At 41.1% G+C, this 576,716-nt stretch overlaps 5 protein-coding genes, 9 non-coding genes and 1 pseudogene across 23 annotated transcripts in view; 6 read left to right on the top strand and 9 right to left on the bottom strand.

Annotated features, from left to right (window-relative positions):
* Nucleotides 1–35,721, bottom strand: part of LOC146390707 (diacylglycerol kinase delta) — a 92,463-nt gene extending 56,742 nt beyond the window's left edge. For both annotated transcript variants that reach the window (XM_084923686.1, XM_084923687.1), the window contains exons 1-3: nt 35,462–35,721; nt 34,080–34,447; nt 32,362–32,466 (exon numbers count right to left, since the gene is read on the bottom strand). In XM_084923686.1, coding sequence (XP_084779812.1) covers nt 32,362–32,466; nt 34,080–34,169 — 195 coding nt within the window. In that variant the 5' untranslated portion in view covers nt 34,170–34,447; nt 35,462–35,721. The remainder of the gene's footprint in view (nt 1–32,361; nt 32,467–34,079; nt 34,448–35,461) is intronic.
* A 37,940-nt stretch (nt 35,722–73,661) lies between these two features.
* Nucleotides 73,662–83,389, bottom strand: LOC146390706 (uncharacterized). The gene is made up of 2 exons (XM_084923684.1): nt 76,323–83,389; nt 73,662–74,853 (listed from the first exon to the last, which is right to left on the bottom strand). Exon 1 carries the CDS (start codon nt 78,195–78,197, stop codon nt 77,370–77,372), a length of 828 nt encoding a protein of 275 aa, XP_084779810.1. The 5' UTR covers nt 78,198–83,389; the 3' UTR covers nt 73,662–74,853; nt 76,323–77,369.
* A 34-nt stretch (nt 83,390–83,423) lies between these two features.
* Nucleotides 83,424–94,475, top strand: gpr185b (G protein-coupled receptor 185 b). 4 transcript variants are annotated; one of them, XM_084923681.1, is made up of 2 exons: nt 83,424–83,619; nt 85,059–94,475. In XM_084923681.1, the coding sequence occupies exon 2, from the start codon at nt 85,061–85,063 to the stop codon at nt 86,129–86,131; it is 1,071 nt and encodes a 356-aa protein (XP_084779807.1). In that variant the 5' UTR covers nt 83,424–83,619; nt 85,059–85,060; the 3' UTR covers nt 86,132–94,475. The 4 variants fall into 4 exon arrangements, with proteins under 4 accessions (XP_084779807.1, XP_084779808.1, XP_084779809.1 ...); XM_084923682.1 differs by lacking the exon at nt 83,424–83,619 and adding an exon at nt 83,647–83,754; XM_084923683.1 differs by lacking the exon at nt 83,424–83,619 and adding an exon at nt 83,836–84,086.
* A 6,626-nt stretch (nt 94,476–101,101) lies between these two features.
* LOC146390698 (actin-binding protein WASF3) lies at nt 101,102–156,823 on the bottom strand. Of its 3 annotated transcripts, XM_084923677.1 has the most exons (12): nt 156,533–156,823; nt 126,413–126,508; nt 126,098–126,242; nt 120,750–120,884; nt 114,462–114,615; nt 114,257–114,374; nt 110,607–110,675; nt 110,012–110,056; nt 108,230–108,363; nt 107,424–107,726; nt 106,907–107,319; nt 101,102–106,582 (listed from the first exon to the last, which is right to left on the bottom strand). In XM_084923677.1, exons 3-12 carry the CDS (start codon nt 126,228–126,230, stop codon nt 106,425–106,427), a joined length of 1,662 nt encoding a protein of 553 aa, XP_084779803.1. In that variant the 5' UTR covers nt 126,231–126,242; nt 126,413–126,508; nt 156,533–156,823; the 3' UTR covers nt 101,102–106,424. The 3 variants fall into 3 exon arrangements, with proteins under 3 accessions (XP_084779803.1, XP_084779802.1, XP_084779804.1); XM_084923676.1 differs by lacking the exon at nt 126,413–126,508; XM_084923678.1 differs by lacking the exons at nt 110,607–110,675; nt 126,413–126,508 and having other exon boundaries at nt 156,533–156,822.
* On the top strand, nt 139,638–139,710 carry trnak-cuu (transfer RNA lysine (anticodon CUU)). Its single transcript has one exon. It is a non-coding gene; the product is annotated as a tRNA-Lys (tRNA).
* trnak-cuu (transfer RNA lysine (anticodon CUU)) lies at nt 140,978–141,050 on the top strand. The gene has a single exon. It is a non-coding gene; the product is annotated as a tRNA-Lys (tRNA).
* Nucleotides 142,318–142,390, top strand: trnak-cuu (transfer RNA lysine (anticodon CUU)). The gene has a single exon. It is a non-coding gene; the product is annotated as a tRNA-Lys (tRNA).
* On the top strand, nt 142,779–142,851 carry trnak-cuu (transfer RNA lysine (anticodon CUU)). The gene has a single exon. It is a non-coding gene; the product is annotated as a tRNA-Lys (tRNA).
* trnak-cuu (transfer RNA lysine (anticodon CUU)) lies at nt 152,916–152,988 on the top strand. The gene has a single exon. It is a non-coding gene; the product is annotated as a tRNA-Lys (tRNA).
* On the bottom strand, nt 153,412–153,484 carry trnak-cuu (transfer RNA lysine (anticodon CUU)). The gene has a single exon. It is a non-coding gene; the product is annotated as a tRNA-Lys (tRNA).
* An 8,039-nt stretch (nt 156,824–164,862) lies between the features above and the next one.
* On the bottom strand, nt 164,863–371,731 carry htr2cl1 (5-hydroxytryptamine (serotonin) receptor 2C, G protein-coupled-like 1). Of its 4 annotated transcripts, none has more exons than XM_084923672.1 (10): nt 371,216–371,731; nt 315,536–315,632; nt 273,542–273,664; nt 222,144–222,319; nt 211,994–213,023; nt 194,803–195,003; nt 175,474–175,637; nt 175,218–175,371; nt 172,443–172,675; nt 164,863–171,493 (listed from the first exon to the last, which is right to left on the bottom strand). In XM_084923672.1, the coding sequence occupies exons 5-10, from the start codon at nt 212,415–212,417 to the stop codon at nt 170,909–170,911; spliced, it is 1,761 nt and encodes a 586-aa protein (XP_084779798.1). In that variant the 5' UTR covers nt 212,418–213,023; nt 222,144–222,319; nt 273,542–273,664; nt 315,536–315,632; nt 371,216–371,731; the 3' UTR covers nt 164,863–170,908. The 4 variants fall into 4 exon arrangements, with proteins under 4 accessions (XP_084779798.1, XP_084779799.1, XP_084779800.1 ...); XM_084923673.1 differs by having other exon boundaries at nt 222,155–222,319; XM_084923674.1 differs by having other exon boundaries at nt 222,144–222,315.
* trnak-cuu (transfer RNA lysine (anticodon CUU)) lies at nt 185,493–185,565 on the bottom strand. The gene has a single exon. It is a non-coding gene; the product is annotated as a tRNA-Lys (tRNA).
* On the bottom strand, nt 196,604–196,676 carry trnat-cgu (transfer RNA threonine (anticodon CGU)). Its single transcript has one exon. It is a non-coding gene; the product is annotated as a tRNA-Thr (tRNA).
* Nucleotides 371,732–391,930: 20,199 nt separating the features above from the next.
* On the bottom strand, nt 391,931–392,003 carry trnak-cuu (transfer RNA lysine (anticodon CUU)). The gene has a single exon. It is a non-coding gene; the product is annotated as a tRNA-Lys (tRNA).
* Nucleotides 392,004–543,148: 151,145 nt separating this feature from the next.
* LOC146390693 (uncharacterized) lies at nt 543,149–565,450 on the bottom strand (annotated as a pseudogene).
* Between the last annotated feature and the right edge of the window lie 11,266 nt (nt 565,451–576,716).

The raw sequence follows: 576,716 nt of genomic DNA, 5'->3' as shown, positions 1-576,716 counted from the left end.
AGGTACAAGTGTTGCTGTTTGCCGAGATTCAAACACTAAACCACCAGTTCAGGATTCAGACTAGGGAGCTAAATTTGAATACAGCTGAATAACTTACAACTACCATAACTTGGCTCAAACTTCACTTTCAGCTGTGGTTACTAGATTGGAGTAGCTGTAGGGGACATAACTGTAATCATCCCTTTCATGCATAATAGCTGAAATTTTCAATACAGCTGAAATATTATGATCTCAGATCTCAGCTATGTTTCATGACGTGTAAATCCCTCTGGTAACGAGCAGCAGTGGACAGCTGAAGTCAAACCACAAAAGTAACCAGTGCATTGCCATCCTGTGTGTAACTTAACGCCCTTTGGCCATGTTATAGATAGCCGTCCACTACAAAGTGCACACTGGAGGTCAGAAGGTCACTTTGTGGGAACTTGGGATTTTTTTCCCCACCAACTGATTTGTCTAGTTCAGTGATTACCAAAGTGTGGGCCCCCTGGTGGCCTGTGAAGGTACTGCAGGCAGGCCACAGTAATAAGTTAGTACAGTTACGTAGTAATATAAGTTTATGTATTCATACAAAAAGTGAACTGAAACTGGTAATTGTGTCTGTGTCCCAGTGGCAGGTTTTTCACACATTGCCCTTAACACTTTGCATATGACTGGGTAGCATTAGCAATTTATAGCTAACAGCCTTTTAAGAACATGCATTACTTTCTCTTTCCCTAGAGTGAAGATTTACGATTGGGTGGGCCCTGTGGGATTTTCTGGTTTTTAAAGTGACTTTGGGAATGACTGAATTAGAGCATTTGCTGGAGGTTTCGGGTGCAATAAAAGTTTTAGCTGGCCAGCAAATAAAAGAGGTAGAGCTGCACTCAGAATTAGCTTACCGTGTACAATGCTAATGTACACATGCTAAGTAAAGTATTTTAGCTGGCTAGCATCTGATACACATGAAGATGATGGCTTGGGTTTAAAATAATCACCTGGAAGCTTAGAAAATAGAACATTGTCAGAAAGTTTTTTTAGGGTACTGCTACTAATAATCTAAAACATTTTTTAGACAGTAATATGTTCAAAGCTATCAATCAACGCTCTTCACTTTTTTCACCTTTCTAGTTCATATAATATGACGGTCTTCAGAAACAGTAAAATTTCCACTGACAAAGAGAAGTTGATCAAATCTCCAGAGAGTTGTCACACCCTGACCACAGCGCTCAAAATGCCGATAGTGCCACTGGTCTTCTAGGTTAAGCCGTTTAGACCACCAGAGTGTGCAGGATGGAGCATCACGTCAAAGCCATCACCATGAAAAAAAAGAAAAAAAAAAGCTGATTATGTGGTCTAGACATGCAGAGGTCTGCTCCATCCATCACAATACAAAACCTGCCAAAACGAGGCGTGGAGGAGAGGAGCAGGGAACAAGGTCACCTCAGTTCCTGCGGTTTAATTCTCCCTTTATGAGGCAAGCAGTCGATCACCTCTTAAATCTGACACAAGCTCATAGTACACATCCAATTTACCGACACTGCACTGATGAAGATGTATCAGTGTCCTGATTTTAACAAGTTAGAATAAAACTGTAAAGGTCATGACGCCTTTTCCTTCTTTATGTGGCAAAGTTATGTGGCAAGGTGCAAACGGATGAAAAATGAAACAGGATGGTGCCGCAAGAAGGGACATTAACTTTCATAAAGTAGTCTGTTTGTCTGATTGTAACTTTAAACAGACTAGCTGGATAATTGCCATATCATTACACTGAAAAAAACAGAGAGTGAGAGTAAAAGTGAAAACTTAGTAAATACTATGAGAAGAGAGGCCAATTCTCATGTGCATACTATACCTTTTTTTTTTTTAAAGCAGAACAAAGTGCAAAACACCTCCTGACCTACAATGTGAGCTTTGTAGTGGACACCCGAGTCACTGGTTACAAAGGACACCTTGTGAGTAATGGTAAGACACGGTTAGCATTGGACCTGGTATGACCACTGGTTGCTCTCATTGCTCAACTTCATACTAACAAAAGCTGCATCTGTGCATGAATGACAGAGAGACAGGTGTAACAGTGAAGCCGCAGGGAGCAGGGGGAGTGAAGGTATGTGTGTTTAAATACCTGAGGTCAACCATCTGAAGCAACGGACAGCAGCAGAGAGGGGAGGCAGAGAGTGCAGGCAGGGTGAAGACGGATAGCAGCAAGAGTGCAAAGAAGGTTTACAAGATGGTAGTGAGACCTGCTGTGATGTGTGGGCTGTAGATAGTGGCACTGACAAAAAGACAGGAGGCTGAAGATGTTGGGACTGACCAGAAGGGACAGGATTAGAAATGAGTACAACAGAGGGACAGCTCAGGGTTAAAGACAAAGTTAGAGAGGTTGGTTTGGACGATGGGGTGATACAGAGGCCAGGTGAAAGGATAAGACGAGGCTGGATCACATGATGTTCCCTGAAACTAAAGCTGACATCTTATCCCAGCTATTATTTATATAGCTCCAAATCACAACAGTCACCTCAAGGTGCTTTATACTGTCAGGTAAAGACCCTACAGTAATACAGAGAAAAACCCAACAATCACCCCCTATGGGAAAGCACTTGGCGACAGCAGGAAGGAAAAACTCCCTTTTAACAGGAAGTTGAAGGCTCTGCCTCCAGTTCTACTTTTAAATACTCTAGGAACAACAAGCAAGCTCGCAGTCTGAAAGTGAAGTGCTCTACTGGGATGATACGGTGATGTGAGGTATTTAAGATCAGATGGAAGGATTTTAAATTAGATTCTGGATTTAACAGGGAGCCAATAAAGAGAAGCCAGTATGGGAGAAATCTGCTCTCTCTCTCTAGTCCCTGTCAGGACTCTTGCTGCAGCATTTTGGATCAACTGGCTTTTCAGGGACTTTTAGGACATCCTGATAATAATGAATTACAGTAGTCCAGCCTGGAAGTAATAAATGCATGAACTAGTTTTTCAGCATCACTCTGAGACAGGATATTAATCTAATTTTAGAGATGTTGCGCAAATGGAAGAAAGCAGTCTTACATATTTGTTTAATATGTGCATTGAAGGACATGTCTTGGTCAAAAATGACTCCAAGGTTCCTCACAGCGTTACTGGAGGCCAAGGTAATGTCATCCAGAGTAAGAATCTGGTTAGATACCATATTTCTAAGATTTTCAGGGCCGAGCACAATAACCTCAGCTTTATCTGAATTTAGAAGCAGAAAATTAGAGGTCATCCAGGTCTTTATGTCTTTAAGACATTCCTGCAATTTAACTACTATCTGGCTTAATCTCTCAAACATCCATGCGTCCATCCAGTTATCAGGTTTCAGCTGTCCATCACGTGGTCCTCTCTTTACCAAACCCCAGAGTAAAACAGCAAAAATGTCAAAGTAAAAGGAAGCAGCATAAGACATTTACATGTATGTGGTTTCACCATGAAATCCAAGCAGGCAGAAACATTACTCAACAAAGCCCTTCGATCAGGTTGGCAAACTGACTGCACAAAGTGTCGAAACACCGAACTGGTGAGGACAAGCTGCACGTGAGGGATTTACACAAGCAGAGCAGCTGCTATTGCAAAACACACACACACGTTCATGTGAAAGTGCGCCGCTTCAAGAGGACTTCTCTCCCCTCACCTATCTGTCATGCTAATGAAACTGAACTCCACCTACACCACCCAACCCCCTCATTTTCTTTTCTTTTTTTTTATTCCACTACAGCACCAGCTCACCTTTGCCCCCTCTTCCCTCCATCACCTCCATCACGTTGAGGCTCGCTGTTTACATAAAATGTGAAGTTAAAATAGCCTCGGTCTGCATGCGCGAGACGATAAATCCACACACTGATGGAAGCACATGGCCTGTGTGTTTTGACAGTCTTCCAACACGCTGACGCTGTATTTGTTTAACAAATTGACCTCCTAAATATAGACTACGTTTCCCAGAGGAGGCTCTAAAAATGGAGACGGGCCCTTATGTGTATGTGTGTGTGTGTGTCCCTGCTTTTATTATATCTATTTGAGAGCACGGCTTGCGGCTACGACAGAAATTCCTCTGGCTTTCAAGTAAAATCAATACCAGCGCCTGTGGTCTTTTGTCGGACACTTGGAAGTAAGAAAAGAGCCACTCCTCGCTCCTCGAGTGTGTGATTATGAAACCCAAACACGGTGCCGGATACACCCTTATTGACGCTACTGTTTTCTTTATCTCTCTCTGCTTAAGCTTGCTCAGGTGGGTTCTCGGCCCTGGTAGTGGAGGTGCAAAAAGCCAAGGATTACAGTATGCTTTAATACGTAGGCGGGTTCTGGCTCTATGCGTTTAGGCGGGTGGGCGGCTGCTGCACACAACAGCAATGATTTCGCCTTTTCACAGTGGCATCGTGCAATTGGAAACACGTTGTGTAACCAGAGAGGGAAGTGATGCTCGCTCTACGTAACATATGCAAAAACAGTCGATGCTGTGAGACAATTTCTTTTTACTGCATTCAAATGTAGCATGATCAAACTACTGTGCGTTTCTGAGGTCCTCCCTATCTGGGCTGAAAATCCCTTTGTTTGGCTTCGGCTGCCTCACGTGGACGTTTGAATGATGTGGGTGGAGTTTGATGCTGAGGCGCTTACATAAAGAACTGTTTTTCAGTAAAGGAACATGATACGACTTTACTACTAGCTTTTTTGGGGGCAAGCAAAAGTGACTCAAACTCACTTGCACATGTGCACTAAATCACATATGCAAGTCTCAGCTTAAAAAGTGAGGTCAGAATTCATTTGGACTTCAGTGTCCTCCTCTGAGAGTCTTTAGGAAAAGCACTGCCAGATTTGGCTAAAAACACATTTTGGGGCAACACAGCACTTTGCCTCAGACTGCAGGCTTGTTTGTGGTCCCGAGGGTGTTTAAAAGTAGAATGGGAGACAGCACCGTCATCTTTCAGGCCTCACTACTATGGAACCAGCTCCCAGTTTGGATTCAGCGAACGAACACCATCTCTACTTTTAAGTTTAGAGTTATCCGGTGACCCTGAACTCTCCCTTCGTTATGCTGAAATAGGTCTCTGCGGACTTCCCATGATGCATTGTTTCTTCTTTGTTCATATTTTGACACCACTACTGCTGTCTTCTCTTTCTCCTCACCTCACCAGTCAGGGCAGATAGCCCTGAGCCTGGCTCTGCCGGAGGTTTCTTCCCGTTAAAAGGGAGTTTTTCTTTCCCACCGTTGCCAAATGCTTGCTCACAGGCGGTCGTGTGATTGGTGGGATTTCTTTCTGATATTCTTGGGTCTTTTCTTTGCAATTTCAAGTGCCTTGATGTGACTGTTAACCTGATTTGGTGTTATATAAATACAAATGAGCTGAAGTGAAAATTTAATTGCACTCTGGCTCCAGTTGCCTAGGTGACTCTCACTCTACTGTATTTAGTGCCAATGATCAGCAAAAGTAAAAAATCAGCAGAAGTAGCAAACTACACTAGCACTGTCATACAAAAAGCCTTAAAAGATGCTTTAAAAGGCCTCCATTTTTACTTGTATATGGCAAATGGTATATGGACTGGTTCTTCTATAGCGCTTTTCTACTCTTTTCCTACTCTGCTGGAGGACTCAAAGCAGTTTTTCATGCCTCATTTATTCTGTTACACAAATTCATACAAGCACTTTATTCTACACCCAATTGCTTTCTATCTAACCTTCACACACATTCATACTCCAATGAACACATCAGAGAGTAACTTGGGGTTCAGTGTGAATATACTGCAAGCTAGGAATCTTAGCATTTCAGACTAAAACGGCCAGGTGAACAAAGGTGAGTGAAGAGGAAACCCTCAGTGCATCATGGGAAGCCCCTAGCAGTCTAGCATAACTAAGGGAGGATTCAGGGTCACCTGATCCAGCCCCAATTATGTTTTTTATAAAAAAGGATCAGATGACAGAAGTCTTCAGCACCCCATCATTTACATGATATATGATATGCCACAATCCTGACATTGGATGAGTTCTTTATCATAACTTAGGTATTTTGTAATTTTGTTGTATTCTTAATGTCTGTTGTCCATGTTTGTTTTGAAAATGTGCATATGAGAATGTTCAATTAAATTTTTAGTTCAGTTCTATTAATATAGTATCAAATCACAGCAACAGTTGCCTGAAGGTGCTTTATACCATAACGTAAAGACCCTACAATAATACAGAGAAAACAGAGAAAACCCCAACAATCATATGACCCCCTATGATCAGACACTTTGGCGACAGTGGGAAAGAAAAACTCCCTTTTAACAAGAAGAAACCTCTAGTAGAACCAGGCTCAGGGAGGGGGCGACCATCTGTTGCAACAGGCTGGGGGTGAGAGGAAGGAGCCAGAACAAAGACACGATACATGACTCATTCACTGCAGATCGAATCTGTATACAGGTACAAGTAAGTAAACGGAAGCAAAGGAGAAAGGGTCAAGGTGGTCAAAGTCCAGAGCACAGTATTTACTTTTGTTCCTCCAGCACCAGAAACATCTGACCAGTAAGCTGACTCAACATTCTCACGTGGTTTGTAGTGACACATTTTGGTCTCCCTGTAATTTTCTCTGTGTGAAAAGAAACCAAGTGAAGGGAAAAATGTCAGAGTTTGTCTGAAAGCAGTCTATATTTGACTCATCTTATGAATTTTAAGCTGTATGAACAGTCGTTTGACCAAAGTTACACAACAAACTTATCAACTAGTTTAACACCTTAAAGAAGACATCTGCAGCCTTTGTCGTCCTCTGAACTTTAACTTTGTGTCTCTAAAGGCAGATTCAAACAACCTTTCCTTCTTATTTAATGTTTTTTGTTGTTATCAGATGTTTTTACACTTAGACGTGTTACTCATGTTCATTTCAACACGGCGGTCTGGTGAGACGTCTTGCTTTAACATCGCCCTGCAAGAAAGCTTAAAATAGCAACACAAACATTCAAGTATGAGACGTTTATCGTGTCGAAAATATATTGTGTAGCGAAAGTTTCGGAAAATCAAGCCACGCTGGCTAAACGTTGGTGTGACACAAGAAGAAGAAGAGCTGTGCTCGACCCTATTAGAAGAAAGGAAGAAAACAAAAGTCAAAGAAAAGACTTTCCTTTCTTTGATACATGCACTGAACTTTGCTTCTTTGCGGTAAAAACAAGGTCTCTTCCCCTCTCTCGCCCGCACGACAGGTGGGGGTGGGAGCGCGCGTGGGCGTTCGTGCGACGCTGTGCTTAAAGTGTGTATCCCTGCGTGTTCGTGTGACGAGCGCCAGATTGCCGCGCAACATGGCTGTACGCTCGGACTGACAGACCTCTGCAAAAATGAAAATAAGGACGCCTGCAAAAGGGATTAAAAAAAGCATTTTTTAAAAGCAAGAAAGTGAAGAAAAGAAAAGAAGAGTCAGGAAGAGCAAATGAAAGAAGAAAGAAAAACAAAGAACGGAAATGAAAGGAGAGAAAAAAAAGTAACAACAGGCAAAAAAAGGAACACAACAAAGAAAAAGGACAGAAGCAGAAAAAAAAGAAAAAGAAATAAAAGAAAAACAGGAACTTGATGCATAAACAAAGAGAGAGAGAATGGTTGGGGATTTACCAAATACAGTAAAGAGCCTGATTCTAGAATAAGCTCGGTTTCTCAAACATAGACACAGGATGACAAAAATAGACTTTCAGCAAAGAGTTTGATGAGTGGTTGGTGGTGGTGCAGAAAGCATGACAAACGTGTGTGTGTGTGTGTGTGTGTGTGTGTGTGTGTGTGTGTGTGTGGCTTTTCACAGAAGCAGGAGCCCCAGCGCTCCATCTGTGTCTCAGATTCCTGCTTCTATTCGTCAGACTGAAGGGAATCCTGCGCTTCAGCCACAACAACACGCTGCTGATCTTATCATGTGCACACGTTTACTCATTCATCTGCAGACATGTTGCACAGACATGCATGAAATACAAAAAAAGTGCTACTGTAAGTCGTAACCGGTTACGCCTTTAGTCTCAGATGTCTTTTTTTACTGTGAACAAGATAATGCCATGTTTTTAATGTGTTTCAGGCCTTATAGTCTCAGCCTGCAGGCTAACTAAAGGTTATTGTTGAGGTAGAATTCCTGTTAAAAGGAAGTTTTTCCTTCCCGCTGTCGCCAAGTGCTTGCTCATAGGGGGTGGATTGATTTTTGGGGTTTTCTCTGTATTATTGTAGGGTCTTTACGTTATGGTATAAAGCACCTTCAGGCAACTGTTGCTGTGCTATAAATAAAATTGAATATAATTGAATATTCACAAACTTGGGGTCCATGCCAGGTGGTGACAACACCCTCGTCAGCTTTTAACAGCCGAGGGGTAAAAACGTGAACCAACAAATGCCTTACTTTATTGTGAAAGGACCCACACGTGTTCATGGGAAACGTGGTTTTAAAGCTGAGCAGTAACAAATCCACTGCCCAGTTTATTTAATTTACGGGACAGTGATAAACTCCCTCCTAAAACCATGACACAGTGGCGTTAATGCACCCTTCCCATATTGTTTGTTCTGCTGCTATTTATATACACGGTATGAGGATGTGGGGTAAATCATGCTGACATTTACATGTATGCGCATTCATTTGCATACGCACTTCCACGGCAGACATATTCAGGAAGCCACACGCAGGCTGGATTCCCAGGCCGCAATCTTTCTGTGCCTTCACCTGCAGATTTACAACACTGAGGTGTGTGCGGTGCATGCACATGCAGGGGTTATGTGGGACACTGCTTTGTTTCGGTGTTAAAGATGAAATTCCAGGAGACGGTCCTGCCTGACAATCTATTTTTAGCCTTACACACACACACACACAAACACAGACCTACTTTAAATACAAAAGGAGTCTGGAGTAAGCAGACACACACCATAACACCCAGTAAACACACCTATTCACACACCCATTCCTCGGCACTTCCTCTATTCTCCTTTCCATCACCCCTTCTCGCTCTTCTTTTACTCTCTTTATTTGTCCTCTCCATTGTTAACGGCGATATTTAATCAGGTCTTTGTGTTTTAGAAGCTCCCATGACCCTGATGTGTTTTTTATTTCCTGGTACAACTCTCGGTGCATGTCAACACAGTGTCTTGAATACATGTATGTCCTCACATACATGAGGCCAAATCGCATTAGCTACACTCAAAATCTTGAGACGAGTCAAGAGAAAAAGGAAAAGATGGAGAGAAACTTGGGGTATATTTGTCTTTCTGATAACTTGCCAGTACCTCTAACTCTAATATGATTCAGTGTCTGGCTCAGCCTCAAGCTTGATGACTAAGGGAAGACACTGAGATCCAAAAAGGCCGAGTCAGAGAACAAGACAGAGATGGAAATGGAGTGAAATTGGCGACTTCGGCTGGGTAAGCGCTCCTTCCTAATATGATTATACCTCGTCTTGTCCTCATCTTTTTGTGCCAGTGATGTCCTTGGGAGGAAATTTCATTCCAAACCTGGAAAGCCTCTGTGGCCAACTAAGCTAAGTGTCCGGTCAAAAATAAAAAATAACACTGCCTGCTAAGGTTAAAAGGACACTTAAATAAAAAGAAAATCACATATATGTAGGCATCAGCAATTAGAGTAAATGCAACAGGGTCAATCAATGAAATGAAGCTTTTAAAAGCCAGACTAAAGCGAGGTTTGTGTGATAAAATCTGCCAGCGTCATCAGCTTGAGTCGCAAAGGGGGGCTGGATCCACGCAGCAGTGTTCCATCTCCACTAATTGAGATGCTGTTGATTTGCTGGATGTCCTTAAATTAAATTAAGGTGTGCCGGACAGACGCCAGCTGGAAGTTGGGAAGCTATGTAAACAAAAAACCCAAAGTCTTCATGAGGGGAGCGTGACTCATCAGTAATGACAAAATAAAAGCTTTATTTTTTATTTACTTTAAGTCACTTATTAAGCAAGAACGTCTCGTTTGTTTTTGGTTTTTAACTGTGGTTTGACACAATTAGATCCTGAGATATTGGCCCTGACAGCTTATTTGGTCATAACACACACATTTTCCCCTCATAGTCAGCAGCAGGGGCCCGACCACCAAAAAAGACCCTAACTGTCTATGTCTATGAGTGTAAACACAAATACTTCATTACGAACACGGGTCTTTGCACAGAAAGTACCAACGCACTGGCCGCCTTCCTTCAGCCGTGTCCTGCAAGCCTCCAACTGGAAAAATTGGAGGTTACCTTATATGAGGAGAAAGTCAGTGGGATGAATATTCTAGCCTGTGTGCGCTCAACATAAATGGAGAAAAGGAGGCAAGCTCCTTTGAGAGACTGACTGGGTTTTATTTATACCCTCACGATTTCACCCAGCGCTGAACCCTTGTAAAGGTCTTGGGTCTTTTTCTGCATGTGTTAACTCATGCAGTCAAATTAGCAAGAGTGAAAATAATATTTGTATTCAAACTAACATGCTTAAGAGAGGCATGTGTGAAAAGCTGCTCAGTGTTTGCACAGGAAATGCTTGGGTCAACTCCTTATTTAGTGCTCACATTAAGAAACTACAAACTGCAAAGCAGTTAGGGTTGTGCAAGCAGACTCAATGAAAAATACCATCATTATTTGCAAGAAAATGCTGAAATTCACCTTGTGTTGCCAAAAAGCATTTCAAGACTTCATGCCTTCCCTTTGGTTTTGTAATCCATTGTGACCATGAAATAGCAGTTTAGCACAGTTGACCAATGTTTTTAGGAGATTACAACTATATGGTGGACATTTCGGCTTCAGTTGCACAGTGTGGAAGCTTTTTTCTGCCAGTGAAAAACAAATAAAAGAAGTGCCATCCATAAGTCAGTAGTGACCAGAGGTTTCCAGGGGATCACCAACTGGTCTCTAGGACTGTTTGACTTGTTTGGCCCAGCCTTTGGGGTTGTCTTTACATTCACTGTCACCCAAAGACTTACGCTATCACCTGTTAGCTTTACGTTTACAGCATTCTGGCCACCGTGGGGGTAACTATCCTTAAAGCTTAAAACCTTACTTTTGATTGTTATTTACTATTTTTCAAAGGTTTAAACCGACTTTTTAATCCCGTAAAGTTGGGTATTTTAACAAGGAAGTCTTTGGAGACTGACTTGATTCTGGAGTCAGCCTTAAGTATAGTTCAAACATTTAAAAAACGTACGCTGCTTGCATTTTGCTGGCACGTCGCTATGACACTTGGGATGTTTTTTCTTTTTACTTTAATTAACCATGAAGTGATACTCTTCATGCCTTCAATGCCACACGTGAATTTGAACCCACGACGCTCTCTCCGTATGAAATCAGCGGTAACCACTGAGCTACCGTGCTGCACAAACGCTACCACAGGCGCAGCTCAGTCCCAGCGACTTGAAACCGAAAGCACAAATGAACGCTCCAGCAGGAAGCTCGCTCGGGTTTACTGCTCGTAAACAATCTTTTTCCCATTGAACTGGTATTTTTTAGCCAAAACACAACTTATAAGGCTAACCCTCAACTTTGTGTTATGACTGTCATCATTATCAGCAGTATAGCTTATATGCAGTGCATTTCTATCATAACCGTGCAAAAATTCTCACACATGCTTTTGTTTAGTCGTCTAACTCATATCACTTTTAAACCAATTTCTCTACTTTAGTCCATGTGAGTCACTCATATGGACTAAAATACTGCAGCGATGTATAAACTGAGGCGAGAGAGCCAAGGTGAGAAGCAAGAAAAGACAAAAAGAAGATGAGGGGAATTTACGACCAACAACCAAAGCAGAAATAGAAAATAAATGAATTTCATTGTCTTTTTCCTCCATTCCATAAACAATTTAAAACAGAAGCATCCAATCATATCAATCAATTTATCTATCTACTACATCTATGTCAGTCTATCATGTTGCGCCTGTGTCTCACTTTTTACCTTTCTTTCATAATGAAAACAGTCTTCCTCTGTTACGAACATCACACACACACACACACACACACACACACACACACACACACACACACACACACACACACACACACACAGCTGTGTAAAAATAAGATGTGCTGTTTTTAGAAGGGAAGCCACATCCTTCCAGTACAGTCACACTGACTGCCAGTGTACTCTACTTCTACGTCGCTCTCATTCTCGATTTTACTCATCGTTTCCAGGAAGATGCGCTAATATCTAAGGACAGTTTTTTTGTTTTTTGTTTTTTTGCAATCGAAGCCCTTCTGTGACCTACAGGTTTTGACTCATTTAATCTCTAATATTCTGATCTCTTTCCCTGCCGTTATCACTATAATTTGCTGTACATCTGCAGCGCACAAAATCTGATGTGGTGTAGCAGGATGTCGATTTAGGTTGTAATGTAAGGTGTGAGCCAGATAATCAAAGTATTTGCATACAGTTGCATGCCACGTATAAGCTCAAAGTCCTCATTTGGCCACACTTTCTTCTCTTCGGCCCTGAATGTGGATTTTAATTAGGCAGTATAAAATGCACTCAATACACTCGAGATCAACCTCGCAGACTTGTTATTACTATTACAGTGGAACCCCGACTTACGAAATTAATTCGTTCCCAAGGGTCTTTCGTAAGTCGAAGCACCCATTGCGCCTTTTGAGTGAACGATAGGCTATAGGCTAATTGCTAACTGCAACAACAATATGTCGTTCAAGTGGAACAGCGAAGCGCAAGTACGAAAGCCAAGGGGTTGTCACATGATTCGGAAGGCATTGTGGGCATTGTGGGCTCAGCCAATCAGAGCCAGCGGATTTCGTTACGCGGGCATTTTGCCGTAACACGGGCAGAAATATTGCCATTAAGTGCCTTCGTAACTTGAATTTTTTGTTAAATGGGGTATTTGTAAGTCGGTGTTCCACTGTACATTTAAGTAATTCTACTCTTTCAAAATGAATATTCATAGTACACAAATAGTAATTACAGCTAAAAGACTAAACTGGCCACGCATGCTTACATGTTATCAGTAACATCTCAAGTTTCTGAGTAATTCAGATCCATAGGATTACACATATTACTGTCACCGTCTAAATAATCCACAGGGAACACAGAGGGGAGCCCTCTTGCGCAACACATTGCAGGAAGTGAACCACACACCTACACAGGTTTGTGACACACTAAAAGGTGTCTTCTTACATCAAACGACTTCTCTTCAGCCCTCACACACTGAGAAACTATGAATCTCCCGAGAGGGATCCGCTGAATGAAACAGCGAGTCGTACGCATCGACAAAGATGACAAAAGCAGTGCAACCAACAAACCAACATCCAAACAACAAAGAAGACGGTAGAAGGCGAGCTGCCACACAGCAAGTGCATTTTGTGATTTACGTCAGTTTTTGCTCCAAAAAGGCCATCCCACACAATCACTAATGACATCACCCGTACCTCAGCAGTCACAGAAAGTATACTCAGGGCTTCATGGATACACCGCCAACTGTTGCTTTGGCATGCTCCGGACAGAGCCTAACAAATGTGTATTTCTAAAAAACATAACTGTATTCGTGTAAACCTATATGTACACACACTATTGGTAAAAAATACCTGTATATGTGTGTGCATATACAGGTATTTTTTATTTTAAAAATTGCATATACGATACTCTTCCTAATCTTTATAAAATAATACGTATACGTTATTTATAAAAATACGTATACGGGTGTTTATAAAAATGTATGTACAGGGCCTCACCTTACTATCTCAATAAAACAAACTAAATGGATAATAGTTGGTGATTCCCGGTTTGTTTTCTTACAGTTTTTGGGATGCCTTTTGTCTATGGACAAAGACCTCAGTGACACATGCTGTCTGCAGCTGCTTCTTGCTACTTCACAAAGTGTAACCTTAAGGTATTGCCGATAATTAGGTGTCATCTGACTGCACCAATAGAGAAAGGTATTTTAAACACAGCTGTTTCAACTGTCCACCTTCAAAGATGGAGCAAAAGGGCAAATATGGAAGGAGAAAGCAACACAACACTCACTACAAGCGTTCACACAAAACACAACTATCACTGCTGCCATCTTTAAAACATACCAAACTACTTCATAGAGAAGGGTTAATAACTACCTGGTTTGTAGCTACTGAACTTTCCAGTATGCTGAAGAGGCCTGTTCTTTCAAGACAGATGAGGAAATAATGATATAAAGCACTAAAAACGAGTTGCATACCCAGGGTGCTTAGTGTACTAGGCTCTATGACGGATTTTACATTAAAAACCATGACAGTGTAATATTTTTTAAACCTAAAAAAAGCAGTTTTATGAGCATGCATTTAGTTTGTGCAGCTGACAGGCTGTCAGAGGAGGACAAATTAATGATCGCGACACTGTAATAATGAAAGATGTACTGCAACACAGCAGGTAAGCAGCAGCATTAGTAAGAATAATAATTGTAATTACTGTAATTGTAGGAAATGTACTAGTGAATATGATGAATAGAGCTGGCTCTCCCTTTCTCTTTGTCACTCTCTCACACACACACACACACACACACTTTATTTCAAGTGTCATTAGCAGATGTGTTTTTGTGCTGCTGACTCAGTTTCTTTCTCTTCATGTGGTACTTAAAGTCAAGGCTGATAACAGTGCATGGGCTCACAGGCAATTCAACACATGCATGTACACACAAAATATTGCAATGCAAGGTGGAGTCAAAAAGAATAAATGGAATTACTAAATATATGTGATCTCTCAGGACAGCAGTATTGCAAAAGCACTATATGTGTGTGTGTGTGTGTGTGTGTGTGTGTGTGTGTGTGTGTGTGTGTGTGTGTGAACGATGTGGTGGCTGTCTCTTACTTCCTGTTAAAGGGGTTTTAAGAGAGAGAGCGAGGCCGACAAAAACCCAGAGAGAGAGTGAGTCTATTTTTGGCCCCTGTGAGACAAAAAAGAAAAAAAAGATGAAGAGATAGCAGCAGGGTTAAATAAAACCGAGAGGCGCGCTGAGGCGTGAAAGCAAAACAGGAAAAATGAAACACAAAAGTTAAGCAAACAGAAAGAGGGAAACGGGGAAATAAGATAGAGAGAGAAGTGTAAAACTGCCCTAATGCACACTGTCTGCTTTTAAAGGCCAACACCCTGATAGGACGAGGTGTATGCATCAGAGGAAGTGCTTTGGCCTCCACGTCCTCTTAACAGAAACAGCCTGCACTCACTGAACAGCACGATCTGGCATCTAACTAGTGGCACAATTTTTTTAATGTATTGTTTTGTTTTTTTCCTTCTGCAATCAACTTTCCCACACTTGCACAAAACCCATATACAATATACGAGACCTGAGACATGAAGCTACATCTTTACTTCTCTTTTAAGCCGTTAGCTTTCCAGTTAGCTTTCCAGGCTAACGCAACACTTTTTTCTACTCTACGGGGTACTGTGCTTCTAATAACAGCTGCACATTCATCATTTGCAGCGTCATAAAAAAACTGAAATTAAGCAACAACTGAAAATAACTAAACCACAATAAAAAAAAAATAAAAAAAACAAAACAACAACAATCCCACAATGCAATCAGCTAATAAAGCTCCAATTTTCTAACTTTCAGGCCTTTTCTCATTCAAGGCTGCAGCAGTCTGCCGGGTTTCCGCCGAAATTAAACGCCAAATTTAAAGCAAATTCACTCAATAATAGCTACGGAAGCTGCAAATTACTGTGCACTTCCATCTCTTACTGTTACATTATTATTAGGATCTGGGTATAAAGTGCTGCTGCTGGTGCAGAAGAAGAAGCGGTTACAGAAATGATAACATGGAAAACAGGATGGAAAGCTGATTTCTGATTTATTCATGTGATTTAAATAATGTTACAGTTAGCACACTGCTTCATACTGCTTGGAAAATCTATCAGCGAAGGAAAATGTAGGCGAGCACAAACGGCAGTGGGTATCTAAGCCTTAAGTTTCACGGGCATCTTCATTTATTTGTCAGTTCTCTTCCATTGCACCAACTTCCCCTTTCAGCCAAGCATTAATACGGTTTCTGCAATATTTGGACCTTGTCCCAATTTACTTTTTCATGCACTGAAACGCCAAGTGTACCACCCTGCAACCTCACTTTAGAGTTCCACAGCCAATCGCCACATCACTTTTTCATGTCATGTTTCTTACCAAATTTGTAAGTGACATGTTTTAGTGAGATGTATAATTCTAATCAGAAGTGTGTATTCTGTCCAGTGAAAGGGAGGACGTGTCAGCATAGCAAGGCAGCTTAAAAAGACCTGGTAAGCATTACATTTTCTAACCAATCTAACCATGTGATTTCTATATAACATCATCAGTTTCAATAAATGTGTCAATGAAATGATAATAATGATAAATCATAAGTGATGCAACAGTAGTAATAAGGATTATGAATAGTAACATAATATTTCACTCCGACAAAACCTAACCAAGCAACACATTTAAAATGATACAAATCTGTGACATGTATGACTTGAACCTCATCCTGAAGCATGAGCAGTGAGATCACTCGATGTATGAATGACCCCTCCAAACTCCAAACGCAGACGTTTTTTGCCTTTTGAAACTACAAAATATTGGGTTTTTAGTTCGATGGTTGAGCAGGTGACCTGTGTCACAAGGCACGGGCTTGCAGCGGCCTTGCTTTGCTGCCTCGTTGCACCTCGATTTCTTCGCGGCACTATGCAAAAAATACTGCCAGCCGCCACTGCTACCACTCAGCCTCCTGGTAGATACGCCTATCGTATCAGTTTCAGTCGCCTTGTTCTCAGGTTATTGTTATCAAGATTTTCAGAAAACTTGACTGAGATTCAAACTCATCTGAGATCTTTAGTAGATACACCTATGGTATCAATATCAGAATTGTACGCTGCCTAATTCTTGAGTTCGCAAACTTGGGTGTCTATGCTGTCGGCCCGAGCGGCAGGGTGACAACAATACCTAATTGGCCTTTTACAGCAAAGCGATAAAATGGAAAAACAAAAACCCGAAACAAAAAGACTACTTCTGTTCATACACATGAACACAAATCAATACTTATGCAAGCAGAGTCAGGAAAAGTTGTGCTCAAGGACATGAAAATAAAGACCGTGCCTATTTCACGAACTACCGTAAGACTTGCTTTTATTCACTTTGCACATATTCCAACAGCGCGTCATCGTAGTGAGAGGCCAGGTGCTAGGCTGGCCCTGCTGCTGTCCACAGCTGTCAACTGCTAAAACCAGCTGACAAGTGACACCACGCAATACTGGGCAGCTGAAATCCTCCATCGAGCAAGAATAGCAAAGCACTTGTGAAGTCGAACAACTGGTCTCGGCAGTCCTTAAATGCAAAAAAGTGCTGTGATGCTCCTTTTTCAGCTTTAAAAACGAGGAAATGACAAATGACACTTCTCAGCTGCAACAGCTCATATGCTGTTTTATAGAATTCGAATGACTTGCAAATTATTTCATGTTTATTTACACTTTTTTGTAAATGTAGTTGTAAAATGTTGAAAACGCTGCACGTAGCGCCTTTACCTGCAGGTGTTACGAGGGAAAAAAACAGACACATTTGCAGATGTTATCAGAAACCTGTGAGGAAAGTCAACTCAAACTGCGCAGCTTCAGCGAACGGAACCAGTTGAGGGTATATTATCCATCTCCTGCTGGCAGAGAGAGATATCGCTTCAGAGGCACGAGACAAACACGCCGAAACTCGTGCCTTGTGCTGTCAGTCTCCGGTAACGAGCAGAGGAACACGAGCGGTAAATGCCCATGGACGCAACACCTTTCACTGATTGATAACGCACCGTTAGCACATTAGCACACAACTGCACACCTGCCGAGACTGAAACGCCCGTCAGTGATAGCACAAACACACACACACTTCTGCTAATGACCGAGAGCACACATGAGCACACACACAAGATATTGTTCTCTCCTCATCATTAGCACATTTCCATGAGTGAGCGTCAACATGGTAGACACAGCTGCTGCAGATAACTCATCAACTTTGTCTCACAGCACACACACTTTCTTTAATGGCCTGCTGCCTGTGGAAGACAGATGACGGTTCAGGCTTGGTAGATGCATAGGAAAGGGAATGATGGGGCAAAATGGAGACGAGGGGAGGGGAAATGAAATCAAGAGAAAGGAAAGAGTGAGGAGAGAGATCAATACGGGGATGCCGGGACGAGGAAATGCACCTGAAGTCAACCTGGTTTTACTGATCTAAATCTTTTTTGATGTTTGTGCTCAGCTCGGATTGTTGTGAGAGAAATGCTGCAGCTTTTGAGGTGAGGGCGGGAAGTGAGCATTTGACAGACACATTAAGCTCAAAAAATGATGTTAAAACGTGAAGAAAACAAAAAAAATGAAAGACACGAAAACCTGCAGTGAAACATGAGAGATGTGAGGAGGAAACCTCTGTGCACAGACACGTTCTGCAGGAGCGAAGCCAAAGATGGCAACCACAATAAACATGTAATCACGAAGAAAATAACCACAAGTAGTGCTATATCAAGACTATAAAAATAGAATCAAAGCTCAACAGTGGTTTTTTTTCTAATGCGCGCTTTACTCAGGCACAATAGATTGATTGATATAGATAGAGAATTTCTGCTGAATCAAAACAATCCCAACTGCTTTCACATTGCTTCAGCCACACTACATAATCTACATTCAAAGGACTCTTTAGACCTTTAGAGCTCTGAGAGAAGAGGAAAATTAGCTTTACCTGTCAAGTTAGCTCAACAACAGAAGGAATAAGGGCTCTCAAAAGCCCGCCGTTGTTTTTACCCAAAAGCCCCAAACTTTTCTAGACATTAACGCCTCTGCATCGCCTAGAATGAAAATGTCGCACACTCAGGTCAGACATTAAAAGCTGTTTACCCTCCCAGTTCTGAATGCAACCATCTGAGAATGCATGGCTTACAAACTTACTACAGTATGTAATTGTTCCATTCACTCAGCATTTGCTAACTCTGTAGGATTCCCAGCTAGTCACATTGTGATACTGTTACGGACCAATTCCAAAAGGTTCTTTCTGTTGATTCTGTTGATCTGGATGTAGCGTTTTCAGTGGGAGAAACGTTTCGTCACTCATCCAAGTGACTTCTTCATTCTCTTCATTGCTGACTGCAGGTTTCCCCAATCTTATAAACAGTACATTTGCATAATGACTGAAACCAGCCCACTGAATGAACAATGGGCTGTGAGACCAGTTTCTTGACCACTAATATGCAAACTGTTATGACCATTGATCAACAACCACTGTTCAAAGCCCAGGCCATTTACCATTTACCATAGAGAGCCCTCCCAGCCCATTGTTCATTAAGTGGGCTAGGTTCAGTTATTGTGAAAATGTACAATAAGTCTGGGGAAACCTGCAGTCAGCTGAGACTGAAAAAGTCACTTGGATGAGTGACGAAATGTTTCTCCCACTGAAAACGCTACGTCCAGATCAACAGAATCAACTTTTGGGATTTACTTACCTGGATGATTGAGCATGCATTAAGACCTTACGGACCAATATAACCAGACATCAGTGATGTTACTCATCCAGTTTGCAGTTCATCGAAATCCACGGGATTCTTCCTTTAAAACCTTTAGCACAGTTTGGGTTAAGACCTTTCCCATGATCAGCTTGTTTAAGTGTTAAATGTTTTGAGTTAATTCAGTAGGAGGAGTAGCGATTCTTGTGACCAATGGACATGTTGCCACAATGCTAGCTAATCAAAATGAATGTGGCTTACTTACTATGTTAATATATTACTAGGGATGTTTGGTTAAGTCGCAGAAAATGTCTACAATGGATAGTAAAAAAAAACAGGAACTTTTCTGACATTTAACTCTTTATCTATTGTCAGGCAGTGTCTATTTAGTTACTTTAGTGTTGTATGAATGGATGTGAGGGAAGTCTTTATCAGCAGGAGAAACTGTAAAACTTGTGAAAACACAGGTAAAAGTCCAAAATGTATGCCCTCCTTCCCATTTTCCAAAGCTGTCTATTGGGACAGGAGTCTACTGGAGTCTCTTCCTGGGCCGATTGTGGTCTCTGGGCCTTATGATTGACACCCCTGTTACACTGACTCAACCAAATTCTGTTTGTAGGGTTGTTTGATGAATCCAGACTACACCCAATCCATCCAGCCTGGACCAAGCACGGAATTTACAAGTGTACTACACACAGACCTGACATGAGCTGACTCTGATTCCTCTGCAGTATTTTAATGTTTTTTAAAGGCATCTTTCACCAGTTCAATCACAAATGATACAAAAAAAGTCACATTACAATGACCGGTAATTCTCAGCTACAAAACACGAACACGTATGTTGTATATTCTGGACTGCCAGATAGCCACTACTCTGAACGTGAGCAGGACCTGAACGTAAACGATTGAAAAGAAGCTTGAAAAACTATGAGGGGTTTCACAAAACAGATGAAGGACGAGCGGATGAAAGGAAAGGAAGGAATAGCGGGATGATGAAGGACAGGTCGGAGAAGAGAAAGAAGGGAGCGTTTAGAGATCAATGTAGGATAAATGAAGAGCAATGAAAGACTGAATTTAAGAATGACCACAAAAGACATGTGGTGAAAAGAGGACATAAATAAAAGATTGGAAGTAAAGGGAGCAATAAGAAGGAAGTTACGTTCTTATAAAAAAATAATCCGGGGGGGCTACAAGGCTGTTTCCTTCAGTAGATTTCACTCATTTCTGTAGTATGTGATCTTATTTTAGCTAAGTTCACAAAAACAATCATTTGAATGTTCTTCATCATAATAAATCAAAAATATCACACCTCATAGAGTTTCGCTACAACAATATGATTTGTGAACTTTCCTGTTATTCAAAAATGACTTAACAAGTCTTGCTTTTCCTCCTGAACCCACAAACAAAGCTTGTTTCTTCACACCTCTTTAAATGATTTCCTGCTTTCTTTAAATGCAGCCCAGAGTTTTCTAGCACTTTCTTCTTTCTTTGACTGTAAAGAGTCCCCCTGTCGAACGGCCTGGCGTTTCGGGGAAACATGAGGTCAAATCAATAGAAACTGAGTTTGACGGCTCCAATTAACCAACACCGGTGAAGTCGGGGAGACAGAATGACTCCGAATTAGGCCCTGAGACTGTGTGCGTGTGTGTTCATGCATGTATGATAAACAGCTTATGTAGAGTAATTTCATCAGAGCAGATCAATAATACACATTGGTGCCCTTTGTGGATCCTGGGAGTTAGCCACTTTATCATACATTACCTATAAATTACAGGGAGTAATATTTTAAAGTGCTCTGCTGAACGCTGCAACTGCAAATCATGAAAGAAGCTTTTAAGGGGAAAAAAATGTTTATTCACTGTTCAAACTACTTTTAAAATGTCACCATTAATACTCTGAAAGGCGATACACAACCACTTGCTTTGTGTGTCGTTGCTTCGTACTTGAACGCAGGAACAGTAAAAGTACCACCAAGAAATATTTTAACCATCAATCTTTTCATTGATTTTCAAATGTATATGATGATAGCGAGCATCAAAAGAAGCTTAACATTTATTAACTCAAAACTAAATTAATGTCTTACAGGCAACCAATCAGGAGTCTGGCTGAAAGAGCATTGTTCATCATTTGATGACAGATACTGATGTTTAGTCAGAGTCATTGTGAGGAATCAAACATCTGAGAAACAACCGCACATAATTAAACACGTGAACTCTTATCATGTGCAGAAACGTCAATTTATCTGCCCTAGTTCACAAAGCTTTACAGTAAAGGAAATGTCACTGTGGCACTACTGAGGTTTCTCACGTGACGTCAAGCGCACATTATTCAAAGTTGTTTGCCATATTGGATAGGTACTGTAAAAAAACAAAGTGTAATCCCTGGATAGCTGAGAGTTTGTAATAAAGCCCTTTGATTCCATTGAAAGTACGATCAGAGCAATATGTTGGCAACCAAAGAAATCGCAAGGAGTTTTTTTGCCAACTGGTTGGGGAATGGATTTTTTTCTCTAGTGAGGGGTTTTGGCAGGGTGTCACTGACCGGTATGTAGATCTGCCTGACTTGAACTTTAGCAGTCACTTTGTAGCAGAAGATACTGTTTTTCCCCCTCACAACTGGTGGTTGCCAGATGGTTGCAGACCAGTCTCTAGGTCTATATGATTGGGGTCACAATAATAGTCATACATCTAAAATGGCAAACAAGTTAACATTGCGTGGTTAGTGGTCGTGTGTTTGTAAAACGTCAATAGGCCATGACTGGGCACAAAATAGTGTAGTTATAGACCTACTACAGCACATTCTTTGATTTGGGTGTACTTGTTGAGTCCCGGTCTCAGTCACACAAGGCTAGAGAGCAGTTATGACCTCTCAATCGCCAACTGACCAGTTAATTAGTCTGTGCTTTCCTGTCTTTGATAAGCGTTGCGTTCTACCAGCGTGACGGTAAAGAAGAGGGTCAAGGTACTAATCTCAGGTTTACTTGTGTGAAATTATTTTTAACCTGAATTGTTTTATCAAGTCATAACTTATTTAGTTACATTTATAATATTAATACCCAGTAATAGAGTTTCTACAAAATTGTATTTCTCCTTCTACAAATTTAGCATCCTTAGTACATTCTTACTACAGCTGGGCACATACTGAGGCCACTTCCTTTTAAGTTTGTCATGCTTTTTTATCATCAACCTCTTCGTGCATAAATGTAGGTTAAATCTTTTGGGATTAACACTTTTTGTTGTTTTTTCTTAATGTGTGTGAATTTTAACTTGTCGTTTGTTGATAAATAAATCATGGTTTTACTTTAATTAATGTTCACGGGATTATAATACGAAGTAAGCACAATATACTTAAAATATCTTTTTGTTCAGGATTACATAAACCTAAAAAGAGTCAGTCGTGCTGAGCTGCCTATCAGCTTGGTAAGTCAAACAAAGTTCTGGCTATGAGGGCTTTCAGCTGGTACCAAATAACCAACTGCAAATATGAAAAATCCCTAAACAAATGTGAACAAACAAATATATAATCCAGGCTAAAAGGCACACATTTGCTAGAGCCAAACCAATCACTATCACTGTTCTACATAGAAAGTTCTGCACTCTCTCACAATATAAGGCCCTTCTGTTCTTTATCTTGCTGCTGTATAATCCAACAATGTTGTTGTGGGATCAATGATGTAACGTACCTACCTAATTGCTCCATCATTAAGGCCCAGGCAGATCTGACTGTATTTCTCGATGTTTATTCCAAGAAATGAATACATTGCTTAGATGTTTCATTACAGTTAAAAGACAGTTTTAGCTGGCTTGGCTGTGTGCACAAGAAACATTTCCAACTAGTAAATAGGCTTTGCTAATCCTACATAATATGAATAAGTGGTCTAAAAGGAGTTATTCCTCTGTTTCAGGACTGTGTCACTGCTTTCAACAAATAACGTTCACGGGGTATAGATGCTTTCTGGAAACTAAAGACAAGAGAAAAGTAACGGCATTCTCCAAGTGAATCGATCCTTTTTTTCCTCAGTCTTTTACCTCACTGAAACCTTCCAGAACTTAAATCGGGATTTAAATTGGCAGCTAGCAGGGGACAAGCACGTAACGTGTATCAATAAAGCTTTAAAGGAGGAGAAGAAAACCTGAAAGCCGGGTTAAGAAGCTGAATATACAAAAACGAGCTGATCAAATGTCCTAAATGTTGAGGTAGATGATGCAACGACTAGGGCATATAACGATATATATCGGATGACGATATAAAAACGTCTATCGTTTCATTTTACGCTATCGTTTGTTTCGTGGTGTCGCAAAATAAACTGTTTACGGCAATATTTTTTCATCGTTTTGATGGTCACTGTAGTGGCTAAATTAATTTCTTAAAGTTCTCTCTTTCTCTTATATTTAATATAACCACACTATGGACGGACAAGCGCCTGTGTTTATACGCTGTGGTTAGCAACAACGACGGTAACAGCATCGCGTGTCCGCTTGTTTATGTTCCACATAAACCTTTCACAATAAAGCTCAAGATCCTGTTGAGACTTTTTAAAATAAACTGAATCTCGTGAAAGAGCAGATTATTTACGGATGAGAATTAAAAAAGAGCCGCCAGGTGCTAAAAAATAAACCTTAGACTCAAACGTTAGAACAGGCTTTTCCCCGCAGCACGCCGTGTAATAAATACTCACAAAGAAAACGGCGGCCTTTACAACTTATGTCTAAAAATGTATCGTTTCATGCATCGGTTAAAACACTCGACTCCAGCTACATGCTGCAAACACTTCCCGCAAGACGAGCTGCCCGAGATTCACAGAATTTACAGAAAATGTTACATTTTTGTGATTTATACCGTTATCGGACGATAGAATTCTTACATTGGGATATGAGATTTTGGTCATATCACACAGCCCTAGCAACGACCACGTGTTTTTTTAAGCCTTAAGGATACAAACAATGTGTTTTGAGCAATCTTTGTACCAGTGACTGAATAACACATTTTAAATAGTCAAGCCGCCTCCTCACCAGTCCTGCCAACCTGTTGTAATGGTAAATATGGATATTAGAGCCTGCTGTTCGCTGTGTGGATTTCTTATATAACCGACTCTGGATGTGTTTCCACTCTGCCTCCACCTCTCTCCCTCTTACACGTGCTAATTCTCTCCCCTTTGTCCATCTTCATCTCTCTCTCCTCTCTCGTCTTTTTCCATCTCTCCCTCTCCCGTGTTGAACCGAACACTTCTGCATCTGTATCGCATCAAGCCGAGGGCACAAATCAAAGCACAGCACACAGACACACAACACCGGCCGTCCCACACGCTCGTGCACTCTCCTAAAGCCATGTCTGTCACCCCCCCCTCTCCATCCATCCGCACACATCTATAACTCGTCCTCATCTCCATTGCAGTGAACACCCACACAGATTTCTGCACTGGGAGTGAGATGCAGATAAAAAAGAACAAATATAGTGGGTTTGATTCCAGCAAAGCATCGTGCAGGAAATCCACAGGAATAGGAGCGAGGGGGGGAAAAAAGAAGAAGTGTTACCTGTTAATCACCACTCTAAAAGCCAGAAATACGACTGGTTACATAATCTGAAGTGGCGCTGCTGCTATTTTAGAAGGAAAGGGTTTTGGTTAAGAAGTTACCAATTTTAGAAATTCTAGAAAATATTTGGATGTTAGGAAAGGGACAGGATGTGACATGGAGGGGAAGTCACAGCAAGAAATTACAAAAGAATAGAGAACAGACAAATGAGAAAGAAGAGGAAGTTAGAGAGGAGACAAAGGTGAAAACCTAATGACGGGACTGGCCTTTTCTTTGCACGTTTATGAGTGTGTGTGCCTGTGTCTACTTTCATAACATAACATAACAGTTGGCAGCCTACTCAAAACCTAAGTGGTAGTGCTACATACACACAAACACACAATTCACAGAAGCCTTTCTGCTTCATTCTCTTCCTGTGTCTCCTTTATCCTCCACACAGTAAATGTGAGTACTGCAAAGAGGAGGAGGAGGAAGAAGAGGAGGTGGAGGAGAATAGGATAGGGAAAATAAAAAGAGGAGAGTAAAGAAAGAGTGCGAAACCTTACGTAATTGAGCCTGGAGGTAGAGAAGGACAAAAAAAGAAGGAAAGACAAAAAGAAAGTAAGAAAATCAGAGATCGCTCGCAGAACGCAGACACATTGAGTTACAAACACAACTTTTGCAACAACATGTGACACAAAGACAGCTGACAGCGCAAAACTTAAAAGCCACCACATCCAGCAGTGTTTGTTTCTCACAATTTAACATCAGATGATAATTTCCCTCAAGAGAACTGCTCCCTGTTCCAAAGATGCTGCTGCCTGACCATCCTGGGGTGAATTCGAAAACCAGAAAACCATTATGCAGCGGCGCGAGAACCCAATCACATTGCAGTTATACCAATGGAAACAGGCAAATCAAAGTAAATCTGTGGTGGTAAACAGTTCATTTGTGGCTCTACTCACTAGCATAACATCTTAATAGTGCCAGGTTTTGAGTAAAGGGAGGCCAGACAGAGAAAGGTTGGGGGGAAAGAAACAAGTTAGTTAGCTAGCAAGCTTTTCAGTATCTGACTTTTTCCCATTGCCTCTCAAAGACAGGCACATCTGTCAAGGTTGTCACACCATAGTGCGTAGAAAAGATGGGCATGCCTTCCAGGTATAAAAAGCTATCATGAAAGTGCTTGTAACTTAAATTTCTTTGAATAATATTGTTATGTCCATCCATTTTCTGCTGCTTATCCAGGTTCAGGTCGCAGGGACACCAGTCTGAAAAAAAAAGCTCAACCCTGCATCTAATCTGGGGCGACAACGAGGCATTCACAAGACAGTCGAGAGACTATCCAGCGAGTCGTTGGTCTCCCAGTAGGAATACCTCACCTAAGAGGCACCTCAACTGAAACCTTTTGATGTGGAGATGCTTCGGTGCTTAGTGCATCAGGTGGCCATCAAAGGTGGAGGCCCTGGTGTTCTCACCCCCGGCTTCAAGAACTGGCTATAATTCTTGACCTCTGTAAAAATTTTGCTGATGACTTCAATTGGCCGTTTCGGATAACATTGAATAAAGTTAAGTTCACATAATTATTAGAGCCAGAAAGGAGGATTATCCAGGATATGTGTCCAATGCCCTCAGTTTCACAGTCCAATCTACCAATCAACTATTGAACTGCTTTTTAGGGTTTTTATACTTTCTTTTTGAAAAATATCTCCATTCAAATGAAAGTGAAAAAAATTGCTGTCCCATGCTGTCAAGAGCATGCCAAAGAAGCGAGTGGTGAAATAACCCTAACCATGTAGATGTCACAATGCTGGAACACCGCAAACGCTAACAAAATGAAAGTGGATATATGAATTCTCTTGTATAGCTTTTCCTTTCTTTTTGTTTCACTTTTTTTAAGCAAAAATGCCACATTTTGCAACTGGTTTTCAAGACACAACACGCTGAACAATCCTTAGCATCTAACGTTGATTTAGTTTTTTCAAGATCTCAAGTGAGCCATCGGCCTGCAGCTAGGCCGATAAACATGTAACCACTGTTTCAACAGCTTGCCAAGATAATCAACAATGCTCAACAAATAGCTGCCCTCTGTGGAGAGAAGTGAAGATGTCTTATTGAGATAAGGTTGCAGAAATGCCTGCATGCACAGTGTACTGCAGCTGAAATAAAATGCAAACAGTTCCTGCAGTCATCGTATACTCATATAGCACAGGGTCTAAATGTCAGCAATTTAGACTGAAAAAAGCTTTTAAGATGTTAATTGATGGTAATTATTTGCCTTGAAATAGATAAATTACTACACGAAGCACGTTAAAAATGTGTCTTTTTTCATTATCAGATGCAGTATTGATGACCTATACTGAACTGTTACCGTATGCTTAGTTGCGCATCATTTATGTGGTTCTAATTTATGCTACTTACTGGCTGAAATATGTGAAGCTGCAGTATGTTCTCTGAATTGTCTATCTGACACAAAAAGTTAATAGACTTCCACTTTATATTTACTAAATACAGAAGCAAAATTATGGAGAAATAAAGAGCAGAGTCAAACAGTATGACCCTGGCAGCTTGTATTGGCCCTAACCGTCGTAGTAATCAGTTCTAAATAAAGTTCAGAGTTTCTTCAGAGTCTGTTTCTATTTTAGTCAGGTAGTTGGTTAGAAAAATTAAACCTCACTAAATTTAGAAACCGTCATCTTTACTCTAAAGAGCTGTGTGAACAGAAATGCTGTCACAGCTGTGCTGAAACTTCACGTCCCAACAGCTGGCTTTTATCTGTTACTGGTGGATATTAAGCACCGTAGAAACGAGGGAAACAAGCTATTTAGAGGTTGAAGATTTTGGTTTTGTTTGAAGGGTATTTGAGCATGTCATTATACTGATATGAATGTACCATTTACCAATAATGATAACAATATCAGACATGAGAACTAAAGGCTGAGAAACACAGGAAATGGAGAACAGGACATGAGATATAACAACCGCTCAAATGGGGACATTGTGGTTTATGAAGTACACCCATCTTTGCGCCCAGGGTATAACTTTAATACCGAAAGAAAAGAAAAAACCCGCACACATACAAAAGGGTTTGTCTTTTTTCAGAGAGCATTGGGTTTAGTTTCTGAAAAGCCTGCATAAACAAGCCAGTCCAAGACAAAAACTGAAGTCAATTCACAAATAGTAGCACAAACAGCAGAATTACCACCTTGTCAACTAGTCAAGTTGCCTTTCACCATCTGTGGAGACTTCAACCTTTGGATATAAAATGTCTTTGTTGTTTCACATTATGTCATGATTAGCATATCACCAGAAACAATACTTGCGGTACCATTCAATATCAAAATTCCAAGAATTTGTTTGCTACTTTAAGTGCCGATACACCAGTATTTCTTGAAATCAGGTGGGTAGCATACAGGTACAAGTATTTTAGGCTATCCTTACATACTTAAGAACTAGGAAGCCCTAAATATCTGGTATTGTGACAGGTCTAATTTGAATTTGTCAAGTTAGCTAATTTTATGTGTTTATTTTCTCCAGACGCTGCACTGATCTTGACCTGTGAACATGAAGTCAATAAAAGTTGATTCTGACTTCATGAACATGGGCCAGATTTCAGGTCACTGTGTTCATGAACCTTGACCGGCATTTTAACCGCTGTACCCAACTAAAAAAAGCTCTTGCATCATGTAGCTGCAACAGGCTGAGGGGACTTGGGTCGCCTTAGTTATCATTGGTCTTTCAAGTCACCATAAAGAGCACAAAGGAAACAACTTCGTTAGAAGAGAAACACACAACAAGGACTTCTAATTTTACTCTAACTAATGAACATAGAGGGACAATCTAATGAACATTTACCTAATTTATGTTCACTTTTTGAGCTCGTCTGCAGGTCTACTATAACATAAGTCATTGCCATGCAGAGTCATAAATATCAAGGTTTGACCTACATAAATGTATATATATTTGGCACCCACCAAGGAAATTTTACCCGGAGCCACAGGAAATGTATTTTTTAAACTTGTTTTGTTAACTGTGCTATTATTATTTCCCACATAACACTGTCAAACGGTCAGAAATAGTATGAAAATGCACAGTTAACTAGGCAAAGTTAACCGCCAAAGGCCTGTGTGGAGCCTTGAATATGTAGGTTTAGTTTGAAAATCTCATGAGTTAACTGCCAGCATATCCCCTGCTGATCGTACAGTGCATCTAAAGCTGGTCTTTAAACCCAAACATATTTAATTAACACCACAGTCTCCACAGTAAAATGGAAATGACCCGCCCTTTGTTTCTGAGAGCTACTACAACATCTGTATGATTATTTAGCGAATCACCGCCGAGGAACTGAATTAACCTAATGGTGTCAGGAAGTCATGTCACAGTTGATGAGAATTAGCACCTCCTTAACAAGTGTGCCGACAGACCGCAGCTCTAACAAGGAAGGTAATAGGCAGGGGACAAACTGAAGCAAGTCAAATAAAGCAGACAAGGAAGCACTGATGTAGTGATGGCGTTCAGCTATAACACACGCAAAAGCCATAAAAAATAGAGGAAGAAAGAGACGTTTTGGCAAATAACAAATTCAGCCAAAATCACCCAACACACACCTGCATGCACTCAGAGAAATGAAGGGACACACAAGCTCATTAATCCTCTCAACCTATTGTTGTCACTGAAGCATAATCCCGAAGTCGATGACTAGCTTAATCTACAGCAAGTCATGTGACTCTAGTTACACAAACTCTAATCATCTCACACTTGCACACAAACAACCAGCAGCCGAACCAGCAGCAATTTTTGTTTCATCCAATGAGAAACGATCTACACATCTTTAAAGCCACATTTTAGGGCACATTTTAGCTGTTATTTTCAATATCACAGCAATTAAATGTGACGTTTTAGGATTCTGTCATACCAGGCTGGAGAGCACATATCATTGGAGGAAAAATGTGCACTGCCCCCATCGGTTGGCAAGTGCTTGCTGGCTGGCACTGAATAGAATCACTCAAAAAGACATTGCTGCAGCAAAGATGTCCTTATGATTGGTGTGGTCGCCTGTACTTTACATGGAAAACACTGAGTTAACCTCGCACACTCCACATTTACTCTTCAAGCTGAACTGAAATGGTAAAAAGTGCGATTCAAACCATAAAAGGAGACCAGTCACATTCAAAGCAAAAGTCACACCTTTTGAAACATGTTCGTTGCAGCAGTAGAGCAGTTTTTACTTTGAAGGCAAACAGTCTCCATTTCTTTTTTCATCATTTCACTAGCCGTCGGTAAGAAGTTGCTGAGTGTTTACGCGCAACCCTGCGCTTTCCATGGGCGACGTTGGCAATTTTCACCTAGCCAGCAGCCTGTAACCACTCACCACCTGGTCAGGGAATACATATTTTTCCCTAGTAACCTTTGGTTGTGTCTTTCAGGAAACAAATGTAAAATGTTTTTCATAAGTTTATTTATGTAATAAACTCCAAATTTTTCTCACTATATGTCTATATAAACATATATATGTCTGTATGTACCCTCGTTCCTCCTTAGCTAGCATATACCAGTCACGTATACGGCAGTTTTTAACATCTATGTTTTTTTCCCTAAATTTATTACAAATATCAATTGTTTAAATTTTTCTGTATGCATTTGTTTCATGTGCCACATTCCATGCGCGGCATCCAAATACGTAACGTTCACAAAATCTTTTGTTTGACTTACCACTAAACACAGAATGAAAATTTTTAAAATGTGCTGCAGGTTTTTGCTAGTATAGAATATGTATGCAGATAGGTTTATGATTTAAGAATGGATGCTCTGGTGAGAAGTAATTCAAGAATTTAAAAATTTGGAATAATTCTTAGGTCGTTTTCTCTCTAAAAAAAAATACCTATACGTAACTGACACAACAAGTAATTTAATTTTCTTTTTTCATTGCTTTTAAGCTTTTGTCTTGTGTTTTATAGGTTATACACCCTTCAGTACGATTTAACCGTACCTTGTACTTTCAATTGTTTAATTTATTTATTTTTTATCCAATCATCTAAACTGGATGATGCATGTGAAAAAACAGGAAAATATTTTGCAGATTAACAGACTTTTTTGCTTTTATTTCAGTATATTTTCATTTTAGTTTTTCTTGTTTCTGTTTCGTTTTTATTAGTTTTAATGTTAGTTTTAATCTTTTTAATTATTATTGTATGGAGGGCATATGTCAGAGACAGGACTATTCCTCCATTATACCTCTTTATTTTTTAGTTCAGTTCTTTTCCAAATAAGTTTTAATTTTTTTTCAAAACTCTACTTATTATTTTTATTTTGGTTATCTAGGTTCTAGTCTTGCTGATAACGCTAAACAAAACACACACACACATATATGTTAGTATATATAAGTGTCGAGTGAGATCAGCCAATCAATACTAGACTGTTATCCAATCCTATTGTCTGTAACAGAAACAAATGAGGCATTATGGGATGCCATTCCCATGACAACAGGGATAGCAGGTATCCTGTGTCTTCTATTGATCTGAGTGTGTTTTACAGCTGCAGGTCAATACAGGTAATGGATAATGATTTACACACACGCACGCACACACTCATACAGAATAATAATTTGCACATTAATCACTCTGTTGATAATGATGCATTTCTCTTTATTGCTATTAGCTCATCAATAACTAACGACACACACTTCTGTGTATGTGTTTAAATGCCAGTAACAGGATACTATCAAGCCATCAATATCTTACTGTAAGAGTGAGTCCAGAGGCCAATAACATCTACCAGAAGTCCAGTAAGAAAGGGAGCTCTTACTCCTGTCATTGATTTGAACACTGCTCATGAGCACAGTGGCGGTAAGAGAGGAAAATGACGCAGGCAGGAAACAGACCAGGCGTTAGAAGGAAGTTAGCTGACCTCAGAGGAGAGGTCGGATGAGAGGTCTGATTTAACGGTTGATAAAGTTGCGACAGAGACAGTCACACAGAGAAAAGGCTGCTAAAGATGCAAGGTAGCGGTTAACGTCCCTTCACATACATTTGATTATCATATGCGAGGCCTCCGAGAAAGGCAAGGGTCCTTCAGACCCACATGCACATGTCCACATTTCAGTGATAAGTCTAAACTTTGTGCAGGTTCTTCAATAAGTAAGCAGCTCAAATGTTTAATCAGGGTTACCAACATGGCCCTGATCGGAAATTCCATGATTTTTCCATGAATGTTCTCTAACTGAAGAGCGCCTGCCTGAATCCAAAAATATTACCGCACTCTGGTTTGCTAATGATGCTTTTTACCTCAGAGGAGTCAGGTCGAGAATGGATAAAGTTCAGAAAAGCTCTTAAAAGCACTGCAACGTGTCGAGAAAGTTTAAAAAAAAAAAAGCAGCTGAATCCATCATCTATGATACAGATTCACTAATATTACCTCATTTCTTTCTGTGTCAAAAACAAGCTCTTCTACCTGCTATAATCCCACCTACACACACATACACCATTTCCTCCTACCTTGGCCCTTATCTGTCCCGAGGTCGAAACTTTGCGGATCAGCTTGTGTGACGTCTCTTCTTGTTCTCCATCGCTGTCTGATGACTCTTCACCTGCTTCACCGGGCTGCAAGAAGGGGAGATAAAATCACCGAAAATGAATGTGAGATCAGGAGCCGTAAAATGTCCTCATTTCAAACCATAGTGGAAGCGTTCAGCCACTGATTCAGCAGTTTGGCTGATGGGCTTTTTACTCAGAGCAACATTTTATGGTAAACTTACGTAAAATCCCACCGTCACCTGCACAGAAAAAGTAAAGTAAAAATGGACCGATAGTACAAATAAAAACTCAGGTAGCTCTTACAGCTCTTTAAAAAAAATAAAGCAATATTAATTTTACAGGAGTTAAAAAAACTTCAAAAAAATGCTGCTCCAACGATTCAGGTTTTTTTTTTTTAGCATGAATATTTTCAAAATAAAAGACACTAACTGTAAAAGACGTACCCACGTACCTAGATTATATAAGTGCACTTTAGGCACTCGCTGATCTGTATATTTGCATATACAACAGAAAATGTCAGCATAGGCACGAGATTTTTTGGGTACCGGAAGGTTTCTGGTTTGTAGCCTGAGTGCTACTGACCAATCACATTTGAGCAGGATGTAGCTGCAGGCGAGTAAGCTGCCTGTGGTGAACAAAAGAGGTTCTGCATTCACTGAAACGCAACGTAAAAAAAAACAAAGATGATTGAGCTTTACGTGTACACACCATCATGGAGCGAGTAGTTTTAACTTCTTAAACAAAGCCACCACCCCCAAAAAAACAAGAACGTCGCCTCCTCCTCCACAGTGGGAAATCTGAGCCTGCTGCAAAGCTTTTCCGCGGGTCAAGAAGTCAGGGATTTCAAATTCAGTACATGTTGCTGATACTCTATAAATGTGTGGGAAAAATGATAAAGTGAGGAGGTCGGGGCGGATGGATGTAGTCTTTTTCTTTCAGCTGCTCCATTTAGGGTCTTCTCTGTCACACTAACCCTACGTGTGTTCTCCTTCACTACATCCTCTGAGATCTTCCTCTTTTCCTCCTGCCTGAAAGCTCCATCTTCAGCACCCTTTGTCCACTATATTCCCTATCCGTCCCCTGCACATGTCCCTCTGATGTATTCATTTCTAATCCTGTCTTTGGTCATCAAAAACACAGTTTAACGACTACATTTTCTTACTTTGTGTTCCCATTCACACATTTCCTGAATCTTTCTCAGAGTTTATCCACAATGATCCCTGCAGAGTGGACATCTCCCCGTGGCTCCTTCCTTCCAGGGTAACTTTGTCACATATAGTGAAGGTTTATACTCGCTGCTCAAAGGGGCTGTTAATAATTCCTGTATTTAAAGGCTGCTCCATGCAGATGAGGTATCTCGTTTAAAAGCACGTGTCTTCTTTCACCTGCAGGTCGAGATTAGTCAAGGCTTTTGTTATCTCGACACGACCCGAGGTAAAAGACTCTCGCTAAGGGATTGTATTACTTATAATTTGGGTCGTGTAAGTTGACTAGTCCCATTGTTAAAAGTGTAGAGTTGTTGTTTTTTTGTATTTTTACCCCTTCTGAAAGGGAAAGGAAAAGAAAGTGGAAGCAAAACCTGTTGAGGAGCCCCACCTATACTTTCACAATCTCTCTCTCTTTCTCTTTTTTCTTCCAATTTTAGCTTTAAGTGTGAAGATGAAGTGGACTGTACTCACAATATGAGTCCTTTCAGAGTCTTGCGGTGATCCCAGCGACTCCCCAGCCCCCGCCACGTACAGGACGTTGGGGTTCAGTTTGGACGCCATCACGAATTTACAGCGAAAGGAGAGGAGAAGGAGTAGGAGGGCGAGGATAACAAAGAAGAAACAGAGACACGGGTGTGAAGGGGGTGAGAGAGATGGGTGAAAAGTTGCAGAAGATGTGGAGGGGTGGGGGGATGAGAGAGGAGAGGAGGAAGGGAAGAAGGGTGGAGTTTGGCAGGTGAAAGCCGGGCTGAGAAGAGAGATGATGAGGAATGGGACAGCAGCGGCAGCAGCAGGATCTGGGACGCCACGCTCCTGCCGAACTCTATCCAGGGCCAACTCTGGAAAAGACGGAGAGATGAATTATTGATCAACAGAGAAAAGCTCGGGTTTTTTTGGCAGGGGGAGGTTGTCTCTCTCTTTTTTGCTGGAAGTTCCCAACATGTATAAACAAAGTGTGGCTTTCACAGCTGATTAATTTGCCTTCCTCCTTCCATGGCAGGCTTTCAGCTGACAGAGCTACAGACACAATGCACACGGCGCTTCTGTTTCTCGGTTCCTCTTTGGGTCTTCCTGTCTCCGAGCGTTAAACACTTTGAGGTTTACGGTGTTTTGGGTTTTTTTTTAGGGCCCTTTTAGGCAAGTCACACAAAGTCAAACAATTATAATAATACATACAGCGATGATTGGGAGGTGGAGACAGAAACATGCTTCATCACCAGCCTCTGCATATCTCACACACAACGTGTTTTGGCATGCAGCAGTGCCGGGAACACACACCTTTACAGTCAATATATATATATATGTGTGTGTGTGTGTGTGTGTGCGTTTCCTTGATTACGACTTGGACACATTATTCAAAAACCTGTCTGCGCATCTTTCACCTCTCTGCCGCCCCCGGTGACACCAAGAAACTTGCACACATAAGCGCTCAAAAACACACTTCAGCACAAACGCTGAAGAATGTGTGTTTGTGTGTGCGGGCTTTTCCTTTTGAAAAAGCCGATCAAACTGCGCTGCTGTGGCTCACATGTTTCAGAGAGCCGTACACGCAGACGGATGCACGCACAGCGGGCTTGCTGGAGCCGAGCGCAGACCATCCATCAGCCGTGTCTGTCCTCGCTGTTTACCGCGGGAGCTGTCGGCGGACACGCGACACAAAAACAGCCCGGTCCGTGTACAAGGACCGCGTGCATATCTATCAGCTGGGCTCAGCCTCAGCTCAAAACGTCCATCAGCGACCTGCGGCCACCACCACCTCCTGCTTTGCACACACACAAAAACACACACACACACACATATATATAACCCCCTCCTGCGCCCTCCTGTTTTTATAAAATGTTTTTATTATTCACCTTCGCTGCTTGATTTCTCCTTTCTCCTCCAGCGGAGCTTGATCAGGTGCGCTGTTTCTGTCCCGCTCCGGTTGCCCTGTCTGGGTGGCTCGCCAGCCGGCGTCGGGGTGCTGCTGCGCGGGCGGGCGGCCGGCGGTCAGCAGCGGCAGGAGGAGCAGCAGGAGGAGGAGGTGGTGGTGGAGAAGGAGGAGGAGGAGGAGCAGCGGCGGCGTGCGGGTCTCTCCGGTGGTGCTCGCCTTGCAGAGAGAGCGGTCATACGCATAGCGTCGGAGCGGATCTGAATCAGGTAGCAAGAGGAGGAAGGGGAGGGAGGGAGCAGGGGGTGAGAGAGAGCGAGCGAGCGAGAGATTTAAAAGCGGCCGTGTTGAGACGCTTCAAATCGCCGTATCGGGGTTAAACTGGGAGCAAATAACGTGCACAAACACACACGCATGCGCCTGCAAGCAGGAAAAACAGACCTGCTGAACATAAGCAGAGCTACGTTAATTAACACACACGCGCACCACAGTGGACCTTTGAATGAGGGGGAAGAAATAGTTTAATCAAAATCGTCCTGAGGTAAAGAAAAAACAAACACGCAATGAGCTTTTACTGATTGCGCATTAGCGCTTAACAATAAGTGTGTAATTACAGCGCTGCCAAGCGTTGATTTGAAAGGCAAAAATCGATTAAAATGCCAACAATCCTTTGTTGTTGTTACGTGCACACGGTATAAATGCCGTTTCTCAGACTGGGCTGACTTGGGCGCATGATGGACGTGGTTGGTTTGTGGACACCTGTATGCAGCTGGAAAGCACGAAGACAGCAGACGGCTTGATGCATGCTCAATCATCCAGGTAAGGAAATCATAGAAAGTTCATTCTCTTCATTCATTTCTTCATTTTCAGTGGAAGAAACGTTTTGCCACTCATCTAAGTGACTTCTTCAAACAGTAGAAGTCACATGGTGACCTTTAGTCACTTGGTTACTGAAGAAGTCCTCTTAAGAAGTTCAAGTGACTTCTTCACAACCAGTGTTGGGACTAACGCGTTATTAAGTAACACGTTACAGTAACTACGTTATTATTGTGGTAACGAGCACGGTAACTAGTTATTATGCCAAAATCAGGAACGCATTACTCGTTACTGGGATTTAGATAGGCTCGTTATTCGTTACTTCGTGTGGTGGCTATCGCGGAGCTTCCACAGATTCAGTAACATTAGCAAGTGGTGGAGGCCAGCAGGTGGATGAGAGAAAGGGGAGGCAAGAGGAGGAGAGACCCGAAGCGGCCGCCCGTCCGAGTGTCAGGTGAACTGAACTTCAGGTAAGACGTTATGACCTGCAGTCTATCTGGGTCAGATATGAACCAAGTTTAGTTGGAGTTTATTTTCGTTGTGCTGACTTTTTCATACTGCGTACTAGCTAGCATGACGGGGTTTCTATACAGCTGGGTGGTGCTATGTTACTGATGTTGAACTTTATTTTGTTCATACGGTTAATTATTAGAGTTGCCAACAGTTCCCTAAAAAACGGAATCGTCTGGTATTCAGAGAAATTATTACGCGTTTGGTATTGAGGTGAAAAGGAACAGTTTGTCCCGGACTTCAGCTACAATGAAAAAGACACAAAGCTGGAGTTATTCTGTGTCTTTGCTGCACAGCTGCCTCTTCTTCTCTCATTCTCTCCCCCTCCCTCTCCTGTTGCTACTTTAATCATGAAACTGATCAATGATCAGCTGATCGGCTCTCTTGTTTATTCATCGTCCACTTTGCGCCAGAAAGAGGAAACCACCGGATGTCGCATTAAACAACAGCAGCACGTTTGATCAGCTGTTGTTAGAATTTATTTAATATTACTTTCTAGTATCAGCTGATGTTGGCTGGAGCCACAGCTGTAAAGCTGCTGGTCATGATGTCGGTTTGTATATCTGGTGAGAGGGAAACATGAAGATGAAACCAGGAGATGTCCTTACTGAATCATCAGAGCTGTGATGGAGAAACAGGTTTACCTTTTAGGTGACATGAATGAGTTGAAGGGAAGTTATGAACTGTTTCTGAGAGACAAATAACACCAGGATCCTTTTCTATGTAGCTGACAGCTGGTAACTGTGCAGGGGCGGATCTAGCAAAGTGTTGCCAGGGGGCCAGGTAGGGCATTAACAGGGAAAGGGGGGCACAAAGAAATACTTTCTTATTCTCATTTAAAATGTCTAGCTTTTAATAAATAATTATCTGAGTCTTACAACAAACGATTGATAGATTGATACATATATACCATCAGAACAGTGTACATCACTGTCACAACAGTGTTTGTTTTCATTCAAAGGCTTTATGATTTTTGCTACAATGGTGGGCCGGTCTCTAGTCAAAATGCCTGGGCTGATTTTTTTTCCCAGTCCAGCCCTGTATGCAGCTCATCTGCAGTCTGGTGTTACCTACATATTCCTATTCGGAAGGCAGAATTTATGAGTTCTGAGTACAATCGAAAGCACCACGACTGCAGTTTTTGTGTTGGATGTAAAAAGCGCACATGACGCTGTAACGTAGGCTAGAATCATGGCGGCGGTGAACGACGGTCCAGGTGTGGGATTTCTCTCGTGGAAATATGCACATTATTTTTTCCTTTGGTAGGTGGCACAGTGCACTTGTGGCAAGTAAGCAAGCTAGAAGACTGGCACTCTTGCTGGGTATCCAGTTAGCAACACATTAACAAGAGAAGTCTGAGTAAAACCAAAGTTACTTTCCCTAGTAACTAGTTACTTTGAAAGTAACGAGTAACTTGAAGTAACTGAGCTACTTTTGATGGAAGTAACTAGTAATGTAACTAAGTTACTAATTTAAAGTAACTTACCCAACACTGTTCACAACACAAAACAGAACCACCTTAACTGCATCTTTGACACATGTAGGAGTAGGGATGGGTACCGGTATCCGGTGCCATCATGGCACCGGTTCTGACATAAACGGTAGTAACCAGACCGAAAAACAGCGCACATTTCGGTGCTTTTTTTCCCTGAGCTGTGATACACTTTGAATTCTAGCCAATCATTTTACGTTTCCGAGGATAGTAGGCGGGTCCAGGTACGTACGTTCTTTTAGAGCAGAGCTACAGATTAAAAATGCCCAAAGCGAAGTGGTCAAAAGTCTGGCTGTACTTCACAGCAAAATATGCAAACTCAGCAGCCTGCAACAAGTGCTTTAAGCTGATACTGTGATACTGTCAAAGGAGGTAACACCTCGAATCCGATGAAACACCTGGCGACGCTTAGCGTTTTTTTTAAAAGCCGAGAAATGCGCCGTATTTGATAGCTTGCTGCGAGACCTCACACCGTGCACATCTACTGCGGGTGGGTTGCCTGTTATCGGACCCGGAGTTAGCAACATCCCCCAAAAACACGAAGAGGAGAGTCCTGGCCCCTAGCCCTGCCAGTGTAGCAGAAATGATGACGGATGATGATGGCAGCAGCAGCCGTTCTTCTCTGCGTGAGTAGCTTAATGTTGTTCGTGTATAATTTACGTTGAGTAGGCTAACCACGTTATTACATTAATGCATGTAAGGTGAACTAGCAAACACAGTCGTAGTTACATGCGGCTGTCTTCTTGTTTGATGGCAGATACTCCCTTCACCCTGGCCAAAAAGGCTAAAATGACCAAAGAAAAAGTGGGAAACAGCTAAACATGAGAGGTTTTTGGACAAAGTTTGTGTTTTTTCCATTGATTAAGCACTGCTTCCAGCCAAGAGTGATACCATATATGCCCTATAGCTGCAGAAAAGGCTAACATTGTTATCTTTTTACAAAAAAAACAGCTGAACATGAAAGGTTTTAGGATCAATTTTGTGTTCTCCATTCTTTAGGCACCGGTTTGAGCACCGTTTAAGTACCGGCACCGTTTCAAAAGTACCGGTTTGGCACCGGTATCGGATAAAACCTAAACGATACCCATCCCTATGTAGGAGTAGTGTTTCTAACTGTGCAATTCCTCCAGATGTGTCAGCTCCTCACCCGCTTTCGGAGGCTTAGAAAATTCATCCAGTTGTATTCAGAACTCTTTAGGTCATTACTGAGATTTCATGACCTGAGGTGAGGGTCGGGACATAAAGCTACACCAGGAAAGTTCAGTACAGCATCTGCAATACTGCTGACGGTGCACCAATCCATCAGTCATATTCTCACTCCACCTTTCCATCACTTGTGAGTGAGACCTCAAGATACATGAAGTCCCTTGCTTGAGGCATGCTATTTCTACGTATTTCTACGTACAAAGTAGGAGCATTCCACCATGCTGAATCTCATCCTAGCTATTTCACACTCAGCTGCAAAGTGCTCCAGTGCACACTCTGAAGATGCCAACAGCAACACATCATTTGCAAAAAGCAGAAATGCTATTCTGAGTTCCCAAAGCAGAAATGCTCCTTATCCTGGCCATGCCTTGAGATCCTGTCCATGAAAATCAAGGACAGGATTGGGACACCATGCTCCTACAGTATAGCCGTCAGGTGCCCCAGGGACCTTTGTAAGGGCGTAAGTCTTCTCCAAATCTACAAAACATATATAGACTGGATAGTCAAACTCCTGTGATTCCACCAGCGGTCCTACAAGGGTAAAGATCTGGTTAACTGTTCCATGGCCAGGAAGGAATCCCTTTTGCTCCTCCTGAATCAAAGGTTCAACAGTCTTCCAGGGTCTCTTTTCCAGCACCTAAAATAAACTTTCCTTCGAAGGTTGTAATTGGAGCACACCCTGCAGTCCCCCTTTGTTAAAAGGGGAACCACCATACTGGTTTGCCTCTTTACAGGCACAGTCCCAGACCTGCATGCAACATTAAAGAGATATGTCAACCAAGACATACTCCAGAATGTCCAGAGTCCTTAGGATTTAAGGGAAAATCTCACCCAAACCACCAGGGAGCTTTCCAATAACCCAGCAACATCTACAAGTAATAATGTAACTGGTGACACTTCCACCAAGTCCTAAGGCTCTGCCTCCTTTACAGTGGAAATTTTGGCTGGATAGGATAGGAGTTCCTCAAAGGCCAGAAGTTCTCCTACCCAACCAATTACTGAATTGCCGCTCACCAAAACTTCTTTGAGGCCTGCCAAAAGTCCTCCTCCACAGCCTTCCTGAACGCTTCTGTAGCTGCCCCTTTGGCCTTCCAATACCTGTCTGCTGCTTTAGTAGACCCCGGCCCAACCGGTCCCATACATGAAAGGAGGCTTATGGAATTACACGAAAGCCCGGGTCGTATTTAGGACCACTGTCTAAATGGTGTACAAGTTTACAGATATAGATTTAGTCTTCCTCCTTTTTACCCTACAGGTAGCATTTACCAATTCACTCACATGCATACAGAGCCTTTGTTTTTCGTACTTTTAAGTGTCACACACATTCTTACAGACGCATTTTGCAATGGAGTTTGAGCTTTACCATCCAACCCAACGGCAATCGAAATGTAAACCGAGGGATGTGAGGACTGCACCACCTGCTCTAGCTCTGCCTGACCTACAGCCACTGAGTGCCTCTTATGTTTATACATTTAATTGCTTTTGTTGGCTGACAGGCTGGGGTATCAAGCATTTTTGGACAGAATGGAGCACTTGCCAATGCCTGAGAAATCAAAGTCAAACAGAGTCATCCGTGGATTGAATAAATACACCTTCCACAATTGGAGTTAGAGGCTTTAAATGTTGCTCGCAGACAGCAAACAATCTCACCTCGTGTTCCATTTATCAGCCGCTCTGGAGCTTTCAGTCCTTTTACATGATCTCCAGCTTTCATTTGTTTGTGGAAACCTGTGCACGGCTTGAAAAATGAACGCTCTCTCTGTATACATATACATATATATTTTAATTTTAAATCCAGAACAAGCCATGACAAATCCCGAGGGCTCATAAAGCATAAGAAAAAAAACAGTGATTATTCTTTTCTTGCTTTCCTATACTGCTTTGCCTTTCACGCTTCTTCAAGTGAAACCAACCGAGAAAGGGGATAAAACACAGTTGAACTCCTCACAACTCATGCTGCACTAAATCTATAACCATGAGCCAAAAAATAATAACAATAATAATAATGCTTTAGACGAATAATGACGCAATTGAGAGCCGGTCCAGTCAAATCTTTTGCTTTTAATGTGTTTGCTTTTCACAGGAAGGGGGGTGCAAACGGACTGGTTTAAAAATGTAGTGGCACAGCATTCCTCTCGCAGACAATAACGCATTTATTTCGCTCAAAGTGCTGCCCAGACATGCTCTCAAAAATTCGCCTCGCACTTAAGCGTCTGCGCTTCGGCTCTCTCAGATCTCCATCTGCTGACTGATTTGCGCTCAAATTTCAGCTCAGTCAATAAGGAGAGCCCACACCTAATGGAGAGCTGGAGCGCCATTTGAGAGATAGTGAGACAGAGAGATCTGCATTAATAAGGTAGAGAGTCAGAGCGAGCGACACGTGCACACTAACACAGATACAAGGAGAGTGACAGGGAGACGTACACACACACTGGCAACACTCAGTGCAATAGTAATTTGTTTACAGTTGATTAAATATTCATGCTGAATTAGCGGTGAGCCTGCCAACAGTCACTTCATTTACGCCCCGTGTGTGTGTGTGTGTGTGTGTGTGCCCTTCTCAGCCTCAGCCTTCCTCCACCTGTAAATGTGTTTTTTTCTTGTTGTTGTTGTTTGTTGGCTTGAGAAAAAAAAGACAAGACACAAGCACAGGCATGCACTCACACCTGATGAACTCCCCTGACGATCAGGTGATGGCCTTATTGTATTCGACACTTTCCTCCGGTTGCCCTTGACAACAGTGAGAAAGAAGGAAGGGCGAAAGGATGGAGATGAGGGAGGGAGGAAGATGACGAGGGCGTAAAAGAAATAAAACACATGATCGGTGTCAGCTGAGAGTATGGGACTTGTTTTTATAGTATTTCCATGAGGAATTGTTCTGGAGCTGGGGTTACAGATAAACACTTCACTGTGGGACATATGCGGTGAGTATTTTATCGATCGATTAGTAGCATTGAGCCTGTAGGAAGCCTGAGACAGAGGTGTTTTATCTGTTCCTCTGGCATGGCCAAAAAAATCAAGGTGACGGAGCCCTGCAGATATGGCATGAGCTGCCTGAGGTAATCAGATCAGCAGAGTCAGTGATCTCTTTTAAATCTCTCCTTAACACATACTTTAATTGGACAGCCTTTCCAGATTCATTTCTTTTTTAATTGATCTGTTTAAATGTTATCAGTAACAGTAGGAGGGAGGACCTTTATAGTGTGCAGTAAAAACCCAAGAATATTGCAGAAAGAACCCCAATGATCACACAGTCCCCAGAAAGAAAGCACTTGGCAACTGTGGGGAAGAAGAAAACCTTTTAAACATGGCTCAGAAAATTGGGAAGCACATCTATTCTGTTTCAAAGAATAAAAGCTGTTTTCTTTTTCTCTTCTTTTGTCCAGAAAATTGTTTCAAATTCAGATATATCCAGTTTCCAGTGTGTTGAAGATTTGGCCACTAATTTACATTTCTACAGTTTATGGCTCTGTTCTAAGACCACCATCCCAAGGCTTTGATGTACAAAAATGGAAAGGTGAACAGTGGGAATACACTGCGCCTGGTGGCTTCCCAATTTAACTGTGATGCAGCCACTGGAGCTGACTGCACCCACCCAAGACAATTCCCGCAATTCCGGTGTTGCAGAAGCATCCGATCACTTATAGTAGCACTGCGTTCTATTATTTCTACTAGAGCCATGTTAAACTGAACAGAGCAGATAAGAAGGGCAGACAGTCGGGTACAAGAACGGCATAGGGAACTATGAATTTTCAAAATAAAAGTGCTCAGCCAGACTAAACATTTAGCTTCTGAGATGATCCCTGAGTGATATGAAGGCATGGGAAGCTTTATGGAACAAGACTGCATCAACGATGCGGCGTCAAAGACATGCATTAATTGTATTCCCATGCTAAGGCAGCAGATCTGCAGTAATAACCCTGTACAGAACAGAGAAGACACCAATACCAATAGACCTAACAAACATGGAACTAGGTTGAAGGTGGGTTGCAAAGGTGCTTGCAAGAGAGAGACCTATGCACAGGGTAAAGCTGTTTACGTTGCATACCCTATATATGCTGCTGTGATCACTTCGAGACCACCTTCGAAATGAGGACATCCAACAGAGATACGATAACCAAACGAGGAGCAAGTTTGACAGGCGTAAACGACCCAACCAATGGAGAATCCCACAAACGGCACCGAAGAAAACATGGCTAAAACAGGTTGAAGATGACATCAGAGATCGCTGAATAAATCTCGACGAGGCCAGGACAATCACCAACGATCGCCATGCATGGAATTGACTTGTAAAGGAAATTCGACAACCACTGGCACCCACAGCAGCGTATAGGCTTAGGAGCCCATCCAGGCCTAATGCCAGCTACGGATCAAAGAAAAGAAGAAGACACCTGAAGCCACACAGCTATCAAGCTGGTTACCCCCATGAACCAACACTTTTAAATAGTAGGAGTGATCTTAATTATCTTAACGTCATACACTGCACACACAGATACGACACACAATTCTTGTTTATGTATTTGACTTATATACTTAAATATCTTATATACAGCATGCAGTATGTGCTGATTGGACCAGACCATGTGCAGCTCTCTAAGCGGGTATTAACTAATTTATCTCCAATGTTATATATTTTCTTTGACTTATGTATTGCCTATTTGCTTAGTGCTGTGTTGAGTATTACTAGTTGGTTAAATTTTTGGTTGTTTGATTTGTTTCTATTTTTGTTTCCCTTATGGATAAACCGCGTCTGATTAGCCAGAATTTAAGTCCGCTCTGTCCACTTTAGATCAGTTTTATTCTGTTGAGCAGGTAATTCTGTTCATTTCACCTCTGTGTTGTTACTTAATTTTGTATATTTTTGCAGTTTTGGGCAAATAAAACCAGTTTTTCTCAAAAGAACCAACGTGTCTTTATGTTATGTGTAATCACCTCGGTCTCTCAAAGGTGCCATCCTGAGGCACCAGATGATGTGGGCTGGCATCGAGATCAGCTATTATTAGATGATGTACTGGGACTGCAGGCGGAGTTTAACTCCATGGCCTGCGTGAACTAACACTGTGCTCAAATTCTGTTTGAAAAACAACCCTAAAAATCCACTGAAACGTTTTTTCACAGTCACCTGTGTAACGAGAGAAACCCGGTGATCTGCTATGAGCAAACACTTGGCAGCAGTAGGGGAATAGAAAAAAAATAAAACATGGCTCAGGCAGGCTCAAAGAGGGCCGCCATCTGCCTCCACCATTTGGGGTGAGCACAGAGGGGAAAGCAGAGCAGAAAAACAAAAAGGTGGTGGATTGTGTTGTTTGTGTTACGTTTAGGAAAATTTAAACCTTTTTTATTTTATCATTTGATTGTGCTAATTAAAAGTGAGATAAATCTGGTGTTTGGTGTGCTTCTTTTACCGATCAGACAAAAGAAGCTACAGTTCTTTGGAAAAGCAGGAGGAGGAAGGAGAGATGAGGAAGAGCCAAGGCCCTGGCGCCTTCGCTCGATCTGTCACACACAAACTCTTTCTCTCTCTCACACACACACCTCCTTCAAGGTCTCCCGGGGAGCTGCTTACAGGTTGTCAAATTTCCTCTCGTCCTCATCCGAGTGGCGCGCAGCGTGAGCAGCAATCAGAGGCGAGCAATAAAAGAAACTGATAACAGAGAGATAATTAACAGCTCCGTGTTACGTATCAAACTGAAGGGCAAATTAGCGCACAATCATTATCATCATGCAGCAGACTGTCGCACTTCCTGTACTAATCTTTCACAAAGCCAGTTATACCCTCACACCCTGTATTTATCTCTTTAATAATGTGCAGCTAACACATTGCAGGAACTGCTCTAGCTTTGTATTCTCATGCTTATTCTCATGCTTATTACTGCTGCTGTTTGCAGAGAAAATACACATTATTTAGTATTCTGGAGAAAGCAGTGGTGCTACTGTTTCTCTGTGGTCACTATGCTCGTGTTTTGGGCCTTTGAGTTGCATGTAAAGCACACATAAATGCTCTTTCTAGATGATTGAACTATTAGTTCCTTTTGAAGCATTTTTATAGAATTATCCAGTCTATAATATGTCTTGTTGTGCAGTTACTTGTAGTAACAGACCATTCAGGAAGTCTCTGCTGTAGGTGAGTGAAATGCTAGTGCTAACAGTGCTAGCAGGTAACAGTGCTACAAACTGCAGTTTGTAGTGTTTGGCTTTGTTTTGGTTGGATGCTCCTTAACTATCCAAATATATTATTTTACCTACCCATGTACAATCAAATTCAAAAATTGGTTGTAAATACACTCCTTTACATTGTTGCCAAGAGCTGAATAGCTTTATTTTTGGTTAAATCTACTATTTCATATTTAACACTCTATAATAGAAACAGAAGGGTCAAACATAAACAGGGAAGCCTGTCTGATGGCACACACACACATTCAGTGACACACATCTCAGATGGGAAATGCCATAATCCCAGTCCTAATCCTACTGTCATTCATGTTGTCACCACCTACAACTAAACCCACACACACAGCGCAAGGAACGGTTACATCAGATCTTAAAATAAGCCGGCCCACAAATATCGAATATGAGTCACATAAGAGAGTTCACGGAGGGAAGTTAATGACTTCTGTGGAAAAAAAACGTTTCCTTACTCAGCCATTAAACGTGTCTTTTAACGGTTATATTTGAAATCAGCAGTTATTATTTTTGTTTGATTTCAAAGCAGTAACTGCAGACCTATCTGACTAAATTACAAGATACTGAAACAAGATTTAAGGTTTTGTTAACAAGCTTTCTTTCTATCAGAGAAAATATTACATGTTATACCATAAAGTCACATTCAGGCAAGAATATTTTCAAAATAAAATATATTTCTTATCGAGCTTATCTGTTGTGGCAGTTTTGATTAAAAAAACTGCTTTCTGCTTTCAAACCATGTCTACTTTTACTATTTACATACAACTAATAACAAACCACATATTCAGGCTGATCGTGGTAACATGCTAAAACTGCACAGGCAAACTGTATCTGCTTTATACCTTCCAAATAATTGAGATTTTAAAAACCCTTAAAGCCTTCCTAAGTGCTTTGCAATTGATCTCCTGATTAACTTTAGGACAACAGAGGTTAAAAACTTGGCAAAGAACCAATATGCTTTTAAAAGGTCATTAATGGGTGAGGGCAACATTATTTGAATTGATCTGGAATCGACCCCGGGCTTATTGCGTTGGGTAATTAGAGACATTCAGGGGAATTGAGCAGCAGCTATTCCAGTTATTCCTTCACTAATCCTGGATCAAGCCCTCAGTACTGCATCTTAAATTGTTTGGAGCCAACATGATGCAGTTCCTGAAGCTCACTTAGTGTGTGCACCCTCCTGCCTTGTCAATGTATGCGGCATGCGCTACTATGCTGCCACCTAGTGATTTGTTCTATTAAAAGAAATGAACCTGGGGTGTGCAGGAACAGACTCAGCATGCAGAGGAAATTCAAGAAAAAGAAAAAAAGGATAGGAAATGAAAAAAAAAAAAAAAACAAGAAGAAGAGGAGGCTGACTTGTTATTGGAAGCTCGATAAGCGGTGGTGAAGTCTAACGATAGGCTCTTTGAGGGCATTAATTATTAAGTGTGGTCTACGATTTCTCCTTTGATCTGTGGGAAGGGGTAATCACGGTTAAGGCTAATGAGGCGTGTGATGAGACGAGGGGAGGTGAAGAGCAGCAGAACAGAAAGAAAAGAAGATGGGGATGGGAGACAGGCCGCTCATAACATCGGGAAATGGCAAGACGAGGATTAAAGGTGAAGATGGCGAGGAAAAAAGGAGGACATTTCATTATTCCTCACCACAATGTCTGTCTGTGATAAGGTTTAGAGTGGCTTGCTGAATCATTATTTTGCTTATCGGAAAATTCAAATACAATCTTCTCAGTGTCCCGTACCTCCAGAGTAAATATGTTGAGCATAAAATAAAAAATAAGATTTCTTGTATTTAAATGCTTTGATTTAAAGGCTTCATTGAACAGAGTTTAACAAATCTGAAAAAGTGTCATTACATATAATCTGAACAGAGTAGGGTTGCATGATTATGAAATGTTGGGCTGATACAATACAGTCTTTGAAACAGCAGATTTGCAGAATACCAATACCGATATTTTTTTCCATAACGGTTTATTTTTGCTGTTAGTTATTTTTTCCTTTCTGTCATAATAATACTTCAAATCATCTTTGAGCACAACTTTCATGTGATACGACACGCACCCCCAACATCGGAGAGCGTCATTTAATAGACTGGTATCAGTCAACAAGGCTGATACTTCGAGCGATATTTTGGTTATTTCTTATTAGTCACATTACAAAAAGTGAGTGACTATAATCAGCCCTGATTAGTTATGAAATTCGTTTAAATAGATTATTACATTGTCATGGATAATGTGATTAGCGTTTGATCAGTGCTGAATATGTTCCTCTTTAAACTGAAGTAAGTGTCTTTTATCAGTCTGACAGTTTTGTTATTGTGACTTAAACTATATGTGTTTGTTTTTACTTGTGATATGGATCAGAGTTGTTTTTTATATATATTTTAAATCCCTTTTCTTCATATTAAAAGTGAAAATATTTTGATTAAATTCTGCAAGTTTTCTATGTGTATTTCTTTTTTAAAAAAGAAGAAAATTTTGTGTTTGCTTCCATCTTTTCAAATATGAGGAGCAACAAACTATTACACTTTGACTACTTTTTGTTTTCCAGTGGATTAACTACATTACCAAAACATTTTCTGTAAGAAACAGCCTACATTTCATTTTCCAATCCTTTGTAATGGTATTGTGATTTTGATATATAGTTTTTAATTAGGCTGTGATATTATAGGAGACAGAGTTGAAGTCATTTAAGTGAATAGTCTAAGGAGCCAGTTGCGCTTCTTTTTCTTTTTGGGCTTTTCCTCTGACATGTTTTCATTTTGGGCCTCTGGATTTTGTTGTTTGGTAACGCTGGCCTCTTCTTTTTCTTGCTGATTCTTCTGGAGTGTCTTTTAGTCCATCTTTTTACAGCCACTGGTAGGATTTCTGGATGGCAGCCACTTCCTCTATGTGCTGGTGGTACATACTGGGCAGGAGCCTGTCCTGCCATGATGGCTCCTCCCCTTGCTCCTCTTTCTTGGGTTTCTCCTGCCTGAGGTATTCACTGAGCATGCTGTCGGTTGTGGACATCTTCCTGATGTACTCGTGGATGTTCATTGTCCTATCCTCGACCGTGGTTCTGACACTCACCTAGTTTCCTAGTGAAACCCACCATGCATGGTCGGGAACTTCCTTGTCTTCATGTCAGTGGCTTTCACCTCCTCCTTTGGCCAGCTTATTATCCCAGCAGGGTATCTGATCACGGGGAGGGCAGAGGTGTTGATAGCCCAGATACTGTTCGTACCATTCAGCTGAATCCTCAGGACTTGCCTGACCTTCTGCAGGTTGTAATCAATCCAGGTGAACAGATTGGTCAGCGTAGTCTTGCAGTCTCAGGTGATTGCTTCGTCTACCAGTAGCTGGTGTTTTGCTTCTCTGGTATTCCTGCCAACTCCTTTCTGTGCCCCACTCATGTATTGAGGCATACGCCTGTTCATCTTAGCCACCATGATGCCTGACATGAGCTTCCATGCGGTACTGAGGCAAGTTATAGGCCGGTTGGATGGAACCAGTTCCTTCTCGGGATCCTTGTGGATCAGGACTGTCCGGATTTCAGTTAACCACTCTGGTTGTCTCTCTCATCAACTAGCAGCTGGTTCATTTGTGCTGCCAGACACTCCTGGAGTGCTGTCACCTTCTTCAGCCAGTAGGTGTGTCGGGGGCCTTGTACTGTCCAACTCTTCATACTGTAGACCTGTTTTTGGACGTCTGCCACAGTGGTTGTTACTGGACCCAGGTCAGGGAGGTTGCTGTGGTCTGTTCTTAGATCCACTAGCCACTGAGCATTGCCGTTATGGGTTGCGTCCTTCTGGCATTCAGCAGATAGGGGAACCCTAAAATTGGTTGTAGTGGCTCAGTGTGGGGAAAAGATCACATCAAAAACACACATTAATTTCTATTGAGAGCTCTACTAGCTTTTCTTAGTGTACAACCTATTTACAAAAAAGTGTACAGGCTACTATTTGTGAATGTACACAACTGAATTTAAAAAGACTTAAGCAGTTGTTTGGCTGATTTCCATCCTCTACACTGGTAGTATACTGTTTATGCTGTCTTTCTTTCTTTCTTTCTTCTAGATTTAAGGGGGTAAAAACTTTTTTCACACCACTGTGTGTACAGTATGAAGAAAATCAAACTCCAGAGTGTCTTAGGAGCCTATGAAAAAAATCAAAAATACATAAAATGGTACCTTTGTGCTCTAAAACAGTCCAATTTAATTTAATTTAGTGAGTCTGTGGAGATTGACTCACTTTGGGAGCCACTGGAGAAACTGCAGTTTTTGGCTTTACTGTTCCATCCCTGGAGTTTGAAGCTGGGGTTTACTACTGCTGCTTCCATCTCAAAATGTACTTTTATTACTAATCTGTGAGGAATAGAACAATTGGATATTCAGACATTTTGGAAAATAAACTTCTTCATATTCTTGCATAGAGTTAAATAGCTTTATGCGAGGCTGCTGTGCACATAGGATACAAACCCTCTGTAAGTCTGTTATGTGTCAGTTGAAAAAAACAAGAACGTATGAGTCACACATAAAACCTTGAGTGGCACACATCTCTGTGGCTGTCACGGTGGTTTCCTGAGATTAACATAAAGACTTGAAAAATCTGCATCAAGTAGGGATTAAGAGCCACCACCTCCTTAACCCAGCTCTGTATAAAAACAGAGAGATAAACCGCTGACAGGACTCCATTCAAAGGTGACAAGCCACCCCAGCATCCTCACAGCCTAATAACCGAGTCTGTGTAAAAAAGGCAAACACAGTAATCAATCATTTTACAGATGGTTATCTGCTGGTTGCCTGGTGCTAAGCAGTCACCAGGCAACCTCCTGAGATCTCATGTTGACCCCAAAAAATAGTTTGGCACGTGAGCGTCTGTTAAAAACTGCAAAGTCTCATTTTTCCTTTCTATTTTTGTTTAGAAGAAAAAAGATAACTTTCTCCCCAAATATCAACATTATCACCCTGAGAGATGACAGATTATATTTGTTTAAGAATACAATAATATTCTTGTTTTGTTTTGCATTCTTTGCTTCACTCCCACTCATCCATACACTGCTTTTTTGTGCTTTTTATGCACATTTTAATTACTGTGCATACTCTCAACAGATGCACTGTGGGCAATTTGGGGTTCAGTATCTTTTCCAACAACGCTTTGTCATGTGGAGAGGACCGAGCCTGCAGAGAAGGACCAACAATGCAATGTCAACACTCCTCCAATGATTCAAGGGTGTTTCTCCCATCTCTTCTTTAGATTTTTAATTGTCATTTATTGACCATTATAAATGCAGACACGAGACATCAGTATCAGCCAAAGTATCCATATCGCTAAAATATTGTAAGACTAATTAAAAATGCTAATTTAAAAACTTGTTTGGTGATGTCTGCAATAATATTGGCATATGAAGAAAGCTGTAATAGCTCATTACTGAATTCTGAAAATCTGCAGATGGAAAAGTAATCTAACTTCTAGTCCATTTAAAGTTTTATCATCTCGCATGTACACTACGTTTGCGTATACATGTACAGTAAAAGCTCCTGAATAGCTGTCGAATGGGTGCGTGGTCAGTTTCTGAATGCTATTTCTGCTCTCAGCTGGGGTCTCCTACAGGTGTTAGACCCACTGACACAGTTAAATCAAACGGCAGAGACATTTAATGAACGATACCTGATGGCAAAAAAAGAAACACGGCATGTGGAGGCAGAGGGAGAAAGGTTGTTAAAGCAAGAACAATGGAGAAAAAGAGGCAGAGGATAACTAAACATAAAGAAACAAATGCAGGAAAGAAACTGAGCGAGAGGTACAGTACACAGAGACAAAGAAAAAAAAATTGAGTGCATCCCCCCCTCCGTGATCTATTGAAGCTATAAATACCACTGTGGGATACATAGATCAGGAACATTTGAGTCATCTGCCATTTGAAGGCTGGTCTAATGCACCCGACCTGCTTTGAACACCCATGCTGAGCCACAAGTGCAGACTGCACGTCAAACTTTAATGGCTCTGGCAGAAAATTACAGGTGAACACGAGGACTGGAAATTAGGTGAGTGCATCGTGAGTCTCGTCAATAACGCAAGCAGCAGGGGGAAAAAAAACAAGAGGGGAAAGATGAACATAACCCATCCACTGACAGACAGACAGAGAGACACAAGTGGAAAAACAAAGAGGCCATTGTGTGTTTGACTGGGCCTGCTCTTCACCATATTGGTTTCCATGAGAACACAAGACTGAGAGAGCAAACAGGTGGTAACCTGAAAGAGCAGAGCAACACATCCTGTTGGCTTCTACAACCAGGAATCTTACGCGTCACACAAACACAGAGCTGCTAATGAAGCAACATGCTGAGACAGGCTTACGAACGGATGAGGGCCAAAGGTAGCCAGCAGAATAACTAGTCTGAGTACTGCTGAATAAAATAAGTAGAAAAACCTTCATATTTCAGCTATATTTGTGCTTTTAGCCCAATAAGAAACAACACAAGAAAACAAAGGAAAACAGTGAGTTTTTCTTAGGGTTTAACATTCCTACTACCAACTTGGGGTCCATGTATGTTAAATATGTTAGTAGGACTAACGTCGCCAAATAATAATAATAATGGATTGCATTTATACAGCACTTTTTCGAGACCCTCAAAGCGCTTTATAATTCCACTATTCATTCACTCTCACATTCACACACTGGTGGAGGCAAGCTACAGCTGCCCTGGGGCAGACTGACAGAGGTGAGGCTGCCATATCGCACCATTGGCCCCTCTGGCCATCACCAGTAGGTGAAGTGTCTTGCCCAAGGACAAAACGACCGAGACTGTCCAAGCCGGGGCTCGAACCGGCAACCTTCTGATTACAAGACGAACTGCTAACTCTTGAGCCACGATCTCCCCTTAATAATAAATAAATATAAATCAGTGTATCAATAAATAATCTTGTGCTTGGTTAGAGGTGTTGAAGTGATTTCAGTCGGAATAATGTAACAAAAGAAGTTTGATGTCCACATTTCACTGGTTGTAGATTCATGTTAACATGCTGCAGGAGGCAATGCACCAACCAATGTAACAAGTGTAACTAATATGGTAAGAAATGCACTAATCAGCTGTGTTTGGCCCAAAGAATAAAAGCAATACATTTTGGTGAGAAGCTGAATGAAACCACAAAACTTTATTTATGACTGTGATGCTAGTGAGTGAACTACTCATACTTGTACCAGAGGCATCAAGATAAGCATGCAGGTGTTAACCTCAAAGCGCAGTTTACTAAACCTCAGGCAACAAATTAATTTACCAAGAGACACAACAAATAATGGAGGTGAATCATCAGCACTAGCAGCAGCAGAGGAGCTGCCAGTCCTGTTGTAAAAAGCATTAATAGCAACAACTGTACTAATCCCATGGAAATTTCACAACCAAAAACAGGAGCAGCAACGCGCTCGTGCACTAAATTAAAATATAATTTTGCTGTCACAGTACTGCAAAGATTTCTCACTGTCATTACGAATCCAGCACAGCTACACTGTGTTGCAAAAAATGACATTAATCCCTCTATATCTTTGAATCAAAGCGATCTTGCGCATGCTTCAAAATATACCCATTATTGTCTCACAGAACAAATCACAATATGTGAAACACAACAAAAGTCCAAGGAGCAAGAACAAAGAAAAAAGTATTGACCAAATCATCAGTCTGTTTGAGCACCAACATGTTTACATAGATTACCTCATAGGATTGTGTAAATGTGATAGAGTCACTTTACAGGCTGACATTTACTTAAAACTCCAATCAATCTGATGTGTCAGTGGTTAAGAAATCATTTCCTGGACAACAAGAGCTCAGGAATTAGCACAGAACTGCAGGGAAACACGAAACTATCATTGACAGAGCTCAGTCTATGTCAGGCTCGTGGAAACTTAATCGATGAAGCTGTACATAATCTGAATTGCACCAAATGTCAAACTAAGAAGAGTTTGCCTTGAGTAAATGTTGTTGAGTTCAGCTTCCCTCCTTACTCCCATCAGGGGAATACGCCGAAGCTAAATGGAGACTGAACAACACCCACCCCACCTCCACACCACAGAGCTGCTGGGACTGGAGTATCACATACAAGAGCACTTGACTTAAGCTTTTTATAATGCTAGGACTCAAATTAAGGACTGTGCCACTAATCACTGAGTTGCTCGGGATAAGGCCTTTGAGAATTTTAAAAGCACAATGAGTAAAGAGCATAAAAGTTAAGGGGCAATTCGACATATTATTACATGTCAAAGTCTGTTAAATGTATCTTTAGAATGTCTGCTGAATAAAATTTGCACATGTTTTGTGTTTCCAGTGGAAATCTGGTCAACAGCTTCCTTCTCTGCATCCTACTTGAGGATAAGAGCTCCTGTAGAGGTTCCATTAGAATACTTTTACGTTTTCTGTGCTACACACAAGAGTTAAAGTGGGCTTGAACGATGTAGGAAAGGTAGAATAATGGCTAAAACTGTGGAATGAGTTCATTTTTCATGTGTTACTGCCTGGAGGTGCTCAATAATAAGAAAGTAATGTCATCCCACAGTCTCACTTACAGCCTCAATCTATCTTTCTCCTCCCAATTCTTGTAATTTGTTCATAGTACAGGTGTCAGTTTTGGATGACCCCTCTTTTTTTTCCTTTTTTTTTTTCTCCTGTCCCGTTTGGTTCTTTTGCCATCAGAATTATTGTCTAAAGGCAAAGAAAGATGCCCAACGGATTTACTTTACCAAATGGACCATCCCGGCCTTGCCGTAATGGTCTATTTGATTCACCTTTGCTTTTATTGTTTATTTTATTTTCACTTGCTACACACGGGACAGACTTGACTGGGGGAAAGAAAAGGGAGAAAGAAAGAGGGAAAGAAAAACAGTGGGGAAGAGGAACAGTGATAAAGGGCAAAAAACAAAAACCAACAAAACAAACAAACAAAAATACATATATCAATCACCTGGATCACCTGTTGAGAAAGAAAAAAGAGAAAACAAGCAAAAAAAGAGCGCAATATAATAAACAACATCATCGTGATGATATATGGGAATATAACAGTAAATACTAAATATTGAATATTATTGTGCAGCACGTAGGATCGACAGCGCACAGTGTGCTTTGAGGTAGGAGCCAAAAAGGGTGTAGTTTGTGTGTGTGAGCACCCGTGTGTACACCTGTGAGCATGAGCGCGCTTGTATTTAAAAGGTTCCTTCAATTAATGATCTGCTAGAGGGTGTGGGGAGCCACAGCCCCGTCCTCCAGGGCATGAAGCAGGTATGGAGGAGATCCAGGCTACAGACATCCAGAGGGGCAAGAGCACAAGAGACCAAGGAAGACCAACAGAGGGGCAGCCGCGCCACTATCCCAGAAAGAGCTGGGGAGAGCCCCAGATGAGGGGTCACTCAGCAGGCGCGGAGCAGGAGCCAGGGGGGGTTGCAGTGACGTGCCCGTGAGCTTCGCCGGCAGCCAGCTGTGCCAGAGTGACCGAGCCCCAGGCCGAGAGGCCGAGGGCACCCCATCCCTGCAGGGGCCCGAGCGAGCCCCAGGCTCCAGGCCCTGACAAGCAGCCACCAGGAGTGAGCCGGTGTGTACCTGGACGCCCAACCCCGGACACAAAGAACCACCAATGCACCGATGTCTGAGGGCGTCTGCCACTGGCAGGGGGAGTGGTGGGGGGAGATAGGCCTCCATACCTTGGAGGGCCTGAGATGTCCCCAGAGAGGTGGTGTCTGATACCCAACCTGACATATAGACACAGACAAACAGGCACACACAGATACAAACATCCATTCCCACCCTCATGCTCTCATATGCAATTACTCAACACTCACCCAACGTAGAGACAGACATAAAATAAACACTGTACACATAATCACACTCCCCAAGCGTACTCTAAGCCCCAGGTCTAGGTACCCTTGCCCCTGGAGGGGGAAATTGCACCTAGACCCAGGTGGTGTTACCGTTTTCCCTGGGGTGGAGAGAAGCAGACCATCCTGACTCCGCAGCAGCAGGGAGGCCCCACATTCCAGACTCCGATCGGACGGCCAACTTCTCCTCCCTGCCCCCCCGCCCCAACAGGCAGCAGAGAACGGGGGGGGGGTGTGAAGACTCCAAACCTCCCTTCGCCCGCTCATATGTAGTGTTGATGCATGTGTGTTCTAAGGTGCATTTAAAACCCAGGAGGGCATGGAGCTACACCCGACCCCACCACAGAGAAAGCTGCACCCACCCCGTCATCCACTCATCTTCCAGACTACACAAGACAATAGACACCCAGGCTGAGTTCTTCCTCCACCTCTCCTATATCTCCCCCACCTGCAGAGTGAGTTCCTGGAGAGAGGAGACCTCCTGCAAGACGTAACAGCCTCCCCCACCAGTTGAAGAGCCCCCCAGGTGGCTTGATGCACTGGCGGCACCACCGCGCCAAGGCTGAGCCCCCACAACCCCAGCGACACACCAACCAGGAACGAAGCCCCCAAGGCCCAGCCAGGGCCCCAGCAACCTGTTAGGTTACATTAGAGACAGCAGACATCAGTTTAAGCTGATTCACTCACCAAATTCTACCTTTTATTCCAGCTTAAAACTGTCTAGGTGTTTGAAATAAGCTGTGATAGTTTATGTAACATCTGCTTTTATCTTGTTGAATTGAGCTGGGTGAATCTACAAAGAATGATAGCACATATCAACCGATAACTTTGTCCGTACACAAAAAAGCAAACCCACTGGAGTTTACAACACCCCGTAAAAAAAAAAAAAAATGCATTTAAGTATTAAGTCTAAGTGGGTCTCTGTGCATCTCCACCTTATCTTAGGCTTCCCCAGCCTGTCAAATGGGTATACTGTAAATGGTTCAAAGCGGAAATTATTTAAAGTATAGAAAGGAATCTTGTGATTCCCAGGTTCATACTTGCAGCATGTTTAAACTGAACCATTCTATTTACCAGGGTGTCCGACTAGAACTGGACCATTTTTGACACAAGAGAAAGAAAATAGTACTGACAGTTCAAATTAAGAGCAATGAAAGTATTTCATATGCATTTTGTACATGTGCATGTGTTGGGAATATTTGATTTAAACTTTTCTGTGAAGTTTCTGAAACAGCAAAGAGATTTTTTGAGTCTTTCTATAGTTTTTAGGGAACAAAATGGGGAATTATCTGTTTTATTTCAGTCTGTGCACAAAGGACCTTAGTGGAATAAAAGCATGCCAAGCCTTTTCTCGTGATGTTAGCAATGTTAATGGTGAAACAATATTTGCACTCTGTCAATTAAGACAGTAAGTCAGACAAAAGAAATCAGACAAAAAGAAAAAGAAGCATCTCTTATAAAACACAAACAACCGAGATGATTGTTGCATTTAAAAATATGAACCACATTCATACATTCATCAATAAAAAAATAAAATCAACCGAACAAAATTTCAAAATGTAATATTATTAAAGTCGTCGGCATTTAAAAAGCTGCGTGCTGCAAGAGGCACTTTGAAGAATGAGGCTCTTCAAAGTGAGCGACGCAGCAGTAGGTATGGCTGATGCATCTGCGTTATGTAACCTTAACAGCGGGGAGATTGCATGTGCATGTAAGTATGTGAGCCCACATGTCACACATGAATCAAGGCAGAGAGAAATTTCGTAATTAAATTATGGGGAAAAGGTACCCGTCTACTGCATCACAGCTGGAACAGCTGGCCCATTACACATGAAATAACTGCCTTCTTACTGTATGTGCGTGTGCATGACTGACACAGACCATCAACGCTGTGTGAGATCACACCTTCCTACACACATGCTAGCACAGTGAAACAAATTTAAAGTGATGCTTAACATTCCAAATAATTTGCTGCACCTGCTATTACAAATTAAAACACACCATATTTGCCTTTATTTGACAGCTGACTGTATACACTTGACATCGTAATTAACCACTTTAACTATTTGGTCATTAAGCACCCCTTCACAAATGTAATGCTGATTAATTTTTGAGAGTGGCACTAAAAGCTATGTTACACAAATACAAAATAAAACATAACCAAGGGTTTATAAACCCGGCAGCATGCCTGTTGAAAATGCTAACTGAAGTAATGAAGTGAAGTCATCAGCTGCAGGAAGACAGCAGAGGAGGTATCAGACACTACACCACATGCAAGTGTCTCTTAAATCTTTTTATACCACATAATATAGTACTGTGCAAAAGTCTTAAAGTCTCGAGCCACCCTTCATTTCTTTATATTTTGCTTCAGGACTAGTTAGATAGATAGATAGATAGATAGATAGATAGATAGATAGATAGATAGATAGATAGATAGTAGGGGTGCAACGATACTCGTATCGATATTGAACCGTTCGATACAGTGCTTTCGGTTCGGTACGCATATGTATCGAACAATACAACATTTTTTATTTATTTTATCAACTTTTCTTCTGACGATGCTGTCTGTGTTGAGAGCTCAGTGGATCTGTGTTCGACTACTCCGCCTAGGCTGCGCTGTCGAATGCAGATTCACTGAGCGCAGCACAAGCTAGCAAGACAGAAGCTAAGCTCGTTGCAACATGGCAACTGCCTCAACGCTCCCCGAAATTGAACCTCCCCCACCCTCATTCAGATGTGGCCTTTGGAACTATTTTGGTTTTCATGTGAAGTATGACCCTGAAGGTAAGCGCCTCATGGACAAAAGTAAAACAGTATGTCGGATGTGCCACGCAATGCTCAATTACATTGGTGGGAACTAGTGTGTTAGCGCAGTTAGCTCGTTAACGTGTTGACACCGTCCAGCCCCACGCACGGGCGATCCGCGGTAGCTCGTTAATGGAGATTTGCCGTGTTGTGGCGTTAACGTCATTTCACATTAACGCTGACAGCACTAGTGGGAACAAAATGAATATGACTGCACATTTATGCCGACATCATCCTAGTGCAAAGACAAGTGGAAGCAGCCAAAACAACAAGCATGCATGCTACAAACTTTACCTGAGTCATTTAGACAGCCGTTAGCACATGATTCTCCTTATGGGACCTGATATGTTTAATATGCTGCTGAGAATATAGCCCAGAAGAAGCGTATAGTATAGCTTTTATTTTGGAAAGAGCCATTTCTCTGTAATAAACCCTCTTTTCCAAAGATGAGTGATTTCTCCATCAGATAGATTTATTTATTTTATCCCTTTGTTGTTTCAGCAACATTAAATTTAAAAACTGTACTTTTGAGTTAAAATATATATTTATAATTTTAATAAACGACAAATTAAAAAAGCATGAACATTTTTTTGTATCAAAAAAATATCGAACCGTGACACCAAAGTATCGAACCGAACCGTGAATTTTGTGTATAGTTGCACCCCTAATAGATAGATAGATAGATAGCTTTGAGGTCAGGCTGAGGGGAGGAGGGTAAACAGTTCATGAGCTAAGTGTGAGGGGTCTGTCATGATGTTCAATGCCCTATTTCTGCATCTGTTAATATAAATGTCCTCTAATGATGAGAAGCTGCTGTAAATGATCTGTTGGCAAATGTTACCACATGTTTTCGACCTCAAAGCAGTTGCTGTACCACACAATTACAGCAGATGTTGTAGTGTAGTTATACTTTATCAAACTGGTCTTGAGCAATAGTTCTCTAGGTGTTTTGAAGGTCTCTCAAAGTCTTTGTTTGGATATGGGCTGGTTTTTCATTCAATATCAGTCCAGTTCTTGTACCTGACCATTTTCATTGGTATGCTTTTTTGTTTGTTCAGCTATTTAACATTAGCCCATGAATCATTCAAGCATAAAAATGGCTCCCAACGCCTTTGAGTCTAGGCATAACAAACAACTTCAGAGAACCAATTTAAAATTCTATCTTTTGGCACTTTATAACTAGTGGCCTGTCCCAAAAAAGACGTCACCCCCCACCCCCTTTCTTTAGTTGAATCTATGAAAAAAAAAATGCCAAAGATAACACAGTTTGACATAAAATAGTATTTTTGCACCAACAAGGTGATTCCCAAACTCACATTAGGTGAAAAGTTGGCATATCCTAGTACAGTGTACAGTGCATCCTTAAAGAAATTTGAGGAAACTGGACATATGGAGGACAAAAGGAGAAGTGAAGGAGAAGAAACTATCTATGGCAGATATCTGAAAGTCGTGTCTTAAAGCCAGGTCCTTAAGAAAAAATGAAGCAAAGACCTGACACAGGACCTCTGTGTTTGCCTTATATACTGCATTTCCATTTATATTTGCACATTTCAATAAATCCCTCCTATTTTCCATGTGTATGCTGTGGTTGTCTGTTTTTCCATTTCTATATCTTTGAATATCACATGCTGGTAGTTTTGATTATTTTATCTCTGTCAAAATGACTTGATCCAGGGGGAGAAAATAAATTACAATTTGTTGTGTATATGAGAACACAGCATGTCTGTAGGATACTGAGCTTCAAAAAGTCTTCATACGACTGTGTGAACGATCGTAGCGGAGGTAGTGAAGGTGGATGAGTTTAAATACTTGGCCTCAACCATCCAAAGCAACGGAGAGTAAAAAGAGAGAGAACAAGAGACTGCAGGCAGGGTGGGGTTATCATTAATCTCTGGCTCTCTTTCACAGTATGTCTTTTGTCCTGACTTCTTCCCCTCACCCCAACCAGTCACAGCACATGGTTGTCCCTCCCTGAGCCTGGTTTTGAGGGAGTTTTCTTCCTGTCAAATGGGAATTTTTCCTTTCCACTGTTGCCAAGTGCTTGATGATAAGGGGTCTTTTGACTGTTGGGGTTTTATACCTTACAGTATAAAGTGTGTTGAGGCAACTGTTGTTGTGATAAAACTGAACTGAACAGAGATGAGTGTCAAGGGTGATTAATGACGGCAGCAAGAGTGAAAGGGAAGGTTTACAAGATGGTATGATCTATGGATCAGAGTTGAAGATGTTAACTTTCATTGAGGGTAACCAGGATGGACAGGACTAGAAATGAGTACATCAGAGGGATAACTTAGGTTGAACACTTTTAGACAGACTAAGAGAGACAAAACTGAGATGATTTGGACATGTACAGAGGGGGAATAGTGGATATATTGGAGAAAGGATGTTGAATATGGAGCCACCGGGCAGGAGGAACAGAGGAAGACCTCAGAGAAGAGTCATGGATGTAGTGAATGCAGAGGGTTGGTGTGACAGAGGAGGATGCCAGGAATAGGGTTGGACGGGGCAAAGAAGCCAAAAGAAGACTGTGTGTTGACCATCCATCCACACCGACCTCCTCAATTTATTACATTTCCCACCTGACTTTGTACTACAGGCAAAAATAATCCTTTTAGCTCCTGGTAAATGTAAAACATACTGTTTTGGGCATTTGTTGAACTTACTAATGCCACTGTCACCCCAGAACAACAGAAGGGTGATGACTCTGCTTATTTGCTATGACATAATAATAGAATTTAGCTTTTCTCTGTTGATACTTTGTGAGGACTTTTTTTCTTTACATTTCTTAAATTTGCTTTTTTTACTCTGCTGAAATGCCTCATGCAGCATAACAGCAAGTATGTGAGCTTTGGAAATGCATGTCTTTATGCATAGAAGCTACTTAGTCTTATTATGCAAGAAAAATGATTAATAACAAGGCAAGAGAAAGATTGTATCTTAAGAAATTATAGCTTTGGTGATCACCGGATGCAGGCCAAAGATGAAGAGTTACAATTATGTGTAAAATAAAGTTTCACAAGACTCTGCAGTCCCTTACTGTTTCCACAGGAAGCAGCCAGGTGCTGACAATCAAATACACTTGATTAAGTCATCATCATTAACCGATCATAACCTCTATAAAAGCAGAAGTTTTGGCAGTTTGCACATCTGGAGGATTCAGATGTGTTTTAACATAACGCCACAATCTTCCCAGGAGTGAACGTCCCAACAAACTCATCCCAAGGTTGGACCGTGGAATGGTAAGAGAAACTGCAAAAAACCCAAGAGCTACAACTCACACTCTAAAGGCCTCAGTTAGCATGTTAAAGGTTAAATGTTCATGACAGTGCAATCAGAAAAAGACTAAAAATAAATAAATAAGAGTTGTTTGGAAAGGTTACCATGAGAAAGCTTCATCTCTCTGTTAAAGAAAGAAAGAACCAGCGAGAAGACGTTAAGAGAGCAGTGCATAAACAAATGCTTGCAAACCTCTATGAACTGAAGCAGTGCTGTAAAGAAGAGTGGGCCAAAATTCCTCCACAACAATGTGAGAGACTGATAAAGTCATACAAAAAACGATTACTTCATACTGTTGCTGCTAAAGGTGATTCTACATGCTCTACGTGCATGTTTCTGCACACACTGACGCGAAAAATGTTCCTTTTCACATCAGTGTGTGCAGAGCTGCTAATAATACAAACAAATGCTGAGGAAATTAACTGCTTCAATTATCTATTTTGATAGTGTGTAGTGGATAAACCAGTAATCTCACTTTAAGATAAACTAAACAGTAAAGTGGATAATGGATGGGTGGATGGTGAAGAGTTTTCATATCTTCATTTGAATTATTGCTAAAGTAATAATTTCTTACCGCAGCATCACTGACAGGAGCTCGTTTAAGCCACAACAAAGAGTCCAAGTGACACGTTTATGGCCACTGACATGCAGCTTTGGTTCACCACACGCACCCGCACTGCCCTTTTCAATCAGCGTCAAAGCTGTTCATTCTATGAATAAGAAGAGTGAGCTATTTTCATCTGACGCCCCAGTGCGGCTCTCAAGTCACCCATGTTAACAGTAATTTGGACCGACAGGTGCGTGGTTGTGTGTATGCGTGCGTGTGTCAGATAGCCTTGGTGTGGCACAGTGGGGTCCTAACCTCCAGCTGCTCACTGTGACAACAGCCTGTCCGACCGCATCACCCTTTCACATTCACACACCGACACACGCACACGTTCTCCGCCTCCGTTTTCTTCCATCTTTAAAAAGCTGCCACTCTAGCTTTTGTAATTCAAAGGTGGGTCCATATTTGATGCCAGCCGCGCCAAAAACAAACAAACAAACAAAGAAAAAACTGAAGAGTGTGATGAAAATCTCCTTTTAGCTAGCTAGGTAGCATGCTAACAAACTAGCATACCTGCTAACAGAAAAGTAGGTCTTTAGCTTTTCTATGGATTACTTTCATTGCTTTAACAACCTGATTAGTGGGTTTAAGTAAAGATAAGCAGCTGTTGCGGTCTACTCACCACAAGTTGGTAAACATAGCGGAGCATTCAGTGCAGAGATGTCAAACTCATCTTACATGCAGCACTGAAGCATCTGAGCCCTGAGACCTCAAAATATGAGAAGGGAAAAAAGATAAATGAAAGAAATCTGTCAACACAGCTCTTTTAGCTTAAACACCAAGAAATAAAAATGTAAAACTACAGAAAGTTCTGGTAGTTCATTTCCCTGAATGTGCTATAATTATAAAACAGAAAGTTTCTGTTCATTGATGGGAAATGTTCTGTTTTTTTTACTGTCCCAAAAAAACACAATTGAGTTTTCTTAGATTAAATGTAGTTATTGTCCCTGTGTATGGATAGATCATTTTTCAATACCGAACAGATGTTTGCAGCAGCCTGAACACTGAATTAAGTATTTATAGTAGGTGTTAAATTAGCGGTAACTACATCAATGGTAGATCTTTTCCGCAGGAAAACGATGTTCGTGCTACGTAATCCCTCCCTAGTCAGAGTGTGCAGACAGATAAAAAGCCCTGATGTCTTCCTGATTAGAAAGGTATACTAACGCTAATGAATCTCTCTCTGTTTGAGTTGCACAGAGATAGTTGAAATGAGGGCAAATCAGTGCTAAATGTAGTGAAAACAACCTCTTCACAATGACCCAACACAGTGCATATAGGTTATACATCGAACGTAAGAGGCCTACCTGTTCTCTACTGTATAACACCACAGTTACTATCTACCTAAACAGAAGCCTTGAAGTACGAAGACATTTCCAAAAGCACAACATTTCATTTTATGAGAAGATTAAAGACAACATGTCCTTCTGTTGTATGGACAGAGGACAAAGCCCTGCCTACAGGTAGCCATCTCACCTGATTTTCCCAGTCAGGCTACAGCAGAACACTTTGTGTGCTGTTTGTAAGCACTGAGACAGTCTCCACTTTTATTTATAAGTTATTTTATTGACTTTATGGAGTTTGCAGAAAGGTATGATTGCATTCCTCTCTCATTCTTTATTTATCTCTCTTTATGGTCTCCCCCTGTTGTGATTTTTATTCTTTTCAGTCCATCTTTCTTGTAATTTTCCCCGGATCCCTTCGCTCCTGAGAGCAATATCGGTAGCAATAACTGTTTTGTCTATCTTCACTTTTCCCCCTCTGCCAGCGTTATACAGTTCTCTCTCTCTCTCTCTCTCTCTCTCACACACACACACACACACACACACACTGAGGTCCTTGGCTGCCTCTTGACTTGCAACAAAACACCACTGTAGCACTCTGCGGGAAACTCCTTCAGCCACATCACTCACAGCAGGGGCCACACACACATTCAGTCCTGCCAGTCGCCTTAACACGAATTGACTGGAATAGTAGGACCTATGGGCAAAAAGACACAACTGTGTCTACGTGTGTCGTCCATGTACGTATACAGTACGCCACTGGGCCTGGCGTGAGTTCCTGTTACCGCTCGCTGACCACTTTCTGACTTCACGCTCTTAAACGTCATAAAAAAATTAGACACTCTGGTGCTGGTTACTTAGATATTGAGTCCATTTGTTTTTTACAACATGCATTTTCCATTCAACCAAGAGTTGCAGGCGATACTGAAGTGATTGATGTTTATATTTTTTTTCTTCATTCTCTAGCCTGTTAAATAAATCTTAAATTTAAATGTGATTTAGTCTCATTCATCCTTCCCCTGAGCTGCGCTGTGACATTTTACATCAAGAGAAATTGCAGTAAAGAATAAGCAGTTGTCATTCTGTGATTGCTTAAAAAGATTACAGGGTGAACTGAAAAAAGCAAACCTACTTTTACAAGTTGCTATTTAATGTAATCGTTAATCAGTTACTTAATTTCTTTACTTTTCTTAAGAAAGCTGTGAAAGCTGAATATGGTTGAGTTTTAATTGTATGTAGGACAAAACAGGCCCTTTGAACACAGCCTGTGGGGCTTTAAGAATGACTGATAGTCAAAATGCACTATTAGGAGTAAAGACTGAGCTATAAAATTAAAATATTATCTTTGTTTTTCCAGAGAAGAAATGATTTTTATTCCCCCCTTTCACAAGCTCTGCAAGCAAAAGATTGAAGATCTGGTCTGAGCTTATATTTAATCATGTAGTGCACTCTGTCTGCTCTAGATCACATGAAATTTAAGGGAAAACAAAATATGAGATTAAAAAAAAGGCATACCAAATAGAATTTTTTATTCACTCACCAGCCACAATATATTATTTAAATATTTAATTAACCAACCTGTCATGATCCAGACGACCTGCTGAAGTTCAAACTGAGTACAGAATGGAGGAAGAAGTGTGATTTAAGTAACTTTGAATGTGGTTGTGGATTTCACACAGGCTGCTCTGAGTATTTTAGAAACTGCTGATTGGATTTTCCGACACAAACATCTCTAGAGTTTACAGAGCATGTTCAAGATCGCAAGAAGAGAAATATCCCGTGAGCAGCAGTTCTCTGGGAGAAAATGCTGTGTTGATGCTTTGAGCTGGTAAGAAGGCTATGGTAGCCTAAATAACCACTCGTTATAATCAAGGTGTGCAGAAGAGCATCTCTGAATGCACAGCAGCAGAAGACCACACTAGGTGCCAGCCGAGCATAAATGACACTAAAGCATGGATCCATCATGCATCCTACATTTTCGGCTCCTACTGAGCATCATTTTAACTCCACAACCTGCCTGAGTGTTGTTGCTGACTGTGTCCATCCCTTTATGACCACAGCGTACCCCCTTCTGATGGCTGTTTCCAGCAGGACAACAAACCATGTTGATAAGCTCAGATCATCTCAAGCTGGTTTCCTGATCATGACAGTGATTTTTTGTACTCAAATGGCCTCCACACAGGCACCAGATCTCAGTCCAACAGAGCACAGCACGGATGTGCAGCCAACATGAGCCAACATGAGACGACAGCATGTGTGATGCTGTCGTCTCAATATGGACCAAAATCTCTGAGAAATGTTTCCAGCACCTTGTTGAATACATGCCTCAAACCATTAAGACCTCTCTGAAGGAAACAGAGCGTCCAGCTAACAATAAGAAATGTATCTAAAAATTATTATTTTGTCACAATAGAAGTATAAAAATAAGAAAAAAAAGGAAATAAAGTTGGATTGATTGACTGAAGGCAACATGTGTCCAGAGGTGAGAGGCCATCTGGTGACTACATGGTCTGGGCAACAGCTATTAAAGCAGAGCAGCAGCTGGTCACCATGACCTGGACTCCATCCAGAGGACCCCAGCCAGAAACTGGAGGGTAGTCGCTAAAACACACAGGTCTGAGTCCAGCTGCTGTGACTGATAAATGATACAGATACGGTTGGGGAAAACCCCGAGGCAGGAAAAGAGGACATGTTGCACTTTATGGACAGATGGGCATAAGAGAGGAATGGAGTGCAACAGCCAAAATATGAGCGCATGACAGACTGTTACAGCTGTGATGGGCCCTGTGAATAAATGAATGGGATTTAGATGTGAGCTAAATCTGCAGAGTATATTTTTAAAAAAGCCTCAAACTTAGGATTTGTGGACGTTTTGCTCATACTGGTGTCACAGTAGCTAAAGGTTACATTTGTAATCAGCAATTGAGTGATACTGTCTCAAGGGTGAGTCACTGACGACTTTCCAGATTTTATAAAGTCGTCTGAATTCATGATTTGGATTGTTTTTTTTTTAAAGATTAATTTACTTACATGTACATTTACTTAGAAGCTACTATGGAAGCCCGTACAAAAAAAACAGTATTAATAATTTTGACTTATTAACTTGAAATTTTGACAAAAATAACTCGAAATTTTGACTTATTAACTCAAAATTTTGAGAAAAGAAAATGTGAAATTTCGAGATATGGATACTTTTTTTTTGTGGCGGAATTCGCACTCAAAACCGGATTGTGAGCTATCAATGTATAGCAACAAATTGGCACTTTCGAGAGTACATTTGCTGATAGTAACGCCATGTGATTCAGCTAATAACAGAAGGATTTCATCATTTGTGAAGCCACGCTAAAAATACTCAGGTATTTGTGCATTCATGACTGGCTGTAATACTGTACAGGGAGTGCAGAATTATTAGGCAAGTTGTATTTTTGAGGAATAATTTTATTATTGAACAACAACCATGTTCTCAATGAACCCACAAAACTCATTAATATCAAAGCTGAATGTTTTTGGAAGTAGTTTTTAGTTTGTTTTTAGTTTTAGCTATTTTAGGGGGATATCTGTGTGTGCAGGTGACTATTACTGTGCATAATTATTAGGCAACTTAACAAAAAACAAATATATACCCATTTCAATTATTTATTTTTACCAGTGAAACCAATATAACATCTCCACATTCACAAATATACATTTCTGACATTCAAAAACAAAACAAAAACAAATCAGCGACCAATATAGCCACCTTTCTTTGCAAGGACACTCAAAAGCCTGCCATCCATGGATTCTGTCAGTGTTTTGATCTGTTCACCATCAACATTGCGTGCAGCAGCAACCACAGCCTCCCAGACACTGTTCAGAGAGGTGTACTGTTTTCCCTCCTTGTAAATCTCACATTTGATGATGGACCACAGGTTCTCAATGGGGTTCAGATCAGGTGAACAAGGAGGCCATGTCATTAGTTTTTCTTCTTTCATACCCTTTCTTGCCAGCCACGCTGTGGAGTACTTGGACGCGTGTGATGGAGCATTGTCCTGCATGTAAATCATGTTTTTCTTGAAGGATGCAGACTTCTTCCTGTACCACTGCTTGAAGAAGGTGTCTTCCAGAAACTGGCAGTAGGACTGGGAGTTGAGCTTGACTCCATCCTCAACCCGAAAAGGCCCCACAAGCTCATCTTTGATGATACCAGCCCAAACCAGTACTCCACCTCCACCTTGCTGGCGTCTGAGTCGGACTGGAGCTCTCTGCCCTTTACCAATCCAGCCACGGGCCCATCCATCTGGCCCATCAAGACTCACTCTCATTTCATCAGTCCATAAAACCTTAGAAAAATCAGTCTTGAGATATTTCTTGGCCCAGTCTTGACGTTTCAGCTTGTGTGTCTTGTTCAGTGGTGGTCGTCTTTCAGCCTTTCTTACCTTGGCCATGTCTCTGAGTATTGCACACCTTGTGCTTTTGGGCACTCCAGTGATGTTGCAGCTCTGAAATATGGCCAAACTGGTGGCAAGTGGCATCTTGGCAGCTGCACGCTTGACTTTTCTCAGTTCATGGGCAGTTATTTTGCGCCTTGGTTTTTCCACACGCTTCTTGCGACCCTGTTGACTATTTTGAATGAAACGCTTGATTGTTCGATGATCACGCTTCAGAAGCTTTGCAATTTTGAGACTGCTGCATCCCTCTGCAAGATATCTCACTATTTTTGACTTTTCTGAGCCTGTCAAGTCCTTCTTTTGACCCATTTTGCCAAAGGAAAGGACGTTGCCTAATAATTATGCACACCTGATATAGGGTGTTGATGTCATTAGACCACACCCCTTCTCATTACAGAGATGCACATCACCTAATATGCTTAATTGGTAGTAGGCTTTCGAGCCTATACAGCTTGGAGTAAGACAACATGCATGAAGAGGATGATGTGGACAAAATACTCATTTGCCTAATAATTCTGCACTCCCTGTATTAGCTAAGCTAAACATTTCAACTAATTTCTAATAAATGAAATTTTCATAATTTAGAATTATCATCTCAAAGTTTCCACTTGATAACTTGAAATTTTCTCAATTTTGACTTTTTATTTTTTCAGAAATTAGAGTTCGTAAGTTAATATACCTACCTTGAAACCCAAAGTCAGTAACATAGGTAGTAAGGTAAGGCTGACAATTCAAGCAAAGGGCAGACAAAACCCAAGTCCAAAATCCAGCCCGAAAGCGGAACACAGAGAATTCTGGGAACTGAGATGGAGGTGCAAAGACAACAAGCTGCATAACCACACACACACATACACACACTGAAGCGACTGATTTATTATAGTCATAGAGAACTGGTAGATACATTTTAAATTCTGAAAAAAAGTCAAAATTCTGATTAATGTTTGAATTCTGAGAAAAAGATAAATCTGAATTTTGAAATTAATGCTCAGAAAAACGGAAAAATAAATCAAAGTTTAGTGTTACTGAACTGAGAGAGATTGTGAGATTAAGATCTGAATTCTAAGAAAAGAATCTGAAAAAAGTTTTCAGTTTGTCAGAATTCTGAGAGAAAAAGATAAGTCTGACTTCTGAGAAAATAAAATATTAAAAAATGTCTACATTTTAAGATCAAAGTCTAATTTCTGAGAAAAAATATCTAGATTCTGAGATATGTCCAAATTTTTTTTAGATTAAAGCCTGAATCCTGAGAAAAAACTCAGAATTCTAAAATAAATCTAAATTCTGAGATCAAAGGCTAAATGCCAAAAGAAACTTATGAGAAAAAAGTTCTGATTTTGATACAAGTCTGAATTTAGAGAAAAGTCGTAAAAATTCTCCCAAACTCATGGTCCATTTTTTCCTGTGTCCCGAAATCTTCCATGGCGGGCACAAGGATGGAAAAAGAACAGAAAAAGAAAACAGCAGCAGAAACACAAGACCCACAGGGGAAATAAAAATGAAATAAAGTCTAAACTCGCACAGGTACAGAAATTGGGGAATAAAAAAATAATAACTAGAAACATTTGGCTGTTTGTTTTGACTAAATACGACTTTACGAGCTCCACAGAAAGGTAATGAAGGAGATTATCTTAAAATGTTTTTAGAGCACAGTCATTCCAACTCATTATGATATCACAGCAGTATACCCACTCACTTCAAGCTTCACTCGGACTGTGAAGAGGGGCATTTACATTCCCATCAACCAAAAGCTCTCTGTAGTCCATCAATTTGCTCTCTTGTGCTCTTTCAGCCTCCCTCGCCCTCTTGACCTTTCACTGAGACCTTTAATCAAAGCAGAGTTATGGCTCCCTGGAGCTATTGCTAACTACCGAATCACACAGCCTCGGTGCAGCAGGGATTTGGTAGGCCTGAAAAGTCAGTGTCCTCCTCTTAATCCTACAGCAGCGTGCTGAATAATGTATGTTTTTTCCTGCTTGGGAAAGAAACTAGCGTGCCACTGGTGATTCAGCGTGTGATTCAATCTGAAAAAAAAAAAGCTCCCTGAGACTTCCATAGTTCAAGAGAAACAAGGGGAAAATCATCGCGGCCTGTGAATGGTGTAGGAACTCCTCAGTGCGACAAGATCGGCGTTGAGATGAGTCATTGCTTCAGCTCATCAGATCTGGGTCAGTGCAGATCAGAAAGTTTTACAGTGACAGCTAGATTTCTATGAATTTAACCAGTTCCATGAAATATTTGTACCATTCTGAACAGGATCCAATCACAGGTGGTTGGTCTTGCCTGCTCATTTTTTTTGTGCTTTTTATGTAAAACAACACTGATAACTTCTGTTTTAGCTCAGACACACAGCTAGCAGTAGCTTCAACTCCTGGATCAGCCCATGAAATTCTCCTTCCTGCTGCCTTATTGTGAAAACTGGATGAACTGAGAATCCCAGTTTCTTCCTTTCCTTCTTCACAAAGATAAGTCTAGGTTTTTTTTAATCACTTTAATTAATTAAAATGTTTTTTTCACTTATATTTTCAGTTTAACTGCACGGTGGTTAGCACTGTTGCCTCACAGCAAGAAGGTGCTGAGTTCAATTCCACCATCAGGTCTTTCTGTGTGGAGTTTGCGTGGGTTGTCTCCGGGTACAGCTTCCTCCCACAGTCCAAAGACATCAAGTTAGTGAGGTTAGGTTAATTGGTAACTCTAAATTGCCCATAGGTGTGAATGGTTGTCTGCCGCGATGTGTTAGCCCTGCGTCAGACTGGTGAGCTGTCCAGGGTTTACCCTGCCTCTCACCCTAAGACAGCTGTGATAGGCTCCAGCCCCCTGGCGACCCTGGGATGGATGGAAAGTTTTAGTTTGGTTTCATTAACCTTGGGAGGATCTCTGTATTTTCTACCTTTGCTTGACTATTTTTCTTTTTGTTTTGCACCTGCTCTCTTCCACAGCATGTCTTTGTCCAAGCCTCTCCACTCACACATCCTTAGAGCTCCTTCTTTATGCTTCACAGTGGGAACCATATGTTCAGATATCATCCATGAACCCTCTCTTACACAGATTTGTACTCACCAGATCAAACTCAGAACTTCCACTGGTCTAGATGTCCATCTCCCGAGCACATCTATCAGCAGGGATTTCTTTATCAAGCCCGATTCATGCAGCCTCCTCTGAACAGATGAGATGAGGCTGTGATTCGACCTCTGTGAAGGGCTGATGCTGGCTCCAAGCTGAGCTGCTGTTAATTGGTGATTTCTGAAGCTTTAATAAACTTCTCCTCTGCCTCGTTTCATCACAGCATTTGATGGTTTCTGCTACTGCACTGTTCCTGAAATTTTCCCCATTGACTTTCATTTCCTAAATTAACGATGAGATGCTGGTTCATTGTGGCGACTGGCCGTTAGTGCCGCAATGTGGATTACTACAGATATGTGGGTGCCACCGCTACGTCAGCACAGCACATCTGATGTTCCCAAAAGCACTGCGAAGGAAAGGAAGACTAAAGACATGTTATTAGGTGATTTTTTTTTCTTTTTTAAGCATCACGCTCGAGGGAAACCCAGCGGCTGTTTTGTGAAGGGATGTGTAGGTGTGTGTGAAAGTGAGGGGACAGAGAGAGAAGGGAGGGGAGTGAATGGGTGGGAGTAGTATTAGTCATCCACTCTCACTGCTGAGATGTTCCCAGCCTGTGCGTGCACGGGGATTTAACCCAGCAAAAACCGGTGCATCCTGGTCTTTAACAGCCCCACCGAGTCCACAGTTTAGGGTTTTTGTACTTTTAAGGATTCAGTTTATATCTTCCCAGTATGTGTGAGACCTAAGCATAACCAGGCACCACTGCCCTAAATATCAAGACGTTACACAACTCAGTCTCCTCAATGTGAATCGCTTGTCCTCTGGTGACTTTCAGCCCAGACTACACGAGGTAGAGGAGGAGGAGGAGAAGAACATAGCCTCATGTTGGAAATGCATCAGTGATGTAATACAGTTTGACTTTGGTGTGCTTTGTCATCACAGAAGCAGAAGCGAGAAAAGTGTGAGTGCTGCAGAAATGGAGTCGATCAAGACAAACACACACACACACACACTGAGGGAAGGAGAAAGTGAAACAGACACACCAGCTTTGTGCTACAAAGCATACCAAAACAGCGAGATGAAGTAACGGCTCACAGTTACCCATGGTGCTTTGCCGGAAAGATGAATGAAGTCGGACATGGAGAGGGCATCAATGAAAGCACACGTGCACACGCGCGTTTCATCTGTATTCTGATCATGCGGCGTGATTCATACATAACGATGTGCACAGCACAGAGAAGGGAAGCGACACGCTTTAACTGAAGGCAGCACGAGTGTGTGTGTGCGTTGTTGTGCATCAAGAGAAATCACAAGCTTGTTTGCTATTTTATTCATGTGGCTCACATTGAATGAGGGGATAAATGAGGAGACAGCAGAAGAGAGGAGCAGGGAATAAAAAGACGAGGAGACAAAGAGGAGGGAAAGGTTGTCGGAGTGCTTGTGGACCGGCTCGGGAGTTTCCTGCACTTAAGGTGCGATGATCCAATTGAGCTCAAAGTGAGTCTGGAGAAAATATGAGCTCTGTCCTTGTTTATTTATTTATTTATTTATTACGCCTGGAAGGAGGTGGTTTGCATCACGCATCCATATTCAGACTCATGGAGGGGGTTACCATTACCACACCAATTACGGCATTAAGTGGTTAACAGTAGGCGGTCCGAGAGTTGTTGAGGCATATTAATATTTAAAAGTTCAAATATAACATCACGACACAACCTTGCCTTCCATCTTTCAATAATGGCTGTAATGTTTCTAAGAAATGTCTAAAACGGACACATCTGGTCTGTGATACATCAGTAATATCAGCCCAGTTTAATAGCGTGAAGATTTTGTAATTACAGATGTAAATGTAAGTAGGGCTCTGACTATTTCAATTCAATATTATTTACACAGCGCCAAATCGCAACACCAATCACCTTTATATTGCGAAGTCAAGACCCTACAATAATACAGAGAAAACCACAACACTCAGACGACCCCCCTTCGAGCAAGCACTAGGCGACAGTGGTAAGGAAAAACTCCTTTTTAACAGGAAGAGCCAGCAGAGCCAGGCTCATGGAAGGGCAAATGCCACGTAATTCTTTAAAGGGGCAATTTGTGAGTTTCTTTTATCATCAGGACAACGTTCTTTCTAATGGCCAACAAGGGGGCGGGGAGCTCATGTTTGGGAAGTCTGGCTGTATAGAAGCCACAGGGAAAGTTTTCTGACAAATCTGAGTGCTTGGTCTTTAGATCCAAGTCCTTTTTGAATACAATTTGAAGTAGATTTTGCGTAAATTATTGTCATTATTGCAGTCAGAGAGGTGGGTAAACCTGAGTATAGTCGCTGAGCATGAATGCCAACCTGGGGTTCGACTTGATAGCAGGACCTACAGTCTATGTTCATTAAACGAAACCTTTGTCCAAAAACCTCTTGTGTTTAACTGTTTTCCACTTTTTCTTTGGTCATTTTAGCCTTTTTTGCCAGGGTGAAGGGAGTATCTGCCATCAAACAAGAAGACAGCCACATGTAACTACGACGGTGTTTGCTAGTTCACCTTAAATGCATTAATTTAATAACGTGGTGAGCCTGCTCAGCGTAAATTACACACGAACAACATTAAGCTACTCACGCAGAGAAGAACGGTTGCTGCTGCCATCATCATCCTCATCATTTCTACTACACTGTGTCCCGAATTCTAAATATTGAGGATAAGAACAAACCAACACTGGCCCAGAAGAGTGCAGTCAAACAATGATTTTATTGAACACACGCGTGGGAAGATGTACACTGCAACACATCAGCATAGATCTTCGCCCAAAAATACACTTCAGACTGCTTTTAATACATCAGGGTTCCGCCCCTTCATGCATTAACAAGAATATGACATGCATCAGTTACAGTAAATGGTCAATTAAAAAGCTAAACACAGACAGAAGTTCCTCTTTCTATCACATTCTTCCATACATGGCAATTTGTTTCACCCTCCAGATGGTCCCTGTGTGACTCTTCTTCTGTCACCTGTTACTAGGCAAACTCAAATGCAGTTAGAAGCTAAATGACTTCCAGGCCTTTGGCCTGGCCTATCTTTAAGATCATTTGAGTTTGTAAGCGTGTATGCCTTTTTAACCTTCTGCTGCTCCAAGTCACTTACACCATGGATCGTTGGGACATCGCGCCAAACGAAGCTTAAGACCTTTGAATAGACTGAGCATCAACTCTTCATGAGCAATGTGTGTATAAAATGATTATAGCCGCACCTTTAATAAAAGTTTTAATCTAATACCGGTAGCTTTTAATGAACGTTTTAATGCAATGATAATGATGAAAGCTATATGTAGCAGTAAAATATTTTCTTTATTCCCACATTCCCTCTCTTGACCTTCTGACAGGAAGGTCACCATACTTTGGGTTGTGACACTCCTCGGCCCATTCGGCCGCCTCCAACTCTACCAGTGGCATCATGACCACCGGACCCATCGGTCCGGAGTCCACGGCCCTCGTTATTACCTTCTCCAGCAGTCCTCTGGCACAAGGAATGAGACAACACCCGCAGGTGACCAAGATCCCTAAAAAAGCGGCAATAGAAAGCATTGCAGACAAAACAAACCCCTTCCATTGTCCAAACACGGATGTCATCCAGCTCTCCAGCGGGTTGTCAATTCCTGAGTGTTCATGCATGGTTTTAGACAAAGTTTTCAGCCCCTCCAGAGCTCGGGTTACTGAGCCATCTCGAGCAGTGTTGTTGGGGATGAAGGTACAACACATGTCTCCAAACATGGCACACACGCCCCCTTTCTCCGCCAACAACATGTCAAAGGCCATTCGATTTTGCACTCCCATCAACGAGGTTGGACCCATCTGCTCCGCGAACCCCTCCATGGCGTCTCTGGTTAGGTTAGAGAGTCTCAGCACATTATAATGGACATCGTTTATGCGATCAACATTCTTATTTGGAGTTATCCATATGAATATACTTTCAAATCCTGAAGCTACTTGGTCCACCAGTTTATACTCATTTGGAACTCCCCTGGGCACTCCTATTAAGTCAATCCAGGTAGGTGAGTTCATTCTACGGTCATAAGCATGTGTCCCCTGTGTCCCTCTCTTTGCCAAAATGTGTCTCTTACGTCTGGCCGCCAAAGTGCGTGTGTTGCATTGTGGTATGGCTTTTACTTTGTTCCCGATTAGCATGAGTGGAGCTCCTAATCGCACCATGGCACACGTCCCCACACTTCCCACAGGAACACGAACCAAAAGGGTGTTACGTCCACAGTAATAATATAGCCCACTTTTCGCCCATGTTCCAATTACGGTGTTTGCATCACTTACATTGTTTGTGGTTCTCCCCGTGAGTGTGACAGAGCACCAGCTTGGGTCAATTTCTCCCAACTTGTACTTTACTGTGTCCGTTGTTGAGAATTTAAAACATGTATAGTTGTCTTGTTTTGGCATGAATGGTCCTACTTTAGTCTGCTTGTGGATTGGGGGGGAATAAACTAAACAAGAGAGTGCAGTTGCCAGTACTCACAGCCTCTCTAGTCAGCCGCAACATGCAGTCATAGCCCCACTTGTCCTCTGGATACAGTGGTGCGGGCTCCGTGAACAAACGTGGTCTAGCTGAAGCACAGGCAATACAATCAGAGACATGTTGTTCTTTAGCATTTTGAGCCACCCAGTCCAGCCAGAAGTTACTGTCACTGAAGCCGGTGGCACGCTCAATTAGGTCCTGAGGCTTCAACCTAGTGTAATCCACCGTCAGGACTTTTCTCCCTTTTGGTTCTTGCTCCTCTGGTCCTACAGTTGACGACCCGTTCCCCAATTGCCCTGTTGTGTTTGTGACAGAGTTTCCTATGACCGGCTTAGGTTTGGGACTGACCAAGTTTACTCTAATTACCCCGAATGGATCAGTTCCCGACACGTCCACCCCAATTACCAAATAAAACACGCCTCCCGGGCTATTAGATTTGGCAGCGTGCTCCACGGCCCTAGGGAAAGTGTGACAGGATTCTGTGAGGCAAAAAAATCCCTCTGAATTGCTATTCCCTTCAGGTTTTCGGGTACCTGTGGTTGCCAGCCCGCTCCTGTCCAACTCACCACGCTATTCCAGAAACACCACTGCCCAGCCGTGTATGTCCCCACTGAACGACGAATCCCTGGACTGGAATGAGGGCTCCCTCCCCTGGTGCATATCATGGGGTGGCTACAAACCCACACATCATATCCCCTCCAGCTGCTATTTGTCCCTTTACAGTTAATGACCTCACACAAGTCGAACGTGAATGAGCTTGTGGACCCTTTAACGTAGTCCAGTTCCTTATATGTGCTTATATGTGCTGAGGCACCTATCCCATTTACCTGACACCTCGCGCTTTGATCTTTTTGACGGCCCCGTATCGGTAATCGGTCTCTCAGACGGTGCTGGGCTGGACTGGACTCCGTGTTCGGACAAGTCCCGTGGGGTGCTCTGCAAGAGATAAACAAGAAAACACACGGCCATGGTCAATATTATTGCATACAGCAAACATGTGGTTATAAGGAACATTTTAATAAGTTTCTTTTCATTGCGTATCTCTGATTCGTGTGATGGCATTGTGTTGTGTGAATTTCTTTTGTACTTTAGCGTAAAATTTCTCTCCCTTTGGAGTTCTCAATTTGTTACCACTCCTTTCTGCTGTTCGGGTGGTTTTCTGCGGTGCTCCTCTTCTTTCTTCGGCCTTCCAGGTAGACTGCTGGTCGGCCCGTTGCACAGGTGAGAGGGTTTATTATGCCTCTGTTTTGTTAACACCTGTGTTAGGTGGAGACGAGCTTTTCTCCACCAAGCTCTCGTCCGCCACAGCACACTGCGATCAGTGGTACCAGGTGTCGCCCCTTCCTTTCAGTTGAACTGCTGTTGTTGTTCGGGCAGTCACCTCGTATGGACCCGTCCACCTGGGCTCTTTCCACTTTCGTTTAATGACCTTCAGCCACACTGCTTTCGCGTCTGGGACCGCCCTGTCCACAGCGTGTACTCCAGAGGCCACCTGTTGTGTGAAACTAGAAACAAGAGTTTTTAAATTCATTCCAATATTCTGCATGAGACCTGTTACTTTTGGTGCTTTGTTCCACCGGGACCGCTGTCCAGGGCGCCGGAAACTGCCTTCCCGTCAGCAGCTCATAAGGCGTGAAACCTGTGGATTGGTTAACAGAACATCTTATGGTCATTAGAGCAATTGGCAGGGCTGCAACCCAATTCAACCCTGTCTGTGCACAGATTTTACCCAATTTGTTTTTCAAATTTAGATTCATTCTCTCTACTTTCCCTTGAGACTGAGGATGATACACTGTCCCAAACCTATGCTGCACTCCCAACATCCTCTCCACCTCCGCCAGGTCTTGGTTCTTAAAGTGGGTCCCATTGTCTGATCAAATGCGTTTGGGAAACCCAGGCCTGGGGATGTAATGGTTGATTAAACACTTAATCACACTTTTAGCATCCTCCCTCTTGGTAGCCCATGCTTCTGGCCAGCCGGTCAGAGCATCTACACACACCAACAAATACCTGACTCCCCCAGGGCCCATGTCAATCATGTCTGTAAAGTCAATGACAATCTCCTCTCCTGGTCTCTCTGGAATGAGAAACTTACCTGCTTCCGGCTTTATCACTGGCTTTGGATTGTGGGCCCCGCAAATCAGGCACGTCCTGGCTTTCTCCTTTATCATGTCTCTCAAATACGGGGGCCACCAATGACACAGATTCCTCTCCATCTGAGCCACTCCCACATGGCCGAGCTCGTGCGCCTCTGTTATCTTTTGTTTCGCCATCTTGGCTGTCAGGACAGGTCGCCCATCTGGTCCTCTCCATAGGCCTCCCTCTTTCCAGGCTCCTCGGTTCTGCCACACCCCCTTTTCCTCCGGGGATGCCTCCTCTTGAGCCTGTCTGGCTTCCTCCAGCACATTGGTGCTTGATTCCTCTTCAGCAGTTACCTGCACCATTTGCCTTCGTGCTTTGTAACCTGCTGCTTCCTTGGCGGCTTCGTCTGCTTTCTGATTTCCTTTGGCCACCATGTTCGTTGTTTGTGAGTGTCCCTTGCATTTTATGATACTCACCTCGTCCGGGTCGTCCAGGGCCTTTTCAAGTTCCTCCATTTCTTTCTTGTGGCAAATGGGCGCATTTCCTGTCGTTCTGAACCCCGCTCTTTTCCATTGAGCGAGCTCCACGTGGGCTGCTCCAAATGCGTAGGCTGAATCCATGTAGATGTTCACTCTCTTATCCTTAGCCAGTCTCAGGGCTCGACTCAATGCTATTACTTCTGCTCTCTGTGCTGACTGTTGCCCTTCAAGTCTCCTGGCCTTTTTGACCTCAAATTCAGTTCCTTGTCGGCGGACTATGGCGTAGCCTGCTTTCAGTCCTTCTTCGTCTTGATGGCAGCATCCATCTGTGAAGCGCCTTGAGGCGACTTTTGTTGTGATTTGGCGCTATATAAATAAAATTGAATTGAATTGAATTGAATTGAACCAGTCCTCAGCTCCAGGGATGGGCTCTGCCTTCAGAGCTTCTCTGATCTTTTCTTCAGCTTCCGCTCTTTTGACGCAGTCGTGTGGTTCTCCTGACCCCATTAAATCTGCCATATTGATTCCTTCGTGTGTAAATGTCAGATTTGTTGCATCTAGAACTTTACTCAATCTCTGTTGTGTCAGTGGTGTCATGGTGAATGCTTGTGAGTTCACGTATGCCACTACACTATCTGTGGTCAGTACTTTTAATGGGTGTTCTCTCACTATGTGTGCTGTTTTGTGTATTATTTTTTCGACCCCAGCTGCATGTTGTGTACATGTGGGATGTCTTGTTTCTGTTGGATTCAGTCTTATACTGACATACATGAGTACATCTCTCCCACCCCCTTTTTTCTGAAACAACACACTGTTTACGATTCCGTGTATTTCAGAAACATCTAAGTAGAATGGTTTGTCATAATTAGGTGTGGCCAGGTCAGTGGCTCTCGACAAGTCTTGTTTTAGTGAAATGAACGTGGTTTCTGTGGCGGACGTCCAAGGCAATTCAGCCTTAAGGTTTTGAATGCCCACTTTCTTTATCAGGTCCCTTAAAGGGGCAGTTTTGCCCGCGTAGTGCTGTAACCCGTCAACCCGAGAAAAGAAAGGAGTTCCTTCACAGTTCTCGGTTTGGGGTGTGTCAGAATTTGGTCTCTGTGTGTGTTCATCAGGCCCACTGATTTGTGTGCGATTACGCGGCCCAGAAATGTTACTTCTGGTCGGACCAACTGCAGTTTTTCTTTACTTACTTTGAAGCCACATTCTGCCAATCTGTTCAGCACTACAAGCGATGCTGCCGTACAGGGTTAGTACTTTCCTGTCCCGTGCTTTTTCCACCGGCAAAATTGGTGTGTTCCAAAAAGATTGTGAGGGCTCAAGCACTCCTACTTTCAATAGCCCTTCAATGGTTTCTGCAATCCCTTCCTCTGCTTCAGGTTTGTGTCTGTTAATTGGTGCCTCCGACTTGAGCTGGAACAGCACAGGTGAACAGGTAGCTAGGCCCACGTCCGTGGGTCCTGCAGACCACAGTGTGACAGGCAGCTTTGAAAGTTCAGCAACTGCGTCAGGGTGATCAGTTGTCTCTCTGCCATGTGTTCTCGATATTTCTTGGTGTTCTAGTATCACTGCGTCGTTTGACAGACAGGTGATACAATATGTTTTACAGGTTGGTGCGTACCAGACGTTTGGAATTTGGGTGGCTTGCCACCAAGCACTGTCCAATGCCCCCCTGACCATTGATTCCATTTCCTACCTTGTACGCTCGATAGACTGGTTCATGTTTTGGGCCCACTATCAGGGGCATAGACAATTTTGGGTGATCTGGGCTGTCCTTGAAGTTCACTTCCTTCCTTTTGGTCCCCTGCATTTTGGACTCTCCTTTGTTCTGGAATACTGACTGCCGTTGTCTTGGCCCATGTGGCTTCTTCCCTTTCCTTGGATCTCTAGTCACTGACTTACCTGAGCGCAAAGGCATTGTGTCTGAGTCAGCTCCAGGTCCTGCCTCAGCGCCTTCAGCATTCTCTGTCCCTTCATCTGATGAAGTCTCGTTGCCTTGGTCCTCTTCCTCCAGATCTTCCTCTAGTACTCTCTGCTCCACTGCTATTACTCTTTGCATGATTTCTGCCAGAGCGTCTTGGTCGGCGTACATTTCCCCATACACTTGTCCTTCCCACCGTTCCTTCTTTAAGCTAGTTGCCTTGGATTACTTATGTTCCTTTGGGGTCGGTAGGTCGATAAACTCTGTCCTTCTGACCTCGTCAGCCGGTGATGTCATAGGTCAAAGGGGTGAGTGGAGTCTCATGGTGTGACACCTCACGCCTCACACCTGAGTCTGAACAATGGCGGCTCTCAGATTGAGCTCGTTCTTGTTCCCCCTCCGTGAACTCAGGGACCTGGGGAGGTGAGGTTGGGCCTTCAGCGATGGCAGTGTGGGGGCTGCGGAACCTGACGGCAGCGTGGGGGCTGCGGAACCTGACGGCAGCGATGTGGATGCTGCAGGCGGCGATGCTGCAGGCGGCGATGCTGAGGCTGGACGGGTTCCTCGGGCCCCCCAGCAGACGAGGCATGAGGCTGGACGGGCTCCTCGGGCCCCCCAGCTGAAGCGGCATGAGGCTGGACGGGCTCCTCGGGCCCCCCAGCAGACGAGGCATGAGGCTGGACGGGCGACTCGGGCCCTCCAGCTGACGACACTTGAGGCTGGACGGGCGACTCGGGCCCTCCAGCTGACAAGACTTGAGGCTGGCTGGGTTCTCTTGAACCCCCAGCTGACGAGACTTGAGGCTGGCTGGGTTCACCTGAACCCCCAGCTAACGTGGCTTGAGACTGGACGGGCTCCTCGGGCCCTCCAGTGGAGACAGTCACTGAAGCAGCAGGTACGGAGACCTCTGGCAGTGTGGACACTGGCTGGGGCTGAGCAGCACAGTGGCTTGATTCAGGCAGCAATAGTGGGATTCAGTGTTCCCCAATACACTCAGCAGAGGACGGAGGCGGACGGGTGAACTCACTTGAACTCTCAGGGGGTGCTGAGAGCTGAGACTGTTCTGGAGTTCTCCGGTGGAGCTGCTGGCGCTGGCGTCTTGACCTCTAGGGGTCTAACTGTGTTACAGACCCAATGTTAGACTGTGGTGAAAGTGTGGATGGGAGAACATGGTCAGGAAAAACTGTTTCAGTGAGGTTTACAGCTTCCCCTGAATGGACCAGTGCAGGTGAAAAAGAGTCCCAAACATTTCCATTCTATAAATTCATAATGCCAGGCTCAGTAACTCCAGGCTTGGCAACAACAGAGTGGAAACAGTCATTAACACAGAGCGTGGGCTCAGGAAAGACAGTCTTTGAAGCAATAGCCATAGATGAAACAGAAAAACCACTATTATCGTCAGTGGAAACACAAAAAATAGCCCCAGAATAAATAGTCCTTGTATCTGACAAAGCAGAAACAGTGTCCCTCTCACTCACCACTGCCGGTTGCTTACATGTCCAGACATCCGGCTGTGGGGTGCCACGCCGACGGCGTGAACGTCGCTGTTTTCTCGGAGACGGCTCCGACGGGCCGGGTAATTCCTCGTCCGGCGGTTCGGACGGCACGTCCTCCGTTGAAGCGAGCAGGCGAGCGGTAGCGGCCAGGGGGAGAAGGTGAAGCTCGTGGAGAACAAAATTCTGAGTCCAATAGCCAGGGATAACCGGAAATAAGCTGTTGTAGCCTGGCTTCCACAATGTAAAGAAACGCTTCTCCCTCATGCTCTAACCACAGGTTGATTAATTTTGAAGCAGAGTCGATAACGGCCTCCTGAAGCTCCCTGGGTGGGCTGAATGCCGCTGGATCCATATCTGGCTGGTCTGTACTGTCACGGCGAGTGAGATGAGTCGTGTGGAAGTAATAAAGGAGGATCCAAATGCAGGCACTTGTAAAGGTGAGAAGGTGGTTTATTAAACACAAAATAAAAATGGACAAATGGCAAACGGAGGAAGGACTAAACTATACTGGGAACAAACTAACTACTGGACACAAACCTCAACAAGAATGAGAGCGAGCAGAGGCAGACGACGGTTGACAGCAGGGAAAACACACGAGTGAGACATGGTGGATACACAGACGGACCAGCAACTACAATGACAGAAGACATGACTTAAATACACACAGAGAAACACAGGAAGATTACATACAGGTGGTGGACACAGCTGGGAGTAATTAACGAGACGAGACAAGGGAGGTAAACTGAACACACTCACATGAGACGCAGACCTTCACAATAAAACAGGAAACAAGAAAACACTGCACAAAGACGCAGACACGACACTGAGACAGACTAGACACTGAACTAAACCTGCAATAAACATGAGAACACAAAACCTACGAACAAGAATAACTGAAACATAGATTTATAATCATCATCATCATCATAAGAAAATAATCCAAAATGCAAAAACACACCAAAACATAACAACTCAAAATACTGGGTCAAACTGACCCAGAACCGTGACAATGACATCTCAGTAAAAAAAAGCACCGAAATAAAGCACCAAAATGTGCGCTGCTTTTCGGTCTGGTTACTACCGTTTATGTCAGAACCGGTGCCATAATGGCACTGGATACCGGTACCCATCCCTACTTAGAGGTGGGTGGATCAATCCAGATATCAATAGTATGGATCGATGCTAGCGCGATAGGATTGATACTTCATTTTATCCTGAAGGTTCAATATGTAGCCTGCTGGGCTAAAAACCCAGTTTAAAACTATATGCTTTATTATAGATTACTAAGTGCTAATAAACTAATTACTGTGGAAAGTAACACTCATAAATCTTGACACACGGATCAACACTACACAAGCTACCCTTGTAAGTTGAACGTATCAGTATCGGTATTGGTATCAGTAATATAGTTACTTGGTATTGCACAGCACCAACAGCCAGTTTGACTGGTTATGCTGCAGACCACACATACACACATGCAGGTACTTTTTGCACATGCACTTTCAGCTATTTATTTTCATATTGTAGCTGTTTGTTTATTTCTATCAGCACACCTGGTGACGCAGAACCTAAAGTGGGAGGCAGCAAAGTCTCCCACTGTCCTTTTGAGCGGGTTATCAGTCACTGTGTGATGCACAGTGTTGCTCAGTCACCCCTCCAAGTCCAGGACAGATAATACCAACTCTGAGGCACAGGTAGTTACACGCTCACCCCGCTGTTTAACAACAACAATATTAATAAAGATAGAGTAATGGCGATAAGGAGCTCTGAAACCTGACCTACATACAAACACATAAACTCAGTGAAGGTGACGATGTGTTAATCCACTCTCCCTCTCTCCGTGATTCACACACAGACCATGATGACGGTGACTGGAGGAGCGGAGACTTCTGACGTCAGACGAGGAGAATGACAAGCGCGTCCAATGAGGGGCCGAGGATGTGCAGCGCGAGGACGGAGCAGCCGACAGAAGGCTAATAACCATGCCAACGGAGGAATATAGCGCGCGCCGCTGACTGGGGGAGAAGCGCGCGCGAGAGACAGGGGGAAACCCCGAAAGAAGAAAATACTGAAAACACGTTCACGGGAAGTGGAGAATAAAGGAGGACGGAGAGAGATACGAGAAGCAGAAGAAGAAGACACGGAGCTGGTAAATGTGTGTGTGTTTGTGTGTGTGTGGCGTGGTCTTCATCCATCCCACTTTCTCTCTCCCTCCCTCTCGCTCTCTCGCTCTCGCGCGCTGGCTCAGGGACTGCACTGCTGCAGCTGAATGAAACCGATGAAGGTATTTAAGCTTTTGTTCTGTCTTTGCTGCACACAGCCTGCCCTCAGTGCTGGAGGCTCGGCAGGGGCGTAAAAACAAAAAACAAAACAAACAAACAAAAAAGGCTCGTGAGTGCTGTGTGCTGGGCTCTGGGGCGCACGAGCTCCCCGTTACCGCAGGGATGTGAGACCCCCCTCCTCCTCCCCCTCTCAGCTGCGGGGCTTTTGATGCTGGTGGTGGGACGGTGGTGACCTTCCCTCGACGTTTCCAGTCATTGACGGTGTGTGCGCGTGCGTGTGGGCGTGCGAGAGGAGGACTGAAGAGGACTGAAGAATAGAGGAGGGGGAGGAGGGGTGAGTGGGGGCGTTGAGGTGGGAGGTGCGAGAGGAGGGGGGACAGATTTTTTTTTTTTTTATGAATGGAGCTCCACATCTCTCTTTGGCGCACGCGGCTGCGAGTGTGTGTGTGTCGCTGTGCGTGCGTGCGCGCGCGCGCGCGCTGGCTGCTCTGCTGCTGGGCTAAAATTAGCGTCAGCAGCCGCAAATATGTGGATCAGAATCCGAATTAAGCAGCTTCTAAATGAAAACTGTGGGCGCACGCGCCCGTGTCTGGGCTCGCGCTCACACACGCTACCGGTGAATAGGACGGCAGCCGTGCCCCAGGACGTCATGCACCATTTTTAGAGACGCTCTAAAAATAGACAGAGTCGGTGATGATTTTGGTTGTCCGGACTCTGGCAGGTAGGAGCAAGCCAGACTCTCGTTATTGTTATTACTGTTGTTGTTGACAGTGTTGTTTATTTGGTGTATGTGTTGGTTTGCTTGAAGCCAAAATGGCAGGAAGAGTACTGCCAGTTATGGAAGACTTGTCCTTGTGTGTGTATGTGTGTGTGTGTTCACACCTGCTGATAATTACCTGTCAGCATGGTGCACGAGCTGCTGATGACGTGCATGCTGGAGGGTAAAAGTGCGCAGTCGTTTTCACGAGTTTCTGAATGGATGAAAAAAAAATGATTTTCTTATTTGGTCTCTTTTGTGAAACGGGATGGCTGAGCACACGTCCCTGCTCCTCCTCCACCTCCTCCTTGCTTTTCTCGTTTGTTTTGCCCTCCTCTCCCCGTCTCACGTCCTCTTCCACTCTTTTTGCTTTCCTCTCGTCCTCACTTCCACTTTCTTCTGAAAACTTCTTCCATCGTGTTTTTAACTCATCTCTCTGCTTCCATCTTTCTGCTATGTCACATTCCTGCACACAAACGCCTGCACCTCTGCTCCACCTCTTTCCTGACTCACCTCTTCCTTTCTTCCCTCCCTCCTTCCTCTCTCCAGCTATGATTCTCTCCCTGGCCGCGGCGGCAGCCATGAGTAGCGGTGGCGGTAGCAGCCTCAACTCCTCCTCTCCCCTCGACCCCTTCGACTCCTCCACCTCGTGGAGCCTGGTTGAGGACCCCGCCAACTCTTCGTCAGAACCTGTAGTGCAAACTGTGACCCCTGACCTCCGGCCAGCAACCACCGCCGTCGCTCTTCAGGAAGTCAGCCCGTGGGACATTGCGCTTTGCGTGACAGGGACTCTCATTTCCTGCGAGAACGCCCTGGTGATCGCTGTGCTGTTCTACACGCCGACGCTCCGCGCTCCCATGTTCATCTTGATTGGATCGCTGGCAGTGGCGGATCTCCTGGCCGGCCTGGGCCTCATCTTGAACTTTGTCTTCACCTATCTGATCGACAGCTCGGTGGAGTTCGTGACATTGCTGTCCGTTGGACTGCTGATCTCGGCCTTCTCAGCATCTGTCTTCAACATCCTCGCCATCACGGTCGACCGGTACCTCTCGCTCTACAACGCCCTGACCTACCACACTGAACGGACGGTCACCTTCACCTACGTCATGGTGGTCTTTATCTGGGTGTCGTGCCTCACGCTCGGCCTGTTGCCGGCACTGGGCTGGAACTGTCTGAGAGACGAGAGCACGTGCAGCATCTGCCGACCGGTCACTAAAAACAACGCCGTGGCGCTCGCCGTCACTTTCTTATTGGTCTTTGCCCTCATGATGCAGCTCTACCTTCAAATCTGCAAAATCGCCTTCCGCCATGCGCAGCAGATCGCGGTGCAGCACCAGTTTGTGGCCATCTCCACCACCAAAGGTGTCTCCACACTGTCGGCCATCCTGTGTGCCTTCGGGGCGTGCTGGCTGCCGTTCGCCATGTACTCCATTGTGGCTGACTCCAGCTACCCCGTAATATACACCTACGCCACGGTCCTCCCAGCCACCTGCTGCTCTGTAATCAACCCCATCATCTATGCGTTCCGAAACCCAGACATCCAGAAGTCGCTATGGATGGCCTGCTGTGGGTGCGTCCCCTCCAACCTCTCCTTAAGACCCAGGACCTCCAGTGATGTGTAGCAGGGACGGTTGGTGTCTCCTTAGTGTGATGCTTGAGGTCGAGTCAGGGTTGGAGGAACAAAAGGTGGCGAGGAGGAAAGAGGAAAGAGATTTCCTCTGCTTCTCATATCGGGGCAGGCTGATGGCGAACACTCAGCTGGCCGCTGTAGATGTGGCACTGGCAGATGATGGAGAAGAGGACGATGCATAGTCAAAAAAAACAAAAAAAAGAAAAACGATATGAAAGTTTGTAGCCTTGAGAAAACCAAAATCATGGATGGAGATGGTGTGGAAACCAACTGCAAACACCTGTTTAAGGTATCCTCATCATGGCTGTGGGAGCTGAGGCAGGCTGTGGGGGAAGTGACTTTTCCACTGGCCTCTGTTAGGGCACGAAAAGTGAGTCCTGCTTCTCAAGAGTAGCATATATGTGAAGCTGAGATTTAGGAAGAAATTTGCTAAATCTCTGCATGTCCTGAGGCTGGGCAGCACTGCATGGTTATGCAATCAGAAGGAGTGAAACAGTCTTAAAATACTTGTTTGTGTTTTAACTGATGTGTTTGAAATTAAGTGGCGTGTGGATAAAAATACAATGAGCTAAATATACACAAGGAACGACCTTGAAAATTCACAATGAGCTACCTTCTCCTGGTAAAAAAAAACGAGAATATTTCCTCCCTGGAAACATTTTGAGCAATGTTTCCTTCAGCTGATGCAGTTTAAGTAGCTGAGTCTTGCCCATTAAGCCTTTTCCCAATGCCAGAAGCACAGCCTTTATTATTTGTTTTTCCCATTTCGATGCAAGTTTCAGGAAAGAGTGAAAAAAAGCTAATCACACAACATCCCTCCTCAAACATTCAAATCCGAAATGAAATCTAATGTACCAGTCTCTGAATGCATAAACAAGCCCGGCTAGTTTGAAGAATCTAGAGAGGGATTTCCATATTTAGACTGGCATGTGTTGTCCTTGGTGCGTTGAAATGAAATCTGCTCCGCAACGGAGAAAAATGGGTTTCTCAGCCTGCCGCTGTGCCGTGACTGTGAAGCAGAGAGAGCTGAATTCAGCACCAAGGACAGCGTCACTGCAGAGCGCTGCTACCCTGGGAATGCTCTCTGCTGCGGGGAGGGAGAGCGCCGGAAAGTAGGCTACGCTGTTCTTTACACCCTCTTTATGGGGAAATGTGAGACGGGCCTTAAAGGAGCATTTCAGCATGATTGGCGTTTCTTTCACCCTTTTGTCCACCCCTGGATGGATAAAGGTATTTAAAAATTTGTGTTTGCTAAAACTCTTCTGTTATGTGATTGCTTCAGTTTCAAAAAGACATGCAGAACAACATTAATAGTGCTAGTTAATCATTGTGGCACAAGAGAGCACAAAAGACATTTATGATCAGTATCAATAGCTAACATCTGCAAACCTTATGTCTCGGTTTGGATACTTCCATACACTTTGCATTTTACGCTATGTCCTTACTTGCATAGTGTTTTAACTTAAAAGTGGTAATGTTATTTCAAACTGACCACAGCAAGCTGTATACTTTCCAGAAATGATGACTGGACATTGATCGGAGCCTGACTGATCTATCAGTGGGATGATATAATCAGCTTTTTGGTATTGTTGTTTAAAACGGCTGATAAATTAAAATTTAACAAAGATTTGATGGGAGAAACTCCAACTTCAAACTTGTTATAAGTGTTGAAGATTTGTCCACCAGAGGGCACTCTGCAAGTAACCTGTTGCCGACACGTGTTTGGAACACCACAAATACGACAATCAACTGATTCAGACAGAGACAGGCAGAGCGTAAACGGGTAAATAAATAACTACATATAACAAATGTTAAAAAAGTCTGTTTAGATTTCATGTGTCTGACAGAAATTTGTTTTTGAAATATATATTTTCAGATTTTTAAATGACCAAATATTGGCATCAGTATCACTGTCAGTGTATAACAGTGATTATCCCACTAGCTGCTGCAATCTGTGAACATTTACTACTCCCTTAGCAGCTGACCGCACATATGACAAGATTCCTTTGCAATAAAGAAATTGATTTAACTCTCATAAACAAGTAAAGCAAACCAAAGTTGGTCTCGTGAATGCTATTTAGCTGGCTAGCTAGCATTGGGAGCTAACATCGTTGCTTGGAATGTATTTCCTTTCTGTTGTATTGCTGTCTGAAATGTTTTGGCCATTTCTTCTACCATGTAGCAAAAGCAGCAATTATTTGGGGTGGAAAGTGTAAATAACACTACACCACATCAAAGCGTACTAAAGATTTGCTGCTCGTTCTTTAGCTGGCCTGTCATTGTTGTATTAATGTATTGATTTTTTCTGAGGGGTCCTGTTCTTTTATTACGCGGCAAAAATGGCGACTATTTTGAAGAAGAAGGGTAAAGAACGCCACACCACATGTACTGCAAGTGCATAATAAATGTTTGCTGCTAGCTATTTAGCTGACCAGCCAGAATTGGCCTGACATAGTTTCTTACAATGTATCAGCTTTCTGCTGTTTAAGAAATTTCTGATGATCTATCATCCTAAGCTGTATACACACTGCAAGTGTCCGCATCGACGTGGTGAACACACACCATAGAAAGCGAAGAAAATTTAGCAACTATGGGCGAAACAGCTGCAAGCAATGTAAAGTGGATGAGATCTGAGATAATCTTTTTTAAAGCCCAGAAGGGACTACCAATGTGAACTAATAAGAACACAGGACACATATGACCTGTTAGTAAATGAGTTAGAGGGTTAGCTAGGCAACCGCAGCCTGGAACACCTACAAGCTGTCAGCTTCAAAGCGATGTGCGTCAAGCGAATTGTTTTCAAAGTGCACGTAGCATTACTCAGTTTTTTGACCCTCTCTGAGTTCTGTTTGAACTTACTTTTATGCTTGAAATACAAAGTATGGAAGTATCTGAGACACAGCTATGGTAAAAGTTCAGCACTGTTTAAGACCAGCATATTATAAGCCTAATTTGACCCTTGCCAGGCCAGTTTTTAATTATTTTTTAGATAAAAGCTACAATCGTTATTTTAGCCAAAGTGTCTTTTTAGCATGCTCTTGTTGTTTGATGTTTCAACACATAAAAAACTATCAAAAAACTTTAAAACTGGATTAAACATCCAGAAACATGGCTAAATTACTTCTCTGATGGAAACTCTGTCTGTAATGCACAATCATGAATGTATTTAAATATCGGCCTCGATATCAATCTTAAAATATTTCCAGGGGTCAGTCAATCAAAACAGAAGCTTTAAAAAATTACTCCAGTCATGCTCAAATGATCCAAAAAAATCCACTCGGGGTCCTGCCATGCCACCATGACCCCGTCCTCTCTGTCCCCGTGTTTGCGATCAGCAGAAATTCCCGTCGTCACCAGGAAAGGTGAGAGCAGCTGATATTTTTCTGAGGCGAACAGGACCTCTGTGTTTTTCTGCAATCTCCATAAAGCTGTTTTGGCCATGTGGCTCTAAAGTTAGACGGCACTCTGGCTCCACAGCCCAATTGATTTTACATTAGCCGAGCTGAGCACAATCCATATCGAAAAGGTCGTTTTTCATCGGGGGCAGCTTTGGTCGGCTACGCTACGTTTTAAGTCATACTTGCTATTCTTGCACCTCTGAAAATAAATTAAGAATGGATGTGTTTTGTATTATTGCTAAATATTTGTAATGCTTACACTTAAACACTCATAGATGTATGTCATAGATTCAGGGGAAATGGCAAAAGTCTATATATTAAGAAGGAAACAAAGCACCATATGGCGAAAAATTCTCTGGCTTCCATTTTAATTTCCCTATGTGCAGCCTGTCAGCAGTAGCTGGGTACCTTCTGCAGACATGCACACAGTCTCGCCCCGCCTTGAAGAAGCAGTGCAGCTCCGCCGCGGGCCACCTCTGAAGGCTCGGCAGGTTAATGAGAAGCAAGAGAGGTGAGGTGACGTGGCGTGAAATAGAAACGCCAGGCGAGACGCGCTTTAACGCAACCTCAGGTCACGTCCACCATGCACCCAATCAGGATGAAGTTATTTCCCCACTGAAAGGGCATCATGCACCGTAAATCCAGCTAATGATAATAATATCTGAGCAGTAATGGTACAGGGAGCTGGCCTAATGTACAGAGAATGCTGTGAGGATGAGTTGGAGAAGGGATTTATTGCCAACCTCAATCTGTATTTAAATGATCTACGGAGATACTTTTCACTTTCGTGTTCCTCAGAGCAACCTCGGAGAGAGTTTCAATGACTAAGCTGCTGGCATGCTGCTCATATGCATGTGTGGGAGGTGTGCTGGCTTTGGGAAAATAGTTTATGGAAACTGGGCTGTAGTTTCGAACTGCAACTGTGTAACTACAGGGAGTCACTTCCAAATTCAACGCTTTCTACCAAATAAATCACAACATTATGGCGTGAAAGCAAAAAAACACACATGTACTCAATGAAACTCTGAAAATGGCGCACAGGAGAAGCAGGTATTTTCTTTTTCTATGATGTAAATTAAAGCTTAGAGTAGAAGTATTTTCTACTTTTCTTGGCAGGAAGCAACAATCAGTTGTTTTTGCAGCAGTTGTTAGCAGAACAACAGCCACACGAGTTTCTGTCAACGATTTCCTTTGGAAACGGCAGACTCTCTTGTGTCTTCTTTTGATTTCTATTTGTTTGGTTTTGGCCTTATTGGAACAACAACAACAAAAACTCCTTCGCAATAATGTCCAACTGTGTTTTGCTGTGTACAAAAAGCCACAAGCGAGAAATGGAGAGAGAAAGAGAAGCGGTTGGCTTTGGAAGATTTGCAGAATAACTCAAAGTAAATGTTTCAAGGCAACAAATGGCACATTGGGTTTTATTGGAAAGAAATATGATCCTGGCTGCCTGGTCAGGGTTTTCCAAAAAGCATGGAAAACCTAATGAGTAAATAAATGCTCAGTTTCTATTCTTAGCTCATCTACTGCAGACAGAAACCTCCAAAAATAAAATGCATCTGCAGCCATTTTACTAATTTGATAATTTAATTATAAAACCACCAGTTGAACAAGTTGCCGGTGCGACCTCTTCCCTTCCTCTCTCTTTTGCTCAATCACTGCATTGATGGAACTGCCTAATGGTAAACCACCTGCATCAATTATTAAGTGAAATATTTTCAATTACTCCGAGGCTGGAAGCATGATGTGGATGAAATTTGGCACTCGGTGAACCGCAGCAGTGCGCGAGGGAGGGTGAAACATATCCACACACAAGAGTTGAATGAATCTATTTCACACAGGAAACTGATGCGGATCCTTTTGGCACACAGTTCTCTTGTATGCACAATGATATGCGAGACTTGCCTAGTCACCTGTGTTTGGATATGCTAGATGGGACATGCAGAGCAGTCACAAATTAGGTGAGGATAATGTCACATCCGGTACGGTTTCTAACAGACGGCCAGTGTTGCCAGTGGTACAGTTTGGCCCTTTAATTGTAATAGTAAAAGAAGACCTGCACTAGCAGGGATGTGGCTTTTAAACTCATCTTCTTTCCTCTTAAAGGCTAATCAAACCTATTAGAGAATCATGAAGCAGAACTGGATTGAAGGGAAATAAATTTTGAGGCTTGTTTTAGATTCTGTAAGGCCACCTAAAAATTTCAACATTTGAAATTGTCTTGACTCCAGATACGGCATGGGAACACCAGCATTTACCATTCTAAACTGTTCAGCACTTATTTATGAGGAAGAAAACAGGAAAACATAAACAGTGTAAAAAAATGTATGTAGCCACGTGACATCACCTATTGGTTTATGAAGCCCTGTTATGAACTCTTGCCATTATAAAGAAACCTAGTAAAGGATTGGCTCATTGGCTGATGACACATGTTGAGGATTTCAACCAATGGACATATCCTGGATGACTCTCCTTTTTAACTATATAAGAATGACCAAAATTTACAAAATGGCATTCACGTTTTATTCACTATGACCTGAAGCTAGGAACTGAGACCATAAACTCATAAGAAGAGTGTTTGCAGAGGTCACAGGGAAACTGAGGCGAGGACCATTTTCCCAAAGACTCAAATACAGCTCAGCAATGACTTTCAGGAAGTGAAAATCCTATTCATATTCTCCATAGGGAATCTGACTATGAGCCATAATGTGGAAACAATCAAAAGTAGACTTAGTATAAGCTATGACATTCCTACAGTTTCCTAAATCCAAACAGCAACATATCTAAATGTGGATTTCAATGATACCATGGAAATTTTTAAATTAGCGAACGCCACATTACTTAGTCTACGTCCACATGCACATGGATATCTTTAAAAACAGGGATTTTTTCCAAGTCTGTTTCCAAAATTATCTCCGTACTCAAGTTCCATCAAGAGGATGAAGGATATCCATAACCCTAACCATATGGAAATGTTGGCAAGTCAGAAGCTCACAAACAATAACATAGAATAGAGAATAGAATAGAATAGAATAATCCTTTAATTGTCCCACAAGGGGAAATTTGGTTGTAACAGCAGCCAGAAAGACACATATACAACAAACAGGACACAGAACAGAAACATACACAGTTTTTCTTACATATTTACATTAAGGACAATGGTTACTATAAACAGAGTCCAGAAAGGAGATAATGGCTAAAGAGATAAAGATAAATATCTTTGATGCTCTGAAACAAAAGCTCAGTTTTTCTTGTCCACATGTAGCCGCAGAAACAAAGTTTCTGAAAGTCTTCACCCTGGCAGGAAAAAAAATCCTGTTTTAAAGCTTCGTGTTGTAGCCATCTTGGTTTAAAAGTAATGTACTAATATCCATGAATCTAGCATCCTGTTAGCTACCTTGCTAACTAGCTTGCTAGCTATTAATAGGCTAGTTACCTTCAACTACTTCCTTTGCCTTCACAAACTCTTTTTATTCAATTGAATTATATACAGTTTAAACAACAAAAAACTCATGGTGTAAACAGCCCATTAAAGATGAAGAAAACAGATGCTTAGAGAAATATTGTGACTAATTGGCATTAGCAGGTTGCCAGCTAGCGCTAGCATCTCAGTAAGTTACATATTAATCACATATTTTATGAAATAAAACCACATAAATTTTACTTTTTTGTGTGACGAAAGCCTAAAGATGTAATCTCTTTTTTTTAAAAAAATAACACAATTCTCAGTGTGTTTAAATATTTGGTGACCTTAAGTCTCCAATTGAAAAGCTGTGATTGAAATTTAAGGATTTCAGTTTTGCACTTTCACAGTACTATTTAGGGAGTTTTTGGGTGTCCAAAAAACTAAGGCAAAACTCACAATGTTCATTTCATCCAACTCTGCATAAAATCTTAAATATAAATATATATTTAATTGCTATATATAAATATAACAAGCCTGCTGAAATCCAAACACAGCGGCAACTAATCAGTTGCTGTGAATTCCAGATGTATTTTATAAACTGTCCCATCTGGCATGTCCATCAAGCGGTTGTTTTAACAATTAATAAGACTCATCTGTGAATATGCCACTACTCAGTCTACCATTCCTGGGACAGGAGTGGAGCGACCACTCACTGTGTGTTTGTGTATGTGTGTGTGTGTGTGTGGGTTTAACGTGTGTGCCCGGGATCATAGCCAATTGTAATGAACCATAGCAACTCTAACTGTAAACACAAACACGCAGAATGGTTTTTGTCAGCCGCTATACAGGACTTATAAATCAGTTTTTAAAAAGAAAAGAAATACCGTACAAGTGAGCGTGTAGAGCGCATGTGTGCGTGCGTGTGTTATTTTTCTTATGCAATGCTGTACAGAAATGTATATTTTTGTAATGTTCATCAGGGCATGAGTTACAAGACATGGTCGCTGCTGTGAGTCTGTTGTGAGCGTGTGTTTCTTCCTATTCTTCTGTGTTCTTCCTATAAACAAACGTCAAAAGTTTCTTTGGGGGGGAAAGTTGTGTGTCGGATATGCTTAAAAAAGTGCCATAATTTTTGACTTTCTAGTGTCTTATTTTTTGGTTTGTATATATCTTAAGTTAATCGGAGGGCAAAGACGCAAAGTCGTTAGAACCAGTAAATCTTTCCAACCTATATATACTTATTTTTTGCTCTAACTGCAGACAAACACAAGCCTCGATACAGATTGCAGTAAAGGGTTTTATCTGTTAAAAAAGAAAGGGGGGGGGGGACACTCGCACTGATCGACAGGGAGACGGAGAGTTCGTGAGCAGCAGTTTTACGTCACAGAGTCAGGGCTCCGGTGACGTCATATTGTCTGAGTCGTGTCTAAGGGAGCAGGTCGTTTCAAAGACACCCCCTCCTCTGTTTGAAAAAGCTTCACTTTTTTCCTCCTCCCCATCGCTTTCACTCGCCTGCCACTCCCCCCCCCCTTTAGAAAACACCCTTTTTTCCTCATTTCTTTCTATCAATCTTTTTTACTCCCCCTCCTCTTCTTTCCATTCAGCCCGTCTTTGCCATCCTCAACTCCTTCCTCCCACCTCCCTCTGTCTCTTTCTCTTGTCTAACATTTTGCTATCCGTGGCCTGCAGGAAGCTAGTCGGTCAGGCGCCGTCTAAAAATAGTCCCCACCGAAAGCAGATTAAATAGAAAAAGAGGAGTAGAAAAGAAAAAGGAGGGGTGGGAGTAAATAAGTCGAAATGAACCAGGGGGCAGAGGCAAACCTTCACCTTGCTGCGGTAGACAGAAAAACATTGCCGGTCTTTGTTTTCTTCGTTCTCGTGTGTCTATTTTTATATACAGTCTCCTTATCCATCCTTTAAAGCCTCTTTTATTTTCTTGTGAGCACAAGCATTTACATGAAGGTTCTGTTTATTTGTGGTTTTTTGAAAAAAGCAGGGTTTGGGGCGAGTGCCTACAGCAAATAAGCAGGACCAGCTCAACTGTCAGTCAGGCTTATAATGTGTCTCCTCTGTAACCTACAACCTGGCAGAGATTGTCAATCGATTTAAAAAAAAAACATTACAGAGCTAATTTTCTATCGGACCGAGTATGGCCTTCACGGACAGAAAAAGGTGTAGTTTTACGCATCGATGCTGTCGGTCCCGATGAGAAGCAGCACCGAGCGTGTTATTGGGTAACAATACTGTGATGTCAGAGAGCTAACATGATGTTCTTGAATCATTCTTCCTGGATTTCTATGATTTCTTACTGTGTTTCCTTTGATTTTTGCTCCTCTCGGGTTTGTGCGGCAACACGGTTGGCTCATGATTAAAAAGTACAAATGCACTTTATAAGATGGACATGTTACACATTGCACTTGTAAATGTCGAATGTAAAACCTTGAAGAGAAAGATTTATTTTTACTATTGTAAATAAATGAAAAGAGAAACAATGAAAAAAAAGACTGCAAAAATTAAAAGAAGAAAAAGTGGAGAATAATTTGCCAAATAAAATGAAAAGAATAAAAAAGGGGAAAAAAAATTCTGGAGTGGAGTAACGTCATTGCTTTGTAGGTTGTGTGACATTATCGGTGTGTGGGTGTCGTTTTCGAGTGTGTGTGGGGATTATGAGTGCGTATGAGTCAACATTGCAGGTCACTGTAGTGTAGAAGGAAAGCCTGGGAATAAAAAAGAAAAGATGGTGCTGAATTATTAAACCACTCCCTGCTTGCATAACAGCAGAGAAGGCGAGATATCCCGGCAGGGAGAAGAGGGATCGGGAAAGAAGAAGGGACAGATTCCAATAAAAGATGCAACACGCACACAAAAAACACGTTTGATATTCCCGGAGAAGAAAACAGGAAGCCCGGAGGGACAGGATGGTGGGAAAGGTGTGAGAAAGTGTATATGTATTTGTGTGGCAACCTAAAAACTAAAAGAAACACACACATTTGTGTGATCTACACGTCTTTAGGTTGGTGTATTCCCTGGAGACAACGATAGCCGTAGCGAGGGTGCTGCTGAAGGGTGGGGTCTTGATAAATAATTAACGGCGCTGCAGAACCGGTGACGCAGGTGAGCGTGTTTATCGTTTAACCTTTAATTAAGTTCTCGATAAACACGTTCACCTGCTAGCGTGTGGGTGACAGCGTGAGACTTTAAAAGGTGATGTTCAAACTCCTTGACTCACCTCTATGCGGTCTCCACATGGAGGCGAAGAGCTCCGCCGTGTGGCCAGAGGTGAGTACTGCGCAGTCAGGAGACTAGGGGAAAAGACGCAGCATCCACCCACCCACACACACACACACACACACACACACATACACACACGATGGGCTTCTTTTACGTCATTACAGCAGCTCTCTTGCAACAAGCACGAAGCAAAGCCCTTCTCCCCTTTTCCTTATCCTTACTGTCTCCTTCTCACTCTGTATGCACCCTTACACCCTCAGTGAGTCACAGCACTCTCTCCACCATCTGCTGCAGGATGCTGCAAATCACCTCGATGTATGTGCATGTGTTCGAGGGAGAAACGAGCGCACAGAAGGTGGTGATGTTCCCGCATCTGTCGTGTCTGACTCGACACGCACACACACCCTGAGCCTGATATGAAACTGATTAACATTCGAATGGAGCCTGTGACGATGACTTACTCCATGTGGCGAGGAGATGATTCACGAGTGGACTTGATGTAAAGCTGAAGGTTATTAAGTCACTGATCTGGCACGTATTAAAGTTTTCCAGGAACTGATGATTTTTTTTGGTAAATGGAGCATCTAATACACGTGACCCTGAAAAATGTGACATGATTTAATTCTTGCTGTTTGGCGCCACTGTGACATACAAAAACAGTCCCCTTCAGATGCACGGACAAGGGATTTGGTAAGTGTGAGAAGCCTTAATGCTACAAAAGCACGGCTATATACAACAGAGGACCTGTTATGTTTTCCTCTGTTTATTGTCATATTTATTCTGCTACATGCACATATTAAACATGACCAAAGTTTCAAATGATGAAATCAGCGTACAGTTATGGTCAGAAGTTTACATCCACCCTTCATGGGCATGACTGTCAGGGTAATTTTGGGCTTTTAATCATATCTTTGAACTGTTTGTTTTCCAGGGTGGGATGATTGGCCAGCACACATAGGCTTTAGAAAACAAGAATTAGGTGCACAAGTCTGAATTTATTTTTCTGAATTTCTCTAATCCACACATGGTCAAAAGCATACCATATACCAGTATTATTGACAGCAAAACAGCCCAGAGCGTGATGGTACCACCACCATGCTTGACAGTTGGTATAGTGATTTAGGTTGTAAAGCTTCACCTTTATTCCTTCAAACATACCTCTTGTCATTGTGGCACAAATCGTTCACAAGCTACTGCTATGTGAACACAGAAGGAAAGCTCGACTTCGCCTAGGTTTTACCATGTGCACTTCGGACTACTGTAACTCATCGACCATTTGAGCTAGAAAAAAAATTCACCTGGTTACTGAAAGAAGAGAAGCTGCGCTTTACAGGGATATTTGGTGTATTACGGTAGCACAAACGGTTTGCAAGCTACTGCTCTGGAAAAAGAAAAGCCAACTCCACTTAGGTGCGCTTCACACTAACGTAACTCCTCGACCATTTGGGCAAGAGAGACATTTCAAATGGTGACTAAAAGACAAGAAAACGAGCTTTACGAAACTTCGCGGTGCATCATTAGAAGGCACGAGCTGCGACGGTCCAATCACATGTAAAAATTGATGACTCATGGAGCAGAGTGACGGGTGTGGAGAAGTGGCAACGCCCCCAAAAGGCCTGGATATTTTTTAACTGTTGTTTCATTGTCACAACAATACAATAATGTAAAATGACTGCCAGATATTGAAAGCTGAGGGTATTCTGAAAAAAGGGGCAAAAGAATTCACTTATAATATGATTTTTGGCCCTTTTACAGACAAAATTACCAAATATGTCGAGGCAGCCTAAATGATACATAATAATAATGGATTGCATTTATGTAGCACTTTTCGACACCCTCAAAGCGCTTTACAATTCTACTCGCTGTTGGAGGCAAGCTACAGTTGTAGCCACAGCTGCCCTGGGGCAGACTGACAGAAGTGAGGCTGCCATATCGCGCCATTGGCTCCTCTGGCCATTATCAGTAGGTGGTAGGTGAAGTGTCTTGCCCAAGGACACAACAACCAAGAAAGACAGAGCTGGGGATCGAACCCGCAACCTTCCGGCTCACATTCACACCTACAGCCGCCTTAGAATAATGAGTTAACTTAACCACATGAATGTCTTTGGGCTGCGGGAGGAACCCACACCGGCACAGGGAGAACAGACAGACGGAAAGCCAATGTCCAGATGTTGTATTTGAACCTGTGGACGCTTTTGCTGTGAGATAATAGTGCTACACACTCTTCATCCACCTATAGTATAAAATTCATATTTGAGGTACAATTAGGTATGTAGTAGGGGTGCAACGATACACAAAATTCACGGTTCGGTTCGATACTTTGGTGTCACGGTTCGATATTTTTTCGATACAAAAAAAAGTTCATGCTTTTTTAATTTGTCATTTATTAAAATTATAAATATATATTTTAACTCAAAAGTACAGTTTTTAAATTTAATGTTGCTGAATAACAAAGGGATAAAATAAAATAAATCTATCTGATCGAGAAATCACTCATCTTTGGAAAAGAGAGTTTATTGCAGAGAAATGGCTCTTTCCAAAATAAAAGCTATACTATACGCTTCTTCTGGGCTATATTCTCAGCAGCATATTAAACATATCAGGTCCCCATAAGGAGAATCATGTGCTAACGGCTGTCTAAATGACTCGGGTAAAGTTTGTAGCATGCGTGCTTGTTGTTTTTGTCTGCTACCACTTGTCTTTGCACTAGGATGATGTCGGCGTAAATGTGCAGTCATATTCGTTGTGTTCCCACTAGTGCTGTCAGCGTTAATCTGAAATGACGTTAACGCCACAACACGGCAAATCTCCGTTAACGAGCTACCGCGGATCGCCCCGTGCGTGGGGCTGGATGGCGTCAACACGTTAACGAGCTACTGCGCTAACGCACTAGCTTCCACCAATGTAATTGAGCATTGCGTGGCACATCCAACGTACTGTTTTACTTTTGTCCATGACACGCTTACCTTCAGGGTCATACATCACATGAAGACTAAAATAGTTCCAAACGCCAGATCTGAATGAGGGTGGGGGAGGTTCAATTTCGGGTAGCGTTGAGACAGCTGCCATGTTGCAACGGGCTTAGCTTCTGTCTTCTGTTGTATGTGTGTGTGTGTTTCTGTGGTGAAATTCTGTATGGTTCCGACAACAGTTTTATGTTAATGTACAATCCTTAATATGGTTTATGTGTGTGTGTGTGTGTGTGTGTGTGGGGGGGGGGGTTAGGCACCAGAGGGATTGTTCGCCCAGGGCGCCAAACAGGCTGGGACCGCCACTGACTGACCTGTACTGTTACACTCTTTACCTTGTAGTCTTTTTGGGTCTCAGAGCAGCTCGACAAAAGCTGCTTGTCACTTGAAAACTGTATTTGGTCTCCTTATCCTCCCTTTAAAACTACAGAAATAATGCCAACAGTAGCTCACACAACTACTATGTACTGTTTTATGTGCCTCTATATCATTTAGAGAAGGTGATATTTTAATCAGTGGTGAATATTTATTTATCTCAGCGCAGGACGGACTCAAACAGCTGTCCTCTCTTAAATACAGTCTGTGCAAGTCATCCTGGGAACCGGTTCCATCAAGCACATTTTTTATTTATAGACCTTTGATTCCAAAATTAGATCCTGACTGAAATTAGGAGCAAAAACAAAGCAAAGAACAAAGCAAAAGGACTATCCATCACCAAGACATTTCTGTTTCTGAGCATGGGTCAGCTGTAGGTTTTTAGTCTGTAATAAAAGATATCTCTTCATCATTCCAGCATTTCTGCAGTGCTTGTTGTTTTTGCCACTGAACTGTCTCTCGCTCTCTTTTTTTTCTCTGTTTCCTTCACTGCTGTGTCACCATCTGTGCCCCAAAATGACTCCTCTGTCCAAAACAGCACCCATCGGTTCCTCCTCCACCCTGCCAATGGCCCAGAACGGCACGGCGCTGGGACCAAACGCGTCACCAGCAGTGGGCGTGTCACAGCGCTGAGAACATAAAGTGATGATGGCTGGATTTACGTCATTGCTGTGAAATGACAGATACTGCTGAGTAACACTTATCAGATTTGATTCTCTGTGAGAGAGGGGCTGGTAAGGTTTGCTTCTTTGTAACAAAATTTAAATGCACATAATTTGACCTGATGTTAAGGAGAAATGAATGCTCGTTACCAGAAAACATCAAATCATGTGTGTCACAGGATGTCAAACAACTATCAATGTATAAAAATCTCTCTATTATATCCTCCCGTTATAGAAGACTGAATGTGCCCAAATACAACTATTAATCATATTTTAAATTGATTAAAGTTAACTGATAATTTGAAAATAAGCAAATACCTAATCAGCCAATCTTATGGCGGCAACTCAGTACATTTAGGCATGTAGGCATGCTCATGGACAACCTGCTAAAATCTAACCTCAAAATGGGGAAGAAATGTAATTCTAGTGATTCGATCCCAACTGATATGCTGGGATTTTTCCACACAACCAACCATCAAAAGAGAAAATATCCAGTGGGTGGCAGTTTACTGTGTGAAAATGCATTGTTGATACCAAGAAGTCACATCCAGACTGCTTTGAGCTGATACCAAGAGGTAACGGTAACTCAAATAACCACTTGTTACAAACAAGGTATGCAGAAGATCATCTCTGAGTCTGTAGCAGAAAAAGACCACACCGACCACACAACTCAAGAGTCTCAATTTCTGCTGTGACATTCAGATGGCAGGCTCCATCCTGTCTCATATGAACAGTGATGTAATGCTGATGTTTTCTTAGCACGTTTTGCGGTGTTTTCACATGTGGCTGAGGGAAAAAAAACAAAGGTGGGCTACAAATGATGATCCATTAGTGTGTCTACGTTAACCACAAGGGACACAAGAAAAAACCCAGGACTGTGACTAATGCATAAAACCTAAAACAAAAGTACAGCATACACAGTTTTGTTCACCATTTATTAGCTATAGTTACATGCATACTTGCTTACAGTTGATTTTAGTGTGCAGTACACAGTTTCATTTAGTTTCATTGTCTAGGTTATATTACCCCAATTTTACTTTACAGGCTGCCTTACCAAAAGAAGTCTTTACAACATAGTTCGTTTTTCACATTTTCAACACATAACAAAGTTTTCTTAGAAGCCAGTAGCCATAGATACACAAGGTACGCTTGATATGCGAGGTCTCTGCTTTTGTTGCCAGGACCGGAAAAGCTGTCAGCACATCAAACAATACGGGAAGTAGCAAAATCGTCAAAGTCACAGCTTTACATTCTTAGAAGCTGCAGGGTCACCAGCTACTCCGGGCAAATTTCATGACTGAGTATACCTATGGCTCCAGCACAACAACACGACCATAGAATAAACAATCAGAACAATCAGACCACTTTTCTCTAGATTTTTGCATCCTCTGTTACGATACAACCTTCTTCCTTTTTTTTTTTTAAATTCTAGGTAAATATTGGCCAGGTCTGTTGCAAATCCACTCTCTATCTCTTCATATGTGCTTTTTTTTGCTTCAGTAATAATGTCTATAAACGCAGGCCTTGGCACAAATCCTTAAATCTTATTCTAAACATTCAGGGAGAAAACCAAGAACCTGTCCACTCATTGTCCGCTCTTTAGTCCAGTTGTGAATCTCCAGCAGAGTGCAGTTGTTGAGTTAATTGAGTTTATATACAAGAACAAAAAAATTAAAGCTACTTTTGAGCCCTGTCCCTTTTTCAGAATCATGTCGTTATTGGGAATAAACCTGCACAGGTAAAGGTGAAAGTACTGAGCAGTCTGAACAGTCTCAGATACAGACTTAGATTATTACAGCTGGAGATATGGAGGTCGAGATTAGGCCGAATGCTGCTGAACACTTTACATGTGCAAGAGTAATTAGACATTGAAGTTAGTGATTGTACAATTAAAGAAAACAGCTGTAATGTACAATTTAGACAAATGTGGAGTCCCACCAAGCACCACATGCCCACTGATGTCCTCCCCTCCTTTTTTCTAAGCTAAATATGGCCGGCTAGTCAAAACTGTCATATTTTCAGGCTACTACAGTATTGTGCAAAAGTCCTGATCCATCCCTCATCTTTTTGCATTTTGGAAGTAGGTGCAGAACCTTAGTTTCATGCAAAGATACATGTAAATACAGCATATAAGGAAAAAACTGAGTTTGTATAATTCTAACAGACTTAAAAGTCAATATTTGGTGTGACAACCTTTATTCTTCAGCACAGCCTGAACTCTTAGACAATATTTCTTGTCATTTCTTTTAGTAGGAGTCGTTCTCCAGGCTTCTTTAGGGACATTCAAAGCTCTTCTTTGGATGTTGGCTGTCTTTAGATGATCCCACACAAATTCAACAATACTGAGATCTGAGCTCTGAGAAGGCCAATTCATGACTGATAGCGTTTCATTGAGTGTGTTTTTCTATCCAGTTATGATTTTACTGCATTGGCAGTGTGTTTGGGGTCATTGTCATGTTAAAAATTAAGCTGCTGCCAATTTAATGATTTACCAACGGTACTTTTCTGTGTTCACAATTCACATTAATTTTGACACGATCTCCAAAACCACTGGCTGAGATGCAGCTCCAAACCGTAACACAGCCTCCACCGTGTTTTACAGATGTCTGCAGACTCTGACCTTATTACATCACTCCATCAGATGTCACTGATTTTCAGTCCAGTTCTTGTGTAATCTGGCATACCTCAGCCTTCCTGATAGCTACCCTTCCACTGAGACCATTTCTAATGAGGCTTCAGTGAACAGTAGACGGATCATCTGAAGGTTCAGATGCATCTGTCAGGTCTGTTTCAGGTCTTTGTTGGATTTTTTTCCTATTTCTGACTTTTAGACAAAAATACTATTTATCTGTCAATTTTTCTTAGATTCAGCAAGAAAAATTAAAACCATTAAAACTTTGCAACAGGCTGCTAGTTACAAAGTACCTAAAGATACAATTTAAAGTGAGTTATCTGTAAAGTTATCCTTGAATGAGTCATAGGTCAGTGTTAAGTCTCTGCTCAGGTACAAGGACTGAACTGAAAATGAGTGAAAAAGCAGCCAATGTCAAAGAAAATTCTAAAAGACCTTCACAAAGTCCGGAGAACTGTTACTCAAAATTTACAAGAAAGCCACGCTGCCTGGAAGCAAATATTAAAAAAATGAGGTGACTCAAGACTTTTGCACCATACAGCTTAATTCTAACCATGAATCCACGATTATGCACCTTGATTCATGAATCAGTTTCCTTCTTAACAGCCTGAAAAAACTATTTTCACCTTTAACTTTTCAAATCTAAAAGTTGTAGAGCAAACCTTTTAATGTAATCTTCCACATGTACACTTGTACTTTTTTTGGTTAGGTGGGACCGTTGAATATCAGAAACTGTTCAGAGTGCACGTTTTCCTCACATAGACAAATTAAAAACCGACTGAAACGCTGTTGGTTTAATATCTCTGCCGCAATGCTAGCACATGGAGTAGAACTCCACTTCCCACAATGCTTTGCAATTAAAGGTTGCAGCATTAAAAACAACAAAGAAATCAATCAACTGAAAAGAAAACTAAAACAAATATTAGAATTTGTCTTTGCAGGATAATGTTTAAAGGTCAATCTGGTAACAATAATAACAAAAAAATCATCCTTTACGTGGCTTCTGTGATATACCTGTTTTATCTGGTACCTTCATCCTGGCCTGGACAGTTAGAAAAGCCTAAAATAAATCAAAGTGAACAACTCACTGCAGCACGTTTGAAAAAAGAAAAAGCACATTATAAAAACACTACAGTCCAACCAGCTCATACCGAGGATTAGCCAAACCTATACCGAAAACAGAGAAGAGAGAATATACTGTAGATTACTGCCGCGAGCCTCTTACACTTATGTATTTATAGTTCAGGGGCTGCGTTCACAAAGCCTCCACAGACAGCAGTGCTGACCCAGGGTCGAGTGAAGGAGTGGACATGACCTTTGACCCTTGGGCTTTGTGAGAGCTGCTCCAGCTGTGGTTTAAGTGTGGAAGCGTTTATAATAAGACCAAGAGCACAGCACACAGTCACTGGCTGAAATGTCAGGCTTCACTTTATGAACGAATACAAAAAATACCAAAAACTAATTTAATGATAGTCACTGTTCAGACTGGGCAGATGGGGCTCAATTATTCAATGAGAGGGAAACTCGAACGAGGCTGCTGGCGCTTGTTTTCCCACACCAGCTTCATCCTGGGTGGGTGGAGTCTTTTATCACAGTTTCATCACACTATTCTAACGTTAGAAGGTATGAGTTTAGGAAATGCACTGACCCAACCCCTTTTTTGTTTTTGAGAGTTTGGCTTTCCAATCACTTTTGTACCCAAAACGTACCTGGAGAGCCAGCTTCCACATTTCTCTGTGTAGTTTCTGCCTGTAAGCTAACGCCAGCGTACTGCGAGCTCATAAACACACCTGTGACATAAAATATTATTATTATTATTATTATTATTATTTCGAATGCTGCTGATCGTGTGTTTGTTTGATATTCTGAATAGGACCTCTTTAAAAGAGCTGTATAATCATGTCTCAAATATATTAATGCATATTATCGGGCTTTAAGAATAAGATTATCTGCTCATCGGTGGCCCAACAACACTGGAACTGGTAAAGGTTTGTTTACATGTCCCAACTGTAGAAATATCACACCAGCATAATCTGTATATAAAAGATGGCCCCAGCTAATGGTCTGAAAAGTGAAGCCAACATGAAAGCTGGAGTCTTTCTTCAACCAGCAGGGGGAGACCTCATGTTGTACATTAATCGATGGGAAACCCCCTAATCTTTCTTCTTCTGTGACTTTACGTGTCGATGTTGCACGTTCTGCCTGTATCATTGTAACAGTCAGGAAGGCCTCACTAACTAACGGTAGGCCCAAAACTCATAGAGTGTACAGCACGTACGTCCAACAGCTAACTAGCACTTGTTTATGGCTGTGTAGCTTTGAAATGCTTTCTTAAAAATGTAATTTCATACGTCCTTTGTAACTTAAACCAACCCCATTAGTTTTTCCTTAGTACGCTAGTGGCTCAGTCACACTGGAGTAAAAACCTCAGAAGAAAAAAAAGGTGGTTACCTGGTAATTGCATTGAATTTTTTTTGCAATCACCAACAGACTTCAAGTAGATACAGCAACTAACTGGTCGTCCAGAGCTTCAAAATGCTGCACCGCCAACCTTCTGGGCTTTCACCTCGACTGCACAGGTCGTCTGGTGGGAGGCAATCGGTCTCCAAACAAACGCAGACTGACTCGAACACTTGACTCTCAGACTGACTGGCAAAGGTTTGCAAATCACTGTCCTCTAATTTCTAAACACAGAGGTGTCAGCACTGTCAGGATGTTGGACTCCATCTCAGTAAGTCTGTACCAGAGAGCACAACTCATCTATAACACGTCTCTACTCAGCTGGTTGCATACTAGTTATATTCCTATATAAAAGCAGGGTTGTTGAGTGCATGTGTCAATGTGACTGAAGCATAAACTAACGGTGCTCTCCAGACAAGCGTCTCTAGCTGTACGTCCCTCTACAGAGCACTTTCATCTCCCGTTAGCTACAGCTACATTAGCCACATCCTGTTAGCATGCATGACAGCTCACTACACAGAGATAATGCTCCTCCTGCTGTCTCACGCTGGTTCAGATGAGCCAAACTCTCAAAAGGTCAGTGTCTCCAAAGGAAGGTGTGCGTGTTTCATGAACAGGCATGACCCAGAAAGCTAGCGAGTTATCTGCTAATAAGCTATTTTTCTTTATTTTCCCTGATTATCCTTACTCGTTTCCATAAATCCTTTCTCAACATTTGGCAGAGGAGTTAAGATTGCACTATAATTAGTTTGTCTTGTGCTATATACCTTGTGTTTTGTAAACACGTCGCCCCCATACTCACCAGGGGCCCACCTGCACACAGAGCCTGTAATATTGCTAATAGAGCGTGTAGGGGAGGGGGAGCTGCTGAGTACTGAGTGTTGTTAAAGGTTAAAAATAAGCAGATGTGGGGCTGAAACAGTGTGTGTGGTTACTGTGCCATACACCCTGGGTGGCTGGACACAAAAACCTCTCTGGTTTAAGTTCACAAACAGGTGTGTGAGAAATGTATGACTGATATTCTTTTTTAATCAGACTTTTTTAGTTGATGATGAACATTAAAACTAACCAAACCCCTTAAGTTTCAACTTAGCGTCACATTTCTCCCCCTTTAACTCTCCCCACTTCATCTCTCTATTGTTTTTTCTTCTTTTAGTCGGACCACTCGTTCTCGTCGAGCTCGGAGTCGTCGTCGGACTCGCTGTACTCCACTGCGATACGACGCGACAGGATCGTGGCCACGTCGTTACCAACGGGCTCCCTCTTTGCCTCCTGCTCCCTCTGCTCCTGCACCTTCCTCAGCTGGATACCTGGAGGGGGCAGAGGAAGGGCGGAGTTAACAAAAAAAAGATCATTTCTATTAAGAAATTTAAGTAAATTCTTGGGGGGTTTTTTATAGTGTAAAACCTTTAAAACATTTAAAATTTCTTTATGTGTTTGTTTCACCAAAATCAAACTATTTTGGATGCAAAAGCATTTTTCAGTTATTCAAACTAATCCATCCTGGTAGTTTTTGTGAAATAAATTTGTTTGTAAGCAACCAAAATGAAACGTAGCTGTGTTAACTTCCCTGCTCTATGTGGGGGCTAATAATAAAGACCCTGTGCGTCCCTTCCTCATACAGACGCACTCACCTCTACGTATGGCCGCCAACAGGTCGGAGCGGGCGTCGCTCATGGGGATCATCCCCAGCATGGTGGACTTCCTCGTCGAGGGTGCCGCGTCCACAGCTGACTGACCGATAGCGGCGTGCGGGGGTGATGGGTGGGCCTGGTGGCCCGCGGGGGCTCCCGGAGGAGGAGGAGGAGGGGCGGCCGGGGGTGCGCCTGAAGGCGGGTGGGAGGGGGAGGGCACGTAGTTGGCTGGGGGAGGAGGAGGAGAGGGTGAGTAGGGACGGGAGAGGGCGGAAGAGGTCGGGGGGACAGCGGAGGTGGCGGAGGGCGGGGCGTTGGTGGAGTCGAAGGCGGTCTGGGCAGAAGGGATGGTTAGTGGGGGTGGGGGAGGGGCCGGCGGGATGTAGTACTCGGGGATGGTGGAGGGCTGCCCTCTGGTGATGGAAAGAAGTAAATTAAAGATTTTTAATGAGTAGAAACAAACTAAACGCGATCAAAGCCGTAAAACAGATCAAGCAATAACACGCAGAAAACAAACCCGTGTGCGGCGCGGTAGTCCTTAACTGACTGCTGCCTCGGCCCGTTGACTGTCGGATCTCCTCCGGCCTGGACGCCGTGTCCCGAGGGGGTTCGGCCCAGGGAGGCCACGTGCCGACCTGTTGCCGCAGCACCGCCCGCTCCCGGGGGCTGGTTGGCCGGCCTCAGGCCCCGATCCAGTGACTGCGTCTGGGCCGCGGCACTGAGGTGATCCCTGGTGTGGTGGTCGGCGGGGTGGGCAGTGCTGGAGGCCTGGGTGGAGGGGTGGTTGGGGCTGGCTGGGTAGGAGTCGGATGCCATTGATCTGTTGGAGAGTTGTAATTGAAAATTAGAGGGCAGGTAGGAAGGAGCAGTGAATCATGATAATAACAGAAATGTTAGATTTTCTATTCCTTGTATTATTTCCTGCTCTGCCACAGCAGTGACTTCAGTCCCTAATGAAAGTCAACCTCATCTTTTCCTCCAACCTGCTGTGACGCAATCCAGGTGCTCTGAACTACATTTGCCAGAAGAGGGCAGCACAGAGCTGTAAACGACACAGTAAGCTGGCACTTCTTAAATCTCTGTATTAAGCAGGTATGTGCTTAAATTATCTGACACTTATAGTGGCTGTGTAACAACACCAGCTTACTGTGTACTATTTATAGTATATGAATAGTATTTATAGGCTTTAAAGGATGAGAGAAACACTCATCCAATGCCCATCCTCAAAAACTGACTGTACACATAAACTAGAACAGGAAACAGGACCTCAGAGACAAACCTCACTTATAGCTAATGTATCTGTGTGTGCACACGTGTGTTTACCTGCTATCTGGGGACAGTGAGCCTTCAGAGGACATGCCGTGGTAAGGGGAGGGGGCGAGCCTGGCGTCTGGTCTGAACTCTTTGTCGTAGGCCAGGACGTTCCACTCCTGGCGTCGGTTACGAGCTTTACGCACCTTCAAGGTTAAACCGGGAGAAACGGACACGTTACACTGCAGTTACAGGTAAAATTATATATGTATATAATTATAGTAATGGTGTTTAGAAAGATTAAGCTGCTGTATTACATCATTCTCCTGCAATCCTTTCACAGTCACTACCTTTAGAGCGGAGCACTAGAACAGCTGTACCTGTATTGCACCCTACTAATAGAAAATAGATTTTTACTGTCTCTACTCCAGTAGCAGCATTTACTAGAGATGCCTTTTAAAATGATTAAGAGCTCTCCACACTAACAATGTGGTCTCTGCTCTTTTTATTCCACTTTTATTAATTATTTTACCAGCAAATTCACTTTTCTTTGGCTCTAAGCAGCTTTGTGATTTATTTTCTTCTTCATCAGTTCTTGATGTTACTGATGCAGTTAGGATGACTGTATAAGACCAGCTCAGATAATACATCTGCTAAAGTGCAGAATCAGTGTAAATGAAGGAGGAAGTTCAGATTACTCTTAGTAAGCCAGTAAATTTGAATTAAAGCGATTTTTCATGGGTGTCAACGATGGAAATCAAAGCTAAACTGAAAGAAACACAATATTCCCACAAACGTCGGGGAGCCCGGAGTCATTTGGGGTCTAAGATATGCAGACGCATGCAGGAGATAGGTAAGAAAAGACTGATGTTTAAGGACATTAACGTGCTTTGAAATGTGCAAGTGTTTACTCAGTTCCAAAAAAAGCACATAGAAAACCTGTCTCCAAACCAGCTGATTATTACAAACAGATTAAGCGTGATTGCTAACTTGACCCCTTTGATCTACAAACTGATAACAGACTTAGCGACTAGGTTCAGGCCTAAGTGGTAATAACCGGTAATCCCAATCACAGATAATGACACATGCTGTTCCTATATTGGTTAGCTGTATTGCTAGCCAGTCGAAAGCTTCACACGGCCTCTGCGGAATCGCCTTCCTCCCATCGTGCATCCAGGTGCCAGGTGTTCCCCAGGTAAGCACCCAGCCATCCGCGTGATGTAAAGGAACCAGGACTTCTTCTTCCATTGCTCCGTGGGCCAGTTTTGATACTCACCATTGCCATTGTTGGTGCTTTTGGCCGTGGACAGGGGTCCACCGTGTATTCTGACAGCTTTCTATCAGAACCAGCATTAAAGTTTTTCAGCAGTTTGAGCTACAGCAACTCGTCTGTTGGATCGGACCACACGGGCCAGCCTTCGCTCCCCAATCATCAGTGAGCCTTGGACGTTCATGACCCTCTCACTGACCACTGCAGACCAGGAACAACCCACAACATCTGCGGTTTGGAGATGCTCTGATCCAGTTGTCTACCATCACAACTTGGCCTTTGGTAAACTTACTCTAGTCCTTATGCTTGCCCATTTTTCCTGCTTCTTACTCATCAACTTTGAGGATAAACTGTTCATCTTCTCTCTAATATATCCCACCCACTAAGAGCTGCCACGATGGAGAGATAATCAGTGTTGTTCACTTCACCTGTCAAAACTATGATCTGCTTTATACTCTGTTAAAAACTGTTCATTAAATGGTTGTATAGAGGATTTAACTGCTTACTTTACTCTTGTTTCAGAGGAACGTTGATAACTCTAATTAAATGACCATTAATAATAAACTGAGTAAGTGATTACTGACCTTCTTCACTTCTCTGCTGGGGTCTTCAACCTGCCTCTGCTGCTCCTACGAGTGACACACAGACAGAGGAGCAGAGGGAAACTCAGCTGTTGGTTATTTATTTATTTACTGTGTAAAGGGAAATATAAAAAAGCTCAACCCCATCACCAGCTCCTTCACCACGGGGTAAATTCACACTGACCCAGCCCCCAACACACACACACACACACACACACACACACACAAACACACACAGTCTAAGCACCACCCAGTCACTATTCGGCAACACCAAAAACACCGGTACAGATGACAGAGCCAAAACTTGTGGGAGCACAGGACAGCAACCAAACCAAACACGGAGGGTTAGCAAGGCGGTGAGGTGTTAAGCTGAGGTGACATTAAACACACACGCAGACAAACAGGAGGGAGTGTGTGTGTGCGTGTGTGCTGGCATTTATTTAGTACTTTCATGTGTATCAGCGTGTCTCAATGGTGTTAGGACATGTCTGCTTTGATAGGTGAGTCTGTAATGTGTGCTAGTGGGATGTGTGGGGAGGAAGTGGGGGGGGGGGGGCAGAACGGGGGCAGGTTAGGTTAGGGGTCGGGGTTGTCTTACAGAGATGGACAGGGGGCTCCTGGGTTGGGCCTGTCTGGAGTGGGGCCTGTCAGGGTGGGCCGGACAGCCCTATGGAAACATGGGAGAAAGACAAGCTGGTGCGTTAGACTGAGCAGAGGAGGCGGAGGAGGAGGGGGTGGGGTTGGGGGGTGTCTTCAAAGGACAGGAAACTAAAGATAGAGAGAAACGAAGGAGGAGGTGCTGTGGGAGGAAAGGATAGAGGTGGAGGAGCCATCCTCCTGCAGTTCGCTCGGGCTCTCAGACCTGTTGAGTAACAGCTGAAGCTGCGTTGTTTCGGAGGTGGGTGGGTGGGGTGGGGGGGGGGGAGAGGAGGTTCTGCATGGTTTCCAGGTCGAAGGGAGGGAACAGAAAAATGTGAGCATCATTAAATTCAACAGAAATATTGACAGAACTGCAGCAAACACATGCAGCAGCAGCTGTTCAGCAGTTACAATCACCAACAAAGGAAGAGAGCGCCAAAGGAAGTGTGAAGGGGAATACCACCGAAGCTCAGCTCTGAAATATTCGTAGCTCAGTTCCTATTAGTTTGAATGGATTAATAAACAAGAGCAATGGTGGTGTGCTGGAGCTCCTTTCAGTGCTCCAGGTTATTGGTGTTCACGTAGACCAGCGCACAGACCTGCAAACTGAATGCACTACTACTAGGACGCAGTTCAGTTAAATCCAGCAGGAAGTGAGCGTACAGTAGTGTGCTAAAGACTTGAGTCACCTCTGGTTTCTTTACATTTTTGTTGAAAATGGGAAATATTCTTATTCTTCAGCAAAGTCAGAACTCTCTTAAGGAAGCGTTCTTGTAATTTCTTTAAGCAGTCTTCAGGAATAGTTCTGCAGGCTTCTTCAAGGACATTTAAAGCTTGTCTTTGGATGTTTCTGAATTTAGATGATCCCAAACTGCTTTAATAAAATTGATGTCCGGGGCCTGGGGAGGCCAATCCATGACTGATATTGTTCCACTGTGTGTTTTTCTATCCAATCAGATGTTTGCTGGATGGTATTGGACCTTATGGTACTTTTTTGCATTCATAATTCCATCGATTTTGACAAGATCTCCAAAAACACTGCAGCTCTAAACCACGAGAGAGCCTCCAGGATTTGAATCAAAACTTTCAAATTCAGATTCATCACTCCATCAGATCTGTTGTCACTGATTTTCGGTCCAGTTCTTGTGTAATCTGGCATACCTCAGCCCACACACAGCCACCCTTCCACTGAGACCATTTCTGATGAGGCTTCAGTGGATGAGTTGAAGGCCCAGATGCATCTCTCAGGGCCGTGTCAGGTCTTTGCTGGATTTTTTTCCTGTTTCTAAAAGACATGACTTTCAAGCTGTGTCCCAAAACGTAGGCTGCATCCTCCTGAGGCCACATTTGTAGACCGATTACGTCACAGCGACACGACGAAGGCTGTCCAAATTCGTAGACTCCTTCGAATCCAGCCGACAAATGCGTCCTCCTTTTCCCCGAATTTGAAGGATGGGCCGGGTGTCCTTCGTGGCCCACCATATCCCAGAATTCATAGCGCGGCTCAGCCAATTCCAGTTTCCAACAATGGCGGCCGCTACTAAGTTTTTAATATTACTCTTATTAATCTTTCTGGGTCACAAAATAAACTTTTAACATATTTTCATGTGAGAATGTAGCTGTGTAAACTTCAAATATCTGCTTAGTTCAAGATATCACATATTTGCAAAAGTGCTCCGACGTTTTCGGAGACGTCTGTTACCCACCCGCTCGATAGCTAACCGGGGGGTTCAATGGTCACTCGAGCCGGCGAGAACAGCGGACTCCCAGCTTCATCGCTTTCAGACCCCCGCAGTCTTTCAGTACTCAGGTTAAACATGATATATAAGTCACTCAGATAACTTAAAAATGTTATTGTTTAGCTTTTTCAGTGTTTTACTTGTTGGGGAGTAAATCGTTTTGGCTGAGATTAAAGTTATTAGATTAAATTAAATAAAACGTGATTAATCCCTCGGGTGGTTTTCACACAGCTGAATAAACGTCAAACAGAAAACTGATTAAACAGAAGTGTGAGATGGTCGTATCCTGTTATATTTTAGATAGCAAGGAGCAGACAGCTGAGTTTATTAAACTCCACCGACACAGCGGCGACGCAAATCTGAAGGCTAGACCGTCCCATTTCACAGCCTCGCACTTCCGGCCTTCTCGGTCTTCGAAGGACCCGGCCCACGTAGACCGCGAAGGCCGGGTCCTCCGAAGGATGCGGCCTAGGTTTTGGGACACAGCTTCAGATGCTGTTCATCTGCTATAGATATATAATTTTAGACTTGCCACTTCTTCTTCTTCTTTCCACTTGTCAAGTTTCCTCAAACTTTTTAAGGGACACACTGCACACAATATGAGAGGACGAGGTGAAACAGCTATTAGCCACGGTTTTGCTGATTAATGCTAAAACACTTTTTGAGTTAGGTGCCTTTTCTGGTAAATGGCCTGTATTTATATAGCGCTTTACTAGTCCCTAAGGACCCCAAAGCGCTTTACATGTCCAGTCATCCACCCATTCACACACTGGTGATGGCAAGCTACATTGTAGCCACAGCCACCCTGGGGCGCACTGACAGAGGCGAGGCTGCCGGACACTGGCGCCACCAGGCCCTCTGACCACCACCAGTAGGCAACGGGTGAAGTGTCTTGCCCAAGGACACAACGACCGAGACTGTCCAAGCCGGGGCTCGAACCGGCAACCTTCCGATTACAAGGCGAACTCCCAACTCTTGAGGCACGATCGCTGTTCTTGATCGATTCGTAGGTCAGGGTTCAGTGGTCTAACACAGCGGTCCCCAACCCCCGGGCCTCGGACCGGTACCGGTCCGTGAGTCGTTTGGTACCGGGCCGCGAGAGTTGAGGCTCAGGTGTGAAATGTATGGTTTTCAGGGTTTTTATCGGTTTTCAGCGTTATTTTGTTATCGTTTTTATCGTTTACTCTGTTTTCCTGGGTCTTTTCACGTGTGTTATGAATAAATCTTCTTTTTTTCTGTACCGGTACTAGTTTTATTTTGTTGTATTTATCCGCGACACCTTAAAGGCCGGTCCGTGAAAATATTGTCAGGCATAAACCGGTCCATGGCGCAAAAAAGGTTGGGGACCGCTGGTCTAACAAACAAAATCCTCTAAAAATTGTCAGGTTCCACAACTGGACTGAAAATGAGTGAAAAAGCAGACAATGTCCAAAGAAGAACTCTTAAAGACCTTCAGAAAGCCTGGAGGACTATTACTCAAGAGCACTTAAAGGTCTGGCTGCTTGGAAGAAAAATATAAAGCAATAAGTGGTGTCTCAAGAGTTTTACACTGTATGTAACTACAGCCAAATACGACGTTCGTATAAGTTGTATTCTCCCTCGATCACGTTGTTGTCTCTGGATAACCGGCCTGCTCAGCTGCTGCTGCATTGATAGCCGATTAAACAACCAAGCAAAGCTAAATGGAGAGTACAGTCAGAGAGAAATGAAACTGAAATAACAGCATAAAATGGCACCACCGGGCAGGAAAAAAAAAATTCGCAAAATAAAGCAGAAGATGAATTTCTTTAACCATTTCCAGACCCACGGTGACGTACACCCAAACATACAGCGCACGCTCACAAACACTCGTTCGACGCACACATCGTACCTTCTGCCGTCTCTTCTCTTTGCGCTTGTCCTCAGTGGCCTGCAGCATCTTTTCCTTCCACAGGTTGAAGAAGTAGGAGGGGTCGGTGTAAAACTTCAGGGCGTCCTTCTTGTCATCCCTGTGAGGAGGAGGAAGTGAAACTAAGAAAAAAAAACAGCGGAGCTTGGTAAATTATCAATACTGGCAGAGAGGCTAAAAGACTGACCTATAGGGGGTGAGAATATTAAGTGGTGGAGGTTTGTCGCAGCGGTGGTACATCTCCACCACAGGATTGGGCACAGAGGTCCTCGACACCACCTGCTGGTCCTGAATGGTACTGCTCTTAAAGGCCTTTCTCATGTTGATGTCCTGCAGAGAAACTGGAAACAGAGAAGGAGGACAGCATTAAATTATGATAAGCAAACAGAATGAAAAACAACAACACGGCGATTAAGCCGGCAGAGTCACAAACACTGGTGTTTGACATCATAATCCCCCAAAACAGCCGGTTTCAGCCACTAATTCCTTCATATGCATCACTCTCCTCTACCCTCGAATTTTTTTTTAAACGCATGAATCAAAGCCAGGATTTGTGGCATTAAGAGAAAAAGAGCCTAATCTCTTGTTAGGGCTCTTAGAAAAAAATTAGCACAAGTTTAGCAAATTTTTAATGCCAATTAATTCAAGCTTCAGTCTGATGGAGTGACCAAAGAAAACATCAACCTGGAAAATAAACTTTTTAAAATCTAGTTTAAGGACAATTACGGATAATCCGAGTGAAAAATAAAAACAGATAATCATCAGAAAATAATAATTTTCCTCTTTTTTTTTTAGCTTCCTACAGTGGAGTTAATCAATCTTGTGTCACTGCTCACAGATAAAATGCATCTAATCACTTCCCATTTATTATACCCACTACACCATTACATCACACGTCACATGCTCTGGGCTGAATGACAGCGTGCGTCTGCTAGAGTTCTTCATTAAATAAAGATTATCTGCTTTTTTATGAAGTCTAGACTCTATAAATATGCAAACATCTGCTGTTCTCAGTGCGTGTGCAGCTTCTGATTGGCCAATATGTTTTTCTACCAGCCACCAGGGGGCTCTGCTTATTCCAGGAGTCCTTTAAACACCGGACACGTGAGATTTGTGCGAATGTTTCATATTTTAAACCTTTAAAACCTGAATCATGAAACAACTGCTAGAAAATGATTTTTTTTAAATTACAATAGAATTTAAAAAATTTAAAAAGTAATTAAATATTAATTTGCATACACGAGTTTTAGTTTGTATCGTATTTGCTACATCCAGTATTTTCTTTTTCAATTTATTGCTTAAAAATGTTTTGTGCAATTTATTTATGTAAATTTCTATTTATGATTTATGATATGATAGCAAAATTCCCCTTTTTGTCAGTGTAAAGAAGTTTAACAACACATTTAAACCCTGAGATGTCTTAATACAAGATAAGACAAATTTCAACAACACGTCTCAGTTTTTCTACATGACAAATGTGTAAAATTACAGAAAGAGTATCTTTAATAGTGAAAAACAGGAACTTTGCCCATGTCCTCATTTTAGGTTTGGCAGCGTTTTTAGCAGGTAAAGGCGAATGGCTTAATCAAGAATTGAGCTGCGGTTTGGGGAAGGCCTCGATGGGGACTGGTGTCGGCTCCTGGGCTCATGTACTAATGAGAAGTGAAGAAGTGAAAGAACTGAAAAAAGGGGGAACTAGGGTGGGGCACGAAAACGAGAACACACAGCTTGTAGAACTGGGGGGGTCATATATAGACAAGACCCGGAAGAGGCGTGTTTGGAGGCGTGGTCCCGCTCCTGAAATTCACATAATTTATCTCCAATTACTTAACTAAATGGCTGTGGGGGAGGTCTTTGTCAGCAGGAAAAGCCGTAGAATTTATAAAAAGAACATTTCAAAGTTCCAAATTTTTTCCAAAACACATCAGCAGGCTGCTGGGACAACTCTGGCCATTCACACCGAATTTGGACAAATTTCCTTTATTTGTTTGACTAATTTATAACTCTGATAAGTGGAAGAGAATGGATGGATGAAGAATCTGTATTTTGTTTCTCTTGCCTTAAAACATATGCAGGAAATAAGACGTTAGCAACTAATCAAAGAAAATAATAATACTAATATTAATAATAATACTAGCCATCAGCCTCTTGGTAGATGCACATGTAGTATAAATGTGAAAATCCTAGCAGTTGACCTCTGATTGTGAGGTCAAGCTCGCCAGGATTTGAACTCGTCCCAGAATGTTAGCAAGTCGTCTCGTTCTTAAGTTACCGCAATCACAAACTTGGGTGTCCACCCGCCCAGCAGCCCAGCAGGGTTTCGCCAAAACCCCGACAGTATGCAAACTGTTGCACTTCACTTCACCTCATCGTTTCGACCTTTCCGTCGACAAATAAAACGGCACATGCTGCTCAAGCAGAAGCCATAAAACACTCAGAGCAGCTATTGATCCTCAATGGTAACTTTACACACGCAGCTCTGACCTTGTTGAGATTTATGGGTTTATCGGTCGTTGAAAAGCGGCGTGGTAAATGTAGGAAACTGCTGAGAGAGGCAGGAGATGAAATGCTACGAGGCAAAGACGTCTAATTAGAACACTTCATTATCAAGTAATTCCTGGAGTACATACTTATCAGCAGATGCTTCTCTAAACAGACACAGTTTGGATATGTGTGTATTTGTTTGCTACGATTCTGCAACCTATAGACGATCATTTTAGAAATAAAACGGATAAACGGATCAAATACACACACATCATGTGCATATCGACTGATACAGAACATACAGCTTAAACGGTGTTTGAACTCAAACGCATACATACGCATGCTAAATAATAGGACCACAGGGTCAGATTAGACTTGGAGCTTGTTGCATCAGCTTAACAAGCATCTCACACACACACACGCATGCAAACTGTGGCTGCACAACAACAGGAGGCTGCGCGGTGTGTTAAGTGTCAGAACGTGAAAGGGAGTGAGCGTCGGAGTAAAATCCGACATGTATGTGTGTCAATCCTGTGAGAGATTTATCACCGCTGCAGTGCTATCCAGGATCTAGCAGATGGCTAAACACACACACACACACACACACACAGACGATCAGGGCGTGATCAGTGTCCTATACGATCAGTTTAAACCACGTCAGTGTCACACACGCTCCTGTCATTAGCTCTGTGCACTGATGCGGCATGTCTGTGTTTGTATGGACACATTTTATTACTGAAAAATCTATGGTTAGCTTAAAAATCCGCCTGCAGACACCAAAGGGCGATTGACCGTTTGATCTGTGTGTGTGTGTGTGTGTGTGTGCAGTCAGAGCACACTCCTGTCTGTTTGATCATTCCTCCCTAAGCTTCCTTCCCTACGGCCAAATGAATAATCCACAAAACTCGCAGCTAATGCAACTTTCATTCAGACACATCTTCAAAGAGACCTCGCTCTCTCTGCTCTTCTTCTCCTTCTCTTCTTTCTCCTCTCCAGCCCTTTTTAACACTCACCTCTCTCTCTGCACATACACATGCATAAACTGTGTTAAACACCATTAATAACCACATTCATGTAATGCACACACTGATTAAGGAACTCTGCACTGACCTAACCTCTGAATTTAGAGTTATTTGGATTTATGTGAACAATTTATAATCACTTTACTGTCTGGAGGGACGTGCTGCTTCCTGTAGGCTCCATGCACGCTCTCTCCGTGCACGCTCTCTCTGTGCACGCTCTCTCCGTGCACGCTCTCTCTGTGCACGCTCTCTCCGTGCATCCTCACTGCACAGACAGAGCGTCTTAATTTAAAGAGAACCTGTTAGTTTCAGCTCCAGCCCTGTTAGAGCAGCTTTGCATGACTCTCTCTTCAAAATAATCCTTATTTATCTTATGCTTGATCCCTCTGCTGTCTGAAATAAGCCACATGTTCAGTTTCACTACTGCTTTCCTTCCTTCCTTTTTTATCCTTCCTGCTTTAATATTCTTTTCTTTCTTCCTCCCTCCCTTCTTTCCTTCCTTTCTTCCTGTGCGCTAGAAAGAAATAATATTCCTTCTGCCACTTCCTGTCCTTCATTTCTCTTCCTTCCTACCTCCCTTCCATCCTTTCTTGATGTACACTACAAAAAGTCATATTATTACCTATCCTTGTCAAATGTCCTTCCTTCTTGTGTTAGCCATTGTTCCTTCATCCCTTCCCTACTTTTACTTCCTTCTTCCTTCCTTCTTTTCTGTACCTTTTTCCTTTCTTGATGTACACGACAAAAAAGTCATAATATTACCTGTCCTTGCTTGCTCCCTCTGTCTTTCTGTCTTCCTTCCCTACCTTCCTTCCTTATTTCCTTCCATCCTTTATGTGTGCGATAGAAAAACAATCATATTGTCTCTTGTTCCTTCTTTCCTTGTTAACTGTTGTTCCTCCCTCCCTTTTTTCTTTGTTCCTCTCTTCCACCTTCATTTCATCCATCCATCATTCTTCTTCCTTCCCCCTTTTTTTTGTTTTCTTCCATCCTTCCTTATTTCCTACCTCCCTTCATTCCTTTTTGACCTTAGATCATCTTTCTTTGCTTTCTCTTTGCTTTCATTTCTTCCTCACTTCCTTCTCGCAATCCTTCTTTCCTTCCTCCTTCCATCTCTTCTCTCCTCCTTTCCTTTCTTCATGTACAGAAGAAAAAAGGGTGGTGCACAAAAGAAGCAATGATGAAGAGGAAGTGAGGAATCAGAACGGAGGTGGAAAAATGAGTAGTGGGACATGATGAGACAGAAAAGAAATTTGAGTGAATGTGTGGAAAAGGAAACGAAGGAAAGAAAGGAATGAGAAATGATTTGTGTGGAGGAGGAAGAGGTAAAAAGAGACAGAAAGAGACGAGAGAGAGAAGGTGGAAAAGTGTGGAGGAGGAGGAGGCGAGATAAGGGGAGGGAAGGATAAGACAGAAGACTGCTGAGCTTTTCCTTTTTATCCTCGTCTGTGCTGCTCTCTCTGACGCTGTCTGAGGCCGGCGTGCTGCAGAATGACTCGGCAGTATCAGCACAGACAGAGAGAGACGTAAAGAGCTACAGACGAAAAATATATATCCAGACAAACGGGAGGAAGAGGAGAACGAGCACAGGCGATGGAAAGAGGAAAAGGGAGGAGTAAGGTGGGGAAAGACTGAGGGGAGGAGGAAGAGAAACAAAGAAACAGGAAACTGGAACCAGAGGAGAGGAGAGGGCATTAGGGGAAGAACAGGAGTCTAGGATAGCAGGGAGACACGGTGGGGAAAGAAAACAAGGAAAACAGAAGAAAAGAAAGGGGGATGAGGGCTTCTCAGAGAGTGATGAGGAGGAGAGAACAGGAAAGGCAGGAAAAGGATAAAAAGGAGAGAAAATGGAGCCAAATCAAAAGGAACAGAGAGGCCGACATGAGAGGATGGAGGAAGAAAAGATGAGACAAAAAAGGTTAGAGGCACAGGAGGATAAATAAACGTCTGAGAGAGATCAAAGATTTTAAAAAAGAACATACACACAGAACTCCCCATGTGTGTGTGTGTGTGTGTGTGTGTGTGTGTGTGTGTGTGTGTGTGTGTGTGTGTGTGTGTTTGCTGTTTGCACAGTGTGAGTCAGGATCTTTATCTCCATCATTAAGCTTCAGTCTGTCTCTGAAGGTCAATTCTCTTAATGCAGTAATTGATAGGCCTACACACACACACACACACACACACACAGACACACACACACACACACACACACACACACACACACACACACACACACACACACACACACACACACACACATATTAGTCATAATAGCAGCTCAAATAAACACTTGTACACTCATAGAAATAGTCGGTGCTCTCTAACAACACAATTAATAATCCATAGTGCCGGACACACACACACACACACACACACACACACACACACACACACACACACACACACACACACACACACACACACACATAGGTTAAAAGCTTTGCAGAGATGTGTTTATCTCAGAGTGTTTACTCCAACACAAACGTGAGGCAGACAGACACAAAGAAAGCGAAACAGCTTGTTGACACGCACCAAGCAGATGGCCTTCTACCTTTGCGAGGACTCACAGACACCTCGCCGAGCCCGTTTATCCCGACCAACCCTGAGCCGAGGATTAACACGAGCTCCAAAAGTCGAGTCCTAACGGCTACTCTGAGGTGAGACTCAGCCACACCTTCACTCACTCACAGGACCTCAAACGCACACTCAAACACCCACAAAGACAACCAGGAGCCCACACAGGGCATAATATAAGAGCGTAGAGACCCCTCATCAATAAATCATCAGCACAGCCATTAAAATGCTGCACACACAAACACACACACACCCACGCTAGTCATAATAGCAGTTCACATAAACACTTGTACACTCATAGAAACAGTCAGTGCTCTCTAACAGCACAATTAATAATCTATAGTGCTGCAAACACACACACACAAAGAGGATAAAAACACACATCCTCACACACACACCTTCCTCCACAGTGGAGTCGAGCTGGGTGACTTTCACAGCCAGCTGGTCCACCCTCTCCTGCAGGCTGCTCATCCTCAGGTAGAAGCTGTTGGCTTCGTTAAACAGTTCCCCGAAAATGTCCTCAGCATGACGACCTGTACAGAGAGAGAGAAACACACAAACACACACACACAGTCAGATTCGCCACTTTAATATCTTTCATCCAGGGATATTTAACAGGCTACATTCACACTTCCATGTTGGCCAGCTGAACTCTGCCTCACACCGCAGGAATAAAACATGCAGCGAGAATTAAATCAGCTGGGAGAGTCAGACTGTCTGGAAAAGCAGAGCAAGCTGACACAATTAAAGATGTTCAGAGTTACTTCAGGTTTCCGTCCAAAAAGGACAAAAGAAAGTGTGATAACAGAAGGTCTACATGTATACAGTGGTCCCTCGCTATAACGCGGTTCACATTTCGCACCCTTGCTGTTTCACAGATTTTTTGGGGGTGCAATTTTGCTTTTTTGTGTTCTGCATCCTGATTGGTTGTAGACCACTGTCAATCAATCTCGTGCTGTGTCTCCTGTACAGTACAGAATGTGTTCAGCTGCCAACTTTACATAAATCTTCGATCGCTAGCAGTGTGACTCTGAAGTGCTGCACTGTATGTTTGAAAGTTTTCTCCCCAACAAACACAACAATGCTGACGCAACCATGGGTGCCTTATTTTTCTACAGAGGTTTGAACTTTGAGATTGTTTAAACAAGAGAGAAAAGTGTGAAAATGTTCATGCCTGTCTGAGAAAAGTGTATAAAGTGTGTACTAGAGATGGCACGATACCACTTTTTTATGTCCGATACCGATATCATAAATTTGGATATCGGCCGATACCGATATGAATCCGATATAGTGTTTTTTAATCAATAAAACTGTTTTTTTTAAATATCTTGCTGCATTTTGTATAAGTTCAAACTCAAGTTAAAAAACAAACAAACACTAAAGCTATTCTGTTATACCTGTATGCAAAAAACACACTGCACCCAAAATATTTCATAGTTCAGCAAAACTGATCAATCTAATAAACTTAAACCTACTCCATCCTCCCTATTCTGGTATTTTAAAGAATAAGCAACCTAACTAATAGGGTTGCAAACTCCCAACAAAAAAAAAAAAATAAGGAACCACCCCCCACCCTCCACCTCATGATGCTTAATCGATGTAATCAACTTTCATTTGATGCAGTGTGAAAAAAAATGCCCAGAAATAAATTATTTTTCAAGAATAATTAAATAGATTCAACATCTTTCTTCAACAGAACTGCAGACTGCACAGATGGTATCTTCCCAAAGGTAAAAGTACTATAGCTTACTAGGGTATATTAGACTTAACAGTTACTATATACAGTAATGGACTTCTATACATTTTACATCAGATTAAAACTTTGGGTGTAAGATTCGGATAATTATTTATTAAAAGCTCGACATTTTAAATGAGAATAAGAAAGAAAAGTATGTCTTTGTGCCCCCTTTTCCCTGTTAATGCCCTATCGGCCCCCCTGGCTAAACTTTGCTAGATCCGCCCCTGCACAGTGACCAGCCGTCAGATGCGTAGAAAAAGATCCTGGTGTAGAAAGTAATATTAAATAAATTCTAACAACAGATTATCAAGCTTAAACGTGCTGCTGTTGTTCAGCCGCTGGTTTCCTCTTTCTGGTGCGAAGTAAGCGAAAAACAAACAAGAGAGACGGACTCTCGACAGAAAAGCCGATCAGCTGATCATTGATCAGTTTCATGATTGAAGTAGCAGCAGGAGAGAGAGAGAGAGAGGCAGTCGCTCCATATATCGGTTGTTAAGCTTAACGCTGGAATGCTTTACAAACATTCAGAGATGAACTTACACACTTGCTTTACTTCTCTCTGGGATAACTTCATCAGAGATGAAATGCCGGTTTGGTAGCGAGGCTCCAAATGCTCAACCAGACCGCCGACAGGTCTCGCACGCCACAGCCGCTCTATCACGTGACACATACTGCTCCAACGTGCTACGGTTATAAGCCGAGTTATGCCATGTTGCAAGTTCTGTGAGGTGCTTTTTTGATATTTAATGGATCGATTACATTTTATATTTCTCTCCGATATCCGATCCAGTAATTTAGGTCAGTATCGGACCGATACCGATACGTAATATCGGCCCGGTCCATCTCTAGTGTGTAATGAGGGGTTTTATAGCTTTAAAACATCTATAATGATTGTAAAAAAATTTAGTTGGCTATTTTGCAGATTTCACATATCGCGGGTTATTTTTAGAATGTAACTCCAGCAATAAATGAGGGACCACTGTACATACGGTTTACAGTGTGCATGGACTCACCTGTGATCAGATATTCTCCACTTTGCTTTATTCTAACCGATTCATTTCTCTGCCTTACTGTAACACTGTAAGGTAGCTCTGTATGCATGAGTTGATTGGATTTCTACTTGGAGGAAGTGTTCAGAGAGCAGCGTGTTGTCCAAATGAGGCTCTATTATAGCATGCTAGGTAGCTGTAGCCAGCTGTCTGTCCTTTCCTGTGTAAAGACGAACTACAGAAAATAAATAAATAAATAATTAGATGATCCTAGTCTTCATTCAGTCCTGTTTATTTGTTAAGCCACTTATCACTGGCCTATGAATCATTCAAGTGCAAAAAGGCACCTAACTCAACACAACTCAACCAGTGTTGTGTCTACACATACCAGACAACTTAGCAAAAGGATCATTTTAAATTGTATCTCTGGGCACTTTGTTACTCGCAGCCCGTCCCAAAAACCTCATTTGTTCCCATTTCTTTAGCTGAATCTATGAAAAATGTGAAAGACAAGACAAGATGGTTCCCAAAGAGCTTTATAGGTGAAAACTTGGCAAACCTTGCTGTGCAGGGTGTTTTCATGGAAACTGGACAAAAGAAGGAAATGGACAGTATCTGAATGTCATGTCCTTAAGCCTGACACGGGCCTGAGAGACACATCTGGACCTTCACCTGATCCATCTACTGTTCTCTGAAGCCTCGTCAGAATTGTCTAAGTTGAAGGGTGGCTGTGAAGAAGGCGTTCATGAAATGTACGAGAAGAGAAATTCAGAGATGGAGGTTGCTCCCCTCCCTCCTCCCGGCGTCTGCCTCAGCAGGACCAGCCGCCTCCTGCTGTGCACCTGTCGGACTGAATATTTAAACAGGGCCTCTCTGTCTGAGAGCGTTTGTGCGTCTGTGACGACAGCGGCACAAATATTTAAATGCATTTACCAAGATGCAGAACTGCAGCCTTCCTCAATAACACTGTCACCTTCAAATTGAATCACATGCACACTCATTTCAGCGTCTCGCCACCTCGTTCGCTCTCTTCTCTTGTCCTGCGTCTCCATCTCTCGGCCCACGTCGTCACAGATGGAGCAGAGGCAGAGCGCTCGCTCATTTGCAGTGAGCTGTCGCTGAATATAATCTATCCTCTAACTGTTAATCGAATTTAAATAGCCTTTTTCCCCCTCACACTCAATTCATTTCCATTGAAGTATGCCTCGTCTGCTACAGAGCACATCAGCTATGAATGACTTCATTGCTTTCAAATGAAGAATGTGTTTAGCTGTTCAGGGTGAGAAATTCCAATAAAGAGAATACAGAGGACGCTAAACTGCGGGATACGACGCTTCAGAAGGAATTCTGAACACATGCTCACCTGTACGTTATTAGACCTGATAAAAAATACAAAAATCCCCTTGGATTCACCTTACTTTCACATCAATCCATCAATCACTATGGCAACTGTGCTCATCAGCAAACAACTGCTGACGCACAAACTAATCAGCATATGCACGCACAGCCTTATTCACACTCAACACATCTCAAGTGGTCTGCATTAAGGAGCATGGCTCTGAATTCATTTTAGGTGTGATTGCATGTAAATGCCTAGACATGCTGGGCTCTGATTGCTCACGAGTGTTAGAGACAGACATGTGACCTACTGTGATGGAGGGTAAACAACATAGGTCCTCTTCACTACAGTCACGAAAAAAACTCGTGAACTTTTTGTTAAAGGTGGTTCTAAGAGGTCCTGAATCGTGGGGTGCGCTTCATTTTTCACTGGCCTGTGAAAAACAATTTTTTAAATTATAATGTGCAACGTCTCACCACTAGATGTCAGTAAGTAAGTGAATAATCGTAGCTTTGGTGGCTTCTGTACAAACGACTGCGGTTGCCGTTCATCTGTAGTGAGTGTAGGCTTCCAGTTCGCTGTTTAGCTCAGCTGTCATTATGTGCAAAACTTTGTGAAATGAGCTGATGAGTTAGTGTGGTGAGTTGCTGAGGATATACTGAACTTCTCTGTTGGTCAGAGCTTCTATTTTTGCTGCTGTTAGCCGCTGTTAGCCGCTGTTAGCCGCTGTTAGCCGCTGTTAGCCAGCAGCTAAACTTTCTTTGAAGTGGATCTAATTTTGCTAAACTTTGACACTTATAAAATAAAAATGTAATCAAACCGTTTATCAGAGGAAATGTATGATTTTTAGGATGCTCAAACTTAGCATAGCATTAGCTGGTAGCTGCTGTTGTTTAGCATTGTTGTTGTCAGCTGTTTGGAGAGTGGAAGGATCATATGTCTAACCTGCTAACAATAAGTAATTGCTTCAATATTGGCAATAAATAAGCATGTTTATGCATATTTTTTGTGTTACAGCTATGACTTCAATTCAAGAGCTAAGGCTTGGAGTGAGGAGCAAGAAGAAGTTTTATCCAGATTCCAATGGTGATTTATATTTCCTTTATGTTTTCTTCTGCTTCTTTGTTTAAGCGGACCCCTTCATATAATAAAACATAGGTATGACCTTCATATGTTGAAGGTGCAGACATGATGCCTCCACAGCACAGTTCTCTTCTCCGCCTACATCTGTACTACATACTACATCTGTAGCCGTTCTCTAGCCACTTACACACAATGCGTTTCCATCTTAACCACTGTATTCAAGATATTTATGAGTACAACATTTTTTCTGTTAAATAACCTCAACAAAATGACTGACTGCAACTTTGAGTATTGACTATCTTCAGTAGGGCTGATTCAGTGAATGCTGGATAAACCAAGGCTACAGAACAGGGTTTACTGACCAACCCCAAAAAACTGCCTGGCTTGTGTTAGCAGTGCATTTTTCTTTAAAAGAGCAAACAATGTTATAAAATAGTTTTTTTAATAAAAAGCCCCCCCCCCCCCAAAAAAAGCCCCGAACCAAGCATCATATCAGATCATGCTAAAGACTCGTGCTAGCAGGTTAATGCTAAAATGTCGGAATGAAAATTACGTGAATGTTACAGGATGTTCTTGTGCTGAACTACAGTAACTTACTTAGACTGCCCAGCTGCTTGATGATGGCTGCCAGTGTAGTGTTGGTGACGCACTCCAGCTCACTAGTCACCCCATCTGGCAGCGCTCCACGGCACAAGTGCCGGGGCTCAATGTTCCTCTTCACCAACGGCATGCTGGTCTATACCTGAAGAAGACATTGAGACAAGGAGAGAGCGAGAGAGAGAGAAAGGTAAATTGTTATGCGATTTTCACTCGAAACGTTCATTCGATTTCTACTAATGTTTAAATACATTTAAATACATAACATCCTCGAAATGAGTTTACATCTCCAAAGCCACACAGCTAACAGCTCACCTGTAGTCTGCAGAATATCTTCTAACATCAGCCAATACGCTGTGGCTCTTTATTTAATCCCCCTTTGGGAAACACAGCTAACATCACAGCCACGTCCTGGCAGACAAGGAAGAAAGAAGGAAAGCTAAGGAAAAAAAATGGGTTGATGTTCAGCTGTGATTGCTGATGGAAACGGAGGTGTCATGTCTGCCGCGGGGCACAGTCACTCATCACGCTGCTTAATGTCAGTGCGGCTGGAATGAGCCAAGAGCCCAATGAGCCAGAAAGAAGTTTTTAAATGGTGCTAACGAGCAGCAACCGTGGTCAGAGAAGCCACGAGGGAAAGACGGAGTGACAGAAGGAGAGACGAGCTGAATATGAAAGAGGAGAGAACAGACAGGAAGTCAGGGCATGTCACGAAGAAAAGCTACATATACTGCAGACCCTGTCCTGTATAATGAAGAAAGCCAGACGTCTTTGTGTCGAGTGAAACGAGAAAAACCCAGATATATGGGAGTCAATGTAATTTAAAAAAATGTGTAAGTCTATTACAGTTAGTAACAGAAAGTAACAGTAACAGAATATGTCTGTGAAGGTTCTCAGTCATCCAGGTCATCGTAGTCAAAGGAGCTTGCAAAGAAAAGCGTCTGGATGACGCTTTTCTTTGCAAGCTCCTTTGACAACAGTAACAGAAAGTAACGCTATATCATCATATGAAAAGTTCTGTTTTTGCTTCACTATAGCACATAGTTATGATATAGCACTTAATGAAGAACTAAGTTATCACACAGTATGAACAACCTTAAAGCCTCTTAAGAATAAATTAATGCCAGGAAGGAACAGGAAGTAAGACAGCTGGCACAAATCAGACATAATGAGACGACGGAAGGCAAAGAGTTGGCAGTTCGTCTTGTAACCGGAAGGTTGTCGGTTCGAGCCCCTGCTGACAGTCTCAGTCGTTGTGTCCTTGGGCAAGACACTTCACCTGCCGCCTACTGGTGATGGCCAGAGGGGCCGATGGCGCGATATGGCAGCCTCGCTTCTGTCAGTTTGCCCCAGGGCAGCTGTGGCTACAACTGTAGCTTGCCTCCACCAGTGTGTGAATGTGAGAGTGAATGAATAGTGGAATTGTACAGCGCTTTGAGGGCCCCGAAAAGCGCTATATAAATGCAATCCATTATCATTATTATTATTAAAAATAGATACACCAACGTAGAACACGGACTATCAAAATAAGACAGGAAATACGTACGCACAGACACGGACTCAGAGACACGAGCTAACATTACCACATAACTGACATGGTAACAGAGGGAACATAGAGACAAGACACACTAGACAAGAGACCAGGACCATCAAAATAGAACAGGAAGCATACAACAGGTACAGAAACACGGACTTGATACTGAACAGAGGGAACGCAGAATACAGGGACATAAAAGACATGAGAGACGACTGACTGGGGAACAAGAGAATAAACACGAGGGCAGAACTAAGGCTACGTCCACACGTACACGGGTGTTTTCGAAAACTCCATTTTTGCTTTTAGGTGTGGGCGAGGAAAACGGAGATTTAGTCTCGCAACGTCAAAGGTGTGCACCGTTCTTGACGTCACGCTGTGCGCCACATTATTGTTTACATGAGATAAATTACTGCAGTGGCAGATAGAGATAAAATACTGTCTATCTGCAGTTTTTCCACGCTTACATACACATGCGCAGTTACTGTCCCTCTATTTAGAAAGACAGAGGCATCAGAGTGAACTTCGGACATGGCTTCTACATTAAATGCTGACGTCGGTCTTGAATAAATTTACTTTCTTAAATTAAATGTATGTATTTTGTATGCATTTTGTTCATTCCTAAGTTCTGAGTCTACACCAGCGGTCCCCAACCCCCGGGCCTTGGACCGGTACCGGTCCGTGAGTCGTTTGGTACCGGGCCGCGAGAGTTGAGGCTCAGGTGTGAAATGTATGTTTTTCAGGGTTTTTATCGGTTTTCAGCGTTAATTTGTTATCGTTTTTATTGTTAACTTGGTTTTCCTGGGTCTTTTCACGTGTGTTATGAATAAATCTTCTTTTTTTCGGTACCGGTACTAGTTTTATTTTGTTGTATTTATCCGCGACACCTTAAAGGCCGGTCCGTGAAAATATTGTCGGGCATAAACCGGTCTGTGGCGCAAAAAAGGTTGGGGACCGCTGGTCTACACCAACCAAAATACTGTCTTTAGTTAATAACATCTGAAATGATGAAGGCACTTGAAAAGTAACACAAAATTATCTGCCTTTCCAGAAAAACAAAAACTTTTCAGAAGTACTTAAAGTTTTGTGAGTGCACAAAACCCTGTGTACTCTTTCCCAGGATTGGCCAACATTTCGTTTTTAGCATTTACATGTGGAATGAGATATTTGTTCAAAACTGTACGTTTGGACGGGCTTTTCCAGTTTTCAAAAATACCCGCGTACATGTGGACGTAGCCTAAAACTGAGACCTAGAAATCACAAACCCAGAGGAACTGGAGAGCTACAATTACAAAACAGCAACCAAAACACCAGCAGTCATAAAGCAAGATTCATAATAATAATACAAAAATCAAAGCACTGGGTCACCGACCCAAGACCGTGACACCAATATCTGTTGTTCAACTGTGTTTTTTGATATAACTGTTCAGCTTTTGCACACCTTTAGACTGTACTGATAATTTGTAAACAGATTATGCAACTTTGGAAAAGAATAGCGGATGTTTAACATGAAAATGGGACGTGTCAGTCATTTACTTGAACATAAAAACAGACTGACAATCCAGAATAACCAACCGACCAACCGCACAAACACACAGAATGATTATTATGATCAGTCAAACAAAAAAAACCAACCAAGTGACCAGCCAACAAACAAGAAGAAAGAATAATCAACCAGACAACCAATCAAATAACCAACAAACAAACTAACCAAAGAGACCAACCAGACCAATCAACCAACTGCCCAGTCATTCAAACAAGAAGACAGATTAATCAACCAGCCAACCAACCAGAAAAGAGCCAACTGGCCCAACGAACCATAAGAGTCTTAAAATGAAATATAAAAAGTGAGTTAGGAGATTTGAAGTTCCTTCTCAAAGAGTATCACATTATTGACCAAATGGGATCCAACATGCTTTAACAGCGCAGTCTCATTTGGCCCAACACTTCCAAAGAGGCTGTCATGAGAGCGGTGAAGAAAGACAGAAAGAAAAGTTGGAAAATAAGTGTGACAGAGCTCCCGACAGAGTCAAACACGTGAGAGGAAGCTGCTTGGCTTTTCTCCATTTGCAGTGAACTCTCAATGTGGGACACGCTTGTTATTTTTGGGCCAGGGTTTTGTGTAAGTCTGTGTGTATTCATATGTGCGTATATGGCATCTGTGTATGGTGTGTATTTTCCCAAAGTGTGCACACCGGAGTGTGTGTCCGTACAGTATGTAGATGTGGGAGGAGTGTGTTTTCCCAGGTCAGCGCTCTGCTGTTATCGCGCTGCCTCCCACAGTTCTAATATATTCAACGACACAATCAACAGTACTAAGGCGAGACAATGGAGGTAAACAAAAACACTGGCAGAAAGTGTGAATCTGTGAGTCTGTGAGGCAAACTTAATCTTGATGACGGCGTACGTGATAATCCCACTTTGGTGCCTCAACCCTGAAATCGATTTCTACACTTATAAGACACTAAACGTGTATTTGTTCACATGCTCCTTAATTTGTTTGTCCTGCCTGAAACTCACATGCCAACTTTAATAAAAACTGACTGGTTTGTCCTCTTTATGTCTCTCACACACTCTCCCGCCCTTCCTCCTTCTAATAGCTTCTGACATTCAATTACACAAACCACCTCAGATTGTGCCGCCGGCTCGTCTTGAGAGTGCGAGCGAGCGTCCCTACCAGTGCGTGGGTGAGCCAGTATCGACCTCCCCCTCCTCCTTCTCCAGCTGTTGTAAATAATCTAACACTCTGGGTATTTAATAATACATATGCACTCCTCCTCATCCTCCTTTGCTGCCTCGGTAGCTGCTCTTCATCTCAGATTTGTCTCATCTGTCGGAGTCCTCCCTCCTCGACTTTTCCCCGCATTCCTGCCTGTTTTCTCGCTCTACATCTCCTCTCCATCTCATTAATAAATCATTAATGGTGAATATCTCTTCCTCTGACTCCCCAGTGTCCAACACCGAGTGAGTTTCCCCAATCTCTGCGTGTGCTTTTAAACTGGTAAGTGTGTGTTCGGTGCAGGATAAGACTGCAGTGAGGCTGAGTGTGCACGCGTGAGTGTGTGTGCAACATTTGAAGGTCTGCTAGCTTCAGATGTTGACACAGGTTGACATACATGAAATATGTGGCTCCTGTGTGTGTCTGATACACAGTCGCAGACACACACACACTGACTGTATTTGACCCAAAGGCCTCAACCCACAAATGACTTCAGGTCAGCTGTGGGGCAAAATACCATCAGTGTGGCGTGTTACACCATCAACAGAGAGAATAAACAAAAGATTTATTTACTGTACATGTATTAGTGAATATGTATCTATCTATATATATATGTGTGTGTGTACAATTACAAGTTTTCATGTGCCAACATACAGTCTTGCTCTTTCTGTTGAGGTTTGGCAGACATGTGACCACTACCCATGTGACTAACCACGTCAGGCTGATTTGCTGTTTTGGACTTGTTGTGTAGGGTCATTGTGTCGGAGGACCCGATCCTTGGGGTGGACCAATTTTTGGCGCAGCGTGTTTTGGGGTTTAAAAACCACAGAGACCCGGTGTTTAGAAAAAATGCGTCTCAACTGCTCCGATACTCCTGACACATACGGATCACTACAGGTTTTCGCTTGGGCAGCGGTTGACCTTCTCTCCTGGATCGGCTGGAGCTTTCTTTAGGCGCCTTTCCAGCTTTGACAAAAGTCCAGCTGGGATAACCACATTTACTCAGGGCCTTCTTGATGTGCTGTTCTTGTCAGGGTCCTGGGTCTGGGCGGCCCAGGATCCCTGGGCAGTCATGGACTGGTGACATTATATGTATTTTTGGTGTTGCTGCTGCTCTTTCTCCGTGCTTGTGTGTGTGTGTATGAACACTGGTTTGCAGGCGCCTTCGGGCCTGGTGGGTGTGGCCCTGCTGGGGGACTGGCCACACCCGAAGCCACGCACCTGCTGCTGATCAGGCCTCGTCGGGGGAGCTACTTAAGAGAGTCTTGGAGCTCCCACCGGCGCGGGATCATTGCTTGAGACTCCACGTTAGTCATCCAGTTTAGGTTTTGTCGTTAAGTGCATGCCTGCCATTGTTTAGTGTCCTGACAGCTGCCGCTATTGTTTCCCGCAGGAGGAGCGTGGAAGGCCTAAAGAGCAGCGAGCACCAGGAGTGCAGACACGGGAGCAGAGAGCACTAGGAGGACACGACACGGGAGTCTGGGGAAAACACGGGGATTTATTGTTGTTTTGTACCACACACTGTAAATAAACGCACTGTTCGCACACAGAGCACCGCGCCTGGGTCCTCCTTCCCTACACCCCCCACGGTCTGCCAGCCAGACCGTGACAGTTCTTCTGCCTCCCTGGCCGCTGTGTCTGTGGGGATGGTGTTCGCTCTGTGTTGTAGCATCCTAATGACACCCAGTTTATGCTCCAGTGGATGATGAGAGTCAAACCTTAAATACTGATCCATATGCGCAGGTTTACGGTACACGTCAGCTTTTAGATGTCCCTCATTACTGATGGAAATCGCTGGTTTGAGCACGGAGTCAAGGAGGCCATTTACGTGAAAAGGGAAAAACCATCTCTGAATCGAGGAGGGGGCCTTAGGGTACATCTTTCACCATCTTACAATGCTGTGATTGCAGCCATTCCCCAACTCTCTGTGAATGGTACTCATGGCCATTGATCAGTGGGCTTTGATCAGTGGTTGTTGATCGATGGTCATGAGAATTGGCATAATTAAGATTAAGGAACTGACCGCCCAGCCCATTGTTCCTTCAGTGGGCTGGTTTCAGTCATTATGCAAATGTACTGTTTATAAGATTGGGGAAACTTGCAGTCAGCTGAGACTGAAGAAGTCACTTGGATGAGTGACGAAACATTTCTCCCATAAAACGCTACGTCCAGATGAACAGAATCAAGTTTTTGGAGATACACTCATCAGTGTTTGTGTGGTGTTTTATTAAGTAAATACATTTTATTTGGCTGTGTTAACTTCCTTTGAAGACATGTGTTACATAAATAAAATTCCCATTGCCATCTGGGAACTACTGCTCATAAGGGAAAAATCATTATTCCCTGAGTAGTAACAAGTGGTCGCTGCAGGCTGAAGCCAGGTGAAGGGAAAACGACTGCCAAAGGAGTACAGACTGGTCGGTAACCCCTGACAACCAGCTGTCACTGGGGAAAATGTGTATTCCCCAACTGATTGTGCAAACCTGCTTTGGTTGCGAGCATATTGCTGTCGTAGTCTAAATGTGACGCACTTGTCTACAAACACTGCAGCTTCTCTCTGAGCTGCAGTGAAACTATGAAAAGTGCAAAACAAACCAGAAACAGAAGGTTCACCTTCAAAGCTGTGCAGCAGGGCTGCAGCCAACATGTTTCTGCATGCAGCTCTTACATTGAAGGTGACACTTCTCCGTTTCAGGTTTTCAACTTTTGCTAGTGGTCAGCTAGTAGTTAGTCAGCATTTGCAACCAACCACAACCGCTGCCAACCAGTTGGGAAATACAGATGCTTCCCTAGAAACAAACAGTTGAATAGGCCATCAGATGGCCATAGGGAGGCCATCTGTGGAACAGTCTTCCTCAACCCATTAGAGAATGCTCTACACTCAATTTGTTTAAGGCAAAGGTTAAAAACTGGTTATGGACAAATCAAGTGTGTGATCATGTATGAGTTGTATAGTTTTAATGTTTTATTTGGGAACAGAATGGTGTGTATGTGTAAGTTTGGTGATGGAGTTTTTATTATGAATGAATGATGAATTTTTATGAATTATTATGTCTATTTTTTATGCTTAAGGACAACAGATGGAAATTAGCCCTTGGCTATAATCTGGTATGTTTACATTCATGTAATTTTTTTTTACATTTATGTTCATTAACATGCACTGTCCTAAATAAAATAAATAAAAATAACTGCCCTTTACACTGCTGTAACTGTTGCTAAAGTAAAGACAGTTTAGCGGTTCGGGATGGGGCAACTATCCAGAAGTTCAGGAGATGAGCGATGACAAAGCCTGTGCTTTCAAAGGTCAAAGCTAATTAGCTTATATCACATGACAAAACTGCTCCATCTGTAGGTCAACATTATTGGGCAGTAACGACAAGGCAGCAGTATCCTGAAATTGTTACATGACCTCAACCCATTTTCTGAAAAGTTTAGATGACCCATCATCGATAACATGGGCTGCTTTAAAGGGGCTGATGGGATTTGTCTTTGTGTAATGAAAAGGTCACACTAGTTTACCAGCAACCACACTGACCCAAAAACCACAACGACACAACAGAAACAACCGCGGCACAGAAGTCCTCTGCCAGGGCGTTTCAGTCCTACGAAGATGCGTTCAGGCACGACTGCGAGTTTGGATTAAATGACTTTAAACATCTCAAGAGTTTCTGGGACTGTAGGGCACAGAGGGAAAGAGAAAATTAGCATGACAAGAAGGAGGAAGAAGAAAAGGAAGAGGAGGAAAAAAGTATGTCGGTGAGCCATGGGAGTGTTGCCACGGCAACGTGGCGAGGACTCCGCTCTGCTGTTGAAAAGTGGAACTTGGCACGACTCCCAAAATAGTAGGAAAGAGAAAGAAGGGGACAGGACGAGACGGAGAAAGAGGGGAAAATAGAGGACGGGAGAGAGAGGAAGACGGTTAGAGTTAGAGGAGAAACTCTGACATGACAGACTCTACAAGGATTTACTCCACTCTGACGCTGGTGCCGATACAGCGCAGGAGGATTTGTGACAGGATGAAAGATGTCTGAGGACTCTGCGGAGACGAGCTGGGGTCGTGTGAATCACCCCACACTAGGCTGCTGCCTTTTGGTGCCTTAAAAGAAAGGAGTCCTAGGACGTCCTCTGAACTCATTTCCTCACTTCATGGCACTTCTACTACTAGCCAAAACAGCTCAAACTGTAGGAAAGTCAAGTATGAAATTACTTGACAGAGATCTTGAGATAAAAAAAGCTAACAGCTATTTGCCATGATTCTTGCTATGATCACCGGGTTAGAGAAGAAGACACAGCTAAATATGAAGCTGCAGCCTGGACAGGAAAACTGGAAACCACATCCACCCATGAGCTCATTCAAAGCTCATTTCATACAAAATTAGTGGCACATAAACAGACTTTCTAGTTTTACCAGGACTGACAGATATGTGATTTTCATGCCTCTTGTGTCATTAAACGCATCACTTTAAAGGTCTTCCGAAACAGCAAATCGGCAGCATTTATCAGGATCTATCCTAGTTCAACCTGAGCCTTTCAAGGAGGAATACTCAAAAGCATCAGTGCACACACAACAGTGACGTTCAGAAAGTCAAAATCCTGCTTTTCATTAGGAAACAAACTGTTGTAACCATCTAATGTGCAGAGCTACAAGACTGTGAAACGATGCTCCTGTAGGAACCACGAGTCCACCCTGCTCTACCCACAATCCTAAACTGAAACAGCAACACGGCCAATTGGTGGAATTCGCTGTTACCATGGAAACTTCTGTTTAAACCTGCAAACGTCCTGTTGTTTAGTGAGTCAAAGCATCAAAAAGCTTGTGAGGAGTGATTGTACTCTACCATACTGGCAACCACACACACACAAACTCCAAAACACATTCAAATTTCTTATTTTGTAACATTATTATGAACCGTATAATCACTACAGTGATGAAAATGAAGGTTCACTGTGGAATCAGGATTTATGGGATGAGCAGCCCCTTCACTGTTAAGATTAATCATCTACAGTTTTGCACAGTCGCTGTTTTTTTCTCCTTTATTTTTATTTTTTTTAACTCTTAACATCAGGACTATTAGAAAAGGGAAAAACAGATTAAAATTAATTAAATAAATGCATTTAAAAAGTTGCCAATTTCTGGTTAAAAAGCCTTGTTATTCATCCACAACTTTTCTAGCACTATAAAGCACTGAAATCCCTTCATGCTACAAGCCCCAGTCCCTCACTGGCACAGCGGTCCTTACTGTATACATGCAGCGCTTTTAACCTTTGCACTGGGGGAATTGTCTGTTCAGTATCTCGCACAAAGACACAATGATGAACCACCGAGCTGCCGAGCCAAGACTGTCCCGAAGCGTCAGGCCAATGTTAAGACATTAAAAGCCGAGCTGCTGAGCTGCACACAAGTAAAGATCCCAGATGTGATGTTTGCATTACAGGATCTGCTTTCCGACCAACCGGGCTCTTTGGACACCCACTGCAGGTCCACTGACACGTCTCCCTTCTCTGTATCTCCAACACCTCCTCATCCTCCTCATGTTTAGATGGCTGTGGGCTTACTTATAGCTATCCTCAGATAAGACTTTATCCTTCTGATCCAAAGCTGAGTGGAGCCCGTTTGCAAGGAGGAGCAGAGACCCCCCCTCCTCCTAGTTTGTGTGTTGCACCCAAACATCTCCCCAGGAGGTAAACCAATTTTTGTTTAGCCTCTGCACAGAAATGAAACGACAATTTGTTTTTACTCTAAAATGATTTGCATATTTAATTTGGAAGCTGCAGCAGTTTCATTTTGATTTAAACTGACAGACGGGCAGATAAAGAGGAGATGGTATTAATTACTGTCCTCAACCAAACTCATCATTCCTGCAGGCAGTCAGTCAGCTAATGCTATTACTGCTCCGTCTGCTCAGCCAGGCGCACACACACAGACACACACTTGTCCTGCTGTGCTACACCCCGCCTGGTCTGCCTCAGTCAGTTCTGAGAAGGGTTAGCAACCTGTCTCCACCCCCTTTGCCCTCCCTCCACTACTGCGCTCCACAGGAGCCACCTGTATAAGCACAGCTAATTAGCTTTGTGCAGTAACTAATGGAAACGACCAGCACTGATTCGATCTAATGATATAATTAGAACACTTACTGGGCTAAGTTAAGAGTCCCATTTGCGCGACAGCTAGCTGGTTCTGCATAATGTCACCATGTGCATGCATGTGACTTTAAAGAACGTCAGCCACGCAGTCACGTCTATGATTAGCAGACTAATGCAGTGGGAAATTTATAAGCATGTGGGGTCCTTTCCTTGATGCACTTCAAAATTTATAAGAATCTTTCAGCAAACTCTCTTATGTCAGGCGTGGAAATACAGTGTGCAGGTCTAGGGCAGTGACCTGGGTGGGAATGAATGGGATCATTTTGCAGGGATTATGTTATTTTTGTTAAATATTATACGTATGTTTATATTAATCTTTTTTTTCTCTATTTCACAGCCTTAAATGTACAGGCTAATTACCCCGAATGTACAGATCATCTGTAATCCTTTTCTTCTCTTTTTCTTTATATGTATAAAAGAAACACTCTTAATAAAAATATATTGTTTAAAATCCCACTAATGCTGCAGAAAGCAAGCCCGCATGGAGAAAATGTAACAGAAAGAATTTATATAAATATGAAGCCAGAGCTGTTAAACAAAAATAATATTATCTGTCCTTAAATTTAAATTTCTTACAACTGAAGCCCAAGTAAATGTATAAATTTACAGAATATGTTCCGTTAGCTTAAAAGTACAAAAATTGTGTTTTGTTTTAAATGAACAGACAGTCAAAATATCATAAATTTCCATAGTAGACGGTGAAAAAACAGGAACATTCATTGTTTATTTACTTTGCTGTAGTATGAATGGCCATGAGGTAGGTAGAAAAGCTGTAAAACATCTGAACATGCCTAAAATTTATGCCCTCCTTTACATTTAGTGGGCCGTTTCTGGCCCCTAGGCCTTATATTTGACACCACTGGGTGTAGCATGAGAGTTAAATTGCTCTCTGTAAAAATCCATACTTAGGATCTACAGGGTGGGCCATTTATATGGATACACCGTAATAACATGGGAATGGTTGGTGATATTAAAGTCCTGTTTGTGGCACATTAGTATATGTGAGGGGGCAAACTCCTCAAGATGGGTGGTGACCATGGGGGCCATTTAGAAGTCGGCCATCTTGGATACAACTTTTATTTTTTCAATGGGAAGAGGGCCATGTGACACATCAAACTTATTGGTAATGTCACAAGAAAAACAATGGTGTGCTTGGTTTCAACGTAACTTTATTCTCAACCATTCCCATTTGATTACGGTGTATCCATATAAATGGCCCACCCTGTACAGTGAAACTACACTGAGATGAGCCCGCTCACAACACAAAGCAAATCAATAATATGCTGTTATGTTTTCTTGGATTACTCTCTATGAAAAAGTCTTGATCGTGAACTTAATGTCCACACTTAAGACTTGATTACTTGATAAGTGCTTATGAAAAGCTGCAGGCGAGTGGAGAGCAGCTTTTTGGAGCTGTTCAAAAAGTGCCTCATTCAAAGCCTGACAAGAAAAAAAGAGTTGTTATGTCATCGCCTCACAAGCGGATTAGTGTTTCATAGTGCATCCCTGTTCACGATGATGAAACAGAGAGGTTTTACAAACTGCCTCGATTATATCTGCATGGCTGCACGGTACAAACCTCAAAGTGATTCACAGAGCAAGAAAACAATAAGAAAATAGAATATGCCTTCAACATGCTACCACAAACATCTCTGTGTGAAATGAATCGCGACCTGTGTCCTTTTATCTGTTGTGTAAAACATGCAGGCTGGTCCGAACAAGCGGTGCAGCTCATGTGAGAATGAAGAGGTGAAGCTCGTGGCTGAGTGTTATGAGGGCGCGTGTTAATGTAAATGGATTAAACTCCGGGCTAACAGCGGATTGTGTGTGCGGTGAATTCAAGTGTAAATTGAGGGAATGATTTGCATAAGCTCATATTTGTTACTTTTAATACTAACTCGTTAGTCTGCAGTCTTAAAATGTGCTAATTTGCAAAGCACCACCCTGACTGTGAAACAGTATGAAGACATGATGTTGTTTTAGAAGTGACAGCTCGTATATTGAACTGTAAACATAAGCAGTCAAACATGAACATGATTTAATCTGAAGGTTTTAACTGGGTCTTGCTCCAAAGTATGCAGTGAAAGACAATCCAACCACTCCCCATGAAGGCCGATCAATACCCACTACTGACATATTTATCGAGGTCCTCCTGTGACTGAGTGCTACACTGATGAGGCTGGCTAAAGATGCCCCAAAAAGGCCAAATGATCATTTAACTGCCAGGATATTCTGACTCAAAACCTGTGAAGCTAGTCTTGCCACATGCTAGCTACCTTAGTAATGCCTCTCCTATTAAACCATGCTACGTATGACCTCACAGGTAAATGGGACTATAAAAACGACATCTAATTAAAAACACTTCAAAAGTTTGCTGACTTTGATCTGAAATGAGTTAGAGAGGCCTTTTCCCTGCAGGTTGTAGTGCAAAGTTTTACTGCAAAGTTTCACATCATTACGGCTTCATTAATGACTCAGTACCAAACTGATCAACATCTGCTCTTCATCCCGTGAGAGCAATAAAAAAAATCCAGAAACTGAATCTCTACAGCTTAAGCTAGTGAAATAACACATGTGGCCTATATGATCTCCAGCTCACTGTCAGGACATGTTAGGTATCTGTTCTCTGATAAAGTCCTGAAGTGGAATCCCTGGGATAACGCCACATTAGCAGAGACTGGAGATTTGCTGGAAACCCTATTGCCTTCAGAGCTCGGTTCATTCTTCATGGTGTAGATTGAACTAGGTGCTTGAAACGTTCCTCAGATATTTGGATCCATGTTGGTATGACAGCATCTCACAGTCGATGCAGATTTGTCAGCTCCACATCCATGAGGAGAATCTCCTGTTCCACCACATCCCAAAGGTGCTGTGTTAGACTGAGTTCTGGTGACTGTGGAGGCCACTTGAGTGTGGTGAACTCATTGTCATGGTCTAGAAACCAGTTTGAGATGATGTGAGCTTTGAGACATGGTGTGTTATCCTGCTGGAAGCAGCCATCAGAAGATGGTACACTGTGATCATAAATGGATGAACATGGTCAGCAACAATATCCAGGTAGGGGTTTAAACAATAGTTAATTTTAATTAAGTGGTACAGGGTGTGCGACGAAAATATCCCTCACACAGCCACTGTATGTAGAAGCCCGGCTAGCTCAGTCGGTAGAGCATGAGACTCTTAATCTCAGGGTCGTGGGTTCGAGCCCCACGTTGGGCGCTGCAGTTTTGGGTCAGAACTTAATATGACGTTGCTCTCAGGTAAGAGTCCAACACCCCACGTGGGTTGAGAGGTCAGTTTCTATCTAGTTGATCAAATCTTACAATGCTGTGATTGCAGCCATTCCCCAACTCTCTGTGAATGGTACTCATGGCCATTGATCAGTGGGTTTTAGTCAGTGGTTGTTGATCAATGGTCATGAGAATTTGCATAATTATGATTAAGGAACTGACCTCCCAGCCCATTGTTCCTTCAGTGGGCTGGTTTCAGTCATTATGCAAATTTACTGTTTATAACATTTGGGGAAACCTGCAGTCAGCTGAGACTGAAGAAGTCACTTGGATGAGTGACGAAAGGTTTCTCCCACTGAAAACGCTACGTCCAGATGAACAGAATCAATTTTTGGGATCTACTTACCTGGATGATTGAGCATGCATCAAGACACTATGAAGTCTGACTTATTGTAGAAGGTCTTACTCAGAAAGCAGTTCTTCCAGTTTGCAGAAGAGAAAGTTCCTTGGGAGGAATACTGATGAGAGGTGATTGTGGTTCAGGACTATCGACCTCCAGGAGCCTGAACTGTTAATACAAGGCAGCATAAATCCATATTTGCATGTTGTCTACACCAAATTCTGACCCTACCATCTGAATGTTGCAGCATAAAGCGAGACTCATCTAATTAGGAAAGGTTATTCCAATCTTCTGTCATGCAATTTTGATAAGCAAATGTGAAGTGTATCAGTTTCGTGCTTTTAGATGACAGGAGTGGCATCCAATGTGGTCTTCTGCTGCTGTAGCCCATCTGCTTCAAGGTTTGACACGGTGTGCCTTCAGAGCTGGGTTCATTCTTCATGGTGTAGATTGAACTAGGTGCTGGAAACATCCCTCAGAGATTTGGGTCCATTTGGACATGACAGCATCTCACAGTCGATGCAGATTTGTCAGCTCCACATCCATGAGGAGAATCTCCCGTTCCACCACATCCCAAAGGTGCTGTGTTAGACTGAGATCTGGTGACTGTGGAGGCCACTTGAGTGCGGTGAACTCATTGTCATGGTCTAGAAACCAGTTTGAGATGATGTGAGCTTTGAGACATGGTGTGTTATCCTGCTGGAAGCAGCCATCAGAAGATGGTACACTGTGATCATAAATGGATGAACATGGTCAGCAACAATATCCAGGTAGGGGTTTAAACAATAGTTAATTTTAATTAAGTGGTACAGGGTGTGCGACGAAAATATCCCTCACACAGCCACTGCATGTAGAAGCCCGGCTAGCTCAGTCGGTAGAGCATGAGACTCTTAATCTCAGGGTCGTGGGTTCGAGCCCCACGTTGGGCGCTGCAGTTTTGGGTCAGAACTTAATATGACGTTGCTCTCAGGTAAGAGTCCAACACCCCACGTGGGTTGAGAGGTCAGTTTCTATCTAGTTGATCAAATCTTACAATGCTGTGATTGCAGCCATTCCCCAACTCTCTGTGAATGGTACTCATGGCCATTGATCAGTGGGTTTTAGTCAGTGGTTGTTGATCAATGGTCATGAGAATTTGCATAATTATGATTAAGGAACTGACCTCCCAGCCCATTGTTCCTTCAGTGGGCTGGTTTCAGTCATTATGCAAATTTACTGTTTATAACATTTGGGGAAACCTGCAGTCAGCTGAGACTGAAGAAGTCACTTGGATGAGTGACGAAAGGTTTCTCCCACTGAAAACGCTACGTCCAGATGAACAGAATCAATTTTTGGGATCTACTTACCTGGATGATTGAGCATGCATCAAGACACTATGAAGTCTGACTTATTGTAGAAGGTCTTACTCAGAAAGCAGTTCTTCCAGTTTGCAGAAGAGAAAGTTCCTTGGGAGGAATACTGATGAGAGGTGATTGTGGTTCAGGACTATCGACCTCCAGGAGCCTGAACTGCTAATACAAGGCAGCATAAATCCATATTTGCATGTTGTCTACACCAAATTCTGACCCTACCATCTGAATGTTGCAGCATAAAGCGAGACTCATCTAATTAGGAAAGGTTATTCCAATCTTCTGTCATGCAATTTTGATAAGCAAATGTGAAGTGTATCAGTTTCGTGCTTTTACATGACAGGAGTGGCATCCAATGTGGTCTTCTGCTGCTGTAGCCCATCTGCTTCAAGGTTTGACACGGTGTGCCTTCAGAGCTGGGTTCATTCTTCATGGTGTAGATTGAACTAGTTGCTGGAAACATCCCTAAGAGATTTGGGTCCATTTGGACATGACAGCATCTCACAGTCGATGCAGATTTGTCAGCTCCACATCCATGAGGAGAATCTCCTGTTCCACCACATCCCAAAGGTGCTGTGTTAGACTGAGATCTGGTGACTGTGGAGGCCACTTGAGTGCAGTGAACTCATTGTCATGGTCAAGAAACCAGTTTGAGATGATGTGAGCTTTGTGACATGGTGTGTTATCCTGCTGGAAGCAGCCATCAGAAGATGGTACACTGTGGTCATAAAGGGATGATCATGGTCAGCAACAATATCCAGGTAGGGGTTTAAACAATAGTTAATTTTAATTAAGTGTTACAGGGTGTGCGACGAAAACATCCCTTGCACAACCTCAGACAGTATAAGCCCGGCTAGCTCAGTCGGTAGAGCATGAGACTCTTAATCTCAGGGTCGTGGGTTCGAGCCCCATGTTGGGTGATATAGTTTTAGGTCAGAAATTACGAGGTTGCTCTCAGGTAAGAGTCTAACAACCCACGTGTACTGTTAGGTGAGCTCCAATCTAGTTGATCAATGGCAATGATAATTTGCATATTAACGATCAAGGAACTCACAGTCCGTTGTTCATTCAGTGGGCTGGTTTCAATCATTATGCAAATGTACTGTTACTAAGATTGGGGAAACCTGCAGTCGAAAGACGAAAGGTTTCTCCCACTGAAAACGCTACGTCCAGATGAACAGAATCAACCTTTTGGGATCTACTTACCTGGATGATTGAGCATGCATCAAGACACTATGAAGTCTGACTTATTGTAGAAGGTCTTACACAGAAAGCAGTTCTTCCAGTTCCAGGGACATCCCAATACAAGCCCGGCTAGCTCAGTCGGTAGCGCATGAGACTCTTAATCTCAGGGTCGTGGGTTCGAGCCCCACGTTGGGCGCTACAGTTTTGGGTCAGAACTTAATATGACATTGCTCTCAGGTAAGAGTCCAACACCCCACGTGGGTTGAGAGGTCAGTTTCTATCTAGTTGATCAAATCTTACAATGCTGTGATTGCAGCCATTCCCCAACTCTCTGTGAATGGTACTCATGGCCATTGATCAGTGGGTTTTAGTCAGTGGTTGTTGATCAATGGTCATGGGAATTTGCATAATTATGATTAAGGAACTGACCTCCCAGCCCATTGTTCCTTCAGTGGGCTGGTTTCAGTCATTATGCAAATTCGATGAACTTATGAGCTTTCTCTCAGGTGAGATTATAACAACCACATGGACTGAGAGGTCAGTTGGCAATGCGGTCTTCCGCTACTGTAGCTCAACTGGTTCAAGGATGACATATGATGTGCGTTAATTCCTGTCAGCTTGCTGCAGTTTCTCAATTCTCCTCTGCATTCTTGCTTGAACAATAACTTTTCACCCACTGGATATTTTCTCCTTTTCAGACTATTCTCTGTAAACCCTCATGATGACTGTGTGAGAAATCCCAGCAGACTAGCAGTTTGTGAATTACTCAGACCGACAACCATCCCACACTCAAAGTCACTTAAATCACCTTTCCTCCTCACTCTGACGCTCAGTTTGACCTTGAGTAGGCTGTCCTGATCATATCTACATGCCTTAAAGCAGTGCCATGTGATACGGCTCATTATTCAATTTACCAAACAGGCGAATGGGTGTAGCTAATGAAGTGACCAGTGGCTGTAAGTGCCCAGATTTATTTCAAGATGGCTGCCAAGTGGCGAGAGAGCAAAACCTTGAACCTTGAATTCAGGGTTTAAGCACAAGTGACAGAAATTTAACAAAACTATTGCTTATTCACATTTAAAACAGTAAAGAGACTCATTATGTATAAAATCCATAGAGAAAGATATGTTGATGAACAATTTGTAAAACATGCCTTGAGTTCTTCTTATGGAGTTTGACCAACCAGAAATCTGAAATATTTCTGGAGCCACACGAAAACATCATAAACGACTATTTTTTCATGACTAAGATAATTTAACGTCTTTTTTCTGGATGAAGAAACAAGCAGCTCTTCAGAACCTTGTGGAGCCAAGAAGCAAACACTAATATCTGTGTAATGTTAACAGCTAGGCTTGTACAGCCAAGCCTGATTGACAGTCTGGGAGCGCACAGCTATGACAACAGCAAAGCGAGCCAACACAGTGAAACAGAGTTAATGTTTTATTCTGAGTCAGGATTACTCTGGTTTTTGCTCTGCAGGCCTGGGAAGCTCTCAGTTTGGTGGAACGCCAAATGTCAGCTAACAAAAGGCATCCGCGAGTACGAAGCAGAACAAAGCACTAAATAATAAAACATTTACAAAACTATGTATAAACAAAATGAGTGGGACGAGTGTTGTATGAAAATCACGTGTTAAAAGGCAGGCTCGCTGGGTTTGATGCAACGAAAAGAGCAGAAAAGTGTTTGTTTCTTATGTTGCATGAACCACACTGAATGTTAACAGCAGCGATGTCAGTTACAGCTTCATTTCTACCACCTCCAACCCCCAGCACGCTGACTCTTGCTTCCTTTCTCCTCCCCTCTTCCCTCATCCTTTAACTAACTGTATCCCTTACGCCCTCCCCCCCCGCTCAGACTCAGCTCTCTTTGATGTCTGCATTTGTTGATGCTCTTGGATGAGGAGCCATTCTGCAAAAACGATGGCAATTACAGCGGTAGCACACATGCACACCTTTTTTTTGCGCTAATCCTCACTAAAAACAAATAATGCAAAAGAGAGAAGAAGCAGAGACGGGCGATTTGACGCTCTCTTTTTACTTCCTCTCTTTTTTTGCCCCCTCCTTCTGTGAGAAGAACCAGCAGACTCTGTGGAGTTGTTGTCATGGTTTCTTGGGAAGCGTTTTCATTTTTTGGCGATCAGAGCAGGGCTGCGAGAGACAGAAGAGAGTTTACACCGAGGCGATCGAGTTCTGCGAGGGATCTCAGTCACTTCATTGTTTCCAGTGTCTGTGTGTGTGCCTACAGTACCTCTTAAGTGAGGCTGAATGCAGATGAGCTGTTATGAAACAGCTACTTTAAAGCAGGCTGAACAAAACACATCAGATAAGCACCAAGTGCACACACTCCTGACTGTCCAGCAGCATTTGCAATAACATTCAGAATCAGGGTTCTGGCTCCGTTTCCTAAATTCATCATCCTTTTTTGCTACATGGATCATTTAAACAAAGAGACCATTTATGGTCAAGTTGATGGTCTGGATTTGAAAGATAAAGCTTAATCAATCATAATATCCAGTCCTATTTATAACTGGTGAGCGGGCTGTGCACCTGGTTACTGCTCTCTCGCCCCTCTTCACAAACATGGCTGTGGAGGCCAACTGTGCAGTTTCTAAAGTGTGCAAATGCTCTGCCTTTTTACTCAGACTGTAGATAAAAGATAAATGTATCCAATGTGATGAACATATTTTAAAGCCTTAATCTTTACATTCTTCATGGACACATTTACATTCTTCAAGAGGGCAGAGCACGCAGTTGTCAGCTAACACTAGCTAGCCTGGTTAGGCCTCAGGAACACAGGCCTAGGGACTGGAGGTTGGCAGGGAGAAAATGTGTATTCCCTGAGCGGTTGGACAGTGGTTGCTGGCAGTTGCTAGGTTATTTAGATGCAACACCAAAAACCTCCCTGTGATTGCTTTGGTCACTGCCGCGGTTGTTTGCATGGAAGACGCCTCCTTGTCTGCAAGCACTCGCTAACTGCATGCCAAAATATGCAGACTGGGCAAGCTTTAGCTAATATTCACACACTGGTGTGTGCTCCTGTTCAGCAGTGTGTGAGTGTTACACAGAAAGCACTTAGGCAAGGAAAAAAGTGAATGGGAGAACGAGGCTTGTAGTACAAAGTGCTTTAAGTGCTCAAGCAGATGCAGTGCATTTACAGACCTTTTACCTACTGATTGGTGGTTACCACTAACAGGTCTCTAGGCGTGTGTGACTGCGTGACCGGGTCTTTAGTAATCAAATTCCACAGCGACCTCCAACCAATTGCCAACCAGTCTCTAGGCCTCAGTAACCTTGGGGAAAAGGGTGGTGCTTAACCGACACAACCCATACACCACAGCAGTAGAGCTGGGAATCACCATACATCCCACGATACGATATTATCACAATACTTAACGCACGATACGATATTATTGCAATTTTTTTAAAAATATTTTGCGATATTCAGATTCTGTACATAAAGGTAAACTTTATCAACATTCATTTTATCTAATAACAAAGTCTCACACTCAGTCTTTCTCTCATTTCAGTCAGTTTTATTGTTGACAAACTGAACGGTTTGTATTACAGTCTAGTCCAACTTAACTGAATGCAACCATCTGGTACAATTATAGCTATTCTGAACTATGCAATTTGTGAAAACTATGCAGCCCATTCAGCAACTGAAGAATTTGAAAGTAAATTAAAACAAAATATAATTTTACATTAAATAAAAAAGTTTTAAACTTAATTAAAATAAAACATGTCTTAAATTAAAATAAGTAAACTGTCATGTTTATTGCTGCCAAAAAAAAAGTTAAACACATTTGGACAGTGAAGGAATGTCAGGATTCTTGCTCAGAAAAAGGATCAACATGCTCTGAAGTCAGAGCATGTTCCAGTCCACAAAAACTTTTTTTGTAACAAAATATCGATTTCTGCTGTACCTGTATCGATACATTATTAGCAAACAAAATATCACGATACTACACAGTATCAAATTTTTCCCCCACCCCTACACAGCAGACACAGGTGTGGTGTATGAGGTAATGAACACTGCCTCAGTGTCTTGAGATTAGTGATCAGAAGAGGTTATAGAACCAAAAGCAAAAGCAAAACCAAAAGCAAGCACCTATGCTAAGTAGATTATAGGCACAAAGCTTGTTAGATAACAAAAAAGCTACCGAGCATCCTCGAGCTAAATCACACAGAAGTATGAAACAGAGAGAGGAGCGCTGCTTACACTACAGCTTTACTCATGCTCGCTGATCCCCAGCACAGCCGATCCCTGAAGTCCAGTTTGTATCTGGTGTGATTGCTGCACGTGGGTTGGGGTGTGGAGTCGGTAGCATTTGTACACGTTACAAATGTAGTGTGGTCACTAACCTTGCCCAAACACGGACCTCAAAAACGTTCTTAACCGCAGAATTTCTAAATAATAAATGTTTCTGTGCTCCGCCAGAGCGCTTCTTTAGAAACATGCGTGTGCATTAAAGACGAGGAGAGTGCGCGTGACAGGAAGGAGCTGAGATGCTGAAGCGAGGTGGAGCGTGCTTGGGCCTGCATCGGAGATGGGGAGGAGGAGGGGCCAACTGTGCTCGGGCACGGTGCGAGGTAACCAGGCCTAGTATGAATTAACTATAAATCATTGAAGCTCTCACAGCAAATGATTGGTGTTGGAGCTGGATAGCAGAACTAGGACACCGCTGCAATCGGTGACAGCTGAAGGTGAGACAGAGGAGGAGAAGTGAGGATGGAATCAGCAACACATGAGGGGGAAGAGCGCAATGACCACAGCTGTAACAGCTTTCCTCACGGAGTCCTGCAGGGACTGCTTTAAAACTCTGTGGGGTGCATTAAGGAACTACCTGATTAACCCCTCAATAAATATAGAGAACAGTTATTCCAAAGATATGGCCACAGAATAGCAGATGCCAGTCGCTTCAGACACACAATCATTTCCATCATGCCCTCTTTTATCCTCCACTAATGTGGTTAGTAAACAGGTCAGCCACAGAATGAATGCAGTGAGCGCAGTGTTTCTGAGCTGCATTCACTCCACCACTCTGTGTGTGTGTGTTGTGAAAACTCCCCTCGCACCCCTCTGCGACCCTCACAATTAAATGTGCCGACCTCAGCGCAATTGCAACAAGTCATCCAGCAGAACCGTGTGACCTGACACTGTCACACTTACAGCACACAGGCAAACTGGGCCTCCTGGTGCAGGGTTGGTGGGCGGTGAGCCCTGGATACTGGGACGAAGGCGAGGGGAGACAGGTCACATTAAAGCTGTGGATGTGATGCCTCACAGTGTCCCAGTTTCACTGCTCCCAGTTCAAAAATTGGGGAGGTGGAACGCGGCGAGCTCAGGCGAGAAAATCTGCTGGTTCCAGCTCTCTGACTCCTAAAGCTGAGGAGCTACATGCTAACAGTAGAAACATCAGAAAATCAGAATCTCTGAAAATGGTTTAATTTGTATCATTTTTGCTGCGCTGGACGTTTTTGTGCCTGATTATGTAATTTATTCAAGGAAAAATAAGGCCTGTGCAGACTTGCCTTTTTTTAGTTTTATCCATTTGTGTCACTTTAACTGTTGGATCTCATTTTGTGTTGTAAAAAAAAAGAAGGAATTTTTGTCCTTAAAAAGCACTTTTCAATTTTTCAATTCAATTCAGTTTTATTTATTTTTAAAGACAATAATACAATGTAAGTGAAAAAGATATACTTACTTCCTGACAGTGTTTGACCTCAGCACTGCGTTCCATCCTACTCAGCACTCATCATTTTTGAAAGACTCCTCATTTAAATAACTTTCTCCACCACAGCTGAAGCATATTTTGTGCTCATGACATTTTGGTAAAACTATATTTTCCCCCATTTCTGTTACTCTTCTCTTCTAAAAAATGAAATTGCTTTACAGTTACTAGGCCTAGTCTAAAAATCAATATCACGATTAAGTGTTTGGGGGGGGGTCGTCTCATTAAAGACAGCATATCTTGCCTTTTAAAATACTAACAGAATATTTTTAAATTAGCAGAACTGAAAGAAATCCCCTTTGTTTTGATACATTTCCAATTAACTACCCAACAGTTACAGTTATGTCATTACAAAGGCTCTTTAATTATCTGCACAATGGGTGGAGAGAAAAGAAAAAACCTTCAAACGTGGCTTTTCTTCCTGTGTACACGCACTGCTATCAGCTGATTTAAGTTAGCTGTGCAGGAAGGGAGGAGGAAAAGGGTGAAGTGGTGGGGTGGGTGATTTTGTCATTTTTAATGCATGAAAGCACAAGAGCATGACAGTAAACTGCATCGCGGACATATTTATAGCACTTCCACAACAACTTTGGCTGTTTGCAGGCATCCGTGCACGCAGACAGCATGCTAAAGCAAAGCTAGCGAAGACCTTAGAGGTGAGTGACCCTGGCCCAGCAGCCTGTCAGCACTGAACGGTCAGGCTCAGGGCTTCTATTTCACCACACCCCGTCGTTTTCTTCTACTGCAGAGCTGCAGTGTTACAGACGACGTGGAATTTATTAAAAACTGAAGGGTTCATCATTCTCATTATTGCACTGCACATATAACAAGTACTTCCACTGACAAACTGCTCTTTCCTTAACGATGTGTGACACGCTCACAGCTGAATGTTCTGCTCTAACGTGGCGATGAAGACGTTCATGCAAAAAAACCCGTCTAAGTTCAAAGTCAGAGCTGCAACACAGCAGACCATCCATCCCACACAGATTTGCTTTTTCTGGCCAAGTGAAATGCTGCTGCACAGCAGAGCACCGTCAGACTCACAGGAAGCGGGGAATTGAGTGAAATCCAAGCTGTCTGTCGAGCAGCAGTGTGCAAGTCTCAGCCCACAGAAAGCTTCACTTTACAACATTACATTTTCCACTTTTTGATTAACTCTGGCAGAAAACACCTCAGACACGCAGAGCTGCAGAACACGGGCCTCTTCTGTGGAGCTGAAAGGCGACACGTTGTCTCACGACATATTCGATGAAAAATGACTCGTATGGAATAACAGAAAACTCAATAATTGGAGGTTTTCACATTTACAGATGTAAGTAGTTAAGTAAGTGTGTTACTTGGTTTAGTAGATACAGAAAACAGTGATTTCATAAAGTATTGTAAAAAAGTAGGAAGAAAATACTTGAATTATAAGGTCAAGCACCCACCATGTCGCCATGGTAACTGCTCCCATCTTTTAAACAACAAGAGACAACAAATTTATTAAAGCAATGATGTCCTGTGATACAAGTACACGCTCACTGCTTTCATAGGAGATAAGGAGGTAAGATAATCAAATGCACTTGATTAACTGATCATCAGCAAATGTGAGCGCCGCTGTAGCACAAGTTTTGGTGGTTTGGAGCATTCAGGTGTGCGTTACCACAATAAACAATCTTACCAGGAGCGCACGTCCCAGCACATTCACCCAAAATTCAGACTGTGCAATATTCAGAGAAACTGCAAACAATCGAATTCAATTCAATTAGCTTTTATTTATATAGTATCAAAAGACAACAACAGTTAAAAGTAAAGGCCCTATAACAGAGAGAAACCCTCAATAATCAAACAACCCAAGGGCAACATCTCACACTCTAAAACTGGGTCATGCAACAGGACAACGATCCCAAACACACAGCAGATCTACAACAGAATGACTGAAAAAGAAAACATTTCAAGGTGTTGCAACGATCCAGACCACAACCTGTTTAAAACCTTCAGAGAGCCGTGCATAAATGAATGCAGTGGCTCTTCCCACTGAGAACAGAAGCACTCAGGTCCTGACGACCAGGTGAGAAAACAATATCACATTCTGCAGATTCTGAGGGAAAACACGGCCTGGAAACGCATCCAGCTGAGAGAGACAAAAAGTAAATATTTCCTGCCAACAATCTGAAATAATTTCCCCAAAGAACGGTGCACCAGAAGTAAGTTAATAATAAATGGACTCTGACAGTGCAGCCAGCAGGAGAAATCAAGTAAGAAACGGGGAATGTGAGGTTTGTAAACACAGAAAACAGCAGAAAGATATAAAGAACAGCATCTATAACATGCAATTCAACTAAAAAATTTACTTTCAACCACTTTAGGCTTGGTATATATTCGACATGCAGTCATTGATCCATCCATCTTCTTCTGCTTACTCAATTCCAGTTGGAGCCTATCCCGGCTATTATGGTGTGAGATGTGGGGTGCACCGAGGACCGGTCACACTCATATTCACCCTACTAGCGCCTACTTAACTAGACTCGACTCTGTTTTGATCATTTTCCATTACAACTGAGTACCACCTCAATGTGGGTAGGGTTGTTATAGCAACGCAGTCTAAAGCCCCTTTTCCATTAGTACCTACTCTTATTGGCTCGCCACCGATCGCCACGACTCGACTCGGATCAACTGGTTTTCCATTATAATCCAGTACTACCTAACGTGCGTGATCGCCATTGTAGCAATGTGTCCAAGCGTCCTGCGACGTAATTAATATGCAACACTAACGCTACAAAAAGTGGGCGTTGAGGCAAAAATATACCTGCTGCTCAGTCTGTGGCTTTTCATTAGACTCTGGGATCAGGGTGTTGGTTTTTGTAGCCATATTCCTCATTGCTGGGTTTCAACAATGGTGGTTTTAACTTTTATGAACGAGATGGTCTCATGACTCATCGAGTGACGCTACTTACCAGCTAATCAGTGGCATGCAGTCTGACGATGGCACGTTTTAGTAGCTGCTCGGATCGCTTGGAAACCCGAGCGAGCAGGCACTAAAAAAGTACCTGGTACCAGGTACTACGACCTAATGGAAAACACTGCTTTCTTTTAAGTTGCCAAGTGAATATTTAAAAAACATATCTGAGCAGAGCTCTGTTTATGTTTTAAGACAAAAATAAGACACTCATAAGAAGTAAATGGGGCACTGGCTCTAAGCGAATATGATACAACCACCTTTAAGTAAGAACAGAGCATGGAAAATTCACGACAGCCAGATCCTATTCAGCATGTCAGATGGTTATTCAAACACCGAAAAAGCCCAAGAGTCCACCTCTAAGCGGCCACATCACTCAGCGTGAGTGCACCCTGAAGAGCCTGCTGTGTATCTTCAGAAGTAATTCAAACCATTAACCACAACTGAACACGTGTTGGAGGGAAAATCCGAGGAAGGCAGAGATCTGTTGCAATAATACAATAAAATCCCCACTTCCTGTCACCTGGAAATGTTTAAAGCTGACCAGCTCTGGTTCAGAGGCAGAGAAACAGGCTGGAGGTTCAATACCAGAACAGGCCCCTCAGGGAGGAAAGAACAGCAAATGCATGTCTGGAAAATGAATAATGTGCCTTCTACCGGAGAAAAAAAGAGGATCCCCTGAATGGCTCACTCCTGAAATACAGATTTTGGTGAAAACACGGCACTTACTGATGGAATCCTAATCATCCTCTGAGGGAAACGTGGGAGACTGAGGGTTAAATCTCTCACAAAGACAGAAAAAAACTCACGCACAACTCATCTAAGATGGAAGGCTGTTTCCGGCTGGAAGCTACCCATTTATTTCTGCAGGGATGAAACTGAGAGTTCAAGCATCAACATCACTGAATCAGAGCTAATAAGCACTCATATGTGACTTTTAGACAACAACCTTCATTTGAATCTAGGGGGCCGTGAGGTCTCTAAACGACCAGAAACTCAGAGGAGTGAGGCACAAACAAAGGGTTGAAGCTATATTTGATCCTTGTTCTGAAAAGAACGCTCATAAACAGGCCTGGTGCTGAACATAAACACAGCCTTCACCGCAAAGCGTGGATAAAGGACGAGTCAAACTAACTTGTTTCTTTTATGAGATTAAAGGAAAGATGTGTTCCAGTAATTTTACTGTGTGTGTTATTCTGCTGGTCACATGCTGGAACACGGTCAGGAACAACACTCAGGAAGGCTGTGGTGTTTAAAGGATCCATGACACCACCATCATCCTGAACCACACAGGGCAGGATGGAGCCGTGCTTTCATGTTGTTTCATGCCAAATTCAGACTCTATCTTCCAAAAGCTGCAGTGGAAATCGAGACTCAGAGATTTTGGTAAATATTGACATGATTCAGGATTCATGACGAGAATCTCCTGTTCAGTCTCCCGCTTTATTGGATTGAGGTTTGGTGACCGTGGAGGCCATTTAAGTATAGTGAACCAGTCTGAGGTGATTTGAGCTCTGGGCCATGGTGTGTTATTCTGCTGGACAATATTCAAGTAGCCAGTGGTGTTTCGAAAACTCGTCCAGAGGTGCAAGCCCGGCTAGCTCAGTCGGTAGAGCATGAGACTCTTAATCTCAGGGTCGTGGGTTCGAGCCCCACGTTGGGCGTTAGTGTTTTAGGACTTTACGGTCTAGTACAGATAATTGCTATAAAGTCTGCCTAATTGTGAAAGCTGTTAGTCAGAATGTATTATAATCCACAGTTAATCCAGTGTGCAGATTACAAGCTGGTGGTTTAGTGGTAAATGACTGATGCTTGATAGGAGCTCTTGCAATGACTTCTTACCACTAGCCTCACTCACACACAGAAGCTTTATTAACCAAAAGTTCACATTCAGAGGATTCATTGACTCTCAAAAATTTATCACATGCAGACTACAGAATCTGAGGATTCAAGCAAAAACCTTCACAATTAGGAGACAACCTCCACTCCTGAATCCACACCAAGATTCAATATGTTGCCCAAAGAAGCTTGTTTTTCAGCAGCTGACATGACAGTAAACTGATGTAAGTTCTGTCTTAAAAGCAAATCGCCCAACGTGGGGCTCGAACCCACGACCCTGAGATTAAGAGTCTCATGCTCTACCGACTGAGCTAGCCGGGTTTACACAACCTTAACTTCTTTCATTTCCAGGGGTATAACATACCATAAAGGCAGGTCATCATCTTGACCACATCGACATGAATAAATGCATCAATTTACTGCCAGGTGGCTGATTAGATATTTGAATCACTGCAGGAATTTTAATTCATTACTCAAGAGAAGAAAATGCTAGTCTGGCTCAGTTCCCATGTAAAAAAAAGAAAGAAAACAAAGGTTCTAACACACCAAAGTTCTAAGAATGACAAAAAAATTAGTGGATCTACAAACAAATAAATAGTACAAAACACTGTGTAAGGATGGGCGGATGGATTTTTGCTAGATAAGCTCAACAAGTCTTAATGGATGTTGCTAAGTAATAGGCTAATAAGTAATAGCACCATAATGCATTAAGTAAAAACACTTAGGAAATAACTTCCTCAAAACAGGCCTTAGTTTAGTGCCTGTACACATTAATAATGTATTTTCACAAGTGTTATCTAATTGGCTGTAGTCAGGGCATCAGTAAGTGTAAGTGGACTAAAAATACCTTTGGGGGAAAGGGGGGATTATGCATGTAAAAAGCCCTTGAAAACCAGAAAACTAGCCTTTGTGCCCACAGCAGAGCGCATGCCTTTGTCATCCAGCACAGCATTGCCCCTCCTTTGTCTTTGCTTCAAGCCCTGAAGTAACTCTGTGTACGAATGTGTTTATGTGTGTACAGTTAGGCATCTGTGTGTGTGTGTTGTGCTGTGAGTCCCCTGTTGGAGCGTTTATGCTTATTTAGTGCTCACCGCTCTTCGCCCTTATTCCTCGATGATTCGCTTATGTAAGAAATCAGCGCAAGCCTCTCTGAGCACCGTCTCCAATGAATACAGCAGCTACACAAACGCAGATAAAAGAAGGCTATTATCTAATCACTGTTCACCCAGGCTGGAGTCTAGACTTGAAAGGATTCACAGAACTGGACTGAGTACATTAGTTCATAACAGAGCACTTATTTTCAGTGGCCAAATCTTGAAGTCATTCCACTTCCTGGATTGCTTACACTGGTAGAGGCCTCACTTTAAGATCCTATCCAATCCATGCAGATAAAGCTGTTATTCTGATTGGCTGCTTAATGTAAACAGAAGGTTTGTACTAGAGGTGGGTGGGGCTTCTGTGCTCAGCACTCACTACTCACTGACATCATATAGAGTTATTGGTAAAAAAAAAAAAAAAAAGAAATCTGAAACCAAGTGTTTAGAGAGGTCTAAAGCTACTGTCATCATCTGAGGATTGAACCACCAACCCTTGTCAGAGAGAAAACAACATCATCTATGCCCTGAACGATAAGGCCTTCCACTTGATGCATCAGGACTCGGTGTTACGCCAAAGGAAACGTCTCCTCTGCAAAGTGGTAGGAGTGTGGCCTATTCTACCTTCTGAGTAACAGATTGCACATAAGCCAGACTTTATAGTAATTACTTGTAGTTTGCTGAGCCCCTTTTCCATTAGTACTTACTCAGATCGCCACGGTTTTAAGGGTTTTCCATTAGGTCATAGTGCTTTGTACTAGGTACTAAATACTGCCTGCTCGCCCGGGCTTCCAAGCAATCCGAGCAGGTCATGCATGCCACCGATTGGCTGGTAAGTGGCATCACTCAATGAGTGATTAGAGCATCTCATTCACAAAAAATCAAAACATCCATTTCTGAAACCCGGCAATGAGGAAAATGGCTACAAAAACACGATGTGGTAGATACGTGAAAAGCCACAGACCGAGCAGCAGGTATATTGTTGCCTCGACGTCCACATTTGTTGAAGCGTTCATGACTCATACCAATTATGTCACAGGACGCTGGGCTATGTTGGTTTGACAACAACCATTACTTGATTGTAATGGTAAACCAGTTGAGTAAGTCCAAGGAGGTATAAATGGAAAAGGGGCATTAAACTGTAAACAATCCATAATAGGTTCTGTCTTAAAAGTGCAGCGCCCAACGTGGGACTCAAACCTACGACCCTGAGTTTAAGAGTCTCATGCTCTACCGACTGAGCTAGCCAGGCTTACAAAAGATTAACCACTTTTGCCTGTTGGGAACATATAGATACAAATAAACAACAGATTAAATTTTACTGAATAAATAATAAAGATTTGGATGACAACCAGACAAGTGTCTAATTCCTTTGCCCCACCCAATTTTTCGGACCATTATCCCCTGCCTCGTGCTTAAATAAAACATGGTAGAGAGCCAATAATGTGCACAAATCCCTCCAGGTGGCTGAGTTGGCTGGATTCACATTGCAGCAGGCCTCCATACAGGGAATATGAAATGAATTAATTAATTAAATTAAACACAGAAGCAACAGGAGCATCCTCGGGAGCAGAAGCAGCAAGAGAGGAGCCACAATAATAAAAACTTACTCATCTGGAATTTTTCTGATCTGACTGAGGCCTGTTTCACGGTTAAAGACATGAAAGCACAGCTTAATGGCCAATTTAATTCAGTATGGACGTATTAAAATATCTGCAGGAATTCCAAAATCAGGTACGCAGAGACACAGAAAAACGGGGGGGAGACACGTTGTTGTAGCATTATGTAGAGACAAAGTGGATCCTCTGCACACGCTAATCCCCCCCACACCCTGCACACCTCCTGCATAAGCCCCACTGCTCTTTTTTTCTAGCAGCCACAAGCTAGTTTGCAGCCAAATCCCACAACACATTCTCCCAACTGCTGACATTTTGTTGCAGCCAGTGAGAGAGAGAGAGAGAGAGGGGAGGAGAGGCACCTGACCAACCGCACTGGGAGAGAGATGGAGGGGGGGAAGCGACGATCACGATTGCAGGAGGGAGAAAATGGTGCGAAACCCGGCCGTCCTAAAGAAGCATGCAGCTCTTTCCTCTCGATTATCAAAGGGCTTCGTGTTTTCTGCGCGTGCAGCCCCGCGATGCAACAACAACAACAACAACAAATGCGCCCTCCCTTTCCCTTTCCCCCGTGTACCAGCTCCCAAGGGGAGCGGGCATGTGTCCACACCATCGCTGTCAAACGCAAAAACGATTTTTAGACCCCCCCCCCCTCTTACCTGGCTTCGGGCTCTCCCGTCACCTTCTCCTCTCCGCTTCTCCTCTCTCGGTTATTTAAACGCTGCTCACCGTTTCTCCTTCTCACCCTGCCCCGCATTTCATTTCGGAACGACCGTGTTGGAGGCTCGGGCCGGAGGGAGGATGGATGGTTGGATGGAGAAGAGGCGGAGCGGGCAGAGGAGCGGAAGCCTTTGAAGTGGAGAAATCTGGGTCCCTGCTCGCGTGGACCGGATTTATGTCGTTTCCAAGGCAGCGTCCGTCTAACCCGATGACCGCCAAGCTGCAATCTGACTCACAGAGAAACCACTTCCGATTTGTCCTTCAAAATAAAAGTCTACTCTTTTTTTTAGGTTTCTTACACACAAGTAGGTAAAACGTATTCACACGTTTCAAAGATACAAATCACAAAGTGCTTAACAATAATATAAAGTAATAATTCTTCTGAATCTGAAATACTAAAGAAACAAAAAAACATTTACAGTGCAGGTGTATCAAAATACATCCTCTTTACTGCATGAGTCTGTAACCATCTGTATCCTTTTACTGTCCATTACCAGCTTTTCCATACATCCACTCTCTTCTGCCTATCCCAGCTATCATAGGGCGAGAGCTGGGGTACACCCTGGACAGGTCGCCAGTCTGTCGCAGGGCTAACACATACAGACAGACAACCATTCGCATTCACATTCACACTTATGGGCAATTTAGAATAACCAATTAACCTAACCCCCCTAACTGCCACAAGATAAATAATATCAGCAGGGTGCCATTTCAAGGTAGTAACATTGTGAACAAACAAACAACAACAAAAAAAAAAAAAACAAGAAAAAGGGAAAAAAAAGGCAATTTTTCCATGATTTTATCATTTCATCTGTAACTATCAGAACAAGAGCACTCACACAGTATAACTCTCTCCACAGGGTAAGAGCTATAATAAAACTGGATTTATTACGTTTTTATTACAATATGACGACATCAGCCTCCTTTTATATTTCCAAATAAATGTGGCCGTGACCTCTGATCTATGATGGATTACATACTAAAATGGTGTATTTTTCTGTGTTTAACTATCAGATTGGAGAAGAGTTGGCTGTAAAACTTAACCAAAGTAACCCAAAGCCTAGTATGTTATTGTGACGTTTGAAGACAAAGAAAATTGTGGGTAATATAAATTTTTTTGTGGTTTTCACATTTGATGTGGCCCTGACTCAAGCTACTATTGGTTTCTACTATATCACAAAATTTGAACATGATAAACAAACTAACAGGTCATTACACACTCCTTCCTTTCTTAGGGAGAAATATCAGCACTGGGTCACAGCTACGATTCAGTGACATTTCATGGTAGTAACAACATTAAAAAGAAGTATGATTTTTCATGTTTTTATCATTTCAGCCATTAAAAAATAGACTGGTCAAGCACAGGATATTGTGCTATAACAATTTTGTCCAAATTTTCCACATATGCTACAGGCCAGGTAACTCTACATTCTGAATGTGCAGTCTCCTTCAGATTTACATTTTATACGAGCTAAAATGTCCATGACTTTACTCTGTAAATGTATTTTTAAGAGGGTGTTAAAAAACAAGAATTATAAAACAAATGACACGACTATTTCAAAGCATGAATTTCATTTCATGGCTTTTAGATAAAAAAGGAATTTTAATGAAATTTGCTGTGAAATAATTAGTGAAATCTGGGAAAATTACAGGGGAGGAGGGACATGAAACGAAAGCCTATAAAAAATCAATGGGAATAGGCAAGTCTGATGGCTAGGGCCCAGTTATTTTAATGTTGTATTTTCTATTTTGTTTAAGTTGTTTTATTAGTTTGGCTTTTTATGTTTATTTGAAGTTTTTATTTTGTTTTTTAAATTAAGTTTCATTTCAGAGTGGATTGTCTTGTTACAGTTTTAGTTTTAGTTAACTATAATAATCCTGCCATTTTTTGCCAGCTGAGCTAGAAACATAAACTACATCTCATCATGTCCGTTAGTTTATCTGTTTTATTATTTACTCCCCACCTCCACCCCAGCCTCCTCTTCTGTGCGGACTATGATGCTCACAGAAGGATAGCAGCAAGAGTTAAACGTTTACAAGATGGTAGTGAGAGCAGCTAAACGCTGGTCTGCATAAATATATTTACCTACATTTTTTCAATCTTTTTAAGACCTTTATGCTGAAAGCTGAGGCCCTTTAACAGCTGCCGTTTCTCGCTGCTACCTTCCGCTAGCTTGACGCAGCTGTCAACTCAGAGGGCTGCAGCAGATTGGCGAAAGAGCGCGTGCGCTGTCCGAAGCGTTCCGACGATTGCCGGCGGCGGCCGAGGACCACCACCCACACTCCGCGTAGCAGAACGGGGATGAGCAGACAGAGCCGCTGCAGGCCTCCGGGAATACGACACTTACATTTAAATACACGTCGATCGGAGGCTCGTTTCTCTTTAATTAAGGAAGCACAACTAGAAAGTATAATCTCTCTCTATAATCTCTATTAAGTATAATCTCTCTCTCTCTCTCTCTCTCTCTCTCTCTCTCTCTCTATATATATATATATATATATATATATTACACATTGTTGTAATTACACAAAATGGAACCCCCAAACTGTTCTTGGTATACCTAACGTTTAGGACTTTAAGCCTGTAGTTATCTTCATTATTGGTAAGGGCCCCTCCTCATCCTTTTCGTCTTCTTTGGTGCAACCCTATAAATTTGGGGTACCTCTTCGGCCTCTCCCCTTTTCTACAGTTCCCCTGTGGGAGAGGTCGGTGTCATTTATTTTCCAACACTAATTATATCTTTATCCACCTGATGTTACTGATTGTGTGTTCTTGCTCCAGACTGCTGACCACAGGAGGAAAAAATGACTCACATGTGAACAGCATGTGGTGTGAAGGGACAGGCTTGAAACAGCAATTTAACTAACACCAACCATCCACCTACTGAACTGAAAAGGAAACTGTATCAGCTGTTGGCCCGGTCAGTACAACAGGATGGCAATCTCTGTAAAAGGATGCCAATCATGGTATATGGCTTTGCAGTCCACCTCACGGAGGTGTTGGAGATGCCTTTCATCGGGCCACCAGGTATGCTGTCTGAGCCAGCATTACTCCCGGAGCCACTTTACAGCTCCACCTGTCTGTCAACAAGCTGTAAAATCACCCTGGATAAGAAGCAGCTTATCCAGTCCTCATAAATAACCTTATACACTGCTGCTGTGCCCCCTTTCGCCCTCAAAGTGGCGCTGTTGCTTCATATGTCACCTCCGTCTCTGTCCTGGGTGCTGACTTCTGTGTCGCTGTCCGTGGTGCTGATTTGCCACCCAGAAAGGAGCTCAGTAAATAGCAAATAAATACATAAACAAACATGATTAATCCTGTAAACTTACCCACATGTAATTATGTGTTTATGTAGCTGTCCACTTATTTACAGCTGTACTGTCGCGGGTATTTGGCTCCGTTATGCTTCCCTGCAGTGCCATTATGTTTAATGGCCTATATTAGCATAACCAGGACTTCTGAGGGATGTGTAGGGGATGACTTATTGCATGCAGTATGCTTCACATGTTCTGGCCTGATAAACAAGAAGGAAACCTGGATCTGGCAAAGTGAGATTTACTCAGAACAGGTGAAACAGAGGACAACGGGAGTGATGTCACGTGGTGGCTCGTTCTCATTACCTGTTGTACTTGTGGAGATTCATGACATGCATTGTAGTTGTTCATTACCACTCTGATCACATTGTTTGGGTTGCTCTGCTGCCATCTTGTGACTGAGAATCAAATGATAAACCCTGTGAAGCTACAGACTGTGGGGAGGACGCCACTGGCTGGGAGCAGAACAACTCTAGGTGGGAGGGAGGTGAAGGGAAAAGATGAAGTGAAGATAAGGAGACTGCTGATTGATTGTGATGATTGTAATAACCTGTATTAAGCTTGGATCCCTTCTTATTGTTACTGCTAATGAAAATTGTGGTATGAGATGCGTGACTTGTTTTTCAGCCTCTGAAATGAAAAAGAGTGAAAGAAAAAGTTTCAGAAGGGACATACAGATCTACTTATTTTTTAAGCTTGTGCAGGCTTCTTTTCCAATAACCTGAGCACAAGCCAGTGAGAAGTGATGATGAAGATTGAGAGAGGAGTGGGTTTCTTAGGAGGTTTGCTGGTGGGAAGAAATGTGTTTCCTATGCTACACTCACAGGAGGAAAAATAGAGAATAACCATTATTTTGAGTGTGTGCAATCAACTTGTTGCCATTGAAGTGGTTGCCTCAAAGATGAGGACCAGGTATGTGACCACTCATAGCTACCATCTTCAAAGCAAAAGTCAGTCTACTCTCAACTTGCAGCTGAATGAGGTCAGGTTGGCCCTTGCATGCAATCTGTTTTTGATAATATGTTAAATAACTGGGAATAACTGCAAGCCTGTTGTGGTACACCTAAAGAGAAATTCATATTAACTACTCACATTCAGAGTCCAGCCAGATTCATACATCAGAGGTGCGATGATTGATCCATGTATCGATGGTATCATTACCAAAGAGCGATCAAAGTATTGGATCAATAGGGTGAAAGGATCAATACTTTGTTTTTATCCTCTAAGTTCAGTGTGTCGCCCACTGAAATGAGCCCACATTATTAATCTTTGGCTCGCTTCCACAGCATGTCTTTATCCTTTTTTTCTTCTCTCACCCCTAACTGGTCACAGCAGATGGCCCCGCCCCTCCCTGAGCCTGGTTCTGCCAGCGGTTTCTTCCTGTTCAAAGGGAGTTTTTCCTTCCCACTGTTGCGCATACATTGTTGGTGTTTTCTCTGCTATCTTTGTATTATTGTACCGTCTTTACCTTACAATATAAATAATATAATATAAACCCCTTGAGGCAACTTGTTGTGATTACGTGCTATATAAATAAAACTGAATTGCTTTAAATAGTGCTGTCAGTGTATCGCCCTGTGCGTGGGGCCGGACGGTGCTAACACGTTAACGAGCTAACCACGCTAACGCATTGACACCGTGCTGCCCCATACACGGGGCGAACCGCGTTAACTCGCTAATGGAGATTTGCAGCGTTAATGCGGTTATGGCGTTAAAGTCATTTTAACGAGATTAACGCTGACGGCACTACCTTTAAATTAATTGTTGGGGGGGGACAGAAACGCATACCTCAAACATGCAATATGAAAAATCTCTGAACCGTTTTGTGTTGACTGTCACGTCTATTTTATTTATAGTCTATAGCATATTTAAACCAAAGAAGTGGACCCAAAGTGCTTAGGGGACAGGCACATTCATATTCCAGGTTCCCAAAACAGCCCAGTTTTATAATAAACGAAAAGTTGAAAGATATGTTTTTGTCATGTGTAAGGAAGAGGACTCCCTTACTACATTTATTTATATTATATTATCTGTATAGCACTATAGAGCACACCTTTTCACTTTATTAAAAGCACCTTATCAAGCACTTTATTTAGCATTGCACTTTAAGCATGGATTTGCACACAAGTTTAAATATTTATTGACTATTTATTGGGAATTTTAAAATCAGTTGGTAGCCTTATTTCAGATCCTGCACAGCTGCTCCTCATCAAGGAATGTGGTGGTTGTCTGTCAGGAGAGAAGAAGGGTGATTGAGATTGTGATTAAGGTTTACCAGCAAGGAAAACTAATGCAAATGTGTGTGTGAAATCTAGGGATAAAAGTGGTGCAAATAAGTGTTTGTAAGATAATGATTACTCACCTTTCTTGCCTGTGTCCTCTTCAAGGTGTTTGGGCAAATGCGTCCCCGGGGGTCCAGACACCATTTAAAGGTTCCGGGAGAGACCATTGGTAAAGAGAGTGTGGTGAATCTTTTTGTGCTTGGGTTTTTGGGTTTTATAATATTGGGTTTGGTGTAAAATTAAAGTGTGAAATATTTATTAATATGAAAATGTGAAATGTATTTATGTATTTATTTATTCTAATTGATATATTGTATACTGTGGTGGAAAGTTGGGATCTAAGAATTTACCTGAGAGTGGAAGAATGGTTTAGTCTGTGACAGCTGAACATATTTAAGGCTGCCGGTTGTCGTTAGGGGGGATTTGTGCTGTGAAGAAGCTCGATGAGTTAATTGTTGTAAGGAGAGCTGTATAGCAAATAAATACTTTTTGTTCCCCTACACTTGCCTTGGTCCATCTCACTGTGTTTCCAGCCGCTAAGGGCCGCCTTGTTACATCGTGTTAGCTAATTGTAGTGGAAAGCAAAAATCACAGTGATTTAGTGTTCATCTCATAAATAACGACACCCTGCTCACCCCTACATAAGCTTTTATAGGTTAAAAATATTGGTGTTGGTTTTGCCAGTACTGATACTGTATTCACTTGGAACTGGATCGATATCAAAATTTGCTGTATCAACACACCACTAACTCATAGATTAGAAACAGAAATTCAGAAATTACAACGTGAAGGCAATCTGTCTGCATTTAAAAATTACACAGCAGCTATTAGAAAACCTTTAACAATCTATCTGAGACTGATTGCAGTCAGGACTGCAATAGTTTGGACACAGGTTGCCTCCTAACAAGCAATCTATGCAGTTGCCCTAGTGGCCCGCTACAGTCAGACAAGACATAAAATAATGTATTTGGCCACAATGATAAGAGGGATGTGTGGAGGAGTAAAGGTGAGGCTCTCAAACCTGAGAACACTGTAACAAATGTCAAGCATGGTGGTGGTAGCATCACAATCTGGGCTGTTTTGCTGCCAGTGATGCTGGTACATTGTGCAAAGTGGATGGAATAATGAAGAAGGACTCTGTCCAAATTGTTCAGTTTCACCTCCAATCACCAGCTGGATGATTGGAACTTGGACACAGTTAGGGGTTCCATGAGGAAAATGTTCCCAAACACACATCATAATTAGCTTTGGAATAGATAAAGCAGGCTAACATTAAGCTTCTGGAAAGGTCTTTCCAAAGCCCGATGAAAATTTGTGAAAACTATAAAACTGCTCAGACCTAAATAAATAGGTCTATTTAAATGAACTCTACCAATTTTACCAAACAGAGTGGTCACATATCCAGTCAGAATTATTTTCCGAGACTTGTTGATGGATACCAAAAACAACCCAGTCAGGGTGCAACGTAAGGGACATTTAACCAAATATTAGTGAGGATGTATGTATATATTTGAGCCTGTGTTGATTAGAGAAAACCCAAAATAAATTCAAACTTGTGCACCTAATTCTCATTTTAAAAAAATCATTAAAGATGCTGTACAGACATCCCAACCGGAAAAAAGAACAGTTAACAGAACAGCTCAAAATTAGCATGATATTCATGAGTGTACTGTATGCTGGCGTGGTAACAGTGTGGACCCTTGTGTAAGTAACACTGGACCTTTATGCACCAACTATCAAAAGATTGGGAACCTTTTCAGTTGACTGTTAATTAATATGGTCATATTTTCACTATAGAGTCGAGCACGAGAGGCATGAAGTCGCGCTCACAGCACTGTCATCCATCACCAAACAGCTTTAAGCCTCTTTAAAATTGAATGAAGTGTGTTTTGTAAGAAATCTCAATTGAAGTTTAGGTAATTACTGAGTATTTGATTAGCAGTATTAATACCAACCCTGCACGGATCAGGAAACTTGCCCACAATCATATTTTACCATAGATGCACAAGATCAAGCAGTAACGCTATACTCAGGCCAGCACGAGTATAATACTCATGTTGGGTTTTACTACGTGGCTCGCTGCATGGAGCATGAAACTAAAACACAGCCAAGAGTTTAATTATCTCCAGGTTCAGCTCTGTTCATGAAGCACTTTGGATAAAAGCCTCCACTGATTGGCAGAGGTTTGCAGTAGAATGAGCATAATGGTAGAGCAGAGTGAGGTGTCAGAACAGGGGGTTGGGCCCTGTACTGTTATTATCAAATTCCCCACATTACACTGCTAGGTGTTAATCATCAGAGAGGAGGGATGATTGTGGTTTGATGACAGAAAAAGAAAGAAATGGAAATTCATCTCAGCCACCACTTTCAAAGTAGTGTTATTGTTTGTTTTTTAAGCTTTTCTTGTCACTATTGTTCCACAGTGTGTTTGTCTTGTCAATTCAGTTTTATTTAAATAGCACCAAGTCACAAGAACAGCTGCCTTAAGGCGCTTTATATTGTTAGATAAAGAGCCTACAATAATAGAGAGAGAAACTCCAACAACCAAACAATCAGAAGTTCAAAAGAGAACTTTCAGCTAGTTATAGCCCATCAGTAAAGCACCAAAAACAAGCTGCTTTCCATTAAGATGGATTCAAATGTGGCTAAATGTACAAATAACACAATTGTCCTCACATTAGAATAATATTTTAATAAATAAATAGCAGCATCACACAGAAAAAAAACATCATGTGGATGGTGACATAAATTGTAAAAACTCATAAAAATGTGTCATAGACAAACATTCACAATTAAAATGGTATAAAAAAACCAAAAAAAAAAAAAAAAAAAAAAAAAACATCCACTACATAACACAAAAAAGTTCAACGCATAAAAAGTTCAAACCCACGAGCGCCGGATAATACAAGAACGAGACAAACCAGGTTTCTGTGTCGATGCAAACCAGCATCAAAGGGGGTGTTTAAATTCGGGGCTCGAGAACGAATGTCGTCTGCAATGAAGTTGGATTTAGAGTTGCTGGGTTTGTCAGACTCTTGAACATCCTGGCTACTTTCTGAGCCGTTTAGTGACAGAGTTGCATGTTTGGGAAGATCAACCAGAGTACCTTTCAAAAAGCTCTGCTGAAAAGTCTGATTAGCATTTTTTCAAATGCATTTTTATCTGAAAACTGTAACATGTTGCGAGCTCCTGGGGTTCTCTTACACTCTTTGACATCCTTCCAAATGATCCGGAAATGGCAGGAATTATTTTGTGTTTAATTGCAGCAATTTATTGCTATTTCCGTGAGATAGAAAAGTAAAGATTATGACATTCTGGGAAATATGTGCATTTGACTTTGTTGCTGTTTTTTATGATTTTATATACACAATACGATGTGCTCATATGAGCTGGTGTTTCAAAAGTCTTGTCCAGCGTTATGTTTGGACTGAAATATTGAGAACTGACGTAAAAGCGCAGAGGATCTTTTGCTACATGCTTACATCACACCAGAAAACTGTCAGGATGATATTTTCTGGGCCAAAGGGAGTCCGAACAGAATCAGGATAATATTAAATAATCAAGGCTTGCTAAGGTTGGCTTTAGTGTTTTTTCTTCTCCTTCATGATGAACAGGGTACACTGCCAAACAGAATAGATCTTCTGTTCTGTATAAGTTGCTGGAAAATAGAAAAATGTTATTTTCTAACCTTTTAACAGCCACTAAATCTGGTGATGTTAGAGAGTAGGGTTAGGGATATGTTAAAGTCAAAGTTTTTCTATAGAATTTCTGCCTATTTGGAAGAAATGCAAACACTAATACCTGCAATGCCAAATGAATTTATTAATTGTGTGTATATTGCAACCATAATCCCACCCTGGGGGGAGACCAGGAAGATGTTAAAAGGTTAAGCTCTTGAGTATACTCCACTGTGGACACCTGATGACTGAATAGTCTTTCCTGTCATACCTCTTTAGAGTCTGATTGAAGTCTGCCACCTGAGGCGCTTACATAGTTGGCATGCAATTTCTCCTCGGATAAGTCAGAACTGTTACAAAAAGCATGCAAGCACAGGGACATCCACATGGACCCTTGCACTCACTGTTTGATGATGAAATTACTTGCAGACATGCAAAGTATAATCCCGGCTTATGTGCCAGGTGTTATTCAAATATACTATTTAATCATAATGCGTTATAAAATATGCACTTGAAGCAAAATGAAGTCTGGCATAGTGCATCATTTTATACCAAAAGGAGGAGATTCTGATGTAATCCTCATAAAAAAATCATAAAAATTACGAAATGAACCCCCATTAGCACTAGCATGTCAGACCTGTCTTCAAGTGCTAGCATGGCGTAACTAATATTTGCTAGCTAGTTAACTTAACCAAGGTGCTACTGAAATTTCAAAACTACAATTCACAGTTTGTGGCCACAAAAGAAGTTCTTATAATACTTCTACTTGTTGTTTTTTTTTTAAAATAAATAATAAATGACAGCTTATGTATTATTCAGATGTGTTGCTAAGGCTCGCAGGTTCACTCTACTTCCAGTGTTTATGCTAGCCTAGGCTAACGGTGTCCTGGCTTTGCTAATGATCGTCTAATTAAAGCAAACAAACACATTTCTCATAATGTCAGAACATTCCTTGAGTCTCTGTATAGACACATAATTCCTTGAAAATGTAAAATGATTCATACCAGGTAAGAAAATGTGTCAGCTAACACAAGATACAGTGCATTGTCATCCCTTTCTGAGTTTCTATATACTGCTGTAGCATTTCTGGGATTTTTCCTTTAATCTTTAACATAAACCCAAAAAGCTCCCGGAGAGGGAATAATATTTCTCTCTTTCTATGTACTGAAAAGAAAGTCTGTCAGAAAACGGCTTCAGCTATGTCTATACACACCAGGCCTGGATCGAATTTCACTGAAATCTTTTCCGAGTGATTGCTTTCAGCTGTCCGGACAGGACTGGCACCTGCAGGGACGTTCCCGGTTCAGTCCACTGTGCTGGACACAATCAATAAAACCCAGAAAAGCTTCTGAATCAATCTCAGACAGCAATTTGAGCCAAGCTCGGTACACACACAGGTACACGAGAAACATAGAGCTATTACATTGTGACATAGTGAGTTGGCTGGCCTGGCTGCGGCTCCTTTCAACCACGTTCAGAGTCCTCTCTTCTCCTTTTATTTTTTTCCTGTTTTTCCCCTTGTTTACATGTTATTGTGATAATTGGGAAGTCAATGAGGATAAAATGCCCAAATGCTGTTTGGATGGTGCGTTTTGTTGATTGCCCTGTGTTTGCTCGTTATTTCTTTCCTGTACTTCACAAGAAAGCAAAAACCTAGCTGAGGCAGAGAGGACCTTTTGAACAACACTTTAAACATGCATGATATTCGTGGGTCAAACCTCATTGTTGGCTTGCCAACATTAGCTCATGTAGATCTCTCCTTGTGGAGACAAAAGTGGTGCCAATGCCCACTGGGTAAGTCTGTAGCATACAAATAGTGGATAAATTATACAGAGGCGCATAGAATTAGAACAAAGGGAACTATTATGGTTCATTCTAATTGTATGCAGAGGTGGCTGCAGACCTCAGGCTCTAGGTTCGATTGATCACATTGCAGGCTTTGACCTTTTACTCTTTGATTTTGAAGGGCGTAGGGGAGATTATGGGTAATAAACATTCAAGTGTTTGTAAGTTCTTAGTGTTTTTATATGCTTGAGGCGATTATTAAGAACATCAAATATTGATTTCTAGAGAAACTGCCATCTACTATACAAAAGTAGTCATTAAGTGTGAGCCAGTCAGAGATATTATGTTTTAGAAAGTATTAGTTTAGAAAAAAGAGGCAGACTGAACAAAGACTGGTCAATAAAGTGGAAACAGTGGATGGAAAGAGATTTTCCAATAATGCAAAGTATTCATCTTTCATTTTAAGGGTCTTTTTTCTACTAAATAGCCATCTTTCTAGTATTGTTTTCTTTTATGGAGAAGGAAGGGCTGTGATTTTGTTTTACTTTGAAAAACTCCAGTAAATTTAGCCCAACTTTTAATTTAAGGTTAAATCTTCTTTATACATTCATATCTGATCTTCTAAGAGGCGAATTTCTTGATGAAAAACATGAACTTGACCTTCAAACTCCACACAGTATTATATCTTTTGTAAGGCGGAGTGTTGCAGATAGTTAGTCTTTGCTGTTTTAATACAAGTTTTCCATCCAGCATTTTGGGTATTTTACTTTGAAAATCTCCTCTAAATCCACAGGACACATTGGATCAATAAAAAGAAGCAGGTTTGTAAAGCTAGCAGTGTGCTATATTACCTGTCTGCATCTTTGACTGCGTCTTTGACTTAAGATTATATAGTCTACATTAGGGGTGTTGTCCAGAATCGTCCCAGCAAATGGATCCCATCTTTAATACGAAGTTTTGCAAGCTGCCATGAGAGCGACTGGACGAACTGCTGATTATTTCTTCCTGACAAAGATGTTATTAATGGTCTGTCACACCAAACCAAGTTTGTAAAACCAGTGAGCTGTGTCTTTTGTTTGATTTATGACCCTGGGATTTCTTTGCAGTGACGGTCGAGACATATTTTTGAAGATCTAGTTCCTTTTTTAGGCCATCTCAGGCTGTTCTTTATCGATTTTGTAAATGGATCGTTCGTTAAATGTGAATGCCTTGACAGTAAAAACTAAAAGCTGACGTATTTCTAGCAGGAATTAGAATCGGGCCGATTAGAACTACCTCATGATGTCCTCTGTTATCTCGGATAAATTTGTGAATTTGTTCATGAGAAAATCAAACTGCAGGTATTTCATCCAGAGTGGATGAAGCATGCCGTCTTGTCAGATGTCAATAAAAATGTGGGAGGAGGGAAAGTGGGAGTGAGAGAGGTGGAGTCAGAGTGACAGGGCTCTGAGGGTTGGGGACTTTGTCTCTTAGGGTATCGACTTTCTGTCCGTCTCGCGGATGAAATCTAAAGCTACTTGGTCTTAACTGTGAGTTACTGTGAAGCTGTAGCAGATCAGAGAGTCTGACTCAGTGCAGGGTTGAAACACTGCCGAGCAAACCATCATTGGAGCTTTAGTTTCAGTGTAATTCTTCGATTATTACTAAAATTTGTTGATTTATACGCAAACAAAGCCATTAGTGTTCTTTAATTTCTTCCTTTTTTGGCTTTCACTCTACCCTTCAAGCAGGTTTTAGCCTGCAGAATGACTGAAACGGGACTAAATTAATAACTGTCCTTGAATACAAATCCCTCATTCTTTTCTTTTTTAAAGTAGATGACACAGAGGTTCTTTTCAATTCAAGGATGTGTCCTTCACAGATGCCCAGAATATCAAATTGCGAAGATTTGTGCTTGTAGATGATATGAAAATCCTGATGCGTAACCTGATAATATGATATGCATGCTCATTAGTTTGGGACATAGTCAAGATTAAAGTCACATATAAGTTGTGGCAAATCAATCAAAAATCAAACCTGCTTTGACTCAAACTTTTCATTTATTTGCATGAGGCTACGTTACACTGTAGTCTTGTTTTAATGGGTGAATGCAAAAGATATACATTTCCCCGTTTGGCTTGTATAAAGAAAAGAGTGGGAATGAGTAATGAGTGTAAACATGAAAAGAGTTCAAGTTAACATAAAAAAATTACATATAATGCTTTCCTTTTAGACTGTTTTACTTTTATTTAAGATTTCATTGGTTGCTTTGAGTTAAAAACCTGTGGAAGTAGTGAATTTAGCATTTTGCAAAGTGTTTCTGTTGGTCAACAGAAGCCAGAGCCTGTCAGCTGTGTTAAGCCAAAGGCCTGCACCTTGTTTCTTAGCTCTTGTATCCCCCTTGTTCAGTCCAATAAAGGAGAAGGGGGGAGGGTAAGAGGCGACCTCTCTGAGTCATGTGACCACTAGATGGCACTGTGAGTCCACCAGAGACCAGCGGTAGTACATTCCTTCATGTTGGTCCCCTCAGACACGCTTCAACTGCAGTTTCCTTCAGAGAAACATCCCCCTCCTGTCGGCTGAATAGTTTCATTAAACATGCTGGAGAGGTTCATTCAGATGGCTCTCAGGACTGCTGTTGTTGTCAAGCTCGACCGGCACAAAAATATATTTGGTTTAGTTTGCTTGGTGTGGAGGGAATCCACGTGGACCCGAGCTCAGACTGCATTTTGACTCTGTGTGAAGGCTTGAAGGCGTAGTTTGACCCCAGTGGCCTCCCGGTTGGTGCTTGACTCGTTAACCTGCGTCTGTGGGACTCCGTGAAGGGCCACTTGACTTAATGCTAGGTTGACGAGAGCTGGCTCTCCACCGACCTCTTCACTTCATCCCTTTCAGTGGATCTCAGCTGGTATTGTCAACGCCATGAGGAGCCCCCACATCTTGCCACTGATGAGTGCTTAGATGTATAGGTAAAGGCCTGGTGGATGCCTTTGTTTTCTATTAATGTTATGAAAGCCAACATTTACAAAACGAGCACACTGGAAATATTGGTTTTCATTCTACCTTTCCAACCCGAAATATTAACTCTTCCGGTTTCTTTCCACATTGATGGACGTAGTACGGAGAAAAAGGCTTGTCAGCAGAGACTAGTCCTTTTCCCAGTAAGAGTCCTCACTACAGTTGAAACCAGTAGAAAAGCTGTCGTGTCCAAGCACCAGCCCCGCTTGGAACAGCATCTGCAGGTTGCAGAAGACTAAAATTGACCGGATGCACACAGTCACACGCTGCTTGTGTGTTCTCTCGGGGCAGGGCTGTAGCTGATGAGTGACAGCTCCGGCTCCAGCTCCGGCTCCAGCTCTGTTTCCGGCTCTGTTTCTGAAAGCATGCAAATGTTCTGGCACTCCGAAATGCTCTGCGATGTTATTCCGAATTGCGTCCCATCGTCCGTCGTGTCCTCCGGGTCCACTGCGAGCCTCCCGTTATCCCCCCTACCGCCATTGCGACAGTTACTGTTGCGGTCCACACCTGCCTTCCCGTGACCGCCCATAAGAAGAGGAGTCACAGCGTGTGAAGGGCATGGTGGCGGGACGAGGAGGGTTTTGCAACCCTGGCCGGCTGCGTTGGCCCCGACTTTGTACTGGCACCTGATGTAGCTGGAGAACGCTCTCCTGTAGGTCTTATTGAAGAGGGTGTAGACCAGAGGGTTGACTCCAGAGGAGATGTAACCCACCCAGACGAAGACGTTGAGGAGGTCATGGAGCAGTGACTCGTTGCAGGAGTTGCTGCACAAGACGAAGGTGACGTTGGTGATAAAGAAGGGACACCACATGACGAGGAAGAGGAAAAAGACGATTCCTAGAACCTAGAAGAAGAGAGAGGGGGAAAAGGAAGAGGAGGAAAAAAAGAATAAGAAGAAGATGGTGAGTAGAAAATTTGCCAGTTTGAATTCCTTCCAACCGAAACGTTCTTTTTCTTTCAATATCCCAGCGATTGCACCACTTCTAGTAGGATTTAAACTTATTTTACAGATATAAGAGGGCTTTGGTTTTCATCCAGAGTTAACCTGAATTTTCAGAGGCCAGTGCCAAGCCCGAGTCACACATTCAGCGACTCCAAGTCTTTTTACTCAAAGTGTCTGGCACAGAAACACGCCATTCAGAGGAGAAATGATGATGATGCACTAAACGAGACATTAAATAGTTTTCAGACTTTGGATGCAAATCAGAAAAGGCTACAGTATGCTATAACAACTGTATAAGGCAACCTTATGGCAAACACATCCAATTTGCTGTGTACACTGACCCCTAGTGGTCAAACAGTGGCGCACTTTTAAGTATTTACTTCTAGTCTAAGTAGTACTGAGCACTATTTGAACGTTTTTGACTACACCGCTGATGGTGTACGCCTGAGGATTATTACTCAGGAATCACTTTTTTAACCTAATGGTAACTTTATTTAATTTTAACACAGCACAACCAAAGTAAGAGTTAAAAAGCCTTTTGTTTGAAAGCTTTAGAGGTTTTTCCACCAAAGCAAATTGAAATTATTGGGGTGTGGATTTTGCTATTCTTGGGATCATTGTCCTGTTGCATGACACAAAACACCTGCTTTTGTAGAGCTTGATCTCAGACTCGCAGACTCTACAGACTTCAGTTGTTGTTCATCTCAGGTTGTGTTTAAGACCAAATATATTTTTTTTAATGTCCTGATTTGTAAACCATTACAACTTTAAGAGGGTGTACTTATTTTGATCATGACTGCACATTTATCATTTACCCCCTGATTACACCTACTAATCTTTTTATTCTCACCTTCGAGGCCCGTCTCTCATTTTTTATGGCCTGCATCATCCCCCGGCGACCGTGACTTGACGCATCGCTCCGGCCCGGTCCAGCTGCCGGCGAGCTGAGCTGGGACGCCACCTCAGAGCTGGGAATGATGCTGATGCTATCTGAGGTGGAGGCGCTGAGCAGAATGCTGGGCTCTGTGCCCTTCAGGCAGCTCAAGGTGTTTCGTCTGCTTTGAGGAGGCGGGACCTTCAACTCTGAGCAAGGGGCAAAAAAACAACCATTTAAATTTCAAACTTTTGCCTTTAAAATATTTTAGTGGAAAGCTGAATGGCTGGACTTGCACATGTTATCATTATGTGTCAACCAGAAAACTGCTGCCTGTACAGCCAGCCAATGAAAGAATGTCAAGTTTTCTATTAGCACAGCAGCTGATATTTTGTAGGGTAGAGGCGAGATGAAAAGTTAAGGCACGAGCTGAATGTTTCATTTTCAATTTTCTGTGTCTGGGATTGTAGAGAGGATAAGATGGAAAATGGGCAGAGACTGCAGTATCATGCAATTTTATCTGAACTGGAGAAGCCAAGGCTTGGCCTGGAATGGGAAACGTCCGAGTGGCGCCCAAACTGATCAGATCAGATAGTTGCTGTTTTCTCAGCAGCACAACAACATCTCAGGAAACAGCTGACGAAGTGTGCTTTCTGTTTTGCCTTACCCACTGTAAGTGCTCGGAGCTGGAGAAACTTTTTTGCAAAGCTTTGTCCTTCTGTTACACGTGGTTTACGATGACAATACAAACTCTTAGGTATCGAGAAATCCCTCTGGGAATCCTGTAATTATGCGCTTCAAGAACATACAGTAATTATAGAAGCACTTGCCTTGTAGAGAGGTGTAGACCAAGCTCATTATTTCTAGTATCATAAACCTGAAAAACATCTGTTATGGGTTTTCTCATGCATAACTAAACTTAGAGAGCAGATGCATTTAATAAGGGAATACCTGATATCAAAAGTTGAAAGATAAGCAGACTTGTTACATCAGGTACACCGTGTAGGTTTAGGTCTACCCTTCCTTCGGGATAGGTTGATCTTTTGCCTTCAGCCTGGATGGCCTGCAGGCTTCTAAAGACGTGAAATGGATTGAAGATGCCAGAACTGTGATCTGAAGCTATTTCCAAGAGCTGCTTCATTACATAAGAGAGAAGGGGCTCTTTGTATCCACTCTTGTGGCCAGACCAAAGTCGTTCAACCTGTTTGAGCGCTTAGCTCACATATTTGTGTGAAAACAGCCAACGTTCACATAAGTGATAAAAAAGGATACAGCTGCACAGTTAATTGAATATCAATCATGTTTTGGACTTTCCATAATTAAATGAGCAACAATGAAATTGCTTAAACCGAAAGCAAATTGTGCGCTCCCTAAACATTCATGTGTCAATCATTGCTGTTCCCTACACTGTGCAATGTGAGGCATCCAGAGTGGAGTCAGCTGATGCCGCCAAACTACGCCTGTCCATCTCCCGCTCCCCGTCACTCGTGAACAAGCCCACGGCAAAACTCGTCAGCAGCAACTCATCCCTGACCCAGAGTGTACCCTCCTCACTATTCTCATTCCTGCCGCTTCACATTCAGCTAAAAAATACTCCAGTGTCACCTGGAGGCCACTGCCTGACGAAGCCAACAGAACCACATCATCCACAAAAAGCAGAGACGAGATCCTGAGGTCACTGAAGTGGGACCCTTCTGCTACTTCTGTTCATAACAAATGTAAACAGACTCAATTAGGGGATCAATCAATACAATCAGAAGTAACAGGCAGATCTATAGATTTTTGTAAAGTAGGGTGATAGACCCATTGCCTTTACTGTACACCGATGAGTCATGCTCACCCACCTGAGCCAGAAAATGTCCTGACAACTCTCTGATAGAGCGGCGTCCAGGACAGAGTACCACAAAATAGGGAAACAATGGCCATCCTAATTTTGAAAAAATAAAAATATCCCAAACATGATTCTAGTTTCTAGGCCATGATTTGACAAACAGGGTAAAAACTTGTTGTACAGTCAGAAGAGTTTATTCTTTTAGCTGCTGCTTTACTTGTGATGGATCCACATGCTTGATTTACATTTGATTAGCTTCTGAGCCTCAGAAGATGGATTTCAAACTTTCCCATATCAGGTGAAAGACATGGAGCTACTCAAAGTGGAGAGTTTTCTAATGTGTCTTAACACAGGGATATGTTGAAAGAGCACAAGCACACGTAGCTTAAGTGCTTACAGAGGAACCTCCAGTATCATAATTTTACCTTATGTCAATTAGAAATTGATTATCTGCATTTGTACAGTCTTGTCATACCAATAATGAAAGTGTTGAAGGCCCTGAAGCTAAAGACCAAGTCGAATAAGAAACCTAGGGTGTGTGCAATGAAGCATACTGTTGGTGCTGAGCAGCTGTAGAGGCCTTCTTCATTATTAAAACACAAATTGAAATATGCCATGCTTAGGCGGTATGACTCAAACATCTCAAGAGTGGCAAAATAAAAATCCATCAATTTGTTTTGTGCTTCTTCTTGGTTTAATTGCTGGAGGGTTTAATACTTATAGAGTGATAGAGGGATACCAGCATAAAATACATGAAAAAAAAAATCACTAACAATAATTATGTGTCTGTGGTTGTGTGTTATTTGCTAATACTTATACTCAAGAATAAATTCATGTATTTACCATAAATTCATTGGTTAAGTTAGTGGGAGATTTTCCTGCTGACATACAGGTGCAGTAAAGTCCTGGTAGGTGTTTACCTTGTGAGTCTGGAGGAGCAATTGTATTGATCTGAGGAAGGTGGAAGGTGCTGGGTGGAGGCTGCAATGTATTTCCCATTGCTGGTGTGTGCAAAGGCTGCTGGGAAGAAGTCTTTGCCTCATACAGGAAGACTGTGGCCTGCCTCTGAAGCACCTGAAGGGGAGGGGACATAGATGAAGGCAGTAAAGTAAAGACATTACAACAGATGCATGTTGCAAAGAAGAGCAATCGCACAAACACGAAAAAAAGCCCTACCTGTATGGTGAGGCAGTATGTCACCACCATGATTACAAGCGGGATGAAAAAGGCCACAAAGGAGCCAATCAGCACGAAGCGCTCCTCGTTGAGGACACAGCTGCCGTTGACGAAGACCTTGTCCTTGTTGTGCAGGCCAATCACTGGAATGGGCATTGACACGCCTACAGAAAGAAAGAACGAGGGTAGCAGGAGAAAAGTCTGAACATCTTTCATTTGTAAAATTTTGTCGGAACATTTTGGTGCATGCCCCTCCCTCATTTCCTAGGTTATTAAAAGGAAAGGCTGCATGGCCATGTGATCTGTAGCCTCTGTTCTTAGCTGACAGAAGTGGCATCCTGTGTGGTCTTCTGTAGCTGTAGCTCATCTGCTTCAAAGCTCAAGATGCTCTTCTGCAGACCTTGGTTGTGACAAATTGTTATTAAACTTGCTGTTGCCAGTCTCTTGCCATTCTCCTTTGGCATCAACAATGCATCTTCACTACTGCTGCTGACTGGATGTTTTCTCCACAAACCCTAAAGATGATTGTGGTTCTGCCTTGGGTTCAGATAGTTTTCCTTCTCTACTCTAGGTTCTGTGTGGTCTTCTCAGGTCTTCTGTGAGCACAGAAGCACCACCTATTTCGCCAAACATTTTGACTGTGAGGCACTGCCCATCAGAAGAAAGACGGCTTGAAGGAAGAGGAGCTAAAACAACTTGTTTTGGACAGAGGATGTCCAAAAAAGCTACTCTGCTGCAGTCCAGTAATATAAATGTGGAGCTGGATGACCATTAAAATGTTATTAAGAGTGTTAGAAGAGTGAATGGGAACAAAATATGAACAATAAGAGCAATTTTTAGGATTTGTCTTTGTAGTGTTGTTATAAAAGATGAATAGATCAAAAGATAATGAAAGATCAAAAGATGAATACCAATGAGTTAGAATGTAAATTGAAACAGTGGTATGCTGGGGAACTGCTGGACGTGACATTCAAGCAAATGTTAGTTTGACATGAACCTAATATACACTCCAAAAGCACCAGGCAGGAATGGCATCGCCCAGCAGGATAATATACAGTGTGACGTTGCAAAAAACTACAGAGGAAGAGCTCAAGGAAGATAACAAAGAGCCACATTTTTTCACTCCAAACTCCCCAGATGCCAATCTGACCAAACATACTTGGAATGCAATGACATGAGCCTGGTTAGCAGAAGCTCCGCCCTGCAACAGAACCCAGAGTATTCACTGCAAACCCCATGATGCCAGACACCACAGAAAATCCCCAGAGGTCCTACATCCACGCCCCAGCAGGTGTCAGAGACATTTGGAGGCACAAAGCTGAATCTACTGATTGGAATCTCATGCAGGTTGTATTAATGTTCTGGTTCTGTATACACCATTTTTCACTCCATGCATCGAGTAACTAAAGCTGTATCTAATGATGTTTTTAAGGTAATGATTAATTAAACCTGAAACAACACCACTTTCCACTCAGTTTTAGCATTCAGTTACTTTAAATGCTCAGAGCCGGAGTCATTACCTGGAAACACAGAGGGTCATTTTCAGAGTAATAATCATAAATCATGGCTAGAAAATGCAACATTATCTCCTCACGAGTAACTGAAAACACATTTGGTGGTTTGTACCCCCGGTCCGTGAACACGCTCCTTTTATGATAATGAAAGTAAATAACTATAAGGTGCTGTAGAATAACACATTAAATATATTAAATGTGAGCTGGATCTGTAGAAATCTATCAGTGTGTAATGGATGTTTATAGTGGTGCTTTGGTGCTGTTAGAGGATACTGCTGATAAAAGCCTGAGGTGAGAGGCATCCTTTGAGACAGAGCTGATTTTCTGACCTATGATAATAACACTGACTAATGTGCCGTTTCTGATTTCAAAGAGCGCTTGTGTTAAAAGTGTCTGCTGCCCTGGGCTCTGTTTCAGAACGGAGATACAGAGGGGAGAAGCAGCTCCGTGTTTTAAAGCTCTACAGGCAACAGCACTGTTTTACAGACTGGTCGCACATCTCAGTCCCCTTTTAGCTGTGTAATGCCAGAAGTGTGGGCAGGCGTAAGTGCAAGATCTATCGCTTTCTCTCGGACTGCTGGCGACCGGGCCAACATCAAAATGCAATTTGGAGTCATAGCGGCTCCCCTAATGCAATCGTTGCAATCGACTGCACACACGCTGCCTAGAAGGATGAATTTGTCCGCATTAAAAGTACATTTTACTTTTGTGAATGTCCAAATAACTTATGAATGTAAATAGAGTTGAGTAAAGAGGCTGTCCAGCAGTCTTGGTCGAGTCACGATTCACTCCCACCATCGCACACAGTGTGTAGACCAATGGCTCCCAGCTTTTTGCTTATAATGTCCTTCAGGTTGACTCAATGATGAACTTTATTAACACCACCTCTCACAATCAAATATCTTTATTTGAACTTCTTTTAAACTCGATCTGCACTACTTTCAGTTATGGTTAGAAAAATGTTTCCAGTATTTCCACCTAACTATGGGCTTACTATTTTAGAAATCTATCCACAAATTGATTCTACGACTCTGTTTAATAGCTGTTGGTTATGTTTAGCCGTCCCAGTTTGTCGTTACGATTAGCTAACAACTCTATTTGTTATTCATGCTGTTAGATAAGGATTTAAATTGAATATCTTACCTTTTAATTATTAATTATTTCAACTTTAAACCAACACATCCCACTGCAAGCTGTAGTGTTAGCTAGCTACTAATATTTGACTTTTTTTTTTCATAATTTCAGCTAGCGTTACCAATGTTTGATCCAGTATGGTTAGCTAGTCTACAATCAAAGATTGAAGGCCCTGGGTGCTGGTTTAGGTCAGTTGGACGAGCAGGTGACCATACGCTGCATGTACGGTGTACATTTTAGGACATCGTCAGGTCTCAAGAAAAAAGTTGTCAGGTATCAGACAAAAAATTGTCAGGTCTCAGTTCTCAAAAAAAAAGTTGTCAGGTATCAGACAAAAAAATGTCAGGTCTCAGTTCTCAAGAAAAAAGTTGTCAGGTATCAGACAAAAAATTGTCAGGTCTCAGTTCTCAAAAAAAAAAGTTGTCAGGTATCAGACAAAAAATTGTCAGGTCTCAGTTCTCAAAAAAAAAAGTTGTCAGGTATCAGACAAAAAATTGTCAGGTCTCAGTTCTCAAAAAAAAAAGTTGTCAGGTATCAGACAAAAAATTGTCAGGTCTCAGTTCTCAAAAAAAAAAGTTGTCAGGTATCAGACAAAAAATTGTCAGGTCTCAGTTCTCAAAAAAAAAGTTGTCAGGTATCAGACAAAAAAATGTCAGGTCTCAGTTCTCAAAAAAAAAGTTGTCAGGTATCAGACAAAAAAATGTCAGGTTTCAGTTCTCAAGAAAAAAGTTGTCAGGTATCAGACAAAAAAATGTCAGGTCTCAGTTCTCAAGAAAAAAAGTTGTCAGGTATCAGACAAAAAAATGTCAGGTCTCAGTTCTCAAAAAAAAAAGTTGTCAGGTATCAGACAAAAAAATGTCAGGTCTCAGTTCTCAAAAAAAAAGTTGTCAGGTATCAGAACACAAGGTACCAGAGAGAAAATCTTCCTGCAGGTGGCGGTGTTGTCATGTCCCACCCGAATTGATTTCCAAATACGTCATCAACGTGTGACAGTGGGAGAGCGTAAGGTCATTGACCTCACCGGAGTTTTACCGAGGTTCAGGCTCCTAACGACACAAGGTAAGTTTAACTTTTGTTCATATTTTTGCAACAGTTGTGTTATATTAAGTTGCGGTTTTGTTGTGAAAGTTACATATCAGAGAAGGAAAGCTAGTTTTGTACGAAACCAAATCAGTACTATTTTTGTCTGGCTAATTCATTCTAGCTAGCGACAGTGGTGAAATGTGATTTTTTTGTTTTTTATTCGGAGATGTTTCTGTTTTATTAGGAGACTGTCTCACCCCAACATCGTCAGACTCATGGCAGTTGCCCGCACTGAGTCCTGCTTTTTGTTGGCAGCTGAATACATTCATGGCGCAACCCTGCAGCAAGTGCTTCACACAGACAGCTGCTACTCTAATAGTCTGTGTTGTTGAAGGATTCAGCACTTCTTATGTTTTTTTTAATCCATTTTTAGACAGCGATGAGATCGGCTACACACTCCACAGAAGCCCAGAGTTACTGTTAATATCAAAAATATAATGCTGTCCTTTGAGATTTTAACATTTAAGACTGTGAGTTTAATGGATCTAAAACTGTTTAAATCTCTTCAGCCTGGTAACATGGAAACTTTAAAAACAGCAGCAGAAGGTTTCAGTAGTGTAGTATAATTTGTTCTTTTTATTTAATAATAATCCATATTATGTATAACAGCTACATTCACCCTGGAGAGAAACTAGTGAGGGAGAACCAAGCTCAGGACCAAGCTGGGTTTCCTGGGTCCAGAGGTTTGGAGAAACTTCTTCCCTTTCTTTCATCACAGCTGTCCTGTGCCAGAAGTTCTGTTGACCCACTGAAAGAGGCATCATTTAAGAAACACCAGGAACACTGAAGCTCATCGCATTGATCAAGCAGGACTCATGATCTTCACCAGCAGCTCCCTCACAGGGAAATCTTCAGCACTCCTCCGTAGGCCCGCCCCAGAAGATGGATAAACCCAGCATTTCATGAACACTGTGATGGAGACCTTTGGTTTGTGTAATGTTATAAATACTCGGATACTCCCCAGAGGCTCCGGACTTTTACATAAAGATATTATATTCAGTCCTGTAGAAAGTTATATATTTAAAAAGATATGATCCTCTCTGGTTACTCTGGTATGAATAACTCTGAATCACTTTATGGTAAATAACACACTATCTGCAAAAAACTGTGACCTTTGACCTTCATCAGGTTTTATTTAATTGTGTTAGAGAAACTCAAACGTGCTCTTTATGCAGCTGAGTACATCAAGTGTTTAAAACGGAAGCTGTGCAGGTCTGAGATACAAACTGAGGTCCTGTTAATGCTGATATATAGTGACACAGTTACATGGGTGATTAATCCTTTTGTTTTTTTGTCTTTAACTTTATCAATAAAGCTGCAGCTTTCACTACAGCACATGTGGTACTTTAACCTTTGTACTGTTTTCATCAGTTCATTTTGCAGTTAACATGTGAACATGTTGGATGATCTGTCTGCTGTCACTGGGTGGTGCTGAGGTCTGAATCTGAGGGCAGCTCCTGTAATCACAAAGAGAACAGAACCATCAAACTCAAATATAAATTTTATCCCTCAAAATTGAAATAAAGCTGATTCTTCTGTCCTCACACACTCAGGATCTGAAGTTCTTCTCTTACATTTTTTTCAGTATTACAGTACACTACAGTACTTTAATCCATAGTTCCTGATTAATGAGGAGCTACAAGGTACAAGCTTTTTTTTTTTTTTTTAAAGTTATTGTCTTTACAGATGTGGCAAGAGACTGAAAACATGCTGTTGTTTGCACATATTTAATATTCAGCTCTCCACAGGAGCTGAAGCAGGATGCAGCCTGTTGCTTTTACAGTATAATACTTGTAATAAAAGTACAGTAACAGTAATTAGTGACTGAGTAGCCCGGAGCGTTTCTCTTGATTTCTTTAGTCGGTGTAAATTCATTCACCTGCACAGATTAGCTAAACGAACCCTGACAGCCGAGTCCTCATCTTAGCTAGCTAGGTCTCAGGACCGAGCTAAGGACGGTAGTTACGGATTAGCTGACAAACACGTTTAACTTACCGAAAAAGTGCAGCAGGGCCTCGGGTCCTTCTGTCGGGTAGTCCAGTTTACTGAAGAACACCTCAGGCTGTCAGGTTAAAACACTCGGTCGTGTTTTCGTAGCGTAAACGCTGGCCCTCCTCTCAGAGCCTACGTTCTATCTGCTATTCCCGAACAGAGATACGCAAGTTTCTCCGTGACTGCAGCTGCCAGTCAAAGCTGTTATGATGACGTTTCACCCCAATTTAACATCACCGCGGTAGGAATTAGAATCAAACTTATGGGAGAGGAGACCCCTTGAACATCAATCAGCGTGATGAGAACTATTGATAACAAAAGAAAGAATCTTTGGAAAAAAATTATCTGAGGAGAATAAATTTATTTTAGTCTGACCCCAGTCCCATCCGCTAACATGGAGGAGGCGGAGTTTATGACGTATATACTGCAGCCAGACACCAGGGGGCGATAGAGACGTTTTGGCTTCATTTTTGGGGAGCTGTCGTGTCGTCCATCTTTTATACAGTCATTGGGTGGGACATGACAACACCGCCACCTGCAGGAAGATTTTTTCTCTGTCTGGTACCTTGTGTTCTGATACCTGACAACTTTTTTTTTTGAGAACTGAGACCTGACATTTTTTTGTCTGATACCTGACAACTTTTTTTTTGAGAACTGAGACCTGACATTTTTTTGTCTGATACCTGACAACTTTTTTTTTTGAGAACTGAGACCTGACAATTTTTTGTCTGATACCTGACAACTTTTTTTTTGAGAACTGAGACCTGACAATTTTTTGTCTGATACCTGACAACTTTTTTCTTGAGAACTGAGACCTGACATTTTTTTGTCTGATACCTGACAACTTTTTTTTTTGAGAACTGAGACCTGACAATTTTTTGTCTGATACCTGACAACTTTTTTCTTGAGAACTGAGACCTGACATTTTTTTGTCTGATACCTGACAACTTTTTTTTTTGAGAACTGAGACCTGACATTTTTTTGTCTGATACCTGACAACTTTTTTCTTGAGAACTGAGACCTGACATTTTTTTGTCTGATACCTGACAACTTTTTTTTTTGAGAACTGAGACCTGACAATTTTTTGTCTGATACCTGACAACTTTTTTTTTGAGAACTGAGACCTGACATTTTTTTGTCTGATACCTGACAACTTTTTTTTTTGAGAACTGAGACCTGACAATTTTTTGTCTGATACCTGACAACTTTTTTTTTTGAGAACTGAGACCTGACATTTTTTTGTCTGATACCTGACAACTTTTTTCTTGAGACCTGACGATGTCCTAAAATGTACACCGTATGCATGGCTGCGAGCGGCTTGCCCGGGTTTGAGTCCGACCCATTGCTCCATGTCTCCCCCTCTGCTTTCTTGTTAGCCTTCACTGTATCTGTCTAATAAAGCCAGTAAACGGCTGAAAAAAAAATATATAAAAATTGCAGGCCCTCTCTCCTTCATATCTCCATACCTATGGCATTTAAACAACTGTTCTTGCACTTTTCATTCTTTTCCTGATTCACTCATCACTTCATTCATGAGCTTCTCAAATTACTCCTTCCACTTTTTAGATAGACTCTCTTTACTTATTAGTCCAGTTTCACCTCGGGCCTTAGGCACCCCTAACCTGCAGTACATATTTTCAAGCTTGATCCCTCTGCCAGGCCAGTTCTTCCACAAAATTCAGTTTCACATAGATCTCAGTAAAAAAGGACAATTCCCATACCGGGAGCTGAACCCAGGCCACCTGGGTAAAATGGGACATGACAAAGGAAAATAAAATTTCAAAACAAATGGGAGAAAATGAACAGCTGGCTACATCTGCAGAGCCCTGTTCTTTTGGAGATTTCCTTGAGATCAAAGGAACAACTTCACTAAGAGTTTATTAAAGGGGACACTGAGTTGTTATAGATGCTAAAACCATCCATAAAGTTCTCTATAAGAGACGAGCCTGGAACTGTGGGATTAGACTTTTTGCACCAAGTTCAAGTTCAAGTTCAAATTTTATTCGCCATATGCAGTGGCAGGTTGCCCTGCAGTGGAATGAACCCGCCTCCCGACCTTACACACACAACACAGACATCACATGGGGATACAAGTCAGAGAACGGTTGCATTACAGAAAAACCACTGAAATGTACACTACAAAGCGAAAGTACAAGAGGAAAAAAAGAGACCTCTACTCATGCTGGGCTGGAGGACAGCATGAGAACAGGAAACAAAAAAACTCCTCTGCACAGAAAGCACATAAATGTCCACAGTACAACATTATAGAGCACGTGACCAGCAACGGGGTTGTGTAGGGGATGAGGAGTAATCCCAGGCAACACAGCAGCCATCCTGCCACTGCGCCGACTCTCCAGCGCGGGCCCAGACCCACCTGGTGTTCCCCAGGAGGATACAAGCATCAAAGGCGTTGGAAGGGGAGGGGGGATGAGTGAGTGCGTATCAGTGTAAGTGTATGTGTGTGCGTGTCCATAGTTCAGCTGAGACAGTGTCCTTCGCCCTGCTAGGCTAAGTAAACAGTCTACCAGCCAACCCAGGTGGCCTTGCATGGAGTGGGAAGAACAGTCTAAACACAGTCGTTTAGAGTTTTGTTCAGCTCCAGCCTTGAGCCCACAGCTGGCACCGAAGGGATAGCCGCATTATGATGGTGATTTTTCTTTTGTGCGAACAACTCATGAGAATTTCAAAGCTGTTCTGTAACACTCCGACACCGACACTGGTCTCTCAATCTCCCGTTGGAGAGCCGTGAGCTTCTCCATGATGTTATCAAACTTACGCTCCGTGATGTTGTCGTTATTGTGCTCAAAGAGCCGATTCTGAGACCTCACGACCGCAGTGAGCTGCTCCACGATGTGATCCAACTTTAGCTCAGAGGTGTTATTCTGAGGGAACTTCTCCATGATGTAATCCAATTTGCAGGTCTTATTCTGAGTATTCACGGCAGCCGTAAGCTTCTCCAAGATCTTAACCACGCTGCACTCAGTGAGCCCATTCTGAGAAGTCGCGCCTCGTCCCATCGTTTCAATCCCAGCGGGAAGCCTTGGGGGGGTTTGAACAGCTGGTTCCGCTTTCTTAATTCTCCGATAAGCCAGGGCCAAGCCAGCTCCGATCAGCAAGAACCCTGTTATCATGGTTCCGAATAGGTAGATATCTTCAGCGTCCTCGATCGACAGTCCCACCAGGCACACGATCCTCCATTTCTGCCACCCATCCACCGCGTATCTGGCAGGGAAAGTCCCTCCAGGGCACTCAGGCTCAGGAGAGCCCAGACTTCTCGTTGAGAAAAGGGTGTCAATAGCATTCAGAGACCAGTTGATCAACTCCATAATTCTCTTTTAGGTTTAGAGAACAGACTGTGAGAGAGTGTTCCAGGGAAAAGTAATACAAAAATACACGAGACTAGACAAGGACATAAGAGGCTAAGCAGGGAAGATAAGGGGAAGGAGGAGAGGAGAAAAAGTGCGACTGCCTTTGCTGAGAGCCAAACGACCCTGCAGTGATTGTTTTAAACTAACAATCATAAATAAAATACTCACTACGTTGGACAGCTGAAATATAACCTTTAGTATTTTGTTTTCAGTTTGCTAACAGATGCTCTTAGTCTTATAGAGATGTCTGCAGAGCATGGCGATAAACTTCAGACCAAGAGAGTAAATGTAAGTTTTAAAATGCATCACGCAAGGAGAATAAACAATTGCCTCCATCTGGTGTTTTTCTCATTTAGAGCGAGCAATCAGGTGAATCCAAATAAAAGCTGTGATTCACCTCATTAATTCATTTCACCTTAAAACCATGTGGATCCCGAGGTAGAGCTATATAAAAACATATGTGTTTTTTTTTCTTATTATCCTTCATTAAACTTGCTTTTATTTCAACCTTTCTCTGTGCTTGCTCTGCCAGCTCAAGTTCATTTTTGTCATGTCAATCATGACAGCAAGAGCCAACCTTCTGAAGAATCATATTAGCAAAAATGTCCACGTGAGGACAGCATCAGAAGGTCATAAAGACATGATTTGCATTTGCACCAATATTTATTTTCCATCGAGGAAAGAGCATCTGACTCAGTTACAGATGAAAAAGAAAGCTTTCACAGGACTCCGTGCAGTCCTATAGAAAATCAAGCACACCTTTACACCTTCCAGATGATGATGTGCATCTGACTGTAAGCATGTGTGAGAACCTCTATGAAGCAGAAGTTTTGGCAGTTCACATGTCTGGAATAACAAGGTCATAACAAAATCAGCTGAATCCAGGACTTCAGAGAGTTTCTTGATAACTTCTGTCTTAAAATAGCTCCGCCCAACGTGGGGCTCGAACCCACGACCCTGAGATTAAGAGTCTCATGCTCTGCCGACTGAGCTAGGCGGGCTCGCACACCTAGCGAAACTGCACTGGTAATGTTCCCTTTAATTTTTCATGTGTCTGAGCGAACACACAAACTCCCTGAGCGGTCCCTTGGACCACTGTGAGCAACAGCAGACGTGTGCACTGTGGTCACGCCAGCATCGAATCCATCCAAGTTACATGGTTTATTAAAATAATCAAATGACAGCATTTACATTTATGTTAGACTACTTTTAATTAACTGCTTTAGCCCACTTACAATGAAAATTTAAAAAAAAATCTTCATGACCTGTGTAGTATGTTAACACTATTGGAAGTAAAAATAACTTGAACTCCAACTTTGAAAACACAACTTTCTTTCTTTCTTTTTTTTTTTTTTTTTTTTTTTTTATAAAGCTCTGACTTGTATTATGAGTCTGTGGTCTGGGAGAGAGTCCTGTAACTCTGTCTGCAAAATACAGTAAATAATGACCAATGTTAGTTACTTCTTCAAAAAAGTAACTGAGTTTTGCAGACAACAAAGTTTTTGGAGCTGTTTACCTAAAAATGCAGCCAAGGCATTTTTTAAACAAACATTTCAAACTATTTACAGAACAATCAGGTGTTCTGCATCAAATTTGATGCCACACAAATTATTTGTGCCACTCCAAAAATAATTTCTGTCCACTATGAGATAAAGGAGAACAACAGCCTGATACCTGCAGGCCTGACAGCAGGAGATGTATCACTCCTGTAACACCTGTAACATTCAGCAGTCACCTCATTGTTCTGACACACACAACAAAACTATTGACTACACTACACACTAACTACACAAGATTTGCGCTAAACGTCGCAAATCTCTTACATCTCAAAGCACCGCCGTCACTCCTAACCCCCCCGCCGTCCCCACCCTTCTTAAACAACTAAATGCCAGAAAGATGAACAAATCTCACAAAATTCACTGAATTCAGTCTGATGATCGCTGGGGTCAGTGTTTCAATGTAGCCATCAAATATTTGGGCCAAGACTCAGAGTCCCATTTAGTGGTCACTAAGCCGTCACCAGAATATGACTGCATTTCATTAAATGTATTCCATCTTTTGGTCATCACTCAGACTGCAACTAGCTGCTTTAACATGATGGGTCAGCACATTTTAGACTACAAAAAGAGAACATAGAGCTCCCAGTACCCAAAATGTTGTCCTTATGCTCCAGATGACATCAGTTTATAGAAATTAGCCTCAAACCTTTGAGCAGTACAAGTGCATCTAAATATGTAACAGCTGTCAGTTCGGACCAAAACAGACTGAGGTCATTCATGCAAACCGCCTGCTCTGCATTTTTAATTTGTCACCAATGAGAAAACGGTTGTGTTCACACAGATACTTGAGAGGACACACATTAGCTCTAATGGACAGCGGGAAAAAAGCCAGAAGATACACAAATGCTAGATAGTAAAAAGTCAACAAGAAGCAGAAAACATCTTCTGTTTGGGTGTTTCTTTGTTAATCCTTTAGCATTGATCCCTGTAAGCCCTCTCAGACCTCAATCACAGCTGAACATTGTGGTGCAGAACCTCTTGAGGGGTCAAGGAAATGCCAGCAGGAAAAGAGCAATTTCTTCTGATTTAAAGCCGGATGCGAATGAGTGCAGAGCAAGAAAGGACAGAAAAGTAAAAACCTACCTGCTATCTGGAGGCATCAATCAACTCAGTCTGTCAATGTAGCTCTCAGGAAGTAATCCCTGTCAGCAAAACAACTTTTTAACTGATGGAAAAATGTATTACGTAGGAAACTATTAAAAGACTCATAAATACTATTTTCCCTTTTAAGATGGATCACTCAATCATCTTTGGTTAGGAGTAGATTGTTTTCCACATAAAAGGGCATAAAAGAATAAAGAAAGTGAAAAGAGGCATTATATAAAACTTTAATGATGTTTGATCTCTTTTCTTCAACTCGGGCAAAGAAATACATCTTTTTTTTTGTATCAGTGTGTGATAAGATGAAAAAACTGCAGATAACTAAGTTGAGTCCTGGAATCGATACAGCTTGTGTTTTACCTTTTGGGACTTTTTGACCGAGCCACTGTGAGCACATAGCTTGGCACACTTTTCGGCCTTAAGCACTTACAAACCAACTTATTTGTCAACACGAGGCTAGCTGTTGATAGTCTCAACAGCTTTAACCTTTAATAAAATGTTTCATCATTAGGACACGACCGAACATTTAATCGCATCCAACCAAAAGATAACAAACCTTTGCCCTTCATTAGACGCTTTTTGATTCACTTGTTTCTTAGTGAAACACGTATTAAATCCCCACACGGGAAACCTGATAGCCTGTGGATTTTGATCTGTGACACTGTGACTTTAAATGCAGCAACAATCGATGCCCAGGTGGAGTTTATGCACGCATGCAATGACTTTGCATAGCTGCTTTGGGGGTCAGAGGACGTACACTAGCGGTACGCACTTTCACACTTGCATGTGTGTGTCAAGACTTGAAGCCCTCGTGGGTGTTAAAGGGCTCAGAACAACATCAACAGGAGCCGGAGGTCAGACAGAGCGAGGGAGGGTTGATGGAAAAGTTTTAAAAGTCATTTGATCCCTCATCGCTTTCCTCACAGGGAGGTGACACGCCCCCTGAGCCACGGTCGCCCCGTCGCCCCGTGGCTCAGGGGGTTGGGAAGCGTATCTGTAACCGGAAGGTCGCTGGTTCGATCCCTGGGCTCTCTGTCCTGGTCGTTGTGTCCTTGGGAAAGACACTTTACCCTACCGCCTACTGGTGATGGCCAGAGGGGCCGATGGCGTGATATGGCAGCCTCGCTTCTGTCAGTCTGCCCCAGGGCAGCTGTGGCTACAACCGTAGCTTGCCTCCACCAGTGAGTGAATGAATAGTGGCATTGTAAAGCGCTTTGGGTGCCTTGAAAAGCGCTATATAAATCCAATCCATTATTATTATTATTATTATATATAAACACACACACAAATATGCATGCTTGATAAACTAAATTCTTCAAGGCATTAAGTGCCTGAAATTGATGCTCTAACAAAGACTGCTGCCAGGTCCATAAGTTCTTGCCTCTTTGCACGACCAATCAAAACAGTCAATGTGTGACTGAAGTGCAGACTTTCAGCTTTAATTCAAAGTGTTACACAAAAGTACTACATCGAGACTTAAAGCCATTGGTGTTCATGAAAGCAGCAACATAGCCAGATGAGGCACAATTCATTCTAAACTCTCAATATGAGGTCCAAAGAGATGAGAAAGACGGAAACTATACAAGAGGCCAAATCAAAAGTCTTTTTCATTCTTACAAAGAAGAAACTCACCGACCAGGTCAGCCACACGAAAAGGCCTAAAAGACCACAGAAGCCAACTAATCTGCCACACTGGTTGCTTTGCATGCAAGACGGTGACATCCCTCTCAGCTGTGGCATTTATACCACTGCTGAGAGCGCAGGTACCAGAGACTAGTCTGCAACCTCCTGGCAAAGAACGATCTCTTAAGAAAAGTGAGACTGATAGTGAGCCTTTCCTGTTGGAAATCCATTGCTAAAGTTTCAGTCACGCAAGCTGAAAGACTGGAAAGTAATCCTCCTTTCCCCCCCACCCTAAGCTGCTTTTGCAAGCAGCTCTTCTTTACTTTGAAGGCAAACCATTTCCATTTCTATCCAAACCACGGGCAACCGCAGCAAGCTGACAGTAACCAAAGCAATCTAGCTTGAGACATATTTTCCTTGCTGATAGGGACTCACTGACTGGTTTCTACACCTGTGCGACTGACACCTTGTGCCTGAATTATGCTTCAGCTGCAAATCTACTCCTTAACCTACAATGTAACTGCAGAATCTCAATCAGGCCTTAGCCAGTGCGTTTAAAGTTGAGAGTTGGGAGCGAGGCATGTCTTTTATATTGCCTAAACCTGTTTCGTCATGACGCAGATGGCAAAGGATGTTTTGTGCATCATTTCGAGATGCCAGTGATTTTTACAAAATGTCAGTATTTGACTCCCAGTAGGGAGACAGTGGGTTGAGAAGAAAGTGTGGTGGGAAGCTCTTGCTTGTGTAGCCCAGATGAAAAAATCATATTTACTCTCTTTATTTTAACTGTCCACATCAACAAGCGTCATAATTCCTATGACCATTGAATGCACCTCTCAGTTCACCCCACGTGAGGGCACCCAGCTCAGCGACCAATCAGAGCCTACCCAGGCCGCATTGACCCTGTCAGCCAGGAAGTGAGGTGAAGGTGCATGATGCTCCCGGGTTTTTTCTCATCTCAGCAAGAGGAGTGGAGGCATCTGCTACTCAAACCGAGAAATCCACGGACAAAAGAGAGGAAAAACTCAGAATTGAGAGGAAGGAAAGCCAGCCTACTTACCTGCTGGAAGTCCGGAGTCGAGTGGCTGGATGAAGGAGAGAAGCAACGTCGGTAAGACGAGTGTTATTCCGACGGAAAAAACTTGTAGAGACTTACCGTCGTGATCACGCTAATGCTAGCTCGGTGTCTCACAGGCTAACCACTCACCTTTCATCCGGAGAGCTGCTGCAATTCTGACACCAGTGTGTGTTGGGCTTTTGTGAAACAGCAACGGTGAGCAACATGTTCTTAGCCGCTCTAAAGCTAATTTTTGTCAGTTCACTGTGAGTTTAAAGTAATCTAGAGGGTAATTTTTAGTGCATTTCTCTCTCACGAATAGGCCTATAGTGTGGAGAAACTAAGCACACTGCTTTAATGCCTCTGAACTGAACTCACATGTATATTTTGTTGCTTATTTGCACATAGTTCTGAATTTGTTATGGTGTATTGTATTTTGAATGTCAATGGTTACTTACCATAAGTATTGTTTAATTAATGTTTACATGAATAGAGAAATATTTGAGCAACTTAGATGTTTAGTTCTCATATTTGATATACTTGAAAATTGAATGTTGTACAACAGAACTGTGAGGTTTGATAAGATTTAAGATGTTGATGCAATGAATATGAGGTTGATGCAATATTTTGATTTTGTATTTTAACCTTAAACGATGCATCTGAAACAGACTGATTAGAATGTACATTTTATGACCTGGATTATAGGTCAGGTTTTTTGGAGAGGACAGAAAAGTCCAAGGACCAGGACGATATTCCGGTTGTGATAGATGGCGAGCCAACCACTTTGAGGACGATCTACCCCAAAGAAGATACACACCACACACTCATACATTCCAGTTACACTCACAAGGACCTTTGAAGTTGGCTATCGCCAGCTTAACTCTAAATTCTTAAAGGGCCCCAACGAATACTTTTATTTTGTTTGAGTGTGCACACTATTTATTTTATTTTAAACTTTATCTGTACAAATTGGACAAATACCTGTTATACCTTGTAACAATACAAGAGTGGCTACTCAAAAGTTAACATTGTGTCCAGGTCATTATTGCTGCTCAATACTTTGGCTCCATATGAATTTGGTGTCTTCTGATTCTGGCCAGGGTCTTATTACGAGCCCAAGTAATTATTGTGCTGTAATTCACCTTTATACCTTAAAGTTGGTTACACTTGCGACAGCATGAGAAGATTTAAACACCCTTGGCTGAGCTGTAATGTTACCCAGCTGCAGGTGCAGTTCAGCAGAGAGGAAACAGCTTTTAAATGAAACCGGGTTGTGATTTCTTAAAGAGAAATTGTTGCTGAGATGCATTTTTCCTGATTCAAAATTTGGCAAGTGAATCATATCTACACCTATTTATGAACATTATAAAAGCAAGAGGAAAAAATATGTCGAATTGTTTTTTGGGGGTGTACTGTCCCTTTAAAATAACAACGAAAAATAAAATAAAAAGCATAAGACTATATGAGATGACTGCTTTTACTCCAGCAAAGCCACAATTCCCTCTAAAATCCTTGTGGTAAAACATTAAAAGTCATCTTTTAGGCATCCACATATGAATGTTGATTTTCAGTGTGTATATATATATGAAGTGTCAATAACTCCACGGCATATCTTCTGGCTACCTTTAACAATTACATTTCAAGATGACAAAATTAATTTATTTGCATATTTTCGTCCTAGCTTCTAACAAAATCGAATAAGAAAAGTGCTGCGATCACCTTTGGGGAGTAAAAAGTCTGTGATGCAAATCACTTCCAACTGTAACAACACACAGCCAGACGCTTTGAGCGTCAACAAACTGAGAGGGTTCCCACTGCTTCATAAAGTCAGGAGGGGCACTGATAGGACCTTTGGAGACACTGCGAGGGGGATTCTGAAAAGTCATTAAATTTAACAACAGTCATCAGTCTGGAAACTCTCCATGTGTACCTGTAGGGGTCGGCTAAATTAACAGGGGTGTAGGGCTGCCACGATTAGTCGACTAGTCACGATTACGTCGACTATCAAAATCGTCGATGACTAATTTAATAGTCGACGCGTCGTTTGAAGCTTTGTATGATCCCAAAAGTCGTAGGAATTAGTAGGATTTAAGAGTGTAATAACGGACTGAAACAGAAGATGGCAGCACTGCATGTACAAGGATGCCAGCTGCTGTTAAACCCCGAAGAAGAAGAAGCTGTGTCCCAGAATTCATAGCGCGGCCCAGCTCAGTTTCCAACAATGGCGGCAGCTAGCTAGTTTTAATATTACTCTTATTATTCTTTCTGGGTCACAAAATAAACGTTTAACGTGTTTTCAGGCGAGAATGTAGCTGTGTAAACCTCAAATATCTGCTCAGTTTATCAAGACACCACATATTTTCAAAAGCGCTCCGACGTTTTCAGAGATGTCTGTTACCCACTAGCTCGATAGCTAGCCAGGGACAAGGCTCACCAGAGCCCGTGAGAACACCGGACTCCTGGCAAATCGTTTTCAAACCCACTGCTGTCTTTTGCTACTCAGGTTAAACATGATATATAAGTCACTTAGATAACTAAAAATGTTATTGTTTGGCTTTTTTCAGTATTTTATTTGTTCCTGAGTAAATCGGCTGAGTTTATTAAACTCCACCGAAACAATCTGCACATTTAATTAAAATTTAATAAACTACCATCTTGTGTTTATTTTTAGTTAGCACATACCTTAAACACTTACAGCTGTAAGCTAATGATAGTTATATAAGAGCAGATGCTGCTTGTGCAATAAGCTGTACGTTTTACGTCCAATGGATGATGATCTGATTAGTCGACTAATCGCAAAAATAATCGGTGACTAGTCGACTATCAAAATAATCGTTTGTGGCAGCCCTACAGGGGTGTAATACAAAAATCCAGTCTTGCAGTTGACCACAAAACAACACAAAGGTATAATGTATTTTCTTCATTGTGCTCATTTATAGATGTGTGAGGATGAAAGGCCAGTTCACTGAATTAAAGTAAAAAAGAGAAACAACCCCAGCGCAAAAGCAGAACGTGTTCAGAGACTAATTAACTCACAGATAATATCCAGAAAGGTTTAGATCAGGGGTCCCCAATCCCAGTCCACGAGGGCCGGTGTCCCTGCAGGTTTTAGATCTCACCCTGGGTCAACATACCTGAATCACAGGATTAGTTCATTACCAGGCCTCTGGAGAACTTCAAAACATGTTGAGGAGGTAATTTATCCATTTAAATCAGCTGTGATGGATCAAGGGCACATCTAAAACCTGCAGGGACACCGGCCCTCGTGGACTGGGATTGGGGACCCCTGGTTTAGATCATGGAATCTAAACCAGGAGCTGTAACTGATGACTTGTCTGTGTTCTCAGTGCGTCAACAAAGATTTTTAGACTTTTCAGCCATTATCACCGTGCACACTTACGGATTTATTCACACATTTACAAATCTGATTGCACACGCTCACACAGACAAATTGTTTTGCTACAGTAACAGCCTCATATACTTCATGTTTTTCTTGATTAACAACACCAATCAACATGGTGGGATGAGTCAAAGATGTTGGTCTGTAAGCGCTTTGTCACGAGTTGTCAACAAAGTCATGAAACTCTGGCCGTCCCTTTTGGCGGCACATTTAAATAACAGTTCATTCAAATAAAAGATTTGCTCTGTCCTGTTTATATAGTTTAGCCTGAAAAAAAAAGGCTGTATGGTAGAAGACTTGGTACATAGATGTCCAGTCCTTCAGAAGTCTTTGGCAAAACCACTTGCTGTCCTAGCCTCTGTAAACAGTTTGCTGCTCAGTTTATGTGCTGAGCCACAAATTTTCGGTCATAGGAAGTAAAAAATATAAGTGTATTTTGTAAATCCGAGTTGGAGACTATGTTTCAAAAAGGAAGTGGTGCGCTCACTGAACAATGACTTGTGGTTTACATCAGCGGTCCCCAACCTTTTTTGCGCCACGGACCGGTTTATGCCCGACAATATTTTCACGGACCGGCCTTTAAGGTGTCGCGGATAAATACAACAAAATAAAACTAGTACCGGTACTGAAAAAAAAGAAGATTTATTCATAACACACGTGAAAAGACCCAGGAAAACCGAGTTAACGATAAAAATGATAACAAAATAACGCTGAAAACCGATAAAAACCCTGAAAACCATACATTTCACACCTGAGCCTCAACTCTCGCGGCCCGGTACCAAACGACTCACGGACCGGTACCGGTCCGAGGCCCGGGGGTTGGGGACCGCTGGTTTACATGACATTAACCAGTGAGCAAGCCGTTTCACTCTTGTCCTCATCACTTCCATTTTTTTTAAAACCAAGATGGTGACGGTGAAAACAACAGTGTCGAGGCTTCAAAACATGGCTTCACAAACTGTACGGTTACATTGTAACCTTGGTTCTCTGAGTGAGAGACTATCTCTCCACTCTGTACATATGGAGTATGTAGCGGAGTGGAGAGATAGTCTCAATATGAAAGAGAATAATAGATGATGTCATGGTAGTTACGTGTATCTTTTACACTAATTTGCTAAACCAGTAGCTGTCTGCTAACCAGCTGTCTGTTAGCCAGCTATTCATTAAATCTGACCACTTCTGTGATGTTGGTGCCTTTTGGAGCAGTCTTAATGTGATAATTTGGCAAATAATATGGTTTTCTGCACGGGTAATTTAACTAACAGTCCATCCTAAAGCCTGTGCAGCAGTTTTGTTGGCTGAAATTGGAGTATTTGTGATATTCATGTTGTCAAGTGGCCTCCACCTCTTGACACCATGAATATAAACAGCACAATTATGTATAATTACACCATCACTTAAACTTCTAACTAACTGAAATATTTTTAATTAGGAATCTAACAGTGCCTGTGGAAAAGGAGCCAAATCTACGTTTATGTATTAACATGCAAATGCTGACCTATAGATATGGTCCACACTGCAGCGATCTTCATCATGGCTTTGGTTCTAGAGTTGAAGCGGCTATGCTCTATAGGGTTGCGGATGGCGACGTATCGGTCGAGGGAGATGGCGCAGAGGTGCATGATGGAGGCAGTGGAGAACAGCACGTCCAGGTAGATCCAGATCGGACACAGAGCGCTGGGGAGGGGCCAGGCGTAGTCTGGAAAAATTGAGAGAGAACATGAAAGATTACCGTGCTGCCAGGTGATGTAAATAATAATAAGCTGCCTGTTGTTTTTTCATGGGCAGCGGTTGCTGCTCTTGACTTTAAAAGCAGTAATTCATTTTTTTCAATCGATTCTAGGAGTCTGGCTGAGTGAATGGCATCAGGGTTAGCAGACTTTGAGGGCTTAAGATGCAGCATGGAGAGGCTAACTAAATGTTAATTAATTAGAGTACATCAAAGGGAGAATGCAAATTACATGCAGCTCCAAGTTTCTGTGAAAAATCAGATAAATGTGATAGTTTGATTACAGCATTTCTCTGGTTTATTGTAAAAATTATGATTAGGCTTAGGCGGAGTTATTTAGATGTCTAATTTAATGGCTGGGAATTAGATTTTAAGAGTAGATGATCAGTTTGCATATCAATGAACCCACTATGAATATAAGGTTTAGTTTAGATAGTGTTTTATGTCCCATAGCTACCATCTGTACAGGGCGATTACACCAAAATTATGTGTGAAAATCAGTATTTGTATAAGTATGTGCTTTTGTGATGCAGGTGTAGTTGTTGTTGTAGCCTGAGGTTTATTGCATCTTGCATCCTTAAAAAATGAATCCAACAAAGAGGAATAAGGGATTAGCCCCGATTCTAAAGAGAATAACTGATTTAATAAAAAGTTGAACTTGTCAATAACAAATTATAATGACAATATTTCAAACAAACAAGGATGAAAAAAAGATTTAAAAAAAAGACAATACTGGAGAGAACATGTGATTATGTAAATAGCAATGAGATTCAATCATTTTAGCTTTAAATAGTTGATGAACCACATTAAAATCTGATGCGAGGGTGCCAAAGACTTAATCCTAAACTGACCAAATTCTTACAAATTTCAAAATGCCCCAGTTACACTTTGGGTTGTGCATGTTTGAAAACATTCACTACAATCTTGTAAATCATGCCCACTGACCTTAACCTAAGTGCTGATTGGCTCACAGAGCTGCTAGCATGACTGCTACTAAATTGTTTTTCATAATGGCTCCTTGTATCATTATACTTGTATTTTGCCACTACTTAGCAAAATGTATTGCCGCAGACTGAAAACAACAAGGCTTTGCAGAAGCCAAGAACTAGCTGCAGTCTTTGAGTTTTGTATTCCCACTCTAAGCATTCGTGCTAAAGACCACTCTGAATACAAATGCATTTTGTACAAACCATTATGATGAGGCACCTCAAAACATTTGAATGGAAGACTTTGCTAAAAACATTCAGGACACAAATGCCGCAAATTATTCAGATACATGAAAGATTTATTTCATGTATTTATTAACAGGAAAAATCAAAGTTGTTAAATAAATTCTCAGACTATGAAGAATGTTCAATTTTTCCTCATAGTCAAGGTTAGCTACAGGGATTTGAAAGACAGCAGGCTCGTACTTACTGGGTTAGTATGAATCAGGGCTGCTAACAAGATACAGTTAACTGATCATTAGCAACTGTGAACCCCCTCAAGCAGTTTTTTCCAGCATATTTGTTAGATGTATGTAGTAGGCCAATCTTAATAGAACTTACCACAAAGTCAGAAGAAACAGCTACACCTGACGTGGGGCTTGAACCCACAACCCTGAGATTACGAGTCTCATGCTCTACCACCTGAGCTAGCCATGCCTACATCAGAAAGCCTACCAGTGTCATTCGGGATGCTAAATGTTAAAGTTCATGAACCATTAAAAAAAGACTGAACAACCTGGGTTATACAACTGTACAAAAAAGTATTCTAGAGTCAAATGGTAGGTCACCTGTGTGACAGCTAAAGCTTGGCTGAAGCTGGGCCATGCAACAGGACAATGGTCCAAAGCAAAGCAACAAAAAGAAAAGAATCAAGATGTTGCAATGGTCTAGTCCAGATATCATCCTGATTGAAATGCTGTGGCAGGACCTTAAGAGAGCTGTGCACAAATGAATGCCCGCAAACCTCAATGAACTCAAGCAAAGCTGTAAAGAAGAGCGGGCAAGAATTCCTGACTGATAATAAAGTCACCTCACAACGAAACTAATTCAGTTTATTGCTTCTAAAAGTGGCTCTACTGAATTATGGGGTGCACTTCATTTTTCCCATGAGCACATAGAGAACTGTATAAGAACAAACGAAATTGATTTGCTCGTCTCTCGCCAACCTAACTGGGGTGTCGACCAACAGCCCAATAGAGTTACTGTGCTGGGCGTGAAACAAGACATTAAAAGTCAAACAAAGATAAAAGAAAAGCATTCCTGACCACAGTGGGCTCAATTTACCTCCCAGCAGGAAACAGAAGCTAGCATCCGATGCACAGTTTGTGAAACTAAAATCAGATCAGCCTTCTTTTTTTTCTTTTTTCTTTTTCAGTGATGCTGTACGATCCCAGAGGGTGAATTCCTCTTTTATCTCTCCCTGCGCTTGGAGATCAAAGGTCAAATCTAGTACCAGTGTGATACCCTGTAGAGCTGCTAGCTAGTCAGTCTCGCCTCGCTGATTTGTTGGGTGAGCAGTTTGGGGTCGTTGGGAATAAAATCGCTCTCTGCCATCTCAGCATTGGGCCCATGTACACCCCCTGGGATAACAATACAGCAGCTACAAACACACGCGAGGGAGTCAGCAGAGACCAGCAGATGCATAATTACAATCAGCAGGTCACACACTGCTTAAACCGGGCTTAAATAATTAGCTTGATTGGCAGGCTGGCTGCTGAGTGGGTTAAAATGATATTCTGGCACTCTTTAACTCACTTGAAAGAAAGATACTATTTATTTAAAGAAACGAAACGAGTAAAACCAAACATCAACTACAATTATGCTAATTGCTCGAGGCACGAATGCTCCATTACCGTACTCAGTGTCACAGCTTGCATCCTTCTTGTCTCCTCCGTCTTTTTCAATTGCTTTGGCTCATATGTATTTTCCGTCACTTTCCTTTCAAATATCTTTCTAACTGAAATCCGTGCCATTGCTTCCACATTTCAAGGGACTATAGTGCATCACAAATCATCCAGTAAAGGCAATCTTTGATTCTGAGTGATATGTTTCACTTGAAAAGCTGTTCTGTTAAGGATAAATAAAAGTGAGCAACACTGATGCTGTGTCATCCTCCTAAAGAGGGCATATACCGCAAAAACTGCCTCTCTGTGCCCGCGGCTATTTATATGAACCGAGGACAAGACCTGGGGCCAAACCCGCGAGCGTGTAATCTGGCTGCTTAATTTCATCTCTGATTTGTAGGACGAGCAGCACGTATGTGATGCATGTGGAATGAATCACACGCTTGTTTGTGTGCATGCTGAGTGGGAGGCAGCTTGCATAATGTTTCAGAGGTCAAACGCTTTTTGGGGGGCAGTGCATGACACACACAAACACACAAGGTGTTACTCAGCTGGCTACCGGGTGAGTTAGACTTTCTTCTAAATAGACCGAGTGAAAATAACTGAGTGTTGCAGTCAACTGTACAAAATAGCTGATAATTAAACAGCACTTTTGAATCATCCCACATTTTGTCAGGCTTTGCATAATATGGAAAGGTTATGATGTATGAACAGGTCAGATGGTAGTCAAGAAGGGCGCTTGTGGTGAGAATTTGTGTTGTATTTCTGCTCACTTTAGTTTGATGTAACACTGATTTCCAAAAATTAAAAAAAAAAAAAGCATCAGCTAGTTTGATCATGGGACGTGTGATGTCCATGAACACGTTTGACCAAATGCTGAACTCCAGAACTGAAAAAAAAAGAAGTCAATAGCTGCAGTCCCTCCAGTGGCCACTTGAGGCTGACTGAACAAGCAAATTTCTACAGACTACAATTTTAAAATGTCCATTTTTGCACCAGGAAAAAAAAAGGGCATGTTTACAGTTTGTTACATGAATTAATTCGTTTTTCTAAAAGAAAATCTCCTGGTTTTCAAACTCATGGCCTTCAGCTAACATTTTATAACCTTCTGAGACACTTGTACCTGCAGACAGGGGGAGCTAAGGATTGCTCTGTCTGAGCAACAGCTTCCACAGCAAGTCAGATTTTACAGCAATTACATGCTTTTTTAGCATCTTAACTAAATTCTCCATGTTTACCTGACTGTATCCCTTGATAAGCATGGAGCTTTGCTAATTTGCTCTGGCAGATTTTAATGCCAGATGCCTTTCCTGGCGTTAGACACAAACCCAAGGGGAATTTGTGTCTCTGGCTGGAACTGAATCAGCAAACTATCACTTACCAAACAAATGTGTTAACCACTATATGTCTGAATTTGTCCTAAAACCAATGAGCACTGAGCACAGGGCTAGAGGACTAGCACAGAGGATGTCAGGCCCTCAGGTTACCCTCATGATTCTGATTGCTTGGTCACACCAACCATCCTGTTCGCCCTTGCGCAAAGCAGCAGATACTGTTCTACCTGTCCAACCTCTGTAGGGTCCAGGTATCATGTCGCTACCTGAGCCAAATGCAAAACTACTGAAAAAAAAATAAGAAAAGATGAGGATGGAAGGATTTCAGTGGTCTCCACCTGTAAAACCATTCCTGTTTTGGGGGTTGTCTCATTGTCGTCCCTCTAGTTAATATCATTAATACAACAGCAGCTGAAACTCATTGACAACCTCCTATGTTACTTAACTGACCAGATCAATATCTCAGAAGTTTAACTTACTTGGTGGTATACTTGGAATAACAATGCTCTCTATATTTTTTTGAGCAGTGCACATTCATACAGTATGACACACATCTTTATAAAAACATAAGGCTCCTGGTCCCTTGCTCAAGACTTTATTCCAGCATATTGTGATTTAAAACAGCTATGCCAAACATGTAGCTCTAACCCACAACCCTGAGATTAAGAGTCTCCTGCTCTGCCGACTGAACTAGCTGGGCATGCTCCTTGAAAGCTTTTTGTGACATCACCTGAACCACTTTATCAGATTTCATGCACTAGAACTCTTGGAAACTCACTGACATTTACCTTTCACTTCACACGTGTGCACACAGTCTATGCACTCAGCTCACCTCAGTATGTGCTTCACATAACATTTACACACCATGTTGGAAAAATGGGCTTGCCGCCATCAGCTTGAGGCTGGCTCAAAAACCAGAAAAAAACCATGTTAACAGTTGGGTACAATGGACAGTTTTGGTCTCTATAGCTACTTTTTTTCTTCAAGACAAATTTAAGAGTTTATCGAACCCATTAATTTGTATTGTGTTATGGCTTAAGGTTGTGTGTTATAAAGTGTATATCCACTTAATAACCTTTGTCTTGGAGTGTTGTCTACTGATGGTAACTGAATCCTTGCTCCATCCAAACATCCCCGATCCCTAGTGGAATTACTGGGCCGGACATTACATCGCCAGCACCACAACAAAGACTCCGGTAGGGGAAGTGGTGGTGGGCTCTGTGCTTATGTGCTTCAGGATCAGTTCCAGATCAGTAGAATAATAGACAGTCACTACTCACTAGACTTAGAGGCCATGTCCACTTAGTGCAGGCCCACTTTATCTACTTCATGTGCTAACGGTAGCCAAGGTTACCATCGTTTACATCCTCCTCGATGCTAACGTTAGCTCAGTACTCAACGGCTTCCAACTTATCATAAGGGGGCTCTCAACAGCAGAGAGAGCACCCTGAGGGCGCCCATATTGTTGCTGGGGACTTTAATAAGGCATGTTTGAAATTTGTACTCCCCAAATTCAACCACCATGTTATTCCTACCAGGGCAGATAGGACACTGGACCATGTGGACAGTAACATCACTCAACATCATTGCCTACATTCCCCTCCAAGCACCCGGGTCATTAAAACATGGCCAAATGATGCTCTCCTCCAGCTACAGGACTGTTTTGATCTGACAGACTGGTCCATCTTTGAACAGCAGGACCTGGAGACCGTCACTCAGTCTATGTAGTGCTGTGTAAAGAATGTGACTGTGACCAAAACCATCTGGATTTTTCCTAACTGAAAACCTTGTATGATGAGTGAAGTACAGACTTTGATCAGAACTCGTAACTCAGCCTTCAGGTTGAGGGACAGTTCCCTGTACAGCACTGCCAGAGCCAACCTGAGGAGGGGCATCAAACAGGCCAAGGAGGCCTACAGGAGGAGGATAGAGGGCTTCCTCAAGGACAACAACCTCCGCCAGGTGTGGAGAGGCATCCAAGCCCTCATCGACTAAAAAAGGCCCGAGCCTGTATGTCTGTATATGACATATGATAGATGATAATAGGCCTTCTCCGTCTGTGTACATTGGCCCTCTTTCCAGTTTCTTAAAGCACAGACTTTGATGTATTGAGTTAATTCACTGTTGGGGAAAAATCCGTTTTTTAAAACATGTCTTCTTCAGGAATCTGTTTCCAGTTTGTGAGCAGAGAAAATAGCCTTCTTTGATTGAGTTGACCTTGCATGTCATGCACTTTTTTGGCTGTGTTTTCCTGTCTGTGTAATCTCTTCCTGCCTTAATTTAGTCCATGAGATATCATTTCCTTTCTCTTGCCTTTGTTCCATCTCATTTTCATCCTTACCTAACCATTCTGCCCTCCCCCACATCAATAATTCATAGTTTTGGGTATTTATTTTATATTTGGCCATAAGACTTGAAATGAGATACCTTCAGTTTCCTCGCTTCATGTATTATTAGTGTTTTATTATCATGTCTACTGTATGTTTTATCACTGAGCAAACAGAGACCTGAGGAAGGGAAGAAGCCAAATGAATCTGAATTACATTCAGTTGAGATGGCACCATATCTCCCTCCCGTCATAAGGTCTCAATGTGGAGGAAGGGAAAACATGGACAAATTGCTGAAAAGCAGAATGGAAATTAGATCGCGTCTGCAAAACAGAACAAATTATCCTGAAAAACAGAACCATAAGTCTTACCCAGAAGAAGACTGTGTTCTTGCTGTTGCTTTTTTAAACTGCCCTACCAAGAAAAAAAGCATCAGATGTTTCAGTGCTCTGACCCTAAAATAAGTTAAAATATTTTCACGTTCCTCCCCTCTACTCACTTAATCAATTACTGGTGCAGCTGAAAAAGTTAACTACACAGCAACAAAGTTTGCATACAGGAGAGACTTCAGCGGTGTATGAAAGATGGATGCCCCCAACATGATGAGCAAAGTCCTGTTGTGAAGTGTTGAGTTGTCCTTCTTTGTTGCCGCTGCCTTTGTGTTTTGACAGAAACAGAAGGTAACGAGACAGGTTTGGAACTGGCGTGCAGTATCTCTCAGTGTCTCACACTGAAACTAGCAACTGACACCAAAAGAATCACCAAGAAAGCATTTATTAAGGGAAACCAAGCAAGCTGAAGGGCTGGGACTGTGTTTGGGTTTGGAGGAATGAATATGCACAATGCAGGTCCGGCTAGCTCAGACGGTAGAGCATGAGACTCTTAATCTCAGGGTTGTAAGTTCGAGCCCCACGTTAGGTGTTAGCATTTTAGGACTTTACAGTCTAGTATAAATAATTAACATAAAGTCTGTCTAATTGTGGAGACTGTTACTGAGAAGGTATAATAATCCCCAGTTCCTCCAGTGTGCAGATTACAAGCTGGTGGCTTAGTGGTAAATGACTGGTACTTGATAGGAGCTCTTGCAATGACTTCTTGCCACTAGCCTCACTCACACACAGAAGCTTTATTAACCAAAAATTTACATTCAGAGGATTCATTGACTGTCAAGAATTTATCAAGATGCAGACTACAGAATCTGAGGATTCAACAAAAAACCTTCACAATTAGGAGACAACCTCCACTCCTGAATCCACACTGAGATTCAATATGTTGCCCAAAGAAGCTTGTTTTTCAGCAGCTGACATGACAGTAAACTGATGTAAGTTCTGTCTTAAAAGAAAAACACTCAACATGGTGCTCGAACCCATGACCCTGAGATTAAGAGTCTCATGCTCTACCGACTGAGCTAGCCAGGCTTACACAAGCTAAGCTACTTTCATTTCCAGGGGTATAACATACCATATAAGCAGGTCATCATCTTTACCACATCTACATGAATAAATGCATCAATTTACTGCCAGGTGGCTGATTAGATATTTGAATCACTGCAGGAATTTTAATTCATTAGTCAAGAGAAGACTCCCGAGAATTTATCAACATGCAGACTACAGAATGTGAGGATTCAACCAAAAACCTTCACAATTAGGAGACAACCTCCACTCCTGAATCCAAACCAAGATTCAGTATGATACCCAAAGAATCTTGTTTTTCAGCACCTTACATGAGAGTAAACTCGCATAAGTTCTGTCTTAAAAGAGAATCGCCCCACGTGAGGCTTGAACCCACGAGCCTGAGCTTAAGCGTCTCATGCTCTACTGACTGGGATTTCTGCTTGATGTGTGCAAATTGTTTATCTTGTGTGGAATAAGTGAGCTACCATGGCTCCAGACCTTTAAGAATCTGTGGGCAAGGTACTCATTAGCTACAGTATTATTATTGATAATTTGCTATTATTAATCTCTGGTTGTCTTCCTCAGTGTATCTTTGTCCTGCCTTCCTCCTGTCAACCCAGCCGGTCATGGTAGACGTCCCTGCCTCTCTGACCCTGGTTTTTCTGGAGGCTTCTTCCTGTTAAAAGGGAGTTTTTCCTTCCCACTGTCGCCAAAGTGCTTGCTCACATGGAGTCATATGATTGTTGAGGTTTTCTCTGTTTTCTCTGTATTATTGTAGGGTCTTTAACTTACAATGCTTATACTGATATTGAACACTGTGTTCTCCCCCCCGATGCACCTGTGTATGAATATTAGCTTGTGCTTAGGCACAGAAAAGAGGCAACAGCTGTGTCCCAAAACGTCGGCTGCATCCTCCGGAGGCCGCATTTGAAGGCTGATTACGTCACAGCCAGGTGACGAAGGCTGTCCCAATTCGTCGACTCCTTCAAATGCGGCCGACAAATGCGTCCTTCATTTCCCCGAATTTGAAGGATGGGTCGGGTGTGTCCTTCGTGGCCTACCATATCCCAGAATTCATAGCGCGGCCCAGCCAAATATCAGCTGCCAACAATGGCGGCCGCTACTAAGTTTTAAAATTACTCTTATTAATCTTTCTGGGCCACAAAATAAACTTATAACATATTTTCAGGCGAGAAAGTAGCTGTGTAAATTACAAATATCTGCTTGGTTTATCAAGACATCGCATATTTGCAAAAGTGTGCCGATGTTTTCGGAGACGTCTGTTACCCACCAGCTCGATAGCAAGCCGGGGGGTTCAATGGTCACTCCAGCCGGCGAGAGCAGCGGACTCCCAGCTTCATCGTTTTCAGACCCCCGCTCTTTTGCTACTCAGGTTAAACATGATATAAGTCACTCGGATAACTTAAAAATGTAATTGTTTGCCTTCTTTCGGTGTTTTATTTGTTCCGGAGTAAATTGGTTTGGCTGAGATCAAAGTTATTAGATTATTATATTAAATAAAACTTTATTAATCCATCGCGTGGGTTCCTCCTTGGTTTTCACACAGCTGAATAAACATCAAACAGAAAACTGATTAAACAGAAGTGTGAGACGGTCGAGAATTTACATCAGTTTCCTGTTATATTTTAGATAGCAAGGAGCAGACGGCCGAGTTTATTAAACTCCACCGACACAGCGGTGACGCAAATCTGAAGGCTAGACTGTCCCATTTCACAGCCTCGCACTTCCGGCCTTCTTGGTCTTTGAAGGACCCGGCCCACGCAGACCACGAAGGCCGGGTCCTCCGAAGGATGCAGCCGATGTTTTGGGACACAGCTAACGTGTGAACCGGTAGTTGAGGCTTGTAGTAAGAAAGCAGTGTAGAGTGTGGAGTAGAAAAGAACTATGTAAGCTCTAGTACACTCTGCTAACGGCAATACATGATTCATGAAGACCTTTATCCACCATTTACACCCAACAGAAGACACAACAAGTATGTGTCTTTGTCTAACTGGAGCCCAGATGCCAACAGTTGGCGTTAGCTGGGCTTTAGAGATTTATCAGAGATGCACGATTTGATTATGATAATTAAACTCATAATTCCTGTCCAAGAACATTTATCTAATCATTTTATATTACATGACAAATTGCCTGCCGGTATTTGTGTGCGTGTATCCTTGTTATTTTAAAAAGCGTATGCTCCATCAATTTCATTTAATCATCTGGCAATTCCAATTAAAGAAATGCAAACACATATTCTCTAAAAGCTGTGTGTGTGTGTGTAAATGTCATGTAGGCCTATGCATTAGAAAGAGAGAGGATAAAAAAACATTGTTAAATTACCATTCCCTTCATCTTTTATCATGATTGTCATCATCATTCTCATTAGCATCATCATTATTATGATAGCTGGAATAATTTATTGTCAGTTGAAATGGTGTGAGAACATTCAGTGACGTGCGAGTGTGTGTGTGTGTGTGTGTCTGGTCAATCACTCAGCCAGCTGTGAGGATCAATGCAGTCAAGTACCAGTCTGATGGATAACACTGCACGTAAAGATCCAGACTCCACTCAAGTGTGTGTGCGAGCACTGGGTGTGTTTGCAGGGACTTGTGTTCTTCTGTGTATATAAATGACAGAGAGACAAACAGCCAATCTGTCTCAGTGTGTTTGTGCATCTGAAAGAGCGAAAGGAAAGGACAGACTTGTCAGTGTTTTGTTTCAGTGTGTGTCTGTGTGAAACATTGATTACCACAGTGAGCAATCAGCGGTGGCTCGAACTAACAGACAGGCACAGAGCGGGCCAGCGAGTGTGTCCGTTGGCCACGCGTGGCCCATTAAGCAGCAATCAACCTTCCCCGTCCTGCTTAGCATTCCAGCAGGATGCCTGCCTGCCACAAAGCCAACGCATGACTGTAGTGAATGTGGTCAGGTTTGGCAGGGGAAACAAAAGGCCTGCAGGGCAAAATAAAAGAGTTAGACCGAAGCATGAATATCCACACAGTATGTGCAGAATCACATCTGCATTTTATAGGCTGGGAAGCAAGAATTGATACATTTAAGGTGAATTAAAGTTGGCCTCCAGCATTATTAGTATTTTATTGAACTGCCGTAAATGTAGCGGACATAAAAGAAAGATTTAGAAACAGGCAGGTTAGAGGCTGATATATCTTTATCTCCAGTGTGAGCATGACTTCAGAAACAAAGAACCAGGAAAACAGTGGCAAAGCTTAAAACCACTTCATCTGTTCTGCTGATATCCGTCCACTTATACCAGCTCTTTTGCCGGTATAACCCTTCTTCTTCTACTCACATTATGGGTCAACAGAGTGGATTATATGCCTCCATCTCACAGTATCCCTAGCATCCTCCTCTGTCACACCAACAATCTTCATGTCTTCACTGCATCCATGAATCTTCCCTGAGCTATTCCTCTTTTCCTTCCTCTTCCTCTTTGAGTGTCTCTACATACAAGTGGATAAGAGTGTAATACTTCTTATGTCTTCCTGGAGAAAACTGGTTTTGCCTTCTTCTTCTTCTATAGCTGCGCTGATGTAGAGATTTTGTTGTTTAGGAGAACACTGAATTGAGTATGGCGCATAAATGACGGGGGTATAAATGATTTTGACGCCAGGATATAACCAGGGTGGTGATTGTAAAGAAGGAAAAAAGCTTTTGGACAGTACTACTGCGTTATTAGTTAACGCAAGATACATGGAGGGGTTAATGTATAAAAGCCTTTATTGTATTTGTTTATATACAGGGAGTGCAGAATTATTAGGCAAATGAGTATTTTGTCCACATCATCCTCTGCATGCATGTTGTCTTACTCCAAGCTGTATAGGCTCGAAAGCCTACTACCAATTAAGCATATTAGGTGATGTGCATCTCTGTAATGAGAAGGGGTGTGGTCTAATGACATCAACACCCTATATCAGGTGTGCATAATTATTAGGCAACGTCCTTTCCTTTGGCAAAATGGGTCAAAAGAAGGACTTGACAGGCTCAGAAAAGTCAAAAATAGTGAGATATCTTGCAGAGGGATGCAGCAGTCTCAAAGTTGCAAAGCTTCTGAAGCGTGATCATCGAACAATCAAGCGTTTCATTCAAAATAGTTAACAGGGTCACAAGAAGCGTGTGGAAAAACCAAGGCGCAAAATAACTGCCCATGAACTGAGAAAAGTCAAGCGTGCAGCTGCCAACATGCCACTTGTCACCAGTTTGGCCATATTTCAGAGCTGCAACATCACTGGAGTGCCCAAAAGCACAAGGTGTGCAATACTCAGAGACATGGCCAAGGTAAGAAAGGCTGAAAGACGACCACCACTGAACAAGACACACAAGCTGAAACGTCAAGACTGGGCCAAGAAATATCTCAAGACTGATTTTTCTAAGGTTTTATGGACTGATGAAATGAGAGTGAGTCTTGATGGGCCAGATGGATGGGCCCGTGGCTGGATTGGTAAAGGGCAGAGAGCTCCAGTCCGACTCAGACGCCAGCAAGGTGGAGGTGGAGTACTGGTTTGGGCTGGTATCATCAAAGATGAGCTTGTGGGGCCTTTTCGGGTTGAGGATGGAGTCAAGCTCAACTCCCAGTCCTACTGCCAGTTTCTGGAAGACACGTTCTTCAAGCAGTGGTACAGGAAGAAGTCTGCATCCTTCAAGAAAAACATGATTTTCATGCAGGACAATGCTCCATCACACGCGTCCAAGTACTCCACAGCGTGGCTGGCAAGAAAGGGTATAAAAGAAGAAAAACTAATGACATGGCCTCCTTGTTCACCTGATCTGAACCCCATTGAGAACCTGTGGTCCATCATCAAATGTGAGATTTACAAGGAGGGAAAACAGTACACCTCTCTGAACAGTGTCTGGGAGGCTGTGGTCGCTGCTGCACGCAATGTTGATGGTGAACAGATCAAAACACTGACAGAATCCATGGATGGCAGGCTTTTGAGTGTCCTTGCAAAGAAAGGTGGCTATATTGGTCGCTGATTTGTTTTTGTTTTGTTTTTGAATGTCAGAAATGTATATTTGTGAATGTGGAGATGTTATATTGGTTTCACTGGTAAAAATAAATCATTGAATGGGTATATATTTGTTTTTTGTTAAGTTGCCTAATAATTATGCACAGTAATAGTCACCTGCACACACAGATATCCCCCTAAAATAGCTAAAACTAAAAACAAACTAAAAACTACTTCCAAAAACATTCAGCTTTGATATTAATGAGATTTTTGGGTTCATTGAGAACATGGTTGTTGTTCAATAATAAAATTATTCCTCAAAAATACAACTTGCCTAATAATTCTGCACTCCCTGTATGGGGGATGGAAGAAATATGGCAAAACATTCTTCTCTAAATAATGTTTAGACAATAGATTGATTAATTTTGGTTTATATTTGAGATAGAAACAAAGAATACATCTTTCTCATTCTCCGATATGCCTTTTGCCTTATTATAACTCATACAGATGAATCCCACCTCATGAAGATGACCTCAATAAACTGTCTTTCACTGATCTCCTGTTTTCTCCTTTGCCTTCTCTTTCCTCGTGTTTGTGCTTTTCCTGCCCTGTCTGCTGGTATCTCTGCCTCCAGAGCTGCATGTTTCTAATCTGAAGCCACCGGCATCACTAACCTGCTGAGTGTCTATCGCTGTATTGTTTGTTGCCTCTCTTCCTCACTCTTCTTTTCTGTCTCCAATCTCACCCTTACCACAACCGTTTGAGACAGATGGCCATCATCCTTGAGCCTGCTTCTGTTGAAGTTTTCTCTTTGTTAAAGGAGAAGAGGTTCCACACAACCTCACTAACCCACACACCTACAAAGCCCCTTCTATTCTTTTCTTTTTTCCCCCACCTTTTATTTTTTAAAACAGGTCTTAAAGTCTTTCACGACTCCTGTCAGAACTCCTGGTTCATGTTCATGGTCCTTGATTCACAACTGATTAAAGCCGTGCATCTGCAGCTGTGGGATGTGAAAATGCAACAAAAGCTGAGATTTTGACATTGTGTCGAGGTATGATTAACTTTCCAAGAAAAATAAAGAAAGCTATTCATCATCATGTTTTCTGAGGTAATTTGATTATTAAATCAGCTGAACTAAGGCGTATAAAATTCTTAAACTTAAAATTTGATCAAACTCTATGCAACTACTATGGTGTAATTAAATTCATGTGACTTATCCTTTGGCTTTTGACTTGTTAGTTCTGCTGCTTGAAGCACTGCTCACGCAAGATGATGAAACTGATGTTGACTGCTTAAGTTTACTTTTTCCTTTTATCCAATTAGTTTGCATACTTCATCAAATTTCACAGTGAAAACCTCAAGTTTTCAAGTCCTAATCAATAATAAATGATTAATTTCATGGTAAGCTTTTGCAGAAAGGGCTGCGCTGCTGTCATCACTGTTAAAAACATTGTATATTCTTCTATTCTACTAAGCTCTTAAAGCCCGTGTTACACATGCCTGGAGAATGGTTGTATTTCCTCCTAGCGTGTTGTGGAAGCACTAACCAACTACTGGTGGCGAAACTTGTGTGACACAAACCAGAAATGAAGAGCATTTGCCTTCAAGGCAAGTTGTGCCTTACTGCTGCAACCAACACCTTTCAAAAAGTGCAACGTTTACTTTGAACGTAAAAGTTCTCCATTTACATTTAGCCTCAAATCTTCACAAATCCACTTTGACTTGGAGACCAGAGCATTCTGCTATTGACCGAAGCAGTTTCCAATGCAGCACTGCATACCTCTTTGAGACCAATTTAATATTAGCCAGCAAACTCCAGCAACCACTTGCCAATTTGTCGTGGAATACAAATCTTTCCATAGCGACTGGATGGCTGCAACCATTTGCAACCAGTCTGGGAATATTAATTTTTCCATGAGTTTGCAGACCAGTCTCTAGGCTTCTGTGACTGAGGACTAACATCCACCAGAATCCCCACTGAATGAGGGTTAGGATTAGTTTGCGTTTTGCTAAAGAAGCCTAGTTTTGGAAACTAGAAGATCTGATCAAATTTCTATAATTCCACACAAAGGGCAAATCCTGCCTTAATCGTTGCCAGCAACATGGTAGCTGTAAAGAGGTCAAAGTAGCCACACTATGGGTTTCATTAATTTCTGTCATATATTCTGTCACAGTGGCATTTTCAAAACATGGCCACAGTTTCAAATAATGAGGTCAGAGTATATATTCAAGCAATCTCCATGAACCAAAAGCTCAAGTCCTCTATGCACTTGGTTTCACTACAACTATTGTCTCTACTTAATTGGGGGCATGTAGCACAGAAGCCCCACCCACATGCTTTAAAAATATTCAAATTGTGAGGGGCAGCCAATCAGAACAAAGTTGTCTTAAAAGGAGATGGAAGGGAGCTCAAACACACTGCTTTAGAGTGAATGAACTGCAGAAAAGCTAAATGATAAAAAAATATTATTTTAAAACGTATCGCAAAGACACTCCAGTGCAGTCGAATAATAAAAACATGGGTCTAGAAACAATGAGCATTATAGCTACCCTTTAAAAAGGTATATCGTGCACAGCATCCCTGAAAATATACCTTCATAAAATGTCCTCACGTTTCTCAGATTACTGAACAGATTAATCAAAAATCTTTAAAATATGGCTTCATATGATTGGAAGTATGATATTAGCCAAAAAACATAGATACATTTATCATAAAGCGCTGAGAGTTCTTGGAAGCCGGTGATGTGAGCACTGAGAAAGAATGCTGTCACTGAAACCTGTAAAGGTCACCATCTGTTTATCTACATCTCTGAAACAGATTTTCTCACTATCAGCTCTGTGATCATCTCTGTGATGGTGACATTTACAGGTATGAAGTAGGAAATGTACCTCCCTCCTGAGGCGTTCACGTCGAGAGCTAGCTGAAACATTAGAAGAAGACAGTCTATCTTTAATCGAATGTTTTCACACGTGCTTGGGGAAGAAACGCTGCGCACATCCTATTATGCTAATGTGGGCGTTCATGCAGAATCCTGGCATGGACACTGGAAGCAAGAACAGCAGTAAAAAGCTGGTATGAAATTGCAATTATTAAGCTGGCATCCTCCGGCTTTTGATCCACTTGCAAAATAACAGTGTGCGCCGTCTCAGAGAAGTAATAATCATTTCAATAACTGCACGGAAAAATGTTTTTTAATGATGGCAGGCGCATGTCAGTGTGCTGACAACAGCTGGCAAGTGGGTGGATATTTGAGATCAGGTGCAGATTGTCTAAAGATTGAGATTTATAGGGATGAATCTGGCTTTTTATTATTAAAGGAGGGGCTGTAAAGAAGTGAATACATAATTACAAGCACTTAAGGAAAGTGGATCATCTGTTTTGCTATTCTTTCAAAGTCGGTACGAGTAATTTACAAGTTCCTTTTGACTGTACTGAGCTTACTGAGAATGTAGGAGTAATGTAGTTTCTCAGTTTGCAGCAATTTCTCCACCTTCTCTTTGATTTTTCAGCCTGAAGCTACAAAACTAGAAAAGCGTCATTTAAATGTTTAAGTGGTCAGTTTATCTTCACTGCAAACACTAATTTACTAAGTTATCCTAAATGATATCAGCTTGTCTGATCACAGGTTGCACTATGTCCATGAACACATCCGATCAAGTGCTGAGATCACGGCACACAAAGATGATGACTGACTCTTGAATCATTCTTAAATGGCTAAAACAGAAAAAGAAAAGAAAAATGGAAAAAAAAAATCAAAGATACAGAAAGTAAAATGACGACTTGTTTTGGGTGCTGTCAGTGTTAATCTCATTAAAATGCCGTTAACGCCATAACCGCATTAACGTGGCAAATCTCCATTAACTCGCTAACGGAGATTTGACGCGTTAATGCGGTTATGGCGTTAACGGCATTTTAACGAGATTAACGCTGACAGCACTAATATATATACTTTCATATAAACCAAACCAACTCATCCAATTGTTCACTGATGTTTTAAAGTTGCTTAAGACTATAAATATGCTACTGTCAGCAGAGATGAGTTGTGAATTTTATTTGTATATAAGTGTTTCATGCTGATGTCATTTATGGGTATTGTTGACTTACCATAGAGGATGTTGATAAGAGAGATCGGCATAACCAGGATCCCTACGAGCATGTCCGCTACAGCCAGTGACCTCAGAAAGAAGTTGGTGGCATTCTGGAGCTTCTTTTCCAGCGACACTGCGAGGATGACCAGAATGTTTCCGCCGATCGTCAGCGCAATGATGACGAGTATGAGCAGCGCTGGCCAGTTCTTCTCTTTGATAACCGCCCTGCTCACAGACTCCTGGGTTGTTAAATTATCCAGACCTAAACTCATGCCGGAAGCACCACCACCTCCGCTGCTGCTTCCAAGTCCTATTCCCCATGGGAGGGTTTGATTGAGATCTAAGGGGTTGTTGCTTGGCCAAGCCATTCGACCCCCGACCTCCAAGGAGGATGTGGTTGTCCCGAACCCGCCAAGAAGAGCCCTTGCTGGGCCACCCATTTCAAAGAGAGATTACTGGAGATTGGACAATCTGCTTCAGAAGCATACAGAAGAAGAAGCTGCACTCAAAATTAAGGGACACTTCTCTGAAGGATATCACCTAAGAGTTGATCAGATGGGATGGGAAGAAAGCAGGAAAGGGAGAAATCTGGGGGATTGTGAATGACAGGGAAGCTGGGGCAGGGGGATAGGAAAGAAGCAGCTACAAGGGCTCTTGGTTTTATTATTGTGTTTTAATAAATCTTGCTAGCTCCAAACAGCCTCAAATTGTTCTGTTAGGCTTGTATCTCCCATTACTGGCCAACAAATCATTGCCAGGGAGTTCTCAAGGTATATGCTGAGCAAAACTGTCCCGAGTTGCTTTTTGGTGTTCAGCCACATCTACATCCAAGTGGAAGTGAGACTTTAAGAGTTTTTAATTTAGAGCTGGAAATTGGATGACTCATATCCATGGCTGCCGGCCACCATCGTCCTGTGTCCACCCAATCGCTGTAGTCTGTTTGCCACAGGGTGTCAGTCGGTTTCAGTATCTGCATTCAGCTTTGAACCTTGCTGTTGTGAACGGACATATCTGAGGTGTTTATCCGAGATGATGGTAAGGGCGAACTGCGGAAAGAAGCAATGGAAGAAAAAAAAAAGAATCAGATCATCTAATTTGAACTTCCTGCATGCACAAGTTGTTTTCACCCAGTCATTCATGATTTGAAAATAAATCAAACCTCTCTCTCTTACATTCCTTCTGGTCTGTCTTGATATATTCTTGATATATCCCCCCTTTCCGATTACTTTCCTTCCATCCATCTACTCCATTCACCCACTCCTCTCCCTCAGTCTTACTCAATAAATTTCCATTTTTTCCTTCTGTAAATCTTTCGAGCTTTCATCCATTTCTTCTTCCCTCTTCAGCCATCCATCAACGCACTCATCTTCTTCTGTCCTGCATTTTCTCCGCTTCCTTCGCCCTCCAAGTGATTCTCCACCAGACTAATTTAGACTTTGTCTGCACTCCTCAAAAAAAGTTCTGAAAAGAGCGTTAAAAACACTGTACTCATTCAAAAATATACTAACGATAAAAATCAAACAGATGCTTTGATGTTTACTCCTTCACATCACAGCATGTGTGTGTGTGTGTATGTATGCTGAAGTGATGGCTCTCCTCTCTATTTACCCTTACCAGTCAGGCAGCTTAGTGATTTAGCACCTCATAAATGTCTTCAAGGAGAGGTGGAGGAGTCAAAGTTTATGTGTGTTTGATAGTCAGCGCGCACATACAGTGAGTCTTTGCCTGTGAAGAGCACAAACGACCAAAAACCATTGAGACGTGTTCCCGTTTGCATGGGATGTTTAAGAATGAAATGCGAATAAGTGTGTGTGTGTTTACTTTTGTGCGTTTTTCTTTCTACGTTCCCATGTGTCCACTTGTGAGTGTGTATTTTGAGATGAAAAGCGAGCACATCTTCAGACGCAACCAAGCCTCCAGCTGAGATATTTTAGAGGGCGGCGAGTCTATGATAATATCAGGAAGGATAGAGTATGTCTGTCCATATTTTACTGAATGCTATATACACAATAATAAAAACTGTGCTTCTTTTTTCCCCCCACTGTGTGGGTCTGTTAACATTTGTATTGTTTAATGTGTGTAAGTGTATTCATTTGTCTCTGCTTTGCACTTATTTGTGTAAATTGCTCTGAATGCAGATGAACCGTCTAGGTGCGATTGGGTGCAAACACAATAATTCATTCAGATTACTGTTGTGTGTGTGTCTGGGTGTGTGTGTTCCAACTTGTGTTGTTTATAAAAACAACCCATCCTCGTACATAAATGACAATTTGGCTGATAGTGACCAGCACCTGTTTTCACACCTTGGCTCATGTGATTAGGCAGATGATCAATAGAGGGTCAGCAACCCTCTTATGGACACTCCCAATAGGGCTTAAATAGGGATCTCCACCTCTTAGAACTCAAGAAGCTTCTTGGATGAGAGGTGAAACGTCTTCAAGAAACTTAAAGATTATAATGACCTGGATGACTGAGAACCTTCAAAAACCCCTGAACTGAGTCTAAAGTAGATACCTACCAGTTTACCTTGAACCACACCCTCCCCAACTGGTCTTTTATCATATTGAATGCAGTAATTGGACCTTAATGTTTTTTTTGTTTTGTTTTGCTTTCGCTTATTATACTTAAACACTTCTTTTCTCATTTTCCACTAAAAATGGCACAGGACAGCACATTCTTATTCCCAGGGTGGCTGGAAATAGGAATGTGACCCATTTGGTCATTCTATAACAACCTGTCTAACCCGACCAGTTGGTATCATTATCATTTTTCAGCTTGTTGGGTTAGTGTTGGGCAGATGGGCCGATCAGTGGGCAAGTAATGTACTAACCAAAATAAGGCTTTGTGAGGGATGCACTGTTGTCTGAAAAAAGCATGTATTTACTACCAGGCCACATGCCAATCAGTAGTATCCTGTGCTCACTTAGTCGCTACAGTTGCCCGCCTAAAAGTTGAGAAATGGTTATCTCAGGTCCCGCCCATTTTACATTTTACATTGTCAGGGGTTATTTGCAAGTAGTGCAGTCGCTTGAAGTTGATTTTCTGTGGTGTGTGGTTGCCAGGTCGCTGCCAATTGATTCCACTGTGGACGCAGCTTTAGGCATTAAAATCTGCTGGGTTAGGTTTAAAAAATAAACGCAACAGTTGCCATGGCTTATAAAACACTTCTTTCTGGTTGCCATGGTGACACTTGCTTTTTCTACAGAACATACGTGCTTTTGGGACAAATCATATTTCCCACTGAATTGCATGACTTACAAATTTGTGCTCACTGACAAAAGTGTAGTTCTTTCATTTTTTTTGGTGACTATTTCACAAACTCCTGAGACTGAGATGGGCTGAAGTCACCTCTTTGAAAGTGACACAAATAATTTCTCTATGGGAAACATGCACTTGCTATTTCACAGGTGTTTGGATGCTGCAAAGAACTAAAACAGGAACAGGAACATGTCTCACTCTTTTTAGGTGTGGTTGCCTTTCATCATACCAGAGCATGACTGCCTGTGAGGTTCAGTTAGGTTTTGCTGTGCTTCATCCAAATACCAGTATTACTGAGGACCCTCTAAACATTTGGAGTGAGCTATAGAGCCTAAAGCGTTGGCACAGTGCTCACTACAGTCCAGCTGCACCAGTTCGTGCTCTTTTTGTTTAAATACATTCCTCCCTCAAGTTTGTGCTCTTTAAGGAAACTTTCTGCATGCAAGTGCAATAAGGACAGCTGCAAAGATCTCCATACCTTTAAGTCTCTAAATTGACATTCTACCTCTTTAATAAGGGATTGCTTTTTTTTAGCCCTAAATGAGGGCTTAGTGCTGGGACATACGGTTAGGTCTCAGTCACAAAGACCTAGAGACCCACTGGTTTGCAGTTCCCTGTGCAGCCAGCAGTCACTAGACTGTTTGGTAAGTGGTTGCTGGCAGTCAGTAGATGAAATTGATAACAAAGAGGTATTTAGTCTTGCACCAAAAACCTCCTTGGCTTGTCTGCAAACTCTTGCCGACTGCTGAGCAGTAGCGAAACTGTGAAGCGTGAAACCGGAAACAGCCCGCAACCTTCAGCAATTATTTGGGGAAAACAATTTTTTGGTAGCAACTGGAGGTTGCAATGGTGTTGCTGACTGGTCTCTAGGTCTATGTGACTAAAGTCTGAGAAAATCTGCCCCAAAGCGTTGGGTTTGTTGCGTTTCCAAAGAGAAACTTTATCACAAATTTTAATACTGGTGGGACAGTGAGGCATCGATGCCCAAGAACACCTCGTAACACTCATAATGGCAGTATTTGATGTCCTGGGGTTATAACACATTAGAAAGGAGCACTCTTTCCTCTCTCTCTTACACACACACTTTTTTATAATGGGACTGAATAAAGAAGAAAAAAGAAAGAAAAGCACACAGTTCGTGAGTCCATTTTCTTTGTGGTGTATTTGGGGTCATTTTGGAACATACTCTACTTTCACATGCCTTTGAGCAATTTAAATTATTTAACACGGCTATTTTCAGAGCTTGGGCACAGGTAGCTTTCACACCAGATACCATATCCACTCTTCCAACATGGCTAGGGCTCAGTATGCTGACATGCGGTAACCACACAGCTCAGGCAATCTAGACTTTTGAGGGTCAAACATGCTCTACCACAGTGCACATCATCTGTCATTTATCCCTGTCATGTAAATGAGTTTATCTCATTTATTCATTTTTGGTAAACTGAATGAGTTTCCAGTATAACAAAACTCTGACACATAATGTCTCACAAAACCACAAAGTGGAATCATTGCATTTTTGCTACAGCAGATGTTCGTGTTGGCTCTCAGTCATCCGGGTCACGGTCGACTGGACCTCTTAGAACTGAAGAAGCCTCTTGGATGGGAAGTGAAACATCTTCAAGAAATTGAAAGAAGTCCAGTCGCTTCCTTGGAGATACTCCAAACTGTTACTTCAATATTTTGTTTTGTTTAGAGATGTACTACATGCTACACTTATGTAGCTAACATATTAACTAAATATGTCGAAATGCTAGCTATCAAATGGCAAGGTGTAATTAAGTGTATAAACATTGCATTTCGTTTTTCAGGCGGTTGATGAAATGCAACAACATCATAATATGACATAATTCAGCTTTTGTGGATATGAATTAAAGGTTGTTGTGTGCTGTTGTGATATTAAAACGATGCAAGGCTTTTATACGGAGCATAAATTAGGTGCCATTTAGCCCATTGGTAAGTGGGTGCTAGGCAACATAATGACTTTGCTCAACTCCTGATTTACTTCCATGGTTTTGTGATCACAGCTAAGCTAATGAAACAACCAAAGTTAGGTTTAGGATTTTGAGTTTAGAAAATGAAAAACAGTTGTTTGAAGCATAAGAATGAAGGATGTTATCTGTTTTCTGGGGAGGATAGATTTTATATATGATACCAATATTAATGACTGCCTCTCCCATCAGACCAAATCATAATGTAATCTCACCACCATTCAGCTCCTGGTAGGGCGTTAGCCTGGACTATGGGGCCATATTTTATAGATTTGAAGAGCAAGACCAGGAAGACCACATTATAGAGGAGGCTTCTACGATTTATTGATTATTTCTCAGGACAACATAAAGCCAATGAAACTTCTGAGCTTGTCTTTTCTTGACTAAACCAAACAAATAAAGGTAAACAGCATCGTAATAACGTGCGCTTTAAAATTCTACCCTTGGAAAATGAAAAAGGCAACACAGAAAAACCAACGCAAAGAACTTTAAATCGAGTCGAGGGAAGAATTATACGTATGATTACGGATTGTGTGTGAGTGCGTTTGTCACCAGCGCGCTGCTTTGTGTGTAACGGACAAGCTGCTTCCTATCGCCTCCTCTATCAGCATAGTTCACAGGAAACTAAACAGCACTGCAGGCAAGCCATTTAACTGGCCTGACAAAGCAGCAATATGTCACAGAGAGAGGGAGTGAGAGAGGGAGAAGACGACGAAGAGAGGGGAGGAGGAAGAGGAGAGGAGGAGGGAAGTTGGACAAAGCAGTGATTGGGGAGATAAAGGAAAAGTGATTGAAAGGAGAGGAAAGAGATAAAAGAGATGAGAAAGCGAGGGAGGAGAGACGCGCACGAAACCATGAGTCACGCTGAATGAAGCCAATTTCTCAACTCCACACGACAGTAACTTGTTATTCTACCAGTGATTATCTTTTTATCTGGAAACTCGAGTGAAAGCACATAGTTCATTAGTTTCAAACCAAAGATGAGATGCGGGTCTCAGCTAACCAATCACATCACATGTAGATTAGGCTTATATCTGGTGTTGTGACTGCAGAATGCATTCCGGCCCACATCCTGGAGAGAGTTACGCAGACACGGCTGGGGACTCGCAGAGTCGTGGCACAGACGCCGCCGCGGTCGCTGGCGCTTTCCACCGTGGGGAAAACAAAACTGCCGCTGCACTTCTGTTTGTTTAAGCCATTTCTGCTCTGCGAGATAAAACAGCAGAGGGGGGGAAAGCAAAATGGGATGGGGGGATTTTCTTCTTATTAGTGTGCCCTACAAAGCAAACACTTACTGCCTTTTTTGTTTGGTTTAAGGCTTAACATTTAAGCGTTTATGTTTCCCTAACAATAAACAGTGTCAGCTATGTGTTTACCAGCTATATGCCGGTCAATGCCAACTTCTGTGGCAACATTTTGTATTGGGGCAGCAGGTGGTTCGTCTTCCCTCTTTTCTCCGCTCACAGGTCTACTTTTATTTGCTTTGCAGGATAAAAATAAGAGTAGAGAATAGTTCCTGGTGCCTTTAAAGTACATCGGATTATTTTGGTGCTGTTGTGAAGTAATTGTAACCAAGGCTATTGTTCCTCCTACTTCCTGGCTACCTTAATCCTTGGAGGGTTAAGTTGCCAGCAATGAGAAGTACCCTGACCTTCTTTTTAATAACTGGAAGACTCAAAATGGTCTCAAAATATGCTGACACACACAGCCTTCCCATATGAAAAACTTGCATCAAATCTTATGTCTGTTTTCACTCTTGTATGCTTTTCATACAAGTTTCACACAAGACAGATACAAACTTTATAAGATTTATATATATCTTTTCCATATGGGTTATGTATGGTGGACTTTTACTGTAATGGATGCTATCTTGTGTTTTGAATGTGGAAAGAAAACCTCAGGAACAAGCCTCATTTCTCCAGACTAATAAATGTAATAAATGAGAGACAGCACTGAAATAACTTTTTTTGGAAAAACTCCAGGATAAAACTGTGCCAATTTTAAAAAATGATCTCAGTTTAGCGTTATGTGAGCTGTAGCCTTGGCAGCATAAAACTGTAATCCAGAAAAATGGAGTCTAGGATTGGAGGGATGTTTGAATGCACTTTGCAGAAGATTCTAATTCGATTTTTTTACATGTTCTTTTTCTTTTTAAATTACGGATTTACTTTGCTAAAATTAGAAGTTCAAAAATAGATAAAAAATACCAGATGGCAGATTAAGTGAACCCCCCCCCCCAACATCTGCTGTCTGGATGTTTGTGAGGAACCTTGGAGTCATTTTTAAGCAGAGCTTTTCCATTAACCTGCACGTTATACATAACTGAGACTGCCTGTTTTAATCAGCACAGAAATTATTATAACCTGTAAGTACTTATTACTGTTTTAAAAATTTCCTGAAAAGCTTTCGGATGATCCAAAACGTGACAGGAAGAACACTGAAAACTGCCACCTTGTTAAATCCAGAACTGAAATGAAAAATCGTATTCCTCACATTCAATGTCCTGCATGATCAGGCCCCATCGCAACTTCAACATGTCACATAACCCCAACAGAACACTCAGCCTTGTGTGTTCTGTTGGGGTTTGCTTGAGTTTCTAAAAGCTGGATGGGAGGCAAAGCCTTCAGCTTTCAGGCCCCTCTACTGTTGAATCAGCTCCCAGTCTGGATTTGTGAGACAGACCTGTCTTTTAAGATTAGGTTTAAACTTTTGTTAAAGCTTATAATTCAGGCTTTAGTTATGCTGCTATAATCTCAGGATGCTGAGAGCTTCCCATGATTAACTGAGCATTTTGTTCTCACTTCTTTTCTCTCGCCATGGATTTATAAGTTTCAAGTTTATTCATTTATATAGCACTTTTAAAAACAACAGTTGTTGACCAAAGTACTGTACAATAACACAGTCAAAGCAGAAGACATACCAAATAAAATGGAATATAGATTAAGAAAAAATAGAATCATGGAAAGAACAATAGAAACAGACTCATCTTGATTTAAAAGCCAGAAAGTAAAAGTGGGTCTTTAGACGGGTTTTGAAAGTCTCCAGTGTTGGCAAATGCCCGGTCTCCTCTGTGTTTTAACCTCGACCTTGGGACAACCAAAAGCATTTGATATGTAGGGGCGAGACGAGATGAGATGAAGGCATGGATCTCTGAAGCCACTACTGTATGACTTGATGCGTCAAGCTAAAGCAGAGATGAGTCACCTCAGTTCTTCAGACTGAAGAATTCGCTTGGATAAGTGACGAAACATTTCTACCACTAAAACATTACATCCAGATTAACAGCATCAACTTTTTGGGACTGCTGTATGGCATTCGATTTTATCCTTACTGTCCCAGCTTGTGTTTCACCCTTAGTCTCTGTAGTGGAATTACGTTGTTGCCCCTCCCTGAGCCTTCCTATCAATAAAAGGGAGTTCTTCCTTCCCACCATTGCCAAGTGTGACTCATAGGAAACTGATTGTTGATTGTTGTGGTTCAATGTGTCGTGATCTGCAGGGAATGCAGATCATGTGTTGTAAACTGGAGCCAAAAGCAAAAGGTTGATGATAAAGTACAAAATAAAGACAAGGAAAGAATACAAGAGGAAACGGAAAAGCCAGTTGCAAAACTGAAACCGAAACTGGAAAAAAAATTGGGGAAAATGAACACCTGAGAACATGAGGGAAAGGTGACTGAGACACAAGTGGAGACGCAGCAGAACTGCATTAAACCAAAGAAGCAAAACAAACTACAATGCACACGAGATGAGAGATCACCAAAATAAAACAGGAAGCATGACCGCTGAGATTGAGCTAAACAAACACGAATGCACGATGGACCACATACAGGGGACGCTAGGAAGAACATACAGACCAAGACTAAGATGAACACGGGAGGGGACTAACTAAGAGCTAGAAACATGAATAACTAAACAATTAAACACTGAAAATACTAAACTACAAGAGATGTAACAGGAGTTCTCGAATAATACATGAAAAGGAAACTTAACAACCTAAAGATATTTAAACAGAACCTGAAAAATCAAACACCAAAAAACTTTATTTGAAGTTGTAGAGTCTGATGGTGTGTCCTGACACTGCACAAATAAAAGTGAATGAACAGTTAAAGAATTGCTTTTGCACGAGTGTCCCAGGACAACAGGAAGCAGCACTCATCTGCCATGTTGTTTTTAGAACCAGAGGAAACCTGTGAATGGGTCCACAGCTTTCCACAGGTGGTTCTGTGAATGCAGACTCTACACAGGGATTTACTGAAGCTTGAACCCAGGAACATCTTGCTTTAAACGGTACTAATCACTGAGCCACCGTGTGTGAAATTACAGTGCAAACAACTATGCCTTAGTTGCTACTGAGAAAACCTCCCAATGCTTTAGCACAGTTGAGCTTCATCTGGCAGACGTTACTGTTCTTAGAGTGGATCATAAACCATCACAGTTTGGGACCTGCACAACATTAGATCAGATTCTGTGGTTTTTAATGGCTTTTTGTATTTTGCCTACATTCCTGCTCAAAACAAATTGCCGTTCCGCCTTCATTAAACATTTTATGTGCACTTCAAGTGCAGACGTTTTTTTTTTTGCTTCCCGGAACGAGCATGACTGTGTGTTAGGTCACTCTTGTGCTGTAGGAACACATCTTCTTCATCCACAAATTTAAAGTCAGATCAACAAAACTGGGAGAGTTTTCGCCACAAAAGCACAGAAGCGCTGCATCGCAACTACGACTTTAAAGCGGGTTTATTGAGAAATATTGAGCAGTCTGAGCTGTGCAGGTGGAGGTGTGTGTGGTTTTTCAGTGTGGTAAGGGTACAGAGGAAGAAAAATAAGAAAGAAATGAAGCTGCAGAAACAATGGGGAGAAAAGAGAGAATGTAAAGACAGAGAGCAAGAGCAGCATCGGTAAATCCGGTCACTTACTTCTACCTCACCTCCCAATCGATGTGCTTGACCTTTTCTGTTCTCTCGGTTATCAGCAGTGGCGAGTCTCTCCGTCGTCGCCTCTCTCTTTGGCTCTCCCTCCTGCTGTACCAAAACCTCTGTCATCTGTCACTCCACACCTCCGGAGCGAGGGATCAGCAGCATCATCCATCTGCCTGCAGTGAAAGAGGGAGGAAAAGGGCAAAAAAAAGGAAGAGAAAAACGAGATATTGACTTTTTGATGCTCATTTGTAAAACATTTCAGTTCAAAACAGAGGTAAAAGTGAGTGAAAACACAAAACCACACTAACTCCCACACACACCCACACTCCAGCAGCAACACCACAACTGAATGTACCATTAATCTTCGGTTCTTTCATCCAGCACAAGCACAGTGGCACTGAATAAAGACTTCTATTATTTTTAGGAGCTAGAAACATTAGAAAAGCAGGAAAAGGCACTTAGCTAAATATGTTTTGTTTAGTATTTTATGTGGAATAAATTGCAAACATGGTACAGAGCATCAATTTTAACTGTGTGAAATAAGATAAATCCTATTTAGGGCTCTCTGTTTGCCTGTGTTACTAATGTTGCTGTTCAGTACGTGAGGATATTAAACAAACTCATCTTATGTCGTTAGCCTCATACGACTCACATTGATCTATGACTGGTGGGCCGGACCAGGGGAACTCCCCTTTCTGTCAGTAAAAGAAGTTTGTCTACACATTTAATCCCTGAGATATCTTAGTATAAGAAAAATAAGCGCAGGTTCAACAGTACATTTTAGTTTTTCTACATATTAAAGAAATACTGCTGTAGTAAATGAAGAAACTGCTGATTGCTCATTGGCCAAATGGTCCTAGAATTATAAAACTGAAAATCTCTGTTCTGTTATTTGTTTTTTGTTGACCCACTGTAAAAAAAAAAATAATAGAAATTTTGATAATCAGAGGTAAAACTAAACCTTTTGCTATCTGAAAATCTTCTTAAAATATATTTAAAAGTTTGGAGTCTTTGCCAGGACAGTTATGGCCCTCAGGCCTTATGTTTGACACCAAAAATGCAATCAATACAATTCAGTTTTATTTACATGGTGCCAACGCAAAACAGTGTTTATAGGACATTATATTCCTTATACATGTTCAGTGGTATTTTCTGATTCATGTCACTCGTCACGTATCTTTAAAAAATATGTTTGTTGTTATGAATATTTTCAGGAAAAAATTGTTTAATGTGAAACACACGGGGCCCACAAGTTGAAGTTGAAAAAGTATGTGTTCAAGAACTTTTTATCATAGATTTCTTTTCTTTATTGATTTATTTTCTTACTACCTTTTCTAGACGGCAAAAAAAAAAAAAAATATTTATGAGTTTTTAGAGTTGGAACAAGTTTTCTTCTTAGGGTTTCTGAGGTCAGCCTTAGAGATAAGTCGAGGCTCTCAGTCAGTCAGAAGGGGTCCTCTGCACAATCAGGCATGACTGGGACACCAAGTGGGTGCCTCCTAGGTTAGGTGTTTCCAGCATTTTGTACTGGGAGGAGGCCCCAAGGTAGACCCAGGGCGCACTGGAGAGGTTAGATGTCTCGACAGGCTCGGGAATGCCCTGGTTCTCCCCCCGGAAGAGATGGACGAGGTGGGTGGTAGGTCCGGGTGTCTCTGCTTAAACTGCTGCCCCCATGATCCGAACCCAGATAAGTAACGCAAATTAAATGGATGGATAAAGCTGCAATTTTTAACCAACCACCCACAGTATAAAGCACATTGAGGAGACTGTGGTTGTGATTCAGCGCCATATAGATAAACTGAATTAAACTGAACACGTTAAGAAGACAATAACTCACACTTAGTAGAGTTTTTCAAAGCTGGATGGGAAAAAGTGACAAAAATCCAACAATTTCTCAAACTAAGTTAGGAGAAATTCAGATATGGTACTTTGTTATTTCTTGATGAAATTTTGGTTGATCATTTGGTTAAAACTGCCACCTAAGCCTCACTGAAACACAGTGAAATAAGTGATGACTTCAAGGTGTTCAAATCACATTACTACCAATCAGCACCCAGGCCTGTGTACAAGCAGGTCCCACATGTGTAACAGTGACGCTATTTGATGCAGCTCTGACATAAAAATCAAATGTCGTGCTCCATGTGGCATGCGTTGGATGGATATGGATTGTGTTTAAATGTCACACGGGTCATTTCCATCAGCGTGGTCACTAAGCCATGAGGCCACATAATGGACTGGACAGATGGAGCAACGTTACAACAATAAGACAGACTGGCTGGAGTCAGTCTGCCAGGTGGGTTAAATAACAGAAAGAGACGCCGAAAGAGTTAGAAGACATTGCATTGAAAAGCTACCCTGAAAGAAGATGACTGTGCGTGGTGTTGCAGTTTAAGGAATATAAAGCCAATACATTATCTTGAAACGGGAGGTTCTGCATTGCTCGATTTCTCTTGACGAAGCACCTGGATTAGTGTGTTTTCTGTCAGTAAAGAAGAGCGGAGAGGATAAGCTAAATATCGTACTTGGCAGACAAATTAATGGCACACTCAACACTCCAAACAGAAATCCTGACACTCTGCAATAATTAAACATTTAAAGAGGATCCAAAAGGCAGTTATCTCACAGCAAGCCAAGCTTATATAAAAGCCTATCCTTCACAGCTCAAAGTGTTACAGAAGGGAGGGACAAGAATGGGGGAAAAAAGTCATAATTAAGTCTGTAATATAATCCTGAAACACCAAAATCCCACAGAAATTTTTTTTTCTTACAGGTCTATTTCCTTTGACTCCATTATACCATATGTACATGTGCTTATAGCCTTGGGAGTCTTTTTTTAAAGCAAATACATTCAAATATATGCGGGAAGAGGAAACCAACACGCTCGAGGCATGAGAACCGAAGTGGCACGAGTGACATTTGGGATGAATTCACAGAGAGCGCCTACTAACCACAGCAACAGCTGGTAAAAGTGACACACAGACATCAACAGATGCCATTTTGGCAGAGCTGAACAAAACAGACTGGAAACGTGAAGGATCCAAAGCCAGCTTCATGATGGAGCTCCTCTGATGTTTGGGAAAAGGGAAGCATAGCGACCTCTAAGAAAAGTACTGACAAAACTGCTCATCCTCTCTATAATGCCTGATTTATGCTTCTATGCCGTAACCTTCAACGCCTTTCAGTCGTTGACGTGAAACATAGCTCTGCTTCTCGGGAGGTGCACCTCAGGTTACTTGGAAGGTTATGGCATAGAGTTAAAAGGGGTTTCCAGTTACATCGTAGGTCATGACGTAGATTTCCTGCTGAAGCGTAATTCACCCATAAGGCTGCTTCACCACAGCAGACCAATACAGCTTGCATGGAGAAGCTAATTTTCCACTCTGAGAAAAACTTGTTGGTTCAGTTCACGTCTCATAGAGAGAATGCACAAGTGAGTGGAAGGACGGCGCACTTAGGAGACTCTCCTATAGACGTCTATTTGACTTTAATGCCTTGCTTTCATTCAGTAATTACTATGTACAACATAGTAAAAGTGCAGGATTGTATCTTCACCACTAGTCTTGAGCTGCTTGTAGATTTACCTTCATTCAATTCAAAGAAGCTTGTGTAACAGTGTTAGGGTAATACAGAGGGTAGTTTGAGAGATAGATCGATAAAACTCAGAAACGACATGAAATTCTCAGGTGGAGGTAGCAACGAAGTGCAATGATGTTGTGAAACCTGGCATGCCCTGATGAATGTATTCACATTATGGTGGTGAAAGTGCAATGATTCATATTTCACGTAGCTGTAATTTCAGATGTTCCCACAGTAAGTTGTGCAGCAGCTGAGTTTAATGAAAAAATCTGGAGAGAGGTCAGAAGAGCGCAACAGAAGGGAACGAGCAGTAAAGGGAAAGTGCTGAACCCTCTTCAAATCAGATCCTCTCATTGATGGGACTTTGTAGGTGGTAATCACTCCCATTGAGATCACCAGCGGGAGACCTGCTGTACCTACTAGCAGGCGATTAATTACCCAATTCTAATCAGTGATAAACAGACTATAACCCAGATTACATGGAAGGCCTCCAACATTTGTGTGCATGCAAAAGCTCTGAATGACTTTTGGCATAGTTAGGTGCAGTTCAGACAGTTTAACGGTGTTTACAGTGCATACCTTCTTAGAAGATAATGGTCGAGTTGCTATGTTCTTTGTGCAGATTTTTGCTGCTTTTTCAACATGAAGCAACAGGCAATGTTTTTTATATAGTGCTAAATCCCAACAGGAAATGCCTCAAGGTGTTTTATATTATAAGGTAAAGACCCTACAATAACAATCATAATATAATCTGCTCTGGAGTAACCAATCTCTTACTTTTAGCTTTTCAGAAATTATTTTTTGAGCTAACCTTCATCCCCTCTTACTGGTGTTCTCTTGGCAGCATTCCTTTTCTTGTGCAGTTGTATAAGTAATATACTACTATTATTAGCTCAAAGCTAAGCACGCTGGAAAACATTTGGTTGGTTTACATGCAGAGCCGATGATGACTCCTTCTGATTCTTGAATGAAGCTGGATGCAACCACTATTCTGCGTTCTCCAGCATACTTTGCTGTTCTAACATGCTTCCATGGCTGCAGCTCCCTAGCTGCCAGCCACACATACCCACAACTACAACATGACAGTCTTAACCCGGCGAGGCATGATCGCGGATGCCCTGCAGGTGCGTTCACCTACCCTGCAGTGGCACCATGCCTTGCCACAATCTCCAGTGATACATAATACTGGAAGAGTAATTCCGTTTTTTCCTCCTAAAATGAGGTGTACAAAACAAGTAACGATTAGTGCTGTTAGCGTTAATCTCATTAAAATGACGTTAACACCATAACCGCATTAATACGGCAAATCTCCGTTAGCGAATTAACGTGGCTCGACCCGTGCGAGGGGCTGCAACGCTTTAACGAGCTAACCGTGCAGCCCTCACAGGGGTCAAGCCGCGTTAACTTGCTAACGGAGGTTTGCCGCGTTAATGTGGTTATGGCGTTAACGTCATTTTAATGAGATTAACGCTGACAGCACTAGTAACAATGTCTTTATATTTGCAGGTATGGAAATACAAAATAGTAAATAGATTGACCTTGATCCACAGGGTTGAAGAGAAAGTAGGAAAGTTGGCCAATAGTCTCCATTATGTGTGTGTTTAGCCTGTAGCAGTGAAGCTAACTATTAGCAGCTAAAGCTAATTCACTAGTCCATTTGGAGACCTTGTGGCACTGTGGTGATTTTATACACAAACCTATCTGTAATCACAGTGAATTGAGATTTGGACTCACAGTATCTTTGGTTGATGTTGATTTCATTTATGCTACTGTAAGAAGTATGTGTTGTTTAGCATTAGACATCTAACCTCTCTAGCATTTGAAACCTCGCATGCCGAGCTAGTCTCAAGACAAAAGTATACCAAATGATGTCCTATGTCTTTATACTTACAGATCATATTGTAAAGGCAGACTCATAAAGCCACACTGGTTAGAAATCCATTGATCCATTGACCACCCGGTGTGTCAATGGATCAACATCTTGCGCATAATGGTGAGAAGGTGAAGACAGCATCTTGTATAATGGTGATCCCAGGGGTCACCATTATACATAAGATGTCGATCTCTTTGGAGTTTTGACCTACGCAGGATGCATTCAGATTGTGAAGGGGTGGGAGTCGCATAACTGAAAGCTGTCAGTTATGTGACAGAACAGTTCACATCCCATCGGGATCTTCGTTTAACCCCTGGGGATTATAATCTTTGGGTATTCCCATTGCTGAACTATCAGCTCCAAAATAAAGTGTAATATTATGCATTGCTGCATAAGCCTGTTAGTTGGCACAGGATTACTACTGACGACAACAGCTGTTCAATGAGTTAATAACAGAGGCCGAAGGCTGAAAGAGTCAAAAACAGAAAAATGTATTCTCTGCTGCTAATGACTGAAAGGCCATTAACAAAGAGTTGCGCTGCTAATGTAAAACCACATAATCCTTCCATCTGTGTGTCTGTGTGTCAGAGAGAGAGAAGGGATAGGGGGAGAGGGGATTTCTGAATGGGTGTGGGCAGATGCGTCAAAAGCATTGCTTTGCAGTGTGTAAAACCAGGCAGACAGATAACACACTGCAGCTCACTCCGACAAACAACATAGAGCAGAACAAAGCGCTCCTTAAATCGGTCGAGACTTTACGATTATACGCGGCAAACATACTCAGCTGTGTGAAAAAAGCCAGAGAAGAAAAGAAAGCCCAGCATTTGGACACTACAGAGAAAAGAGAAAGCTGCAGAGTGCAAAAATCCAGATTCAAAGCATAGGGAAGACAGATAATAGAAAGAAAAAACCAACGGGACGGTACCAGCGGCTCACTATGACAAAGTGTTAATGCCAACTTATTTTAAAAGAGAAGGAGATGAAGGAGAGGAAGGAGGAAATAAGTGAGGAATGAAACAGAGAGGAAAGAGGAGCTTCCTCACACTTTGGTTCTTTTAATAAACTCATGAAATGCACCTGAAACAGTTTCATGGCATAATCTTTATTAGCAAATGGAGTTTTCATTATACTTGCCATAAAACTCGTAAATTCCTCTGCCCTGCACGCTTCTTTTTCTCTTTTTTCGGTCCAACCTTTCGACCCGGCAACTAAGTTGAGTCCAGAGTGTTTTCCCTTGCAGTGTTTCCAAGCTTGAGACCGACCTTCGACCCTTTTAGTTTTTAGATGAAGACTCCTCGAGGTGCTCGGTAAAAATGGATGTCTGAACAGCAGCACTCGCCTGCTGAAGAACAGCCTGTAATATGATCAAACTCTTGAGGACAGCTAGCACAGTTATACCTTACTTCTTTGCTTGCAGGGCAGCTGATGTGTTCATAACAAACTGAAAATGTCCATATTACCAAATGAGCCATCTTTTACCCTACACTGTGGGCGGATTTCCATCTGCCGTCCCCGTTCAGTTATGAGAACAGCAAGTTGAAGCCTTCGTGTTATTTTTTATTACATTTAAAACACAAATCATAGAGGAGATCAATGAAGAGAAGAAGTTAACCTACACGTGGATTTGACTGTTAAAATACAACCAATGCACACAGTCAATACCCCGTACAGCATCAACAAGCTCTTCCAAGTTTGTGTGCTTTATCCTTCTGACCAGATGGAGCTGTCTGCACCATCTCGTCAACGTCCTTCTGCTTATCACCACACCACACACTCTATCTACTAAACTTAAACCGATTCTGAAGTATGACTTCACTAACTTACCTACACAAGGCATTTTATAGAGGGCCTTAATTTAAGTGCTTAATAAATAACATATTTATTTTCTTAATGTGCCCCTAATACAAATAAAAGTGCAACTTGAGGCTCAATATCTGGTCCCAGAACACTTTGGTATCCAGACTGGAGGAGCCGGGATCCAAAACCACTGATTAATGGACATCCCACAAAAGCTCCCAGGCCTCAGCTGCCCCCTGAAAAAGCTCTAAAAGTTATACGCTCATTGTAGAATTTATTTTGTGCTTTGAGGGGGAACAGAAAGACAAATGTGGCACAGATGAAAGAAAATGAAGATGTGAATGAAGAAAAGGTAGGTTCAAATGGAAAAAGGAATCCGGGGTGGGGAAAATGAGCTGATAAGCAGGTTAAAGAACATATCACTATAGTATTTACTTCCCCATATTGGGCAGTGTCAGCACGAACTTGTGCACTGCATTTTATGAGGGCATACTTCAACTGAAGGAGGAGAGAGTGGGGGAAAGAACAGAATACAGAGCGAACAAATCAACGCCCCACTGAAAGAGATGAATTCAGATCAAAACAGAAGGAGGCAGAAGACTGATTACAACTGAACTTTAGAAATGTCAAGAAAGAAAATGCCATATTCATATCCACAAAAAGGTCAATAAATCAATGAAAAGACTTTCTAAATACTAGACACTTTCAATAATCTCTCTTATAAGGACTTAAGATCATGTGATGCATTACCTGCGGTAATCTAGGTGGTGACTGCAACAACATGTAAGAAATCAGGACAGAAAATACTGTAGCAGAACCTTTAGGCATCCACTTGCTTTGATCCATAGTTTAGTTGGACTTTAATTTTGATTGAATGTGTGATTTACGCATATATGTCTTCTTAATGGCAAAAAAAGCTCTGCCTGAAGTGAATATAAATGCTGTTTTTACCATTTGGAGGAAATTGGACCTCATGTTGCCTCACTGCTTTTCTAAAGTGAGACGTTATGACTAATAATGGGAATCCAGGTTAAAGCCCAGAGTCAGTTTCAAGCCTGCGTTGGTGGCAGATTTATATTCCCAAAGCATCTGATTAATAATAGAAATATTATATGTCATGTGAACACGAGCCAAATGCTTTATGATAGTAAAAAAACTTCTTGCAGTTGTGTGACAGATAATTTGCTTCCCCAGGAAAACCTGCTAACGCGGGTTAATGGTCAAAATGATGGGAGTGTCCTCCTGTAAAAAAGGAGGCGGTGAACGATGCTGGCAGCAAAGTATCTAACTGTTTCTTTAAAAATACTTTTTTAGTGTCTGTCTTCATCTCTCTCATCATGAGGAACTGCGTTCCGAAGACAGTCACCCACCACTCTGTTAGGTACACATTCAACTGCTCATTAATACAAACATCACGTGACAGCATTTAGGTGTGTAGTCGTGTTCAAGAAGACCTGCTGAAGTTCAAACTGAGCATCAGAATGAGGAAGAAAGGTGATTTAAGTGACACTGAATGTGGCATGGTTGTTGGTACCAATGGACTGGTTTGAATATTTTGCAAACTGCTGATGATCTGCTGGGATTTTCCCACACAACCAACCTTGAAACCTTGAAGCAGATCGGCCACAGCAGCAGAAGACCACACCAGAGTGGAGCATTGTTGTTGACCATCTCCATCCCTTTATGACCACAGTGTGACATCTTCTGATGACTACTTTCATAAGGATAACACACCATGTCTCAAAGCTCAAATAATCTCAAACTGGTTTTCTGAACATTACAGTAGGTTCACTGTACTCAAACGGCCTCTGCTTAGCATCACTTCTGCTATAAATGGAGCGAACTCAACCTCAGCACCCAGTGAACCGCTGGAGCGCCAAGACCAAAATCATAACTGACATATATCTGACAAAAAATAGGGGCTACAGATTTGGTAAAGATGAATTCTAGTATTTCTTTATTCTGTTGCTTAATAATAATTAGCAGATACTGTACTTGTATCTGTGTGTTTCATACATAAATTCTATAAATGGAGATTTGCCAGTTTAGCTTGTTAGCGTTAGCTGATAATTTTGCACCTAAAGCTATTATTGAAATACAAGGACTGAAGGATCCCAAAAACAAAAAAGGTACTTTAAAACCAGCCACGGATGCCACAGAGCCTGTACTGTGCGCACTCTCACCTTCACAGTTGCTGCCTGTGACTTTCTCTTTTCTTTGAGAATAAAGTTTCTTTTCATAATAAAACAGCTGATCTAGCCCTTCAGTATAACTCTGATTAAAAGTTATGACATTCCAGCAAAACAAAAGCCGTGTGGTTGTTTGAGCGCGTGCACGAAACTGCTTCAGCTCTAAGTCGACTCTTTAGTAAGTTTTTTGTTTGTCTTAGACTGTGTTTGTGTGTGATGCTGTCAAAAATTCCATTAAAGCGCAGTTGATGTGTCAACAGCAACGCCATAAAGCACAACAATTGGTGCTCTGGGTGAGCCTTGAAATAGAGGCAATCAAAAAAGAAATTTTACCCACTCAAATAGGTTTTAGAAATGGGCTTCCTCCTTGATTTATGTCCTGCTCAGCCAATGTTCCTCTTAACTACAGAGTCTTCAAGTAAAAAGAGACCTAGAGGTTGTCCTTAAGAGCATATTGGTCTTTCTGCTGACCCAAACGTTGGCTGGCTTGCTATATTTTTCTGGTAACTGGCTGCTTGAGGCATCAGATCTTCTCTAAGTTAAAATCTGTGGCTGGCTTTTTCTGGCTTATTCATATTACAAGCAGAAATTTTTGTCAAACTTATTGGATTTGTGTAATTGAAGTCTAGAATCGGTCAAAAGATTATAGAACTAAACATTACTAAATACTGGTAAAGTCTCAACTAACATGCATTCCTGCCTGTTGGTGCATCATTTGATAACTTAAATGATTAGTTTTACATTTTTTGTGCGATGTGAAAAGCTGGCAAAGAATTAAACAACTCCGCAGTAACATTCAGTGTTACAGCATTTTTTATTTTATGGCCAAAACTTAAATATTTTGATTCAACCTTACTACCTCAATCATCCACCTGTATGCCCACAATCTGCAGCCAGTGGGCATAATGCACCTAACCACTTCTTTCAGTGTCAAAAAAAATGAGCTGCATAAGGTTAAAATGGTCAATACTGTTTCTGCCGCCTGTTACAATACAGCTCATCTTTTCTGCAACGATATATATCATCAGTGAGTAACATATTTACAAAACTTGCATGAGTGGCTCCAGTGTTGCATACAAGTGACAAACTATGTAGACAGCGACTGCTTCTCTAGAAATAAAGGGGGTAAGTATGGTTGTGGCAAATGGCTATCCCTCCCCTTCCGCCTAAGCCTAATTCTGCTGGAGGTTTCTTCCTGTTAAATGGGAGTTTTTCCTTCCCCCTTTTGCCAAATCCTTACTCAGTGGGGGTTCATCTGATTTTTGGAGTTTTCCCTGTAATATTGTAGGCTCTTTATCTTACAATATAAAGCACCTTGAGGCGACTGCTGTTGTCATTTGGCTCTATATAAATCAAATTTAATTCAGTTGAATGGTGCTGATAATCAAATGCACTTGATTAACTGATCATCAGCTAGCGTGACCACATCTATAAAAGAAGAAGTTCTCACAATGTGTTTGGTTGAAGCATTCAGATGTGTTCATAAAATGTCAAATTCAACCCGAGGTCAGCCTGTGCAATGTTCAGACAAACTGCAACTGGGTCATTCAACAGGACAATGATTCCAAGCACAGCAGCAGATCAAAAACAGAATGGTTGAAAAAGAAAAGAATCAAAGTGCTGCACTGGTCCAGTCAAAGTCCAGACCTCAACCTGACTTAAATGCTGTGGTGGGACCTTAAGAGAGTTGTGTATAAACGAATCCCTGCACATATCAATGAACTGAAGCAACATTGTAAAGAAAAGTCGGCCAAAATTCCTCCACAACGATGTGACAGACTCATCGGGTCATACAGAAAACGACTACTTCAAGCAATTGCTGCTAAAGGTGGTTCTACTCACTCACAGGGTGTACCTGCTTTTAACAGGAGTGTATAAAGTCTTATATACACTTTCTTTTTCACATGGCTGCATTGTAAATTAATTCTTATTTTTGAGTGGCATTCGAAGACATCAAATAATTTCTATTAGGGCTTTGCACAACTGCAATTTGAACACGTTTTAAGTGGGAATGAAGACATAGTGTCTTTAAAAAACCTGTGTGGCATCTTCAAGCTTCCTACTTACATTAGTTTCAAACAAAGGTTTAATATTTTATTCATTCATTATTCACGCATTCATTTTTTGTAGTCATTTGTTTTATTTGCAGCTATTTATCAAACTCTGTGTTCAAAATAAAATACACTGACAGATCTATCAGTACATATCCAGTTCTGGGAAAGTAATAAAGGAAGCGTTCCCTGAGGGAACTATATAGTGAGAAACAGAAAATAAAAGATGCTGTTGGACAAGTTGATTTCACACCAGAAAGATCACGAGAAATGAGAGACTGAAAGAAACAATGAAGGTGTGAGACTGAAGGTAAAATACGATGTGTGTTTTGTGTGTCTGTGTGCTTGATATATCCAGTCAGTAAGTCTGTTATATTTGTACTGGGTGAATTGTGAACACTTTAGGGTATCTGATAGTTGACAAACAGAACCAGTAATGCTGGGGAAAAATACAAAAATCATGTTTTATTTTTCAGACCATAAGGCGCATTAAGGGAAACAAAACAGTCAGATAAGTCAAACTTTACTCAACTCATTCTTCTTGCTTCCTCCACTTCTGTACCATTGATTCACTAGTGTTGAATTCTCTCGCAGCTGCTCTATTCCCATGTTGTTGCAGTATATTAATGACTAACCTCGTATTGTGGATGGATTATCTCAGTTGTTCTCCTGACTGAAGTTTGGTCCATTTAAAGCACTGGGAACCTTCACGTTAACTTTTATCGAGTGGAAAAAACGTTAGCGCTCACCCTCCAGCTTTGCTGTGTTTATGTTATGCTAACATAGCTGTGTCGCTAGCGATCATGTAGCACATTATTATATACCTGCTAGTCCAACTTCATTAACCCTGAAAAAGTCACTGCTGTTTAGTTTTCTGTCTTCATTTATGTTGGAAGTGATAGCAGAGCTGTGCGTTTGAATTTTTTCAGAAACCTCTCTGTGAGAACATGCTATATCATGTTCAGGTGGAAACTAGTGAGCTAACTTCCTGCTAACTTGTAACTCCGTTAAATTTATAAATTTTGTTTTCATGGATGCCTGGATGCTAAACTTAATTGTTACACCTGGTAAAGCAGGAACACTTTTTAACCAACCACAGGTTGTCAGGGAAAAATTAGTATTCTCTGACTGGCTCTGACTGGTTTGCTGTCAGTCAAAATTGATTGTTAAACCGTAATCATACAAACCTACATACGCAGGTAAGTGGCCCTGTGGTCACTTTGAAAAAATGTGTAGTCTCTGACTGGCTGACAAGTAGCTGTTAAAGGCTGCTGGCTGTCGCCGAGCAAAATTGATTGCAAGGAAGGTGCAGTACAGAAAATCTTCTCGTCATGGTGTTGTCACTAGCAGATTGGTACAGTAATTTGTCATTTGCACGAATGATGCTAACCTGTCTGCTAACACTTGCCAGTGAAATGGGAGTGAAACTGAAGAGTGCGATGCGCACAGGACATGGAGACCATTCACCTTCAAAATAAAGGTTTCATCTCAGCTTTTAACATCTGCAAGGCACGTTGCAACCCAGCTCTACTCCAGTTTCTACCTTTTATGCTGCTTTTGACTCATTTGTCATATTTCTTATGCTTAATGTTTGTTCTGTTCTCTACTAACTTTCCATACATGCATGGAAAGGAAAGTCCTGATGTAGTACTTTCTACAAATTGCTGTGCAAAATCAAACAAACATAATGTGTGTGAGCAATGTAATAGTCAAACATTTGTTCCAGTGGTGCTCGTAAGTCTTATGGAGCATAGCTTTCCATCCTGGAATGTACTGAAAGTGCATCACTTTCCCGACAGGACTATGTATAGCACACCAGATGGTGACCACTTGCGTGAACACAGTGTAAACTGTATGAGTGTATTTTCATCAGGGCAACTGGACCGCTCAAACAGATGTCCCAGATGGGCTTCTAATGCCCGCACTGCACAGCTAGTTGCTTCTTAATGGCTCCTCTGTCAGCTCTTCTAACAATGGAGCTAGTTACCGACCTTTATAGTGTTTCTATTTTAAAACCATCTTTGAAGCTTGTGTTTTCTTTGTCCTCTGTATGCAATGTCATCCAGTTTGTTAAAATACGCTTTTGTAATTTTCCTGTTTCCTTCTTCCTTTGACTGTAGTTGTTATTGTTGATCAAAATGTGTTTGCGTCCCTGTGTGTGTGCGACCCTCTCCAACCTCTAAATCATCCGCTTACACTTTCAGTGTCAGAGGTGGTTTTGTCACAATAAGCCTTCCATTTACTGCAGAAATCCTCTTGGCCTTTACCTCCCTTCCCTCTTTTTCTTTTCAAACAACAGCAAGTGATGTTTTTTAATTATTTTCATGAAATCGCTGAGCTTTACTGTTTTGTACTCTGTAAAATATTGGCTTTTTCAGGAGTATCATTAGTTGAACACAGCCACTGAGTGTAAAAACGGGAGAAAGGGTGCCTTTTTTTCTTCTTTAGTTGTTTCCTGCAGTAGATTATGAGTGTTCTACTTTGTAAATGATGGCTCTGCTGCTTCTAATTTAATATCTATTGAGTGGTAGCTAAGAAAGGGGAATTTTAACGACTCTGAAAATAAAGTTTGGAATTTTTTGTCTGGATCAAATTACTTTTTCATAGCCTTATTGCACAGGGTGGGCCATTTATATGGATACACCGTAATAACATGGGAATGGTTGGTGATATTAAAGTCCTGTTTGTGGCAAATTAGTATATGTGAGGGGGCAAACTCCTCAAGATGGGTGGTGACCATGGTGGCCATTTAGAAGTCGGCCATCTTGGATACAACTTTTGTTTTTTCAATAGGAAGAGGGCCATGTGACACATCAAACTTATGGCTAATGTCACAAGAAAAACAATGGTGTGCTTGGTTTCAACGTAACATTATTCTTTCATGAGTTATTTACAAGTTTCTGACTTATAAAACTTATAAAATGTGTTCAATGTGCTGCCCATTGTGTTGGATTGTCAATGCAACCCTCTTCTCCCACTCTTCACACACTGATAGCAACACCGCAGGAGAAATGCCAGCACAGGCATCCAGTATCCATAGTTTCAGGCGCTGCACATCTCGTATCTTCACACCATAGACAATTGCCTTCAGATGACCCCAAAGATAAAAGTCTAAGGGGGTCAGATCGGGAGACCCTGGGAGCCATTCAACTGGCCCACAACGACCAATCCATTTTCCAGGAAACTGTTCATCTAGGAATGCTCGGACCTGGCACCCATAATGTGGTGGTGCACCATCTTGCTGGAAAAACTCAGGGAACGTGCCAGCTTCAGTGCATAAAGAGGGAAACATATCATCATGTAGCAATTTCAAATATTCAGTGGCCTTGAGGTTTCCATTGATGAAGAATGGACCCACTATCGTTGTACCCCATATACCACACCAAACCATCACTTTTGTTGTTCCAACAGTCTTGGAGGGATCCATCCAATGTGGGTTAGTGTCAGACCAATAGCGGTGGTTTTGTTTGTTAACTTCACCGTTCACATAAAAGTTTGCCTCATCACTGAACAAAATCTTCTGCGTGAACCGAGGGTCCTGTTCCAATTTTTGTTTTGCCCATTCTGCAAATTCTGTGTGCCGATCTGGGTCATCCTTGTTGAGATGCTGCAGTAGCTGGAGTTTGTAAGGGTGCCATTTGTGAGTAGCTAATTTCCGCCGTTTGACTAATGCCACTCTACAGTGATGTGCGGCGAGTGCTACGCTGTGTGCTCTTGCTGAATGAAGCTAGGACAGCCACTGATGTTTCTTCATTAGTGACAGTTTTCTGCGTCCACATTTTGGCAAATCCAACACTGAACCAGTTTCATGAAACTTAGCAAGCAGTTTGCTAACTGTAGCATGGGAGATGGGTGGTCTCGTAGGGTGTCTTGCATTGAAATCTGCTGCAATGACCCGGTTACTACGTTCACCAGATATCAAGACAATTTCGATCCGCTCCTCACGTGTTAACCTCTTCGACGTGTCAATGGCTGTGAACAAAGAGAAACTTGTAAATAACTCATGAAAGAATAAAGTTACGTTGAAACCAAGCACACCATTGTTTTTCTTGTGACATTAGCCATAAGTTTGATGTGTCACATGGCCCTCTTCCTATTGAAAAAACAAAAGTTGTATCCAAGATGGCTGACTTCTAAATGGCCACCATGGTCACCACCCATCTCGAGGAGTTTGTCCCCTCACATATACTAATGTGCCACAAACAGGACTTTAATATCACCAACCATTCCCATGTTATTACGGTGTATCCATATAAATGGCCCACCCTGTACACATTTGATCGCGCATGTTAGTTGTCAAGACCTCAGCTCTGCAGAACCAATACCGATCCAATTATATGAGCAATTCAGCTGTGATTAAAACTTGCAGGTGTCTGAAGCTGTCACAGAACGATGTGGAGAGAGTCAAATTAAATATTGAACATTTTTGTCTGAAAGCAATCCAAACTGAATTAAATTACACAGCGGCTGAGTTTTGACAACAGAGTATAAAATTAGGGGGGCGAAGCAATTATGTGACACCAAAACACAACACAGCCTTTGGGTTTTAATCCATACGCTACCTCATCTATCAGTTTATTTGTAACGCTGTATAATTCCATTGTTAACAAACGGTGAATTATTATTTAATTAAATGTACGTTTAGACTAATCTTTACTAATGGGTTATGAAGTTTGACAAATACCATTTCGTCCATCTATGAGCGCATTTTTCATGGCCAGCATAATGTTGAATGCGTAGCTTATGATGTTTGTTCCAAAAAACATGAAAGAAGGCAGAGGAGGTGGTAAAACACAAAACTGATAATGCAATCATTATTTTTACAGTTGCAATACAATACATAATATATAATTCATAAAGCAGTTGTTTCACATTACACAAAGTAATTAGAATATAATATAAATTATAGTATACACTCACCAGCCAATTTACATTAGGACAGGTGGGAATTAGGTACGCCTGTTTAACTAATCATCAACACAAATATCTAATCAGCCAGTCACACATGGCTGGAACTCAATGCAATCAGGTTTACAGACATGGCCAGGCAACCTGCTTAAGTTCAATCTGAGCATGAGAATGAGGAAGAAATGTGATTGGTTGTTGGTCCCAGATGGGCTGTAGTAAGTACTGTATGAATATGTAGTGTGTGAGTATTTCAGCCCAGCCCGTCCTGCTGATCTGCTGGGATTTCCCCACACAGCTTTCTCTAAGGTTTACAGGGAAGGAGAATGTCCTGACAACAAACTACCCAGTGAGTTCACTGAGGGAAGATGCCCTGTTGGTGCCAGAGGTCAGAGTGGAATGGGCAGACTGCTTTGAGTTGACAGGAAGGCAACAATAACTCAAATAATCAATGATTACAAACATGCGGAAGTCATTTCTGAATGCACAACACATTGAACCTAGAAGCAGATGGACTACAGCTGCAGAAGTGCACACCTGTGGGCTAAGGAAAGGAAACGTAAGTATTTGCTAAGCTTACATTAACTATTGGTTTACTGTTTATTATCAATAAGTAGATGCCTGTTGTGAAGCTGATAAATCTTCAGGCTTTATGTGATGTTCAAGTCTATGTTAAGCACAAGAGTTGCTACTCTATTAAACATAATCTAAAGAGACACAAGTGAATGGTATACACATTAAAATACAGTTATGCACTTCGTGCAGCTGAACACATAAAAATTGTTTTCACCTGCATTGTTCTCATCATCCAGTAGGACTCAACAGAAAACTCAGCTGACTGCTCGTGATACTTGCTCTTCGTGTTGGGTTAATGGCAAAAACAAAAATATTACAACACAAAAACATCTGGACGGGTAAGTTGATCCAAAATTAACACCTATTGCAGATGATGCACAAATTGCGGCTTTCACCACATCGACTTCGGCACAAGACTGGAGTAGAAGTCATTGAATGTCATTCAGGGTTAATGTCATCAAGTCATCAGCGAGCGAATGAAAGAAAACGTGTGTGTGTGTTTCAGTGTTTGAGCTTTTTGCCTTAAAGACTTTTATACGATGGTGATGATGACTGTGTGTGTGTGTGTCATGTGCACTATAATAAAAAAGGTGCAGAGAAAGCTTATCTGCTCAAGGTTAACAGCTCTTTCATGATAATTCTACTGTAAAGACCTGCCAAGCACAAAATGGATTTGATGTGTGTGTGTGTGTGTGTGTGTGTGTGTGTGTATCCGTGTGTGTGTGTGTAAAGATATGTTTAAATACTTGATTTATGTTTTTATTTGTAATGCCAACATTCATTACCTTTATGGTGCTTACACACACAGGAAGCTTTCATAGTGCAGCAATAAACAAATCAGAAAAATCAGGAAAATTACAACACACACACACACACACACACACACACACACACACACACACACACACACACACACACACACACACACAGCCTTTGGGTCACACAGTAAGAACATCAGCCACAGTAGCTGTTATTATATGTCGGCCTATAAGACGATCAGTTATCCTCGTCTATCCCACTAATCACTCCCTGAGGTATTAAGATGGATTACAGCTGTTTGTGCATTCGAGTGTGTGTCAGAGAGAGAGGAAGGAAGGCAGTAACATACACTGATCAGTGCATCTTTAAAACCAGTCCCAGTCAAATGAGATAGATCATCTCATTATAGTGGCACAAGCCAAAGAGTGGTACATGTTAGTGCACGAGTGAACAGTGAAAGTTGTCACGCCCCACCGTGACACGATTTGGGCGTTACGTTGTGTACAAGGTTGGAGCGTACTGGTCGTTCGTAGATTCAGGGATCATGGTGCGTTCCACATACATCGGGACTCGGATGTCAGATGTCGGGAGTGATGTCAGTCCCGAGTTAGCAGAAAAAGCGAGGAAAAATAGGATGTGTTTTGGTTCTTAGCAACTTAGCTATTCATGTGTCACTAGTAATACAGACTAACAGTGAGCTTATAAACACAGCTGCGGGACATTAATGGACAGACCCCGGCCCCTACTCTGTGTATGGCTTATTTAGTGAGGCACATATGCACAACAGTGGCAGTACTGATGGAAACTTTACAGTTTTACCACTGTTCATGGTCACCACCATCTTGGATTGTCAACTCGCACTTGCTAGTGCTTTTCAAGTCAGAAATCATTTGAGGGAGTGTTCCAGATTCAATTTCCGAACGGGAACTCAGTAATTTCAACTTCGGACTTCTTTAGCAATGCATTATTAGCACTGTTGACTTACAGCAAACCTGATTTGGAGAAGTGGAACCTTTGCTTATAAATTTGGGTTAAGTTGACATCTGTGAAACTTTCACATAGTTCCTCATGTATCATGAAGGTTGACTGATGTGGGATACAAACCTCAGTCAACATGTCCCTGTGCAGGTGCTCAGGTGTAAGTGATGCTTTTTTTTTTGCAGAACATCTATGTGCACAGATGGCTATTTTTCACATCTTGCTGAAGGATTATTAAGACTTGGGTTTTACAAAAAAGTGTGCATTTTTATAGCATTTTGGGAGGAAAACAATAATTTCTTGGCATATTAGAAAACACGTTCGTTCCTGCCAAGTGTTGATTTCCAGTACAAGGCAAATTCTGGGACTTTTATTTGCACACATAACCGCACAAAAAAATGAAAAAGTAAACAAAAAAACAGGAGAAGAGACCAAGCAGAAACAAGAAAATGTTGCTTTTATCAAAATGAGTGAAAACAATAATTAAATACCAGGACACATGTTTTAACTGAACACAAATGCATAAATGCTTGATGCGTTTGCGGTTGCTTCCTCAGTAGGAATGTTAGGCTGAGCTGCTCTGAACTTCCTTTTTAAATAAAGTTTTCTGAACAAACAGTTGTGCATATTGCTCAGGTTTCCTATATGAAAGGGAAGTGAAAGCCAGCAAGGGAGAAATAAAAAATAAATTGACAGGAAAAGAAATTGTATATGAGACAGAATAACACACAGAGAGGAGAGGCTGACATGACTAGTCTTTCCTCAAGAAAAGCTGTCAAGGTGCTCTTTGCCCTTGAGTAGGCAGCGACACACTCCTCCATCTCTCGCGCTGCCTCTTCCTCTCAGTCTATCCATCTCTCCCCATGCCTCCCAGTAAATTTTAAGTGGAGGAGAAAAACTGAAAAGCAGACATTTGAAGGAGGGAGGAAAGGGAGGGATGCATCCTCATCTCTCTGTTGCTCTAGATATTTATATCTCCACACCCCCACTCCTCTTTTTCGTTATCCTTTGATCCTTTGCCACTCCACTTTTACCTTATATAGAGCGTGCTGAAGGAGAACAAAGGCGCTCCTCGGCTCTTTAAAGCTTAAACCCAGATCACATTTTGAAGCACGTTTGCTTACTTCTCGTTGTCGTACTCTTACACATTTACTACACGAGTGTAGCCATAAAAGGGACGTGCTTTGCCAATTTCCATGCCACATCTTGTCCTTCAGGAGGTGAATTTTTTCACATAAACATTTGTAAGCTTTACAGAGAATAGCTTGAAAGTGAAAATACCCACCCAGTAGCAGTTATAGCAGAGGAGACTGGGCAGACTGCTTCGAGCGGAGAGGAAAGCAAAAGTTAACTTAAATGACCAACTGTTGCAATCAAAATATTTAAGAAGAAGAACCTACAACACATCGTCCTCGTTTGGTCCTCTGAGGCTGTAGCAGCAGAACACCAGGTGGCACTGCTGTTCCTAAAAAAAACAGGAAACTGAGGCAACTATTTCCATGTGTTAGGGTACCTGGGTCGTTGACCCAGTGGTTTCAGTTTTGTACCTTTTTATTGGTGTTCTTATCTTAGTTTGTTTTTGTGAAGGTTTTAGTTTTGGTTTTGCATTTCTAATTTTTCCCCAGTTCTTCTTGATGTTTGATTATGTAGTTCTCAGGTTTGGGTTTCCATACTCCCTCTATTCTGTGTCTGTGTCTGCCCTGTTCCCACGTCTCTGTTACAGTGCCTGCTTGTGAGTCTGTGTCTATAAGTTCAGTCTGTTTCCTGTTTTATTTTGAAGGTCCATGTCTTATGTTAATGTATCTGGTTTTGCTTCCCCTGTTTCGTTAGGCCTGATTTGCCCCAGCTGTGTTTCCCTCCTGTTACTCATTCCCTGATTGCTCCCTCTGTGTATTTAAGCCCTGTGTTTCTCTGTGTCCATGTTGCGATCTACTCTCTTCTTGCTGCGTGCGCTGTCTGCGTATGTTTATGTGCAAGTTTGTTACCTTTTGAGTTTAGCAATAAATCTGAGTTTGAGTTACTTTCCGCCTCCGAGTGTCTGCACATTGGGTCCTCCTACTACCACTCCTGCCTGCACACAGCCTTCACATGACACCATGGAGTCACCAAACTTGGATAATGGAAGATTGAAAAATTTTGACTACTCTGATGAGTACATGAGTTGAACCGGGGTTCTTTTGCTTATTAAGGAAAGTGTAAACCACTACACTATCACAGAAAAAGATGATAATTTAATCTTGGAGTTTGAGTTTTCCTGATATATGAAATCCATGAAAAAAGTAATGGAATAACAGATCACAGGTTTGGAACCACGAGGTTTGACGATTCCCTAAATTGAACAAACAGCAATAATCGCTGTTATAACTCTTAATATCTGTGCTTTGTTACTGCTGCTGCTGCAGTAAAAAGTTGTGCTACTAAGATTGACTTTTGACAAAACAAACACGGCCATCCGATTAGCTTCACATGTCAAAGTCTGTGCTGACCACCTGAGTTTTAATGATGCAAAGACCTAACACAATAACATGAAAGGAATATGCAATACAAAACCGCAAATCAATTTTAAGAAACAAGATATTGCTTTCATTCTTTAAACAAAATATAAAGGTGGTGGTATGGGTATCTTACTATGGTGATGATAGCCTATGTATGTAGGACATTCAGAACAATGACCTTTGTGTTCATTCTCTGTGTGCAGATCTTATGTACTCAGTACTCCAGTCCAACAAATCACCAATTTGTACTATGTTTGTATTGTTATTGACGATGATCGGCTTCAGCCAGTGTTGCACTGAATCACGTATGGTACATCACTGAGGCTTTTATCTGCAAGTGCGGAAGGACACGCTATTTTGTACAAGGACTTTCTGTTCTGGAGGAGGATTTGAAAGATTTACAACTGCACACAGGTACAGTATATCCAACCACATTGGTGTGGAGGTCAGGTCTCTGCTGATGGATGCTGACATTAATAGGTGAGGGGAATGGCAATACCTGAAAATGCTCACATTTAACCTCCATTCAGCCATAACACCATCACATACTTCTTTTGTCTCATTTTTTCCTGCTGAATTTTACCCATTTAGCTTCCTACCAAGTGCTTATAATGTTTTTCTTTGTCAATTCAATATTCTACTGCTATCATTATTTATTAATGTGGCATTTGTTACAATTATTCTTCTCAGTACGTGTATTTGTTTGCCTTTTTTACACTAGCTTCCTCAACACACATTGTCTCCTTTCCCTTCTTTCTTTTTCTGCATTTCTGCCTTTTTCCACTTTCGTTGTATTATTGTACTAAGTATGACTATGCAATGACAATAAAGAGTTATCTTATCTGTATGCCTCATTTCAGTTGCCACCTTTCTTTTGACCCCTTTAAGCATGGCATTAAGCCAACACAATTCCTGTACCTGCAAACATTTCTAATTTTGTAAAGAGTCTGGGTCAGCTTAACGTTTTGTATTCAGGTGTAACGTCATGAACCAGTTCTTACCTTTTCTGCACCACTGATGGTAAAAACGTGTCTAAGTAAACTAAACAGTTGAAGAAGTATAATAATGAAGTAATAAATGCAGCAAACTAGAAGCAACTATTGCTGTCAGCGTTAATCTCGTCAAATTGAATTGAAAATGACGTTAACGCCATAACCGCATTAACGCGGCAAACCTCCGTCAGCGTGGCTGCACCACGTCAACGCGTTAGCGCAGTTAGCTCCTAAATGTTTGAACCAAAACAAAAATGCATCATTCACTGTTTCCCTAGTCAAAAATCTCGATGTGATTGTATCCAAACCCATGCAATTTTTAAAGCCATAAGGAATAGCCTACGGAAGTTGCTTCTTTCTATGTAATGACTCCATGTGACTAGGAAAAATCGGTAGTTCAAGACTGACTTATAATGACCAGCTGATCACCCATAGCTTGAGTGTGCAACAACCTGAACATGCAGCACACCCCTTTTGATCACAAGGTGATTGCACAGCCATCAAACAAGGGTTGTTTGATTGCTTGATTGTAGGGTCTTTACCTTACAATATAAAGTGCCTTGAGGAGTCTGTTGTTGTGATTTGGTGCTATATAAATAAAACTGAATTCAATTGACTATTTCATAAACATGCTACAATGTACGTAAATCTAATTTTGCCCTACACCGGAATTCCGATACAGTGCCAGAGGACTTTAAGCCCGGAAGCTCCTGAAATGGCAAATGACTGCCTGTCAGTCTTCAGTTTAGTCCAGACTAAAATCTAAAATCTAATATAATAATTAAGCCAAGCGATGGATGACAGTGAATCCTAATGACTCAGGTGATTCCCGGAATTGTTCTCTTTTGGTTTGTAATGAACAAGTATTACCTCAGCTGCCACCAGAGGTCAATGAAAACCATGTTCCCCTCAGGATGACTTGTAATGGTACTGGTGGTCCCTTAAAAGGGAACACAACTCACTTTACATATCAAAGTCTTGGGGAGCATTACTGCTTAATGTGAACAGTTGTATAAATCCTTCTGTGGGTTCTAATCCAGTCTAATCCAATGTCAGTAGGGATAAAGACTGGGAAAAAAGAAAATTAAAAAGAAAAAGTTACCAGAAATCTGCAGCCTGATTCTCATCTATCCTTTAGGCTCGGAGCTTTATTAGATGACACTTGCTTAATGCAACCACACAGATGTCTGTGATTTCGAAATGGGAATGAAAGGTTGGTGGTTTTGGCTCCTTTAGTCCAAAGGCTCAAGTGTTCTTGGGGAAGATACTGGACCTCAAATTGCCTCTAACTGATGTGTGTGGTAGATAATGCATGTTGAGGTCAACAGCTTTTTCTTTTGTGGTCCTAAATTGATGCACCATGTTCAGTTCAGCGACATGCACCAAGAGTCAGAATGATCATAAATTCTTGGTTCGCTACTCTACTTTATACTCCACTCTTTTCAGTGTTTAATACGTTCAATACTAATTAGCAAATGTTAGAAGTACTAAACTCAGAGAGTGTACATGGTAAATAGTTCCTGCTAAACATCAATCTTTTAGAATTTTTATTAGCTATGTTAGCATCTGGGCATTAGCATTTACCTCAAAGCACCACTTTGCCTAATTACAGCCTTGCAGATGGCCGCCTCTTTTCTTGTGTTCCTGCATTCTGTCATCTCATCCTTTTTCCACAGTTTCTTCCTGTTGCATTCATGTGCCTCTCCTATTCTGCCCGTCTGATGCTATACTGGACTCTTTCCTCCATCTGGCTATACCACTTCTTGCTCCCTACAATTCATCAGCCCATCCCTCCCAGCACTCTTCTTCTTCTGTCTATCCATCACTCCTCCCTCCATCCCCTTATCTAATTGGTCTCCTGGAGGTCTTTAAGCAGTAAGACCCTCCAGTCTTCTCTCATTGCCCTTGACTGTAGACCTAAAGTCCTCTTGCAGCTTCGATCCGCACTAATAAGGAAAGATGACTAACACTGCCGATGGGCCTTTATATTTGAATGTTATTAAAGCTGATTAAATTGCTAATAGACAATTAATTCTGCCCCTCAAAGTTACATATTTAATCATTTTAAATGAAAATAATCACTTCATGCATTTAAAGAGCCTGGCTGTAACTCTGCACTTTTACATTCTTTATTATGCCGAAACTACGATTATTCAAATCTGTCTCCACCGAGACCTCCACTATTCGCCTGCAGCGGACTCTGTTCAAACACTGTAAAATACACCACACTACACAATAGACAACTGTAAATTGAAGTCATTCAACCATACCCAATTGAACCAGGAACCAGTTCTGAAGGAAAAAGACCAAATTGTCCAGGGTTGCATTGGGCTGATGTATGAGTCGGCATGTATTGCCTTCTACAGGGAAGAACTGTGATGGTAAAGGATTACATTATAAATTAAAAAAGCCTTGTCCACCAGCTCATGCAAATTAGCTCCAGCCTGCAAGTTGAGGGGATTAGTTCTTGAGAGGTTGTTATGTATAAGCTGAGTTTTCCACAAGGTGGAAATGATCAGCCATGGTTTGTACTGCTTATGTTCATCATGCCAAGACCTATGAGACTGCTAGTGGGCTTAACAACCCAAATTTCATCAAGATGTAGGGCTTTAAACCTGTCCAATATGCGTGTAAACACAGCCTGATTCATTCTGTTCAGTCAAGACAATGTGAAATAGACTATATAAGAAAGACAAGGGTTTACACACACAATGAAGAAAACTACACAGATACAGACAAACATAATTAAAGCAGTGGACACACATGCACACACAGGTGGAAATCGGGTCACATGCTGCAATCAGCAGTGATGGAAAGTCAGGGAGTAGAAAGGAGATGGCACAAAGAGGCAGAAATGAAAGACGGAAATGACTCAGATGGGGAAAAAAAGGGAGGAGAGCAGTAAACAATGTTATTTGGAGCCACCTGAAAGAGGCAAAGGAGCAGCAAGAAAATGTTTCCTTTTCAAAGATATTTGGTCTGCCTGTCGGTTTCTGCAATGCCAACATAAGCTATGTTTAATACAGTTATACATGGTATAGAAGAAATTTTATGTCAACAATTTTGATCCAAAACTCTGGCTTCCTTCTTCAAGTAAATTTTCTTTTCTTTTTGATGGAACAGCAATTTACTCTCTAGTATATTAGTTTAGGCAATACACAAGACCATCAGTGAAGTACTGACCACTCTGAAACTCTGAGTTTTGTACTTTAAACTGACATCTTCTCTTTTTTCACCATAACCAAACCATGTGAACATGCCTTAATGTTCCGATGGTTGAATCGGAGAAATAAATAATTGCTTGTTAAAGCCTTTCCAAGAGAGAGGGACTTGATAGAGATGCGCTTTACTTAATGCTTTGGCCTCCAGTGCTGTGTGCAAACAGGGAATTGCTGGCGAAAGACAAAGACAAGAGGAAAGGGGGGAAGGCATGTTAGGAGGCAGTGAGAGAGTAGGAAAGGCAGGAGGGTGGATATGATATGACAGAGAGAAGGAAGGTCTACATGGGATTATTGTTGGTTATGACCAGTGATTAGAAATGATTCCATCAGAGGAAGAGCTCAGATTGAGCAGTTTGGAGACAAAGTCAGAGAGGGAAGGCTTAGGGGGAATACCCTCCTCTGCACACGTCCAAAAACATCTAAGCCCTGGACAAATATGGAGCCGCCAGGCAGGAGGAAAAGAGGAAGACCACAGAGAAGGCTCATGGATGTAGCGAAGGAGGATGTGCAGAGAGACAGGGTGACATGGAGGCAGTAAAGAGAGAAGACATCAGCTATAGCATCCTGGCACCTACTAAGATTAGACAACATTTTCCAAATGATCCAATTAAATTGATCACTGATCAATTTTCCTTTGCTGTATTTTCACATTTTCACGCCCTTCATTGTCTCGCTCGCACTGGTTGCTTTGGCTCTCAGGCTTGCGGCGTCTCATCACTGTCTGCCTGCGTCTTGTCCGATTCAATTTAATTGACCTTCATCGGCATGCAACACAAAGAAGATGCAACCAACAAAGGGTGGCGTGGGCAACACAAATACTAATAGCAAATCCAAATTGGGACCAATCCGCCGATGCTTCTGCGTGTCTCTTAATTTACGGATAGAAGATGCAGACTGTGCAAACAGGAAAACATAAGGATGAAGGCTTAGATTTGGATTCACACGCCAGGGAACACAACAACACACAAGCGCACAGACGAGGGAAGGGGGTAATGCACCATGAAATGAAATACCCAGCAGGGTTTTGGTGAAGACCTTTTAATCACCTGAGGAAGTGTGTATATGTGTGTATTTACTGCTGGAACATCAGTGTGAGACAACATGCTTTCTCTGCTTTAGATAGGTGTGGCGTGGGTTTGACTGCTTACACTGCTCCCTCTATGTTTGTGAGATGCATTTAAGCTCTGCCAAGACCACAGTTGAGAAAAAAGGAATTTCAGGTTTACAAAAGCGCCTCCTTTTTCAAGTTTCTTTTATTTAGGGATATTCAGAAGGCTTAGTCCCTTATTCCCTATACAGGGGATAATTTGGGATTAAGAGAGCTCTGACTATTTATTATACTATAATGCAGGACAAGATGCAATGAGGCAAATAACAGGAAAACAGGGCAAAAAAGTCTTCCCTTATTACAGTTTTAATTCTAGTCAAAAGTCTCTGAAAAGATTAGTCTTGACATGTCATTTTTAAGGTATCCTGACTGTTTAAATGGTGAAAATGAGAATTAGATTGCTATTGAAAGAGGGGACAGCTCCTCAAATACACATGATCAATGTTGTCATCTTCACAAAAGATGGCAAATGGGGACAAAAAACAAGGGGGAGAAAGAAGAAGGAAAGGAGAGAGAGGGCGACAGTGATTAAAGGGTGGAGGTAAATCAATTATGGCAGTTTTTTTAATGTAGAGAAAAGCCACAGTGATCCATCAGCAGCAGGATGGCTGTGATGGATCACTGTGGCTTTTCTCTACATTATTCACTCTCAATATGACACAAAAACACACCAATAGTATTATTTGACTGGATACTGGGATCAAGATAATTGTCACAATATTGTCATGCCTAATAACTATTTATCTATTTTATTGTTTACTTGTTATTTTGTGGTTTTTTAAAACCGTAGCTTCTTATTGCTAACAAATGTTCACCTTTCAATCAATTTTTGTTTTAATTTATCAGGTTTTACATGCAAAAGATACTATGTTCCATGTAAAGATTGTGGGTTGGTGGTCCACACGTGCTACACAGAGCTTTGAAGACCACCATCTACATGGTGTAGCGGCATACTGTTGTTTGTATCGGCTTAATTCCTTAATACAGCGGTCCCCAATCCCCAGGCCATGGACGGGTACCGGTCCATGAGTCATTTGGTATCAGGCCGCGAGAGTTGGGGCTCGGGTGTGAAATTGATGGTTTTCAGGGTTTTTTTAGCATTATTTTTATATCATTTTTATCATTAACTCGGTTTCCCTGTTTTTTTTCCCCTGTGTATCTTCTTTTTTTTTGATACCAGTGCTGGGTTTATTTTGTTGTATTTATCTGCAGCGCCTTAAAGGCCGGTGCGTGAAAATATTGTCGGACATAAACCGGTCCATGGCGATAAAATGGTTAAGGACCGCTGCTTTAATAGACATGATGGAAGCATCAGAAGGCGATAGCTGTGACTGCAAAACAACTTCCAGTCCTACAGAAGTGTAGGGCAAAAACAGCTTTCTGATTTGAACTCTGCAAACGCTTTCCTGATGAGTATGTGGGCTCAGTCGTTCACTTCGTCTATTTCGTAACACATCTTGGTCATTCTAAGTTTTTGAAAGGAGAATTATCACTGTTGTGCTCGTTGGCTTGTGATTTGTGCTCGTCACGTTAGCAGCCAATGAGAAAACCCTTTTGCAGTCACAATTTTTGAAATGAACACAGCTGAAAACACTTTGCAACGCAGCCAATGTCCATATAAACACTCCGAAATTGTTCAAGACCACTTGAAAATTACCAGAAAGCCTGACTCCTTGGGAGCAAAATATAAAGAAACTCTATGAGAAACCATCGCTGTATATCCCAGTACCCCCATCTGAGGCCATCTAATAAATTGGTCTGTAAAGACCCTTAATTTGGATGTGCAGTGCTCTTAGTATGATTAATTGTAGAGTTTGATCATAATGAAATCAGCCTCTGCTGGGTAGCTTGTATTCACATAGAAATGTAAACTCTAAATGCTAAACAGTGTTCTATATCTGGGTTTCCCTCTAGGGAAGTACTGCTGTTGTATTTCAGGTTCTTTCATTCCACCTTAAACAGCCACTTTTGCTGTTTATTAGAGGCTGAAAACAAAGGAAGCACATTTGACCACAGGACATAAGCAAGCTGATCACATCTAACAGAATATGTATCAGTGACTCTCCCTCTCTCTCTCTCACACACACACACACACACACAGATAATTTGCAAGAGAGCGTGCACAGATAAAGTCCAGCAAACATTATTATAGAATGCAAACGATTCGGGCCGGCAAATATAAACAGCACAAACTGCTCTCTCAAACCCTCATGTGTACACACACACTCACACACACACACACACTAGAAGACAGAGCGACTAAGACACAGAGGAGATGGATGGGGTGATGGCCAGCATACTGTTCATATCACACGGAGCGCTCACATAGGGACAACTAAGTAATAAAAATGTTCATTACAGAGCAGTTTTCTGCAGCATCCATTAGCGCTGATGAGGGTCATCCTCTCTGTCAAACAACTGATGCATTCTCTCCCCTTTATCTGCCCTCATCTTTCTTTCTGTCCATCAACGCCTTCAATTCTTCTCAGGCTCATAACTTTAGCTGTTTGCTCAGACTGAATGAGCAAATAAGATGGAAGCATGGAAGCAAAAAGGAAGAGATGAATGAATCAGAGCTAAATCGTTTTTTTGCAAAAGTGAAGGCAAAATTGTTCAATTTATGTGAGACAGTTTAGTAAGATATGGCCCCCGTGGAGACATCTGAATAGTCTTTCAGTTATACAGGGGGGCACTGTACAATGACAGGGCCTGGTGGCGCCAGTGTCCGGCAGCCTCGCCTCTGTCAGTGCGCCCCAGGGTGGCTGTGGCTACAATGTAGCTTGCCATCACCAGTGTGTGAATGGGTGGATGACTGGATGTGTAAAGCGCTTTGGGGTCCTTTGGGACTAGTAAAGCTCTATACAAATACAGGCCATTTACCATTTACAATGGCGGGAAATTTTTTGTCCCATCCATCAATTTTTCAAATAATCCAACCACTAAAACATACATTTCCTGTGTTTAAGTTACGCCTCTGTCCCATGACAAAATGTAAATACACACACAAATATGAATTAGCTCTTGAGAAACCTCCAGAAATATAATTTTTTAATTTTCCCAACATCTTGATAATCAAATTGCTTGTCAAATAAAGGAATAACAATAAGCTATAAATGAAACTTGTTTTAATTTTGCTGATGCACATCTCTTATAATTGATAAAATTGTTTATTTTTAAAGAACAGTATTAATGTACCGTATTTTTCGGATTATAAGACACACCATTAAGTGAAACAAAGCAGTCAGATAAGTCAAACTTTACTCAACTCATTCTTCTTGCTTCCTCCACTTCCGTACCATTAATTCATTCATGTTGAATTCTGTTGTAGCTGCTCTGTTCCTATGTTGTTGCAGTATATTAATGACTAACCTCGTATTGTGGATCGATTATCTCAGTTGTTCTCCTAACTGAAGTTTGGTCCGTTTACAGCATCCTGCCATGCGATTGCATTCATCCCTAACCATCGGGAACCCTCACGTTAACTTTTATCGAGTGGAAAAAAGTTAGCGTTCATCCTCCAGCTTCACTGTTTATTATGCTAAGTTAGCATAACTATTTGTTAACATAGCTGTGTTGCTAGCGATCACGTAGCACAGCATTATATACCATCTAGTCCAACTTCAGTAACCCTGAAACGTCACTGCTGTTTAGTTTTCTGTCTTCATTTATGTTGGGAGTGATAGCAGAGCTCAGCTCTCAGTCAGAACATGGCATATGATGTTTAGGTGGAAACTAGCGAGCTAACTTCCGGCTAACTTGTAACTCCGTTAAATTTAATAAATTCTGTTTTCAACCAGAATTCATATATAAGGCGCACTGTTGATTTTTGAGAAAATTAAAGGATTTTAAGTGCGCTTTATAGTCCAAAAAATAGGGTATAAAATATAGTATAAAAATAGGGTACTAAAATTGTGTCCCTCAGCATACATGCACCCTGGTTACTGAAACCTGTTTATCCCGAAGAGGGAAAGGAAGAGCCAAAAGCACTAATACCATGGGCATGAGCCAGATTGGAAGTTCATTCAGGATATTTTAATTTCTCACCTCCTTCACTTTTGTGTCTGTGATATTGTATGTGCTCAAAACATCTACTATTAACTTGGATTAGCTGCTGTTTTATGAAAACGAAGTGAAATATTTAGTGGGATTCAATTTTACAATCTTTGGAGCTTATCCACACTCTTGTGTTTTCAGAAGAAATGAACGATGCCTCAAAGATCTGAAAAAAAAAAAAGATTCTGTTTTGGTTTCATTGCTCACTAACGTCTTGAACGTAGGCCTTTTATTTTGTAATAAGTGTAAAGAACATGCCATATAATTCATATATTTCTCTTCAGATGTTACACACAGTCAATCACACATAATATGGATTCAAGATAATGTAATTAGCACAAAGACTTCCACCTGACAGCTCTGCTTTTGTCAGATATTAAGTTGGGTGTGCTATATAAGTTGCGTTACAATGGCTGCACATCTGCAAGCCTCTTTGCAACCCACCTAAACCAATGTAACTGTTGGCATTAATGCCTGGTCTGTTCTGTGCTGGGGTGATAGATACATACAATAGATTTATGTTACTGCAGATGGAAACAATCTCTTGTGTCTATGGCGGTCATGTTAAGATAAATTTGTTTGGTTGTTAAAAACAAACTGTCCTCCTGTGACATGTTGGAGTTTCATTTGGCTTCTGCCAAATGAAGAGTGTAGCTGCCTGTATTATTCCCAGCACAAAAATGTCCACAGTGCATTCATTTGTGCTGCCAGATTGTAGCAAATGCCCACTGGACACATGAGCGTCTCAGCTGTGACTTAAGGCTGGGACATGCTTCAACCAAATGCAAATTGGCAAACACCTACGAGGGTCACCCAGAGACAGCTACACGGCTGTTTCTTTTGTGTAATTTGTTGTGTAATGCTCTACTTGCATAACTTTGACTGCTTTGTTCATCGTCATTTCAAACCTGCCACTCAAATATGATTCACACATTTCCATGCAGAATTTGGGGTTTAACCAGTAAAACAAGGCTCACTGTGAAATGGTTTTTGTCTTCTTGTTGCCTTTCCAGGAGCATAATTCCCCCCTTATTCCCCCCCTTATGACCAATCTGCAAAATCCAGATTGCAGCAGCTTTACAGCCTGGTATGGGGAAGTGCTGAAACAACGTATTTAGCTTTTCACATATCATTTCACACCATGGAGGGTGGCCTAACCCTCACCTATACCCAAACCATAGCATTTCCCTGTGTCATTCAATGCACAATATCTGCTGCACTGATTTTCAGTTTTTGGATTGTTCCTTTACCCTGGATCTATTTCTAACCCACGTATACGGATATGTGACTGACCAGCTGCAGAAGTGACAAGCTAACAGTAAACAGCTAATAGCAAACATGTATCTACAGTATTACATGAATCATGATTAAAACACACACTACCTTCCATCTTTTTCTCCCTCACCATGAGCCCTCAGCTTCTTTTAAGTGCAATCCTTGGCACGTTTTGGTTTCTGTTCATTTCTGCAGCTGTTCCCTCACAAACACTTCCATTGTGAGTGAGATTTTCAGTTTGTGTCCTATATTGTGTTTTATTCAGCATCTGTTGTCTTTTGTATGCTTTTGCAGCCATTTTCTGTTTGCTGGAGTTTTCTTAAGTTAAAATGCAACTTTGAACTCTCAGGGCCACCGTACATGAAATCCATTAAATGTTGACATATTTTGAAAATGTTGCACAGTTAATAGACATTCCATTGTAGAACACACATACAATTTTTAGACATCTTTAGATCTCTCACCTTCTCCCATTTGCTAGGTTCCTATTTGTCTTTGTCCTGGCATTTGTTTAAATTTATGTTATCTGCATGCCACAATTTGATGAACTAGGATGGTATCAGCTTTGCTTGAACCCTACACTCTACCTTTTCTCTCTCTCTTGTTTCATCTAAAGGGCACCAGGGCAGAAAAAGTGAGAAAGGCATGCGTGTAGTGGTGAGCGTGACGATACTGAAGCCTTCACCTTCAATTCACGTTCTTAGTACTGGTACACAGCACATGCCGCGTAGGTGGCATTTGATGAATCCACTGACGTCTGTAGTTTCATTGTGCTGAATCCTGTCACTGGTCACATTAACAAGGAGGGAGACTGAGAGCATAATGAGAAAAGGGATAGATGAAGACAGAGAAGGAGCAGAAAGCAAAGGCAAAATAACTTTGTGGCCAGACAACAGTGGCTGGCGATTACAGAATGAGCAGAATTACTGCCACTTGGCAATAAACTGGTTGCTTTGAAGACAGGGACCAAGGCCCACTCGCAGTCAGTTGCCATCTTCAAAGCGAGTCTGATGTGTCAGGAAGTCAATAAAATGGCCATAAGAGAAAATCAGTCTGCTATCAGTTTGTGACTGATTGGGGTCAAGTTGTCAGTTGGATGCAATTTGTTGCTGCAGGACAGCAATTTAACTGCATATATAGGAATACGACCAGAATACAGCCAGTTGAGATGAGTCCCAACTGCAAAGAGACATATCGCATATCTGTGTTTATAAATTAGGCAGCAAGTATAAGCAAACCTATCCCAGTCTGTGTGAGGGTGTTTTTACACCTATAGCTCACTCTCTCTCTATGTTTTTAAGCTTGCAGCTTTTCCACGTGATTTGGTTTCTTTTCTTGCAGAGAAAACTCCAACTGAACCAAAATGCTTCACTACAAACCATGTGAGAATATTCAGTCTGCTTGTTGGCCAGGCTACTTGCTAGCCCGTACAGACTTTTGCACATCTGTAGTACCCTGTTCCATCCCAGAATACAAAGCATACATGGCTAGAGGATGTTTTTAACATCAAAGCACACCTAGTAATTGGATTAAGGTCGGATTACGTTTACAGCATAATTGAATTGTTCTGGAGTTAATTTGAAAGGGCACAAATAGAGACCACCTTCTCTGAAGTTTCTCGGTCCACACCTGAGAGCGATTACTGTGTTCACATCTGCACAAGAGGGAAAACAAACCACAGTTTAATTTAAACGGACTAAACACTGCAGGTGTGAAAACACCCCAAGGATGACTGGAGTCTGTCCTTAGTGTTTGGAGACAGGCTGCCTCACAAAGGGCAACCTTTTGATCAAAACGGTTGAGAGTGTTGACTGGTCAACTTCTGGGCATCCACTATGTTGACACACTACTGGCAATTAGTGTATGACGGCAAAATCACCGGCTTTTTACATAGTCACGAGGAGGTGTGACTGAGCCATCAGAGAGGCTTTCTTTAGCATAGTAGTGCTCCAAAATTAAAATGCAATTACCCTAAATCATTCGTTCACCACTTTTGTGTAATATATTGCTTTTCCAGTATTTGTAATTTAGGTCTATCACATCTTACTTAGTTAGGGTTGACCTTCTTCCTGTTGCTGTTCTGATTTCCAATTTCTTTTCTGGTAAATAGATACCTGGAAAATATCTACAGATTTTGCCTGAAGGAAAACTTGAGGGAACAAAAGCAATTGTGGCATTTTACCCTTTAAACCAGGGGTTGGCAACTCCAGGGCTCAAGGGCCGATGTCCTGCAGGTTTTAGATGTATCTTTGATCTAACACAGCTGACTAAATTACCTCCTGAACATGTCTTGAAGTTCTCCAGAGGCCTGATAATGAACTAATCATTTGATTCAGGTGTGTTGACCCAGGGTGATGTCTAAAACCTGCAAAACACCGGCCCTTGAGGCCTGGAGTTGCCCACCCTCGCTAAAAATGCTGACGGGTTAGGGTTTAAAGGGTTATTGCATATTTGAAAAAATGCGGGACAAACATGTACTGCCAAGAGCTGCGTGACCACCTTGGATGTGCTGTGAGGGAAAAAGGAGGACAACTTTCCCAACTTAATAAGAGAAAAATATCAAGCCTGGAACTCATGTTTTCTCTGCCCATATGGTCTGTGAGCCGATTTAACTCCCCAGTTTTCTCACTAACAGTGCAAGCCCGACACTAACAATGTCATCATAACATGTGTGGAGATTTTTCCAGTCCGAGTACAGAGAAAGACCTCACAGTACCAATATAAACAGTCACCGAGTTTCTCTTTCTGAGCATGGGTGCAGTTTCTGTTTCTGCTCATGGTCCGGTTTGTGTGGATTTGAGAGGAGTACTATGTGATACAGGATTATGTAAAATTGACCTACGTTAGTAAGGGTGTGTGTAAAGCTCCTGACCCTAATCTGTAGGTTTACAACAGACTCTGTTATTACCTCTTCCTTCATTACTTTTTTGGCAATCTGTTGACAGGAACCTGCTGCACCACACACTTAGAGAGTCCCATAAAATTACTGGACTGCCCCGATCTGCATGAATTATTCTGAACATGAGTTATTTTAAAGGAATAATCCATTAGCAGGGATGATTAGGTGGCATGGAAATGACTGGATGGACTCCAGTTTTTTTCTTTTCTTTCTTTTTTTTTTTAAACAAGAACAATGCACCGTTGCCTCACAATTAGAAGATGGTGGGTTTAAATCCATCAGCCAACTGTGACCCTTCTGTGTGGAAGGTGTCTGCATGTGTTCTCCGGCTTTCTCCCACAATCCAAAAACATTGGCCACATGTGTGACTCTGTCTGTGTCTCTGTGTTAGCCCTGCAGCAGACTGACGGCCTGAGAGCGTACACCACCTCTCCCCCTATAAAAGCTGGTGCAAAAAATACATAAATCTTTGCGTCTCTGGCTGTAGGACAATTTTCCTGCTGTGAGGAATGAAATTTAAGTTTAAGGACTATAAGAAGAACAGGAATTAAAGTACTGGCTGTGATTTTTCAGGTCTATTTTTTGTTTTCAAAGTTGGTCTTTAACCTCCTAAGACCCGAACTCTTCCACGCATTTTTAATTTCTCTTTGATATTTGGGCATATTGGGGCCCAATGAATGTAAAAACAAAGAATTACCAGATTTTTTTTTTTTTTACCTCATTTTTGTTTTTAAGAAAAATAAGAGCCACAAATGAGGATATTCATTTAAAATTTTGATAGAACAGTAGCAGTATAATGTCCTTGTAAGTGGATATCAGGCCCATGTAGAGCAAAATTGAGTATTTTGGTCTAAATAACCCAAAATGTGACGTCCACATATGTGGACACCAGAACCTAGGAGGTTAAATATGAAATTCACTTTGTGTTTTTCTGGATTAATGCTTTGAGTGTTGCATGTTACCAGCACGTTGATGCACACCTTACTCAACATCCTCGGACTGCCTGACGTTAGCTTTGAACGTGTCCTTAAAGATTGTTTTGGCCCAAAGCACGGCGCTTCGTTTGTGATCTGAAAGAGTAGAGTTCTTTTGAAATCTGAACTTATGTATTCGCAGTGCACAAAATGCCTTTGATTCTCTTTTGTTTCCAAAATAACAATAGAAAAGTAGTCTAATTACTGGTTACTAAGCATTACCTCCTTATCCTCTTTAATGTCAGCAGAGCAAACAGGGTGACACAGGGAACTGAGGCTACAGTTCACACATGCTCACAAAAGTTTATCTTGATTTCTGCTGCAACATTCAGATGATAAAGTCAGAGTTTGGTTTAAACAATACCAAAGCAAAAATCCATCCAGGTTTGAATCAACACAGGCTGCTGGTGGTGTTGGTCAATGTTCCCTCTAATTTTTCATGTGACTGAGCGAACACACAAACTCCCTGAGCGATCCCTTGGACCACTGTGAGCAACAGCAGACGTGTGCACTGTGGTCACGCCAGCATCGAATCCATCCAAGTTACATGGTTTATTAAAATAATCAAATTACAGCTTTTACATTTGTGTTAGACTATTTTTAATTAACTGCTTTAGCCCACTTACAATGAAAAACAAAATCTTGTTCATGACTTGTGTAGTACGTTAACACTCTTGGAAGTAAAAATAACTTGCTCACAGGCGGAGAGCGCTTTCGAGGGTTTTCCTTATAAAACGCAGTTACCGTTTATTACCACAGTAAAGATAAACAACGATAGTATTTGGGAAGAAAACCAAACATTGCACATTTTTATCATAACTCTGGTTTTACGTGGCCTATCAACACAATTTAAAAACTCTCAGTCCAATAGATCCAATAGACAGAGGTGGAAAGTAACGAATTACATTTACTTGCGTTACTGTAATTGAGTAGTTTTTTTGTGTATTTGTACTTTTTAAAGTCATTTTTCAAGTCTGTAATTTTACTTTTACTTAAGTATATTTTTTAAAAAGTATTGTAGTTCGCTACGTTTTCAATCACACCCGTTACTTAGTAAATTAAAAATAAAAAAAAAACCCATTGCGCTTCGGAAATACTGCAGGGAATGATGGGTAGTAGAACAAATTGGCGCTAAGGTCACGTTAAAGATGGAGTCTGACATCGGTGTTACGGATCCAGTGAAAAAAGAAGCCCCGTCGAATTCTGCTGACCCTGAATTCAAAGAAACGGATGTGAACCCCTGGCCGTATTTAAGGGACCATTTCGGCTTCAAGTGCAAGAAAGGCAACAGCTTTATTATGCAGTGTAAGCTGTGTTTGCCCAGAGAGACCGAGTTATCAGCTTTTAAAAATTCCACATCAAACCTGCGCAAGCATGTAGAGGTAAGTTAAATACAACTCGTACCGTTATGGTAGCAAAAAGGCTGTGTTCAAATTAATCACATTAAGTTAAGACATCTGTGAAGAACACAGATAACGTTGGTTGGTACTAGCAACTTGCTGTAATCGGGCACGTTGTTGTCCACGCAACTTACATTTTTTTTTACTGGGTTGGTAAATTGCCAAAAGAAAATGTGTTTACCTACGTTTTTCCTGTTTGTTAATAATAATAATTTATTTAAAAAAATAGTTAAATTAAAGACAGAAGCGGCTACTTTCTTACTTAACCCACATATGTTCACACTGCAGGCAAAAGAATAACAGAGCGCTCACTTACCTTAGATTAGTCAAAGACAGCTGACTTCTGTTACTTGTTAATTAGCACTTGCAACCTCCCGTTAACTAGCCTGTTACTGTCCAATAAAAAAAAAAAAAACACGAGGTATATTGGTATAATTTACCAGCGGTAGCTATGTAATGCATTGATGTCTTATTAGGGACGTCAAAAAACTTTCTCTCAAACTTAACACTGGCCTGCCTGCCTCAGCTGCCTTCGAGCGTCTCTTTAGCTGTGCTGGACTACTGTTCACTGCAAAGTGAGCAAGGATGAACTCTACTAACTTTGAAAATCAACTGCTCCTCAAAATTAACAGGAAGTTCAGAGAGTAACACTCTAGGATGGATACAAAGGAACTTTAATCTAGAGGTACAGTAGGGCAGGGCCAAGTTTAAAAAATTAAAAAACATTTTTAAAGCAGCTGCCGTTCAGTTCAGTACTTGTTCTCTTATTTGACAGTTTAGAACACATTCTCATGTGAAAGAATGATATGGTTTTGTATTGAAAACACTGTGATACCTGACAGTTTGGTTGATTGGTTTGGTGACCATTATCCATTTTCATGTATAGACTTGCAGTTTAACTGCCACTGCACTTTAATTTGTAAAGTTTTTCTTTTCACTAAAAAAGAACTACTTTGAGATTTATATCCCACTGTCTTTTTTTGCACTACTCAGAAGCAGCTGTCCTCCTGCTGACAGAAAAGTAACTATGTAACTTTTACTCCGAGTACATTTTAAATGAGCTACTTTTTACTTTTACTTGAGTACATTTTTAGACAGGTAATTTTACTTGTACTTGAGTAAAATTTCAGCAAAGTAATAGTACTTTTACTTGAGTAAAATATTTTAGTACTCTTTCCACCTCTGCCAATAGAACATCTTTGGGATGTGGTAGAACTGGAAATTTGGGAGATGTGTAACACTGCAGCCAAATGTTTGACCAGAATCTCTGAGGAACCTGTGCCATGAAGAATTAAAAGATAGTCCAACTCTCCAAATCTAGTCCAAATCTATCACCAAAGCAAAGATTATTTTTTAAAGGTTGCTGCAAACTGTATAAAGGTGACATCATAAGAAATAATTCACTGCCAAGAGTTTCTCCTGATCACGGATTTGTAGAAACTTCATACAAACACAACTTAAAGGTTTTTTATGAATGCACGGCTCCTTTTTATGCTGCTGCTGCCCTCGCTACTTTGTCTGCACAGCAGATTAAGAGCTGAGCTTTTGTGTGGCTGTGCATTTCAGGCTTGTATTCCTGATTTATAGACAGGCTCAACAAACAAATTCTGTACAATCTGAGCACTTAGCAGATAATAAAGTTAACACAGCTGTCACTAAAACCTGCACTGTGCGGTGCTCAGAGGTTGCTGCGATGACTCTACAAGGCACTGTTTCTTCTTGCCTGCGTGCATGTGTTTGCTAGACAGCAACACATCCATGGGGAGAAAAGACATGTTGCCTTATACAGACATACAGGCAGTAATGTCAGAAGCAAAGTTTTCACAGGACTCTCTGCAGTCCTTTGAAATACTAAGTACATCCTTACTGCTTCTTTGGGAATTAAGAGTATAAGTAGCAGCCAGCCAATTTATCATCAAGAAGGGTGAGCACCTCGATAAAATCAGAAGTTTTGGCAGTTTTGTGCTGTGGAGCAGTCAGGTGTGAGTTAACACAATGCTACAGTTTTCACAGGAGTGAACTCGAAGGTCAGACTGAGCAATGCTCAGAGAAACTACACAAAACCCAAGAGCTACATCTCAGCCTGTGTGAGCCTCAGTTAGCACGTTAAATGTCAAAGTTCATGACATTAAAAGCTTCGTTCAGCTGCTCACACGTGGGGTCGCCACAGAGTGCTGTGAGACAGTATTTGCTCTTTTTCTTATTATTTGCATATTTATCACAGGAGCATGTTCTAGATCATGAATCAGATTTCAATATTAGACAAAGACAACCCAAGATAAAACAAAATGCAGTTCTCAAAAGGGATTTTGTTGATTTAAGGAAAAAAGATATCCAAACATAGCTGACCGATGTGAAAAACGATTCCACAGAGAAGAGGTCAAATTTATCTGATGGAGTGACTGACTGCAGTTCTTCTAGCCACGCGTGACTAGTAATTCCACAATTTTGGTGGAATTACTTCTACACAAAGTGTCTGGTAGGTTTGGATAACTAAAATATGGTTGCAAGTACCTTAAATAACCACAGTAGCTGGCTAACAGGCAGTAAAAATAATTTAATGATCTGATCTTCCATTTTATTATTAGATGAGCGATTATGGTGTGGAAGAACTTGGCTGGCCTGCACAGACTCCTGACCTCAACCCGACAGAATTTGGGATGAATTAGAGCAAAAACTGTGAGCCAGGCCTTCTCGTCCAATGTGCTTCTGGCAGAATGGTCAAAATTCCCATAAACTCACTCCTAACATTCATATGTGTGTGAAGGTAGACGAGTGAAGCCTTTACCTTTATATAAACACACATGCAGTAATAAAAAGACTACACATGAAATCCAGATGTTTAAAAGTTTCTGATGCCTACATTGCTAATTCAAAGGAAAAGCCTACCAAGTAAAAATAGAGAAAAAGAGATTGGATAAGATGGAGTCAGTTCATTTACGCCACATGTGAATCATTAAATAAACATCGGACTGAAGCTCTTTGATCAGCAGCCGTGCCGACTTTGTGCGTCCACGTTGCATCCAAAGTACTGTGCTGTGACTTTTTCATGCTATTCAGTACAGATGAGTCTGGTGTTAGTGTTGCCGAGGAGACTAATAAGAGACATGCCAGCAATGCAAACTACACAATACTCACAGATGAACAGCATCCAATTTTCCTTCACCAAGAAAAAAAAAGCACACACTCTTGAAAATTGGCTCCCATGTTGACTGAATTTGGTCGCAACAAGCAATGAAAGCATCACAGAGGATACAGCATATGCTGAAAGTTCATGTTTTCGCCACTTTTCACTTACATTCCCCCAACGCACACCGCAAGGGCTTCACGTTTATATTTAATGAGGGGCAGAGGGTGGATGGGCAGTAGCTTGACAGTCAACAGGGGAGACGCGTTCGATAATTTATGTTAACGACGCGGACACGGGGTGACCCTTCATCCCCCTCATGACGGGGACCATCTCTTTTCCTTTTTCTCCCTCTTCTCTACCGCTCCCGTTTGAATTTTTCAGAGACCTTGTCCTTTCGCATTATTGCGAAGACTCTAAGGTGAAGAAGAAAGCAGAGCGAGTGGGAGGACTAGAGTGCACAGCTTTGTGTGTAAATGCACAAAAACTGCGAGTGGGTGTCTGTGCGCCCACACGGTGTGTGTGTGTGTGTGTGTGTGTGTGTGTGTGTGTAGGCAACCCTCCAGAGACTTTTACTCAGCATTCTGACACAGCCCTTCTCTCTCATACAGGAACATTATTGGAAACGAAACAAAAAGGACACACTTAACACACTCTCTCTCCTCTCATGTGCACTCGCATCCTTCCTGACGCTTTCTTGATGTGGCAGCCTCCATTATAAAAACTACTTAAACCAAGTAGGGCTGACAAAACGCCCGGCAACCCCCCGCCTGGGGAGGAGCGGAAGAGAAGAAGGACTGAAGAGGAGGAGGAAAATTTTTTCGTCCATTTTAATTGCAAAGCTTGTTAGGCTTTTTTCCCCTCTGTCGTTAGTGCCTTATTAGCATGTCATTAAAAAGCCAGGCGCTGTTTGATAGACAGCCTGAAGGAGAGCAATTAGTTTGTGGGTATACGTGTGACTGTGGTACTGAGACAGACAGTACTTCATGTTTACTACGTTTTAAGATTAAGGCAAAAGTGAGTTGAAGGCTGTTTCTAACCTGATCTTCCAGCATCAAATCCAATGCATTGACTTATATGAATCTGCAGTTCTCAGTATTTGCCCACCGGTGAGGAATTTCACCCAAATGCAGGACGCTCACTTATATTTCTACAACTTGACACCGCTGTGGAGAATTAAGATAATGGACTTTTTTTCACCTAAAACATTTGCAGAATCTTGGCCGGCAGTCTTGGGGACATGCGTCTGCTATCGACATAAAAATTCAAGAGGGTGTGACGAGAGCTAATTTGGATTTGTGCACCCAGAGGGGGTGCGGTGATGGGTTGTCAACTGTGTTCCCCAAAGTTGAAAGGCCCATATACTCTGATTATCTTTCCTTTGGCAGCGTGTCAGGAGAGCTCGCTATGGCTTGGGAGTTGCTAATTAATAAGTGATTGCCCACTTAAAGAAAAACACTTGATTAGAGGGAGGAACACTTCCTAAACCAGACTCAGCAGCTGTTTTTGGTCTGCAGCCCTGTCAGGGCTGAGCTGACTAATGCCGCATTTCCCTCACTGAAATGATTCGTAATAAGAGCACTTCCTCTGCAGGTACATTTTGGATAGTTTTTCCTGGTATAGCAGCAAATAATTGCTGTTATACTTTCTTTACAAGGAATTCAGCCAAGAGGAAAAGGAACATATATTCAGACACTTAGAAGCTGCTTTAAGCATGCATATTAGTAACACATTGGCTCTTTACACTCACCAGTGGTTTTATTAGTTACGCTTTGCTGACTTAGCCTGTGGGGCAAGGGGTGTAGCAGATAGCTGATATGTGAGTATGGATCAGCAGTTTCTACAAATACTCAGACCTCCCGTCTGTCACCAACAACCACGACACATTCAAACCACTTAAATCGCCTTTCTTCCTCATCCTGATGCCTAATTTAATCCTCAGCAGGTTGTCTTGAATTTCTGCCATGTGATTGGTTGATTAGAGTAATAAGTAGGTGAAAAGTTAATGAAATGGCTGATTAATGTATTGGCTCTTTTAGAGGCATTGTTGTGCATGACCAATCGCTTCCTGTTAATAGGCTTATAATAAGTGGAAAATGACTCAAAAATTAGCTAATAGGAAAGCCTGACTGTTGAATATGACATATTTTCACAAGAATAGGACAACATAGCACAAGAAAATGTAAATACTATAAATGCTGACTCAGAGCAAAAAAACCAACAAAAAACCCCAATCAACACGCATGTGAAATGACGTCAAGTCCTGAAGGTATTTGCGTTACATTCGCCGGAAGAGACAGACTGAGTTCCAACAAAAGGCGAGCCTTTACTTCGGGCTGATATACGTGGAACATAAATGAAAGTAAAAACAAACTAGAGCCCAAAAAGACTGAGTAGGAAACTATGGCGATTGTGACTGCTATAACTATGAACTATGACAGTAACTATGATCTTTGAACTAAGGCTACGTCCACACGTACACGGGTATTTTTGAAAACGAAGATTTTCCATTTTTGTTTATAAAAAAAATCCCGTCCACACATAAAAGCCAAAAACGAAGGAAAACGCTGCTAGGAACATGCCAAAGCAGCAGGTGGCGCTATATTCTTATCTGTGTAGAAATGTTAGCCAATCAGAAGTCAATTGACCCTGTGCACGAGAAAATGCTAACTTCCTGGTTTGAGACCGGATGTGGGGTTGTGCATTTCCAGTAGCTTTACTTTGCGGTCAATCGCTACTGCGAAGATATACTCCAAAATCATGTCCAAAACTCGAAAACGGAAAGATCGCGTTAAGTTACAAAGAGCAGAAGGTGGGAACACTCACCGCTGTTGTGTCATAAAAAAAATCTAATGATCAATTTTGACGTTTGACGATTTTGACATCACTCAACACAAGCAGAACTGCATTACTGCAGCAGAAGACACATCGTCCACATTCAGAAGTATCTCTGTATAATGACTGGTCTTATGATTTAAACAGGCAAATGTTCAGCATTCAAACTACAGGTGAAGAATAGTCAAACCAGATGTTTCCCCCGTTATGTCGATATCAGCTAGTCAAGTACACACCTACACAGCATGTTAACAAACCGTGAAAAAAGCCACACAAAAAATGAATGATTGCTGGTAACGGTTTCTATACATTAGTATTTACGAAGGGTATGTTGTGACTTACCTTCAAAATTACAGCGGTCCCTCGCTATAACGCGGTTCACCTTTCACCTCGCTGTTTCGCAGATTGTTTAGTGCAAGTTTGCATGCTTTTTTTTTATGTCACATTGTGTCCTGCGTCCTGATCGCTGCAGACGATCTCCTCCGTGACGTCTCTCCTGTACAGTACAGAATCACTGCATCGATCGCTAGCAGTGTGACTCTGAAGTGCAGTACTGTATGTCCACGATGTCCACGAAACGTTTTGCACCATCAAAAAATAAAATTGGCTATTTGATTTCACCTATCGCTGGTTATTTTTAGAACATAACACCCGCGATAAACGAGGGACAGCTGAGAAATATAACATTTGAATCCCTTTTCTCTTTTGCTCTGAGGCGCGGGGGAAAATATCGACAAGTCAATGAACATCATTTACAGATATATTGGGTAAATGCCCAAGACATCTATAGAAATGTAAATCGCCGCTTGATTCATTCATTTGCTTAACTTGTTTTGGACCGTAAACCAGGCGCGAATAGGACACCGGAAACAAAGCTCCCCACAGGAGTTTCCGCACCGGAAGTAGCATATGCTAACGTGCACATAGTCAATAAGCCTGGGTGGGAAAGAGTAAACAAAGATGGCGCATAGAAGTAGAACTGAGTCGCATGTGTGGAGGGACAGTAACTGCGTGTGTATATGTAAGCATTTAAACACTGCAGAGAGTAAAATTAACAGTAACAGTATTTTGTCTACGTCCGCCATTGTAGAAATTCATTTCACTGAAACAATAACGTGGCGCACAGTGTGACGTCAAAAAAGGCGCACACCTTTGACGCTGCGTTTTCTCCGTTTACCTTGTCCACACATAAACGCAAAAACTGAGTTTTTGAAAATATCCACCCTGGCAGGAGTTTTTTAAAAATCTCCATTTTCAGTGACCGAAAACGCCGTTTACGTGTGGACGAAAGGCGCAAACGCATAGAAAAATCTGCGTTTTCAAAAATACCTGGGTACGTGTGAACGTAGCCTAAGACTTGACATGGGGAAAATAGCACAGACGATCTGACGAAGACTGAACGGAAACACACAGACACACAAGGGGTGATCATGGGAAGTGGAAACACATGAGGAAACAGCTGCAACAAAAAATCATAATGAGACCACAGGGGAAGTGTAAACTAAGCACATAGAACATGGAAACAAGACTTTCAAAATAAACAGGAAACATGACGGGATGCAGACAAGACACATACTTGACAACATGAACCACCCAGACATGAAACATGACAGCTTAAGACATGAGCCAACAAGAAAGACTTAACCACAGGGGGCGAAGACACAAATGGCTCTAACAAGCAAAGAACAAAAACTAAAACAATCTAGGAGCTAATATCTAAATGAACTTAACATAAACAATGAATGACAAAATACCAGGAAACTCAGATCCTAATAAATAATAGCAACAACCAGAACTTAACATATCTTCAATAACATAAGTCAACAATACAAACTGAACCCAAAATGCTGGATCACAGACCCAGCCCGTGACAAAGATGTCCTGGGGATTCATGTCCCCAGTGTACTGGGTACGGGGTAATCCAAAGGCCATAAACCTGTTGTAGCACTACAGTGACTGCATCCTCATCATGAATAGCTTACGGTGATAATTAAGGAGATTAGCTTGTCCTTTTGGCTGCGTTAGCACCACAGATAGTGTTGGACAGCCTGATTGCACAAGGCATAAATTTAAGAACTTGGGTTACTCAGAGTTTATTCCCAAAAGCCCTCAGATAGGACTGCTCATGCTCATGGTCTCAGCTTAAACACAGTGGCAGCTGCTACAAATACCAGTGTTGGGGTTTGAGACAGTCCCACTCCCACTGCAGCGTCAGCTTTCTGGGTGGAAAAAAAGCTTAATAATCACTATTAATGGAAGGGAAGAGTCAAAGTACTTTGTGATGCACTTTGTACCTCGGTTGGCCAAAAAGCCACCACAAACGTAAAGGAAGATACAGCAATTGCAATGTCAGAACTACCCTCAGCCAGAGTGTTGTGACCCAGTCATTAAAAATCAGTGCATCAGATGCTGCTCTAGAAGAAAGTAGGTACAATTTACAGAAAATGACTGTCTCAAGTGCTTTAAGCCTTAATTGAGCTGAGTGAGTGAGAAGTGAAGTGGCTCTGCACTAAGCGAGCGAATTGGCTTCTTGGTGATGAGCGTGATGCCGTCAAAGTGGCAGCATACGGGCAAAGCAGGCAAACATAGAGATGCAGCGCGGTGCAGGAAGGATTAGTAGAGCTTGAAAGGTCCTGCTCGTGCAAAAATAAAAGTTCCCAGTTCCCTGGCAACAACAGGAAAGTACAGTTTCCTGTCATTCACTACCAAGAACTGAACCTTCAGCAACCAAACCTCTGCAGAAGCAAACTCTCCATATGTGTAAGCTGACTTCAAAAGAGCATCCTAACTTTTATGAGTAAGGTTGTTTTTTTTCACTGGGCTTTTACTTTTCAGTTTTTTTCTCTTTCTTCCTACTTGGTCTTGACGTATCGTTTATTCTTCTGTTCTTATTGTTTTGACAGTCACCATATGTGAAGCTAGTAAGGATATAAAGCTGCCATGTTGCATGCAGATATATCTGGAAGAGACTGTCATGAGTAAATTAATGCACATCTACATTCATTCATTGTGATACAGCTCTGTGATTCAGATCAATGTTTTTCCTGTGCACGTTCTTCCTTCCACCAGCGACTTTCCCCACACAGGTATACATCATCGTCCTGCAGTATATTAACTCCAGCTCTTCCACCCACTCTCTGTCAAATTTTTCCATTAAGTGTAGCAGTAATAACAACTACTTTTTTCTCTGTGGTTTCCAAACTCTCTGCACTCCAGATTCCCGCGTGTGCCAGCCAGTCAGCTTTCTGCAAAGTCCTGCCAATCAGCTCCTCGCCTTTTTGAACCCGCCGGTCCGCTCTGCACCTGCTCCTTCAGCGTCTGCCACACATCTCCTCGAACACACACCGCTCACACTTTATTGGTTCTTTTCATCACTACATGTTGCTGTTTGAAGCCTGAGAATGTGATTAATTTAATGTAGAAAAACTAAAGGATTTTGTAAAAAAGCATTAAAACACAAAGTCAGTTAAACTTCTGAGATGTCAATCTGCCCGCTTAGGAAAGATAACCTGCGGCATATTCAGGTTGCAAAGTAGCATCCAGTGTCAAGAGTGTGGAGGAGACGCCATCCTAAGGCTCAGGATCTGCTGCTGTGTGTGAGGAGGAATAGGAGGCGCGCCCCGAGAGACGTGCAAAACGAGCACCAGCGGGTTACTCGTCAGGCACAGACTCCATGCGGTCCTGACGTCCATTAGTGGGACCTCTGCTCACATACCCAGCACCGTGTGGCATTCACCAACACAAAGGAGGACATGCCTCCCCACACCGTCGCTGACCCACTGCCAAACCCGTCATGCTGGATGATGTTGCAGGCGGCTTAACAATCGCCACGGTCTCTCCAGACTCTTTCACGTCTGTCACATGTGCTCAGCGTGAACCTGCTCTCATCTGTGAAGAGAGCCGAGCTCTGATGGCGGGCCTGCCACGTCTGGTGTTCTGTGGTGAAGGCATTTTGCAGAGCACAGCAGCCATGGAAGGAATTTGGCTTGAAAGGACAACTTAAATCTCCACATTTTGACTTTTTTCTTTTCAAAACAGTATTTCTACTCTTTTACTTTTTTTTTTTTTTTTTTACTCTCTAAATAGTGAGTCTAGTGTAATTTAAAATTTTCAAAATGAACAATAATATATGGTTTTTTCTCAATGTGGCTCTAATTCTCCTCCGTAGTGTTAGGAATAGGCGAATTCAAAAATATTTTTGACGCACGAAATATCTTCACAAATTTTATACGTTTGGTGTGTAGAGGCCTTAACTCAAGTTTAATTTGTAACAATCAAAAAGCTGCACGTCAAACTAAAAGGAAATTAACATTAAATGAAGTGAAAGTAGCTTAACTAGACAGAGGTGCACTCTTCCAGAGGTAATCTGTGTAAAAGCAGTGTGTAAGTCCCTTGGGGAAGTTCACCGACTCGCACACTTTTTTTATCAGATGGATTCACACTTCATTATGGCTGATCCCTGCAGCCACACACATACACACACATGTTGTCCCTGCAGCTACAGTGAAGAGGTCATTACACTCGGTAGCTCTACTGCATCAACAAAACAAATCGATTCTGGCTTTAGAATCAAAGACATTATGAAAGCACATGCGTCTTTATGTGTGTAACGGAGAAAAACGGGAGAAAGTGGGACATGAACACATGCGGAGATCCATCATGAGAAGTAATCTGACCTTCGTGCTCTTTTGGAGAAGGTGGAGTGAAGGAAGAGAAAGAGAAAGAGGGGAGCAGAGTGCCAGAGAGACTAATTAACTTGAGAGACACAGCCTTTTTCTCCTCCTCCTCAACAGAGAACATGCATGTGTTTAGTATATATGTGTATTTTGTACTGATATCAGGGCATAGTCATCACTGACAGATGGGCACATGACACAATGTCTCATCATCACATGAGGACTGCAGCATGAGAGGTAGTGAGGAAGGAAAACAGACACTCAGACTCTCTGACTTGTTCAACCACCAACTAAAAATACTATAAAATGTCAGGGTATGCATCTCTGACTTCTGTCTCTGTAAAAACCAGTTTTACGTGTCAGAAGAAGGTAGGTTTTTTGAGGAGGCTGGTCTCTCTAAGGTAGGAAGTGCTTTTTGGTTGGAATTGGAGCATCTTTTTTTTAAACCCCCAAATTTAAATATTACAGGAAAACCAGAAGTCCTTAAGTCAGGAGAATCAGAGTCAGGCATAATTCAACACAGTTTACATGCAATGCAAAGCTTGTTTAGTCTGCAGTGGCTTTATGGATCTGTGGTACTTGCACTTGATGCATAATTAAGGCAAACTAATAAAACTGAAAAGTGGTGGTAATATGTAGTCTCATTAACCCTTCAAAGCTACAAACATACATGCAATATTACTGAAAGTTATTGAAGTTACACTCATAAAGCCAGTTATTCTTTGCACGGAAATTCAATTCAGTTTTCATTTTCAGTTATATGGCGCCAAATCACAACAACAGTCACCTCAAAGCACTTTGTATTATAAGGTAAAGGTCCTGCAATAATAGAGAGGAAACCCTACAATCACACAACTCTCTGTGATCAGGATAAAAGACAAACTGTGGAAGAGAGCCAAAGATCAAAATCATGACAGTCAGTAGAATCCTAAGACTCCTAAAACAAACATTTCTTGAAATGTAACAGCAATATGTGTCGTGGATTCATGCTAACAAGAGCAAAACAAGCATTAGCTGACTGCGCAGCCACAATATAACATGACCAGGGTTTAATATTAAAGTGTACTGATTTATTGAAAAGTGCAAATATACATCTTAATACATCATATAAGGGAGAAACAGAGCTTTTACAATACAAGGAGCTTGAAAGTCAATATTTGGTATGACCACCTTTATCCTTCAACACAGTCTGAACTCTCTCAGGCAGCTTTCTTGTCATTTCTTTAAGTAGGAATAGTTCCCCAGGCTTCTTAAAGGACATTCAAAGCTCTTCTTTGGATGTTGGCTGCATTTAGATGATCCCACACTGCTTCAATAATGTTGAGGATCGAGATCTGGGAGGCCGATCCATGACTGATAGTGTTTCACTGTGTGATTTTCTGGCCATGTCTTTACTACACTGACAGTATGCTTGGGATCATTGTCATGCCGTAAAAATGAAATGATTCAATTTTTTAGGATGACATTGTGAATCAAAATCTGACTGTACTGTTTTCATAATTCCATTAATTTTAACACAATCTCAGACACAACTGACTGAACCTGAGCCTCAAACCATGACAGTGCCTGCACCGTATTTTACAGATGGCTGTGGACACTCACCGTTGCCCTCTCTCCTGACCTTCTCTACAGTATTGATGATGATTTGAATCAAATCTTTCACTCCATCAGACCTTTGGTGATGGATCACCTGAAAGAACTGGCGCTTATCGATCCCTATGTCAGGTCTGTGCAGGAATATTTCCCCCCTTTTAAAAAACATTTAAAGAAATGGGAACGTGTGCTTATTCAACAGGCTGCTAGTAACAAAGTGTTTAAAGATAGAACTGAAAAATTGTTCTTTTCTAAGTTTTTGTTATATGTAGACACACCACTGGTTAATCCCTGAGTCAACATTATTCCCAAGATGGTTAAGTACAAGGACTGGACTGAAAATGAGTGAAAATGAACCAAAAAAACTTTCAACAACCTTCAAAAAACTTGGAGAACTATTGCTCACTTTAAAAGTTACTAAAGTGGAAAGGGATCATCCGGCTTGTTACTAACACTTAGTTCAAAAAGCCAAGATACCTGATGGTAGGAGGTGGCATTAGTGCCTATGAAATTGGCATCTTGCACATCTGGAAAGGCTGCATCAGTCCTGAAAGCTATACACAGATTTTCAAACATCTGCTCCTATCCAGATGAAATCTACTTCCGGGAAGGCCTTCCATATCCAGAAGGCAATGCTAAACTGCATCTAATACAACAGCATTTGTTCCCTCATGAAAGAAAAATGTTAGAAAGACCCAGGACTGTTGACCAGTTAGAAAACTATTAGACAGGAGTGGAGGCAACATGCCTCCCAAAAGTCAAGCAACTGGTCCCCTCATGGCCAGGGAAGCACAAGTAAATAAATTCCTTTAGTTCATTGTATCATTAAAGAAACTTTGCACTGATTACAAAGCCATTCTACTACTCGTTATCTTAAACCAGGCCCTTGGTAACTAGGGGATTATGCCAGTAAGGGTCTCTCATGCCGTGGCATCAAAATGTGGGTGTGCTTTTTCCGAATGACAGACACCGAAATGTCACAGAGAAAGTGTAGTGCACACCCACTTATCAAATATCAGCAGACACCACTTTGCTAACTAGCACACACTCCAGCAGAAGAACAAACCACTGAGCTAATTAATGTGAAGTCGTCAAAGTTGGATGAAAGCTGCAACTTTCCCAAAGTGAAAGACAGCCTGAGAGCAACAGGGAGAGGGCGATTTGTGTGTGTGCGTTTGTGTGTGTGTGCAGTCCACTTAAATAGACTCTATCAGATGCAGCGGGAGACGAGAGGAGACAGAGGTGAAAAAGACGGAGGAAGCAAGGGGAAATCAGGCATCCGTAAGGGAGATAATTAGCAAAATATGAGCACATGTGAGGGGGACATGTGAGAGTATTTACTTATTGTATATCCATCTATGTTTGTGTGTGTTTCTTTGTAAGTGTGTGTAGATGCCCTCACGTGGGAGTTTTGCTGTTCAGGGACAGATGGTGCCACATAACACTGAATGTTGATGTTCTTTGTCTGAACCCAACACTAAACACGCCTACAGCATCTCTGAGCTCTGCACAGCTTTGACTGTATGATACTGGATTGTGAGAATAGTAGTGTTTACTTGCCCATGTGTGTCTATATGTGTTTGTGCATGTGTAAGTTCTTTACACTCTAGAGATTTTGGGCTGCTTCAGATGCAAGTTGACAGTCCCTTGACAAATGTGGCAAAACGGTGGTCCTAGATCCCACTGTGAGACGCATCCAAACGATGCATAGCCTGTGGCAAAATTCAGATTGTGTCAGGTTGTTTAAGACTGAGTTCTCACACCGCTACGGCCCACATCTACAAGCAAACCCTATAAAAATAACAAAAAATATGGGCATAATGCCATTTCTGAAAAACACACACACACAAACAAAGCTGTGAAATCTCGTATACTTCCTGTTTAGATCACAGCATAATGACTGACCAGCCAGTCGGCGCACAATCTGACGCACTAATATGACTGATTGAGACTGACTCTAAGTCTGCATTCCATACTTATGAATAACTGAACTGAATCCGGTCACGTTTTGTGTTCATATGTGTGTGTCGGTGATGTACTCACCCGTGCCGAATGCTGTTTTGATCTTCGCGTGGAACGGTCTCCCATGGGTGAACAGCCTCAGCGTGCTTTCATGTGTGCTTTGGAAACACTGAAGTGTCTAACATCTGACTTGTGCTTTTCAGTCTGGAAGAGAAACAAATGGTGGATAAATTTAGAATTTTAGAATCTAATTGGTGCCGAGTGAGTTAATGGCTCCGCATGATTTTTTAAAAACAATTTTCATTCATTCAATAATCCCAGATGGCATTCAGGCAAGAGTTGTCACAACGTCTTGCTGGAAACATTTTTTTTTCATATATACAAATAAATATAGCAAAATAATTGTGATTATCTAAAAAGGGATTCGTAGCTCATTACAGGTAGTCTTGTAGGCCAAGGTGACATGTCTGTATGGTGTGATTGATAATTCGATACAAAACATCTTACTTGGGGCCTGGATCCTTAAACCACTCTAATGTCTGTGAAGGTTCTCAGTCATCCAGGTCATCGTAGTCTAAGATCATCATAGTCTCTACACAGAAGAGCCACCTCAACGGGACAAGACTCGGCTGTCCATTTGCATCTAAAGGACAAAGGTCACTCCTTCAAGGATGCCAATGTTCACATTTGGGACGGAGAAGACAGATGGTTTGAAAGAGGAGTGAAAGAAGCCATCTATCTCCACTGTGAGCGACCATCTTTGAACAGAGGCGGTGGCTTACGACACCAACTGTCTGCCATCTATAATCCAGTTTTGAGTTCCCTTCCCGGACGCCTTAACGCCCACTCACATCCTGGGCCATCTGACCTCAGGAAATCACATGATAGGGTGGGGCTAGGTTTCACAATGAGCTCACCCGAAACCTTGGCTGGTTGTGACCCACACCCGTTTTCACACCTTGACTTGGGTGATTAGGTAGAGGATCATCAGGGGATCCATGTCCTTCTTGACGGGTTACTCCCACAGAGCTTAAATCTGGGACTCTCCACCATTTGACGCTAGAACTGAAGAAGCTTCTCGGATGAGAGGTGAAACGTCTTCAAGCAACTTAAAGAAGTCCAGACGCTTTTCTTTCCAAGCTCCTTAGACAACACACATTTTCACAAAGCTCAAATAATCTCAAACTGGTTTCCTGGACATTACAGTAAGTTCACTGTACTCAAACAGCCTCCGCACTCAGTAGATCTCTGTCCAATTGAGCACTTTTCTTTCGAAGCTCTTTAACTCACTTTAATGCACAAAAAACAGTTTATAACTTTTATGTAGCATGCTTGACCTGATTTTTTTGTTGATATTATGTCTCTCTCCATTAAAATGAAGCTTATATAAAATCAGAGACTGTTTGTTCCTTTGGAAGTGAGCAAAATTCATCAAGGGATTAAGTCACAATTTATGATGTACTGTGAGACGCGTGGCAGCAGAATATCTCTCACCACCTGTTTATTGAAGTGACTTCCATTTCCATGCTTGACTTTGGTTCATTTTCATGTGCTCTTTAGTTTAACATATGTTCCATATGGATCAATTTTCCAGGTCAGCAGGGTGAAGGTCTTCAGACTTTATATGTAGGAGCATTAGAGAGAGACCTCCATCATAATATGGTTTACTTTCTGTTGATTGGTCATTAGAGTGGATAATGGCTATGATAGTAACAAAAGGGCGGTAACTAGCCTCTCCATGGAAGTAATTAGAACTGATAATTGCTATTCAGTGGAACAGTAATATTCAAAGGGGCTGCTTCTTTATATGTACAGGTAATATTGACCATTTCAGAAGCCATTTACGGCCATCCATTCTTCTTCAGTACGATAAACACTCTCCACAGCCTGAGATAAACCATCACCGTAAACATGAGCGCTTCATTTGGCTTTGTCAGAGTACTGCTTTTACTGTTACTTCATTACCCTTGGACTTGATGCTTTCTTTTGTCTCTGCTTCGTATTTCACAGATCGCCTTCTACCGGCCATCTGACATATGAAAAAAGAAACAGGAAGGATAAAAAAAAAGATTTTTCTTCACCAGTGTTGGGGAGTAACGGAATATCTCCCGTTACGTATTTAAAATACAAAATATGACTAACTGTACAGTTACCATTTAAAAAGGTGATAATTAGAATACAGTTACTTTGTTGAAATAAATGGATTACACAGCGGTGTTTCCTGTTTCATATGTTAGGCTATCCCCTCCCTATCCCCTCTCTAATTTTGATAATTCCTAGCATTGCCGTAAACCCAAACAAAACACGTAATAAGGAGCTCTAATGTAAGTGTCCTGTTAATGTTGGTGGTGTCAGGTACACTATGGACCCAAAGCCAGTACAACAGAGCCAGCAGTGTGCGGGCAGGAATGCATTTCTTACTTGGAAAATTCGGACAACACTTCACATTTAAAGAAGAAAGGAATGGGCGAAATCTGACCGTGTGATGCAAACTCTGTTTGCCAGCAACCAAGCTGCTCTCAGCTTCAAAAGACTCCAACCTAAAGAAACATCAGGAGGTAGGTTCTTTCTAAAAGCTAACGCTAGCCCACTGCAACTACCTTGTTTTAGTTGCGGTAGCTACCTGGGTTATGTGCCACTTCAGTAATAGTAATAAATCACACAGCAATAGGATATCGAAGATACTGAAGGCTACTCGCCACCGAGCTAATATTGTTAGCTGCGTTTGTGATTTTAAAACGACATACGGATATATAAAGGAACTGTATTTACACATGACATAAATTTTATTATGAGTAATGTCAACCCTGCATTGAGTAGAGGCTGTAATCAGCTGACCTTTGCAATTGTTGTTGTGAGAGTCACTGCTCTTTGTGGGTTTAGCCAATTGAATTCAACAAGATAGAAGCAGAGGTTATTTGGCTGATTTCCAACCCCCTGGCACCACAATGCTTCTATAAAAAGGTAGAATTCAGTGACTCTAATCACTGTTATTGCTTTTAATATAAACTGATATCTGCTACCTGTGATATAATTTAATGTTTACAATGAAATGCACCAGTCCAACATAGTGCATTACCATACATGCACCATGAACACATTCCACAAATATGGACAAAAGAAATGTGTTGAGAAGTGGCCGTGGGATATTTTTTTCCTGTCTAAGAAAACTAAGAGTTTATAATAATGACCAATAACAACGCTCTATGGAACTTACACAAAAAAGGTATTTAGAAGTTGGTTAAAGACCTGGATCTAAAGTCACAGAAATAACATGCACATTATAACATACCATGTTTGTTTTTGCCTGAGCACTTAATTATGCTGGTATACTTCTACAAAGTACAGCTGAGCTCAGTTAAGGAACTGTCATTAGCTGTGGTATGTGGGCACAAGCCAAAGTATTTACATAATGGTTTGTACAATGCTACCACTGTACATCCATCCATCATCCTAACTACTTATAGGCTGAACCCTATTTCAGCTGTATTACAGTGAAAAAACACACTGAACAGTTCACCAGTCTGTCGCAGGGCGAAAAGGAAGACAGGCACCATTCTCACTCATGCTCATGCTGGGTTAATAAATGTGAACATGTCTTTGGACTGTGGCAGGAAGCCGGAGTACCTGAAAATAACCCATGTATGCACAGTGAGAACATGCAAAGTGCACAGAGGAAGACTCCAGCAATCCAGAAAGTCCAGGGAGGACAACACTATCCTCTCTATCAAGGTGTTATAGTCGTGCTTACTGAAAAGACAAGAATGTGACCCGTGTACCAAATTTTGAGCCAATCGATCCAAGGTGTTTTTTTAAGATCTTTAAAACGAAATCACAAATGTCAGTCTTGTGGCAGTAAGAGATCAGAGGATCATCAGAGTCAGTGGATTTCAATCCTTTCAGGGACTGCTGTGCAGCTTATTAAATACCACTCACCAAAGTCACCACAGATCCACCCCATTTGCATGTCTAATGCAAAAATATTAACTGCTTCAGAAACTTAATACAAAGAAATAAACCAACCAACCAACCCTAAGGCAGAGGTGCATTCATGTGTATCTCATGTAGCTGTGACATTTATTGATCCCTCGTCCCGCTTCACTCTTTCTTCTCTCGTTTTCTGTTTTCACAGTTAATTGTGACAGCGACTCGAAAATCGAACAACAGAACCCAGCCACGATCCTCCTTGTCAGCCACCTTGGACCTGCGCTATTAATGCGAGAAGCCACCATCACAAGCAGCCAATATAAGAAGCGCAAAGGTCAAAGCTGCGGTGGCGGCCAGTAGGGATGAAATATATTGCTCTGTCACTCTCTCATTTATGTGGAGTGCAGAAGCTCTCAGTATATATTTCCAAGTGAACCTTTAACTTCTGTGTGTCTGAGGAAATATAAACCCTACTTAACATTCAAACACTAACATGCCTAGGTACAAGCTGACTTTCCTTTCCAAAAGCATATGAAAAAAAAAGCACTACATGAACAATAAAGTTTGCTAGTTTGCTAATTAGATCCCCTGTTACCACCAGGGTTGGCAAGGCTGTGCTTTTTGGGATCGGAGCGTGCCTCCAACTACTCAAAAAGCTCAGCTGAAACCACAACAAGCAACACTTTTTGCTCTCTAGGCAACAAGAGCTTATCCTCAATCTTTAACAAAGCTGTTTCTGCTGTCAGAGTTGTTAAATAAGATCTCAAAAAAGCAACACTTAAGCTCTGATGTAACAACAGCAAGGGTAGAAAGCTCTCAGTCCGTTAATTATCTTGCTTGATTTAATTTTGTTTCTGGAAATGATGGAGATGTAATTAGCTTGAAGTATCAGCTAAACACAAGCCACAGCGGATTAGACAGTTAGCCCAAAGACACATCTGAACGCAGGCAAGCTTTCACCATGTAGTTGGAAACCCTAACTGAAATGACAAGGTTAACAATGGTGGTGTATTCACGGGTGTCGTCCTTGTACAGTAGCGTGTTTTGCTTTTTAGATTCTAAAGAGTTACTGACGCAAAAGTTTTTCAGTGCATTTGTCTTTGACCCTTTGTTGTTTTTCTTTAGTGGCGTATGAGGCACGACGTGCGCTATGCTAACCACGTAGTTCTTCATTTTAAATCACATACAACATCTGTGTGGGACATCTCTGCAAAGTAAATCCCAGGGACACAACTAGATGTGCTAAGGCCACACACTCTAAATTCTCTATCTGAAGCCATCGGTTGAGTGTAGAGTACACAGGAATTTTAATGGTTGCAAAGGTAATACAGTACTGTAAAAAAAAGTCTCGAGCCATCCATCAATTCTTTGTATTTTGCTAGAAAAATGGGAATAGGTACAGCGACTTTTTGGAACATGTGCAGACATACATGGAAAGGCAGTATATAAGGAAAAACAGAGGTTTTACAATTCTACAGTACCAAGCTTGAAAGTCAATATTTGGTATGACCATGTTTATCCTTCAACACGGCCTGAACTCTCTCAGGGAAGCTTTCTTGTAGTTTCTTTAAGTAGTCTTTAGGAATAGCTCTCCAGGCTTTTTGAAGGACATTCAAAACTCTTCTTTAAGATGATCCGACAACATCAATAATGTTGAGGTCAGGGCTCCGGGGAGGCCAATCCATGACTAGTAGTGCTCCAGTTTAGTTTTCCTGGTATGCTTTTGCTGCACTGGTGTGTGTTTGGGATCAATGTCATGCTTGAAAATGAATCTGATGCCAATCAGATGCTTTCAGATGACAAGGCTGACAAGATCTCCAACACCGAAGGCTGAAATAGAGGCCCAAACCATGACAGAGCCTCCATTGTGTTTTACAGATGGCTGTAGACACTCACTGTTGGATCTCTTTCTGGTCTCCTGTATATAAATGATATGGGAATCGGGAGATGGGTTGGAGGTGGGTTGCAGAGCAGCTTGCACATGTGCAAAAGCTCTGATCAGGCTACAGCAACTTAAATAACCTGCTCTATATATGCCAGCTGATGTGGGCTGGCACTGAGATCAAGTAATCTGCCCAGTATCTGGTTGACCTTGACTGCGTGATCTGCTGTGGCTATGACTGATGTCACCATATTAGTGATGACTTCATATTTTCTGACCTGACAGATCAGTTTAAACTTGCAAGTAGAACAACTTGGTCTTATGGAAAGCAGAGGGTAGCATTGCTGTTTTATTGTTTAAGTAACTGTTTTCAATAGTTTTTGTCATCCCTTTCCCTTCTAGTTTTTCCTCCTTTGTTTCATTTTTCCTCCATTCCCAGGCTGCCAAGTAAAACACAATCTTTGTTTTTCCAGCTCAGTTCTGCCAGTGCTGCCTTTTGTCCTTCGCATTTCTCATCCTGCTCCCTTTACTCCTCACCTAGCAGCAGCCTTCAACTACAATGGTAACATCAGCAATGCTGGAGTTACAGCAGATTTTTGTAGATATTAAACCATCCAAGCATCACAGGGGAATGTTTTTACATAATTACATCTCCCGGTAGCACCTCTGTGACAGCAGTGGCAATTTAATGAACGATATTGTCATGCTGTGCAGCGCGGAGCCACTTAAGTGTTAGTCATTCACCATAGGTGTAATAGAAATGTTCTTCTGACAAAGCCCTGGATACACACATTCCTCAGCTCACATTTATACAAACACAAAATATTGAAAGTGTTTGACACTGTAGACATGATGAAGGTTATCTTTTTGTTTGCATTTAATAAAAAAACAACAGGGAGAAAAGAATGAGAGAGGCAGACTGCTGTATTACAGGAGAGATAGTAAAACCGGAAGCCATAAAACTGAAATATGAAATGGGGAGAAAGAAAGAGGACGAGCACGAGAATGCAGGTTGGTAGATTTTGTGATGATTAGCTGCGGCATCAAATGGCGACGAAGATAGATTGTAGCCAAGAGCAGATAGGCTTGAGGAGATGGAGAGAGTGAGAGGGTGGAAAACAGATGGGACCAACACACAAACACACACACACACACACATGCAGGCTTTACTACCCACGTATAGGAAATAGCTTTTCACTAATCATATACTCCAAAGGGAAAGCTTTCTCACACAGCTACAGTGTAAAGTAAATAGATACTCCATATGCAGTGCCACAAACACACACACACAAACCATTCAATTAGCTTTCTGCTGATTGTAGCAGCTCTTCAAGTACAATCTCAAATAAAAGGACAGAACATGAACACACACATTAAAGGGGACTGTAATGCAAGCTCTATATGCATTAGCTGGCATTAGAGTTATCATAAAATATCTTGTTAAGAAACTCAAATCCTCAAATCTCAAAAACCAGAATGAATAACTTTAAAACAACAGACTAATTTGGAAACCTTGCATGTTGTAATTTACTTCAAATCAGAGGTTGTAGTAAACTCTCACCCAATCCATTGATCACGAACGCCATGAGCCATTTACACATTAAACACGATCGAAGCAGCTTTCAGGAGACGGCAACTAAGCCAAGCCACTCGAGTTTCACAATCACGTGAACAGAAGGCACTTTGATACATAGAAGGGGGCTTCATCAGCGACCGAGCTCGGCCTCACAGTTAACGACCTGCCACTTCTTGTGCCGATACGTAACAGAGGACTGGAAAGCTGCTTCTTTCTCATCTGATCCGAAAACAACCAATCTCTGATGAGATATCACGACTTGTCTGATTAAGATCCAGTTTGTCTTTATTGCCGCTGGGATACATAACACACACCATATGGACAAAAGTATTGGGCCACAGCTCCTAATCTTTCAGTTTGGACGAACAGGCCGTGGTAACATGATGCCACTGATGCAACAAGTGAATTTTTTAAGTTTCTTCCCTCAAGTTTCTTCCCCCTCCATATTCTGCAATCAACTGTAAGTGGTATCATTGCAAAGCAGAAGGATTTAGGAACCACAACAACTCAGCCACGAAATGGGAGATCACATAAGTGTGCATAAGATCGGGGTCGTTGAGAGAGTCCCTAAAAGTCGCCAGCACTCTGCTGACTCAGCTCCTGTAGGTGTAAAGTGTATGTCCTGGTCCCTCAATTCTCCCTGGCTGACGTCAACAGGTTTTATCTTCTCTTTTCGTCTCTTCTTCAGTTTCTAGATGTTTATTGTCTGTGCTCCTCCTGGGCGGGACTCATTCTAGGTTACCATCTTTGGCTTCACACACCTGTGGAAATCAACCACCTGTCTCTGATGATCAGCATCAGCCACCACTTCGCTGGATCATTGAACTACCTAGAAAGTGAAGCCCTGGCTCTGTTGCTTGTATTGTTGCTCGTGTGTTTCCCTGTGTGCAAACCTTCCCTGGATTCCTTCCCTGGATCGTGGTGAGCCTGCCTGAGTTTTCACAGAGTGTTTTTAGCTGAAGGGAGTTGGATGTTTTGGATGCCTGTTCCCTTGAACTCCCAGAGCCCCATTTCCCCATGCACTTTTGTATATAGCACATTGTTGGTGAACACTTCTTCCGAGTCCTGCTCTGGAGTTCACTCCAGTATTCTTGACAATTTAGTTTGCCCAGTACAATCCAATCCAATATTGTGTAGACCAGGGGTGGGCAACTCCAGGCCTCGAGGGCCGGTGTCCCTGCAGGTTTTAGATGTGTCCTTGAGCCAACACAGCTGATTTAAATGGCTGAATTAGCTCCTCAACGGCTGTGTCCCAATTCAGGGTCTGCACGCTTGAAGTACGCGCACTACGCGTACTACGTACGGTGCGTACTATAAGTACGAGAAGTGCGGAAGTGAGAGGCTTGTGAAATAGGACGGTATACGCTTCGTCGCGCTGTTCAGGTTGCCTAGCAACCATGATACTAACCGCGAGACACGTTTCATACAGCTTTGTTTGACAGAAATGAAGGAGAAAAATGTTTTGTTGGTCATTCATTTTTGTCATGACATCACTTTGATTAGTTGAGTATCTGAGGCTGAGACCACAGGACTGTAAAACATGATTGTTGGGCTTCAATTCTGTGCTGAACAGTCATTTAAGATTAGTTAGTAAATAACAATTAGTTAATGTTGTTCATGAGACTAAAGTCATCTCACTGTGGTAATGTAAATATAATATGGCCAATATTATAGTATTGTCAGATTATTATGATATATATATATATATATATAGATATACATATATATACACACATATACATACATCACTGACTTTCAGCTTGCTTGTTGTGTTTGTTGATATATGACTGACTTTAATTATTAAACATTCGCACATAAATAAGTGACGTCATATTCAGTACTTTTGACAGTTCACTCTTCGGCCGCTCCATCTTATTAGGGAAATTCCATATACATAAATGTAAATTTCAAAACTCAACCCCATCATTTAATTTGTTTTTGATTGAAATTGAATATTACTTAAACTCTCTTAAATTAACTTCCAATAAAGAAGGTTTATCATTGATTGAAATTCATTCAGAAATGTTTAACGAATGAGCTGTCACAACTTTCAAGTACAAAGTTGTTATGAAGTCTGTCACATTCCCCCCCTTTTTTTTCTTTTGTTCTTTTTTTTTTCCTTTATTTATTCATCCTTCTTATTTCATTGTACTGTATATTGTTACTCTTATTTGCCTTGTATGCCTACTGTGCAAACTGAACTGGAATGACTGACTGTTCGCTTTATAATTTCAATAAAGTTTGGAAAAAAAAAACCTCTTCGGCCGCTCCCTTCTGCCGTATTTTGCGGCAAAATTATCCACATCCACCGCCGCGCTATGAATTGTGGGATATATGGGACCACGAAGCGTGCACCGGACCACGCTTGATATTTGGGGAAATCGACGGCGCATTTGGAGTATGCATTTGGAGTACACTTCGAATTGGGACAGCCGTCGTCGCGTGGCGGTGACGTAACCGCACTTAAAATGCGTACTTCAAGCGTGCAGACCCTGAATTGGGACACAGCCAACATGTCCTGAAGTTCTCCAGAGGCCTGGTAATGAACTAATCATGTGATTCAGGTGTGTTGACCCAGGGTGAGATCTAAAACCTGCAGGACACCGGCCCTCGAGGCCTGGAATTGCCCACCCCTGGTGTAGACGTTACCATTAACCTCACTCATTGGTTGTTGTGCATATATGAATCATGACATCACTCCAAAAACACAACAGTATATTTCTCAATCTTTTAAAGTTGATCATATCATGATAAATATTTAGATAATAAACATCCTGTGCAACAAATGTTATTGTTTTTCCATCAGAAACAGTAAGCGTCCAACAAAAAACAACAAAAAGCAAGTCCCTGAGACAGACGGTCAGAGGAAACAGCATTTTCCCCCGTTCCTTTTTGCATATTCGTCATACTTCCACGTTTCTTTGACTTTTTCACATAGGGCTGGGTACATTTGGATATTATTATAGTATTAGAAATATTAATATCTAACATTCATCCAGGTTACACTATATTCAGCCTATTTATACCTATCATTCATGCCCAGTTGTAATTTGTTCTAATTGTATAGTTTCTTAAGACTGTAACTTGTGTTTTACTTACTTTCAAACTTCTCGTATTTATGTTCTCCTTCTGTATAAATATGCCAATTTATATATTGTCTATTTAAAAATGTTTATTTTTGTATGAAGAGCACAAAGTGAACCGGAGTCAAACTCCTTGTTTGTGTGAACAAACCTGGCCAAATAAAGATGATTCTGATTATTCTGTATATTTGCATGTAAATTAACTTATTTGTACAGGGCTCTGTCCACATTCCTCATCCTACCCTTACAATGTGACAATATGAGCCTGTGCTGTGAACCTCATTAGTGTGATGGCTTGTTAGCTAGGTGTGTTAGGGTATGTTATTGCCCTTCTTACTGTTTTAAATTGCTGAAATTTCCCTGGTTCATTTGATTTGTTGTGCTCTACTTGGTAATACATCTAGTAATAAATAAGCAATCTGGTAAACAGACCCCTTCGAGGCCAGTACAATTAGGAGACCCACAGTGCACAGTTACCTCTGTCACTACCAGTTATTATACATTTTTTACATTTTAATTATTAATTAACTGATTAAATAATTCAAATCAACTTAATTAAAATAACTTACATTCTATTATATGCTTTATTTCTTCTTCTTGTGCATTAATATGGTTATATACATAAAAAATGCATCACATTTACCATGAATTACGTTCTGTCTGTCACAAATTGTACATCTTGCACATCCATTAGATATGTTATATAATGTACATATACATGGAAAACACTTATCTTAGTACAAAAAGGTTTCTGTGTGATATTCCCTGCACACACTGCTCATTTTGATTTTGAACCATTCTTAAAGAGTTACATGGAACACAGGAAGTCAGCACAGATCGAAATTAGCATTTTTATAATCAAACAAACCTCTGTTACTGTTCCCTCAGGGCTCAGTATCATGCACAGTATAATACACAGTGACCCCGGTGTTGCTTATGGAGGCTGGAAACTCAACATCTACAAATTAAAGGAATATTTAATCAGTTGCGATCTGACTGTCAAATACTTGATTTGCAAATGTTTGAGGTGCATTTTTTGAGGGTTTAGCAATAATTAAAAGCTGCTACAGGAATCAAATGGTTGTCCACGGTCAGTGAAAAACATCTAAAAGCATCCATACATCTTAAATCACTTATGCAGCATCAGTCACTTCCCCAACATTTATCTGTACACTGATCAATAACATGCTTTGCCACTGTTTCTGCTCCACTCTGTCCTTTTGGAAAGCACTTACTCAATAGCATTGCAAAGGCAGTGTGAAGTACATGGCTGTGCCTGAATATGCGTACCCAGTTTGGATGTTATCTTCCTGTTGAATGGTCATATCACATGTTGGGCAGTCACCAGCAGTCACCCAGCTCTATCTTCTCACCAACTTAGCCCCACTGTGCGGCAACAGTGCTAACCACCGTGCCACCTTTACTTCAAAGTAAAGGCTGCAACTGGTTTCAGCAGTAAGACACGTTTACTTTGAGTCATTGCTAGTTATTGCAAACATGTGATTGCAGTTTTTTCTGTTTAGGGCGGTTACTTTCTGACATAGGTCCAGGTAGGTTTGGGTAGCTTTTATTCCTTTAATAAATAAAACCATCATTTAAAAACAGCATTGTGTTTACTCAACTATTAAAATCAGTTCGATGACCTGAAACATTTAAGTTGAGAAATACAAAAAAACTAAGAGATGGTCAAGCAGTGTAAATCCATTAGAATTTGAATTGGAATTGAGTTGGAAATCCCTATTCCCTAATAGTAATATTATTTCATCGTTATATGAATGTGCCATGAGATTCAAATAGCTTGGCAAAACCACCAAAACACAGCTAGTATAGAAACGTCCTCCAAAGAGCTACTTTTTACCTTTATATGTATTTTGAGTACATTTTCACATTTCTGGCTTTACCAGAGTAATTTTAATACAAGTGTCTGTACTGTAAGTGATGATTGTGTGTACTTTGTCCACCTCTGCAAATAAGAGCCGGTCACAGCCTCTGTAAAAACACTGTAGTCACTGCCTTCACATCATTCTCAGAGCTGAGAACACACAGCCTTAATATCAGGGTGTCTGCCTGATAAAATAAAGGTTATAGAAAAATCATTGGTTGTTTTTACTGTAGGCTAATTTTATCCATGTCATACACTTGCATGTGAATGTTTAGGATTTCACACAAACACACACAGATGCTTCTTTGTTGAGGGTTTGATAAGCATGCAGGAAAAGTAAGACAGACAGTCCACATCAGCGTATTATTTCTCCTCGTCTTTCTCATAGTCTTTCTTTTCTTTCTGTGTCTCTACCCTCAAACCATCTCTCCCTGCAAGTCCATTATTTCTCCATTAAAATGCAGGATGACCCGTGTAATTGTCTCCTATGACTGGATCCTAATGAAAAAACACATTGCATTAGTGACGAGACGTAGCGCGTGCTAGCCGCAGGGCCTTGACCAAAGCAGATAATATTTGCTGGGAGACCTGCCTGTTGCACGCTTTTAACCACCATCAGTGTGTGCGTGCGTGTACATTTTGTCTGTGCATGTGTGTCAGTCTGCGAAAGCCTTGACCAATGCAGATAATATTGTCTGAGATTCTCATTCTCCTCTTTTAACCTGGACGTCACTGTGTTTGTGTGCATGAGAGAAACCATCTTCACAGGCATGCATAAATATGAAATCCCCAGTGTGTGCGTGCTGGTGAAGAGTGTGCAGTCAAGCATGGTGCATATGTATGCGTATATGTGCATATACATCAGGCAGCAGAGAGCAGCAGGTAGAACTACTGGGTGTAAAAATAAATGGGTAGGAGGCATCAAGGGATGACTTAAAAATCTACATTTACATTGGCCCCACAGTCCTGCTCAGACTTTAGGATGCAGAGGAAAAGAGCATACGTGACGGGAATAGGCTCAACACTTTCCTCGCAGGTTTGTCACGATGATGTTGCATTAATATTACAGCAAGATGGAATTCTATATGCAGTTTTATGAATGCTTCATTCTTTCACCAAATGAGCTCCGGCAGACTCGAGAAATGTGTCAAAACGATCGGATGCATGCAGATTGTTAGTAACACACACACAAAAAGAGACACGCTTCATGTGTGGGGGCTTTTTTTTAGGCTATTGAGTTGGACTCTAATTGTCTGTGTGTGTGTGTGTGTGTGTGTGTGTGTGTGTTGGGGGTGGGGGGGGGGGGGGTGGTGGTGGTGGTGGGGGGGGGGTGTTAAAGGTTTAAGCACATATTACCATGATGAACATGCACAATGATCTCCTGGCTAGGCCTCTGCAACAAGGGCCTAGGTTTTTCAGAGCCGCCCATGCAGCATGTAATGGATATCTGGTTCAACTAACGACTAATGTAGGCATCAAATTGTTGCATACATTGATAAATGAAAGGATTTTATATTTTGAGTGTTCATTTTTAGGAGGACGACGGCACCCTCGTAGGTTTTTCCAGCTCTGCAGTGGTCAGTATCAAAAGTGGTCCAAGGAAGGAACCCTGGTAAACCAGTGACAGGGCCATGGTGGTGCGATCCAACAGCTACTGTAGCTCAGTTTGCTAAAAAAGTTCATGTTGGTTTTGATAGAAAGCTGCAAGAATACACAGAGCATCACAGTCTGTTGATTATGGGGCTGCACAGCCACAGACCAATCAGGATACCCATGCTGACCCCTGTCCATGGCCAAAAGCTCCAACAATGGCAATGGTGAGTATCAGAACTAGCTCAGAATAGAAGAAGGTGGCTTGACGATTCACGTTTTCTTTTACATCACGTGGATAGCTGTGTGTGTGTGCACCAGCATGCACTATAGAAAGGCAAGCTGGTAGGCAGTGTTTTGTTGAGAAGCCTTCCACGTGGATGTTACTTTGACACTACCACCTATCTATCTTGTGTTGCAGACCATGAAAAAACTTTCATGGAAACACTCCCTGATGGCTGTGGGGCTCTTTCAGCAGGATAATGTGCTCTGCCAGGGATAGTTTGAGGAACACATCAATGAGTTTAAGGGGCTGACTTGGCATCTAGATTCATTAGATCTCAATCCAATGGAGGATCACTGGGATGTGCTGGACAAACACCTGGAGTCCCCAACTTACACCACAGATGTGGAGACTGCCTTCACATCTGTGGTGCCAGATACCACATCACACCTTCAGGGGTCTAGTAGAGTCTGTATCTCAACAGGTCAGGGCTCCAAAAGGGGAGCAACCCAACATATGCAGGCGATCATAATGTTGCCTCTGATAGGTGTGTCTCCACTAATTAGCTAATTTACTTATGCATGCTGAGTTAAAGAGTAAAAGGAATGGAAGTGACAGAGATGGATATTACATAAAGGTTATGCAAGAGATAGAGACATTAATCTTGATGATAAGACTGAACTTAATGACTTGAGTGAGTTATTTGTTCATAAGTTCACTCAACTTGTGGGTTTTTCCTTTTTCTTTCACTACAGTGTTAATTTATTCATTTTTATCTTGGCCTCTCAACTTCATTTCCCTGCTTTGTTCTCTTAGGGGAGCAAAGGAATTCCCTCTTCTCGCCTTTGCTTCTTCAGCTACTGCTTCCAGCTTAAAGTTTTCTTTTATGGTTGCATAATTTATATATGTCTTTTACACTGCCCGTGTAAAATCCTCTCTAATCTTTGCTTTCTGACCTTTCTTTGGTCTGTCCTCATCACTGCTTTTAAAACAGTTTTTGGGTATTTCCCATCTCCACCTTTCTTCTACTCTTCTAACTTCCCGTATCTTTGTCTTCCATCCCTTAATCCCTTCATTATTTGTCCCTTTCTCTTACATTTGAAACCTCTAAATTATCAAGCTTCTTCTCCTCCTTATGTTTCCCATTTCTAATTTCTGGGACTCCATTTCTGTGCCATAAATCTCTTGCAGCCCTCAAATCTTGCTCTGCCCCCATCTCCCTGTGTTTGGTCTGTTCACTCTGTATCTTCCTGAAGGTCCCCATATTTCCATTCAGCTAAAAATTGCCTTGTCGCTTCTCTGCCGCATTCCCAGTCCTTTGTGTTTATTGTCACACCTTCCCCGTGTCTCCCTCTCTGCTTCCCAGAGCGAACAAACACACTCTGGGTTCATCTTTTGTGACCAACTGGAATGGATCAGACTCTAGTAATCACAAGAGCAAATAAAGCACACGAGACATTTGGTGCTTATTTCAAGAAAGGCATGAAATTTATTTTTTTAAATATATATGCTGACTCACCTCTCTTGCATCTTATCATCGAGGCACAGACTCAGCAATAATCTCATATCACAGTTTTATTTCAACGACTTCTCCCGCAGCCATATTTCTTCTCCTTTGCACTGTTCATCCTCAGAAAAATGAGGATGCGAAGGACCAAGCCCAGCACAGCCAAATAAAAACTGTTTTTGATTTTATATAATAAATCCAGGCAGAGCTCCACGTATCGGCTCTTTGCTTGACTTAACTGCACTTTGAGTAACTTTCCTTTCCTCTTCATTTAAAATATGGTCTGAATGACAAAGTTTAACAGGTCAAATTGTGTTTTATATGATTAATGGTAATTTAAAAAATCATTATACATATATTGATTTGATGGATCACAAGGTTTTGTTTGTATGTTATGGAAGAACTAAACACCCGTGCTCGTAAATGCCAGATTTTGAGGTTACAATTATAACTTGGACCCAACTGTTCACAGAAAATAAAACTAAAGCAACGTTAATCATTGAGCACTGCAGGAAGGTGGCAATCCATTTGTGTGGAGGGTCTGCTACATTAAGTGCTATTCTGAAACAAATAGTCTCAAGAGCAAGTGAGTTATATTAACCACCCTCTGTGAAGTTGCAGCACCTGTTGTGTCTGATATGGATGAAACTCCACACATTGCCAGAAATGAGTTTCACGAGGTTATTTCAGAATTGTTTTCAGTAACAGACCAAATGAAATGGCCTTTCTGTAAATTCTGTACAAGATCTTTCTACATGTTTTAAAGGTCTTCATAACCTTTTAATCTTTGTTGTTATAAATGCCAAAACTAAGGAACAAGAGAAGGAAAGAGGGGGCATTTTAGAATGAAACTGAAATGGAAAAGCTGCGTTTTCCAAAAAGTCTTGGACATGACCCTTATCCATCTATCTGTACTGTGCAAATGTCTCAAGCCAGCCCTCTTTTCTTTTTCTTTTTAAAGGGGCCAGACTTTGTTGTAATTTATAAAAGTGGTCTTGAGCAAGAGTTCTTGAGGCTTTCTGAAGGACATTGGCTGCTTGTTCACCCATTTTTAGTTCAGCCTTTATTTGACCATTTTAAGAGGAATGTTTTTGTCGTTAAGCTCCCGAACACTGACTGATGAATCATTCAGACTCGAAAATAGTCCAGGTTCATCCAATTTTTAGCCAAATCTACATACATCTGGACCTTCAATTGAGCCATCAACTGCTCACTGAAGCCTCATCAAAAATGGTCAGCGAGTGCTGTTTAAGATCTTTGAGCTCCATCAGATCTTGATCTACCATGCATTACCCCATCTGGAAAACATCTGATTGGCACCAGCTTCATTTTTCAGAATGACAATAATTCAATACTTTGCTGCACCTATATCCCATTAAGAGATGGCTCAAGACTTTTACATAGTGCTGTCATGTGATAGATCATCTATGTAGGTTCTTAGTCATCAAAGTCATGATAGTTTAAGTTTGTGAAGAAGTTTCACCTCTTATCCAAGAGGCTTCTTCATTTCTAAAGAAGAACAAAATGTCTTCACAAACTTAAAGAAGTCCAGCTCCCTGGTTTTTAAAGCTGTTAAGACGAGATGTAATAGATGCTGATTTTCAGAAAGTGACATCCTAAAGCTTGCCGCTGAATTTCAATCTCACAACTTATTTAAGAGAATCTTCAGAGCTGTAAGTGTTACACACTTGTGAGGGTTACAAGCATCACAGACTGGGAGGATACAGAGGTTTGGTTGGAATCGAGCCTAAAAGTCAAAATGCTGCTTGTGATCCTTCGGGAAACCACCAGGACAGAAAAGAGAAAAGGGGGCAGGTGAACTCAAACGCACAACGAGTGCAGGAGGAGAACAAAGGCCGAGAAGCTAGAAGAAGAAAGTTACTGTCCAAATGCTGACTGATTTATTTCAAAGGTGTAGATCAGTTTTCAAGCCAAGAATCTTAACCCTCTCAAGGCAGGCGTTGCAGATTTGCAACAGTTAAAAGCTAACAACCTGATTACCCCACATACATATTTTATGAGGGTTTTTTTTTTTAACTCAGAAGTACCACTGCAGGTATTCTTTCGTGCATTAGCAACAAAAACTTAATTTGAGCCTGAGAGGGTTAAACCGACGCGCCAAAAAAGTTCTGCAACTTCACCGGCAACATGCAACTTCATCTAAATTTGCTGGTACTGCTCTCAGTGCACTTCGAAACTCCAGGCTGTTTGGTCTCTGGAAAAGCAGATGGAGACAGGGGCACATGAAAGTGGGCTGGAGAAGCCTTGCATGCAGAGATTCAAACACAGCAGGATTACTGATGGTGGTGCACAAGGAGACGTCCTTGAGGGGATGGGCAGCCAACGGGGGCGGGCAGCGTGGGAGGGGTGTTGCTGAACTTTTCTGACAGCAACTCATAAGCAGACCAATTTCAGTCTCTCGAGCGCAGCCTTGAATTTAAAAAGCTGACCACAGAAACAAAAGGCGTATAACAGGAGGTCCGCTTGGTAGCTCGGAAGCTTTTGACATCACAGGAAGAAAATCGGTTGTAGCATGTTTACACTATTAAATTATCTTCACAGCGTGCAAAGTCGGTATCTACTTCTTTAAGACATGTAAACTTTGAATCATGTGGTGCGGGGTCGCGAGTGAGATTCACAGAAAAAAAAAAGGAAAAGAAGAGAAAGAAGCCAGAGTAAAGTTAATGAGAATCAAAGGAAAGCAGAAGACGGAGAAAAGATACTCAGTGTGAAGTTGAGAGAGACTAAGATGAAAGAACATATGCAGAGAGACCAAAAAGAATGAACAAATGAAGAAGGGTTTGATTACCATTTGGTAGATAACAGGAAGATCATAAAAAAGCAAAAATGACTGAAAATACGATCAAAGACACGAATCCTGCCGAAACACACACCGTTTCACAGCTCAGCCACCATGTGAACGTGCATGTGTGCATTTATTTATGTTTTTATTTATTTAGTTTTCATTAAGCTCCTCATCTGAGCCTCCCCGTGGCTTCACTCATGTTTGAAGAAGCCATCTGAGACTCGGAAAGTGCAGATTTACCGACAAGGCAAATTACACTGTCGCAATTTATCAGCGCTAAAATGCACTCAGCGTGTGTCCTCGTGTGCATACGTGCATTCATATGGAGATGCGGGGCTTTTCTTGCAACGGCATATGTCTGTGTGCATGTGTGCGCTCGCTGTGTGTGTGTGTTTTTTTTAGCCCTCCTCTGGGGAGACCCCACGCACCGTCTGTCTCCGACTGATTCGGTATTCACTGCCACAGAGAGACAGGAAAGACAGAGTGAAGAAGATGAGGAGGTGGAAGAAGGAGGGAGGGGGAAATAGAAAGACAGCAAGGGGATAGAGGGAAGGGAGAGAGCATATTTAAGAGGGAAAACAAAAGAGAAAAGGGGGTAGTTTGATGCTAAGAGGTTATAATTTTCATTCACGCTTCAACTGTCTAAATAGACATCTCCGCTCGGTTCAAACTGCCTTCTTAAACGCTGCTGTTTCACAGTCTGGGGTTAGATGTCACCTGCACTTTCAAAACGACTTTTTGCAAACATGTCTGCAGCCATTTTGTGAGAGCAGGTGCTGCAGACTTTCTGTTTTGTTTTCTGTGTCTTTTTTTCTCACTCTCTTTTCCCCAAATGGTGGATTTCATTTAAAAAAAAAACAAAAAAAAGAAGAAGGACGGAGCTATGGAGGAGGTGAGAGGGGCATAAGGAGACAGGGAGAGATGAGAGGAGGCAGAAGAGGAGGCTGAAAACAAGGGGGTGAGGTGAGGAAAAGAAAGAGAGGAAATCAAGGGTGGAGGAGGAGAGTGAAGGTGTTCTCCATCCTGTTTGAATTTCATTATGGTTTTCAAATTTAATGAAAGGCTAAGAGGTAGACAAGAGGGAGACAGGAGGTAAAGCAACCGAGATAGAAGTCATACATACTGATTACAGCTAATATGCAAACACACAGTGCTTGAAGCCAGCTGTAGTAAATGTCCACAGAGAGGTGAATGAAAAGAGCAAAGAAAGGAGGGCAACACACGTTAAAAGGTTCAGGTGTGACGCTCGCCGATGGCTTCTGCCAGACTCAGGCTTTACATTGTTTGTTGCTCATGTTTTCTCCCAAACAGCATCTCTGATTAATCTGCCCAGCACGGTCCTGTCGTAGAGTGTGAGTGAGGGATTGTACAGGGTGGGCCATTTATATGGATACACCGTAATAACATGGGAATGGTTGGTGATATTAAAGTCCTGTTTGTGGCACATTAGTATATGTGAGGGGGCAAACTCCTCAAGATGGGTGGTGACCATGGTGGCCATTTAGAAGTCGGCCATCTTGGATACAACTTTTGTTTTTTCAATGGGAAGAGGGCCATGTGACACATCAAACTTATTGGTAATGTCACAAGAAAAACAATGGTGTGCTTGGTTTCAACGTAACTTTATTCTTTCATGAGTTATTTACAAGTTTCTGACCACTTATAAAATGTGTTCAGTGTCAGACCAGTAGCGGTGGTTTTGTTTGTTAACTTCACCATTCACATAAAAGTTTGCCTCATCACTGAACAAAACCTTCTGCGTGAACTGAGGGTCCTGTTCCAATTTTTGTTTTGCCCATTCTGCAAATTCTGTGCGCCGATCTGGATCATCCTTGTTGAGATGCTGCAGTAGCTGGAGTTTGTAAGGGTGCCATTTGTGAGTAGCTAATATCCGCCGAAGGGATGTTCGACTAATGCCACTCTCCAGTGACATGCGGCGAGAGCTACGCTGTGGGCTCTTGATGAATGAAGCTAGGACAGCCACTGATGTTTCTTCATTAGTGACAGTTTTCTTGCATCGACATTTTGGCAAATCCAACACTGAACCAGTTTCATGAAACTTAGCAAGCAGTTTGCTGACTATAGCATGGGAGACGGGTGGTCTCGTAGGGTGTCTTGCATTGAAATCTGCTGCAATGACCCGGTTACTGCGTTCACCAGATATCAACACGATTTCGATCCGCTTCTCATGTGTTAACCTCTTCGACATGTCAATGGCTGTGAACAAAGAGAAACTTGTAAATAACTCATGAAAGAATAAAGTTACGTTGAAACCAAGCACACCATTGTTTTTCTTGTGACATTACCAAGAAGTTTGATGTGTCACATGGCCCTCTTCCTATTGAAAAAACAAAAGTTGTAGCCAAGATGGCCGACTTCTAAATGGCCACCATGGTCACCACCCATCTTGAGGAGTTTGCCCCCTCGCATATACTAATGTGCCACAAACAGGACTTTAATATCACCAACCATTCCCATGTTATTACGGTGTATCCATATAAATGGCCCACCCTGTACTTTAGAGACAGAGAAATAAAATGTCAGAGCAAAGGTTGAAATGGCAAAACATGACAAGCTTACGCTGCACTGCAAGATTGACCATATTTCTTCGTTTTAGTATCTGAGGAAAGGGCAAAGGAAAAATTGAAAATTATTATATAAGAGTGACAGTTGAGTTTTATATATTCAAGTCATTTAATTAAGTGAAAAAAAATCTGTTTCCCATTCATCCATCCATGGGGAGTGGCTATGGCTCGGGAGGCAGAGCAGGTCATTTACTAATAAGGAAGTTGGTGGCTCGATGCCGTCAATCCTTTATCTCTGATGCGTTCATCGGTGTATGAATTGCTAGAGGCAAGTTGTATAAAGTGCTTTGAGTACTTGTAACAACACCATGTAAGAACCAGTCTATTTACCTTCCACACCAATGGCCAGTTCAGAATCACAAGTTAACCAAACATGTCGTTGTACTGTTGGACAACATACAAACTCCAACTCAACAACGTGGGGTGGAGTGATGGAAATTGTCGTTAAATTGAGCAATTTCTGATCATGAAACTAGCTCAAGGTGTTTTGGTGCCTTTTGAGTTTCTTGTGCACTTCCCAGTTTGTCTAACATCGGCTTGTAGCATTAGGTGAGGAGTCCGGGCATTTCAGTGAAGGTGCATAAATACAGACTGCACAGAGATAACTGTTTTTTTTCGACACCTAACTATTAGTGGTTGACTGCAGCGCACCTCACTGGTGGTGATACATCAACAGTTGGTTGAACTTAGTAGTATAAATGTTTAGAATGAGAACAACATCATTCTAGCTGTCTGGATTTCTTCAACTGCACAAAATATTGTAATATCTTAAGATTAAATTCAGTTAATAAGTCCTTTACAGAATGAAAATTCTCCTAGGCATGTGTTTAATTTTGTTCAGGTTTAGCTTTCATGAGTTTAACAATATACTTTTAAAATATTGGACATTAAAAATGCCAGAGAGTCATAATAGTTTCTGCTTTGAACTGGTTTGGGTAGAGAGAAGAAAGGTCAGAGAAGGGATTAGTTATGCTAAGTTAACAAATCCAAGTAAAAGCAGCTTTGAGCTGAACCCCAAATTAATCTTAGTCTTTTTGTCTGAATCCAAATCAAAGCCAAAGAACACATAATCAGAGCAATTGAGAGAAATTTACTGTCAAAGAAAGAAAGGAAAATGAAAGTTTCTGTGCATATTTAGACACCTGTCTGTAGTCCGAACAGTCTCTGACTATGCTTTGAATCGGATTAGGATTAATTTACTCACCAGGTTCTATAGAGTCTTATCGATAGACCCTGGCCTCTTCCTTTCTCACAGCTTTTATTGTACCTCTCACTGCAATGTCTAACAAAAGGTTCAGGGGAGCCAAAGGTGAGGGGGAGGGTAGTGTTTTGGGCTGTTCAGTTCTTTCTTTGTGCTGTTCTGCTGGCTTGAACAAAAGGTCATAAAACAAACATAGCCAGGGTTAAGATTTAATTTCCCACTGGGCCCCTGCCATACACCGCAGAAGCTCACGGACTCTTCCGATTGTGGGGTTCAAACAACTGAGCCACCAGCTCCCATTTAGAGGATTATTACTATTAAGTAAAAACACAATTTGACAGCATCAGTCATCCAACGATTGGAAGAAATAAGTTTAGAAGTAAGGAAATGATGAACAGCTTTTGTTTCTTTGATCCGCTCCGAACTGCGATGAGTCAGATAACATTTGTTATGTGACAGAAACGGCAGGTAAAGGCAGAACTGCAGAATTACAACTACAGAAGTTTTCTCAGCAGAATTACAAAACTTAACCTGTTTCACCTTTCAAGTAATTCAGTAAAGAAACCAGTATGTAGCTGCAAGGTAAAGACTTTGAATTCTAGTTGCCATCATCTTCTAAGCTGATGTGCATGAATACAAAAATACTGTATGTCATGAAACCTTCGCTGATCACTGTGTTTAGCGGGTTCTTAACTTTGGACAAATGCTAACGGACTGGTGGCTCAGTGCATGGATGTGCTGACATAGATCATGTGCGCTGTAGAGACTCATGATAGTTTCAGCAGTGTGGTGGTGAGTGTACCTGTTCATAGAAAACATCAGTTTTCTTGTGTTACATCATTCATACATCATTTATGGATTTGATCAACTGGTCTCTGAATGCTATTGACACCCTTTAACGAGAAGTCTGGACTCGGGAGAACCCGAGTGCCCTGGAGGGACTTTCCCTGCTGGATACACGATGGACGGGTGGCAGAGGATCGTGTGCCTGGCGGGACTGTCGATCGAGGACGCTGAAGATATCTACCTATTCGGAACCATGATAACAGGGTTCTTGCTGATCGGAGCTGGCTTGGCCCTGGCTTATCGGAGAATTAAGAGAGCGGAACCGGCTGTTCAAACCCCCACAAGGCTGCCCGCTGGGATTGGAACGACAGGTGTGACTTCTCAGAAAGGGCTCACTGAAGGCAGCATGGTTAAGAGCTGGGAGGCGCTTACGACTGCAGTGAATGCTCAGAATAACACCTTTGAGCGTATGTATGTTGGATTACATCAGGAAAGAATCAACTCAGAACAACATCTCTGGGCGGAAGCTGGATTACATCTCGGATCAGTTGGCTGCGGTCGTGGGGTCTCAGAATCTGCTATGTGAGCAAAAGAGTGACAAGACCACAGAATCGACGGCTAATAACATCACGGAGAAACTCGCAGCTATTAACGGGAGATTGAGAGACCAGTGTCGGAGTGTTAAAAACAGCTTGAAATTCTCATGAGTTGTTTGCAAAAGAAAAATTACCATCATAATGCGGCTACCCCTTCGGCGCCAGCCGTGGGCTCAAGGCCGGAGCTGAACAAAAACTCCCTGATAACGACTGTGTTGAGTCTGTTCCTTCCCATTCCATGCAAGGCCACCTGGGTTGGCTGGAAGACTGTTTACTTAGCCTGGCGGGGCGAAGGACACTGTCTCAGCTGAACTATGGACACGCACACACATACATATACTGATACTGATAAGCACTCACTGACGCATCACCCTCCCTATCCAATGCCACCTCCAACGCTTACCTCCCCCATGATGTGGACATCGGGTCAGCTGGAGGCGCAGTCGAAAGATTGCAGCGGTCCCAGGTCAGATGTACACACTGGAACACTTTCCCATGTTGCTTGTCTGTGTTTATTGTGCTATGGTGTGTTGATACCTGTGCATTCCTGTATTATCCTTTTGTGTTGCACATTTCAATGTTTTTTTTCCTCGCTACCTAGCCTGACCTGTCTCCCCAATGTGATGTTTGTATTGTATGTACGGTCGGCAAGGTCTGTCATCTCGGTTGTGAGCAAAAGACCTGCAACTGACAAATAAAGGCAATCTCATCATCTCATCATCTCATCATAACATGAATTAGGTTGATTTTTTTTGGAGCAGCCTACTTTGACCTTAAGTAGGCCGGACCAATTGAAGGCTACGCCCACACTAATGTGTTTTCGTTTCCCCGAAGGAAAACGCAGCGTTTTGAAAATGCTCTCGAAAATGAATACATTTGAACAGGGTTCTTTCATGTCACAGTGTGGACAGCGAAAACGGAGACTTTTGAAAACGATGATGCATTTTAGTCATGTGGTGCAGTCATGTGACCGATTAAAGAAAGATAGCGGAGTGCATTATACAGCAGTTGTTTTGTTTGCTCTCAGTTTTGACAGCCCTATTAAAGATTAATTTCAGTCTGTACATGCTCCAGATAGCTTTTCTTCGAATTCTTTAATTCTCACTCCCTTTTGCAACTTTGTACTTTTGTGTTACTTGCAGCAACAACTCCACCTCATTGTTTTGGAGATTATGTATTGGAATTTCAGGAGCAGGACGACGCCTCCAAACACGCTCCTTCCGGCTGTCATCTATATAGGTTCCCTCTCTGATGATGATGATCTGCAAGCTGATCATTCTCGTTTACGTGCCCCACCCTCCCTCCTTGTTCTCAATTCTTTAACTTCTTCACTTCTATTTAGTACACGGGGATCTGCCATGCCCGGGAGCCGTCGCCAGTGCCCTTCAAGGCCTTCCCCAAACCGCAGCTCAATTCATGTCAAAGCATTCACTTTTACCTACTAAAACACTGTCAAACCTAAAATGAGAACATGGGCCCAGCTAGTGAAAGTCCATTTAAAAAACTCGGTGCTTTTCCTCGACATTTTTCCACGACTTTTCAAAGTGCCGGAAAGTAAATAAATGGCAGACAGAAATGAGGCAGTTCGAATCTTCTTGTGTTTCACGCATGCGCAGTACTGGGACCTAAGCATTTTCTGCCGTTTCAATGTGGACGCACAACTCTGTGAAAACGACTGAAAACGCTAGTGTGGATGCGGAGCGTTTTCAGATCTATCCGGGCGAGTGTGGACGTAGCCAAAATCTCCTTTCTGTCAGTCTAAAGAAGTTTAACTACACATTTAATCTCTCAGATATCTCAGTGTAGGGAAAAGAGTTTCAATTTCAACAGCCCATCTAAGTCTTTATACATGATAAAGAGATGCTGCTGTAATAAATGCAAGAAATCTGTCACTGCAATTCTTTGAGCTTATATTGTGAGAAATTGTGTAAAGTTACAGAGAAAGTTCTCGTAGCTCATTGCCCATACTGTCCTGAAATTATAAAACATTAAATTTATGTTAATTCAAGAAAACGTTTAACTATAGAGCCACTATTAAAGAAAATCATACAGTATACAGTGAAATAACAAGAACATTTATGTCATTTATTTGCTTATCTGTTATTTAGCATGATTTTTCAAAGCCATCAAGTGGACCAGGTTGGAGCCCTTGCAGGACTGATTTTGGCCCACGGGCCTTACGCTTGACACCAATGCTTTAAACCATATTTTTGAGGCAAAGTCAGAAAACATTTGAAACGCTTTTACTAAGACGCGACTGGTGATTCTATACATGAAATCACTGAAGTCATAACTTTAACAAATGCCTATTTGTTTAGATACTTTTCATAATATAGTCTTACTGAGATGGCCAAGGAGTTCCTAAAGAGTTACCGTGTTTGAAGAAGAAAGATTACCCCTGAGGATGGTGGTTAAACGCCTGTCACTATGAAGAGGGATAACAAATGATAATCCCAGCAACAGTGAAGCACACTTCTCCCCAGCCGAAGCCTACTGAAGCCTTAAAATAACACTCGTAATGTGAGGAACCCACATGAGGAACAAGCACTGACATAATGTGTGACATGTTTGGTTTATGGCACTAATGAAGTCTAATCGACGTCGGACTGGTGTGTAATGTAGTGTATCCTCCTCTGTGAAACACTGTCCACAGTCTGTTTAAAAGGTGACAGTGCCGTCCATTTACACAGCCAATAACTCATTCAGATGAGTTAAATGGAGCGTGGGCCTGGCCGGTCCAAGAGTATTTCCACAAACTGAGTCAGCCAACACATGAATAATTTGTATACATGTGTATGAATGTGCATCTTGTCTCTTCGGGACCCAAATGCATATTTGCATGCGCGTTTTTCTGCGTGCATATCTGTTTGAAGCGTACGTACAAGTCCACAGGCTGTGTATGTGTGGGCGAGAGATGTGTGTTATGGTGCGTTCGCCCTCCTTACACAAGGCCAAGTTTGGAGTTGCCCCAAGCTAAAATGACTGAGTGCGTCCCCAGTCTCAACACTTTCTTCTAGCTCGTTCTCCGTACTTAAACAAGCAATGTGAAAACGCACTTAAGAAAAGGAAAAAAACAAGAAAGAAAGAAGGAAAAATGGATGGAGTTCAAATCAGGCTGTGGCGCTTTCTATTCTTTGCGCGACTCGACAGTGAAAAAAATGGCAGGTGGATTAAATTTACATTTGCACAGAGAGAGAGAGAGAGATCAGCCTTTAGTCTCTCCAAAGAACACTTGCTGGATATCTTTGTGTAACTCACTGCAAAGTGAAACTCTGAAGCGTGCCCACTTCTGATGCATGCCAGAAAAAATGGGATCAACCATCTGCAAAAGCGAGACTCTACCCGCAGTTCTCTGACATCTGCCAATACATCAGCCCCCATGCAGAATACATTGCCTCGGTTAGATGCAAAATCAGCCCGGCTGCCTTGTTAGCTTTTCTTTTCTCTCTCTAGATGTGCTGCTTCAAAAACAGCTGCTTGCTACCTACTTATGCATCCCACATATCAATACTTCTAGCTTTTATCAGTCCTCTTATCATCAGTAGCTTCCATCCCACATACTGAAATTATTTTTCCTTTTACTGAGTTTTTTTATCCACTGATTCTAAATCCATCCTATCCAGATGGACTAAGACTTGTTATCCATATTATACCTGTTCCTTTCACTGTGAGGATGGGCTTTTTCTTCTCAGTGAACATGACATCATCCTACTGTGAACAACAAAATAAAACAAGCAACATCCACTACGTGTGTCAAGTGTCTCTTTCTCTGAGAGTTCTCGCCAGAATCTCCCAGCAGACAAAGCTTTTAGAGGGGCACCCGCTGTGGGATCCTGCTGCTTCTGTTGGAAAACCCCACTTAAATAATCTTATTTCTGAAGTAGTCTTCAGAAGTATTTCTCCAGGCTTCTTGAACGACATTCAAAGGTCTTCTATGGATGCTGGCTGCCTTTACATGATCCCACACTGCTTCAATAATGTTGAGGATTGGCTTGGGGAGGCCAATATATGACTGATGGTATTTTACTGTGTGTTTTCTATCCAGGTTTGCTTTTACTGCATTGGCAGTGTCTGGGATCATTATCATGCTGAAAAATTAATCTACTGACAATCAGACACTTTCAGACATTTTCCAAATCGTGCTCCATTGTTTTGAATTGCATAGAATGTTCAGGTACAAGGACTGGACCGATAATGAATGAAAAGTAGACAATGTCCAAAAAACTACTTTGAAAGAGCTTCAGAAAGCCCTGAAAACTACAGCTGAAAAACACTTTAAAAAATTGAGCATCAAAATAAATTTTGCACAGTACACTATGATCAAAAGGACTCATGAACTAGCGACCCAAAAAACAAATTTATACTGCATAATGAGCTGTTTGCTCTACTAATCTGTTAAATTTTCTAAAGGCAGTGGCTGATTTTCCTTTGAAAAGGAAAAAGAATTTACGATTTTAAGATAAAGCAGCTCATGTGCTGAGAAGTTTTTCTTTATGAGTTTCAGATTGAGAATCTATAGTGGATGATTCCAGAGGAGACAAATGGCTTCGAATGAAAAGTTAATCAAGAAGCTCTACCCATAATGGACGTAACAACAATGCAGAGTCTCTAGTTACACTTTATAATTAATCAATAATGACTAAATCATGTATTTGCATATTTGTTAGCAATGAATTTCTGCCCGCCTTCAGCACATTCTTCATCTGCACATCCTGCACATCAGCATCTGGCATATTTTGAGTAAAGAGCGCAAATGTCATGCAACAGCAGACTTTGACAGATGCCAACTGTTTGCATGCAGTATATAGCTACTGCAATGTTGATTGTGCTCCTGTATATAAGCAATAAGGTGCACTAAAGAAGAAGAGGGAGTCGCTCTATCTACCAAACACAGCCTCAACAAGAGTCCCAGATGTGCGACTGAGCACTGTCACATCAAACTATGTATGTGCTCCTTCTTTTTCCCCCCTCCCTTCAGTCACTTGAATCCTTCCAGGCATAATAATCTCCTATTCTCTTTCCCATTTCCTTTCACATACTCTGACAACATCATTGCAACCCATCAGAGACAAACAACTGTCTGGAACTGGCCACGGGTCCACACATATCTCTGTCGTCCCATTGCTATGCCTATTAGCCTCCAGCTAATTACCCCACCATGCTCACTGTGGGATTGGATATAGCCCCATACACTAAGCTAATAAGCATGTACCTGATTAAATGGGCAGCGTTGGCAGTGAGACCGAAGAGATTTGTAAAAATGGAAAAAAAACAAACAAACTGAGAATGAGGCGGTAAAACACCCTGCGTGGTAAAAGGTAGCAATTCCCATAATTGCGAGGGGACTCATTGTGCAGAACAGCATGCAGGGCTGGAAATCTCTTCGATGCGACATCAAGCCAAGCCTCACAGATTAGGTGACATCTTTTGGTGCCTGTAGCATTACTGTACCAACCTAATGGGAACAGGAACCAAATTGGTATAATGTGTGTGCATATGTGTGCGTTTTTGCTCCGCCTTCCTTTGTGTATCTTGTCATCTGTGTCGCACTAAACCAGGATCTTACACGAGTCATTATGCTGCTAGAGCGCCTGGGTACCACTGCAGTGCAGGAGTGCTGCAGTAGATAATAAGCGCAAGATAGCTTCAGGTTTTTTTTAAATTTTGATTGCACAGGGGAACGGACGTGTCACTGAGACCACCTGCTTGTAGAAAGGTTGCAGGTAGAGAGGAGCACAGTGTTGACCTACAGACAAAGTAAAATCTGCATGAATGACTGGGAAAATTAAGAACCTAATGTTCTGTGCATGGGGTACCTCTGTGTGTGAAGGTGTATAAAAATGTTCTTATACCTTCACAAATATGTGTTTGTTTGTGTGCATGTAAATACAGTATGAGTGGTAGGAATGTGTGGAAATCCTATTATATTCTTTGGCTGACCTCTCCTTGAAAGCCACACATTCTTGCAACAAATATTTGTGAGTTGTTTCCGTGCACCTCAGCCTCCACATTGCAGGCGCTGTGTGGTACATACAGAAATACACACAGCATGCACAATGAGGAGGCCTCAACACACCGTTTCATTGGTGGGCACTGGAGGCTAATCAATGAGTTGATGGACTAACAAATTAAACTGACCCTACCGGCCGCTGACAAGTAGAAGGCAGAAGTGTCTGTGACAAGGTGGGGCCGCGGTGCTTTATAATGCGGGATTTATTCAGGGATGTCAAGCAGATACTTTATGCTTTACATCTTTTGAAAGAGAACTTGTCAAATGAAAAGAGGAGTTTTCTCAATCACTTCTCTACGCAAGCCCCTGAGGTCAGTTTGCTTGTGGGAATTTTACATGTTTTATACTTCGAAAATGGAAAGGTGATGGGAGACAGAAAAGAGACAGGAAATGTCATGCAACAAACTTCACAAGCCAGACTCAAGACCTGGAGAGTCGTAGTTCACAGTCAGTGCATTAACTCTGACAACATAATAAAAACTATGTGGTACAGGTGATAAAGTTGTACGCATTCTGATGAAAAATGGCCCGTATAAAAAAATCTGTTGGTTGGATAAACCAGCACAAATGGGCTTCCTCCGAAGGGTGGCTGGCCTCTCCCTTAGAGGTAGGATGAGAAGTTTGGCCATCTAGGAGGGGCTCGGAGTGGAGCCGCTGCTCCTCCACATTGAAAGGAGCCAGTTGAGGTGGTTCGGGTATCTGACAAGGATGCCTCCTGGGTGAGGCGTTCAGGGCATGTCCCACTGGGAGGAGGCCGGGGCAGACACAGGACACGCTGGAGAGATTATATCTCTCAGCTGGCCTGGGAACACCTTGGTGTTCCCCCGGACAAGCTGGGGAGAGGGCGGTCTGAGCTTCTCTGCTTAGGCTGCCTTCCCCGCAACCCGGCCCCAGATACGCAGAAGAAGATGGATGGATGGTTGGATAAAAATATCTTGAGCAAAACAGTTCAAAACTATTTTTGGATCTACACTGTAAAAAAGGAAGGAATGTGAGCTCAACATGATTTGCCCGATTTTTGAGTTAGCTATGTTCTGCCTTGGTCTGGAGAACCAGCCCACATTTTGACAAAATATCACTGAGTGTAAATGACCTCATTAATATTTGGTAAAATGGTTCATGAGTGGTTATTATGCTGTTTCAGCTTGGACCTAGCTGATGCTTTTATTTTGAAAGTTATAGAGAGACAAGGTGCCGTGAATCTGGTGGCGTAAACCATACATTTAATTTTAAGTTACAAACGGTCCCTTAGCACGTGGTTGATGAGGGTACAAGGTTAGTATGGAAGTTTGTCATGTAAATGTGTACTTTGTTATTTCACGGATCATAAAGCTGCTGACCGCTAGTAAGTGTAAGTGTAAGTAAGTGTAAGTTTTCACCCACAAGAATGCCCACGTCACGCACCTCGGTAAATCTTTCATGTTTAGTTAGTGATGCAAAAGTTCACAAAATTAACTGTTGTATGCTACGTAAAGTCAAAACCAAGTGTAATATAATGTATTTTATTTCATGGTATCGAAAGGGTAAAAGGTTCATGGCAAAAGGTTAAAGGTAACACACTGATTGTGTCATGATCCTGGGTCCTTTTGACCCAGCGTTTTGTGTTTTCTCTTCTTGCGATTTTGGTTCTGTTCTTCCTCTGTTTAGTGTTTACTCTGTTCTGCCCGTGTGATCCTGTATCTAGTCCGCGTTTCTTAGTTTGTCCTTTCATGTGTAAGTTCCTGTTTTATTGTGAAGGTCTGCGTCTTATGTGAGTGTTTTCAGTTTACCTCCCTAGTCTCGTCACGTTAATCACTCCCAGCTGTGTTCCCCACCTGTGTGTAATCTCCCTGTGTTCTCTGAGTGTATTTTAGTTGTGTCTTCTGTCATAGTAGTTGCTGGTTCGTCTGTGTTGTTTCCCCTCGGTCTCCCTGCATCTCTCCATGTGTATTTCCCCGGACCTCCCTGCATCTTCGTTTCTGGTTTGTTTTGTTAGTTTTACCCAGTTTAGGTTCCAGTTTCATGTTCCCAGTGCCTTTGTTGTTTGTATTTCCTTCGTTAATAAATACTCACCTGCACCAGAGCTGCCGCGTCCTGGTCCTAAATAATTCCACACGGCTTGCCTCGGCAAACCGTGACAGATTGAGTTACTAATGGTCCTTTATTTTGCATGTGTTGTAGCTCTTACGGTGTGTTCACATACAACGCTGTTTAATAAAAGGATTGTGAACCATCAGTTTGAGAGACCATCATTTCAACCGGGGATGCTACAGTTAGACATTACAGAAATTTGGGGAAATTTCCACAGGAAGAAAATAACAGTAGAGTGGGAGAATTGGGGTGTATCTGCAAAAAATCTGTGAAGTTTTTTTTTTTTTTAACTTTTTTTTTATAATAAAGGCTTGTAAAGCAAGTCCAGTTTTGACTCACAAACTAAGTGCTCAGCCAGACTGAAAAAGAGGAAGTTAGTGTAGAGCTGTGCAAGCATATTATTAAATACAGGAAACCAGACAGAAAAAGAGGAACTAGTAACATATAAGGAGTTGTTTGTATTGAGGATGTGTGTGACGTGTAAAGTACCAAAATAACACCTATATGAGACACATTTTTAGCTTCTAATGTTAGAGGTTCTGCAACTGGCTTTGGGCTGTGCAGGGCTCTCTCTTCCGGAAGATGATTGAATAAAGAATTATAAATGTTTTGACCACTTCTGAGTCGGGTTTTCTCTGTTCTATCATGGGGATCAGAAAATAATTTCGTAACATTTTGTTGAAAACACTTGGAGCCTGTTCTAGACTGGGCACATGTTCTAGACTGGGAGTGTGAGGAACAAAAGAAATTTAGAAGTTGTGATATGAGAGGTAGAAAAATGTGCACATGTGTACACACGAAACAGTCTGATGCATATTGTAGCTGAATCTGCTTAAGAAATACTTCATCAGGATCTGAAATGGTTTTAATGAGACTGGATGACTCCTGAGAAAAGCCTTGTATATAATATTCTAGCATATACATGTTCTGTGCATGCCTAGAAGATTAAATCCACTGTGGAATTTTCTCCTGAGTAACTCACGTCTTTGGAAACCCTGAACTTTAAATTGTTTAATGAAGCCAACGGAGATAGCGCTTTCATCAGTCCTCTCTGCTAGTTTCACCTCTTATGATGCACAATGAGCCTACAAAAAGGGACAAGTGCAACACTGTACTTACTTTTTTAACAAGCCCTGTGACAGTACTTTCCTTTAATGAGCTTGTGGTGTTCCATGGTGAGAGCCCGAGCTCATTTGTGTCTCTCTTTATAAAAAAATGTTCAGTGTGACCATTGCTGTGCAGTGAGGAGCAAAACTGCCAAATGATGACCTCTTTATTCTGCCTCCTGTATATAACCGAACCAGTTTTTTTAGTACAGTACAGCAGTCCAGTACACCTTATGCACTCTATTTATCCAAGACGTCCTTTCACGACTGAGACTTGATGATACATCTTGATCTTGTTTTGAAGCCCCAAATATATAAATACTGTTATTATGTTATTGCCTTTTTCCTTCAGAACTGTCTTAATTCTTCATAGAATAACTTTAACAAGTTGTTTGAAACATTCCTCAGATTTTGGTCCATATTGACATGATAGTGTCACACAGTTGCTGCAGATTTGTTGGTACTACATCTGTGATGTGAATCTCCCATTCTACCACATCCCAAAGGTGCTCCATTGGATAGAGGACTGGCGACTGCACAGGACACAGTGTCCTCTTCATGTTCAAAAAAACAGTTTGAGATGATTTTATTGATGATTTCAAGTTTTTTCTCAGTAATACTCAGTTGATACTAAGGGGCTTGAAGTGCGCCAAGAAAATATCCCCCACACCATTACAGCACCACCAGCCTAAACCATTCAACCCAGTATCACGGCAAAACGTGTAACAGACATGCTGGTCCACCGAGCCATCTGTTGGTCAGAAAGTGACACATAACGGTCAATATACGTAACATTTAAGTTAAATAAGCAATGCGCCAATTTTGCTCATTATACAGGACGTCCCAGATAAAACGGGACAGTTGGCAACCCTATAGTGGACGAGCATGTGTATTACACACTTTGTCATGATAACAAGTTGAATGGTTTCATGTTGTTTAGTTCAAATTCTAAATGTCACAGCAGAAACTGAAATCTCATCAGACCACATAATGGTATTCACGTTTTACATTGTCCAATTTTGCAGAGTCTTTGTGAACTGTAGCCTCAGTTTCCCATTCCTCACTGACAGGAGATGCACCTGATGTGCTCTTCTGCTGCCTTGGAATCAGAGATGCTCTTCTGCATACCTTGGTTGTAATGAGTAGTTATTTGAGTTGCTGTTGCCTTCCTATATGCTCAAAGGAGTCTCTGGCCATTCTCCTCTGACCTGTGACATCAACAAGTCATTTTCACCCAGAGGACTGCCACGAACTGGATATTTTCTCTTACATCACCTTTCTTCCTCATTCTGATGCTCGGGTTTAGCAGCTTGTCTCGAACACGTCTAGATGTCTAAACTGACTTGCTGCCACGTGACTAGCTAATTAGATACTTGTGCTAACAAGCAGGCAAACAGGTGCAAGAAACAAAATGTATATATTAACAAACACAACTTGCTGCAGTTGCAACACTCATTCTTCACTAACAGCGAGTACAACTCTGACAGGAGGAGAGATAAATTTCCTCATGTTCTGAGCGGAGGATGAAAACTCTCAGACTAATTGGAAAGAATAGAAGTATAACACTCAGTTTGCAGAGACAGTCAAGGATGGTCTATCCTTGTTAAAAGTAAACTTTTAACAGTCAGTCTCGTTTTGTACCTGTATTCACAAAGAGATCCCTATAATTAAACCCAAAGCCATCATAGCAGTCTACGGTAATAAATAATACAACTGGATCAAGAAAATGATGCTGTGCAGGAGCCAGTTTGAACATCGCATTTTCCTCTATTTTTGACTCGTGTCAGTGTGTTATGTTAAACTCCACTGCAAATATATTGTCCCAGTAGTGCCTCTCCATGTTGTGGCATACTTTTCTGCTGTAAGAAAACCAACCCCTATATTTACTTTTTATGTGAAGACATTTGAAATCCACTCACAGCCACGATGGCACTTTGCACTTTGTCGTTTCAGGCCTGAAGCATCAACTCCAGTTATAGTAATCACAATAAGTTATTTCATCACATTCTGTTGCTTTCTGCAAGAATGAGTTTACAAAAGTTTTTTAAAAGAATATTGTGCCTCCTTTCTTTTGAAACAAACCAGCTGTGTCAGCTGAACAGGTAGGAAAAGCCCTTTTAACATCCTCCTTGTTAGAAACACAAAGGATATAAAGTGCTATATCAGCACATATTAGTATTGGCAAATCTATATTTTGGCTTCACCTTATAAAAGCAATCATAAACAAAGTGACAGTGAGTGTTTTATACAATATAAGTGACGCATTCCCCTTTGGGCCAAGCTGTAAACACTGTGAACTTCTGGCTCTTTATTGGTTGAGAGCCTAAGTGAACAGAAGCAGATACTCGGTGGGACTTTTGGAGTGAATTTATCTGGCTGACAGTTTTTTAATACTTTTCACGGGAATTATATTACCAGAGGGCAGCAATGTCAGTGTGCCCCAGGGTGGCTGTGGCTACAATGTAGCTTGCCATCACCAGTGTGTGAATGTGTGTGTGACTGGGTGGATGACTGGATGTGTAAAGCGCTTTGGGGTCCTTAGGGACTAGTAAAGCGCTATACAAATACAGGCCATTTACCATCGACTGCATATTCATACTAGTCTCTGTTTTCCGAGAAAATGACTTCTCACAAGTGCACACATTACTCTAAAGGATACTTTGACTGAAACTTGTGGTTGGCTGTACTCCATGTGCAGACATGATGAGGAAAAACGCGCTTGCTTGCGTCTGTTATTCAGGAGACACCAATAAGACGCATTACAGCTCCCTCCTCGTCTCATTAGTACGATCAGAGAGTCAATCTCATTCACGAACATGCTTTTCTCTGAACTCCATCTCACAGCCGCCCTTTGCCACCCCAGCTCATCCTTTCACCTGATGACTCAAGACTTCCCAGATGCCTTCCTGTAAAATGCACGGCGGAGGTTCTGCTCCAGACGCACATCATGTGGGCGACTCGGTCTGAGTCAGCGTCAGAAACGTATTTAGAAAAATTATTTTGCCTCCTGCAAAGAGTGAGGTTTTTTCTCTCTTCTGCTTGAAAAGTTACATCAGTTCAGTTTATTTACTTCAACTTCACAACAACTCTCACCTCAAGCTACTTTATTTATTTGTAGGTTAAGATGCTGCAACATCAAATAGGAAAATCCATTGACGAGCAAGCATTTCGTCTCGATGTCATGAAAAAGATGCTGAGCATTCCCGCAGATCATCATGTTATTAAACGGCCGCTACTATCAACAGATTAATGGCATCGATCTCAAAATTATGAGAGAATGCTTTATTTTTATTTTTTAAATTAGGAATACTAAATGCTGCTAACTGTTAACAATTAGAGCATCCATTCATCTGTCCATCTATACAAACAGTCCTCTTCCCACTATGCTGGTTGGAGACTATGGCATCACTAACATTACTGCATACAGTTACTACACAGTCACTCACAACTTTGGTGCATGAAGGCAGCGATAAAGTGGCAATATGACTGAGCCAGTCTGCGATTGGATTGTGGTTTTGATGGCCTTTTCTTTTGCACATGAACTTAAAAATCTCAAAGACTATTAAAAGCAAAAAGCCTGAAATGTTCATTTCAGTTCATTTCAATTCAGTTTTATTTATATAGCACTAAATCACAATAACAGTCATCTCAAGATGCTTATACCCAACAGTAATAGAGAGAAAACCCCAACAAAAATCAAAAACATCAATAACAATATACACATATTTAATATTATGGTACAGTTAGAGTACCATCTGAAAGCTCCAGACCCTTCTTCTATTTGGATTAGAGTATCTACTGATTTTTTTGCTTTTCTGGTAACACTTGTCCTACATTTTTTGATATATCTGTCTAAGTTACAGAACCTGTTCACTGTGATGGAGCAGGAAAAATTTTGGGCTTTGAGACATCGATGTTCAAACATTGCCTCAGAATGCAGTGTGTGAACTATATATGTTAAAACGTTACAGTATGAAATATTTATGTGAATCGGAGATGGTGAAGCTGGAAATGCTCTAAAAATTAGGATGGAATGACCTATATGTATATCTGCAAGTTCCTTTCTTAAGGCGCACAATATAGCGAGGCGACTGTTTAAATCAAGCGTGAAAGCTGATTTACAAACGCTTGCGACGCGCGTTTTACTGCACCAATATTTAATGTTGACAGAAGCATGTCTTATTTTATTGCGATTGACATTAAAATAAACTGACTGTGTTTGTGTTTGGACAACAAGATTTGCCCATCACTCATAAAATTAACCACGCCTATGAGCACTATTTGCGCTCACGTGCTATTTTGGTCCGTTTTGTAAATGTGGCCTTAAGAAGGCTAAAGTTGACACTGAGATCTGAGTGGATCTCAGTGTGGTGGGCATAGCCACGCTGCAGAGTTTAGCATTTTAAAGTGTTTTGCTAGCTGAATCCTGTCAGTTAGTAAAACTTCTCCAACAATAATGAGAACAAAACTAAAAGTTAATGCAGAGCCATTAATTATTTTTCACTCTTATGTGACACAGACTAATTCCCTCTACTTTACTGTCAGTGTGAGCAAGCCGGCAGTGATAGGTATTTATTTCTTTTGTAGTCCACCTCCACTGAACAGAAGCTCTCTGAATGGAAGTTGCTGTTATCCACTTGGTATCGATTGCCTTTAGGGGGGAAAAAAATCAAGGCAGCTTTAAAAAAAAATGGAAATAAAAGGGTCAGCATCAGTATCCCACCGCACAATATTAATGTTGTAACAAAGAGACACTTTTAACTGTGCCTTCTCTTCTTGGATTCGGGAGACAGAAACTATCTCTACTTTCAAGATTAGGCTTAAAACTTTCCTTTTTGCTAAAGCATATAGTTAGGGCTGGACCAGGTGACCCTGAATCCTCCCTTAGTTATGCTGCAATAGACGTAGGCTGCCGGGGGATTCCCAAGATGCATTGAGTTTTTCCTTTCCAGTCACCTTTCTCACTCACTATGTATTAATAGACCTCTCTGCATTGAATCATATCTGTTATTAACCTCTGTCTCTCTTCCACAGCATGTCTTTTATCCTGTCTTCCTTCTCTCACCCCAACCGGTCGCAGCAGATGGCCGCCCCTCCCTGAGCCTGGTTCTGCCGGAGGTTTCTTCCTGTTAAAAGGGAGTTTTTCCTTCCCACTGTCGCCAAAGTGCTTGCTCATAGGGGGTCATATGATTGTTGGGTTTTTCTCTGTATCTATGAAGCGCCTTGAGGCGACTTTTGTTGTGATTTGGCGCTATATAAATAAAATTGAATTGAATTGAATTGAATTTGCTTGTTTGTTCAGTTTGCCGTTTTTGGACTGCAGCGCTTGTGCTGAGAAATCTAATGCACTGAAATTGATTCTCATCCGCTGTCTCTGTTCTAGCACCACAAGAATATAATGTACATGCTGTTTTATCACTCAGACCTGTGAATCTTTTAATACAGGTTCAGTATCATCGCTCTAACCTTTAGTGGAGGAGGATGGATGATGAATCCAGCAGTGCAGAGAGAGCAGCACTGTGGGTGTTTCTGTCACTGATAGACTTTAATTATGCACCAGGAGCTGCTACAATAGGAGAAAACAGCATCCTTGATATAAAATAACTGTCATAATCATTCTTATACTTGTCTGTGCTTATAGAAACTTTAATACGGTCAAAACAAAGCTGACTGGATTCACGCTAATGCCACAAGGTTTAAGCTTTTATTAAAAAACAGAGTCCATATTTTGCCTCCTTTTCTTGTTTCACAGTATCCTATATCAGATTTAGGCAATGCTTTCATTAGAGCATTCACACATGAACAACTGTATAATTTATGTGTGTTTCGTGGTCACATTTACATGTGTGTACACGAGTTTACAGTCTATGTCTGGCATGTATATTGAGGAGGAAGTCTCTTTTAACAGGCCTGTATAATCAGGCCTCTGGGGCAACATTATCACATAAAAGCATACAAGCAGGTTTGAATATATGAATAAATAAGCAAACAAGATGCTGTGTGTGTGTGTGTTTCAGAGAAAGAAACACATTAAATAGACGTCATCTAAGAGAGGAAAACGGAAAGGAAACTGAAAGTGTCGCAGTGTGTGTGTGTGAAAGAGTTCTCCCACCTGACCTGCAGGGTCAGAAGGCTAATAGCAACACGGTAGTAAGCCGTGAGTGACTCATTCTCCACCTCTGGGCTTGAGTGGCATCCCTACAGTAATTTGCAATTATATTAAAAGCTGCGTCACGGCCCGGCAGGGGCGTTACTTGTCTCATTTGACGTGCTTTTCCAAATTCTGCTGAGAGAAACTGAGCCACTGTTGATTTTGCATGTTTCAGGTATCTTTTCACACTGCTTGTTTTTTTTTCTTTTCTATTTTTTTGGACCCTCTCTGATGGGTTTTTTGTCTGTTTTATCATTCACTGGCTGTGATCTGTAGACTTTTCAACTGCTGGGACCAGGTTTGTGAGCCACAACATGAAATGGAAGCTGACTAAAATACAAGATTGTTCAAATACATAATGCATGCCTTGAGTCAAACTCCAGGCCTAAGGTGTGCATCATCAGACCCAGCTGCATTAACTGCTCCCATTTCGAGTGACCCCAGGCCCACCTTTGTCCACACCTTCTCATCCATGGAAAATTCAGACTGCTTTCTTTCCTGGGGCATCAGACACTGTTTCATTAGAGCTGCTAGAGTCTCGCTTCTACCCACAAGGAGTCCTTTCTAGCCCGGGAGTGACACGCTGGTTTATTGTAAGAGTGAATTAGAATATGGATATGGATACCTTCAGCGTGAAGAGTTAATGCTGTCAGCAGCATATTTTACTCAAAAGTGGGCGATGCCTAAAGCTAACCACTTAGTTTTTTGTGTCGGATGTTATATCCCAACCTCTCCCAAGCTGTGCATCTTAGGTGACATAATGAAGTAGTATATGCATCACTTATACTCACTTCCTAATGCATCGCTAAGAAGACTATCCTCATGCACAGGAAATCCAAAAAAAATGTATGTACTAGTCAATACAGAAATTTACTTCAGTCTGGAGAGAATGTCTTCCTCCTCAAAAAACCCAAATGGATAAATTTGTTTCTCTCTGGTTCCCACTGATCAATTACATTACTTAGTGAGGGTGATCAGCTGTAGTCTCGTTTGCCTGTATGCCTTGCAGGTGGATGAACGTGTTCTCTGGGACTACTGGGGTCTGGCGGCTTCCTGGGGGATGGAAAACTGCGGTTGCCGTTTTGGAGGAACAGGGTCTCTGCCTCAGGTAGTGGCGGTGGGGACTGGGGTGGGTGCTGTCTAGGGCGCCGGCCCGGGGTGTGGGACTAGGGGTGCTTGTGGTAGTGGGTCCTGTTCCCCGGTCAGGAGGCTGGCCTCCTTTGAGTGGGTCTGGGGCCTGGGTTCCTGGTGCCCGGGGTCGCCTGAAACCCAGGCCGCATTCCTCCTTCCCCAGGGTAGGTCTGCACCCCTTTGGCTGGCTTGCGGTGTAGTGTGCATCAGTCAAAGCAGGGAAGTCTTGTCTGCGCCTTGGGGACTCATGCGTGCCCACAGGCCCATTGGGTGGGGTGTCCAGGTGAGAGACATCCGTTTCTGGGTGCAGTTTGTCCCAGACCCAGACCAGTGTGTCCATTTACTGTGTGTGTCTGTGCCCGTCTCACCTTGTCCTCTGGGGCTCCCAATCTTTGGTCATGGGTGCCCGATCTAGGACCTCCCTCCTTCTCCTGCTGGGACGTGTACACCTCAGGTCCTCAGTACTCTTGGGGGCTGCGGATGGCCCGGTTTTGCCAGATCTACCTCTGGCTCCTAGGGGCTGTTATTCAGGCATCACCCTCATTTAAGTATATTTTGTGACACATGCACTCACACTTGACACTCTCTCTCTCTTTCACACTCACACACACAGACCCCACAAGAAGGCTGTTGATTTATATACCTGTGCATTTTGTAGTTTTTGTGTTGCAAGTGCTGTTTGTTTGTTTTTCATTCCAGGTGCAGCAGTTGGCAATATGTTTTAAATTTCTATTTGTTCTCTATCCTTTTATTACCCCCCCCCCCACACACACACCTTTTCCCACCTGTCCTGCCTTAGACATTGTCTGTATACCACCATAATGTAATCACTGAAATAACACAAATAGAAATGAAGAAATAAACAGATAAACCCCGAACAAGAGGAGCCTGCAAAGAATTTGTAGAGCTGGTCCTGGAAAAGCAAAATGTATTTGGCACAACACTGTATTCAGATCATAATTCTGATTGCAAAAGCTGCCAGACAGGACAGGATAAAAAAAAAAACCCATAAATGAACAAAAAAAAAAAGAAGGAATGCTAGGATTTTCACCAGATTAGAAATGAGTACATCAGAGGTACTGCTCAGGTGGAACAGTTTGGAGCCAAAGTTAGAGAGGCTAATATGGTTTGGACATGTGTAGAGGACAGATAGTGGATATATTGGACAAAGGATTTTGAAGATAGAGAAGAGCAGCTGAAAGAAGAAGGGAAAAAAAAAGAAAAAGGAGCCTGGAACTAGGCTAGTCTTTGTCTGGTAAACGTATTGTAAAATGGTTGATTTGATCCTTTATCACAGAAAGAATTGGATGCTCACTCAACTGGAAGTATAAGAGACTTGAAGCTGAATCAAATATGTTGCCGGCACTGTCCAGTGTATATTTATAAAAAACAGAATGAACTCTAATTTTAACCTTTGTTTTCAATAAGTCCTTATGATCATTTCATTTTCTGCTACTGCCCAGTTGGCTGCAATATATGGTGACACTGGTGACAGAAAAAAACCATCAGACTAAATACACAGTGTGATCCAATACATGGATTAATGGAGCGTCACACATTCCCTTGATTTCACTTGGCTACGGCCGCAAACCTGATCAAATGCCTGTCAGAGGGGTTAATCCTGCAGGTTCACTCTTGAACGTACACACTCCAGTCCCACTGGGACATGCAAACACACAGACTGTACACTGAATTATTTCTAGTGGTTCCACTTGACTCTACACTTCTGTAGGGCCACGGCGCGATGCTACCAAACGTCTAGGCCTTGTGAGAAATAATGTTCATTAGAGACCTCTAAAGTGAGAAACGCTCAACGCACAATGCTGTTTGATTGTTTTTTTAAATACCACACACACACACACACACACACACACACACACACACACACACACACACACGTTCTGGCAGAGATCTGCCTGTCATCCAGGGACCTTTCAAGAACCTTGAAGTATATTTACTGCACCTCAGAGTTCGGCTCTTCAGAAGCGCCTGTCCTCGTTTTGACTTGCGTCAGGCGTCCTGGAAGTTGCTGATGTGTCCTTGACACTCTCTCTCTGCATCTGCGGAAGTCAGTTTGAAGAAAGGGGTGTCACTATTTGGTGCAAAAAGTAAAGCGACACACTGAAAGGGTAGAAAAAGCTGCATGCCTTTTGGGCTTCACTGACAACCAAATTTAACATGCTGGGTGTTGAGGAGACGTGCGTGTAGGTGTGTGCATTCGTTTTCTTGTGTAGGTGGACGTTGTGAGATGGAGCATTAAATATGTTCGTAGAGAAAACCTGTTTGCGTGTGAGCCTGAAGGCGTCCTCTGATGCGGGGAAAAGATCAAACACTTAAATTCTCTTTGTTGCACCTGCAGTCTTAAATTCTTTGGGGGTGCACATGTGCATTTAATTGATTTGGTTACCGGTGAAGAATACCAAATATGTCTTTCACACAGAAACACAAACACACGGGTATGAGGGTTTGTTCACTTTCAAAGTGACACTTTTAAAAAAGATGCCTATAATAAAAAATGCATAATTTTATATTTTAATGCAGTACTAAATAATCTAATGTTTATGCAGAATTGACACAAGTCACATAGCAAACCTCGTGGCCTATTATTATAGGATATACAGTTATGTGAAGGTTTTCACTGGACCCTTGTGAAAAACTTAACATACCCTTACAGTTTGCTGGACTGCAGCATTCATTGACACCACCTTATAGAGTGGATATTCACCACATCGTCAGACCTTTAAACACCAATGCCCAACGTGCGGCTCGAACTATCGGACTAAGAGTCTCATGCTGCGCTATCTAGGCTTGATGTATGGAAACTCGAATGACTTGAATCACCAAAGAGCTACATCTCAGACTCAACAGGCCTCGTGTATACATTACCAGGCATACCTTTCCAAAAAGGTTGCCAGTTGAAAGCATCTTTTCTTTAAAAAGAACATGGCACTACAGCTTAGGTGTGCAAACATACATCCTGAACAAGATTTCTGGAACAATGTGCACCTTGAAGCAACTGTTGCTTTGGCGCTACATTAATAAAATGGAATTTAACTGAACTGAATTGAATCAATGTGATTTGGACACCAGTAGAGATGTCTGGGGAAAACCAACACAGCATATCAGCACTAAACCCTCATACCAACTATCAAGCACGGTGGTGGACAATTGATCATCTATGTTTGTATTACAGCCACAGGACCTGGGTACCTTGTGGCCATTGTGTTGACCATGAACTCCTCTGTATACCAAAGTTTTCTCTTCAAACATGAAACCTTGTGTCTGACAGATAAAGCTTGGCTGAAACTTGGTCTTGCAAAAGGGCAATGATCCGAAGCCTAGCAGCAAATCTACATTACTGAAGTGTTTACTGGACCAGTCAAAGTGGAGACTTCAACGTGACTCTAAAGCTGTGTTGTGTTGCCTGCAAACCTCAATGAATGAAAGAAGAGTGGGCCAAAAGTCTTCCACAACCAAGTGAGAGACTGACTACTTTTCTTTTAATAACAGCTCTAATTAACAGTAGAATATGAAGCAATATTAAAAGAGTACTCCTAGTAATCATATTCCCATGACTCTCATATTCTCATACCTTTAATACATGTGCATTACCCTTTAAAGCATCTACAGCACACATGGAAAAAATGTGGTCCGAAGCATCTTAAAAAGGGCCCACAATCAATGTAGGAATGAATTGGACGAAAGGAAAACTTAGTTTGACTTTCAAGACAAATGCTATTTATTGTATCTTAGGAGGACTGTTTCAGACTGTTCATTATTAATGCCTTCATGTGTAAGACAAAGTGTTTGGTGTATAAATATTAGCCTAATCTTCTCTTCGTTCAGTCTGCAAAGCAGTGCTGTTTAATTTTAAGAGAAAAGAAAACAACATCTCTCATTTCACAGTTACAGAACAAATTTGATTTCCGTTCATTCACATTCATGAAACAGACCATTTGTTCAGACTTGTTACTGTGGATATCAATTTCTCCTTCATTCGCCGATGGGGAGAAATGTTGCATTTTGATGAATGTAAAACTGTTTTGGATCTGCAAATATGCAGTCAAGGTATCATTGACCTATGGATTGGTGCATATGGGGCAATTAGCAAGATACTGGATTTGCATGGATTGTTTTATGCAGAGCTTTTCACTTTTCACCTCACAGGACACCAAACTGACACAGAAAGTTCAACATTTCTTAATGGAAAGTTGAGCCTAAGCCTTTGTATTATAAATACGCACTTGGGCGTTATGCTCGCTGTATGTGTAAAGTTATGCTGATATACAATAAACTGTACACGTGTTCAGTGGGTAGAGGGTAACGTCTACAAATTAGAAGGTCGTCGTTCGAGTACCTGCAGCAGTCTGCATGTCAAAGTGTACTGAGTGTGTGAACCCCAAGCTGCCTCCAATATATCTACTGGAGTCTGAGTGTGCAAACGTTGAGTTAAACGTGCTTAGGCATAGAAAAAATGCACTGTTAGTGGGTGAATGAGGCTTGTAGTAAGAAAGCACTTTGAGTCCTCAAACAGAGTAGCAGAGCATTTTAAGGATCAGTCGGGATTTAAACTGAAGCACCTGTAGTTTCTAACTGTGAATGAGATTTTAAAGGCTCTTAAAGAGAATATATTCATTAAATGTGCTTCATGGGTTCAAACGTGCACCATGTTTGTAGTTAAAGTACACAATATTTTTATTCTTTAACTAAGAAAAGGAAAATTGAGCATTGTTAACAGCTGATTATTAAGAGAGATTTAGGAGGCAGGAGGTTAATTCACCAGTTTAACAGCTTACAGCTTCAGATTCACAGGTTGTCTATCTGTTTGACTCGATCCTCTTTATATGCCTGTTTAAGACATACAGCCAGCTTCATCGTGAAGACCCCGTCGACACTAAAGAGCTAAAGAACGATATCTTTAACGTTAGTTTTCTTCATCTTCCCTGGAGACTGTGGTTAACAGTAATGGCGAATCAAACGAGAACTCCAGATCAGATTTAATTAGTTGCCTGTCAACGCTGCAAAGGATCCCCACTCAACTTCAAAGTGGCACAGCTTACACTGAAAACCAGTGGACTTTCGAATATTGCTGGTAATGATTGGGGCGGGCGACGAATGAGTAATAGGAGGTTCTACGAAAAGGTACAGCTCAGAGCAGCTCATTAAAAAAAGTGGAAGAAATGAAGGTGAAGGTAGTTCATTTTAGTTTGGGCCTCCTTTTAAATCTGTGTAAACTGAACGTTGAAGGAAGCACACGTGAAACACTCTGTGTCTCTATGATACGTGTACGATAAGAAAGGCTGTTATTAAGTGTCACATCCCCTCATCCTGGAGAAATTTGGCAGACAGACTCTCTGCTGCCATATTTCCATTCACAGGCTGTCATCTGTCAGACTGAGCAAGTTTCTTTTCCCCGATGTTTTTTTTTCATACTGTCAGTTGATCTACCTTGTTTTCTACCTCTTTCAAACTAAAGTTCCCATCACATTCAATAAAACTGAAAGTAGAAGGATTATGTGTAATTTCAATCAGGTTACATGCAGATAAAGTGCAACAAAGACAAGCCACTGTCATGTAAGGGCAGTTTTACTCTTTGGGTTTGTTTAACATGCAGTATATTTTATAAACAACTTAAATATTTACTGACAAAGTGATATTTAAGAGGCTACGTATCCAACTAAAAAAAAATCAGGAAAAAACCTACAATGAGACAAAGAGGCGACAATTTCTGCTCCAGAGCTGCATGCTTTAGTAGTAATAGAAAAACAACACCATTTCTGTTAAATGCCTAAATTCGTAAAATTGGTTTTGGCCAATTTCTTTTCAACTAATTGTAAATATTTACTCATAGAAAAAAGACTCCTCGCTGGTTATATATGGCATATATAAGAGTGCACTGGATGCAGAGTAGCCAAAGTTTCCAATTAACAAAACAGGTTTGATAGCCACAAAGTAGCAGTTCACAACTTTTAGGTGAAAAAGCAACAGTGTATATATCGATAACCATTACGTTGAACTGTGTTTGTCTGCGTTTGTGTGTCTTTGTGGGCAGGGCTGTTACAGAGGAAATATTGGATTCCATTTACAGTAGCTGGTCTCAGTGGAAATGTACAAGCTAATGAAGCTCAATAAGCACTTTTACTGCTGCTTTCCTGCATGCTCTCTTGCTCTGTGTCTGCCTATGTCTCATTTTGTAGTTGTAGTAAATGGTTATAAAGGTTTTGGTTGACCATCAAACACTGTAACAGTGTGTTGCTGAAGTTTGCTCCCTTATGAATGGTCTTAATGATCAATAAAGACCACTAAACCAACCTGGAACATCAATGAAACTGCTGGAGAAATCGACCATTTTACTTGTACTTTTGCAGAAGTCATCGCATACCTGAAAAGCAGCCTCACAGAGATCTGCAGCCCAATGTGAAGCTTTTCGACATCCAAACGCAAAGGCACATAATGACAAAGCCAAATCAGTGATAGAAGAAAAAGAAAAAGCACAATATCTGAAATAAAAACTGTGCTACAACTATCTCCAATATGGCTACCAGTTACATCACCCAAAGGTCTGTTTTGTAATTGTAAAATGCATAACTGTTAAAATACACATTTACTAAAAAAAAATAATAAAGTCAAATAATGAAGCAGACAGGTTACAGGAGCAGAAGACCACACCACTTGCTACTTCTGTCAGGTAAGAACAGGAAACTGTGCAACGTGCACAGGCCCAAACACAGAAGATTAAAAAAACATTGCCTGGTCTGATGAGTCTTGATTTCTCTCTCAACATTCAGATTTTAGGGTCAGAATTTTGCATAAACAACATGTATCCATCCTGCTTTGTATAAATGGTTCAGGCTGTTGGTGGTGTTAAGATAAAGGATTGTTAGTCTACTCTATAGGAGCTCTCACAATGCTCTAACTACAAACCTCAGCGACGCAAATGCTTTAACCAAACTGGGGATTAAACCAAGAACCTTCTGATTAGGAGCCAACCTCCTCTAGTTTCTGAACTACAACCCCCACTCATCAGGAGTTAGGAAGGCTGGGACTAAGACTGTTAGGATCTTACCTGACTGTAAAATTCTATAACAGATAATGTCCCTAAAGGAGCAGGACCCAACATGGACTTATGTAGCACTTTATACAACATCATTCACTTTTTCTTATGTTTTCTATCTAACATTCACACTTTAATTGGTGTATCAGAGAGCAACTTGGGGTTCGTGTCTTGACCAAGGGATACATGCAAACTGGAGCAGCTGTAAGCACACTCTTACTGCTTCCAGGAGGGATTATATGGGTTAGTAGCAGTCAGGTGCTGCTAATGAAATGCACTTGATTAACTGATCATGAGCAAGGGTGAGCATCTCAATGTTTGTCCCGTCTCTCCCTACTCTCTTTTCTTTCCCCTCACTCCAACCGGTCACAGTGGATGGCTGGTTCTGCCAGAGGTTTCTTCCTGTTGAAAAGGAGTTTTTCCATTCCACAGTCACCAAATGCTTCTTCATAGAGGATTATGTGATTACAGGGAGTGCAGAATTATTAGGCAAATGAGTATTTTGTCCACATCATCCTCTTCATGCATGTTGTCTTACTCCAAGCTGTATAGGCTCGAAAGCCTACTACCAATTAAGCATATTAGGTGATGTGCATCTCTGTAATGAGAAGGGGTGTGGTCTAATGACATCAACACCCTATATCAGGTGTGCATAATTATTAGGCAACGTCCTTTCCTTTGGCAAAATGGGTCAAAAGAAGGACTTGACAGGCTCAGAAAAGTCAAAAATAGTGAGATATCTTGCAGAGGGATGCAGCAGTCTCAAAATTGCAAAGCTTCTGAAGCGTGATCATCGAACAATCAAGCGTTTCATTCAAAATAGTCAACAGGGTCGCAAGAAGCGTGTGGAAAAACCAAGGCGCAAAATAACTGCCCATGAACTGAGAAAAGTCAAGCGTGCAGCTGCCAAGATGCCACTTGCCACCAGTTTGGCCATATTTCAGAGCTGCAACATCACTGGAGTGCCCAAAAGCACAAGGTGTGCAATACTCAGAGACATGGCCAAGGTAAGAAAGGCTGAAAGACGACCACCACTGAACAAGACACACAAGCTGAAACGTCAAGACTGGGCCAAGAAATATCTCAAGACTGATTTTTCTAAGGTTTTATGGACTGATGAAATGAGAGTGTGTCTTGATGGGCCAGATGGATGGGCCCGTGGCTGGATTGGTAAAGGGCAGAGAGCTCCAGTCCGACTCAGACGCCAGCAAGGTGGAGGTGGAGTACTGGTTTGGGCTGGTATCATCAAAGATGAGCTTGTGGGGCCTTTTCGGGTTGAGGATGGAGTCAAGCTCAACTCCCAGTCCTACTGCCAGTTTCTGGAAGACAGCTTCTTCAAGCAGTGGTACAGGAAGAAGTCTGCATCCTTCAAGAAAAACATGATTTTCATGCAGGACAATGCTCCATCACACGCGTCCAAGTACTCCACAGCGTGGCTGGCAAGAAAGGGTATAAAAGAAGAAAAACTAATGACATGGCCTCCTTGTTCACCTGATCTGAACCCCATTGAGAACCTGTGGTCCATCAGCAAATGTGAGATTTACAAGGAGGGAAAACAGTACACCTCTCTGAACAGTGTCTGGGAGGATGTGGTTACTGCTGCACGCAATGTTGATGGTGAACAGATCAAAACACTGACAGAATCCATGGATGGCAGGCTTTTGAGTGTCCTTGCAAAGAAAGGTGGCTATATTGGTCGCTGATTTGTTTTTGTTTTGTTTTTGAATGTCAGAAATGTATATTTGTGAATGTGGAGATGTTATATTGGTTTCACTGGTAAAAATAAATAATTGAAATGGGTATATATTTGTTTTTTGTTAAGTTGCCTAATAATTATGCACAGTAATAGTCACCTGCACACACAGATATCCCCCTAAAATAGCTAAAACTAAAAACAAACTAAAAACTACTTCCAAAAACATTCAGCTTTGATATTAATGAGTTTTTTGGGTTCATTGAAAACATGGTTGTTGTTCAATAATAAAATTATTCCTCAAAAATACAACTTGCCTAATAATTCTGCACTCCCGTTATTGGGGTTTCTCTGTAATATTGTAGAGATTTTGCCTTACAATATAAAGCTTTTTTTAAATTGTTACTATATAACTGAATTGAACTAAATTAAACCTGTGATAATTACCTAACATGTGATTGTTTCCCAAAGGCTAACCAGTTTTGCACCCAATGCTGACCAAACAGAGTTTGCTATATTTCCTGCTGCTGATAGGACAAGTTATGAAACAATCAGTTTCAAAACTTTTTTTTTAAAATAAGGTGTTGTTCAAAATCTCTCCTCCCTCCACTTTTGTCATTCTTCTTGTCATCTCTCTTTGGTTTCTCTTCCTCCCTGCATACATGCATTCACTTCACACTCCTCCATCTCTGCATCCCCCTGCTGCCGCACTGTCCATCATTTATTACTTCATTGACTGCTGAATCTTTCTCCTCATTATTTCTATCCAAGCCCAGCCTTTTCTTCATTAATCTTCCTTCCCCCAGTGGCTGGTCAGCTCTGGTGAAGCTCAAGTATCTGTTATGGCTAGAATGAAAGATATGGGTGGTGCCTCACCTGGAGGGGAACAAGTGTTGCTTCAAACAGAAGAGCTGAGGGTAAAACACAGTAAATCTAAATCTAACAATCTCGAAATGTCTACTCAACAGTGTAGAAAATCAAGGCATTAAGCAAGCAAATGTTTGAACACAAGCCTGCGTTAAATATATTTTCACCCACCCATACTTCATGGCTGGGCGGGCTTCACCAGATCAGCATAAAAGTCACTCTTCTCACTGTCTGTAATCAATCATCATGACACAGTGAAGGCAGAAATCGATACAGAAGGCATTGAATGCATGAACACATACCTGCAAGCTGTTTTCAGTTGTTCACTGCTCTCTAAAGAAACAGTGCTGTGCAGCCCTTCCTCCCAAAAAATTATGTTCCCGAATAACTAAACACATTTTCAAGCATGTTCTTAAGCAAGTGGTGTTTAATTCTTGTTTGTGACACATCCTGGTAGAGGACAGCACTACCTAAAATGTTTTGCTGTCTGAGCCTAATCAATAAAATGCAAAGAAAATATTCCTACAGTTCCTCTGAATCATAACTCAGAATGCAGTTTAATGGAACTGGAATACAACCTTTAGTAGATGATGTTGACTTGTGGTTTGTACATGAAAAGTGTCTGTGCAGATACTCTGCAGAGCATGGGTGAGCCTTTGCTAGCTGCCCAGTCATATGCCATCCAGGCCCTAACAGGCACTACACCAGCTGTGTAAACTACTTGGCTCACAGTCAAGCAGAGATGGGAAGCGCTTCAGTGAAGTCAGCCGGTCAACTGTGATACAAGTATGCTCGATCCTTATCTTTTTTTTCTCGATTCTAAAGTAAAAAGAGTAAAAAAAGCCCACTCTGACCAGCTCACAACAAGCAATTCTGCCAGGAAAGATGATGCATATGATGGATCTTCAATCTCAGTACAAAGGGAATGAATGAAATGACAACTCATATATATATGTTTTTTATATATAAACCCACTGTGAGCATCAATTCTATTCGTGGAAAAAAATTAAAGGATGGATGGATTTATGGACAGATTGATAATATGATGTCTAACTTTCTTCATATGCAAATAATGTAATTTTACACTGACATTTACTTCTCTTAGGCCCCAGTCAAGCAGGTCTATACAGTAGCTGGCAACCCACTATATTCCCTGACCACTTGTGTGTGGGAGTTGCTGTGAAATAGAGCACTAAAGCCCCATTCATGCAGGCCCAGAAACGAATCAGAGACTGGTTGGAGAATGCACATTTTACTGGTCTTTAGGCTGTGTGACTGTGGACTTAGCTACTTCATCACATATTAATGGGTGCAATTTGCTAAAAGGCTACAAATATAAGGTTCAAACTGTTTACAAACCTAAAGCATCATGGGTAGATTAGTTACCAGACCTGGAGGCTCTAGTGGGCGGCTTTTCTGTTGGATGAAATTAAACACACTTTACGAAATCCAGGTGTGTTTTTATATATATACTTTATATTTTGATATTGCTAAAGTTCAGAATACCCCAGTATGTTTTGTTACGGTTGCGAAGCTTAGCAAAGAATACTGGTTATATATATTTAGAGCTGTGAGAGTTCTCTACCCATCATTAAGTGACCATGCAAACAGATTGTAAAATTTATTACAAACAAAAACCCAAAACTCTGTAAAGGCATCTGATCCAGGAAGGTCCAGAGACTCCAACATTTGATCAGGCAGAGTACTCTGACACAGGAACTAGAAAATGCAGGCACCTAAAGGCAGTCTGGTCAAAGCCTGCCTGTCTTACAGTTGTTGACAGGTTGACAGGATAACAATTACATAAGAAAAAGGCCGGCTGTCTGTATCGGGCAGTAAAACAGGGGAGTGTTTTTCAGACAAGTAAAATTGAACTGGCCAAAGTGGAACATGACAATGGGGAGTATCTGATCACACCTGATAAAGCTTCCCTCGTTGTAAACACTGACTTCTACTGTAGCAGTTATAATAAGCAAAAAGGTGCAATGCAATGGGTAGCAAAACCTTTATCTAACACGAAATGCAGTATAGGCATACAAGTAAACTCCATATAACCTGCTTTATAACACAAGCTTAATTATCAAGTCTGATCATTCCCAGTAGAGAGAATATTGATGAACACATACACATAACGCACGCATAAGTCCTCCTATGTCTTTATCATTCATCAGAGCAGAAAGAAGCAATTGCCACTGAAGTAGTCCTCCCTGAATTCATCCTGCACTGTCAACACTTTTTGTTGGAGATGCAGCTAAAGAGTCAAAGTAATTAAGAACCACCGCAGTGAAATGGGATCTGAGCTGCTGATTTACATTTGTTTATGCAGAAAACCTGCACAGGCAGACACAATACACCTTTACATCTCTGTGGGGGTTAGTGTCACTTCCTAAGAAAAACAGAACATCCATCATTAGCGTACACCTGCAAAAATATCTTTCTGTAAAAAAAAAACATGTCATTTTTGCTATATTTATGACTAACATGGCTAATGTAACATTTAGCATACCTACATTTGAGGTTTTTTGGAAATGTGCTCACCCTGAAATCCTTTGCCATTGCTCTGGCATCCTATGGCTAATGCTCCCAATATGTTGCTGCTTTTGGTTGCAGTAACAACTACACCTCATTGCCATGCTACTCATTCTCTTAGTTGTCCCCAAACATGGACGGAAAACACAATTTCTTTTAGTCTAGTGCCATGCTTAACGAATGTTCGGGAAACTGGCAGAGCCAAAGAGCCAAGCAGCAGCTGTTGAATTAGAAAGAGGGTAAGAGGCAGAGGGTGGCTACAATACTCCCTGAGGCTTAACTGTTGATGCAGCTGTATGTGAAACTGTGTGACGAGGTCGTCCTTGCTTCAGTAATTGAAGTTCACGAGGAACAATAAAGCTTTCTGTTTTGAGCATGAGCTTATTTTATAAAAATCAGCATCCTTTGAATGAAATATAATACATATGACCTTTCAAATACTTTATGTGGGACTCTTATAATGGAAGCTGTGCAGCACACGGTGGTCTAACAGGTACGACCCCATAAAGATGACAGAAAAGCTCTTCTTGTTGCGGGTGCTGTGGTATTGTTATCTTGAAAGAGTTTTGAACCAAGAGGTGCTTTGACAAAGTCTATATTTGATAAGTCTTGGACTACATTCATGCTAATGAATATTAATGGCTTAAATATGGGTAAGTACATCAGAGAAAAGCTTGGATTTTAAGTAGCTAAACACACAGAGTCGGAAAGTCTTGAGCAACCGCCGCATTTCTCATATTTTTAACCCTGGAGAACCCATGGGGTCAAATTTGACCCCATGGTTTCCCTAGAAAACCAATGGGGTCGGCTTTGACCCCATGGGTTCTCCAGGGTTAAAGGAAAAAGGGAAATGAGTGCAACAGCTTATGGAAATATGGAAATATAATACATAAGGCAAAGACAGAGTTTGTATAATTTTAACCAGCTATGACCACCTTTATTCTTCAACACTAAAGACAAAGTTTTCTTGCCATTTCTTTAAGTAGCAGCTCCAAACCATGACAGAGCCTCCTCCGTGTTTTACAGATGGCTGTGGACTCTCACTGTAGGGACTCTCTTCTGACCACCTCCATACATATTTATGACAATTTTACCAAATATTTTGGATTCATCACTCCATCAGATCTGTTGCCACTGATCTTCAGTCCAGTTCTTGTGTAGTTTGGCATACCTCAGCCTTTTCCCTCGGTTTTCTTTCCTTAAGAATGGCTTCTTGACAGCCACCCCTCCACTGAGACCATTTCTGACAAGGCTTCAGTCAACAGCAGATGGATCATCTGAAGGTCCACATGTATCCTGTGTCAGGTTCTTATGAATCTTTACCTCTTTCATGGGCAAGTCAGGGCATGACTTGTTCATCTGCTGTAAATATTTTGTTTTTTGCTTTTCTCCTCTGATTGTCCAGTTTCCTCAATTTTTGAAGGACACACTGAACACCACTGCAAGAGCATATTATCTTTGGCATGTTTTCTTTGTTCAACTAAAGAACTGGGAACCAATTATGTGCGTTTGTAATCGGCCATTAGTAAAGTCATGCCTAAAGATACAAATGGTTTTTTGTCTTGAGGTAATTGCCTTTTTAGGCTTGAATGATTTGTGAGTCAGGTGAAATTAACAAAACATTCCTGTGGTCAGGTTCAAGGACTGGACTGGAAATGAGTGAAAAAGCAGCCGAGGTCCAAAGAAAAGCTTTGAAAAGACTTCACAAAAAAGTCTGCCTTCTTGGAAGCAAAATAGAAAGAAATGTGTTATATTGAATATGTTGTTATGTAGAACAAATACAGTCCCACATCAAAATGTACACTTACCTTCTAAAGAAAACAGTCTTGGCAGTGAGTGATGGGGATAAATGGTAACTGACATGTGTAATGATTCCAGTAACTTTATCAGTTGATAAAGAACTGGTGATGTAGTTGAATGTTCAAGCAAAGGGAGTGCTTTTTGCCTTTGGGCGGATTGTTTCATCACGCTCACTGCTCCCATGGTAGAATTTCACTTAAGTGCACAACTCATCCAAGTTTCCTTTTGGGAAAGTTCAGTGTATGTCTGAAGACGCATGAGGTAATTCAAGTGTTGGCGTGTGTGGCACTACAGGGGTAAGGAAGTAGCTGACAAGAACAAAAATAAGTCTCATCACAAGTAAATGAGTAGATGTACAGTAGTAGCATACGAAGGACAAAAGAACCATATGTTAACAAACAAGAGCACAATGCTGTTTTCACACAGAACTGTGGGAATTGCCAAAACAACGAGGCCCCGACAGCGTATGAAGTTATCTTACATGAAGTACGCGACGAGAGTTAGTCTGTGCCAGATTCCCCATTTTAAACACTTTCCTCAACATGTGCCATCTGCTTAGTGCATGCAAATGGCAGGATGCATAAAGGCCACTCAATGTCTGTGAGTTCCTGGGAGATTGACTGCTATATTGAGTTGAGGGCAGCAGTGCATGTGTGACTTCAGCTGATGCTGAAACAAATTAGACGAAGGGATAACACACAGAATCAGTACATCCAATGCTGAAGTACGCTTCACACTTAAGAGGGAGCAGAGGGACCGACGAATGATTGAGACCTGTTAGTGTGGATTAAACTGAGGGTTGCACACGATTTGTTGCGTACTTGAGTGATAAGTGTATTTTGAACCATTGCAGCAGCTATGGCATAACACAAAAATGCATTAATTAATAAAAAAAAAATCCACATTCAGCACAAGGGATCGGAGAATACTAAGACTCCTACAAGTGCTTTGGATTGTTACCAGAATCTGGATTATGTTGTCTTTTTGTATCCAAACCCTGGTCACAAGGGAGGCAGAACTATAGTACCATTTCTACTTTAAACTGTTAGCATTAGCATATCAGATGTAAATTTCCTAAAGACACAGGTCCTGTTACAAATATTTAAGATAATATTCACTTGTACTCTTTAGAGCACGGGTGAGGAACTCCAGGCTCCTGCAGGTTTTACATATCACCCTGGGTCAACACACCTGAGTCATATGATTAGTTCATTACCAGGCCTCAAGAGAACTTCAAGACATGTTGAGGAGGTAATTTAGCCATTTAAATCAGCTGTGTTGGATCAAGGACACATCTAAAACCTGCAGGACACTGGCCCTTGAGGCCTGGAGTTCCCCCACCCCTCCTTTAGAAGATTTTAAGTCTTTATCAGCAGCAACAGAGCATTTAATTTGGTGGCAGTTTGTACTACTCAAGTTTCAGTGTGGCTCTAGAAAGGCTGGAGTGTGAATCCTTTCCCTGTCCCTGTGTGGGTTCTCTCACTTCCTCCCACAGTCCAAAAACATTTGGACAGTGGGCTCAAGAGATATTTGGACTGTGGTGACTCTAAACTGTTGTGTGTCTCTCTGTTTAATGATACAGTCACACTGTAAAAACCAGGTATGCAACCATTTGCGGTCAGTTGTCTTGAGTACAACTTTGGTGCATCAAGATGTAAATGAAACATGAATAATACAGAGTCAGTCTGCTTATAGTTCGAGATTGAATAGGGCCAACTTGGCATTTACTTTTGCTATACGTTGCAAATCTGTTTCCGCTTATAAACATGGAAACTTGTATTACACAGAAATTCACATTAACTACTGTTACCCTGACTGTTTTCATTATATTTAAGAGTTTTTTTCTGTGAACTCTCTTTGTATGACAATGTTATGTCTCTACTTTTGAAGATCTTTACGAGACCACTGGAAAGTCTCCTGACTGGTTCGACCCATGGGTTGGGCTGTCAGTGTGTTAGCTGCTAATTGGTCCTTATCTGGTCTAACATCTGGCCATTCTAAAAACTCTGGTTCCAGCAGCACTCCCCTGGCAGTAAGTGACAGTGGTTTTGTCCTCTCCAAACATCTGTGATAGTTCTGTGTGTTGTCTCTTGTGGGGAAAACCACAGGGTTTTTGTACATAGGTTTGTAAATAGATAAACACACTAATTTGTTATCACTTAAAGCACAAGGATGAACTGTGTTTTTCTTTTGTAGAGTTTTCTGCAGTTTATGCTTATTTACAGACTTAGGTTTAACATGTTTTTTGTTCGGTTCTGTTTGTTTTTCCTTTTGGGATCAGATAGGACAACTCACAGGTTTGAAACAGAAATTAACAGAGTCCTTCAAATTGTGATAGTAGTGATAATTGATGCAGGATAGCCCCTGAACTGCAAAATGACATTGGCACTGTAGTTGGCAAAGCTCCCTTGCTGTAGGAATATATAGGAACAGGAAGACTGAATTAGATTGCTTGTAACGCGTTGGCAATCTGCATTTATAAATCAGACAACAATTATTTGCAATCCTGCAAATCTGAGAGTGATTACAGTCATTTTTACTTGAACCTTGATTGGTTGTCAAGCGGTTGATTCCTACTAGGTGACTTGTGATTAGAGATGTATCGGTCCGATACTGATCCAAATTACTGGATCGGATATCGGAGAGAAATAAAAAATGTAATCCGATCCATTAAATATCAAAAAAGCACCTCACAAAACTTGCTACACGGCGTAACTCAGCTCATAACCGTAGCACGTTGCAGCAGTGTGCATCACGTGATAGAGCGGCTGTGTGTATTTGTAGCCTTGCTAGCAATCCAGCATTTCATCTCCGATGAAGTGATCCCAGAGAGAAGTAAAGCAAGTGTGTAAGTTCATCTCTGAATGTCTGTAAAGCATTCCCACGTTAAGCTTAACAACCGATATATGGAGCGACTGCCTCTCTCTCTCTCCTGCTGCTACTTCAATCGTGAAACTGCTTAATGATCAGCTGATCGGCTTTTCTGTCGAGAGTCCGTCTCTCTTCTTTGTTTTTGGCCCACTTCGGACCAGAAAGAGGAAACCAGCAGCTGAACAACAGCAGCACGTTTAAGCTTGATAAGCTGTTGTTAGAATTTATTTAATATTACTTTCTACACCAGGATCTTTTTCTATGTAGCTGACGGCTGGTAACTGTGCAGGGCCGGATCTAGCAAAGTTTAGCCAGGGGGGCCGATAGGGCATTAACAGGGAAAAGGGGGCACAAAGACATACTTTTCTTTCTTATTCTCATTTAAAATGTCGAGCTTTTAATAAATAATTATCTGACTCTTACACCCAAAGTTTTAATCTGATGTAAAATATATAGAAGTCCATTACTGTATATAGTAACTGTTAAGTCTAATATACCCTAGTAAGCTATAGTACTTTTTCCTTTGGGAAGGAACCATCTGTGAATTCTGCAATTCTGTTGAAGAAAGATGTTGAATCTATTTAATTATTCTTGAAAAATAATTTATTTCTGTGCATTTTTCCACACTGCATCAAATTAAATTTGATTACATCGATTAAGCATCATGAGGTGGAGGGTGGGGGGTGGTTCCCTATCTTTTTTTGCTGGGAGTTTGCAACCCTATTAGTTAGGTTGCTTAATATTTCTGCTAAGTACTCTTTAAAATACCAGAATAGGGAGGATGGAGCAGGTTTAAGTTTATTAGATTGATCAGTGTTGCTGAACTATGAAATATTTTGGGTGCAGTGTATTTTTTACATACAGGTATAACAGAATAGCTTTAGTGTTGTTATTTATTTAAACTTGAGTATAAACTTATACAAAATGCAGCAAGATATTAAAAAAACGTTTTATTGATTAAAAAACACACTATATCAGATTCATATCGGTATCGGTATCGGACATAAAAAAGTGGTATCGTGCCATCTCTACTTGTGATATCACCTTACAATCACAAGGGATTGCACACTCAGCCTTTGGATGACCAGCTAGTCAGTTTCTGCATTTTAGTGTGAACAAGAAAAAAACATTTTTCTCAAAGGTGTTTGTCATACAGTTTTTGATGTTAGACTGTGGTCTATGTTACTGCATGAGGGCTTTTGATGGGCAAAAAATGTCTACACAATTAAGGTGTTAAAAGTGTTTGCCCCACAACCTGATTTCCTATTTTTGTATGTTTGACTTAAATATTTCAGATCTTCAAACAAACGTACATGTTAGACAAAGATAACACAAGCGAACACAAAAATGCAGCTCCTAAAGGAAGGTGTTTATTATAGGGCTGTCAATGTTAACGTCTTAACACGGATTAATCAGTCATCACGATTAATGCGATTAACATTTTTAACGTATTTTACCCATCTGGAGCGCAGAATGACCCCTGAAATGTCTCTATCAACATATTTCAGGCAGTTTGTCCATTCTGCGCTCCAGATGGGTAAAATACGATAAAGATTGTAATCGCATTAATCATGATGACGCGTTAACATGTTAACGTTGACAGCCCTAGTTTATTATTAAGAGGAAAAAAATCCAAACTTACATGGCCCTGTGTGAAAAAGTGAACCCTAAACCTGATAACTGGTTGGGACACACTTAGCAGCAACAAGCGTTTGTGATAACTGGCAATGAGTGTTTTACAGACTGTGGAGGAAATGGAGGGTTTTCAAGCATGAACCACCTTTTTAAGGTCATGCCACAGCATCTCAATCGGATTTAAGTCATTCAGAGGTGGACTTATTGGTGGGTTTAGGATCATTGTCCTGCTCCAGAACCCAAGTGCACTTTAGCTTGAGGTCCCGAACAGATGGCCAGACATTCTCCTTCAGGATGTTTTGGTAGATCACAGAATTCATGGTTCATTTTACCACAGCAAGTCTTCCAGGACCTGAGGCAGCAAAATAGCCCGAGAGGACCACACTACTACCACCATATTGGTATGTTGGTATGATGTTCCTTTTCTGAAATGCTACTTTTAAGCCAGTCTAGGGTGTACCCTGCCTATACGACACAGATACAGCTGAGATTTACATTGTAAAATCATAGTATTATTATTGCTGCAGATTGTAGATAGTAGAGTATCCTAACCTCCCCAAAACAGCCCACATACCTGATTTTCTTCTGTAAATACAATGTAGGAAGGAAAGATTGGCCATTACTTTAAAGTAGGATTGTCGAAGTCCAGGCCTCGAGGGCCAGTGTCCTGCAGGTTTTACATATCACCCTGGGTCAACACACCTGAATCAAATGATTAGTTCATTACCAGGCCTCTGGAGAACTTCAAGACATGTTGAGGAGGCACTTTAGCCATTTAAATCAGCTGTGTTGGATCAAGGACACATCTAAAACCGGCAGGACACCGGGCCTCGAGGCCTAGTGTTCAACACCTGTGCTTTAAGGTAATCCAGAGGTTGTCACTAGTTAAAAATAGATATGTTATTATCGGTTTTCATTAATAGTGCCCACTGTTACTCCCTTGCTCTATAATATTTTGAAAGTAGTTTTAGTTACTGAAAATCAGGCCTTAATTAAAAAAAATTACATAACAAACAGGAAATTACGTTACATTAGAAGTCACAGGTTGTAATATTAAGTGTTACCTTTAATTTGATGCAAAGCCTTAAACCCTCAGCAGTGTACTTCCAACATGAGCTCAATCCTCTGCCACAGAATGAAAACCTAAAATTTGTCATTTTCCAAGCAGTTTGTGAAGCTACAGACCTTGAAAGAGGAAATGTTGTTTAGAAAACACAACTGTTTATTTAGTGGAATATGAGGCAGAAGTGACATTTTCTCAAAGTCTCCTTCCCCTCCTTGTGCCGTCACCTTTCCCTCATTGCCTCCTCTTCTTGCTCCACCTCCCAATTACTCAATTTGTTTCTCCGCCCGTCCATACCTTAATCACTCGTGCCATTCACGCACTCCCATATTCATTCACTTCTCGGTGAATCATACCTTCATTGTAATTCCTTCCTTGCGCTCATCCTTCATTTGCCGAGCTCGTCTTTGATCAGTCATTTCTCAGCCCATCTCTCGTTACTCACACCATTCATGAGGTTCACGCCACGTTCTCCCTCCCTCCCTCCCTCCATCTCTGCTCTCACTGACGCTCTATAATTTTGTTTTTCGATCACCAGCAGAATTAGAGTCACTTTGCCTGCTCAGAACAATAAAGGAATAGTGATTTGTCTGGGAGGCCTGATGACAAATACATGATGAAGCACACGATGTATTCACTCCAAGCCAACAAGGAAGGGACAGGCTGAAAACCAACTGCTTCTTTCAATTGCCTCATCATTTCCACCACCTCTCTTCTCTCACCTTTCGTCTCTACAAATCACCTTCATCCATCTCTCTACCTATCATGTCTTCCATCATTTTAATTCTTCATTGTTATTCCCTGTTTATGTTTCATTCATTTATTTGTATTACCTTTTATTTTTCTCCAAAGAGTATTGCTCACTTTTTTTTTGGAATGTCCCATTCAGGATTTCCATGTTTTTAAAACCACAATTCCATATTTGCTCAGCCACATTTCCATATATTTTAAAGTTAGGAAAATTCCTAATTTGGAACATAAAATAGAAATATATTTTAAGAATGAAGTTTGCTGTTAAGCTGGTGCAGACTTTGATTACATGCACATCACTGTCATGCAACATAAAAAGCAAATCTAAGCAGGTGAAGTTGAAGAGCAGGTGGGTGAAAACTAACAAAACTCCCCTGACATTTCAGAGAAACATCAAGTGCACCCACCTGACAGAGCGATAACTGAAGGAAGCATGTGTTAATTAAAATGCTTTGCCTTTTGTGTCTCAAATGTCAGTGGTGTTTGTGATACAACCTGCAAACACAGACTGACTTTAAGCTGACATATCTTGATATGGATCTGTTCTCTTATGAAGGACCATCACGATCTGTGGGTTTCTGCTTGTTTTTGAGAATTTTTAGTTTTCTTTTTCTTCATTGTTACTTTAGAGACTTAGTTTTCATTATTGTAGTAGACACAGTCTCATTCTCATTTGATGGTTATTATTCTTAGTTCAGTTTTAGTGACTATTTTGCTTTATGTTCATTTTTGTGTTTCTGTTTATTAGAGTAGCCTTTGTGTTTCTTGTATCTTGTTATGTAGTCTTAAACTTTGTTTAATTCTTTCCTATATTTTGTATCTTTAGTTATATTTAGTTCCACTTCCTCCTTTGTCATTACCTTAATCGCTTTCAGCTTTCTTCATTCCCAGCTGTTTCCTCTTGCCTTGATTACCCTCAGTGGGTCTCTGTGTGTATAGCCTCTCTTTCCTTTTGTCCGTTGTCAGAGGATCTGTTTGTCATCTCCGTTTTTTGTGTGTGCTACATGTTTCTGTCCCAGAGTTTGGATTTAGAAGTTAAGTGCCACTTTCGATTTTGCCACTTTTGTTCATAGACTTTCAATGTAATTCAGAGTTACAAATTAGAGTTAGCAGTGCTTCCCCAACTTACAATGTCCACCATTTCAGCTAAATAAGGCAGATACCAATATTTCTTCTGGGGGAAACAAACTACTATTCATTTTCTATTGAGCATATAGAATTACCCTTGCGCTCCACACCTGGTAGAAGGCAAAACAAAGTAGAATTATTCTAGTGAACCAAGTCAAAGACTTAAACGTCTGTTTATCATGTTAGCGCTTATGGGGGTTTTCACTCTCAGCTAATGCTAGCAACCTTATTTAGCAAGACATTACATTACAGAGACACACATATAGGTCCATGTACACATTACACCTACAGCCATTTTGATGACATCCCATTTTAAAATGTAGCTTAGATTCTTCTGGGCAGGTTTTCTAACAGGTTTTAGAGTTTGTGGGAATATCTGCACATTATTCCAGAAGAACATTTTAGAAATCGGACCCTGATGTTTGTTGAGGGAATGTGGCTCACAATCTAAGTCCTGGTTAATCCCAAAGGTATTTAATGTTGGTCTGGTCAGGTATCTGTGCAGGCCAGCAAAGTTCTTCCAAATCAAACCCATCTAACCATGTCTTTATGATCACTGCATTGTGCTTGTTGCATAGTTATGCCGGAAAAGAAAAGGAACTGTTGAAAACTAAAATTAACTAAAATGTCTGGGTAAGCTGAAGCATTCAGATTTTCCTTCACTGGAACCCCAGGCCAAAGTCTAGAAAAATAACCCCATAGCATTGTCCATTTTAGTGATTAAAAGGTGCAGTCCAATACTTTTAGTATTTGTCAGATCTCTTAATTACGTAATATAAAAATAAAATACATTTCACTTATCAAAACTAGATCAGAGATTTCTTAGATGCCTGTTTACTACACTAGTCACAAAGCAAGCCAAACTGTTTGCCCCATATTGAGTTAAAAACAGTACAAAATAAAAGCATGGTCAAGTCAGATGCAAGGTGACTGTTGCTGCTGCTTGTCTGCCATCAATTGGATAAGCAGTTAAGAACATGGATGGATGGAGCCAACGTGGACCCAAACATATTAAGATAGTTTCCAGTTTTACAGATCACAAGTCCAGCTGATAAATGGTGCTATGTGACACGTAGCCTGACCAACCTGTTCACCATGGTGATTTGATTGCTTCAAATGAAAGAGTTTCCTTTTAAATGAACTTCCATTTTGTCCTCTGCAATGTCACTGAAGTGCCCTTCAACAAAACACGGACCTCTTCATTATGTATTCTGGTGCTGCCCTGAAGCTCACACTGACTCATCCACCAAAAGAGATTTGTTTGCGTTGAAGGCAAATCTAAAAACCCAGGATCCAATTACCTTGTGAAAAATTGCTAATGAAGTTATCTGTCTGTACAGTGTAAAGGTGGGTGGTGACACAACAGATAACACTAATCCCCCAAAACAATCCAGAGAGCAGCAAAAGTGAAGGAAATGTGGATAGGAGGATTCACTTGTCCAGATAAGAGAATGGAAATTACACACATTGTTGAAATGATGTATGTGCTGCTCATCATGCATCAATACATGCCTGTTTTCAATTTTGTTTGACACATCTGGAAATGCAGATATAAACAACCCAGGAGGAACACGATCAAAGGTGTCCTTGTTCCAACTACGATTTTGTGTGTGTGTGTGTGTGTGTGTGTGTGTGAGAGAGAGAGCATTAGTGTGTAGGACAGCACATCCTGTCCTGGGGTGTTTTAAAGGCATCCTTGTACCAAAATTAAAGTTAGAGACAAACACCAAGGCTGACGAGTGATGCACAGTTCAGGTGTCGGTGAAACAGGCCAGCCACCAGCAATGAGACAACATCCACTATGACTCATTGATGAAAGGATTGTGGGGAAAAAACTGAAATTAAACAAAGAGGGTGACTTTGAAGTAAGCAGGACCTGTCAGAAGCTTTTACTCAAAGTAATTTATTATCACGACGTTTACTTTTATCATAATTTTATGCCATAATTTCTGACAGTATCAAAGCATATTCCTGCTGCAGCAAATATTTGAACCCAAGCAAGATCAAAGGAGAACAGGTGAAAGAGGGTAGGGGATTAAGTCATTACCAGAAATTATCCTCTGTGTTTGCATCTCAGGCTACAAGCACCGTATCACTTTTAAGGACAAGGCAGGCAATATTTTTTGCCAGAAAATCCCTTGAAAAGACTAAAAAAAGTTAGTCTCTTTTTTGTTATTGCTGCCGTGACTCTCACCATCAAGCTTATTTGTTCTTTTTTCTCCTAAAAGGAAGACGTAAATCTACCAGCTTATTAAGTGTTGGCTTATCAACCGTTTTGCTAATGTCGTTTCTGAATCCAAACCTCTGTGTGGCGAAATCCCAAATAATTTAAACCAAGCATCAACAAACAAGGGTCAAGGTCATTCCTGATTCTCTGACTTTTTCTAGTGTCTTCTTTCAGCCGTGGGAAGACACAAACAGACATACTTGACATACTCAAGTGTAGTACCTGAATGACAGCCTCCAGGGCTGAAAAATGTCCAATTTAAGCTGGTTCCAAAAGCAAGTCAATCCATTTATAGCGTTTAAAGCATGTTGTCAGCCTTGATGTTGTGGGGGTTGAATGTTAGGGTTGTGGCCACTTTGACAGGTGTCCTATATCCCAACATCCCTTTATTAGCAACTGCTAGAGCTTATTTCCAGTAAGCAGAATTGGCAACCTGGATCTTTTAACTGTGTTTGTGCTGCTGCCTTTTTAAATAATTTTTAATTTAGACTTGCTGTGTGGGAGAGAGTTTGTGCTGCAGTTTTGTATAACGACATTACAGGAATTTATTAAGCTTTTTTATTAGCAGGTATCTATGGAAGCTTTTTTCTGCTACTGCAAAACAAATTTTTGCCAAACAGAGGTAAGTTGAATTTTTAAGTTATCTCATATTTCTTTCTTTCAAAATTTCAGACTTCTTTGAAAACCCAAAACTTTAAGTGAGGTATCTCACTAGGTAGACTTACTGATTCAAACTTCTCAGAAAGTCAGCATTTTAAGTTAATAATCTGAAATTTCCAGATTTTAACCTTCAGGAAGTTTTGAAAAAACAAAAAACTGAAATTTTGATTTATGGATGGAAATTTTTTTCCCCACTGGCAAAACACAAGCTTTCATAGGTCTCATAGTTTATGAATGTAGCATGCTAACAAAGCTAGCTAGTTGTAGTTTTTGAATTAGCACTCATGTCATTCAGCTATAGTAACTTTTTGGCTTTAAAAACCAACATGGTATTGCTAAAACACTAATTATGAGCCTTCAAAATTCTAATAGAAAACATTAAAAAGCATCCAAAACGCAGGTGGTGCCATAGTGGCAACATCCTTCTTTCCCAGTTTAACCCAGTCAATCAGACTTCTGCATGTGCTGCTGAGTTTATATTAACCCACTGACAGATTAGTTTTGTGTAAAACTATTTGTGTCAGCTAAGCCTTTGAAACCTAACAAGTATTTAATTTATCATCTCTGTTTACATCCAAAGTTATCATGGCAGCATGGCACTTACTTCTACAAGCTAGCAAGCACACTATAGCCTCTAACGCTACTTAGCCTTGTAAATCGTATTCTTCATGGATGTCTGAGTCTATTCTTGATTATAGCCCATAGGAAAACAAAACTTTATTGTTTGTTTGCAACTGAACAACCATTTGACTACTATGTTAGATTTAATCCACATGAAGTCTTACAGGTGGATAATATTTAATACTATCTCCAGTTGCAAATTTGCTCATATAATAAATGTTTGCACACCAGGATAGCCTTACAGCACAGAAAACTATGTTGTAATGAACAAACATGCTAGCCAGTATCACAGTGTGGCTCATTGCATTGTTTTTTTTATAGTCATCAGAAAACAATGCTGCTCAGTCACACAGAAGAATTAATTATTTGAGGCTTTGTACAGACTAATATTTGCTAGTCGGATCATTGTCTCTTCGTGGAATGTATGAATGACTGTATGCTGTGTGATTGTTGATGACAGAGAAAGAAAGACTGCGTTGGCCACAAACCAAGACAGAGGTCATGTGGCACACTGATGACTCAATTCTTCCATATCCAACAATACACCAACATATTGTGTGTGTTTGGGTTAGTTTCATTGGCTCCAGTGAGAGAGTGGAGCAAACACATTCCTAAATCTCTCAGATTAGAGCGACAGAGTGGATTTGTCTGAGCTTATCAACAACAAAGCAGAGCAAATGGGAGTAAGTGTCTTCCACCTACAATGACGGACACACAACACACAAAAATCCACACGCAGAATATAGCAGAACTACTCTTTACTGTTCCGTTACAACTTCATCTTAAACTCCTGCTATGTCCTGTAGCTTCATGCATACAGTCTTTGGTGTATTGTAGGACCTATTGCTAAAAGATGCCCAGCTATATGTCACCTACGGGATGGCAGAAAGCGAAGCATAGATTGGGTTTTGAACTTTGATAAATGAGTAGTCGCGTAGCATGTTTCCTCAGCTGTGATACAAAGCATTGCGATACTGACAGCACTTTCACTGCCGATAAGCAAGCTTCACAGAATAGTTCAGTTGTATTATTTTATTTCCTGATTTCAGAAGGAAAATATAGCAGAATCCCCAGCAATGAAAGCCTTCTTGTTTGACAGTAATGTCCCACTGCATTGGCGTGGTCGGCTGAGGCTGCAGGCAGGAGGCTCAGGTTGCTTAAAGCAACACAATTGATTTGATGGTCAGAAAGAAATGGTGCAAATTCAGTACAGCCAAATGAATGCCAGACATGCTAGAATACAGAAATAGAAACAGCTCCTTGTAGTGCATCTCAGCCTCAAACTTATCCTGGTGGCTAACATTAAAATTGTAATGAAAGGCATTTAAATAATTAGTATTTTTTTTTTGCACATTACTCTGAGTAATTGTAATGGATTACAATTACATTCAGTTGTTTAGGCCTACTGTTACTTAGCATCGAATGTTTTCTCAGCTGCCTGGCAACCAATCTTGTGAAGCACATTTAAACTCCACCAGAAGAAGAAAATACATAAAAGTGAATTGTGGCCTAATAAGCTAAGGTGGCTTCTGCCATTGTGGACGATCTATTCTTTCAGTGGTCAGCACTGTCAGGATGGCTTGCTATTAGCTAATGCCACGAATGCAATTGAGCTTAACATTAAAAATGAAGGCAGATTCATCCCCCCCCCCGCTGTGAGTGAATCTACTAAAATGAACTTTGAAAATGTAATGTTTTAGGGATGTAGACGTGACCAGGTGTTTAAGTTGAACTGTAGTTCAAACTGAATATTATCAGCAGATTACTAATACTGGGGGAACACCCCCCCAAAACAAACAAACAAACAAAAAAACAGACCACCCAGGATGTTTGTAATGATAGAAAATGTGCGCACCTCAACCAGAGGCCTGTCACAGATATCAGGCTTCTTGGTGTTTAAATGTTAAAAGATCTTATTTATTTTTGTGTATCTGCTCTTTCTTTTGATACATGTATGCACCGATAGTACCTTCAAAGTAGCACTGGGGGGCTGGCATCTGCTCACACAGCCAGCCTGCTGAGATACCCACACGCATTGTACAGATACAACCCGCAGCTGAACCACATGGTCGTGTTTGGAAGGTGAATATAACGGACTAAGACATCACCTGCGTGTGTTGACATTGTTGGGTCTGCCTTGTGTGCGAGCTGACAGTAAGAAGAATTACACCAAAAAAGTCATGTGGTCATATTCACCTGTCTTCTGCCATTAGCTACACTGTTTGAGCCTCTGTGTGTGTGTGTGTGTGTGGTGAGGCGAAAGGAGAACCACGACTTTGAAAGCGGTGATCTCTCAAAGCTTCTTCTTTTTTTTTTTTTTTTTAAACTAATGTCCACAGACAGGAAGACAGATGCATCACTGTCACAAACACCCATGCACAAAATTCTCTGTGAACACCGCCCAAGGGCATTGTGGGAACTTGGCACTGTGGACAGGGATTCAGAAAGAGGAAGCAGACTGCTGAGGATGTGACTTTAACTCCTATTTAAACTCGCTGATCGACTGAGACAGCATTACTTAGTAAAGCAACGTTCTGTCCCCAAAGGGTCTGTCAATTCCTGGAATATTGTGGGAAGTTATTGAATTAACATCGATTGTGCCAAACACGATACCGTTCTACTTTTAAAGGTGAATAATTTCTGAGATATAAAAAAAGGACTGTTTGTTCCTCGGGTCTACTTCAAATTATAATTCAATTTGCTAGAATCTTTGAATTTATGCTGCTATCATCATCATGTAATTAATATAATAAAATAAGTAAGAGCAGATGTTTTCTTTTAATTAGCTGTAAAACAATTTCTTCCCTGCTACTGTTTTCTGGACATTTAAACAAATTTACATTTAGTCACTTCTCAGTATGCAATTATTTATTGGGGAGCAGATATTTATAGTTTTGGATTTTTTAACAGATATTTTAGATATTTTTTTTATATATTTGTAGTTATTTAGTTGACATAGTAATACTGATGTGCTTTACATAGAGTTTGTAGCTATTGCAAATATCCCTTGTTGGGCTCTTACATTCCAGTACACAAAAAAGATTTACTGTACAGTAAGATTTACATAAAATCACAATACACTATAAATAGAAAACTACAGTGATTACACATATAAGAAAAACGTTTCTCTCCAGAAAGAAATGCTGGAAATGTTACAGATGGTGATTCGGAAGTCTGGCTGTATGAATACGCTGACTTATTTTGGGTAATTATTGATTATTTATTAGAATAGTTTAGCATTGGTTCTGTACATTCAGCCACTCGTTTTGCGTAGTGGTATGTCAAAAAACTGAATAGAAAGGATCTGTTACTGATATTGTAGAAAAAATGACAGAGTCTTAGACACAATAAAATTTACTGTGAAATTAAACCAGGTGTTTTCAGTCCAGCTGAGTAATTTGGAAATGTATTATTTGCACTACATGTGGTAATGCCTTGGCATTATTCAGTTTCAGCAGCAGTGTAAGTTCAAGTTTTATTAAAAACACTCTGAACTTCCTTTGCTAATCATTGGTCACTTATCATAACTTCGTGCTGGGGAACAGAGGTGGGTCGAGTATCCAAAAATTGTACTCAAGTAAGAGTAGCATTACTTTAAAATATTATTACTCAAGTAAAAGTGAAAAGTAGTCGTCAAAAAAGTTACTCAAGTAAGAGTAAAAAAGTACATGGCGAAAAGACTACTCAAGTAGCGAGTAACTGTTTGAAATGTCCGATTTATTTTTTAAATAAATGTTATCAGACAAACAAAAATAAATAAATATACAAATTTTACCATTTTCAAAAGGAATATATGTAAAAACATCAACAAAATAAGGCACAACAATTCTAATTTCCAGAGTTCAGTTTTCACAACATAAAGCTTTTTTCACCAATATCTACAGTAAATAATATAAATATATAAACAGTGCAAACAATTTCCAGTGACAAGATATGCTGTAAACTTTATATTCATTTTTGCTCCAAATGGCACAGCAGCCTCAGAGAAAACATTAGAACGAGGCATCTTCAACATATGTACATACAAGGCAGCTCAGTTTACCATAAGTTGTATGGGTGTGCATCTATTTCTGCATATTTAGCAAAAATGTGCCATTTCTTCACTCAGTGAGGTGATGGTTAAGCTTCAGCAGCAGTTTGCTCTCAAGGTTCTTTCTGTGAAGCTGTAACTGTTTAGCAGTGAACAGGAGTCCTGCATGACTGAGAAGTCCTTCACAAGCTCCAGATGCAGGAAGAGCTGTATTGACTTTGATCGACAGCTTCTTGATGTGAGGAAAGCCATGCAATAGATCCACACCTCCAGTGAATGGACATGAAAGGTACCTCTCCAGCTCCCCTGCTTCTGGCTTTCCTGACCCCATGGATCCATCATCTTCGTCGAATAGGCCGCAGTTTGTGCTGGCCTCATCCAGCTCTGAGACTAATCAAACCTGTTTGAAATCCTGTCACCCCTCAATGCAGCCTCTCACACTGCGCACGCACAAACATAGAAATGAAAGAGAAAAGGTGGAGCAGCACGGCAGTGCAGCGTGTGATCTGGACACAAGAGATGGAGGCACAACTTGTAGGATGAGGCAAGCTCATCCGAGTACGTAAGCGTAGAGCTGCCACTGGGGCAAAAGAAAAATAGAGCTATATCACGTTATAACATGAAAAGTTTATTGTTCTAACAATATACTTTTCATGGTCGTGCAATATACCTTTCACGTTTGAACAATATAATATTTATATTGTACGAACGTGATAATTATGTATATTGTAATAACGTGATATATTGTTCAAACGTGAAAGGTATATTGTACTAACATGATAGTATATTGTTAGAAAAATATACTTTTCATGTTATAACGTGATATAGCTCTATTTTTCTTTTGCCCCGGTGGCAGCTCTACGCTTCCGTATCCGAGGCTTTTCAATGTGGCCTCACAAAATTATCACGACTACAACAACCATGAAAAGAGTTGGATGGACATTGTTGCTCAATCACAGCTGCCTGGTCAATGTTTTTCATTAGTAATTTAACAAAGTTGATGGTGTGTGTGTGTGAGTGAGTGAAAGACAGAGAGAGGGAGAGCGAGAGACAGATTTTGTATGATAAGCTTCATGTTATGAATGCACAGTTTGAGCACTCAGGTCGCATCAGAGCATCAAGCCGTATAGTGTGAGACCCTGCATCGTGGCCTATGAACTTCTAACCCCTGAGATTCAATTGTACAGTTTGAGCAGGAGCTGAATAACGTGACTGAAAAAAATCGCACAGTGTTTGCCCAGCTTAATGCAGACTGTTTAAACTAAACAAGCTGCTGTTTCACATATTAAACCCTGTCACCCGCAGTATTGTGTTAACTGTTTTAACAGTTAAAGCAGTAGAGACGAGCTGTTTGCATGTGCGTGGAACTCTAGCGTCATTAACCAGGCTAGCTGTTAGCTTATAGCTCACGCTAGCTAACCAGCGAGCAGTTAAAAGGACAGCTGAAGCTGCACAAAACACCCACAAACTTGTCTCACTACAACATAGCGCCGAAAATATGACTCGCAGCTCGAGCTCGACACAGCGTCTGTAACATAAGACTGACATCCAGCTAACCACAGCTAAAAAGATATTTAGAGAAAACTTACCCTTTCCTCAGGTTACACGAGTTGAGTTGTTTCACGCTGAAAAGTTGGAAGACATAGCTGTTCTTTTGTACTGCTTTTAAGCGAAACATTCTTTGTATGTGAGGAAAATGCTGTTCATCCTCTTCAGCTCTAGCGCAGACTCTGCCATGTTTTCATGTTTCTTCTTTCCGTGTGTCCGCTACTTTGAAACGCTTGGGCCGCTCTGCCCGCCAGAGTTTCAAACTGGTCATGTGACTGCATGGCCACATCTGATTGGTAAAAAAGTTACCGGAAACTCCACTGGCGGAATGTTATCTAATGTGTTAAACTAATTTTTTTTTTTTTTTAAAAAGTAACGAGTCGAATTTTGCAAATGTAGTGGAGTAAAAGTACCGTTTCCTCTTCATAAATGTAAATGTCAAGTAAAAGTAAAAAGTATCGTGCAAAAAAGGTACTTTAAAAGTACATTTATTTCAAAAACTTACTCAAGTAAATGTAACGGAGTAAATGTAACTCATTACTACCCACCTCTGCTGGGGAATGCCACAAAGCATGAACTTAGTGTTGGCTTTTGCCTCTCTGAGATAAATTTATCCTTGTGATTACATTTTGCTGGTGGAGTGCAAAATTTAATCTATGCAATCACATGGAAAACAGTTCTTGAACAAATAATCTCAGCCTTTTATGCAGCTTTTCATGTCTTGAAACCTGTTTTGGGGCAAAGGGAACTGTGCAAAAGCCTGACAAATCAATACCAATGTTATCTAAGTTAGTTTCTAATTCTGTATTTATTTCTGATACAGTAGATCTGGACTGAATGCACTAATATTTGTATTTAAAAAGAAAAAAGTATGACAAAGTATAAGCAATAGAGGGGAGCATTATAGAAGCATTCTAAGCTGGTAGCATTAGACTGCTGATGACTGGGTTGATTTGGACAAGTTAGATAGCTCAAAATATCAAGTATTTTTGTAAGAATGGCAAATAATCAATCAATCCAATTCTAAAGGAAGGAGGGATCTACTTTTTTTTATAGGTATACATCTGTAGGTGTTATAAGAAAGCTATTCTATCTACTGTGCATCACTGGGTTTTGTTGTTGATCTGTCAATTCCAGTTGAATTCATCCTGCTGCAGTTTAACAGTGCCTTACACTCCTCTGCAAATCCTACTGGCATGATAATGGCAATGCAAGAGTCTCTGGGTGTTACGTGAGCTTAACTGCTAATGGTATCCCGGATAAGCCCCCATTTATGCTATGATTCTGGTTCATAAGCTGCCAAAGAAAATAACTGCATCATGTAGAGCATAAAAAGTGCATCTTACATTTAGTAAGATGTGGTTGTCCTTCCAAGCCAAACCTTTAAATCCTCTGGCTGCTTACAGCCTTCTTTTCAGGTGTAAATAATTAACCATTATGGTCATGTAATACTCAAAGACTTAGACTGCCACTGCAAGGTGTAAGAGGAGGAGGAGTTGCATAAAGGCATGAGCCATCCAATTCTAAGAGCAATTAGCTGCCTTTGATAACAATACTAAAACTTTACATTTTATGCTTACGTTCATTCACTACAAAGTGTCACCGAAGGATCCTCATATGTTTAAATTAAGCTGTTATTTGTGTAGCTCCTTTAAATCCACATGTAACTGGCATAATGTAGCAAGACATAAGCAGAACTAGGATAAAAAGATTGAACCTGGCAGGACGAGAACAAAAGTTTCTGGGAAAAGACACACGAGTGTAAACAAGAAACTGACAAAGAGTAGATCAATTTCTTATCGCCTCCCCTTCGCCTCCTCATTCTCTTCCTCCTGAGCTGTCTGTGCCTGTGGGTGAGCTAAAGCACACAATCCCAGAGTGACAGCAATGAAAAGAGTGATTCAGCCGGCCGGCTTTCAACACCTGGTCTCTTATTCCTTCGAAGGCACTAGGTTAGGATTTAGAAACAAGAAGAGGGCAGAGGAAAGGCAAGAGAAGACCACTAAGGGCTCTATAGTGGGGGGAAAGGTACAGATAATAAGTGTAGAGAGAAAGGAAAGAACCTGGTTAGAAAGAGAAATGGAAAGCAACCAATGAGAGGTGCTATAAAAGAAAAACGTCAGTGACAGAAAAAGAGAAAAAAACAGGATGAGTAAAGACAATGTGGGATTTTTAAATTGCTGCTGCTGCTGAATCAGCAACAGAGGGACTGTCAGTGGAGTTATGTTGATTCCCATGATGAGTTGATGCCACCGCCTACAGAAATTCAAGCTGCGCTCTCAGACCGAGACACAATGCCTCTGCTTTTCAACTGATAGTTAATGTGAAGATGCAGAGTCTAAAGCCCACTTCATTACCAAACCCCAAGTTCTGCAAGTGGCTCCAACATAAGCTGCATACATTTCTTAAACGCGCCGCCTGCATGTTCATTTATTTAACCTCAAACATACCCGGTCCTCCATTAAATCAAGTTTATGAGAAGAGTGAATGGTGAATGGTAGGCAAATAGTCATACTAATGCACTTTATTAGATGTATGCAATTAAATAAAAAGGCTGTGTTTACGCAGGTAAATGGTTCCTAAAATCTTTATACATCCATTCTTTGGCCCATAATTCAGTGTAATGCATCATAATACTCTTACTACATTCATGAACTCACCTGAGATTGCCAAGTTCAAACTGGTTATAGCCCTCAGCAACCAACTGGCAAATGTTCACTGAGACACTGTTTTTTGTTTTGTTTTTTCAGTAAGAAAACTAGGGGGAAAAATAAAAATATATAAATGTTTTCTAACAGAGTAGCTCACATGGCACACTAGTTCAAACTGCAAAGGTGAAATCATTTTTTTAATAGACCTGTTCTTTAAAGACTACACGTTTCTAACAGGAATGGTTACCTAACTTGTGACAGGTGGGCATACGTGCTTTTAATGCAGTATCTGTATCCGTTTACTGTGTAAACAGATTACATTTGTTAACAGGTTTGCCATATCAACATTATGCAATGCACCATTAGGTCCACACATTTTTGAACAATGACCTTTGTTCTTAAATAGTTTGTCCCTGTACATCACCACAGTGGATTTAAATCAAACAATCAAAATGTGACTTTCAGCATTAATTCAAGGTTTTTAATAAAAACACTGCATTAACTTTTCAGACATTTTAGCCACTTTATAGTTCCCCATTTTAAGTGCTTTAAAAGTAATTGGACATGTTTAATATAAGGATTATGAGGATTTGAATGGTTTGTTAAAAATCCTTTGCAGAAAATGACTCCCTTTAGACTATAAACCATGGACATCACTAAATTCAGTCTTTCCTCCCTTGGGATGCTCTGCCAGGGCTTTATTGCAGCCACCTTCATTTGCTGCTTGTTTGTGGTTCTCTCTGCCTTCAGTGAACAGTGTGCTCTGTCGGTTTGAGGTCAGTTGTCTGACTTGGCCACTGAAGAACATCCCATTTCTTTGCCTTGAGAAACTCTAGGGTTACTTTTTCAATGTGTTGGCATTGTTATCCATTTACACCCTGTTTTGTTACACTGGTTGAAGCTGAGAAGAGACTGTAACCCTGTACATCACCCCGCTATTTCTGTCATCACGTTCCCATCATTCAGATACAAGTTAGTCTTGGTTTTATTCATCTTGGATTTTTTTTTACGCTGTGCAGGCTCATTTTGGCATAGTCTAATATGGACTTCTTGTTCTTGACTGTAGCCATGGTGTGCATGTTGTAAACTCTTTCTAGTTACGTCCATGAAGGCATTCCTATATTTTAGACTTGGACAATGAGATACCCACTGAGAGTGTTCTCAACTTGGTTCTGTCACCATCCACTTTATTTCCCTCCTGCAGTCTTTCAGCCCTATTCATTACTTTAAAGAATGAACCAGACTACTGATTATTGATAAAGTTTTTACTTTCTCTGATTATTTATTTATCTATTTATGTTTACATCTTAATTATGACCTCCTTTACTTGCATACTTCTGGATCTGGTGCTGCGAGTACATAAAAAAGATACCATATGTGCGTTCAGTCCTTGGAATCAATTCCAGATCTTTTATCTGCTTAATTTGTCATTGAATAACCTGGGAACTCATGCTGATCTTGGCCACTGTACATAGATCATGTCAAGGAAATATCTAAATCTGCGAAGCAATCAGCTGCCACAGCATTTAAAGAATGTTTCAATAAAGTATTTCGGATATATACTGTACATTTTAAGTATTACTGTATATAATGCATACAGAGGTATGAAGTTAAGTACAGGACACAACCTGAAGCTGACAATCTGAGCTACATATTTATTTACTGTTTACATTTATCAACAACCAATTTTTTTTCTTATTTTTTGCTTTGATGAAATTCATCTGCTCCAGCAAGCTGGTATTGAGGTCTCAGTTTGCTGTGGCAGATTCACTTGCTGTTAAGAGATGTTACTTTGAGAAGACCTTGAGTGATGTTTAGTTTCATCTGTCCTAATTCCCTCCTCATTTTCTGTTATTTATTTTCGATTTCTTTGATATTTTGCCCTTGGCAGTCTCTCGCAAGCATTCCCCTTTCTCTCACCATCTGTTGTTTTCTTTCTCTTTCTGTGATTGTCCTTGTGTCTTTGCAATTCCAAAAGATCGAATTTCACAACACTTTGATTCACAATGGAAAGCATTTACTTTGTGTTTGTGTTCTGGTCTTTATATTGCTACCGTTCTTTCCACTTATTACACCAATAACATCCATAAGACAGAAATGGTACACAAGAAAAGACAATGTTAAATATTTGATTTAACATTACTATGTTGTTACAGGCTCCACAACTTTGTGCATACTTCATTTTAATCCAGCCTGATTTGAAAATTTTCTAAACAGTAGCAGGCCACTTGACTGTGATATAGCATGTATGTCTCTACTGTTTTGGTGTTCGAGGAGCAAAGCTTTAGATACACAAATCAGAGGGTGGAGGAATCTCTGAGGAATCCAGTGCTATTTTTTCTTGGTTGGATTTTAGTAGATTTTACTTGGTGCATCCTTCAGACTTAAAAAATCCCCACAGTTTGCTTCTCTTCAGCATTATTCTGGTATTGATATGCTTTGGTTTCTCCTAAGGATTTTTAAGTGCCATTCATTGCAAACTTAAAAACCTTCAGTTTAACTCAAATTTCATGCAGGGAAAACTTGTCTATCCACAGAACAACACTTACCGCTGATGTTGCCTTCTCACTTTCACATTTCTACTTAGTTACGAGTGGTTAGCTGGAGCCTTAAGGAAATACCATATGTACTACAGGTCAACAATGGCTGTTGGTTCATTCACTTGAAACAGCCTCTGAAGGTTAGATCAAATCAGCCCAAGTGTCCGCCTGAGAATTCTTCAGTGAAAGGAATGAGAACAGCTTGTTCTTCTTTAAAGGGCATCAATATTCAATATCTGAATATTCAGAGGGTTTTAAGAGTGACACACTGGGTTTATGGCAATAGCCAGAAGGACTCACTTCCATCTTGTCACATATGAACACTTGTAAAGGACACTTTGGGGTCACATTTTAATTCGACAAATTTATTATTTACCCTCCCACAACTCCTCCAACCTTCGAAAGCTGACCTTGTTGTCTGTTGGTATCCAAAAATGGCCACTGCCAGAGTGTCAAGACACCACTGGCAATGTTTCTCTGTGATAAGAACACCCTAATGCAAGTAGGGATAAGAATTGAGAACCGGTTCCCAGTAGTTCAGTTTATTGGAATTGTTAGTCTGCCTGCCTATTGATCATGCTTATCGGTTCCCTTGGCACTTTCGCTACAATCAATGATTTCAATAGTAGGAAAATAGGAGGAAAATAATCCATAGCATGCTTTTAATTGCACAAAAGGATGAGAGCCCTGCATCCAGGACAGAAACAGCGACATTACGCTGCTTACACAACTTCGAGTCTTTGCAAATACCTGTATAGCCAGCAAGCTAATGCTTAGCTAACCAAGAACCAAGGGTGATGTTAACTGAGTGAGTGCTAACCCCAGCCCAGCAGCCAAACCCTGAACGTCAACATCTAACAAACTGGTAAGCAGTCAGCCTTGAAGCCTCCATTTCTACCTCTTCATATTTCTAAAGTAGAATCACTGTGACAATCAGTTCATCTCTGCTTTGTGTTCATACTTAAATACTAGGATTGCATATGTGTTTCTTCATTAGAATAGGGCTTGTGTTTGTGTGTGGGGCTGTAGCCATTAGGTTTATATTGTTAACTGGTAATGAGACAGTGCATTTTAGGATATTTTACAGAGAAGTACGAAAGTATTACCTTATGGATTACTTTAACCCTTTCACGCATTGTGGTCACTTCAGTGGACAGCTATTCAAAGGTTGTTTTCTTGTAGTTTTGTCAATGTTGATGGTATACTTGCACATAAACCACTACATTGGACACTGATGTGTCACTCCATACCTTGCCTCCCACTGTTTTTTTAATGGTACTACAGATGTATGACATGCTTCATTGTAATTATTATTATTTAACCCTGTCATGCAAGAATTATGACAACCTCAATCAGGATTTTTTTTCTATTCATCTTTTCATGCCTAAAGATGAATAAAAATAGTTAAGAAAAAAATCCTGATTGAGGTTGTCAAAAAAAAAAGACCTGGTATGACTTTGAGCACACAGCATGCAGTCAATTTGCATGAATGTCATATCTTTGATTTGCTGGCTAGTAATATTGGTGACTGTCAAAGCAGAGCCAATGAGAACCCATTGAAGAATCAATAAGGAATATAATTGGTAAGTGATATTGATAATGGAATCTGAATCGCTAAATTCCGATCAATTCCCATCCCTAAATAGTAAGCAATTAAATCTAATGTTTTGTACAATTGTCTAAACATTGCAAAGAATTGCTTAATTTATTAAACCTTGAAATCACACCAAATCAGTAATATTTGACTTGACTTAGACACACACGTACAGAGACACACAAACAAACACACAAATGAAGAAGGAATCATCAGGATGTAATGGTTCGGAAAAAGCAGTGAGTAATTCAGCACATTAATAACAATGACACTTATTTAATCAGGATTTAAACAATTTGTTACCCAAGATAATTTATTTCACTAACATACTGCATCACAAACAGAACAGGACATTTATTACTACTCTGTTACTACTACTGGTGGTATACTGTATGTATACTGCTCTTTGTGAGAATGTGTGTGTGCTGTTTATGAGCTTCAGAAGTACAAAATGTGTGGAAAACTACAAAAGTATCCCTAATGCCTAGCAGTTGATTAATATTTCCAGACTGTGGACTTCTATGAATAATTAATGAAGCAAAAGTGTTAAAAGGAAACTGAATTTTATGTTTTCATTTGAAGCTTGGAATCCTTGCCAGAAGCCTAACTCAGACGGTGGTAAGAGGATGTCCCTTTTGTCTTCACGCTTCACAAACAAAAGGGCATAAACCTGTGTAGCAGATTGCCAAAGATCTAAAGCAAGAGCTGAAATCTTCCTAAGCCCTTCCAGATACTGTCTGAGCATTTGCTTTGGTCTGGTTGGGACCCAGATATAACGGGGATTTGACTTTAGGGAATTTTAGCCATGTCTGCTGTGCAAGAAACACTTAATCAACAGGGGAAAGAAAAGCAAGCAAGTTAAACCCCTTAATCCAGCATTCAAACTGAACAACATTATTTTTAGCCTATCAATGCAGGGACACTTGCCTACTTATATTACATCAACATCACTTAGATCTGCTGGAAGGCAGGCCCACAGGTTGCTGTTGCAGTTGTTTTTTAATCCAGAAAATATTAGTAAAGAAATCTTTGACACAAGAATGAATTAGCTGTCTTTCAATCTTTCATCACCTGAATTAAACCATGAGGAAAATTATAATCTGCCTTCCTCCCACAATCCAAAGACATACCGTTAGTACAGTGTTTCCCAACCTTTTGGAGCCATGGCACACCACCCAAAAAAAAATGTGCCAAAAAGCATATTGATAACTGACCATGATAAGCGGAACAGAACTGATGGATTGATGGAAAACTATGATGACACCAAATATGTCTGTCAGATTCAATTTAGGAGGTTATTGTGTGTCAGTCAGTATAAAGTAAAGATAGGGTGGCAAAAAGGACTGGGCGACATATCGAGTTTTTAAATATATCGATATATTTTTATACGAGATATGAGATGTGACAATATCGTTTATATCGATATAGTCTATGTTATGTTATAATTATACTTGTGGAGCCGCAAGTTTGCCTCTCTTTCGTGCACTTTTGTCTCTACGCAACGTTACTCCGCCTCGCCTCTCTCCTTCACTCTACACAACTCGCCCTCCCCCATCGCTTCACCTGCAGGCAACGACAAGATGGACATTGCAGCTATCAAAGAGGAGCTGGTCGGTAAAACGAAAACATTTGGAGATTACTTTTTTTACTTTTATTTTAGTGCTATCAGCGTGATGTTAACATCATAACTGCATTAACGGGGCAAATCTCTGTTAACGAGTTACCACGGATCGCCCCGTGCATGGGGCTGACGGCGTTAACGAGTTAACCGCACTAACGAGCTAACCGCGATAACGTGCTGACGCCTAAAATCCTTTCATTTTCTCAAAAATCTGGTGTATCTTATGTATGAATTCTGGTTGTGCTTACTGACCGCAAACCGATTTTATGTGGTACACAGCGCTCAGAAACCTTTCAAAAAATGTTTTGGTACGACTTTGGTAAGCTAGGGAGCTGAACGGCTTGATGGATTGTCAGAGCATTATGGCTACCGAGGAGCCTCGTGGAGTAATATGTACTGTGCTTCAACGTAATATTACCGTACTGTGTGTGTATAAGGACCACAAATGTTACCTGTTAAGAAACGTGGTTACAAAGAGGTTTTCAAACTCCAGGCTGTCAGTCACACAGTAGAACTTGGGAATAGAGCAGCTCCAAAACCTGTCTGTCTTTGTTATTATGCTCAGTGTCTTTTATTTTACATTTCAACTGCACAATTGTGAGCTTTTTGTTATGCACAAAAACAACATTGTTTTATTTTACTTATGCAGCATTATTATTTACTAAATGCTGATAATTTATTTCTGAGTAATCTTTTTTCTTGTACATCTACACTGTATGTTAATAAAAGTGCCTGTGTGACATCTGGGACACAATTTTGTCTAAGACCTCTCTTTGTGTTCTTACTTTATGGCTTTAAAAAATCTCGAGATATATATCGTATATCACCATCCAGCTAAAGAATATCGAGATATGAATTTTGGGTCATATCACCCAGTCCTAGTGGCAACCTCCTTGTGACTAGAAAAACAAATGATCGCATTGATATTCAGCAACCGATTGCAATTAGTTGCAGTGTCCAACTAGTCACCAATCAACCTCTGAGTAACCGCTTTGGACCACAAGACAATTGCACAGGTCATCTGGTGGAAGGCAATCTGTCTCTAGACAATCACGGTCTAAGCTGGACCAACTGCAGTCACTCTCACTCTCAGACAGGTTGGCAAAGGGTTGCAAAAAACTGACACAAACAAATAACACAAACAAACTGTCCACATGTAGTCAGTGTGAGCCCATGGAAGCAATTCGTCTATGACGCATTACTTTGTAAGAGGGTACTAGACTCAGCTGGTTGCCAACTGGTTATAGTCTGGTTATACTCCTATATAACAACACAGTCACCAAGCCCCAATGTAATTTTGCAGTTAAATTGCCGTGATGAAGCAACTATGAGTCACTATTTATGGAGGAATTTCTGTTTCAGATGTATAAGGCTCTACCTGGACTCTGATTGTAAGTACTCAACAGGAATTTATAGAGAGTATGCAGACAGCAACAGATCACAAACAGATTGCATGCAACTGTCAACTTGACCTGTTTAAATGGTGAAGTGACATCAGACTGAAGTTTCTTGATCCCCTCAAGGTCACTTTGAAAAGAGCAACTGACTGTGAAAGGGCGCCGTCTTCAAAGCAACCATTTCAAAGACAACAAGATCTCAAGTTAAGTTAAGTTTGCACTGTTGTGGCATTGATGGGTTTCAGATTTGGAGCAGCTATTGGTGAAAGCAGCTCGAGTAGCGCACTTTGTACAACATCTGCTGAATGGATGTACAAAAGGGTATAAGCTGAGCTGTCAGCACTGAGATCATCTGACCAGCTGTGACTGCAGCTTAGCTTCATGGCCTGCCCGATTTTAAAACGTGGGGTTTAAAGTGGAGACAAATGACCTAAATCAGCCACAGTCACGCTGAGATTTGTGCCATGAAAACAAATACCACGTAAAGAGTTTTCTGTCATCTGCCAATCACCAGAATGTCAAAAGTCACAATGGTCTTTGTGCTGTAGCTAATTTAACATCATCAACACGTTTTTTTTTCTCCTATGTCTTCTTGTCCAAAAGATCAGGTATGGTTGAAATCTGCAATACAGCAAGGATGTAACACGGTTCTTTGGTCCTTGGTTGGTAATGTTTAGCTTCTCTTGGTTTCTCTTTTTTAACACTGCTGCAGGAAAGAAAAAAGAAAAAAAAAACACAAACAATGTTTCCTTCATTATTGTTTTTCTGCTACGCACATTCAGCTGCCACAAGAAAATTAATGAAAAAGCTAATTACGCTCTACTGTGCAGCGAGGCCATGACCATTAAATCTATGAGTTTGAGCGTGTGTGTGTCAGTGACATCATCAAAGGTTAAGTATCTGTGATTAATGGACTCACCTAAGCTGGCTTAATGAAGCTTTAATATTACAGTTTAATGTTCCTAGAGACAGTGTTTCAAGCTGTCCACCCGATGACTTTGAGTAGCGAATAAAGTCCCTCTATCCCTCGCACACTTAGAGGCATCCTTGGCACACTGAGCTAGACGCACTTTAATGAGTGCGCGGATGAAAGAATGAAAAATAAACAGCAGAGCAGAGGGGTGAGGAGATGTGAAGTTGATAAACTGACAAGTGAGAGAGTATTTTAGCAAGTAAACTGTGCTTAGCAGCATGTATGGTAGTTGAAGTGTATATGTGTGTGTGTCAAACTGTCAGACAGCAGTGGAACAAACAAATCCCCAAAGCACATCACCTTCAAGTGAAGACTAACCAGTGTGTGTGTGTGTGGGGGGGGGGAACTGTATCAGACACAGTCACACTGCAGGACTGTTCCTTAAAGTTTCAGAGAGAAAAGAGGTGGGGGGAATACAAAGCAGGTGGAAAAAATGAAAGGTAGGGGGAAGGAAGGAAAAGTGGCACAGGGAGAGGCAGTGAAGGAAGAAAAGTCAGAAGAAGAAATAATAAGAAAGGGAAGATAAGAAGATTAAGTGTGTATGAAAGAAGGACAATAGCACAGATAAAGAGTGAAAAGAAAGGACAGTTTTAAGAGAAGAAACGAGACAGGAGGATGGGTAAAGCCACGGTTTGTATGACAGACAAAGCCAAGGAGTGAAAAACCCAGGGGAGTGTGAGAGGAACAAAGCAGGAACAAAAAGACAGGAGGCGAATGAAGGAGAGGAGCAACAAACAGATTAGAAACACTAGGAAGTGGGGAGGGAGGAAAATGAGGTAAGCTTGTAAGTATAGAAGGAGGTAAAATAAGACAAGGAGGCAAACAAGAGACTAGACTGACCATGAAGAAAAAAGATGAAGGGAGTAAAAAGGATCAGAGACAGAAGAAAGGCGGGAGGATAAAGACAGAACGACATGACAGGGGAGGCTGAGAAGCATGCAGCCCAGGGTGTGTGCTGTAGGGAAGGAATTCGCTTCGATAAAAGGGAAGGAACGGATGGAGGAGAGTGAGGAGAGATCCAAACAAAATGATGGCTCAAAGCAAAGAAAAAAGCATAATTTAGAAAAAAAACAGCAGGAATAAAATCACAATATAAGGAGGAAAAGACTAATGGAAAGTGGAAGCAAACAAAATAGAAGAAATGAGGGAGACGTGGAAGTTAAGGCGAGAAGGGAAGTCCAAATATGAGGTAACAAGTAAGGATTGAGATGGATGGGCTACAATATGATGACAGAATTAAAAAAAAACAAACAAACTATTCAGACCCCTTCATGCAGATTTCTTTTTAAAATTGAAGAAATCAGCTTTGCATCAATCAATAATCAAAAAATTCCCAACAAACTGACAAAATGTGTTCCGATTTTTTTTAAACTGCATGTTTAAATTTAGAATAGTCTTTAAACCCTTTGCTTTGGCTTTAACTACCCTTGAGATGTGTCTAGAACTCTACTGGACGTGATGAACTCAATGTATTGGATGCAGTTTAGAGGGTTTCACTCCTGTGTATATATATATATACATATATATATATGTATATATATATGTCCTCTATTCCACGCTACACAGCAGGGAGGAAAAAGCTATGAAATCCAAGCAACTCTCTGTAGACCGCTGTGATTAAATTGTGGAGTGCCATAGATCAGGGCTCAGACCTATGTCTGGAGCTCTGAGCATTTCCAGCAGCACAGCGGTCTCATAGCCATTAAATGGAAAAAGTTTGGAACCACCAGGACTCTTGCAAGATTTGTCTCTCCAGCCAAATTGAGTAACCAGTCCTCCCACCGGGAAGTCTAACAAGGCTACATTGGTTCTCTGCGGCCATCAGCACTCTCAGTCGATCTTTCTTGGGGCTACACATGGATCCTACTTGAAGTTTCCCAAACATCATTTTAAGAACGTTGATGGCACAAGAAAAAAACAAAAATATCTTTGGTCTTACGAGACAGCAATATTTGCCCAAGGTCCACAACAACACAAACTGTTCATCATCCGCTTAGAACCTTTCATAACGCTGAAAGGTGGGGGTGGCAGATTCAAACTACAGGGGATTTTTAACAGCAGGGACAATGGGAGTTCAATTTAAGCACAACAATGAAGTCAGTAATGCCCATCCATTTTCTCAGCCCTGGGTTTTATCCAGATTAGGGTACCTGTTGTCATGGAGCATCACAGGTTTAACAAAGACCACACATGTGCAGCTATTTTAGATTGACCATAAACAATATGGACCATAAACACAATCACAAACTAGGCCACCCATGCATTACACCTACAGCCTGCTCAGCTGTGGAAACCCATACCATGAAATTCTTGTCTTGATGTTAATGTCAGAGGAGGTTTGGAGCTCTGTGGCTCTGACTGACTATGTGTTTCCTAAACGCTTCCACTTTGTGGTAATACCACTTCCAGTTGATGGCGGAATATAGGAGGGAATAATTTTATGAACTGACTTGTTGCACTGGCAGCATCCAGCATGTTTGAATCAGTGAGATCTTTAGAATGATGCATTTTCTCATAAATGTTTGTAAAGGCAGATGGCTGGGTTGTTGTTTTTACACACCTGTTGCAATGGGACTGAAAACACATGGATTCAATGATTAAGAGACTGCATGGATCTTTGTATCTTTGGACTTCATGAAAAAAGAAATAAAATGAAAGACAAAAATCAAGGAATGAAGAAGGGAGAAAGGAGAGGAATACAAAGGGCAGAGCGGACAAAAAGACTCAGTGCTGATGGAGCAAGAGGAAGAGAATGAACAATAGCGATGATGAACAAAGGTGAAACTGAAGAAGAGTAAAGGACGATTGCAAGAGAGAGGCAGAGGAATTATGGGAAAATACAAGACGAGAGAGAAAGACAAACCGCCTGCGGGGAGGCTTTCATAGCTGAAAGAATTTTTTCAGCACTCAAATGAACACATAAATAAATAAATAAATAAACAAAAATCTCAGTTTTACATGATTGTTTCCCAGAGCCTGGAGATGCTCCCACCACACAGGCTCTGTCTCTCTTTTATGTCGATCACATCAAAACAAACTGTAATCAGAGAGGGACGTATATATGGGGGACAAAAAAAGGTAGAGGGCGAGGACGTGATTGACATTTTTCTAACATGCCAACATTTGATTTCCTTATTTAATTGAATTCCTGCAGCAGGCTTATGGTCTCTGTGTGTGCTCACTCATTTATATTTTAAGCTCCTCCACCACTTGGCAAATGACATCAGGGAGTTTTATGTAGTCTCAGTGCTGCTTAGCCATGGCGCACACATATGCAAAGACACAAACGCCCACTGACAGGTGTGAAGCTAATTCTTTCCCCTGATGGAAACTTTGCAGGTACCTGTGGGACATACTTGGAATATGGCATGTGGCGAGGGGTAAAAAGTGTGTGTGTGTGTGTGTGTGTGTGTGTGTGTGTGGTACTGCTTTCAGCAATCCAAAACTCAAAAGTTAACAGCAAGAATATCATTTACATGTTCGTTTGACTGCATGTGCACAGGTGCATGAATGCTTCTGTCGTGGCTGCCTTATTAAATGACAATCTTGCAACTTTGCTTCAAGTGTGTGTTCGTGTGCTAATGCGTACAGGTGCGATGTGCGCTGATTTTTTTTTTTTTTACAGCTGCACTCGCTCGCGCTGTCTGATAACTTGGAGAGTGCCGATTAACGAACGTCCGAGGGGAGCATGTTTTTAGTCACGACCACTGTACTGTACAGATAAGCACGAGCCACTTGGGTTTTATACAGCTGTATGACTACAGCAGCGACGTGTCATACACTGTACCTTTCTGAAGGTACGGTCTGTTCTCAAGCAAACGTCCTTGATACCTGGAGACACAACACTGTCGTGACAACAGGGAGAGACTCTTTCCAATACCATTTATTTCTGATTTCTGTGACGTTTTATTTACAGCAACAGTCACTCAAAATTCCTATCTCTCCTTGAATTTCTCAGTGAAAAGTGATGACTGCTACTTTTCTTTGTCAAGCTGACCTTACTGAATGAAATGAAATGGTCCATATGATCTTATTCTGTCTCCAACCTCTTAACCTTTCAGATATACCGACTTGTGTTTTTCAGACAATGCTCTGCATGTATGCTTTGACTATGGAGGATCTCTATAACTATCTCCTTAAGTCTAATTAAGGCTTACAATATTTGTCAAGAAGCATGCAGATCACTGTCATGCTGTCTGTACTTTTATTTGTCTCCTGTACAATCAGTTTACGTCAGATTTTCACAAACCTCCACATTCATTCAGATACATGATTTTAAATAACTCCCTGCAGGCATCGCAACATGGCACGTGAGTAAAGAACTTGCTTCGAGAAAGACTTTGATTCAGCTCGCTTTGTTATGAAAAGCCAAACCAAGACAACAACATTTGAAGAACATAAGGAAAATAAATAAATGGGACAACTGTGCAAAGTTCAACATACAGGTACATCAGATTATCAATAGAATTCAGAGTCATAGCTCATGTAGCGCCTATCTAAGCAGTAATAGGGTAAGAGGTGGGGTACACCACTGTGTACTCTCCCCAGTCAAGTGCAGCATTAACATAGAGAAACAAACAACCATTCATGCTCACGTTCACTCCTTGTTGCTGTGTCGTTATCTTACAAAGTTATCACGCAAATAAATGAGGCACAGATACAAATAACCGATAGTAAATTACAAACTTGAATCCAAGAATAACTCGCGTCTGTCAATTTATATTCTGTGGGTGTTATACAAAGTACAAGGAGGTTTTGTTGTTTGTACCAGTGTTTTTAATTTCATACAGTCACTGAAACCACAGCATTTGGTTTAACAAATCATTGCAAGGGCGGTTAAAATGTGCATGTTTACTGAATGTAACCATGCAACCTTTAGGCATCAAGCCTGGCTAGCTCAGTCGGTAGAGCATGAGACGCTTAATCTCAGGGTTGTGGGTTCAACCCCCAGGATTTAGAACAGAACTGTACAGTTTTTCAACAAGCTTGAAAAAAGCAACTCCCTGCTACCTGCTCAGCCAGGGTCCCAAGTGAGCTGAGCAAGTACTAAAATGTGAGTTTGTCAAAGAAATTTGGGTGTAGTGATGGATGCAGACCTAAAGTTAGAAAAACACATTAAGACAATAACAAAATCAGCTTACTATCACCTCAAGAATGTTTCAAGGATAAAAGATCTGATGTGTCAACAGGACCTGGAGAAACTAGTCCATGCATTCATCTTTAGTAGGCTTGATTATTAACAGCATCTTTACAGGTCTACCTAAAAAATCAGTCAGACAACTACAGCTCATTCAGAACTCTGCTGCTCGAGTCCTCACTAAGACCAAAAAAGTGGACCACATCAGTCCAGCTCTGAGGGCTTTACACTGGCTGCCTGTCCGTCAGAGGATAGACTTTAAAGTTCTGATGCTGGTCTATAAAGCTCTGAATGGTTTAGGACCAAAATACATCAGTGACCTCCTGACCCAGTATGAACCTTCCAGATCCCTCAGGTCATCTGGATCCGGTTTTTTATCAGTTCCCAGAGTCAGAACCAGACATGGAGAAGCTGCATTCAGCTTTTATGCTCCATATATCTGGAACAAACTCCCAGAAAGCCTCAGATCAGCTGAAACACTCAGTTTATTTAAATCCAGGTTGAAGACTCACCTGTTCTCAGCTACATTTGAATAAAACACCAAATCCACACTTTTAAGCTTAAATTTCAAAACTTACATTTTAACTACTGATTTTATCTACTGTTTTTTTCTAATCAATTTTAAATCATGCTTTTTATTTGTTTTTGTTTTTTAATGTCTCTGTAAAGCACTTTGAATCACCTCGTTGTTGAATTGTGCTATATGAATGAACTTGCCTTGCCTTCGTCAGACTCCATGCTACCAATTGGCTGGTCAGGGGCTTTGCTTGATGAGTCATGAGTGTCTGATTCACCAAAACTGCCACTTTTGAAATGCAGCAATGAGAGAAATGGCTACAAAATGTCAATTGTCAATTCTAGTCAAGTTCATGGAACGAAAAATACTCCAAGTAATTCACGAGGGGTAAAGAAACAATGAAATTATAAGTTCAGCAACAGAAACGATGCGAAGCCCAGCTGGCTAGCAGAACTTGATTGTTTGCACGTCAATCGATAAATGGCCTGTGACCTGACGGTGTGCTTCCCCAGGTGATCAGTCCAGATCAGATTAGCTACATGCAAACATACTATGACCCGAGGTTCTGAAATCACCTGAGGAATGCCGAAAAACGGATGTAGACGACAACTTCACGCTTTTCCGACCATCATAAAAAAACACACTGCCTGCTAGACCTCATGAGAAAGGGGTTAATCAGCTGAACACTCCTACTGCAACAAATCAGAGTGATTGATTAGAATGATCCACTTTGACTGAGGCATTCAGTCACAGTGGAGAACTTACTTACAATGCAAATTAAACTGCTGGTAATTACTACAAAGTCTGGCAAGCTTAAGAAGTTTCTCAAAAGGCAAAGCAATCCACAAAGTAGAACTTTGGGGGGCTTCACATGATGAAATGTTTTGATTCAACATGGAACGCCAAGTTTCCACTGATCCATCAGGTTTGATAGAAACAGAAATGTATGAATTTATGGGTGAATAAGACTTGTATTAGGAAGCACTTTGAGTGCTCAACTTGAGTAGAAAATGTCATATCTATTTCACAAGCCATCAAGTCTAGCTAGCTCAGTTAGCAGACTCTTAACCTCAGGGTCAAGGATTCAAGTCCCATGCTGGATGCAGCTGATTTAGGACAGAACTGAACTCTTAAGGGAGTTTACAGTGAGAAAAACCAAGTCTCACCACAGCTATGACCTAAGTGTTAAGTGGCGGGCTACTGTTTGGCACTAGATGCCAACAGCTTTAATAAAATGGCTGTTTGACAGCTTGGGAAAGAGGACGGGTGTGAACATGAAGAAAGTATACAGCTGACTCTCACCCATCTCCATCTACTTTTCACCTGCTTCCCATGTCAATCTTACTCTCTCACCTGTCCCTCTTGATTCCACACACTCTCTTTCCCCCAGCTCTCGTTGTCTGTTTTAACTCCCTCTCCCTGTGCACATCCCTCTAGAGTGACAGTCCCAGAGTGGACAGCTGGAAGGAGATCAAACAGCAAGGAAATTGTAAAATAACTCTGCAGTCAGAGTGGTGCATATGAATGAGAACAGATAGCAGTGGCCACGGCACGTACCAAGTGAAATCTACAAGGAGCCAGATGGGATGTAATTCTCACTTTACCTCGCACTTACATATGATTTCAAAGGATGCTACAGGGAGCAGAAGCAACACAGCTTGATACGACAGTATCACCTAGGATTTGGTACATCTGAGCATACTGGCGAGCTCATCCGAATGAGTTGACACTCTCTCTCTCTCTCTCTCTCTCTATATATATATATATATATATATATATATATATATATATATATATATAAATAAATAAATGTTCAGACTGCAACATTCATTAAAAATTACCACACATTATAACCAAGGTATGCATAAGAGCATCTCTGAATGCACAGCAGCAGAAGATCACAGCAGGTGTCACAACTGTAAGCTACAAACAGTTGAAGCTAGTTTATACATGCTAACCAAAGTTGGACAACAGAAGATTGGAAAAACATTGCCTTATCTGATGAGTCTTGAATCTGATGCATTCAAATAGTGGGCTCAAAATTTGGTGTAAACAACTCGAAAGCGTGGATCCATCCTGCCTTGTATCAACATATAAAGCCGGTGATTTAAATGACTTTGAATGTGGCATGAATTTTGGTGCCACGTGATCTGGTCAGAAAATTTTAGAAACTGCTAATTTGCTGGGATTTTCCCACACAAACATCTCTAGGGTTTATGGAGAATGGCTAAAATAGAGGAAATAACTCAAATAACCACTCGTATGAAGAAGATCATCTCAGAATACACTGCACGTCAAATCTTGAAGCAGAAGTGCTACAGCAGCGTAGCACAAAACGAAGTGTGACTCCTGTCTGGTATGATGAGTCTCAATTTGTGCTGCAACAATCAGATGGTAGGGTCAAAGTTAGGCACAAACACTATGAAAGGATAGATCCATCCTATGAGGATGCAGCACCTTTGGGATGTAACTGAACGGGAAATTCACACCATGGAAGTGAAGTCGACACACGCACTACTGAAGGTAAAAAGTGGTCCAACCCAGAATTACCAAGATGTACCTAATAAAGTGATGCTTTAATGTAAATGTAAACATATTTAAGGACATTATTCTAGTAAGGCTGGAAAATATTGAGGGATGCTACAGAAGTATCTGTTTTGGCCTTAAAGTTGGATGACACATGTTTTTGCAGTGTATTGGTGTGAGGTCTATACATGTTGCTTAAAAAAAATCAACCTGAAGAGCGGCTTCCGTTTAATTATATCCAAATCATTATTTTAATTTAGTTTTCATTTTCCTTGAGGTACTGTTCTTTTTCCCTGGTCTTTTCACATTGTTCAAACCTTTACATTGCTCTGAGAACATTCAATTTATTTCTCATCAGTCTTATATTTTCTTTTTTATTGAACTGCTTTCACTGTGGCATTATACCCGAGGACAAAAAAAAGTTTAAAATGCCCAGCAAAGGCTTTAAGCAGAATCCAAAATGAACCAATCTTGTTTACAGAATCATTTCAGATAATTGAGTTATTCCTCCAGCTGAGGGTACTAGCGTGAAGCTTTATTTTCAGTTTGTCTTTGAACTGAATGTTGAATGTGCCTGCAGTTTGACACTCTGGAGCTTGTGGCAAGAGAATTATTCAAATCAGCATCAGCGTTCTGTGGGTGTTACAAAAAATGGGAATTTGGTTTAAAAAAAGAATTTGTGATCGGCTTTTACTTTGTATTGGCCATTTGAAATTGGATTTGGATGTGTGTGTTTTTCTCCATCCTATGAAATCTAACCACTTACAGTAGTGGATCCAAAATCTGATCATATGAATTACAGAAGATCTTTCAGTTTTCTCACTATGTAAATGTCTGTCATAGCACAGCATTGTCCAAAGTGTGTTTTCTCATCATGTGATACATGTACAAACTGACTGAAACCCACTGTGTAACAGACAGTTTCAGCTGCATACTAACTGTTGTCTCACCATAGTACTTCTGTATAAGTGCTACAAAAAACTGTTGTGGCTGAGGATACTCTTTCATCATATTCACTTTAATATGCGAGTCAGATAATACAAAGAAACCTTAAATGATGTTAAATAAGTGGCCACACATCTTTACAGATAACAACGCCATTGGGATTTTCACAACCATACATTGAGGTTGGCAACTGGAATTAGAGCGGATTATTTCTGCCCCTGGTGACCTGGTGAATTTAACTACCAGACTGAGAGGCAGTTCTATTTAATTTGATCCACACAGCAAAGGACAGAAAAGGTCAAAAACCACGAAAGGCCAGCATCTTGTTTGCCTTCTCTGATTTGTTCTTTTTTTTCTCTTTAGTTTAGTTTTTTCCTTTTTTTATGTTTTCAAATCCTCTAAGCTCACTGCAAAATGTTTACTTGTCTCTCAGAGATAAACCTCTATACACAAGACATATGAAGCCTCTCAAGGTCTCTGTGATAAAAGTAACCCAAGACTGTATAGTTGGCTCTGTATTCCTGTCTCCTCACCTTTAACCTCCTAGGACCTGGCGTACACATATGTGGACATCACATTTTGGGTTATTTAGACCAAAATACTGAATTTTGCTCTACAAGGGCCTGATATCCACTTACGAGGACATTATACTGCTACTGTTCTATCAAAATTTTAAACGAATATCCTCATATTTGGCTCTTATTTTTCCTAAAAACAAAAATAAGGTTAAAAAAAAAATCTGGTAATTCTTTGTTTTTACATTCATCGGGCCCCAATATGACCAAATATCAAAGAGAAATTAAAAATGCATGCTGTGGAAGAGTTCAGGTCTTAGGAGGTTAAAGCTGTAATATGCTATATTTTTTTAGGTTTGCAAAAAATACAAGTAAAAATAATAATCAAGTTACATGTAAGTTTACTTACATGTTTAAACCTACTAAACCTATTAATTAAACCTATTTCAAGGCTAATGCAATGATGTGAAATATGTTTTTTTCCAGCCCATTCCTCTATGGTCTAATGTAAGGTTGTTTAAGACGGGACCCTGACTCCAGGTAAAAAAAATAAAATGGCGGGAAAACAGGATTGATTGATTTTAAACCTTTTCTAATTACGCTTACTCACCATTTTAGACATTTGTCTTTTTAAAAGAAACCCCACGATTTCGTATTTCATGACATTTCCTAAAACGGATTCTTTAATCATGTCGTGAATTTGGGGGTGCATGGGATGAAAAGGAAAACAAAAATATGTCCATTTATAGGTAGAACTTTTAAGTCATTTTGAATCCACAGATATGAATGTAAAACACTGCGCTCAATGGTTTTTCCACACCAGGTTGCCTAGTAACATCTATTGAAGTAAGATATTTTGAAGACTGCTCTATCATGAGGCAGGACTAGCTTGATGGGGGATTTTAGTTAGATAAAAGCTGAACAATTATTTTCGGGCACAATAGGGTTGGAGACACATGGAGAATCCGGCACACTGCTGGCTGTGCAGAGCAGCGGGGTAACCCTGGCTTAACCAAGAGAAATCCACAGTGTGGGGAACTAATCTGAGCAAATAATGGGTGAAGTCCCAGGCACAGAAGCTTAATCGGACAGGTTTCAGGTCTGAGGAGCAGAGCTGACAAGGTCAAGGGTTGCAGAAAAGAGAGAAAGAGAAAAAGAAAGCGGTCTGGTAGAAGAGCAGGCAGATGTGCACAAGATGGCAAACTTTCACTGTTGCACAATAAGTCATTCATTACATTGTCTTTCTTTTTTTTGTTGTAGCAACTTGTGAGGCCAGTTTAAAAATTTGGCCCATGAGCTGTTGAATACAAGCGGTTACTGACAAAACCAATGTAACTTATATGCGATATACTTTAACGTCGGTAATAAAATAATTTGTGAAACTTATAAAACCCCTAAAACTAAACCTGAAACACTTATTTTCTTAGATCTTACCTTTAATTGCAAAATTCAAGAATGACTTCTTCGCTGTTGTTGTTGCAGGATGAGTCGCACTGGTGATTTGGATCTTAAAGTGTTAAAGCTATACAATCCAGTAACACATGACAGTGTCCAAATACTTTAAGATCTGTAAAACAATTACTGTGTAAAGAAACAGGCTTCCAACATATAAATGTATTTCATTGTTTCTCCAGTGAAATCCATTAAAGCCTTTCTCTGGAATAATGTTTGGTGATTTAACCAGACTGAAACAGTGTCCTTTGTCATATCTTCAGCCATGTAAATCCTTAATTATTGCGCTATCCATCCATAATTAAATCTCCCCTCTATTTAAGTCCCCGTTGATGCAATAAAGACACAGAACTAAATCCTCATTTGGATTTTTTGATACTACTTCAAACCTTTTTAAATATTAACTTCATACACCTTTTTTGTTTCAACTCCATATCCTAACCGCACAAGTAATTGGTTTCAGTATGAAGCACTGCAGGCAGTTTTGATGTCCAGAAAAAAGACTATCATTCAGTGATCAATATTTAAAGATCAAAAGATGATTGCAGCTCATAAAAATGTATTTTTCTTACAGTTAAGAGCCTCTTTTTAAAAAGTCTGTATTAGAACTGCTTTCACAGCTGGCAATCACTCCTTTTTACTGACTCACAAAAGCATGCCACTAATTCAGAATGTCTTGCAAAAAAACAGAGGAAAAAAGACATTTTGATAGCTACATTTTCAGTTTTTAAGTTGTTTAAAATAAATCTGATATAATTTGACCTTTTTTAAGCAACCACAGCAGGCCTATAATTAAAGGAACACTTTTCAATCAGAGTATAGCATCAAGTCACCTAAACTTCTGGGATATTGACCTGGGCCGCTAATTAGTTTCAGCTGCTTTGATGTTAATGAAATTAACAACAGGTGCAGTAGATGGGCAAGATTGAGACAACCCCCACAATGCGAATTGTTTTACAGGTGGAGGCCACTGGCATTCTCTGCCTCCTCATCTTTTCTGGATTTTTTACTAGTTTTGCATCTGAATAGGGTAGAGATCAGCAATCTGCGGACCCTACAGAGATTGCACAGGTAATCCAACTCCTCCAGGATGGCACATCCAGATGTGCCATTGCCAGAAGGTTTGCAGTGTCTCTCAGCAGTCTCACGAACATGGACAAAAGACAGACAGTTATTGTAGGAGAGCTGGACAGGACCATAGACGGTCCTTAACCCATCAGCAGGACTGGTATCTTCTCCTTTGTGCAAGGCAGAACAGGATTAGCACCGGCGGAGCACTACAAAACCTTTAGTGGATCCTGTGCTCAATGATTGGCACTTAGGAATCTGATTGGTGTTTGCCATAGAACACCAGAATTGGCAATCACTGCAATTGTGTCTGAGCTTGCGACCATGCGTAAATCCACGGAGGAGACCTAAAGCTAAATGAAACATATTTGTATGGGAACTGCGCAAGAGTGCTGTTCTGCAATCAGGATTCAAATCCACAAGATTGATTCTGTCCCTCATGCAGTAACATGAAGCAACCTAGTCCAGCCTCAGCTAGCTGTGGATCTAAAAATACAGGTAACTGGAGGAAACCACAAAGCAACTGTGGTCAAATTCTAAAGCCTCGATAGAAAAACTAATGTTTAAGTCACCAACAAGCATTAGTCAGAACCTTGCAATGCATTATACGTCCAACTAATTCTCTGATATATTTTCTCTGATATAAATTCCAAATGATAACAGGGTAGAAGAAAAATAGTGCTCTTCTTTTTCTTTTTCCTTTCAGGGTTCATCTGCCTCCATCTCACCCTCTCACTTGCATCCTCACACCAACCCTCTGCATGTCCTCCTTCACTACATCCATGAATCTTTTCTGTGGCCTTTACTTTTTCCACCTGCCTGGCAGCTCCACATTCAACAGTAGTCTATTACAAATAATGATGGGAATCGAGTTCCAGGTGAGACCTGTGTCCAGTTCATCTGAATCATATGCCTCCAAGCGTATCAGTCCCTTTCATCAACGCTGGCATGTTTTTCTGACAAAACACTGACTCAAACTAATAACAGTGGACTTTTTGGACAGCTGAGACACACTTTTTCTCATTCTTGTTCTCAGATTGTTCTGCTTTCTTTCTACACTGTGATATGATTAAGAGAGACGTGTCCTGGAAGGCCTGTGAAGGTCTACTTTTGTCCACAGAGAAAACAGATAAAGAATCAAAAATACAAATGATGAAGTGGGCCTACAAAAAAAAAGTCAAATACAATGTTGGTATCAATAAAGGATTATCCAAAAATGCAAATACCTGCACACACCTCAGACCCATGTAGTAAAACAGGACTGTCCACAGTCTGACTTTGTGTAATTTGGAACTAGACTGACTTGCATTCTAGGTGAGGCCTCGACTATCCAGAACCCTCTGAATCCATCCTTTAATGCATTATCTACTGCTTAACAAATTCTGGGAGGTGGTTTCTCTGTCCAGCCTGTTCTTCCTGGGGAATACCAAGATGCCCCTTCTCCAGAAAGTTAGCTAGGAGATGTGATCTTTGCAGCATTTGTCTACCTTTAGGGACTTTTCTTGGTTGGACGTGGCCATAACACCTTTCCCACGATCTATCCAGGAGACTTTCGACCCAGATAGATGAAGCTCTTCTCTGGATACCTCTCCAAAATTGTTGTGGCAAACTTATAATGCTATTGTACCATGTTCTAAACAATACGTGGCGCAAATCATATTCTTTTTTATTACCTAACACATCTGTATGGACAGACAATAGTATATATGATCTTTTGTTATGGCAGTCCTGATGCTGAAACCAGTGGTCATGCAGAAGCCAGTGTCCAGACAGTTACAGTTAGGGCTTTAGCTGAAGGAAAAGCACAACACAAATTTGTATTTGTGGACATGAAAAATGTAAATATGTTGTTGAAATGAAGAAAATTTACATTCACTGACACCAATCAACAGATTAGAAGTCGTGACTTCATCACAAATTGCCACGAGAAGTTAACAAAGGCAGCTTGAGATAGAAGGCCTAACGCCGCCTGTCTCTCGACAGGGATTTTAATGCTGCTGAATGCTGTGAAAAGCATTTTTGAAGCTTTGAGAAGCTCAGCTATTTAATCTTAAAGGGTTTTTACCTTAACCCTGACAAAACAATACTAAGTCAATGTCCGAAAGTCAAAGTGTTCCTCGGGGATACAACAGCAGAAAACCTGCAGGGAGCTGCAGAAAGATAATTGTATGCAGCACACAGACAATGGATGATTTGCTGCGGTTTGTCCATACACGTCTGCAGAGATGAACCCCCCCCACGAGTCCACCACACAATCAAATTCCATTTCATTCCATTCCCAAATCTATTTTCCAGCACTCTGATCTCCTCCTCTACAGTTACTGCTCTTTTCTATCACCCAGTCATTCAGAGGAGGTCTTTTCCTGCAGATTTTTTTCTGAATTTATTAATCCAATGAAAGGCGTGTGTGTGTGTGGGGGGGGGGGGGGTAGGTGTGGCATTTTCAAAAGGGAATATCCTGAGGCAGAACAAAGTAAGTCTGAGTGTGCGATACAGAGAGCGATATTCATGGATTCATGCCTGTGGCTGGTCTGACGTGCCCAGTCCCTCGGCTAATGAGCCATTTTGAGTCCAACTGTATTTCTAACCATCAGTCAATCACCGTCTCCACTCCGACAAGCTCAGTGTGAAAAACGAAAAGAGACAGAGATGGCATATCCACTTCTGGTGGCAGGCACGGCAGAAACAGGAAATGAATGAAATCGTGTGCTACGCAGTCCTACCTCAGAAAAAAGAAAAGAAAAGAAAAAACCTTGAAAAATTAGTTTTTTGGCAGGTGGGGGTGTTGAAAGTCAATTACTGAGCATCGGAGTATGTTTGTCGATAAATTGAAACTGCAGTATTTAATCACCAGTGCGAATCAAACCCTCACTTTTAACACTGGGAGAGCCACACTAAAGCAGCCAAATGAAGCAAGCCTTAGGAATTATGGCACTGCAGAGGAAGAGAGGGAGAGAGAGAAACAGACACAAACATGCAGACCAAGAGAGGACCAACCCTTTGCCAATATCGCCTTCCATTTTCATGCCAGTAGAGCCAGCAGGTGCTTGAGCATTCAGGGTATGAGAAATGACTTTGAAACTGAATAAATATCTGTCTCTGTCGTGAGCCCTGTTAAATACGAGTATCCTGATGAGTTCATTTTATAGCCACAATTCTTCTGTGCTGACACATGTCAGAGTTTCACACCCCATCAGCGGAACACCAACCCATTTTGGGCTCCCAAAATTATTTGCACGCAAGCCACATCATCATCAGCAGCAGCCAGGCGCTTCCACCACATACTGCGTGTTTAACGACACTTGTGGCTCCTTCTCTCTAGGTGGGGGAGGGGGGGGGGGGGGGTAGAGCTGAAGGAATTATGTTGTTGAAAGGCGAGTGTAAAAAAAAGAAAAACAGGTCCCAAAATGTCCCAAAGCGCACTAATCCTCCCTGGAGACAGGTGGATTAAAGGACGTTCAATGAATAAACACGTGCGCACGCGCCACACTGTGTGTGTATGTGTGTGTGCGCGCACGGGTGCTGGATTATTTCATTCCCAGTTTGGTGCAGGTATTTGCTGCTGAGCGGAGCAGGGACGTACACGCGGACGGCCACACCCTCTCTGACTGAGAGCCAGCGGCGCGCGAGGACAGACCTGAGCACACCCTTTTTGAATGTCATCTTTCCGTCCCCATGCAAAGGAAAGGAAAACAAAAACAAAACAAAACAAAAAACGTAAGCAACAGAAACCCACTTTGTTTCAACGAAAAAAAATAAAATAAAAACTTGACATAATGTTCCAGTAACTAACTCGGAAATATCAGAAATAGTAATAGTATAGTCCAGTTTAGATTACATTTTGTAACCGTGACGTTTTTATTTTCTCTTTATATAAAACAATGCGACGCGTCAACACAGCAGTAACTCGGCTCCATTCATCTGCAAAGTTTCCTCATTTGTTCACGTTTTTTTCTTTATTATGTGCGAACAACGATGCTACTCTGCGGTTGTGACCTCCGTGAGGGCCGGGTACTCTAACTGAGATTAAAATGACTTTGAAAAGTTGACTCATAACGCCTTCAGCATGCCGTCTTTACTACGTCCTCCAACTTTCTCCGTCTATTCCTCTTCAAATACCTCCAGCAGCGCAGATGACCTCTGCTGTTGGTGTCAAGGATGCAAGGGCGCGCTTGAACATCCCCTTCAGCGCATTTAGGTAATTAAAAATAAGAAAAAAAAGTGTACTCACCAGTGAAGACTGTTTGTTGTTCTGCCTCCCTGCAGTTTGAGCTCTATGTCTAATTATAGCTGGGCAACGTCCTCCTTATATTCTTATTGCTGGCTACAGTACGTCCATGTCCTCTCTCTCTCGGGGTTTACGACTCAGTCTCCGTTTCTGTTTTATCTTCTGAGTGGGGGCACGCAAATCCTCCAGCCCGGGATGTGCGTCTGCCTCCTGGGCAGGGTTTTGTCAGTTTGTCCCGGAGACAAAAGCAGCAGCAGTAGCAGCACAGGAGGTGGACCGGGGCGGACGCACCGGACGCGTTCTCCTTTCCATTGTGCGCGCACCGAGACGCGTCCTGCAGCCACGCACGAGGGGAAAGTGACAATCAATCCTGGCTCAAGTTCAAGGCAAAGACAGGGTTTAATAACTGTAGTGGAGGATGCTGGGAGGTAAGTCTCTTTCAAGGAAAGTTTAAACACTGAAGAGCCAAGCGTTGAGGAGGATGAGAGAGGCGGCAATAAACTGGCAACTGACTGAAGCTGAAGGGAGGGAGGGACAAAGAGAGAGAGAGAGAGGGAAAGAGCACTGCAGACTCGGATTTGCTTCAGCGACCACGAGTTGATTACTGGTCCCGCACATTTTCATACCTCTACCGTCACTAGAGACGAGTTCATGCTAATTTTGAAGTCTTGTCACGGTGTGTGAATTCCGTGAAGCTGCACAACGAGTGTTTTATATTTCTATGTTTATTTGTGCTGTTTAGTTGTGCTAGCACATGATGCAGAGAGACAAATCAACTTACTTATATATAAAAATAGAATATGGTTTAATTCATCCTATTTTTACTTGGAAAATTTTTTTTTCTTTCCTTGTGAGCCAGGTTTTGTCACCATTTGAGGTGGCGGCCTATTAAGTAAAGCATTGATTCTTGCAGAAAAAATATTCTTCAACTCAATAAACATGAAGCAAAGATTTTAAGTAAAATGCAATTGAATGTATAAATAAAAATAAAATGTTTATTTATTCAGTTATTTAACCAGTAAGGAAAACATGCTTGGTATAAAGTGATTATACACCAATCATCCATCCATCCATCCATCCATCTTCTTTCACGTATCTGGGGCCAGGTTGTGAGGGCAGCAGCCCAAGCAGAGAAGGCCAACCCTCTCCCCAACCACCTCCTCCAGCTTATCTGGGGGAAGACCAAGGTGCTCCCAGACAAGCCGAAAGATATAATCCCTTCAGCGTGTTCTGGATCTGCCCCGGGGCCTCCTCCCGGTGGGACATGCCCAGAACACCTTGCCCAGGTGGGTCCAGGAGGGTCCAAACCACCTCAGCTAGCTCCTTTCGATGTGGAGGAGCAGCGGCTCTACTCTGAGCCCCTCCCGGATGGCTGAACGTCTCACCCTATCTCTAAGGGAGAGGCCAGCCACCGTTCGGAGAAAGTTAATTTTCACCACTTGTGTCTGCGATCTAATTCTTTCGGTCACTACCCACAGCTCATGACCATAGGTGAGGGTGGGTACATAGATCGACCGGTGAATTGAAAGCTTTGCTTTTACACTCGGATCTCTCTCTTTACCATGACGGACCAGTGCAGCTGATATGATATGCTGGGTGGTGCATTCTGACCAAACCTCATCTCCAGTTTGATCTCCTCTGTTCAGATCCAGTTCTGCTGTCATGGTCCTTTCAGAGAGAAGAGCCCTTCTCATTGTTCAGCTTAACATATCTTATGATATTTCCTAATGCAGCAGCTCAAGCCCAGCTTGCTCAGTCGGTAGAGCATGAGACTCTTAATGTCAGGGTCGTGGGTTCAAGCCCCACGTTGGGTGTGGCTGCTTTAAGACAGGACTTGTCAGGTAAAAGCATGATTGTTTGACCTCTACCTGGATTGTTCTAAGCATCACATCTGACAGCCTTGAAATGCTTGAAAACATCTTTCATCCAGTGTAGTTGTGTACTTGAGGTAGGAGGACATGGAGTGATGCTGCTAGCACCCAAACATGAATCAGCTAAGTCTAGTCAAATACTCAATTTATTACTAAGACCTGGCTTATACATTTGGGTTTTGTTTTGTTTTTTCAGTTCAGCTCTGGTAAACCATTAGACAGGAGGACGAAGCCGTTTCCTGGACAGCTGTACACAGACGGGGTGGAGAGCTGCTGATTTCATCTGGGGGTATAGTCAGGTTGAGAAAGTCATGGAGGAGGAACTTCTGATAGCACAGACTGACATGAATTAATCTGGCAACTTTCTCGATATTCTGATATTCTCGATATTTCCTGGAGGGACTTGATACGTTTAGACACTTTTTCTGAGAACTCTGAAGTTCAACATTTGGAAAGATCCATTTGGAAACAGGAGATTGTTGAAAAGTTTTGCATGTCATCCTTATACATGATCCTCTGCCTCAGCCACCACCTTTACGACTTGCCTAGTCCTCCCACCTGGTCAGTTCTGCCAGTTAGCTAGCACCACTACAGCTATTAGTCAATATGATTGCTGGCAGCAAGTTAAACTTCTAGCATTGCTTTGCCTGACACTTGGCCAACAGAGGAGCAGTTTAGGTAGAAAAACTGTCCTTGAATTGTCTGATAACCTGATTGGCCTCTCGGCCACCTTAGAGTCAGCTGTGTAGGTCAATCCTCGGACTGCCAGCGATCTTCTGTCTTCTGGTTCATGGCAGGTTTCTTGAAGCTCTGGTCTCCAGGATTTTGATCACCCCACAACCTGCACTTAACTGAACAATTCAGCTCACCCAGCTTTCCCCAAAGAGGATCCAGCCTCACTACATCCCACTGGCCAGTAGACATATTCCACATTCAACGGCTGCCCTGCCTTTAGGCCATCTACCTGAAGTCTCTGTTTCTCCTGCTCACAAACCACAAAACCATCCACTGGATCTGTGCATGTGCTCACCAGCCCTTGGGCTGTCTGCCTAAGATCTTTGGCTCTTCTCTCAGTTGACCAGTTATCAGACCTGCCTTGCAGCATTTTCCTTCTTTCAATGCCCAGATTTTCTTTGCCTGCTACTATTATGGTGTTTGCCTGCCCTGACTGCTTGTAATCTTGTACTCCTCCACCTGCCTTGCAGCATTTAATCTCTGTACAACATGACTGTAGGTCTAATCAGCCAAAATAACTAAAAACTCCTGTGTGGTTGTGCAGATTCACAAACAGATTATGGAAAAGTGAATACTATTCAAAAAGATAAGAGATTTTCAGATGCATACTAACATAGGTGCCCGTATACACACAGGCTTATACTACAGCTACCCATTTCTTTAGTGGAGATTACACTGAGATTAATTTCCTGTAGATTTACATAACAGTTTTTCAAATCTTACCATTATTGTTACTTTTACAGCTCAATCTGTGTTACAGACAGAGCTGAAACTAAATGTAGTTCAGTCTGCTACATACAAACCATTGATTCACATGTCTCAGGAAATTTCTCCTTAAGGATTTTTTTCATTTTTTCAATGTGTAAACAAATTTAGGCCCCGAAAACACACAATAAGCTGTAGCACTGTAAATCAGAACAGGAATTAACCTCCCATGTCTATAGCTTTAAAATTAATTAACCTTTACCAATGAACTTAAATATTTATTAAACATAGAAACTTTAATTTAATGTCAGAATGACAAAGCACTGTATTAAATTCAGCAAAAATTGCATGCATACTTTGTCAGATAATGCAGAGCAGATATTTCTATGTCTTACAGTAAAGAAGTGAAGCAGCAGGACAGCTTGATCTTTATTCCTCTTCCATACTGTGTTATGCATCATGCTACACTTGTTTCTTGTCAGAGGATAAGGGCTGCCTGCCTCTTTTCACATATTGTTTATTTCTATATGCTATACAGATCACACAAAGCCCACAAAACCTCCATGACAACTAATGTAGTGGTCAGCACCATCATGACCTGCACCGGAGGAAAAAGAAGACAAATGGATGTGTGGGATAACGGCAGTCAACCACAACATAAACTGCCACAAAGTATTTATATTTATGTTTATTCATTTGGTAGATATAGATGTTCACTCAGTACAACATGCATTTATATTATAAGCAAAATGCATGTTGGTATTTTTGTTATTTAGATAAGGCTGGTCTGTGATGTTTCACTGTGTGACACCGATGACATAATAACCATCATAGAGGAAAATTACCTGAGAATTTACATTTTTTTAAAAATTCATTTATTTCAGTTTTTTTTATACAGTATCAAATCACAACTTCAGTCGCCTCAATGTGCTTTATATTGTAAGGTAAAGACTCTACAATAATAGATACAATCAAACTACCACCTATGACCGGCAGGCACTTAGCAACAGCATAAAATGAAGCCAATATACAGTTGTGTACATAGACCTCCTTACACAGAGAGTAGAAAGTGCATGGATAAATAGTTTTACCTAGTAAGAGAATCAGGCCATATGCATTCACTGGACACTTCCACCCTAATAGTATCAGGCTGGACCTGTTTTGCTTTCACAGTTGCTTTAATTCTCAATGGCACCGATTCAACAAGGTGCTGGAAACACAGATTTTGGTCCATATTGACATGACAGCATCACACAGTTACTGCAGATATGTCAGCTTCACGCCCATGATGAGAATCACCTGTTCCAACTCATCACAAAGGTGCTCTATTGGACAGGGTGACGGTGGAGGCCAGTTTGAGATGATTTGAGCTTTGTGACACTGTGTGTTACCCTGCTGGGATCAGCCAGTAGAAGATGGTACACTGCGTTTATAAAGAGATGGACATGATCAGTAACAATACTCAAAACGGTGGTGTTGTTTAAATGAGGCTCAGTTCGTTCTAAGGGGTTCAATGTGGCTTCACCATTACACCCCCACCATCCTGAACTGTTGACAAGGCAGAATGGTTCCATGCTTTCATGTTGTCTATGCCAAATTTTGACCCTGCCATCTAAATGTTGCAGCAGAAATGAAGAGTCATCACACCATATTTTGGTGAGGTCCTGTGAACTGTAGCCCGAGTTCCTGACAGAAGTGGCACTTAGTGCGGTGCAGAGCTGCTGTTTTTTGCATCAAGGTTTGACATGTCATGCATTCAGAGATGCTCTTCACCATACTTTGGTGCTAAGTGGTAATTTGAGTTATTTTCTTTTTTTTTTAAAAAAACATTCCCTGTAAACGATGGATGTTTTGTAAAATCCCAGCAGATCAGCAGTTTGGGAAAAACTCAGACCAGCTCACCTGGCACCATCATTCATGCCACATTCACTTAAGCCACTTAAATCACATTTCTTCATCACTCTGATGCTCAGTGTGAACTTCATCGGGCCTTCTTGACCAGAATTAATACAGTGATTTGCTTTCATATGACTGGCTGATTAGATATTTGCATTATCAAACAGGTGAACAGATGTATCTTAAAAAGTAGGTAATGGGTTCATATTACAATTTTTACTACTATAAACTATACCAATGAACAAAACCATAAAGAAAATTATAAAAAAACAACAACTAAAGAGCAGCAAAGGTTCATTTTATATGACTACTGAACATCTCCATTTTGAACTAATAAAATAATAAAGTCTGTCATCAATTTCAGAGGTCAGTTAATCAGCACAATGGTTTGCAGGATCACATTAGACAAAACTAGAAGAGACTCAACTTTCAATTTCTCAGAAATTCTCAATAATTGCACAGAGTTCAAAACTCCAACAGAACTTCTTGGCTCATATATTTTACTGACTCCAGTTAAATAAACACTGTTTTAGTTTCGAATCACTGCTTGCTGAGAAGTCGCAGTTTTATTTATTTAACCTCAGTGAGCGCAGCCAGAACACATGTTTTCCAAGCACAAGTTGGCAAAAAAATATTGTTTTCTATTTATGAGTATGGACTTCATCAAAAGTATATCTGGCCATCGAGCTCGCGTTTGTAGCAAGATGGCTCAGCTTCACAGATTTTCCCCGTCCTTGTATTTTCCTTATCTGTCTGTGTCAGGCTTACACTGCTAAACCATAAAATTTACACTTCTCTCGCTTTTTACATTAAGGTTTAAGTAAGCCAGAAAACATTTCGGGCTTAACAGCAGCTCTGCCCTCAAGAAATGTTTGCATATCTAAAACTGTAATCTGCACTGCTTTAACTTCCCTCGAATAAATAGGTTTATTGATAACGTTGCCTGCGGTGTAGCTGGTTTCATTTTCACCAGGCTGGGATGAGATTGAATTCAATATTTATTTGTGTGGCATCACAACTGATGCAGATAGAATGAGTGGTATCAGAGTCCTCCAAATAAGTTATTTCTGTGTACTCCAAGTATTTCAAATACTAATAAGCACTTTATTACTCCTCAACATCAGGTTCCCCATTTTGCTTTGGTTAAAAATGTTGGATGTTGACTTTCAGACATATGAAACAGAATCATATCCATGTTTAAATCATCACTTTAATGTTGCAGTGATGACTGGTTGGATGTCTGATCGATCAGATTTACCTCCAACAGAAGTATTGCCATTTTAAGCCTCCTTCTCATTTTAAAGCTTGAAGTCATTTCATAATCCTGAACGCACCCTGGGCAGCCCTATCCCTCCATGTCTGTTTTGACATTCTGCTTTTACATGACAGGAGGTTGCTAGTGGTAACTGTATTTCTGCTGCTGAAGCTTTTACACTTTTACACTCTAGCACCCAATTACGCTATTTTACAGCTTCCCCCAAAATTACGTCTACCTGAGGCTGAAAAATACCACTGAAGTGTAATTTAGATTATGTGATAGATAAAGCTCCTCTTATAGGCTAGAGTAATGAAATTATTCAAAGGTTAAATGCTCCTAAAGCTCCATATAGTCCTGGATTGATATGGAATAATTTGGGATGTGTGGTTGTTTTTAAAAGATGAAGCAATCGTATGGACAATGAAAGATACAAAAATAGGGTAATAAGTAGTAATAAATGGATAATAAAGATACAACCTCAACCACAATTCCAGCAGACCGGTCTAGCTGATGGCTCAAGTGAAACCGTTCTGCACATCTAATTAGGAAATCTACAGGACGTTTAGCTGCAGCTTGCCATGCATCTGCAAACTGCTTTGCAGATCCACCGCCATTCCAGCTCATCCTTTTCATTCTTTGTCTGATTTAATCAGTGTCACATGTTTTGTTGCTGATGTCTGGTCCATGTAGGCAAAGGGAAGTGCTCATGGAAGATGCTGGAATGTTTGAGAGCCATGTAAAGTATTGTTGGTAATGCATGAACTTGGGGTTCAGAGTCTTGCTTAAAGCCAGTAAAACACATGGACAGAAGAAGTTGGGGATCAAACCATCAGCTCCAGTCAGAGTCGACTCTGACCTTTTTATTGGGAGTCCCGGATGTTTTCCAAATTCTATAGACTTGAATTTCGAAAAGTTATAATTCAAGTTAAATAAACGTAAATTTGCTAAAAAAAATAAAATTGTGTGACTCATAATTGCAATAGTTTACATATAGGCACACTTGAACTGTATGGCTCAGCACTGCAAAGAAAGAATTTGATGATTAAATGATGAGTAGCTGCTTATATCCACAGGTTCAGCACAAAGCTGCTTCCGAAAGCCTGGCTATGGATATCATCTATGTTCGTCTTCCACACAGTGAATTACAGAGTCACAGAGGGGAAGCAGATATTATGAGTGATTGACCTGGCCTTCAGCTGATTTTAATTGTGGGAAGGGTATTGTAGGGGTCATGACTTTCATCAGTGGACTTCCAAAATACTCAGAAGTAACATCATCAGGTTTTGAAACATTAAACACCAGCACATGTCACAACTCGTGGTTTTCACAATATAGCTTTTCTTCTTTTCTGGTGAATATACCAGCATGTCGCTACAGTGGACTAGAGAGAACAACACTGGAAGGCACTAAAGCACATGAGAAACCACAGCTGCATCCATTTTTGGAATAAGCTTCTCTTAACCCAGAACCACACATGGATATAAATTCCAAACTTTAGGCAAGTCTCCAACTCTACATCTGCGATTCTGGTTACTGTGCAGACACACCTTATGAGATTTTCTGTCCTTTCATTCATCATTCTATTGATTTAAATAATCGAAGCTGATGTAGTTCATCCAAGAAGCATCCTTCAGAGAATCACAATATATACAGTTTTCAAACCATTCCTTATTTTAAAAGAAGAGCTTGCAGTAGGCAACCTGATTCTTCTTCTATGACACCTTATTAGGAGCTTATCCATAGGCAGAGCGGAGTACATAGGGGCAAAGTAGATGGAAAAAGAAGTTCAGCTACAGACAGAGGTTGGTAGACACACAGAGGGAGGTATGTCTGACAGCCTGGTGTGAGTCATTTTTGAACCTGTAGGGTTCAAACACAAAGCCTGCTACCACATATATTACTCCACCTACTGCGACAACACCATGTGGTCTTTTCTCAGAACCTGGCAGAATCAAGTCATCTCGTCTTTGCCTTATAAAAGTCAGCCCACCTCTCTTTTCTTCAGGATGAATGACAGATTCAGTTTTTTTGTTTGCTCAAGCTTTTATGATTATCTATCTGTGCATACAGTGTAAGCAGCTCTACAGACTGATTTGAAAGACACATATTTTGTCTCTCACTTACATATTAGTTTTTTTAATGGCATTCATTTGTTTACATTCTTTTTCTATCACTTTATTCATGTTCTCTGACTGAGTCCTTGGTTTCTGTTTCTCAGGAAAGCAATGATTGCAACTGTTTCACCTTAACCTTGAAGGCTGAGGATTAGCCACAGTACTTGTTCATGAGACCTGTAATAAGCCTTAATTTGACTCCATTATACTGCTTTTTTTTCTCTAAGTATACAGCAGATGTCTTTAGGAAAAGAGAAATGGCCGCATCTAGCTAGGGGCAGACAACCTCAAGGCCAGAGTCAGTTTTCAAATTTTATTCTTTTCATGGGACTAGGAATCTTTAAAGTTACTGGGCTTCTGAATGATGAGGGATAGCACAGTTATCATAATGTTAAGAATTTTATTTTAGCACCCTTTTTCTAGTTAGCTGTTAGAAAGCTAATACTAGCTGAGTGTTAGCAAGCTGCCAAAGCTAGCTTACGCACTCATAGCTTGCTAAATAATTGTCATTTCAATATAACACAAGCAACATACTGATTGTTTTGGCTCGAATAGCCTAAGTTAACATTTGAACATGTTATTTCGGTAAGAAAATGACAGAATGGCAGGACAATAAAGGTATATTAAGTGTATGTGTCCTATAGCTGCCAGTGTCTCATGGTTTTTGTGTCCCATAATGAGCCTTTTTTAAAAAAGTACATTGTATGGGGGGGGGGGGGGGGGGGAGTATTGGTCTGGACCTCTTAATCTTTGAATTCAGGTGTTTTCAGTCCCACTGCCACAAGTGCCTTCTTGTAAAATTCAGTTTGTGAAATTTGGTAGTATTATTGCAAAATGGTAGCATTTAGGAGCATCAGCAACACAGGCACACACTGAAAATGTCGCTAACACTCTGCTGATAAAAGCTCCTCTGGTATTAACATCAGTACACTTACAGGAGCTGCTCAGTCATGGATTTCCATGACTGAGCAGCTCCAGTAAGTGTAATGTGCTTCTGGCCCTCAGTTTGTTACTGGCGGACAGAGCTGATAAGCAAAATATTTTACAGAATACAAAGTCGGTGGAGGAATGTATTGTTCTCCACTTTGGTGTGCGTTTAAACAATTCATAAAGAAATTGATGCTGCACTTTTACTATAACACACTGCCAATAGCAAAACCTTGTTATAAGCCCAGAGGTATAAGTGAACTTAAAAAAATGCACAAGTACAAACTACAAGCACCTACAAACTACAATATTTTTGAAAAACGGAAGCAAAAAGTGTCGAAACAAAGGTCAGCATCGAAGTGATCTAAGGAAAAATGATCACCAAAGACTCGATAAGAGCAAATGAAGCACAAAAGACTTTCTCATCCAGTGACAAAAAGGTTATATAAACACCATTCACCTTTGGGTTGCTGTAGAGTTCTTGCCTCTTGTTGATGATGAAAATAATGCACGTTTCTTGTCGTAAGCATCATTTGTTCTGCTTGTTTACATCAGGATTTATGTCCTTTGCTGCCCTGTGACCAGCCTGTCACATTAAAAGCACTTTCTTTTAAGCATTAGTAACAGCAGTAGTTGTAAAAGCTCGGTGTAAGTAAATATGAATTAATAAGAGATGGAGAATGAAAGCTATAAAGCCGGAGGTTTGTATCTAGCTAATGCAAGAGCTGAAGCTGCTTTTGTTGCTGTGGATAAAGGAAACATTTGAGATGAAATGAAAGAATGGCTCAATCTCCACAATTTGGAACCATGTTTTTTACCCCATTAATAAAAAGATTTCCAAAAAATTATTTCATGGCCCAGTGCATAATGAACCTGCTTAGGATAAGTGCTTTAAATGTGGCACTAGAGAGCGTTTCTGGTTTTGAAAACAGAAAGGAAAAGTGAATAGTGGAAACAGCAATCGGGATTTGTTCTGCTCTTTCCAAATATTGCCAGTTGCTCTGTCTGTATCTTCAACCCAACACAGCAATGCATCACATGGTTTATCTGTGCTTTGTTCAAATTCTACTTGCACCTTTGGATTAATCCACGATGGAAAGCAAACACTTGGCATTGGCTATTGTATCAAAACTAAATTAAAAATCTTGCTTAGCTGGAGAACATGCATGCCCTATGACGACCTGATAAGGATAAGTGAAAGAGAATGGATGCACTGAATAATGCTACTTTAAGTGTTTGAGGGAGATGCTGTACGTGTTCTCATCTTATCTGCTTTGCCACAAATGGTTCTTTAAAACTTTCCTCGGGTTTGACAGCTAAAGGCTCCACACTAGAGCTGGTGGATTAGATTCAAATGTCTGATTATTCACTCTGAATTGTTCTTAGACACTACGATGGGTCATCCTACTAATTAGGTTGCTTTTGAAGGTAGCAAGGTGATGTGCATCCAACTGAATTGAGGTGAATTGCAAATGTGAAAAAGGTTGATTACATTTGCAAACAGCATATTCTATTAATATTAATTACAAGGCAGTGCATGCATGATGTTATGACTGGGAGCTGAGCCCCCTTAAAAGTTTGAACCTAGGATCACCCCTGCTCTATCTGCAGTACTTGCAACAAATCCTCCACTGGCAGCAGAGCACTATTTTACCGTGGCATGCAAAGAATTTATCAGCCTTCTTAATGCTTAATTCTTAATTTCTCCCATCTTTCATGTCTGAGAAGAGCTGGCAGCACTTCATTAGAGAATATCTGATGCAACATCAAACATCAGTGAATTCTTATTCACTCTCAGCAAGGTTGACTTGATTTAATAAAAAGGATCTCGAACACTGGCAGCCAAGTAACAACGTAAAGTATCTCTAAATCCTATATAAAAATTTAGAGGTGGAACCGTGTGAATTGAAATTCTGGTTTAACGCACTGAAAAATGACTGTTGGTATTTTAACATTAAAAAGAATGTTTAAAGTTTACGTTGTATGAAATTACAGCTTCAAGGTATCTGAATGTTCATTGTCTTTTCAATCAAATTTGCTTTTCTCACTGTGTCAGGCACAGATTAATCCTCTTAACATTTCAAGAAGCATCCAAAAAAAAAGTTGGCTAGAAGGAAGGCGATGCCTCCCACAGCAACAAAAGGTACATCAGCTGGAAATCTGAAAGGTCACGGAGTGCAGAAGTTTGCATTCAGCACAATAAAACTCTTTCTTATCACTGTGACCCCAGCTTTGGAGAAATGTAAAAATAAATCCACGAAAGCTATGTTTTGAAAAGTGTTAACTGTTTTTTTTAATATAATGCATAAATGACTTAAAAAGGAAAAAAACACTGCTGCACTGGTCTAAACGCTTTTGGAAATATGAGGCAACTGCAAACATATTTTTCATCTTGACAAACGTTCGCCCGAGTACACATATGTGATTAAACTCACTGGATGGGTGATGGCACCAAATGAAACGGCAAAAGCAAAGTGGCTTTGGGATTGGTGCTGGAGTGTGCTTTGGGGAAAAATTGTCTCAGAGAACAACCAGCCCTTTGCGCACCATCAAACATGGCACAGGTGCACAGGAGATGAAACCGCACAGGTCAGCGGAGGCTGAGAGAGGCTCCGTCATGCATCGCTTGTCTAATTGACAAAACAAACCTCCTGATGCGCATGTTTGACTTTGGCGGAGTATGAGCTCAGACTGTCGCCATCACTCATCCTCTGTGACCTTACAGCAGGCTCACGTAAGGGTCTGTGTCCTTTTAACAAGAGCTAAAATAACTCTGTGTGACCGCAGGAGAGTCAGGATTAAAAATTAAAGAGACTCACAGATGCCACATCATATGGCAGTATTAAAACATCACCCTCATCACACAGACTTCACCTCCTGCCTCTGTTTTTCCTCTGTTTTTCTCTCTGTTGTGACAGGGCTCTATGATCATGTATAGGCACACGAGGCTACTTTTGATGTTGCTGAGTGAAATCTGTCATTTAAAAACTACAAGTTAGCCTCATGAATCCACCACACAGCATAAAGGTAAATCACTGCATTAAAAAAAAAGTTGATGTCGTTACTTAAGAATATAAAAGAATGACTATGCTACATTTAATAAAATGGTCCCCATGAATCATTCTTGAGCTCATAGCCTTGGATATCTGCAGATTCTGTCTTTCAGTCTGTTCAGGCTATTAAAATCAGTCTGAAATATCTCAACAGCTCCTGCCGGTTCATTTAAGGCACAGTCTAACTAGACAAAGAGTATTTTATAATATGAGACGCAGAATGCTGATAATAATTCGTGTGTTTTCTATTCATTCAGCCCACATTCTGCAATGCCATGCTGTATAAAATGCTGTTGACCAGATCTCCAAGCTCCCCATACCCCACAGGACCCACTGCAGTCACACAGGACACACCCACCCTAAAAACCCAAATATGAAAGAGTTGGGACACTGTGAAAAACTGTAAAAGAATCTCATAAATGCACATTTTATTCACAGCGGAACACAGAAAGCACATCAAATATTTAAGCAGCATATGTGCTGTTTAAATATTTGATTTCAAAAATGTGGAGAAAGGGTTATTTTGCCACTGTGTAGCATGACCTCTCCTTTTAACAACAGTCTGCAAACATCTGGGAACTGAAGAGAACAGCTGCTGGATTTTTCAGAGAGGAAAGTTGTCCCATTCTGGTCTGTTGTAGGATTCCAGCTGCTCATCAGTCCTGGGTCTTCTTGGTCATATTTTGTTGATTCATGATGCTCTAGATCAGGGGTGGGCAATTCCAGGCCTCGAGGGCCGGTGTCCTGCAGGTTTTAGATCTCACCCTGGGTCAACACACCTGAATCAAATGATTAGTTCATTACCAGGCCTCTGGAGAACTATAAGACATGTTGGCTGTATCCCAATTCAGGGTCTGCAGCCTTAAAGGCCACATTTTAAGGCCGATTACGTCACAGCGACGCGACGAAGGCTGTCCCAATTCGAAGGCTGCTCGAAATGCGGCCCTCAAATGCGTCCTTCATTTCCCTGAATTTTAAGGATGTGGCGGTGTAGACTTCGTGGCCCAACATATCCCAGAATGCATAGCGCGGTGTTGGGTGTGGATAATTTTGCCGAAAAAAAACGGCGGATGAGGGGCGCCCGAAGAGTAAACTTTAAATAAGTACTGAATATTATGTCACTTATTTATGTGCAAATGTTTAATAACGAAGAACATTAAAACATTACTGTTGGCCACATGTCGGCAAAGTTATGTGACATTAGTGACGTTTGTACTAACTTGGTTTTAAAGCCTTTACTTTAAAATATACGCCGTTCAATAGCTGAGCTTAATCTTACAGAGAATGACCAAAGCTCATGTAGGAACAAACAAACAAATGAACAAAAGATTTTCTCCTTCATGTCTGTCAAACAAAGCTGTATGAAACGTTTCCAGCTGTTAGTATCATGGTTGCTAGGCAACCTTGGCAGCGCAACGGAGGCTAGACCGTCCCATTTCACAAGCCTCGCACTTCCGGCCTTAGCGGTCTTTGAGTACGCGGCCCTTGTGGACCGTTAAGGCTGCGTACTTTAAGGCTGCAGACCCTGAATTGGGATACAGCCGTTGAGGAGGTCATTTAGCCGTTTGAATCAGCTGTGTTGGACACATCTAAAACCTGCAGGACACCGGCCCTCGAGGCCTGGAGTTGCCCACCCCTGCTCTAGATGTTACTAACAGAAGTGTTTATTGCCTGGACTCTTCTACTATGAAACCTTGTTGTTGTAAACTACAGTATGCAGTTTAGCATTGACTTGTCTTACTTGAAAATAGCTTTGTCTGAATAGAAGCTTATTCGCTCTAACCCTGTAGATACCTTTCAGCATTGATTGTGACCTTCCAGATGTGTAAGATCCTAATTCTATAGCCACTAATGCACCCACTTACTGTACCATCAGAGATTGAGTTTTTTGAACGGAGACAGTCAACCATTCACATCATCAGGTAACTTAAGCAGACTAATTGCATGTCTTTGGACGTTGTTGGATGGTAAGACGGTATGATGGCTCAGTTAAAAGAGAAATCTGGCTTTGAAAACAGAAAAGAGAGACAGGTGGAAATGAAACTCACAGCAAAGTCAGCATGAAAGAACCTGCTTGACTGTCCTAGTGTTAGCTAGCTTACTTCATTTCTAACAGGAAATAATGTGTTTGTGTTATTTTAGGCAGACCCTTGGTATACTAAATCAGCGATCCCCAACCTTTTTTGCACCGCAGACGATATTTTATTTGACCGGCCTTTAAGGTGTCATAGATAAATACAACAAAATAAAATGACACAGCCAAGACAAAAACTGTAGTATTTTGTAAATATAATAATAAACGTGAATTCACTGTGTAATTGTGTAACTTTATTAGCAGCGTCCTCCTTAAATGCACCAACAGCATTGAGAGTAACATCCTCCTCTCTGCCCCTTAATGCTCTCTGGTCGCTATAGTAACGTGTAAATGTTTCTTTCAAAATAAGACACATAACTACAACACGGGAAAAGACCCAAGTTAATGATAAAAATCCCGAGAACCATAAATTTCACATCCGAGCCTCAACTCCCATGGCCCGGTAACAAACGACTCACGGTTGGTACCGCTGTACTATATCACTTACCTGCCGACATGCTGCCAGGCCACACAGGTCACGCCTCTGGCTCAGGGTCAGCTGGAGTCTTTCAGTGTGGAGTTTGAATGTTCTCCATGTGTTTACGTGGATTCTCTCCGGGTGCTTCCTCCCCCAGTCCAAAGACGTGCAGTTAGTGGTTTTAGGTTAACTATTCTAAATTCCCCTTCGATGGGAATGGTTGCCCGTCTCTCTGTGCTAGCCCTGTGACAGACTGGCGACCTGTCCACGATGTACCCCACCTCTCGCCCTTTGCAATTATTTATCTGAAATTGTTCCACATTTACTAGACAATGTTTTTGCAGACCAGAATGAACCTAATTAGTTTCAAGTTTACTTTCTAGCATTTTGTTGACTCTGTCACAACATTTTTGGAGACGTCCACATATGTGGACTAGAAACACCAGTTGCATAAACAGCAAACCAGCACCATATATAGCACAACATCAGGTGATAAGGGATGAACGAATCTATCTATGTTAATGGTGAAATGAAGAGAAACTGTTTTTTTTTTTTTTAATGAAATGTCATCTTGTTTTCTCTTTACCTCTCATCTTCATGTCACTTCTTTGTGCAGGGCTTTTAATGAGCACCCAACTTTTCTTTTCCTCAGAATAAAGGCCAAATGTTTGTTGTTTGTGAGATCTTGAAAGCTGAACTTACTTCTAAACAAAGTCTCTCATTATTGCCTGGATGGCTGCATCTTCTCAGACAGTTCATAACCTCTCCCATTAGCCACTTCGTACGGTGTCTTGTTCTCCCCCCTTTCTGTCTACAGCTAAAGAAACCGATGAGATGAGATGAGAAGAGAATGTGTGACTCAGCTGCTATTGAGTCATAGACACCACAGACGACAGCAGACTTTGAAAACAAAGGAAAACAAAGAAATTTCAGCACACCTATCCAACAATGAGATTCACGTTTTCATATCAGCTGTGGATGAAAACTGGACTTTCATCTTCAGTGATTTTTTTCTCCTTTTAATTCCAAAATGAATCTAATTTATCCCGAAGAAACAGCTGGGAGTATATTGCTGCAGAAATTAAACAGATATGCCCACTGGCTATATCATTCTGTCATCCCCGGAGCTAGTCAGCAGCACTGGCCTGCTGATATATTAGTCTGATAAAGAGCTTTAATTAAAAATCAGATTCTGGCGCATCACTGTTGGCTGCATGATTAATCTGAGGTCATTTATTTTGATAGCTGATCAATATTTTGAATGAGTCTCCTCCTGATTTTATGATCAAACTATGAAATTAATTTCATGGCACTTTTGCACATGAAGTATGGTTAACCAAAGTAAAAAATAGACAAGGTTATGTTTTACTTCTGCTCCATGTTGAAAGTGATATATTAAAGATAAACCAGGACGTTCAAGTCATAAGGACTGGAACATCACCAGTGCTTAGTGTCAGTTTCATGGGTGTGGGGCAATCCTATAAAAGATCAGGTATAACTAGGGTTGCAAAATTATGGCCAAATTGATGGTCCAATTATTTTGATCAATATTGTGATGACGATTCATTCATTTTAGTGGCAAAGACGTTTTTGATTGCAATTTCAAAATAATAATCTGAGTACCACATCACTCTGTTAGAGCACTTCGCTCTCACACTGCAGGCCTACTTGTTGTTCTAGCGTATTTAAAAGTAGAAGGGGAGGCAGAGCCTTCAGTTTTCAGGCTCGTCTTCTGTGAAACCAGCTCCCAGTTTGGATTCAGGAGACAGACACCCATTCTAGTTTTAAGATTGGACTTCAAACTTTCCGTTTTGATAAAGGTTATAGTTAGGGCTGGATCAGGGGACCCTGAATCCTCCCTCAGTTATGCCGTGAAAGGCCTAAGCTGCTGGGGATTCCCACTCACCATTTTTCACTCACTATGTCTTTATAAACCTTTCTGAATTGAATTATTAGTTATTATTAATCTCTGGCTCTCTTCCACAGCATGTCTTCTTCTGCCCCCCCCCCAAAAAAAACAAAAAAACTGGTTGCAGCAGATGGCCGCCCCTCCCTGAGCCTGCCAGAGGTGTCTTCCCGTTAAAAGGAAATCTTTTCTTCCTGGTGTTGGTAAGTTCTTGATAATATGGGATCATCTGATTGTTGTGGTTTTCTCGTATTATTGTCTTTACCTTACAATATAAATGGTCTTGAGGTGACTGTTGTTGTGATTTGATGCTATATAAATAAAACTGAACTGAAATTGAATTGAATTGAGCTAAATTCAGTGCGGCTATTAGAAGAAAAAAAACAGTGATTCGAAAAATGATCAACAATGATCTCATAACAACAAAAAAGGAATTAAAAAGTTTCAGTTTTTCATCAAAATTTTACTAAGATTACAAATTGGATTGTTATTTATTTGGCAAAAGCCAAACTGAGTTCATGTTTTGGGGGATTTTTTGTAAAACTGTAAATCTGACAATTAGGGGATAACAAGAATAATATTTCTCAAGCTCAAACGCTCAAGCGATCATATTGTAAATACTATTATATTTCTTTTTATTTACTGTGCTAATTGCCTTCTTTTTACTTTATATTTTATACTTTTACTATGTTTACTATGGTTATTATGTTACTATGCTGCTTCTTGTTTTATTGCTGCTGGCCTCTGTGAGCTACCAAACAAATTTCGTTGTATAACTACAATGACAATAAAGTTCTTTATCTCTTTCGATTGAAGAACTTTCACCACCATTCTGGTTGATTAACCAGCATAAAAAAAACATTTTGTTAATTACCAAAACTGTTAATGTGTGGCATAACCCATTGGGAGGTGGTTTAATAAATTCATTTAGCACTCTAATTAAAAAAAAAACCTGTTTTAATAACATGTTTTTCTGGCTTAAATGCACCTTATAGAAGTTAAATGTAGTGCTTCCATTGTAACTGCAGTATAGATGTAAATACACACCTAACACATATGCATATGATTTATTCTTGGTTAACTTAACTTGATCTAAAACCAAAGTACTTCCAAACAGTTGATGAAGAGACAAGCTCTTCACCTTAATGTATTTGTTGTATATCTGCAAGCAAGATGCAGAGAATAGAAGGCACTGATTTACAAAGTACTCAATTTGCTTTGGGAAATTTGGTTTGAGGAACATGGGAAAAAAATTTCTTCCACCCTCAAAAACATTTTTGAGTAAAATGCAACTGAACTATATAAAATCAAAGGTTAATATATTCAAATAATTAACTATTAAGGGAAATGTGCTTGGTGTAAACTGAACGTCTACCAATCAAGTAGATCTCATTTGACCATTTGACATTGTGCTTTATGTGATAAAGCGACATGAAAAAAAATCACATGTAATTAAATTAGGTAAAGTCGGGAATTTGGGCAGAAGGTGTTTTTTTGTGTTTTGTTTTTTTTCACTGCGGAAGAAAAATAAATTAATGCAATTCCAGCACCTTGATTCAACAGTCTAAAGGTCATGGCTAAATCACACACAGCTGTGAGTTCAGGACGGTTAGAAAGTAATGTGGACCAACACCTAACGAATAACACAGTGTGCCTGAAATTCTTTTGGAGTTCAAGGCCACGATTTCTGGAAAATGTGAGCATCGGAGAAAAAGGTCTCAAGAGAGGCTCAAGGAAAACTGTGAGTGTTGACTCTGGCAGACTCTCAGAGCCACCATATACAATGAAGGTATTTTTTAAAAAAGCACAGGGGTGTCTGAACTGTGCTGTTTCCACAAAGAATTGAACATTAAACAAACTCTCTTGGTTCTGTTAGTGCCCTTCTTTACTTTATGGCTAAAGTCTGATGTTCTAGTTTTGAACTTTTCCATGGCCAACACTTTGGAAAAAGTGGGTAATTTTTTCTTCTTCTTCTGGAAATCAATGGCTCAAAGAGATCAATGAAGCAGCAGTCTTTGCACATTTAAACCCACACCTACCCATAGTCAGTCTTACACAACAAGCAGGTTTCGCTGTTTATAACGAGGACCATTTTTTTCCCAAAATCAGCTTGTGAATAACTGTTCATCCAGTATTGTTTTGATGTCTGTAAAGAAGCCCAGCATAGCATGCCCAGTTCACTGATTTTGCCAGCAGTCAGAGCGAGTTTTATCAAATGCAGATTTTCAGAAAGGATAGATCCAAAGAGATGGGCTTATTTTCAAAGTTAGAAGAGCTGTTTGATTTTCCATGGGTCCATCAATTTGCACAGCAGTCTTCGGAGCAGTGAAACGGGCTGTCCATGCATCGCTGCACTTTCACATGCATTTGTGTAGGACATGTACAGTGTTCGAAGTTAAGAGAGGAATTCCGACTGGCTGCCATGCTGGTTAAATCTATTGTAACCAGCAGATTTGATTAGAAAGGCCACAGTTTTGAGATTATAATCGCCAAAGGCCACAGTGGAAAAAACATGTGGTTTCTCTGGAAATATGAGGTTAAGAAACCACGTGTCTTCAGACTGTTGTTTCTTTCTTCTTTTTTTAAATCCAATCTGCTGCTCTATGTTTATCCATAGAGAATAGCGCAGGATTTTTCCCTCCTGGAACTCTACAGAGCCCAATACTGGAAAAATCAGTTTTAAACATGACAGGGAATAATATATAGACAGGCACACGCACAAACGCAAACACCAAAGATCAAGTCCATGAAAGCACAGAGCAAATAAAGGTGGCAACTGAGTGGCAGTCCACTTTTCTCTGGAGGTTTTACTGGGTTTTTTTTTATCTGAAAACAACCAGAGCTATAAGTAAGCTAACTATAGGCAATTTTTATTTATATATTTGAAAGTTGCTTCTCACTAACTAGATGTACAGCCTGAGAATGCATCTAATAAAAACGTTACAGATTCTCTATCTCTGTCTGCACATAGGATTTTATCATAAAGTACCATGAACGTAGCCCAGAGGGCAGGGCAAGGGCCAGCTTCAGACCCACATCTACTGCTTCATATTACTGAGTGTGACCCTCAATCACCTGATCCATGGTTGTTGTTCTCAGAAACTGCTGAATGACTGGGCTTTTCTCTAAGATTTAAAGAGGATGGTCTAAAAAAGAGAAAATATCCAGGGAGTAGCAGTTCTCTTGGTTAGAATGCCTTGATAATTATAGAGGTCAAAGGGTGATTGCCAGAATAACTCAAATGACCATTTGTTAGAACCGATGTATGCAGATGAGCTTTCCTCAACACACAACATGTCAAATCTTGAAGCAGATGGGCTCCAGCAGCAGAAGACCAAACCGGGTGCCACTCCCGAAGAACAGGAAACTGAGGCTCCCCAAAATGGGACAATAGAAGATTGTAAAAACTTTTCCGGGTCTGATAAGTTTAAATTTCAACTGCAATTTCTGTGTTAGATTGTAGGATCAGAATTTGGCATGAACGCTTGGTTCAATCCTGCCTTATATCAACAATTCAGGTTGTTGTTGGTGTAATGGTAAAGGTCTGGTACTCTATAGGAGCACATAAATTTCTGTCTTAATACAAGCCTCATTCACACATAAGCTTTTTTAATCTAACATGCACATTTAAATGTTAGAGGGACAATGGGGGTCAGGAACTAGTATGTTAACATGCAGATTGTGCCTGCCATTCTACAATATACCCAACGTGGGACTCAAACCCACGACCCTGAGATTAAGAGTCTCATGCTCTACCAGCTGAGTTAGCTGGGTGCCACAAAGAAACAGTAGTGTGAGCAACAATTCCATGGCGCATTTTGGGCCTCTTAAATGTGAGTTTTAGCTAAACTGCACAGCCTACCTTAACATTGTCACTGACCACGTCTATCCCTCTGTGATCACGGCGTACCATCTTCTTGTGGCTGCTTCCAGCAGGATAACACACCATGTCACAAAACTCAACTCAAACTGGTTTCTTGAACATGACAGCGAGTTCACTGTACTCAGGTGGCCACCACAGAGGCAGGAGAGCACCTATAGGATGTGGTGAAATGGGAGAGTCACATCATGCATGTGGAGCCGACAAAGCAGAAACTGTGTAATGCTGTTATGTCAACATGAACCGAAATCTGAGCAGTTCTGAATGCAAAAGGTGGGTCCGAATCCGGTGCTGTCAAAATTTAATTGTGTCTAGTCAGTGTTGGTCTCTCAGTCAGTGTACACCTTCCATGACATACAGTAGAAAAAATAATTCAACACGACAATGTGTGAAGTCTCATAACTACATGCTAACTGCAATTTGCTTGACCACTCTATTACAATATATCACTGTTACTATTTTGAATGCAGAAAAGCCTAACTTGAATTCATGGGGCGTTTTAGCAACTTTAAGCAAATTGTTTTGTTATTGTTATTTTCAGATTCAGCAGACAATTCTGCACAGCAAACACAAGCTTATCACCAAACATCAAAGTTAACAAATTACTGCTGAACAGAATGCAGCATAATTGGTTAAAAAGCCAAATTTCTTCTCAGGAGTAAATGGATACAAAAGAAAAAGAGGAGTAAGTACTGAATTTGTCATGTGGACAGAAGCACAGCTCAGGGGACTGCTACATGCTAAAAGTTGTTTGCTTATTTAGCTCATATGAACGGATGACTCTCAGATTTGTCGCAAGTGGCCAAATTTGCACTATGTGTAAGTCTCCTTAAATCAGACACGTCAAACCACAAAACACCCTATTTTGATCGTAAGTGGGTCAGACCAGAGAAACTCCTCTTTCTGTCAATGTAAAAAAGTTTTACCACACGTGGGTTTAAATTGTAAGAAACAAATATGTAAGTTAACATAAAACGTTCTGTTAGATCTTTGCACAGACTGTCCTGTAATTATATAATGGAAAATGTCCTCCTGTTTTTTTGTGGTGAGCCCACTGTAAAAATAGTTAATTTCTACAGTAGATGTAGTGAAAAAATAGGAACTTTCTGTCATGTAATTTTTCATCAGTTACAACTCTATTACTTTTACTGCAGTGTTGTATGACTAGCTATTGGGGAGGTAGAAAATAGTAAAAGTCTAAAATTGATATCTTCCTTTACAACTTCCAAAACCATCCAGTGGACATGATTGGAGTTTTTGGTATATTCTGGCTCCCGGGTCTTATGTTTGACACCACTGTCTTAAATTACATGTGCACACCTACATTTTAATCTTTGCCATTTGCTCTGAAGCATTAGTTCTTACTGTTCACAGACACACACTACACAAACGTATTAGGAATCTGTTTTAATTTAATCTGGTGACATTTACATAATACACAAATTCTCTTGTAACTCACCTGAATGTAAAAAAATGAAAACGCACACTCCGATGCTTATCCCATGGAAAGACAAGAAATGTACCCAGATTAGGGATGCAGATGTGTCCAACTTGAGTGTGACAGTGAAAGCAGTGACATTCACACATACACAGTCCTACATGGAAAGTGTGAAAAGGCTGATTAATAGCTTAATAGGATTTTATACCAGCGCTGTGAGCCGGGTAACAGGTTTCACTGTATCACAGAGAAATATGATAATAATGTGAAGATGGAGCGGATGAGGCCAGATATAAATTCATACCCCTGAAATGACGACTAAATTCTGCCACGCAAGACCATTATGAATGATGTACAGCGGCATGTGTGGAAAAAGGTTTTTATGTATCACAAGTAACTTATGTGCCTGTGGACTGCTGACGAACTTTATTACACCTGAGTGATTCTAGTCTGGCTTATAAACCTCAGCATTAGTCAAAGGTGAGCAGTCTTTCAAAGAACTTTTCACACATTTATCACTTCCCCCTGTAGATTGACCTCGACATTTAATCAGCAATTTGAGAAACATGGAAGAACTCTGCTGAGGATTAACTGTGGTAATTTGATCAGTATCAGTTTCTGGAAAGGAATGACATTTTCTAAGTGACAGCAGAGCAAGCAGCTGTAAAACACAGAGCTCTCAGGTGTAATACCCCATCAAATGCTTCTTCTGAAGTCGGTCGAGACTTAATATTCAAGTTAAGCCTGAAATATGACAAAAAATAATTCTTCCTTCCGTTAAATTAGCTGGAAACCAAGATTTGTTCTATAATGTAGATATTAAAGTCTATGAGTTCAAAAAGACTTGGGGAGCTTTAACATAGAAACATCTATGTGAGCAAATTTAAAGATAACAAATAATCTATCTAAAGAATTATAACCAAGGTAACCCAAACAAAAACAACTCATCTCCCTACCTAACAAACAGAAAAACACCAGGGGAAAATATGCTACCAACACGGCCACATATAGCTGTAAGCAAGTGCAGCTGGTTGGAATGAGAGGAAGATGGATGAAGCCTCTTGCCAAGAGAATCCGTCATCCTGGCTACTTATGTAGCAAGTTGTTATCAACCTGCAGCAAATCATCTGCAATCATGGTGCAAGTTGATGTAGCATTCATACGGAGGGCACAATATGCAGCACTCGGAACATGAAAACCAAAGAAAAAGGCACTATTTTACCCTTCGATATTGGTCGCCGCAACATGCTAGACCAGTCACTTCTTTTTATGCCCGCAGCTAAGAAGCAGCTGCAGTATTATCCTGAACCATAGGTGTCACCACTCAGACCATACCGCTACATTAGCACCGATACAGGAGAGAAAAATGGGAAGCAAAAATCTTTTTCTTTGTCTCAAGTTATCAAACTGCTGCAACTGTATCGCTCTGAGCTTCTGTGCTGATAAAGAAAAACCCCAACACAATCACACACTCATATCTTCAACCCGCCTGTCAATGCACCACGTTAAAAAAACTGACTGGCCGAAGCGACCCAAAAACAGTGATGCATACCAACAGTTGTGGCGTAATTTTTGGTGGGAACACCTGTGACTTCAACTACTTACTAAGAAATTCAGACAGGAATCCCTGCACTGATATTTTGAAGTGCAGTTTCTATTCTTCTGACCTTAAACAACTTTTCAGTGGATAAAGCACTTATTGTATGTTTCTATAGACCCTTCTTCTTGAGAGTATGAGTTATGCATGCTGGAGAATATGTGAATGCTCATCTTTATCTTGAAGGTTTGATGAGTGGCAATATCTGGTGACTTGGCCCAGAATGAATTGTAGGCTTTTCTATTTTATCTAAAGTTAAATAACAACGTCTGAACCATTAGGTGGACAACAGTCTTTCGCAAACAGCTGGTCATTCGTCCAATAGAAGGAGACCGGCTCAATTTTTCTGTGTGAATTTTTTGCACAGTTTTGGAGCTTGAGGGCTTTTAGTACATGTGCTCTGGTCTGACTCATTTGATGAGTTTGTAACCTTGTGGCTTTTCCCCTGTGGTTTGGTTTCTTTTCAGTCAAAGAGCGAACCAAAATCCGTCACTACAAACTGTGTGAGGACTTTCAGACCAATTATCGACTAGATGTAATTGTCTTCATCTGGGCAACATTTCACAGTGTGTGTGCTCTGCATGTGTATGGTACTCTGCTGGATCCCCGAATGCAAAACACAGCTTGGTCTGTGATTGTGTTTAGCTCAAACTAGCAGTGTACACCTGGTAGTTCGGTTGGCTCAAGGTTTGACCACCTCCCCTAAAGGGTCTTGGCGTGGTTGTTTTGCTCTGTTCATATCTGCCCCCCAGCACTGATTACAGAAGGTAAAGCAGAATGAAGCACAAGTCATGAACTGGAAAAACAGGTAGAATAATCTGTCAGGGGGTGATATTAAGAGAGGTAAAGTGAGGACTGCAGAGCAATGGAAACCTAAAGACAAAAGAGAATCTGGCAGTAGTGTAACCTGAACATCAACAAAACAATTTGCTAATTTTTCTCTATTCATTAACCTAAATAAATTGCTCAATACATTTCTAAGCATTAAATAACAAAAAAGCCACGTGTAATACAACTCATTTATGCAAATAATTATTTATTTGCATATATCTCGGCATGTTGCACAGGCTGCCCACTTTAAGGAAACACCTTGTTGCTGTAAAGATAATATTTTAATCCTGGCAAACTGTGTTATCTGTGGTATTTTTCATAGATTTAACTAAATAAATGGGATTAAATCTGCAAAGTTGTCTGTCATGTGCAGACACAACACTGATTCATCCCCTGACTTACTGTAGGTGCCTTTCTTATACTTGAAATATTCATGAGTCAGTGTTAAAACAAACAAACAAAACCATTCTTCTGGAAATGGAATGGTCAGGTACAAGTCTGGAAAATGGATAATGAAAAGGCAGCCAATGTCCAAAAAAAAGACACTGTAAATCCTTCAGAAAAGATTAAGGGAGTGACCACACACAGTAACTCTTCCTGTGGCTGGCTAGGGTCCACAACTGGGTTTCACTATCCCAAGTAACACTTCCTGTCTTTGATCATGCTGATTTAATTTAGGCCAGCTCTGACACTTTTTTTGGTTCAGTGGCGGTGGAGGGCAGTGACAGGACAACAAATGAAATATGGCTCTGAACCAGTGCTTAATAATACCACTTCTCTCCCCCTTCACTGGCCTGCATGGAACTTTGGCTACTGTCACAGCATGGGATGCTGTTTGAATTCTTAAATCAAAACCTCACAAAAAAAAAAAAAGATTTCACTCTTAGTTAGGCGTCCTTTTTAATTCTGCAGATGATCAATCGAGGCTGGTCAGGAAAAGCTCCAACTGTGGTTACAACAAAGGCAATTACTGAGAGCTGATTCAATATTGAAAAAGCATAAAAGTTGCTCCTTCCATAATTCTTCTTCTACACCACTGCAATCTGGAAATATAAAATATTTAGGTATTAATGTTTCTCCCAAGCTTGCAGATCTGACTAAATTAAACCATATCCCACTTTTAAAGAAAGTAGAAGGCGATATGACTAGATGGAAATGTCGACCCATATCACTCATGGAAAGGGTTGCCGCTATAAAAATGATGATCTTACCAAAAATAAATTATTTATTCTCAATGATCCCAATTAAACCACCACAAGATTGGTTCAGATCTCTAGATTCATATATGTCCAAATTCCTTTGGAAAGAGAAACCCCCACGTATCAGCTTGAAAACACTACAAAAGACCAAGGATAAAGGAGGACTAGATCTGCCTAACTTTCAGCACTACTTCTTTGCCAACAGGCTTCAATTTATCTCAGGATGGCTAAAACGTACTTTCTTAGATGAACCTTGGCTAGATGTTGAACAAGCACTTTGCAATAATCTAGAGATTTCAGATCTACCATTTATCAGCTCAAACATCAACGACATGAATGCTTCAAAAGCGTCAGCATCAGCTCTTCTCTGACAGCATGGTGGGAGTTTCTAAAATTGACGGAGTCTTCATTAATCCCATGCAAACGTATACCTATCTGGAACAACCCGGACATATTACAAAACAATAATATGATAAACTTTTCAGATTGGAGTGGTAAAGGAATCAAATACTTAGAACATATATTAGAAGGAACAGAATTTATTCCATTTGACAGACTAGTTACACAATATGGGATCAACAAGAAAAGATTTTAAGAATATCAACAAATTAAATCCATAGTAAAAAAGAAATTTAAACCCGGTGAAGTTGAACCACAAACACCACCAAGTGTGGTACAATTTCTTACTCTTAAAACCCCAAAATTACTTTCCAAAATATACAGAATGCTTTCTAAAACAGATGAATCAATATCACTTCCTATTTCAAAATGGGAAGCGGATTTATCAGTTAACTTAGACCAAAACTTCTGGTCTCAGATATGCTTAAAAACTTTTCATTTAATTAGAAATCCCAGTCTTCAATTAATTCAATACAAAATACTACATAGAGTGCACTATACAGGTCATCGGATGTTCAAGATGGGCTTTACGTCTTCCAACAACTGCTCACACTGTCAAACCAATTCACCGGACAATTATATCCACGCTCTTTGGTTCTGTCCACCAGTTCAGAAGTTTTGGCGCGAGATATGTGAAGACTTATCAAAGTGTCTGAAATGTAACATTCCAACTTCCCCTTTAGTGTGTTTGTTGGGCAGCTTAGATAATGTCACTACAGAAAATAATATAGCCCATATGGTTTTCACTGCCCTATGCATAGCCAAGAAAACAGTGCTCATGAACTGGAAAAATAAAAATAATCTTAATTCTAATTCTAGCCTCTGCCACCACATCAGATCAATTGCTCTGGGCTCCTTTGATCAGCTCCATCACCTAGTGGGGGTGGGGGGTCATAGTTTGGTCCCACCTTCGCTGTTGTGATTGGTGTAGGGGTAGGGACAAGTTTGGGGCATCGGGGGATTCCCCAGGAGGGTCTTCCTTGGCGGGCTCAATCCGGGGTTGCGGTCATGGCCTATTAAGGGCTCTGTTGGTTCTTAGGTGATGGTTTTCTCGTGGCTATGTGCAGCGGGGCTAGGGAAGGGTCTGTGCTGATGGACGTGGGTTACCGACCTGGTAGCCTGGCTGCCCCTGCGTGGGTTCTGGGGGTGCTCCATCTCCGGGCTGGGGCCCTGGCTGGGCCTTGGGGGCTTGGGTCCTGGTTGGTGTGTCGCCAGGGTTGTGGGCGGGTGGGTGTATGGGGGCTCAGCCCTGGCCCGGGGTGCCGCCGGTGCATTGAGCCACCTGAGGGGCTCTTCAAATGGTGGGGGAGGCTGTTACATATTTGCAGGAGGTCTCCTCTCTCCAGAAACTCACTGTGCAGGTGGGGGAGAAATATAGGAGAAGTGGAGGAAGATCTCAACCTGGGTGTCTATTGTCTTGTGTAGTCTGGGAGATGAGTGGATGATGGGGTGGGTGCAGTTTTCTCTGTGGTGAGGTCGGGTGGGCTGCCCCAGGCTATCTGGGGCCGGGCGACACTGCTGAACTGGGCCCCGGTCTGGATGGGCCTGGGCCCCCTTTCCCTGGCGGGTTGCAGAGTATGGGGTTGCCTACTGGGGTCAGCGGGGGAGCTGGCCCCAGGGAGGGGCCACTTGCCCCTCCCTTCCTTCCCTCCCCATCTAAAGCTGCCTCCCTCTTCCCACTCCACCACAATCACCCACACATGCAGGGCCTTGGGGTAAAGGTGTGTCACCAGGGTGCAGGGGAGGCATCCCCCCTCTGTCCCCTTCTGGCTGCCTGCGCCTCAATTTTATCCCACAACTTAGACATTCACATTACTCACACTCTCATAACACATACATTTAGGACGTTGGGGTGGGCACGCTACACGGCATCCAGAAGACCATCAGGGTGTACAACCTCACCTCTGGCGCCGTTGCCCACCTCTCAATTTTAAATACACGTATACATTGAGGGCTAGCAGGAGGGGCTATGCACTGACCTGCTGCTCTCTGGCAGGTCGGGGCTATGCACTGACCTGCTGCTCTCTGGCAGGTAGCTCCATGCCCTTCTGGGTTTTAAATGCACCTTAGAACACACATGGATCAACACTACATATGACCGGGCGGAGGGAGGTTTGGAGTCTTCACACATCCCCGTTCTCTGTTGCCTGTTGGGGCGGGGGGGCTGGGAGGAGGACTTGGCCGTCCGATTGGGGTCTGGAATGTGGGGCCTCCCTGCTGCTGCTTCTCTCCACCCCAGGGAAGAGGGTAACACTACCTGGGTCTGGGTGCAGTTTCCCCCTCTAGGGGCAAGGGTATCTAGACCTGGGGTATAGAGTACGCTTGGGGAGTGTGATTGTGTGTACAGTGTCTATTTATGTCTGTCTCCACATTGGGTGAGTGCTGAGTATTTGCATATGAGGGTGGGAATGGATGTTCGTATCTGTGTGTGCCTGTTTGTCTGTGTCTATATGTCAGGTTGGGTATCAGACGCCATCTTTCTAGGGATATCTCAGGCCCTCCAAGGTATGGAGGTCTATCTCCCCCCACCACTCCCCCTACCAGTGGCAGACGCCCTTAGACATCGGTGCACTGGTGGTTCTTGGTGTCCGGGGATGGGCGTTCAGGTATGCACTCCTGGTGGCTGCTTGTCAGAGTCTGGGGCTCGCTCGGGCCCCTTCGGGGGGTGGGGTGCCCTCGGCCCCTGGGCCTGGGGCTCGGTCACTCTGGCACAGCTGGCTGCCAGCGGAGCTCACAGGCACGTCACTGCACCCCCCCCCTGACTTCTGCTCCGCGGCTGCTGAGTGACCCCTCATCTGGGGCTCTCCTCAGCTCTTTCCGGGAGAGTAGCACGGTTGCCCCTCCATTGGTCTTCCTTGGTCTCTTGTGTTCTGGGGGCCTCTGGATGTCTGGAGCCTGGATTTCCTCCATATCTGCTTCATGCCCTGGAGGACGGGGCTATGGCTCCCCACACCGTCTAGCAGATCATTACATGAAGGAACCTTTTGAATACAAGCGCGCTCATGCTCACAGGTGTACACACACAAACTACACCCTTTTTTTGGCTCCTACCTCGAGGCACACTGTGCGCTGTCGATCTTAGTATTTACTGTTATATACACATAGATCATCGCGATGATGTTGTTTATTATATTGCTCTCTTTTTTTGGCTTGTTTTCTGTTTTTTCTTTCTCAACAGGTGATTGACATATGTATTTTTTGTCTGTTTTGTTTGTTTTTGTTTTTTGCCCTTTATCACTGTTCCTCTTCCCCGCTGTTTTTCTTTCCCTGCCTCTCTTTCTTTCTCCCTTTTCTTTACCCCAGTCATGTCTGTCCCGTGTGTAGCAAGTGAAAAAAAAAAAACACTATTTAAAAAAAGAAAAGAAAAGAAAAAGCATAAAAGTCAGGCATGAAAGTCATTTGCACGTTGTGAGTTTAAAATATCTGAAAAAAAGAAAAAGTACTCTAGTGCATATCAGAGAGGCTAAAAATTCATCAGAACCAGCTTTTAAGTGGCTGTCAGTACAAAATAACACAGTTTAGTTAAAGTGGAGTTTGAACCCCAGACCTTTAGGGTGGGAGACAACGAACTTGACAGTTCTCCGTTTTGCCTCATTCTACTTCCGCTCTACTAAAGTGGTCATTTTGCTCATGCCGTACTACAAATTCAGAAGAGGGCGTTACACTCCTAAAGGGGTGAAGAACCACACTCCTAATGGATTTATGGGAATTCCGAGCTGACACGAGTGTGATCTTTGGCATAAAAGGACAACTGGCAGTCGATGGCATTCCATCAGTTTATAGCTCACATCTGGCAAACCTCAAAAATATTGTTCTGGAAGCATCTGGAGCGGTTAATACGCCCCAGGAGAAATCATCAGTTGAGTGTCAATGGATTTAAACTTTTCCCGTTCCTAAAAAGGAAATGTTACATGTGACTAACATTTTATGGTTCCTGTAATACATATCTATTAAGTCATCAAAACACGTAACACACATATTCCACCCTCTGAGTAGTGTCATGCAATGCTGTCCTCATCCTCGTATTGTTGTGCACACTAATTTCCTGCCAAAACAATTCTGTCAGTGCTGTTAACGCAGCCCCGGTGCCATTTCTGTCAACCATATAATTTCTTTGCATTTGCACCTGTTTGTCATTTTAATGATTCCTGAGGGTGTTGTGTTTAATTAGTGAAATTGCGATGCTCCTCTTTGCATATAGATGCAGCTGCTTTTGCAGCTGCTTTGACCACATATCAAAGCAAATAGATGGCAGAGATGCTACAGAGCGCTGTAGCTTTCTATCTGCTAGTGCTGATGTTCTAACCTTCCAACAACATTGTTTCCAGGTTCAAGCCTCTACTTTGTCTTTTCAGCACATAGCAGTGCTCTCTGAATGACTCTGACATCAGAGGGGGAAAAAAAAAATCAGTTGTCATGGTGTCCGTTTCTGTATTTTTGGTGCACTGCTGATAAAGCGCTTTCTGGTTCCACTAAATTGAAGAGAATGCAGACATTTATATAATACCTCAAAAACTGGACAACTGAAACTAAAACAATCTATGTGAATAAATGAGACCCAAATATGATCTTGGACCTAATCTGCTAAAATCTTAGAAATGCAATGTCTTCTTTAGATGTCAACAGGGATGCTAGCTTACTGCTAGCTTTCGTTCATGACTGCTTGGGTAATGCTAAAGACCCACACAAGAGAACAGCAGTTGGTGTCCGCAGCTGAGACACCAACTGAACAGATCTTGTTCCCTGTGAGATGGCTGTGACCTGCAGTCTTCAGCTGCCTCACTTTTTACTTTTGGGAAATTAATTAACATTTGGACCATATGAATGTTTTTGAAGTTTCTTTTACCTTCCTGTCAACGTTAGATGTTTTTAGATGTTCATACAAGCAAAGGAAAAAGGTAAAAAAGGTAGCTTCAGGTTAATATCTTACGCAACACCTCCCACAATTATGAAGAGTGTCAAGAGTCAAGTGTGGATATCATTTAAATAGAAAATGTAAAGTATGTACAGACTCTACAAGGAAATGGGTCTCCTACTATCTTCCACCCGATTATGTCATCTTGATTTATTCTGTTTATGTGATGTCTGTCCATCTACTAAAAATCAGCCAGCATGAAATATAAAATATGTTATGCTCTTCAAGGTCACCTTCACTAGGATAGAGTGCATAAAGTAAATGTTATACCAACTCCCCCTGTTAATATTTTTCATATTTCTGGTAAGTAAACTCACTAAAAATAAAAAATAATAAGATGTCGGTGGCTGATAATAAAATATATAATATATATCTCTTACAATGCGTAATATCCACCTCCCTGTTTTTCCCCAACTTAATTAAAAGAAGCCATGTTGGTCAGAGAAAGAAGTTACTTTGAAAGCATTCGTTCAAATTTGCTCCCATTATTTTTAGAAATAGCAAATGAAAGTTGTGAGAATGGGGAATGAAAAATGGATCTGAATACGTCATACGCTGTAGAGAATATGTGCCTATTTTTTTATCCAAATGCAGTTGAAATGAAAGTGTTAATTTATTTTTACTACTGCATACAATACTATGTGCTGTTGCCTACCTGAAGGTTTTCTTTTCACGCCATTGGTTTCTGAAGAACCATTTAGAAACCTCTAATGTAGATTTATGTTGATTGCCGTCTTAGTCCCTGCACTGCTTAAAACGAACGCGTTATTAAGTAACGCATTACAGTAACTACGTTATTATTGTGGTAACGAGCACGGTAACTAGTTATTATGCCAAACTCAGGAACGTGTTAATCGTTACTGGGTTTTAGATAGGGTCGTTATTCGTTACTTCATGTGTTGCGTTCGACTTACCTCGGAAATCGGAACACGGCCCTGGGAATAATGTCACAAAAAAAAAGAGAAGTCGGGATTCCAATATGGCAATGCCCTCGAAAACGGTTGTTTTGCTAGCCCTCTACAAAAACAAATTACTACTATGGCTATGCAGCCATAGCTGGACTCAGTGAGCCGATGGTGATCGGTATAAACAATAAAAGGTGGTGGTTTGGCCAGATGCTGGCAGATGTGTAAAAATGACTCAATTGTTTGGTGGTGGCTATCGCGAAGCTTCCACAGATTCAGTAACATTAGCAAGTGGTGGAGGCCAGCAGGTGGATGAGGGAAAGGTGAGGCAGGAGGAGAAGAGACGTGAGGTGGCCGCTGGTCAGATTGTCAGGTGAACTTCAGGTAAGAAGTTATGACCTGCAGTCTATCTGGGTCAGATATAAACCAAGTTTACGTGTAGTTTATTGTCATAGTGCTAACTTTTTACAGTCAGTTATAATAACTCATACTGCGTACAAGCTAGCATGATGGAGTTTATATACTGCTGGGGGGGGGGCTGCTATGATGTTACTGATGTCGAACTTAATTCATCCATAAGGCTAGTTATTAGAGTTGCCAACCGTCCCCTAAAAGACGGAATCGTCCCGTATTCAGAGAAAATATTACGCATTTACAGTTTGTCCCGTACTTTGGCTACAATGAAAAAAATAAATACACAAAGCTGGATTTATTCTGTCTTTGCTGCACAGCTGCCTCTTCTCCTCTCATTCTCTCTCCCCCTCCCTCTCCTGCTGCTACTTCAATCATGAAACTGATCAATGATCAGCTGATCGGCTTTTCTGTCGCAAGTCCCGTCTCTTGTTTGTTTATCGCCCACTTTGCGCCAGAAAGAGGAAACCAGCAGAGTTCACGTTAAACAACAGCAGCACGTTTGAGCTTGATTTATTTAATATTACTTTCTAGTAGTAGGTGATGTTTTCTGGAGCCACAGCTGTAAAAGCTGCTGGTCATGATATCGGTTTGGATTAGAGCTGGACCGATCCAATATTACGTATCGGTATCGGTCCGATACTGACCTAAATTACTGGATCGGATATCGGAGAAAAATAAAAAATGTAATCCGATCCATTAAATATCACGAAAGCACCTCACAAAACTTGCAACACGCCGTAACTCGCCTCAGAACGTTAGCACGTCGGAGCAGTATGCATCACGTGATAGAGCGGCTGTGGCATGCGGGACCTGTCGGTGGTCTGGATAGCATTTGGAGCTTCGCTAGCAACCCGGCATTTCATCTCCGACAAAGTTATCCCCGAGAGAAGTAAAGCAAGTGTGTAAGTCCATCTCTGAATGTTTGTAAAGCATTCCTGCGTTAAGCTTAACAAACGATATATGGAGCGACAGCCTCTTCTTGCTGCTACTTCAATCATGAAACTGCTTAATGATCAGCTGATCGGCTTTTCTGTCGCGAGTCCGTCTCTCTTGTTTGTTTTTGGCCCACTTTGCACCAGAAAGAGGAAACCAGTGGATAAACAACAGCAGCACGTTTAAGCTTGATAAGCTGTTGTTAGAATTTATTTAATATTACTTTCTACACCAGGATCTTTTTCTACGTAGCTGACGCTAGTAACTGTGCAGGGGCGGATCTAGCAAAGTTTAGCCAGGGGGGCCGATAGGGCATTAACAGGGAAAAGGGGAGCACAAAGACATACTTTCCTTTATTATTCTCATTTAAAATGTCTAGCTTTTAATAAATAATTATCTGACACCCAAAGTTTTAATTTGATGTAAAATGAATAGAAGTCCATTACTGTATATAGTAACTGTTAAGTCTAATATATATACCCTAGTAAGCTATAGTACTTTTTCCTTTGGGAAGGTACCATCTGTGCAGTCTGCAATTTTGTTGAAGAAAGATGTTGAATCTATTTAATATTTCTTGAAAAATAATTTATTTCTGTGCATTTTTTTTCACACTGCATCAAATTAAGGTTGATTACGTCAATTAAGCATCATGAGGTGGAGGGTGGGTGGTTCCCTATTTTTTATTTATTTATTTTTGTTGTTGCTGGGAGTTGGAACCCTATTAGTTAGGTTGCTTAATATTTACGCTAAGTACTCTTTAAAATACCAGAATAGGGAGGATGGAGTAGGTTTAAGTTTATTAGATTGATCAGTATTGCTGAACTATGAAATATTTTTTTTTTTGCATACAGGTATAACAGAATAGCTTTAGTGTAGTTGTTGTTTTAAACTTGAGTATGAACTTATACAAAATGCAGCAAGATATTAAAAAAAAAACAGTTTTGTTGATTAAAAAACACTATATCGGATTCATATCGGTATCGGCAGATATCCAAATTTATGATATCGGTATCGGTATCGGACATAAAAAAGTGGTATCGTGCCATCTCTAGTTTGGATATGTGGTGAGAGGGAAACATGAAGATGAAACCAGGAGATGTCCTTACTGAATCATCAGAGCTGGACAGGTGATGGAGAAACAGGTTTACCTTTTAGGTGACATGAATGAGTTGAAGGGAAGTTATGAACTGTTTCTGAGAGACAAATAACACCAGGATCCTTTTCTATGTAGCTGACAGCTGTTAACTGTGCAGGGGCGGGTCTAGCAAAGTTTTGCCAGGGGGCCAGGTAGAGCATTAACAGGGAAAAGGTAAAAGGAGGGCACAAAGAAATACTTTTCTTTCTTATTCTCATGTGTTGTAGATAGTTCAGGAGGTTAACTGATGCCCGGGCTGATTTTTTTTTTGTCCCAGTCCAGCCCTGTATGCAGCTGTTAAGAAATATACTCTAAAACACTTCTTCAGTAAAGACTCAGAGAAGAGAAACACACAGAACTTCTTGCTAGCAAGGGCAGCCTCCAGACTGAGACTCGCACTGAGAAACTGCCCCGGTCTTTATTTATACTTCAGTGGGTGCTTGTGTGTGTGTGTGTGTGTGTGTGTGTGTGTGTGTGTGTGTGTGTGTGTGTGCGTGTGTGTGTGTGTGGTCCTGCTGATCAAAGGGTCATATAACATGACAGCACAAAAGGAACATCCTTGGTCAGGAAGAGGGTAGTCTCCCCCTCACCCTAGATGGTTCACCCTAGATAACACAGTGAGGAAGTCCAGCAGTTCATCTAAACAAAAGGCACTTAGACTAAAACAGACATAGCTACGTTAAAACAATAAAACAAGGTACGACCTCTTCCCATGCTCCCAGGATGAGACATTCTTTCAATATGCCACCAACTATATACTTCTACACACAAATGATTACATGCAGCATTCTACCATATGCAAACTTATATCATTAAAAGATTATACTGACTACTAAGTACAATTTTCCTATTAACAGCAGCTCATCTGCAGTCTGGAATTGTGGAATTGCCCGCATCTTCCGACTCGGAAGGCAGAATTTCCAAGTTCCGGGTATAATCGAAAGCACCACAACTGCAGTTTCCGTGTTGGACGTAAAAAGTGCATGTGACGCTGTGATGTAGGCTAGAATCATGGCAGCAGTTGACGACGGTCCAGGCGTGGGATTTCTCTCGTGGAAATATGCACATTATTTTTTCCTTTCTGTTGGTAGGTGGCACAGTGCACTTGTGGCAGGATAGTGCTAACATGTAAGCAAGCTAGAAGACTGCCATCCTTGCTGGTATTGCAGTTAGGGAAGCAACACATTAATAAGAGAATTCTGAGTAAAACCAAAGTTACTTTGAAAATAATGAGTAACTTGAAGTAACTGAGTTGCTTTTGATAGAAGTAACTAGTAATGTAACTAAGTTACTAATTTAAAGTAACTTACCCAACACTGGTTTTAAGTGACCACACCTGGATGAGAGACTTGAGAGATGGTTAAGTTATCAGGTAACGCTAACAAGCTAGATTAGTAGGACACACCCATAAACGGTAGGAGTGAATACCTGCCAGTTAATAGCACACAAATAAAAGACCAGACCCATTAAACACAGAGAACAGACTGCAAGTTCTGTTAGCTGCATACTTACCTAACGTTTGATCATTTAAGCTAACAGACATGAATTAGCCAAGACAAAGTTTAGCAGACAGCTACAGTAAATTGAAAGCTGATATGCCCCTAATAATACATTCAAGGTTAAACAAACAAACAAAAATAACTTCAGTTGGTTTATGTTGCTTGAACTTCAGGAGATCTATATTGTCCCCACAGATGAAGATATCTGACATCAGATGAAGAAATTTGACAAGTTTGTGAACATTTTCTCCATAAATTCTTTGAAGATTTCCATATCTATCTTTATATGTGCCACTTACAATCCTATTCTTTCTTCCATTATAATTTAGATTATATACTTCTTACCATCTCATTTTTTAAGTTTCTGTGAACATACAATGCTACTCTACCACAATTTTTACACTTTTTGTTCTGACCGTACATTTCATTCCCCTGTGAATCAAAACTAGCATCTGTATTGTATTAATCCAGGTTTCCGAGATGGCTCTAATTATAATGGGATCTTAAATTGTTTAAAGAAGTCTTTAATATTATTAAAATTGAATAAAGACATCTGATCTGTATTTGTAGCACTAACTAAGAAAAGAAAGCTTTACTGTCAGTAACATGTACAGTGTGACTTTACAGACTCCATAAAGACTTTTGAACCTGCCACATCATAAAAAAATTAAATCCTATTACTGAGAGTTGCTAATATCATTAATAAGCGACACATGATATAAGAATCAGTTTTCCAGCATTAAGTGTCTGTCTGCCCAGAACATTCTGTGATAGTTTATATACTTTTTTATGCACCCCGTTTTCTTACTATATTGTAATTGTTTTTACATATAGGTATGCATTAAATTTGAATGCCCTGTTGCAGTTATCACAAAGAAAAGAAAAAAAGGAGGAAAAACTACATATAAAAACAAGAACAGCAGCAACGCCCGTCCCAGGATGTGTGTGTTGCTTAATGGGGAGTAATTCATTTTCAGCCTTTGTGTTTACTATTTCAGCACCCGACGTGCCAACCTGTGTCCTCAAGACACAAGGTGAATCCCCAGCAAGGTGGCTCCGACATTAAAAGTTACACTGGATATTAGTTTGAGGGTTTTCATGACACAGTGTGCACAGAACTGAACAAACCAGCCCTGCTAATAATAGCCACTACTCTATCTGAGCACAATGACAAATTAGCTCCATTCAGGGAGCGCAGATTGTCGGTGTAACCAACCGTTATTGGAAATCTTCATGAATTACACCCAGTTAGTTTTTATGAATCATTCAGAGTTGGTTTAATCTATGACCAATGTAATAATTTAATTCAGATTTGTCCCTTCTAACCTATTAATGCTTTCGACTTAAAATATTCAGCAGCAGTTACCTTGAAGCAGACTTTACTGAGAGAACATTGGACTTCCTGAAAGGGTGAAGTTAAAGCCATAGCAACACAACTTTTAATGCTAACAATTAGAGTGAAACAGCATAAAGGTGCATGCTTTTTAAACAGAACGTTTGCATTTTTTTTAAAGTAACATGGATGATAATTTAATAAAGACAAATCATTAAAAGGACTTGAACCTGATTTATTGATATGCAGAATTAAGTTAAGCTATTTAGTACGGTGGCCCCTAGAGACAAAACACGTACAAACTCCAAAACACGTGCAAACTCCAAAACACATGCAAATTCCAAAACACAACGGAAGTGCTCCAGGACGCTAGGGACAGTGTTGAGCTCGATTTGCAAAATAAACGGCAAGTTTGTCTGTATGGGACGGTCTAGTCTCTGTCGCGCTTCCCAGGTTGCCTAGCAACCATGATACTAACCGCTGGAAACGTGTCATACAACTTTGTTTGACAGAAATGAAGGAGAACATATTTTGTTCATTTGTTTGTTTGTTTCTACAAGAGCTTTGTGTGATTTGATAAGTATCTGAGGCTGAGACCACAGGACAGTAAATCATGATTTTTGGGCTACATTTCTGTACTGAACAGTCATTTAAGATTAGTTAGTAAATAACAATTAGCTAATGTTGTTCATGAGACTAAAGTCATATCACTTTGGTAATGTAAATATAATATGGCCAATATTATAGTTATTATATTAATCATTATTAGCTATTACAGCAGTGAACATGAACTCTGTGTCAAATACTGAGCCTCAGTAAAGATTCAAGTTGCAGTTATTTATATGTCTTATCACCTTAAATCTTCACTCAAAGACAACTATCTTTGACAGTGCATATATAGGTGTATCATATATAAGAGACAAATGTTGTTCCTTCAGTATGTTGGCATTACTAAATTTGGCTCATTGCTTACATATATTTATAAAAAGAAAATGTACAAGCTGTGATAACTGTTTCTGATAAAATGAAGAGTAGACTGATATATTGAATATTCCTTTATTGGGTGAGAAAATCAGACCATGTCATAACTGCTTTAAGTCATACAGAATAGATATCAGAGCCTTAAACAGGCTGACTTCTGCTAAATGGGTCAAACTGGGCAGAAAGTATACAAACACATAACATCCTTATAGAATATGATGTAACACTATAGATCAACTTACCGCAGAATATATAAAGCATATAAACAATTACAGTAATATGATGCAACAAACACAGCAGTGCTACTAATCCAAAATACTCAAAGCTTCATAGAACTGAAACAAACATTTATTTTTAGCTCCATTCTGCTGCTGATACATACTTTAGGTTTCTGAATATTAAACTTGTTGCTGCCTTTATAGTGTGTAACTTGAAGGCCCTGAGTACTTTCTCCCACACTGAAAACACTGGGAGGATAAAATTATTTGAACATTACCTAATAAGACTGATTCAGGACAGACAATTAGTTATAACTTTCCTAGCAGTCCTTCACAAACAGGGAACAGTCTGTCTATTCTCTCCATCTGTCAGCTGCTGCTGGCTCTTCCTCCTCCTCTTCCTCACACACTGCTGAGTTTGTCCTGGTCGATCATCAGGGGTGCAAAGCCTCACAGATGATGTGCAGCAGTGGGTCCCTCAGTCTGTCCTCACTCTGGACACTTGCAGTTGTCACACAAAATCAAATGTGTGATAAGCTGCAGGATTCAACACACAAGTGTAACTTATAAATGAATGTTCATACTTTTATTACACAATCAGAGAGAAAGAAAAAGAGAGAGAGAGTGCAGGACAGACAGACAGGTGACAGTCTCAGGTGTATACACTGCTACAAAACAGCACAAAAGAAGGAGGATTTAGTGTTTGTGTTATTACGAAACAAGAAGAGTTCCCAGATGGTGCAGTGGACACATGTGTGACTCCTGTGATTAAAGCATCTTTCTTTCAGCTTAACGAGTGAACCGTCAGCTCGTTCACACACACGTTAAAGTCCGTTTGGCTCGACACCACAGAACAGAGGCAGCAATATAACATAGCTAACATTAACAGTGCAGTGAATCCTGCTTGTGCCGTGATATTCAGGACTGCAAACCGAGCAGCATCACTGACTTTCAGCTTGTTGTGTTTGTGGATATATGACTGACTTTAATTATCCATAAAATCATCACATTCTCTGTAAGATTAAGGTCGACTATTGAACGGCGTATATTTTGAAGTAAAGGCTTTAAAACCAAGTTAGTACAAACATCGCTAATGTCACATAACTTTCCCGACATGTGGCCAACAGTAATGTTTTAATGTTCTTCATTATAAAAACATTTGCGCATAAATAAGTGACATCATATTCAGTACTTACTTCTGAAAGTTTACTCTTCGGCGGCTCCGCTTCCGCCGTTTTTTTCGGCAAAATTATCCACACCACCGCCGCGCTATGAAATCTGGGATATGTTGGGCCATGAAGGCTACACCGACCCATCCTTAAAATTCAGGGACGCATTTGAGGGCCGCATTTCGAGCAGCCTTTGAATTGGGACAGCCTTCGTCGTGTCGCTGTGATGTAATCGGCCTTAAAATGCGGCCTTTAAGGCTGCAGACTCTGAATTGGGATACAGCCCAAATCCGGTCATTGGTACTTCCTGGCTTGTGTAGTTACTAGGTAACAAAAGCTCAACACTGCCCCTAGCGTCCTGGAGCACTTCCGTTGTGTTTTAGAATTTGCATGTGTTTTGGAGTTTGTACGTGCTTTGTCTCTAGGGGCCACCGTAATTTAGCGGTTAGACTCATCACAGCAGAATGGAAGCCAGCAGTGGGGATCAGGGCAGGACCGCCGGACTCTAGACACTGGTGGTGGAGATGAAGATGGAGGCTTGAATGGAGGCTGAATACCATGAGTGAGGAGGCGATGGGGAGGAGGTAGGTTGCACAAAGGACTTGGCAAGGAGAATGAAAAATCGGCAATGATATTTAAAGTACACAGAGTGGAAGCTGATTGGCCAGAAGAAGGCAGGCAGAAAGATGATTGGATTAGACCAGTGATGTCAGCAATGAGCTTGACAGGATGGGAAAGTGATGTAAAGTGTATATTGTGTAGCCACCAAACACCTGGGAAGTAGTCTGATGTGTGATTACAGATCTTCCTTATTGAATCTATGCATAAACTTCATTATGACACTACAGCAAGTCATCCAAAAAGCACAATACAAACATAACAAATAAACTTTGTTCATAATTCATAAGGTGAGATTTATTATAAAGTTCAAAACATTCAGACAAACAGCGCAAGACTATCCTGAGATTGCTCTGCTGCCGAGGAAAAGCAAATCTTGTTCGTGGTACTTTGCTTTGGTGGAATATTTGCAAAGGGGCAGGAAAACTCTGCCATCAAAATGGCTAAATCCCCACAAGAGGAGGAAACACCACATGAAGTCTGAAGACTGTCTTTATTATCATTAAAAGCTGTTTCACAAACAGTATCCAAGAGGTGAGGTCTGCCTGCAATTTTCTCTCACACTGGATTCATTAGAACCACAATTTGGGCCATTTGAAGCCTTATAGTTAAAGTTAACATGTGCCAGACTACACTGAGATTACAGTTTGAAGCCTGCGTATAAGCTGAATAACAGCAAACAAACCTGCTTATAATGCAAAGACAGTTTGAAGTATTTGTGTATTACTGGTACACATTCCATGTTTGAGACAACCGAGGAGTCAGAAGGAGATCAGGAGATATTAGTGGAGTGGTAGGAGTGGATAAGCAAGAATAAGAGTTTTTTTTCAATGGGCAATAAAGAAATTGTGCAACATCAATGATATCATGAATCTTTTGACAGGAACATCCAGTTTTATAACAAAATTTGAATAACACGAATCACAATTTATACTTTAGGTTCTGTGGAAACTAAACTGTTACATTTTTTGCTGTAATTTGAAATCATTGTATTTCAATGAAATGTGTATTTCATGTCAGAAGCACATACAGTGCGAAGTTTATTGAAACAACACGTTTAAAACTAAAAGTTATTTAGCAATATATTAGGCAAATAACCTGAATTCACATTTTTAAACCCAAACTTGAGCCAGCAAACTGGACTTCTTTGAGAAGTCAATCAGGCATAACACTTAACCACTGAAACAAAGTCTTCTGTTCAGCAATGCGAGCAAACACCTGCAATTTGGCATCTTAGTCAAACTATAATAACGTGCTTTGATGCTTTATTCTGCTTTTCTGTAATCTAGTAAAGATTTGAAAATTCATGGATAACAATAATAATTATATTTTAGCATTAAAAATTTCATTTCGATTAATGATTTTGTGCATTCAGATGAATATAACATTACAGAAAAAATGTAATAATATAAAAGTAATATGTAAATAAGTAAATGTAAGTGATTGCCAAGATAATTTAAGGCACCTGTGGCATCACCCCTACATTAGGTGTGATGGTGTAAAAATTTTTAAGCACTGTATTTCATCCACAGTGAGCCAGGAGACATTACCATAGCAACAAAAATCCCAAAGCTTTAGCAGACATCACACACGTAGTATTTTAACCCACTTAAAACCTGAATCTGTAGTTTTTTAAAAATAAACATAACCAAGTTGCCTAAACTCAACCAGTAAAATGTTTGAAAATTATACAAATCATGGGTAAATGTGGGACCTGTAGAAGTCAAACTGACGTCTCCGACATGAACAACATAATGATTTTGCTCACAGTTCTCCAAAATTCAAATTTAAAAGTGGATTGTACTGATTCAGTGAGCACAGACCTGAATCACAGAGCAGACAGATGAAAAATCGTGCTCCAGGGCACAAAATAAGGTTGGAAAATAGTGATGTGGAACACCAACAAACTATAAAATCCATAACTCGATGGCTAAAATGTTGTATTTATTCACAAACACACCTGAGGCTGATCAGGCTGGGAGGAGTGAGCATTTTGGTTTATTATTATTATTATAATCATTATTAGTAGCGGTTTACGCTCGTGTAAGCAACTCCAGGAAAGAACAGCTGAAAATAATGTGATTTATTACTTACAAAAACTTTGAAAGTAGAGAAAGCAAGCATTTAGATTATCTGATCTGGACATTTAAACTGACCTTTAAAGGGCAAATCTATCATAAAGAATTGTTGGGGACCCTCTGGTAGTTAGGCCATTAATCTCAAATCTTTGCAAGGCAACTAAGATCAGACTAAGAATCTACAGTAAAAATCTCTTCCAAGAATTGGGCACAGCCAGGACATTTATCAGAGTTTTCATTCGTTGACAGCTTGAGCTTGACATTAAAATAATCAAAAATCCACGATATTACATTTACAGTACTGCAGAAACTGAATCTGATGGCTAATTTTCTGCATCAGTATTCATGTTTCCTTCCTTTGAGAGCTTTTTAGAGTTTATGTTTTATTTCCAAAATGGTTTTTGGCTCAGTTTGTTTGACTGAATTCTGCTTGTTTTGGGGCAATTTATGAAAAAAAAGATCCTCAGAGGAAAGAGCTCTAATGGCTTGTTATCTAATAAGTCACTTAAAGACGTTTGCAAGCTTTTACTGTTTGTTTTTAGAAATGTGGTCAGAGACCTCAGAGGAGAAATGCTAATGCAGCTTACCTACACTCCATGACTCATCACAGGATTACATCAAACAAAGAAAGAGAGAATACACCGGTATTAAAAAAAACACACAAACAGGAATGTATATGTTTTTGTTTACATTTGGGACTTGAGGGACTCTCTAGAATTGTATACCCTATAAAACCTACGGCAGGGAAATTAAACCAGATTTCTGTACATTTATTTCTCTCAAGAGTGCAGTTTATGAGACAGCGACTAAATGCATCTGATATTCTGCCACACAGTGGATCAGATTAGATTAAAAAAAAAAAAAATCTGATTACACGTACGTGTGTGTCTAATCCAACATCGAGGTCAAATGAGAAAGCAATTTGCGGGAATATGCCGTTTCATTTCATCTTATGCTCCCTTGATTTGAAAGTGTTTGTTTGCTACGTTATCTCCGTGCTGAGTGGATTAGACAGTAACCTGGTTGACACTGAATAAAACACCTAGCCTCTTGCTTCCCTCTGCCATGTCTCCTTGGTTACTTTAGATCCATCTTCTTCTCTCTTGGCTTCTTCTATCTCTTTCTGTCAAGTTCACGCAAGAAAGCAGCAGTCACTAATCCACCGGCAGCCTGAGTGGGCGGTGGATAGAGGAGTACCGTGGATTCGAGGGAAACTGTTCAAGACTCTGCAGAACAAAACCTCTTTCGGGGTCAGACTGCCAGACACAATCCTTGACCGGAAGCAACTGGCCTAGTTTCCTTAGGAGTAATCTTTCTTGACAGCCTGCATTCAGAGAAAGACTGTGTCTGTGTGTCTCTGTCTGCTTTTGGTTGTTTCAAACGGCCGTGCAGCAGCACAGAAGCTGCTGTAGCTTTGTCATAATGGCACTGCAGTAGGGGAAGGATTCCTCTAAAGGACACGGGTAACACTGGAGCTCTTTGGATGAGGACAAGAAAACAAGAGTCTGTGAAAGGCAAAATATAAAACAAAATCTGATCAAAAAGTCAATTGTTGTAAACTTTGTTTTTTAAAATGTGAAAAATTGCATAAATAATGCACGATTTTAGTGTTATCTCAGTTTTGCTTTTCCATACCCTGGTTTTTAAATACTGCATATACTACATAACAGCTTACATTATGTATCACAAGCACAGAAAACAAGAAAAACTACCTGCATGTTTGGGAGCTACTTATCAAAATTTAATTAAAGCAGCTACAGTGAGTATGTTAAAGCCACAGTGGCTCAAATATCGGTTTATATGAAAGGGGATTCATAACTGCTGCTCTGTTCGTCTCTACAGAAGATCTGACCGCATTTAAGCGCTCATTTTTGTTTTCCTATTTTTCAGCCCGCTCATCAGTCTCATTGGTGCACTTCGTTCCACGCAGGAAAAAGCTGTTCTGAAAAATGTTTTAGCACCAAACTGCAGATAACATTATAGACCAGCAGGCGAACAGAAGGTCACTTAATAATAAAATACCAAATCATTGCTTTGTTGCTCCCACTCTGCCGGGTGTCAAAAAGAGACAGATTGCAGACACATCTACTTGTTATGCAGTTAAAGTTAAGCTGGAGGTATGGAGATGCCTGGGAGAAAGAGCACTGGACTTTTTACACAGTTTTGGAGCGATATTATCTCAGGAAATGAGAAGAAGCGATTTTCAAGAATAAGAGCGATGGGCAGAGATATAGTTCTGGAAAATACAACCTTTCTACACATGGAAAAAATATTGTTACGACTGCTGTCGTAATGTTGTCTGATATGCAGGCAGTAGTGTGCAGGTCCCTCTCTGTGATTGGTGGATCCAGAGGACGGATCATATGGATTGGCTAACCAACTGGAGATGACGTTTATGATGACACCGCCATGGACAGCCAGTCATTCATCCTCAGGTCATCCCAACCAACAGACCTTTTGCAACAGGCCCAATGCTGTTCGCCTTATACAGGAGTATGTAGGGGTGGACTGCCTTTTTGTTTGATTATAATTTTCTCCTGTTTTTCTTAGTTAGGGAGGCAGGTTGCTGTTAGATTCTTTTGGTTAGGTAAGTTTGGTAAATCCTTGAGATAGGCTCCTTTTGTTTGTTGTTTTTGCGTTAGGTCCACCCCGAAGCTTTAACCAGCTCATCTTTTGTGTCAACTAACCTAACGAATCAACATCTTAATGTTTAAGATGGACATTTTCCTGTTGCCCGAAGCCTTATTCTGAAAGAAGATGTCATGAGTGTAGGCTGGGTCTGACTGTTTTACTGTCAATATTCACAATATGAAAATATTTTTTACTAAAGGCCTCAAACTAACAGCTGAGGCCATAAACCCATCAGCAATGTCATCTTAGTGGCCTGAGATCAACTAAGCAAGCCAGTCAGTAACTCAGACTTTTTCCCCCGCTGCTTTATTTTTGCATTAGCTTCACTTCCTAGAAGCATCTTTGATATGCAGCCCAGTCTCTGACCTTTGTATCTGCTCAGAACTGTTTCTTATTATGAGTAATCTTGTTTATAATGTTGCTGCCACATTGTGCCTGTGTGGTCTTAAGCCCAATAAATCTGAGGTTTGCATGTCAGGAAGAGTATGCAAAGTAAAATCTCTGAATAAAGTCAGATACGTTTGCAGTGGCGATGCCTGGGGAAGTAAGGGAGCAGTGAAACTTCCCTTTTTTAGGAAGCTGGAGATGCAGACGGGTGGGTTTATCCATTAGTAAAAAGACCAGCCACCACAGCACTGACCATTTACACTGCTTTATTCACAAGAGTTAGCCCACAGTACATAAACATGAGTCATCATACTCCCCTGACACACAGTGTTGAGGTTGGGCTGAATAAATAAAAATTCATACCACATTTTATTCAATCCATATGTCAGACGGAGCACGAGAGCCCCTTCACTTCACACCTTTTTTTTCTCCTCTCTTCTCTGAGACTTGACAAAGTGATCAAAGGTTCTTTGTGCCCGTAAGTTTGACAGAGTTATTACATATTCATTCTCACCAACTCCATCCTGATGTTTCATTAAGTTACACTGATCCATCGCCATGCCCATAGAAACTAATAAAATATGAATGAAAAGCACTTTTTCAAGTTTTAAGGTGTGTTTAAATCATGACATCGCCCTACAACACCGTTCTGTTCACTGGCGATGGACCCCTTTGAAATGGAAAAGAGCACTGCAGTGATCTTTAAGTCTGCGTTATGAATAAAAATGAGCTATGAATAAAAAAGAATGGATAAAGGGATGCTCATAGTCTCCGCACTATGCTCAGATTATTCAAAAACCATGCTGAATGTGCTTAAATTCAACAACGTGTGCTGTTTATGAGCCATGTGTAAGTGTGGACAATCACTAAACTGGAAGGCAAAAATAAACTTGGAGAATTATAAGAAACTAGGAGAGAGATACGGCGGCATTAGTGTCTGACACCATGTCGGATTTTACGGATTTAGACTTCTGATGAAAACTTATTAGTAGTGCAGCCATCGTGAAGGTGCACCGGGGTCGAACCCATGTGGAGGTAAACAACGACTGCAGGTGAGCTGAGGCTTTTCTTACCCAGCAGGTCCAACGAATAAGCACCAAACAGGCCCTGTGCTTAAAATATGCCCCCTTTGGAAAAATCATCCCACATGTCAAAAAGGTTACGCTCACCCATCTGTGATTTGATATCCTGGGAATGACAGTGGTACTAAAATGAAACACCCGGAAGATCATTTTTGCAACTGTTAATGTTAATTATGTATTTTTTTCATGTTGTGGTGTATTTTCTAGCATGTCACATTTTATTGCATTTATTTCATTGACGTATGGTTTTATCTTCTTTGGTCAATCTTATTGCTTTTAAATGTGTTATAGAAATAAAACTGACACTGACATTAACAATTACTAACAGGTCAGTAACAACATTGGGTATAAGAGAATCTCGGAGACCTGTCTGCAAAGAACTTGGATAAATTGTGGAAAATCTTTGACTGTTCTTCGACGTAACATTGTGACAACTTTGAATTTGTCATCATCTACAGCGCCTAATATCATGAAAACCTTGCAGAAATCTCTGTGGGCAAAGGACAAGTCTGAAAATCAATATTGGGTCCCCGTGATCTTCGTGTTCTTGGGCAGCACTGCGTTAAAAACAGACACAATTCTGTCTTTTAAAAGAAAAGAGGAGCAACCCAGCTTGTTATCAGCTCCTAAATTGAGAAGCTTGCATTTCTGATTGTACATCGGGGCTTACAGAATTACCAGTTTGCACATCCGGAAAGACCCCAGAATGAAAGGTATATACAGGTTTCACATCAGCACATGCTCCCATCCAAATGGCATCTTCTTCAGGGAAGCTAAACCACATACTGCATCTATCAGTATGACTTTGTGGTAGAACAGTCATTTTTCTGTTTTCTATTGTCAGTAAAATATGTTTTTGTTGGATTCACCGCATTCTGTTCTTTTTTCCACATTTTAAACTGCATCCCAGCTTTCTTCGAATTGGGGTTGCAGCTGTTTTGGGAGTTACCAGCAGCCCTGTTTCTGGTATTGGTTTCATTAGTTTAGTTTGAGAGAGGAGCCTGAATCTCAGAGCCCATATGATATGTACTTTAAGGCATTCTCTCTTTTCTGTATTATTGAAGGGTTTTTACCTAACAATATAAAGCGCCTTGAGGCAGCTGTTGTGATATTGTAAATAAAAGTGAATTCATATTAAAAATGTAATCGTCAAAGTTTTAGGATTTAATTTATTTATTTGGTTTTTGCAAGGGGTTCTGTTTTATTTGTGAGTATTTTTTTTTTTCACTATTACAAAATTCACAGAATTGCATCAACATCTCGTCTGCCTGTTTCCTTTGAACTTCTTGTGTGTCTCTTCATTATTAACAAAAGGAGTTTACATTGGGTCTTATCGTCACACCCTGTGTACTGATATCAAAGCACACAAGATTAGGAAAAAACACACATACTCGACTCATTTCTGTTATGGCGTTTTCCACACTTTAATGTATCAAAATGATCCATTATGCAGTTCAAAATGTAGAAAAGGGTTTTAAGATCTTAAATCCTGTTTACTCCAAATTTAAAAACATATTTTGGGTAAAGGCAATTTTAGCAAATCATGCTAATGGCAATGTCACGTTTAGTACAGAAATGTGCAATTATGTAAATGAGCTGGAGCTAGCGCAAAAGATAAAAGCGGTATTGTAAAGTCATTTCCTTTTTATCAAACATGGAATACACAGGAGAGGAGTGAGAAATGGAAAGTAAGTAAGCAAGGTGTTTTTCTTCAGAAAATCTGCAAATGTACTACATGGGAGTGTAAGAAAAGTACATTTCATGCTGTTTTGTAATGTGTTGTCTGACTGTGTGTATTTCTTTTTGGGTTCATCAGCTTCACAGGGTCGACTGCTGTCAGGTTCTGGCAAAAAAAAAAAACCCCACTTAGATTAGGTAGAGAGCCACACCCAGGGACACTGAAAGAGACATAAAGGGGGGAGGGGGGGAAGCAACATGTGGAGGGGAAATGAGTTTAAGAAACAGAGAAGGACAGAGAATTAGAACGAAAGTGAACCAAATACACTCAGTGAGACGAGTCTGTCAAATACGCTGAGAGCGAATTAAGTAAAAACCAGAATGGAAGCTGAGACAGAGAAATTGTGCCTGCATACACAGGAATGAGCATGATGCAGGGAACAAGCTATGAGGTAAATTAGGAGATGAGGACAAAGCAGCTCTGGTATCTGTGGGCACAGAAAAGAGACAGGTTACTCCTTCAGTTTAGTAATCCTGAGACTACTTTTCAAGGTATGTGCTCTATTTTGTGTGTTCCATCCATCTAGCAGCTTTTCTTCTGCTTATCCATTTCAGTGCGACAGAGTTGCTGTCGCCCTGCTGTCACTGTGCGAAAGGCGGGTACAACCTGGAGAATATCGTGTGACTTCCTCAAAAAGAAAACAAAGCAAAAACACAGCTTCAACAACCAGCTCCTTGATCACACCCTGTACAGACTGTATATAAAAGATGATTATCCACTGATTTTAAGTCTAGGATCTGAGAAAATGAGGACACTACATGCTTACAGTCACAATCACAATGGATTCAGTGAGACTTGGCAGTAGCTCAGGAGGTAGGCCAGGTCATCTGCTAATTTGAAAGTTGGTGGTTCATCTCGAGCTGCTCCAGTCTGCATGCCAAATATCCTTGGACCAGATACTAACCCTGTCTTTCTCCAATGCATCCACTGGACCATGAATGCTAGATAGGAAGTTCTTACCTGAAAAAGCATAGAAAAAAGTGCTTGCATGAAAGGACGAGTGAGGGAAGTTTGAGTGCTCAGGTAGAGAAGAAAGGCACTATATAAGAACCCATGCATTTACTTGACACTAGCTGTTGAGACTACAAACTATAGCAAAATGTTTACTGAGGCCGTTAAGAACAAAGCAACTGAACAGTCATTTTTCAAACAGACTTCTATACAACTGGACTTTTCGGACCCAGATGCTTTGCCACTTGCTGAAAATGAGAAAGAACGCAAGCATTTCCCGGACGAGTGTCAGGGTTGATTTATAAAAGGAGGACAGCAGCAAGAGTGAAAGGGAAGGTCTACAAGATGGTAGTGAGACCTGCTATGATAACAAACAAAACAAAAAGACAGGAGGCCAAGCTGGAGATGGCAGTGTTGAAAATGTTAAGTTTGGGAGGGACCAGAATGGATGAGATTAGAAATGTGTACATGAGGGACAGCTCAGGTTGATTGGTTTGAAGACAGAGTTACAGAGGCAAGGCAGAGATGGACAGTGGACATATTGGACAAAGGATTTTGAATATTGCCAGGCAGGATGAAATGAGAACTACAGAGAAGATTCATGGATGTTGTGAATGAGGACATGCAGAGGGTTGGTGTGATAGAAGAGGATGTAGGGATGCCATAGGTTGACCCCCTAAAGCAGGGGCATCGAACTCCAGGCCTCGAAGGCTGGTGTCCTACAGGTTTTAGACATCACCTTGGGTCAACACACCTGAATCAAATAATTAGTTCATTACCAGGCCTCTGGAGAACTTTAAGACATGTTGAGGAGGTAATTTAGCCATTTAATTCAGCTGTGTTGGATCAAGGACACATCTAAAACCTGCAGGACACCGGCCCTCGAGGCCTGGAGTTGGACACCTGTGCCCTAAAGGGTGTAGCTGAAAGAAGAAACTAGAGGTTTGAAAAAGTTCTAAAATAACTACAGTTTAATTTGTCTCTCCAGTCACTCAGCCTAATACTAACCTAGGTTACTAAATTATTCCATTAATCCAAAAGTCTTCTATACTCCACTCCAAATGCCTCTTTGACAGGCTTGGTTAGTAGATCAGACTTATAATAGCATATCCCAGAATATATTATTTAATCCCACAACACAACTACATGAAGGATCCTGTTAAAACTATCACCAGGCTCTCCTTTGTTGAAAGTAATACTGACAGAACATAATGGCTGTAATGAAATATTCTCATTGTTCTCTGGGGTTCCTCAAACAGTGTCTCGGCACTTCTGATCTTGGCAGTTTCAATTTGGGAAATAAAAGAAGAGCGTGGGGCTTCCCTGAAGTTGTGATCCTGGGCTCTTTTTAGAGCGCAGCGGCTGCCTTCTTCACAGTCTGCTTCACTTTCCTATCAGCGGGAGTGACAGAGAGGAAAAGAGAAGGGGGGGTGGGAATGACAGAGAGGGGCCCGGGAAACGAGACTGAAGACATTAGCAGGAGACAACAGATGGAGGCTGAAGGAGGAAAAGACTAAGAAGGGGAGACAAGGTGAGATGTAGACACAAGGAGATCTAGGAAATGGAGGGGAAGGAGAAAGAGCCGGAGTTCATCATTTCAGCTGACAGGCATACTAATCTCCCTTCTCTTTGTCAGACATGGTTTCTATCTGTTGTATTCCCTTCTCCTCATCCTCCTCCATCCAAACCTTTTTTCTGTCCTCTGCCACTGATTCCATTTGAACTTGTCTCTTCTGCTTTCCACTACATTTTCTGTCTTTCTTCTCCTGCTCCTTTGCTCATTTTCCTCCTGTTTCACCTTGATTCCTCTCCCCTCCCACCCCGTTCCCCTTTGTTATCCCCTTTTTCATTGATCCTACCCCCCTCTGTTTCTCCTCCCTTCATGCTGCCACTCTCTGTCTCTCCTCTGAGTCATTCAGAATAATTGCTCTGCGGTGCTCTCCTTCACTTTGGGTGCTTATCAAGCTTTGGCTGCTATCTGCATACACAGCGTGCCCTAACAATTCTGAAAATGTTTGCAACCACACATGGAGGCATGCTCACACACACACACACACACACACACACACACACACAGCAATGTGTGAGCGAAGAAAAGTGTTTGCTATTATCCACACACACACACAATAGCAGCCCCTCTCGCTCAGTTTTTCCATTTGCGCTTGCTCGCAATGTGTTGCTTGCGCTCTCAACATTTCTGCCCGTGCGCGCTCAACTCTTTATGTACACCGTTATATTTGTGCCACAAAACCAGCCAATCACAGACTTGAATGCAAAAAAAATCTGATTGGCTGTTTTGGTCTCCAATCAGCTCGAAATGACAAAATGCAATATCCCAGAATCCATTTCGTCCAAAACTCAAACGAGGCAGTGGCGGAGGAACACAGAGTGGCGGAGTTTGAAATATTACTCTGTCTGGGTCACAAAATAAACTTTTAAGATATTTTCATGTGAGAATGGTGCTGTGTAAACTTCAAATACCTGCTCGATTGATCAAGATATCACACATTTGCATAAGTGCTCTGACGTTTTCGGAGATGCCTGTTACCCACCAGCTGACCGGATGGTCACTCGGGTTAAACATAATATATAAGGCTGAACTGACAAAAAATCACCTACTGCACCACCAGGTATTATAGGAAAAACCATAAAGCCTTTGAACTAAAACAAACGCTGTTGTGACAGTGATGTACACTGTCTTGTTGGTATATATGTATGATTTGTATCACCTTCATGTTTCCCTCTCACCACATATCCAAACCGATATCATGGCCAGCAGCTTTTACAGCTGTGGCTCCAGCAAACATCAGCTGATACTAGAAATTAATATTAAATAAATTCTAACAACAGCTGATCAAGCTTAAACGTGCTGCTGTTGTTTAGTGCGACATCCGCTGGTTTCCTCTTTCTGGCGCAAAGTGGGCGATAAACAAACATGAGAGATGATCAGCTGATCATTGATCAGTTTCATGATTGAAGTAGCAACGGGAGAGAGAGGGGAGAGAATGAGAGAGGAAGAGGCAGCTGTGCAGCAAAGACAGAATAAATCCAGCTTTGTGTCTTTGTGTCCAGCTTTGTGTCCAGCTTTTGGTGGCAATCATGTCCTGCTTGCCACCCACACTCGACCCGCTCCAGTTTGCATACAGAGCTAACAGATCAACTGAAGATGCCATTGCTACAACGCTCCACACCACCATCTCTCACCTGGAAGTGCAGGGCCGTTACGCCAGGCTGCTCTTTGTTGACTTTAGCTCTGCTTTCAATACGATACTCCCGGACAGACTAATAGTTAAACTGCTGGAAATTGGACTTCTTTCTACCACCTGCCGCTGGATCAGAGACTTCCTCTCAGACCGTGTACAGAGAGTTAGAGTGGGGCCTCATCTTTCCTTGGCCCTCAGCCTCAACACCGGCTCTCCACAAGGCTGTGTACTGAGTCCCCTACTGTACACTCTGTACACACACCCAGACACAGTCTGGGTGGGAACTAACACAGTCATCAAGTTTGCAGATGATACCACCGTGGTGGGGCTCATCTCAGGGGGAGATGAGACTGCATACAGAGCTGAAGTTCAGAGGCTGTCAGATTGGTGTGTAGATAACAACCTGGACCTCAATACCACCAAGACAAAAGAACTGGTAGTTGACTTCAGAAGGAGGAAGTCCGAGCTGCAGCCTGTCAGCATCAACGGGGAGTGCGTGGAAAGGGTCTCCAGCAGAGATGGGCAGTAACGCGTTACTTCTAACGTGTTACTGTAATCCGATTACTTTTTTCAAGTAACGAGTAAAGTAAGGGATTACTATTGCAAAAACGGTAATTAGATTACCGTTACTTTCCCGTAGGAACGCTGCGTTACTGCGTTACTAAAACCGTGATTTTTTGCAAGAATGTCTCATGACAGTGACGTAAGCGTTCGTGACAACAGCTGTGTGCAGATCAACAATGGATAATATATCGAGTGCGGGAGAGAGTATGAGCGTGCAGCGTTTAAAGCGTGGAAGTACTGACCTTATTTTGAGTTTGATTCCATAAAAAGTGACAAAAACATTAGCGTCTGTTGTGCGTGGGAAGAAAACTTCTTTTTACAGCGAAAAAAACCCCTAAACTTCCAAGCAAGCACCGAGTGCGCTATGACGTAATGGGAAATTCACAGAGAAACTCGCGGATTCTTCCACTGACCGCTGCGGCACACCTGCACCAGGGTAAACCTCCGCCTACCCTGCTCCTGCTTTACAGGTGAAAATAGAGCAAAAGGACCGCTAGTCTGTGACTTTATTTATTTTCTGCTGTGTTTTACTTGCATCTATTTGAAAGAGTGAGTGTAAACACACACAAAAAAATATTTTATGTGCTGGAATGTGCAGAAAATAGGTTTAAATGTTAAACTAATTTATTCAAGTCAGAGAATGTTGCATATAATTGAATTTTTGCTTGATGCATAAAGTTAAAAGATTAAAACTAATAAAACAAGTTTTAAAAAGGAGACTTTTCCATTTGATTACATTTTGTGATGGATTATGCAGAAAAAGTAGAATTGGGCTGAAAGATCTATCGCTTTATTACCTATTCAGGTTGTAAATCGTGTTTTTAAAAAGTAACTAAGTAACTAAGTAATTAATTACTTTTGAAAATAAGTAATCAGTAAAGTAACGGGATTACTTTTTTGGGTAAGTAATCAGTAATTAGTTACTGATTACTTTTTTCAAGTAACTTGACCAACACTGGTCTCCAGTTTCAAGTTTCTGGGTGTGCACATAGACACAGACCTCCAATGGAGCTCTAACACCTCTGCGGTCTTAAAGAAGGCCCAACAGCGTCTCCACTTTCTGAGAATCCTCAGAAAAATGGACCTGAAGAAGGAGCTGCTGACCGTCTTCTACCGCTGCTCCATTGAAAGTGTGCTGACATATTGCATCGGTGTGTGGTTCTCCAGCTGCACCACAGCACACAGAAAGGCACTCCAGAGGGTCATCAATATGGCCCAAAAAATCATTGGACATCCTCTTCCCTCCCTGAAGGACCTGTACAGCACTCACTGTCTCAAGAGGGCACGCAGCATCCTACGGGACTGCACACACCCAGGACACCGGGTGTTTAAGCTGCTGCCGTCTGGCAGGAGGTTCAGGCTGCTGAGGTCCCGAACAAATAGACTCAAGGACAGCTTTTACAACAGGGCAATAGCCCTGATCAATGTAAATAGCTGACCTGACAGGCTACCTCCCTGGACTTTTTTAGGGGGGAGGTAACAATGTTTAAAACAATAACAATAATAATATTTATATTTATAACAAGGTGCAATAATAATTAATGTGCAATAATAACAGTGTGCAATACACATACACTTATTCTTCTTTTTATACTAAGTTAATATACTGTGTTGTGTTGTTTATTGCGTTGTGATGTGTCATATCGTGTCGTGTTGTGTTATATGTAGTGCCGACGTAGGACAGTTTTCCAATTTCATTGTACTACTGTACTATATATGACTGTGCAATGACAATAAAGAGTTATCTTATCTTATCTTATCTTTTTCATTGTAGCTGAAGTCCGGGATGAATCGCGTTCCTTTTCCCTTCAATACGGATGTATTGTAATTGGTCCAGCCCAGAGTTGATCATGACCAACTGGCTAATCCACCACCTTTCATTGTTTATACCGTTACAAAGACAAACAAACATAAAAATGAAAAATCACCATCGGCCCACCGGGCAAATGTCCGGTATGCCCAACGGCCAGTCCAGCTATGCGGTCAGCTGGTGGGTAACAGGCATCTCCGAAAACGTTAGAGAGATAGAGTTAGCCAGGAAGTCAAGCATAACACCAACATTAAACTAGACAGGCAGCAGCAGATTGGTTCACAATAGCGTTGCCTGTGTAAAGTACAGCTAATGCAAAGTATTAGTGTTGAGCAACATGTGTCAGGTTCTCAGACATGGAATAAATCTACTTTTTCAAAAGATTTTTCATATTCCACCTCTCTAAAAATGGCTAACAATTGTTTTAACCCTGTTACAACTAGGTACTAAAGACTTTTAGGTATTTGTCTAAAAGAATAGTGAGAAACACTCCAGCTAAACAGAAAAGAGGGGTTTCCTAGGTCTCCAGTGCTACTATGAGCAACCAAGGTATGTCCTCTACCTCACACAAAAACTAAGTCTCTAGCATAGTGTAATTTCACTTGCTTGATACTGTAAAAAATGTAGCATGAGTACTAAGAAGAAATAGAAAGAGTGATCATATTTAATGATATTAGCCTCTGTTTGTCGGCTCCCTATACAGAAAATGGAGCCTGGTCAGTGATTCTAGGTCTCCTCTAACCTCAAACAGTAACAGCCAATTGACACCATGGTTCTGTTCGAAGTTTCCTCCTGTTAAAATGGAAGTCTTCCTTCCTACTTTTCTCTTTAATGTTTGGTATAGAGAAAGGTTTTACAGAGAAAAACCCATCCAAGCGCTCAGTTACAGTGGAGGGTTTAACTTAGCAACATAAAGCATCTTGAGATGGCTCTGTGAATTTCTGCAAAACAAAGTTGAAATGAATCAAAGCTTCTATTTGGATTTGAAATACTCCACTGGCTTCAGCAAATGGCTATCACTGCTTAATTTGAAGTCATAAATGCAGAAAAATGCCACATTCACAGTCATCTTTCTAAAATAGTTGGCTGCTAAGCTTTGAACTGACCGAAAATAGTCAAGTGTTGTTGAGGCAATTAATACAGGCCCATTGATCATTCAAGAATGAAAAGGGCACATAACTTGCAAAAACATATCAATCATTCCCATTTTTTTTTTGCTAAATTTTTGAAAAATACCAAGGATAACTCAGTATAACAAACATAAAATAGTATTTTGAATAAACAATTTAATTTCCAAAGAGCTACAAAAGCCCCTTTTCCATTAGGGCCTACTTGGATCGACTCGCAACGGCAAGGTACAATTTAGTACCTCCAAATGTATGTGCTAGTTGTCATTGCAATGCTTCCGAGAATCCTGCGACATAACGTTAATATGCTACACGAACGCTACAACAAAGGTGGACGTCGAGGCAAGAATATACCTGCTGCTCGGTCTGTGGCTTTTCATCAGACTCTGGGAACAAGGTGTTGTTTTTTGTAGCCATTTTGCTTGTTGCCGGGTTAAAAAATTGTGGTTTTGATTTTTGTTAACGAGACGCTCTAATGACTCATTGAGTAACACTACTGACCAGCCGATCGGTGGCAAGCAGTCTGACGATGTCATATTTTAGTGCCTGCTCAGATCACTTGGAACCCCAGGTACCTGCTACCAGGTACTATGACGTAATGGAAAACCCTGAAAGCTGTGGCAAACCATGCTGAATCGATCCAAGTAGGTACTAATGGAAAAGGGGCTCAACAAAACTTTACATGTCTCAGCATGGAGTGCAGTGTGTCTTTTAAAAAAAAAAAAAAATCGAGGATTCTGGACAAGTGGAGGACAAAATAAGAAGTGAAAGGCTGAAGAAATTTCTATAGCATCTGAAATTCGGAAAAGTAAAAAGACCTGACACAGGAACTGGGAGATGCATGTGGACTTTTAGGTGATCTATCTGCTGTTCACTGAAACCTCATCAAAAATGATCTAAACTGAAGGTTGGTTGTCAAGGTATGGCTGAAGTAAGTGCCAAATTACATAAGAACTGTCCAGAAAATCAGTGACCAACGGTCTCATGGAGTGATGACTCCATGACTGATGACTGTGAAATTCTTGGTTCAAATGTTCATCACTATCAATGGAGGAAATCAGGAGAGAGTCACAGTAGTGAGTGTCTACAGCCTTTTTACAGTTTTTGGGCTGATTTCAGCCAAAAACTTGATGGAAAAAATCGTGTCAGAATTGATGGAACACAGAAAAGTACCATGATGTTTGATCCACCATGCTGAAAACATCCGACTCGCCACACATTTGTATTACAATGATCCCAAACACACTGCCAATGCAGTAAAAAAGTAAATTCTAATCTCCGCTTCAGTCACCTCACTAACTAAACAGCTTGTTTACTACACACAGTTTCAGGCACAGATGCAGGCAGGGCATCTGTCGCATCGCCCTGTTGGTTGTTAAACTAGTTTATTTCATCTTAATATTATGGTAGTTGCTTAGTTTAAGGCTTCTGACAGTTATTGTGTGCACCCTCTTTCACCTGATAGTTTACTCTGGGCTTTATACTGATGTGTGGAATAATATTAATGCCAGCAAAGGGATGTGTATACAGCCTAGAGTTTCATAATTTTTGCATTCGCCCCACACATGACCCTCATGTGTTATCAACAAGACGTTTTCAGCAAAGACAGAGTGCTCATTACTGTTTTAGCCATCAGTAAAGTCCACCACAAGCTATCGGCTGTGATTGTTGTGCAACTCTCCGAGCAGCACTGAGCACTCAGTCATCCCGAGCCCGGTTTATTCTCAGCTCTTTCATCTTGAAAGCATCAGAAACCAGATCAAGTGCTTCAGAGACAACATTTACCCTGAGGTGGTCAGAAACGAATTGCACAGTCTACCCACTCATACACTGAACGCAGCAGAACTGTCCTGTTACAGCTGCTCGTTTTTTTCATTTCAATCATCTCTTTAATGCAACAGTTGTTTTTATTGTTGTTTTTATTGCCTTTAAATGCCCCCGGTCTCTTATGCAATAGCTGTTATGTCAGTTTTAATTGCGGTTTTAAAACCAGAGTAATGAAATTGTTTATATTTGCTGCTTATGTGCAGTAATGTTAATGAGATTAGGGGGGGGGGGCAAGGAACAAGCTTGTTGTGTACTAAAAATATATATATATATTTTCTCCCCTTGAACTATTGGAAAATATTGACATTTATTTACCTGCATTTAATCTAGTCTGTTACTATTCATCTTTAAAGATGACTGATTGGTCAGTTAATTAAATTTAATTTCAATGTCATTTATTCATTAGATTAAAGTCATTTGGCAGATGCTTCATTTTAATCAACTTACGCTTCCCCCCGAAGTTCATACACTCGTAACTGAAGTGGTGATCGAAGCAGCAATTCTACTCTTCAGGATCTCTAAAGCTGGAAAAGACAAATAAATAAAATGATAAAATTAATCAATTGGGTATACTTGTCTTGCTTATGACAGTTATAATGAGGTTAGCTTGCAGGTTAGCTTAGTTTTCTGTACGTAAGTATGTAGCTATGTTAATGTTCCATTTTTATAAAGATTGTGGAAAAAACTCTCCCCAATATACAGTCTCTGTGAAAAAGTAAGTAGTTCCTTATTGCTTCCATAAGAATTAAAATCACAAGTATCAACCAGGTACTGTTAAATAAACGCACTTATTTATTTATATTTATTAATCATCAGCACCAACAGCACTCACGAGTTGATTTCCCAGCAAATTCCCCTCCGAGGTCTCCCTGACTATCCCAAATTTTTCTTTCCAAACCATTTCCTTTGAATGCATTTCTGTACTTTGTCACTCCATCACCAAGTCTCCTTGTCCTCTTTTCTCATCAAACACCTGTACTGTCCCAGTTATCGGGTAATTCTTCCTCGAACCCAGAACCTGTCTCAACTCCTTTGCCTTGACCTTGTCTTTTTAAGTAAAAAAGGTGAAAATCCATCACCATTTAACCTTCTGCATCCCCCCCTCCAACACCACACCTACTCAAAACTCATCACTTCTGTTCCCTTTTCATCTATATATCCATTGAAGTCTTCTCCAATCACCACTCACCCCCCTTGGGACACTGTCTACCACGTCATCCAGCTTCCTCCAGAATTCCTCTCTCTCCTCTGACATCCAACCTGTGGGGCATGCACACTGAAATCACATTCAACGACCCCCCTTTGATTTCCAGCTTCTGTCTGAAACTCTATTTCATCTCCACAACGCTATTCACATACTCTTCCTCTTCAAGATTACCTTTACTCCATTACTCTTCCAAGCTACACCATGATTGAAGAGCTTAAATCTAACTCTGCTCTTCCTTTTCACCTGGTCTCCTGCACACACAGTACATCTAACTTTCTTCTCTCTATCATATCAGCTCTCTCCTTATACACCATTTAAAGCCCCCACCTTTGCCTCAACACCCCCTATCTTTCCTCCTGCTGCCACCTAACATGCTTTCCTCTTCTCTGCTTCCTCTGTCTTCAGCCAACAGTAGCAACCGCACTTTGCTGCACTACGACATTGGCTACGACCCCCACCCCACCCTTTTTTAAAGCAGGTCCAACCTAATCCTGTAAAGGACAATCATTACCACCAGACTTGTGTCTGAGCCATACATACATATCCTTGAATGCAAGTCAGGCTTTATAGAAGCAATTAGTCTATTGTTTTCAGGGTTCAAATTAACACAGAGCATCATTGTTCAGATAAATTACCTGAATGATTTCATTTGTCCTCCAGTTGTGCTAAAACTACCCTCATTTTTTTTTTCTGCTTGCTTGGTTCCTTTGTCTTTTTGTGTCAGTTTTCAGCCTCTCTTGCTCCCTATCTTACCTTATCCTACAAAAGTGTGAGCCCCAGGTCACTGAAGCTTTTTCAGGTTTCTATCAAGGACAACACGTAACTAATTAAAGCCAATAATGACCCTTTCATCGACTCACAAATGAATTGTTGGGCTAATTGTTTTTCATCGGCTCTCTTAATACCGTAATGATTATCTGCTCTCGTGAAAACATCAGATTTTAATTATACTGTTCAGAACAAGAATGAAAAAGCCAGCCAGCCTGTTAGTTAGCACACTAACTCACCTGCTCACACAGTGGGGCACAGATATACACTTGTGCTAAAGCATGCACAAATACACATTGTATTACACAAGTGGATACTCTCTTCTGTCTTTCTTGTACCGCAGCTCGATGTAATGAAGAAGAAAATGTCTTTTCACTGCAGTAAATCTCGGCGGTGTCCTGAGAGGATTTATTTTCAAGTCTTTGTGTTCAAGTTGTTAACAGTCAGTTCATTGTTTTCCAATAGCTGAATTTAACATGATTGATTGGTAGTAACACACCTATGGGGAAACAGTAATTGAATGATCTTCATTCAGCAATCCTTTCACAACAGTAAAGTGCAAGAATTGATCAGAGTTGAAGCTAAATCAATTCTGATCATAATCAGGATTTTTGAAAACAGGAAACAAAAAATTCTCAAATTATATGAATAAATAAGTGATAGTAATTCATTTGTATTGTATCAGAGTTAAGGTCTCTATACTCTAAAGTTATGGTTGGTTAAATGTAGATTTCTTTTCTGGTGTATATGTGTTGCATCATATGTCCCAGATTGGCATATAATAACCCCAACTTTCTGAGTTTTTATATGCCACTGAACAACTTTTGTTCCAACAGTTCCAGCACTAGGGTTAGGGTTTCATTCTCACAGGAATGATAAAAGGAAACCCAACATAGCCCTGCTTGGTAATAATAGGACTGAAAACCACTACTAACCAGTAAATTCGCCACTGCCGATGGCCGAATCAAAAACCTTTGGCCAGCTTTAAGTAATGGGGAAATGAGACAATCATCAATCAAAATCAGCCTTCCAGAGGCCAAATCTGAATGTGAATGACTCGAGTCCTGTGTTGGCAAAGCATGTCATCTCATCTCTTGTAATTTACCACCATGATTGTCTGAGCGAAGCGTGGGGCCATTCAGAGGCAGACTCAGTCATCTTCAGAATATGAATGAGAACTGCAATGACAATTACCTTCATTAGTCAGAGTGCCAGGACTTGTACTGTGCGATATCTCAGCGTAAAACAGTATCCAAGTGATAGTAATCTACAGTAAATGAGTTATGGGAGCAGTGCAGAGCTCACGTTCTTCCAGTCTGCTGAAGGATGATTACAGTGTTTGTGATCAAAGCCAGACTCGGTGTAGGAGAAAATTACAGATGCTGAATAAAGCTGTCTGCAAAACAGTTATTCATGATTATTTCGGTGTGTTGACTTACATTCGTGTAAATCAGAGGGCGTATCTATAAGTTTAAACTTTGCAGAATACTGATGTGAATTTTAATGTCTAATTTGGCTTTAAATAAGCTATTGCGTGTAATGATAAAGGTTCAACATTTAAATACTGAAATTTCACCTCTCTGTGAAGGAGTCCTGAAAAATGATTAAAAAATAAATTAATATCAGTGCTTTTTGATGATATTCCTATTTTCTGCAATGACTTAAAGCTGTATTGTAGATTTTTTCATCTTCTGTGCTGCACATTATCTAACAGTGGAGTCAATACATGATAAAAAAATCACATTTTGTTCATTTGTGCACTTATTTTAATATAAACCCCTCACAGACACGTCTAACACCCATAGCACTTTGGAATAATTAAAATATGCATCACCATGTACCTGCAGTTTTACACAAGTGCAATCTTTGTTCCCTTTAATGGCACCAATTTTTTTTTGTCAATGATATATTTTCTTTTGGTCTTAAGGACTTGTGTTTTGCTGGTATTCAGATTTAGTACAAACATTCACTTGGATCAAGAGAAAAAGGAGAGGAACATTTATTTTTGTCATTGTTTGTTAGGCTACTACAAAGAAATTTCAATTCAATTTCAATTTAGTTTTATATATACAGCACCAAATCACAACAACAGTCACCTCAAGGCACTTTATATTATAAGTTTGACCCTACAATAATACATACAGAGAAAAACCCAACAATCATATGGTCCCCTATGAGCAAGAACTTTGGCGATAGTGGGAAGGAAAAAATCCCTTTTAAGAGGAAGAAACTTCTGACAGAACCAGCCTTAGGGAGGGACGGCCATCTGCCAGGACCAGTTGTTGTGAGAGAAGGAAGACAGGGTAGAAGACATGCTGTAGAAGAGGATTTATAATCTTGTCCATTCTCACTTCTTTCTGTCAATGCCACCGTCTCCTAATCATGCATCATATCAGGTCCTTTCATTCCTGCTGCTATCCTTCTGTCACTCATCTACACCTGCTCCACCCTGTCAACACTCTGTTGTTCACCTCGCTCTTGTGTGCTGTCTGTGGTAGGAGTGGCTTATACCCTGCAACTGGTTAAGGTGTGAGAGGTATGGGGACAGAAAAGGGCACAAAAGTGAATAAACTAAACAAGTCTACAGGAGAACATAGATATTTAATGATATGCAATAGTGGCATTTAAACACATGGGGGTGAAAGAAAGGGCAGAAGTGATGTTGAATCATGAATGGTCGCCCTGCAGTCTGAGTATATTTCAGTATAGATAAGGCATTTTTCAAGGTCACCTGTTCTAGACCTAACTATAAACTAATTGACTACTAAACTACTACTAAACTACTATAGCTTGAGGGTGGGTGTGGCCATCAGTGGAAAACAAACAGACGAACTGATCCAACCACATAATATCATTGGGTGAGGTAAAAATGAGGTGGTTCTAGTGGGTGACAGAGTATGAGACACATACCAGGAAGCTACATCGCAAGATCAACTACAGGCCAACTACAGGAGTAATGGGGTAGCTGTCAACTAACCAGCATCTACTGCAGAAGGAGATCAGGTGAGATCACCTCAATCATCATCTACAGACACCTTGTTAGGACTTTTATTTCCTCCTTGCTGCAAATCACATTTGTATCTGAAAATAGAATAAAATGAATCACCCGGACACAGAAAGGCACATCAGAGTTCTCTGTCTTAATTGAAATAAACATGTATATAAATAAACAGGAGTGTAAATGTGTTTAAGCCTTTAGCCAAGCCAGAGGCAGATGGTGGGAGCAAACAAGGGTAAGAGACAGATGTGTGTGTGTGTGTAGCAGGGTGGGGAGAGGAAGAACATCTTTATAAATAATAGACAACACACTCATGGAAGAAGAAGGTAATTAGGAGAGTGAGAAGAGAAAGAGACAGCACACAGAAAAAGTAGAAATGATAGAAAAAAAGAGCGAAACAATAAAGATTTCTGTTTGATCGTACTGATGCTGAGTCTACACAGACTCATGGGAAACATACGAAAGCCTCACATCATATCTAAAGGTGTGTTTTACGGTTTTTGAACATTTCAACAAATGTATAAGATCAACTGAGCTAAAATGTCCATTGAATGTGCACACAGCCAGAGTAAGTCATATTCACATACAGCACATTGAGGTGTATGGAAAAAGGCACTTTTTCACTTGGTATTTGATGATCCTAAACTTAAGCCAGAAGCCAAGCGAGTTTAGAAGTTCAAACTCATTTAGACACCCCTTCAGAACTAGACTTTACCATTCTTTGTACTGGAAGTGGAACTGAAGCAGCAGACTCACTTTCCAAGCAGATCTGTTAACCACTACACTGTTGTAGTCACGACTTGTAGACCATGTGCATACTGCTCCCAATTTGCAAATCCCAGAGTCAGCAAGATGTAGTGCAAACGCTTAATGATGTCTTTAAAATGTGTTTAATTTCATGATGAAGCATGAAAAACAGTCAGTCCAAACGCCCGAGCTGCGGTCTCTGAAAATGGGAGCGGCAATCGCTCCTTATATACAAAGTGAGAAACAAAGAAACACATTCCACATTCCACCACCACCATCCCAGCCTCCTCCCCCCAGAGAGAGTTGCAACCTTGTTTTTCACTTAACAGTCACATGAAGATATACCTCCTGAATCCCTACCCAGGGACCCTCCCTCCTCCTTAAGGGCAACTTATGTATTAATTCTGGTTCTCTGCTGCAAGTTTTACATTTATGGAAGGGGTGTCACACAGTCATGAATTTATTTGGGAAGCGATGAGCGCTCATATTTAAAAGATGCAAATATGTATTTCCGGATGACTAAATTTACAGTCTGAGCATGTGCAGCAGTCTTGGAGCAGTCAGTGAAATGTAAAATAGAAGGAATCAGTACAAATAAGTAGATGATTCATAAGTATCAGAATCAGAAGACTTTATTTATCCCCAAGGGGCAATTAACAAACAACAGAGCAGCATAACGCTGAAGATAAGGACAATGAGAACAGGCAATGAGAGTGAAATAATAAATACACAGAATATACAGTATATACAGTTTTAAAATTACACAGTTTTAAAATTAAAGTGACTGAAAGGTGAAGTCAAAGGAGCTTGCAAAGAAAAGCGTCTGGACTTCTTTAAGTTGCTTGAAGACGTTTCACCTCTCAGCCGAGAAGCTTCTTCAGTTCTAAGGTCAAATGGTGGGGAGTCCCAGATTTAAACCCAGTGGGAGTATCCCCCCAAAGAGGGACAAAAGGACCCCCTGATGATCTTCTAATCGCCTGAGCCAAGGTGTGAAAATGGCTGTGGGTCCCAATCAGCCAGGGTTTCAGGTGAGCTCATTGTGAAACCTGGCCCCACCTTATCATGCGAACTCCTGAGGTCGGATGGCCCAGGATGTGAGTGGGCATTAAGGCGTCTCGGGAGGGATCTCAAAACTGGATTATAGATGGCAGACCGCTGGTGTCGTAAACCGCCGCCTCTGTTCAAAGATGGTCGCTCACAGTGGACGTAAATGGCTTCTTTCACTCCTCTTTCAAACCATCTTTCCTCTCTGTCCAAAATGTGAACATTGGCATCCTCAAAAGAGTGTCTTTTATCCTTAAGATGCAGATGGACAGCCGAGTCTTGTCCTGTGGAGGTGGCTCTTCTGTGTTGTGCCATACGCTTGTGAAGTGGCTGTTTGGTCTCTCCAATGTAGAGGTCTGGGCAATCCTTGCTACACTGTACAGCATACACCACATTAACAACTAGAACTGAAGAAGCTTCTCGGATGAGAGGTGAAACGTCTTCAAGCAACTTAAAGAAGTCCAGACGCTTTTCTTTGCAAGCTCCTTTGACTACGATGACCTGGATGACTGAGAACCTTCACAGACATACTGAAAGGTGAATAAATAACTGTAAGTGACTAAAAGTGAATAAAGTGTCGGTAGTATAAGAAGAGTGTAGTTTATGTTTCTGGTGTGGGAAATGGTCTTATCAGCTGGTGTTAAAAAGCAGAGTGGCTTTGGGGACAAAGGTGGCTCTCCTCCTCTCAGTCCTGCAGGAAATGCAGCGGAGACGTCACCCAGAGGGGAGCCATTGGAATGCGGGGTGAAGAATGTGAGAGGGGTCGTTGATGATTTTGGCTGCCTGTCTAAGGGCCTGTTGGCTGAAAACATGTGCCAGAGTTCTGACAGGCAGGCCAATGATTTTAGATCACACTGATGCAGTGTGCAGCAGTCTGTTCCTGTTCTGAAGGCTGAGGGATTGGAACCAGCAGGTGATGGAGAAGGTCATGATGCTTTCCAGGAAGGCATAGTAAAAAGTCATCATGACGGGTGTGCTGACTCCAAAGGATTTGAGTTTCCTAAGGAGGTATAGCTGTTGGTGGCACCTCCTGAGAATCTCCTCTGTGTTGGCAGAGAATTTCAGGAGGTTGTCAAAGATGGTTCCCAGGTTTTTGTACTCCTCAACTACCTCCACTGGCTTCCCGTGGATGGTGATGGTGACTGAAGCAGCCAGATCCACTGGTCACCACCATCTCTTTGGTTTTGCTCATGTTCAATTCAAGTCTGGAGCTGTCACACCACTCTACAAACTCCTGAAGAGTGGGCCCGTGGTGTTGTGAGGGGCCTGACAGCAGTGACAGGAGAACTGTGTCGTCAGCATATTTAACCAGGTGACAGATGACACAAGTACCTCACTATATGACTATTTGAAAGCATGACACATCAAGATTCAAAAGACTAATAGATTTCACTTGATGTGAAATGCACGTTTGCTAACTGGTATCAATTTTAAACATCTCTTTTAGACTTTTACTGAGATGCCAAGTAGATTTACTATATTAGTGTGCACAGGGTGTCTTACACAGCTGTATGTTTCTAGTCATATGTATTACTCAGGTGGTACAGGTAAAATTGTCACATTTCTTAAAGCATTTTTAAAATTATAATTGAACAACCTGTATGTGTAAAAAATCATTATAGCTGACCTGCAAAGTCTGTTAGGAGTTAAAGTGAAATTCCTCATTGGCACCAAATTATCTTGACTGACTTGAATTTTTAATGATTATTCGAAAGTCTTTCCGTTTCTTTTTTATACACAATACAGTAGATTTAGGGAAAAAGTACACATTGTATTACAAGCAAGCATAAGTCTACTACTGTATGTATACTAGCACACAAGAGTGACAAATATTAATTTAAAGCGCTGAATGCTGAATCACTACACATCCTGCCACTCCTATTTATTTGGCCACAGACTCTCATCAACCTCCAACCTTTCAGTTTAACAGGGTCGGAACCACTGCCCATCCCCAGCCATCTGCTGTTATGCAATCACAAGCAGCGAGCACGGCAGCAAGCAGAGACAAAGAAGTTTTATTGGCTATATACTATGTACCTCCACAGAGAAAAGGCTTTCTCAGTTTGGTTTCAAAACTGGTAAACCAGATTTCACCAAAACTCATTCTCAGGTGTCAGATCTGAAAGTTAGTGGGTGTGTATTTGTGTGCACATCAATGTACTGGCTTGGAGTCAGCCTCACACTGTAGGATACAAAAATACTGTATGATGAAATGGTGTGCATGTGTATTCATACAAATCTTTGTGATTTCCTTCTATGTTAGGCAACAGCAGTTTTCAATTTTGACTTTAAAATCTATTGTGTTGCAGCGGAGGTGCTTGCAGTGTGTAATAAATCTCTGTGCGTTTTGAGAGAGTGACCAGTATAGTGCACGTACATCATGGTCAGTGCCAAACCTGGTGAAAAAGTTTCAAAGTATATGCCATCAATTTTACTGGTTCAGTGCTTGTACATTGAGCAGAAGTTTGTATGTTTGCAAAAGAAATCCCATAATACAACTCTGGCAGTAAATCTGTTATTGATGAGATAAAGCGCCTCAGGAATACATGTGCATATGGTTTTACTGTGAATCCCACATGCATGCAAAGGTTGTCAAAACTGGACAAAAATCAAATGTTTATTTGATCAAAACACCACATACCAAATCTTACCTATTTGTATATTTCATTACATCCAGAAGATGGCAAACCAAGTATAGGTAATATATATATTTGTTTCAGCATAAATGCATCTATTAAAAGATCTTAATACCTATACATTACAAAATAAAACAATAAATTAAGTATTTTATGGTAGTAGAATGGATATGTATGTACTGAGTCAGCTCTGCTGTGAAAAACATGGTACAATGACCATTTCCTCAGCATGAACTAATCAAACCATCAGAGACACTGAAGACATGAAGGTTTTATCACCAACTTATTTGTCATTCAGTCAGCATAGTTAAAATTACATATGTGTTTTGCTGTCTACTAACCAAAATCCACAGTGCTCCAGTCTGAGTGTAAACTTATACAGTATGGAAGATTGATGTAGTTGTGATGTTACCCACAGGTCAGTGCAGTACATTTATGGAGTCTTGAGATAAGCAATTTTGCTGTGACTAATGCTTCGAAACCCAGAGTAATGAGTGAGCAGTCGAGCTGAAATTGTATGGCTAACGCCTGTGATTGACGCGTTTGAAAAGGCAGCCAAGTGTCGTTTTCCCACAGTCTGTCGGGAGGGTTTCTGCAACTAAAGGAGTGGCTTCACTTTTCAGAACCTGAAGCTGCATCCATCTTTTATACTAACTATGCAGAGAATTTAGTTTCTGTCACGGTCTGCGGTGGGCGGATCGAGTGTGGGAGTGTGAGGTTCCAGGTGCAGACATAGACGAGGAGACAGTACTGAACTTGAAACGAAAAGCGAGCCTTTATTTGGGCTGATTAACGTGGCAAACAACAGAAAGCACAGAGGCAAAACTAAACTAGAAGCTGAACTGGGAAAACTAAGAACTGACACTTAACTCAGACAGCAGGGAAGGCTAAGACAGGGTGACAATGACGCACATGATGGAGACAACTGTGAACAGGACTCTGCGCTGGAACAACAAGGAACTATGAAACTTAACCTAACCAGAGACATGAAACATGACAGGTAGACACACGGACCAGGGAGAGATGACAAAAGGGACTAAGAAACCAAGGACTAAACTGCAAACTAGAAAACAACTAGATGCGTTAAACTACACATGTGGATACAAAAATATGCATTAGAACTTAAACCCTGGGCCTCATGGCCCAGTACCGTGACAGTTTCTCTGTAGCCATGCTGTTCCCTGCCAACATTAGCACATGGTTGTTTTGAACTGTTCAAACCTAAAATAACACCTCCCCAAACCCAAGCGTTAGGAACAGTGTTTGTGTCATTAACCCAAGAAAAGTAATGTATTATACATTAAAGAAATGCAGTCTGTTAGCAAAGATAAAAACTGGCACAAAGAGACTTCAAAGTGATCATCACAGTGATTCTAGAAACACGAACAGGTAGAAACAGAGGCTACAAGTCTGACTGCTAATCTCTACTTTAGTTACTTGTTGAAGATCAGGCTCTGGCTGCTGGGCTGGGGTCTGCGTGAACTCGTTAAAATCACTCTGGGTTCTTTGCTAGCTTTGTGTTAGCATGCTGTCTAAGCTGATGTTTGCAAAGATGTTTTCTTAGCAGTATAATGCAGTGTTTTCTGTCCTAATGGAGTTTCCACCCTAACATTGTTGTCCTTTTGTGGACTAAAAATAAAAGGAATTTCCATATCTCCACTCTTGAAAAGCTGTATCGCTGTACATCTGTATGAAATAAAATTAGCTGACTTTAGCACTCTCTGATTTCTTTTGTTCCCTAATTATGGAAAATCATTCACAATCTCTTCACATTAGCAGCAGTCTAGCAGAATTGTAAAGAGGCCACGTCATCAGTACGGTACATAGCTTTTTGAGTTTGCCATTCAATATAAGCAGGTGCAAGCAGATAATGCGCTTTGCTTTGCATTGGGTGCAGTGCATGAGAAAGACAACAGCCAGCTTTCTTTTGTTTGTTTTTCAAAACTGAAAAGTAATTGTTAAATTTCCTCAATTACCATATATTTCATCAAAATTTGAATGCTTATAGATAGATGGATAGACAGATAGACAGGCTTCTTGGGGCAGTTGGGTTTTTGAAAGACTGTGACTATGGGGAGGCTTGTCAGTTTTCATTGAATTTTGGAACACTCTCCTTTCCTTTCACATCATCCCAGTGTGCTACAGCATGCCTGTCACTGCCCACACACACTTTTCACTCTGCGTATATGTGTGTGTTCGGAGAAGGACTGCCATATTCAGTTTTCTATCTCCATTCAAATATGAGTGGGCATGGAGAGGACTGTGTGTGCGCATGTGTGTATGCATGTGTGTGTTCTGTTGTCTGTGACTGATATAGCAAATGTGTAAAGAAGGACTGCGTGCTTCAGGTTGTGTGTTGCGTGTGAGGCACATCAGTACAGTAACGTGCAGTGAATGAATGGTAGACAAGTGCGTTTGTGTGCCTTTTAAGGTTCTGCAGCCATTGATCAGTCTGTGCTGTTCCACCTCCTGTCCTCATTCTCTTCAATGACCACAGCAAATTTCCAGACTTGCTTTTCAGCCATATACAGGGGTCTGTGTTGGGTAAAGCAGCACAAAATGCATATTAGAAGAAAGACGAGATTCAGGACATGCATTCATAAAGCTGGAAAACACAGTGTAAGCAGATATTGAATTCTTTCATGTTTTTGACACAGTATTACACTACCCGATTGCCGAAATGGAGTCCTTTGATTTTGGTAACTGTGACTGTGGAAATCTGTTTAATAAACATATAGTTTGTGCATCTCATCAAGTTTATATTCAAAGGTGCTTTTCATATGTATATGGAGCCAACCAGCTCACCAGCTTTGAGTTGTCTAGAAAGTCTGTTTTGGTGTTATTTTCGTTTTCTGATTGCGAGTAATTTTACAATTGTTAATGTGTGTAAAGGTCGCTGCAGAGCTATGTAAAAGAATTAGCAACTCAACAATTTTGAATATAGCAAAAGTACATAAATAAAGATGAGTTTTTTAAAGAAGAAAAGGCCTAACCACAGGTCAAGCATGACAACCAGCATCATTGGTGGTGAAAGCAAACAAGCACTGTGAAATTCTTTATTTGCCTCTGTGACTTTTATTTCTTTGGATTTGGAACCCATAGCTAGAAGGAACTAATGATAGGACACTCCTGAGGTTTAGCAAAATTAAAAGTATAATTTTGATATTCATGCATTTTTTGTCAAAACCAACGAGAACCACTGGAGATTAGCAAAAGAGCCTCAGGTTTGAGACCCTTGAGCTAGAGCATAATAATCTAGTTGACTGTTACACGTGCCTGCCTTAACATCACCCTCCCTTTAATTGACTGTCTCTTGCAGGCAGAAGGTTCAGGTTTGCTTCAGTTACAAAATCTTGACATTACAAACAGCAGTCATTTAAACATCACCTACATTATATGGACAAAAGTATTGGCTCACCTATGCATTACATTACCATTATAAGTCTATAGGCATTAAGATTCAGTTTCATTTTATTTATATAGAACCAACAATAATAATAACAATAATACAGAGAAACTCCAACTATCCTTATGAGAAAGCATTGGGTAACAGTGAGAAGGAAAAACTCCCTTTTAACAAGAACAAACCTCTTGCAGAACCAGGCTCAAGGAGTGGCGGCCATCTGCCACAAATATGAGGAGCTTCCTGCAGTATTTTGGAGTGGCTCTGTATCTGTGGGACCTCGAGGCTCTATATGGAGAAGTCAAGTTCCTCCACACCAAACTCATTCAGGTATGTCTGTATGGGCATACAGACCTACAGACGTAAAGACACAACACATTTCTACTGCTCCAGAGTCCAATGGTGACATGCTTCACACCACTCCATCCAAGACTTATGCTTATCTAAGGCTTGTATGCAAATGCTTAGCCATAGAAATCCATGCCACGAAGCTCCTAGTGCACAGTTTTTGTGGTCATGTCAATGCAAGAGGAGATTTGGAACTCTGCAGATATTGATTCATGAGAGCGTTGATGGCTTTCATGAACTGTACACTTCAGTGACCTGTCTATGTACCTTAGGAACCACATCAGCTCCATGAGTTTCTTGGATTCCTAAATGCTTCCACTTTGTTGACTGTGGAATATCTAGGAGGGATACTGACTTTCACCATCCTGACTCAAATTTAGTGAGCTCTTTAGAACAACCCATTCTTGGTATTTGTAGAGGCAGACTGCATGGCTAGATGCTTGATTTTCATCCAGCTGTCACAGTGGGATCGAAAACACCTGAATTCAATGATTAAGAGATGTGGCCCAAAACAGTTGTCCACACAGTGTATAATATGAGCATCTGTTGGTCTATTTCTACCTCTAAGTCATTCTCTGACAGTCTTGACACAAGTTGCAACTGCTTGTACTACTTATTAAAGTTGGCGTTCTTTCATTTTCTACACTGTTCTGTATGCTTTATTTTTGATTGTCCTATTTCCCTTGGAAGGTGTTGTGTAATGACTTTAGGGGCATTGCACTGAAACCCTTTAAATAAGCTAAGCTTTGGTGAAAATTGTATTCAGGTGGATTTTTGAGGTCTGGTATACAGTTTCCTTTTTAAATGGACCACCACATTATGCATTTTGATTTAATCCCTGCAACTGCATATGCCATATATCCTAGTCGAGTTTCTGTGACTGGGATGAAACTGGGTTGGGAGTGTTTGTGTAGAAAAGCCACCAAGTGTCTATTGATGCTTTAGGGAGCACTATTTTACTTATTCTTTTTTATTTATGTTGCTTTCTGCTTTAGTTTTGTAACTAAGCATGTTCACCTTGACCCACATGAATTTTAACATGTTGTATTCTTTCATTTATTTCAACTGCATAACAGGATAAGGAATAATCAGTGTACTGAATAGCCTCACCTCTTTTCAGTCATTAGAATTCCAAAATTACTGAAAGATTCACTGAACAGTTTTTCCTTTTTATAAAATCAGATTTGTCACAATGTGATGTTGAGATTTAAGGTCAAAGTGCGTGTCCCTGTGTGAGCATTTTTATATGCATGAGAAAGAATGCAATCTATTATGTTTGATTTGATTTTCCTTTATTATATGCGATGGAAGTTAACAGAAATGTGCTTTCATGGTTTTAGTCTTCACTTTGATGTGAAACTAATAATGATGTTAATGATTAAGAGAGAGAAGTGGAAGGTGTAAAAGGAGGAGAAAGGCTGAGGAGCTGAAGCCTTGAGCGCTCTAGTGTTTATCCAATATGACTTTGAGCCCTCACTTCAGCTTAATACCTGATTGTATGTATGTATAATTGGTCTGCAAACAATTTTAATTCAAGCTCGGGCTTCTAGTGTCACCCAGAGTGAAAGGAGTTACTCATGAGAGGGAACTGAACGATTACTACAAAGCATATTTGTCACAGAGTGGTTTACCGAGCAGAAGAAACAATACAGAAAAATCTTGCTGAGAATATCAACAAAGCTCATGTTTGTGTGTGGGCTGGGAAATAGCTGGAGACGAGGCAAAAAAAGTGCAGAGGGACAAGAGGAGGAGAGAAGAGGGGAACAGGCAGGAGAGTAGAGACGTTTTTTCCAAAGTTAGAAAACCTTGTTCACACACATCTTTGTTTCCCGGCTTAGATTCATTCATGATTTTCATCCTTTAATCCCTGTTTTCACACAGCAGAGTTCGTGGTTGGAATTGATGCCTCACAGATTTCGAATGCAGAAACCCTGCAGAGATACAGTCATGTAAAACGGAAAGTTCACTTTTACTTGAGGAAAAAAATGTTAATCAGTTCTTGAACTTTTACGAGAGTATTTGTAAAAAAATATATTTGTACTTCTACATATGTAAGAACGTCTTTAGTTTGCCACCTCTGTTTTGTTTGGAAGGGTTGCCAGGTCACTTATCTCAAAAAAGAACATGGCAGTAGGGATGCACCGATACCGATACTGGTATCGGGTATCGGGGCCGATACTGTAAAATGTGTGTGTACTCATACTCGTAAAAGTTAACCGATACCATGAACCGATACTAACTTATTTCATTAATCAGAGGGTGGCTTGTCATTTCTGTTGTAGTTTTTTAGATTGGCCACTAGGGGGACATCCCACGCTAAACAGGCACAGGGTTAGGCGAGTGAGACTGGCGGCTCCAGATAAAAAAGAGAAACTGGAGGCTGCTGTAGCTAGGCTAAACAAAATGTCAGCAGTGTGGACCGGAACAGCCAACTTTAACTCAGGTTTTGGAAAAGTGATGAAAAATGTCAAGAGAAAATCCACGGGCAGTTAAAATAACAGAGGCTCTGACTCATTTTATCGCTCTGGATGACCAGCCCATGCCGGTCATGGAAAACATAGGATTGCACCGTCTTCTCAGCATACTCGAGCTGCGATATGAAATTCCCAACCGCCCACACATCAGGGAGATAATGGTGCCAAAACTTTATGAAGAGGTAAAGACAAGCACTGTGTGCGCGATGTCAGTCGTTGGTTTAACGGCACAGTGGAGTGATGATCCACGGGCAGATGAGGAGTTTGTTCGTCAATGCCAAATACTTTCGTTATTTTGTTTGTTTGTTTACAATATGGACACTCTGCAATAATTTAAAAGTTTATTTTATTCTCAAACCTAATTTGTATTTATTTTATTCCAAACAGAAGTGTTTATTTATTATTCTGAAAGCTCGAGACAGTGCCAATAGTTCAGTGATATTTTGTTAAATTACAATGTGGAGACTCTGCAATAATTTAACAGAAGTGCTTATTTTTCACTTGAAATTTTTTTGTGGTCATTTTTATTAAGATTTTATTTTTTATTGGCAGAGAATAAAATAAAACCTGTCTTCCAATTCATTGCATTTGTGTGTGTGTGTGTGTGTGTGTGTGTGTGTGTGTGTGGTAGAAGTATCGGTTTTTGTACTCTGTATCGGCAAGTACTCAGATCCAAGTATCGGTATCGTATCGGTTTGAGAAAATTGGTATCGTTGCATCCCTACATGGCAGCATGGCTTAGGTTTACAAAGCTAAATTTGGAACAATGTCTTTGGACAGATGTTTGGCCATAGTGCACAGAAACTCAGCATATCAGGACAAACAGCTCATACCAACTGTCAAGCATGGTGGTGGAGAGGTGAAAATTTGGGCTTCTTTTGCAGCCACAACATGGGGCTCGAACGCACGACCCTGAGACCCTTAAGAGTCCCATACTCTTCTGACTGAGCGAGCCGGACTTCATGTGGTGAAAGCAAAACACAACGTGTCAGTACAAACATCTCATATCAACTGTCAAGCACAGTGGTGGAGGGGTGATGATTTGGGCTTGCTTTGCAGCCACAGGACCTGGGCACCTTGCAGTCAGTGAGTCGACTGTGAACTTTAGACACAAAGTATTTTAGAGACAAATATGAGGCCATCAGTCTGACAGATAAAGCTTGGCCGAAACTGGGTCATTGATCCCAAAGAAACTACAGAAAATGTCTATAAAAGAAAAATAAATTCAAGGTTTTGCAATTGCTGGTTCAAAGTCCAGACCTTAAATTGGCTACAACTTAAGTGAGCATTGCATGAACAAATATCCACAAACCTCAATGAACGTAAATAGCTTTGTAAAAAGAGTAGGCCAAATCTGTTCCATATGGTGTGAGAGGATGACAAAGTCACACACAAAAATTATTACTTCAAGTTATTACCGCTAAAGGTGGTTCTATAAGCTGTTGAATGATGGGAAGTACTTTTTCACAGGACTCCATGCAAGTTAGTAAACTGTAAGTTCGGTTACTTTAGATCAGGGATGCCAAACTCAATAAAAAATACATGATAAATGTGTAAAGTTACAGGAAAGATAATGTACTGGTAGTCATGGATCACTTTCACTTCCCAATACTGCCAGGTTCATCGTGATATCTCTGGTCTACTCCAATCATCATTCTACCCTCCATTTTCAGGCCAATCAGCCTCTACTCTGTGAACTTTAAATGGAGTTGCTCATCTGTCATTCTTCCTTACAAACCACCTCCTCCCCATGTCCACCTCTCCTATGTTACTGTGGCTCCATCCAAGCTTCCATCTTCATCTCTACCACCAGCATCTTCGGGGGTTCCTGCCCTAATCCCTCTCACCACTGGGACTCCGTTCTGCTATGATGGGCCAAATAGCCTAATTGAATTTGCCTCATGTTTGACACTCCTGTTTTGAATGTACTGGAGACTCTCTACTGGCCATGGATGGATAACAAAGAAAAACTATAGCAAACAGTGTGCTTCCTAAAATCTGCATATTATGACGTATCTCTGTTGTGACATACAGAGAGTCATACAGAGCCACAAACAATATTAAAAGACCAAATTGGTATTCAGTAAACTGAACCCACTGTTAAGCAATTATAATCACCTTTATTGACAATGTATATGCACAGACACATACAAGGAATTTGGTTCCGGTAGATAGTGACTCTCAAGCACAGCAATGTATATCTCAACAATGTAAGCAACACAATTTACCCCCACACACGTGTGTGGATATATACAGCTACACATGGATACAAATACATACACAAACCTACAGAAGCTGTGTAAACCAACCATAAATAACCAATCTAAATCTTATATACATAAAATACAGGATAACAGAAATGAAATGAAGTGAATAAATACCACAGAATGTACATAAGGTGCAGTTGCAGTCTAGCAGTGTGACAGTTCAACTGTTTAGGAGGGAGATGGCGAGGGGAAAGAAACTGTTCCTATGTCGGGTGGCCCTGGTCTGCAGGCTTCTGTACCGTCTGCCAGAGGGCAGCAGGTCAAAAAGTCTGTGTCCAGGGTGTGAGGGGTCTGTGATGATTTTCCCTGCCCCTTTCCTGGTTCTTGAGAGGTGCAGGTCCTGGATGGAGGGCAGGGGGGCACCGATGATGCCCGTACAGTCTGCGCCTGTCCTGTTTACTGGCTGCACCATACCAGACTGTGATGGAGGAGCACAGGACAGACTCAATGACTGCAGTGTAGAACTGGATCAGCAGCTCCTGTGGAAGACTGTGGAAGACTTCCAAGTTGTCTCAGGAAGTACATCCTCTGCTGGGTCTTTTTGAGGATGGAGTTGATGTTGGTCTCCATTTCAGGTCCTGGGAGATGGTGGTACCCAGGAACTTGAAGATCTTCACAGTCGACACAGGTCTGTCTGATATGGTGAGGGGGAGCAGTGTTGAGGGATGTCTCCTGAAGTTCACTGTCATCTCTACAGTCTTAAGCGTGTTCAGCTCCAGATTGTGCTGACTGCACCAGAGTACCAGCCGCTCAACTTCCTGCTGGTATGCAGACTCATCACCATCCTGAATGAGGCCAATGACAGTGGTGTCATCTGCACACTTTAGGAGTTTAACTGGAGGTGCAGTCATTAGTGTAGAGGGAGAACAATAGTGGTGAGAGGACACATCCTTGAGAGGCACCAATACTGAGGGACCGAGTTTCAGAGGTGATCTCCCCCAACCTCATTTGCTGCTTCCTGTCTATCAGGAAGCTGATGATCCACTGACAGATAGCTGGTGACACGCTGAGCTGGGAGAGTTTGGAGGAGAGAAGTTCAGGCACAATGGTGTTAAAAGCCAAACTAAAGTCCACAAACAGGATCAAACGTAACACAGTATAATGCTATCACTGTCATTATAACCCACCTGAATTTTCATATAATCCTGATGCAGGTTTTTAGTTGATGAAAATAAAAAAAATCAAACATTAATTACAGCTTGCACCAATATTCAACCACAATATTAACCACATATCCAAATCAGGGTTCAGGGAGGGCTGGAGCCTATCCCAGCTGACAGAGTGAAAGGCACAGTACACCCTGGACTGACTGCAAGAAAGAGAGAAAACAACTCTCACATTCACACCTGTTACCAATTTAGAACCACTAATAAACTTAATATGAATGTCTTCAGTTGTTGGGAGTAAATCAAAGTGACCAGATTTTGATTTAAATAATTAATTTTTTAAATCTCTTGTTGTATTGGGACCGTGACTAACCTGTACCTTCTGAATATGTGCTTTTTGGGTAGCTGTGTTTCTCAAATGCACCACTAAGCTCGCACAACTGTGACTCCAACTCTTTCAACATATGTCAGGTCTAAGCAATGTGCTCCCTGCAATTCCTCAGCCAAGTACACACATCTTATCTCTTTCTGTGGATGTGCCCTCCTGCAGAGCTGTGCTGACACTTCTTGAATCAGGTACCTAAATCTAGAGACAGCATCAGGTGGCAAAGTGCAGCTTTCTTTACCCTCTCATTACTAACACACACGTCAGTTCCTCTTAGCCTTTAAAAATCGTGTATTATTCTCTACATGCCAAACACCCATCCACCCCCACAAACACAACACTGGCTATAGCTGTGACACTGTAGATGTGTTTCCATTTGTCAAGTGAATTTTATGCAAATTTTGACATGCAAAAAATAAAATCTATCAGGTGGGTGGAAGTATATAAAACCCACTTTTTGGATGTAAAAACATCATCTGTAAGTGTATTATAGTAATTTGGGTTATTATAAAGTTTTTTGATATTATCAACTTTCAATACATTTTCTTAAAGCACCTAGTTAATTCAGGGTCATGGGGGAGGGGACTGGCACCCATACCACCTGACTCTTTGTCATGGCAAAATTCACTGTTCCCCAGTTTATCACAGAGCTAAAAGAGAGATACAAACAGTTACACAGAAACACTACGTCCAGTTAAAGCAGCAATACCCAAGGAAAACATTCAAACCCCATACACAAACACTCCAGCCAACTGGGACGTTTTTGTGTGTTTTGTAAAACATGTATGTAAATGTCCTACACGCTAAAGAATGATCCATGGAATTAGTTAGGAAAATGTAAAATTAAGAGCATTTTTAACATAAAAGGTAAATTTTTATTACCTTTACATGTTTTAGTGAGTTGATGACTTATTTTAAGACGATAGTCAAAATTAAAATAAGAAGAATTTTCTTAACATAAATATATATAAAGTATGCATACACATTTTTTCCTTTAATTTAGTAGAACTTATTCTTATCATGTGAAAAAGCAAGAACTTATACTAACTTATCTTATGAGCATCTGTCAAAAGGAGGGGGGAAGAAGGTCGAGTTTTCCAAGACTTGCAGACTGACTGAGACTGTTACAAGAGAAAGGAACCAGAGAAATGCAAGCTTCTATGGAATACAATTAAGGACTATGTTAGTTGGTAAGTGACTATTTTTGATTTGTTTAACTTGTATGGAAGAAATATAGTATCATGGGTTAATCTTTACACATCAAAACTGAAGTTAGCTTTGTAACTTTCCACTAATTCAGCTTTGGAAATTTGGTACACTTTTAGCTAGCTAGTGTGTTCAAACTAGAATCTTTTGTATACAGTGGAAGCGGAAAATGATAACTGCCACTGAACTACGGCAGGATTAGTTGTACCGCTGCACAGGCAAGAGAATATTTGTTCAGTGTTAGCACTGTGTTGATGAAGTAAGCAACAGGTTTGACACTGGGAACCTTTACATTGAAAGCTAAACCAGCAACTGTGGGTTTCTACAGATACTTTTTTGGTTTTAAATTGATGCATGTTGATGTTTAGGCCAAAGGGCTAGTTTCCTTTGAGGATAAAACTGCTTAACTGAACCATAGCTAAAGGATATTCTGTGTCATGTTTAACATTAGCACATGAAAGCTTAGCTACTGTTGCCACTGCTTGTCCTGCTAGATCTCAGTGCAGCGTTTGATACTGTCGACCATAATATTCTTTTAGAGCGATTCGAACATGCTGTAGGTATTACAGGCACTGCGCTGCAGTGGTTTGAATCATGTCTATCTAATAGACTCCCATTTGTTCATGTAAATGGAGAGTCTTCTTCACACGCTGAGGTTAATTATGGAGTTCCACAGGGTTCAGTGCTAGGACCAATTCTGTTCACATTATACATGCAGTATCATCAGAAGACATAGTATACATTTTCACTGATGTGCAGATGACACCCAACTCTATCTATCCATGATAGTGATGTGTCGGTCGCGAACGAAACACCTCTTAGAGCCGGATCTTTGAAGCGAACGACGCGAGCCGGCTCCTTATCGCGAGCCGTGGGTTTTTCTCTCTTTCCCTCACCCTCTCTCTCTCGCACTTTTTTTCCGCTTCACTCCGCACGCGAGCCTTGTGCTTTGTGCTGGGAAGAGGGGGGAGGGGCGGTAGTTACACTCCCAGTAGCACAGGAACAGAGCAGGAGAGAGAGAGAAAGAGAGCCAGGGACAACAACGTCGCATTAGAAAGGTATAGTAATCATCCACAACTATTTTCAGTTGCAGATGATAAAGGATTCAGAAAGTTTATTCATGCGGGCCCATATGACAGAGAATATGCATGTTCTTTTTGTTTTCATATTATAATTTATATTTAATTGTGTTGTGGTTTGCAGTGTTTTGTATTGTTTCACTTTAAATTTGTTTAAAATGAAAATTTAAATAGTTAAAAGTTTAAATGTGAATAGTTGGTTTTTGTATTATATGATTTATTTATTACATTTTATGTGGAGTGAATAAATAAAAGTATATTTACGGTGGCCCCTAGAGACAAAGCACGTACGAACTCCAAAACACGTACAAAACACAACAGAAGTGCTCCAGGATGCTAGGCGCCGTGTTGAGCTTTTGTTACCTAGTGGCTACACAAGCCAGGAAGTACCAACGACCGGATTTGGTGTGTGGTAGTAACAGGTAAATGAACATTTTTTTAAATTATTTGAATACATATGAGTGCCTGTGTATAAATTCACAAACACTTTCAATTGTGTAATTTAAGTGATCTAGGTAGCTCTGTTTTAGAAGTTCAGTCAACGTTAGAAATGTGTTTTGGAATTTGTACATGCTTTTTGGAGTTTGTACGTGCTTTATCTCTAGGGGCCACCGTATATATTTATATATAAACATATGTAAATAAAACCACAGTTTTATGCATGCACTTTTGTGCATGATTTTATATTGTTGTTAACAATAAATAAAGCAACAAAACAACCTGAAGAGCCGGTTGGGAGCCGAAAGAGCCGGCTCTTTTCAGTGAGCCGAGCCGAAAAAGTTCTCTAAAAAAAGCCGGAAATCCCATCACTAATCTATGAAGCCAAATAACACACTGCAGGAATGTCTTGAAGACATAAAGACCTGGATGGCCACTAACTTTCTGCTTCTTAATTCAGATAAAACTTGTAACTTGTAAACTTGTATTTGGCCCTGAAAATCTTAGAAATATGGTGTCAGATTCTTACTCTGGATGGCTTTACCTTGGCCTCCAGTAACGCTGAGAGGAACCTTGGAGTCATTTTTGACCAGGATATGTCCTTCAACGCACATATTAAACAAATATGTAAGACTGCATTTTTCCATTTGCACAATATCTCTAAAATTAGAAATATCCTGTCTCAGAGTGACGCTGAAAAACTAGTTCATACATTTATTACTTCTAGGCTGGACTACTGTAATTATTATCAGGATGTCCTAAAAACTCCCTGAAAAGCCTTCAGTTAATCGAAATCCTGTTAAAAGGGAGTTTTTCCTTCCCACTGTCACCAAAGTGCTTGCTCATTGGGGGTCATATGATTGTTGGGTTTTTTCTCTGTATGTATTATTGTAGGATCTACCTCACAATATAAAGCGCCTTGAGGCAACTGTTATTGTGATTTGGTGCTATATACATAAAATTGAATTGAATTGAATTGTACACCATTTCTGTCTATTGTTCATTTGACAGCGGGGCCATCTTAAAACTGTTTAGATGCTTTTAAAAAGGTTTTAACACGTTTAAACATTATCATGTGATTCACAGAAGGTCTTTGACCCCACGTTTTGCATTTAAACATTTAGTTTTGTTTATTATATATTATATTTTCAGCATAGTCTGTTCTTTCTCTTATTTTGATTTTTATATTCTAGTCTTATGTTCTACTTTTTGTTATTTTCATGATATTATGTCCAGGTTGTGATTTCTTTTGTGGTTCTAGTTATAGTTTATTACCGGGTCAAGTTTGTTTTGACCCGGTTTCTTTTGTGGTTCTAGTTATAGTTTATTACCGGGTCAAGTTTGTTTTTGTTTAAGTTTTAATTTGCTAACCGCTAATCTCATGTACAGGGTGGGCCATTTATATGGATACACCGTAATAACATGGGAATGGTTGGTGATATTAAAGTCCTTTTTGTGGCACATTAGTATATGTGAGAGGGCAAACTCCTCAAGATGGGTGGTGACCATGGTGGCCATTTAGAAGTCGCCCATCTTGGATACAACTTTTGTTTTTTCAATAGGAAGAGGGTCATGTGACACATCAAACTTATTGGTAATGTCACAAGAAAAACAATGGTGTGCTTGGTTTCAATGTAACTTTATTCTTTTAAACTCAAATCCTGATATTTTCCCAAGTACTTTTTATCCATACACGCCCTGTCCCTGATGCACACTTTCACTCTTTTGAAGTGCTTCTACGCCACTTCACGGACTGGTCAATAGTTTCTGCTGCAGAAACTATTGACCAGTTTGATCATCAACTTATCACTTCTCAAAGACACAAGCTTTCATAGTCACTGCTTCCTACTTTTGTGTCTCTGACTGGACCAGTCACCGGCGTTTTTTTTCTCCAACATTTCAGACATTTGGTCTCAGCTGGTGGAAAAGTATGTCATTCAGAAACCACATCCAAACGTCCTAGAGAGCCCATTATCTATCATTCCCCTTGTGTGACTCCTGCTATGCACCTCCTCCCAGCCATCATTAAACTTGATGCATAGCTAGCTTTGAGTGGCTCGCCTCCGTTAACCCCTCCCCTCCAAACCACCAGCCATCACATTAGTACTGTCTCCTTGTCTCTTATAATGTTCTTCACCATTTTCTTCTCACTGGCTCGCTCTCTTTTCTGCCCTTGACATCTCCTTTATGACTTCAGGTGTCATGATTAGTGGCACCATATGGCACCCGGCTTCCGAATGCAAAATGTGTGTCAAGCTTGTGAGCACACATGCAGTGACATGCTATGTTAACTGACATGGCCTTTTCGGGTGGTTTGTGTGTCACTGTGCAGATCTCTGCCCCTCCTCTGTGTGTACATAAGCTTATCAGACACTCAGTGCCTGAAACGCTTGTCCTGTTTGCTGTCAGTCGATCGCTAAAGTGAACGCGTCAGCTCAAGAACACATCCTTGCCATTTAATGCCCTTCCTGTGACATCTTGGCTCCAGGAGCATCCCACCCAAAGGAATATGGTGTGTACTCTAGTGCACTTTAAAATGAAGCTACACAAGTAACAATGGAGAACAAATGTAGTATATTATAATCTTATTAAATGACTCGGTCTTTAGTTTGTTTCTCTGTCAGCACATTTGTGTAAACAAATAAACATTAGTATTACGTATAAAAACACAAGTTTTTATACGTAATAAGAGTCAAACCTGGGGATTTGTCTCTCCTGCATGCAGCTATTTTGGCTAAATGTCAAATTTACCATATTGCCCTTCATTATGGCGCACCACCTCATTTCCACTGTGCAAAAGTTTCTTCCCAGTGGGGCAAGGAAAGTTCTTCTGTGTTTGTCCCAGATGACAAGAATTTGCTGTAGATGCAGAGTTTAATGCTTAGTATTCATCTCATGTGCAAGAGGTGGAATTTAGGCTTTGAGGGTTTATTGAGAGCAGCAATGGTTTACACATTCGCTTGACAAACAAAATATCCATGGTTTGAGGCACAAATCCCTTTGGGGTTGCATCAGGAAGGGCATCTGGTATAAATCAAACATGCAAAGGTACCTGCTGGGGCGACTCCTTGTGAATACTAGAGCAGCAGAAAGTAAAGAGCAGAAATGTTATTTATTTTTTTACTTTGCTGATTCTTTGCAGTTTCATAGGAATGAAGTTTAGAGTCCTCCAAATAAAGATTTAACATGTAATTATCAACATTATTTATATGCACTTGTGCTTTTGTGAGTTTCTTGACATCAACACTGACATCAATGAGATTACTTGTCTTTGTATAGTACTTTTTTGTGTTAACTTTTGTCTTTCATTCCCTCTTATCCAAATAATGCTTGAGACACTTTGCAAACAAACAATATTGCACTCCTAGTTTTTTTTTCATTCTCAAACATTGTTCAGTTCATGACATTGTGATGACATTTTATAAAGTTAGGTCTTGAAATAGTTCTGAAATCATATTTTTACTATTTTTTTTTTTGTAAGTCTGGAAAACTCTCGTGGAACAGCTGTCTTTTATGACTCTGTAACACTAGTTTGCCGTTACGAGGTCCAGCACAGAGAGGAACAAACTAGCACAGCTCAAGTGCCTTTATTTATAAAGTTTTGTCTTCACAGACTGTGTTCAGACTCCAACCGCCCTGCTGCCTAGACCAGTCTGCTCTCGTATCTCTCGTCCTCAGGTCCCGGTGTGCTACTGAAATAAAGGAGACATGATTAGATATTCACTGTCAGCTGTGTACGCCAGCCTCCTCTCGCACCACCCCTCCCCTGCAGCTGAGCCACAGACCACATCACACCACGGTGCCCTTTAGTAGTATTTTAACATTAATTTTAGAATTCTCTGTTCAGTTTTTCTCTGTTGTCACTTCATTTTGTATTTAGGAACAAAAAGAGGTTTTTGATGAAATGTAAAAATTAATCGTGTTTGCATTTTCTTAAGTGTCTTAAAGATATGTGGTGATAAAAGTGTCTGTCTGTCGTATTTATATGATATTTTGTGACACCTTATCATCCCCTAAGGTTGGTTTACCAAGCTACCTAGGTACTCAAGCTGGTTAAAGCTAACTGCAGCAGCTTGGAGGATTCATTTGTGCTTGTGTCTAACAGTGTTGTACTGTTTATACAATAATAATAACTTACCCCAGCTTAAGTTCATTAAGGAAGATATGAATTTGCCACTGGTCTATTCTTCTGTGTCCCCTTCTGGGATCTTCTCAGATCCAATCAGCCTCAGTCCTTTAAATCTCACTTCTCTTCTGCAAGATTGAGCTCTTCATCCACGTGCTTCATTGGGGCTTTCAATGGAGTCTAATGGTCAAATGACATCTTACTGAAACCCTATATTTCAATGAATTCTGTTCATTTTCTTCAAATTTTCTCTCCACATATCCATAAATGGATTTTAGTAGTTCAGGTTTTTTTTTGCTTGCAATGTTTCTGTTTATTTATCACTGACAAAGTGGCCAGTCCCTTCTTCAGTTCACTTTCAGTTCATGTTCTGAGTTCACCCTGGTTCCAGATTTTGCTTCTCTCTTCTTTTCCCTCTATCTTTGTTGCTTTGTTTTCGGTCTTTAGACTCAGGTTTGACAACTGAGTTTCCAGCATGGAATTTCACTTTGGGGTGATTGGGTTTAGGTCTGTGCTGACATGAATATGAACCCATGTAAATTTGTCAGCACACTCATAATAAGATCTTGTTCCTTTTTTTTAACGCCATCTTGTCGCCGCTGCCTCTGTCAAATAGCCCCTTTTCTCTGTGTGCATCTTACCATCATATCTCTGGTCCCTTAATAGTTTCACAGCAGTGCATTTTACAGCCTTTCCTCTTGCTATTGTTGTAATGATGCTGCTGTCGAACGTGGTGACTCAGGAATCAACATACTCCCAACTTTTCCACTTTGTGCTCAGAAAATGTGCAAAACAATCAGAAGACAGCTGTCATTCGTCATGCTTCTATTTGAGAGACTGTTCTTTTATCCTGCTGTCAAATCATGAAAGTCTTAATGCCCACATTTCCTTGTTTGCAGAAGACAGTGCTGACAAATCAAATGTATTTTTGGTTGTTGTCATTACATGCAAGAGTTGAGCAATATCATCCTTTTGACATGTGACAGTTGCTAATTGGATGTTTAGCTCTGTGGCACTTAACTGTTTTGTGTAAATTTTCACTCTGCCATACAAAAAAGCAAAAATATAAGCTGAACTTCAAATTAGACTGCATATGGTACAGGGCTGCTTACAAGTACTTTTACGTCAAGAAGTGTTTGAGAGTGACATGATTCACAATTTTGTATCAACTCCACTAAAATAGATTTGACATTTAACAATCAAGATGTAACTGAGGGACAGAAACTCAGCTTCTAATTCAGTTGGTTAACCAACAATTTGGTGGAATTACAGACAATTTTACAGACGTTCCTCCAGCTTCAGGGGATCTAATTTAATTGGAAACGTTTCATTCACATTTGAACCTTTGACAGTGATTTTGTCAAGTTCTTAGTGAAAAACACACTTGCGAAATATAATATGTAATATAGTCTGTTAATATAGACTGCAAAAGCACATCTTTATTCATTTTGTTGATTAAACTATTGGTAAAGTTCCCGGTATCCGATGGTTGCCCAGATATCCAGTGATGAAAAGAGTGGATGATCGCAGTATCCTTTCCATGAAAAAACAAACCAAACCAAATACGAAAATTAAGGAAAAGGTGATTCATCAGAACTTTGCATTACTTTGGAACACATTTTACTTTGCTTTCACCATAAAGATGGAACTTCATAGTGATAAAGTGTAATGGAGTTGACTGCCACTGGCTGTGACCTGGACTGCATTAGTGGTTATGGCTTTAGCCTTGGGATGAACTTTAGTGGTTGCTGTCACACTGAGTGTAACTACAGCTATGGCTGTGCTATGGTTTTTTAGCTATAAAACATTAATGTGCAATAGAAGTTAATGCAGCAAGTGTCATTCATTCATTCATTTTCTTCTTCGGCTGGATAAGAGGAGCAGCAGCCTAAACAGAAAAACCCAGACCTCGCTTTTCCCCAACCTCCTTATCCAGCTTATCTGAAGGAACACCGGGGCATTCCTAGGTAAGCCAAGACAAATAAAGCCATATCTTAAAAACAAAATCCAATCTTCAGTCCATGACATTCAACTACAAATGCGAAAGTAGTCCAGGTAAAAATCACATTCACAGTAACTTAACTGGGGAAGACCAACAGATGGATGAGAGTGCAAGAAAAAGCGTGAGTCTAGGATCGAACACTGAACATGTAAACAACAACACCAAGGGGAGGTAGCCAGCTCCAGAATGCCCTTTGATCAGCTGCCACACAATTACGTCCTTCACTCGCTCCATTATCAAGCTAAGGAACCAGATGCAACCCTGGCTTCATTTTTGAATAATAAAAAAAGACCAGTTTGTCACAACAGTGAGGTCTCTGCCCACAGCAGGGCTTACTACGAATATGCCTCATTATGCTGCGAACCAAAGAACAGCATATTAGATTTTTTTTTTTTAGTCTTCAACAATGTACTCACATCGGTCAGTCTCAAAGAAGCGACAGAAGAAAAGCTTTTCACCAGCTGCTCAGCTGTGTGCAACACTGACATAAACTCGACAAAGCAAAAGAGAAATGATGTAGCCGGCGGAGGCAGGTGGAAGTGTGAAATGGAGTAACACAGCCAGGATCGTACATACTACTTCACACTGCGTGATATTAGCACAGTCGGCTGCCTTGAAAGTGAGCTACACCTCTGCCAAGACTAGAAATATCCCGAGGAATTGGAATTCATAATGTCAGCTCCACATTGAAAGGGACTTTGTGTAATGTACTCTCAAACAAAACCCTTATTTGGATCCTAATCTTTGATTTCAACTATGCCTTGAGCATTAGAAGATTATTTACTGACAGGAAGAAAAATGCTTCTTTTCCCTGAAAATTAAATGCATGCTGGCGGCAAAACAGGAAGACACACACTAACAGACGGATCTTCAAGGACAAAAATCCTCAAAAGGACAAAATAATTGCCTTCATCCATCTATCTGTGCAAATGGCAGTGATTCATAGCTGCCTTTCCCATTAGCCTTCCTGCAACACGTAGGACTTTTAATATGGCAGTTATGTAGTTAATTAGAAATGTACTCATAAATATTAACCTCTTGACATTTAGCTCCATTTTTCTTGTTTTCTATATTTACAAAGTTTCCATAAAATGAATACAAATAATAATAATTATGGAGCAGATCTGATATGCATATCATCAAGCAACACCTCTGCTCCTTTGGTGAAAACTGGCAACCAGTCACAACAAGCAGATATGTACACAAATCCATTTAAAAAACTCCTTGTCTGAATTATCATTCAGTTCCACTGTTTGTGTGCTATTCCTACACATACTCCAGCAGATCTCCAGTGAAAGCATTTTTGATGAGATTAACCTTTGAAATTTCAGCATCTAACACTAATATAACACATTATGTTAAATTGTGGTGGGGAACTCCAGGCCTCAAGGGCCGGTGTCCTGCAGGTTTTAGATCCCACCGTGGGTCAACACACCGGAATCAAATGATTAGTTCATTACCAGGCCTCTGGAGAACTTCAAGACATGTTGAGGAGATTATTTAGCCATTTAAATCAGCTGTTTTGGATCATGATCACATCTAAAACCTGCAGGACACCGGCCCTTGAGGCCTGGAGTTGCCCACCCCTGTGTTAAATGACGATGATGTTTTGAGAAGTTGTAATGATTTTGTTCTTTTTCACCATGATGATGGGAAAGGTTTCTCCATCACATCACAAAGACTCTGGTCAACCCATGCGTGAAAATGATGTCTTGTGTTGCCTCTTTTACTGTTTAAGCCTGATGAATCCTGCCTCTGTCAGGAATATGCCCACACCATCAGGAAATTAAACCATCCATTTCTCGAAAAACCTGCTCATACAGTATATTCACACAGTCAGGTGACCTCATTTATTGAGCACATACCTTTGCTGAACCTAGACCAACTGAACCAAATAAAACCACTGCCCCCACAGGCTTGTATGGTATCCATTAGGCGTGATGGGTGTATCACTTCATCCATCTCTCTTCTTACCCTGATACGCCATCACTCTGGAACAGGATACATCTGTAATCAACCACTGTAGCCTTTTTCCACAGCTCAAGAGGCCGCTCTTTATGCTCCCCAGCTAATGGAAGCCCTCCCACCTCACCCCCAATTAGTCTTCACATTGTACATTTGGAAATGCTCTTACTTTGACAGCCATAAGATCTAGTGGTGAGTCTTTACACATTTGATTAAATCATATTATAATCACCATCATACACAATATCTCACGGTTTCTTTCAGACTAAGGGTTACACTAATGCTTAACATAAAAAAACACAAGGAGCCAAACTGTGGATTATGCAACCCTTTTCTTTCAAATTCTTAAAATATAATTAGGAGTTGGAAAGGAGCACAATGTATCCCCGTTAAAATGCGTGTGACAGGTGACTGATGTATTCAGATGTATTTATCTTTCAAAACTGAAAGATGAATAAGAAGCAATAAATAAATAACACATGTATGCTCAAATAATGTAGACAAGGCAAACAAGAGTGGAACAAAGACTCTAATAAGGAACAACAAGGAAACTGAGTCTATAAAATCACATGAGACAATATTTAAGATAGGAAACACCAGAAAAACACAACTGAACATTATCAAGGTAAAGAGTCAGGACAGCTAAACTGTCAAAATAAAACTGGAAACACCTAACGAAGACTTAACAACAATATAAAATGGAACGTTAGAAAAGGCTCAATTAAACTGAAACACACAGAGAAGTAAATACAAAACAATTATTAAAAATGCATACAGAATCCAGAGTAGAAGAATAATAAGAACTAAAGACTGAAGCTCTAAAACATTAAACCTCAGATTAAAAAAAGTCAAAGCACTAGATCAAAGATACAGAACATGGTACGCAGTTCTGTTAAAGGAAAATGATTAAAAAAAAAAAAAAAAACCAAATGAACAAACATTTAAAAATAGGAAAACAGTGGACAACAAAGCAGGTGATTCCAGTGACCCTTCCTCCATTATCCACCAGCTGTTAGTTTCCTGTTTAGGTATGTGGCAAAGACCTCACAGCCAGATATCAGTCGTTCGCTTTTGCCCAACTAAATCAGTTCTTGGGGAAACACAAACATTGGAACGGACACACATTCAGCCACAAAAACTGCACTTACAGCGCATGCACACACACTCCCAGGGTCGCGGCTGCAGCTGCGGCTCGCATGCGAGTGACTGGAATACCTGCACTGTGGTAGCCCACAGGTTGTTGGGCAGCGAGAGTGTACAAGCAACACGAGCCCTGGGGATGCACATCACATCTCTCCGTCTGTCTCTCCCCCTCATGCCCACACGCCCTCCCTCTCTAATCCTTACGCCATTTTGCCGCCTCCGAAGTGTCACCTTATCAGATTGTGCGACACACTGAGGGCTTCATTAAATTCTATTGCTGTCTCCCTCTGTCCTTCTCTCTTTATCTCCTCCATTTCACCTGCTTTACGGTGTCACACTGTCTAGTTTCACTCTGCTCTCCTCTTCTCCGTCTCTGCCTCCGTCTTACCCTCTTGCCTCTTTTTTTTTTCACTTTTAAGTTGCTCTTCTTCTTCCTATCTGTGTATTTCTCTGTCTAACCCTGATGTAAAGCAGCCATACTTGAAATCAAGCCTCGCTACATTGTTGTCTGTGAAGCTTTGTGCGTGGAGTGATTCATTTTGCTATAAATAAGCAGTGCGAAGTCGGGAAGACTGCCGAACATGACAGAAACTGACCACATATGTCACAAGATCACCAAAGGATAATGAGGAACAACACAGAAAAAATCACTTGTATCAAGTTAACACTTGAAAGTAAGGTGTTATATAGAGAGATTGATCCCATTTCTGCTTTTTTATGCAGTATTAGAAATTTGTACTGGATGCCACCACTGGTGATAGCCTCTATTGTTCTTTTGCTGTCTCATTTAAAAAAAAGAAGGAAAACAGATTATTCCTTCTGAGTGTTATAAGGTTAATAAGCAGCTGGAGACATAACTGCAGCCTAATATTTTTCCATCTTCTCTCTAACCCCTCCCCTTTTCTTTTTGTGCTCAGTGTCACGTCACTCTCCTCATCTCTATTGTCCCTATAGTCATTTTGCAATTGAGGGAGATGCACCAGACATTATTATACACAGAGGGCTCCATTAAACGCACACTACAAACTAAAGTGAACTGCCTTGCTCTAATAGGCCACTGTGCAGCTGGAAACAGTTTTCTCCCGGTTCATAGTCTCTCCACCACATGGCAATAAAGGAAACTGAATGGCCTTAAAAGTGTTATGTGTGAATATGACTGATGACAATGAATGCAGCACATTTTGCAGCAAATGGCAACTGCAGTTTGGTCTTTGTTTTATTTTTTTAATTGTAAAAACACATTTCTTTTAAGCTATTTAAAAGAAGCTCAAGAGAAATGTTACAGCATCTGATAAGAACTTTTCGTGCCAGCTATCATACTGCCAAGGTTGATAAAGGGGGTTTGCTGGCACGGTTTTTTTGTTGTCACGTCTGTTTCATTTCAGAACGCGGGAGATTTAATCGCTTTAATTGTGTTGTCTTGCTGTTTTACTGCTGTTGCTCTGCAAAGCTGTCACAGTTGTAAAGAAAAGACAACTGCTACACGAAGATGCCGTGCTGCTTACAACTTCACGGCCTTGAATCTGCTGCGAACTGCAGCTGCAGATGCATCAGTATAAAATTTAAGGCAACAAAGGACTATAAAGCTGTGACGTTATCCTTCACCTTTAGCCTTGCTGCTGATGGAAAAGAATTGCACTGTGGAGCAGAATGTGGAGAATAAAGCCAAAGAAGTATAACTCGGCTGGGTTTATTGTGACAGACGAAGAAAATATATTGGTGCAGCATGTTGCCAGGTATCGAAAGAACGATGGCAGAGAAAATGTGGTTTAAAAAAGCACAACTTTAAAGCAAAATGCTGTGCTAACGCTTCTTGCATTGAAGGATATCAATTGTTTTTGTGGTCACAACAAATCTAGATGTATGTACAGGCAGAGCATTCACTCCCGATAATAATAGATACCTTACTTAGACCCACATGAACCCACTGGTAGTCATTAATTCATTATATATAATACTGGCATGAGTGATAGCTGGCTTCCAAATGACTGGGTCATATCATACCAATTATTTTTATGTGACATATCGAAATATTAGTTATATAGTGGTGCCATGTGTTTGTGTTTGCTTGTGTTTATAACACCAACACAACACAAGCCTAGAAATGTCTGAAAGTGAGTCAAATTTAGTTTGACCTCTTGTAGCTCCCTTTTCATGTGCTACACAAAACACAACAAAGGTGGAAACAACAAATACACTGTCGACTACAACCAGGCTCGAAGGCACCTGGGAAGGAGATGCTAGCAGCTGGTGATGTGTGAATCAACAAACAAACGATTCTTCTACAGAATCAATCATTACAGACCTCCAAGCTTCATGTGGCCTTCAGATTGGCTCAAGAACATCGCTATAGAGCTTCATGGAATGGGTTTCCATGGCCGAGCAGCTGCATCTCAGCCTTACATCACCAAGTGCAATGCAAAATGTCCAATACAGTGGTATAAAGCACACTGCCAATGCACTGTAGAGCACTGGCGACATCTCTAGAGTGGCGAATCACACTTCTGCGTCTGGCAATCTGATAGATGAGTTTTAGTGGAGGGGGGATTATGGTGTGGGGTTATTTAAGAAAACATTTTGGACAATTTCATGCTCCCAACCTTGTGGGAACAGTTTGGGGATGGCCCCTTCCTGCGCCAACATTACGGCTCACCAGTGCACAAAGCAAAGTCCAGAAAGACATGGATGAGCCAGTTTGGTGTGGAAGAACTTGACTGGCCTGCACAGAGTCCCGACCTCAACCTGACAGAACACCTTTTGGATGACTTAGAGTGGAAATTGTGAGCTAGGCCTTCTCACCCGACATCAGTGTCTGACCTCATCAATGTACTTTTGAACAAATGGTCAAATTTTCGATGCATTGCTATTAATTTTAGATTTTGAAAAGGGAACAGTAGCTCTCTTTTATTTTAGTACTTTACATCATAGTATTACAGTAAACCAGCATAAAAAACTGAAGGCAACCCCTTGCTTCAGCTACTTACCGGAAGGCACTTGACTTTAATAGCAAAGGTTTAAACCAGCTACTTTCCAATTAGTTGATGACCTGCTTGTCCTCCTGAGTCACAGTCATATCTGTTTCATACCAGCTACACGATCAACCTACCTTTCCTGACATATCTCACTCATAGCCAGTCAGACTTCTCCTGTTTTCAATTAGCTTGTGCTTATCTATCACCAGTAATTATTCTTCTGACTCCAGTCTTTTCCCAGCAAGCTCTTTTTGATCTCCTTGGCATCCCATTCTTGTTCCCGCTATGGTTGCAATCTTGTAAGTAACTCTCAAATTAATCAAGTTTTCTTTAATATTCACTTGCATTAGTTTCATGGGGTATGTCTCAGGTCACACCAGTACAAAGTTATTTGGCCTCAAAGCACTGTTATCTGGGTGAATTTTTAAAAAGATGTCAGAGATCTAATTGCAAACCAAGCCTATATCTGACAGTTGTTGCTAAATGACATGACAGGTTTCCTCTGCAGGCTCCTCTAACATAAAAAAAGAATGTATTAATGTATAGTTGGACATATAATTTTCATCAGGTACAGTTTATGTTGTAAATACTACTCTGTGCACTTATTTGCTTTGCGTATACAAATATAGATATAGTTGCGCTTCATGTTTAGGTCAAAATTAGTTTTGCAGTCTACCGCATTATTGTGTAGAGCTCAAAAGTGCCAAATAGCTTTTATCCTTCTCATCAAAACAGGACAGAGGCTTTTATCCTCTTTGCACAAAATAGTTTCTCTTCATCCCTGTGCTGTCTGCATCGACTGACTAGTTGGCAGATTGCAAAGATAAGTCTTTCCCATTGGGTTTGCAATCTTGGCCTAATCTTCATTTATACAGTACCATACTTTGAAGTTTCCATATCCATCTAACCTAAGTGGCCCCTAAAGACTGCGCCAACGGATTTCAGTCTACTTTCTTGGCTAAGTAGTTAGTGCTAAATGCAGCAATAAAATCAATGTAATCTGATAATGTAATCGGTTTACCCCCCTCTTTGGTTATAGTTCTACTGAAGTTGACAATGACAACAGAAATTGCTGAAACACATTTTTGGGACATTTTTCTTGGCTCCAGACGCTTTTCTTTGCAAGCTCCTTTGACTACGATGACCTGGATGACTGAGAACCTTCACAGACTTGAACTAAGGTCATCTTGGTCATTTAGAATTTAACCTTCCAGATCTTCCAGTCCTAACAGAAATAAGGAATTTTGAGGAAATTATGCATGTAACAGGCATGTGTCCACTTCTAGAATAAAAGTCAATCTCAACAGGCCACAATACCACTATTGTGATGCTCAATGCTAAATGAGGCAAAAAAAATAGTGTTAGATTGCTATAAAAGATATATAGTGTCATCACTTACTTCTCTACGTTCTCTTGTAATTTTGTTGAAATTGTCATAATTTTTGTTAGCTTGAACATCTTTTAAGCCTTATATAATGTTCATATCCTATGTCTTCACAGCATGGTTTGGGTAAACAATGCTAAAAAGACATAGTGTCTATTGGAACTATTAGAATGGCTTGTTTTAGCCAAAAAATCTATTATCACACAATAGATTTTTTGCCCTGTTTTACACAAGACATGAAAACATAACAGCCTTAATAATAAAATTATTTAAGCGTATATGGCAAGAAGATGTTAGAACTATTGGGATTTATTTTATAACCATCTATTTCTGTATCATAAAAATCTAATATCTAACAAAGACAATTATCAAATTAATTCAGTATTAATTAACACTGAGTCAAAGGAGCTTGCAAACAAAAGCATCTGGACTTCTTTAAGTTTACTTGAAGACATTTCACCTCTCATCCGAGAAGCTTCTTCAGTTCTAAGGTCAAATGGTGGAGAGTCCCAGATTAAAGAAGTCCAGATGCTTTTCTTTGCAAGCTCCTTTGACTACGATGACCTGGATGACTGAGAACCTTCACAGACATAATTAACACTGAGTACAAGAAAGGTCCATACTGCAAACTAGTCTGTGCAGTCAACAAGAAAACACAATTTTCCTTGATTTGACACTGGTTGATCTAAAATGCATGATCACTTAATGAAAACGTATACAGTTTCAAATTAAGAACTAAGAATGACATTCAGAGGAGTTTTACTGCTGCCATGTTGAAATGCTAACAATTCTGTCTTGTTAAAACAAGCTTTAGAATAAACTGTAATTTTAAAATGATAGAAAGCAGTGATGGGGTGATCACTGATCTTAGTGCTAGCTAGGCCTCATCTGTGATCCTTTAAAAGAAATTGGAAACACATGTGTGGACACATTTTTTGATTCTTAATTCTTATGTTTCTGAGAGTCCTTTGAGTCTGATTCACTCCCATCTGTATAGAGAGGGTGAATATTTTGGATAATGTTGCTCTCCAAGGCTGTGCTGGGAATTACCTTGCTGAAACTGGCTAAATAGGAACACTGCTGACTGCAGTCTTTTTCATATTGTTCACTGAAAACAGTCAAATACTTTTTGATGGAGTGAGCAAAATGGAATGAAAACTTAACTTGACACCTCCTTTTAAAACGGCTTGTCAGCAAAGCCATTTCTTTTTGCATTTAGCTAGTCACCTGATTTAGTTGCAATGCCACAAATCTGGAAAGCCCAATATTTGTGTTTTCAAAACAGTGCAAGAAGAACACTGTTCTTATACTTAAAACAGGAAGTATATCCATAAAACACTGTGATGTAAACATACACTGCTTTACTGAGGAAGATTAATTAAGAAAACAGACAATTTAATATACATTGCCATGGTCAAAGAGGCATTGGAAGTGCATATTAAATTTGATTTGATTAAAAGAAAAGTGTTGCTTTTGCAAAAGCACTAATAGACACTGAGAGTTTACTCATACAATCATGCTCAAGCTTCAACAGTAGAAGTAATTTTAGCAGCATAGATTTATGCTCCAGCTTTGTTACATTCGTGCCGCTGCAGTGTCAGTGGCTGTTTGATGGGTTGAAGCCTGCTTTGAATCGTTGTGATTAATGACTGAATAAAAATTGTCGGTGCATTAAAAGAGGATCATGCTGACTTGGGTCAGTGTGATAAAGAGCTACTGTCACCAGTGATGTCCATTTAACTGCAGAGTCTAAAACTTGAGCCATTTTTACTTTCTTTTTAAATTCATACTTTGTGATCCCGTGTGTGTAAAGCGTTCTAATTCTACTTTTCTGTGTAAGAGTGTCCTCTTCATGTTGTACTGCAATTTTGTTTTTCCTGTATAAATTGATATTTCTATCATCTCTCCAATATTATGTTATTTTGTGCTCCCTCATTATTTAACTTTGGTTCACTTTTCTCGTCTGAATCTCTGCTTACTGGGGTTGCTAAATTAAACAGGAGCTGCTTTAAAGGCAGAACATGTAGGTGTAAATTTAATGAAAAGCCACTGAGCAGATTTATTTAGTGCATACGTTTCACCCAAAGGGAACTCAAAAGGCACACTTTTATAAATTAGAATGATAAATGACAAGACGACCTTGATTGCTCCCAGTTTCAATTTAAGCATACCAAAAAGTTTCTGCTGAGTTACCCCAGTTTAAATATAAATGGTTGGCAGGGAATGAATTCTAATGACTTTTAGTAATCTAAACCTAAACCATCACACTGAGCATAAAAGTATAGCAAATGACTGGGAAAAGAAAGAGTAGTTTTTTGTTACAGCTCAGTAAAAATGTGGCAATAGTAGGACTGCAAGGTGGAAAAAGGATGAAAATAACATGAGGCCAGCAAGTTATTAACATTTAATTACTAAAGTAATATACAAGTATTTATCTAAAATTAATGGTGATCTAGTAATATTACATTTAAATATATGTAACTGGGTAATAACAGGCCAGCAACTAAGCACTGTAATGTAGAAACAAAAGTATGGGGCAAAACCACATAGTGTTACTTTGGCAATATTATGATAACCTGCTGTTAATAAAATGGTAATATCTGTGCATTAGAAATCTTGTAGTAGTACCCTCATATTAATTTATAATGGTTGATGCATTAACATTATGTAATGGGTTATTCCCTGGAAACATGTGATATGTGGTAGTTTTTGTGTAGATGTTTTTATCCAATTCAATATTAGAATGATACAGTTTTGCAATTTGCAGTTCTGATTCCAGGTTATTACAAAAATTACCACATATGTTTCCAGGCAGTAACACATAACATAATATTTACATTATTACCTTCAAATGAAGAATGATTTTGTGAACATCAAGCAGAATTGATTACAGCATTATAATACAGTACAGAAATCCTAATATGTTAAGGCATAAACCAATATAACCTTATTATTACACGTTTCCTATTACTATATTGTTAATAATTAAACATTTCCGTAAACATTTTTTCCACATAATTCTTTTTATTTCCCAGCATGTTATTACCCAGTTACATAAATTTCAGTATAATATTACTCAGCTATAACAACCATTGATACAAGATAATTGCTTGGCTATTACTTGGAGATTACTTTGGTAATTACACAGTAATAAATTGCTGTTTCCATATTATTACCTTCTTGGAATATAAAGTGCTACCATGACAGCATATATACATGATAAGGGTGCAGTGGGAAGCTTTTGGACCTTTGGGCTCTAATTCACCTTTTGGATGAATTAGAGCTGAAAATGGGAGCTAGGCATTCTTGTTCAAACATCAGTGTCTGAGCTCGCAAATGTACTTCTGGAAGAACGGTCAAAGATTCCCATAAACAATCCTAAACCTTGTGGAAAAGCCTTCCCAGAAGAGTTCAAGTCAAGAGTTAAAGCTGCAAGGGGTGGACCAACATCATACTAAACCCTATGGATTAAGAATGGGATGCCACTCAAGTTCATATGTTTTTGAAGACTTTTGGCACTGTAGTGTATGCACCACTTGGAGTTTTCACTACGCACATGTCCAAGTAACTTATAACTTGAACAAGTGAGTCTTCTTGAACTTTAGCTAAGTCTAGAAATTCAGGTGAGTAAAAAGTTGCTTTGTCTTTGCTTACAAGCTCAGGTCTTTGTCCTCCTTCCCCAATACAGAATAGATCTCGATGTCCAGTGTAGAATGTTTAGCTGATTTAGAGTTTAGAAATGTGTTATCATAGAATGTAGAACTATTGTAGAGACACTGATACTGCCCTTAATATAATAAAGGGCTTATGGTGTTGTGAACTTAGGAGTAGATTGTAGGAGACCCCTTCCCCACTGAGTGGAAATTCCCCAGAGGATCTTAGGGTGGGGGTCTCAATGTTTGTAACTGGATAACTGTGGTCTGGAAGGGAGATGGGTTTTATGACCTCTAGGGAGTTACCTACACCCACAGTGTTTTAACTGTCATGCACACACACCCACACGCACATTCACTCATGTGCACTCACACATGCACACAGGTATGCGCACACAGTCACACACGAGCACTCATATAGGCACGCGGGAACGCGCACATGTAGGCATTCACAGGCTCGCACACACACACACAAGTGAAAGTATGTAAACATAGTACTTAGTTTTATGGCACCTTGTAGAGGGTTTAGAAGGGGGGTCACTGATACAAAACTGCATGTAACAGACAAAGGAGTTGAGATCTGCAGAGGAGTTCCGGGGTCCTGTACATCTCCCTTCTAGAAGGTGTAATCAATAGGTATAATTAATAAGTGTGATCAATGAGTGTGGATTAATAAAAGTGTTGTGAATTGACTACTGAGTCCCCGGTGTTCTTTCTGGAGGCCTGAGGAATCTACGAACCGGGCGAAACTGTGAAAAGGTAACAGTTTTGGTGCCGAAACCCGGGAATTCGCTCGAGGTTCAGAGAGGACGAATTGGCAGTGCTGAGGTCGTGAAACGAGGCGAACAGAGAGCCGGCTCAATCATCTAAAAGGTAAGCACCACCTGTTTATTTTCGAAGTGTGCATATTGAATAAATTCTAAATTATCTGTTCGCTAAGTTGAACGTATCACAGTGTAAATTCACTCAGTAGAAAAAAAAAGGCGGCTAGCGTCCGTCTCAGTGCGTTAAAGCAAGAGACTTTTTTAAGAACTCCAAGTTGATGTTTAGCGTACTGTGAGCGACTAAAGCAAGAGACTTTTGATAAGAACTCAGGTTGATGTTTAGCGCCCCGTAAGGACATCTCGGTGCGTTAAAGCAGGAGACGTTTGTTACGGATTAATAGAATCGGTGTTTCATCCGCGGCGGTGTCTGATCCGTCTTAGTTATTAGGAAAAAGTGGCGGTGTTGTGATCCGTCCCCGTGCGTTAAAGCAGGAAACGTGTGTTACTATTAGTTAGAAAGCGGGGTTTAAAAAAAACCTTGTCTCGGCTGAGGGCCGTGCTTATGTTCTGAGTTTGGCAACTCAACCCATCTTCGGACGCGTCGTTGGGTCCTGTGGGACAGGAGCCAGGTTGGTAACCTGGGTATCGGGAACGCCTTAAATAACTAAAGCTAGGTGTTGGATCCTAGTCGTGGTTGATAACCTGCATGAGAGTGGGGGCATGTTGCTTCGTAGTGAGAGTACGACTGCTTGGCTCAGCCCACTGATTGCAGTGTGTGTAGATTGCGTGTGTGCGTGAAAGCGCAGTTAGAGTCTGTGTCTCGTCTGAAGTACGGGAGTCAATTAAAGTAACAAAAAGAATTCGTGTCTAAAAGTGTGTGTTTGTGGTGTGCAGAAATTGCGGCAGGAGGCCGTGTCACGAGTCGTTGCAAACTGTGAAGTCAATTGGGGGGTTTAATTTGGTTTTATATTTTTTAGGGGAAGAGAAACCGCGGTATCGAGTCCGTGGCGCAGTTTGAATAATTTGTGAGGTGCACAAGAGCGGACGGCACCCGCTTTGTGTGCCGCTTACGGCGTTGTCCGGAATAAGCAGAGGAGGAAGTGTCCTGCTGTGAGTTGAGAACTGGACTGCGAGAAGTAGAAGGTGTGTGAGTGCCAGCCTTAAGGGGTGGGCTCATAGGTGAAACGAAGGAGGAGTAGTAAGGAGGAGCTCGGAGGGTCCCGACGAAAATAAACGACGACATCTGGTGGTAAGTAACGGAATTCCAGGTGAGTTAAAAATAATGGCTGAACAAGAGGAGATTATTAGAGAAGGAGTGAGGAGTCCAACAGAGGGAGAAATGCAATGGAAAACTGTTGATAAGCAAAAAGAGAAATTAGGGGAAGCATTAAAGATCACCATGACTGGACATCTGACAGGTAAGAATGATAAAATACTGGAAATGGGGAAGGAAATAATGAGTGTATGTGATCAAGCTGGAATAAAAGGTGATATGCGATGTTCTCTCGCAAAGGTTTTATTGGAAGCGGCCAAGGTATCCGAGGAGAAGGAGGAGAAACTCAGGAGAGAGTTGGATGGAGCACATACTTTGGAGAAGAGGGGAGTTAAGAAACAAATAAAAGAGGAGGAGGAGAAACGAGCCAGGCTGGCTGTATGGGGAATCAGCTGCCAAGGACTGGAGCACTGGATGAGGGAACCTGTGGAAGAGGAAGGTAAGTTGAGACCTGATGGTCTTCCACACCCTCACCCCACAGCCCCTCTTTTTTCAGCACGTCCTCCACCATATTGTGGTAATTATCCAACATTGAGTATTGAGGATGGCAGGATGGAGAATGAAGAGGGAACGGTGCTGCGCCTAACTGGAGGGCAGGCGGAGTGTGATTATGAGGACCAGCACCGCCCTAAGCCGCAGCAACAAAACATAGTAATAGGACCTACAAAGACAGCGTTATCTGCTGGTCATACTCAGACCAACTTGGAACAAAAAGATGGGGAGGACGAAGAAGGAGAGGAAGAACAGTCTGGTGCAGCCGGAGCAACAGCTAGGACTCCTTTGGAATTATTACCTGAAGAGGTAGAGAAACTGGTGGACATGATGAGTAAACGGTTCGATGAAGAACAATTTTGGGAAAAATTTAAGAAGCAAAAGGTAAAAGCTAAAGGGAGTGGTGTTTTAGGTCCAGATGTGAGGAAGAAGGTGTATTTTAAGGCGCAAACACCTAAGGTAAGAGGTGTTGACACCTGGGATGGATGGATACAGGGCACTCTGGAAGAGGGTATAGATGAGTGTAGTGTGATTCAGAGTGCAGGAGGGGATGAAGATGACTCAAGAGGATGGCCCGCGTTTGGATCTCGGAGAGAGCGAGAGGAGATGGAGGACCAATGGCTTCGCAGTGGAGGAGAGCTTGGAGGTCATCCGATGTGGAGAAGAAGTCAAATGAAAGCGGCAGAAGAACCCCAGGGGGAAGTCATGCGACACCCCAGTTCTGCATTAGGAATGCCCCTAGTGGTTGCAACAAGAGGTGAAAGAAGATATAAACCATATGGGGTAGGGGATGTTACATCCCTGGCGCAGATGCTCCCACCCATCATTGATGGAGGCGCAGGCTGGCTGAGACAACTTGATAAAGTGACATCAGGCACACAGCTCGCCTTGGGGGATTTTCGAGCCATAGCTGGCCGGTGTATGACAGTTACTGCACTGGAGGAAATCCAGGTGCTGGCAGCTGTCATCGCTAGACCAGACTCTACACCCTTTTTTAGAGTGCAGGAGCAGATTGGGAATGCTGTGCGCCAGCAATATCCAACCCCGAATGCGTCGGCCATTATTAAGTTAGAGTGGAACCTTGATCAAAATTCTAGAGATTATGTAGAACAGGTGAAAGAGAAGTGGTTGCAGAACACAGGTTATAACCCTTCCACACGTGGCCTTCATCAGGTTTGGTTTAGACAGGCAGTGCTAGAGGGAGTACCAGAACAGGTAAGAGAAAAAATTTTAGATGACCCTGATTTAGAAGGTGCAGACGCACATCGCTGGGAGAGACACTTGGTGCATCATTTGGATAAATATAAGCAAATCAAGGATAAAAAGAAAGGGGAGTTGGAGGAGCTTCAAGAACAATTGCTTAAACTTAACTTGGGAGAAGCGAAACACAAGGTAAGTGAAAAGAAAAAAGAGAATAAATTAACTGATCCACCAAAGGTGATGGTAGCTCAAGACTGCCCTCCTGAGCCAAAAATACCTGAATTTAACCCAAATATTTATCCAATGAATCCCTGGACACATTATGATGGTTTGCAGAGTGCACCCATGGCCAGCTGGGGAGGTAATGTGTGGGCCGGTAGAGGAAGGGCAAGAGGTCGTGGTGGCTCGGTGGGTGTGAGAGGCACCCTGGGGTATGGAAGGGGTGCGCCTGGAGTGGGTCGTGGGCCTAGAGGTGTCTGTTGGGTGTGTTATCAGCCTGGGCACTGGGCCAGAGACTGTCCACAGCAGCCACAAATACAGCAGCAAATGGGCCCGCCTCAAGCAGGAAGGGGTGGTCCATACTATCAGGCTCCAAACCCACACATGATCCCCGGACCAAGACCCCAAATGCCGACCTGGGGGGCCGGCTGGGGCAGCCAGGACTGGCAGCAGTGACACACCCCACAGGGAGGCCGAGGAGAGGGGGGAAAGGCAGACCCCTTACTCTCACTGACGGTGAATGGACTGACTCTGCCGTTCCTTGTTGATACGGGAGCTACTTATTCAACCATCCAAGAAGTTCCTGAGAACATTAAACTATCTGGGGACGAGGTCAGTGTGGTCGGCTTCTCTGGGGTTCCAATGACATTGCCAGTGACTGTTCCGTTAAAGACTGAAATTGGAAAGCAAGCAGTGGCTCATCCATATGTTATTTCAGCGCAGGTGCCTGTGAACTTGATGGAGCGAGACCTGCTCATCAAACTGGGAGCTGTGATCATGTGTGGGCCCGATGGTTTAACAGTGACTTTGAAGGATGGCACACAGCTTCCTTGTGTGGCCACAAGTACGAGAGGACAGTGGCTGCTGTCTGAGGACATTGATCGTACAGCAGAAATTTACTGGGCCCGGCTGACGACCCCTGACGGCATCCTGGCACACTTCCAGCTCTGGCGGCCCTGGGTCATGGCCCTGGACGTGTATGCTCCACCCATTGACCCATACCACGTGACACTCTTTTATGATCGCGAAAATACTGAGTGGTATGAAGACCTGTTCCATGAATTCCTGGAAGGGAAAGCATGGCAGGTCTCTACCAGGGATATTTATGTTGGACCGCAGGGGGTAGCAGCCCTGGTCCACTTGGCGGAGGAACAAAAGAGCTGGTTCCGAATGGGTGATGAATCTGTGCCTCATGTGTCTCTAGCGGTTCATTCTGGACATCAAGCGAAGGACTTGGGTCCCATGATGCGTGTAGCTTCACGAGCAATTGATTGGCAACTCACACAGATTCCTGATGTTTCCTTCTCCCCAAGTACTAAAACTTACAGAATTTCAACATCCCACACAGATGACACTATATTGGAACATCGTCACATACGTAGGACACATGGCAGGGAACTGACAGATCATCCAGAGGCTGTTAAAGGCCTCTCACAGTTGCCTCACACACTGTGGTCACAGGGGCCTACGGATGTTGGCTTAACCACCTGTTCGCCTGTGACCTTTGAACTTAAATCTGACATTCCAATATGGCGTCCACAGTACCGACATTCACCACAGGCAGAGGAAGGCATTGCAGAGACTATTGAAGGGCTGTTAAAGGTGGGGGTGTTGGAGCCTTCCACGTCTCAATGGAACACGCCCATTTTGCCAGTGGAAAAGCATGGCACAGGTAAATACCGTATGGCTCATGATTTGCGGGCTATTAATGCAATTTTGAAAACTAAAACTGTGCCAGTTCCTAATCCATTTACTGCATTGACTAATCTCTCCCCAGAGCAGCGTTGGTTTACATGCATTGACCTGGCAAATGCCTTCTTTTGTTTACCTTTGCACCACTCTCTCCGTGATGTGTTTTCTTTCTCTTACAGGGGACAACAGTTAAGGTATACTCGGTTGCCACAGGGATTTGCTCTGTCACCGGGGATTTTTAACCAAGTGTTGAAGAAGATGTTGGAACCGTGTGTGATGCCGGCTGGCTGCACTCTGGTTCAATATGTGGACGACCTCCTGATTGCCGCTCCCACGGCAGACGCTTGCTTTCAGGCCACCATGACCGTGCTCAGGAGACTGGCGGAGGCGGGTTTTAAAGTGAGTAAAGACAAATTACAGTTGGTGAGACCACAGGTGACTTTTTTAGGGAGAGAGGTGAAACAGCATATGGTGGGGTTGCTGGCTGCTCATAGAAGTGCCATTCTCTCCCACTCGCGACCGGAGACTGTGAAAGAGATGCTTTCCTTTTTAGGTCTCACAGGCTACAGCCGGCAGTACATTCCAGACTATGTGGGCCGTACTAAGCCTTTGCGTGATTTGGTGAAGCAGCATGGCATGAGGGACCTGACTGCTAAGTTGAACTGGACTACTGAAGCTGAACAATGCTTCATTTCTTTGAAACAGGACCTTTCTCGTGCAGTAGATTTAGCTGTGCCAGATTACAACAGGGACTTCTTCTTAGATGTTTCTGAAACAAAAGGGGTGGTGAATGGCGTTTTGTTTCAGAAAAAAGGGGGAGGCAGACAGGTTTTAATGTACATTAGTGTATGTTTAGACAACATGGAGAAAAGGCATCCTACATGCACTCAGCATGTAGCTGGAGTGGCAAAGGCCATCCAGAAAGTAGCACATATAGTCAGAGGACACCCACTGAGAGTTTTAACAACACACAGTGTGGTGGCTTATGTTAACTCACAGGCCTTCACCATGACCCCACTTAGACAACAGAGGCTCAGCAAAGTGCTGGAGGCTCCAAATTTGACTTTCACACATGAAGGGATAAACATGGCAGACCAAATGGGGTCAGGGGAACTGCACGACTGCGCCCAGGCGGTCTGGAGAGAAGAGAAAACAAGACCAGATCTCAAAGCGGAAGCCATGGAAGGAGCAGAGGATCTCTTCACAGATGGCTGCTGCTTTAGGGATGAGAAGGAGGGGCTCAAGGCAGGCTTTGCAGTGGTAAGTAAGAGAGGGGAGCAGCTGGAGGTGATCAAAGCAGCAAAGTTGGAAGGGCAGCAGTCAGCGCAGAGAGCAGAGGTGGTTGCACTGATTGAAGCTCTGAAATATGCTCAAGGAAAAAAGATAAACATTTACACTGATTCAGCCTATGCCTTTGGAGCTGCACATGTGGAGCTGAGTCAGTGGAAGAGAGCTGGATTCCTCACTACCAATCAACAACCAATCAAACATGAGAAGGAGATGAAGGCCCTGGAAGAAGCCCTGGAAGGACCCCTGGAGGTAGCAATCATAAAGTGCAAGGGGCACGATGATTCAGCCACTTGGGTTGCTCGAGGTAATCGAGCAGCGGATGAAGCAGCCAAAAAGGTGGTTGGCTACACGGGGATCAGACAAATGGTACGTGTGGGAATGGATTGGGAAGAAAATCCAGGGCTGGAACGCGAAGAGATCATAAAAGAACAAGAGAAGGCCTCTCCAGAAGAAAAGTCACTCTGGAAGGAGAGAGGAGCCATAAAGGTAAGCAACATTTGGAGGGGGCCAGATGGAAGACCAGTGCTGACTGCAGATTGGGCAGAGAAAAACATCAGAGAGGCTCATGGCCTTGGGCATGTGGGTGTCGCCCAGATGGAGAGGAATCTCTGTCATTGGTGGCACCCATTTCTGAAGGACATGTTGAGGGAACATGTGCGAACCTGCCTTATCTGTGGCCAACACAATCCTAAACCTACAGTGAAACCAGAGATGGGTAAGTTTCCCCTGACACAGAGGCCGGGTCAGGAAATAGTGATTGACTACACAGACATGGTGACACCAGTGAGGGGTTTTAGATACCTGCTGGTATGTGTGGATAGTTTGACAGGGTGGCCAGAGGCGTGGCCAGCCCGGAGAGAAGACAGCACAACAGTCATTAAGTGTTTGGTAAATCATTATATTCCCTGGCATGGATTCCCAGAGAGAATTAGATCAGATAATGGGACACATTTTAAGAATAAACATTTGCAGGAAGTGGAATCCATGTTAGGGTTGCAACACAGGTTTGGGACAGTTTATCATCCACAGTCTCAAGGTAAGGTTGAGCGAATGAATCAAAATGAATCAAACCCCACTGCAGGGGTGCCAGCTTTAAGACAAGAAATGCCTACATTTGAACATTTAAAGCAATTTAAAACACTAAAAGCTCTAGTCTTAAGTTTTACATCACAGGTGACTGCAGGCCAAGGACGGGAGCAGACGGTGCCAGAGGCAAAGTGGGTGTGGCTGAAGGTCTACAAACGAAAGTGGAACGAGCCCAGGTGGACAGGTCCATTCGAGGTGGAAACCAGGACCTCACACGTGGTCCGACTGAAAGGGAAAGGCGAAACCTGGTACCACTGGAGCCAGTGTGCTGTAGCGGAAGAGCCTAAGAGGTCGGAAAGGCTCTCTGCAAAGGAAAAGAGGGGGAACTCAGCTGAGACCCCCCACATGGATGCCAGCCCAGGGACAGAATAAATCCCTGATCCATGCAACGACTGAAGGGTAGTCTACCCCGGAAGTTGAAGAAAGAAGAGCAAGAGAGAATCACCCGACTCAGAAGATAAAGGTTTAAAAATAATAACAACAATAACAACAACAAAAAACAAAAGTAAATAAAAAAAACAAAAGTAAACAAAAAGAACAAGTGAAATTACATTGGACAGAAAAGCGATGAGAGAAATAGCCAAAATGGGGTTATGGGGAAAGTGGAGAGCAATGGTAGTGTTAGGAGTGATAACTGTTGTAATTGTAACTGTGATTTTTCTTGAAAGTGAATTGCCCAGAGACAGATCTGAGTCCACTCCGGGGATACCACCTTCACAGGCCACGGCGGAGCGAACCAAACGCAGCAAAACAGGTAAATTTGATGAGTGTTTGGATTATTATGGGGGTATAGAGCTGGACTACGTTAAAGGGTCCACTACTTCGTACACATTCGATCTTTGTGCTGTCATTAAATGTAAAGGCTTAAATAGTTCATGGCGGGGATATGATGTTTGGGTAGGTTATAATCCAATGGTAGATATAGAGTGTAATAATCAGAAGCTTGGCTACCCCTATCACACTTATTGGAAGGGCCCGTGTGATTATTGGTCTACCATAGTGGAGTATTCTGGCACGTGGCGCCCCTACAAGGACACCACGTGGCAGAAGCTTGGGTTTCAGCGGGACTTCTCAACTGGGCAGAACCCGTTGACTCTCTCACTGAATCGTTGGTATGACACTGTGTGGCCCGCCCGATCTGTGGTGTACTTATTTATAGGAGCAGATGTCTCAGGGAAGGATCCATACGGTTTGGTGAAAATTAATTTTAAAGATTCTGCACCTGATGTGGCTGAAATAATTGTCTCAACACCTCCCCCACCATTGTCACTCTCTGAATCGGGCCCACAAATACTTGAAGTAGATTATACAAGACTCAAACCTAAACAGCTCATTTCAATGGCCACTGGCTATCGTGATAGCAATCTGTGGCTAGACTGGTTCATCCAAAATGCTAGAGAACAAAATGTTTCAGATTGTGTGGCGTGCGCAGCAGCTCGCCCACATCTTTTCACAGAACCGGCTCCCCTATATCCTGAAGATCAGTGGGGATTTGAGTGCATGCTCAGACTCACGAGAGAAGCGGTTTCTGAAGGTAATTGCACTACGTTAGCTAGTTTGTTTCCACCAATAGGTAATGACACTGTACTTGGTCCTTTCACACCAAGAAAAGCCAACTACACGTGTTTTAACTTTACTGTGTCTTTCCCTGACAGACATGAGCATGAGGCCGGGGAGATTAACGCCGATTGGTGCACTGTGACGTACCTGGCCAGAGGAAAAGTATCAAAAGACACTGACACCGAAATAGGCCTGTGGGCACATGCTGGTTTGTATTATTATTGTGGTGGGTACAGATTATATGTTAGAATTCCTAGTGGGACTTCTGGTCTCTGTGCTATGGTACGTTTAGGTGCACCTCTCGTTTTAGTAGGTGAAAAGGGGGTGCGGCTGGGTAAGCCCGGCACCGCTCAATTGACAGCCAGACGGAGACGCCATGTGTTGGCCAAACGGTCACCAGGATCGTTTGACCTTACATTAGGATCACCAACATATATAGATGCCATTGGAGTCCCTAGGGGTGTGCCTAATGAATTTAAGTTAGCTGACCAGGTTGCTGGAGGATTTGAAAATCTTCCCATAATTTCTGCATTTTTTCCAGTAACTCCAAATAAGAATGTGGATCGTATTAATTATGTGCACTACAACGTCCTGAGATTGGCAAACCTTACCAGGGACGCAGTTGAAGGACTTGCTGAGCAGTTGGGTCCAACATCTTTAATGGCAGTACAAAATCGGATGGCGTTAGATATGTTGTTGGGAGAAAAAGGGGGCGTTTGCGCGATGTTTGGGGATATGTGTTGTACTTTTATTCCAAACAATACAGCTCCCGATGGCTCTGTGACCCGAGCGCTGGAAGGTCTGAGAACGTTGTCCATTACAATGCATGAGCATTCGGGAGTGGATAACCCGTTGGAAGCATGGATGACATCTGTCTTTGGGCAATGGAAAGGTTTTATTATGTCAATTATGGTTTCTTTGTCTGTTTTTATTGCAGTATTAGTGACATGTGGGTGTTGTTGTGTGCCTTGTATCAGAGCTTTGCTTGTAAGACTCATCAATCGTGCTGTGGGAGACTCTGATACAAAGGCCGACACCATGATGCCACTTTTGGGAAATGGGGAGTCACAGTATGAAAACATTATGGTGAAAGATTTAGTTTAGTTTTATCTGCCTTAGAGCAGATAAAAAAGGGGGACTTGTAGAATGTTTAGCTGATTTAGAGTTTAGAAATGTGTTATCATAGAATGTAGAACTATTGTAGAGACACTGATACTGCCCTTAATATAATAAAGGGCTTATGGTGTTGTGAACTTAGGAGTAGATTGTAGGAGACCCCTTCCCCACTGAGTGGAAATTCCCCAGAGGATCTTAGGGTGGGGGTCTCAATGTTTGTAACTGGATAACTGTGGTCTGGAAGGGAGATGGGTTTTATGACCCCTACACCCACAGTGTTTTAACTGTCACGCACACACACCCACACGCACATTCACTCATGTGCACTCACACATGCACACAGGTATGCGCACACAGTCACACACGAGCACTCATATAGGCACGCGGGAACGCGCACATGTAGGCATTCACAGGCTCGCACACACACACACAAGTGAAAGTATGTAAACATAGTACTTAGTTTTATGGCACCTTGTAGAGGGTTTAGAAGGGGGGTCACTGATACAAAACTGCATGTAACAGACAAAGGAGTTGAGATCTGCAGAGGAGTTCCGGGGTCCTGTACATCTCCCTTCTAGAAGGTGTAATCAATAGGTATAATTAATAAGTGTGATCAATGAGTGTGGATTAATAAAAGTGTTGTGAATTGACTACTGAGTCCCCGGTGTTCTTTCTGGAGGCCTGAGGAATCTACGAACCGGGCGAAACTGTGAAAAGGTAACACCAGAGTGGATATATTTTACAGAGCGTGCAAGGGAGAGTGGGTCTGGCTGCTACCCAGGTTAGTAATACAGCAAGCACATCAAACAAGATTCACACATGACACAAGTTAACACTGTGTCAAGAACACGATTTAAATACTGCCAGCTACTGAAGATGGACCTGCTTCTGGAAGAAACTGGTTAGTTCCACTCCCACCTTTCATGCACACAGAGAGACAGACCTCAGGTCCACACCTCAAGGCCATTGGGACCGTGACAAATGAAAATGAAATTGCCATTTGTCACAAATTGAAATTGCTCCAAAGCAGGGCTTCCATGTTCAGCCCCAACAAAATATAGCAGAACATTTATTGAAATGGAAATAGAAGTGTGATGAACACTCAGGTTTCCACTTCCAAACTAAACAGAATTTTTTAAATACAGTGTGATCTATACACATCCTGCTTCTGATTACACTCTGAAACAACCAACAAATAATAATAATGTATACTTTATTGGTCCCCATGGGGAAATTAGTCTCTCTGCATTTGACCCATTCACTCAGTGAAGCAATGGGCAGCCATTAAGCAGGCGCACCGGGGATCAATGTGTAGGGACGGTACCTTGCTCAGGGGTACCTCAGGGTAGCCATTCGGTGGATTCGAACAACTGACCTTCCGATCATGGGGCGACCAGTCTACCTACTGAGCTATTCAAGTCGGAAGCCACAGCCAAACAGTAGACACCGTTTTCACATTTATGAATAGAGGGGTACTGTCGGATGCAGGAAAAGCACAAGTTGGGCACGAATCACAACATATCATGGTGACTATTCAGCGTTCTCATTGTCAGCACATCTGCATAGAAACGTGTGAAGCAGCAGGAGAATATATCACGGATTAGTGTCTCTCTGTTGCTTAAGTAATTTGCTTCTTGAGACAAAATTTTTGCATGGGCATAAAATAAAAGGCATAAAAATAAAAAATAACTTATTTTTCACAATGACAGGCTTTTATCATGAAAGTCAGGAACCCAGTCGCCTCCAAATTTATAAGCGTAATGTCTTCATATATAGATTTCACATGCTACGGCTGAGACTCTTTTACTATTTTCCCATTAACCCTCTCAGGCTCAAATTAAACTTTTTGTTGCTAATGCACAACCAAGTCCTGCAGTGGTACTTCTGAGTAAAAAAAACTCATAACATATGTATGTATGTGGGGTAATCAGGTTGTTTGTTTTTAACTGTTGCAAATCTGCAACGCCTGCCTGGAGAGGGTTAATCCCATTAATGTGAACTGTTAGTAATTGTCAGCTCAGCCATGGAGCCAGTGACAACTTACTTAAACATGCAGAAAAATAAGAGTGCGCTCAGGCTGACACTCAGACTGACACTCTGAGCTGACACTTGGAACACTCAATAGCTCTCAGGCTGTCCAGTCCAAGTAAAGTCAACAATCTGTGGGGACAAAGGAATCCGATCCACTCGATAAAGAGGAAACTTGGCTCTTTTCTATGAATATCAAACAAAGAACAAAGAGAACATGCCAAGGATGGATAAAATGTGTTCCTTTCTGGAATATGACAAACTGTGGATGATGCTGTTGTTGTTGTTGTTGTTGTTGTGGCAACCTTCCCAGAGCAGAAATGATGGCCGGTTTGGCCATTTGAATAATAGCTATTGTCCAGAAGGTGAATTACATACCAGCTGTTTGTAGTATTTTATAGCAGTACAATGTCAAGGTTGTAATTATGCATAGGTCTTTTTGTCTTAATTCTTTTCTTTATGTCGCTCCCATCTGGCAGCAAATAAATGTGCAAGCTGTCTCTCACTTACTCTTATGATTTCAGTCTCCTGTATAAGTGCTGTGTGGATTCAGTCTAACAGTGTTTTATGCGAGAGTATCTGCCTGACGTCATTTTTCCGTTCGCTGTGCGGTAATGGAATTAGGTGGAGTTCAAAGTCACCTTTCTGCAAGATATATTACCCCAAAGAATCAGAGAGGAAATGAGCTGGTGACTTACTGGAAGTACTTTGTTTTAGATTTTGCTTCACTAATTCATAAAACACAATCTTTAGATCCTAACACAGTTCTAAAAGAGGGTTGTAATGTTTAACAATCTGGAAAGTCATTTTTATATTGGCATATATCCAGTTGCTCCTCCTTCAACAGATGCCCAGATGTCAAGGAGAGTGGGAACATATTTCATCCAGGCATTAACATTCCTCGTGCAGAGCACGCAGGGTTCAATTTACGCACTCTCAGTAATCATAATATTAAAAACACTAAAATAAAAAAGCTTAAAGTTGAATTTTAAATAACCTCTGAATTCATTTTTGACTAATTATTCAACCAAGAAAAAAAGTCCTTCCCCTTTTTTTTTCAAAATTAAAAATCTCGACCTCATCACTTTTGTGTTTGTGTTGTAACAATAACTCTTGATTTGCAGTGGCTTGGCAGCAACAAGCAATGCAACAAAAAGGTGTCACATTTTGTTTAAAATGGAGCTAAATCCTGATTGGTGCAGATGTGGAGCCTGTTTCCAGCTAAGCCCTGCCTACAGCTGAATACATGAGAGAAACAAACACCTTCAAAAATCTCTCATCTGAAAAAGAAATCTTTTGCCAAAATGCTGCATTTACTTCTTGTCACTTCTGGTAAGAAACAAATTGTTTTATAGCCTTTAAGTTTGTGATTCATTGTTTTTTGTGTGTGTCTTTTTAAATTACATTAGAGGTAAGTAGACAATAATATACAATATTAAAAAATTGACATTTATAAATGTGAGGTTTTCACAGGAAATTGCAAAAATTGCATGCCCATTGATCTGCAGACATTGTTCCTTTTAACTTAATTGTATTTTTTTAATCAAGCAAATTTCCTATAAAACCAAATTGCCATCAGTCTGCAGCAGCCTTTTTTCCAAACTGGAGGATGCCTTCGGCCTTAATTTTGGCCACCAGACACAAATAATTAACTTTAATTATATTTTGAAATGGCTGGAGTACATTAGTAAAACTTAGATTAGGCTAGATTCCTGCACTTTGTTTTTTTTTTAAGCATTAAAGGTCCAACTGATTGTCCTAATAAACTGACAAGACCCCTTTAAGTAGTCTGTCTATCTATCTATCTATCTATCTATCTTTTTTGCTTTATTTTTATGCTAATTCAGGGTTATTATATACATTTTAAAATAAAACTATTATTTGTTGTGTCTGTATGAGTCTTTGTTGAATTATCCCTCACCTCCAACACAATAGAAGTCTCTCTGGAAATTAAGATTTTATATGTAAAATGATCAATATAATTCAAAATGAATAAAAATACTATTTATAAAAAATTGTATTTTGATGTAAAGGAATATAACCCATGGTTTGTATGCCAGATTAGATACTTTTGGTAAATATTACAGCTGTTGAAAGACAAGGCAAAAATAACCAAAAATTAAGGAAGCCCAAGCTGTTTCCATATAATGTATATAATGTATAGCTATTCCAATGCTATCCCATTACATGCGTACTACTGATATAGAGTAATGCTAATTTTTCCTCTTGGTGTAATCTATGTAATTGATCTCTTAAAGCCAACAATGCTATTTTTAAAGTAGAGAGGAGGACCCAGGAAGAGAAAGATGTGCAGTGGAGTGGAAGCATGTAGGATGCAGAGAAAAGACAAGAGGGGAGCTATTTGTGTGGGATAGCTGCATAAGAGGTTGCTCTTCTCTGTCATTTTGCTCTAACAGCTGAATTATACTAAAAAATACCTGCTGAAAAATGTGGTATGATGTTTCTGCAAATGCAGTCTGGCAGAGGACAAGTCACATTTTTGAACCAAGCAGTTAGACTGAGCATGAATTCTGCTTCTCAGCTGTAGGTACGGCCAATGTGTGAATTTATACCACAACAAACTCTAGGAAAATGCTGTATCTTGCTAACAGGCAGTTTTGTCATTGGTGTTTTGCTCAAATGTACTTGGAGCACACTGCAATGAGGAACAAGTCCATATGATAAAGACTGCGGAGCAGAAGTAGAACAAGAGTAGATGTGACAGCAGGTAATGACAGGTCCTGAACAGAAATTTTTAGTGCTTGAATAAAATGCCACTGTCCCCTTGTCACGACAGCGCGTAGTTGTTTGATTTGACATTAGACACCATTTCTGACACAAATTTGTTGTTGAACAGATTTCTCAAGTATTTGTTTTTTCTTGCTTTAATGACAGCTGGTCTAATTAGCATGTTTAGCACTGTATATCTGGACTGAATGGATTAGCATATAGCTACACAGCAGCTTCGTCCATTTAGAGTTGTGTTTCCAGACATTTGAAGAATGCAGCCATCTGTAAGCTCTCTTTTTGGTCTCAGACTCACTTTCTCAACCTTTAGTACCGCTACTATGTTTACCAGTCACTGGCTAACTTTATGTTCTTCATGAGAAGATTAAACAGCTGTCTGCTGCTGCAAAAACCAAGGCTACAAAAGAAGTGAGGGAGCTGATAACGTGACACTAAAAGGAAACTGACTACAAAACTCTGTGAATTTAAGAAAGGCTGTAAATGTAGGTAATTACTCTCCTCAGGGTTTTCATTATAAACAACCAATTTCACATTGTCCTGACTGCTGTTACTAAAACATCACTTATATTTGGGTGCTAATTGCTGTAAGGTAACATAAGTCTGATAATTGACTAACTTGGGGGCCGATTGTGACTAGATGAATGGGGACGGGAGGAAAACATCAGCTTTAACAAAACTGACAGTTAAACCGTAACCTGCAGTTCATTTAATTATCACTAATTTGAAAACTTTCTCACTTTTGCTAAAATGCTGGCTTTAGAGCTACGCTAATTTTGACTTCACCCTCAAATCATGTTGACTTTTTTCAGCACTGAGGCGGCAAACACACTGTTAATCCCATCGCAGAAGCGCACATCCTTCTGCAGCAACTGTTGAGACAGGTTCACTGAACCGTCTGCAGCAGAAACTGTGATTCACTGAACCAGCTGATGTTTTGCCACTCTTAATTTATTTTTCTCCTGAAGTGGCTTCTGCAAGAACTTCTTCACGGTCTGTGGTCTAATCCTCCTCATGGTTAGAAAGTTGTACAGTTGTAAGATGAATACATGTTTCCAAATTTCACAAGCATCTACTTCATGATAAATCTATTTTGTTTACTGGAGCTGTTGTATTTTCTTCTGATCAATCTCTGAATCAGGGTTTCTTTTCCTTCAACTGGAATTCTATTCAAATTACCCACATCCCCCCACCAGGCACAGTGATATAGTGGGAAGAAGCTAACTACCTAAGCAATTAAATACGTATTTTGAAAACCTTAACCTCCTTTGTGACTGTGCTTCCCACTTGGACCCTTCAGGAAGTATTTAGGATCCAGTATAAAATCCCCACCTTAACCTACAGAGCATTGCATGCTCAGGTTTCCTACTCTGTGGCTGAACATCTCCAAGTTTACTTTGTTTCTAGTGTTCACCCAAGTCAGACAATCTGAAATCATTGCCTGTTCTGGCCTTCAAGGCCATGGATGTCATAATCCGGGTCAGTGTCCAGTCTTTTTCCATCCTGGTTTTGCTTCTCTACATCTGGTTGCGCACCTACACCTCTCCACCTGTCTTCCATCTGCAGCAATCAGCAGGATGGTACGTAAGACCAGCGTTGCCATCTGTTCTTTGCCTGTTTGCCAGCTACCTCATGATGGTAACCAGGCTTCGTAACTTCTTGTTTCTATGCTCATGTCAAATCCTTACCTTGATCTCTTTGTGCCTTTAGCAGCCTCGTCAATTCACGACTCTACTCACCCGCAACTCCTTTCTCTGGACGTTGTTCTCGGCTTCATTCTTCAACTCGCTTCCCTGGACTTATAACTGCTTACTGCACCCACCTGCCTGTCCTCCTGCCCGCTGACTTCTCTGGACTGCTAGAACACAAGATCAGAACCCCACTCACTCCTCACTCGGCAACACAAGCCTCACCCCTTCACGGCAAGTAAGCCGCAGATCAATAACCAACATCTCTCCACTCCAGCTTCCCTTGCCAGATTCTAACCATACTTTACCTCTGTTTCAATATTTCCTTCTCAAAGATTCCCCCTGCAAAAACTTTTTTGAACTTTCCACAATGGAGCTTTTGCAGTTTGTGTTGTGCTGTTGTCTCGTGTTGTGGAATTTATATGTTATTCTAATGTGTTTGCTGTTCTGCAGGACATAAAAGTTAATGTAGGATAAACTCATCTTAACTGAGCCAGGCCACTGAAATATTATTAAGTGGAATAAATAAACCTTCTCACTGTATCCTGTGCCTTACATGCTTTATTGACTATATACATAACTTGTTATGTGAAGCATTTGTTTTTGCAAACCTGGAGCTCTGCATAAAAGTGTATGGACAATGAACAGTTCATGAATAAACAAATAAGCAGACATGCATTTATTTCATTACAAGTCCCTGCCAACAAACTGGGAGTTTGAAATTTAATTATTACAAAAAATGTGGACAAAAGGAAAAAAATCTAAAAGTACAAAAGATAAAGTCATGGGGTCAAAAGGGAGACACGAGAACCGGAGGGTTTAGTCTGAGCTGAAGTTTAAATGAATGTAATTATGTGGTGGTAATGGGCCTGCTCTGGTCTGACTTCCAGGCTAATTCAGTTAAGAGAATGAGAAGAGGACAAGAGTGTGAAAGAGGTGAGCAAGATATGTGTATACAGCTGTTGAACAGACAAAAGTATGTTTGCGAGAAATATAAGTGTTGTTAAAGAGAGTGAAAAGAGGGGGTGAGTGGGTGCACATTGAATGATTTGTGCGAGAAGTGGGTAAATAGAAAAGGATAGGAATTTATGAGTGTTAGAGAGAGGGAAATGGAAACTGAGTGAAAAGGAGAAGAAGAAAAACGTGCCACAGAGATAGATGCTATCGACTGATTGCGGACTGTTTCAGATTTCCTTCTTTTTATCCCCCCATCATTGTTCTGCAGACAAAAAGGTCCAATCAAGCAACAAGGAGACACCATCTGCTCACATCGCTCTCTTCACTGCTGTTAATAGACTCCGATTATAATTAGCCTGAACTAATCTCAGTAAGAGGTGTCCAACAAGTTAGGGGCAAGGTGACAGTATTCACACATACACACAGCCATACAAAGCAGGCACATTTATACTATATAAGTACAAGTACAAGCAAATGCTGTGATTTCAAAAAGTATGAGCTGCGACTCTGAACTGCAGAAGTAGTCAGTGTGTAGGAATTGTAGCTTTAGCACCACAACAATAACACACCTATTGTAGAAGAATATTATATGTTTCTGGATAGTTTTGTTCCACTGTCAAGCAAACTTAGCTGCAGGAACCAAAACATGTTTTGGGGACTAGGGTTTACAAACTTTTCTTTCTGTAGTAAAGATGTGCATTTTTAGCACAGTTCCTTTTGGGAACAGTGAATACACACAAGCCGGAGCATGCATTGTGCAGATGAGATGATTGAATGGCAGAATAAGTCTTCCCATATGGAAAAGAAATAGTAAAAACTTATATGATTTACTCATGAAAGTGGCCACTTTCTCATTACTTTCATATATTGTTTTAGTAAGTATCCAAAACATACAAGTTTCATTATATAATTTTTCAAGGGATCTTATATCTGTTTTTCTTGTATGCTTTTCATACAAGTTTCACACAAGACAGATACAAACTTTATAAGATTTATATATATCTTTTCCAGATCAGAATCAGAATCAGAATACTTTATTGATCCCTGGGGGAAATTATTATTTTTTTTGTTACAGTGCTCCATTATAAACCAACATAAACCAACATTAAGACAAGACAGACAATACGCTAACTAAGAATAGTACAATATATACATATACATATATATATATATATATACATAAGTCACTCATTAATAAATAGCTGGAAAGAAACGTGTAGTTGTAGCAGTAACCAGTGTGTTAAGTGGATGCGTTGTACAGGGAGATGGCCACAGGCAGGAAAGATTTCCTGTGTCGTTCAGTGGTGCTTTTCGGTAATCTCAGTCTCTCACTGAACGTGCTCCTGTGACTGACCAGCATGTCATGGAGTGGATGGGAGGTGTTATCCAACATTGTCTTTATCTTGGACAGCATCCGCCTCTCCGACACCACCTTGAGGGAGTCCAGCTCCATCCCCACAACATTACTGGCCTTACGGATTAGTTTATTAAGTCTGTTGGCATCTGCGACCCTCAGCCTGCTCCCCCAGCATGCAACAGCATAGAGGATCGCACTGGCCACAACAGACTTGTAGAAAATCTTGAGCATTTTCTGGCAGATGTTGAAGGACCTCAGTCGCCTCAAAAAATAGAGACGACTCTGGCCCTTCCTGTAAAGTGCTGTGGTGTTTTTAGCCCAGTCCAGTTTATTGTCAATGTGTACTCCAAGGTATTTATAGTCCTCCACAATGTCAACACTGACCCCCTGGATTGAAACAGGGGTCAAGTGTTTCCTGGTCTTCCTGAAGTCCACGATCAGTTCCTTGGTCTTTGCCACGTTGAGCTGCAGATGATTCTGCTCACACCACGTGATAAAGGAGTCGACCACAGCCCTGTACTCTTTCTCGTCATCCCTGCTGATGCATCCAACCACCGCAGAGTCATCAGAAAACTTCTGAAGATGGCAGGTCTCTGTGCAGTGGCTGAAGTCTGTGGTGTAGAGGGTGAAGAGGAAGGGGGAGAGGACAGTCCCCTGTGGTGCCCCTGTGTTGCTGATTACCTTGTCAGACACACACTGTGGGAGACGTATATATTGTGGTCTTCCTGTCAGGTAATCAACAATCCAGGACACCAGAGAAGCATCCACCTGCATCGCTGCTAACTTATCACCCAGGAGGGTCGGTCTGATGGTATTGAAAGCACTAGAAAAGTCAAAAAACATGACCCTCACAGTGCTTGCCGGCTGGTCCAGATGGGTGTAGACACGATTGAGCAGGTAGATGATGGCGTCCCCAGTTCCGAGACGAGGCTGATAAGCGAACTGAAGGGGATCCAGATGTGGTCTTACTATGGGTCGCAATATATGGGCTTGATGTCTGCACAGATTCTCAATCATACAGGTCATGCTAGTCTAAGGAGATTGAAAAAAAAAAACTGTTGAACTGAAGTTTATTGAAGATGTTTCAAGAAAAGTGAAATGACTTTGAATAAGTCTTAGATTAAATTTTACCCAGATGTTAAAGTATAAAAGTTGAGTATCTCTTTGTTGTAGTCCTTTAACTGGTTGTATCTGCAAATGCTGAATGCAGACAGGAAGATTCATGCACAGAGAACTGCATTAAAATACCATACATGACCAAAATATATGGATGCAGTCTATTATAACCACCCCGTTGTCAAAAAGATGTATCCAAGGAAACAACAAAAGACTATTGAACTGCTTTTAGTGAGGCAGCAAATACCATTTCATTTACAAGACTAAACTTAACAACTTAACAAATGTAGCAGAAGCACAAAGGAAGTAAATAAAAGTTGGTTTCTCCAGGGCCAGATGATAAAAGAAGAAAATAACACACAATTTAGAAAATACAATTCACTCTAACCAAGTAGGAATCACAGCTTGTGAAACTCTGGGGACTTCAAAGTTAATGTCTGACAATGCCTCAAGGGTTATTTAGGGTACCCCCCGAACTGAAACAGATTACTTCCAGCAAAACACATCCACTAAAGCCAAAAACAAGACTAATCACAGTACCCACCCACTAACACACAACTCAGCAGCCAAATGTTCAGAAAGATTTGGCCCTGGGGTGTGTTGTCCAACCCCACTAATGCTCGTATGGAATTTAGATGTGGCAATCAGGCAGTCAAGAGCTGTGGAGATCAACAGATTGGTGCTGCAGCTGCAGTGATGAGGACGCTGTACCGGTCCATCATGATGAAGTATAAAAGCAAAGCTCTCAATTTACCACTTGATCTACGTCCCTGCCCTCACATATGGTCACGAGCTGTGGGTAGTGACCGAAAGAATGAGATTGTGGATACAAGCGGCAGAAATTAGCTTCCTCTGAAGGGTGGCTGGCCTCTCCCTTAGAGATAGGGTGACAAGTTTGGCCATCCGAAAGGGGCTCAGAGTAGAGCCGCTGCTCCTTCACATCGAAAGGAGCCAGTTGAGTTGGTTCGGGCATCTGACAAGGATGCCTCCTGGGTGAGGTGTTCTGGCCATGTCCCACCAGGAGGAGCAGACCCAGAGATTATATCTCTCAGCTGGCCTGGGAACGCCTTGGTGTTGCCCCGGACAAGCTGGAGGAGGTGGCTGGAGAGAGGGAGGTCTGGGCTTCTCTGCTTGGGCTGCTGCCCTTGCGACCCGACCCTGGATAAGTGGAAGAAGTTGGATGGATGGATGGATGGACGGATGGATGGATGGGTGGATGGATGGAAAAATAATTATTATAAACACCAGGGCTAGAATCCATATAGACCACCAAATGCTGTATTTCCTCATCTGAGATTCTGGTAGGTTTTCTGTTTTTTGGAGATTGGGTGCCTTTTCACTCATTTTCAGGCCAGTCCTTGTATCTCACCATTTATAGAAGATTTTTGTTTGTTAAACACTGACCTATGAATCAAATATGTTTTATCTTTAGGTATTTTATTACTAGCAGCCTATCAAAAAGGAACATAATTTATTTCCTTTTCTCCAGCTGAATCTATGAAAACTGCCTAACATAACAGTTTGAGAGACATAAAATAAAACTTTTTCTCCAAAAATATTATTCCAAATGAGCTTTTAGCCAAGAAGATGGCATATCTCAGCATGGTGTGCAGAGTGCCTTTAAAAAAATTTAAGAAAGGTGGAAGACAAAAAAGTGCCAGACCTAAAAACCTGTCTGCAGAGTATGAACAGTATCTGAAAGTCATGTCCTTAAGAAACAGTTGTGTAGAATCATACTGTCAGATTTTGATCCACCATGCAACACCATCTGGAAAACACCGGAGGGGCACCGTAGAGAGAAACAGGTGGGCGGTTATAGCAAATATATACGCTTCGACACAAAATTAGCCAACCTAAAATGACAGGTCAATGCACACATAAATTTAAGCAGTCTAAACACAGAGTACACAGTTCTAAGCAGACAATGGCATTTAGTTCTGCTGTTCACTTGACAAGGTGGCTGTGCATCTAATCGGAATAAGTGCATGTGGAAGAGTCGAGACAAGACATGGAAATTCAGCCATAGGAGAAGTGCTTGTCTTCGGCGTTTTGGCAGAAGTTTGAAGATGACAAAAGAATAAGTCTTTTCCCCATTTGGTTTGCAGAAGATAAAAAATAAATGGTGAGAAAAAAGAATAAGGTTAAAAGTGAGAACTATAAAGACAGGAAAATCTGACAAAGCACTCTCTAGTGGGCACATTTTAACACACGAAATACAAAGACAATTTTATGTAAGGAAACACTCCTGACCCTATTAGAAGAGGTCCAAAAAGAAAAGAATAACACTTAGAAAATATTGACAGAGTACTAAAACAATCACAGAATCTCTGAAATTGTGTGAAATGAAAGGAGCGGTTACTGAGCCTCCAGCCACTTGGGTGGCTGTGCAATCATTTAAGGCTTGAAAATGACATTTCAGCTTTGCCGCTGGGACATCAACAAATAATGCACAACTCTGATAACATGGAAACAGTCTGACAATTTGTTAATGGCGTTCAAAAAAGACCATGAAGTAACACAGCTCTGCCTTTTAGCCATCTTAGGGATGACTTGACTATTACCCTTTGGTGCATTAAATGGGTTCATATAACGGGTGTTTTGTCAGAAGTCGCGCGTAATTAGCATGCAAATCCTGCTGAGCCGGAGGGTCAAAATGAATGGCAGGTGATTAACTACGTGAGTGAAGACCAAAATAAATCAAGCAAAATTTAAGCATTCATATTATGATGAATAAAAGAATAAACAACAGTAAAACTGAGTACATGGTGTTCTAAAACAAAGTCCACCATGAGGTTTATTTTTTATCTCTGCAGTAGCACGTAGGAAGCCCATTTAGCACAGTCTGTACTAAATGGCTGTTATATATCTTTAGCTCATATTGCACAATTTTAACGTGTGTCAAAATAGATAAAAAGTCCTCATGACTGCATGATGAGCATCGTGAGTCAACGTCCAGATGTCAATCTGATGACCGACTGAAAGTCATACAGAAAAAAATCACACCAGGTTATTTCTATTAAAGCTGGTTCTACACGCTACTGAATCATGTAGCGTGTAGAACTTACTTATTTTTCCGGAGGACTAAATTGTGTATTTTGGCTGAGTTTTTATTAAATTCAAAATTATATGGTTTAATAACTCATGTGTTGTTCTTCTAGGATTGTATTTAAATAACATTAAGACCTGGTAAGGTCTGAATAAGGTTTACATATCCCCATATATTAGTAAAAAAAAAAAAGGCCTAATGAGAGCAAATATACAGTTTTTGAGAAAACAATGCACCTTTACATGGACACCAGGTGCCATCAGTGTAAAAGGCTCTCACAATGCTAATGTGGAAGCTTATAAAAAAGATTTTACCTTCACTGCTATTTCAAAATGCCAAAGTAACATGATGAGATGCATCATTTCTTCATCCTTAATTGCATTCTTATCATCAAGAGTTCCTGAAACTCAACATGGGAAATTAAAAAGTTGAGCATTTTTAATGTATTGCTGTCTGAATTTCCTGCCTGGGGAAACTGCATAAATAGATTTTATTGCCTGTAGTAATCCTGGAGGCATTATGTCTACAGTAGGGCAACATCACCCAGTGTCATATGTCCGTGTAAAAACCACTGCCCTGCCTCCAACCACTTAGCTGCCCCACTATTTATATCTGAACTGACTGCAGTCACTTTCAGGCTATATCTTTTTCCATCATCTCTATCCTGCTGTCTCATCCATTACCAGACCTTTTTTTATCTTTTCCCCACGCCTTGTACTTTTCTTTTTTCTTAATTTAGTAACTTCATTCTACTCCTAATCTATCTGTTGCCCTTTTACCCCTTCACCTAACCTTTCTTCCATTTGGTCTTCATACACCTCTCATTATTCTTCCTCACCTGCTTTAGCTGTCACAAACCATTTTAGCATTTTCTTTTTAACAGTAGGCTTGCTCTTGCTGTGCACTAAATATATGCTGTTTAAGTAGCAGATAAAAGACTTTTAGCTAATGATGCTTTTAGCTTTTAGCCAGATTAAAAGATACCATCCTACTCTGAAATATTCTCCAGATGACTCTAATGTTGCTAACAGAAAAGCAAAGTGCCTGACAAAAGTTACATGGAAATGATAACAACAACAAAGCAGACGGCAGTGCCAATAACAGAAGGTTATTTTGGAGCTACTCTTGGTTGGATCAAAAAGTGAAGCTGTCCCCACAGTTTCAGTTTTATATTACTTGGCCATTTAAATTGTCCCAGTCATGCAGGCCTAGAGACCAATCAGTTTGTCACTCACCCGAGTGACTTCTTCAGTCTCAGCTGGCTGCAAGTTTCCCAACCTTAAAAACAGTGCATTTGCATAATGAGTAAGTAACAATGGGCTGTAAACAACGGGCCTCTGTGAGTGATGAAATGTTTCTCCCACTGAAACTGCTACATCCAGATAAACAGAATCAACTTTTGGCATATTCTTGGGATATTACTTTAGTTTCATAAACTGTTCTGTGACTATAATCAGGGACAGCATATGAACTGGTCAGAACATATTAAACGTTTTTCACTTTTTCATTTTCTCTATAAAATGGAAGAAAATGTTCTGAAATGATTTGCTCGCCCAACCAATATACAGTTTACGTACCACATAAACAGAGAAAACCCACCACTAACTGACTCCATCATTTATTAACATGTATTATTTTCAGTCATGTGGCTAATTTTTCTATTATCTCATATTTTTAGCAGCACTAATTGCTTTTATTATGCAAGATAATTCCCAAGTGCATATGCTCAGAAAACACATATTGCCTAGTCACTGGAAGTCAGTTAATCTGCTTATTAGGATGAATTCAACACAACGCTTATTTTTCTTAATACTATAATTAACCAGTCCTTAAGCATTTACAGTAATCCATAACTAATGTCTTGTGACTGTTCTCACTTTGTTCACAGATGAAAAAAACTTCAACTGGCAAAACTGTGTCTTATAGAAAGGCTACGAGCAAAAGTCTCAGCACAAACATGTGAAGCTCATACATCTGCAGTTACGATTGGCCCTGGACATGTAAAACCCCTGAAAACGAACCAGGTGTCAGCCTCAGGGCCGTATTAGTCATAGGTGAGACAGGCTGTCGGACATCGCCTGGAGCACCTGAACCCAGTACAAGCAGCTTGAGGGGTGCTAAAGAGGAGGAAGACATATTTTGTAATTGCTTCTGATGAATGATCTCCAATGGTTTGGTGACATGGTTAAGAAGAAAAAAAAACACCTGCACACTCCATTAAAATGCTGACTCTGATGCACTTTGTCTATCTAGATGTGTATTGCCAATTTATAACTACATATATTAGCAGCAACATGGATAAAATTAACATAATACAAAGGCATGACTAATCAGGTTAGAGTCTCCTTATACCCTGAAAATGATAAAAATTAGTAATGCATAAAGGGATTAGAGTAAAGATGTTACAGCAGAGTCTGTCTTGTTGCTTTGCAAAACAGAGGAGGAGAAGTACAGGCCGACACTGGTGGACGGTCTTCCCATTTTAGCTACATCATTGTTATGGCTTTATGGAGAATAATGTTCCTTTCTGCCCTCATACAGCTACAGAACAGATTCCCATTTACTGTTAATGTACTAGAGATGGTGAACATGGAATGTAAGTCACAGTACGAATGTTCATGTTTAAATGTAATTAATGCTACATTAACCAGTTACTTTGTCACCGTGAACATAGTACTGCAGTACTGGGCAAAAGTTTCTTTCTTGTAATTTTTTAGATTGGTCTTGAGCAATAGTTCTGGTGGTCTGAACCTCTTTCAAAGTTTGAACATTGGTTGCTTTTCAGTCCAACTCTTGTACTTGAGTTGTTTGTTTATTAACAGTGACCTTATTAATCATTCAGTCATAAAACATGCACCCTACTCAAGGGATGAACCTGTGTATACACATGCCAGGTAACTTAGCAAAGAACCAGTTTTACATTTTATCTTTAGACACTTTGTTACTAGCACAAAATCACAGAAACACAATTTATTCCCAGTTCTTCAAATAAATCTATTGAGTATCTATTAGTATTTATGCTTAAAGTATTTTTCATAGCTATAATATTTTTTAAACTAGTATTTTTGCACCAACAAGTTGATTCCCAAACATGAAAACGTGCCATATTCCAGCATGATAGTAGCCAAATATCTGACTGACAACAGCTTGAGTTTACAGCATGACAATGATCCCAAACACAAAGCCAAAAACTACAGTAAAAACATATCTGGACAGAAAATCACACAATGAAACACTAACAGTCATGAATTGGCCTCCCCAGAGCCCGGACCTCAACATTATTGAAGCAGTTTGGGATCATCTAAAGGCAGTCAACATCCAAAGAAGAGATTTGAATGTCCTTCAAAAAGCCTGGAGAACTATTTCTGAAGACTACTTTAAAAAAAAAAAAAAAAAGCTTCCTTAAAAGAGTTCAGTGATGAAGAATAAAGGTGGCCGCACCAAATATTGACTTTCAAGCAATTGTAAAAACTCCATTTTTCATTTCATTTCATTTATTTATTTTGTTTCACACATGGTACAGCAGTAATTCATTTCCCATACACAACCTTCCTTTCAATTAAAGTAACACTGTTTCCATGCATGAAAAGGAGCAGGAAGAAGAATAAATTCTTATTGACACCTGCCCCCTATCTGTGACAATACAAGTAGGCAACCAAAATTACACTTCTGCACATAACAAAACAAAACAAACCAAACAGAACAATATACTCAACAATGAGCAATACCACTAAATATCAAACTAAAAGGATAATTTTTTTCTTCTATGCCTATGACTGTTGGATACATTTGCCTTTGTGTGGGTCGAGCAAACCGATGCTTAAAATAAAACTTCCTTCTGTCGTCCCAATTTTCTCAACACAATCCGGTTGTTAAATGATGAAGTGACGAATCCTACTTCCGGGCCTAAAGTAGTCTGCGTTTAATATGGCTTTTGTGTTGTTAACATGTTTAATGTTTTGTATTTTCTTCTATTTAATCTCAAAAAGCTCCTAAAACAGTCAGTGATCACTGTTGACCTCCCTCGGCTTTTATTACCGCTAATCATTTATTTAAGCTCAGTTTTTAAAACCTTAGGATGTAACTACAGCCCAGCCCATGCAGCAGTATATGAATGACTAACCTCGTATTGTGGATGGATTATCTCAGTTGTTCTCCTGGCTGAAGTTTGGTCCTTTTACAGCATCCTGCCATGCGATTACATTTGTTCCTGACCATCGAGAACACTCACGTTAACTTTTATCGAGTGGAAAAAAAGTTAGCTTGTTTATATTATGCTAACATAGCTGTGTCGCTAGCGGTCGCGTAGCACATCATTATATACCAGCTAGCCAAACTTCAGTAACCCTACAAACGTCACTGCTGTTTAGTTTTCTGTCTTCATTTATGTTGGAAGTGATAACAGAGCTGTACGTTTTAATTTGTTTCCAAAACCCCGCAGTCAGGACATGCTATATTGTATTTAGATAGAAGCTTGCGAGCTAACTTCCTGCTAACTTCTAACTCCGTTAAATGTCATAAATTCCGTCTTCATGGATGTTAAACTCAATTGTTACACCTGGTAGAGCAGAACGCTGATCATTTTATTAAAGATGAAAGACTTTAGACAGTTTTTCAACACTCAGTAATGCCATAGTGATCGTTTGATATATGGACCTGCAGCGGAGTTTAGGCCCAGACACGGCTAGTGACGTCAGACTTAACGACCGGATACAAATAAACTGTAACTTAAGAGGTAGTGTTTTATTTTTTGCCCTAAACATAATAATTAATGTCTGTAATTTCACTATATCTTCTAGTTTTAATAATTTCGATTTTATAAACAAACTATCAGTGTGTTCTCTATATTTAACATTATGCATAATTCAAAGCGCTCTCTTCTGTAATAAATATAATGGTTTCATATTAGTCACATATGTATTCCCCCATACTTCAACACAATAACTCAGATAGGGTAGAAACAATGAAAACTATATTATTCTCATTGTCTTGTAATCTAATATATATCTTACATTACCCACGACATAAATATTTTAGCCAACTTTTTTTTAACATGTTCAATATGAGGTTTCCATGTTAACTTGTCATCCACTATTACACCCAGAAAACAGAATTATTTGACTCTTTCAATTAATACTCCCTCTATAGATAATACTATCTCTTCCTCCTTTACACAGTTTCCGAATATCATAAACTTATTTACATCAAACCATTTTTACATTTTTTTCATTTCAGTAACCATAATTTTAACCAAGTTTTCTCCGGAACAATAAAAAATTGTATCGTCTGCAAACAAAACAAAATGTAACATTTTTGACACATCACAAATGTCATTTATATATAAATTAAAAAGTTTTGGTCCTAAAACAGAACCTTGAGGGACCCCACATTCTATTTTCATTCTATCAGATGAATGGCCTAAACACTGCACATACTGAAACCTATTATCTAAATAACTGCTTAACCAGTTCAATACTATTCCTCTTACACCATAAGTACTTAACTTAGAAATCAAGATGGAGTGTTGCAGAGTGTCAAAAGCTTCTTTTAAATCAATGAAAACCCCATATAGTATATTTATTATTATGTGTTGCTGATGAAATGTCTTCAATAGTTTTCATTAATGCTATTGCTGTTGATCTGTTCCGTCGAAATCCATACTGACTTTCACTTAACAGTTGATATTTTTCAATGAAACTATCAAATCTTTGTGCAAAGAGTTTTTCAAGCACTTTAGAAAACTGTGATAGCAATGATACTGGTCTATAATTATTAAAACTATGTCTGTCTCCTGATTTATAAATTCTTTCCATTTCTGTTTCTACTGTCACACACTCCATTAAATCATCAATAGCCACAGACATATATTCAACCTGTTTACATTTCAAATCACTATCAACAAAAAGTGCCACACCTCCTGCCTTCTTATTGGATCTATTTATATGATATAATTCATACCCATCAATGTGAAAGTCCCAACCCCTTTCCTCATCTATCCATATTTCTGATAGTGCTATCACTTTAAACTTGCCTTTCAGATTATTTTAAAAAATCATTGATCAGAACAAAACTTTTATAGAGGCTTCTACAGTTGAAATGAATTAATGAAAATTATTGCCTAAGTCAACATTATCCCTAAATTGATTCTCAGTATAATACTTGCATGTAACATTAATTGCATTAAGCACATTCCTTCCTGAATCGATATTATTTTCAAAATCATGTAATTTATAATCCGAATCTTCAGTCATTGTGATTGGGTATTCTTTAAATGTCTGTAATCCTTATGACATACCCATTAACATCCGTACAAGTATTTCACAACATATTTTGAGAAACACTCATACCTATACAGTTCTTTCTGATGCATAAATAACTGCAGCTCAGATCTATGTCTCGTCTCCGCGCATAACGGTGACACCATCGATCCCAGTTCCATATCCACCTGCAGCTTCACACTAATACTCTTCCAGTCTACTGTCTCATACCTTGCCATTTTCCCCCTCCGACAGTCGGAAATAGTGTCTTTCATTGAATAAGTTTGGCTAGTTGTTAGCAAACACATCATAACAGACCTTCTCTCGTCCGACCGCAACAGTGTAATCATCCCCCGTGGTTGTCCAAATCATGAAGATCCCTGATCATTACAACCTTGGCTTCTTCTGGTGTTCCGTTGAGCTTTATCATCACTTTGCAATTTCTTCTCCATGTTGCTTGGATATTTTTTTTCTTTACGGGCTTGTCTGGCAATATCGGCGTTCTTTTTTTGTGAGATGTTCATTCACATATACTCCACTCCCTTTCAGTTGTCTAGACTGCCTCAGTAGCTCAATTTTGTGTTTTCGATTCACAAATTTTACTACTATTGCTGGAGGTGCCCTGGCATTCTTTCTGGGGAGGGTATAACACGCCGCGATGTTGTTGCTATGCAGGGGAAGTTTTTTACTCGCAAAAAACTCGCAAAAAACTCCACTACCTCACGCTCTGATGTTTGTTGCTCCTCCACCGGGGGCTCATCTTTTGCCTTATATACTGTATTTTCAATTCATTTTGGATGCTGAATGAAACAGAGTTGTTTAGAGACTGAAGAAGTCACTTGGATGAGTGACGAAGTGTTTCTCCCACTAAAGATGCTAAGTCCAGATGAACAGAATCAACTTTTTGAGATTTCCTCACTTGGATGTTTAAGCATGCATCAAGAGATTAACGTACATGGTTAATACAAAAATTAACAATTTTGTCAAATTTGGTACAACAGAAATCAGATGATGTTATAACATACCCATTTTCATCTGGGCAGCTTCTTTAGTGTGTGCGCCGTGCTTTGTAACCTTCAGCCTCCCCTGAGTTGATGCTCTTTTTATTTGATTAATCGACAAGGTCAATCCTGCGGTGACGGTCTCTGATACTTACAGAACTGCTTAAACAAATCGTTAATACAATAATCTGAAGTGTTTAAATAACAGGTATTTGTTCATACTAGCCCTCAGACAGAACTTGTGCTCAGAACAAAGGATATCAAGTACTGTATTTGAAGCATACCTGCTCCTGGCCTACCTCCATTTCAGGTTGGATCATGATCCAGCATCTCTGCAGGTTTATTGTCACTTCTACTTCTCCCTTCCTTTCCTCTCCTCCTCCAGACTCGGAATCTTGGCACGGCCACACAGTTGTTGTTCCAGTTGTACATGTTTCTCACAGCACTGCTCCTTAGTCTTTCAATCTATCACCATTTTCTCAGGCGTTGACATCCTCTGGCAGCAATGGATGGCTGCAAACCCAAATATAAGGTGTTATGAAAAATGAAATTGTTGTACACTGATTATTCAAGCATCCGATGGCAAAGTGTTCAGTCTGTGGAGCATATTGGAGCTTCATATTCCCTTCCCTTCCCAGTGTGAAGCTGTTTTTGAGCGTAGAAATGAAGCAGCTTAAAACTATGTTGGTGAATGGTTAGTGTAAAACAATGGCATCAGATTATTCCTTGCAAACATACAGCGTTCTTACATTTCATTGCCACTTTTTCATGACTCTTCAGGAGTTGCCATGTCAGTCTCTCTGCTTTGTCTCACTCGTTTTTCTCCAGACTATTTCCTTTCCTCAAACTTTTGTCCCTAGTTTGCCTTTTCATCTTTGCATATTATCTCCATCTCCTAACTTTCCATTCTTTTTAAACCTATTATAATAAACTAACTGCAGATGCATTAGACCAAATCATTATGAATCATTTTTATGCTGCTCTGTAATGAATATGGCCAGACTAAATCAAATTAACCTTTTTGAGGCCCATCAGCTTCCAGATGCTCCGGATAGTAAGATTCATCTCTCATTTTGAGTCTAATGGCGATGGAGGATTGTGAGTTTTCTTCTTGGTACGTCGCCTCCAACAATCCTTTAACAACCAGTTTGTGTTCTTTATTTGTCTTGTACTTTGTGTCTCGCTAAAGCAGTCAAGGGTCTTCAGTTACCCATCTTGCAGACCAAAGGATGACTTTATATGTATTACAATATTATTGCAAAGACGGAAAAAGGAGGCATGTAACTTTTCACTGTGTTCCTCCCCCGTCTCTCTCATCATCCTAATATTCCACTTTCTCTGCGCTCTGCCTCTTATGATCCCTCACTTTCTGAGTCACTGTTTTATTAAAGAGCACATCTTCCTCTCTCCCACCACTTTTTGTGGTTCGTCTTTTTGCTTTCTACTTTCCAGCTCTTTGCCTTCCCACTTTGACACGCTGCCTCCCTGCATCATCCTGTTGCTTCATTGTTTTTCCCTCTTCTTTCCTTTTGTTTTTGACTCACTTTCTCCTTTGATCTCTTTTTACACGTCTCACATTATGCTTCATTTCCAAAGGACTTCCCTATCGTCACCGCAAGTGATTGATCTCATTTGGTCTTACACCAGACGTGTCAGAGGATGACTTAAAACAGCTTCATGTAGTGAAAGATTTAAGGAGGAAATGCCTTAAGCTGTCTCTTTAATGAAGGCAAATCACTTCAAAGGAGCGTAAGATGTCTGTATAACTGAAATACAAAATTTGAGGTGCAGAGAAACAAAAAGAAAACTTAAGAAGGGACAGGGAAGCAAGTAGACCCGACAGTAAAGTCCACCAATTCAATAACAACACTGACATCCAGAGTTGTTGTCAGTTGAATTCTAGAGCTACAGCAAGGAGAACTGTGTTTGGAGACCACAGCACAGGCAGAATTATCGCAACCCTGTGCAATAAACTTGCAATCTTGTTGCCTTTAAAACAGTTGCTTCAAAGACAGTTGGAGTCAGTTACATATTTGAGGTGACTTTTGTGCTTCAGTGAAGTCAGATTTAGTCAACCTACAATTAGGATTAAACTAGTAATTACATGTGCAATAATAAGTCTACATGGAAATTCACAGTAAACAGAATTGACCTTCACTACTTACAGTCAGAACCTTGCTTGAAAAGGAAATTCAGAAATTCTTGCACAAATAGTGACAAAATCACTGCAGGAAGCTGCATTAACTTCACAATGATATAGGCACTTGGTAATATTGCTTTATATAGAAATACAACTAGAATACAAATAGCTGACAATGAGTTGAGTCAAGTCCCCTATGACAAAGAGGCACGCTGCAGATAAGTTGGACTTGATGGCGCAGGCAGATTAATTGCAATGTGTTGCCAATCTTTATGCATTAATAAATTAAATGGCAAGTATTGGTGATGCCACGGTTGATGCTGGCCAACCGTGGGGATGTGAGGAAGGAGGACCCAGGCGCGGCGCTCTGAATGCAAACAGTGCAGTTTATTTACAGTGAATGGAAAACATAACAATAAATCCTCAGTACGTTCCCGACTCCCTTGACATGTCCTCTTCCCAGTGCTAGTGTTCCTGTCTCCGTTCCTTAGTGTCCGAGCACCCTGTGCTCGCTGCCCTCTCGGTTCCACGCTTCTCCTGCGCCACGCAATGATCCAGCGTCGGAGAGAGCTCCACCACACTCTTAAGTAGCTCCTCCGACGGGGCTTGATCAGCTGTGTGATGGTCTTCAGGTGTGGCCAACCACCTGGCACCTGCTCCCAGACACACACACACACACACATACCTGCAAGCAGGGAGAACGAGGGACAGCAACACCAAAAACACATATAATAAAATACAGGTCTATAACTGCTCAGGGACCCTGGATCGCTCAGATCCAGGTCCCTGACAGGTGAACCTTTGACACACAGAGAGTCTGAGAGTGATTGCAGTCAACTGGAGTCGGATGCTTGAAATTATTTGGATGTCTGATCTCTGACAGCAGAATTGGAGGAATGTAGCAAGCTTTACAGCTTCACATGTAGGGGATGATATTTTATTTACAGCTTCTCATATGCAAAACACATTATAATCTTTAAAACAGTACAAATCAGAGGAATGGTTCCACTGATATTAACGGTTAAATGGGGCAAAAGGGAATCCAACTTGATACTGAGTGATATTTCCCCAGTATGACACCATGTACCAAACCTAATTTCACTTTTTTGAAAAGAGCAGTTTTTTAAATAGTATATTCAAATATGTGATGTGTTCTCCCTTTTTTTTTCATTATAAAAAATTGAAGTACTTATATATAGCAGTGAAAGGTTGTTTCACACACAAAGCAAGATGTTTGAATTAATTTTATGCATGCTTATATCAGCAGCAAGTTTTTCTTTTAGCCAAGAAGACAGAATATGTGCTGAGTTTTGTAATGGCACCCAGAACTGATATGGAATGAGCCAACTATCATTATGTTTCCCACCCATTCACGAATGCATGGATAGATTGATGAATGCGTAATGTACTGTTTAATATTGGCTTTGAAAAAAAAAAGATTAACTTTGATTCAAAACTCAAGCAGTAAATGTTGCTTCCTAAACAAGGTGCTGGCACTGCTGCAGTTCTAAAATGCCAATTTTGTATTATTAGCCTATGAGCTGGAAATGGGAACCAAATTTGATCATTCGACCAAAACATTGCAATGCAGTGTCTGAATGTTGACTCATTTTAATTCGACATAAAGAATGTTTTATTCATGAGAACTGCTCATATAGAGACTGGCATAAAAAAATGAAGCTGGAAGTTGGCAGACATTTAGTGAATTTGACCGCAACGGGAAGGGAGTTGGTCCATTAAGTGTCCGCTAAATTATATTCAGTTTTTGACAAGCAGTAAAATAATGAACTAAGTTTTGGCCAAGTAGCAAAGCTGGACACCCTCTTGAAGGCTGTCAAGCTGATTATGAATGCAATTTGGATGTAGTGATACTGACTGAGCCTAGTTGGACTGGATCTGTTCCCATTGGGCTCAATCAGTGTTTATATTCACCGGATAACTTTGTGCAGTGGGCGGTGGGTAAAGAATCTAGTCTTAAGCTTAAGTACACTGAAAAATCTTTTATAGTAAAAACCTTGCACTTATACATTTTCTCACAATATTTAGTTTGATTTATTTCATGTATCGCCCACCAGCACAACATCCAGTCATTTCTATCTAGTTGTAAAGTGTGTTATGTAGTGGGCTGGAGTGGACGTTTGTTCTCCTTTGTGAATATCAAAGACTAGAATTCAGTCAAAGCAATCCATTTTAAATGTGTTGTGCCCCATTTTAGAATATTTCAGAGCCAATAGTTAAGTATGCGCTTTCAGGTTGATTTAAAACAAACAATTTAATAAGGTCTTTTTCCAGTATATGGCTTTAGCTGAAGGGTTGTGCTAGCTCCTAGACTGGATTATCCAATGGATAATTTGAGGGATAAAATTGTCTCTTAGAGAATAAGAAAAAAAAAATCTGCTGTACCTAGCAGTGTCACGGCCAGGGGATCAGCAGGCCACTGACTAGTAGTGTTCTCTCTCTTGCGCTCTCTCTCTCGCTCTCTCGCCAGGGCGGAACTCATGTTGGGTTCACGCCCTCGGCCCACGCCCCTCTGAAGAGGAAACACCTGGGCCTCATCAGTGCAGCCAGCATTTAAGCCAGGGAGTGGCTTCTACTCATCGCTGGATCGTTGTGTGTGACTCGCGTCAGTGCAGCCCGGCTCTGAGCAAAGTTCTCTTTTGCTTCCCTGTGCAAAACCTCTAACGTGTGTTTCCTTCTGTACATAGATCCCCTGGACCCGACCCTGCATTCCCCGAGCGGATTCCCTTTTTGTGTGAGTGTTTGGAGAGAGAGTCAGAAGAGGAGCAAGTGTCTTTTCCCTACCTGGATTTCCCCGGAGCCTTTTCCCTGTCACCGCTTTGTATATAGCACTATCCCCAGCACTGTTTGTATATACACCTGGTGGAACTGTAATAAATACTGACTGTGCCTCTGAGTCCTGCGTGTGAGTCCTCAAGCGAACCGTGACAGTAACGATCCAGCCATACGATGGACTCAGCGGACTCAGCCCCTGCCCAGCATATCGTCGTTTCTCCGGAAGCGGTACTGGAGCGGCACGAACAAATGCTATGGCAAATCAATCATCAGCTGGCTGCGCTCACCCAAGCCCTGGCCCAACATGTGCCTCTGGGAAGCCCTCCCACATCGCCTCCGCCTTCTCCTCCACAAGCTCCAGTTCCAGAGCCCCCGGCGTCTCAGCCCTCCACTCCGGCTTCATCGGAGCCCCTGGAGCGTCCGCTACCCACACCGGAGCCCTTTTCGGGTGAGTTCGACAAATGTGCAGGATTTTTGACCCAACTCGGGTTACAGTTTAGACTGCAGCGGAGGACATATGGGAGCAATGAGTCCAAGATTGCCTTTTTTGTTCAATTATTACGTGGTCGAGCATTAAATTGGGCGCAAGCTGTGTTAAGATCTGATCCGGAAGTTTACGAGTGTTTTTGAGAGGGGCACCGGGGCAGCTGCTGCTGCTCACCGGTTGCTGAATTTGAAGCAGGGCAGACGAAGCATGGCAGACTACTCTGTTGAATTCTGGACTTTGGCCGAAGAGACCGGGTGGGGGGAGCCAGCATTGATAAGTACCCTTTTGAACAATGTTTGTGACGATTTAAAGGGGGAATTGCTTATGAAAGAGTTACCCGCTTCTCTTGATGACGTTATATCACTGTGCATAAAGGTGGATGAGCATTTACGAGCACGCCGCGGATTGAGAAACTACAATACCCATAAGCCCCCAGGATACATAGAGATGGCCTCCAGCAGAGGTGCGGTCGGAGGCGGAGTCCTTCGGGAGAGGGAGGACGAGACCGAGGGTGAGCAGCCTATGCAATTAGGACGCTTCAGGTTATCTCCTGAGGAGCGACATCGCCGCTGGATGGCCAGTGAGTGCTTCAGCTGTGGCCACAAGGGCCATATTGCCGCCACATGTCAAGCACAGCCAAAAGATCGTGCCCGCCGGTAGTGAGGAGAGTACGGGTGGGCGAGGTTTCCTGCACACGGTCTCCTCCGCGTTTAATGATTTCAGCTAAGCTTACTGTTCACTCTGTTCCTCATCCACTCCGTGCATTGATTGATTCTGGGGCAGAGCAAAGTTTCATTGATGCCACTCTGGCCCATAAATTACGAATCAGCCCCACAGCTCTGTCACATACGCTTCAAGTCACTGCCCTCAGTGGCCAGCGTCTTCCTGATATCACCCATATTACTGAGCCAATAGCTTTAACACTTTCTGGCAATCACTCTGAAACCTTACAGTTATTTGTCTTTAAAGCACCCCTCACTCCGTTGGTTTTGGGGTTTCCCTGGTTACAGCAACATAACCCCATACTGGATTGGAAGAAGGGATGCCTTCTTGGGTGGGGGGAGGGGTGCCATATGACCTGTTTGAAAGCTGCCACCCCAGCTATTACCTCACTCATTCCCTCCCCATCATCCGACCTCCCTGACCTCTCCTCTGTCCCATCTGTCTATCATGATCTGGGGGAAGTGTTTAGGAAAGACAGGGCTTCCTCCCTACCCCCCCCCCACAGACCATATGATTGTGGAATAGACCTACTGCCGGGCGCGCCGCTCCCCAAAAGTCGACTGTATAGCATCTCACGACCCGAACGGGAAGCCATGGAAAAGTATATTACTGAGTCTCTTACTGCAGGAATAATCCACCCCTCCTCTTCCCCCGTAGCTGCGGGATTTTTCTTTGTTGAGAAAAAGGACAAGAGTCTGAGGCCTTGTATTGACTATCGTGGTCTCAACAACATTACTGTGAGAAATAAGTACCCGTTGCCACTGTTGACCTCGGCCTTTGAACTGCTTCAAGGGGCCACGATCTTCACCAAACTGGATTTACGGAACGCGTACCACCTGGTGCGAATAAGAGAGGGGGATGAATGGAAGATGGCCTTTAATACTCACTTGGGTCATTTCGAGTATCTAGTTATGCCGTTTGGTCTGACCAACGCCCCTGCTGTTTTTCAAGCTTTAGTTAACGACGTGCTCCGGGATTTCATAAACCATTCTGTTTTTGTTTACCTTGACGACATCCTCATCTTCTCTCGCTCCGTTGCTGAACATGAACGCCAGGTCAGACAGGTCCTGCTTCGCCTCCTAGAGAACCGGTTATTCATCAAGGCTGAAAAGTGTGAGTTTCATGTGAGTGCAGTTTCTTTTCTGGGCTATATCGTTGACCGAGGCAATCTCAAGGCTGACCCCTCTAAGGTCCAGGCAGTCGTTAACTGGCCAACCCCTCCGAATCGCAGGCAGCTTCAGTGTTTTTTGGGCTTTGCAAATTTCTACCGTCGTTTCATCCGTGATTTCAGTTGCTCTCCCACTAACCCATCTTACTTCACCTAAGGTTCCCTTCCACTGGGACGAGCCGGCTCGCCGAGCGTTTGCCCTCCTTAAGGACTGCTTCGCCTCTGCCCCCATCCTTGTTCAGCCGGAACTCACTCAGCAATTCGTCGTGGAGGTGGACTCTTCGGATTCGGGGGTGGGGGCCGTGCTCTCCCAACGGCACGAAGGTAAACTCCACCCGTGTGCTTACTATTCACGTCGTCTCACCCCTGCAGAACAGAATTATGACGTGGGGGACCGGGAACTCCTTGCCATCAAGCTTGCCTTGGAGGAGTGGCGTCACTGGCTGGAGGGCGCAGCCCAGCCTTTTGTAGTTTGGACAGATCATAAAAATCTGGAGTATATCCGGTCAGCAAAACGGCTCAATGCCAGGTGGGCCCTGTTCTTCACTCGGTTTCAGTTCACTATCACTTACAGGCCTGGATCTCGCAACACCAAACCCGATGCTCTCTCTCGTCAATTCACCGTCTCCGAGGACGTTGCCCATGACTCTCCCATTCCCCCGCCCACTTGTGTTATCGGAACGCTGACCTGGGAAATAGAGTCTGCCATAAAGGAGGCCCAACGAACGGAACCGGACCCTGGAACCGGCCCGCCTGGATCGCTTTTTGTTCCCTCCTCTGTTCGCTCCCAGGTGCTGCACTGGGCTCATACCGCCAAGTTTACCTGCCACCCAGGGGTCCACCGCACCATCTCATTCATCCAACGTTTCTCCTGGTGGCCCACCCTCACCAACGACGTCCGTGAGTACGTCGCTGCCTGTCCAGTCTGCGCGCAGAACAAGACTGTTAACCAACCTACCGCTGGTCTGCTCCGGCCTCTACCTACACCAAACCGCCCCTGGTCACATATCGCTATCGACTTTGTGACAGGCCTACCACCGTCTTCAGGTAACACAGTTATTCTCACCATAATTGACCGTTTTTCTAAAGCTGTACACTTTGTCGCCCTCCCTAAGCTTCCCACGGCTCTGGAGACCGCCCGGCTCCTAACAACCCACGTCTTCCGTCTCCATGGGATCCCCACTGATGTTGTGTCCGACAGAGGTCCGCAATTCACTTCCCGCGTCTGGAGGGAATTCTGCTCCGCCCTTGGGGCTCAGGTCAGTCTCTCCTCTGGCTTTCACCCGCAGACGAATGGTCAAACAGAGCGTGCGAACCAGGAGCTCGAAGCGGCCCTGCGATGTGTGGCCTCCACCCACCAAACCACCTGGAGCGAACAGCTCCCTTGGATCGAGTATGCGCATAACAGTCTCACCTCCTCGGCCACCGGTGTTTCCCCCTTCGAGGCCTCTCTGGGCTTCCAACCACCCCTGTTCCCGGCAATTGAAGGTGAGCATTTTGTGCCTTCAGTTCAACAGCACCTCCGACGGTGTCGGCGTGCCTGGAAGGCCACGCGGACCGCCCTTCTCCGAACAGCGGACCGAAACAAACGCTTGGCGGACCGCCACAGGACCCCGGCGCCAGCGTACACGCCCGGGCAGAAGGTTTGGCTGTCGAACAGGTTTGTTCCTCTCAGGTCAGAATCGAAGAAGCTGTCTCCCACCTTCATCGGCCCATTTGTGATTGACTCTTTGGTTAACCCAGTTTCCGTCCGTCTTCAGCTACCTCGGAATATGCGCATTCATAACGTTTTCCACGTGTCTCAAGTGAAACCCTGTCTCTCCAGTCCTTTGTGCCCTCCCTCCAGGCCCCCGCCACCCGCCCGGTTCATCGACGGCCATCCGGCGTTCACCGTCTCTCGGATCATGGATGTCCCTGTCTCCAGTGACTTCAGTGCCATATTTAGTGAACAGCAGGCTAAAACTGCTTTGGGTGGTATAAAACTGCTTCATAAACCTTTTTGTGTGTTTGAGGGTGTTTGTATGCATTCCTCCAAGGTGTTTTCATTCAGGTTTGTTTGGTGGGTGTATGACTGCAGGGAATACTGCTGGCAGGGGAGCTTATCTCAATTACAGTAGATGCAGGTTTTGCTTCAATAAGCTATCTGACAGGCATGTTTATCTGCTGGAACATTATATCCTCCAAAGAAAAAGGCATAAATGTTGCTTAAAATACCAACAGCTACAAAGTACACACCGGTAGTGTGAAGCATTATCTTCATTGACCTTGTTTGGGGAATGTGGGATTGGGGAAAGAAAGACTAATGATGCAATCACAACTACAATTTTCTTCAGTCGTAACCCAAATGGAAGAATTCAACTTGTTGTGTTGCATTGTGTCATTTTGTTTGGAAAAACTCCACTACAGGACAATGTGGAAAAAAGGGGAGCGAGGCACAGATTTCTTTTTTGTTATTGAGTTGTGACAACAAAATACTTTTTCACCCCAGTTTTTAGGAAAATATGTAATGATCAAATGTCTACAGGCAGATTTTACTAAATTCAGAATGAAGAAAAATACATTTTCTATTGGTGAACTTTCATATAATTTTTAGTTTCTTCTTTAGGTTGTAGAGATGAATTTACATATTATCTCCCAATCCCATTCAGAATAATAAGCTAAGCTAAGCTAAGATAAGATAAGATAGTCTTTATGTTAGAAATTTGGGAAATATTGTTAGCATAAGCATTACTTTTTATCTTACCAGTTATAGACTTAAATGCACTCCACTATCACTCCTTCTGCTAAAGTGGATAATGTTCACATTTCTCATTGTACACTAAGATTTATGAACTTATAAACATATAAGTTATAGGTTTACATACACTCATCATACATTCTTGTGTATATTTATCATGGGCATGTACATTACGGTAATTTGGGGTTTTTAATGATTCCTTTGAGCTCTTCTTTTTCCAGTTTGGAATGACTGCACGGCATACATCTTTAATGACTTTAAAAAAAACAAGAATTGGGTGCAAATGCTCAAATTTATTTGGGGTTTTCTCTAATCCACGCATGGTCAAAAATACACATACAGGCTCAAATATATACTTAACCAAATATATACAACACTCACTCACTGATCTGGATCCATCCATCTTCTGCTTTTACAAGTCAGGGTCACGAGGAGCTGGAGTCTACAGCCATACACTCAACATGTTGCCAGTCTGTTGCAGGGCCAACATGTAGACAGACAACCATTCACACTAACAGTCACACCTATGGCCAATGTATTTGTACACCCACATTAATATTTGAATGAATGTCCCTTAGCAAGTTGCACATTGACCCTTTGGTAGGCATCTTGGCAGAATTGTTATAGTAATTCAATTTTGTTGCTTTCCTGATATTGATCCAGTTAGTCCACAAATTTGAAATGGGATTGAAAGTTGAGGAAAATTCAACAGGCTTGACGTCAGAGCTATGGGAAGGCCATTCCAGAAGCTTAATGTTGACCAGTTTTGATGTGTTTGGGACACTGAAGAGAGAGCCTCATTTTTACTCCTCCAAACATACCTGTTGTTATTGTGACCAAATAGCTCATCTGACCATAAAACCTTTCACCAGAAGGCGTTTGGCTTGTTCATTTGAGTCTGAAGGTGTTGATTTTGGAGCAGGGGCTTCTTTCTTGATCAACACACTCTCAGTCTTAGTGATGTAAGACTGGGTTCAATGTGGACAGTGATGCTGGTGTATCAGCATTTTCCAGTTTATGGAAAGGTTTAAGCTTTGGTTGGTCCCAGGTTGTTTCTGAACATCCAAACCAATGTCTTCTCATCTGAGGATGAAAGTATGGGTCTTCTTCCAGACTTTAGAACTTATAATCTTGAAATCTGCAGTTAGAAATGGTTTCAAAGACCTGCCAAACTTGTGTAAATCTACAGTTCTTCATCTTAGTTCTTCACTGAGTTTCTTGTAATTTCTCATTGTTCTCAGTATTGGTCAATCAAAAGACACTACTAGTTGTAGTCAATCATGATGACAAACGAGAAGTTAATAAGCCTCAGCCTTGTCAAGTTAAGCAATATTGTAGTTCCTCCAGTAGCAACCATTAAAAGATTTAAGTGGTACTGTGTTTATAATGTACATACAGTATCTATGTGTACATTTGACCCTGTGTGTATTAAAGATAATCCAAAGTAAATTCAAACTTGTTTTTAAAGATGCATGTTGTTCGGTCATTGACCCTGGAAAAAGAAAAGCTCAACAAAATCATTAAAAGATGAAAAAATACTATGTCATTCATGCCCTGTGTGAGTCTATGTAAACTTCTGACCACAACTGTAATTATGTATCAGTTTTCAATAAAAATAACATGTTTATCATTACGCCGTGCAGTTTGCTACAACTGCCAATTTCAAAACACATCAGTGCAGTCTTTGTCTTTTAATGCAATCTTTAAAGGCTTTGTCTCTGTCACTTTTCACAAATTGCATTTGCTGTTTCCATTTCTAAGCTTAAAAAAACAAATCGACCCATTTGTTCTCAAATCAGCTTTCAAGGACTCCATTATAGGCATTTTCATTTTCATGAGACACATGCATCTATTTCCAGAAACTCTAATATCAGTTATGTCTGACTGCTGCTTGCTGATGTCTCTGATGTATATTCTCCATATTCTCTTGCAGATGTTGTTTTTAGCTCTACATTTCAGCTCTGTTAAATGGTTCTGTTGCTGCATTACTCAATGTCTCTTAGCTAAAATCCAAGATATATGTGTCTCATTCATTTGCTGTTACATTTATGTTCATTGTTAGTGAAAGGTCACAAGTGAAAATTCAAAACCAACAAACAGAAAGGGACAAAATGCTGATCTGGATGATTATTGTCTGGTCAACTCATTTCACATAACGATCCAACATAAAAATGTTAAATTGTCACTTGAATGGATATTTGGGCCAACACTGGATATGAAATGGGGTCTCACCAAAAGTGATCAATTTATTTTTTGTCAAATAAATTGGAGAAGCAAAGGTGGAGAAGAGGTTTGTGTGTACATAAAACAGCTTTAAATATGAAGAAAAGTCACATGAAGAGCATGACTACATCTCCATAATCCTCAATAGCTGCAGTCAGCTTACGCACCTGCTTCATTCATCTTTCTGCACCTGACTCTGATTAAATAATGGCATCAGTTTATTTGACGGCCTTTTGATCAAGAAAAATGTGTTTTTCCATTTTTTTTTGTTTTGACAGTTATGACACCTGCTTGACCCCAACGTACACAGATCAAGCTCAGATATGAATCTGATGTACAGATGCTTTGAGAGATTTTGTAAAATGACCAAATTCTTTCTGGTTTGTGTTTTGGTGTTTAGTAATTTAGTTCAAATAAATGTGGGTATGAGATTACACATGACACCTTTTTTCCAAATTTTCCAAAACATTAGAAACACACCACTATCAGCATTTCAGTTACGTTATTGACACTGGCACTGTGCACAGATTGCAAATTAACAATATCACACATGTGATAAAAAAAAGAGTCATGGCAGAGAAAGCAAGGCTACATTTCACAAAGATAACTAACAGTGATAGTTGTAATATCTGAAATGATTATTTCAATAAAGGAGAGAAACACCAGCAATACACTGAAACACCCTTTTATGCAACATGGGATTCACTGCGAGAAGTGCCAAGTATTTGATGTTCTTCGACTGCTACATTTAGCATGAGCTCTCACCGCTTCACTCATAAACAAAAAGCCCTTCCAACTTGCTACATAGGCTGGGAAAACTGGACCTCATCCCCTTTGGTAAGTTACTGTATAGAGTATAGATATAAAAATAAGATGTTCAAATAAAAAGTTTTGAATAGATTTAGTAATAGCGTGTTATAATCTAAATAGTTTGACAATTTATTTACTTTATATGTAAAGAGTTGATGCTGAAAACCTGTATAGATGTACTTATTTTCTTGTAGAAAATATTTGATTTGATTTGATTTGATATACCTTTATAGTCCCACAAGAGGAAATTTCATAAGGCTGCCGACCTATTGCATGCAATGGCGGCGCCATCTTACCTTCCGACCATACATACATTACACAAAACATCACATGGGGAAGACAGGTCAGAGAGGTATAACAATGGAAAATGCACCACATGAGGAAAGATAAGGAGAAAAAAATAACTCCCCCCAGACTGAGCTCCAACAGGGAGATCAGTTTGAAAACAGAAAAAAAACACCTCTGCACATAGCAGGGTGAGAGACAGCCGATTTAGACAGTACATCCGGGCCTGCATGCGCTGGTCTCCTTGATCCACCGTCAGCATCAGAAGGGAATAAGCGTCGAATAAGCGTTCTGTGATGTTGTCATTCTTGTGCTCAAGGAGCCGATTCTGAGAACTCACAGCAGTGTGCCTCCCCGAGATGTCATCCAATTTGCACCCAGAGATGTTATTCCGAGCGAGCCCTTCCGAGATGTAATCCAGTCTGCAGTCAGAGATCTTATTCTGAGTATTCACAGCAGCCATAGCCTTTCCAAGATCTTATCCGTGCTGCACTCAATGAGCCCATTTTGAGAAAGTCACGCCTCTCCCATCGTTTCAATCCCAGCGGGCAGCCTTGTGGGGGTTTGAACAGCCGGTTCCGCTTTCTTAATTCTTCGATAAGTCAGGGCCAAGCCAGCTCCGATCAGCAAGAACCCTGTTATCATGGTTCCGAATAGGTAGATATCTTCAGCACTCAGGCTCACCCAAGCCCAAACTTCTCATTGAGAAAGGGGTGTCAATTGCATTTAGGGACCAGTTGATCAAATCCATAATTCCTCTTTTAGGTTTTAGAGAACAGACTGTGAGAGAGTGTTCCAGGGAAAAGTAATACAAAAAACACAAGACTAGACAAGGACATAAGAGGCTAAGCAGGGAAGCTAAGGGAGAGGAGGAGGAGGAGAAAAGTGTGACCGCCTTCGTCAAGAGTGGTCGCATTAATCAATAAGTGAATCAATAAAGAAGTGGAGTCACAATTTTAATTTTTTAAAAATCTCACATTCTAGATCAAATCAGAATGACCGTTTCTCCTCATAAGCGGATCGATATTCTATGTAAATTGTAAATTTTATCAATTTTAGTATTGTAAAGTCTTGAAGAGAGAAAAAAATGCATTATTGCCAGTGTGGTACAGAAAGACAGTCCATGAAAATTTTGTTTAATCATGTATTTTATATAATTTAAACATAAAAAGACAGATTAAAAGAGCTAGTCTGCTTCAGAGGTGCAGACTAGAAGTTTAAACCTTTTTAGGCTCAACTAGACTAGATGAGCTAAACCTAACGGGTGGCTCCTGGTTGTATATTTAATTATCAGTGTGTGTCCTAATCCACTCACTAGTCTCAGGAGTAGGCAAGTGAAGAAAGAGGAAACCTATTTTTTTAAGATTACTTTGATTCTCAAAAAATTTTTTAGCTCTGAAAATAAATCTCTGTTTTTTCATCACATGTGTTGAGCACTGCTAAACTAACTGACCTGTTACCAAAGCTTTAATTTCACAACTTCAATATTCCTGCCAAAGCCTATGAATAAATTCATGAACACTGCTGAGGGGCTGTGGATTAAATCCACCTAACATTGGATTTATACAGTTATGCTTACATTTTTTTTTTTTTGCACACGCACCTCTTTGTCTTTCAGCTTGTTCGCACAATTTTCTCTTAGTGTCGGCTGCCACGGTTTAAATATCAGGTCGACGCGACTTGGACGTTGAGTGATTGTCCCGTCTCCGAATCTGTCAAGCATGGCGGCTGTAAATTCATCACAAGTTTTTTGGGCTTTGTTCCGGTGCAGCTTGGCATGGTCTTTGCTTTTGGATTGGAGTGTCTGTGTTTGTTCCAGAGAGAGAATTAGAGATCAGAGAGAGGCATTTCTGCACCTGCATCCCCTTCACGTCTCATCTCATCTTTCTTCCTGACTATCACTCACCCTCTTCTCTTCTCATATCGCCTCTCAGGGACACTTGTGATGTTTTATTTGCATGCAGTGAATTAAAACCGCACCACGGAAGATATTTTTTGTAAATCTGTATAAAAACACGCCTTTGTCATGAGACTGAACAGAAAATAAACAAAATCCTGATGTCAAGGAGACTGGTTTGTGCAAACAAAAAGTGAAGAATCAAATCCCAGAAATTTAATTTAGATTTCCACTGAACAGGGAAGCTGTCTAGAAAAAAATGTGATTAAATATCAGGAAGTCTGTTCTTTTTGTCCTGTCTTCGACATGAATCGCTGGTGTCAGATTTATTTAGTAAATGCTATGAGTAGTCTACTGGCGTTACATGCCATGATTTGATTTTTTTTAGTAAAGGACTAATGTCAGATTAATTTCAAACTGTAACATTTCATCATGGTTTAAGGAGGATTTGGAAAACAGCTGACAAGATTTGGTCAAACTGTGGAATCTGTGCTTGTGTGATATGCACTTTAATGAACACACATGGGCAAAAAAACAACAAAAACAACAACAGATTGTCTCTGTCTCTTGTGATTGGGTCATGAAATCATATTTGGAAAAAGTTCCAGGCTGACCCTTGCAGAATCAGATTATTTTTTTCTTTCGTATCATTACTTTAGTATATCTAATATGCAAAACTGCTAAAATTGTACCTTCATTCTGTGAACATTCTTCAAGTTGTAGGCTATGAAAGACTGGGCTGAAATTTGGGGCTTTTTAATTCACCCTTGTCCAGCATTTTTGAGCCATCAGAACTTTATTAGTACAGGCAATAACCACTTTGAATAATAATGTGGATAATAATTTCAGCAGAGGAAACACAAATCCACTTTTCACCCACTCCAAGTGTTACAATAAAAAGCCAAATTCTTATTTTTGTTCCACATAATTTTTTTCAGTTACTCTAACCAGGGTTGAGCATCAGTGTTACATCATATATTCTAGTTTAAATATTAGGAAAATGCTACAATTTAACTGTATTTTTTTTTAACTAAAATTTTTAACTGTAATTTAAATGCAAACAAGCACAGGTGCCCTGGAAGTTTATCTGTTGTGTTAATTCACTGGAAAAAAACGCATTACTGTAATCAGATTAAACTTTTCACTTATTCATTTTTTAAATTTAATGTCACATGTACTACACTAACTACATTACACCTACAGCTACTTTGTTACTTGCATTACACTTTGTTTTTCAATTAACTGCACACACTGGATGGATAGAAAGAAAAAAAACATCAAACAAACTTGCAATTATGTGGAAGAAGTGGAAAATGTTGAGCAGGCTCCAGGGAAGATATGGAAATTACTTTGAATTTTCTTGCACAAACGGTTAAGAGCACAATGCTGCTAACACAACTACGGCTCTTTGCAAACATCTACAGAGACTGTATGGTAACACAAAGCCAGCCAAGAACCCAGAGTGACGTTAAAGCTAAGTGTATGCAGACCCCAGTCCAGCAGCTAGAGCCTGATTTTCAACATGTAAAAAAGGCAGTGATGAATACTCAGGCTGTAATCTCGGTTTCTACTATTCAAGTTTCTAAAGCAGAATGACTCTGGAGATATCTTTGAACTCTCATTGCACTGGTTGACAACTTTTTTTTGTGTTTAATTATAAACACTTAAAAAGATCCTATGCTTGTTCTTGTTAGGATATGGATTTGTGTGGGTATGTGGAACTGTAGCTAAAGTTTTATATTGTTAACTGTTATGAGACAGTGTGTTTAAGGTAATTTCATGGAGCAATGGTAAGCGATATAACAAGTACAATAATAGAGAGAAAACACCAACAGTCAAACGATGCCCTGTGAGCAAGCACATGGTGAAAGTGGAAAGGAAAAACCCAATTTTAACAGAAACAAACCTCCAGGGAAGCCATTCTCAGTGACTAACTAGGAGTAAACAGTATGAAGAATTACATTGTCTGGCAAGTACTGAAATAACATACTGCATTACTTATAAGAAAAGTTAAGAGTAATGTGTATTACATGACTTTTTTTGATTAACAACCCCAACACTGTTCTGCAGTAGTGGGATCAGAGAGGGTGATGAGGAAGTGTACAGGACTGTGGAGGACAACTTTGCTTCATGGTCTGAACAAAACTATCTGCAGTTTAATGTTTCAGAGACTAAGGAACTGGTTGTGAAAATAAGGAAAAGAAGAACACTAGAGACCCATATTTCCATCCACAGTGTCTGTGAGAAGACAGCTGAAAAATACTTTGGTTTTCACACACGGACAACAAACATCCCTCTACAAGAAGAGCTAAGTCTGTCTCTATTTCCTGAGATGACTGACATTAACATCTGATGATGAGGCTCAGGATGTTTGATGAATCTGTGGTACCAAGTGCCATCCTCTATGCTGTGGTTTACTGGGGGTAGCACACAACAAAACACTCAACAATGAACCGATCTGGAAGGCCAGTAATGTTGTGGGTGTGGACCTTGACTCTCTGACAGAGGTTTTAGAAAGGACTATCATTGTCAGGCAACCCTTTACACCCTCCACATCTCATGGTGGATAGTCACAGGACAGGAACACGTGCAACAAAAGACTCATTCAACCATGCGCCACAGGACACCACAGGAAACCATTCCTACCTGTGGACATCAAATGTTGTTTTGATAAGGACAGATCATTAGGAGGAATTGAACACGATTTATTGATATACAGAGTTCAGGTAAGCTATTTAGTAATTAGATTTTGATGGCCTATCATGGCAGAATGAAATCCCTGCTGTGACAGGAATTATGGCAGCACCTCCCGGAGTTTAGATGATGAAGATGAAGATGAAGGCTTGAATGACTCTGAAAGCTTGAATGGCAGATCTGAAGTATGCAGAGGCTTGAAGAAGATGGGCAGGAAGATGACTGGACTAGAGCAGAGGTGTCAAACATAAGGCCCTGGGGCCCAGAATTGGCACTCCAAAGGCTCCAATCGACCCGCTGGATGGTTTTGAAAAATGTGACGCAGGGCATAAGTTTTGGACTTTTAACTGTATTTTCATAAGTTTTACACATTTTCCTACTAATAAAACGTTTACTTTTTACTAGTGCTGTCAGCATTAATCTCGTTAAAATGACGTTAACGCCATAACCGCATTAACGCGGTAAATCTCCGTTAGCGAGTTAGTGCGGATCGCCCCGTGCATGTGTAACCGGTGTGTTTCTGGATTGTGTCTGACAAAGAAAGGTAAAAGAAAGAAAGACCTCCAAGTAAATAACTTGCTCACTCCAGCTCCTCTTCCACAGGGGAATTGTAGAAAAGGCTGCATTTATTTTTACATTAAACTTTAAGTACGAACTTACATGGAACATATTTGACATAAGATAAAAGCACCAACACAAAATCCGACATACCTGACAAAGAAAGGTAAAAGAAAGAAAGACCTCCAAGTAAATAACTTGACTCGCTCCAGCTCCTACAACCAAATACAAACAGTGGGGGAGAGGGTTAGCTCAACCCATCACAACTCCCAAGTTAGCCAGAATTATATATTCATGCTAGCGTTAATGGCGCCTAAAACACATTTGTGGCACACACATACTGCACATTTATAGCATCTAACAAAAAACAGGCATAATGATGACAATAATTGAACTAAAATTGCAATCAGAAACATCAGGGTGGCTAAATATGTATTTTATGTGTGTTGTAAAGGGTCTGGAAAGAAATGACACCCACCTCTCCCACAGGGGAATTATAGAAAAGGGGAGAGGCCAAAGGGGTACACTGTATTTATAGGGTTGCACCACAGAAGAAGAAGAATGAGGAGGGGCTCTAACTGATAATGAATATAACTACAGGCTTGAAGGTCCTAACAGTCAGGTATAAAGAACACATTTTGTGTGATTATAACAATATGTAATCTATGACTGGGTTACACATGGGGCTGCACAGCGTTACGCGTTAGCACGGTTAGCTTGTTAACGTCATTTTAACGAGATTAACGTTGACAGCACTACTTTTTACTCATCTTCTAGCTGTGATAATTCCTCAGTTACAAACTTTCTAATATAGCGATGTTATGTATACTAATTGGATTAAACAACTTTAGGTTCTGAATACATTTTTTAATACAACTTTCTAACATTTTATATGTCAAACGTGATGATGGTGACACACATAAGAAATAAAATCCACATTTCCGCAAGCATGCATTGTAGTTTCATTTCATCTCTGACTAAGCATCTAATGAGTATGCTCTGCACAAATGATTTGTGCAATAACAAAATTAAAAAAAAAAAAAAAAGAAATTGGGTTTTGAAGAAGCCGTGGTCTCGAAGTTTGCTTCAGGGAGCAGCTCCTTGTTATTATTTGTGTTTCTTATTTGCTGTTCTGATACGCAAGGTGTTGTTTGTTTTATGTTTTTTTAAGCATGCATAAAACAATTCAAAATGCCTTTCTTCTTTCAGACGTCTATCAGATGTAGAACCGTTGTGACCCACAGCTGCTTTGTATAAATAGACATCTACATCTCAGACACTTTGTATGTGTTGTATCTGGATTAGTTCAGGAAAATTATCACGGATTGTTTGCAATTGCATAGTCTTTGCTTTCACATAAGCTGGATTAATGAAAATGCTGCAAATACTGGGAACTGGTGTGTTCTTTTATAAAGCTTGTACATATACAATTATGATTTAAACACCAATGCATGGATGAATATATTTACACAACCCCTTCATCATTTCTGCTCAGCCTCTACTTGCACTTGTTTCCAGCGTCCACATGAAGCATTACTTTTCCCATCTGTGTCAGAAATTATAAAGCACACATTTAGAAGATGCCTGTCTTTCCTATTGTGGGGACAGCACGTTTAAGCCCTCCTTGTAATATTAATCACAACTAAGCACAACAAATGAAGTTCAAAATCAAATACAAATGGATAAACATGATTAAAAACCTGATTTACATCTTTACCCATAATTAGTCTCAGAGAGTTAAATACTAAAAAAATCAACAAATAAAAATAAAAGGTTAATTTTTGATTGACCATCAACAACAATTATCATTTTAATGATGCATTATTATTGAGCCCAAGCTTTAATAATAATGCATCATTAAAATAATTGCACCACATGTGTTTTTAATGCCTTAGTTCAGGCTAAATGCGGGTCTTCAGCTACATTTTAAGCACTCAGAAACTTATGGTGATGTTTGGCTGTTAAACATTTACTAGAAATTAAGAACACACACACACACACACACACTGTGTACGATATACATTCGTACTTGTTTTTTAAAAAAATTATTTTTTTTGTTTACAATATGTTTCTATTTTAGTGTACTAATGTAAGGTGCAAAGGCACCTAAAAATAAAATGCAATAATATTATTATTATTATTTGTAATAATGTCACATCCTCCAGGGCACGTAGGACCTTAGGAACTCTTCTTGAGCTGTTTGTTAATCCAGCCGCATGGCATCAGCTGTATTTAGGCATGTAGAGGATTTAGGAAACTGCTAATTTCCTGAAAATGTTCCACAAAACCATCTCTACGGTTTCTGGAGAACGGTCCAAAAAAAGGAAAATATCCACTTTGTTGAAGTTTGGGTGGTACAAAAGGTCAAATGTGAATGACCAACAATAACTCTAATAAATAATCAATAAATTAATTACATTCTATGCAGAAGAACATCTCTGAATGCAGGTTAAACCTTGAATTAGGTGGGTTACATCTGAATACTACAGGGTACCACTCCTATCAGGTAAGAACAGGAATCTGAGGCACAAGCTTCACACAAGCTCAATGATAGTGGACTATAGAAAATTAGAAAAATGTTTCCTTGTCTGTTTGGTGCATGGTGGGCTCATAAAGCGCCTTGTATCATCAAATTGTGATTTGTAGCGTAATGGTGTGGGTGATCCAATTTCTACACTTTAGGCATCGTTCGAACACCATGTTTCTCTTTATGACCACAGTGTACCGTCTTCTGATGGCTGCTTCCAGCAGGACAGCGCACTATGTCACAAAACTCAAATAATCTCAAACTGGTTTCTTGAACACGATGAGTTCACTGTCACCTCCACAGTCACCAGATCTCAATCCAACACAAACCCTCTGTGTTCCATGTCTGACAAATCTGTAGTGACTGTGTGATGCTGTCATATCAACATGGATCAAAATTTCTGTTTCCAGCACCTTGAGATCTGTATCTATAATCCATATGATGCAGAATTAAAGCAGTTGTGAAGGTAAAGGTCATCCAATGTAATTACCCAATAAAAACTCTGGTGAGGGTATATGGAAAGACTTTATTAAAGGAGACTACATTTAGTAGCAGAACAGATATTATGTTAATTAGCTAACACAATATTAATATTAGACTAGGTGAAGTCTATTAGACCTTTTCACGATGACAATGACATGCAATTTGACTATTTAAATGGCGGCATTTTCAAAATCTCAAAAAAATCTTAACCCTCTCGAGGCAGGCGTTGCCGATTTGCAACAGTTAAAAACTAACAACCTGATTACCCCACATACATATTTTATGATTTTTTTTTACTCAGAAGTACCAATGCAGGACTTGGTTGTGCATTAGCAACAAAAAGTTTAATTTGAGCCTGAGAGGGTTAAATACTTTTAACCAGAGGAGTTGAGTTAAAATATATATATAAGGAGGATGGATGGATGCACTAGATAGAAAAGACAAAAAGGACTAATACTTGGTGCCTTTGAGGACACCTCACCTTGAGCTGCTGCACAGCATCTGCTCAGTGTGCTGCAGACTTTGTTTATACAATAGGTGACAGGTGTGAATGGGTCCAGCAGAGTGACTGTGAAGCAGAGCGTCACTGACGTGCAGCATGCTCATTCAGCAGAACTTCTCTGGAAGAGAAAAGTGAATCATAACAGGAAAGTAAAATGAACGTCGCCATGCACCAGACGCCTGCTTATTTTAAATTTATAGCCCACTCATCAAATATGTCACAAGCTTTTCATTAGTGTCACATGCTTCCTTTGTATGTGACCAACAACAGATACCCTTTCTTTGTTTTTGTTGAAGACCAAATAAAGATTTTTCTTAACTCAAAAGGGGTCAATGAGAGGCTAAAATCCAACCAAGACAATTGAACCTGCCTGGGATTTATGAAAGAAAATTCACTCTCCCCAAAGGAAGGGAGTATGTAATGATGTACCACATACTGTTTGCTTGTTGTTAGCTGTCCTAGCATCCACCGTTTTCAAGATATAATTTTCAAAACAGATCAAGCTGACTTAATTTTGGTGAAAACCAGCTTAAGGTGACCTAAAATGTGAAAATCAATAAAATCTTTATATTACCCATATATTATATATTTTCTATGAATAGTCTTCAAACTTCACAACAGTATGCTAGATCATTTAACCAGTATGTTCACTGTTAATTGTAAACGTCAAAGTTGATCTTGAAAAAGAATAATTCAAGAAACTATTTCAAGTAATATGACATCATATAAAATGACATGGAGAGAGCTCTACAACATTTTTTTATTTTTATTTATTTATTTTTTTGCATTTTTTTCAATATGATGCCCTATAATGTAACAGTGAGGCCATTACAGGCTGATATTAGCATTTTACACTCTGAGCACTCTTGTTTAAAAAATGGATTCTAATTTAATTGTGTAGCATGATTACAAATTTCTTACTAATTGATTCTCTGGTTATTATAATTTGGAGGTTTAATATGTCAAAATACATCCATCAATGTTTTCCCCCCAAGTTTAAAAAATATTTTTAAGAAACTTTAGAAACTTTATTTTAAGAAAAGAAAAACTAGTTTGTGTTATTTCAGACCCTTAGAATCAAAGATCAGGGATCAGGTCAGGCTTATAGAAGGACAGATGCTTGCTTGGAAAACTGTCGATTCTTAGTCATCCAAGTCTTGTTAATCCAAGGAGCTTCAAAAGAAAAGTGACTGGACTTCATTTTTTTTAAAGATGTCTCATCTTCTTAAGTTCTAAAAACAAATGGTGGAGAGTCCCAGGTATTTAAGCTCTAGTGGAAGCAGTCCCTTAAGAGGGTGGTTGACCCACTAGTGGGTCCTTAGATGACATTTTTGTACAGTGTTTTGAAATTTGTTCATCTCAGTCTTAGAGATTTTCTTTCTGGTGTGCCTATAAACCTATAAAGAATCATTTTCAGCCTGTGAGAAAAACGGCATCTCATTTCCTGCTCACAGGAAATGTATTATTCAGACTGTCTTCAGACTTTCTCCTCTTCCTTCTTTGCTGGGTTATTTCTCTGGCACATTCACAGCCTGCCAGTGACAAGTTAGCGGTCATGGTTGCTCATGGTTCAGCTTCTTGTAATTACCTCCAAACCTGCGGTAAGAGTATTAGCGTCAGGACAGGTAGCAGGAAAAAAAGGTTTGTCCAGGAAAAACATACAATTCTGCAAAAGCACAGTTCAGTACACAGCAAGTCTAATGGGTAGACACTTACATTTACCTTTGAGTTTGTTTTGTTTAGGTTTGATTTAGTCCCTCCTTGTACTGCAAATACTAAAAGTATATGAAATAAAAACTTGATTTACAACAATTGAAAAGAAGGCATTTTATGCCGGGGGAGAAAAGGATCGGCAAGGAAATTATGGCATATTGAAATTACAACAGTGGTTTGTCATTTACAACCATCCACACTCACGTCATTCTGCCATCCTCCTCTGTCACACCAACCCTCTGGATCTCCTCCTTCACTACATCCATGAATCTTCTATTAGGTCTTCCTTTTTTTCCTCCTGGATAGCAGCTCCATCTCTACCGAATATATCCACTGTCCCTCCTCTGCACATATCCAAACCATCTCAGCCTTGTCTCCAAACTGCTCAACCTGAGCTGTCCCTTGTTAATTTTGGTCACGCCCCAATAAAAACCAGCTCTGTCTGCTGTGTTTTTTCCAATGCCACCATCTCCAAATCATCACAGCAGGTCTCTCTACCATCTTGTAAACCTTCCCTTTCACTCTTCCTGCTGTCCTTCTGTCACAAATCTCATCTCCACTCACTCCACCCTGCCTACACAGTCTTCATTATCAGCTTTTGAAAGTCAAAAATCTGATTATCGATGCTCAGTCCACAAATAGTTACCTGAGCTCCCAATTTTTGTACAGAAGAAGTGCAAAACATTTTGTACCTTACAGCAGTACCTTGCAGACAGTAAAGAATTTGTGGTAGACACTGTGGTATTATTTTAAGTGGTGGATTTTTGTGAATAGAGATCTTTTAGAGATCTAGTAGCTGCTTATATTTAAAAAAAAATCTGCATTTTTTTTTATATACTTTAACATTTCAATATAAAGAGAAATGAATAACTATCTTGGATAAGGTCAGAAGTGTACTAAGTTGAAAGTGTCGTAATTAATTATATTCAAAGCCTTTATTACAAAGAATGAGTTTAATAACATGGAGGATTTTTGCAAGTAGGGGAAGTCTCCGAGTGATCAGGAGAGTTGGGAGTGGGGCAACGATGGAAAGTGGGCAGGCAAGTGGGTATTGTAAACAAAGTCTATTTCCTTATAGTTAGGTTCCAAGGAATGATGATCTAACAGGATCAAAGGGTCCAAACCAGCCAAGAAAATCCAGGAAATGTATTGAAGGGAAATTTGCTGGAAAAGGAGACGAAATAGCGAGGTGAGTTAGGCAACGAATGTACCACAAGCAACGATCTAGAGCATTAGGTCCTTGAGGGCCGGAGAACTTGACTTCATGGTGACGTACCAACCACTAACCCTACTCAAGTAAATTTAAGTAAATCTAAGTGTTTGGAAAAATGTACTTCCAAAAATACTTAAATTGCACTATGTTCATTCACTCATGAGCTGCTGTAACATGAATCAAATCGCTGAATTGCCTGGAGTCAAGTTCTAGAAGGTCTTGCTTGTCACCGGCCCTCGAGAGGAGTTTGACACCTGTGATCTAGAGCCTGATGTTACTACTCAAGTATCTGCAGAATCTAGTGAATCTAGTGAATCTAGCAAATCTAGCGCATCACCCTCATGACAAGAGTTATAAAAACAAAGCAAGATGGAAGAAGGAAGGGAGGGAAGGAGAGAGGCCAGATGCTGCCAGGTCCATGACAGAAAGGCGATACTCCTGACACTGACTTACATTTTTAACTGCTTGGCAAATGACTCTACAGATGCTGGCACAACATCAGTATTTACAAGAGTAATGTCACTCCACAAGTCCTCAGCATGATTATTTATCAGTTCTCACTGGTAGCCTTGAAACTGGTGAGAAAAAATAAATCAATCAACCATCCCTCTTACAGTAATTTTGCTTCATGTGCTTGTAAAATATCTAAGATTTACCAAATGTGTAAGCATTAAACAACTCTTAAAACAGTCTTAATGATTTGGTTCTCTGTGCAAGAGACTTGTACAATCTATTATTTTCAAAACAAGATCAACAGACTTTGCAGTTTGCATTTAATGTCAGCTTCTGTTTCTTTCATTTGCTTTTAAGCCACAAATCACTTAGTGTGCCATAAAAATTACAACTTACTATTTTTCACGAGGCGGATTATGTGTGAGTCACATTTAAAATGTTTACTAAAACGCGGTGCCTCGGTAATGAAATCCAAGTACTCTCACTCCAACCTCCAGCGTGCCTAATGAAAATTCCATAGCAGTAATGCTATTAAATGAACTCAGTGTTTCACTCCCTCCAGCCTTAATCGTGATTAATTAACTACTGTGGAACTGAATGCGGAGGTTTCAAACTTTAACAATTTAAACTAATTGGGTAATTGAATGCATCTTTAAGAAAATATACCAGTATACGTCCAGTCCAGTATACGAACCTTTGTTGCAGGTTTGCTCTAACTTATGTAAAGCAGTTATATTTTTAGGGTGATGGCCTGGTGGTGCACTGATTAGCACACTCACCTCACAGCAAGAGGCTTCCTGGTTCAAACCTGTAGAACAGAAGGGACCTTTCTATGCACTTTTTTCTTTTCTTTGTTTTATCTTTGCCGCATGGGGTTTGTCTGCGTACTCATTCCACAGTCCACTAAACTCTCCAGGTACTCTGGTTTCCTCCTACGGTCCATGTAGAAGGTTTCTAGGCCTACATGACTGGGACTTTAGCAATCAGTGACACAGCAACCACCAGCATGGTAGTGCAGTGGTTAGCACAGCTGGCCCACAGAAATAAGGATCAAACTTGTCCTTATCTGGGTTTCCTCGGGTACTCTGGCTTCCACCTACCATTCAAAGATATGCTTATTATTTTGATGCTTATTATTTTGACGTGTAACTCTGATCTGGCTGTAAGTATGATGGGGATAATTAAGAGTTTTGGGATACACCTGAGTAAAATGATTTTTCCGTTAACCTCTTAATATGTTAATTTTGTTTTTAATGACTAATTCAATATACAAATGTGCTCTCACTCTTAATAGAGTTACCTCACCTTTATATGATTCAATTAATACACTATATGTGATCTCATCTTTAATATGGTTCATTTCATTTACTGGATGTAATTTCACTCAAAGTTCACTTAATATGTTAGATGTTATTTTGTGTCTTAGCGAGTGAACTCTGTGTGAACTTGGGGAGCTGTACATGTAAATTGAGGGAAGATGCTAGGCTGGAAGAGGCCTGGGATGGACACCATATGAGGCCTACGATATACTGGCCACGGATCAAGGATGCTACCTGCTATCACTATCACACTATGGCACTGATTGATATTTTTGGGGTGTATATTTGAAACATTTGTTTAATTATGCTGACTGTTATTACGAGTGATGTTGTGAGGTTTTGTTTAATATGTAAATTTAAGTGCCACTCTGTGATTGGTGGACCAACAAGACGGACAACAGTGGTTGGTTGCCTGAATGGAGATAGATGGGCCATAACAAATGCACACAAAAGGTTCTGGAGTAAGTTGGATGGCATGGTAGAGAGTGTCCCCAGGGTGGAGAGAGTGGCAATTGGAGCAGACTTCAGTGGACGTGTAGCTGAAACGGAGAAGAGGAGAAGTGTAGAGGAATACATAGAAATAATGTTGATGAGCCATCCCGTGAGGCTAGCTAAAGAAGAGCGGTGACAATCAGTGAGCAGTAATATGGCTCCATGCCAAGAAAGAGCACTACAGACATTTGCTTTGAGTTATGACTGTTGTATAGAGACGGTCAGAAGGAGCTTCACTGTCTGTATCTTGTGGGCATCCAGAGGGTTGGTCTGATGGAGGATAGGGATAGGGTGAGATGGAGGCAGATGATCCACTGTGGTGACCCATAAAGACAGCAGCTGAAAGAAGAAGAAGCAACCGTGAACTTAAATATTTTAGTATTACAGCGGGGAAAGAAGGTCCACAGGCGAGACAGCAAGAATCACTCAGAGCCCGCTCCACCGGCGATGGCTAAGGAGCTTACATTTTGAAAGCATAAAAAAAGTTTTTACACAGAAATGGGATTAATTTCATCATACAGCAGAGAAGCATTGTAGTATAGAAATCTGAGCTCCTTTATATCTTCAGAAAAGTACCCAGGGAGGAAAAGAGTCACACATTTTCTGTGTGTTTTTGTTTTTGGCAGTTGTGCAGTACAGTGCCTGGTGGGCTTTGCTGATCTTTGCTTCTGTTTTGGATTATACTTTGCTTAAATCCTGCCTCCCCGCAAAAAAAAAAAAAAAAAAAAAAAAAGAAAAATCTGTCAGGACTACTACAGTTGAAAGTACAAAAGCAGATTGTTATTTCTGTAGCAATTTATATTTGATACTATGGTTTTCTTTACATACAGAAATAAAAGAGGCAGTAGACATTTGACACAACATGAAAAGCTGGGGCTCGGGTGGAGGAGATGGTTTACAAAAAGGCTAGGAGGTGCACACAAACTATAGGCATGCTAAAACAACTTATACAGCAGCGGTCCCAACCCCCGGGCCTCGGACCGGTACCGGTCCGTGAGTCGTTTGGTACCGGGCCGCGAGAGTTGAGGCTCAGGTGTGAAATGTATGGTTTTCAGGGTTTTTATCGGTTTTCAGTGTTTTTTGTTATCGTTTTTATCGTTAACTCGGTTTTCCTGGGTCTTTTCACGTGTGTTATGAATAAATCTTCTTTTTTTCGGTACCGGTACTAGTTTTATTTTGTTGTATTTATCCGCGACACCTTAAAGGCCGGTCCGTAAAAATACTGTCGGGCATAAACCGGTCCGTGGCGCAAAAAAGGTTGGGGACCACTGTTATACAGCACAGTATGTTGAGATTAACAGGATTAGTGGAAAGATGTCAGCGGAGCTATCCGCTGATGTGGGCTGATCTGCCAGGATTGCAGCTGAGCTCGTCTTTGCATTTTACCAGAAACATCTCGATGTTTTGATTTAAATGTTTTGGGAGATGAGAAGCACCTTTGCTGCTCTTTTTTCGGCTCTTTTTTAAGAAGATTTTTTGTGCAGCGTACCCCAAGCTTGGAATTTTTCAAGCACATGACAGTGTGTATGTGTGTGTGGAGTAGATCTGTTTGTCCCTCATGTACAGTGTGCACCTGTCTTATGAAATAAGACGTGCCAAGATTTTTCATTTTAACCAATATACCTCAATAGAGGAGAAAAATGGAGTCAGTTATAAAGATAGAGCTCAAAATTTAGGGAATGCCATCCTCTATATATTTCACTCCCCACTGCAAGCTGGAAGAAAAAACAAGGGATCTGGAGCTGGGTAATATTGTTCCTATTCAGACTGTGTTTGAGACTAAACAATTCAGTTTCCAGTTGGCCTGTGGTTACATTTTCTGCACCGCTCTATCTGTAGGCTTGAAACATTTCGACTTTGTTGTAATCCTTAAACCTTGTATAGTATAATTTTTAATCCTTTGTTTAGACTCTTTAGAATGATTCTGGCTCTTTAGTATAAAATGACTGATGAAAGTTTAAACAAAAGCAGCAAGGAGACGCCACACAGGCTGTCAAAGATGTAAGAAAATTCAGAAAAATAAACTGATGATTAAGACTCTGTCAAATTAAAAAGTGTTTTGACCTAACTTAGTCTTCATAGGATACACTTACCAAAGGCTTTGTCAGGTTCAAGCCAAAATAGCACTTGGGGAACTCTGTGCCAGTATTTCAAACACTTCTCTGGACCTGGGCCACGTGTCGACACTTCTCCACTTTGATCATTTTCATGCCAGGGCTCCGATGAGTACCCCGCTGTTTTTGGTTGGCTTTGTGATGCGAATGACTAATTTTCTTTTCAACTTCAGGGAAGATGTCTTGTGGGAACAGCTCAAGCTGCTACAACTATGGTCTTCATTAAAGAGGCTGTTGCAGATGCGAGTGCAATTGACTGCTTGTGTCTTCCGTGTTATGTTAGTCATATACCATGCATGTCCCTTTGCCACCTATTATGACACATTTACAAAAGCACACTATAGAACAAAAAAGAAAAAGAAAAGATTGAGATAAAAGATCCAACATATTTTTCTCAGCTCCTGCAGAAAGCAATCGAGATCTTGACACCACCGAATTCTCCACCCGCTGGCTGCACTTAGAAAATATGTCCATAAAAAAATTATGAACACCATCTTGACAAAAGGGGAGTTCAACATCCACTGGGAGTGAGAGACCTTTTAGCAGATTTCAAATTTAACTAGCCTCATTTCTGGCAGGTCCTGTGGATTTCTGTGCAGTCTATAAATTCGTGCGAACTGTCATAAACTTAAACTTTGCAATTTATTGATGAAATCTTACTTTTCTTTCAGGTATATGAGACATAATTGCCTATTTTCATTGTCAGTCTTTCATTGCCTCCACTCTATTAATTTCCCATGTGGCTACAGGATTTTGATATTGTCCTTAATCTCACATGTTAAATCTGCAACAATGTGGCCATGCCATAGTCATAGTTTTTATCTTGACAGTTCAATGCAGGCCACTAATCAGCTAATGGCTATTAATCCTAGGACCCTCATAAATTGATCATTTTTAATGATCAGGCCAAGAAAACTATTGTTACATGTCACAATGTAATACTAACTAAATTAGTCAACTTGACTGACACACTTGACTTTTAGTTGAAATTTAATGTTTGCTTAAAAAGGCACCTTACAGCTAATAACTGTAAAAAAGATACACTCCCCTACAAACTGGCCCTTTGTGAAAAAGTAATTGAGTTTAGAATCTCTAGCCCCAACTGTCAGACCTGTTCAAGCAAAAGATCACTTAAATAGAACTTGTCTGAAAAAGCGACGTAGGCTAAAAGATCTCAAAAAGCTCCAAGGCTTTGGGACTGCAGTGCACCACAGTGAGAGCCATTATCTACAAACAGAGAAAACTTGGAATGGTGGTGAACATTCCCATGAGTGGCCGGTCTGGCAAAATCACTCCAAGAGTGCATCAATGAGTCATCCATGAGGTCACAAAAGAACCAAAACAATGACTAAAGAACTGCAGGCCTCACTAGCCTCACTCAAGGTCAGAGTTCATGAGTTCATGATTCAACAGTAAGGCCTGCATGGAAGAGATCCAAGGTGAAATCCACTACTGACCAAAAAGATCTTGATGATCTCCAAGACTTTTGGAAAAATATTGTGTGGACTGATGAGACAAAAGTTTACCTTTTTGGAAGATTTAAGGCCTGCTAAATCTGGTGTAACACTAATCCAGCATTTCATAAAAAGAACATCATACCAACAGTTAAACATGGTGGTGAAAGTGCGACTAACCGTAACTGATGGAACCATGAATTCTGCTCTCTCGAGTTATGTAGCAAGACAACGATCCAAATCACACCAGCAAGTCGACTTCTAATTGGCAAAAAAAACCAAAGCAAAACACAAAACAAAACAAAACCTCACACAAAATGAAGTATCACAGAATCAATCTTAAATCTGTTTGAGGTGTTTTGGAATGATCTTAAACAGAACACCAGATAGGCCACCAGTCTATCACAGACCTCCGACTGTATGTCCAACAGTGATGATATCTTTGCACTTGGTCTGAGTGATGCTTTAAAAAACAACTGTTTTAAAACATCCATTTCAGTTCTTACTGTGATTAATGTAGCAGTGGTTTGAAAAAAATGCACAAACAGACACTTAACAGACACCAAAGCATTATTTTTACAGTATGTTTGAAATTGTATGTAGGAAGAAAGAGGGCAAAGTTTTGAGATAACATGTATACTTAAGCCACAATACTCATTATAATCAAGTCTAGATGCATGTGGTGATAACAACGTTCTGCTCACAAGCACTCAAGCTACTATAAGCATTAAATTGTAAGTACTGGCAATGACTCAGAATCAGCTATTAGCTGATAGCTTATCTGATGCTACTTGTCTGTGTAAGTGAGTGCATAGCAGTCTCTTTAGCTCAATGTTAAAGCAATTTGCATGTTTTTTCTTCTATCTTGCAAAGTGTATTTTTGGTGTAACAACAGATAATCATGTCATCATTACCAAAACACTTGTACTCAATCAACTCAATCACACATAAACAAAGGTCTCATTTCCTCCCTTTTTTCTTTTATTCTGTCAATTCTCTTTGACTAGAGAATAGAGAGAGGCTATCATAGCTTTAATATTGAAACCATCCTAAATCCTCAGATTTAGTCTTTAAGCTGTCACGGAAAAAATGTGAAACCTAAAATGAATGCATTTGCTAAATACTAAAAAGAAGAGCCCAAGTGAGAAGGAATGACTTAAAAGCCTAATTCAGCATCAGTTACGACTGTTAAACACATTCTTTGGGATTCCATTTGAAGAATGAGTAATTCCTAACTGAGTCATTAGAGGCCAAAACTGATATAAAATGTACATATTTATACAATAATGCAGCAGAATTTATTTCATCATAATGCAAGGACCGTATACGTGCACAGTTGGACAATCTGTGTTTTGTGGATGTAATACATTGCATTAATTCGTAATGACCTCTTAGGTTGAGTATGGGAGTTTTGGCAGTGTACAACTCCAAGTTTTGAAGTTTTAGAAAACCACTATCCTCCTCCATAAATTACCCTGCAGTACTGCCGTATCTCAGCTTCATGCATCGGTAAAGAGCTAAAACTTGCAGAAAGTTGTCCAAATAAAGTGCTAATTAAAACATCAAGTCCTGGCATCATTCTGCATATCCTTACTCTCTTTTAACCATGGCAACCCAAAGTTCTTCTCATGCTATCTGGCTTTAAAAAGAAAACATTCTCACTTTTGTGTGTGGAGGAAATGCTGGTTTGCATTTTGTAGTAAAGCTTTCCCTTTGATGCTGCTGACCAGTGGCTCAACTATTATTCTAGACAGGATGTTAACATTTTAACTTTACAAAAAATGCTGTAAGAACGTCAGGTGAATACATTTCTTTTTAGCTCGAGGACTGAAAGTGCACAGGCCCTACTGGGTCTGCTCCTGTTTTTGTTATTATTTATAAAAATGTAAATTATTGCTTATTTGAAGGCTTAAAATGAGTTTATATATATATATATATATATATATATATATATATATATATATATATATATATATATATATTAGGGGTGCAACGATACTCGTATCGATATTGAACCGTTCGATACAGTGCTTTCGGTTCGGTACGCATATGTATCGAACAATACAAAATTTTTAATTTATTTTATCAACTTTTCTTCTGACGATGCTGTCTGTGTTGCGCGCTCAGTGGATCTGCGCTTGACTACTCCGCCTAGGCTGCACTGTCGAGCGCAGATCCACTGAGCGCAGCGCAAGCTAGCAAGACAGAAGCTAAGCTCGTTGCAACATGGCAAATTGAACCTCCCCCACCCTCATTCAGATCTGGCCTTTGGAACTATTTTGGTTTTCATGTGAAGTATGACCCTGAAGGTAAGCGCCTCATGGACAAAAGTAAAACAGTATGTCGGCTGTGCCACGCAATGCTCAATTACATGGGTGGGAACTAGTGTGTTAGCGCAGTTAGCTCGTTAACGTGTTGGCCGTCCAGCCCCACGCACGGGGCGATCCGCGGTAGCTCGTTAACGGAGATTTGCCGTGTTGTGGCGTTAACGTCATTTCAGATTAACGCTGACAGCACTAGTGGGAACACAACGAATATGACTGCACATTTACGCCGACATCATCCTAGTGCAAAGACAAGTGGAAGCAGACAAAAACAACAAGCACGCATGCTACAAACTTTACCCGAGTCATTTAGACAGCCGTTAGCACATGATTCTCCTTATGGGGACCTGATATGTTTAATATGCTGCTGAGAATATAGCCCAGAAGAAGCATATAGTATAGCTTTTATTTTGGAAAGAGCCATTTCTCTGTAATAAACCCTCTTTTCCAAAGATGAGTGATTTCTCCATCAGATAGATTTTATTCCTTTGTTATTCAGCAACATTAAATTTAAAAACTGTACGTTTGAGTTAAAATATATATTTATCATTTTAATAAATGACAAATTAAAAAAGCATGAACATTTTTTTGTATCGAAAAAATATCGAACCGTGACACCAAAGTATCGAACCGAACCGTGAATTTTGTGTATCGTTGCACCCCTAATATATATATATATATATATATATATATATATATATATATATATATATATAGGCAAGTCAGTGACTTGTCTAAACCCAACAGGGTTTAGGCAATTAAAATTAAAAATTTGAAATTAAAAATCAATGTTGGTACCGTTTTAGCATTTTACAAACATTGCACTTTTTGGACTTTCTCACACTCCCCCCAAAGGTTTTAGTAGGATCAACTTCATATTTGTTGAGTCTATAAAAATTGAGCTTTCATCACAGGGTGTGTCCGTGACGGACATTGAATTTTTTAACGAGCAACGTAAACATCCAAAATCTAACACTCACTGTCATTAAAATATAAGACAAAACAGGCTTCAAAGGAATTTATAATTGAAATTTGAAAGAAAGAATGTGTTATCTTTTAAGAATGACTGTAGGAGGAGTGAGACCTTCACATTATAGTCTTTTAAGAGTTCATAAAAGACTTGTATTAGTAGTGATAGTAAATCAGTAAAAATGAATGATTTAACGCTTCTTTACAGCTACTGTGAATGGCCTATGAATTAATCAGCATTCATCAATAAATTAACAATAGGCATCTTAAGCACATTTGTGTTGTTTAGGAGGATAATTTATAATTCATGGAGTTTTTTTGGGAGTATGTAAATTATGGATGTAATTTTAATTCACTGCCAGATCAACACCTTGACTCTAGGATTTCAAGTGAATGATAAAGGCCTTTAGTCCACTCTCTACTCTTCTCTTGAAAGCCATCTTCTAGTTAACTTCAAAAACTTTAAAAACTTAAAAAACCTCAAACTGTAGAAATGTCACTTTAGCCAACAACTGAGGACAGAAAATTGTAATTCAATTGATTTTAAGTTGACTCAGTCTCATCTCATAGATTTGTGTCTGAACTTTCCGGACCCCCAGAAAGGGTAGAATACATTAGGATTCATGATGGTGGATAAATAGCGATTGTGTTGAGCATGTGTGCATGTTTTAGTGTCCAAGATGAGAATGAATGATGGCAGGCAAATGATTGGACATTACTGGTGTTTTGTTTTCATTTGCTCTAATGGATTGAAAAGGCCCAGTTTGCATACACACATACAGACTTGAGCCCCAGTCAAAATGCCAGATTTATTAGCCTTCATTAGTTGCAAATACCCTTCCAAGAGATGTGATTGAACATGTTGGAGAACTGTGGGCGGGTGAATGGCTTTTTTGATAGGCAGGGAAGTGAGACAAGTCAGAAATTTTTTTCATTTGGCAATGTGATGAGTGTGAGTACGTTGATAATGGGTGATAATGAAGCAGAAAATGATGATGAAAAATTATATTTATATATTTTATAGATCCCAGAAAACTTTTTTAGTCCGAGCTTGCTTTAATATCAAACAAACATGTCACAGTAAAAGACAATTTACAGAAAGGAGCAACCAGTCCTATTAAACAGTCCCTTTCAAAAAAGATCAGTCTAAACCAATAGCCCACAGCTTTAAAACCACTGACTAGTGTGCTTCAAAAGCTTGAATGTAATCTTCTGCTGCATGGTCTTACTGTAAAGCCTTGTGACTAGACACACCCTAATACATACCCTGCTTTACACTGGATTTTACTCTAGATGGCGCCATCATTTACAAAATATGTATCATATTGTATTCAGTAAGACTAGAAATTGATGTCATGGATTAAAGGAGAAATTGGGTGTTGATAGACTGTGCAGGCTAAATTCATCTTACAATCACATGAGACAGTGACTGCCGGTCATTAGAAGGGATGCCAGTGTGGGATTTACCTTGCAGACCTGCAGCTTATGTGGCTCTTTACTGTATGTGCAGCATGCAGAGAAGGAAAGGCCTACACAGCTGATGTGTCAGGTCTCTTTTGAAAAACAAAAACCACTAAACCTTGAGTAGTGTACTGTGAATTAAGATTCATGGGTTACTGAGCTATACTGAGCTTAAAGTCAGAGTTTTCTGTGGCTCTTTTTATCCAAAATCACCATGGTAACTTACACTGATTATACAACCTGTTTGGAAGCAGGTTATGCTCAGAACTCTAAAATCAGCTGAAAGGACCACATTCTCACTATTTACAGCATGTTTGAACTGCAATATAGGGAAACACATTTTTTGTAAGCTGTTAAGTCGTATATTACTAGAATTATTAATGAAGACCAGCTGTGAAGTTCGAGCCGCACAATCTATGCATTGCATTGTCAAAGTAATTTACAGTATTATAGGCAGTACACTGCTGGAATTCGAACACAGTGATACCTGTTCTGTCTCCTTTTGTTAGACTATAGGACGGCATGCTTTAATATTTTAATGTATTCACTATAAAGCCACCTTAGAAATGGCACAGAGAGCACAATCAATGTTAAAATAGGCCAATTTACTTAAATTATAATGTTTATTTTACCACTCTGGCCACTAATTCCTAAGATTAACAGTTGTCTGTGGCATTAATCCCGCCCCGCCCCCTTTTTTAATTTGCAAAGATGTTGAAATTTCTGTTCTCTCTAAAGTTTTATCATCATCATCAGGTGATAACTCTGACTAGAGTGGGTGGCGCTCACAGGCATAATTTTGTGTTGAAGAGGAGTCACGCAACCTGTAAAACACCTCAGACCTAAGTTGGTGTTTTTAGGTCTTAGAAAACATCACAGACAGGTGTGTTTACTAATTGTGTATTTTGAATAATAATATAATAAATAATAAGAATAATGATAACAGCTATTATGATTAATATTATTTCTTATAATAATAGTTATTACTACAACCATAATAAATAATTATTATTACTTTATTATTGTTATTATTACTAACAAATATAGGGAACAGATATACATACACTATGTGGTTTAGAGCTATGATACATTATATTGTGACCCAACATTATTATCTGTCATGACATACTATATTCAACTGAACTGTCAAATGTACAAATATAAATAACTGTGGCATTTGTATAAAATATTTGCATATGCCATAAAGATGTTGCCACTCATAGTGCCCAAGTGCCTCAAGATTGGTGCACTCATCTAGAGAGCAAACAAATACCCATATGATATGACTATTGTAGTATCATCATAGTCATATAGTATAGGTAGTATACTGATGATAATAATAATAATAATAATAATAATAATAATTATTATTATTATTATTATTATTATTATTATTATTATTATATACCTTCTCAGTATTTGTAATATACAAATTATAAATACTGAGGAGGTATATGGACTGAAACAGTAGCTCAAGAGAATGTCATGCAAGACTGAGGAGAAGAGTTGCTCAGTTCATCATGACAGGTCCATTGCTATCATGCTTTAGAGGCTTTTGTTGTTGTTTTAGTTTCCTTATTTATTTATTTATTTTTGGAAGATGGATCCTTTTATCCATTTCCTCTTAAATTTCCATGTCTCATGTGTGTGTGCTGTCTTCATCCATTTTCTGTACTTTTTTTGTGTATTTTTAGTTGTTTTACAGTATATCTTGTTTGCCTGTTTTTCTCATCTATCTGAATGCCCGCCCCATATTTATGGTCCAGGCTTTGTCTTGGTGCTATTTTCTTATCTGTTTTCCTTCCTTGTTGCCGTTCTGTTAAAGGCCTTTTGTGTTTCAGGTTTTTTTCTGATTTTTCCTTGTTTTTCCTTTTTTTTTTTTTGTAGTTTTGTTTGTTGTTACCAACTTGTTTTTCTTTCATTAATATGTTTCACTAAAGTTCTTATTACTTTTATGTAACCCGCCAGACTCCTGTTTTCACTTTCGCTCACAGCCATTCTCTCAGTATTCTTTAGCGATGATGTGTGACTCATTGAGTAGGCCTGCTGAGAGTTTTTGTTAATGTTATATTTATGTGCAAGGTACTGTGCATTGTAAATGGGTAAATATAGCAGAAAACACAAGATTCACAGAAACTGAAACATTTTTGGTTACTAAATCTATGGCCCTGTGAAAAATATCTGTCTTCATATGCATAACAACTTGAGTGACATCCCATTCTTAATCCATAGGGTTTAATATGATGTCAGCCCACCCTTTCCCTTTGCAGCTTGAACCCTTCTGTGATAGTTTTCCACAAGGTTTAAGAGTGTTCATGGGAATTTTGACCATTTTTCAAAAAGCACATTTGTGAGGTCAGACACTGATGTCGGATGAGAAGGCCTGGCTCGCAGTCTCCACTCTAATCCTTCCCAAAGGTGTTCTGTCGGGTTGAGGTCAGGACTCTATGCAGGCCAGTCATGTTCTTCCACACCAAACTCGCTCAAGCATGACTTACTTTGTACACTGGTCATGTTAGAACAGGAAGGTGTTGCCTACCACAAATTTGGAAGCATGAAATTATTCAAAATGACTTGGTGTGCTGAAGCATTGAGAATTCCTTTCACTGGAAATAAGGGGCGAAGCCAACTACTGAAAAATCCCCCCTCCACCAAACTTTACACTTGACACAATGCAGTCAGAGTACTGTTCCCCTGGCAACTGCCAAACCCAGACTCATCCATCAGATTTCTATACGGGCAAGTGTGAAAAATCACTTGAGAGAACTCGTGCCCACTGCTTTACACCACTGCATCCAAAACTTTGCATTGCGCTGGATGATGTAAAGCTAAAGGATTCAGCTGTTTCCATGGAAACCCATTCCATGAAGCTCTATACACACTGCTCTTGAGCTAATCTGAAGGCCACATGAATTTTGGAGGTTTGTAGTGCGGTTGCTACTGTTTCCAACCGATTCCACTCTGTTGAAATACCACATTCCACAAAACTGTGGAATATTTAGCAGTGAGGAAATCCCGTCACTGTACCACACTGGGATTCACTCAGCTCCAGAAAGTGTTTTTAGAAGCGGTCTGCATGACCAGCTGCTGGATTTTCTTCACTTGTAGCCACAAAAGTGATTGGAACACATGAATTCAATGATATGGATGTTTGAGTGAATGCTTTTAGCAACACAGTGCGTTTTTGTCTTTTGTATTAACATTTTTCAATGATCTGAAATAAGTGTGGCATTCATAGCATTGTAACTAACAACTGAGTGGGAACTGAAAAAATTAGAATAACAGTCTCAAAACATCTAAAGGGATTGTTACATCTTGGATGCAAATATTTCCATGGCAGGTGCATCAACATTAACATGCTGTATGTGATGATGACACACTTATGGGATTATTGCCTCGTCAGAAGACGCTGATGCCTGGAGCCTCTCACAGTGCAGGATGGCTTAGGGTCATCAGGTCCACATTTTTCTTCATTAGAAAGAAAATTTTTAAGCTTAATTGGCAAGTCATCTCATTTGTATTCATAAGCATATATAAGTAATCATATGTATTGATTTTTTTAATACACTGACATACTTATGATCCATCACTCAAGGGCGATCGTGGCTCAAAGAGTTGGGTGTTTGTCTTGTGACAGGCTCGGACAGTCTCGGTCGTTGTGTCCTTGGGCAAGACACTTCACCTACCGCCTACTGGTGATGGCCAGAGGGCCCGATGGCGCGATATGGCAGCCTCGCTCCTGTCAGTCTGCCCCAGGGCAGCTGAGGCTACAACTGTAGCTTGCCTCCACCAGTGTATGAATGTGAGAGTGAATGAATAGTGGAATTGTAAAGCGCTTTGAGGGCCCCGAAAAGCGCTATATAAATGCAATCCATTATTATTATTATTATTATTATTATCATCACTCGGCAGGCTGCGTGTACTAGAAATTAAAAACAAATGAAAATCACAAGTGGCTCTTAAAAGCATATTGGACGCTTGGTATTAGGGTTGTAGTGGTGCAGCAGTGTGAGGACAGTATATAGTCCCCCTCAGTGGTTTTCATGACAGAACAGGAAGTGTCCACTGAGGCAGTTAAGAAAAATGCATGTTGAGGACATGGTAATAGAACAAATTAACCTCACGCAGAATATCTCGAGGCTTTCCAGAATTATTATTTTCAGCTCTCAGACTCAGAATAAAAGCCTCAATGGGGCATTTGCACATTCAAGGCACTGCGAGAATCAAATGTCACCAGTTTATTAAGTCATAGTGAGATAAGCATGCTGGCAAATGAAAATGTTAGACCCCAAAGTGAATTGCCTCTTTGAAAGGGAGCTTAAACTGAATCTTTGGTATCATAGTGAGCCAAAAGATAATTTTCCAATAAAGGGGACAATTCGTACAACTCCTTGTTTCAATCAGACACGCTCACCTCGGTATCAGACACACTCTGTGGAAATATGAGAAGACAGAGGCATCCTAGAACGTACAAAATAAAATTCTCCAGAGGGACAGAGAGCGCACAGGCAACCCGCTGTCACATCATCTCAGTGAATTACACTTATATTCAAATTATTACATGCAAGTGGGGATTTGATTTAGATTCATGTTATCTGTGACAAGCAGACACGGGACTGATCTGTTGCCTTGACTCAAAGGTGGACAATTATGAAACAAATCCACAAAAACCTGGTATTACATGTGGAAATACAGACAGTGATACACAATTGTTTGTAGTTGTTGCTCCTGGTTGGTGCATTTTTTTCCATTTCTTTTTAGATTTTAAAGCGTTGTATTGAAATGCATTTTTTCATTTCAATACAGCTGTTTCCCCTCTCTGTCTTCATGTCTGAGTTTCACTTCTTTTCCCTTCACCTTGTGAGGCATCTCAACACTTTCACTGTGAAAACAACTCCATCAATGGCATCCTTGGCAACTTAATTAAAGAAAAAAGACAAGAAAAGACTTTGGTATTTTTATTTTACTTTCTGAGAACACCACAAGTTCACTGTGAGAAACAAATAAGAAGTGTAAGATGGATAGGAACTTCTTCTATTTGCAGTGTATGCTTATGTACACATACTAATCATAGGGGAGGATTAAAAATCCATTCACACTGTCAAAATGAAGAGATTCACAAAATAAGTAATTATGTAAATCATTCATTTTTTTAAAGGTGAATGGCTCTATAGTGTTTTATACATTCTGCTAACATGCAACAGATGTCGGGAGGAGACTCAAATCCCTTGGGGGTTCAAAGGAAAGGTCTTAAGTCATCTAGTCTTAAAATCTGTCAAAACAATCATTCAGAGCTACCTGCTCTGGTGACCCTTTGTGAATAAGGGAGCAGATGAAAGTCACTTTACTTTTAAGGTGGATATTTGGTGAAAGGTTTTGTCATTCAGAGAAAATTACAGGATAGTCAGAAAACTCAAATGTTAAAACTGTGGGTATCATGACCTCACGGGTCCATGATTTTAAACCTGAGTTAATGAATAAAACTTCATGAAATTACCTCAACTGCCTCAAAACTGCTGATACAGTTTGCCATCAGCAAAAGTTTAAAACAAACAAAACAAAAAAACGAACTAAATGAATGTAAAATGAAGTTAAGATTTAACATTGGTGTCTGCAAAGCTGGAGGACCTACGATGAAATCGCACTTTAGCCTTTTTAATGCCTATTTCACAGATGAGGTTTAAAGGCTGTTAAAAAGGCTAAGACACAATAAGATACTTGCTTCCTTTATTTTGGACTCTATCACAGCACAAACAACACACATAATACCGTAAGACCAGGTTAAAGAGAGATGCAACAAGTAAAATATTTCCAGTATTTCTTGCCAAAATTGTAGATGGGTGAAAAAAGGGTTCATGGTTCAACAGCCTTGGAATAATTAATGCAAAAACTACTGAAAGTGTTCTAAAACATAAAATGTAATTGCAGATTGTACATGGGGATTTTTCACTAAATCTGCATCTTTTTAACAGCTCTTACATACAGATATGGTGCACTGCCATACCTCTGCAGCCTTTCAAAGATTTACTGCTTACATATCCCAGGAGATTAGAAAGAGGCTTTGTGTTCCTGTGTGTATTGGAACAATGTCCAGATCACACAAAGAGGGCAGCTATGCAGCTATAAAGAAAGGATGAGTCAGTGGATGTCCACCTCAAGCAAGGGATTCAATAGAGAGAAAATCTCAGTGCTGAGATACAATCTGAAAAGCCCCACATATTCCTTGGTTCCAGGGTCTTTTCAAATCCAGTGAAAATCCCTCAATGAGTTGGTATAAAAGGAAAAGAAAGCTAGAACCAGCTAATAGGACACCAGTGAATTCCTTTATGTATCAGAGGCCTTCGTGTCACAGTCCCAGGGTTTCCTGGACTGTTTGTTGTGGCCTCTACTTCGCTCCTCATCTCCAGGGCGGAGTCTGGCCTTGGTTCCCGCCTCTGTGTTCACCTGTGCAACGTTCTCACCTGTCGCAGATGATTACTCTCTACCCATCCATCATCACTGACTGCCCCACCTGCTGCTACTTAAGATGAGACCATCGTCCTCATCAAGCATCACCTGTGATGTCCCCACAGGTACATTTTATCCACAGTTAGTGCACTCTGGTTCACTCCCAGCAGCTACAAACACAATCTGGCAAAAAAAATTTATTGTGCATTGAATTTCATGCTGACACAATACATCCACCATCATCAAAGCTGAAAAACATATTTATTGACTTTACAGTAAATAAAATCAAGTTAATAACTTATAATCTAATAGAGCTTACATTATTGAAACTACTTCACACAAAGTACAATTATTTACAATGAACTACACATGCAACACAACAGCTTTATGAATATTCAACAAGAGCAAGTTTCATTTGGCCCTGGTTTGACAACCACACTGGGGCACATATTCACCAAAAAACAGCAAACCTTAACAATCTTATCAAGCAGTGTTGTGTATCAGCTATGTGTGGAATGTTAAACAGCCAAAGCTACAAATTAAGTCAAGAAAGATCAAAGCAATGCCAGAAAAGACAAATCAGTAAACTTTGTATCTGGAGGCAATGAAAGCTACAGAGCTGCATGTAAATGATCCATATCTAGTTTAAGAAATGTGACAACAAAAAGCTCTCTCTGCACATGCTACTGTAAAGACGAATAAATATCACTAAATATCCTCAGTGTAAATGCAAATGAACTATTAGTGCCCCAACTAAACATCATTTCCTCTTTAATCACGTATGACCCGCTGAGGTTTGAGATAATTAATACATGTAGCGAGATTTTTATCAGCTCTCTGCATTGCTAATTGGCACTAATGTAATTAGTCTTGGGTGTCACACAGACACACTACCACACACTCATATGGTGCTAATAACTGTCGAAAACCAAGTGCTAGAAAAACGACATGAACACACATGGCTACAAACACACACGCACACCTGCAGTCGGCGAGTATGCCAGCACCCATAATTGAGATTGATTTTTTGTGAAGCAGGGACACTCACAAGCTCAAACAGAGATACACACACAGGTGAAGCACACAAGGGCCTGCCCTGACAGCCTCCATTACCCCACGACATGCATCTCCCTGAACTTGCTTCCTTGTGCCGCTCCCAATCTGAAACACTGTATAGGGCTTTGGAGTTGACGTCACGCTGCAGTGCATTGTGGGATCGCGGCGCCATGTCAGTAGGCCAGAAAGCAAAACAAGCGCACAGTGTTGGAGTGTTGGAATCGGGACTGCCAGAACCATGCTCAAAATCAGCGCAAAAGACAAAGGGCTGTATCGCGACCGATTGCGCCCAGACGACAAGAGATGGTACGTTGAAAAAATTGCGTGCATCGGTAATGTGGACCCGTATGAAATAAGGAAGTGGAGTGGAAACCCAGACGACCACTGTGACCTCGTTGTGTGGACACAGAGAGACCTTGCTGTGATACGCATCTTCCCTGATGTGGATTTCTGGGAACTGCGTTTAAAGCAAGCACAAGACTTCTTTCTTAAAGTGTGCCTTCCTGAACTTGTTGGGAAATACTTCTCCAAACAACGTGCTGCTCTAAATAGCCTGTAATGTTTCATTTTGTGGTTCAAGATTGATGCCAGCTGTGTGTTGCCATGTGAATAGTTTGCATTTCATTTTTATGTACTTGCTAAGTACATGTGAACAGATCAAGAATAAAAAACAAACAAACAAATATACTATTCTTTTCTGTTTTATTGAAACTACTTCACACAAAGTACAATTATTTACAATGAACTACACATGCAACACAACAGCTTTATGAATATTCAACAAGAGCAAGTTTCATTTTGCACTGGTTTGACAACCACACTGGGGCACATATTCACCAAAACACAGCAAACCTTAACAATCTTATCAAGCAGTGTTGTGTCTTCACCCTCACATGATATGAGTAATCGGATTGGCATTGTAGTGTGTAGCATTTTGAACTTGTTGCGCAAACTACCTATTACTCGCTCAACATGAATTCTCAGGTGGGCAATTGCTCTCGTTTGTTCAACGTCCCTTGCATCAAGTTGACAGTAGCCTTTTGTGAAAGCTGGAATCTTGACCTCCGCACACATCATTCCTACAGCATCTCTGATGTCAAAGCCTCTGTCAGCCAATACTACGTCCCCTGGTAACAGCTTTTGAAGAATGCCACATCTCTCTGTGATGTGTTTATCTGATGCACGCCCCCCCCATCCCCTGGAAATGAAAGAAATAGCTCCATGGGGTGTAATCCCGATGAGGTACTTATGGTGAGTGTACCCTTATAATGAGAGTATGTTTGTGCACGTGCCTTTAAATTAGATGGTCTTTCTGTTCGAATCTCAAAACAGTCAACAATGATGGCTACTCGTTTTCCAAAAGTTTCTGTAAACTGTGAAGGCATTGTGGCCTGCAGACAGTGCCTCTCAGGCCAGTGAACCAGTGCTCCTAAGCGGGCATACAAAACATCAATGGTATTGGCGAAGATAGAAGACAGTGTTTTGTGGGACACATCGAATAGATGACAAAGATGCTGGACTGGAAGATCTCAGACGCATTAGTGTGAGTAAGAGCATTAGGAAACCTGTCAGTTTCTTCGATATTGGCAGGAAATCTTTGACAGTGTTGAAGACGGACATTACAGTTTTTTATAATTGGTTTGGTACTATTTTCATAACTAAAGTGTGCATTTTCAAATCTTTCAGGACAAAACTCACATTTGATCACATTTGTAACACCACTAGTCATTCTTTCAAATCTGATGTCATGATTTCATTGTATTTGCACATATTTTCATTCCACATGATCATTGTGATATATTCTGAGAACATTTGCTTTAATCACCCAAACAAAACAGTAAGATCTTTTTTCAACTTAGTACTTTTACCAATCATTTCATTCAGGAGCAAATAATACAAGGTAAGCGTTTCAAATTGTCCTTGGTGATGAATGAGTGTAACTGAACTGTAAAACTTTACATAGCAAATATTACACTTATGTTCAGGCATAACAAAAAAATATATATACACACACACACACACACACACACACACACACACACACACACACACACACACACACACACACACTACTGAAACTTTAGCGCTCACACACACACACTACTGAAACTTTAGCGCTCACACACACACACACACACACACACACACACACACACACACACACACACACTACTGAAACTTTAGCGCTCACACACACACACACACACAGACACACACTACTTAAACTTTAGCGCTCACACACACACACACACACACACACACTACTGAAACTTTAGCGCTCACACACTCACACACTACTGAAACTTTAGCGCTCACACACACACACTCTGGCTGATTGGGACCCACACCCAGTTTCACACCTTGGCTCAGGCGATTAGAGGATCATCAGGGGGTCCTTTTGTCCCTCTGTGGGGGGATACTCCCACTAGGTTTATATCTGGGACTCTCCACCATTTGACCTTAGAACTGAAGAAGCTTCTCGGATGAGAGGTGAAACGTCTTCAAGTAACTTAAAGAAGTCCAGACGCTTTTCTTTGCAAGCTCCTTTGATCACAATGGATGTCTTCGTTGTTCAGGCACCGTGGGAAAAATCTCCTGGCATGACGAATCCAGGCTTGACATTGCTCAGCAGTTATATCACCACAAGCTTCACACATGGCTTGAAGAAGGGAGACATGCTCATGGGGATGTCGATCATACACCTTCCACCTCCATGTAGAGAAGAATTCCTCAATTGGGTTGAGGAAAGGGGAATATGGTGGAAGACAGAGTGTCATGAAGCGAGGATGTGTTTGAAACCATTCCTGAACCAGCTGTGCATGGTGGAAGCTGACATTGTCCCACACAACAACATAGACAATGTCTTCTCCCTGACAGGCCTGCTCCAGTTCATTTAAAAAAAACTATCAGGTGTTCAGTGTTGTATGACCCTAGAACTGGTCTACAGCCTACCACACCATCTTCAGATATAGCTGCACCCATTGAGATGTTTCCTCCACGTTGTCCAGGGACTTGGATGGTAGCCCTTTGTCCAATAAGGTTACGTCCTCTGCGTCTTGTTTTTGCCAGATTGAAACCGGCCTCATCAACAAAAATATACTTGTGATGATTCACAGCAGCGTCCAGCTCCATCACCCTCTAAAATGATAATTTAGTTAGTTTTTTTTTTTTTACAACTAATAGTTGTCAGTACTGTTACAGTAATTGCATGCCAGTTTAGTGTTGTACCTGAATATATTCTGAACGCAGTTGTTTCACCCGGACATTGTTCCTCTCAAAAGGAACCAAGTAAATTTATTTCATGGAAACCTGGTGCTTCTTCAAAAGCCGGGCAATCGTTGGAAGGCTAATTGATGGCACATTGGCAAAGGTGTCATTGTTGTTCTCAATAGCCTGTTTGATTTCAGACAGCCGTATGTCATTCCTTGCCCTGACCATTTCCACCACAGCCAACTCCTGCTGGTCAGTCAAAACACGAGGGCGACCACCACCAGGTTGTCTCCTGTTAATTCTGAGGACAATCATATACTGTCAATATTGAAGTATTACAAATTACATTACTGTAAACTGACAATTACATGTTGTTCATCTATACAATAGAGTACTATATTTTAGAAGTGAAGTTGCTATAGCAGACATACCGATTTTCTTGGCGAAAAGTTCTGATGATAGAGCTGACAGTTGACCTTTGTAAATTAGGCTGTACCAACCTGGCAGCCTCAGCCATGGTAAAGCCTCTGTTAACCACATGGTCAACAATGATGGCCCGGACTTCATTAGAGATGATGGTGTGTTGTCTTCTGCCTACATTTCTCTGAAGACCACCTCTCTGTCGAGGAGCACCACCACCTCGTCGATGAAGGTTTCCTCTCCCTACGAGTCTATCCTGCTCCATATTTGAACAGTGCAAAGTCTCAAACACAGTTCTACTTATATGGTAACTAATCGTGATCATCAGGGGGAAACAATTAGCAATTAGTATTTCTAGATTGAAAGCTCTTGCAGCAATGTGTAACTTACAAATGACCAGACAACAATCAGTCAAGTTGAAAATCCATGGACATAATGAAGGATTCATTGATTAAACATTAAGATCAGTTGAATTAAATGATAGACAAATGTATTAAACTGAATACAGTTTTTTTACAGACGCTAGGACACATTTCTCAATACTTAGGTCACTTTTGCAAAACTCCTCACACAGTGAGCACAACAGAAGTCTATGTGGGCTAAACTGAGGATCAGTTATCATTGTTTTGGCACAAAATGCATTCAGTGACTACATCTCTCAAATTTCATGAATTATTTTCTCACTCAGACACAACAACTGCCAAAAATCTTTGTACGTACAGGACATTTTGCATGTACTTACATACTGTTTTCAAAACTGTTAAACTTATGGTCAAAACAATAACATAATGCAAAACTGAATAAGACAGCAAAATTCAACAGCAATATTTTATTGAAACATATTTTAAATCTAAAAATGCAGTTTAACCAGCCACAGCTGATTCTCATTGTAGATGAACATCTACACTGGTGTTACTCCTTCAATTTCATTTCAAAAGGAGACAACTGCCGAATAGGTTTGTTTTGTGACGTAAACATGGACCCAGCCAGAAATGGAGAAGTGGCTGAAAGAGGAAGAAGAGTGGCTGGGAGGGGGCGAGGAATACGTATGCGTGGTGGAAGAAGAATAAGAGGAAGATCAAGAGCTGTAGTCTCAGATGAGATCAGAGCTACTGTAATTGATCATGTAGTAAATCATGGTCACTCAATGAGAGAGGCTGGTCAGAGAGTGCAGCCAAATCTGCAACGCTCTACAGTGGCATCTATTGTTAGAGTTTTCCGGCAAGCCAACAGGTAACTTGTATTCTGCAAGGGCATTTGCACATTTCAGAAGTAAATAAGCTTTTGTGTAATTGTTGTTGCATTTCTGCTTAGGACTCAACAGTTACCTCACACAGGAGGTAGAGGACGGATGTTCACTGATGTGCAGGAAACTGCCATTGTTGATATGGTCATCAGAAACAATGGGATAAAACTCACTGAAATTAGACACAGAGTCTTGGCAGACAACGTTACTTTCGCAAATATTCACAGTGTAAGCATAACAACAATTTCTAGAGTCCTGAAAAAACATCAGGTCAGGATGAAACAGTTGTACACTGTGCCTTTGAGAGGAACTCTGAACATATCAAGCAACTCAGGAACCAGTATGTCCAGGTAAGATCACAATAAAATACAGATCTGTTTTTGAACAAAACCAAACACACACAAAGACAATTTTTACAAATTTACTACTGTAATAGCTTATGTTGCCTTGTGGATTTATGTTAGAGAGTCATGGAGATTGAAGGCAGGCAAACACACCACATTTTCATCTTTGTGGATGAGGCAGGTTTCGACTTGGCCAAAGCACGGCGACGAGGGAGGAATGTGATTGGGAAGAGAGCCACAGTGAATGTCCCGGGCCAGAGGGGTGCCAACATCACAATGTGCGCAGCAATATCCACTGATGGACTGCTGTTACACAGACCACTAATTGGGCCATACAACACTGAACGGCTCCTTGCGTTCCTGCATGATCTCTATGGAAGGGTTGTGCTAGGTGAGGAAAGGGATGCGGAGAGAAGGAATCAGCCAACATTTATAACTGTATGGGACAATGTGGCATTTCATCACTCTCGTGCAGTCACCGAGTGGTTTGCAGCCGATCCCAGAATGGAGTCTCTTTTCCTCCCACCTTACTCTCCATTCCTCAACCCCATAGAGGAATTCTTTTCCTCATGGCGGTGGAAGGTTTACGACCATCATCCACATAATCAAATGTCCCTCCTGGATGCAATGAATGCTGGATGCCTGGAGATATCAGCAGAAGATTGCCAGGGATGGATCAGGCATGCCAGAAGTTTCTTTCCTAGGTGTATTGCCCTAGATGACATAAGATGTGATGTGGATGAGAACCTGTGGCCAAATAGAGAAGACCGAGTAGATTAGCATTACTATTGTATGTGTATCAGTGGATGGTGTGTATACAAATTCTTGTATTTTGGGGTTACTTAGTACAAAAACATAAAAATACATAAGCAAATATTAACGAATTCTGCATGATGTCTGATTCATTCCAGTAACATATATTGAAATTATAAACAGAGATGTGTCCTTGTTTTACACAAGAAAACACTGTGTAATGCTACATGTTGTTAGTGTTTTTTAGGTCATTGTTTTGTGGGTGACAAAGTGTGTTTGTCGACTGTCAACCTTTGCTAGTGTTCTGGAAGAATGAGTTTATTTGAGACCTGAATAAAGTGTTTTGGTAGTTGTAGTGCATTTTGAATGTGAAATGAACTGCTTTGCCAAGCTGAAGGTCAGTTAGGAGAATTGTGTGAAGAGTTTTGCAAAAGTGACCTAAGTATTGAGAAATGTGTCCTAGCGGCTGTAAAAAACTGTAATAAGAGATGCAAATCAAAAATTTGATAGTGATAACATTATGAAAGGCAGTAACTGTGAACAAAACATTTATTTAGATGAAACACTTATTTTGTGTAGTGAAAGGGATATTTTGTCATTATGTGTATTGTACTGACACAATTGAAAATATGCTGAAATGTTTGAAAAACGTGCACTTTTGATGATCTGTTGTGATATAAGTACTAAGAGTTTTGAAAATGTACCAATTGCTTGTGAAAACTGCGCCAAACCAATAAAAAAAACTGTAATATACTGAAACAACATGGAAACAGAGCAGCTGCGAGAGAATTCAGCATTACTGAATCAATGGTACGGAAGTGGAGAAAGCAAGAAGAATGAGTTGAGTAAAGTTTGACTTATCTGTTTTATTTCGCTTAACGCCTAGAGTCCCAGAGAGCAGCCATTTGGCTTTTCTACCTTTTAAAACCCGCCTTCCAGCCAAATGGCTGGTAGGCTTTTAGCTAGGCTAGGCTTTAGCTTCAGTATGTGTATGTAAATTAGGTTGTTACTTGAGAATTCTGGAGGGGAGTGGGGGTGTGTGAATGATTGCTGATTTCTAACTGCCAACTGCCTCTTTGTTTGTCTGGGGGGGAGCTGCTAAAAGCGGTGAACTTCCTTGTGTGTTTGTCTTGATGCATTCTCAATCATCCAGGAAAATAAATCTCCAAAAGTCAAGAGACTGTTCTTTTCTTGCCTTCTTCCCAGCTACATGAGAGTGAGCCAACTCTCTTGCAAGCTCCACCAGGAAGTCCACCCGTCTTTCCTTCGTCCCGGTGCATGCTTGATACAGCACATGTGCATTCAGTGCTGCCATGTCAATCATGTTATAGAACACGGCAACTGGCCAGTGCCGTGTTCCTCTGCGGACAGTGTACTCCCGCATCATCTGGTCCATCACATCCACGCCACACTTTGTGGTGTTGTAAAGGGTGACAGTGTTTGGCTTCCTTTTGGTGGTGTTATCAGTCTGAACCACGCTCTGCACGCTGCTAAGAATATAGACTGTGCCTTATAATCCGGTCCACCTTATGTATGAAAACAGACCCGTTTATCGATAGTGCGCCTTGTAATCCTGTGCGCCTTATGGTCCGAAAAAGATGGTACATAGGGACTAAAGAATTTAATGTGATAAAGTTGTGTTGTTACTGTGTGACAATAAAGTTTTGCCATTTCCCTTATTAAAAAGAAAAACAATCAGAAAAAAGCAGTTTATTTAAATCTGGCTCATTTCCCTTTTAACGTTGTCTCCACTGGCTGTGCTTCAATGCTGATACTTTGAACTTATAAAGTTAGCTTATGAAGGGGAGAGCAGTGAGTCATGGTTTATGAGATGAATCATCATCAATTTGGTAAATCGGAACACATTTTAAAAGCATCTAAATCATTGTAAGTTTGACTTTCCACAATAATGAGTTGACATGATAAAACACACCTTCCAGCTCTTCATGTATTTTGTATATGGTTTTTTGCAGACCTGGAATGTTAATGTGCTTTGGGTCAACTTCTGTTGTTTAAATGTACTACATAAAAACAACAGTCCTAACAGTCAACATAAAAAGGTTATTATATTCAAACATAATATATTTATAGTTCATATTTGGATTTTTTCAACATTTACAATACAATCATTTATTTAACACAATTCAGTGGGCTGAATATCTGAATATTTGAATGTGGTCTGTAAGTAATGAGTCTGTTAAAATAACAGTTATGATGACAATTAACACTTTACATTAACTAACACTGAAGAGTTGACATCAGTCATGACTTAAACTTTCAGACCTAGCAGGTAATTCTTTGATAGTCTAAAACAGAGCTTCCCAAAGTGTGGGGCCCGCCCCATAGGGGGGCGCAGAGCCGTTGCAGGGGGGGCGCGGTATGAAAAGGGAAAAAAAAAACAACACTTGGACACTGCTAGCACGGGGCGCCCACACAAACGCAAAGCAGGAGATGAAGCATAGCTGAATATGTTCCCAAACAAACTTCATTCTAAGACAAAGAATAGAAAATATATTGAAGCATATCTTCCCTTTGGTTTCACCTGCACAAGTGCCAAGGTAGGTCTCCTCAGCAGAATTGGTTTTCCCTTGGTCGGGAACACACGTCGGGCTCTTCAAATCACGGACAAACAGTATCCCACAGTTGTTTATGTTTTTAAACCCATTTTGCACAGAGAGGCATTTTTTGAAAAATGTATTGATAGCAATGTTGAATATTACAGGGAGTGCAGAATTATTAGGCAAGTTGTATTTTTGAGGAATAATTTTATTATTGAACAACAACCATGTTCTCAATGAACCCAAAAAACTCATTAATATCAAAGCTGAATGTTTTTGGAAGTAGTTTTTAGTTTGTTTTTAGTTTTAGCTAATTTAGGGGGATATCTGTGTGTGCAGGTGACTATTACTGTGCATAATTATTAGGCAACTTAACAAAAAACAAATATATACCCATTTCAATGATTTATTTTTACCAGTGAAACCAATATAACATCTCCACATTCACAAATATACATTTCTGACATTCAAAAACAAAACAAAAACAAATCAGCGACCAATATAGCCACCTTTCTTTGCAAGGACACTCAAAAGCCTGCCATCCATGGATTCTGTCAGTGTTTTGATCTGTTCACCATCAACATTGCGTGCAGCAGCAACCACAGCCTCCCAGACACTGTTCAGAGAGGTGTACTGTTTTCCCTCCTTGTAAATCTCACATTTGATGATGGACCACAGGTTCTCAATGGGGTTCAGATCAGGTGAACAAGGAGGCCATGTCATTAGTTTTTCTTCTTTTATACCCTTTCTTGCCAGCCACGCTGTGGAGTACTTGGACGCGTGTGATGGAGCATTGTCCTGTATGAAAATCATGTTTTTCTTGAAGGATGCAGACTTCTTCCTGTACCACTGCTTGAAGAAGGTGTCTTCCAGAAACTGGCAGTAGGACTGGGAGTTGAGCTTGACTCCATCCTCAACCCGAAAAGGCCCCACAAGCTCATCTTTGATGATACCAGCCCAAACCAGTACTCCACCTCCACCTTGCTGGCGTCTGAGTCGGACTGGAGCTCTCTGCCCTTTACCAATCCAGCCACGGGCCCATCAAGACTCACTCTCATTTCATCAGTCCATAAAACCTTAGAAAAATCAGTCTTGAGATATTTCTTGGCCCAGTCTTGACGTTTCAGCTTGTGTGTCTTGTTCAGTGGTGGTCGTCTTTCAGCCTTTCTTACCTTGGCCATGTCTCTGAGTATTGCACACCTTGTGCTTTTGGGCACTCCAGTGATGTTGCAGCTCTGAAATATGGCCAAACTGGTGGCAAGTGGCATCTTGGCAGCTGCACGCTTGACTTTTCTCAGTTCATGGGCAGTTATTTTGCGCCTTGGTTTTTCCACACGCTTCTTGCGACCCTGTTGACTATTTTGAATGAAACGCTTGATTGTTCGATGATCACGCTTCAGAAGCTTTGCAATTTTGAGACTGCTGCATCCCTCTGCAAGATATCTCACTATTTTTGACTTTTCTGAGCCTGTCAAGTCCTTCTTTTGACCCATTTTGCCAAAGGAAAGGACGTTGCTTAATAATTATGCACACCTGATATAGGGTGTTGATGTCATTAGACCACACCCCTTCTCATTACAGAGATGCACATCACCTAATATGCTTAATTGGTAGTAGGCTTTCGAGCCTATACAGCTTGGAGTGAGACAACATGCATGAAGAGGATGATGTGGACAAAATACTCATTTGCCTAATAATTCTGCACTCCCTGTATTACACAGGAAAAAAAACAACAACAACTGCACGTAAAATAATTACACTGTAACGCCTCTGCCTTTCTAAATGGAGGGACAGTAACTGCATGTGTATATTTAAGCGTCTAAAACCTGCAGATAGTCAGATTAACAGTATTTTGTCTCTATCTGCCATTCTGCTATTCATCTCATGTAAACAATAACATGGCGCACAGCATGACGAGAAAAAATAAATTTTTCTTGTAAAACAAAGGGGGGCCTCGCAAAAAAAGTTTGGGAACCGCTGGTCTAAAAGGACCGTGATGATGGGCTCTGTCTCTGTGCTGGGGGTCTGGGTCTATTTAGGGGGCGGGGTCTAAATGACAGGAGTGGCATGTGCATAGGCACGTCTCCTTTCTAAAGAATGGGAGCAATCCACTAACTTGGATGAAATATTAATCTAGCACTAGTCTCGATACATTACCAGTACCAGTGTTGGTATCAGTACTGGTAAAATACTTTGGTATTTGGATTGATCCGTCCACCCTTTCAGATTTGTAGTGATTATATTGATTTTTCAATGGAGTCACAAAGCTTTCCCTGTCAATCTATATCAGTTATTCAAAGTGGAATAATTAAAAAATACAAACCCTGATACAGACACTGAAATGAGCCTTTTCCAAATAAGATCAAATTCTTTGTACTCGTACTTTGTACCCTTAATTTGAAGTAGATGTATTTGGATGTAAGAAAGTTTCTGGCTGAGGTCAGTATTTCTCACATAAATATAATACTTCAGTGATGAATTTATCTGTCATGGTCCTGGGTCGGATCGACCCAGCATTTTGAGTTCCTTATGTTTTGGTTCATTTTTGAATGATGGATTGTTCTTTATGTTTCTCTGGTGCTTTGTTGATTTTTATTATGAATCTGTGTTTCAGTTATTCTGGTATGTTTCTGCATTATGATTAAGGTTCGGGTTGTATTTGGTTATTATTGCCGGTTCAGTTCAGCGTCTTGTCTGTCTCACTCTGTCGAGTCCGTGTCCTAGTAAAGTGTGTGTCTTGTTTCCTGTTTTACTCTGAAGGTTAATGTTCCTGTCTTATGTCAGTGTTTCTAGCTTTGTTCCCCCCGTCTCATTAGGTCTTATTCCTCCCAGCTGTGTTCCCCTTCTGTCTCTAAATCTTTGATGACTTCCTCAGTGTATTTAAGCCCAGTGTTTCTTCGTGTCAGTGTCACGTTGTACCCTCACGTTATCTGTGTGTTCCATCTGCCTGCCTGCCTAGTTTAGTTTTGTATTCTCGGTTTAATTTAGTTTCTGTTCCGCTGAGGCAACTGTTTGCACCCAGTTTTTTTATCTCCCTGTATTTAAAGACGAGGTCATGCCAAAATTCCTTGCCAAATTGTCATTGCATTTGTCATAGTAATCAGGCTCTCTGGGGTTTGTTTCAGTCCCTAATGAAATTGAAACCTTTGCTAGCATCATTTCTTTCCTTGCCTCTTAATAACTTCCAAGTTGGCTTAAGCGAGAAATAGTTGGCTATAATAAATGATGGTCAAAGTGAGGCTTTGCCAAACACTGAAACATCTGATGAAGTTGTGTTGGATTGTGTCAAGACTTTGAAGTGCTCTTAAGACCAGCTTCATGGTGGCACCTAGTGGCCACTTTTGGTATCATCACATCTGGATAAAGCGATTCTGTGAAACTGCAACATAAATGAGTGTTGCACAGTTCTTAACAAGACTAATTATCATTCCAGACTATCAGTAATGTCTCCACAACAGGTGCTTTGGAGGAATTGCCAAACAATAAAACAAGAAAGACTGCTTTCTTGTCACAGCTTGCTTTCTTTAACAGTTTCTGTGCTTCGGCAAATATTATTTTACCCCTGCTGAGTTAATATATGTGAGGTCATTTCAGTTGCTCAGTAATTCAGTGCAAAAAACAGCATATATTAATATATACATATTGATATACCTTCTTTTTGTCAAATTGATTGCTGCTGGCTTAGTAGTCAGGCTAAATGTAGACCAATAGGTTTTGTGGAAGATTTTCTGTATGTCTTTATGGTCATTTATGATGTCAACGTGATCTGACCTCGATCCAACCAAGTTTGAGCTAAAACACCTCCCGTAGCCACGTTTGTTTTCTATTCAGGGATCCAGCAAGGTACTATAGATTTGCAAAGGTCTGTACAGGCTAGCACCGCACACTATTCCTCAGTGCAGGTCTGGACAAAACTAATCTGTTTTCTCCTTTCTGGAAAAAGATGGTTCCAGTGCAGGGAATAGACACTCACCTGAGATTCTCTCTGCTCCAGACTCTCGCCCTGTTAATCTTAATTCCTGTAAAATAATCCTTTTTGAATCTTTTTGGTAGACCCCCCTTTGTTTTACAAGAAAAATGCCCCCCGCACACGCACAAACACATCCTCCAACCACACACACCCATATTTTGCTCCATTGCGGTTTATTTCACACCTCAAACATTTAGTAAACAATTAAGCAAATACAAGTAACCTGCAATAAATTACAGGTAGTAATAAAATAAACTACTAACTCTTTTACGCTACGTCCGCACCTACACGGGTATTTTTGAAAACGCAGCTGTTTCGTCCGCACGTAAACGGCGTTTTGAATCACCGAAAACGGAGACTTTTTAAAAATCCTTTTTTTCCGTTTACGTGTGGACGAGGAATACAGAGTTTGTCACGCAAAGTCAAAGGTATGTGCCTTTTTTCACGTCACGCTGTGCGCCACGTTATTGTTTACATGAGATAAATTGCAGAATGGCAGATAGTCAGATTAACAGAAACAGTATTTTGTCTCTATCTTCAGGTTTTACATGCTTACATATACACACGCAGTTACTGTCCCTCCATTTAGAAAGGCAGAGGCGTCACGGTGTAATTATTTTACGTGTAGTTGTTGTTGTTTTTTTCCTGCGTAATAATATTCAACATTGCTATCAATACATTTTTCCAAAAATGCCTCTCTGTGCAAAATGGGTTTAAAAACATAAACAACTGTGGGATACTGTTAGTCTGTGATTTGAACCGGGGGAACAAATCGTGGCAGGATCAGCCTGATATTATTTGTATCCCGCTGTAACTTTACTGTATAAAGAGCTAACATCTCCAAAATGTCAGGAGTAATTAGTCATTACAACAAGTGTTTGTGAACTAAAAATCAAGAATGTGGGATACTGTTTGTCCGTGATTTGAACAGCCCAGCGCTGCTCCCGATGAAGGGAAAACCAATTCTGCAGGGGAGACCTACCTCGGCACTTGTGCAGGTGAAGCCAAAGGGAAGATATGCTTCAATATATTTTCTAGTCTTTATCTTAGAATGAAGTTTGTTTGGAAACATATTCAGCTATGTTTCATTTCCTGCTTTGCGTTTGTGTGGGCACCCCGTGCTAGCAGTGTCCAAGCATTGATGGGCTTTTTTCCCCTTTTCATACCGCGCCCTCCCCCTGCCATGGCTCTGCTACACTTTGGGAAGGTCTGCCTTAACTGGTTATGACACTAAGACCTTGAAATGATAGCCTGAGCTTCTTTTTTTTTTTTTCTTTAGACCAGGGGCACTGAATGGGAAGACCATTGTGGGTGATGGCATCAACACAGTGACAATGTGTTACCATTAGGAAAAAAAAATCTAAATTTGAGCTGCATATACCCTCATAGTTTCTATCTCACTGTCCGAATACATGTTTTTGCACTTCTGTGGATCTACTAATATGACCAACGCTAATAACAGATAACAGCCTGCGGCCTCCAACCTTTCTCCTCCCTCCTCTTCCTGCCTTCATCTGTAATCCTCCTCAGATGAGTGTGGTAAATGGGGGATAAAACAAGTTTCAAATAAAGCCATAAAAATTCAAGTCACATTTTCCCTGAGTGGCTACTGAATGTAGAGTACCACATATCGAGGCAGTTAAACAGACGCTTGCGGATCATGAGGCTATATTTGCTGTAAGCGCTGCATTATGGTCAGCCAGATTAAAATGCATGTCGCGTCTGTGGATGATTACAATCTGTGTCGCTGTGTGAAAAAAAACAACAAAAAACTCAAAAAACCTCACTGTCCTGTTGAATGTTTCTCAGATCATATTAGGGAAAAACAGAAGTGCAATGACTCCAACCTGCAGGGAGTCTAAGTGTGTGTGTGTGTGTGTGTGTGTGTGTGCGCGCATGCGCGTGCGCGCATGCATTTGTGTGTAAAGAGTGTGAGGCTACTTTTAAGAAGTGAAAATAGCAGCTTGAACAGTTTTGTTGCATGTATATATCTGCTTGTTTTGTCGATGTACAATGTTACAATAACATAGATATTACAGACTGTGCAGTGCTGTGAAAAAGCATTTGCCCGATTCTTGATTTCTTTTGTTTTTGCATATTTCTCACAACTAAATGTTTCAGCTCATCAAATACATTTTAAGTACACAAATATAACCAAAGTGAATATGAAAATCAGTATTTAAATGATGATTTAATTTATTAAGGGAGAAAAGTTCTCACAAACCTACATGACCCTGTGTGGAAAAAGTCCTAATCATAAAAGATTTATTTTCATTTCACACAGAGAAAAATCCAAGTGAACTCCAATGTCATTAAAGTCATAATCCTACGATCCTAACCCTTGGCAGCAAGAAATCTGGGTTATGGGTCTTTACATTGCTGTGGAGAAATGATGGCCCACTCTTTGCAAAATTGTTTTAATGCAGTTACATTGGAGAGTTTAACATGAATGGCACGTTTCAGGTCATGCCCATTGTTAAGCCCATGACTCTGTGTGTAGTTTTTCCAGTATAATCCAGCAGAGTGGATTTTTAATGAAATGATAGGTCAGTCAATTAAAAAAATAAGTGCTTAATGTAAATGTGAGCAGAGTCTCTGGATCATTTCTCAAGTTTTTGTTTTACTGGACATTTGTGTTTCTTTGCAAAAGAGTCACTGTGTGTCGAATGTGCAGACTGATTAGTGAAGGACAGGCGTCTGATTCGTTTTATGTATATATATTAGTGCTGTGAGCGTTAATCTCGTTAAAATGACGTTAACGCCATAACCGCATTAATGCGGCAAATGTCCATTAGCGAGTTAATGTGGATCGCCCCGCGCGAGGGCTGCACGGCATCAACGCCTTAATGAGCTAACCACACTAACGCTGACAGCACTAATATATATATATATATATTAGATAAGTTAATACAACTAGGTATAAAAAGGAAAAAAGGGGGAAAAATGTCCTTGGAAAATGTTAGAACTTAATAATGTTTGTACTGTTTGGCTCATATCTTTCCACCTTTGTTCATTAACTACAATACGCTGGATCAGTCATTATTACATGTGACGGCGACTCTCCCTCTGGTATCGCACAGCTTCTTTCTTTTCATCCTGCTCTTACTACTGTAATGAGTGCAATGTTTTTACAGTCTCAACCCTCCAGCTCTGCATTCCTTCAAAGGTCAGAACTGTCAAGACCATCTTAGTAGTCAGTGGTGCAAATCTGCAAGTAGAACTTTCATAAATTTTAGCTCTTGTGTGACATTTGCTCAGGTTTACGTTGTTCTCCAAGTATGTATGCTGATCAGAACAATTCCACTAGAAACCTCATATCTCACAAAGCTTTGCTGTTTTAAATGATTGTTTAATGTTTGACCGAGGCTTATCTTTTAATGAAAGAAATAGAACTAATTTAAGTTTCTTAGTCTGTTTCTACTTCCTTTTTACACCTTTAGTCATTCTGTATTAAATATTGTATAACATGGCTTGTCCATTTTATCTGGTTCTCCTAATGATGTCTTTGCCTGATATGCTCAAAATAGGGAAGATTTAATCTTGGTACCATTTTATAATAACATTTCATAAAGCAAACATTTATTTATCAAAAGTGGAAGTAAGAATATTTCTCACTTGAATAATGCATGTGAAAATATGCAAGCTTTGAAAGAGACATCCCGTATGACAGTCCATTCATCCATCTTCTTCTGCTTATTTGGGGCAGGGTCGTGGGGGCAGCAGCCTAAGCAGAGAAGCCCAGACCACCCAAGTAAAGGCCTCTCACCACTTGACTATGTCTAGAAATTCTGTCTATAAAAATCACAAACAGAAACGGTGACAACGGGCAGCCCTGGCGGAGTCCAACATCTACCGGAAACTAGTCTGATTTATTGCGGGCTATGTGGACCAAGGTCTTGCAAAGGCTTTGGCTAGCGAAGACAAAAAGAGCACTATGATTACTAGGCAATCTTCTAAGAGCGAGGGTTTTCAAATAACAAAGTAATCCATGGCCGTACTGATGGGTTTGACGCAATAATCCAGCGTTGACTGAAGCCCAGTCACACTGTTAAGTAGGAAGGCTCCTGATGAAGGCAATCAGCTACAGCTGGTGACGGCTGATGAGCTACAGGTGCGGCCGGCTTCAGCATGGGAACTCCTCTCGGCCTGAAACAACCACACATCCACACACGTAGACATGCAAGCAGGGAAACAGAGGACTGGGGGAGAAGCCGAGACAAAACACATAACAGCAGAACATGCTTAACACAGACCCACGGGCAGGACGACCCGAGAGGATCGCCAGAGTTATCAGGTGCCAGGGGGAGAACATTAGATCCAAACCACCAGAACTGTGTTGATTCCCTTCATGGGCCTACTCTCAGCATATTAGAAAGGCAGCAGGTTTTTTGGCCACGCCAACACAAACTTCACTAATCACCCATCCTACTAGCCTGGCTCGTCTCCCTGCTACTTCCCAAAATGAAAATCAGGTTGCAGAGTCACGATTTTGAAATGCTGGAGGAGTTCCATCACATTCACATCACAGTTTGGCGAGTGCAAATTGGTCAGAGCGGGAATTCCAGGGAGCGATTTAAAAAGAGCAATAGCACTGAAATGCTCACAGCACTTCATGAGTAGCTGACCTTGAAGGGGTTAGAGGCTAAATATTCCCTACTCCTCTGTTTTTTCTTCTCCTCTTGTAGCCTCGCGGCCCTAATCAGGGCCATTCTGTATTGAACTCTGGCTTCTCTCGTCAAACCATGCCATATACATACTGCTCCTAAATGCATAGGTTAAATGGAGCTAATTAATTATGTGTGGTCAGTAAAAATACATGCAACTCATCTTTTCCATATGGGATAATACGTTTGACAAAGTAACATCTTATTTACTTTATTCTACCCATAATTTATTGATTTCTGCAAAGTGGCAAAGGCAATAACTATCAAAGTCTGCCAGATTTTCTCATCAAAAGTACAGCACAGTCACATAGGTGCTGGTCATATCACAGATTTCAAATTCTTTCTACGTAGGCTGTGAGGCTAAAAATAAAGCCCCTTATCTCCAGAAGCAGCTCAAGACAAAAGTGAAGACTGGGAGGAGGGAAGACACAGGCTTGGGGGACCAATCAAGGCTCAGGAGGAGTTAGAGAAAAGAGTCAGGCTATTTATGTTGCATCACAAAAACAGGTGAGTCACCCTGCTCTTATCTCCCCTGGAGAGAATGGACAGAGCAATGAACAGGGAAAAATAGATGTCTGAAAGGAATACAGGGTATTTGTCTTGATCACAATAGGAATGGAGTTATTGGTTTAAACAACAGAGAGATCAGGTGTTTGTATATGCAGACAACATGTGTGCCTGTAGCTCCATGCAGCTCATGCATTACACAGAAGTTTGCCTTTAAATGCCACTGTGCCACTGTTTTAACTCAGTGTTAAAAATAGAAGGCCTAGAGGGCGTCATTTTGACCCCACTCTGCAACAATATCAGTGACTGCAAGAAGTCTTTTCTTTAAGACGTTTTTGTCTCATTTTTGTGATTATAAGTAAGATTTTTTTAAAAAGGTTTTCATATTAAGTTTTAGGGTTTTTTTAGGGTGGCACGGTGGTTAGCACTGTTGCCGCACAGCAAGAAGGTCCTGAGTTCAATTCCACCATCAGGCCAGCCGGGTCTTTCTGTGTGGAGTTTGCATGTTCTCCCCGTGTTTGCGTGGGTTCCCTCCGGGTACTCCGGCTTCCTCCCACCGTCCAAAGACATACAGCTTGTGGGGATAGGTTAGTTGGATAATCCAAATTGTCACTAGGTGTGAATGTGCGAGTGAGTGTGAATGGTTGTCTGTCTCTGTGTGTTGGCCCTGCGACAGACTGGCGACCTGTCCAGGGTGTACCCCGCCTCTCGCCCTATGACAGCTGGGATAGGCTCCAGCGCCCCCCGCGACACTGAAAAAGGATAAGCGGAAGCAAATGGATGGATGGTTTTTTTAGTCGTAGAAATGATTGAGATTATTGAAGATCATAAAGGTAAAATATATTTTAGTCCAATTTTAGAATCCATTAATAATCAAAGGACAAGCCACCAAACAACACAATACCTAACACAACTAATTCATTTGATTACTGCAGAAAAAGAACATTTATACAAATTAATTTGGGATAATAGGTGATATTAGTTGATATAAAAACAGAATAGTCAAAAACAGAGGTTTTAAAATTGATCTCACAGCTGGCTACAACAAAACAGAAACATGTTTGAAAAAATTCATTTAAATGTAAAGTAAAAGTACAAAAGGTAAAGCTTTTAATCTCATCCACATCTGAGTCCTCTTCACCAGACCTGCTGCCTCGCTCCTATATCCACCATCCTCACTGCTCCACCAGTCAGCCTCCTGGGTCTTTGCCCCTCAATCTCTGTGTTTGCTTTGTTATGTTTTTATTATTTCCTATTTTATTTTTTTCTCTTGTGTATTGTGTGCATGGTATTTAGTTTTACTTCCCCTGTCTCATTGTCTTGATTGAGGTTGATTAGTTTCAGCTGTGTCTTGTTGCCCTGGTGTTTTCCATCCACCTGAGTTCATTGTGTCTGTTTAAAGCCTCAGTTTGTCTTACTTCTCATGCTGTATCCCTCTTTTCATCTTTGGTCTGCATCTCTCCAGAGCTCTGTTCACAGTCTGCATTGTGTGTCCTTTATCCACACACTATAACACCGCTGCAGTGTGCAGGCCTGAAACCATCCCAATTCAACTGCTCTGGTTTTCTGATTAGTTCTCCACACTCTGGTTTCTCTGCTCAGTTCAGCTCAGGTTGCTCTTGTGTTGCTTCTCTCTACAGCCAGCAACCTCCCAAGTAGACTTGTAGTCAAGACCGCCTAATCCGAGACCAAGACAAGACCAAGACCAGAGAGTATCGAGACTAAGACCAAGTTGAGACGAGACCAAGACTGAGACAAAAAAAGTATTTAAACTGCAGCCAGATGCTGCTACGTTTACGGGTGTCAGGCATATTTATGTTTTTGCTTTCGCACAGCCCTCCTCACCGCTGTCTACTGTCTCACTCACTTACTGAGAGGACAGACGGATGCTCCACTTGACTGTTGTGTCTCTCACCCTCTGTTTTTCACATAATGATATTATCCTATATCCTCGCATGTGATTGGCCACAATATGGAGGGATTGGAGCATAGCTGAGCCACTGTGTGAGAGCTGAGCAGCGAAAGGAAATTAAGTGAGGGTAGAAATGACTGAAAGATTAATAGGCTCTGTTTTGAGTTTTGTTCAAAAAAGAATGACTTCATATAGGAAAAAAAAAATATCACATATGCAGGACACCTTAAACTAGTTTTTTAATTAAGCAGCAAGGCAGAACAAAGTCGGGGCTGTATCAAGACACAGGGACTAAACCCCAATTCAACCAGACCCAGAACTGATCCGGAATTAAAACAGGACTACAACAGTTCAAAATCAGGACTACTGAGGACTTAACCAAAACAGAACCAGAATCACTAAAAATCATCATAGACCTGCACTACACTTTTTAATTCTACCAAAGTCCACTATTTAGATTCAGAAAAGTTTATATAATTATTTAGCCTTGTTGTGCAAACAAGCCTGCATAACTTAATGAATATAGAATTTGAAAAGTAACAAATGGTATCTAAAAAGTTACACTAGGTACTAGATACATGTTCTGATGAGTTTTGGCAAACAACCCTTTGACTAACATGTCTGTCTCACCTGCTCTTGTTCCATCTCTGTTCTGTCCTCATTCTCCTCCCTCTCCCTCTCTGTTCCTCTCTCTCCCTCTTTGTGCTGACAATCAAGCCAAACACCAACATCATCAAATATACAGTGGAAACCAGATATTTACACACTCTTCAGCTAAAAACACAAACACTTTTTAATTGTAACATCAAATCAGACTAAATGTTTATTTTTTTAGATTGATTAATATAAAAAAACATATTTGTTAACTTTTGTATTTTGTATTCAAAATTGAGCCACACTTATGGAGCTCCACAATTCTTTTCCTGGTGTTTTGGTTGACATCTCTTGATTTTCCCATTTCAAAGAAACAGGCTCTGTGTTCTGCCTTATATGCATCCACAGGTGTGCCACCAACACTGAAAAAAATGTTTTGTTCAATTTACTCAATTTTTTTATGACAAGTGGTTGCACGAAATAAATTTGTTTGAATCCAGAAATATTTTTTAAGTACACTGAATTTAATTTAAGCGAGTAAAACCAACATATATTTTTAAGCTACTTTAACTTAACTGTTGTGGATACGACAAATATTATTAGTAATTCCAACTAAGGTTGTGTTAAGTGTACCAGAATAATTTGTTTCCTTTACACTTATGTCCCAAACTTATATTCAAATCAATCAAATTGTTAATTTCTCTCTATTTCAATTAAGTTAAGTTTACTTAAAAAATATTGCTTACCCTGATTTGTAGTTTTTAAAAACGTCAATAATGAAAACTACAAAATTCTTTCACATCATTTATTAATGCAAAATTTGTTGCAAACAGAATAAGAATCCACATCTCTAAGGGAAATTGCTGCAATTTGTATAATACAAATTACAAAACTTTTGCCTATGAACTAGTAGCTTTAAAAAGCTCTATTCAAACAAAACAGAAACAACAGACAAGAGAAATGTTAACCAATGTTTCTCTTCCTCTAAAAAAGAAAAAACTGCTTACATAAAAGAATAAAACACTGCCAGCAGTATAAAGTATCACAATTAGAAACTGATGCATCCACAAACTAACCAGTTTCAGACTTGCTGTTCTGCGATCCACATTTAGAAATTGCATCTAAATAAGGTAATTAGTAGGGGGGGGGAAAAAATCGATACTGTGTAGTATCGTGATATTTTGTTTGCTAATAATGTATCGATACAGGGACAGCAGAAATCGATATTTTGTTACAAAAAAGGTTTTTGTGCTCTGACTCCAGAGCATGTTGATCCTTTTTCTGAGCAAGAATCCTGACATTCCTTCACTGTCCAAATGTGTTTAACTTTTTTTTTGGCAGCAATAAACATGACAGTTTACTTATTTTAATTTAAGACATGTTTTATTTTAATTAAGTTTAAAACTTTTTTATTTAATGTAAAATTATATTTTGTTTTAATTTACTTTTTTTTTTTTTGTGTGTGTGTCCCGTTTGGATCTTTAGCCATCAGAATTGTTGTCTTAAGGCCAAGAAAGATGCCAAGCGGATTTATTTTACCAAGTGGATCATCATGGCCTTGCCATATTGGTCCATTTGATTGACCTTTATTACTAATTTAATTTACTTTCAAATTCTTCCGTTGCTGAAGGGGCTGCATAGTTTTCATAAATTGCATAATTCAGAATAGCTATAATTGTACCAGATGGTTGCATTCAGTTAAGTTGGACTAGACTGTAATACAAACCGTTCAGTTTGTCAACAATAAAACTGACTGAAATGAGAGAAAGACTGAGTGCGAGACTTTGATATTAGATAAAATGAATATTGATAAAGTTTACCTTTATGTACAGAATCTGAATATCGCAAAATATTTTAAAAAATTGCAATAATATTGTATCGTGCGTTAAGTATTGTGATAATATCGTATCGTGGGATGTATGGTGATTCCCACCTCTAGTAATTAGACTTAAAACTAAACTTGTGTTTTCCTTACTGCTTATTGACCACTGTCTTTCCATTCTAGTCCTTCCTTGAAGATTCTGAATGTTTTACATGTTTTCTGACCTAACATACTCGCTTCAAAACAATTAATAGTCTTTAAAGTGTTACCAGTGTGCTGCAGTGTGGTAATCATGAATGTTTTTTTTGTTTTTGTTTTTTTAAATCGGGTGAGTTAACACTGATTATACGCAGGGCAGCAGCTATAACTGAATAATTACAAAGTTGCTCTTCAAGCTATTCAAATGTACCAAACGTGAAACATTCATTATTGAAAGTTAAAATGTTCAATCAAAACATAACACAGAACGTGAGAACGAATGATGGTTGTACAAGAGTTTCACTCCTATTCACAAGAGCACCAGTCATTGGTAATTTGCATAACAGCATTCTCTTGATGTGTGGTTTTAGAAATCTTCCTATCAGTAGCAATTTTGTTCTTCAGCCCAAGGACTTTGGGGGAGAGCTTTTCACCATCCAATCCCATTAACACTTTCTAAATGAATTCATAATAGTCCTTCAATTCCTTGGGGAAGGCTAGGTTTAGTGCATAGATTACTCCAAGCATCAATGCACAAGCTTGGGCCAGAGATCCAATGTTGTCCATGACTATCTCCCCTTCAACAAATATTCCAATGTCATCATAATGTCCATTTTGTCCATCCTCCTTGTTGATGACATAAATGCCCGTGGTGTGCTTCTTCAGGTCTCTCTGGATATCATCTCCTTCAATGTCCTAAACATTTAATAAAAAGGTAAAAGAAAAAACAATTAACTCTACAATTAAATTCCAATCTAGTCGTTTGTGTGTCTATCTAAAAAGTGTGTGTGTGTGACTTGCTTACAATGACTTAAATGACTTACCAAATACTCCTGAATAAGGCTTCCGTCAAATTTGGAAAAAAGAACAATGTCTGACATTCGCAATAAGTAAATTTTATCATATGTCAGTTCAAACATAGTAAATAAAATTTATATATGAAATTTCAAAATTTAGATTGCTTGGCTGGTCACCTAAAATGGCTTATTTGACTCACCAGTGACCTGCCACTTAAGACAAAAGAAATCCAAATAGAATTTGCAATATTCAGATTTACCTCTTGCATGATCTGCAAGTGGTGGGCAAGTTTCTGCCCAGAAACACCGCCCTTCTTCTGGAAAACTGTCATCAACTGAGGTGTAATTCTGTCTAACTGTGCCGCGAAGGTCGTCTCCAGTTGAAGTGTTGTAATACACTGGAATTCAGCATTTACCTGTATCACACACACACCACACACAGAAAAAAAGAAGACTGGTGCTTAATCATTGGTATGATTATTTTGTTATTTCTTCATTAAATGCTACAATGCAATTGCCATCACTACATAAAGCATGATTAGCATATGGGTTAGTATACAGTGCATGAAGGATGTTACTACTGTTAATCAAAGAAGAAATGAATGGCATCAGTCCATTTAACGGGTTTAAAGGGTTTTAAAAAGCAGATATTTGTCTGTTTCAGGTGGTTGGCAACACATTTTCCTGTGCTCTTTGTCCACTGGTGGGAGTGTCTCACCTGTGAGGTCAGCGGGGCAGAACTCTGCCGTCAGCAACAGAGAGCAGAGAAAATTTAGAGGTGCAACTAAAAACATGCTTGCCATGTAAGCCCCAAACATCTCTGAAATTGCTCTGCAAACTTCAGAGTACTTGTACTTCAGAAGTCCTGTGGGTACCGTAAAGACTCATGTATGCACACAAACCACTTTTTTTTTTTTTGCAATCTGATCCTCTTTCTCTTGGCTGTTTCCTTCAGGGATCACCACAGTGAATGATCCACCTCCATCTAACCCTATCCTCTGCATCCTCTTAACTCAGAAGAACTAAATTCCTGTTTTTCATTTCACTTTCGCAAGTTTTTTTTTTCTTTTGTCCTGGATAAAAGAAATTTAATCATATATATTAATTGATATTAATTAATATCAATATTAATAATCACAAGAACCCTTAAGATGAGATAGATAAACTTGTCCCTGCAATACTGTCATGGTCCTGGGTCGAGCGACCCAGTGTTTGAGTTTTATGTATCTTTTGTATTCATTTGTGCCTAGCTTAGTTCACCTAGTTAATTTCTAGATTGCCATTTAGTCTTGTTCCTTAATTGTTTATGTCATCTCCCCCTGTACTAAGTCTCCCTGGTTCATGCATCATGTCTGCGTGGTTATGTTTAGTTCATGTCATGTCTAATCTCCATGTTTCCTGTTTTACTTTGAAAGTCTGTATTCAATGTCAGTGTATTTAGTTTCACTTCTCCTGTCCTGTCGTTAGGTTCATGTGTGTCAGCTGTGCTCCCATGTGTGGCCACTTCCCCTGATCATCCCTCATGTGTATTTAGTCTCTGTGTTTCATACAGTCTGTGTCGCGTCGTCTGTGGTCCCACCCTCCATGTTGTCACAGCCAGTCTTTTGTATTCATAGTTATGGTTTCCTGTGTCTTCATAGTTTATCCTGGTATCACTTTCCCAGTTTAGTTATAGTTTAGTTTTGTCACTGCGCTTCTGCCTTGTTTGCACTCCTTGTCATCAGCCACAATAAAGGCTCGCTTTTCGTTCGAACTCAGTTTCGTGTCCACGCCTGTGTCTGCACCTGAGTCCTCCACTGACAAATACTGTCGTGATAAATATGTAAGGAATTTGCATGTACTTACCAAAATAACACCATCTTCTTGAATAAACAGTAACGCATAAGGGGAAGAAAATCTGCCAGAAAAGGAAGAGGAGGAAAAAAAAAAAAAAAAAAAAAACTTTAGAAAGACAAACAATTACCGTTTCCAAGCCATTAGTGCATTACTCCATGATACTCCCTTGTAACAAAACAAATCTTACTTGTGCCTCTGTGCAAACTACAGATGGCACGATACCACTTTTTTATGTCCGATACCGATATCATAAATTTGATTATCTGCCGATGCCGATATGAATCTGATATAGTGTATTTTATAATAAATAAAACTGTTTTTATAAATATTTTTCTGCATTTTGTATAAGTTCATACTCAGTTTTAAAAACAAAACATTAAAGCTATTCTGTTATACCTGTATGCAAAAAATACACTGCACCCAAAATATTTTATACTTCAGCAATACTGATCAACCTAAAAAACTTACACCATCCTCCTTATTCAGGTATTCTAAACAGTACATAGAAATATTAAACAACCTAACTAATAGGACTGCCAACTCCCAGCAATAATATTAGGAAACCACCCCGCACCCTCTGCCTGATAATGCTTAATTGACGTAATCTACTTTAATGCACAGAAATCAATTATTTTTCTATAATAATTAGACTCAACATTTTTCTTCAATACAGTTGCAGACAGCGCAGATGGTACCTTCCCAAAGGAAAAAGTGCTATACAGGGAGTGCAGAATTATTAGGCAAATGAGTATTTTGTCCACCACATCCTCTTCATGCATGTTGTCTTACTCCAAGCTGTACAGGCTCGAAAGCCTACTACCAATTAAGCATATTAGGTGATGTGCATCTCTGTAATGAGAAGGGGTGTGGTCTAATGACATCAACACCCTATATCAGGTGTGCATAATTATTAAGCAACGTCCTTTCCTTTGGCAAAATGGGTCAAAAGAAGGACTTGACAGGCTCAGAAAAGTCAAAAATAGTGAGATATCTTGCAGAGGGATGCAGCAGTCTCAAAATTGCAAAGCTTCTGAAGCGTGATCATCGAACAATCAAGCGTTTCATTCAAAATAGTCAACAGGGTCGCAAGAAGCGTGTGGAAAAACCAAGGTGCAAAATAACTGCCCATGAACTGAGAAAAGTCAAGCGTGCAGCTGCCAAGATGCCACTTGCCACCAGTTTGGCCATATTTCAGAGCTGCAACATCACTGGAGTGCCCAAAAGCACAAGGTGTGCAATACTCAGAGACATGGCCAAGGTAAGAAAGGCTGAAAGACGACCACCACTGAACAAGACACACAAGCTGAAACGTCAAGACTGGGCCAAGAAATATCTCAAGACTGATTTTTCTAAGGTTTTATGGACTGATGAAATGAGAGTGAGTCTTGATGGGCCAGATGGATGGGCCCGTGGCTGGATTGGTAAAGGGCAGAGAGCTCCAGTCCGACTCAGACGCCAGCAAGGTGGAGGTGGAGTACTGGTTTGGGCTGGTATCATCAAAGATGAGCTTGTGGGGCCTTTTCGGGTTGAGGATGGAGTCAAGCTCAACTCCCAGTCCTACTGCCAGTTTCTGGAAGACACCTTCTTCAAGCAGTGGTACAGGAAGAAGTCTGCATCCTTCAAGAAAAACATGATTTACATGCAGGACAATGCTCCATCACACGCGTCCAAGTACTCCACAGCGTGGCTGGCAAGAAAGGATATGAAAGAAGAAAAACTAATGACATGGTCTCCTTGTTCACCTGATCTGAACCCCATTGAGAACCTGTGGTCCATCATCAAATGTGAGATTTACAAGGAGGGAAAACAGTACACCTCTCTGAACAGTGTCTGGGAGGCTGTGGTTGCTGCTGCACGCAATGTTGATGGTGAACAGATCAAAACACTGACAGAATCCATGGATGGCAGGCTTTTGAGTGTCCTTGCAAAGAAAGGTGGCTATATTGGTCGCTGATTTGTTTTTGTTTTGTTTTTGAATGTCAGAAATGTATATTTGTGAATGTGGAGATGTTATATTGGTTTCACTGGTAAAAATAAATAATTGAAATGGGTATATATTTGTTTTTTGTTAAGTTGCCTAATAATTATGCACAGTAATAGTCACCTGCACACACAGATATCCCCCTAAAATAGCTAAAACTAAAAACAAACTAAAAACTACTTCCAAAAACATTCAGCTTTGATATTAATGAGTGTTTTGGGTTCATTGAGAACATGGTTGTTGTTCAATAATAAAATTATTCCTCAAAAATACAACTTACCTAATAATTCTGCACTCCCTGTATGTACTACTATTACTAGGGTATATATTAGACTTAATATTTACTACATACAATAATGGATCTCTATACATTTAACCAGATCCCCACTTTGGTTGTAAGATTTAGAATAATTATTTATTAAAAGCTAGACATTTTAAATGAGAATAAGAAAGAAAATTATGTCTTTGTGCCCCCCTTTCCCTGTTAATGCCCTACCTGGCCCACGGGCAAAACTTTGCTAGATCCGCCCCTGCACAGTTACCAGATGTCAGCTACATAGAAAAGGATCCTGGTCTTATTTGTCTCTCATAAACAGTTCATAACTTCCGTTCAACTCATTCATGTCACCTAAAATGTAAACCTGTTTCTTCATTACCTGTTCAGCTCTACCCAGATAGCAAGGAGACATTGAACAGATGTTGATTTTCCATCTGAACCATCAGAATCGTCAGGATTGAAATGTCAACACAAAACCAATGTTGAAACAACATTGAAATACTGATGAAACCTGACACTGACATTGAAATAACATTGATTCACTGTTCTGTCATCGTTGATTGTTGATCTATTTATAGTTGACAAGGTGACAACAATCACGTTGAAAAACCATCGATTTATGGTTGAGCGGGAAATTAAAGCTGCTACCACTTGGACTATTCCATAGCACCCCTCTCACAGTGGTACATCCCTCCAGGTAACCATTGTCTTGTACAGTAGAGCGGGACATTAGATGTACTCTCAACGGAATTGACCGGAGAAGGCATCAGTTCATGCACTGCACTGGCCTGCCACGATTAGTATAAGGTAAGAATGAATGACTTTTGTTCTATTCGTTATTTCCACGGTTGCATTTGAATAACAGTAAAAAAAAAAAAAAAAAACTTGGTAATGTAAAGTTTCGGACAAAATGTGGGAGCCCGAAATTGTGTCTACTTTCATCTTACAATCCGGCAACAAATAAATTGCACTGCGAACAAAGTCTATCAACAAAGAAAACATTTTCGTTTCATACTTTTTCCGTTATATTCCCTTACAAAGCTCGCCTCGGCGCTTGACCCAGACTTTCGCTCTGTAGTTGCTTTTTAGCATAGTACTACAAAAAATTGTAAATCTGTGATATATGATTGATAAACGTAAAGGTAACTGTATAAATGTGTTCAATGACTTTGTTACTTTTAATGATTGGAGAGCACCCGCTTCGATTCGCACTCGATTCAAACTTTACGCTGCACGCTCACCTACCTTGCGTTTGCACCTTTTGTCCACACGTAAACTGCGTTTTCGTTAACTGAAAACTGAGATTTTTTTTTTTTTTTTTTTTTTTGTGTCCCGTTTGGATCTTTAGCCATCAGAATTGTTGTCTTAAGGCCAAGAAAGATGCCAAGTGGATTTATTTTACCAAGTGGATCATAATGGCCTAGCCATATTGGTCCATTTGATTGACCTTTATTATAATTATGTATTTATTTTATTTTCAGTTGCTACAAACGGGACAGACGTGACTGGGGGATAGGACAGGGAGAAAGAATGAAAGAAAGAGAGGGAGAGAAAGAAAACCAAAGGGGAGAAAAGACGGTGAGAAGGGGGGGAAGAAAGGAAAAAACAAACAAAACGCCTGGATCACCTGTATGGAGAAAAAAAACGGAAGAGAAAGCAAACAACAAAGAGCAACATAATAAAAACAGCACCATCACAATAAACTAGCTAGCAGTAGATAACAGTAGATACTAAATAATAAACGATATTGTGCAGCACGCAAGATAGACAGCGCACAATGTGCTTTGAGGCAGCAGCCAAGAAAGGTGTAGTCCGCGTCTGTGAACACCCGTGTGTACACCTGTGTGCATACCTGTGTGGATCAGCATGCTTGTATTCCAAAGGTTTCTCCATGTAACGATCTGCTAGGGAGTGTGGGGAGCCATAGCCCCATCCACCAGGGTATGAAGCAGGTATGGAGGAGATCCAGGCCCCAGATATCCAGAGGCCCCAGAGTACAAGGACCCGAGGAGGACCACCAAAGGGGGGGGGGAACCGTGCCACCCTCCTGGGAAGAGCTGAGTAGAGCCCCAAACGAGAGGTCACCCCGCAGCTACGGAGCAGAGGCCAGAGGGGGTTGCAGTGGCGTGCCCGCGGGCTCTGCCGGCAGCCAGCTGTGCCAGAGAGGACCGAGCTTCAGGCCCAGAGGCCAGAGGGCATCCCACCCCCCGGAAGGAGCCCAGCCGGGCCACAGGCGCCCGGCCCCGCCAATCGGCCACCAGGAGTGAGCCGGTACATGCATGAGCGCCCAGCCCCAGACGACAAGGACCACCAACACACCAACGTCTGAGGGCATCAGCCACCGGCAGGGAGTGTGGTGAGGGGAGATAGGCCTCCGTACTTTAGAGGGCCTGAGATGTACCCAGAGAGGTTGAGTCTAAGACCCAACCTGACATATAGACACAGACAAACAGGCACACGCGGACACAGACGTGCATTCCCACCCCCATATGCACAACCAAATACTCGGCACTCACCCAACGTGTAGACAGACACAAATAGACACTGCACAGACAGTCGCACTCCCCAAACATACTCTATATCCCAGGTCCAGGTACCCCCGCCCCCAGAGGGGCAAGCCGCACCTAGACCCAGGAGATGTAACCCTTCTCTCTGGGGTGGAGGCAAGCGGACCACCTCCTTATCGGCAGTAGCAGGTAGGCCCCGCATCCCAGACCCCAGTCTGACGGCCAGCACCTCCTCCCAGCCCCCCAGCCCTGACGGCTAACAGAACCGGGGTGAGTGAAGACCTCGAACCTCCCTACGCCCGCTCATATGTAATGTTGTTGTGTGCTGTTCTAAAGTGCATTTAAAACTCAGGAGAGCATGGTACTAGCTTCCTCTCAGAGAGCAGCACGGCTCCTCCCGAAAACCCTCAGTGTCTAAATGCATTTAAAATTGAGGGTAGGGCACCAGCGCCAGAGGTGGGTTGGAGTACAACGACCATCCTCTGGATGCTGTAAAACGTGCCCACCCCCAAGGCCCTATATGTATGTGTTATGTGAGAGTGTGAGTAATGTGGATGTCTAGGTTGCAGAATAAAATTGAGGCACAGGCGGCCAGAAGGGGACAGAGGGGGAGTGCCTCCCCTGCACCCTGGTGACATACCTGCACCCCAAGCCCTGCGTGTGTGGGTGGGTGTGGTAGAGCGGGAATAGGGAGGCAGCTGAGGATGGGGAGGGAAGAAAGGGAGGGGCAAGCGGCCCCTCCCTGGGGCCAGCTCCCCCGCTGACCCCAGTAGGCACCCCCACGCTCTGGAACCCACCAGGGCAAGGGGGCCCAGGCCCATCCGGACCGGGGCCCGCAGCAGCAGCACTGCCCAGCCCCACAGAGTCCGGGGCAGCCCACCCGACTCCACCCCAGAGAAAACTGCACCCACCCCATCATCCAATCATCTCCCAAACTACACAAGATAATAGACACCCAGGTTGAGTTCATTCTCCCCCTCTCCTATATCTCTCCCCCCACCTGCAGAGTGAGCTCCTGTAGTGAGGAGACCACCTGCAAAGATGTAACAACCTCCCCACTAGTTAGAGAGCCCCCTAGTTGGGCCGATGCACCAGAGGTCCCCTGCCCTGGGGCTGAGCCCCCCTGCACCCACCCGCCCACTGCTCCGGCGACACAACAGCCAGGACCCAAGTCCCCAAGGCCCGGCCAGCACCCCAGACCGGGGGGCGGAGCACCCCCAGACCCCCAAGCCTCCACGCCCGTCCCGGACCCTCCCAGGGGCAGCCAGGCTACCAGGCCAGTAACCAACGTCTGCCAGCACAGACCCTCCCCCATCTCCGCTGTACGCAGCCACAAGGAAAACACCATCCAAGAGCCCCAGAGCTTCTAACCAGGTCATGGCCACAGCCCCCAGGTTAGGCCCTCCAGGGAAACGTCCCTAGGGACTCCCCAGATGCCCTAAGGCCGTCCCCACCCCCACATCAACCACAATAGCGAAGGCAGGACCAAACCATGACCCCCCACCCCCTACTAGGTGATGAAGCCGATCAAAGGAGCCCAAAGGGATTGATCAAATGTGATGGCAGAGGTTGTATCAAGACTAATGTGATCTATTAGATGGTTTTTATATTGGTTAGAATTAAGATTATTTTTATTTTTCCAGTTAATGAGGACCATTTTCTTGGCAATGCATAGGGCCGTAAAAACAACGTGGGCTGTGTTTATTTCTGCAGTGACCTCATCCAAGTTGCCCAGCAAGCATACTAAAGGGGAGGCTGGAATGTTACATTTCAGACACTTTGATAAGTCTTCACATATCTCACGCCAAAATTTCTGAACTGGTGGACAGAACCAAAGAGCGTGGATGTAATTGTCCGGTGTATTTGCTGTGCAGTGTGAGCAGTTGTTGGAAGGCGTATAGCCCATCTTGAACATCCTATGACCAGTATAGTGCACTCTGTGTAATATTTTGTATTGTATTAATTGCAAACTGGGATTTCTGATCCATTGAAAGGTTTTTAAGCATATCTGAGACCAAAGGTTTGGGTCTAAGTTGATTGATAAATCTGCTTCCCATTTTGCAATAGGAAGGGATATTGATTCATCTATTTTAGAAAGTGTTCTGTATATTTTAGACAATAATTTGGGGGGGTTTAGACTAAGAAATTGTACCACACTTGGTGGTGTTTGTAATTCAGCTTCACTGGGATTAAATTTCTTTTTTACTATGGATTTAATTTGTTGATATTCCAAAAATCGTTTCTTGTTGATCCCATATTGTATAACTAGTCTGTCAAACGAAATAAAGTCTGTTCCTTCCAATATATGTTCCAAGTATTTAATTCCTTTGCAACTCCAATCTGAAAAGTTTATCATATTATTGTTTTGTAATATGTCCGGGTTGTTCCAGATAGGTGTACGTTTGCATGGGATTAATGAAGACTCTGTCATTTTTAGAAACTCCCACCATGCTGTCAGAGAAGAGCTAATATTGATGCTTTTAAAGCATTCATGTCGTTTGATGTTTGAGCTGATAAATGGTAGGTCTGAAATTTCTAGGTTATTACATAGTGCCTGTTCTACATCTATCCAAGGTTCATCTAAGAGAGTGTGTTTAAACCATCTAGAGATGAACTGAAGCCTGTTGGCTAAAAAATAGTGATTAAAGTTAGGCAGATCTAATCCTCCTTTATCCTTGGTCCTTTGTAGTGTTTTTAAGCTGATACGTGGGGGTTTATCTTTCCAAAGGAATTTAGAAATGTACGAGTCTAGAGATCTGAACCAATCTTGTGATGGCTTATTTGGGATCATTGAAAATAAATAGTTTATTTTTGGCAAGATCATCATTTTTATAGCGGCGACCCTTCCCATGAGTGATATGGGTAAAGATTTCCATCTAGCCAGGTCACCTTCTACTGTCTTTAAAAGTGGGATGTGGTTTAATTTAGTTAATTCTGAAAGTTTAGGAGAGACATTAATACCTAAATATTTTATATTTCCACATTGCAGTGGGGAAGGAGAAGAATTATGGAAGGAGCAATTAATCGGAAGAACTGTTGATTTCGACCAGTTAATTGAATAATCTGAGACACTTGAGAAGGAATTTATCAATGCAATTACCCCAGAGATATTGGTTTGTGAGTTTTGGAGAAAAAGTAACACATCATCTGCATAAAGGCTGATTTTATGTTCTATATTCTTACATTTTATGCCCTTAATTGTTGTAGCCTGTCTAATTGCTGCTGCTAATGGCTCAATAAAAATTGCAAACAGTGAAGGGGAGAGTGGGCATCCCTGTCTGGTGCCCCTCAGAAGAGAGAAGCGGGAGGATGTTTGGTCATTTGTTCTGACACAAGCTGTTGGGGAGTTATATAATATTTTTAACCAGTTTATGAAACAGGGTCCAAAACCAAATTTATGTAAAGTTGCAAATAGAAATTTCCAGTTAACTCTGTCAAATGCTTTTTCTGCATCTAAAGAAAATATTATGGTTTCAGTGTTTTTACTGCATGAGTAGTCTATTAAATTAAGTAATCTACGTGTATTTGTTGATGAGTGCCTACCTTTTATAAAACCAGTTTGGTCAGGATGAATTAAAAGGGGGGTTATTTTCTCTAATCTCTTTGAGAGAGCTTTGCAGATTATTTTAAGGTCTACATTAATAAGGGATATTGGACGATAGCTTGAGGGATATACAGGGTCTTTGCCTGGTTTTTGTAAGAGACTGATATTTGCAGAGTTCATATTTGGTGGTAGTCTACCATTTTCTTTGATTTCCTGCAACATCCTGTGAAAAACTGGTGCCAGAATTGTCCAGAATTCTTTGTAAAAATCTGTTGGAAAACCATCTGGACCTGGAGCCTTATTATTGGGCATACTTATCAGAGCTTCCTGGAGTTCACCTGGCGTCAGTGGCGAATCCAGTGCCATTGCTTGGGTGTCTAATAATTTTGGAAGAGTTATGTTGTCGAGAAATTGATCAATTTCGTTTTTTAGATGGGTTTATTTGTGGTGTATATAAAAGTTTCATAGAAATCCCTAAAAATTTCATTTATTTTTTTAGGATCATATATTGTATTCCCAGATAAATCTTTAACAGCACATATAGTTGTTTTTTCTTTATTGATTTTTAACTGGTTAGCAAGAAATTGTCCGGATTTGTTACCGTGTTCATAATTTTGCAGGCGAAGTCTTTGTACTAAGAATTTAGTGTTTTTATTAATAATTTCATTTAATTCTAGTTTTGTCTTGCGTATTTTGTTTAATATTTCTTGATCTTGGTGTGACACATAGGCTTTTTCTAAGGATTTGATGTTTTTCTCTAGTTCCTGAATTTTTTTGTTTTCTTCTTTCTTCTTATGTGATGAGAAAGAGATTATTTTACCTCTCATCACGGCTTTCCCTGCTTCCCAGAGGACAGATGCTGATGTTCCAGGAATGTCATTAAAGCCTAAATATAGAGTCCATTCTTTTTTAAAGTATTTGATAAACTCTTCGTCTTTGAGCAGTGATGTATTAAATCTCCATTTTTTTCTTGGTGTAGTATTATTCATCTGTATTAGTGTTAAAGATACAGGAGCATGATCGCTGACAGCTATAGGATGAATCTCAGTGTCTGTAATGTTACTCAGCAGTGAGCTGCTGACCAGAAAATAATCCAGACGAGAGTAGGAGTGATGGACATGTGAGAAGAAAGAATATTCCTTACTGATGGGGTGAAGGGAGCGCCATGCATCGCAAAGACCAAAGTCGCTCATATACTGTTTGAT

This window comes from Perissodus microlepis, chromosome 3 (assembly GCF_051167445.1).
Source record: "Perissodus microlepis isolate ML-2025 ecotype Zambia chromosome 3, ASM5116744v1, whole genome shotgun sequence".
In the NCBI taxonomy this organism is placed as follows: domain Eukaryota; kingdom Metazoa; phylum Chordata; class Actinopteri; order Cichliformes; family Cichlidae; genus Perissodus; species Perissodus microlepis.
This window is presented reverse-complemented; position numbering and strand designations above follow the sequence as displayed.

Coding starts and splice junctions, on each gene's coding strand:
- LOC146390706 (XM_084923684.1), bottom strand. CDS start 78,197: ATGGATTCAGCCTACGCATTTGGAGCAGCCCACGTGGAGCTCGCTCAA.
- gpr185b (XM_084923680.1), top strand. CDS start 84,446: ATGATTTTGGTTGTCCGGACTCTGGCAG. Junction 84,474..85,058: donor GGTTGTCCGGACTCTGGCAG/GTAGGAGCAAGC, acceptor TCCTCTCTCCAG/CTATGATTCTCTCCCTGGCC.
- LOC146390698 (XM_084923677.1), bottom strand. CDS start 126,230: ATGCCGTTGGTGAAGAGGAACATTGAGCCCCGGCACTTGTGCCGTGGA. Junction 120,885..126,097: donor CAAGCAGCTGGGCAGTCTAA/GTAAGTTACTGT, acceptor CTCTCTGTACAG/GTCGTCATGCTGAGGACATT. Junction 106,583..106,906: donor GTTGGCGGCCATACGTAGAG/GTGAGTGCGTCT, acceptor TGCCCCCTCCAG/GTATCCAGCTGAGGAAGGTG.
- htr2cl1 (XM_084923672.1), bottom strand. CDS start 212,417: ATGGGTGGCCCAGCAAGGGCTCTTCTTGGCGGGTTCGGGACAACCACA. Junction 175,372..175,473: donor CATACTGCCTCACCATACAG/GTAGGGCTTTTT, acceptor CCTCCCCTTCAG/GTGCTTCAGAGGCAGGCCAC. Junction 171,494..172,442: donor ATGAGAGACGGGCCTCGAAG/GTGAGAATAAAA, acceptor CTCTTCTTCTAG/GTTCTAGGAATCGTCTTTTT.